Here is a 567,935-nt window from a genome sequence, read left to right on the forward strand (position 1 = left end):
TGCATGTGTGTATGTGTACATGTGTGCATATATGCATGTGCATGTGTGTATGTGTGCGCATGTGTGTGCCCTGTGTGCATGTATATATGTGTGCATGTGTATATGTGTGTATGTGTGCGTGTGTATATGTGTGTGTTCCCTGTGTGCATGTGTATATGTGTGCATGTGTATATGTGTGTATGTGTGTATGTGTACATGTGTGCATATATGTATGTGCGCGTGTGTATGTGTGCGTGTGTGTGCCCTGTGTGCATGTATATATGCATGCCTGGGTGCATGTGTATGTATGATGTGCGTGTGCCCTGTGTGCCACATTCATGCGTGTGCATACATGTGCGTGCCCTGTGTGCTGTGCGCAGGTGTGTGTGTTCACGCGTGTGTTAGATGTGTGTCCTCGGGCTGCTTGCCGTGTCCCCAGCACAGCCAGCTCTGGCACCTTATGGGACAGACGCAGTGAGCAGGGCGAACGCTCCGGCGGGTGCGGGATGCCGTGTGCTGACTCAGGGGGCAGCCGGGCGAGGATGGCTTCCGGCTTGTTGGCGGCCTCCGGTGCGCCCGGGTTGTCCCTCAGTCCCCCAACATGTCTTAGATGCCTTGTGAGGACAGCACGGGGGCCAGCGAGCGACAAGAGGCGTGCTCCCCACGGCAGCCCCAGCCGCCAAGAGGAAGAACAGACGCTGACGTCGCCCTCAGAAGGTGCAACCGGCAAACCCCCCCCCCCCCCGTGTCCGAGCAGGGCTCAAGCTCCCGCACCCCGGAGGCCCCCCGCCTCCTCGGCAGCTTGAACGTGCCAGACCTCGGTGCCTGGCACATCCGACGAAGATCATTGCAGCCTGGAGGGTGGGCCTCCAAATGAGAAGGCGAGAGGAAGGAATGTTCCAGAACAGATGGCAGGAAGCACTGGCTGGAGAGGGGGCTGTGAGCAGCGACAGCTGCCCTCCGTCGTGGAGATGCACGGCCCTCCGCCCCCTTGCTCCTCCCTCCCCGCGAGCGGGCTCCCCCGCTGCCTCCTGACGCCTCGTCTGTCCGCAGGCCAAGGCCGTGCCGGGCACCGTCTGAGCTGCCTGACGTTTGCTTTTCTCATCCTAAGAAGCCGATTGCTGGTTTTCCCTCAGTCCCTCGTGCGTGTGTCTGCGCCGGGATCGTCTCAGTCTTCTGAGTCGGAGGTTAGACCCATTTTGCAGATCAGGAATCAGAAGCTCCGAGAAGGCGAGCGTGCCCCAGGCTCGTTCGTGAAGCCGGAGCTCGGGCCCGGTGGTCAGAGCCGCGTCCCGCTCTGGAGTGCGGTGCGCCAGCTGCCCCGACGGGACGAGGCTGGCGTGTCCGAGCTCGCCTGAGGGGCGAGTACCAGGCTCACCGTGGGGCCCTCTGCTCTCAGGAGCTCAGGGTCCAGCCAAGGATCCGGACACGCGGGCAGGTCGCGACCCAGACCGGGGTCAGAGCACGGCTACGGGTGGCCAAGAGATGGGGGTGACCGTTGTCGTTCCCGGAGGAAGCCCCCGCTGTCGGGAGTTTGCGGGGCGGACAGGTGAGGGGCCTTCCTGGCAGGGAACAGCTGGTACTAAGGCTTGGGCGTGTGATGGTCGCTGCCGGGGGGTGGGGACAGGGCCGTGCAGGATGAGGGGGGAGCGCCGGGGCTGGCCCAGGAGGAGCCTGTGAGCCTTCTGGTGACCATTAAGCAACGGTCGGGGCGGCCACAGGATCTGGTCAGATTCCAGAATGTTCTCCAGCTGCTCCAGACGGGGTTTTGAGGAGAAGGAAAGTTCTTGTCCCAGGCTCGTGCCGTCACACATGGAGAGATGTAGCAAGGGCACAGGACGGAAGGGTCTTCATTTCTTGGGGCGATCAAAGTAAGAAGAGGAGGTGCGGGTGTCCTTCGGGGTGCACTGACTGCAGGCCTTGCGCCGGGCCCTGAGCCTGAGAGCAGAGGCTGCTGGGAAGGCCCTGCCTCCCTCAGGAGCTCTGCGTGGCTTGGGGGTGGGGGTGGGGGACTGCGCAGGTGTGGGGTGTTCAACTGTTCTGGAAGGGGCTCCGTGGCGCTGCCTGATGCTTTCTCATGGCTGTGCTGGGCGGGCCCCAAATACCTGCGTTTCCTCCTTCTTCCTTCCTTTCCTCTGGAGCCTCTGTTCTGGCCCTTCCGGTTCTGTGAGTTCAGGTGATTGAACCGGAAGAGTCTACATTTGACCTTGACATCTTATCCACCTCGAGGTCCCCCCTTCTGGCCAGGATCTGCTCACTCCAGCTCCGTGGGTGGGGGGATGGAAGGAAAGGAAGGAAACACAGGGCAGGGGAGTTTTGCGCCCTTTGTTCCTCCTCCCCAGGTACAGACTTATGTTGCAAATAACACGTGACATCTGCCGCGCGGGGTAGGTGTTAGTGCTCCCTCCATTTTACAGATGAGGAAACTGAGGCAAGGAGGGGCTGAGCAGCCTGTCCTTGTCCGTGGACGCGGGCAGCCACGCTGCAAAGCCGGGCCGTCTGTACCAGAGACACACTCTATCCACGAAGCCGGTGGTTTCAAGCTGGGTCCCCAGCCAGCAGCGTCGGCCGCGCCTGGACACTCGCGAGGAATGCACGTTCTCGGGCCCTGCTCCGACCTGGGTTGAGATGATCCCTCCTGGGGAGTTGGGTGCCGCTCAGGGGTTTCTTCGATTCGTTGCCGCCTTTGCTGATCAATTACTTGCAGCACAAGCCTTGTACGAGATGGTGGAAAAGCCACCTGTGACCGCGATAGAACCCCAAACATCAACTGCCTTCTCAGAGCCTGTGGTGAAGAGCCCTGGCCTTGCAGCCAAAGTGTCTGCAGTCAGGGGCAGCTTCGGATAGCTCTCTGCAAGCCGGAGGAGGGGCAGGGAGCCACCGGTTAAAGGGGAGACGGGCAGGGAGCCACCGGTTAAAGGGGAGACGGGCAGGGAGCCACCGGTTAAAGGTGGCCGCACCCAGGACACAGACATGGGCATTTCAGGTTGGGATGACCTTGCTGGCTGAGCACGCCGGTTAAATATGTATTATCTGGGGACTTGTTTTTAAAATTTAAAGACCATAGGAGATTTGCGATGGCATCTGTGTGGACCTTGTGTCTTTGTTTCAGCATTTGGGCTGCTGGAAGATTTTTTTTTTAACTTTTAAAAAAATTTTTAATGTTTATTTCTGAGAGAGAGAGAGAGAGAGAGAGAGAGCACGAGCAGGGGAGGGGCAGAGAGAGAGGGAGGCACAGAAGCTGAAGCAGGTTCCAGGCTCTGAGCTGTCAGCACAGAGCCCGACGCGGGGCTCGAACCCATGAATCGTGAGATCATGACCTGAGCCGAAGTTGGACGCTTAACCGCCTGAGCCCCCCAGGCACCCCTGGCTACTGGATGATTTTAAGAAGGAAACAACTCTCCCGTGGCCCACAGCCCCGTTGCACAGGTTGTAGGCGGGGTTTGCCTCCAGAGGAGCCTAGAGCCCGTGCTGGTCCTGAGCGTCTGTCCCCTCTAGGCCACCTCCTCCCCCTCCTATACTTAGACCCAGAGGAAAGTGCAGGTCCCCAGCTGCGAGACGGATCATCTTTTGCACAAAGAGCAGGCAGGGATAAGCTGAACACAAACAGGGACACAAGCCTAAAAACACGCCAGCTGTCCTTTGTATAGACGCCGTGGCCCCACCCCCAGGCGCCTTCTCAGACCCCCGCCCCCGTCCACAGGAGGGGAAGGGGGTCCTCAAGTTCTGGCTAGTCTGGCAAATGGGCTGTACCTGGGGACACTACCAATTCCATGTGGTCGGCCAAGGACACCACGGGGCAGGGTGCACCCCGACCCAGGACCCGGTCTCCCACGGGACACTGGCACCGACGCTACCCCTCACGTCTTCCAAGAGCGTGCTTCCCTTCCTCGGTGGGACCAGATGAATGGCCTTTGGCCTTGGAGGGTCCTCTGGGCCGGGCCCTCTGGCCTCTCCCTTCTTAGCGGGGCTGTCCGTGGCCGGTCCCCGGGGCTCTGACCGCACAGCGTCACTTGCTGGCATTCTACTGGCCATTGCGGGTCCCGGGCCCAGCCGGACAGATACGACGGATTCTAGGTGTCAGGAAGACTCCACCCCAGGGCCGGGCAGCTGCAGACTCACCTTGTGGGAGGGTGTGGACTCGAAGCGGTGGGAGTAATTGCAGCTACTTTTGCAAACAATCTACCGCAGGGGGATCGTTGCATTTAATTCTCAAAGCAGCCCCGGGGGTCGGAGGGGGAAACCGAGGCAGGGGAGCTTCCTGGTTCCCGCCAGGAGCTGGCGGAGCTGGGACAGAAACCCCGAGTCTGGGCTCTCATTCCCTGTAGTCTGGGCCTGGGCTGCGTGCTGGGGACCCGAGGCACGTGAACCCGTTCTTGTCCCCAGCCCCCACCTCCCCGGTGCCGCAGTCTCCGTGGGGCGTCCGGGAGATGGTGGGAGGTGGGCGTTGATGTGCTTCTGGCCGCTGGGGCTGCCCCAGAGAAGCGGCCGTACAATCCTTCCTCTCCCCCCGTCGTCCTCTGCAGAGGAGACCCGTGGCCCCCACTCAGGTGTGGGGTTGCAGACAGCCCGTTCCCTTGGCCTCCGCCAGAACCCCATCAGTGTGCACATTAGGCTCATAAATAATTCCGGCTGGCAATTCTCCAGGGAGGAAGCAAACACCCGGCACTTAGAGCCCGGGCAGGCTGTGACAAGAGCCGCGGTGAGTCATGGGTCAGATGGAGAGGCAGGAATTCACGACAATATGCCCGGGCTAAGCCTCGCACTGGGCTCGTCCCCCAGCAGCTGTGGGGCCTGGGCCCCGAGGGTGCCCCCGGGGTGGGACGGCCACCCTAGCCTCGGCCCTGCCGCTCTCCCCCAGCCGCCCCCACCCCAGAGGACGGCAGGCTAACCTCTCTGTTTGGGCCACAGGTAACGTGCTCATCTGCGGCCCCTGCCTGTGACTTGGACAGAGAGCGGGGACCCGGGTCGATGCCGGGAGGTGGGGCTGCGAGGGACCAGCAGGGACACCCGCACTCTTCCTGTGTCGGGGGGAAGGACAGTCCCTGCTGTGGACGGCACTGTTGGTGGCATTTTCTGTCTCTGGTGGCCGGTGCCACCCAGGGATCTGACCCGTCCTTTCCTGCTCCCTCCGACGGAGCCGAGCCTGGTCCCCATCCCCTTCTGCTGCCCGCCTCCCACCTCCAAGGCTTCCTGGTGAGGTCCTCCCTTACGCTACGGGACTTAGTCATCCAGAGAAACTCCCTGCCATTGACCTCCAGCAGCTGTAAGAAAAATGGGAAAAGAGGGGCGCTTGGGGGCTCAATCAGTTGAACGTCCGACTCGATTTCAGCTCAAATTAGGACCTCACGGTTCGCGAGTTCGAGCCCCATGTCAGGGTCTGTGCTGACTCTGGGGAGCCTCCTTGGGTTTCTCTCTCTCTCTCTCTCTCTGCCCGTCCCCTGCTCGTGCTCTCTCTCTCTCTCAAAATAAATAAATAAGCTTTAAAAAAAGGAAAATGGGAAAAGAGAAAGGAAATCAAGTCTGCACAAGAGCCGAGTCTCGGGAGTGGCCCGTGAGAAACAGGCATCGCGTGCCTTTGGTGCTGTGGCTCAGGATGTTTCATACACTTTAATGTCCCTAAGGCTTTGGGTCCGGGTGTGACCTCTGTGAGTCCTTCTCCTCCCCAAGCCCAATTCAAAACCTACTCCTTCCACTGGCCAGGGATGTCTGTGGGGGAGGTGACGGCTTCTCCCACTCAGTGTGTGCCTGTCCACCTGGACAGGTCCCCTCCCCGTCACACAGGAGCTCAGGGTGCAGTGGGGGGGGGCGGGGAGGCAGCCTGGGGGCGGGGGCACTGGGCACCACCAGGCAGAGGCAGGGTGACGCCGGGTGCATCACCTGGCCTCACTCATTCAAGTGAGGGCACCTGGCCCTCATCGTTCAAGCAGGTGCCTACCTGAGGCGGTGTTGGGGGGCGTGTTCATGCGGCCCGGGGTCTGGGCATGCCGACCGCCAGCTGTTACTAAACCCCGAAAGGTTTCCTTTTTAGATGCCGCAGCCCTGTCTCCAACTGCCCCGGGGACAGTCACAACGCTTCGCCTGCATTCGATTGACATGTGCCATTCTGTCTTCTCCTGTGGCGGCAGGTGCTTGCTTGCCAGCGCGGTTCTCGCACCCAGACGGGGCCCAGAAGAGAGGCGCTCGGTCGTCGTCGGCGTGGACTCGAAGGCGGCCTGACTCGCCCTCCGGCCCCTCGCTGCCTCCACCTGCTCGCCCACCTGCTCGCATCTGTGCGCTCGCACGTCTTTTGTCAGACCTTCCCTAGGCCAGGGACTCCACTGCCTTTGATCCAGAACGCCCCCCTCCAGGCTCCTGTCCCCAGTCCGCATGAGGAAGACTAGTTTTCACCTTTGCCAAACTGCTTGAGAATAACAAAGATGGAAACAAAGATGGGCTGGCCTTCTAGCAACCAAAGCGCCCTGCCCATAATCCATCCCCTGGGGATCAAAGGGCCCCCTGGGCCGTGTGTGACCTATCTGTTGCTCCCCACCACCCCCGCCCCCAGCCCTGGGGGTCTCCGGGACTCTGTCCCACATCTTCCTCTGGAAGCCCGGTGAGATCGGGCCCTGCCCTCTGATGACACATGACACGGGAGCTCCTTCTGGAAGACCGTCATCAGACACAGCCAAGTGTCCCTACAGACAAAACCAGAATCACTTTGAACTTGTTGTTTTGAGGCTGGTCCTTTCAAAGGGGCGGCAGGGCCCCCACAGGGGGTGCCCCAAGCAGGTGCCCCGCGCACCGTGACATCCGCCAGCGTGGCTGTGACCCCACAGTCCTCCCTCGGTTGCTGGGATACTCACAGGCTTGGTGACTGGATTCTCCACACAGGGCGGTGCCCCAGAGCTTGCCCCCCAGACGGGGTCTGGCCCTGCTGCCCCGTCTCTGACCCAGGGATCTCCTCGGCCCCCGCCGGGGGGCCGCGCCTCGTTCCCTTTCCAATGACGTTTGCTCCTTGGGGGTCATGGTTAATGCTTGCAGCTGGCACAGTGAGTTAATTACAGCAAATCATAAAATAGCCTTTAAATGGGCTGCCCCCCGGGTAAGCCGGTGGGCCAGGGAATGTGTTCCGCAGCTCACTCGTTGGGGGGTCGGGTGGGGCAGGGGGCAGGGGTGAGTTTCCAAGTCGGATTTAATAAGTGAGTGATTAGTCTTTTTCCCAGAAAGAGGGGCCTTTTCCGTCTGCCTTGACCAGCTACTCAGACCTTGCAGGAAGAATCCTTACCATTCGTGGAGCTATTACTGTGTACTTTGTTTATTTTCTTTAATTCTAATCATTCCATCCTTGAAATCCTTATTTAGGCTGGAGGTGACCTCCACGTCCCAGAAGGCAAAGGGGAGGCTCCCTTCTCCGTCGTCAGAGAGTGAGCATCTTCATTTTCCTCTGCAGAGTGTCCCCTCCCCCCCAACTCTGGGCTCTGGGTGTTGGGAGCTGTCACCTGCACGCCCCCCTCGAGGTGGCCATGTGCCTCCTGGCTGGTGACCCAGAGCCCCGCGTGGGCAGCCAGGAGTCCAGTCTGTCGCCTGGAGTACAGTTGGTTACTCCTAAAATGAAGGACTGGAAATTGTTAATCACCACCGGTCTCTTCCCCATCTGGCTCATGGGGACCAAATGTCTCCTTACTCAGGCCTGCGGGATGTTACACAGTCTGGGTCTGTGTTTCCAGTCGTCTGTCAATCAACCGTGTGCCGAGGCCCTGAAGGAAAGTGGATTTCTCTCCTTTAAGCCTTTGGCCGTCATTATCTCGGGAGCTTTCAACACCCACCTTCGTTCTTATCTCCACCCACCAAAGCACAGCAAACCCAATCTGTAGACCACCTCCTCCAGGAAGCCTTCCAGGAGGCTCGAACCTCAGCACTCAGTTTCCAGGGAGAGACAACTCCCTACGGGGTTCTCGGAGGTCACATCTGTGTGCACACATTCCCCTCCCACCCCCGGCTCCTAGAATGTGGGCCAGGGAGGGGCTGGGACTGTCACTTGTTTATCTTGTCCACTCCCTTAGACATAGATTTGAATAGACAACTTTAAATAGATGCCGGTTGGATGCGTATAACTTTGGCGTCGCAGAGGAGCTGGAAGGATGAGCAATAGAAGACATTCCTCCACTTACGAAGTGGTTGGACCAAGATCCCCAAAGACCTGCACACTCGCCGGATTTATTCAGTGCCAAAAGAGGTGATACGTCAACAGGAAAAACCCAGCCAGCACCAGCTTCATAGGAAAAACTTACCGCTCTCACAAGCAGGAAACATGGTCTTTCACAACCCAGTCTTGCAGGAAGTGGGGCATTTCTGTGGCTCAGCAGCGTCCACAGGACCAGGTTCACCCCGTGTCTGCTCCCCAACCCTGCGGTTGGCTTGTGCTTTACGTCAGGATGCCCCGCCGACGGTCCTGAGACAGCGGCCGCTGTTAGCATCAGATGCAGACCACAATATTCCGAGAGGAGCTCCCCTTCGAGGACAGGTGTTCTCCCCGAAGCCCCCAGTAGGTCTCTGTGTCTCCTTGGCCAGAACGGATCACCTGCCTGTGCCTCTATGTATTCATTTTGTTTCAGTTTCTTAAAACATAGACAAAATTTTCAGGCAGTTCTAGGTTCACAGCAAAATTGAGGGGGAGGTTCGGAGGGCTCCCGTATAACCCCCCCCGGGCCCCCCGCACTGCCTCCCCCTCTGTCAGCCTCCCCACCAGAGAGGTGCACCTGCTATGGTACTTGAGCCCGCACTGACGCGCCCTCGGCACCCAGAGCCCACGGCTGACAGTGGGGCTCGCTCGGTGCTGCTCGTTCTGTGGGTCCGGATGAGGGCGCGACGCTGCACGTCCACCGTCACGGCATCACACAGGGCCGCTTCACCGCCCTGAAGTCCCGTGTTCTTCCCTCCTTTTGTTTTCGTTTTAGAAGAGACTTCGGACCCTTTCGAAAGTGGGCAGACAAGTAAATGCATGGTGAGGATATGGAAAAGAGGGTCTCTTTTGCCCTGCTGGTGGGAATGCAAGCTGGTGCAGCCACTCTGGGAAACAGTATGGAGGTGCCTCTATTTTTAATAGAACTGCCCTACGACCCAGCAATTGCACGACTAGGCATTTATCCAAGCGATACAGGTGTGCTGTTTCGAAGGGACACACGCACCCCCATGTTTATAGCGGCACCATCAACAATAGCCAAAGGATGGAAAGAGCCCAAATGTCCATCGATGGAGGAATGGATAAAGAAGATGTGGTACATATATAAAATGGAGTATTACTCGGCAATCAAAAAGAATGAAATCTTGCCACTGGCGACTACGTGGATGGAACTGGAGGGTATTATGCTAAGTGAAACTAGAGAAAGACAAATATCACATGACTTCACTCATATGAAGAATTTAAGACAAAGAACCGATGAACATAAGGGAAGGGAAGCAAAAATAATATAAAAACAGGGAGGGGGATGGACATAAGAGACTCTTAAACATGGACAACAAACAGAGGGTTCCTGGAGGGGTTGTGGGAGGGGGGATGGGCTAAATGGGGGAAGGTCATCAAGGAATCTACTCCTGAAATCATTGTTTCACTATATGCTAACTGACTTGGGTGTAAATTTCAAAATAAATAAATAATTAAAAAAAAAGTAAAGGACAATAAATGTAATGTGCCCAGGGCCCTGACCTCCAGATTCAGCATTTACGAAGACCCTGTACCTTGGCTTTGGCCATCTTTTTCCTTGGCTTTCTTCTTTGCTGAAGTATTAAAAAAATTTTTTTTTAATGTTCACTTATTTTTGAGAGAGAGAGTGAGAGAGTGTGAGCGGAGGAAGGGCAGAGAGAGAGGGAGACACAGAATCCCAAGCAGGCTCCAGGCTCTGAGCTGACAGCGGTGAGCCCGATGTGGGGCTGGAACCCACAAACGGTGAGACCATGGCCTGAGCCGAAGTTGGACGCTCAGTTGACTGAGCCACCCAAGCTCCCCCACAAGGAAACTTTTTAGAGTGATGGCAACGCTCCGGATCTCAATTGCGGTAAATGTTACGTGACTGTTAACGATCGTCGACTTGAGCAAACTGCACACTTAAAATGGGTGGATTTTATTAGGTATAAATTATCACTTGACAAAACTGGGGGAAAGTGTATTTGCTCTGCCCCAAATCTGAGCTTAGAAAGACAAGAAAAAGACCACAACGATGTTACGCAATCGTCATTTCTAAGAAAGCGAGAACTGCATTTACAGAGAAAGAATTAACTACTTTCTGCCAAATAAAGGTAGCGTTTGTTACGTTAAAGCAAAAAAAGTTTGCACTGAGTATCTGGATATTAAAGAACAACTACCTGCTGAATAATAATTCTCGATAAATGTTCACTTTCTTCAATTAGTTTTTAATTTTATGTGATTTTTTTTGCCATGTTAGTGGCATTTTTCAGAAGGATCTATTATTTTCAGAGTTGCCTCCTGACTTTTAATTTCTCGTAAAATCGCCTGGAATCTTCCTCACAAAGACATATTCGATATGGCTGATATATTCGAATTTGCCGATGAGTTAAATGGAATCTTCTCCGTACACCCCGATGTGGTCAGGTGAGCCAGCGTTAGATGAGTGCCGCTCAAAGAACCCTGTCAGTGCTTTGGTAACGAAGGTGTTCAGCCCAGATATTTTCATAAGCTCTCCGATTTGGCTTCCATCCAGAGAATCTCTCATAAATGCTTTTAGAAGGCAAAATGTGTCCAAGGGTTTTTTGAATGTTTTGTCAGGTGTATATGCTGACAATCATAAGCCTACTCAATTTTATTCCACTGTGATAGTATATATACATATACAGATATACGGGTGTATATATATCTACCGGATTAAAATGACCTCTATCAAAAATTCACCTCATACACGGAGATACTCCAAAGGGCAATTTCGGGATTCCAAACTCATTCTCACTCACCATCAATTTGTTCATTTCCTTTCTTTCTGCCGCAGCAATACATTTTAATAGTCTTTCTGTTTGCATCTTTTTTTTATTTATTATTTTTTTATTTTTTTATTTCTTATTTTTTAATTTTTTTTAACGTTTATTTATTTTTGAGACAGAGAGAGACAGAGCATGAACGGGGGAGGGGCAGAGAGAGAGAGGGAGACACAGAATCGGAAGCAGGTCCAGGCTCTGAGCCATCAGCACAGAGCCCGACGCGGGGCTCGAACTCACGGACTGTGAGATCGTGACCTGAGCTGAAGTCGGACGCTTAACCGACTGAGCCACCCAGGCGCCCCCATCTTTTTCTTTTTTTTAATTGAAACAATTTGTCAAACATTTCAAAAGAAGCAGTTTTTGATCATGTATTTGTTGAACAGTCTGATCAAAGAGTTCCAACTGATTTTGAACAAAATGCAACCAGAGCCTGGAGGACCCAGTTACGCACACCCACAAATCTAGCATCACCGTAAGCCATTTGGCGTGACTCGTGAGCGACTTTCTGAAGGCTCCATGTTTCTAAAACCTGGCCGATGATGGCCCTCTGGGGGGAAGGGGCGTATCGCCGCGAAAAGTAGTTCCCGTCTGTGAACTGTATTAGCTCTGTCACTGAAATTTTACTGTTCAGTTACTCTAACTCTGCATATGTCAAAAGGTTTGTAAGTTTTGAGATCTGCTGGTTTTACTTTTTATTTTATTTTATATATGAAATTTATTGTCAAATTGGTTTCTATACAACACCCAGTGCTCATCCCAACAGGTGCCCTCCTCAATGCCCATCACCCACCCTCTCCTCTCTCCCACCCCCCATCAACCCTCAGTTTGTTCTCAGTTTTTAAGAGTCTCTTATGCTTTGGCTCTCTCCCACTCTAACCTCTTTTTTTTTTTTTTCCTTCCCCTCCCCCATGGGTTTCTGTTAAGTTTCTCAAGATCCACATAAGAGTGAAACCATATGGTATCTGTCTTTCTCTGTATGACTTATTTCACTTAGCACAACACTCTCCAGTTCCATCCACGTTGCTACAAAAGGACAGATTGCATTCTGTCTCATTGCCAAGTAGTATTCCATTGTGTATATAAACCACAATTTCTTTATCCATTCGTCAGTTGATGGACATTTACGCTCTTTCCATCATTTGGCTATTGTTGAGAGTGCTGCTATAAACATTGGGGTACAAGTGCCCCTATGCATCAGCCCTCCTGTATCCCTCGGGTAAATTCCTAGCAGTGCTCTAGCTGGGTCATAGGGTAGATCTATTGTTAATTTTTTGGAGGAACCTCCACACTGTTTTCCAGAGCGGCTGCACCAGTTTGCATTCCCACCAACAGTGCAAGAGGGTTCCCTTTTCTTCACATCCTCGCCAGCATCTATAGTCTCCTGATTTGTTCATTTTGGCCACTCTGACTGGCGTGAGGTGGTATCTGAGTGTGGTTTTGATTTGTATTTCCCTGATGAGGAGCGACGTTGAGCATCTTTTCGTGTGCCTCTTGGCCATCCGGTGTCTTCTTTAGAGAAGTGTCTATTTCAATTGGAGGTGGGTTGCAGCTTGCCAAGGCTCATTTATGAATTACGTGTTCACTACAAAAAATTCCAGCTACACTTCCGGTCCACACTTTCCTAATTTAATAACGGCGCCTGTTTCCATAATGCCGAGTGACATCAACATCTGTCTGGGTGTTAGCACAACACCAACGAATGACCTCATCAATAGCCACGCTTTAACTGAATTTGCATTTACATCTAGCACTTGTAAGAACTTCAGAAGACACGTCCTCAGCAGAATAAATGCTCAGAGCTTTACTTTTATTTAATGTTTTGAATGAAAACGAGGCAATTAACTCAGATTAACTTAATTGGCTTTTCTATTTGTGTTTTTTTTTAATTTTTTTTTTTCAACGTTTATTTATTTTGGGGACAGAGAGAGACAGAGCATGAACGGGGGAGGGGCAGAGAGAGAGGGAGACACAGAATCCGAAACAGGCTCCAGGCTCCGAGCCATCAGCCCAGAGCCTGACGCGGGGCTCGAACTCCCGGACCGCGAGATCGTGACCTGGCTGAAGTCGGACGCTTAACCGACTGCGCCACCCAGGCGCCCCATGGCTCTTCTATTTGAAGCGGCTGATAATGCTTCTCTTAACCTGGCATCGCTTCACTGCGAACTTCTGCTCTTGGCCAACTCCATCCCAGCTTCCACCTTCTGTAAATGCACACGAGAGCGGGAAAACAGATGAAACTCATTGCAATTGTCACTCGCACTCGATACACGCCGTGTCTCGCAGAGGGCGGCCACACCAGCCGCACGCGCCGAGTCTCGGTCTGTCGAGCGAGTTCTAAGAGGGTCTCTAACTTTGAGGTGAGCGCTGGCTGACTCAGCAGAAACGTGTCCTCTGGGCCTCACACGCTCCGTGGTCTCGCGGCGCTCGGAGTGGAGCAGTGTGGACAAACGACTTGTGTCAGTTAGGCATTCGTATCGACCTTCTCGAAAAACGCCAATCCGGTAAGTTAACCTTTTGATTTAACGTGCACCTGAATTTTTTAAAGCTCATCATGGCCCAAAGGGCTTATCACGAGCATAGAGCTGCTTGCCAAACTGTGAAATCAAGGGCGGCAGACTTACGCCATCAAATGCATGGTGAACCCATTGTGGCGGGGGTCTGACCACTCCCTACCGGGACGCGCCAGCGCCGTGCCTCCTTCCCGAACCCCGGTCCCGGCACCCAACCTATCACTTCTGGCAGCTTCCCGCTGGCCTTGCCCCTTGGGGGTCCTGGAGCTCTCTGCGTCCTTCTGTTCCTGCTCAGGCCGCACATCGGGCACGGGAACAGGGACATGGGATGCTTCTCTTACCCACCCACCCCCAAGGCGAGAAGGGGTTACCTGCCCCTAGCCAAGCTGGGCATCAGTGCATTTCCTGTTGTCCCTGAAGACGTTTGAGGACAGAAGGCAGGGAAATGGTTCACGGCGGGTCCTCTTGACTGAACCCTGTGTTAAAGCCAGAGCTCTGCTCACGGCCTACATCTCTCCCCGCCTCTCCCTTGGCGGATGAAGTTCCTTCCTGCGGTCCCTCTGTCCTTGTCCTCCTGACCTGGCCTGACTGCCCCTTTGTTTTATGGCTCCCAAAGATGCCCCAGGTCCGACCGGTACCGTTCTTGCTCCGGCCCTAGAGTTGGCGTCCCTCCAGAGGTTCACAGTAGGGTGTGGAGGGTGACACCCCCCCATCAGGGCATAACCGCCTTGCTCTGATGGCCAGGAGAGGCGACTTCACGTACGTGAGGTCTCACGCCGGCTCACGGCGAGCCTGGTCTCCTGACCCCGTTTATTCAGTGTCCTTTTCCCTCCCCAGGTGGCCCCTGTGGCTTCCACGTGGCCAGCGGTGGCGGCCCCCGGCAGCCCGGCGCCTGTGAGGTGATGTCCGTAGGCTCGTGCTTCGGAGGGGACCAGCCAGGGCCTCGGGGACACACACAGCCCCAGTGGCCACACCCCCTCCTTGAATAGGAAGGGAAACACAGCCAGAAACTGGGATTGTCCGCTTTTGTCCTGTAAGCTTGTGAATGACTGGTGTGTGCACATGTGTGCATGAATGTGTGTGGGCATAGTGCCCGTGTGGGATGGTGTGATGGTGGTACAGTGCGGGTGTCAGGGGAGATGGGCGTCTGGGACCTGCCCCCAGCACCCCCCGTGCCCAGCTGCTCCCATAGGAAAGCTCTGCGGCTGTCACGGCCAGCGGCAAACCCCAAATCCGAGCTCTGTTCTTTGGCTTTTAATCCCTTCCTGCCCTGGGCAAGTCTTTAAACCTGCCCGTGCCTCAGTTTCCTCAGCGCTAAGGGCCAATTAAATCCCTCCCCGCCCCTCTCTGGAACTCTGAAGGATTTGCCACAAGAAGGATGCTCTATAAATCCAAGCTGTCATTACAATAAAACCTTGGCCTCCACAGCGGGGGCCTGATTACAAGCCCATCCGAATGTTGACAACGGGCCTCCGGACTGACAGGAGGCGGTTCTGGGCCTTGGGGAGACTGTCAGCCGCCTCCTGCGGGATCGGCTTCCCTCTTACCTGGGCCGGCTGGCCTGGCGTGCCTTTGAGGCAGGACGCGGAGTCCCTTCTGGTCTTGCTGTTGTCTCACGGGGTGCCCAGGGGTCTCTCTGCTCCCGATTCCAGGCCCGGGTGCCTCACAGACGGGGCCTGCCATCCCGCTGCCTCCCCAGTCTGGGGTGGGGGGTGATAGGATGTCTTCCGACGCCTCGAGAAAAGATGGCCTTGGGGAGGAGGTAGGGAGAATATTCCATCAGCTGCGTGCGGTCAGAGTTCTGCTCTGTGTTGCTGACCAGTGTCCGTGAGACATGAAGTCCAGCTGAGGGTGTCCCCATAGAGGTGGCTCTGCATTTTACAAATACCTTCCAACAGGACTTCTACCTGGGGTAAATGTGGTTCTTCTAAAAAGAAAAAAAGTCTCCAAAGGAACTGGACCTTCTGAGAATGACCGGCTTTCTTTTATTTATTTATTGGTCAAATGTCAGTTTTTAGAAAATATAATTCCAGGGGCGCCTGGGTGGCTCAGTCGGTTAAGCGTCCGACTTCAGCTCAGGTCATGATCTGGCGGTTTGTGAGTTCGAGCCCCGTGTCGGGCTCTGTGCTGACAGCTCGGAGCCTGGAGCCTGCTTCGGATTCTGTGTCTCCTCCCTCTGCTCTTCTCCCACTCACGCTCTGTCTTTCTCTCTCTCTCTCTCTCTCTCTCTCTCTCAAAAATGAATAAATGTTAAAAAAAAAATTAAAAAGGGGCACCTGGGTGGCTCATTTGTTCAAGCAACAGACTCTTGATTTCAGCTCAGGTCATGATCTCACAGTTTGTGAGTTCAAGCCCTACATTGTCAGTGCAGAGCCTGCTTTGGAGTCTCTCTCCCTCCCTCTCTCTGTCCCTCCTCTGCTCGCTTGCTCTCTCTCTCCCAAAATAAATAAATAAACTTAAAGAAAAAATTAAAAAAAAGAAAATACAACTCCAGAGAAAGTAGCAGATACAAGGGAAGTGGGTACAGTACCCAGATCTCTTTAAATCAAGGGCAGAGAGGGTCAGAATAAAATGGGCTATAAGCAAAAGCCAGTAACGCATCTGTGGTCCGTTCATCTGGGGAAGCTGCACCCTCGCTCCCCACCTCCCCCAGCCCCTCCCCACAGTGGCTGAAACGGACACAGAGGCTCTCCCCATGGACTGCAGGCCTGGAAGGCTTCCTGGAGGAAGTGGGGGAAGTCTTCCCTTGAAGGACGTGTCGCGCTGTGCTGGGGGACTGTTATGGGATGAAGGGTGTCCTCCTGCCCCAAATCTCCATCCCTCAGAATGTGACTATATTTGGATGTAAGGTCTTTAAAGGGGTAATTAAGTTAAAATGATGTCACTGGGTTGGCCTTGATCCAATCTGACTGGTGTCCTTATCAAAGAAGGACACAGGCGCGCACAGGGACGACCATGTGAGCGCACGGGAGCAGGGGGCCGGCCGCGAGCCGAGGAGAGGGGCTCGGGAGGAACCAGGCCTTGCCCACCCCTTGATCGCGGGCTTACAGCCTCGAGCACTGGGAGAAAATAAACTTCTGTTGGCACAGTCGCCCAGCCCGTGGTACTTTGTTGAGAGCTGAGCTGCCTTCTGGAGGGGATTTGGGACCCTTGTCGGAAGGACCTGCCTGGGCGTCCCGCAGATGTGGCCGGGGGGCAGGGGAGGGAGAGACGTCCCTCCAGAAACCTGGGAAGGTTCCTCTCATAGAACCTCCACGCCCTTCCATCTGAGTGACAGTGACTGAGGAGTGACAGTGCGGCCCCACAGAGTCTGCAGGGGCCCCGGCACCACTACTCACTCGGCTGCAGGTGGGGGCTGGGGGAGGAGCGTGTGCAGCTCCAAGTCCCGGGTCCCCACACCTTCCTTGTGAGGTAAGTGTTACTGCGCCCGGTTTCCAGGTCCAACAAGACGAGACAGGCTGGAAGGTCTCATAAACCAGACCTGCCTGGGGCAAGCCGGTGGGGGGCGGGCGTGGAGTCTGGGGGACAGCCGGTGGGGTGACAGGAGCTCAGAGCCCCCGCCCCAGCAAGCTTCCCCCTCCCTTCACCCCATGCCCCAAAGACCCCCTGTGTGGCTGGGAGCTGGGGGGCTGTTCTGGGGGCCCGTGGGGTGCCGTAGGCACCCCTGGTCAGGGGCGGTGGGGTTTGAAGACATGTGAAATGGGATAGACTCTGGGGTCTTTGAGGGGGGCCTGAGGGGGGCCCTCAGCCGCCACCAGAGTTTAGGGGACAGATGTAGTCACACCTGCCTGGGGCATTTTCCTTTGAAGAAAAACCTGACATCTTTAAAGACACCTCGGCCTCCCCTGCAGAACATCTTCTGAAGCCAGATGTCGCCGCCCCAAGGTGGAGCCGCTTTGGGGCACCCGGCATCCTGGCCCGAGTGTGGGTCCGCCCCTGCCCTGGCTTTGGGTGACAAGGTCTCTTCCTACCTGGCTGACCCCCTCCTCCCCGTTGTCCTGGACTCCGTCATGCAGGGAGCTAACCCCAGTGGACACCTCTTGGGACAAGAATCGGGCTAGGAGTCAAGGGTTCTGTGTTCGAGTCTAAATCCCGGCGCCAAACCGCCACTTTCCCATTCCGGGCCTTGGGTTCTCTGTGGGGACACGGGGGAGGGTCCTGAAGGGTCTCAGGAGTCCCACTCGCCCTGTCTTCTGCTCAAACAGGGGGATTCCAACCCACTTCTAATTTTCTTAGGGCCCCCTCACCATGCACCCCAACAGCCACGCTTCGGGTGCGGGATAACCTCGGTGTTTCTTACACCCCTGACCTTTGATAAGGCCTATTGACCTCACCTCTCTTCATTTTAGAAAAAAAGTTTTTTTCAGGAGAAAAAAAGTAAATCCTACTTTTGCCTACCTTTAAATGAATTTTTGAACGGTCTCATTTAGAACGCAAACAGTGAGCCTCAGTGGCGTTGGCCGAGCCCTCGGATGTTTTCACATCATGTCACACGTGCCCCTTCCTGCTCGAGACACCGTGGAGGTGCCTCGCCGCGTGGAAACAGCGGTGTCATTGCACCCAGCAGCCTGATCTTACCATCAAAGGTGTCCACAAAGAAGCGGGTGCGATGCTCTCTCACTGGGTTTGTTCATGTTCGCGGACCTGTGCTTTGACCTCGGTGGGTTCCTTGGGAATCCTGTGTGTGTGATCTCAGCACATTAATCTGAGGGACATCCGCGGTGTGAGATGCTCCACTAATACCAACCCCATCTCAGCCCTCTTCTCCCGGAGGTGGCCCTCCCCGCTCCGGGCTGGCCTGTCCCACCGCTGCAGGTGACACGCTCGTGTGCCTGGGCCCAGCTCTGGCCACACAGTTCCACAGAGCACTGCCCTTAACAGAAAACCTGGAAATCCAGGCCCTCAGCGGGCTGCCCCACCCCACCCTCGCCCTCACCCCTGATCTAGCTGGGGACCTGTCCCCAAGCAAAGCATGTTTCATATAGAAGGTGTCCGCTGTGTGCTTAGCGATCAACAGTCAGAGTGAGGGTGGCGGACCAGCTGTGCCTGGGAGGGGCTGGAAGGCGGGGCCTATTCCCTATTCCACAGGGAACCCCTTGGTGCCCTCTTTCCCCTTCTAGAATGGGAGGCCCAGCCCTGTTCTCTTGGCTCATAGGTAGTTGCCGGGGTGAGGTCATCCTTGGAGCTCCCCAAGGAGATGATGGAGAAGGCGCTATTATAACCTTATCAGATCCTCTCTGTTGAGGCGCTGGAGGGAATCCACCAAGCCCCACCCACACTGAAGTCTCACCTCCCAACAGCCTGCGGGGGGGGGGGAGTGGGGTGGGGTGGGGGAGATCAGTGGAGAGGCAGCTAGGAGCATTCGTCCCCCTCTAACTCCCAGAAACAGCCCCAGCAGTGAGGGATGCCCTCTGGGTCCCCTGGGGAGGCGGCTTCCTGTCAAAGGTCTGCCAAGGTCGGGGGTGAGCACAGGTGTCCCCAGCGTTTCCACCTTGGGAGGGGGGAGCGCGGACCACAGGGAGGGAGAGCAGAGCTTTGGGGTGTATAGATCTCCCCCCACCGCTGTGGGGCGGCCGGCTCCTTGGCCTTGCTGGGCTTACCCCGGTTACCGTCCACTGGGGGTACAAATGCAATGAACGTGGGAAACCCCCAGCCCAACGTGTCTGGCCCAGGGTGGCTGTTAGCGTGGAGACAGTTCCCTCCGCCTTAAAGGAAGGGTGGCGAGGACTGGCCAGCCGTCTCAGGCCTCCTGGGCGGGGCTGCCCCGGGGACACACAGGACCCCAGCTCAAGCTGGTGCTTTCATCACTGGCCAGCAGGGTCCACGTAGGCCCCTGGGGCCCCCTGGGACTCAGGACAATCAGTCCTCTGCCCTCTGGGAATGAGCCTGCCTGGAAACTGGTCCCTGAGATCATTAGTGATGTTTGTAAACACAAGACACCTCCTTGCCTTGCGGGGGAGCTGGGGGGGGGGCTACCGTGACTGTCTGAGGGGGCTCCCCTACCCCAGAGGGAGTTTGGTTGGGACCCTACTCGTGGACAAGGGCAGGCTTGCTGCTGGGATGACCTCCCTCTCACGCCAGGTGCCTGCACCCAGATTCCAAACCAGTCCCTTTAATTCCATAACCCGGGGCCGGCCACGCCCATTTTATACATAAAGTTTTATTGGAACGCAGCCACACCCATCCGTTTCTTCATGGTCCGCAACTACTTTCTCACAACAAGCAAAGAAGTTTGGGGTGGCTCCAGTTCCAAGGGTGGGGGGGGAAGCTGGTGGCTAGTTTGGGGGCAGGGGGCCCCTTGACCCGGGTGGATGTAAGCGTTCTGAGCCACATGGAAGGTCGACCTTGAAAATCTCTCGTCTGGGCAATTTATTTTGCAGCCAAACTCACGGGGCCCCGGGGCCTGAACCCAGACCCTTTCCCTTTGATGACGTACGTTCACGTCTGGACTGTTCCGTGGAGGGACCCCAGGACCCCTTCCTGGAGGCGAGTCCGAGCTTCTCACCGCCCCTCTGATGGAACCCTCTGGAAATACCTGTGGGATGAGGATAGGAAAAAGGACTAAATGAAATCATATAGACTCTTACCCACTCAAGACAGTCACTCGGTCATTTTGTTGACATTGAGAGTGTTCCTTCTGTGCTTCTAGATTTTCCTCTTCCTCCTGCTGCGGCTAGTTCCTCCTCTGCGGCCGTGAGCCCCCCTCGAAGGCCGGGCCACTGAACCGAGAGACTGAATTCACAGGCCCCGTGACGGAGCCGACCCAAGCCGACACGGTGGGACCACGGCTCCGTCAGCCTGCAAACAAGGTCAGGGGCAGCGCGGGGCTGAAACTTGCTACAAACACCGGACCCTGGAGGCATCGCGCAGCAGACACGGGCAGCCTCGGGGGACAGGGGCCTTGTGTGGGAGCCCGGGACCCGCGTGTTAGGAGCTCTGGCACCCCCGTTATAGGGCAAAGCATAAGCCCAGGCCGGTGGGTTTCATTTGAGCTGCCACCACCCCCTCCGTGTGGGTTTATGGCTTGGGGCTGATATGCCTGAAGGAGAGGACGGTGCTGAGACACCCCAGCCCACTTCCCCAGGGCACTTTTTAACAACTCTGGTAAAATGTATCTAAATATGGGGGCACTTGGGTGGCTCAGTCGGTTAAGCGTCCGACCTCGGCTCAGGTCGTGATCTCACAGTTCGTGGGTTCGAGCCCCGCACCGGGCTCTGTGCTGACAGCTCAAGCTCGGAGACTGCTTCGGATTCTGTGTCTGTCTCGCTCCCTCTGCTCCTCCCCCGCTCATGCTCTGTCTCTCTCTGTCTCTCAAAAATAAAGTAAACGTTAAAAAAAATTTTTTTTAAATACACTTCAATAAAAGTTTCCATCTGAATGTTTTTGTCCCCTGTAATTCATGGGTGGAAATCCTAACCCCCAATGTGAGGGTGTCAGGACTCGGGGCCTTGGGAGGTGACGGCGTCATGAGGGTGGAACCCCCACGAATGGGGTTGGTGTTCTGAGAGGAGACCCCCTCCCCCCCCAGAGCACCCCCTCTCTTTCCCCTGCACGTGAGGACACAGGGAGCACTGGGCCTTCACCAAACACAGAATTAACCGGAGGTCTTTGCCCTGCCCCAGGGGGCAGTTCAGCAACGCCCAGGGTATTCACATTGTTGTGTGTCCTCCTCCAGAACTTCCTGCAAAACCGAAGCTCTGTGCTCGTTAGACAACGGCTCCCCCCACCCCCCAGGCCCTGGTGTCCGCCCCGGGGAACTCGCACTGACGTCAGTTTTTCTGCAGGATAAAGATGGAGAACTTGGGCTGTATGTCCAATGTCAGGGTCTGCACGGCTGGGCTGCCTCCGGAGACTCCTTTCTGAAGGCCTCCTTGCCTCCTCGGGGTCTGCAGGGCGGAGGCAGAGGACCCGTGGTGGTGGGAATCCCGCTGTGGGACTTTGGGTTTTAAGTCAAAGGGTGGTACAATGATCCCCGTCAGGCCCCTACCCTTCCCTGGGCTACTGCAGCCTGGGGGCCGGCCCCTCCCACTTGCCTAAAGGCCAAGTCCACGTGGCGCCCCCTCCCCTCGCTTCCTGCTCCTCCCCCTCCTCCCCTGCAGAGCCCCTGTGAGGGAGGGGGAGGAAAGTTCACGAACACGGAAAAATCTCTCAAGTCTTGCTTGGAAACCAAGCCACATTTCTTAGGCATCCAGGCCACTCTGGAGAGGTGGGGACACAGGTCAGGGGACAGGCCTGGAGGGCCTTTAGCCGCAGAACGGTCAGGTAACTGCTTCTCCCTCTGACAATCTTGCATCAGATTAGATTCCTTCCTCCCTTCTTCCCTCCCTCCCTTTCTCCCTCCCTTCTTTCCTTCCTTCCCTTTCTGATTTCCTTCCCTCCTTCCTTCCCTCCCTTCCTCCCATTTTGTGGGGGGCTGTACTAACTGCTTTTATGTACATCCCTCTCCCAATTCCGGAAACTGCCTTTTAAAAAGTTCCCATTATGATTCCCCATGACATTGAAGGGGTTTGGGAGAGCTGAAATCCCCGCCTGTGGCCGTGTGTTACCGGTGTTGGTGGATTCGAACCACTGCACTCTACCCCCCCCTCCCCCCCCCCCCCCCCCCCCCCCCCCCCCCCCCCCGCTACCAGCGACCTGGCCGGGGCACCTGCCTGCGCTGGCCCCTGGGAGGTGGAGCTGGCCCAGAGACAGGAGTCCTTGGGGACAGAGCTCCACAAGACGCTGACCCAGCGCGGGGACAGGGTTACCCCCCATGCCACATGCCACGTAATGTTCCTCTTGTTGGATTCCACGGCTCTGGCCACCACTCCAGTCCCTTATCAGGCTTCCGAGAAGGAGATACTTCAGGTCCCTCTTTGTGCTTTGTTTTTCTTTTTGGAAGGAGAGAGAGTCTAAGAGAAGCCCCTTTACCTGCACACTGGGGCTCTGGTGGGGGCCCCAGAGTGCGGGGGGGGGGATTTGTCGGCTCACGTGATTCAGGGAGAGTAGTAGGTTGCCCCCCAATTCCCCCCACGACTCACCAGCGGCAGCTGGGCAAGGTGAGAGCCGGCACATTCTGGTGCATTCTGGCACATTCTGCCCCTGCACACACCCGTGACCCAGCTCCCCGCCCGTGGGCCGGCACTCCTCCTTGTGTTACTCTTCCGAGAACACAGAGCATCCTGCCAAGGGGAATCCCAACCCCGCCGGCTGAGGCCCTGGCTGGTGGCTGAGAGGCGCCAACCTGCCGGAGCGCCCGCTGTGCCTGCCTCTGCCACCGGCTCCTGGCCACGGCTCCCTGGCTCCGGAGCGCGTCCCGTTGTCCGCAGGAAGCTCTGCCGGCCTGTCCACCGGCAAGGGGCAAAATTCCGCGCTGACAGCAGGGAGCCCTATGCAGGGCTCGAACCCACCAACCGTGAGATCATGACCTGAGCCGAAGTCGAACGCTTGCCCGGCCGAGCCGCCCAGGCGCCCTTAACTTTCAGCTTTTTTTTTAAGTTGCAGACCAAACCAAAAAAAGCCACAAGGTCCGAAAAGAGCTTCGGCGGTGACTGCTGATTGATCAGGTTTAGAAGCAACCAACTCATGCCCCTGGGGTCTGGCCATGGTCAAGGGGAGGCCAACAGGCTGTCGGGTAAGAGGACAGGGCGAGCGCTTTCGGCTGAGTTTGCAGACCGGGGTTCCGTGAGGCAGAGCCGCGTGTCCCCCTCCTCCCTGGCAGACGAGATGGGAACTGATGCGTCTTGGGGGGAGGGGGCCCTCCCCCACCCCTTCCCCACAAGTCCTGCTGAGTGGTGACTGCGTTTATATGGCGGCCTGGTCCCTACCGCCTTGCAGAGCTGGTGTGGACCCTGGGACCCCTCCACCCTCCCGGGCACAGGGAAACGCTGAGCTGTCACCAGCGCAGTGTCACCGCAAGCAGGGCACGGTGTGGGCCCCTGCTCCCTGCCCAGGTCCCCACCATACCTTGCTCTCTGGAGTCCCTTCTCCGGAGCTCCCAGAAGTGACCCTCATTCCCAGCCTTGCAGAGCCAGGGGGTTACGGACACTGAGAGCAACCGGCTCACCGCCTCAAGGAGCCACGAGGCTGAGATGTCTGTCTGTTCCCCCTCTCCCCCCTCTGCTCCCTCCATGTCCGCTTCCCGGGGCGCCCTCCCTCCTTAGAGCATGTGCACGGCGACACCTTGGCCGGGGGTCTAGGGGAGGCGTCCGAGGACTGAGACCCTAAAGATGAGAGTTTCCAGAGCAAGGCTCACCCACGGGCTAGCAGGGAGGACCCCGGCACATGCGGGGGGAAGATACGTGGCCCTTGCACGTGAAGGGCCTTTGCCCGGCAAGCCGGGTGGGGTGTGGGGGAGGGGAGGCGGGGACGGTGGGCGGGGAAGTGACCGCAGTAAAGCCCTCAGGTGCGTGACAACAGCTTCCAGGAGGAGAGCTGATGTCTCAGATCTACTCATCGGCCACTAAGAGTGAAACATGGGCGTCGAAGGCCCGCGTGGCGGCATCTATAAAGCGCCTCATGGCCTGTGGCGGGCGGAGCCCGGGGACCAGACCTGGGCCCTGACGGGACAGCACGTTGCTCGGATCCCACGAGCAAGACGGGACTGGTTTTCTGGATGCCTTGGCAAGACACGCGCCTTCCAAGGGGAGGGGCCAAGCCCTAGAAAGATTCCGGAGCCTGTCCCACGGGCGCATCTTGCAGGATGACCTGGGACAGGCTGACATCGTCCTTCTGAAGCAAAGGACCAGTCTTTGCGCCTTGCCCCTCCCGCCACGAAGCCCAAAGCACGCTGTCAGGCAGGGCTCCTCGGCTTTGGGAGACAGGACGTTCTGCGCCTCGGGATAGCTCTGTGGCCCATCTGCCGGGCTGGGAGCTGCCAGTCTGGAGCGAGGCCCAGAGGGAAGGTCGGGCCACAGTGTCAACAGGCCCGCTGCTTGGGTCGCATGACTCGGCAGGGAGGTATCTCAGGGAGAGAGATGTCGGGAGAGCCTCCAGGGAGGCCCAACAGGCGAGACCAGGGCAGACCCCCAGCGTCCCAGAGGGAGGCCGTTCCAGCCGTAGCAGAGGGCCGCCCGTCATTCCAAGGGCATGGGGGGCGGAAAGCGTGGGCATGCCGAGGACCCGGACGTGCCCCGGGGCAGAGCCGTAGGCTGGCATAGCCTCACCCGGGCTGCTGTCCAGCCGCAGGAGGGAATGACGTTCGGAAACCTGCTACCACACGGTCATCCGTGATCCTCGAGGACACGATGCTCAGCCAAAGAAGCCAGATAGAAAAGGCCACGTACTGTGTGTTTCCCTTTGATTTGTTTTAATGTTTATTTATTTTTGAGAGAGAGAGAGGGACAGGGAGACAGCGAATCCGAAGCAGGCTCCAGCCTCCGAGCTGTCAGCACAGAGCTCGACCCGCGAACCGTGAGATCGTGACCTGAGCCGAAGTCGGACGCTGCACCGATTGGGCCACCCAGGCGCCCCTGTGTGTTTCCATTTACGTGGACTGTCCAGAGTGTAGACATCCACGCGGAGAGAAAGTAGCCTGCTGGTTGCCTAGACCCGCGGGGAGGGCAGGGGGGACCCGGAGGGGACAGCAAAGGGTGCACGACTCTTTCTGAGGTGGTGGAAATATTCTCAAATTGCCTGGGTGCACACACCAAGCATACCGAAACTGAATATACTAAAAAAACATAGTACATGGGTCATTTGCCTGGTATGTGAGTTACAGCTCAATAAAACGGTTTTTAAAACACGTGTAAGGAAAATGTGACAACATCAAAGCGTCCACACGAATGTGCTAAGAGTTACTGATGCCTCAGGTCAAATATGGATTGTATTCTGTCCTTGGCCAGCTCCCCTCTTGACTCTGCGCTGTCAGGGGGCCAGGATCCTCACTGACTGCAGCCTGGGCCTGGGAATGACCCTCCAGGGGCTCTGGGGCCGAAGCTGGGTCTCCTGCAACGTCGCGCTCTGACCTTTCTCCAGCCCACTGACTCCTCCGCATCAGCCCCAGAACTAGAAGAACAGGATTGCATCCCTGGTTCTCTGCTGCTGGCTGTGTGATCCTGGCCAGTTATGCTACCTCTCTGGTTTGTCCTCTTTCGTCACCATAAATCACTGGCGGCGTCCCGGGTCTAAGACCATCGGATCCGACCTGAAGGCTTTCTCCATTTATACATTTGTGCTGTGTCTGTGGGTCTGTTGGGAAATAATGAGGGAGTGTTATAAAAATTCCACTGCTCTTTGCGCTTGGAATTTCTGTTTTATAAATTAATAAGACCTTTACCGGTTTTCTCGGTTTCTCAAATTTGAATGCCTGGGAGGGGCTTTCAAGGACCGCACGGAAGAAATGTGCCGTGTTCAAGAGCAGTAGCCATCCGGAGGACATCTTCCCTGAAGCCTTCAAGTCTCCAGAAAAGGGACAGTGCCCGCCTGTGCGGAGAGCCTGCCAGGCTCCAGCCTGAGCCCCGGGGCCGGGGGAGGGGCCTCGAAGATGCAGAGAAGGAAGCTTGACACTGTGGTAAAGCATTTTGAAATCAACCTGGCATGATGACGTTTATCCTTTGTGGGTTTCAGAAATATGGCCCTCCATCGAGGGATGCATCCGAAGACCAGAGAGCAGTTTCGCCCTTTGCTTTTTGCTAAATAGAATCCAACTCCCTGTCCCTTTCTGGAACTTGGAGGGCAGAATGCGGCGATGACGAGGGCCGCCCTCTACACGCCCCAGACCTGTTCCTCTACTTGCTGGATTGTTCCCCTATTACCTCCTTCAGCTACTCTAAGGCTGTTTCCTTATGATACACCTCACCCTTGAAGAGGTTATGACAAAATGAATGCACAGGGAGTCAGGTTGAAGGGGGTGGCAGGCGAGACGGGCTACAGCATTTGCAGAGCCCAGTGCAAAATGAAAACGAGGTGTTCCTTGTTCAAAAAGTATTAAGAACTTCATGAGGTTGATAGAGCTTTAAAACAAGTGTGGGCCCTGGTTTAACCAGAGTTCAAATGGAGCTGGGCCAGGGGCGTGATTAAAAGTCAGTTAGTGAGGGGCGCCTGGGGGGGCTCAGTCAGTTAAGCCTCCGACTTCGGCTCAGGTCATGACCTGCCAGTTCATGAGTTCGAGTCCCGCGTCGGGTTCTGTGCTGACAGCTCAGAACCTGCTTCAGACCCTCTGTCTCCCTTTCTCTGCCCCTCCCTCCCTGGTGCCTGCGTGCTCACTCTTTCTCGCTCTCTCTCACTCAAAAATAAAGAATAAACGCTAATAAAAAAGGCAGTTAGTGAGGCTTATACAGAGTTCTCAGCCTTTCCTGCTTGGCCTCGGTGTGATAGACAGGTTTTAGAAAACAGCAAAAACAGATTGCAGCAAGTATGAGGAGTGGAGACAAAGTGGGTCCAAGATGTTCCACGAACAAATCCATTAAAAAAACGGGCAGAGGACCTGAGTAGACACTTTTCCAAAGAAGACACACAGATGGCCCAGAGATGCATAAAAAGATGCTCGACATCGCTGGTCATCAGGGAAACGCAAGTCAAAACCACACTCAGATACCACCTCGCACCTGTCAGAAGGGCTGCTATTAAAAAGACAAGAACTAACGAGTGTTGGTGAGGATGTGGAGCAAAGGGAGCCCTCGGGCCCTATTGATGGGAACGTAAATTGGTGGAACCACCGTGGAAAACAGTACAGAGGTTCCCCCCAAAATTAATAACGGAAATACAATGGGATCCAGGCATTCTGCTGGGCATTTACCTGAAGGAAACAGAAACACTAATTCAAAAAGAGATTGCAACCCCCCGTTCATTGAAGCGTTACTTACAGTAGCCAAGATACGGAAGCAACCCAAGTGCCCATCCATGGGTGACTGGATAAAGAAGGTGTGAGATATAGATATATATATAATGAAATACTACTCAGCAATGAAAAAGAATGAAATCCTGCATTTGTGACAACATGGATGGACGTCGAAGGTATTATGCTCCGTGAAATACGTCAGAGGAAGACAGACGCCGTATGATGTCATGTCAACGTGGGATCTAAAAATGAAAACACACAAACAAAATAAACCAGAAACAGACTCATAGACGCAGAGAACAAACTGGTGGTTGCAGGGGGGAGGGTGGCGCTGGGGGCATGGGCGAGGCGGGCGAAGGGGGCTAAAAGTACAACCTTCCAGTTATAAAATAAACCAGACACGGGGGTGGAAAGCACAGCACAGGGAATAGAGTCAGTAAGATCGTCACAACGTTGCCCGGTGACAGGTGGTCCCTGGGCTCATTGTGGTGACCGTTTCGTAATGTACAGAACTGTCGAGTCACCACGTGGTGCGCCTGAAACTCGCATAAAATTGTATGTCGACAGTACTTCAACTTAAAAAGCAAACGAACAAACCAAAAGCCCCAAAGGGAAATGTTCCTCGAAGTGCAGCCCCGGTCCCCAACCCCGGGGGGCCGCAAAAGAGAGTCCCCTTCTGGCTCCCTGATGCCTTCTTGCTGCCCTCACTCGCTGCTTATCCTTCCTCCGGGGGACAATACCCAGGTCTCCCGAATCCACTCCAGACGCTTTTTCATCCTGCCAGCGCTGGAGGGTGGAGACCCCACACTTCCAGTAAGTTCTATCATCAGGAGCCTTGAATCGTGCACCCCGCCGGTGGCTGGGACATCTCGTTCTCCAGCCGAACAAAGCTCTCAGGCTCTGCTGGTTTCTAACAGACTCAGGTGAGACCATCTCCAAAGGAAATTAGTGGGTGACCCTCGATTCCAATAGGGTTTTTAAAAATTATAATTTTTTTTTATTTTAGAGAGAGTGCGTGTGAGTGCATGAATGAGGAAGAGACAGAAGGGCAGAGAGACAGAGAGAGAGAGAGAGAGAGAGAGAGAGAGAGAATCCCAAGTAGGCTCCACACTCAGTGTGGCGCCCAATGTGGGGCTCGATTCCACGAGGTCATGATCCTGGGATCGTGACCTGAGCTGAAACCAAGAGTCGGACACTCGACCCACTGAGCCACCCAGGTGCCCCTTAAATGATTTTTTTAAACGATTAATCTTTATTGGTGAACCTTTCTTTTTTTTTTAACTTTTTTTTAACGTTTATTTATTTTTGAGACAGAGAGAGACACAGCCTGAACAGGGGAGGGTCAGAGAGAGAGGGAGACACAGAATCGGAAACAGGCTCCAGGCTCTGAGCGGTCAGCACAGAGCCTGACGCGGGGCTCGAACTCACGGACCGTGAGATCATGACCTGAGCCGAAGTCGGACACTCAACCGACTGAGCCACCCAGGCGCCCCTATTGGTGAACCTTTTTATTGCTGCCTAAAATTTCGGGTTTAAAAATTACAGATAAGTGCTTATACAAAATTTGGATCGTGCCGTATGTATTTTTTCACAGACCATGAAAATTTTCCCATATGAAATATTCTTCCGCATCACTAAAATAACTTTTTTTAACCTTTATTTATTTTTGGGAGACAGAGAAAGACAGAGCACAAGCAGGGAAGGGCCAGAGAGAGGGAGACACAGAATCCGAAGCAGGCTCCAGGCTCTGAGCTGTCAGCACAGAGCCCGATGCAGGGCTTGAACCCACAAACCGCAAGATCATGACCCAAGCCCAAGTTAGATGCTTAAACAACTTGGCCAAAATAAACAGTTTTTAAAAATTTTAAAAAAGAGAATTTGGCACCATATGGTAAGTGTCAGATCAGCCTTGTAATTGGGGTTTAAATTGTGCCATTAAGTAATTGATTTTATTTTATTTTTTTTATTTTTTTATTAAAAAAAAATTTTTTTTTCAACATTTATTTATTTTTGGGACAGAGAGAGACAGAGCATGAACGGGGGAGGGGCAGAGAGAGAGGGAGACACAGAATCGGAAGCAGGCTCCAGGCTCTGAGCCGTCAGCCCAGAGCCCACACGGGGCTCAAACTCACGGACCGCGAGATCGTGACCTGGCTGAAGTCGGACGCTTAACCGACTGCGCCACCCAGGCGCCCCGAGTAATTGATTTTAGACCCATGATTTCATTGGAAAAGCATAAAGGCATTTTGCTAAATCTATACACGACACTGGGACAGTCAAGGACTGATATTTACCCCATTCAAACTCAATCTGTTAGATTTAGTGGAACAATCTTAGTACATGGGGGGTTTTGCTTCTTGGAGCCATTTGAAGTAATGTAAAATATATATATATATATATATATATATATATATATATATATATGTATATATTTACAGTGCAGTTTAAATTGTTTAAGGGAGTCAGATTTATTAAGTTTTAAATACGATCGATTACATTAGGGAGTTTAGTAGTTCAAACTGAGTTGTTCAAATATCAATCAGATCAAGCCCCCCTGAAAGTGATATTAAAATGTCCTGAATTTACAGGAAAATGATTGGATTTGTAGGTTGAACCTCAAAAACCAATGGAAAACTGGATGTTAAAATGTGATACATTTTTAACAATACATGTGATACTAACCTAAAACACAAAAACCACCACTGCTCTTTCTTGCCACATGAGCGCCTCTCGAGGACACTCACCTCCTCCACACTGATGGTTTTTCTCCTCACATGTGCTTTCAGACCTCAGCTCACGGGACGGCTCATACAAGGACGCACCCCAATCATGCCCTTCCCACCGCCTCTCCGCCGGGTCACCTCTCACCCGAGGGAATGCCACGGGCACTGGACAGTCGCCCTGAAGTTTGGGGTGGAAAATATGGCTTCCTGGTTGAATTCCTTTAAGACTGCTCTACGGGCTAATAGACATTTTCCCTTGAACCTGACCGATTCCAGCTCGTCTATCCCCACCTGAACGCCTGGCCACCTGGAGAAGCATTAGTCCCTCTTTTTTGCGCTGCAAACCGCAAAGGAATGGCTTGTTGGAGATCTCTTTCTAGGGGTAAAGATGACCAGGTTATTAAAACTCAGAAAAGTTAGCCGCGAAGTGACTCACTTGGGTGTTTATTTCTGAGCTGTTTCTCTCCCGCTGCGTTCGAGCAGAACTTGAGAACTGTGTCTCTATTTGTAGCGAAAGGAGAGACGGAGACAGACGCAAGGGCTGCCTTGGTTGCGTGTGACTGACACAAATGCCAGGCGGGCTCGCCTCTGATGGAGGAAGCGGGACTACTGTGTTCCCGCTGATCCTGTCTGAGCCTCCTGGCGGTCACGGCAAAAGGTAGGTCAGTGGGGTTATTGTTCGCCTTGGGGTTTCCAGGAAGACTCGGACACGCTCCATCCCCTGCGATTAAGCTGTGATAAGCCCGCGGGACTCTTTGCCTTTGCAATTTCCTCTGGCTCCCCCACACCAAGCCCCCTGGGGATGGCTTCTCTCCTTCTGTATCTTCGCTACCTCTGGTGAAAAGACACATCCAGTGAAAGTCCGTCTTGCTCTGTTCCCCCCAACGTTAGCACCCACCACAGTGAGGGGGCTCCCCCAGAGAAGCAACCCTAAGCCTGGCCTGGCTCCAGCGAGCTGTGGGACCCCGCGTCTTGAGACGTTCTTTGGAAGCAATGAACTTGGTGCGAAGGAAAGTCGATACAAATTGCATTTTCAGGCGGGGCGTTTGCCGTGCCTCCCCCCTCAACCGAGGCACTTCTTGGCCGGATCATTCCTTTTGGGGTCGCCATGCTTTCCCTTTGCAGGCGTCCCGGGAGTGAGTGAGGTCCTCAGCCAGCTGCTTACTAGCCCCAGGACCTGGGAGCCTCCGTATCAGACACCTGCATCTGCGTCTGGCTCGTCCTCTCTGGCCGTGTGACCTCAGTTGAGCTTAGCTTATCCAGCTGGGTTTCTCTTCCGTAACCAAGATCCAGGGACTCATTCTCAGCCACGTGGGGCACGCCGGGCCTCTGTCTTTTGTCTCTCGTGGGGGAGCGTGGTCTCGCCAGCCAGCACGAGGCATGCCCAGCGACGTCCCGGAAACCACGGGGAACCCAAGGGGCCCTGGGCCTTTTCTACTGATGGGGTGACAGTTCTGCCAGGGTTCACGTTAAGCGACAGCGATGTGAGTGACTCCGACGGCAGCACAGCCAGGTTTTGTCCCGCAGAGATGCTGATGGCTTGTCCACCAATACGTTACTTCCCAACGGGGATGGTCTGAGTGCCCTGTAGAGCCCTAGGCCACGTGGCAACGTCCTCCCCACGCCTTCCTCCTACAGGACTGCGGACCGCTCACTGGCTTCCTCACTGTGGGGATCGATAAATAGCTGACAGGGGCTCACTTTCCCCAAGAGTCATGCCTTTGACTTCTAAGCGATCCTCCCCCACTGAGGGTGAAGGTGCCATCGGGTCCCCACGCCTGCCCACTGGCCCTGCCCCCTCCGCCCGGCCCTGCCTCCTTCTCTGGTCTGCACTCCCCGCCCCCCCCACACTGATTCACCCAGCCTCAGACCTGCCGTGTCCGCATGTGACCCCGAGCTTCCTCTCCCTCCGGGGCCGACCTTTCCCCGGAATCCCCAGGTCTCATCCTGCACATCGTCCCATGTCTCACGAGCATCCAGGTGTAACGGGTCTGAACCGAACTCCCGATGACCCACCGCGCCCTGACCTCGCTTCTTGCCGAAGTCCGCACGTGGCAACTTTATCCTCTCTGGTTGTCCGAGCTGAGGGGAAGCAACGGAGAGCAAGGTCCCGAGACGCGCAGCTGGGAGCAGCCCCCGTGTCGCGTGCCCCTGAGTGCTCGTCTCTTCCATGTGGCCCCAGGAGCCACCCCGTCCAGCGCTCAAGCCTGTGCACGGTCCCCTCTTAAATCTGGCCGCCTCGTGGCTCAGTCTGATGGACGCAGTGTGGCAGAAGTGGCATCTGCTGACCTAAGCCTCAAGAAAACCTGGCAGCCTCCACGTTCGCACCTCTGAGTGCCCGGGGCCCCTGCGCACGAAGGCCAGTGGCTCTCCCTGACGGTTGCACACACAGAACTCCGGGAAAGGCCACAGGAGAGAGAGAGAGAGAGAGAGAGAGAGACGCCCTGGGACCGTGAGCAGGGAGATGCCCTGCCATCCGGCTGGCCCACCAGCCTGGGGCAGCCACACTGAGGACCCCTGGAGGACCAGCCCAGGCTGCAGACCCCCCCAGGAAGAAGAGTGGCTGTTGTTTGCAGCTGTGGGGTTTTGGGTGATGTCACCCTCTGCTGCCTGTCGTCTCTTGTCGCTGTTCCCTTCCACCACGTCCTTCCCACAACACTGGCCTTTGCACTGTTTCTTGGACGCTACCAGCACGATCCTTCCTCAGGACCTTTTCACTTGCTGGTTGCCGGCCAGAATTTCTCTTATCTCATCAGCTCTTTGGGGTTCTCCTTCACCTCTTCGGGTCTTTGCTCAAATCTCACCTGAACATCCAATTTAAAAGTGTGGCCCTCCCAAACGGTCCCTCTCCTTCTCCAGTTTCCTCTTTTTCAAGGGACTTACCTCCATCTGACATGTTACAGGTTTACTTCTAGTTTGTGTGTGTCAGTTTCCCCCATGAGAATGTGAGTTCTGCGAAGTACAGCCTTTCTCAGAGCACTATTTCAGCAAGGAAATATTTGGGGGAGGAAGGAAGGAAGGAGGGAGGGAAAGAAGGAAGGAAGAAAGAGAAGAAGGAAGGAAGGAAGGAAGGAAGGAAGGAAGGAAGGAGGGAAGGAAGGAAGAAAGGGAGGAAAGAAGGAAGGAAGGAAGAAAGTACAGCCTTTCTCAGAGCACTATTTCAGCAAGGAAATATTTGGGGGAGGAAGGAAGGAAGGAAGGAGGGAAGGAAGGAAGGAAGAAAGGGAGGAAAGAAGGAAGGAAGGAAGGAAGGAAGGAAGGAAGGAAGGAAGGAAGGAAAGAAGGAAGGAAGGGAGGGAGGGAGGGAGGAAGGAAGGAAGGAAGGGGAGGAAAGAAGGAAGGAAGGAAGGAAGGAAGGGAGGAAGGAAGGAAGGAAAGAAGGAGGGAAGGAGGGAAGGAAGGAAAGAAAGAAGGAAGGAAGGAGGGAAGGAAGGAAGGAAGGAAGGAATGAGGGAAGGAAGGAAGGAAGGAAGGAAGGGAGGAAGGAAGGGAGGAAGGAAAGAAGGAAAGAAGGAGGGAAGGAGGGAAGGAAGGAAAGAAAGAAGGAAGGAAGGAGGGAAGGAAGGAAGGAAGGAAGGAATGAGGGAAGGAAGGAAGGAAGGAAGGAAGGGAGGAAGGAAGGGAGGAAGGAAGGAAGGGGAGGAAAGAAGGAAGAAAGGAAGGAAGGAAGGAAGGAAGGAAGGGAGGAAGGAAGGAAGGAAAGAAAGAAGGAAGGAAGGAGGGAAGGAAGGAAGGAAAGAAAGAAGGAAGGAAGGAGGGAAGGAAGGAAGGAAGGAAGGAATGAGGGAAGGAAGGAAGGAAGGAAGGAAGGAAGGAAGGAAGAAAGGAAGGAAGGAAGGAAGGGGAGGAAAGAAGGAAGGAAGGAAGGAAGGAAGGAAGGAAGGAAAGAAGGAGGGAAGGAAGGAAGGAAAGAAAGAAGGAAGGAAGGAGGGAAGGAAGGAAGGAAAGAAAGAAGGAAGGAAGGAGGGAAGGAAGGAAGGAAAGAAAGAAGGAAGGAAGGAGGGAAGGAAGGAAGGAAGGAAGGAATGAGGGAAGGAAGGAAGGAAGGAAGGAAGGAAGGAAGGAAGGGAGGAAGGAAGGAAGGGGAGGAAAGAAGGAAGGAAGGAAGGAAGGAAGGAAGGAAGGAAGGAAGGGAGGAAGGAAGGAAGGAAAGAAGGAGGGAAGGAAGGAAGGAAAGAAAGAAGGAAGGAGGGAAGGAAGGAAGGAAGGAAGGAAGGAAGGAAGGAAGGAAAGAAGGAAAGAAGGAGGGAAGGAGGGAAGGAAGGAAGACAGGCCTCATAGGTTGTTATATTAAACATCGGGCAGGTTGCCTAGCATATCATAGAGGACCCATAATTTGAAGTCCCCGTTCCACAGAGTCCCTTGTCTAATAAGGGAGGCGAGCAGGAGGGGAGCTGAGACCAGGGAGGCAGATGAAGAGGAGGGAAGGGCAGGAGGAGGGGATAGAGCACTGACAGTAGGCTTAGCCCACTCTGGATTTTACCTGGGGCTGGACAGGCCCCAAACCCTGGTCCTCATCGTGAATGATGGAAGAAGCCATCTTCCTGTCCTTTGCAAACCCAAGGCTTCTCCTCTATCATGCTGGCTTGTGGACCTGGGGTCAGGATTGAGAGCAAGAAGAGGACAGTCCACACCCAGCAGGATCGAGGGTCCCCTGACAGCCCACAGATCTCTGCCATGCAGGCAAGACTCAGCCTCAACAGGTTCAAGGGGTTGGGGACATCCCAGGACAGGGTCAAGTGCACACTCGACTTCTGGAGCTGTAGTTCTCAAACACCATGCACAACGAATCCCTGAGAAGTTGTTCACACACAGATGCCTGGGCTCTCTCAGATCCTAATTCGAAAGGGCTGGGGCCAGGTTTGTGCGAATGCTAAATAAACTCCTGGGGGGTTCTGAAGCTGGTGTTCCTTGGACCACCCTTTGAGCTCCTGGGGAGTCGTTCAGAACCCACAGTGGGCAGCAGGTGAGGAACGAAAGACTTCAGCTCCTCTGCCCACCCTCTGCTGGTTTGACCTCCCTTTGATGAAACTGACCCTAGCTTTGGATTCTTCCTCCAGAGCCCACACATGGCTGCCTGCACCACAGTCTCCCCAGCAGAGAATATCCCCAGATCAGAGGGGTGCAGAGAGGGGCCTTGGGGTCATCCCCTGTGTCCCAACACCCTCACCCCTGCAGAGGAGCAAATGGAGTGTAGATCAGGGCAATGAGAATGAAGAAAAGCCTCTTGGAGGTGTGTAGAGTGGGACAGGGAATGTCCTTTGAGAAGCTGGGTACTGTCTCACATTTATTTTCCCAGGTAAACCCTGTACTCTGCATCTTTGCTGGAAACTGGAGGTAGGTCTGAGTTCATCTGAGTGACTCCAGGGCTTAACATGGGCCTGAAAAAGCCAACATTGGGTGGGGGGTTGGAAGGATAGGTGGGTAGATGAGTGAATGGATGGGTGGATGGATGGATGGATGGATGGATGGACAGATGGATGGACAGATGGACGGATGAATGGATGGACAAATCGGTGGGTGGATGGATGGATGGATGGATGAGTAAATGGATGGATGCATGGTTGGATGGATGCATGGTTGGATGGATGGATAAATGGGTGGGTGCATGGATGGATAGATGGATGGGTGGATGGATGGATGGATAGATGGATGGATGGATGGGTGAGTGAATAGATGGGTGGATGGATAGATGATTGTATGAATGAATAGATGAATGGATGGATGGATGGACAGATAGACAACATTTATCTTTTCTGGCTTGGGGTTTGGATTCAATGCTCCTCAGGGTCCCTGACAGTTCTACTTGCTTGGTTTCCATCGCTTCGGAGGCAGAACACTCATTGTGGGGACTCTTTAGAACATTTTTTTAAATGTTTATTTTTGAGAGAGAGAGAGAGAGACGCACACAGAGTGCAAGTGGGGGAGGGTCAGAGAGAGAGGGAGACACAGAATCTGAAGCAGGCTCCAGGCTCTAAGATGTCAGGACAAAGCCTGACGCAGGGTTCGAACCCAGGAACGGTGAGATCAGACCTGAGCCGAAGTCGGACGCTCAACCGACTGAGCCACCCAGGCTCCCCGACATTGTGGGGACTCAAGCTAGGAAGGAAAGTGGGAGAGTAACTTGCTGGTGACACAAGAAGGACAAAGGGGTGGTAAGGGTGAGGAGGGGAGAAGTAGCCAGGTGGACACAGAGAGATCAAGAGGGGCCAGAAAACCCAGGCGAAGTAAACTGAGTCTGGCAGCTTTGAAGATTTATTCAATTGCAGGCCCAATTACTTCTAATAACACCTTGTGGCTCCTGGCGCCTTTCTCCTGGGAGCTCAAAGACTTTTACTGACACTGTGAAGCCGCACACAAGCCATTGAGGGAGATACTGTTATTATCTTCATCACCGCTTCAGAGGCAGGATGGCGAGACTCAGAGAAGTGGGGCGACTTGCCCAAGGTCATAGGCCGCTCTTACGGGGCAGAGCCAGCACACAGGGCAACATTCCCTCTGTTAGCATCTCCGGCGAGGTGTGTGGTGTGGACTGCCTTCCCCAAGCTCCCAGACAGTGTCCAGCTCTGCATTCGTAAGAAGTAGTGAGTCACCGATTCTCACAACACACTGTGAGGCCACAGCTGCTGCCAGCCTCCTCCTTTCCACCCTCCTGACTGCAGGGTGAGGGAGCAGTGACTTCTCCTAAGTCCTTCCATGAGACAAGGCTGTATTGGGAAGGGGTGAATTTCAGGATGTGGAGACCAAGCTTTAGCCTTGGGCAGAAGAAAACACCAGCTCAGGCAATGCAGAGCCTCGGAAGACCTGTGGGTCGGCTGCCTCATCTTTCTGCCCTCGCTACTTGGGGCTTGAAGCCATCTTGCTCCTCCCCTCGTTGTCCCTCCCTCTGCTGTGGTGGGCTTCCCTCCTCCCAGCCTGCCCTCCCACTCGTAGTAGGCGATCCATCCATCCATTCATCCATCCATGCATCCATCCATCCATCCATTCACCATCCAACCATCCATCCATCCATCCATCCATTTATCCATCCATCCATCCATCCATCCACATACCCATCCATTCACTCATCTATCCATCTATCCTTCCATTCCCTACCCAGTGCTGACTTTTCCAGGCCCGTGTTAAGTCCCCGGGTCACTCAGATGAACTTAGGCCTACCTCCAGTTCCCATCCCTCCCTGTCCCCAGTGCTTAACCGAGCTCCTGGAGTTCCTGGTTCCCACCAGGCAGGGCCAGGGGTCTGCAGGTCAAGAGGTGGGCGGGCCAGCATTCCTCAGGCTTGAGTCAAAGAGGTAAACTGTCAAACCAAGCAGCCCCCTCCCTCAAAAAAACATAATTCCCAGCCAGGCAGCCAAGAATGTACCTGAAAGGGCGTGATTTCTTGGCTTCCTCCCTCCAGAAGTACCCTTTGTACCTTTATTGAAATGAGAAAAATGCAGAGCATTCTTGAGCTGCTGTGGCCTCGGGGGAAGTCTTGTGCAGACTGGCAGGGGTGAGGCTGCTAATCACCTGTGCCTGGGGCAAGGAGTCCTCCTCCGGCTGGTTCCCAGGCTTTGGAGGAGGGAGGGGGCAGCATCAGTGGAGGGGACCGCCCTACTTTGAATGCGAGCTACTAAGAAACCGGACTAAGAGCAAGGGAATGAAGGTGAAGGGGGCAAGGCACCAGCTGCACCCTGCTTGCGACACTGCCTGTGCCTTATGCCTGCAGATGACACCCGTCACACATGTTCTCTCTGCTTTCTCAGTACCAAAGTCTCCATGACAGTAAGACTCTGTTCTTGAAGCCTTTGTAACTCCAAGGGCAAGCACAGCTCCTGGCACATTAGCAGGATCTCAAGACTTTTCTAAGAGACGGATAGATGATGGGTGATGGATAATGGAGGATGGACAGATGGATGATGGAGGAATGTTGAAAAGTGGGTGGATGATGGATAATGGAAAATGAATGATGAATGACAGTGGATGGATGGCTGGATGGATGAATGCATGCTGGGTGGATGGATGGATAGAATTATGGATGGTGGATGGCTGGGTGAATGGATGGGTGGATGGGTAGATGGGTTGATGGATGGGTGGGAGGATGGATGGATGGCTGGCTGGATAGATGCATGCTGGGTGGATGGATGGATGGAATGATGGATGGATGGGTGAATGGATGGGTGGATGGATGGGTGAATGGATGGCTGGCTGGATGGATGAATGCATGCTGGGTGGATGGATGGATGGAATGATGGATGGATGGGTGAATGGATGGGTGGATGGGTAGATGGGTAGATGGGCTGATGGATGGGTGGGAGGATGGCTGGCTGGCTGGCTGGATAGATGCATGCTGGGTGGATGGATGGATGGAATGATGGATGGATGGGTGAATGGATGGGTGGATGGGTAGATGGGTAGATGGGTTGATGGATGGGTGGGAGGATGGATGGATGGGTGAATGGATGGGTGGATGGATGGGTGAATGGATGGCTGGCTGCTGGATGAATGCATGCTGGGTGGATGGATGGATGGAATGATGGATGGATGGGTGAATGGATGGGTGGATGGGTAGATGGGTAGATGGGTTGATGGATGGGTGGGAGGATGGATGGATGGGTGAATGGATGGGTGGATGGATGGGTGAATGGCTGGCTGGCTGGCTGGATGAATGCATGCTGGGTGGATGGATGGATGGAATGATGGATGGATGGGTGAATGGATGGGTGGATGGGTAGATGGGTAGATGGGCTGATGGATGAGTGGGAGGATGGCTGGCTGGCTGGCTGGATAGATGCATGCTGGGTGGATGGATGGATGGAATGATGGATGGATGGGTGAATGGATGGGTGGATGGATGGGTGAATGGATGGATGGCTGGATGGATGAATGCATGCTGGGTGGAGGGATCGGTGGATAGGCGGATGGAAAACTGAACAGAATTCTGGGATATAAGGAACAGATTTGGGATCCTTCCAAAGTCCCCAATGTAGCAGGCGATTCAAAAGCATGCTTAAAAAGGCCAAGCTTAACTGTGTGGGCAGGAGCCACCCTTTGTGCCCTACACAAGCAGTACACCCAGGACTTTTGGGCCAGCCCTGAATCTTCAGGAGTCATAGGGCTTGGGCAGACAGGTGCAGACTGGGGAGACCAATGGCCAGGGGAGAAAGGAGTAGTTCTGCTGCATCCTTCCCCTGAAATCAGGCCAAGTGGCCCCAGCCGGGTTTGCACCCCTGGGGAGATCCTCACCTGGGACCTGCCTCTTCCCTTGTGATGGGGTTTCAGGTGGCCCCATCACACCTGTCCTTATACTGGCATCTTTCTTCTGGCTGAATCATAGCAGAAGGTTGTGATTACATTTTTATCTTACAAGGGACATAAAACCGAGGCATTGAGAACATGCCTTTCAAGCTGTGGCATGATTTACAAGCTGCCAGGGAAGCTCTCGGAGCTGGGGGACGGGGTCACTCATTGCATGTTGCTGCTGGAAGGAGCCCCCTTCCCAGTGGTGGGTTCTCTGTGGGGTGCACGGGGAGCAGAAAGCCGAGAGGTGAAGAAGGAGGACGGTGACCACTGCCCGGCTGGGCCAGGCTCCCAGGCCAGGCCAGCTACAGTCTGAGTCAGGTCAGGGTGCTGCTCCTTCCTTCCTGTTGAGACTCTGATACCCCCACCCTCCCCCAGTCCCCTTTCCTGTCCTGTCTGGCCTAAAAGCATCTTTGTTTAAGCAGAGGGGGCTTTCGCTGGAATCAGATGAACCTGAGCCACAGGGCTCTCCTCTGCACAGCCGAGAGGAGTGCGCAGGGCTTCTGGGAGCCAGAGAGTGTTGTAGACAGGGAGAGAAGGCTGCGAGGTATTCTGTAGAGGCTGTGTTTAGACAACAGGTTTGAGCAATGGGAATTGATCAAGGCAAAAGGGCCTACAGGGACGGCCTGACTGAATACAGACCGGCCCATTTCACAATATCCACAAGTCCTATGGGTTACTTACAACGGGGCACAGTTATCAAAAAAGGGAAGGTTCCAAGACTTCCTCACCTTCCTGCTTTAAAAACAGCCCCACCCACTGCCTCCTTGCGGACAGTTCCTCCTCTGCTGTCCTGCCCGCTGCTCCCCGGCCAAGCGTTCTAGAAACTTCTGCCTCCTTTGTTGTGCCTGGGGCAAATCCTTTCACACACACTCCCCACCCCCCCCCCCGCCTGCCCCCCATGCCACTGGCTCCCACCTGATCGTCACCCCACATTTGGGGGCCCCCACCTGATCCACACTTTCTAGGTGGGCGTTTCTCCAAGTTGCCTGGACAGACTGCAGAGGGGAGGCATCTGAGCGTCCACAGCTCCAGTAACTTCTTGTGATTTGTCTGCATTCTGAATATGCATTCACATTTGCACCTCATTTTTATTTAATCATTTTGTATTCTTTTCCTTAAAGGGCACCTCCAGTTTGTAGCAACTTGAGTCCTACGAAGCCTGGGCGTGGGTGAGGGTGGGCCCTCAGTTCAGCCACCAGTGTCCCTCTAAGAAGAGGGCAACTGGGCGCAGACATGAGGGAGAAGGCCGTGTGAAGGCGGAGGCGGGGACCGGGTGACACATCTCCAAGCCGACGAGGGCCGAGGATTGCCAGCAAATACCAGAAGCTGGGAGAGGCCTGGATTCGCCCTCAGAGCCACCAGAACCAACCCTGCAGGCGGCCGCCTGGATTTCTGGCCTCCGGAACTGAGCGAGCGTACAGTTCTGAGACTTTTAGTCCCCCAGCTTGTGGTGCTAGGCCTTGAACGCCTTTTTAGTGGGGGGGGGGGGGGGAAGGATGGATCTATGGAAATGAAATCAAATCCCAGCTTTTAGGGGAAATGATTTAGACTGCGCAGCTGGCCGCTGGGGTTGATAGTTTTGACTCTCACCCCTCGGTTGTAAACGGCGATCAGCGGGCTTTTTGCTACTGATTACGCAACAGTCCCAGTCGGGAGGAGGGGGAAGGCTAAGATCCTGTCAACGCAGCCTCCAGCCCCTCGCGCTTCGGCTGCTCCAGGAGCCCCGATGATGGAAAACTCTGTTGTTGTTGTTGTTGTTGTTTTCTTTTCAATCACAGTGGCCTGGATTGCTCACCGTCTCTTAGAGGGTGTCTCAAGAGGAGACCAACATGTTGCCTCACAAAGTCCTTAGGAGCCCCGCGCAGAGCCTCGTGAGTCACTCCAGGGTTTTGGGAGGTGAATGGCCGGTGAGCCGGCTTCTCAGGAAGATTAGCCACAAGTCGTGGCTGCGCTTGCCGGGCCGGCCGGTGCAGAACTGACTCACGTGGGCCAGGAAGCAGGCAGAGAGCCTGACAACAGCTCGGAAGGCCCCGGGCCCGCTGTCTTCCCATGTGCGGGGCGGGGGGCGGGGGAGGGGGTGCGTCTCCCCATTTGGTCATTTCTGTTTGTTGTTGAATAGGGTGGACACTATTTCAATGGGGACATTTTATACATAGGTATATATCAGAGCATATGCTCATCTCTCTGTCCCTTTCCCCCTCTCTATATACGTACACACACACACACACACACACACACACACAGAGTATGTAGCTATACGTTGCATGCACTATAGATACAGTATAATGAGTGGGAAGAAACTGATGGTTTTCAGATTTTTAAAGCCGGAGAGACTTCTTTATGGTGAAATCTCGGCATACGTAGAAGAATGTGCAAAGAACCAAAAAAGCAGGGCTCCGTGAAGGATCCCAAAGTCAGGTAAAGCCTCCGTGACCCTCCCACAGCAGCTCCTGCGGGAATCCTTCCCCAGGGCCTTGAGAAAAAGAAACACCTCCTATTGAGGGAGGTGTGCTTAGGTGGTAATTATGACCAGGAAGTCGTTACAGCCACAGATGGGTGGTGGAAAGCAGGAAAGTGGGGGGGGGGGTAACTCAGGGTGGGGGAGGGGCTCAGGCAGCCAGGACCTTGCCGGCCCCCAGAATTGCCCCTGTGTCCCCCGCCCCAGATGTCTCCATGGTGTTCTGGCCAGCAGTGCTGTGTCCCCGTTCATGGCTACAGAGTATTGCACTGTATGAATGCACCACAACGTATCTGTTCCGTGAATGCCCTTCTGGGTTGTTTGAAGTTTGGCTCTGTTACAAATAGATGGCCGTGAACGTCAATGCCTTCTCTCCACCCCAGCGAGGGTGCACTGTCTACCCAATTTCCAGCCCTGCCTACCAGACCTTTTCCTCCCCAGAAGGCATATGCCTGATGCAATTCGTAGGGATCAGCCTATGATCTCAGGGTCCATAAAGGGCCCGGTCTTTGCTTGGGCAGTTTCTTATCTGGATGACCAACCCCAACTTCCCCCCTCTTTTCTCCTCCAGATCTTGTGAATTCTCTTACCCTGCCATAACCCACATCCTCCAGGAAGCCTTCCAGGGTTGCCCCAACCCTGTGCCTCCTCTGTCCTGTGCTCTCAGTGCCCTGAATCCGTATCTTGACTCCCAGTCCCCACTCTGTGTGTGGTAAACAGGTATGTATTCACAGAAATTCACAGAAAGCCTCAAGCTTTCTGGACGGCACTTTGTCCCCTTTCTCTCAAAGGTAAATATGCTCACACTCCCTGGCTGGGCACTCCCGTTCCTGGAAACTGTCCTCCAGAAATGCTACCCAGAGTGCTTCAAGATGAATGGGCCAGAATGTTCGTTCCAGTGCTGAGCGGAAGCACACAGCACTGCAAGTCGTCTAAACGTCTATGGGTAAGAGAACAGTGGCACATGCGTTCGATAGAATATTCCGCAGCCATTACAGATCTGACGAAAAGACGTGCAGGGAATATAGTTAATGGGAAAGCCAGTTGTGGTACATGTTTCATGCCCCACAACTGGGAGGACACATGTTGGCTGTGTTCACTTTGCCTTCAGAAAGTAGGGTTGGCAGGTGGGGGACCTCCCACTGCTTCCTCTATGGGGTCTGTGTTGTTCCAACTGTCTGGTAAGCCTGAAGTTGCTTTTGTAATTAAAAAAATAGTAATAATATATTTAAAAATGTTTTTATTTATTTTTGAGAGAGAGAGAGAGAGACAGCACAATCTTGGGAGGGACAGAGACAGAGGAGGACAGAGGATCTGAAAGGGTCTCTGAGCTGTCAACACAGAGCTCAACACAGGACTTGAACTCACAAACCATGAGATTGGGACCTGAGCCAAAGTCAGAGGCTCAACCGACTGAAGGCAACCAGGTGACCCCCAATAATACATTTTTAAATGAAGACATAAAACTATCAAAACTTGTAGAATGTACACCAAGTGTGAGCCCTAATGTAAACTATGGACCGTAGTTAATAATAACGTATCAAAATTGATTCATCAATTGCAACAAAGAGACCTCACTAATGAAGATGTTAGTAATGGGGGACACTGTGCCCCGGGGTATATAGGAATACTATACATCTATGTGATTTCTCTGTAAACCTAAAACTTCTAAAATATAGTTTCTTGGGGCCCCTGGGTGGCTCAGTCAGCTGAGTGTCCGACTTCAGCTCAGGTCCTGATCTCGCGGTTTGTGGGTTCAAGCCCCGCGTCGGGCTCTGCGCTGACAGCTCAGAGCCTGGAGCCTGCTTTGGATTCTGTGTCCCCCTCTCTCTCCCTGCCTCTCCCCCACTTGTTCTCTGTCTCTCTCTCAAAAGTAAATAAAATGTAAAAAAAATTTTTTTTAATTAAAAAAATAAAATATAGTTTCCTTCAGAAAGAAAGAAATAAGGGAAAGAAGGAAAGGAAGGGAGGGAGGAAAGAAGGAAGGAAAGGAAGAAAGAAAGAAAGAAAGAAAGAAAGAAAGAAAGAAAGAAAGAAAGAAAGAAAAGAAAAGAAAGAAAGGGAGGAAGGGAGGGAAGGAAAGGAAAGAAAGAGAGAAAGAAAGAAAGAAAGAAAGAAAGAAAGAAAGAAAGAAAGAAACCAATTAGTGGATACTTGGAATAGAGCCGGGATTGACCGACAAGCTTTTTTTCTGTTTGGGGCCGGACAGTGAGTAATTCGGGCTTTGGAAGTCACGGCTACTCAGATTTGCTATCGTCCTGCAAAAGCAGCCAGGGGCAATACGTGAGTGAGTGAGCAAGCCAGCCGCTGTGTTCCAATAAAACTTTATTCACAAAAGCGGGCCGTGGGCCGGAGCTGGAGCCTGCGGCCCTCAGCGTGGAAACAGAAAAGGGTCCTCACGGTCGGAGGAGGAGGAGGAGGCTGAGGGGCTGCCCACTCACCCCGGACGGGCGGCAAACCCAGGTTCTTGGCCGTCGCACGCGGCCCTTCCCAGGATCGGAATGGATTCCAAAGACTGATTTCATGTCAGTTCAGTTTCGCGCGGCCTGACCCCGAAGAGCGGAGGGTCACCGGTAGCTGGAGACACGGGGAGAGCTGGGGCTGGCCATCCAGCTGGAGGAGCTTCTCCGACGACGGCCTGCCTGCTTCCTCAGCTCCGGGGCTCCTGCACACGCAGCCCCACGGCCCCCACGCACCCCTGCCTCTGCACCTGCTGTCTTTCTCCGAGAAGCTCGCAAGCGCGGTTGCCAAGGTCAGCTCAGAGATCTAGCGCTCTCACTTCCCAAGAAAGATGACAAAGGGAAATCACGCGATGTTCTTTCGGCAAGTTGTGAGGTTGTGGTGGGCGGAGAGGAGAACGGTGGCCGTGCTCACCCCAAGCCGTGCGGCCCTGCCCCGGAGTGGGACGGCGAATGAACAGACACGGCCACGCAGGGAATTTGTCCCCTCTGGCCGGAAGGGCCCGATGCGCTGGAGGTGCGGCCGCTGACCCTGTGTCGTGCCTTCGGCAGCCCTGTGAGTTAGGATAGGAGTCCCATTTTGCAGATGGAGGCACATGAGGCTCCAAGCAACTTTTCGAGAAACGATACCTTTAAAATGGCCGAAGGCCGAGGGGCGCCTGGGTGGCTCAGTCGGTTAAGCGTCCAACTTGGGCTCCAGTTATGGTCTCACAGTTCGTGAGAGCCTGCGTCGGGCTCTGGGCTGACAGTGGGGAGCTTGCTTGGGATTCTCTCTCTCCCTCTCTCTCCCTCTCTCTCTCTCTCTCTCTGCCCTTCCCCTGCATGCTCTCTCTCCCTAAATAAATAAATAAGCTTTAAAATAAAATACAACAACGGAGTACAATGAAACTGCTGAAGGCTGGAGCTGACCCAATCCACGGCCCCCACGTTTCACCACCTTGAGCCCCAAGCCCTGCGAGACCCTGTCCGGCATCACGTTACGTCAACCTCAGGAAGGTGCTTTTGCGGTTTCGTCAGACTCAGGCAGTGACACTGGTCGATGTTTCCAGGTTATATTCTGGGGCGGGGGCTTTGGCAAAGCTCCCAGGTGACAGGAGCCAAGTCTGCCCGTCCCTGTCGCCTTCTTCTTCCTCTCCTGGTGCCTTTGCCCGCGTCCACGTGCGTGTTACACCAGCCGTGACTTAGGATGTACGTGTGTGGGTCACCACCCCACGGGCGGGCCTGATTCAGGGCCGCCGAGAGACAGCACTGAAGCTGCCCACGCCCGCCGGGCCGTGAGGAAGACCAGAGAGGGCCTCTCCCCGGTCCCAACTCACACCTGACGTGCCGGGAAGGGCCGCTCCGGAGGGGGGCTGATGGTGGAAGGCTCACCGTCACCTGTGCCCACCCAGCCCGCCATTGCTGTCTCTCGAATGGCCACCCTCTGAGAGCACTGGACCCGGTGCCGCAATGCCCGTCCCAGCCAGGCAGCGTGGGCAGCAGCCCCCGACGCGGAGCGATCACCGCACCCATGCTCGGCTCTCGTCCGCTGCGCAGAATGAACATGTCTAGCACCTGCTTCTCTCGTCTCCACTCTGCCACGTGGGCGCTGGGTCGAACAGCATCCTCCCAGAACTCCTGTCCATCCAGAACCCAGGGACGTGTCCTTGATTGGAAAGTAGGGTGCTTGCAGAGGTAAGCAGTTAAATTCACACGAGGTCATAGAGCATCAAGGTCGGCCCTAACTCCAATATGGCTGGTTTCCTTATAAAAAGAGGAGAGAGGGGTGCCTGGGTGGCTCAGTTGGATAAGCGTCCGACTTTGGCTCAGGTCATGATCTCACGGTTCGTGGGTTCGAGCCCCGTGTCGGGCTCGGTGCTGACAGCTCAGAGCCTGGAGCCTGCTTCGGATTCTGTGTCTCCCTCTCCCTCTGCCCCTCCCCCACCCATGCTCTGTCTCTCTCTGTCTCTCAAAAGTAAATAAATGTTAAAAAAAATTTTTTTTAAAAGAGGAGAAGACACACACACACACACACACACACACACACACAGAGAGAGGGAAGCCAGCCTTGTGACAGTGGAGGCATCATTCCAAGGGTGCATATTCAAGCCAAATTTCCCCAAAGGCTGCCAGAGCTTCCAGGAGCTGGGTGTCGCGGGAAGGGTACTCCCGGACCCTCAGAGGGAGCACGGCCTTGCCCACACTTCGATTTCAGAGCTCAAGCCTCTGCACGGTGAGAGAGGAAACTTCTGTGGATCAACCCCCCCCCCCCCCCAGCTAGATAAATGGACAGGGTCTCGGCCATGGTGGGAGCCTTTGCCACCCCTGGGGAAAAAATTCTGCTGACCCAGAAGGCCAGCCGGGTATGTTCAGGAGAAACTCCTTCCCGGCTGCACCGGGGGCCGCAGCTTTCTGTCCCAGCTCCTGTGGCCCCCCCCGCTGTCCTCACAGACTCCCTTGCTTCTTCTCTGTCGCTCTCGGAGCAAGCCCCGCGTGGGGGAGGTCCCGTTGCATTTAGGCATCCCCGTGTCACCAGCCCCTGGAATAACGCCCTGCGTGCACCATTAAAAATAAAAAACAGTTGTGCTTCCTTACCACACGAGGTAGAAAGATCTGGGACGTTTTCCCCGTCTGTGCAAATTAACCTCATTCTTCCAGGTGGCTACGCCCTATCGCATTGTGCAGCTGTGCTGTAATTTATGCAATTCAACCTTTGCTGATAAACTTGCGGGCTGTTTTCAGACTTGGCTCTTACACACGTGTTGCAATAAATATCCAGCGTGCATATTTTCGTGTCCTTGGGTAGGTGGACACACTTCCGGAAGCTGGGTCGACGTGGATGGAAGGCTCACCTGTTGTAGGACTTGGCCCCACTGCTCTCCTGAAGGCTTTGGCTGGCTTACATTTTGTCCACGGGTGTACGAGCGTGTGATTCTGCCCACATACTCACCAGAAATGCTGTCACACTTCCAAATCTTTATTCTTTTTCATATTATCTATTTTTGAGAGAGAGAGAGAGAAGGAGTGAGAAGGGGAGGGGCAGAGAGACAGAGAGAGAGAATCCCAAGCAAGCCCCTCACCGTCAGCACAGAGTCCGATGTGGGCTTGAACTCGGGGATCATGACCCGAGCCGAAATCAAGAGTCGGATGCTTCGCCGATGGAGCCCCGAGACGCCCCCAAATCTTTATCTGCAAGGCTTTCGGCACACGGTCTTAGAACCAGGTTGGCCTTGGGGTGTCGTCTGGATTGTGTGCTTTCTTTCTGATGTTCACGAGTGTACGTGTGTGCCCGTGTGTGTGTCCGTGTGCGTGCACATGCGCTTATATGTTTTCATGTGTCGTGATGCATTCACATGATTGGGTCGTCTGAGCGGCCCCTTTAAATCGTCTGACACCAAGGGGCTCCCGGGGGGCTCAGTTGTCGAAGAGTCCAACTTCAGCTCGTGTTATGTTCTTGGGGTTTGTGGATTCGATTGGAGCCCTGCGTCGGGCTCTGTGCTGACGGCTCAGAGCCTGGAGCCTGCTTCGGGTACTGTGTTTCCCTCTCTCTCTGCTCCTGCCCCCCACCCCCGCCCCAAACTAAATAACATTAAAAAATTTTTTTAAATGCTATGTGAACATTTAAAAAAAATTGCCACCACACGGCCTTGTTACCTACTTACACGGGTTTTATAATCACAATCATGCTGGCATCTGGTCCCAGTGAATGAATGAAGGCTTTCTAGCTTACTATGTAGAACAAGCCCATGTCACCCGTGACGCAGACCCGCAGAGGAGTCTGACGGCCGAGGGCTCGCCCTGGACTGTAGCATCCAAGACGGTCCTCCTTCGGGGGGGCAGGGAGACTGTGGGGGGTCTCTCCTTGTAGAAACTCCAGCAGTCCATCAGCGGTAAGTACAGTAGGGAAAAAAACCCAACAACAACAAAAAAACCCCCACGGTGTAGACTTTCTCATTGCAAGTTAATTTCTCATTGCAAGTTAATTGCATTTTGGGGTACTCTTATGCTTTTAGGATCGTCACAATAGGGGACTGGAAGTTAGGCGGACTTCTTTGTTTAAAAAGAGAAGTAATAGTTTGGGGGCACCTGAGTGGCTCGGTTGGTTACGCTCCTAATGCTTGGTTTCTGCTCAGGTTATGATCTCGCAGTCGGAGATTGGGCCCCACATCGGGCTCTGTGCTGACTGTGCAAAGCCTGCTTGGGGTTCTCTCTCTGCCCCTCCCCTGCTCATGAGTGCATGCTCTCTCTCTCTCTCTCTCTCTCTCTCTCTCTCTCTCTCAAAAATAAATAAACTTTTTAAAATATATTTATTTATTTTTGAGAGAGAGAGAGAGAGAGAGAGCGAGCATGAATGGGGGAGGGGCGGAGACAGAAGGAGACACAGAATCCCAAGCAGGCTCCAGGCTCTGAGCCCGACGCGGGGCTCGAACTCACAAACCGTGAGATCGTGACCTGAACCGAAGTCAGTCGCTTAACTGACTGAGCCACCCAGGGGCCCCATAAATAAATAAACTTACAAAAAAAAAAAAAAGAAGGGAGAGAGAAGTGATGATTTTACCACACAAAACTCAAAAGAGGGATGGGGAGCCCAGGGGCTAACAAGACCCTGCAATTATCCTGCCTGACCACAGAATGACTATAAAGGGAAACTGAGGCACGGCACCAGGGCATACCGTTGGGGTGGGAAGTTACTGTCAGAGGGAGGAGGGCAGTGTCTCGGGGGTCTCTGCCGCGGTGTGCAGGGGCCACGGCAGGCTGTCCCCAAAGGCCGGGAGGCGGGGCCCCGTGGGACAGTCATTGGCCACGCTGCCCTGGGTGGACACGTGGATTGTTTCCCACCCCTCATGACCCTGAATAACACATGAGAATTCCTAGAATTCTCCAGGCCCAGAAAATCCTCTCTCCTCACTGGGGAGCAGACCTCTGGACTCCTAATTCCATGCTCCTCCTAGAACTTAGGCAGATTCAAGTGTATCGAGGGCGTCTCTTGTCCCTTCCCACAGGCCCCTGCCCGCGGCCAGGAGGGGTGGCCGGCCCATGCGTGAGGCACCCCCCGCTCCTCTGTGTCCCCTCTGAAGGCCCACGCCGCCTTCTCTTCCGTCACCTGGGGCGCTGTGTTCTCTGTTCGGTGAGGAGCACGAGACGTGGAGTTGGCATTCTCGGGCTAGACCGACCGATTCTAGTTCCTGGCAGAAGCCCGTGTGCCACGTCCATTACTGGATGGCCCACCATCCGTTTTCACATCCCCTGTTTCATCCCGTGTCCGGGAAGGAATCGTCGGGAAGCAGCACACTTTCTGAGCTTCGCCTGCCCCCTGAGCGAAACACTTCCTGAGTAATAAGTTGAGGCAGTGGCCTTGACTTCTCTCCAGGGCCGGTGTATGACCGGTTCCCCACCTCCCGTCGGACCAGAGGAGACCATGATGAGACTCCTCGCGAAGGCGTGTGTTATGTGTTTTTCCGGGGTTGACAACGGTCCCAAAGCGAGACGTGTGCACCCCGGGGAGGGTGGGGGAGGGGGACACCACCTCTGACGCCGCTGGGGTGGACACAAGTCATAGGGAGGGCTGGCCATTTCCGTCAGAACTACAGATGCCTGTACATCTTTTTTTTTTTTTTAATGTTTATTTATTTTGGGGAGGGAGAGAGACAGAGACAGAGCGGGAGCGGGGGAGAGGCAGAGACAAGAGAGGGGGTCACAGAATCCTAAGCAGGCTCCAGGTTCTGAGCTGTCAGCACAGAGCCCGACGCGGGGCTCGAACCCACAAACTGTGAGATCGTGACCTGAGCTGAGGCCAGATGCTGAACCGACCGAGCCCCCCAGGAGCCCCTCTGTTCGCGCATCTTTGAGCCAATCCTCTGACTGCTGGAATGTACCCCCCCCCCACCTCTGCTTGCCTGTGTGCAAAGTGTTACCATGTACCAGATTATTCGGCGCAGGGTTTTTAATAAGGATGAAAGGTTGGAAAAAAGCCAACTATCTGTTAACGGAAGAGCGAGTAAATGCATTTGCAGAATTTCTCTGCTGTGGACTACGGCTTATCTGTAAAAAAATAAAATAAAATGAAATAAGGAGGGGGTCTCCTGGTATGACAGGCAGAATAATGGTCCCCACTGTCCTCGTCCTGATCCCTGGAAACCGTGTGTTCCTCAGGCAAGGACCTGGGTTCTCCCACAGGCCTTCCAGAAGCAACCGGTCCTGCCAGCATACTGATGTCAGCCCAGTGAACCCCCTGATGGACTTTTGACCTCCCGAACTGTGAAGTAATAACTTTGTGTCGTTTTAAGCCACTAAGCTTGTGGTCATTTGTTACAGCAGCGACAGGCAACAAATATACGCAGGAATGAAACATTGAGACATTGTTCCGGGAAAGGAAGAAAAGAAAGGAGGGAAGAGAGGAGGAGAGAGAGACAGAGGAGGCGGGAGGGGGAGGAAGGGGCAGAGGGAGGGGAGGGAGAGACACAGCAGGTGGAGTTCTGGCGGAGACAGGATGGGAGGCAGGGCGCCCCCAGACCGATTCTGGATCGTTTATTGAATTTCTCCCCTGACCGGAGCTGGTAACTTAACCTCTCTGTGCCTGGGCTCTTCAGTAAAACGGAGTCAATAATTTATTTACCACCTGACTCTGTCGCGCAGGCTAAATTGGTCAGACAACAAAAGTACTTAGAGCCGGGCCTGGCATAGAAAAGCACTCCATAAATGTAGCGGGCACCACAATAGCTCGCTCTCTGCCCTGAGCAAAGACCGGGAGAGGAGCGTCCGTTTTCCGTTTGCTTGCGTTTCCCTAAAGAAACACGTGAAGGGTATCTTGGAAACCCCTCCATGGTTATCTGAGGAAGGAGGGCCGATGGAGGGGAGCCGAAGGGACTTTTCAGTGTGTGTGAAACACGCGGTGAAGATACGCATGTGTATTCTCTAAAATATGGGTGTGTTTGAATATATATTTAAGCCATGTGAATGTGTTACCTCTGCAAACACACACACACACACACACACACACACACACACACACATAAACGTGTGTACCTTTGATGCCTGCTAGAATTTCTCCTGGGGAAGGAGGCCGGCCCCTGGGGGATCTTGCAGGCATTCTGTGGGTGACGAGCCCCTCCTGGCTCCGGTCTGTCCTGCCCTGGGTCCCAGGGGAGTGTGAGCTCAAGGCAGCCGTCGGGTGCAGGAATTAGCTCCCCGCAGACACCAGGAACCTGCCCTCTAAGGGGTTTCTGCTCTCACTTTATAACTGTAGCAGAAGTGTCCTGATTCGTATACTGTGGCCCAAAATCCTTTGAGGCAGATGACAGACCTTCTACTTTAAATAATAAATAAATGTGCCATGGCTAACAACAGCTTTTATTTCTTGAGCTGCTATTAACTGCCGGACGGTGTGAGCCTTTACGCTTACCCTCTGCAGTTGTGTTGACAACCCGGACTTTGAGATTCTTGTGCCCATTTGGCAGAGGGGGAAACTGAGGCCTGGCTAGGCTCAGTCGCGTCCCTGAGCTGCACAGCTAGTTAGCAGAGAGCTGGGATTCGAGGCACGGTCTGGGCCTGGCTGGAGGGGGAGCCTGCCTGGCTGGAGGGGACACCCGCCACCTGGACCCCCGCCGAGGCCCCGCCCTGCCCCTCCCCGCCCCACCCTGCTCTGAGAGAAGGCGCCTGCACTTCTGCACTCTTCCTTCCTCACCCACAGACGGCTGGTCGTGAAGATGGCCAGAATGTCCTTGCTCATAAGCCGCATGTCATTTCCTGGTCCTGAGCTAACACTTAGAGAGAAAGAGCTTTGTCAGGTGTCTCGGCTTCCTCCTGCCTCTGTAACAAAGAACCACACGCTTAGCGGCCTAAGACACACGCATCTCTCATCGCACGCTTCTGGGGGCCGCCCGCACCCCTCGGCTCAGGGCCTCTTTCTCCGCCTTCACCGCCAGCTGTGTCGGGTCAGGTCCTTGCGCTGTGAAGGCCCCTTGTGACTTGGGGCCCCGCTGGGACAAAACAGGATCATCTCCCTGTGTTAGGGTCGGTGGCTTAGCGATCTCACATCTGCCTACAAATTGAACTCTCCTCTGCTGTGTGATGCAGCCTCTTTACAGGTTACGGGGACTGGCGCGTGGGCTCTTTGGGGTCGTTGCTCCCTTGGGGACTGGAAGAAACCCCTCCGGGTCTCTGTTGTCCTCTGCCGGGACGGCTTCTCCGTTCCCTGTGTTCCCTGCCTCGCCCCGTCTCCTCTGCCCGGCAGAGGCTCACACGGGTGCCCTCCCGCCTGCCCGGCCCCGGGCGGCTCCCTGATGCTTATCCTTCACGGCTCCTGCCATAGCCCCTGGTGCTGTTCTCTGCTCGTTGTCCCTCTTGCTGGACCACGTGCTCCAGGGGCGACGGCCACGTCCAGCACAGGCAGTGACCCATCCAGCCCTGAGCAGGGCCCCCTGGTCTGCGAAACCCAGGCCAGACCTCACGTTCACACAGCACATCCGAACTTCCCAAGCGTCACCTACTAGCTTATGTCCAGCCCATCGGGCCGGCTCAGCTACGTCCGACCACAGAGGCCGGGGAACCTTTTCATGACTCCTCCCCCTCCTGCACCTGCTGGCGTGCCTCTGCTTCAACTGGGACTCGGTCTTCCTGGGACCCATCTCATCTCGCGCCTTTTCCCCCCTTACGTTGTTTACTCGTGAGATCAGAGCTAAGAGCGACAAAGTCTTAAACACACTAATACACTTTGTTTCAAACGACAAAGTCTTAAACACACTAATACACTTTGTTTCAAACGAACCGAAGGAATAGTTTTGTTCTAGAGGAACCCATCCCTGTTACTTGTCTCTTTGAGGATCTTATATATAACCCCACACAGTTCAATCATTCCCTTAATTCTTCTTTTCCCCCCACTGCCTCACATTTTCTCACAAGGCAAAATTTATTACTATCATCCTCCCCAAGATAAGTCTGTCTATCCCTCAGGAAGAAAAGGAAATTTAGTAGCCATAGCAAAGGACAAGAGTCCTGCTCCGGCCGGAGCTGTGGAGCCCTCTCCCATGTACGGATGGGTGCCTTGTTCCTTTACCTTTCCCACAGAAACATCTTTCGATTTGTGGGTTTCTTTTTTTTTTTTTTAATTTTTTTTCAACGTTTTTTATTTATTTTTGGGACAGAGAGAGACAGAGCATGAACGGGGGAGGGGCAGAGAGAGAGGGAGACACAGAATCGGAAACAGGCTCCAGGCTCCGAGCCATCAGCCCAGAGCCTGACGCGGGGCTCGAACTCCCGACCGCGAGATCGTGACCTGGCTGAAGTCGGACGCTTAACCGACTGCGCCACCCAGGCGCCCCTCGATTTGTGGGTTTCTATAAACGTTTACTTCTATTTTCAAAATTTTTTTTAACGTTTATTTATTTTTGAGACAGAGAGAGACAGAGCATGAACGGGGGAGGGGCAGAGAGAGAGGGAGGCACAGAATCTGAAGCAGGCTCCAGGCTCTGACCGTCAGCCCAGAGCCCGACGCGGGGCTCGAACTCACGGACCGTGAGATCATGACCTGAGCAGAAGTCGGACGCTTAACCGACTGAGCCACCCAGGCGCCCCCCCTTTTTTTTTTTTAATTTTTTTTTTAACGCTTCTGTTTTCTAGTTTGGCACTATTCAGACTGCAATACAGGCTTTGGAACATTTTCCAGAATGTCCAGGGGTAGTCTTTTCAAAGCACGTTTAAGGAAACGTATAATGCGGGGGCACCTGGGGGGCTCAGTCGGTTGAATGTCTGTTCTTGGTCTCGGCTCAGGTCATGATCTAGCGGTTCGTGGGTTCGAGCCCCGCGTCGGGCTGTGAGCTGACCCTGAGGAGCCTGCTTGGGATTCTCCCTCTCTCTTTCTCTCAAAATAAATAAGCTTAAAAAATAAATAAATAAAATCTTTAAAGCATTCCATTCCCAAGGATGCTGTCTCTCTCTCTCATGTACCAGCCACAGAGCAGGAAAGTATCACCTCTGAGGCTCCGTTTCCCACATGTCTTTGGGGCGAGGCTCAAGTCTTCACCCGGCCAGAGGCTCAGATCGACTCACTGTCCACCCTTGGATGAAGCACGTCGCCCGGGGTGTGGGGACCCGGTGCATTTGGCGGATGGGTGGTTGAATGAGTAACTAGTAGGCACCGGCTGATTTAGGACGGGCGACGGGGGGGCCGGGAGCGGGCGTTCTGTGACCTCGTGGGAAGGCGTGGGTCCTCTCAGGGCATCCAGGCTGGAGGCTGGGACACGGTTTGCACCTGGACATCTGGAGCCTCCCCCATGAGATCCGCATTTCGTCCTGGGTGCCTCTGGCTGTCCTCACGGCCCCTCTACCGAGCCCTGCAGGGGAGGGAGCGAGCTGGGATGCCCGGGCTTGTTCCCAGGCCTGAGCTGCAGCGAGCTTCCCACACTGCGCTCCAGGACCCAGATCAAAGCCCCGGCCAGGCCCTTCGGCTAGAGTTGCTGGAGGCGGGCACACATGCCTGTGAGTCTTGGCAGCGAGGCTCCCTGGCAGAGGGCAGGATAGGAATCTGCGAGGCCCTGCCTTTGTTTGAAGGGCGACGCATTCTGAAACCCAGAAGCACGGGTGCCCTCCTAGAGGCCGAGGGCTGGCCCGGCTGGATGGCCCGGGTGCGGAGGCCACGTCGGGGGCCGTGAAGGGTGCGGAGCCCCTGCTGTCATTTCTGCCCCATGCCCCCAGTCCCCCCTGCCTGTGCCCGGTGTGTGGGGTCCCATCGCTCAGACAGAAAACTTCTGCAGTGACCGGAGGGCTAGGATTCCAGCAACAGAATTCAGGGCGTTCAGTGGGGACTGGTTTTGCTAAAAAATAAAAGAAAACACCTCTTCCTTGCTTGCAGTCCTCAAGATGAGGGCAGGGAACATTCACATCACCTTCCCGGATATGCAAGAATACACAGCAGGTGTTTGCAAAGGGGCAAGAGGTGGGCTTCAGGATTTCTACTGCTTCCCCACCCCCATTTCCCGGGTAGGGGTGCTTCCTTGTGTCCAGCACCCCGCGTTTCTGAGTCTGTGTAAGCAGAGGCGGCCGCGAGGCAGCTGGGTCACCGCCGGCTGAGCCTACGGTCAAGGCAAAGGAGAGAGCTCCCTCGTCTGGAAGTTACAGCTCTGAACCCAAGTTCTGTCTTGCTCAGGTCCAGCCGGGGTCCAGCCAAAAGGAATCACAGACAGACCCGTCCCCTCCTCACCTGAGGCGAGCGGACTTCGGTGCCGAGAATCGACTGGTCTGTGCACGACAGGTGTGATGGAGCTCCAGACGCTGGGCTGCCTCTGTGGTCCCCGGGGGCTGACGATGCCGGTGCGGCACCAGAGGACTGTCTCTCTAGCCTGTGGCCTGCCGTGCCTCCCACCTCCCACCGAGACCCTCGTGCACCAGGCCCGGATGCGCCTCGGCCGGCCGGCAGCCCAGTGCAAGAGTTTGCTGTCTCTGCCTATCCAACCACGGTGCTCGTTCGATGATGCAAGCATTTTACAGCACTCCCCCCTTCTCATAAAAATTAGAGGCAATTGAACAATCAAGGTGATATAAAACACGGTGCAATAAACCACATGTCTTATAGATGTAGCCCACGCGAGGCCAAGTGGAAGGTGTCGGGCAGGAGGGAGCGGATCCCGTACCCTCGAGAGGAGGCTCCCTGGACCCCAGCGGGGGCGGCTCTGAGGGGAGGGAAAGCCCGAATGGGACAAGAGGTGTAGGGCGAGTCAAAATGTGTCCGAGTCGATCGTTCCTAAAGGCGGGTAGGGATTTTATTGCTTTCTTTAACTCTCTGGACCTGGGGTCTGACATTTGCACCTTCGTGCCCAGGGGATACATTCCTCATGGGGGTGGGGGCTACCCGCCCCCCTCCACGCCGTTCCGACCAGCTGAGCCTCGGGGGGTCCCCATAAACCCTGCAGGGAAATGCCAGGAGAGGAAGGCATCTTCCAAAGCCGGCATGTGCAGCACTGACTTGATCAATGCAAAGCACCCAAACAAAATAAAAGTGACAAAAAGTAAGCAGACACCCCCCAGAGACGTTTCCGAGGTGTCCCAGCAGAGGAAAAGGAGCGGTTGGGGTCCTCGGCCTCTCTCCCCGCTGGCCAGCTTCTGGAGACGCGGTGCGACTCTCAGACCTGAGTCCTTGAAGAGTCGCATGCACACAATTTACTAACGTCTGACTTATAATCTATCACACGTGCCTTCATTCTCCCAAACGCATGACCCCGGGCTGGTGGCTTCTCCCTGCTCTTGGCTTCCCTCTCCTTTCAAATCTGCTGGGGTCTTTCCATGACGGCTCCCCAATGTGTTCCTAGTATTTGACCGTGGCTCCATTCATGTCGAAACAGAGAATCAGCCCTTTTTAGAAAATGGGTTTGGAACATCTCAAGCCCCCGAGATCCCTCCAGGCCAGCAACGGTGCCCTCCAAAAAAAAATAAAAGATCATGCGCACAGGTCCGGGGGTGGGGGGGACCGCGCCAACCATTTTTTCTCTGGGAGAGTGGGGGAGCAGGTGCTTGTGCCACGCTGCCCCCTGCTGGCCAGAGAGTGCCAAGTCCCACCCCCCTACTTTTGCCCCGACCCCTCTGCCTCCTACCAGCTCTGCAGCTGCTATAAAGGAAATGTCTTTTGTGGCAGGCAAGGGTGGGACGCAATCACAGGGGGGCTTCGACGCCTCCCCAGGTCTCCGGCCAGCCCATGAGCTTGCACAGGCTGTAAACGGAACCTGTTGGGGCCTCAAAGTCGCCGGGGCCGCCTGCGGCCCGTCAAGGGCTACCTTGTGCTCAGTGCCGGCCGGCCGGGGTCCTAGAAAGCCTGAATCCGGCCAGCCCTCGTCCTTCAAGAACTCGCTCACAGACGACTTTGCAGGCTTCCAGGCACCAAGCGCCCACACAGATCTGCTGCTACCCGTTACAGGAGGCTGGAGGACAGAGGGCCAAACACAGCTTGTTCCCCCCACCCCCAGGTTGTCCACCCAAGGACTGAGTAGACCGTTAATGCCGCCATGAATCAGAGTGAGTGGAAAGGGGTGGGGGAATGGGCATTTCGTTCCTTGGCAGGCGGTGGAGGCTCCCCGTGCCCCCTGTGGGTCATCACAGCCGAAGACAGCGGCCCCAGCCTAGACCTTGCACCCGAAGTGTGAACACCTGGAAACCTCTGGGAACTTACAGTGCAAGTGTCCCCGGCCCAGCAAGCTGACATCGCTTCTCCACAGAAGCCTGGGGGCGGCGGGGGGGGGGGGGGCAAGGTGTGGCCTCCCTTCCTTCCTCAGTCACACACACCAGAAAACCTGAGCCACAGCTCTGTCTGGTGGAAATATGATCCTGGCCACGGACGGGAGCCACAGACATAATGTTAGCCACATTTTTAGAAGTTCGAAGAAACAGGTCAAATTAATTCTCTTCTTTAATATTATCTTTTGTTGGTGTTTATTGACTCACTTTAAGAGAGAAAGAGAGAGTATGTGCTCCTGCACATGTGAGCAGGGGAGGGACAGAGAGACAGAGAGAGACACAGAGAATCCCAAGCGGGCTCCGCGCTGTCAGCACAGAGCCTGATGCAAGACTCGATCATGACCCGAGCCGAAATCAAGAGTCAAGACGCTCGACCGACTGAGCCACCCCAGTGCCCCCAGATGAATTCCAATAGTATAATTTAACCGCCTATGGCCAAAATACTATCATTTCAGCACGTAAAGATACAAAACATTACTAAGGAGACATTTTACATCCTCTGCCTCGCACCGTCTTCGAAGGCCAGTGAGCATTTCACGCACGGTGCGCCCTCTGAGCAGCGGGCCCCTGGGTCTGATGGCACAGCTCTCCCGTCCCGGCCCCGGAGACAGCCCCGCTACAAGGAGGGCCGGGGGTGTGGAAACAGAGCTGTGGACAGAAAAGGCTGCAGACTACACCATCACCCCTCTCCCCCACAAAACAAACCCTACGTCATTGCTTTAAACTCCACTTCGCGCTGAAAAAAAAATAAATAAATAAGCGTGATTTTCCTGTGCCTGCGAATTTAACTCGGATCTTCCAGAAGGTCCGGTGTGCCCTTCCCTTCCCAGGAAGACAACGTGGCAGGGTGCAGACCTGCACTGAGACCCAGGGGCTAGAAGCAACCACGTGACCTCACCGCTGTCCGGTTCGTCTCAGCGTCTAGACAGTGAGCACAGGGGATTCGCCCGGGATTGCCCAGTTGTGTCTGGGTCTCTTCTTCTCCGATATATTAATAAGTGTTGTTTAAAGGAAAGTTTCTACTGACAGAAACTCTGCCCGTTAAAACCTCTGGCCTTAAGTTTTATGTTTCCTCTTGGGCATCTCAGCTCTGATGATGAGCGAATATGAATGTCCCTACAACCAACAGGGGACATTTCATTTTACGATGTGGTTTCCCAGCTTTACTGAGCCTGACACTTCTTGTGCTGACCACCTTTTCCCGTCTTGGGGGCGTTGGGTGGGACACACATGAGGGACGCCGATGGGAATCCCTCAGACAGGCTGTGTTATAATCACAGGACTTTGTGTTTGGGGGGCTGACTCAGGTTCAGAGTCAAAGAGGATGCCCAGACACATCAGGGGCCTGGGACGCTGGAGCAAATGACCACAAACTGTGCTTGAAACAATAGAAATTTATTCTCCTCACCACCCGGGAGGCCAGAATCCTGAAATCAGGGCGTGGGCAGGACTGGATCCTCCTAGAGACCCTGAGGGAGAATGTGATCCTTCTAGAGACCCCGAGGGAGAAGGTGTTCCATGCCTCCCTCAAGGCTTCTGGTGTTCCCGGCAACCGTTGACTTTCCTTGGCCTATAGAGGTGTCACTCAGACCCCTCTGTTTTCACGCACCCCCCAACCCCACCCCGCCATGTCCGTGTGTCCCAAGTGTCTCCTCTCTCTTATAAAGACATGTGAGATTCCTTGGATGGTGAGTGCGTCCCTCCAGCCTCCACCCCTGCCTTCACACGGCTGTCTCTCTGTGTCCTTTCCTCCTCTGATAAGGATGCCAGTCACCAGGGTTAGGGCTCATTCGATAATCTAGGGTGATCTCACCTCCGGATGGCACACGGGCTCTGCCCAGAACACTTTCCTTTCCTATCACCAACTTGTACGGGATGGTGGAGGCAAGCATTGACAAACTGAGTCATGCAGGGCCAGTGTGAACAGAAAGCTTGCTTTTATCAGCTTTTTCCTTTGTGACAGCCGGTGGGCTTTGTGCCTGCTGCAACTGTATGATGCAAGTAATAACTCAACCTGGCTCTGCCCAAGGGGCTTCCCTCATGGTGACAAAAAGGCTGCACCAGTTCCAAGCATCACACCCTCATGCTGTGCGATCCAGAAGAAAAGAAGACTGGCTTCCAGAATGTCTCTCAAAGAGCAAAGAGTTTTGTCCCTCGGGCCTCTGTGAGGGCAGATGTCGCCCACGTCTGTAGAGTAGCAAGCAGGCTGCAGGTTCATTCTGAAGCATCTCTCTGGTCCTGGGAATTCTTTATATTGACAACCTGAGGCCCAGGTCAGGGACTAATCTCTGGGCTCTTAGACGTATCTGGTTGGGCTCAAACAGACAAGGCCATCGTCCTCAAACCTTCGACCATTGTATTACGTAGGGAGAGTTCAGGATGCTGGAAGTGAATCTCTGCAGAAGCCCTGTGGGGTGGTTGCCTCAGACCCAACTTTATTTCTAGGAAATAGACACAGAGGAAGTGATTTATGCATGAGAACGTTCATTTTGGATTTCTTTTTAATTGCAGGCAATTGGAAACAACCAAACTAAAACTGGTTAGCTATGATGGGACATTATAGAACCATTTCAAGGAAGCTTTAACGACGCAGGAACATAGTGACGATATTTTGAAAAGAAAGTGTGCGGTGTAAACCCAGCGTGAAAACCACACACGTGGGGCAAAACCTGGAAGGGCATAGACCAAAAAGGGTGGCGTCTCTGAGAGGTGGGGTTATTTTCTTGTTTGTGATTCTTCTATTTTCCGTATCTAGTCCACAGGTGTGTATTTTGTGCGTGAGCGTGCGTGTGAGTGAGTGTGTGAGTGTGCGTGTGGTAGTGTCCTAAGGTGGCTGTGACAAAGCCCACAGAGTGGCGGGCGGGCGGGGGCGGGGTGGGGCTTGCACAACGGAAATGTCTCGTCTCACAGTTTGGAGGCCAGAAGTTCAAGACTGAGGTGTGGGCCGGGCTGATGGGGCCGTGACGGGGAATCTTCTCCACCCCCTCCCCCGGCTTCTGGGGTTTTGCTGGCGCCTTTGGGGTTCCTTGGCTTCTGGAAGCTTCATTGTCACACGGCCCTTCTCTCTCTCTGTCCCCATTTCCTCTCTTATAAGGACACGGGTCACATTGGATTTAGAGCCACGCTCCTCCAGTATGACCTCATCTTGCTAATTCTTCTGTAATGACTGTTTTTCCCAATAAGGTCACATCTGAGGTCCTGGGGGGGGTTAGGACTTGAACATGAGAATTTAAGGGGACACAATGTCGCCCCTAAGTATCTGCATATATATGTTTACACACACACACATATTTAAAAAATGTTTTTTTTAATGTTTATTTATTTTTGAGAGAGAGAGAGAGAGAGGCAGAGCATGAGCAGGGGAGGGGCAGAGAGAGAGGGAGACACAGAATCCGAAGCAGGCTCCAGGTTCTGAGCTGTTAGCACAGAGCCCGATGCGGGGCTTGAACTCACGAACCGTGAGGACATGACCTGAGCTGAAGTCGGACGCTCAACCGACTGAGCCACCCAGGCGCTGTCCCCTCCCCCGCCACACAGGTTTCTTAAAAAGAAAATAATGCAAAAGAAAAAAGTGCCTTTTCTTGGCCAACATTTCTGCACCCGGGGAGCCGCCCAGTGGCCGCAGGGAGGATGTCGAGGCGAGAGTAGCTGGCGGGTGAGGAGGGCCGCACGGTTCAGGGCCCGAAGCCGGTAGCTACCGTGAGCTTCTGGAAACACAGGCAGCGTTTCCTGTGTCCTCTTGGGGCAGGAAGCGCTTGGACCCCAGCAGGTGCGTGCCGTCCGCACTGGGCCGCCCCTGACTCTGAGCAGCCGCGCGCGGAGGGTGGATTCCTGCCAGCACCTGCAAGCCCTGGGGGGCCGAGCAGTAATTAGGACAGAACTTTCGTCAGATTCTCCCACATAACAAGGCAGGGTGGGAAGCTTGCAGCCGCTGGATGAGTCTTGCGGCCCCGTAGGGTGACAGAGCCCCGGGGAGTCCCCCCCCAGGTGGTGGCACAGTGTGCCAGCGGGGAGGGACGCCCACTGGCCCCCGGGCTCCTGGCCCACCCACCGCCTGGCCTCTTCCTCCTTCCCTGCAGGCCTGAGGGAGCCAGCGAGGCCGGCCCACCCGCCTCCCCAACTTGCTCTTCTGCCCCCGCTCTGGAGGCGGCCCACGGTCCCGAAGATGGGCGTTTAGTGATGATCACCGCGTCCCCATCACTCACGGACGCACAGCAACTCGGGGCCAAGCAGGAGAACCGGCCTGAGCAGGATGGCGGAGGAAACAGGAAGCATATGGACAAGGGAAGAGGATTAGAGAACTAGCCCCTCGCCCGTTGCTGAGCCCTCTGTCTGCTCCCCTGACTTTCACCGGGCCCCCCCCGGAACCAGCTCCGTGCCGAGCAGGGCCCCGCGTGCCCACCCACAGCCCCTGCCTGCAGGGAGGCCGCCGTGGACAGCAGAGGAGACAGGTGCATGGAAGTGATCAAGCCGACCGTGTGGTAAATTCCAGCAGGCGGGCGCCTTCCGCAACATGCGGCTTCCCAGGAGGCTTCCTGGAGGAGGCAACATGCGGCATGCTAAAGGGAGTGGGTGGGCACAGACCGGCAGGCTGGCATCCCCTGGGAGCAGAGCATTCCTTCACCTGACACAGTGGGAGGCTGGAGGTGTGCAGGACAGTGGTGGAAGCAGGTCTTTCCCCGGGAGGCAGGGCGGGGTGGGGCTGAACGGGGAGGTGGGCACCAGCTTGGGGTCACACGAGGAAGGCCTGGCTCGGCCAGGAGGGGCTACGGGGATGAGGGGAGTTCCAGAGACCCCGGGGGAGAAGCCCCTTGCCTTCCAACCTTGGGGATGGCCCAGGCCAGGGGAGAGCGATGATGCTGGCTTGGCAGGGAGAAGGGAGCTTGCTTTTGGGAGCTGTGACTTTGAGGGACTCCTGGAAATACCCAGCAGGTGAGGGATAGAGGACATGGGTCCTGGGCCAGGGTGGAGCCAGGAGAGCCCGGGCCGTTGGGGACACTCAAGCTTAGGGAGCCCCTGGCAGGACAGGCCTGGTGGGGCGGCGAAGAGAGCCCGCGAGTCTCTCCCCGGCCTCCGCTTCCGATCTCAGTCCTCCTGCTTGGACGTCGTGTCCTGGGCCTGTCGGCCTGGTGGGGGGGGGTAGCCTGCCGGACCCACCAGATGATCGGGGGTTGGCTTCTCCGGCCTCCCCCTGCACCCACGGGCTTTTCCCCGGCGTTGTCCCAGGCCCTGCAACTCCGTGTGGCTTTCCTGTCCTGCTTCCGTTCCCAGGGGGCATAATACCACTGTGGCCCGGGAGGGCTCCATCCTGTCACCGGGTCACAGAAATGTAACACGGGGATGGGGGAAAGCATGGCAGACAGCCCGGCAGAGGAGGGGCCTGGCGGGGTAGGGGTCCCTGGGGGCTGCTGCGCCCAAGGACCACACACTGGGCAGCTTGAACCACAGGAAGTTCCTTTCCCAGTCCGGAGGCGGGAAGTCACAGACGGAGGGGTCTGCCGGCCTCTCTCCGAAGGCTGCAGGGGGAGAACGCCCCCCGGCCTCTGTCTTTTTTTTTTTTTTTTTTTTTTTAGGCTTCAGACTTTTAATATTAATTTCTACGAGGTTCATATCTGTTAACAGGTATGACCCAAGAACTCAAGTGTAAGACCTTAACCTTGGGCATATTATAAGAATCAGAGACCCAATACTGGGCAATAAGTGAAATAACTTTTTTTTTGGATAGTATAACAGAATAGTTATTTATTTATGTATTTATTTAATATGAAATTTATTGTCAAATTGGTTTCCATACAACACCCAGTGCTCATCCCAACAGGTGCCCTCCTCGATACCCATCCCCCACCCTCCCCTCCCTCCCGCCCCCCATCAACCCTCAGTTTGTTCTCAGTTTTTAAAATTTTTTTTTCAACGTTTATTTATTTTGGGGACAGAGAGAGACAGAGCATGAACGGGGGAGGGGCAGAGAGAGAGGGAGACACAGAATCGGAAACAGGCTCCAGGCTCCAAGCCATCAGCCCAGAGCCCGATGCGGGGCTCGAACTCATGGACCGCGAGATCGTGACCTGGCTGAAGTCGGACGCTTAACCGACTGCGCCACCCAGGCGCCCCATGTTCTCAGTTTTTAAGAGTCTCTTATGCTTTGGCTCTCTCCCTCTCTAACCTCTTTTTTTTTTGTTTGTTTCTTCCCCTCCCCCATGGACTTCTGTGGATCCTGAGAATCCCGGCCTCTGTCTTGGCTGCTGCCTCGGGATTCTTTGCTTGCAGATGTCTCTCCAGTCTCAGTCTCTGTCTCTGTCTCCTGGTATGCCTCTTTGTGCCTCTTTTCTTCCAGATCACCAGTCCCTGGATTTGGGGCCCAGCCTCGTCCAGACTGGCCTCATCGTACCTCGATTACATCTTCTTATTTCCGAATCGGGGCACATCCACGGGTGCTGGGGGCTAGGACTTGGACATATCTTTTTTTTGGGGGGGGCGGTTACAAGGAACCCACAGTAATGGGAGAAAGCCCACACACAGCCAGGTGAGCTCGGCATCATGCTTTGCGGGAGCTATTTGCAAAAACGAGAAAGGTTCCCCAGGGAACGGCGAGTGGAGCGAACCCAGCCAGCCGCTCTGAGAGCATAGCTGAGAAACCTCAAGAATGTGGAGCCCCAAACTTCCTTAACCTGAGACAGTGGGAGTCCTGGATCAAAGCCTCCTGAGAACAATGCCCCCGGCCAGTGGTGTCTTCTTCCCCCCTCCCCCGCCGGTGTCTCATGTCAGGCTCCAACACGCTTAGGTTCTCAGCACCCGCTTTTAACCCCTGCCAGCACCTCGTAAGCCCAGCCTCCAGCTGCCCCGGGCTCCCCCGAAGTCACCGGGCAGGGGCACCAGCTCTGCGTGTGAGAGCGGCTTGCCCGGCCCCCCGGCCGGCAGGTCTGGCACAGAGCCTTCTCGAACACCCAGGGCCCGCTCCACGAGCCTTTGCCCTCCCGTGCCCCGTGCGCAGCCGGCCTGACCAGCCCGGACAGCGGCTCCGTGCCAGGGACGGGGCTGAGTGGGGGCATCAGGAGCTGGCGGGTTGGAGTCCTGGCCCAGCCCTGGGCTCGTGTGGCGAGCCGGAGGCCACACCACCAGCCTCGGGAGGCGCCTCGTCCCAGGTCGCAGCTCAGCTCTGCCTCTGCGGCCTCGGGGACGTGGTGAAGGTGCTCAGCCCCGTGGTGACTCACTCTCCTCGTCTGTAAAGTGGGCTACTAGGAACGCGGTCCCCAGGGCCGCGTGGGGTTAGCCGGCTCAGTGCCTGTTGCACACTAGCGTGGGGCCTCGGGGTCCCTCCGGGGGACCCTGGTGGCTCTGTCACTCCGAGCCTCCCCGTCTTCATTTGTGTATTGAGACGTGACATCCGGGGTCCCTTCTGGGTCTTCGCTGCCTCCTGTCCCCTTCCAGGGGACCGTGTCGTGCCTGCTCTGACAGACAGGCACAGCTTCCACCTCCTGCCTTAAAAGATAACCCGGGACACGTTAACAACTTTAAGAGCTTCCTTACTTGATCAAGAATCGATCTGTGTGGGGAGTGCTCCCCCGACCCAGGCCAGGGGGAGGACTCCCTAGAGGAAGCGAGGGAGCAGAAAAAGAATTGTTTGATTGGCTGCAGCTTAGAGCCTTAGGTGGTTGCTTGTGATGCTTGTGGTCCTTAGAGCTTCGAGTTGGCGACCTTGAGGCCTCCGTTTGCTTAGGCGGGCCGCCCCAGCGTCGGAGCCCCCTCAGTGCCTTGGCCTCCTTGTTTACTTAATTTACAACCTGCTCAGGGGACACCCCCGGCCCCAAGGGGACCCTGCCCCTTTCTGCCCTGTGAGGACCAAGTGGTTTCTCTAGGGCAAGCCCCTGGCCAGGCTGACCTCACCGGCCGTGACCTGGACAATCTCACAGGATGGAGCTCACTGGGCCCCAAGGTCACAAGACCCCGAGGTCACAGGGTCCCCAGCTCCCGGGGCCCCAAGGTCACAAGTCCCCACGGTCACAGGGCCCTGGGCTCAGAAGGGCCTGCCCCCAGGGGCCCTGTGTCAGGCTCAGTACTGTGCTGCCGCCGTCCGGAAGGTTCTGTTACTACCTGAACAAAGCTCTTGCACGTTCACGTTGCCCCGCCCCCACCCCCACCCCCCAGAGCATGCGGCCATGCTGCCCCCTCTACAAGGTCCTAGAGTGCCCCTCTCTCAGTCTCAGGCTGCGTCAGGGCCGATATGTGGCCTCCACGCCTGCAGGAGGAGAAGGGAGACGTGGAGACCTTGGATGAAAACCCTCACACGACACAGACTCCAGAACCTGGGCTGCTGTTCTGGGTTTACGCGAGGGGGTGGGCAGGAAAGAAGGGGCAGGGACCTCATCTGAAGAGGCCTGGCTGGGGGCGGGGGGGGGTGGGGGGAGCTCCTGGGCACAGGGAGGAGGGTCCCCACTGAAGACAGGAGGACCGAGCACGTGAAGGACCAGCAGGGACCGGAAGGGAGGACACAGGAGAGACTGAGTCCCAGAGCGAGGCCAGGGGAGCAGGGGTGGTGGGGGGCCGGGACAGAGGAGCTCGCCCTCCTCCTCCCTCCTCTCGTAGAGGTGGGGTTGAGCCTGGACAGCAGAAAACTGAGAGGCCTCACCTGCTTGGGCTTCCTGTGCAACGGAGGGAGGTCGCTGCTGTGGTCTGGAAGCGGGCGCAGGCCAGGGACCCAGCGTGGAGACGGCCGTCACCAGGATCAGGGGAAAACACCCGTACATCCCACGGCAGAGGGTGGCGTGGGTCAGCAGGGAGGCCGGTTGAGGCTAGCAAAGCCAGAGGGCGTGGATTTTCCGGGTTTCCTGCCTGTGAGCCTGTGGGTTTCCTGCAGGGGCCGGTTGGGGCTGGATTTTACCAGGTGGGTGGGAAGGAGCCACAGCCACAGTGCAGGGTAGGGTGGGGGGGTGGTGGTGGAGGAAGGGCATCTCTAGGCCCTGCAATGCCATGGCCAATAGCATCTTTGTGGCCTGGGCGCCTCAGGTCACCCTGAAGAGCCTAACAACGTGGCTGGAAAGGTCCCCAGGCCCCTGTTGTGGAGGAGAGAGCACGTGACCTCCAGGAGCTCTCTGGCCGGGACCCATCAGGGGGTGACGTGGTTGGCTGCTGGGGGGGGGCGGAACGTTGTCAGGAGAGTGAGTGTCTCCTGATGTTGCCCCGGGACACAGGACGGCGTGAGGCTTACCTGGGTACAACCAGCGAGCTCACCCAGTGCTGAGCAGGGACACGTTCGCGGCCCAAAGCCGGGGGGACGGATTCTGGCCACCCCCACCCTGTCAGCACGTGCCGAGCACTGCAGACAGCTCTTTGCAAGGGCTCCTTCGCCCACCCTGCCCCCACCTGCCCTGCCCTAGCCTCCTGGTCTTGCTGTGTTCCTAGCCTCTGACAAATGCAGGTCTCAGGGGTGGGCGCACAGGTGCCCCGCGGTGAGGCTTTCCTGAGGGGCTTGGGGGCAGGGGCGGCGGGGATCCTGGCTCATGGCTCATTGTGTGTCCATCAGGGGCCGGGGAAGGAAACCAGGACTGTTTTCCTTCAAATATCCAGCTGCTCCACGCACTCTCCTGAGGGCTCGGTGGGCGTCGGATGGCCCAGCAACCAGACGCCGGGCCCGGGCCTGGACGGCCAGCGCGTGGCCGAGTGGGGCATGAGCACTGGGTCTGGCCCACGTCCCTCTGTCCGCCCCTCGCCAGCTGACCATGTACCACGGAGGGCCGTCTTCCCTAATTTGACAAAAGGGTCATCGGGGCTGTGGGCGGAGCGGGGAGAAAGGTAGTCCGGGCCTTTGCACGGCAGATATTCTCCAACTGGGTACTTCTAACACAGGGGCGACCTCTGCGTGACTCACGTGACCCAGTTGAGGTTCCTAATACCTCACCACTGTGATGGTGGCAGAATATACCTCCCCCAAATGGCCACTTTGGAATAAGGATTATTTTGAGATTCAGGTGCTTGAAAAACAGTGGGTGAAGACAGGCTGTCCAAGTCCCCTTCCTTCCTGAAAGCTGACAGTCCCATGAGAACGGAGCCCTCTCTGTGCCCGGAAGAAGGACGTATTCGCGTCACCAGAGGCGGGAAGTTCTGTACAAACAGCCTTGTTAAAATACCTCCGAGCTCCCTTTCCGTCCCCATACATTGTAGTTACATTCATGTTCGATTCTGTTTAATCGGGTATAAACGCATTTAGGTGCTGCCTTCTCTGGGGGGATCTTCATTTCCTTAGGAAGGCTCCCATGGCCCATGAAACTTGCATTAAACCTGCCTCCTGTTTGTGAATGCGCGGGCCCAGCCGGAGACACTGAGGGGGAAAGTTCGGCCCCCCTACAAGTGCACGGCTCCGGGCACGGATCCAGCAGGTGGATGCTGGCCGTGGTGCAGGAGCAGGGCCCTAGGGACCCCACGAGCCGGGGCTGACCTCTTTAGGGAGGTCCCCACAGGGAGCACTCGGGGTTTCTTGGGGAAGCAGCTATTTAAGGACCGGTCCTGCAGGGCTTCGGGGGCAAGAGACGCAGCCCTGCGGATGTGTCCTGCTGAGCAACCTCTCGACCCTCGGCTCTGTCTGTGAGGGCGTCCAGGGCAGACGCTGTGCCTTGTGGTTCTTTGTGGTTCCCGTCACCCCTTCTGCGGACACCGTGGGGGCTTATCGTTTCCAAAGAGAAGGACAGGCGGTCGTTTTTATCTGTGGATCCTCACATGTGTCTTGTCCGTGGCCAGGCGTGGCTCCCTGTCGCTAGGCTAGCTAGCGCCGAGTAACAAATTAACCCAGAAGGCTCAGAACATTTATTATCCCGCGGTTTCCGCCGGCCAGGAGTCCGGGAACAGCTTGGCTGAATCTTTTTCTCCAGAGCCCCTCCCAAGGTTTCAGCGAGGTCGGCTGGGGCCACGGTCATCCCAAGGTCCAGCCGGGCGTGTCTGCCTTGCTGGTTGCTCACTCGGCAGGTGTGGGCAGGATCTGGCTCCTTGAAGCCGGGCTGTTGGCTGGAGGGCCTCGGCTCCTCGCTGGCCGCGGTTAGAGGCTGCGCTCAGATCCTGCCTGTGGACTCAGGCCTCTGCGACGGCTCCACGGTTCATTGGAGCGTGCAGACGGAGCAGGGGGTTGGGAAAGAGTCCCACCAGCTGCAACTCAGTCCTGGAACCTACTCACAGAAGCGACACCCCATCACTCTTGGATTCTGTCCGTCAGAAGCACGTCACTAGGACCCGCCCCCACCGAAGGGAAAGGGACAGTGCAGGATGTGGGCACCGGAGAGCGGCATCACCGAGGGCCATGGGGATCCTGTCCGCCCGGCACCGGGCGTTGGGGTGGGGCTGAGCGCCAGCAGCAGCAATAAGGGACACTCACCATGTGCTCATTACGCGCCAGCCCCCGCCCAGAGCTTCCCGTGAAATGCCTCTGACGTCAGACACCCACCCCGTCTGCATCCTCAAGTAACGTCTGAGAATGCACAGACTCAGAGACAGTGAGTGGCTTTCCCTTGATGATTAGTAACGAGCCTCAGGCTGACCTGGATCGTCTTGGCTGCAGGGGTTCAATTTTCCTGCATCACCATCTCAGCCGTCCTCAGAGGTGAATGATTCAGTGTAAGCAGGCTTCCTGGAGGCGGCGGCACTGGGCCCGATTGTGAAGGATGAAAGGATTGTAGCTTCATGACTTGGATGAAGGACCTTGTCACGGGGGAGATACCAGGCGCCAGGGTTAGGCTCCCCTGATCCCGGGGGCAGGATTGTGGCACTGGGAGGAGGTAAAAGCTCGTCCTCGGGCTACGGCACATTCTGGAACCTGCTACCGTCGGATGTCTGCTTCTGCCCTGACATTCCTAACAACACCCATTGCCACCAGCCAAGGTGTACTCTTGGCAAAAAGGCCCGCAGCCTGGGTTTACAGGTGACAGGACGGCAGACGGTGACCAGGCTGCTGCGACAACGCTCCGGCGACCCTCTCGCCGTGGGGCCTCCCAGAGCTAACGCTGTGAGGGCCGCGGCCGGCCGGCCTCCTCAGGCATGACGAGCCACAAAGGCAAGACAAATAATTCACGAGGGGGGTGGGGGGTACACAGGCCCGTCCCGCAGGAGGTATGGCCCTCCCCTCGGCCGGAGCCGCCTGTCCCCTAGCCCTTGGATTGTCACTTCCAGGAACGGATTCGGGCCCCGAATCAATGAGTCCTCTTCCCCACTGCTAGGAGCTGAAGGGGCCACACACTGCGGATGAACGAAGATCCCCTTGAAGCCTGTCTCCTCTGTGTGTCTCTTGCTCTGGATCAACAAGCAGGAGTAAAGAGGAAGTGTTTGGGGTCAGAACGCACGAGGTCCACATTGGCAACGGTCACGTCGATCGCCGCACATAATTGCTCCTGGACCCTGTGCCTTGTGGGGCCCCGAGTGTGGAGCTGGGATGGCCTGGCGGGGACCCTGTGGGGCGCGAGAGCGGGAGAGCTTCCGCGGCGGCCGGAGGAAAGCGCTACAGACGGGTGGCTGGAAACCACAGAAATTTACTCTCTCACCGCTCTGCAGACCGCAAGTCCGAGATCGGTGTCCCCAGGCTGCCAAAGGGACCGTCTGTTCCCTGCCTCTTGCAGCTTGGTGGCCGCCAGAAACCCTCGGCTGGTGGTCGCTTCCCTCCGATCTCGGTCCCTGTGGTCGCATGGCCTCCTGATGTCTTGTCTGTATGGGAAGCCTCCCTCTGCCTTTCTTTCAGAAGGACACCGCGGTGGCATTTAGGGCCTGTCTGGATAGTCTAGGGCAACCTCCCCACCTCAAGATCTTTGACTTAATCACACCGGCAGAGTCCTTTTCACCTCACCAGGCCACACTCACTGTTTCCAGAGCCTAGGACATAGGTAGGCTGTTGGGGCACCGTTTGGCCTTCCACAGATGGTGACTGCAGGCTGGTGGGGTGCCCTCGGTTGTGCTGCCGGGCTCGGGGCACCTCTGCCTCCCCGCTCCAGGTGGGCACCTCGGACCCATCAACACCCACAGGGGAGCAGGTGTATACTGGCAGAGGTGAGGACTCGTGCCGGGGATCCACAGATGACCTTGGGACCCCAGAGGGCACCGTCTGCGCCCCTCCTGCTGTCATACTCCGTGGGGGCATCCAAGCATCCCCCACGCCCACCCCCACCCGGAGTGAGCAAACGCAGAGGGAGTCTGGGGCTGCCCTCTCGGGGAGAGAGACAGTGGTATGCCCGGTGTTCGGGCTTGAATCCTATCAGCAGTGTGATTTTAGGGGACTTCGAGTCACGAGCTTGCTCTCCAGGGCTGTGGCTCCTACAGTGGCCCACGGATGCACGCCAGCCAGGGCCCGAGCGGGTGGGGGGGGGCACGAGAGGTCTGCTCTGCCAGGCTCACCATGCCCATCAGGCCGCCGCCCTGCCCTGGCACAGGCCACCCCCTCCCAGGCCAATGCTTGTTCCTTCAGCAAAGCTGCCCCCGTCTGAGGATTGTTCTGCCCCTGTCGACCCCAGGGGACTCTCCCGGGGGCCCCGAGATCCAGCTCCCTGGATGCGGCTTGCTCTATAGCCCACCCTGGAGACTAGAGACAGGACAGCCAAGGCAGATAGGTCACGGGGTGCTGACATAGCTCGTTGCTGCTGATGGGAGGGGCATGTGAGGCTCGGGAACCCCCATGCTGCGGTTTGGGAAGAAGGGTGCTTAAGAGCACTGCCCCCCCCTGCCCAGCTCCCCTCGCCTTAAAGCAGCTGCCCCCTCCCCCCCCATCCCCAGTGGAGCTCCTGGAGACACAGGCCTGCCCAGAAGACAGGAGTCTGTGTTCCCATGACCTAGTTAGGGGCTGTCTCCATCACAGATGCTGCCCCCTCCCCCCAATTCCCTTCCTTACCCTGTGTGTCACCACCCTGGGGCTGCTGTGACAAAACAGCACAAGTCAGGGGGCTTGCAACAACAGACATTTATTGTCTCACAGCTTGGAGGCCAGAAGCCCCGGATCAAGGCGGAGGCAGGACCGTGCTCCCTCAGAAACCCGTAGGGGAGAACCTATTCGTGTCCTTCCGGCTTCTGGTGGCGGCCAGTGGTCCTTAGCGACCGCTGGCTTGTAGCTACGTCACTGCCGTCTCTGCCCCCCTCTTCACGTGGCTTCTCTCTGCGTCTCTATCCAAACTGTTCTCTTCCTATAAGGGCACATCTTATACGCCCGTCCCCACCCAGTGTGACCTCATCCGCAAAGACCCTGTTTCCAAATGAGGTCACATTCACAGGCACCAGGAGCCCAGACCTCAGCGTGTGTATCTTCTTGGTGGGAGGGATACAAGGACAGGCTTGGAACAACAACCCCCCTGGGCGAACCCTGAGACAGAGCCCCAACGGCGCAGCAGGCCCACAGCACGTCGTAAGGGAGCTGACAGTTCACTCCGTCAGTCGGGGACGCAGGCTGATTGTTGTGGCCACAGCGGTCAGTCAGGAGCTCCTTGCCGGCAGCTCCAAGGAAACGGAGGAGGGAAATGCCAGGATTTCACCCGGAGGGGATGTAAGGTCTCCGCGGAGAAAGCAAGGAGGCCACCCGAGCCGCTTCGGGGAGCCCAGTCTGTTCTTGGGGTGTCAGCCATTTGATTGAAAAGGTTAGTAGGTCTGTATCACAAACAAGGCTTCTGAAAACAAAGCAGAAACCCAGCTTATTTTTAAAGTTTATTTGTTTATTTTGAGAGAGAGAGAGAGAGAGAGAGAGAGAGAGAGGTGCACTGGCAGCACAGAGCCCGATGCGGGGCTCGAACCCACGAACCGTGAGAGCATGACCTGAGCAGTTCAACTGATGAGCCCCTGAGGCGCCCCAGCAGGAAACCAATTTAGACCAACAACCTGACCACGACTTTGTAAGAAACACAGACTCCCTTCCGATGCAACACACAGAATACGGAGACAGGATTTTTTTTTTTTGTTTGTTTAATGCACCAAAGTCTGAACAGTGGCTCTCTAGGGAGCGGGCATGTGGGGTGACTTCTTTCCCTTCCCTTTTTATGGGGATTTCAACCTGTGGGGTGGAAGGAATCCCAGCAGCACGGCCTGTAGCACTGAGCAAAGATCGTGCTTGCCCTCTCTGGAGTCTGGGACCCTGAGCTCTGGGAAAGCACCCTGTCTCCTTTGTGTGAACAAGCGGGGTTTTTGTTTGTTTGTTTATTTTTTGTTTTGGGTTTTTTTTTTTTTTTTTTGTGCCAGTTTACCGAGCACCAGGAGAGGAGCCAGATTAACTTTCCCGAGGGCATACCTTGAAGTTTCCAAGATACTTGAGTCTCGGGGTAAGCAAATGCTTCTCTAGGACTGTTTGCCTGGTGATCCAAGTGGCCCTTCGAGAAGTCTTTCCACCGCTGTGCCAACAGTAACTCTTTGTTAAAGTGGAAATTATTAACACATTCTTATAGAAAAAGACGCAGAATGCCCGTTAGTGCTGTAGCCCCATTGCCTGAACCACTGCTATTTTGCAACTGCTTCACACACTTACAAAGCACAGAGGCTACAAATGTCAGGGGAGGCAGGCCAGAAAATACCTCGTTTGCATTGCAGCTTTACAGATTAGAAAGTAAATGGGATGGGTCATATTTCAAAGGGTTTTCTTAACACCTATTGTGGGCTTGCCCAAGGAGTCTTGCAGGTTAAGGAAGAAAGATTCTTTCTGAGAACCGAAAAGTCTGGCACCCGCCAGACCCCTTCCCAAAGCCATGCTAGAAACCCCCTTTCTGCCCCTCGGTGACCTTCTAGAACTCATTTTTCTTTAAGGACGGCTGTCGCCTCCCCGGTCTGGGCGCTAATAATCAACCAGGGTTAAGTGTCACAGGAGTGGAACAGAATAGTCCAAGGACGTCATTGCCCTTCTCCAGTTGCTAGGCAACCCCTCCTTCTCCAGAGATGGACAGAACAGGTTGGGGGAGATACCAGAAAAGAAGGCTGATTCCAGGTCGGCCCCACTGCCCCCTGGAAAGGGACAAGAGAGAGGAGCCTCTCTCGAGGCCACCCACTCAAGAGGCGGTGTTGTCTTCTGTGCTCCAGAGCCCTGCATTCAATGGAATGGCTCTCGAAGGCCCTGGGTGCGGCTGGTGTGTGTTACCAAGTGTGATCCCCGGTGGAGGTACAGGGGTGGGGGGGTCCTCTGCCTGCCGCTGTCTCATCGGCCACCTCACCTTGTTACCGCAGGACTGTCCAAGCGCTGAGCGGGGGGCTCATGGGCTCCGTCTGTTTACTGGATACCGATGTGAGAAACGCTGCTCCACCGTGGGGGGCCTCCTGGTCCCCACGTTCAGTGACTGCAGGTTTCGAATGGTCAAATGTTTGCAGCGGCTGTCAGCTGGTGGATGCTTCGCCAGCCCCTCCAGAGGCTCCTACGGTCGATGCATTCGCGGTCCCCAAGAGCCTCCTGAGCAGGGGGCCACCGATGGCGGTGGGGACCAGCTTTGGGGATCACGCTGCTGGTTGTGGCCACTGCTGTGAGCTGATTGCAGCCTTGGGCAGCCAGCCTTTCAGAGCCCACCGACCCTTCTTTTATAAAGTGGGTATTTCTGGGGCTCTGGGGTGGCTCAGTCGGTTAAGCGTCGCCTGGCTTCGGCTCAGGTCGCGATCTCGCGGTCCGTGAGTTCGAGCCCCGCGTCGGGCTCTGTGCTGACAGCTCGGGGCCTGGAGCCGGCTTCGGAGTCTGTCTCCCCTCTCTTTCTGCTCATGCTCCGTCTCTCTCTGTCTCAAAAATAAAATAAACATTAAAAAAGCTTTTTTAAAAAAGTGGATATTTCTGCCAGGATTCAGTCCCAACAGAAGTGCTTGCACAGAGATACACATAAAAGGTGTTTACGATGACGTCAGTTGTGATAGCAGCAATGACAACAACAAAGGAGACCAGAAGAAAACCGTTAATAGACCAATAATGTTATTTTCACGTATCTGTGTAATGAAATACTTACTATGTGGGCACTAAAGAGAACAAGGTCGATCTATGCGTGTGGGCGAGGAAGAAGCCTTTGATATTTGACTCGGAGAAGCCAACTGATTACGTATAAGCACATTACAAAACTCTGTGTTGAGAGACACATACCTCTGATACTTACGTGATGTATATGCCGTGAGCATTTATATGAGTTTGAAACACCCGACTATAAACAGTGGAAAACTACTGTCTCGTTCAGGGCGATTCCTGTTGTGTCCTGTTGGTAGAAAAGAGTTGTCCTTCGGGAACCGGGACCCCCAAACCTGTAGAGCTCACCGTTGTGGGGTCCGCAAACACACATTCCCCACGTGGGTCACTGGGCGACATGGTGAGTGGGGACCCTCCTGTTTTCCATTCCTTGGTTTCCAGACTCACGTTTTCTACCCATTCTGGACTCGGTGCCGTAAAAAGGCTGACGCGGGAAACAAAGGCAGAAGGAAACACACATAACATGAAATGTCCTTATAACCTGTAGCCCATAGACAAAGACTTGAAGCGGTCAGAGTATATAACATTTGTCCGGGGATTCCCTGCTGTCTTTTACTATTATTATTTTTTTAAGTTTATTTTTGGAGAGAGACAGAGAGCGCAAGCAGGGGAGGGCCCGAGAGACAGGGAGAGAGAGGATCCCAAGCAGGCTTCTCGCTGTCAGCTGTCAGCCCAGAGTCCCCCTCAGCCTTCAATCCCACAAAGCATGAGGTCAGGAGGCCAAGAGTTGGATGTCTCCCTGACTGAGCCACGCAGGTGCCCCAGAATAAAACTCCCTACTGTTTTAACGCTGATGCTTTGCTCCAGGGAAAAAGCAGCCTGAGCTTGACAAGAGCTAGGCCTGGGGAACCTGTGAGTCTTCTTTAGCATGAGAAAATCCTTCTGGGAACTTCCCCTGGCCTTTTCCTGCCCCAGCTCCCGGGTGTGTAACTAGTTTCTCCTTACAATCCCGGGCCAGCTCTTCCTGCCCTCGGGTCCTGTCCCGTGCTTTAACAAAACCACCTTTTTGCACCAAAGACATTCAGGAATTCTTTCTTGGTTGTCGTGGTCGGCTCCAGACCCCCAGCACCACTCCAAAACCGCTTCAAACCCCACCGATGTGGAGTGTCTGACGATGTTCTAGACGGCGGTACGCCCTCCTCGTGAGAGGTCACCTCCAAGCTGGGCAACAGGCCATTTCAAGCTGTATTGGGCTGTACTGAGCATCGGGATGTGATGTGACCGATGGATCCCGTGGCCACGTCCCCGCTCATCCACCTCGTTTGCCCCGCACTGAGCCCCCTGCTCCAACACACTGCAGGTAATGCTGGTGGGTCAGTCTGTGAGCTCGGGGACCGCGGTTCCGGCCGAGGGCCCGCAGGCAGGGATCCCAAGCCCAGGCCCGGAATATGTGTCCAGTTTTGCTAAATGGAGATTGCCCCTCCCCGTGTCTAGTGTAGTCAGCTTGGCCCCTGTGGCTGGCTGGTCCCCTTGAGGAACTGTGCCCTCTCAAGGACTCAGTGCTGGTTTCTGTGGTGGGAAGGCTGAGCCCTGGTTCAGGGCCGGGTCAGTCTCTGGAAGAGGAAGCTCACGCCGTCGGACTCATGCGTAGCCTCGAAGGCCCTTCCTAGACCTGGAAGAGAGGTCAGGTCACAGGGCAGACCGCTGCTCCCAAAGTGCAGATGCCAAGGGCAAATGCAGACAATCACAGCTTGCTGGGGCTGGAACTGCCAGGGGCCAGGGCAGGGAAGGCCAGACAGTAATTCACAGCTCGCGGGAGGTTCCGTGTAGACCAGTCTGTGAAATTAAAAACTTCAGGGGACCTGGTCATGGGGGTTCCCACACTTATGTGAGTTTTGCCGCCGAGAACTCTTGCTGGAGGAAGAAGTTTCCCACCTGCCAACGAGGCTCCCTCAGGAAACACTACTAACCGGAGTTTAACCCACTAGAGAAGGAAAATACCCAACTCAGACCCCCCAGCCATCCTGTCTCACGTAAGACAAACAAATATTGAGGGAATTTTTTGCCAGTAGTGTAATGCCCGAAGTTCCGAAACCTCCCACAAAAGTCCACCAGAGTCGTAAGTCAAAGCCAAGCGGCAAGGGTCGTTTATTGCAGGTTCGAACCTGGTCCTCTGCGCACTCGTCGCCGGTGACGCAAGAGGCCACGATCAGGGTTGGTACAGCGTTTTTATAGACAGAGACAAATAGCACAGGGGAGGTTTCAAATTATGAGGGGCCTGATTAGTTGATTTTAAAGTAAGGACATTTGTTGTTCTCTGATTGGGCGTCCTTTGTCTGTCCTTTGGCGGGAAGGCTTTGTCCGTTACTTGTGGCGGGAGGAAAAAAGGGGGAAGGGGGAAGGGGGTAGGGTAGGTGAGGAATGTGCTAAGCAAGCAGGTTTACAGAAGCGAGAAATGCCGGTTAGTTTATGTACAATCACTCATTCCATTACATATCAGACTACATTTAGGAAGGTTTACAACCCATTCTACTACACAGCGGGTTACATTCAGGAAAGGCCTCACAATGCTCGTAGCAAACAGCAAGCAAAACAGACTTCTCAGCAATTGTATTTCTTATCAAAGATCCATAATAAGCAGAAAAGAGAACCTAGCTTTAAACTAAGGCAGGGCTGTCATTTGGATTGTTCCTTTCAGTAGACCAGCTTTGCAAGACAGTCTTTTTTTATTTTAATTTCTTCTTTTTTTCTAATGTTTGTTTATTTTTGAGAGAGAGAGAGAGAGAGAGAGAGAGGTCAAGCAGGGGAGGGGCAGACAGAGGGAGACACAGAATCCGAAGCAGGCTCCAGGCTCCGAGCTGTCAGCACAGAGCCCAACGCGGGGCTCCAACCCACGGACCGTGAGATCATGACCCGAGCTGAAGCTGGACACTTAACTGACTGAGCCACCCAGGCACCCTTAATTTTCTTATTTTAACTGATTTGGCATATGGTTTGTTCACAATAATAAACCAACAATATATTTGATCATGTATGCTTATGCATATATTACATAAATATACGGAAGCATACATGCTTATATACATATGCAATACATAAACATATATATACGAAATGATTGATTATGTTTTGTATTGAAACTGGGGTTTCTGATGGATTTCAGGCAGTTGGGTCTTGCTTTTTTTGTATCCCATTTGAAGACCTCTGTCTTTTGATTTTGACGTGTGGACGTCTTGCATTCAGTGGAAATTGTCGCCATATTTATTTTTTATTTTAGTTTATTTTTTTTTTAATTTTTTTAACGTTTATTCATTTTTGAGACAGAGAGAGAGACAGACCATGAATGGGGGAAGGTCAGAGAGAGAGGGAGACACAGAATCCGAAACAGGCTCCAGGCTCTGAGCTGTCAGCATAGAGCCCGACGCGGGGCTCGAACTCACGGACCGCAAGATCATGACCTGAGCCGAAGTTGGACGCCCAACCGACTGAGCCACCCAGGCGCCCCATTGTCGCCATATCTAAATGTAAAACGCCATCTTGCTAGTTGTGTTGTATTATGCCATCTGTTCTTTTCTCTCTCTTCTTTTTAGGTTTGGCAATTTCGATTATCCCATTACATCTCTACTTTTGGCCTCATTAGTCACACATCTTTTAGAAGTGGATTGGTCGAGAGTTTACAATTTATACCTTTAACAGAACACAGTCTACCTCCAAATGATATTATGCCGTTCATCTGTAGTGTGGGGACACTAGCAGTGTTTTTCCGCATCATACCGTCTGAGTGAGTGTTGTCTAGTTTACTCCTACACGTCTGAAGAACCCCAGGTGCATTGCCACAGTGTTTGCTCTGGACAGTCAATTATTTGTAAAGTTTTTTATAATTATCTTCTCTCTAGAATCGTTTCTAGACCCATTGTTTCCCTCGTGTACGTCCAGGTTTCTCTCTGTTCTCAGAATCACCGGCTTGAAGAAATTTTCTTAATATTCTTGGCAGTGTGTGTCTGCTGTTAATCTCTCTCAGTTTCTGTTTATCTGAAATAATGTTTCTTTCCCTTTAATTTTTAAAGACGCTTTCTTAAAATTTCATAGAGTTGACAGATTTTTCTTTTAGTGTTTTAAAGATGTCATTCCACTGTCTTTTAAATTGTTATGGAGAGAGAGAGCACAGGCAGGGAGAGGGGCAGAGGGAGGAGAGAGAGAATCTCAAGCAGGCTCGGCCCTCACTGCAGAGCCTGATGTGGGGCTCGGTCGTATGACCCTGGGATCATGACCTGAGCTGAAATCAACAGGTGGATGCTTAACTGACTGGGCCACCTAGGTGCCCCTGAATTGTATAATTTTTCATTGGACTCTGAAGAAATTCTTATCTTTGTTCTGTATGTAGCATGTCTTTTTCATGTGGGTGCCTTGAAGATTTTCTTTTCTCTTTTGGTGTTACAGTCACACTTTTAATGATGAGTCCGGGTCACTATCTTTTGCAGGAGTTGGGGGCTGCTATAGTTATCCTACGTGAAGTGCCCTGAGCCTTTGGGTCTATGATCTTACGTCTTTCATTTTTAGAACGTTCATGATAAATATTAAGAAATTACATATTTCTTCTGCCTTATTCTCTCCTATTTTTCTGGAAAATTAATTACCTGCATCAGTGATGATCTAATACTGTCCTAGCGCTCTTTGATGTTTTGTTTTTGTGTTTTTCCCTTACTGTCTTTCTCTTTGGGTTTTAACATGGCAATATCTATCGGCTTATCTTCAAATTTAATGATTCCACACTTGGCTGTGTCAAGTCTACTGACAAGCCCATTGAAGGAATTCATCTTTGATACTATATTTTGATTTTTACATTATCTGTTTGACTCTTTTGTAGGCGCCCATTTCTCTGATGAAATTCTCCATCTTGTCATATATGTGGTCTGTGTTTTAACCCTGATTATTTAACATATTAATCTTAGTTACTTATTTATTTATTTGAAGCCTTATATGCCCCACACCCTTCAATGCTTTAGTTCATCTCGAATGTAACAATTATTCTAGATTTAATATTTATCATTTATACTTTCATTTATGAATCGACCACACATGTTCACCTTCCTAATCATTTCCCACATCGTGTAACCTCTCTTACATATTTGCTACTTTTTCGACTCTTTTTGTCACGTTATGGATATTTTCCTTGGATCTGCCTTCTGATTTTTCTAATTCTCTCTTTAGCCGTATCTGATATCCTGTTTAAGTCGTTCCACTAAATTTTTAATTTTCATGACTTGATTTTTTATTTGGAGAAGTTTTCTTTGTTTCCCTCAAGTCTGTTTGTTTCTATTTTAATAGACTCTCACTCTGTCCTCATATTTATAGTTCTTTTATTTCTTGAAACATATCAACTTGGGTTTTTTTCTTTTATAGTTACCATGCTGTACATTACAGTCTCTAAAACTTATAAATGGAAGTTTGTAACTTTTGACCCCCTTCACTCATTTACCTGCCCCCCGCCCCTCCCTCTGGAATCCCTTTTCTCCCCCCCACATATACGTGAGATCATATAGTACAGTTGACTCGAAGAACATGGGTTTGATCTGCATGGATTAAAAAAAATACAGTACAATACTGTAAATGTATTTTCTCTTCCTTATAATTTTTAAATAACATTTCCTTTTCTCTATTTTACTTTATCCTATGAATATATAGCATGTAATATGTTAACATGAAACATATATGTTAATAGACTGTGTTATCACTAAAGATTCTGGTCAATACTAAGCTATTAGGAGTTAAGTTTTCAGGGCGTCAAAAGTTATATGTGACTTTTTGACTTGCGAGGGGTCAGTGCCCCAGACCCCCACATTGTTCAAGGGTCAGCTGTATTTACCTTTCTCTGTCTGACTTACTTTGCTCATTGTAGCTATTTTAATGTTCCTGTCTGATGGTTTTAACATCTGAGTAACTCCTGAGTCTAGTTCTATTGACTGCTTCGTCTCTGGACAATGGATTGATCTTTTTTGCTTACTTTTTTCCATGTCTTCAAATGTTTGTTTGAATATCAGATATCCTGTATCAATTGAAAGGGACATACCCAGTGTTTCTTCCTGGAAACTGGTGAGTCTCTTCTGTCAGGTCACCAGGGTGGTGGGGGTAATTTTCGATCAGCCTGCTCAGATGTTGACCTTGGCTTGGGCGTTGCTGTTCTTGCGATGACCTTCAAGGTACCTAAGACTTCGGATTCCTTCGTGCTGGGCTTCCAGTGCTGTGCGCTAGGGCGAGGGCTGGAGGCGCAGAGTTCTTGCTCTGCCCTAAGTTTCCAGCAGCCCCTGTGTGCCCTGCCCACGGAGGGGACCCTCCACATGCCTGCCTCCCCCCAGTGACCATTGCTGCTCCTGCGGCCGTGCCGGCCAGGCCGAGTCAGGGGCAGGAGGGCTCTGTTGTTCTGCCCCGGGTCAGTCCTGAGCAGGCCCGTGGGCCTGGGTCTTGGAGGGCGAGGCTTCCTCACTTCCGGCTGCTCCTCCCCGGGATGGTCAGACTCCCCTTTGTAGTGGGGGTGGGTTTGTGCGAGCTTCCCCGCCCTCCCTGTTGTAGCGATCCTCGAAGGCACCAAGTCAGGCCCGGCGCCCGGCCCGATTCCCGGCCCCTGTTCAGCGAGGCGGGTTACCCCTGCACTTCCCCTTCTGCAGTGTGAGTCTCCGTGGTGGGTGTGTGGATGGCACCGCTCCCCTGCGGCCTCCGAGGAGCCCCCACCTCCAGCTGAGCTGTTGGAAAGGGGGCTCTTTGAGGAGGGGCGGCTGCGCTTATGGTTTGTATATGCCGTCGAGGAAAGAACTTCAAAGTCTGTGAAAATAAGACAGGGGCAAGCTGCCTCAGGAAGGCACGATTTATTGGGCTCACACGGGCTGGGTTCCCTGCCGGAGACAGAGAAGGACCCTGGCAGAGACACGCAGGGTCACAGGGGGATCCGGCTCGTCCTGCTCCGTCCTCGCCCCAGGGTTCAGACGATTCATCGGGAATGTTTGAGCTGCCACGCGCAGAACCGGAGGCCGGGCGAAGACTTGGTCCTCACCGGAGGGGCACGGGTGGGGCCCCCTCTGCCCCCGGAGCAGGTGTTAGGAGACCCCTGGTCAGAAGCAGCACGGGGAGCTACAGCACACGGGTCTGCAGACCAGGGTGGGGCAGGAGGGCCGGCAGGAGGGCACACACTCGGGCTTGCAGCTCACGGGCACGCACACGGTGGGTCTGCAGCTCACGGGCACGCACACGGTGGGTCTGCAGCTCACGGGCACGCATGTGGAGGACTGGCAGGAGGGCACACACTCGGGCTTGCAGCTCACGGGCACGCACACAGAGGACTGGCAAGAGGGCACACATGCGGGCCTGCAGCTCACGGGCACGCACACGGCGAGTCTGCAGCTCACGGGCACGCACACGGGCTTGCAGCTCACGGGCACACAGCAGGACGCCTGGCAGGGGCCGGAGGAGCCGCAGGAAGCCTGGCAGCCCGTGGAGCAGCTGGTGTGGCACATGTTGGCGTGGGGCTCGGCCGGTGTCCGGGAGGGAGGAGGGCGGGGACGTCTGGAGGCTCCTTGCCTGGGCCGCCTTTATACTGGGCCGTGGGCGTCCTAGGCCACCCAGAGGCACAGCTGTGGACTTCCTCATGGCTGTTCCCACCACGTTTCCCCAACACCCTCTTGTCCTGAGACGCCCTCCCCCATGTGACGCTCCGCTGTAAATTAAATTTAGCTTAGAGGCCAGTTTCTTCTTCTGTAAACAGGACGTCCTGGTTCGACTTTACTTGGGGTCCGTGTCACTTCTCCAGGCCGGTACTGTGCCCAGAGCGCCACCGGTTCGACTCAACGCCGAGCCTTTATTCCTTTTTGCCGTCAGTGGAGGCTTTGGGGCAATAATGTGTTTTGAGCTTTTATTTTGCACGGGAAAACATTAAAGTAGGGATCTGCAAACTGGGCAGCAGAGACGTCTGTGGGACAAAGGTGGCCTGCCGCCTGTTTGGCAAATAAAGTTTTATTGGAAACGGCCATGCTCGTTTGCTTACGTGCTGTCTAGGGCTCGCGCTGTAATGTGAAGTGGTTATGAGACAGACCACGTCACTGCAGAGGCTGAAACATTTACTGTCTTCCATTTATAGAAAGGTGACCGACTTCTGCCTTATAGCCATCTATGTAATCATCGATTTGTTCGTGCAACAGACATATACTTTGTGCTGGCTATAGAGATGCCCTAGCCTCATGGGCCTTCCGGGGCCATGGATACATGAGTGCGTACAAATCAACGCCTGAAATAATTACAGAGAGGGCCGAGTCCCAGAAAGGAAAGCAGGCTCAGCAGGTAGAGAGTAATGGGGTGTTGGTGGGTGGTTGGGGGCCTCTGTGTGGAGGCGACGCTGAGCTGGCTCCTGGGAGATGCGGAGGGGTCGGGAGGCGGTGTTCCAAGCAGAGGCAGCCGTGGGAGTGTTAACGACACTGCTGTAGGATGGGCATGCTCCAGGAGCAGTGGGAAGTGTGGACGAGCGCAGCGTGGATGCTCGTCTTTAGGTGTGGGCGGACGGGTTCAGACCGTGCAGCTGGGGGTCCAGGCATGCCAGTCCTGGGCCGACAGAAGAAGAAAGACAATGTCAACTTGAAGACACGTCAGGAGGAATCATCCAGTCTGAAGAAGAGAGAACAGAATTACGAAAAACGAAGAGGGTCCCTGGGACAATATCGGGAAGTCGAACAACAAGCAAGTTCAACACAAGAAGGAGAAGAGAATGATACTGAAGCACAAGAATGTTTTGAATAATGGACAAAATACCCAAATTTGATCTATTAAAAAAAAATTCTACCAAACAGCTCCAAGAATCTCAGAAACCCCCCCAAAGCCCCAGCATAATTTGGCCCATTGGTGAGGACCACGGACTCCAGAGTGAAACCCAGCAGCTTCCAATTCCTGCTGCTTGGTCGCCCCGGTGAGAACGTGCACACAGCACGGAATCCTTCCGAACCTAATTGCACATCCGTGTAAGTGGGGCACACCTACCCCTCGAATGGTGGCAGGGACCGATAACTAATCAGTTATGAGACGATCCACGTGAGATGCTTAGCACAACACCCGGCACAAAGCTGGGACTCCCTCATTGTTATTCTTGCAATAACGTGGCCACGGCTCTCCCCGATGAGGAGCCCAGCAGGCCTTGTAGATCACTGAGTTTCCAAATCAAAACGGGGGGACCGCCCCCACCCCGTCCCCCCACCCCGGGTCTGGTGACTGGGATGGTACTTGTGTGGACAGGGGGCAGGGTGTATAAACTTGGGGAGGACCTTGAGCGTCTTGATGTGGAGTCCCCTGTCCCTGCTGACGGTCCTTGGCCATCCAACCTGGGGTCTGAATCCAGAAATCGCAGGGCCGCTGGGTCACAGGGAGCCTGGGGGCTGAGACCGAGTTTCCTGAACGGAGTCACTTCCCGCAGAACCTCCAGGAAGAGACGCACCCAGGAGGAAGAGGAAGAAAACAAGCAGGCAACCAGGAGGAGGGCACCTGTGTGGCTTGTTGCCGGGACGCCACAGCCTGGGTATAAAAGCCGCCTGGGGAAGGAGGCTCCAGACCAGCCCCGTTTTCCACCCTGACTCCACTCCAGCCCTACATCGCCATGTGCCACACCAGCGGCTCCACTGGCTGCCAGACAGCCTGCTATGTGCCCAGCTCCTGCCAGGCGTCCTGCTATGTGCCCAGCTCCTGCCAGACGTCTTGCCACGTGCCCGTGAGCTGCAAGCCTGTCGTGTACCTGCCTGTGAGCTGCAAGCCCATTGTGTGTGTGACCCCCTCCTGCCAGTCCTCCGGGTGCTGCCGGCCCTCCTGCCCCACCCTGGTCCTCAGGCCTGTTCCCTGTGGCACCCCTAACTGCGGCTAGCCCGTGGCCTCCTAGGACCCCTCCTCCGTGGGGCCAGAAGCAGCTGCTGTCTGAACTCCCGGCAGGCAGACCTCGTCCACCTGAGACCTTCTGGACCTGACTAGACCATCTTACAGCAAAGCCGCCTGATCCCCACTAACCAAGCAGACAGAGTCACCCCCGGCGTCCCCCGACCCCGGCCCGGGTCGTCCACACGGCACCCACCCTGGCTGGTGCAAGCGCCCAGGCTCTGCAGCCGCCAGCACCGAGCTCTAATAAATCCCAGAGCGCATGTGAAGCCCACCCGAGCGTGTGCTGTCTCTCCTTAGTGCTTTCCCCAAACTGCTTCCTCCAGGGCTCGCTCCCAGGCTTCTGGAAAGCTCCTTCTGCAGAGAAGCCACAGGGGACCAGATGGCTGTGCCCGGGGGACTGACCACTCAAAGGCGGCCCCTTGGGCGCGTGGGCACTCCTAGCTCAGCCTGACAGGCCCCCAGGGCTTCCTGTGTCCCTTGAACGTGAGGTCAGTTCTCACTCAGCTCTGGGCGGGACCCAGGGTGACCCTCTGACTTTGTGAGGTTAAAAGTCCCCTGCTCGGCAATTACTATGCGAGCCCACCCCGGTCTAACCATTAAAACTGTCCGCTCCATACAGAGTACAGCTCCTCCTGCAAACGTCCGGGGGCACAGGGCTTTGTGGGTAACTTCCGTGGGCCCCAGAGATGCCCGCGTCCCCATGCCCAGAATCAGCGACTGCAGCCCTACAGGCGAGGCGGCTTCCCAGATGGGTGCACGGAGGGTCTCGCAACGGGAGATGCCCTGGAGTAGCCGGGCGGGCCCGTGTCATCCCAGGGACAGGCGGGAGACGCGCAGAGAGGGCGTGGTGGTCGGCACAAGGAAGCCAAGGCACACTGGGGTGCCGGGGGGAAGCTGTTTGGGAACCAAGAAATAGTGTAAGAGGAACACCATCAAGGGGGGGTCCTTCCTGCAACGGACACATATCTGGAAACTTCCCTTATCGTGAGGTCACGGGATCATAGAGGATGTGAAATTCAGGAGCGGCTCTCAGAGCACCGGCCGTTCGCAGCCCTTCCTCATCCTTGGTCCCGTTCAGACCCCACCGCCAGCCACTGTCTCACCGTCACAGGTGCTCAGTCGTTTCATCAGGCCCTCGTCTTGCACACACCCTCCCTCCAGGACCCCGGGGACACGGGCCCACCCACCAGGCAGCGGGGAGGCCCTCCCAGTGTCCTCAGTGATGCCTCGGAGGGGGCGACCGTCCTAGTCTCGGGCCCGATGGGTGACGGGGTGTCTGGGGTCGGGAGTTGCCCACAGACGGGCTCCCCCGAGATCTGGAGGGTCCCAGAACATGCTGCACCGTGAACGGCGTTCAAGAAGCTTCCAAAGGTAACGACAGCCATCACCTCCGACTCGTTCTCTCCTGGGCAGCGGTCCCCGCTGACGGTGTAGACGCTCTAGCTGGGAGTCGTCCCGCTGACGGTGTAGACGTTCTGTCTGAGAGCTGTCTGGCTGACCGTGTAGATCCCCTGTCTGGGAGCAGTCCGGCTGACCGTGTAGATGCCCCGTCTGGGAGCAGTCTAGTCTGGCCGACTGTGTAGATAACCCGAATGTGAGCAGTCTAGTCTGATTGACCATGTAGATGTCTATCTGGGAGCAGTCTGGCTATGTAGATGCCCCGTCTGGGAGCAGTCTAGTCTGGCCGACCGTGTAGACGCCCTGTCTGGGAGCAGTCCACTGACCATGTAGATGTTCTAGCTGGGACTAGTCCTACTGACTGTGTAGACGCCCCTCTGTGAGCAGTCCAGCTGACCGTGTAGATGCCCCATCTGGGAGCAGTCTAGTCTGATTGACCATGTAGATGTCTATCTGGGAGCAGTCTGGCTATGTAGATGCCCCATCTGGGAGCAGTCTGGCTGATGGTGTAGAGACACCCCATCTGGGAGCAGTCTAGTATGGCTGACCGCATAGATACCCCGAATGTGAGCAGTCTAGTCTGATTGACCATGTAGATGTCTATCTGGGAGCAGTCTGGCTATGTAGATGCCCCATCTGGGAGCAGTCTGGCTGATGGTGTAGAGACACCCCATCTGGGAGCAGTCTAGTATGGCTGACCGTGTAGATACCCCGAATGTGAGCAGTCTAGTCTGATTGACCATGTAGATGTCTATCTGGGAGCAGTCTGGCTATGTAGACACACCGTCTGGGAGCAGTCTAGTCTGGCCGACCGTGTAGACGCCCTGTCTGGGAGCAGTCTGGCTGATGGTGTAGAGACGCCCCGTCTGGGAGCAGTCTGGCTGGCCATATAGATGCCCCATCTGGGAGCAGTCTAGTCCGGCTGACCGTGTAGATACCCTGAATGTGAGCAGTCTAGTCTGATTGACCATGTAGATGTCTATCTGGGAGCAGTCTGGCTATGTAGACGCCCTGTCTGGGAGCAGTCCACTGACCATGTAGATGTTCCAGCTGGGACTAGTCCTACTGACTGTGTAGACGCCCCTCTGTGAGCAGTCTGGCTGACCGTGTAGACGCCCCATCTGGGAGCAGTCGGGCTGACCGTGTAGATGCCCCATCTGTGAGTAATCTGGCTGACCGTGTAGACACCCCATCTGGGAGCAGTCCAGCTGGCCATGTAGACGCCCCAGCCAGGAGCAGCTTGGCCTCAGGGTGGACGGCCACGCCTTCTGCAGCTGTGACCGACTTTCCCGGGGAGCCATCAGAAAGTCCTGGATGTTCTTGTGCCACGGGGCAGGGGTGGGGGCGGGGGCACGTCCTGCAGGGGCCCTGCCCCTCCCTCCCATGCACTATCCTGGCACCGCTGTGGGTTGTGGGTTGCTGGTTTCCACGTGAGTCAACATCCGTGCACTGCACTCTTTTTGGTTCCCGATGAGGCGGAACTTCCTCACGTCTCTCACTCTGTGCTGTGAGGAATCCAATCTGCCCGTCTATCTGTGCAGACGCTGGAATTTTTCTTAAAATTCCAATGGACGAGGTTTTGAATAAATGTGGGGAAACTGAGGGATTTAGGAGTCAAGGCAGGTAACAATCCAGCCCCTTTCTCTTCACAGGCCCCTGGGGATTTTGCTCTGTCTCTGCTTCCCTGGGAGGGGGGTGGGGAGAGCCAGCCTCTGCGAGGAGGTACCCCCCTCTCCCGGCTGCCGGCCTCTGCTGTTCTGCTCCCGAGGGCCTCTTCCGTCTGTCCCTGGCACCAGGGACAAATAGGGAGCCTGACGCTGACCTGGTGGGTCTGGCCGGTGCTCCCTGACCCTCTCTAGTGCTAGTGGTCCACTGAGACTGCAGGCTCGTCCTCTTCCACTGTCCTGAGGATTTGTTCACAAGGCAGCGTTTAGCTCCCTGTCTCCTCAATCAGGCCTTGAAACCTCGAGCAGAATGCGTGATGCCTGAACCGACCCCTGCACCCCTCCTGGGGCCCGCGGGAATCTGCTGGTGCTTCAGAGCGTCAGCCCTCGTGCCCAGACCAGCACGCAGGCGTTCCTGTGTGTGGACGCTTCTCTCCAAGGGCGTCAGCGCGGTGTTACTGGGCCCTCGGGTTCCCACCAGGTAGGGTCCCACCTTTAACCTGCACGGGCGGGGGGCCAGGCGTGGGCAGGGCCCAAGGCCCACTCAGGGCGAGAGGCTTCTGCAGCCGCACTCACATGCCGGGCCCAGCCCGGGGAAGGCCTGGCTCTTCCCCGGGAGGAGGGTGGGGCCGTGGGGTGGGAAGGGAAGTGGAGTATGCGGACGGCGTCCGCGTGCAGATCTCCTCTTTCGGGGGCTTTGAACTTGGACTTGGAGGCTACGTCTTTATCGCTTGCTTCCACCAGGCAGAGCAAACGCTGCCCGCGTTGGCGTGGTCTCTGGGCTCAGAGGAGAGGGAACAACACAGCCATCTCTGTTTCATGATCCAGACATTTTATTGATGATAGCAGTGGCCTTTGTCACCCGGAATGAGAGCAACCAGCCCTGCAGGGGAGGGCTCCAGGGTGCAGCAGCCCCCCCACCCCCCACCCCGTTGAGGGACCTGTCTTTGCAGAAAGGGAAGCCGGGCACGTCCAGATCCCCGGGAGGCAGCAGCTGTGCGTCCACCGAGGGGCAGGGGCATCCTGGCGCCCCCAGAGGGGTTCCGGGGCTCCTGAGAGAGGACGCCTGTGCTCTGGAGCAAAGATAGCAGCTCTAGAGGCAGAAGCTGGAGCCGGTCAGCAGCAGGGCTGGCCCGAGACAGGGCCGCAGCAGGCAGGGCGGGGGCACGCGGGGCGGCAGAGCAGGGACACGCAGGAGGCCGGGCGGCAGCAGGAGGAGGCAGGGGCACAGCAGGCGGGGCGGGGGCACGCGGGGCGGCAGAGCAGGGATACACTGGAGGAGGGTCTGCAGCAGGGGCTGGGCTGGCAGCAGGAGGGGGCTGAGCAGGGGGAGTCCTCGCAGCACACAGGGGTGCAGCACACGGGCTTGCAACAGACAGGGGTGCAGCAGATGGGCTTGCAACAGACAGGGGTGCAGCAGACGGGCTTGCAGCATGCAGGGGTGCAGCAGTCTTCCTGGCAGGGGGAGGAGGTGCAGCAGGACGGCTGGCAGCATGAAGAGGTTGTGCAGGGGGAGTCCTCGCAGCACACAGGGGTGCAGGAGAAGAGCTTGCAGCAGACAGGGGTGCAGCAGACGGGCTTGCACACGGGGCGGCAGAGCAGGGACACGCAGGAGGAGGGTCTACAGCAGGGGCTGGGCTGGCAGCAGGAGGGGGCTGAGCAGGGGGAGTCCTCGCAGCAGACACGGGTGCAGCAGACGGGCTTACAGCACGCAGGGGTGCAGCAGACGGGCTTGCAGCACGCAGGGGTGCAGCAGTCTCCCTGGCAGGGGGAGGAGGGGCCACACAGGAGGGTCAGGCAGGGGGCCGGGGCGCAGCACGGGGGCTCGCAGCAGCTCTCTGGGCAGTCGTCCACCTGCCAGGAGGAGTCGGGGCAGGAGTCCGAGGATCCGGGCAGGCAGACGCGGCTGCCATAGCTCAGGTGGCTGGAGCAGACGGACAGGGTGGACGCGGCCATGGCGGGGGCGGTGGGGCTGGAGGAGGCGGTGTGTGTGTGTGAGTGCGTGTGTGTGTGTGTGTGTGTGCGTGTGTGTGAGGAGCTCTGGCTCTCTGTCGGCTTTTATACCTCCCGGCTGCGTGTTGTCCCAGCCGACGGCTCACACGCCTCCTTCCTTGTTGGTCTGAGAGCTGCTTGCAGGGTAAGCCCTCATTAGCGCTGCTTTATTTTCTACGATTGGATTTTACTCAGTCGTCTTGTGAGTCGGTTGCAGGACGCTGTTTTTCTGTGTCCTTTGGCTCCAGAAATATTCGAGGCAGCTTTTGCTGGGTGACTGTCACGGTTTCTAACGTCACACTCATGCCGCCGCTCAGTGTGCGATCGACGTCCCACCCCCCTCCCCCCCCCACCAGCCGCTCCGAGGGACAGACACGCAGGGCCCTTGCGGGCCAAGCCGTGAAGCGCCTACAAGGAATGTTAAGGGAGTAAGACGTGCACGAGAGAGTCAAACTTGACCACAGAATGCAGGCAATGTACATGCGCCGGGGACCCGAGACAGTCGCGGGTGGGAAATGCAGGGACTTGGCCCCGATCCGCCATCACCGGTGTCATTTCCGCCAAAACCCAAAGGGAATCTTCTCGGCATGCAAACCGAAGATACCCAACTGCCAGAAAATATTGGCGGTGTGCATGATGGATGAAAGATCAATACGGAATTTAAAAGTCCCCACAACCAAGGCAGGAGAAGGTACAAAAGAATCAAATACAACATTCAAAACACTCGAATTTCCAGTAAGTGTATGGAAAGCTATCTGAGCTCATTAATAAAGTTTCTCGAGTTAAAGCATAAATGTCCCACCTGTCAGATCAGCCAAAATATATAGTGTTGATAATCTCCAGTGCTGCTGAGTGTGGGGTCTCACTCCTAGAAATCCCTTAGCAGTTGTGGGGTGTGTGTGTGTGTGTGTGTGTGTGTGCATGTGTGTGTGTGTGTGTGTGTGTGTGTGAAGACATAAAATTTACCATTTAAATATATATATATATATTTTTTTTTTTTTTTAGGGAGAGAGAGCGTGCAGGGAGAGAGAGGGAGAGAGAGAGAGGGAGAGAGAGAGAATCTCAAGATGGAACCACACAGAGTGTGGGGCTTGATCCCACGACGCCAAGATCATGACCTGAGCCGAAACTAAGAGCCAGATGCTCAACCAACTGAGCCACCCAAGCACCCAAGCATTTAACTGTTTTAAAATGTACAAGTCAGTGGCATTTAGCGGAGTCACAATGTTGTGCAACCCCGACCACCCTCTACTTCCAGAACATTCTCATCAATCCGGAAGGAAATCCTGCACTATCTCGGAGCCCCCCTCCCAGCCCCCGTCAGTCACTAATCTGCTCTTGTCTCTATGGGTTTGCCCGTTCCACACATTCCACAAACAAGGAATCCCGCAGCACGTGGCCTCTTGTGTCTGGCTACTTTCACTGAAAATCATGTTCTCCAGGTTCGTCCACGTTGTAGCAGGTGTCCGTGCTCCACTCCTGTTCATGGCTGAGTAATATTCCACCAAACAGGGAGACCACATTGTACTTACCCGTTCGTCAGTAAGTGGACATTTGGTTGTTTCCACCTCTTGGCTGTCGTGAACAGTGATGCTGTGGACATTTTTGTGCAAGTTTTTGTTGGAATAGCTCTTTTCGGTTCTCTTGGGCGTATATACCTAGCAGAGGGATTGCTGGGGCAGATGGTCACTCTGTGTCTACCTTTCGACGAACCGCCAGACACTTTCCACCGCAGCTGCGCCATTTTACATTCCCAGCAGCGAGGTGCGAGGCCCCAGTTCCTCCGTGGGCTCCCCAACACCGGTTCCATTGTGTTCGGCATGAAAAACATTGGAGCCATCCTAGTGGGCGTGAAGTGGCATCTTCTTGTGGTTTGGACGCGCTTTTCCCCGATGACCAATGACACGGGGGCGTCCTTTTGGGTGCTTGTTGGCCACCTGTGTATCTCCTTTGGAGAAATGTCCACCAAAGTGTCCAGCCCATCTTCAATCGGGTTGTACGTCTTTTTGTTGTTGAGCGACAGGAGTTACACATTCTGGACACTAGGCCCTCCTCAGAGTTAGGATTTGCAAATATCTTCCCCGTGCTGTGGATTGTCTTTTCGCTCTCTTGATAGCGTCCTTTGATACATAAATCTTTTTCAATTTTGATGAAGTCCAGGGTGTCCACACATTTTTGTTGTTGTTGCCTGTGCTTTTGGTTTCATGTCGAAGAAACTGTCGCCAAATCTAAGGTCATGCAGATCTGCCCCTGTGTTTTATTTTTAGAATGTTATGATGTTAGCTCTTACATTTAGGCCTTTGATCCACTTTGAGCTGCTTTTTGTATACGGTGTGAGGTAGGGCTCGACTGTTGGTCTCTATCTATCCATCATCCACCCATCTTCATGTAGAACCAAGGGAACACAAGATAATTGAAAAATTCTACAGTTCACCGATGGTTCTGTATTCCCTATTGTAATTCCAATTTCTCTCCCATGCAAGCAAACCCTTTACCCAGTAAGTTGGGTGTAGTGAAAGGGTGAGTGCAAATTAATAAAGACAGACCTCACTAAAATGGAGTGGGGGGCCGGGAGGGGGAGCTCTCAGCCCCACCACTCATCTTCCATTGCGAAGCCAACAGGAAGAGACACGCCCTGCCCTTAGCCACTATGTTACAGGAGGAGGAAGGACGGCTCTCCCTCCCAGGGCAACAGCCCAGCCAATAAGAAGCCACGACACCTCCAGCTCCCGGTTTACACCAATGAGCTTTGTGCTTACAATACCCTCAGCCTCACTTTCATCCACAAAAGAGCCTCCGCTCCTGCATTATCCAGACTTGCCCATGGCTTTGCCCTAGCTAACTTGTCTGAGACTGTAAGTCTCTGCTATTCCCAAGTACACCCGTCTTCTTTTGCTGGTAAAACAACTAGCAGTTTTGTTTTTCAGGTTCACAAGTGAATAATAAGAAGTCATTGTTCATTGAATGGATAAATGCATGAAGTGCTTTAACCGGAGTGAGAGAACGTGTTTCTAGGTCCTCACAACGTCCCCCTAGGGACTGCGATCACTTTTTTGGGTATTTCTGACGCGTCATCTGTACAGGAGGGTAATGATGCCTGCTGTGGCCAATGTCGCTGGTGCTGCTCCCAGATGCCCTCCGACCCCGTCACCCACCACACCTGCGTGCTTCCCCTGGCTTCTGTGAGACAGCTTCTAGCAGCACCACCCCCCATCCCTGTCCTGGCTTTCCTGGGAGCATAGCCGTCACCACACATCTGACTGAGTCCGCAACGCCTGGGGCTTTATGCCCACCCACGCTGCGCCAGCCCCGGGCTGACAGGGACCAGCCCTGCTCCTTCCTATTGGCCTAGTTTACCTTCTTCTGCATCCCCTCTCTGCCTTCCCCCCTCCTGAGTGCACCACTCTGTGCGCGCGTCCTTATCTCAGGCTCGGCTCCCGGGAAGCCTGCTTCTCTCCCGGGGCCGTTACGGGCATGAAATGTGACAGCTCACGGAGAGCTTCATGCCTGCTGGGTGTCCTGTACGGGTGACAGGTGTCCCCACCCTCGCGGCCTGTGCCGCAGTTGTCTGACTGGCCTCCTGAACACCCACTGCCCCTGCTGTGCCCACCCCACGCCCAAGTGCCAAGTCCTGCCCACGACTCGACTTCCTGGACTCCTGTTTCACCCAGAGCTTCCCCTTCGGGGGCTCGAATAACTTCACCTTCTTTCCAAAGCCTCCCGCGTCTCTCAGCACCGGCTGGCACCCCTCCTTTCTGAACCCCGACACCACCTGTCGCCTCTGCCAAACCGTGTAGCTCATGACGGTGGATTGTCTTCGTTTTTTAAAGTTATTTCAGACGTGTGAATCTGGTCTCTCCCACGTGGCGTCACCCATCGAGTCAAGATAACGAACTCTTTCGCTGAGTCAAGGCCACATTCTAAGACTCCTGAAAGGGGGAGATGATCTTTCCGAACATGACATGTCAGCGTGCACCTAGTCGGCCCCTGTTAGTTTTGCTGAGAGGTACATAAAATAACGGGGCGTCTTTACTATGGGTGAGACCTCAGTCTTGATGACCTGTGACCTAGGATGTGTGCGTGTGTGCGTGTGTGTTATTCTCTAGTACTTTCTCCCAAATGGGCCCACGGTGAGCATCAAACGCGCTGTGATGTGAATTACGTGAAATCCTCAAGCTGCACCAAGATGCCCAGATGCCCGGAGCATCACCAGATTTCTGTTTGGGTTTCACGTGCAAATAAGAGTCCTTTCCTTAAGGCAACAGCAGTCCCTTTTTTTCCAAACAGAAAAGGGAGACCGCAGTGAACCAAGCATTGAGCACCGATCGTATACAAACGCCAGGTCTGAAGCCAGCGATACAAATCCCCCGCCTGGCCCCGACTTCCTCAGCGCCAACAGCCTGGTGGGGCTGCCCTGGATGGGGGGAGGGGAATAAGGGGGGGTTCTCTGCTGTTGAGAGCGGAATTAGCTCCAGCCTGTCTCCTCCACCTTCCACCCCCAGACTGTGCTAGGAGCAGTCAAGGTTGTGCACAGGAGTACTGGAAATAAGAATCACTGATGATAAGTAGGGTAGATAAGAACATGCCCCTCCAATGACCACCCTCAGGAGCCCCACGCGTCCCCATCTTGGGGCAGGGCACTTTTTCCCGTATACCTGTTGGCACCTGACTGCATCCAGTAGGCGTGAGAGAAAGACTCAGGTACCTGGAATGTAAATATTTGGGTTCGGGGTGACTGAGTTCATACCAACCCCTGTTATATCTCGTGTGCGTTCTTGTAAAACAGGAAGAAAAACAAAACACTTCGGTAAAAATAGTTCTGTCTTATGTGGAAACACCTCCCCACCACCATCCCCAACAGTACGTGGCCTTGTATCAGAGGCGGAAGAGGGTTTCCAACGAATTCTCTTGCTCCCCCCTCCCCCCCCCCACCCTTGGCCATGTTGCCAAGGGCACTTTTTCCGTGGTAGGCTTTCTGGGCAGGCTTCCCGGGAGCCCCCCCACCCCCGGCCATGTTGCCGCCTCAGCCGGGCGTGGAGACTAGATGAGGAAGAAACCCGAATTTAGAGTCAAGAACAAAGAAACGCAATCCAACAAACAGAAACTGAGGGCCAGAGAAGCAGAGATTTTGTCTCTTTGTCAGGCATCTCGCTGGTGGAGCCCACAGAACCACGGCCATGCCACACATCCGGCCACGTGTGGGGGTCCTGGGAGAGGTGGGACCTCACAGCATTTCAGCCTTCAGTTCTCCTCCAGGGGGCTCCTGTGAGTGTCCTTGCCACGCAACTCCCGTGTCCTCGTCAGCAGCAATACAGGGACGGCCAGCACGTCCCCCCGACTTCAACCCTGGTCTCTTCTGATCACGTTATAAAGCCCCCCATACGAACCCTCGTTCCCCTGCAAATAACACGCACCCTGACTAACCCCGGCCCCGCTTGGGGACAGTGGCCCCACGGTGCCATCAGACCCCCTTGCTCTCCCCATCTCCCTCCTCTATCACCCTTACCGCTGGCTTTCATTCCCCACATCATTGCTTCGTGATTACAAGGTGGCTGCTGTAGCTCCGGGCATTGCTCCCGTGGTTCAAGGAGAAAGAAAGAATGGGAGAAGGGGGATGGTGTCTGTTCCGGGGAAGTAAAGTTTCCCCAGAAGCCATAGCAGGTTTGCCAGAAGGTTCCTACGGCCACCTCTAGCTTCAGAGAGTCTGGAAAGCTGACTCCTTTTACCTGGGCGCCTTATCTGCCCTGTTAGTTAGGACATGGGGGGTTGGATATTGGGCTGGCAGCCAGTGGCGTCCGCCCTGGTGGGTAAGTGAGGAAGCCAGAATCTCTGTCCAGTGCGGGGAGAGGGCATACGCTTTAAAAAGCAGGAAATCCAGGGCGGGCACAGGTCAGCACACGCCATCAGGCCGTGTTTTCTCCATGTCTTACAAAAATAGTCACACGGTCCTCCCGCTAAATTCCCCCCACTCTTCAGGGCATGTTAATAGAATTTTCACCTAAAATAACGGAGGACGTTGGATGCCAGTGCATTTGTTGGAGTGATCTGGAGAATTCCGTGTGCCCGAGAGCTCTCTCTGGACTGTGTGGGAGGGTCCTTGATAGGGCAGAAGGTCTGAGAGCGTCCGTGGCCCCCCACGTGCCCCTCAGCCCGTCCCACCTGCTCTGGCCTGCTTAGCGGGATTTTCAGTTCAGACACTGGCTTTCTTTATTTTTTTTTAAATTTTTTTAATGTTTATTTTTGAGAGAGAGAGAGACAGAGAGGCAGTGCGAGTGGGAGAGGAGCAGAGAGAGAGGGAGACAGAATCCGAAGCAGGCTCCAGGCTCCCAGCTGTCAGCACGGAGCCCGAGGCGGGGCTCGAACTCAGGGACTGTGAGATCGTGACCTGAGCCGAAGTCGGACGCTCCACCGACTGAGCCCCCCAGGTGCCCCTGGATACTGGCTTTCTGACCACAGTCAGGGCGGAAACCCAGTGCCCCTCAGAGCAACATCATTCTGGATCCAAGTTCCCTGACCCATTTTTCCCCCAGAGGTAAATCTAAATCCAGGGGTGTTTACTGTTAGAAAACAAACATGTGAGAAAAAGGTGGCAAATATTGACCCAGCCCTGGCAACGCGCTGGGCACGGCCCCACGGGCTCGCCGTGGCCACGAGGAAGCCGTTACAATCCCCATGCACACAGGCAAAACAAAGTTGTCTCTGATCTCCGGTGGAGACTGGGGTCCTCAGCCTCCCGGGGCCCAGTTCACACCCGTGCACGTTCCCCAGAGTCCCACCCAGGACCGCCGTCACCTGCATCCGCCAGCAGCGTCTCTGGGTCTGAGGTCCCTGGCCCCGTACACCCTGGTGGACCCTCCTGCCAGACGCCCCTGCCAGTGCCTGCGCCTCGGCCCCGAACTCGCAGCTTGCAGACCCCCAGAGAACCGCACGGCATGGTCGCCTCCCCTGGGGCTCCCGCTCCAGTCCCTCCTCGGCCCGTGTCTGGGGAGACGGGTGCTCCCTGGACCCATAAGGAAATCAACAGAGAAGCCAGGGACAACGGGCCTTTCGTCCCAGTGTCATTGATGAGAGGGAGGGAGGCCTCAGATCAGGCCCTGGGGACAGCGGAAGACCCGGGAGGACAGACACGGAGCTCGGGGTGAGTGTGGGGGAGGGCAGGGCGCCGCCAGCAGGCAGGAAGGTCGCCGTTCCCCCATCCAGGCTCAGCTCCTGGTCCCCTGTGGGCTGGGAGGCGTGGACGGCCTGTTGCTGCTCTGCAGAATGTTCCCTGGGGTGGGCCAGGCTCCTTCTATCCAGGGAGTCCCCTCACGGACGCCATCCCCAGCCCTCACCACCCTGCCTCCGGCTCGTGTCCCCCCATCCTCTGTGAGGGTCTGGGCTCGAGACCCCCCCAGATGTGGCCTGCTCCCTGGAGGTCAAGCACACCCAAGATTCAAGGCCCCGGGGAGGGCCGGGCAAACGCTTCTGACGATCAGGCAGTGGGGGCCTTGTGGACAGCCTGCATTCGGCTGAGGACTTGGTTGGCAGGGAGCGGATGCTGGGGCCCAGCCGCAGCCCTGACTCCCTCCCTCCGCGGCTGTCTTCGCCCCCTGGCCTGGGTCCACCTTTTATCTTTGCCCGCCGTGGATGTCTGCCAGCCTGCCAGCCCTCAGAACCAGGTAAACGAGGAATAAACAGAGGCACAGCCCTGTGGCTGGCCCCGGGGAGCCAGGCACATCCCCAGAGTGCCAGGCAGAGCAGGCCACGGGCGGGTGCCACGCAGCCCTCTCCCCTGCCCAGAAAGTGCACACCGGCCGCTGGGCCTCGGGCGACCTGCCCCGGCACCCATCACAGCCTCCGGGACGTGGTTCCTCAGTGATTGCAGACATCACCCCGTGGGGTTCTGCCCGACGTCAGGAATGATGCAGAGCCTTGCCCCTTGCGACTCTGGTTTGGGGACGTATAGGTGCTTTCTGACTCCCGTGATTCCATATTGGTGGCTGTGTCCCCGGGCCACAGGTCGGGGGAGCACCAGCTGACGGTGTGGAGAGAGCTGTCCCATAAGGCCCGGCCGCGTCCCACTTTCCTGGTCCCAGACGACTTTCAGCCAAGCCTGCCCCTGACTCACGTGGGACGCAGAGCACATTTGCACCCACCGGCTCCATGGCTGTGTCCCTCCCGGGTGGACAGTGTGCTCTGTCTGGTGTGCGCCTGGGGGAGTCACTGGGCCGGGGGACTCAGGAAGGTGGGGAACTGGGTCACGTCAGCTCAGCAGGGAGGCAGGGGAAGAGCTGTCAGGAGCCCGAGTCCTCTGTGGCCAAGTGCAGTCTCCCGCTCCAAGGAGAGAGAAACTGAGGCCGGCTCTGGCCACGCCCTCCTCCCCTGCTTTTCCTCCAACCTGTCCGGTGGGCCCCTCTTTCTGCCCCTCCCCAGGCTGCAGACTTCTTGCCAGTCCCCAAAGGGGATGCCCCGGCTCCCCTTCCGCCTCCGCAGTCCGGCCAGGCAGCCCCACCTGGGTCTCCATATCCCCCGTCCAAGGCAGCTGGTCCTCTGGCTTCCTGAAGCCCCAAATACCTCCCGCTCTGCTCTCGGGGAAAGCCAGAGACCCCGAGCACCCATGGGGGCAGACCTGCCGAGGACCTAGGTTGCTGTTGGATGGCTTTCAGGAGCTGGTGGAAACAAGGGCAGTGCCCCTCGGACTTGAGGAAGGGAAGCCTGAAAGCCATTGACTTGGCCCCCAGCCGGATTCACCGTGGCATGTGCTGGGTTGGCTGAGCCCAACCATCTTCATTAGCATATTATCCTAAATCACTTCCTAAGGAAACAGAGCAGCCCAGACCTGGGTCCCTGCAAACCCCAACACCCTAACTGCCCCCATGTCCACTGTGGCTGCCCCTGGAGGAACTTCCTGGAACGGACAGTTGGTAATGTTGGCCTTTGTTCATTGATTCTGCAAATAATGGAAATTATCTTTTGCAGCCCTGACAGAATGACAGTGAATTTCAATGCACAGAGTCCCTGAGGCCGGGGAGCCCCCATTTTAAGGGAGCAGGTGCCCCAGCTGTGGTGTGACAGAGAAGATGTGTCTCAGCATTCTTCTGTTTTGTTTGTTTGTTTTTAAAGAATAAGTAACTGCTGGAGAAGCTTGCTGTGGCCGTGAGATCATCGCTCATGATCAGATACATACATGTCACCACCTTTGGTGAAGGCTAACCGTGCCCCCTCTGTGATCCCACAACAACCCACACCCAACAGAAGAGGTGTAAGCGGGTATGTTTGTGTTACAAACCCTCTCTTAAAACTTTGGGCCACATTTCACTTTAACAGATGCACCTGTTTATTCAGATCCAGTCCATCTTTCTGTGTGTTTTTCTTGTTTGAAATAAATAACCCCACTTCCTGTTGTTTGAAGATGTGAAGGTTATGAAGAATAATCTCGAATGGATCACAAAGAATACAAATGACCCACTGTTGCAGCGTGACTCATAATTAACACTTTGGTCTTTGAGTTTATTAAAATGAATGGCTGTGGATTGTATAAACTGAGATATAAATATTTGAAGTGTGGAGCACTGTATGTCCGAGGCTCAGAGGAATATATAGTAACGAAAAGAGAGCATGTGATAAGCCATGTTTATTCGTCATGGCTTTGAGCGAGATCGACTTCCGGTTATTTCGACTGAAGAGAGAGTTTGGACCAAGAGCCCCAAATGAAAACAATTGGGTAAAATGTCTTTGAACACTCCAGGAACTGGAGCCCTAACAAGGTCATAAAATGGTATGGGTAAAGATCCAGGAGAAGGTGGAAACCCGCAGAGAAATGGTCAGCCTTAGGTGCTGCCTCTGTCCTGGGGGTTTCTGCTGATTCAGGAAGAGGAGGCCAGAATCTGAGAAGCACTTTGTCCACCTTGGGAGGCAGGAGGTCAAGAGTAGGAATCCAGGCCTGCCAAGTTTGGGTCTCCATGACTCCCTGAAGCATTGAGTTGGGAGCCCAATGGGTCACAGCCTAGAGGTCAGAAGAAAGAAAAAGTAACTCAGCCCCCACATGGACCACCACTCAACTTCAAGTTCCCCAAGTGGTCCCAAGTATGTCAACCACTGAAATTGTATTAAGGTGATCCCAGGTTGATGGTACCTCCAGGTACCTGGCTGAAATAAAAGAAAGTCACCTCTGGAGAAAGGTGACATCCTACCATCCCTCAAACTACTTCTAACCAACTCCTGAAACACAATGTTTGGCACCCTATCCGAGATAACCAGAAACATGAGGGGACAACACACCATAAATTAGAATGAGCAAAAACACCAGGCAATCAAAAGAGGCACACAAGGGCTCTAGAGAAAAGAATTTTCAAACACAATCCCTGAAGTAATTATGCTTATGGTGTTCAAGGTTTTAAAAGGCAAGGTTTAAAATTCTTAACAGAAAACTGAAAACTTTAAAAAAGCGAGAACAGTTTGGGACAAAGTAAAAATTCTAGAACTGGAACACATTAGTCACACAATGAGTGTGTTTTGCAGCAGGTTAGACCCAGCTGAAGAGAGAATATATAAACTGGAAGATAAGCCAAAGAAAATATGCAGATGGAAGCAGGCAGAGAAAGATGATGGAAAAGACAAAGGAGGTACAAGACGAGGGGGATACAATGAAAGCACAGCATTTCAGAAGGAAAGGAGAGAACAGACAGAGCAACATTTGAAGAAATAGAGGCTGAGGCGGTAATTTAGTTTTTCTCTTCATTTGATAGGGAACTGAGCTCATAGTTTGTATGAGCTTTCTTATTAGGAAGCTGAAGTGCTCTAAAAAATACTCTATTATCACTCTCAGATAACTAGGGCAAAAAGACTATTTTAAAGTTATGGAAACAGGAACTTAAAGCAGGCCTAGACAAATTTATTTTCAAAGATCACTCTTTAATTTGACTGACGGATGAATAATAAACTTAGGATTATTTTAGCTAACACACTGTTTGTAACTGTTTTGGTGCTTTGGGAATATAGTTGAGCAGCTTTTCAAGTACTTGAAACTAAAAACTAAGAATGCCCTCTGAGAGTAAAATTGAAACAGGGAAAGAGTTCATGAGGGCAAAGATATGCAAAACTTTCTTAATCGTACAGAATAGCTCCCAGAAAGCTTGACTTGACATTGACCTGAATGATGTAATGTCTTAAGTAATCTCTACACCCAACTTGGGGCTTGAACTCACAACCCCTAGATTGAGTCACATGCTCTACCGACTGAGCCTGCCCTGAGTCCCAACAATGACCTGAATGCTGTAATGTCTTAATCTCATTGGGTGTGTGAATGTGGGGCAGGCTTATCAGCTAAAGGAAGCAGAGAAAAAAGATGGCCACAGAGACAGACATTGACTGGGCTCATAAAGCACAGTCCAGGGCAAGGACTGTGACTATTCCCGTAGCCCAGATAAGACTCTTCCGTCAAAACATCCTTTACACCCCATTCATTCAACCAACTCCTTTGTTTGGGGTCCAGATCCACCATTGCAATTTTCTGGTTAGTGTTTAGTTTCCTAGACCGAGTGTCCATGGTGAAAAAATTGTCCCTCAGGCAATTGTATACTTTATTATAAATCGTAAGTTATTGTTCTGGTTTATACAGTGGTGTCTATTAAGTTGATTAATGTGAGTCTACTGCTGCAAAAGCACCCACTCAAAAGCCAGGGGTCTGAATCCATAAGACTGGGGGCCACAATCTCGGCCATTTTATGTTTGCCCAAATATGCCAGACTGTGAGTCCTCTTAGATTTGTCATTCATTGGTTGCAGCTCTGGTGCCATTATTGGCTAACAATGGTCTTATTTTTCCAAATGTATGTATCTTACAAATCAAAGCAATATTATTACACACAAAGTAGGGTCATCATAACACAGCTTTTCCCTCCCTTACCCCTACCCATTCCATTCTCCAAAGCTCACCTCATGTCTTCTGGAATTTTCCATCATAGCTTTTAAATACTGACAATACACTATTTATACTTTTATTGATTTGAGATATGGGGAAGAAAAAACTAGAAATGTGGTGAGCTTCTATTTTCTGAGAGTTTTCCTTGCCTTTATTTACAATCTAATTTTTGAAATTTTATATTGACTATTAGATTGATATTTTACATACATGCTTTCTTTTTCTCTGATAGCTTCTCTTTCAGGTCACGCAGCATTTGCTTTATAATTTTAATCTGGCCAAAGTATGCACTATCATTAAAAAAATGTTTTTTTCTATCCACAGAATAATTTCTGTGTCCTTCACATTTTTCAATTCTGTTTATTTGTTATAGCTCTACTGGTATATTACAGCTTTTCCAGAAAGTCCAGTAAAAGTTGGATCTATATTTGCTTCGGTGGTAGTCAGGCTCTTGAAGTGGCCTCTGTGACCCCCCCCCCCCAGTCCTGGGGCTCACACCCTGTGCGACTCCCTCCCCTTGAGTGTGGGGAGATGTACACCTTGCTTCTAACCAGTGAACACCACCGTGGTGTCTGGGTGTATGTGGTCACGATCGCATAAGGCTTCAGCATCCTTGTTGGACTTCCTCCCTCTCTGTCTTCCCTTCCCCCTTTCTCTCCTTCCTCCCCACCCCCCGCCCCAACCTCACCCTCACTCTCTTGCTGGCTTTGAGGAAACAAGGGATCTTTTTGGGTAGCCCTGGGTGGCAGGAATCTGGGGTGTCTCTAAGGGCTGAAGGTGACCTCTGGCCAAAACTGATGAGAAACTAAGGTCTCAGCCCAATGACTACAAGGAAGTGTGCAGAGTGGGCTTAGAAGACATCCTTCTCCAGTCAAGCCTCGAATGAGAACACAGCCAAGCTGATACCTTGAGTGCAGCCTGCATAAGACTAAACAGAGAATCCAGCTAACCCATGCTTGGACTCTATTTATTACTGAAACATTGACAAGTGTATAGGAAACTGTGTTTCTGAAACTAGAAGACTATAACCATCATGAGTGTTATCAAGTTGTAGCAGCTTTTTGTCTATTCTGGATACAAGTCTTTTGGTAGATGTATGGATTAGGGATATTTTCTCCCGGTCTGCGCGTTGCCTGTTAATTTGCCTCATGATTTTTATTAGAAGGATCCCAAATGAAATCTAATGATCAATTTTGATCTCTCGTGTCCAGTGTTTTCTGTGCTCTGCTTAAAAAATCGTTGCCTGCTCAGAGATAAAGGTTTGCTCTTTTAGTTATTACATTTGAGTCAATAATCCACTGCGAATTAATTTTTGCGTCTGGTGTAAGGGAGGGGCTGAGGCGTGGTTTTTTTATTTTGTTTTGTTTTTTTTTTATATGGATATCCTTTGTTTCAGCTTCCCGGCTGTCCTCTCTCCACTGAAATGCGCTGGCTCCTTTGTCAAAAATCAATCAAGCAGATAAGTGTGGGTCTACCTCTGGATGGTGTTCTATTACGCTGGTCCATTTGTCTATCCCAGGCCAATACCGCTCTGCCTTGGTTATCATAACTTTTTTTTTTAATGTTTATTTTTGAGAGAGAGAGAAAGAGCATGAGCAGGGCAGGGGCAGAGAGAGAGACACACACACAGAATCTGAAGCAGGCTCCAGGCTCCGAGAGGTCAGCACACAGCCCGATGTGGGGCTCGAACCCACGAACTGCGAGATCATGACCTGAGCCGAAGTCGGATGCTCATCCGACTGAACCACCCAGGCGCCCCTGTTCCTTTCCAATTTTAAGTATGATTCTGTGTTCATGATTTTTCTTTTCTGTTGGTGCTCTGTAGTTTTACTATGATGTGTTTAGATATGGATTTCCTTTTTATTTACTTGCTTTGGACTCATTTGGCCCCCCTAGGTCTATGAGTTGATGTCTGTGAACGGTGTGGAAAGCTCCTAGCCATTATCTTGTTGAGTTTTGCAGCTTTCCCACTGTCCCTATTATATCCTTACAGAATTCCGCTTAGATAATCATTAGATCTTCTTACCCCATTTTCTGGGACTCCGTTTCTCCCAAGTGTTTTCCATCTTTGTGTCCTCCTAGTCTTCCAGTCTTAAGCGACCGACTTCGGCTCAGTTCATGATCTCATGGTTCGTGGGTTTCAGCCCCGGGTCGGGCTCGGAGCCTGGAGCCTGCTTTGGATTCTGTGTCTCCCCCTCTCTCTGTCTCTCAGAGATAAATAAACATCAACATTTTTTTTAAAAAAATAAGAAAATAAAATATATCCTTCCTGGGCACCTGGGTGGCTCAGTCGGTCAAGCGTCCGACTTTGGCTCAGGTCGTGATCTCACAGTTCGTGAGTTTGAGCCCCGCGCTGGGTCTGTGCTGACAGCTCAGAGCCCGGAGGCTGCTTTGGATTTTGTGTGTGTCTCTCTCTGCCCCTCTCCTGCTTGTGCATGATCTCTCTCTATCTCAAAAGTAAATAGACATTTTAAAACAAATAAATAAATGTATCCTTCAGCTTGCTTTATTAACTGTTTTCACCGCTTAACTTTTCACTTTGAAATAATTCTAGAGGCCCAAGAATGTTGCAAACAAGGGACACAGAATTCCCGAATACTGTCCACTCAGATTACGCAGATGATGAGGCCATCCACACCACAGTGCATCACCAAACTCCGGGGTGAAATCAGTCTGATGCCACGGTCTCACCTGCATACACAGTCAGACCCCCCGAGTGCACCCTGGATGTCCTTTTTCTGGTCCAGAGTCACAAGCTGTGTGTCACTGTTATGCCTTTTTAATCTCCTTTATTCCGGTTTCTCTTGTCCTTTTTCCTCTTTGCCTTTTGGGATCTTGGCTCTTTCGAGGAGTGCTGGCCAGTTATTTAGCACAATGCCCTTCCATGTGCGTTTTCCAGTGTTTCCTCGCGGTTGAGTTCAGGTGATGCATTTGGGGCAGAAACGTGCACCTCATCAGGAGGCCCTGGTGTCCCTTTGTGCTGTTTCTGGGGATGTTACCTGTGCTACCTCTCCCCTCTCCCACGTAACAGTGAACTTGGGCCCCAGTAGTGACGACTTGTCATACGAGACTTTTCCCCTCCACCCACGGCAAGCTCGCTCCGGGAGCACTTGCCGGCTGGCTCCCTGGGCGCAGTGGGTTTACGTGTCATTCATTTGTCATTTTGTCATTGTAGGAGACACCGGCTGTCTGCGTGGGCCCCCCTCGGGCCCCCCCCGGAGGACCTGATGCTTTACCACCTGCTCTGTGAAGCTCCATCTGTACCAGGGGGCCCTGTCCCCACTCGCAGGACTCACCCAGGCCCCCAGGCCCCTCTGGAGGGGAGACACGCCATCTCCCGCTGGTCTGGATGTCTCCAGGGAGTGTGTCTGCGAGAAGACGGGCTCTAGGATGGGACACCTCCCTTGTCCGGGTGATCGCCAGGCCTGCTTTAGGAGAGGGGATTGGAGGACATCCTGGGGGCTCCGTAAGGAGACGAGTGGGGTGTTAGGGAAGCTCACCCGGGCTCAGGGCTGGCACCTGAGAGCCAGAGGGTCAGGGAGCAGCCCGCAGGTGTCCTGTCTGGGGTCTGGGAACCTCCCGATGCCGCCTGGATGAGGCCGCAAGCCAACATTTTCACCCGCTGCCTCACCACCTCTGCCCGCTCGCCTTTTACCCGGGCTTCCCCACTTCCCTGGGCCTCTGTGCTCATCCTTGATCTCTGGAGGGGGCGCTCTGCACACAGGAAGGGGACGAAACAGGCCCAAAGGCGTCAGCCTGGAGGAACCCATCTTGTGGACTTTGCCAGCACCCTGGGATCCGGCAGTTCCGGAATTCACTCTCTGTGCTTAGTCGTGAGGGACTGTGTGACCAGGGGACGCTTGTGTGTTTGCACAGCGCCTTCCATAAAATGGAAATAGTGGCCCCGTGTACCTTACAGGAGCCATAGGAACCAAGTCTAGTGTTTTACAGCATTGTAAAATCACCGGAAATTCCGAGTCGCGATTCAAATGCTCGCCGCTACGTGCCATAGACTCGCACGAACCACCGTGAAACACCCAGAAAGTGCTAGTGAGGTCACAGAGCCTCCTCCCCGATGGCTCCTGCCCCTCCCTTCCACACAGCGGTGGTCCCCAGGCTGGGGGCTGCTCTGCTCCCCTCCCTGGAGCGCCTGCACTGTGCTCTCTGACCCCTCTCACGGCAGGAGCCCCCCTCCCACCAAGTCTGCCCCCCTCCCCGGGGTCCAAAGGCCCACCTGCCAATCTCTTCCCTCTCGGTTTCCCTTCTGGGCCTGTCCTCCAGGCCTCTCTGGCTCTCATCAGCGTTGGCAGCCGGCTGATGGCCCCAGAGAGGCCACAACCACAGTTTGTATCCCAAACTGGGACCCACTAGCTAACAGAGTGTTTGCTCTGGAAGCTCAGCTCCCGGCAATTTACGGTAAAGTTAGGAAGACGCGGCTGGCGGCAGGGTCTGTGCAAAGCCTCACGGCCCGTCGGGTGACGGCCCGTCGGGTGAGGCAGAGGCTCCAGGGTGCAGAACCTGCAGCGGGGAAGGCAGCAAGGAGGGGAACTCAGTCCTGCAGGGACTAGAGTCACCTGCTGGGGCCACGGAGGGGAGTCCAGACCCCGCGGCCGCCCCACACGGGCGACTGGGGCAGGGCCCCGTAACCCCCGGTGCACGATCCTTGCTCGGCGCTGTGTGGCTTCCAGAGGCACACGCCCCAGGAGTGGGCTCCAGTCCCCAGCAGCAACCCCCCCACCCCGGGGCAGGTCACTGCTGGTTGGTCCACCGCGACATCCTGATCCCAAACGGGACCTGGCACGTAATTGCCGAATGAGACCCCGGCCAGCCCGTCAGGACGAAATGGGACTTGGGGGCAAGGCAGGGGGGCCCGGCGTGGCCTTGGGCAACAGGAGTGCCGGAGGGCTCCAGAGCGGGGCCAGTCTCGGGCATATACGCAGCCGCTTGGGGTCCCGGGGGGCCTGTCACACCCGTGTCATGTTTCCTGGGCTAGGATCACACCTGCTCACCATCGCCTGCCACAGAGGAGGGAGTGGGCAGGAGTGAGCGGATCCTCAAGCCAGACTTGCTCCTTCTGGGGACCCCCTTCTTTACAGCTCTTGGGTACCGGGTCACTCCTGGAGACAGGGCCCATCCAACAAAGACTGTAAATTGGACAAAGACGGTAGTCAGGCCCTTTCATTCCCTCCTAGTGTTTTAGACCCCTAAGCCTGTTATAACCCAGGTGCTTCCCTGCCCTTCTCTTTTCTATACGGCTAGTGTCAGAGGGCAAGTGAATACTAATTCTCACTAAAGTGTAAAAGATCGATAAGGTTTGTGTTAAGTTATACCTCGTGAGAAAATCCCATTTCATATAGAAACCATTCTTTAAAAGTGGCACCCAGACCATTATTGGCAAGGCCGATAGAATTCATTCACTCATTTTATTTCACTGGAGAAGCAGGTGAAAACCCCTCCCACGTGTGGCAGGACAGGCCTACCTCTGTGTGGGATACTGGTTCCCATCACTCCTGTCCTCCACAAGGGTTCCCAGAGGTGGAGGCCTGGGGGCTGTTACCCTAGCCCCTCCCTCCAGAAGAGTCCCACCTAGGAAATGAGAATTCAGCTCCTGGTTTGTCCTTTCCTCCTAAGATTAGCCCAGAAAGACCGCATTACCCCTTTGCCCTTTGGATTACAAACCAGGGTTCAGGGAGCCCCGAGGGAAGTCGACAGTAGCATGCTCATCCGGGTAACTCAGTCAAAGCCAGGTCTGTTTTAAGAAACAGTTGGGGAAACTTTAGCTCAATGGCCTTGGAAAATAGTCTCTTTCATTCACCAGCTGTTGGCCTTTGGGCAACAGACTTACTATCTCTAAGCTTCGACTTCCTCATCCATAAAATGGTGCCACAGATTTATTCATTGGGATAGCCTTGAAAGTGTTTATGTAGGTGAGTCCTTCATTCAGCACACTCGGCCTCTGTATGAACCATGCCTGCTTACGGGACAGCAGCAGGTGTAGACAGAGAACAACACAGACAGACATCATCTAGTCCCACAGGCCAACTGCTAGAGGCATGCGCACCGTCAACGCATACATTCTGGGCATCTGAGCCCATCAAAAGGTCAGGGGGAGCTTCACTGAGGAAGGAAGGCTTTGAGGCCAGAGCTGAGGGTGATTCCGGCAAAAAGGAGTGAAGCGCATCCAGGTAGAAGGAACAACATGTGTGGGGTCCCCGAGGTGGGAGTGAGTGAGCAGTGAGTGTGGCTGGAAGGGAGAGCAAGAGAGAGGGTGTGCTTCACCCTGGAGGGTGGATGAGACCTGGTGTGAGCTTGAGTTAGGGTTTCCATCCTTATTCTAAGCCCTTGACAGGGTTTTACCGAGAAAAGGATATGCTCAAACATCAGGATTCATTCATTTTTCCCCTTCTCACCATTTGTCTCCACGCATCGAAATCTAAACGTCAATCAAAAGCCATATTTTCTCGATTATGGACTTTATCGATTGTGGATTTTCATCGGATTAGGGCGATGACTTCTATTACACTGCCACATCCATAAGTAACATGTTTCCTAAAGATCAAGTACAGCAGGTGGGTCCCAGAACGCACACAATGTAAACGACACCGAATTTTGTGTCACTGGAGGGAGATCCCTGCCAGCCGGTTTGAAACGCGGCCCCTGGGAGGCAGAATTTAAAAAGCGCACTGACGGTTGCTTGAAAAGACTGCAAGAGATCCCACAACATAAAAACCGGTTTGACTCCTTTTTTCAGACGAATCCACTCCATACTTCGAGACGAACATCTGAGTAATACGGGCGCATCTACTCAGAGTTTTGGGGAGAGGAAGGGGTTAAGGAGGAAGTAAGCAGCAGGTGATGATTCTACAGGAGAATCGTGTGTTGATTAGGGGCACCAGGAAATCAGGTCACATGTCTGTGAGCCATTGGGGGTGGTAAATCCTGTAGAAAGAGGAAGATGGGGGGGGGTAGAAAAGAGGGGACTCCCCAAGGAAGTTCCTGCTGTGCTGTGTATCCCTCGGAAACCCTTTGAAGAGAAAGCTCTAAAAACAAAGATCAGATGTAGCAACAAGGAAGCAACCAGGCACTGGAAAAAAGTGCTAGTTCGCAGGAACAGGTGACACGTAAGTCACACCGCTCACCCCTGGAAACGAAGCATTTTGCCGAAAGGCGGAGAAAGGCCGAAGGGCGTCACCGACGGGCCAAGTGTAATGTAGGAATTTCCTGGGTATTTGCAACAATTAGTCTGGTCTCGCTCAGGAAGAAACTGACCTCGGGGAGGTGAGGGTGGCAGGGTCACCTGCTTGGAAAGGCCAGACCCAGAGTCAGGGTCTGGCTGCAACCCCGTGGCCCCTGCGGCCCCGGCCGCGCCCTGACGGCTGACCACATCCCCGCTGGGGTGGTCTGCATGTGAATTCAGAAATGTTCTCCTTGGCGGAAAATCACGATCCCCAGGCTGAAAGTACGTGCCTAAGGGCTAACGTCAAGGAGAACCGTAGTGAGTATCTACATCTTTCTGGAAGTTGCATAAAAATGAAGCCTGGAGGGGTGACGGAGTGCACGTGCTGTGATGCACACGGGGTATCCGCTGTAAGCCCGGGATCCCTATATTGTACACCCGGAATTGTATTACACGGCACGGTAACGGTCCTGGGATTTGAATAGAATAATTGTTTAAAAATGAAGCACGAGGGGCGCCTGGGGGGCTCAGTCGGTTGAGCGACCGACTTCGGCTCAGGTCACGATCTGTGGTTTCTGAGTTCGAGCCCCGTGTCAGGCTCTGGGCTGACAGCTCGGAGCCTGGAGCCTGCTTCCGATTCTGTGTCTCCCTCTCTCTCTGCCCCTCCTCCCACTGGCACTCTGTCTCTGTCTCTTAAAAAATAAAAGGAAACACTAAAAATTTATGAAAAAAATGAAGCATGACAATGACAAGAGAGGGAGGAGTTGCCTGAGTCTTGTAGATACGGCCGTGAGGACACCCCCCGTTCCTCTCCCGTCACCACTGGCCTCTATTACTTATGTCCCCTTCCTCTCCCCTCCGGTTTCTATGGAAGGACGGACGGATAGATGACGGACAGCAGCCCCTTCCTACTTCCTGTCAAACTTCCCGAAAGAGCAGCGTGCCCACACCTTCACACCCCTACCTGCTCTGTCCCGCCAGCCAGTGGCCACCTAGATATACTAAACCTCCATGGAAACTTCTGGAAAGGACACCTTCTTTCCAGACCCACTTCTGCTCCACTAGCCAAAGTCCCCACCCCTTGCCCAGGTCCCTTGAAACCTGGGGCTAAGGATCCACCAGCTGGGGCTCCCGGGTCCCCTGGGCCACAGGCCACCCCCGGTTGGGGGAGTGGAGACACGGAGGCAAAGGCGGGACAGAGACACGAGCACAGAGGCAGGACGGGGCAGGGGCCCGCTCCTCCTGCGTTCCTCGGGGCTGGAGCTGCGCGAGGGGCAAAGAACCATCTTTTCCACCACTGTCCTTGGGGTCTCTGCTCGGCCATGTCATCTCAGAGTTGCAGGTGCACCTGAAGGGCCCCTCCGAGGAGGGGCAGGCCAGCTTCCTGGTCCAAGGCTGCCCGAGAGACAGAGCTGAGGACAGAGAGGTGGAGGGTCGGCTGGCCAGCAGAGGAGGCATGGCCCGAGGGTCAGGGGAAGAAATGGGGGCACAGAGCCAGGGACCCGCAGGTGTATACCTTCGGAGGCGTTGGAGGGGAGCGGGCGAGCATCCCAGTGCGAGAGAGGCCGGCATTCCAAGGAGACACGTGTGCTGGCAAGGTCAGGGTCTGGGGAGGATGAGGACCACACAGCGGCTGGAGGACTGAGATGGGGGGGGTCCCAGGGCCACCTCAGAGCACCCTCCCGAGTTCTAGAGGGAGCCCACACCGCAAGACATCGCAGAGCAGGAGGTGGGAAGAGGCTGCAGGTAGCAGGTGCCGTTCCTCGAGGTCTGACCGGGAAAGGCGGGAAAGGGACAGTGTGAGACAGGGTCGTCTCAGCTCAGGACACCACAGCAGAACACCACACGCTTCTGCACGGCTTCTGCACGGCCGGCGTCTGTCCCTCCCGGTCCTGGAGGCTGCAAGTCCAGGATCAGGGCGCTTGCAGAACTGGGGTCTTTCGAGGTCCGCTTCCTGGCTCACAGACGGCCGTGGCTTCTCGCTGTGGCCTCACGTGGTAGAAGGCGGCAGGGAACTCTCTGGGTCTTTTTTTTTTTTTTTAAGTTTATTTATTTATTTTGAAAGAGACAGAGCGAGCGAGCGGGGGAGGGGCAGAGAGAGAGGGAGAAAATCCCAAGCAGGAGCCACACCATCAGCGCGGAGACTGACATGAGGCTCGAACCCATAAATCGCGAGATCGTGACCTGAGCCGAAACCAAGAGTCAGATGCTTAACCGACCAAGCCACCCAGGTGCCCCTGGGGTCTTATTTTTTTTTTTTTTATAAGGACGCTAACGCCATTCGCAAGGGCTCTACCCTCCTTACCTGAGCACCCCCCAGAGGCCCCACCTCGTACGACCATCACGTTGGGGGTTAGGATTTACTGCACGGATCTGGAAGGGCGCAAACATGCAGACCGCAGCCGTTAGCGTGGACACGGTGGACACAGAAGCCACCTACAGGAGCCACGTCCCACTGCAGGTGACCTGGCAAGGCAGCACGTGTTTGGACAGACAAGCCCAGCCCTTGAGGGGTTTTGAGGGGGTGGAGGGGTGCAGTGAGGGGCAGCTGTTCACAGTTGTGTCGTTCTCCTGAGTGGCTGCTGGTTTGTGGAGGTTTCTTTTCCTCCTTCGAGACAGAGCCCCGACGACATTCCACCTGGGTTAAAATGCAAAACACTGTGAGCCACGTGTCATTGTGGCCAGCGGCTCATGGCACCGGCTCGGACTGTTGGTCCTGCTGGGGGGTTTGCTTGCCCGTGTCCCTCGGCCGTGGGCTCCAGGAACCCAGGGAACAAAGACTCATTCCAGCCACCACGGTGAGGGCCCTCGATCCAAGTCCCCGGTCCTCCCCTGTCTGCACTGTTTGGTGGGCAGCGAGGGTACAGTGGGAAGAGGCTGGTGCTGTCCTGGGTGACACTCCTTCCTTTCCTCCAGAACTGTGATTTTGGCCAGAGTAGACCAAGGGAAGCCCCTGATCTGGAAGGGTGTGTGTGTGTGTGTGTGAGAGAGAGAGAGACAGACAGACAGAGACACAGAGAGAGAGAGAGTGCTGTGAGCCCATTACCCTCCTGAGACATAAGAGATGGCTTTGCAGACCTGCAAATTCCATTCAAGACGATCCCCTGCACAGGGAGGGCCATTCTGCCCCAGGTAGAGCAGCTCTACTAGCAGGGGTGAGGGAAGGGGGCCTTTGGGACCTCTCCCCACCTCGGCAGGGCCGCAGACCTCGGCTCCCGACAAATCGTGTGGGTTTGTTGGCTCAGAGACTCAGCATACCATAGATGCTGTGTGCCGATGGGGAAGGACTCAAAACCGTGAGAAGCCGGCTTTTCCGGTGCACCCACACGGAGGAATCTGGTGAGGCCGGGAGGAGAGGGGGCGGGTCTGGAGGGGGCAGAGGGACCAGAGGAGCCGCCTTTCTCAGCCTCAGTTGCCCCACGTGTAAAATGAGGGAATCAAACCGGTCCAGCGTTCTCTGAGACACACTAAAAGATAACCCAGCTCTCCCAGGGACACGCCGCTCGCGGGGTCCCTGAACGGCGCCCATAGCCCTGGCCCTGGATGGCTGTGCGTGGTGATAGCTGTCACCATGAGAACTGTGTCTGCAACACGCAGCATCGACGCTCGCAAAGTGTCCTGGGAAAGAAACGGTAAACGACAGTTCTGTATTCTCACCGTGCTTCGTCAGCTGAGCGGTGGACTCCGGGGGGTTGCAGAAGTGGCCCCCGCTCCGGGGACGTCAGCGTCCCCCGGGGGACCTCACCTGGGTGTTGCAGCATGGAGCCTGCAGGAAGACAGGCCCAAGCCCGCAGAGAGCGGAGCAGCGTTTCTCCAAGTGTGACCACTGGCTTAAAATGCAGTTTCCTGAGCCCTGTCCCTGGCGCACAGACCCGGGGGCTCTTGTGTTTTGCACCGTGCACGCTCGTGGTTTTCGTGCACAGTAAAGTGGGAAACACTGGCGAGCCAGGCAGCAGAATATGATTTTTTTTAATAATTAAAAAAAAATTTTTAATGTTTATTTATTTTTGAGACAGACAGAGACAGAATGCGAGTGGGTTAGGGGCAGAGAGAGAGGGAGACACAGGATCCAAAGCAGGCTCCAGGCTCCGAGCTGTCAGCACACGGCCCAACGCGGGGCTCGAACTCACAAACCGTGAGATCATGACCTGAGCTGAAGTCGGACGGTCAACCGACTGAGCCACCCAGACGCCCTGCTTTTGTTTTATTTTAATGAAAAGATCTCACCTAAATCAGCCCAGAAACACCCTGGTGTAGACAGCTGCGTTGATGCTCAACTTGAACGCGCACACAGACAACACCCTCTATTAGCTCGCCTTCTGGACCCGCTCAGTACCGTCATCTGGTTCCTTCGGCACTTTCGGTTTGGAACTCCTGTTCCAGGAATGGTTATTCGGGACGGATTTCAAGATTCAGGGCTGGCGGGGGTGGTGTCCTGTCAGGGAAGAGGCTGATGCAGGTGTTCTGTGTAAATGCTTATTGAAACGAAGTAGAAAGAAATATTTGGACAAAGGTCACTAGGCTTGCACAGAAGCCCCAGGTAATCATCTTATCTTCCATCACTGCCCAGGGCCCGCCCGAGAGCACAATAGCAGGTTATTCCATAACCGCACATACACTTGGGATTGGTCAGGCTTCCCCACTTTACCATTAAGGAAGTAAAACCACCAAACAGTGACTTGATTTGTCCAAAGTCCCCCAAGTAAGAACGCAGTTGAGACAAGAGTTTTGAATATGATTTGTCCAAAGTCCCCCAAGAACACAGTTGAGACAAGAATTTTGAATGCATCACTCGACAGCGAGCTGACCGAGGTTCCAGATGTGAAATGCAGAAGTGGGCCCAGGAGTAATGGAGGTCAACAAGCCTAGACATCAGCCGCAGCCCTGGAGATATTTCCCGTGTGCCTAAAAGACATTAATTTGGTTAATGCATGCATTTTTTGTTTAAAATAATTGTGAAGAATGTACCTTACGTACCTTCTAAGGGACTCGGCAATGCATTACTTCTAGTTTCCAGTACAGATCAGCTCCTGAGTCTGCCTGCCTTCTCTGCTGCTTCCCCTACCTGTGGCCCAGGGAATCCCTAACTCAGCGGGTCTCAACCTTGATTGTCCTTGAGGAGATCCGAGAGCCCCTGCCTTTGAGGTCTCCCCCTTATGAGGTCTGAAACATTCCCCAGGTGTTTCCAGTACACAGCAGGTGGGACTGCCTTTGCTGCCTTCTTTCTCGGACTTATGCCACCGAACTGACCTTTCTCCTCCAAACAAATGTAAGTCACCTAACAAGTGAGTGACAACAGCTCATTCGAGATAGCGCGAAGCCAGTGAAATCAGATTGTCCAATAATTACCTCACCCAAACCAATGAAGTTATTATGGAGGATTCTCCGCCCCCCCCAAGCAACAACAATCCATTATATTAACCGCCATCGTTTTCACTGATTTGCGTGCTGTTGGGAATGTCTCCTGGGTTTTTTCTTCTTCCTCCATTTTTTTTAGGTAGCACAGTGATTTCAACCCTGGCTGAATATTGGAACGAGCTAGGGGGACGTGAAAGAGCTGACATTTGACTCTCGGTGTGGCCCGAGCCCTAGAATTTTTAAATTTCCCCCAAGGTGGTTTAACGGGCATCCAAGGTTGAGAGGTTCAGAGTCACTAATTTTGTCATTCCTTCATCAAAAGTCTGTGCTAAATTCTTCTGTCTTTTGAAGTCTGAAGTCTGTCTTGTGCGTTTGGTCTTAATAACAAGAATTAACACAGAATTCTGGGGTGAAAGTCATTTTCCTCTGCCTTTAGAAAGTGTTCACTCACCACCTTCCATCGTTAGTGTGAAATGTCAGCTGATAATCTAACTATTGTTCCTTCGTGTAGGTTGTCTGTCTGGGACCCTTGAGATTGTCGTTCTGTCCCTGATGCATTTTTACTGCAACGTATCTGACTGGGGTTTCTAGTGTATCTCGCTCGCTCCTCCGTGTTATCTTTCTATTTGGAAAATTGCGTCTTTCTTCAATTTTGATAAATTGGCAGCTGTTGGGAGGAAATCACTTGGGGATTTCCTCCACCCTTCCTGTGGTCTCTAATACCAGAACTTGCATTAGATGCGCGTTTCAGTGTCTCCTATTATCCTCCATTTTTTTTCATTTCCTTTCCAATTTTTCCTTTTTTTTTTTTTTTTTTTTGCCTCTCTGTCCCATTAGCATTAATTCCTTGGGGCAATCTTCTATTTCACTAACTTTCTCTTTAACGGTGTCGACTTCAGGGTTAACTGTGTTTCATCACAGTGTTTATCTCAATATTTCCAGTTTTTTGTTTTAATTTCCAGGCTGTCCAATCAGTCATTTTTCTCACCTGCTTCTTGATCCCTAGCTTTGCAATCTGTTTTGCGATCTGTTTTGTGGAGTCCTGTTGTCTGTTTCTACTGTTACCGCTGCCTCTGTGCCTTTGAGGAACGCATCCAGGGAGTTAAATCCCTTTGGTGATTGCTCTTTTCTTCAGATTTCCTCAGAGGCATTCTCTCATTTGTTGTACTTACTGGAAACGCCTCCAAGGCATTTATCTCCCTCCTGTGTTCTGGACGCTCTTTTGCAAGCTCCTATTTCGTCGCTCAGGGCCTCTACTCTCTTCTATTATGGCTGATGGCTTACGGTTAACTCCGCCCGTGTCTCCACCCCGGCCCAATGCCAGGAAAACAGTCTTTATCAAAAGCAATCAGTTTCTTTTTTCACCAGAGGAAAGCCACAGCCCTGTTCTTTGTTTCCTAGTGAGCCCACAGCAAGCTCCTGCCACACACAGGGCCCCGTTGGTGTCCTTTCCCACTTGGAAGTGACATTCCAGCGGTACTGCCTGTGTCTAGGCCTGGACACCAATAGGCAGGTTGATTTTGCCTCTTCCATGAGTTTGTTCACTCAATTTATAGCCAATATGTGTGTGTGGAATAGTTGTGTACATTAAGTATTTTGTGTATGGGGCTCCTGGGTAACTCAGGTGGTTACGCGTCTGACTCTTGATTTCTGCTCAGGTCATGATCTCACCATTTGTAGGATTGAGCCCCAAGTCGGGCTCTGTGCTGACAGCATGGAGCCCACTTGGGATTCTCTCTCTCCCCGTCTGTCTCTGCACCTCCCCTGGGGAGAGGGCAACCAACTTCCCTCGGTGTTTCATCGTCCAGAACCACTCACGTGTCCGTTCCTGAGCCAATTCCTGTCCACTAGAGAAAGGCCATGTGTTGGTTGGCGTAGATGGAATGTTCTGACCCATTGCTATCCAGGAAGCTGCTGTGATTGGCTTAGCTTTTCTAGCTCTGAGATCTGTCCTCCAATCACAGGGCTGTGGTTACATGGTGGGGCAGGGACGGAATGGGCGACAAGGAGACATTCACCATTTCTGCTAAGTTTGGAGAGAACAGAGGATCACCTGGTGAATCTAAGGGTATATTTCCATGACAACTCCCTTTGCTTGGCAGTCTATAGAATTTTGCAGTTCTTCTGAAGATACTTGTTATTTGAAAGTCGTGGCTCGTGGGGCGCCTGGGCAGTTCAGTCAGTTGGGCATCCGACTTCGGCTTAGGTCATGATCTTGGGGTCTTTGGGTTTGAGCCCCACGTTGGGTTCTGTGATGACAGCTCAGAGCCTGAAGCCTGCTTTGGATTCTGTGTCTCCCTCTGTCTCTGCCCCTAACCCACTCGTGCTCTGTCTGTCTCACTCTCTCTCAAAAATAAATAAACATTAAAAAAAATTAAAAAAAGAAAGTAGTGGCTTGTAAAGCCTTCATAAGTCCCCAGATCCAAGACTACTACCAAGATGCAAATGCTCTCAGTTGCCTTACTAGAAAGAGAATGATTATCACAGAGCATTGCTTTGAAGATTGAATGAGATCTTGTGTCCCGTAAGGACAACCATGCCAGGTGGGGAGGCAGCCAGCCAGGTTCAGGTAGAGCTCTGGGACTGGCTCTTACCCTGCCCTGTCCATGATGCAGCCTGACCCAGGCAGCATTCCAGGGGACCACTGTCAAAGGCTTGGGGGGTTGCTCATGATGGTCCGAGGCCAACTGAGTACCAAGTGTCAGAGATCATGCCCTCTCTCCTTTTTTGTGAAACTTGATCTTCAGACAGTTTTTATTTCAAGATCCATCATTTAGGTAATTTTCTTCATAGGAAGAGAATGAGAATTTCCATAAACTACATCTGATCATTACATATAACTATAAAACACGATCATATATGCAATGTCTGAAACTTGTAATGATTCTTCACCCCCTTTCCTTATTCCTTCTTTCCCCTCCCCTGGCAGCAGTAAAATTTAAAGCCAACCCACTCTCTCTGTGTGAATCTTGCCCCAGGGTACAAAATTGTTACAAAGAAAACATAGGATTACAGGACGGTGTGTGAGTGTGTGCCCATGTGTGTTGTCATGTTTGAGCACACACGTGTGCGGCCATGTGCGTGTTTGTGCATGTGTGAGATCATGATGCTGCACATGCATGTATGTGTGAAAGCATAGTGCATGTGTGTGCACACACACAATTGTGCTGTCCACTGTGCATATATCTCCTGGGCTCCTAGAAATAAAAAAAATAAATAAGATGTAAAGACCATCTAACTCACACACTTTTTCGATCTCAATGAACTTAATTTCAGCAAAAGACCCAGAGGTCTGCCAACATCTACCCATTTTCACTCTGTGGCAGAAAAGGACTCAGTCACAACAACAAAGGTGAATGAAGATCGCCTAGAAATGTACATGCCTCATTTAGTTATGTCTCCCTTAGAAAAGAATACCAGCCTGTATATACTATTTGATATTATAAACGACGCTCTATAAAACTTCAAACGATCCAATAATTTTAGTATGCTTTCCTTCAGAGAATTTTGCACGCACTTCAGTCTGTGCGGATTCAGAGGCAGCCCGGTGTCACTGCCTCGGCAAAGCCCCCCAAGCACGAGCCTCCATCCACCCCTGCCTGGGAGGGGTGGTGACACACGTGAACGCCGATGATGCAGGGCTTAGTTGTGAGAGAGTTCCAGAACAAAAACCCTATTAAGTTCCAGACCAAAAACCCTATTAAGTTCCAGACCAAAAACCCTATTAAGGCATTGCTGTACCCAAACAACCTAAAACCAGGTAAGTTAATAATAAAACCAACCTAACCGTAATTGACAAGCAAAAAGCATGTATAGTGACAAAGAAAAGCCACTGATGGTGTCAATGACCTCAAAGTCTTCAGCGATCACAACCGCTGTGTATACCCCTCACTAACGTTGTTTCCCCCCAAAGAAATCCTCCCCCGGAAAAGATTAGGTTTTCTTCTTTGGAAGTTCGTATCGGGTTTCTCATGTTATAAGGCACTCACAATTGCTTTTCAAACAATGTTTGTATCGTGAAGCACAATTTTGCAGAAAGCACACTTCTTTTTTCCCGGCAGCACAAGAGCCTCAAGTGACCTCGGTCCGTGCTCAGTAGGGATGCTTCGAGTGGCCACCTGGTTGAACCACTAACAGAAGATAAAGAAGAAAAGATATTTAATGAGGATCGAATTACTCCAGAAAGTATGACCTCACACTCAGAGGACTAGGGTGTTAAAAAGAAGCCTTTATTTTTTGTTTTATTTATTTTTTTAAGTAAACTTTTTGGTTTTTTTAAAGACTACATTAAAAACAATAGGGTGCCCGTGTTGTGCAAATTCACCCACAGAAGGATTAACACGCAAAGGGGTTATGTAAGTAGCACTCACAGTTTGGGATACAGTCTCTAGGGACGGCACCCTCCTCAGTCACCTGGCTGTTGCTCAAGGGAATTAGACCCAAGTGAAGACGTCTAACGTCCTCTGGCAAGCTGCCCCATGGCACACGCAGCTGTGGGTCCGCAGCACGCACACGCACGAACCATGCTTCAAAGGCAAGTCTTCGTTGAACTGCGTGTGGAAAGTCAGTCCTCGGGTGATTAGGAATTTATTTGTACGACATCTGATCTTTTCGTGCGTGTGATGGGATTAATAAATGCTATACTGTCAGTAGAGGTTTGGCGATCCAATCTGTCAGTAAATCCTTTATGGGTTTTCTCATACGAAAGGGCCTTTGGTGGCCAGTGTCCCCTGTCTTCAGGGACATGAGGCAGCTCCGTGACTGTAAGCGAATTGGGAGGCACTCTGGGCGTCAGCCTGGATACTGCTTTTGCACGTGCAGTAAATGGGCCACAGGCTGCTCGTATCTGGCACCTCCGAAACATGAGCAATCTTTACTAATTTCATAGGACCACCCACCCACCCACTGGGGCAGCCGCCTTCAAATGCTCCCTCGTATAACTTCGCATTTCTGCGAGACCATGAGGCCCTTGCACTTTGGGTGGAATCCAGCCCATCGTGGATATTGACACTTAAAGAACACTTTCATCATCTTTAAAGTGCATCCAGTTGAATCTCCATAACGCAGCAATTTGACATCAGCCACTGGCCATTTATTTTTTTTATTTTTATTTTTAATGGTTATTTATTTTTGAGAGAGACAGAGACAGAATGCGAGTGGGGGAAGGGCAGAGAGAGAGAGACAGAATCGGAAGCAGCTCCAGGCTCTGAACAGAGGTGTGAGCAGGGGAGGGGCAGAGAGAGAGGGAGACACAGAATCCGAAGCAGCTCCAGGCTCCGAGCTGTCAGCCCAGAGCCCAATGCGGGGCTCGAACTCGCAAACCGTGAGATCGTGACCTGAGCCGAAGCCGGACGCTCAGCTGACTGAGCCACCCAGGCGCCCCCAGCCGCTGGCCATTTACAAAGCCAAGAACCAGCTCTTCTCTTGAACAGCCAGGAATTTTATGTGGATTCTTTTCTCCCCGACTTGCATCTCCACCCCCCACCCCTACAGCATCCCCAGAATATAGTCTATTAAATACGGACAGCGTTGAACTTTACCTGAGGGTTATGAAATCCCCTTACCCTTTCGCGTCCGCAGTAAGTGGTTTACTCCAAGGAACGCCCTCCCTCACGGGACTTGGTAGGACTTACAGATGCCACCTGGTTTACCGGTGACACGTCCCGGCATGGACCCCCAAATCTCCGTTCTCTGCCTCGTCAATGATTAGCTCAACTGCTCATCCCCACTGCCCCATTGAAACAAAATGCTGATTAACTAGAGTTCAGGTCCCTTCCGGGCCACCAGACTTTGGCCTGAGCTGGCAGCAACCCCTCCTGACACTGATCAGGCTTCTCAGGCTTCCCGTGTCTCCTCCACGTCACTTCCCCACACCGTTCCCTCGAGCTTTGTCCGCTCCTCTCTAGGAACAAAACCCCCTTTCGCCTGGCTCTTGAGATGCTGCCTGAGCTTCGGAGCGATCTTGCTGTGGCCACGGTCTCCTCCCCTTGCCTGGAGTCCCTTTCCCTCCCGTTCGACTTTGCTCAAAGTGTCTCCTTACAAAGTCCGGGTTGGTTTTTGATTTGGGGGCGAACCTACTTTGTTCTCCAGAAGAAAATGTAGTATCTAAGTGATCTGGAACACAGGGCACGGAGTATGGGAAAGTGGCTCTTGACTTGTCCTTATCGCCTGGCTAAGGCACAGCAGGTGACAGCGATGTGAGGTACAAACTCGGACGCGGTTGTGACTTCTAGCTTCGGTAACTTTATCGGAAATGCATCTGTTAATGAGATGAACTGATTTGAGAGCAGAAACCACACACACACACACGCGCACATGCACACACACCCCCATCTAAGGAAAGGACACCATCTCACGTGTTCACTGGCGTGACTTTTCTACTCTCGGCGTCTGCTCCCAGGCAGATGGCCTGAGCTCTCAGCGTAGGACGTTCCTGAATGATCCATCAAGCTTCCAACGGACAGTATCCACAGACAGCCCAAAGATTCTGTCAATCCCCTCCCTCAAGATCCCCTCCCGGCTCTTTCCTCCAATCCTGTGACCCTAACCAACCCCAGTCAAGCCCCACCCAGCCAGACTTCAAAGTTGCAGTGAATCCCAGCCCTGCCTTCGCTTCAGTGACTGGACTCCCCCGGTGTCTCTGCCCAGCGCCCACCCAGTCCTAGCGCAGCTGGGAGACAGGGACCCGAGAGAGTGACCTCATTCCATCAGGGGCTGCCTTGCTGCTAGGTCCACGGAGACAGTGCCCCCCCCCCCGTTGAAGGCACCCCCAAGTTGTGAGGAAGTCACCCACCTCCCAGGTAAGTCTCTTGAGTGACGTACAGGTGAAGGAAAGGTATTACCCAGGACTGTAAGGCGATGGTTCCCAAACTGGGTGTCAAGGCACCCTGGGGAACCTCAGCAAATTTTCAGGGGGCCCTGTGTCGTATTGAGAGACATCTGTTGGACACCACACAACCTGCTATTACTGAGTTGTGTGGCCCTAATCAATAGGACCCCTCAGTATTTCTTTTGGTCGGGGGTGAAGGAGTTAGAAACAGCACCTCCCCCAAGAAGATGTCACTTTGCCATGCGGAGTATTTTGAGCTGAAGGCAACTGAGACCCTGTGGGCTCAAGAGAAACTTTTGCCCCTCCCTTAACTACATAGACAAGTCTCGGCTGGGGGGGGGGGTCTTTACAAAATAAAGGTTATTAGCAGAGATCAATTTTATCTGTCTAGCAGGGCAAACATCTAATTACCTTTTTAATGTTTATTTCGAGAGACAAAGAAAGAGAGAAAAGAGAGAGAGAGAGAGCAGGGGAGGGGCAGAGAGAGAGGGAGAGAGAGAATCCCAGGCAGGCTCCACGCCCAGTGCAGAGGCAGAGCCCGATTCGGGGCTCAGTCTCACGAACCGTGAGATCATGATCCGAGTTGAAACGAAGAGTCGGACGCTTAACCGACCGAGCTGTGCAGGTGACCCAAACATCTACTCTTTTTGTGGCCCAGGAGGTGCATTGCTTCCCTCTGAGGTCCCAGACCCCTGGCCCTTTCTCCTTAGTTCAGAATCCCACGCATGCCTCCTGTTGCCCGACAGTCTTTGGAATGCCCGTGTCTGTGTGGATTCCCCGCACGTACACGATCACATTTGATTTTCTCTGTTAAGCTGTCTCATGTCAACCTGATTCTGAGGTCGGCTAGAAGGACCTCTTAGGGGACAGGAATTCCAGCTCCCCGGGCACCCTCTGCCTTCATCTCCACCGTGACACCTGCAGCCCACAGCAGTCCCCAGCAAAGGGAAGTCTGCTCCCTCATTTTCTGTTCTACCCCCTGGTCTCTCTGATGTGTTCCCTGACGGTTCCACACCCCCGGAATTTGTATTCTTTTAGGGACCATGTGTCTTTAACACCATACTATATATTTTCTTAAAAATATTATTTATTTTGACAGAGACAGCACGAGCAGGGGAGGGACAGAGAGAGAGGGAGAGAGAGAGAATTCCAAGGAGGCTCCACGCTGTCAGCACAGAGCCCAATGCGGGGCTCGAACCCACGAACTGTGAGATCATGACCTGAAGCAAAACCGAGTCAGACGTTTAACCGACTGAGCCCTCCAGGTGCCCCCATCTGTGGTCTCCATTACCTCTTAAACCACCTGCTGGACACTGGTTTCAGTTTAGTTTTTAAGCTCATATGTTAATATTCTTTGAAAGGGAGATGGTACAAGGAAAGTTCTCTGAATCTTCTCTTGTCTGGCAATACCTTTATTTTCACTCTCGCTCTGGATCTCACTCAGCTGTTGCTGAGAACAAGATGCTGGCATGATGGCCATTGTCGGCCAGCACTGTGAGAATGCTCCCTCCTCTATCGGTGATGAAAGGTCTGTTGTCTGCTAATTTCTGTCCTTTTATCAGTCATCTGTTTGCTCTCTCTGGTGGCCTTGAGGATTTCCCACCACCCCTAACGTCCTGAGGTGTTATCGCAACACCCACCTCAGACCTTGCTGTCAGTCGAGCGCTCGGTGCTTGGTGGCCACTCGGATGTCACAGCCAGAGTGGAAGTCCCCACCAATGGGCTCTGGCCAGTCAGGGACCTCAGTGCCTGATGGATCACCTGAACTTGGCTAGAATATCAAATGTTTTAGTTGGCAGGTGACTGATTTTGTGCAGCAGTTTTATTGACATGTGATTCACATGCCATTGTGTCGCCCATTGTAAAGGTGCCGTTCAGTGGTGCTCCGTGTAGTGACAGACTTGTGCGTCCATCACCACAGTCAATTTTGGAACTTGTCATCGCCCTTTGGCCGTCGAGCCTACACCACTTCTAGGCAACCACGAATGTGCTGGCTGGTGCTGTGATCTGCCTGTTCTGGGCTTTTCCCACTGACAGGATCACACAATACGTGGCTTCTTTCGCTCGGCATCGTGTTGTCGAGGGTCCCCCACGCCATAGGTGTCAACGTTTCATTCCTTTTGGTGGTGGAAGAACAGTCCAGGTAGGTCAATTTGAACCCCTGGGAAGGCTTTGAAGAGAAACCAAGATAAGAGTTGAATTTCCTGTGAAACGAATACGGCTTAATCTGCAAGTCCTTCGAATGCGTGAGCCCCTTCCAAGGCTTTGGAGGTCCTTCCTTAGTCATAAATGTGTCCCCTTTCTCTTTCTCTTTTTTTTTTAAACTTTTTTTTAACGTTTATTTATTTTTGAGACAGAGACAGATCATGAATGGGGGGTCAGAGAGAGAGGAAGACACAGATTCTGAAACAGGCTCCAGGCTCTGAGCCATCAGCACAGAGCCTGACGCAGGGCTTGAACTCACGAACCTCGAGATCATGACCTGAGCCGAAGTCGGACGCTTCACCGACTGAGCCACGCAGGCGCCCCGTGTTCCCTTTTTCTTGAAGAGCCTGCAAATTGAATCAACTAGGCCCGATGGTTGGTTGGTTTGTTCGTTTTGAGAGAGAGAGAGCACTAGCGGGGGAGAGGGGCCGAGGGAGAAGGAGAGAGAGTCCCAAGTGACTCCACACTCATCACAGAACCTGATGTGGGGCTCCAACCCACGACCCTGGAATCGTGACCTGAGCCAAAATCAGGCATTGGACGCTCAACCAGCTGAGCCCCCCAGGCGCCCCTGTAGTGTGTTTTTGACTCATTGATTTGGATCTTTGACATTAACTTGAAAGACAGAATTTTTTTTCTAAAGACTAAGTTTTTAAAACAGTACTAAAACATTTGAGCCAGTTTGCAAGTCGCTGCCTTCGTAAGTTTAAGTCGTTATAGTGGAATAAGTGCCTGAAAAGGTCTTCTTTGTTAGACAACTGAGGCACTTGAAGCAAAAATAAAAATATTTTATTTATGTATTAAAAAAATTTTTTTTTAACGTTTATTTATTTTTGAGACAGAGAGAGACAGAGCATGAGCAGGGGAGGGGCAGAGAGAGAGGGAGACACAGAATCTGAAGCAGGCTCCAGGCTCTGAGCTGTCAGCACAGAGCCTGATGTGGGGCTCGAACCCACGAACCGTGAGATCATGACCTGAGCCGAAGTCGGCCGCTTAACCGACTGAGCCACCCAGGCGCCCCCCAAAAATAAAAATATTTTAAAATAAGAAGTGCAGGGGCGTCTGGGCGGCTCAACTGGTCAAGCGACCAACTTAGGCTCAGGTCACAATCTCACAGTTTGTGAGTTCAAGCCCCGAGTCGGGCTCTGTGCTGACAGCTCAGAGCCTGGAGCCTACTTCTGATTCCCCTCTCTCTGCCCCTCCCCTGCTCACGCTCTGTGTCTCTCTGTCTCTCAATCATAAACAAATGTTTAAAAAAAATTTTTTTAGGGGAGCCTGGGTGGCGCAGTCGGTTGAGCATCCGACTTCGGCCAGGTCATGATCTCGTGGTCCGGGAGTTTGAGCCCCGCGTCAGGCTCTGGGCTGATGGCTCAGAGCCTGGAGCCTGTTTCCGATTCTGTGTCTCCCTCTCTCTCTGCCCCTCCCCCGTTCATGCTCTGTCTCTCTCTGTCCCAAAAATAAATTAACGTTGAAACAAAAAAATTAAAAAAAAAATTTTTTTTAAATACATAAAATAAGAAATGCAATTCGTAACGTTTAAGGACACTTAATTAACAGTTTTGGAAGCCTCCTCTCCTCCCATAAGTGATTATCAAAAGTCTCCAGATTTATATTAAAGTAAGTGACTTGAACATAAAGCCCAAGGGAGAAAAAAAAACAGAGGTTTAAAAACGTACAGCTTTGGGGGTGCCTGCGTGGCTCAGTCGGTGAAGCATTTGACTCTTGACTTTGGCTCAGGTCATGATCTCGAGGTTTGAGATTGAGCCCGCTGTTGGGCTTCGAGCTGAGAGCCGGCTTGGGATTCTCTCTCTCTGCCTCTCTTTCTCTCTTTTACACACACATACTAAATAATTTAAAAAAATAAAATATACAGTTACGGATAAATCAAACAGTAGGTTTTTAAAGGTGGTTGCAAATAGTCTTGTCTGCACACAAAAAATGTCCTCCGGGACACCACAAAATCCAAATGGAAAAATAGAAACTCCTCCTCCAGTGGTGGCTGTGAACAGACTTTCAGACCCATTATGAAGCCTGTGTCAGGCCTTCTGTAAACTGAATTTGCTCAGGGAGAAGTCATACCCTAAAGATCAGTTTTCCTGCGTGCCTCCCAGCATCCGAGTTTATAATGGGGCTTTGGTGTCCAGCCCCTTCTAGGAGAGCTCGTCGACCCCGTGCCGTGGGTCTCTGTGGCTCCCTCCTCCTCTCCCTCTGCTCCCTGTCCGGAGCCAGCTCTCACATCGGCATTCAAGGCTCCTGTCCTGCCCTGGCTGGGGAACCCAGGCCCAGCAGCCGAGTTTCTCCCCTACCTGCTGTGGCTCCCTTGTTCACCCGCCTCCCGGGACCAGGCTTGTAAGAACACCGTGGGAGGGAGGTCTGTACAGATTTGTTCTCGCCTGTGCTTCAAGCCCCAGGGTCTGATTCCAATTCCTCGTGTCTCCAAATGCCCCTGGGTGTCCATGCCCCCCCCCGGGAGCCCACCCCCCAGGCCCCTGCTGGCCTCAGGCCGGGAGCCCATCTCCCTCAGGCTCTGGCTGCCACATGTATCCCCCTCGAAAGGCGCGGTTCAGGTTTTCAGCCCACGTTCTGTGTTCTGTTTACATACTTCATGTCATCGCCAGGTGTTCAAGACGACGAACACTTTTCGCGGTACGAGCCACTGTAGACAACGAACAAGTTTCAGGACGGTTTTATTTTCTTCTTTATGTACATATACATTTTTTCAGCGACAGTTGAACTATTTCAAATATTTATCTGCCCATGTATTATCAGACAAAAATTCAAAACGTGAACTGGGAAGGACGTGGCCAGCCCTCATCTGACTCGACCCCAGCGGCCCCGGACGCAGCGCCCGGGACCGATCACAACGCCCGCGGGGCACATTCGCTCCCGGGTTTCCACGACCCGACCCCGTAGGAGTCTGCTGAGGCTGTGGCCCGGACTCCTGCAACCCCAACCCCGGGCGACTCGAAGAACAGGAATCTCTTCTCTTACAGGCTGGAGGCTGGAGGTCCGAGGTCGAGGCGTGGGCAGGGCTGGTGTCTCCCGGGGCCTCTCTCCGTGGCGTGTAGATGGTCCCCTTCTCCCTGTGCCCTCCCACGGTGGTCCCTCTGTACACGCACCCCCGGGGTCGCTCTGTGTCTGCGTTTCCTCTTTCTCCGACGCCAGTCAGATTGGACTAAGGCCACCCTCATGCCCTCCCTTACACTGATCCCGTCCAGCGGGGTTTACCCGGAGCCCTGGGAGGGTGCTCGTGGGTCACAGCGTTTTGCAAAAAACACTGCAAAAGTAAGACGTTTTCACTGCAGTGCCGAGGACCCCGGCCTCTTTCTGCCCACGTTTTCCTTCATTCCAGTCCTCTTGGTGTGAGGCAGCAGCCTCTCGGGCACATTTGGACGGGTGCTAAGGGGAAGCTGAGCGGGGGGTACGTTTCGGTGGGGATGAGTAATTCTTATGTTGTCTGCTGTCGTCATGTGAAGGTGATGCGTTAACTGTGACGTGTGGGGATGGCCTCCAGCGACGCCCCTGCCACCCACGGTGCTGGTGGGGGTGCTCTTTGGATTACCAGTGTCCTTTGTTTGTGGGCTCCAGATGGACGGACTCAGAAGCCACCATGCTGAGGGGCACAAGAAGCGTTCGTCCGGCCCCTCGATAGGCACGCTGTTTTTAAATCGCGGTCGTAAGAAGTAAGCCAAGTGCATACACCCCAGAAATGCAGTTAAGGTGTTATTATAGAGTTAACGAAACGCTTACGTTGTTTTTCTAGATCTGTGATATTGGGGTACGGTTAGCTTTTTAGCACTTGTGATTTGTTGTGGTTTCTTCTTTCATTTTAAAAAGGTATGTGCTTCTGATCTGCTCTTGTAGTTGTAATTCTTTGCCTTACTTTTTTTTTGTGAAAGAGACAGAGAGAGAGAGAGAGAGAGAGAGAGAGCTCATGCAAGCAGGGGAGGGCCAGAGAGACCGAATCTTAAATCAGTGCAGAGCCCAATGTAGGGCTTGATCCCATGACCCTGGGATCGTGACCTGAGCCAAAACCAGGAGTTGGACGCTCAACCAACAGAGCCACCCGGGTGCCCCTGTATTTTACTTCTTAAAGAGGGTCCTCCCACATCAGATAAGCTTCAGCGTCCACAGACTAGGGACCCAGCCCTAATCGGGCCTCTTGCAAATATGCGTCAGCGGCAGGAGATGCCCAGACCTTTTGCATAAACAGCCTGTTTGTTTCACCATGACTGACGGTGAGCAAAAGCTTGGATGTGCTGATGCCCGAGAAAACCCAGTCCCATCTGCCCCCAGTTACCGGCGCCTGTGGGTCAAGGTTGTGATTTTATGTTTGATTCTGTACATTGCTTTAGCGCTCTCTTCTCTTTTTAACCCCGCTTCGGATCCATCGTGTCCTGGGACGGCTGGGGCAGGGGAGTAGGACCGGCAGGTCACAAGTGCTTGTGTGACGGATGTGGACACCGGCCAAAGTGGTGTCGTTGACATTGAGGGCTCAGCCCTGGGGGCCTGGAACCCAGACCTGGATTCCCTAGAAACTCCAGTCCTTGCCTGAATGCATATGCAGTGAATACGGACATATCCAGCGAGGTCCGTTGCCCGAAATTTCCAGGGACAGGAAATTTGCCAGGATGTGTGCAAGGAAACACCCTCTCCTCCAGGCCCAGAGGAGCCTGCTCACGAGCCCCAGGGGTTAACACACTTCAGCAGACATTTCTGGACCAACTGGAAAAACCGGGCCAGGCCCTGGGTGACCGCAGGCTGCCCAGTGGGAAGAAGAGAAGTGTTTCCCCAAGTGGGCAGGGAGAAAAGGTAAGAAAAGAATCTGAATCACTCAGCAAGTAAACACATACCACCCAGATTCCCGCTGGTGGAACCGGTCCTGGGGGAGGCAGGAGGCTGGGGGGGGGGGGGGGGTTGTCTGGGCCCCTCACCCCAGGCATCCTGGCTGCTCGCCCTGGCCAAGGAAGGGTCAGGACCCATTCAGTCTCTTCTCCCTGAGCCCCATTTCTACCTTCTTCTCTTCATCCCGCGTCCCAGCCGCCGGCCCAGCTCCCGGATAGGACAGGTGATCCTGTGCCCTTTCTAACGACCCGGCCACGTCTCCCCCTGCGGCCCAGAAGTAAACTTAGAAACGTGGAAAACACGACCTCCCACCGTGCGGAGCCACCTGGGAGCAGGGACGGCCTCTAGGGCTCAGGCCTGGGCATGACTCCACTGACACCGACCCTGGGGCAGGGGTGCTGACCCTGCTGGCCCAGCCCGGCGCCCACCTCCCACATCTCACCCAGCTTGATGGTCGTGCCACACGGTGCCCAGCCCGGCGACTCAGCTGGAGGACGTGCAGTGGACACGGGCCCCCCTCCGTCCCCTCTCCTTGTCCCTGGCCCGGCTCCTGACCGCCGTGAAGCTCTGACCTACACACTCAAACTCTGCCTCGAGTGCAAAATGGGCTATGCCCCCGACTCCCAGTATCATGCCCAGAATCTCAGTGGGTCACATTCAGGAAGTGCGGTCGAGGTGCCAGGCACATGGTTAACCCTCTTAAAACTTAAAAAAAAATGAACTGTTGCCTTAGTCCATTCAGGCGGCTACGACACAAATACCATAGACCAAGTGTTGTCAAGCAACAAACACTTCTTGGCTCTGGAGGCCATGAAGACTGAGATCGAGGGGCCTGCAGATCCTATGAGGTCCCTCCCCCCAGTTCATAGCTGGCCGTCTTCTCCCTGTGTCCTTACATGGGGCCCGAGGCCAGGTTGCTTTGCGGGGCCCCTCCCACGAGGGCATTCATCTTTTTCATGAGGTTCCACGCTCGTGACCTACTCACCTCCCAAACAGCCTACCTCCGAATGCCGCCACACTGGGGGTTAGGATCTCAACGTGCCAATTTTTGGTTCGGGGGGTGAGGGAGGGGGGGACACAAATACTTCGTCTATGGCATCTATGTGATTGCATTTCTGTGATAAATAATGACATTTCTTTAAAAAAAATTTTTTTTTCAATGTTTATTTATTTTTGGGACAGAGAGAGACAGAGCATGAACGGGGGAGAGGCAGAGGGAGAGGGAGACACAGAATCGGAAACAGGCTCCAGGCTCTGAGCCATCAGCCCAGAGCCTGATGCGGGGCTTGAACTCCCGACCGCGAGATCGTGACCTGGCTGAAGTCGGACACTTAACCGACTGCGCCACCCAGGTGCCCCAAATAATGACATTTCTAATTTGCATATTTATTATACTTAATCAATATAATTGGCATCACAGATTCTATATTCCAAAAACATTGACCACAAACTCTCCCATCTCAACTATTCCTCCCTATCGCTTTGGGTGCCTTTTGGGTGCTGCTGATGAACAAGAACCAACATGGCACCAGGAAATTCATTTATCCTCCCAAACTCTTCCCTGATAAGATGGCGTCTAGTTGCTATATTAGTCTAGGGTTTGTAACAACAGGAATGTTCTCCTTTAACCACGTCTTCACTAAATCTCGGGGGGGAGGGAAGACATTTCACACCTAGAAGTCAAGCTCTCTTGGGTAAGGCTCAAGCTTCGTGTCTACATCGCCCACACCATGGGGGAAGTATGAGTTTAAGGTGCATAAACAACCAGACCAAAACGCCCAGGTTCTGAGAATTGGGCCACAGTCTCCTTTCTCAAGACCAGGACCTCGGTGTGTTGATTCTTTGGATGCGTCACCGTGCTCACTCCCACCTGTGGCTCTGTGTCAAGCTGTCATCACTATTATTCTGTAAGGATAGAAAGACCCCTTCCCTCTCTATCTTCTCGGTGCTGGGGGCCTGGAGAACACCCGTGAAGGAATTCTGACAGTTCTCAGATGCTGTCCAAGTGTGGTCATCACAGGTTGGGCGTTAGCAGAGTCTGGTAAGCGTGGCTCTCTTGCCTTTCTATACCTCGTGTCCTGTCATCGTCCCGGTAACCCGCGGGGAGGCACGGTGTCCGCGTTAGGAGGCAGCTGAGGCTTGGAGAATTTCAGCCACCTTTCATGATTCCCCTTCATGAATGACGGTGCCAGGGTTTAAAACGTGTTTTTTAACCACCCTGAACTGAACATGCTAATCAACCAGCCCCTCTCTAGGGAGCATCTACGTATCCCAAGGAAGAGTTCACGACTGGGATCAGGAGGTGGCCAAGGGGCCATGGCCTCATGGAGCTTTAGCTCCAGCACAACTGTCTCCCAGGTAAGGAACTGCCTTTTTAGAGACCAGAAATCATCCTGGCTACTCATTTTCCGTTTGCTTCTCATCTTGCCTCCTTTTCTATCTTACCCGGTTCCAGCCAGCCCCACCCCCATCCCCAACTCCACTGGGAGGCACCATGATGGATTCTCTCCCATCCCCCACCCCCAAGCCTCCTCCAAATGTTCTCCTCTGCCCGGCACCCCTGCCCCACCCAGCGGCTCCCTTAAATCTGCCACAGCTCACCCCACATGCCTTCCAGGCGCCTGGCACAGGTGAGCCTTCTCAGATGGGTTTCCCGCTCAGTGCTTCCAAATGCTTGTGTGTCATCTCCAGGAGAGTCTAGGGGCGCCTGGGTGGCTCAGTCGGTTAAGCATCCGACGTTTGGTTTCAGCTCAGGTCATGATCTCACGGTTCGTGAGATCGAGCCCCGCGTTGGGCTTTCGCTGACAGTGCGGATCCTGCTTGGGATTCTCTCTCTCTCAAAATAAATAAATAAGCATAAAAAAAAAAAAAAAAAAAAGGAAAGTCCAGTTGGCTTTCAGTATGACTTGTTAAATGCAAGACTGATTATCAGTTGCAGATGTGGTCCCTTTGGCCACTTACCCATGGGACAGAATCCAAATCCAGTCCTCTTTTTATCTCCATGCTGAGGGTATCTCGGCGACAGCAGGTTGGGGATGAAGTTGGGAGTTTTGTCAAAATAGTGTCAAAATTGGGGCGCCTGGGTGGTGCAGTCGGTTAAGCGTCCGACTTCAGCCAGGTCACGATCTCGCGGTCCGGGAGTTCGAGCCCCGCGTCAGGCTCTGGGCTGATGGCTCGGAGCCTGGAGCCTGTTTCCGATTCTGTGTCTCCCTCTCTTTCTGCCCCTCCCCCGTTCATGCTCTGTCTCTCTCTGTCCCAAAAATAAATAAACGTTGAAAAAAAAATTAAAAAAAATAGTGTCAAAATAGTCCTTCTCAGGGGCAGCCTCCCATCCCCCAAGCCCAGAGACCTTGGAAGGGGGTGTTCAGAGTATGTTCTAGACCACCAGCATCACCCTCCCCCGAAACCACCAAAGAAGGCTCTCGGAGGCAAGGCTCATAAGTTTGTATTTCTTAACCAAGCTTTTTAGGTGACTCTTACATAGGATGGCATGTGAGAATGACTGGGGACGTCACACACTCATATGTACATAGAGGACCTCCCTGATGGCACTTTTCCAATCTTCCACGTCCGCTCAACCCTCTTCCACTGTGTTTGTTTGCTTGTTTTAGCTGTAGTCACGTGTTCAATTGAATGAAGGTAAGGTCTTGCTGGTGTTGGCTTTGCCACCTATGCTCTGATCCATTGTGAATTGATTTGCACCATTTTGCTGTCAGAAAACAACTGCCCCATTATTTTCAAGTTCTTGGGTCACCTCCTTGTTCCTCTATGCTGGAGAAAAAAGTGCTGTTAAAAATCCCGTTGTGTTGGGGCGCCTGGGTGGCTCAGTCACTTAAGCATCTGACATCGGCTGAAGTCATAATCTCATAGTTGGAGCCCTGCGTCGGGCTCTGTGCTGATGGCTCAGAGCCTGGAGACTGTTTCACATTCTGTGTCTCCCTCTCTCTCTGCCCCTCCCCCACTCGCACTCTGTCTCTCTCTCTCAAGAATAAAAAAAGAAGATTCCTGGGTGGCTCAGCCGTTTAAGCGCCTATCTTCAGCCCAAGTCATGATCTCGCGGTCTGTGAGTTCGAGCCCCGTGTTGGGCTCTGTGCTGACAGCTTGGAGCCTGCAGCCTGCTTCGGATTCTGTGTCTCCCTCTCTCTCTGCCCCTCCCCGCTCGTGTTCTGTCTCTCTCTGTCTCTCAAAAAATAAATAAACATGAAAAAAATCTTAAATCCTGTTGTTTTTACTAATCTCACTGTCACAAAGGTGTCCGTGCAGTCACCGCGTCCTGTGCGGTGGTGTTAGGAAGGGTTTCGTGTGTAGCCGGATAGTCTTAGGTATTAATTCATGTTTTCCTTACCTTCCCGCTTTCGCCCGTGGTCCAGACCAGGCCGGCTCTGGACTTGATCTCTCCCAAGCTGGAGGTGGTAGCGTCAGAGAAGTGACCAAAAATGGGTCTTTCTGGTTCTTACAGTCCCAAAGTCTAAACCCTTAGGAGAATGTTTTAGAGAGCACCCTTTTTAAAATTTTATTATTTTTATTATTTTTTATTTTTATTTTTTTTAATGTTGATTTAATTTTAAGACACAGAGAGACAGAGCATGAACGAGGGAGGGTCAGAGAGAGGGAGACACAGAATCCGAAGCGGGCTCCAGGCTCCGAGCTGTCAGCACAGAGCCCGACGAGGGGCTCGAACTCACAGACTGTGAGATCATGACCTGAACAGACATCGGATGCTTAACCGACTGAGCCACTCAGGCGCTCCTGGGGAGCACCCTTTTAAAAAACTATAAAATGAAAGGAGAAAGAGAATTTTTTTGGAGGGAGAGGAAGTTCCCTTCTCGGGGAGAAGAGGCAGGAGGGCTGGGGGTGTACGTGCTTGATATCTAGCCTGTGCCTTTTTTTTTTTGTAAACAATCTTTATGTATTTTTGAGAGAGTGAGAGCAAGCGGAGGAGGGGCGGAGAGAGGGGGCCACAGAGGACTCAGAGCGGGCTCTGTGCTGATAGCAGAGAGCCCCATGCGGGGCTGGAACTCACGAACCGGGAGATCATGACCTCGAACTCATGAACCGGGAGATCATGACCTGAGCAGACGTCGGCTGCTCAGCCAGGAGCTCCTAGGCTGTGCCCTCTTCCAAGCAGAGATGAACTGTTTCCGTTCCCTCTTGTACAGACTGCTGGTCGCCTCCACCCGAGGGGACCCACGTGCACTCAGCAGACGGCCACACAGTGCGGTCTTCCTGAGCAGCGAACGCTGGGGTCCTGCCCTCTGCCAGCGCGGACCCCCCTCCTGGCACTGCAGGGCCCATGGGGCGACGTGGGGGACGGCTTCACAGCTTTCTCAGCAAAACGTTGCGGGCAGACATGCCCCCAAACAGCAGCGAACCCTCACCTCCAGCGACGCTCTGGGTTTGTGCCTTTCTTTCTAGGCAGCTGTGTGGTGTCTGGGTATAAGGTTTTGTATTAAAATGAATAGATGCATTGGGTTTGAAAATTTGAGAATTAAATGTCATCAGTATGATGACTAAACCTACCTCATGAAACAAAAAAAACCCCAGAGTCTGGAATGTTTAGGAGGGTATAGACCGATTCAAACTGACTATGGTGTCCACCCAGAAGAGCCGGAAGGACTGTGCAAGGAATATTTGCTGGGACTGATTCGTTAGCCGCTCATTTTAAAAATAAAACATTTTTAGGGGTCCCTGGGTGGCTCGGTCGGTTAAGCGTCGCCTGACTTCGGCTTGGGTCACGATCTCACTCCTTGTGAGCTCGAGCCCCGCATCGGGCTCTGGGCTGACAGCTGGGAGCCTGGAGCCCACTTCGGATTCTGGGTCTCCCTCTCTCCCTCTCTACCCCTCCCCTGCTCGTGCGCTGTCTTTCTCTGTCTCAAAAATACACGTTAAAAAAACTTTTTTTTTTAAATTTCAAAAACCCACTAAGGTGACTGAAATAAACAAGACAGAAAGCAAAAGGAAGAAGACAGCGTGAGGGCCGTAGAGGTAGACGCAATAAATTTGCCTCGAGTTTCCTGGAAACCAAGGGCGAGGCAGAGGGAGCGCTCTGAGTCACCCAGAGAGGGAAACAGAGCAGCGCGCTGGGGGAGATGATGGTCCTTTCCAGGAGGATCAGATTCCACACCCTGATGCGCCCCGACTCCGCCTGCATAGACAGGGCTGTGTGCTTTCTGGGAAGGCCAGTAGCACTGTCCTTGTCTACGCTGGCTGTCCCTTCTATAAATAACATAGAAGGAAATCCCCTATTCTTGGACTGGCCTTACGATCGTGCCTCAAAAGGACATGAAGCGTCACTTCCTTCTCTCGCTCTCTCCTGACCCCTGACCGGTGTTTGCCACCCACGGTCCCCTAGAATTGCCCTTCTCGTGCTTTCTGGATCCAGTCGGGTGCGGTCTGGTCCTCCCTCACACCACAGCCGACTGCTTCCTTCTCCCTGGACCCTGTCACTCAGCCTCCCACCCCATCACGGGCTACTCCCTCTCATTCTCCTTCCCTGGGTCCCCCTGACCTTCACGCAGGCGCCCCTGGAGCTCTGTCTCGCCCAGCCCCTGGCTTTCAGCAGCATCTCTGTGCTGACCCCCAACTCTGTGTCCAGTCCCTGAACTCCAACAGCATACTGACTGTCCCCACTCAGAGGGCTAAGGGCTGTCCGTGTTCATTTCCCAGGGCTGCCATTGCTGAACACCACAGACCAGGGGGCTGAAACCATTTGCTTTCTCGCACTCTGGAGGCCAAGAGTCCCAGACCAAGGTGTCTGCGAGGTTGATTTCTCCCCGGGCTCTCTGCTTGGCTTTTGGGTGGCTGTCTTCTCGCCATGTCCTCACATGGTCGTCCCTCTGTCCGCGTGTCCGAATTCCTCTTCTTACAAGGCCGCCAGCCAAACAGGATTAGAGCCACCCTGAGGACCTCATTCTCACTGAATCACCCCTTTAAAGGCCCTATCCCCAAATGCAGTCACTCCGGGGCCCCTGGGGTTTGGGGTTTCCCATGAATTTGGGCAGCGGCACAGTTCAGCCCACAGCAGCGTCTCCGACTCAAGATGCCCACGGCCACGTTCTTGGTCTCGTCCCCCAGATCTGCCTTCCCCATCCCAGCCGACAGCACCCCCATTGCTCTGGTTGTTCAGGCCAAAGCCCTGGGGGACCTCTCTGACTTCTCACTTCAAGGTCCGCATCATCTGGCTCCGTCCCCCGTCCCCCGGTGCCAGGACCACAGGATGCACTTTCTCCAAGGACCCTCCTCGCCTGCGTGGCCCCCCAGCAACTCGGTCTCATCACGGCCGAGAGCAAAGTGCTCCTTCCAAACGCAAGCCAGGCCGTGTGACCTCTCGACCGCCACCCACTCCGAACAGAACCCCAAGTTCTTTTTGTTGCTCCGAGGTCTTGTACCATCGGCCCCCCTCCCAGTCTCTTGTCTGTTATGGCCCGTGTCTCTTCGGCTGCTCCTCTGGGCTCCACACCTGCTCCTGCAGGGGCCTCTGCCTGGAAAGTTTTTCCTCTGGCAAGACCGCTGGTTGCCCCTCCTGCCCTACTGGGGGGCCTCCCCTGCCTCTAGCACGAGCGGGACGCCTCTGCTGCCGCCACTCTGGCCCCTTAGCCTGGTTGTTTCCTTTTGAGCCCTCAGCACCCTCTGACTCTACGTATTTATTGTTTATGAGTTTCTGTCTTCAGTTGGATGGGGGCTGCATGAGGACTCACACGGGGCTCCCTCTGCGCCCCCGGTACGGGGCCTGACGCGCTGCAGGTGCCCCGGAAAGGTGTGTGTCTGCCCTGCGGAATAGAGGTGGGCATGGGGGGGTGTGGGGACTCCTCTGCTGTTTCCCTCGTCACCTCTAAGCTAAGGAATTTAAGAGGCCAGGAGAGAGCACGGAGAAGGCGAAGGTGTTTCCTACTTAACGGGAGTTTCTGACCTCAGCCCTCCAGGGACATGGGGACTTTGGGACTAGGCGTCAGGTGTGGACCAGACCCAGAGCCTTCTGGAACAGTCCAGGAGGGTTCCGACCATGTGCCATGCCGGGGCCAGCCACTTGGATGCCATGGCTGCTCCGTATGATCCGTGCGGGCTGTCGGCCAATTCTTCCAAGTTTTGTTTTTTTTTTTTAATTTTTTTTTCAACGTTTTATTTTTTATTTTTGGGACAGAGAGAGATAGAGCATGAACGGGGGAGGGGCAGAGAGAGAGGAAGACACAGAATCGGAGACAGGCTCCAGGCTCCGAGCCATCAGCCCAGAGCCCGACGCGGGGCTCGAACTCACGGACCGCGAGATCGTGACCTGGCTGAAGTCGGACGCTTAACCGACTGCGCCACCCAGGCGCCCCAATTCTTCCAAGTTTTAAAGAGAAGCTCGGAAGGCTGGATTTTATGTGAAGTGTCTCCATTTTAAACTGTTAGTTCAAATGTTTTTTTTTGAATTCTGTGTTTCTAGGAAGACGTGTCACACCTGGTTTGGGCCCACTACAACCAAGTAAGAGCTTTGCTATAAATCAACGTAGAGTGGCTTGGCACATTTAATCACATTAAAGTGATCGATGCCTTTATTTCTGGCCTCTAACCATACATTTAAGTCAAAGAACAATTAAGATACAAACCCATGATTCAGCTTCATAAACCACGTGGAGGAGAGCAGTGCTGTAGGGTTAGTTTATCTTACAAGAAAGCGTAGGGACAGGCTGCCTCATGAGGGGTGCATTCAGCACTTCCATACGAATTGGAACACATCACCTCCACGAGATGTTTTCTGGCATCCCCTGGAAAACTGCCATGTTAAATACACACGTCCCTCGTGACTACAGATGTGGAAGGCACTGCCTGGGTTTGTGCAGTCCACAACCTGCACAATCCCCAGGTATGGATGCCTCTGTCCAACCCACCCTAGACCTAGACTGGTTTGAGAGTTGTCTGAATTCACCCCTCCTTGGAAAAGAGGACAACTTCTTCACAGTGCACAAAGTCTCTCTTCCTTCACCGGCTAATTGAATCTTGCGCAGTCCGGAAATGTGTTATTGTGCCTCTTTTTCGGATAAAGGGATAAATTCCCAGAGGCTTTAAGCAGTTTGCCTGTGAAAGTACTTAGAGGCAGAGAGGAGTACGAACCACTTCTCTGACCTAAGGGGTCCCTGAGGTCTGGGCCGTTCCACCCGGCATGGCCCGGACCGCTTCGTCCTTCTCCTTTTGGCTGGGGGGCACTCCCACTCCCACTGAGCCCTTCCGCCCGCGGAGCCATGATCTCCAGTCCCTCCCAGGCCACCGCCGGCAGGACTGCGAACAGTCCTTTTTACAGTCAGTAAAAGAGGAAGTCGATCTTTTTTCCTTCCTTCTTCATAGCCGCCTAATTTATGGTTTTACAGTCGATGTTTTGTACCCAGGACTCCAAGACTTTTACAACTGGGAACATGACCGCTGGCTTATTTTCTTTATTGCTTTGTTGAGTAATTTGTCACTGTCGGGCTACATAAGATCGTCCATTATTGTGAGGCGCAGGCTCCCCAGATACCTGCCAACACACCCAGACAAAGACCGGCTGCTCGCCCCAAGGTTAGTTTGCGTCTTCAACTAAGAGTGCGGTGGGGGCAGTTTGTCGAACACGTGGGGCCCCCCGGAAGCAACTGGGTCCAGCCGTTTGGATAAATAGGCCACCGGTCGGCGCCAAGGTCCCAGGCGCCCAGTCAGAACTCCCTCGGTTACCCCCCCCCCTTTTTTTGGCTACAAACAAATGGAATGGCTTGGTGGGATCTGGCAAAGCCAAGGCTGGTGGGGTCATGAGAGCATCTCGTAAGGCTTGGAAGGCTTTAGTCTGAGTCTCCCCCCTCGTGAAGGAGTCCGGAGACCCCTTGAGAGTGGCACACAAAGGGACTGCCAGTTCAGCAAAGCCAGGTATCCACAGTCAGCAGTAGCCTGCTGCCCCCAGAAACTCGCGGACTCGTTTGCGAATTCTAGGAATATCGAGTATAGCCCGAATTCTTTGTTCACCGAGATAGCGCTTACCTTTTTTTAAGGTTGTAACCTAAATAGGTCACTGCAGTACGACAGATCTGCGCTTTTCTGGCTGACGCTCGGTACCCCGGTTTTTGCAGAAGACTCAAGAGTCCTTTGGTGGCACTCAGGCATTCTAAATGAGAAGGGGCCGCCAACAAGATCTCATCAACATATTGCAGTAGAGTTACGTGCGGGTTGGAGATGCGAAATGGCTCTAAATCCTGGTGCAGGGCCTCATTAAAAAGAGTAGGAGAATTTTTAAATCTTTGGGGGAGTTGCGTCCAGGTGAGCTGTCCGACTTTTCCCTCTTTGGGATCAGTCCATTCAAAGCTCATCAGTCACAGCTGTAAGGCGGGGCCTGCAGTGTCCCGGAGAGGGGACCCAGGCAGGACCTACTGGGGACTGGAGGTTTAGCTTGGGGCAAGGCTTTCGGGACGTGGTGGGGAGGGTTTGGGTGCAACTGGGTGTGTGGATGCTGTTGCAACACTCGGGACTGGTGGGAACAGCCCGGCGAGGAGTTTGAGGGAAGGATTCAAAGAATCTTAGGGCATCAGTGGTTGATACTTGCCACTGAAGAAGTGTGGGGCGGGCGGGGGGCTCCCAGAGGCTTCAGCGACGAATGGTCAAGCCACTTGCTGGGCCAGAGTCTCCTAGAGTGGTAAAGTCATGCTTCTAGGGGCAGCGGAACAGTTGATCTTGTTAAAGGAGACAGTGAGCTGCTTTAGGTGTGGGCCTGGGTGGTTTCGGTGATCATTCTTTAAAGGACAGACTCACTAAAACAGAGTTTCTAAAAGCCAGCAAGAAAAAGAAGTGTCTATATCTAATATATGTGCGCACACATATGTGTGTATATGCACACACATCCATGTGAGCACATATATGTGTATGCATATTTACAGGCTCTCTCACTGCCTGCCCCCTCTCAAACTAAATAAAGAAACGTGGTTTGTTTGGGTTTTTTTTGAAGAAACAAATTTAATACGAGGCTAAAGAAATAAGAGGGACGGAAACATATTTGGCATGCAAATGATGCTGAATACTATTCCTGGTGTCTAACCACCCTCGCCCCCGCCCCTCAAACACCCCCTCCCTGCGCCGTACCTGGGTGGGTGAAGGGAACGAGGCACAAGCCACAGGTGCAAGTTCATCTCATCTTTCCTCTCAAACCCTCGAGGATGCCCCCGCGGGAGGTCAAACCAAACTCTTTGAACGGGTCTTCGAGCTCTGATCCAACCCACTTCCATCCGTTGTCAAGCGTCAGTATTTGTTCCTCCGGTGACATCCGGTATGCCGTCTGCGAAACGTACCCAAGCAGAGGGCAAAGGAGGGGACTCCGACCTGCCTGTGCCCACCCGCCTTGGTGCCCACCCTGGGGAATCTCCTTCACGCATGTACAGCAGGAGCCCTGCCCCACGTAGCTTGCCCGAGCACATGTAAAGTTGGGGCACAGGTCTCCCTGTCGGGGGAGGGAGGGAAAACCATTCCCACCCTGGAGTTACTCACCGCCTCCCTCTCGCCTCACCTGGAAGAGGCTGCCGGCCTGGCTTTGCACAAGTTTCTGGTGCCAGGAACTGCCAGCCCCTGAAGAGTCCTCACGGACAAGACGGGCAGCAGGTCTGCTGGACCTTGCTCTTCTGAAAAGCAGGACGTGTGCACGGAAAGGCTTCGTGACGGCCACCTTGCCTTGCAAAACAGCCCCGTGTGCCTCGCCAGTCTTGACTAAGATAGCCTTTCGTTCCAAGCCCAGGAAGTGGGCTTGAAATAGAGTTCTAGAGGCTGACCTTTAACGAAGTCCGTTTGACGATAAATCGTTGTCGTTAGAGCTAGTGCAGCACCGGTGGGCATGCCGTAAAGGTCACGGTAGCACCCACAGCCGGCTGGCATCTGCCCTTGCCCAGGAGACCGCAGTCACGCTGCCATTGATGCCCAACATGTTGGCATTCATCAATGCGGCATTAAGTATTAGTCTCGACGTGATGGAAGCAATTTCTTCACTCACAGAGGCAAGCTGAACACAATCCACTGGGCCCCGAGAGAGGGTAGGCGGAGGGCTGTGAGGACAGCCGTCTTGGACGCTCCAAAGCACACGTGTGGTTTGACCCGAGGCAGAGCTCAGCATTCCCGGGCTGAGGTTGGTGATTCATTCCCCACAGAGGTTCGTTCCAGAACGCTTCATTAGAGGTGGATTAATTCACATGTGTGAATTGAGTCCCTTTACTTTATGGTTCCTGGAGCCACGAGTGCCAACTCGAGAGTCTAGAGTATGTCCCCATGGCGACGTGGGTCTGAGTCAGGGTAGGTGTTTTGCTAGGTTTGTTTGAGGAGGATGTGGCATGTCCTGAATACCTTACTAGTTCTCCTACAGTAGTCGTAGTAACTAGGCATTTAGTAGGAGCTGGGTGGTCTTTGAAACCTTTAATACGCCGGAACTCATTTCCACCGAGCTGTGTCTCTACGAGACTTTAGGGGCATCCAGCGGTTAAGTGACTTCTGTCCTGTTCCAGGTTCTCTGGGAGGCAGGAAGTTTCTTGGGGAGTGTTATTGGGTCCATCCTTCTGGGAGTGCAGGTGGCAGAGTCAGGCAGAGGGAAGGACACAGCTCTGGTGCGGTCACTCCCAAGGCCTCCTCCCCCAACCTGGGCGCCTCTGGCTCTCAGGGTGGCCCATCGAGTTGTCCCGAATTAGAGACAGAGGCTCCGGTCAACTGGCCATCAGACGTGGACAGTCTCAGCAGGTGGCTGTGCTCAAGGGCCAGGCGGCTCTCTACAGGGCAGCTGTGGATGTCGTAGGCTGGGGTGGGGCAAGCGGGGGGATTAGGAATGAGGGGAATAGCTTCGGTGCAGGGACGGGGGACACACGTAGCCAGGAGCTGACCGGCGTGTAAGCAAAGAGCCTGCGCTTTTGAAGGCGTAGAGCTGTATCCCTGTTCATCCACCGCCGCGAGAGGGTAGAGAGGGTCGCCTACAAGGAAGCCTGATAGCTTGGGAATTCATAGTCTGCCCAGGAGAGAAAACGTGGGTGAAAAAAAGGTCACAAAGCCATGAGAAAGGCCAGAGTGTGGCCCCCCCCCCCGGCCTGGCTGGGACGCGGGGGAGGGGGGTCTCCCAGGGAGGAGGTGGGACCTCTTCTCAGCTCCTCTGTTCTCTGTGACAGGACATGGGCCATAAAGGCCAGTGGACCAGGCCTGAGTCTAGCTTCGAGGAGCTTGTCTGACCAGGACCCTGGCTGATGGAACCCACATCCTCGGGGAGCCTGGCACGGACCTCAGCCCAGAGGGGCCCTGGGCTAGCCCAGAAAAGCCTGTAATCCCTCTGCCCGGAGGCACAGATGCACCCAGATGCCCGCCCAGGCAACAGGAGTCAAGGAGAGCCCTCCGCTCTGGACCACGGAACCAAGGAAGCCCCCGAGGGCAGAGCTGAGGCCCCTGGGACCTCTCAGGATAGCAGGGCAGGGGCCGTGGTCCTCCCCGCTGGACAGCGTCTGAGGGAAGCCACATGACCACCAAACGCTGCTTCTTCCCTCCCCTTCTCAAGTGGAACTTTCTATCACAATTATCCTGTTTTTCCTCCATCATTATGACTCAGGTGTGTTGGGGACAGTTTACGTCGCAACTTGGCCTCCAGAGCCGGGCCCAGGGGCCCTGCTGATCTCAATGAGTGCACGTCAGCCCAGCCCCCCATTCCTACTTGGTTGCCCAAGACGCACCCGAGGCCAGAGAGCCAGCCCAGGTCTCGGCACACCCGAGGGACCCGGGGAGCCGAGGTGCCCTCCTGGAGACCCCGTGTTCCTCAGCTGTAAAACGGGGAAACCCACGCGCCTGTCTTGCAACCAGGTCACTGGCATGATACGTGCTTGATAAAAGGTCGTTGTCATTTTTACAGGGCCGGGGACCCAGTGCCCACTGAGCCTTGGAGCCACGCCTTGTCACTTGCTTCCACCACGGAAAAGAACGACTATTGAAAACTTCTTCCCTGTCTGAACAACTGGGATGTGGATTTACGTGAGGAACCCGCTGGGAGCACGGTGTCTGCATGAAGGGGCCCAGGAGTGGCGTCTAGGAGAGGCCTCGTCCGTCTCTTCAGGACACCCCGGAGGTCCTGAGCTCACCCAGAGAAGGTTTCAAATGGTTTCCGAAACAAAGCGCTGACGCCCTTCCGACAGCACTCTGCTGGGAATCAATTCTCTGTGTCCCGTCTTCTGCAGGGGGTGTGTTTTCTCCGCCATTCCTTCTGACTATGGGACTCTGAGCTCGTTAACATGACCATCAAAATACAAAACTAGCTTCTCCGTCTTAAATAGCAGGGGGGCCTGAGGTCTTACCAACAGCGGACCACGAACTATTCCCATCAACGGATTTGCTGTCAGGGACACACATTTCAAAACCAGTCAGTTGGACGGTTATTCGTACATCATTTTTATTTTTATTTTTATTTTATTTTATTTTTAAAATTTTTTAACGTTCATTTCCTTTTTTGAGACAGAGAGAGACAGAGCATGAATGGGTAAGGGTCGGAGAGAAGGAGACACAGAATGGGAAACAGGCTCCAGGCTCTGTCTACACAGAGCCCGGACGCAGGTTTTGAACTCACGGACCGCGAGATCATGACCTGAGCCGAAGCCGGACGCTTAACCGACTGAGCCACCCAAGCGCCCCATCGTACATCATTTTTAAACTTAAGAAACATTCCATCCATACAACAGAGTACAGATACTACAAAAAGAAGGTACGAGAGAAAAGGAAGGGGACCCCAATGTTGTCACCGTCCCGGTTAACAGATTGTCACCGACCCCAGCCGGTCAGGCTCTCGTTTTGCACCCTCCGCCGTTCCCACTGGGGGAAACTACAATCCTGCATCTGGGGTTTGCCCGTTTCTTTCTATGTTTCATGGTCTTCGTAGGTAAGTATATACGCATATACCTCGAAACAAGATGTCACTGATGTTGAATGTTTAGATATTTATGTGACTGGAGCCACCTGTATGTGCCCTGCTGCAACTTGCTTTTTTGCTCAACATGTTGTGGGATTTATTCACGATAATGGGTACAGCTGTGATTTGACAGGAGTTTCGTGGCGTCCAGGTTTCTGCAACAGAAATAGTGCTTTTGTGAACACTGCTGTGGGAGTTTCTGGGCACACTGCTAGAGTTTTCTTTAGGGCATACATTTAAGAGTGGAATTTCTATGGGGCGCCTGGGTGGTTAAGTCGGTTAAGCGTCCGACTTCAGCTCAGGTCATGATCTCGCGGTTTGTGGGTTCGAGCCCCACGTCGGGCTCTGTGATGACAGCTCGGAGTCTGGAGTCTACTTTGGATTCTGTGTCTCCCTCTCTCTCTACCCCTCCCCAACTCGAGCTCTCTCTCTCTCTCTCTCTCAAAAAAAAAAAAAATTAAAAAATGTTTTAGAAAAAGAGTGGAATTTCTGGGTGAAAGTTTTATGTGTCTTCAACATTACAGCCTAATACTGAAAAGGTTTTCAAAGTGGTTGTACGAATTTAAACCCTTCCTCCTTTCTCTTCCCCTCCCTGCAGCTGACTTAATTTTGGTCATACACAGTATTGAGTGACTTTAATTTTTGCTAGTCTGGTGTGTGTGTGTGTGTGTGTGTGTGTGTGTGCGCACTACATAAAATTTGCCATTTTAACCATTTTTAGGGGTATAGTTCAGTGGTCTTTAAATGCATTGACTTTGCGGTGTAGACATCACCATCATCCATCTCCAGAACGTTCCATCTTCTCCAGTGGACACAATATCCCGATTAAACAGTAACCCCTCCCCCAACCCCCGGGACTCCCACTCTATTTTCTGCCTCTAGGACTCTGACTACTCTAGGGACCTCATATCAGCGGGATCGTACAATATTTGTGCTTTTGTGTCTGGCTTATTACGCTCCACATAACGTCCTCAAGGCGCCTCCACGTTGGAGCGCTCCGAGTTTTAATTTGTGTTCCACGTCCCATAACGGCGCATGTCTGTGTGTTCTCCAGGGCACTGGGGAGAGGATCTGGGATCATGCAATTGAGGGAGCTGCCAGCGGCCGCTGTGTGCTTCTTGTCTGCACAAGTTATGCTGAAACTTGGAGACCGCAGGGCAGGGAAGGATGCCGTCTTAGCCAGCTTGGGCTGCTACAGCAAAATACCACGGCAGGGTGGCTTAAACACAGTTCTGGAGGCGGGAAGCCCAAGATCAGGGCTCTGGCCTCTTTGGTTCCTGGTGAGGGCTCCCTCCCGGGCTTGCAGGTGGCAGCCTTCCTGCCGTGTCTTCACGTGGCCGTGCGGGCAAGAAGAGAGGAACAAGACAGAGACCGAGGCGCAGACAGACACACACACACAGAGGTCTCTCTTATTATTATTATTAGGGCACCAACCCCATCAATCACCAACCCACCCTGTGACCTCATTTCACCTGAATTATCCAAAACCCCATCTCCACATACGGTCCCGTTGGGGGTTAGGACTTGAACATACGAGTTTGGGGGATCATAATTCAGTCCACAACAGATGTAACAAATGGGACGGCAAAGACAAGCTGGAACCCACGTGCATGGGCTGGAGGCCATGGGGCCAGACGGTTGCCCGTGACCTTGATGCAGGTGTCCTCCGGAAGCTGGGGCAAGGGTTCGTCGACACAGACCTAGACACACACGCCTGGCCCAGGAGTCGGAGAGGCGGGAGGATCCGGGGAAAGGCCTGGCCACTACCTCGTGCAAGGAGGTGCATAGCTGACCAGCAACACGATACGGGAGCAGATCCCCCCAGGACCCCTTATGGCCCGACCCCAACAGGTGCACACAAGACAGGGAGTTCTGGTGACGTCGTGTCATTGCAAAGCCACCTCCTCTCCTAAAAGTGCCAGGACTTTTACGTTCACATATGGTCTGTAATTCACCAGAACCGCCCACACATACGATGCGATACAGGATTCTAACGCCGTCTTTAGCCACGCGATACTCGGTTTGCATTAGACCTCTCCACCGATCTGCATGTCGCCTGTTAACACTTCAAGACCCCGTACACCCGTGGTTCTGTTTCTTGGCTCTCTGGTCTTCCCTATTCACTGTCTTCTTTTCCCCACACCAGCATCGTTGCACACCTTTTTTTTTTTTTTCTTTGTTCTTTTTTTTTTTTTTTTTTAATTTTTTTTTTCAACGTTTATTTATTTTTGGGACAGAGAGAGACAGAGCATGAACGGGGGAGGGGCAGAGAGAGAGGGAGACACAGAATCGGAAACAGGCTCCAGGCTCTGAGCCATCAGCCCAGAGCCTGACGCGGGGCTCGAACTCCCGGACCGCGAGATCGTGACCTGGCTGAAGTCGGACGCTTAACCGACTGTGCCACCCAGGCGCCCCAGCACACCTTTTTATAATGAGGTCATCAGACCCTATCTCCTGCAACTGGTCTTCTTGAGACCGTTTATTTGGAAATAATCCTGTCGTGTCTTTGCTCCCTGTCAGGCGTGTCTTGCCTGTTTTTGGCCCTGTGTTCTTTCACACTCGTGCATATGTAGTTTAGACTACATCAGTGAGCATCACTACACACGTGTCAGAAGTTTGGATGCTGTTGTGCTAAATGTGTGATGTCCATTGGAGGGGACAGTTGACATCCTTATAATATTGAATCTTCTATACGTGAATTGTGTTTCTTTCCATTTATGGGGTTTTTCATATCTTTCAGTAAAGGCTTATAATTTCCTCCATAAGAGTTTTCACATATTTTTGTAAGATTTATTCAAGGCAACTAATTTTTTGTTACCTTTGTTGGGCTTTTTTTTTTTTCAAATTTTATGATGACACAGTTCAAAGATGCAGAAAGTATGGAATATTAGTATAATGAACACATGTACACACTCCTCCTACAGCCAATTAGATGGCTTTTTCTGATGAGCCCTTTGAAATTAAATTGCAGACATCATGACCCTTCATGCCTCAATCCTTCCACGTGCCTCTTCTGAGAATGACATTCTCCCACCAAATCATGCTACCATTGTTACGTAAATGATACGTTTAAAAAGAACATTCTATGGGGACCTGGGTGGCTCAGCCAGTTAAACGTCTGAGTTTAACTCAGGTCATGATCTCATGGTCCGTGAGTTCGAGCCCCACATTGGTCTCTGCTGACAGCTCAGAGTCTGGCACTTGCTTTGGGATTCTATGTCTCCCTTTCTCTCTCTGCTCTTCCCCTGCTCACTCTCTCTCTCTCTCTCTCTCTCTCTCTGAAAAATAAATAAACATTAGAAAAAATAAAAACATAAAAAATAAATAAAAAGAACATTCCAGTGGCTAGTTGGTGACGTAGAAGAAAGCAGACTTTTTTGTGCACTCTCTCTGTATCTACATTGACAGCCAACCTTTCTTAGCAATCCTACTGATTTCCTCTTGAATCTTTGAGGTTTTGTAGGTACACAGTCACATCATCTTCAAATAATGACAGACTAGTTTCTTCCTTGGAAATTCTCATCAGGTTAATTTCTCACCCTGGCCAAAACATTCCGTACAATGCTGACTAGAACTGGTGCTAGCAATAATCCCTTTCATTTCACCACGAAGGGTGATGTTTGTGGAGATTTTTATAGATCTCCTTCATCAGATAAGAAAGCTTCTTTTTATTTCATCTTTGCCAAGGACTTTTATTTTTTATTATGGAGGCATGCTGAATTTTACTGAATGTTCTTTTAAAATCTATTAGGGAAGGTTTGTTATTGTGTTGAACTATACTGATAGCTTTTTTAATGTTAAAGCAATAGTATATTCCCAGGAGAAATCCAGCCTGATCACAATCATTTTTTGTAGAGTGTTGGATTCATTTTGTTAATGTTTGTTTAGAATTTTTACATTTATATTCATGAGTTAAATTGGCTTGTAATTTTCCTTGAACAGTCTTTGCTGGTTTGGACCTTGATAAATAAACAAATTTTTTGTTTGTTTGTTTTTCGATTTCTTGGAAGAATTTTTGAACGACTAGAATAGGAAGTTACTTAACTGTTCCTGTAAAAGATTTTTTAATGTTTATTTATTTTTGAGAGAGAGGGAGAGTGAGTGGGCAAATGGAAGAGGGGCAGAGAGAGAGGGAGACACAGACTCTGAAGCAGGTTCCAGGCTCTGAGCTGTGAGCACAGAGCCCGATGCGGGGCTTAAACTCATGAACTGTGAGATCATGACCTGAGCTGAAGTCGGATGCTCAACCGACTGAGCCACCCAGGTGCCCTCTTAACTGTTTCTAGCAATTAACCTGGAAAATCATCTGGCCAATTACTTGGTGTAAGCATCTACTAATTAATAAAGATTGCTCATTATGTTGTACACAACTTCTATATTTTTACTGATGTTTATTTGCTTGTTTGCTTGATCTTTGATGGCTATGAGAGAAGAAGGCAGTTTTGTAAAGATCTCATAACTGTATAAATGTTCCTTTATACATTTTTTAAAACTCTGTTGTTAGGTATATATAAGTTCACAACTATTATATTGTCCAAGCGATCTGTTTACTTTATCATGATAAGTGACCCTCCCTTATTTCCAATAAAGCCTTTTATTCTCAGATCTATTTTGCCCATTATTAATAAAACCAAACCAGCTTTCTTTTACATATGTCCATTCTACAGATGTTTCATAAACAGCATAGCACATGGCTGTCTTAAAAATTAGATGATCATATAATTTATGTATTAAAAAAAATCCATTCCTATTAACTGGACAGCGTAGAGCATTTACATGTAGTATGACTACTGATGAATTTGCATACACTTCTACATGTATACTTTGCGCTTTCTATCTGTCCTGTTCTTTCTGGGTTCACTTTTCCTCCTTTTCCCTCCCTTATTCTTCTTTGCTTCATTTTGTTTGACTTCATTTAGTTCTTTCCCACTTATTCCCTTTTTTCCTCTTTGCAGTTGGACATATCAACATATACTCTATTTCTTATTCTTTTGTAATTATCCTTTTAACAAGCATATCAGCAATGTCTAATGTTAGTCAGTATATTTGTTCTCCTCCAGAGGAATCCAATCATTCAAATATGTTGATCTTGTTCATTCCACTGGGGATACCACTGTTTTCATGCTATTATTTTCTGATATTTTAGCTCTATTTGTTGTTGTTGCTGTTGTTTCTACTCTACCTTTGCAAATTACACATTATTGGGGGTGCTGCTTTTTGTTTCTTTGGGTTTTTTTTCTTTGAGAGATAAAGAAAGAGCAGGGGAGAGACAGAAGGAGAGAGAGAGAGAGAGAGAGAGAGAGAGAGAATCCCAAGCAGTCTCCATGCTGTTAGTGCAGAACCTCATGCAGGGCTCGATCTCACGAACTGTGAGATCATGACCTGAGCTGAAATCAAAAGCCCCACATGGGGCTCAATCCCATGAAGCACGAGATCATGACCTGAGCGGAAATCAAGAGTCAGACGCTTAATCGCTTAACCATCTGAGCCACCCACGTGCTCCTCATGGGTGCTGTTTTATGCTGTCAATGTTGGTTTAGATTTATCCACATTTTTACCACGTCCTTGGCTCCCTCCTGCCTCTGTGTGTCAGTCTTTCCTTCTGGGATTTTCTTCTTCCTGAACTACATCCTTTTCAAGTTTCCTTCTTGTGGTTAATACTGTCTTGATGTGTCTGGGAATGGCTTTTCCCTCTTCCTTGAAAGAAATTTTTTTACAGGATATAAAATCCTAGGTTGTCAGTCACTTTCTCCAACACTCTGAACATTTGATTCCTTCCTATGCTGCCTGTCCTGGGAGGGGGTGGGGTGGGGAAGTCTTCTGCTCCAGGAGGCTTTTCGGGTCTCCTCTTTATTTTAAGGGTTCTGCATTCTTACTATAGGATGTTTAACTATGGATTCCTCTTTTTCCTGCTTTGGATTTGTTGTGCTTCAATAATCTAAAGATTCATGACTTTCATCAATTTTAGAAAAGTTTTAATCATCACTTTTACTTCATTCTCTCTGTTATCACATTTTGGAGATCTAATCAGACCTATTTATCTTTTTTTTTTTTTTTAAAGTAGGCTCCATATCCAGCAAGGAGCCCAACACGGGGCCTTGAACTCACCACCCTCAGAATGAACACCTGAGCTGAGATGGAGAAAGACGCTTAACCGACTGAGTCACCCAGGAGCCCCCAGACATAGTTTAGATCTTCTTCCTCTGTTCTCCATACCGCCCAGCTTCTTTTTCATATATTTTTAAAAATAACTTAGTCCCTTTGTGTGCGTTTTGGATAAATTCTCCGGTCTGTGTCATGAATTCCCTCTTCAGCTACTGGAATGCTTCTTTTTCTTTGGAAGTTCTTTTTAGTGTTTCCCCCTGCAGGTCTGCTAAGTTATTTTTACAGATCCTTGCTTCTTATTCATTTGTAGAGTCTCTCTCTCTTTTTTTTTTTAACATTTATTTATTTTTGAGACAGAGAGAGAGCATGAACGGGGGAGGGGCAGAGAGAGAGGGAGACACAGAATCGGAAGCAGGCTCCAGGCTCTGAGCCATCAGCCCAGAGCCCGACGCGGGGCCCGAACTTGCGGACCTCGAGATCGTGACCTGAGCTGAAGTCGGACGCTCAACCGACTGAGCCACCCAGGTGCCCCTCTCTTTTTTAAAATATAGCGAACATACTTATTTTCTTATTTGTATCTAATAACTCCAGTAGCTATGGTCTGATTCCATGGCTTGTTGTTCTCGCTGACTTTTTTCCTAACGCCTTCTATTTGTTGTTTTTAACTAAATTAACGCTCTCTTTAATTGTGACTGTATAGGACTTCCCCCCCCCCCCCGCCCCTCCACTGGGCTGAGGGGTGAATAGTCAGGGTCATCCAGAGAAAACAGAACCAACAGGATAGATCCTCCTCTCTCCTCTCTCTTTCTCTCTCTCTCTCCATCAGAATCAGCTTGTGTGATTATGGAGGCCAAGAATCTGCTCCCTGCGTGCTGGAGAACAGAAAAGCCAGCGGCATGATTTAATCTGAGTCAAAGGTCTGAGAATCAAGAGCACCAGTGTTGGAGGGCGGGCATACATGGATGTCCCAGGTCAGGCAGAGAGAGCATACTTCGCCCTTCCTCTGCTTCCACCTGCATTGGTGAGGGCAGTGCTCAGTGTACTAATTCAAATGCCAATCTCTTCCAGAAGCACCCTCACAGCCACATCCAGGAACAACGTTTTACCAGCAAGCTGGACCTCTTTTAGCCCAGTCGAGGTGACACATAAAATCAACCCATACAAGCAGCATTCTACGAGAGAGGATCCAAGTTGGCTCTGGCCGTGTGCTGGGACATCCCCAATCTAGAACCACCTTAGATTAAATTCTTGGCTCGATGTTTTCTGGCCACCAAGGTAGTGAGAATTTAGGCTCAAAACTTAAACTGTCATAGGAGGAACTGTTTGTAGTTACAAATTCTCAGGGGAGTATTATTCCTTCTCTACAGAGAGCCAAGACTAAGATACAGACAAGTTTGTTGGTCATCACCTTCCAGTGGGATGGATAGCAATTTTTTCTTTGCATCCTCTTTCTTTCTGAGAGAGCTTTGTGTGTTTTGACGTGCTGTGGTGGTATCCTACCCAACTTCCCACCTTGCTGAAGCCTTTGACTTTGCCTTTCACCCTCATCCCCTGGGTGTAAAGCTCTTCAGAACTTTTGATGGCTCCACGATGTGTGCCACTGTGGCTCCTTCCTCCCTTCCCCGGATACAGACCCACACTTCACTTTTGTGTCCAAGAAGTTCCCAATTCTTCTTGCAAATTCCGCTGTAATTTTTTAATGTGTACTTATTTTTGAGCGGGGGGAGGGGGGGCAGAGGATCCCAAGACGGCTCTGCACTGACAGCAGTGAGCCCAATGTGGGGCTCAAACCCACAAACCGTGAGGCCATGACCTGAGCCGAAGTTGGATGTTCAACTGAGCCACCCAGGGGCCCCAATGCAGCTGTAATTTTAAAGGACATTAACAGGGGCCCCTGGGTGGCTCAGTTGGTTAAGCGTCCAACTTCGGCTCAGACCATGATCTCCTGGCTCGTGAGTTGGAGCCCCGCGTCAGGCTCCGTGCTGACAGCTCAGAGCCTGGAACCTGCTTCGGATTCTGTGTCTCCCTCTCTCTCCCCGCCTCCCCCACTCATGCTCTCTCTCTCAAAAATGAATAAACGTTTAAAAGTTTTTTAATGAAAAAAGAAATTAAGGTTCTGCTTTCATTGTATCACAGCTACTCCGCTTGGTAAGCCATTCTGATTTGCCGCCTGTATCCATGAAAGAGATGCCAACGTGGGCCTAACTTGGGAGCCGATGTGACGCTGTGGTTCAATGATGCCGTGAAGAGCTGGGTTTCTAGTCTTCTCTATGCTGTCATTTTGGAAGGAGGGACTTTCTCCACTGCACAAGGCAGTAGGTTTCTGGACGTTCCCTGAGAAGAACATCCCCAAGCCCCTCCCCTAAGCCCCTCACCTCAAGGGCCATGAGCCAGTCGTGAGCTCATCCCTGAAGCAGGAATTCTGGTAGGGCACGGGACAGAGCGGCTGAGCCGAGACTGGCCACATGGCCACCTCCAGCGCGGAGGTCAAGTTGGCTCCCAGGCTGATGGTCAACTCCTGGGAGGTGTGTCCACTCCAACAAACATTCCCCGCAGCCGTGCAGAGAAGGAGAAATGGCCGTGACGAGAATAACTAGCAGAAGAGGGATGAACACAGAGACACATGTGCCACCTGGTGTGAAGGTGGACTTGGGGGTTTGGTGGAACACGGGCTCATTTCTGGACAGCCCCGAACACGCCATTCAAAACCGAGATAAGTGAGTGGCCGGGAGGAGACCATCCGACCCGACCCGTCTGTCATTCACAACCCTGCCTGGGCAATGTCCTCTACTGGGGACAACCCGGACACCTGTAAAGTATGAGAGATGGGTGGGTGCTGGGGAATATTCGGGATGGTCCCCTCGGTGGCTGTGAGGGTGGGAGACAAAGGAAAGGTCGGGAAGAGAAGAACTTCCTAGGGAAGCCCAGCTCCCTGCCAAAGAGTCATGTGAGTTGGCCGGAGGTAGGTTTTCTTCCGCTCCCACTTTATCGGAAAGCAATCCATGTTTTGTGTATTGCAAATTTGGAAAGAGATCCTAAGGACAGGGAAGAGCCTGCCTTCTGGAGAAGGTTTATCTCCCCCGCTTCCCCCCCCCCCCCCCGCCCTTGTCCGTGATGGTGGGTAGCCCTTTAACCACTGCTGGGGACAAGGGGAAGGTGGGGGTGACTTGGGATCCGAAGGCAAAAAAAGGCAGGCACAGGAGGGCTGGAGAGGGTCCTCGGCGGTCCTTGCGTGGGGACAGAGGCCACACGCTCTGTCCAGGAGCTCCGGGGTGGGGGGGGGCTCCGGCAGGGACTCAATCACTGCCCCCCCCCCCAGAAGTTCCCTCCTTAACCCAAACTCGAGACCTCGGGGCCCCAAAGCGCTCGCAACGGGGGCGCTCCAGGGGACGAGGGGGGGGAGGCGCGCCTCTCAGAACCCTACGCCGCCCTCGACCCTCCGGGGACCGAGCCGGAGCTCCAAGGGGTCCACCCCGCGGGCGGGGACCAGGAGAGCGCCCCGGGCTTTCCCGGGAAGAAACTCCTCCTCCCGCCGCCCCGCCCAGTCCCCTCCCGGTGCCCGAGGTGCCCCGGGACCGCGTTTAGGGGTGTCGCCCTGGGCGCTCCGACACCGCCTCCCGGGATTAAAGCGGGGACTCCGGACAGAGGAAGACGCGAGTTCCGCAGGAGGCCGAGGAGGCGGAGGAAGAGGAGGAAGGGGAGGACGAGCCAGGGGCGGAGAGCGCCGGGCGGGGAGCCCCGCAGGTGAGCGGCGCGCCGGCCGGGTCTCCCGGCGGAGTCTGGGGCGCGGGTCCCAGGCGCGAAAAGAAGGATCTGGGCGCCAGGGGACAACCCAAGCGTCCCCCTCCCCCCCCCCCCCCCGCGCTGGGTGGCGGCGTCTGGAGGTGAGGCCAGGTGTGAGCAGCGCCAGCGCAGCAGGTGCGTCCTCCCGCCGGCGGGACGCCCCGGGCAGGGCCGGGCAGCGCGCCCTCGGTGGGGGCCGGAGGGGGCCGGCTTCGCGCGGCCGGGAACGTCGCTCCGCGTCCCTGGCTCATTGGTCGGAGCAGAGAGTGCCTCGGGGTCCCTCGGGGTGGGTCCCCTCGGCCAGAGCCGGCTCCAGGACCCCCCGCCTTCTGCGGCCCCGGAGCTGGGGACCAGGGGTGCGCCTTTTCCTTTGGGGGGATGAGGAGGACAGAGCGTTGCCTATCCGTTTCTTTGTTTCGGGGAAATCTCTGCAGCCCCGGAGTGTTACCTGAACTCCTTCTACTTCTTGGTTCTCTCCCGAGGTGGGGAGAAACTGGAAACTCGCTGTAGATTCCGGGAGCGATAGGCCGGCGCGGCGGGGACGGCGGGGACAGGGCCCCCGGGCGAGGCGCGAACGGCTCGGCCGTTCCGGGGAGGGACTGGCCCACAGCCCGGATCAGAGCCGGGCCGCCCGGGCACCGGGGTCCGCAGGAAGCCGCCGGGGAGGAGCGCTCCTGGCCCCGGCCGCGCGCTCCCTGCCGGGGACAAGGACGGGGCCGCCCCGGCGCTCCGGTCCACCGCACGCCGTCAGGCCCGGACCTGGACAGTGGCTGCGGGGCTCAGCGCACCGGCCTGGCCGTGGACAGGCGTCCTGCCCGTGGCCCCACGTGCTCTGCGGAAGAATTGCCTTATGGCCCCAAAGTTCGTGCGTCCACACCCCAGAGGGCATTTGCCAGCCCAGAGCCCTGAGCGGTGTTGAAGCGGTCACCCCCACCCAAGGGCACAGCCGGGTGGCCTGGAATCCCAAAGCCGGAATCCCTTTCCAACGCACAGGGGAGGCGGGGAGCAGTCAAGAGGAATCCTAGTGGCTTATTTGGGAGGGAAATGATAGCTGGGAGGCGCAGGTCCACCCGGTGGGCAGGCATCACCAGGGGCTCGGCCCTGACACCTCGGACCCCTAGATTCCAACTGGCGCAGCAGTTCCGGGGCTAAGATGGGCACACCCAGGGGGGCGCTGGCCTTTGTGCTCCTGGCCTAGCAGCTACAGAGCCTCACCCGGGTCATGGAAACTTACAAAGGCCGCCTGGAGGGAGTTTTAAGGTGTTCAGGAACCCTGAAGTGAGGGTTGTTGACTTAGCCTGGGAGGTGGGGGGAGGTTCTCCCGGAAGCGAGGCCGGTGCCAGCCTCCCCTGAAGGCCGGTAGGGGCTGGGAACGGGGACAAAGATTACCCAGGCCCAGGAACCTGGGGACGCAGGCTCTCAGGCTGCCGCTGCTGGGTGAGGCAAGGGGACCTGGTGGGCCAGGTTGGGTGGGTGGGGGGGAACCCCCAGGAAGTCGCTGGCTTCCTTTTCTCAGCGTTTCCAGAGGTGAGGCCTGCCTGCCTCCCTCCACCACGGCAGCCTTACTGGGGGTTGGGGTTACCAGGAAAGGGCACGGCCAAGCAAGCAAACGCTCAGCCCAAGAGTTGGGGGGTGGGGGGCGTTCCCGCAGTGGAGACCCTCTGCCTGGAGATCGGTCACTCAACTCCTTCCTCTGTTTTTGTTTTTTGTTTTTAAATATCAACCCGGGAGCAGTGTGGCCTTTGTTCTTGGCTTGGATGAGTCAGGCCAAGCCACTTTTCCCTTCAACATTCACAAGGTCAGGCTTCTCCTAACAAGGCTGTGTTGTTGCCAGAGCCCCGGACACGGCTTGGAGCTCGGGCCTCGCACCCGCGGCTGGCTCTGCCCTGGGCTCAGTCCCCGGAATTGCAGGAGGAAACGGGGCCGCACTCGTGTTATAATAATAATGGCAAACCTGGATGAGGCACTCTCTTCCAGCCAGGTGTCATTCCAAACTCTTTGTGGCGTACTTAATTATGGGGAAACTGAGGCAGAGAGGTGAGATACTTGCTCCGGGTCCCGTAACCCCTGGGAAGACCTGGGGAAGAAGCCAGGCTGTCTGGCTCCTTAGGGCTCTGACAGGTAGTGCGACTGCCTTTCCTTCCTCTAGAAGATGGGAGTGTCATAGAAACCGTGTGGACAAGGGCTCAGGGAGCTGAGAGCAGGGCCCAAGGAAACCTCACGCGGAAGGGACTTGCTTGGGGGCCAGGCTCGTTCCCCCTATCCTAATATTGGAGCACCTGCCCACAGCCCCACCTGGACTCGGTGCTGAATCTTCCAGAATAATCCAGGCAGATGTGTGCAGGACTCCTCCGCGGGGAGAGCTGAACTCCCTGGCTATTGGGACGTTGAGGGACAAGACTCAGGCGAACATGTGCAGTAGACAAGGAAGCCCAGATACCTGGGGGCCTACCCGGAATTGCACAGCAGGAGCCCAGGCCAGTGGCTCACTCTTTTCCACCCAAACCTGTGGCAGGGGTCCTGGGAGAGCTTCCTAATGAGATCCAGGTAATTGTCCTGGGTCCAGTCGCTGTATCAGACTGACAGCGGGGCGGAGCTTGGGAATATACTTTCCTAAGCTCTCCAGAAAATCCCAGGGCTTGAGGGCCAGGGGCAGGTCTAAGCCTTGATAATAGGAAAATTGGCAGGGTCGAGTTAGTGGTGACCAGTTTTGGTTACGTACGGCCTCTGATGAGGGCAGTGAAGGGCGTCTGGAGAGGCTCTCGGGGTCTGAGTGCTTTTCCATGTTGGTTTCCTCTGCTGCTCTGGATCTCCCGGGGTCATCCTGCTTCTCACAGCTGCTGGCCTTTGCTCGCCCTCCCCGCCCCACCTTTCCGGGGCACCTGCAGGGACCTGCTGACATTGGGTCCTCCCAGGATGAGTTGGTGGCCTCTGTGGATGGGGTGTGAGGGCATCACATACCTGAGCGCTGAGACCTGAGTTGGGAAAGCACCGTGAGTCCCATCCTGGTTTGGTGCTAGGGACCCGAAAGGCTACCTCGGGGAGCCCGGCTTGTACGTCTCCAGGGGTAGTGGGCCAGGGGTAGAGGGCCTGGGTAGTGGGCCCTCTGTGCTCTGGGCCACCCTGGCCTCAAGCACATGAGGAATCCTGGGGAGTAGCAAAGGGCTTGGCTGGTCATACAGGCAGTTTGAGGGGGACGCCGTAGGGGCAAAGCTGGCCGTCAGGAAGGAGAAGAGCCGGCCAGGGACTCGGTCTGTCCCGGCCACTGCACGGTGGTTGGGAGCAGAGGCACCAGCACGTATGGAAATGTCACGGTCACGGGCAGCCTTAGAGGCATCGGGGGAGAAAGGCAGACGCCGATTTTCCGGTGGGAGTGAGGGCAGTCATGTGGACTGTGAACGGTGTGAACTTTGAAGAGGGAAGGTGGCCCAAAGACATGCTCGTAGAGGCGAGTCCAGGAGGAGGAGGACAGGGCTTGCTGGGTAGAAACTCAGGGCATTTTGTTGGTGTGGACAGAGCTCAGCCGTGGGCGTCCCCACTGTATGAGGGTGCAGGGGTGTGGTAAGGGAGCACAGGACGTTTCGAGGGCACCATGTGCAGTAGCGACATTCTGGAAGCTTGTGCGATGGCGGGAGAGATTGGGGGCTCGGGGGAAACCGGCAGGAGGCCGCGGCGTCCAGCGGACATTCGACAGAGAAATATCGTCAAGCGAGAGCTGAGCTGGAAGGAGACGTGGCCTGGGCCTCATGACCACTTATTGGTGTATGAGGCAGGAGACCCAGCATCGGAGTCCCTCAAGGTCACTGCTCTGCGAGGGGCCGTCCTGGCAGGACCCCACACCTGAGCTCATTTCAACCCTTGATCTGAACTCTGGGGACGTGGGGCCTGTTTTCCAGGGGTGCTGGGTCATTCTTCGGGTGTCTGACCTCAGGCAATAAGACTTCATCGTCCCCGTCCCCCCCCCCCCCCCAGTCAAAGCTCAGCACCGTTCTAGAATACGCTTGGACCAATACGCGTGGAGAGCCCACCTGCCAGTCTCAGATCAAACATGCTTCCGTTTGAGGAACTCTGTTCTCTCCAAGGCAACTAGTTGACTATTTAAACTTCCTCACTGTTGGAAATTTGGTTTCCCGGGATCGGGTTACACCTGCCTTTCTGATACCGCTGACCGCTTTGATCCTGGCTGCGTCCTTTGGATTTACACAGACTAAACTGAATGTCTCTCGCACATGACAGTCCCTTCGCTACAGGCAAACAGATCTTAGCTGCTGTCACGATGTGATTGTTCAGTGCCTAGCGTGTGTTGGCCACGGTGTTGGAAACGGACACACTTGGTCCTCGAAACAACCCTATTACCTTATTATCCCATTCCACAGATAGACTTGGGCAAGGTCTTCAACCCTAGCCGGGGCCTTTGCACGTCTCGGGACTCCTCTCTCCTGCAGGGACCCGGACGCCTCCCCAGCCGGCCTGTCACATTAGGTGTGCACTCAGTCTTGTGCACCTGGGCCCGTGAGGTCATCCACGTCCTCACCTTGGAGGCTGGTTTTGTCTCGTCCAGGTGCAGACTTTGCGGCTTGCTCTGTCCCTCAGATTCCGTCTTACTCCTTTGGCCTCTGGAACTCAAGAAATATCGGAACGCTTTCTTGTATGCTAGTAAGCTAACAAAGCTTAGCTGTAAGAAAAAAGACAGAAAGAAAAAAAGGGACCCGACCCAATTCCTGCCCTAAAAAGTTTGTAATCTCAACCGGGACAATGAGGCATTCATAGAAAAAGAAACTTGGAGGATGCGGGCAGAACCTCTCTTGAGGTGATGACTCTGCCTCTGTGTGCCTGCACTGTTCCTGTGTGAATCACCGCGTAGGCCTTTTGTCCGATTGTCTTATACTCGTTCATGTTGACTTGCTACTTAAACCCACCACTGTCCGATAATTTGCATCTAACAGTGCTTTGGATTTGGGGAGGGGGGGGTTAAACATTTTTTTAAGTTTATTTATTTATTTTGAGAGAGAGAGAGCATGAGCAGAGGAGAGGCAGAGAGAGAGAGAGAGAGAGAGAGAGAGAGAATCCCAAATGGGTTCTGCGCTGTCAGATGCGGGGCTCGAACTCACGAACCGCGCGATCAGGACCTGAGCCGAAACCAAGAGTCGGACGCTTAACCGACTGAGCCACCCAGGCGCCCTATAACGACACTTGTGATTTGACGCAGTGGTTGAGGCATAAAGGGGCTGTCCTTGATCATTTGTTCATTGGATAAGGAGTGTCTGTTGGTGTTGCTCGCTTCGAAGTTTGAAGAAAGGGGTACAGGGGTCAAGGAAGGGGGGCCTCAGAAAGCAAATGCTTTCTGAGATTTCCAAAGAAGAAATTTATCGCTTGGAAACAGCTTCGTCATGTCACGGGGTGCAGGCAGGACTCCACGGCACGGTCCTGCCAAGCAGTGGCCGGGCAGGTGCTCGGGGTGACCCAGCTCTCTGCAAAGAGAGCCCCGAGTGACCGAAACCACCGTGTCGTGTTGTGTGACTCAAGCGGACCTTTCGGTGCCGGCGTGGGGAGCTGGCCGGGGACAAGGAGGGGCTAGGAGCTTGGTCACACATCTGCTCTTTTGTCACTTAAAGAGAAAAGTGCTTCGTTATGGCTGGCTTGCCGGAATCGAGGACAAGCATCTGTGTCCTTTAAATGATAGGAAAGGATGTGTGAGAAACCACGTCTCTCCCCATCTAGGCTGTCTTGCTCGGCTCAAAAACCAGTTGAAGAGATTTGCTTTGCTGTGGAAATGCGTAAGGGTCTGTGTTTGGTTTGGTTTGTTGTGTGTTTTTGTGACACGTAACCTTTTTTCTACACGTGCCGGTTTTGAAGGTGAACCCGCCCCCGTGTGGCCTCCCGGGCGGGGCTTCTTAGAGATCCAGTTCCAGAGTGAGACCCTGCCCCTTCCTTTCTTTTCAGCCAGAGAAAGTTACAGGCAGTGTGACTCCTGTCTTCTGTTCCAAAGTCCGGGGAGGCTGATCTGGGCGCACCGGGTGTTTCTGGTTCTAAGGTTGCGTGGCTCGTGGGATCTCTGGATGAGATAGGATTATCCTGTCATGACTTCTGGGTCCTGTGGCTTTTACTGGATCATTCATGGCTGCGGCCGCCTGGGCTCCTTCCTTCCCTGGCTTCCTCGTCTCTCTCTGTTAGGGATCTCGAATGGACAAGGAGCATGGATTTCGAGCGTTGAGTGATCATTCTTTTCAGAGGGCGCTCAAACTGGGAAAGACACCAGAGGGATCAGATTTTCATTTCCTGAAACTTCACCCAAACCTATAACTGGTGAGACAGCTCAGAGGCGCGGGGAGCCGGAAACCAGAGGGCTGAGAATGTTTGCTTAGGCAGAGTGCTTCGCAAAGTAACCGTGGGGATGTGCTGTGATTTTTTTCCCCCAACTTGGACCAGAGGGGAGCGGGAGACACTGTATGTGTTGGGTCTTAGAGCCCTTGTTCTTCAAGGGGCACACATAGGACAGGTGGATTTTTTTTTTTAAGTTTACTTATTTATTTTGAGAAAGAGCCAGAGAGAGAGAGAGAGAGAGTCCGAGAGAGAGGGAGAGAGAGAATCCCAAGCAGGCTCTGAGCTGACAATACAGAGCCCAACTCGGGGCTCTGACTCATGAGCTGTGAGATCATGACCTGAGCTGAAATCGAAAGTCGGACACTTAACCAACTGAGCCACCCAGGCGCCCTGGACAGGTGTTTTAATGTGTGATTATCACACCATGTAGAGGCTTCCATGGGGACCCTCCCAAGTGCATACTGCTCAGGTTTCTTTCCTCGTATCTAGAACAGCGTTGCCCCTTTTTGATTTTTTAAAGTGAAAAAATCCCACAGCTATCCCTATGGACTCACGCGTGTATTTTGGCTCTACGTGAACAGTAAAGAAATGACGTGGTGCCTGTTTATGGTGACCCGCTCAGGGAGGTTTCCCAAGATTACAAAGCCATCCTCACATTTTCATTTACAGCAAGTTAACGTGTGTTTTGAGTTTGACGAGTCCAGTGATGACCGTGGGCTGGAGTGTCGCATTTCGCTCCCCTGGGGTTTCGGGGTGGGTGGACTTGGCCTTTGGGGAGAAGTACCCAAGGCAAGTGTGCAAATGCCTCCTCTCAGTCCCCAGCCCCCCAGCCCCCCAGCGGCAACATCTGTCAGCTTTATAATCACTTTTATTTAACAGAAATGTCTGCATCTCTGACCTTGCTGCAGACACCGAGGGCTACATCGGTATCCACTGGTTTCACAGCTCATCAACCCGGTAGTGGGGGCTGCTCTGATCTCCTTTTGTGGATGAGGACGCTGGGGCATGGGAACGTTAGCTGACCTGCCCCAGGTCCCAGGTCCCGGAGGGGACGGGCTCACCCACTGCACTGTGCTGCCGGCCGCCGTTTGAGCCCCTGCTGTGTGCCAGGCCCTTTACGGGCCGTGTGAGGGCCAGAACTTTCTCACTGGGAGCACGGTCTCGTGGGTGGAGGGCTGGGAGGGCCATTTCTTGCAGTGTTCTTTGGCCCTTCCGAGACAGCAGGGAGGGGCCCAGGGCAGCCCTTCCTGTGCCCACAAGAGGGAGGGAGTGATGGCCGAATGGGGGCTTTACTATAACGCATCCCGTGTGGATGGTGTTTCTAGAAATTGCTGTCACAACTGTTCACAAACCTCTGCAAACAAAAGCGCCTTCTTTTCATTACCGCCAACCTCAGAAACGATCAAAACGATCAGTTCCGAAGTGGTTTTTTTTCGGATTTGGGGTGGTAGGTGGTGTAATGGGCGCGTGTGGACGTGTTTTATGGAGGGTTTTTTACATATGTTTATTAAGAAGTAGGAGATTCCACATGGCTTATTTGGAAAGTCCGGTGTGACCTCCCTCGGGTACTGTTCTGGACCACGTGCTCTCCAGGGGACACCTACCCCCCCCAACCCCCACCCCGTCCCCGTGGGCACTCAGCAGGAGCGAGGGAGGGAGGCTCTCCTGGCCGGCTGTTGCTTGCTTGGGCCCCCTCATGAAATCTTCACTGGGTGGGGGGGGCCTGGGTGGCTCAGTCCGACTTCCGCTCAGGTCACGATCTCGCGGTTTGTGAGTTCGAGCCCCGCGTCGGGCTCTGTGCTGACCGCTATTCCGGATTCTGTCTCCCTTTCTTTCTGCCCCTCCCCCGCTCACACTCTGCCTCTGTCTCTCTCTCTCAAAAATAAGTAAACGTTAAAAAAAAAAAAAATCCTCACCGGAACGGGACCGTGCCCGACTCCGTACCCATTTCTGTGCCACATTCAGAGAGGTTCAGGCGCTGATGCAGTGATACCTCCAGGAAGGGGTATGGCCACGAGCTGACCCCAGGTCCCTGCCCCCCCGTTAACCTTGCCTGAACTTGAGGGTCTGAGAGGCACCTCGTGCCTGCTTGTATTGCCGGGATCCTCTGTTGCAAGAGGCAGCCTGGGCATGTCTGGCCAGAGCCGTGTTAAGCGTCACTGGCCTTGGACCCTAATGCAGGCAAGCACCAGGCTTCTTCCGCCCGTGCTTGGGGAAGAGGCAGGCGAGGGTGAGGGCCAAGGTGAACCGGTAGAACTGCCGTTTCTTCCGGAGCTAACTCTCACCTAGAAAGCTTTCTGGTTCTTTCCCCACGGGTCTCCTAAAAATTCACCGGTATGGGGGCGCCTGGGTGGCGCAGTCGGTTAAGCGTCCGACTTCAGCTCAGGTCACGATCTCGTGGTCCAGGAGTTCGAGCCCCGCGTCAGGCTCTGGGCTGATGGCTCGGAGCCTGGAGCCTGTTTCCGATTCTGTGTCTCCCTCTCTCTCTGCCCCTTCCCTGTTCATGCTCTGTCTCTCTCTGTCCCCCAAAAAATAAATAAACGTTGAAAAAAAAAGTTTAAAAAAAAAACTCACCGGTATGGAAGTACCACAGTCTTATCATTCTGTCTTCTAGGTCGTCTTGAACGTTCCGGATCTGTACCATTACCTGATGCTGCTGATAAACTCAGGATGGCTTTAAACTCAGTAAGTGGTTAATAATTACCTCCCCAGCCTTTTCTTCGTGCCCTTAATTCCTGCTGTTGTTTTCTGAGGTGTGTGCTGGGCAGCATTTTAAGAGCTGGCCGCAGGGAATGCGTGTGCTCCACGGATGCTGGTCGGGGCCCTCTCTCGGTGAGGCTGGGCGGGAGTGCGGACACAGCAGCTGCACCCCTTGAGAGCTCCCCAGAGCTGTGGGGCGGTTGTGGGGTATGTGCACTACTCACTGGGGCCTCTTCTCTTCCTGCCCTGCAGGGGGGTTTCAGGATAGGATGTGTGGAAGGAAAAGGGGCAGGAGGGTGCCCGGAGGGAGGCAGTCCCAGGGAAGGACAGCAGACCCCTGTGCAGCCGTGTGTCCTGATGAACCGGGGGAGGCTGTGACCGAATGGAGCACTGGGCTGACCATCCCTCTCTCTGGACTCCCCCACCGCCAGCAACTCTGGAGACTAATGCAGTGTCCTTATCCTTGATCCCCATTATGTCTCACTGATTTATCTTTTTTTTTTTTCAATATATGAACTCTATTGTCAAAAAGGTTTCCATACAACACCCAGTGCTCATCCCAACAGGTGCCCTCCTCGATACCCATCACCCACCTTCCCCTCCCTCCCGCCCCCCCATCAACCCTCAGTTTGTTCTCAGTTTTTAAGAGTCTCTTATGCTTTGGGTCTCTCCCTCTCTAACCTCTTTTTTTTTTTTCCTTCCCCTTCCCCATGGGTTTCTGTTAAGTTTCTCAGGATCCACCCAAGTCTCACTGATTCATCTTATACCTGGGAATGCATGCGTTCAGGGCAGCTGTGTGTCATAACAGACATTTCCCGTATCTTCTATCTGGAGAATAGATCTTTACGCTTTTTCCCCTTTAGCCATTGCCGGTAGCTAGTCACTGGATCCATTTAAAACTTCCTATCCGCTGCACAAGACTCTGTGGGGACAGGCCACTGTGCCTGCTACAACCTTCCCTGGGTGGGACAGCATGTTCTTAGATGCTTCCGATAGAGACCAAACACGTGTGCTTTTTTTTTTTTTTTGCCTCTGGTGCCCCATTTAGATTACAGATTACACTGTTTCCCCTTCTGTGCACTGCTCTGGCTCAGAGTTACAGTCTTTGAACTTCTGAAGGAGAGCGTCAGTGAGTTATTAAGCAGAGGTGAACCCTGAGAGCCCGCCTTTGGTGCATTGCTGTATAATCTCGCTTCCCTGGAGGCCCCGCTTAAAATGCTAAGTGTGGTGCCTCCTCTGCTCGGAATACCAGTCCTGTCGGAGACCATGGTCCACAAGAAACGGAAGAAATGAATCAGTGGGAAGAAGGCTGGGGGGCACGCGTGGCCTCCCAGCGTGGCCCAGCCGGTGGGCGATTAAGGAGGACGGAAACAGAGGACACGGTGGGGGTCCAGGCGGGGTCTTGAAGGGGCAGCCGGGAGAAGGCGGCGTTTAGGCAGAGGGAGAAGAGAAGGGCATTCGGAGAAGATGGAGGGAGACGGAAAAAAAGCTCGGGTTGGGGTAGCCCCTTGCACACCCTGTGCGCTGAGACCCAGCGGTTGCTCTCGGGGCGACAGAACCCCTCAGGCTCCCTGCGGACGTGCGTGCCCACAGCCCCCATCCACAAGCTATTTAAATGTCCGTTAGTAAACGGTGACACGTCTCTGTAAGAGAAGAGGAGATAGAAAAAGAACTTTTAGAATAGCATGTCTAATGTGGACCCTTAGGTAAATTTCTCAGCCTCCATCATTCACGTTCGTCTCCGCAAAATGGGCGCGTCCGTCAGTCATCCCTGCACCATCCTCGGGGGGTCTGGTCAGGCTTCCAGGAGGTCGTGCATGCAGGTGCCTGGCTGCCGCTCAGATACAGCCGGTACTGTTCCCCTGAGAATCTCCTTCCCTGGGATTGGGTATTGACCCATTCCCAGACTCCTGCACGTTTTGTCTTTAATTCATATTTTCTTCTTCACTAAATTGCGGTGTTGACCGTTAACTCGCTCTTTACTTCAAAAAGTGACTAGTGAGCAAATACAAAACCGTTGACAACCAGCTGGAAGTTCTGGCTAGTCCTTACTGCAGGTGAGTTCCGTGTTTGGCCCGACAGGAGTCTGCAGCAGCCTTATCAGCACCTCGTCTGAGGACCGCGGGTGGGCGTGTAACCTTTAGGGCAATTGGGGTTTTATGTGATTCATCTTCTTCTTCATTGTCCAGGGGCCCCCGCCAGGTGTCGGACCTTTCTACGAAAACCATGGATACCAGCCTGAAGGCCTGTACCCCCCGCGGCCCGCCGTGGTCCCCGGCGCCTACTCGGTGTATCCGGCTCCCTACTACCCACCCGCAGTGCCCCAGTACGCGCCGAGGGTGCTGACGCACGCTTCCACGCCCAGCAGCCACACGCAGCCCAAGTCCCCGTCGGGGACAGTGTGCACCTCAAGTAGGACCCCTTTGCATTTACTTCCTACAACAATCCAGACGCTGGGGCCTGTCTTCTCCGGTGGCTCTGTCGCTAACCGTCCTCCGTCTGCTTCCTACAACAATCCAGGCGCTGGGGCCTGTCTTTTCCGGTGGCTCTGTCGCTAACCATCCTCTGTCTGCCGGGGCTCCCCTCTCCCTCGCTGTCACTGCCCTTCTGGCCTCAAAGCCCTCTCTTCACTTTCCTTAACCCTCCTGTCGCAGCCTTGTCTGCACGCAGGGCCTCCCTGTCCTGCTCTTGCCTGTCGGGCCCGTCGCTGGGTCGTGTGGAATGAATGGTGAACTAGGCCACGGGAGTCACCACCCACCCTGTCTTTGTGGTGCGGTTCCCTGGAACGGCGAGTCGTGTTTGAGACGCGGGACAAGGCCTTTGTGCTCAGCGAACGAGGTGGCTGGTGTGGTTGCCACACGGACGTATCTCGTGGCTTTAACGATCTCGTGGAGGGGGGGCGGGGGCGGGGGCGGGGTGCTGGGTGGCTCAGTCTGTTAACCGGCCGACTCTGATTTGGGCTCAGGTCCTGATCTCACAGTTTATGGGATCGAACGCGGAGCCTTCTTGGGATTCCCTCTCTCTCTCTCTCTCTCCCTCTTTCTCTGCCCCTCCCCTGCTCACACACACTCTCTGTCTCCAAATAAATAAACACAGGGGCGCCTGGGTGGCTCCGTCGGTTAAGCGTCCGACTTCGACTCAGGTCACGATCTCACGGCTCGTGGGTTCGAGCCCCGCGTCGGGCTCCGTGCTGACAGCTCAGAGCCTGGAGCCCACTTCGGATTGTGTCTCTCTCTCTCTCTGCCCCTCCCCTGCTCGTGCTCTGCCTCTCTCTATACATATATATATATATATATATATATATATAAATCTCAAAAATAAACTAAACCTTAAAAAATGTTTTTAAAGTACACATTTAAAAAAAAATAAAGTAAAATTAAAAAGGATCCACAGCAGAGCAGGTGTAGAGCAGGTAAACAAGTACTGACTGGTATTAGCGACGCAACAATTCGCATTTTTGTCGACGGGGTTTTTGTTTTGCAAGCACGCATGTACACACAGCTTGTCCGGTCAAAGATTAACAATAAAGTGGATTTCCGCCTGCCCCCGCAGCGCATCACAAAGCACAGAAGTGAGTCCTCGTGGCCTGTGCTGCTCGAGGCTCCGTGTGCACGTCTCTGGACCCCTGTAGCCCTCAACCAGCGCCGTCACCCTTAATTCCGCCCCGACGCTTCCGTCTGCTTCCCCCACCCTTCGCAAAGGGTTCTTGTTCCTTCCTCCTCTCGTCAACCTCTACTTTTTTTTTTTTAATGCCAATTGTTGAGAGACAGAGACAGAGTGCGAGCGGGGGAGGGGCAGAGAGAGAGGGAGACACAGAATCGGAAGCTGTCGGCACAGAGCCCGACGCGGGGCTCGAACTCAAGCCATGAGATCGTGACCTGGGCCAAAGTCACACGCTTCACCGGCTGGGCCCCCCGGGCGCCCCAACCTCTACTCCTTTTTATTCCCACATCTCCTACCCTTCAGTCCTCCTCCTCAATTACCCCTTCTCCTTTCCTATACGGTTCCCTCTTTCCCTCCCCTGGTTCCTCTCGGATCAAGGAAATGCCCGCCTCTGCACTGATGTCTTTCTGGTGGTAGTTGGGGAGGTTGAGACCCGTGGTTCTTAATCGGGGCTGATTTTGACCCCCAGGGACACTGGGCAGAGGCTGTGACTGGCAGGTGCCAGGGATGCCGCTGAACCCCTGTGGTGCCCATGACAGCCCCCCGCCACGGAAGACCCCGCCAAGATGTCAGTAGAGCCACGCCCAGAAGCCCCGGTCTTAGTTCACCATGGTGGTTGGAAGGAAGCCAGGGTGTAGACGGCTAGGGAACTCCTGACAGTGGTACCTGCCTCCCAGAAAAAAGGGGGTGGTGATCAGAAACCAAGGGTCCCCTCTTGAGGTCAGCACCTTGAAAGGGCAGGCAGACCAGGGGAGCCCACTCGCCTGACACCCACATTTCCACTGTTCTGGGGGGAAACCTGGTGATGACAGGCAATTGGACAGGAATCTGTACAGTCCTTATCAGTGACTTTATAAGGGAAGAACAGGAGCCTACATGTGTGACTTTGCATTACAAAACTGCCCTTTAAACTCAAAACGAGCTGAGTGAACCTACCTGTCTATGTTTAAGACCTTTTTAATTGACTTCTACAGACGCAACGGACATTTGATAAGTCTAATGTTCGGCCTTGGAAATGTTTTTTTTAATTAGCAGACAGTTTTTGAGAGTAGTTTTTAGGCTTACCCAACAGCAGGGCGCAGTCCCTCTTACCCCTCTTACCCCCAAGTCTGTCCCCTCATCTTGCCGTAGCTAGCGGGCCTCGCTCGTTACAATCGATGAACCAATGTGGATACATTGTCATTAAAGTCCATAGTTTTACATTAGGATCACAGTCTTTCCCTTGTGCGTCCTGTGGGTTTTGACAAACGTAGAGTGGCCTGGCCGTCATCACAGGAGAGAACGGAAGTTTCAGCGCCCTCAAATGGCACAGGTTCAGGAGTGCAAGGGCCACTTGGGGACATAATGCATCTATTTGCCGTAGCAACGGTCCTAAATGTTTCACGCTGCGTCCCAGTGCGTGCACTGCTTAAAGACTGGGTTTTGGAGGAATCGAGGCCAACGGTCAGTGATGCAGATGCTTGGTGCTGGGCTCGCTAGGGCCGAATCAACGGCGGGCCGAATCAACGGCAGACCGAATCGATAACGACAAAGGGGCATGGGCAGTGAGTTGTAATTAAACCCAATAGTAGCACGGTTGCAAACCAGCCCCGAGTCAGGTCTGGACCGAGCAGACGCTGACTGCAGGATGCCTGTCCAGCGAAGGTGGGATGGGGGGTCCCGCTGCGCACCTGCTCCTAGTGAGAGGGGGGCAGGTTGCCCTCTGCCCCTTGAGAGGTTCAGAATACTTAATAGCTTCTAGCTCACCGGGCACGTTATTTTATCCTAGATCAAACAGCATACAGGGAAGCTCCCTGAAGCGAGAAACTGTCCTTGGCTAACGGGTCAAACTGGCCATTTGGAATTTCCCCTGTGAGCGTCCTCTGCCTCTCCGCCCTGCCCAGTTCTGGTAACTTCAGGGCTCTCCTCAGACCAGTAGCCTCCGCCTCCCCTGTGAGCCTGTTAGAATTGCAAATTCATGCCTCCCCGCCCCCAGTGGAATCCGAATTCCTGGTGATCGAGGCCAGGAACGCAGGTTAGCAGGCTCCCTGGTGATTCCTAAGAACTTGATAACAAGATGAGAGGCGTGGCTTTGAGCCCAAACAGATGGGTCCGCCCTAGTCCACCTGACTCCAGAAGTTGAACTCTAGCCCCGGGTGACTTCCAGAAGCACAGCCGTGTACAGGTGGGGTTCCCGGGCCTCCCCCACCCTCCGGGACACCCAGGTGTCCTATAAACAGAGGGGGTCGGAGGGTCTGTTGAATGCCCTCTCCGCCTCCCTGCCCTCAGCCTCTCTCTCTACCCTCTGCTCCCCACCCCCCACCCCGGAGCCACTAATTATTGGGTGTGCCCTGTCTGGCCCTGCCCTCTGAACCTTGGCTTACACTCTGACCAACAAGGGGCCCCTCGTTTTGTTTTGACTAGAGAGCGCTGATGACCCTCTGCAAATGACTTTATTCGTAGCTGAGATGTGAGCTCAGTGCTCCTCCTCCAACCAAAAGGCTGATGTCAGCACGGCCCGATGGAACGTTCCGCAGTGATGGGAATGTTCTACACCCGCCCTTTCTGTACAGCAGCCCCCGGCCCCATGTCTGTTGAGCATTTGAATTTACGGAACTGTTTAATACCCCTAATGATACGTAACTGAAGGGCGAACAGCCACGTGTGGCTGGTGGCTGTCGAACGGGACGCTGTGGGTCTGCGGCATCCATTCGCTAACCTGCCTTGAGTAAGACAATTTATTCTACCTTGAACACCAGCGCCAGGGAGGTGATAGTTTGGGGACATTATTACTGCTATCTTACGCTTGTATTTTTTTTTTTAATTTTTTAAAATATTTATTTTTTGAGAGAGAGAAAGAAAGTGTGCAAGCAGGGGAGGGGCACAGAGAGAGGGAGACAGAGAATCCGAAGCAGACTTCAGGCTCTGAGCTGTCAGCACAGAGCCTGACGCGGGGCTCGAACTCACAAACCGCGAGATCATGACCTGAGTCGAAGTTAGACGCTTAACCGACTCAGCCACCCAGGTGCGCCTATACTTGTAATTACTAAAACAAGGCATTTTCCCTCTTTGGGGCAATTTTTTACATTAATCACTTATGGGACTATTTTAAGATGATACTTTTTTTAAAAAGAGCTTAACATAAGTATATGTTACTTCGTATCATGGCTTCCTGTTTTGCTTTTGTGCCCTAAAACGCATAACATTGAGTGCGCGGAAGAGGTTGAGACCTCCCAGGATGCGTTCTTAAAATTAAAAGCCTCATTTTTGAGTGTATAAAAAGTTATCATGGGGCGCCTGGGCGGCTCAGTCGGTTGGGCATCTGACTGTGGCTCAGGTCACCATCTTCTAGTTTGGGGGTTCGAGTCCCGACTCTGCTGACCGTGTGGAGCCTGCTTGGGACCCTCTCTCTCCCTCTCTCTCCGCCCCTCCCCCACTTGTGGCTTTCTCTCTCCAAATACATAAATAAACTTAAACAAAGTTATTATCTCATGATATGCTGTACTATACAAGCGAGATGTGAGAGTGGTGAGATGTGAGAGTGTGCCTTCTAAGAAATTCTGTAACCACATGGTGTGCCCACCCCCCTTTCCCCAGAGGCGAAGAAAGTGCTGTGTATCACCTTCACCCTGGGGGCCGTCCTGGCGGGAGCCGTGCTGGCCGCCGTCCTGCTCTGGAAGTTCAGTAAGTGCAGGGGGGCATCCTTGTGGGGTGTCCCGCTCTCCAGGGGTGGGGCTCGTTGTTTCTGTTCGGTGACGGGGACGCAGAATCCTCATCCTCCTCCTCCAATCTCACGGTCCCCGTTGTTAGGAGTCACTTTCCCACTTCCTCCTACCCCGTGGGTCGCGGGAATCCCATGCTGTTGGTGGAGTACTGACCACGGTGGGTTTACGCGGTGCTCTGGGGCGCTAGCTGCCGCCCCGGGGCCACCTGTCCCCTGGATCTCTGTGCAGCATCACCTGCTACGCGCTGGGGCGGGTCTTACCTGCAGCAGCTCTTTAACCACAGCCCGGCCTTTCCGTCCGCCCGGGGCAGGGGACTCAGGGCATTTACGGATCCAGAGGTCACCTGAGGAAGGCGGGGGGTGCTGTCCAAGCCCAAGGCTGGGAGCCCCTCCCCGCCCCCCTGGAAGTGATGCACCAGGGCCCCCCCTGCCTCTGACGGCCAGCCCTGTTTCCTTTGGTAGATGATGGGGTCAAGGACGCATCTGCTCCTTATTAAGACAAAGGGGGGACGTGCTCTTCTCTCGTGCCGCTTGGGGCTCCGAGAGTGGACGTTGGCGCTCGCGGTGGGTGCGTGGGGTTTTCCTGGTGTCCCCAGCTGACTGGGTCTCCCTCCCGTCTCTCTGCAAGTGGAGAACAAGTGCTTGGTGTCCGGGATCGAGTGCGGGTCCTCGGGAACCTGCGTCAGCCCCTCTCACTGGTGTGACGGGGTCCTGCACTGCCCCAGCGGGGAGGACGAGAACCGATGCGGTAAGTCGCAGGACTGCGTGCGCCTGGGGACGCGACCGCTCTGCCCGGGGTGCCCCGGCTCCTGGTGTCCACCGCAGAGACCGCGGCCCCATCCTAGGCAAGATGGCCAGGCCTGTGTCCGGCACGGCCACCCGGGAGGTCACTGAACCGCTACCTGGAGGCTGTACCTTTGGTCTGACCGCAGATGAGGACCCAGGCTCAGAGAGGGTGTGCTCCTGGCCCAGCAGCACACAGCGGGGACAGAGGGGGACTGCAGGGCTGGGTCACTGTGACGGGGCGCCCCCAGCTGGCCCGGGGCGTCACCTCGCAGCCACTGCAGGAGCGAAGTATTTAACGTGGAGATGGGGGGGCGCAGTATGTACTTTCAAAGCCGGCTCGCCTTTGGAATCACGTGTGTCTATCATCACAGAGCGGGCACCTGGCTTTGCTTTCGGTATTTTCTGTCGATTGTTGCAAGTGATTTCAAGGGTGGTGGCGTGGCTGTAATCGGAGATGGGGCCTGAGCGGGAGCGGTGCTGCATCCACCGACAGCCACCGGCAGAGTGAGTCTGACCTCAGTCCGGCACCGGCCGAGGGGACAGCACGCAGGCTGGTTGTTTCCCGGCCGTGCCCGTGTGGCCTGGGTGGGCGGAGATGGAGGAACGAAGCATCGTCTAAGGTGCCGGTAACTGAGCTCCACCCCTGGCTGGAGCTGGCTTATTTGTCTTGAAAAGCTTTTACGTTGCGGTCCTCCGGCGGAACATGTTAGGCAGTGTGACCCAGGCACGCGGGGACCACGGCCGTGGCGCTGTGATGCTATGTCCCCGCGCCCTGGGTCCTGCCGCACGCTCTGACACGTTTATATGACAACCACTTGTTTTTAAGCAAACAGAAATTTCGGAATTGTAGCGTCAGGGGCATCGCCAGAAATTTCAGGAGCGGCTTTACTCCTCTCCTGTCCAGTTTCTCCTAACTCCCGAGGGTTTCATTTAAACATGGGGCAGACTAGGGGCGCTTGGGGGCCTCAGTCAGTTGAGCGTCAGGCTTCGGCTCAGGTCATGATCGCACGGTTCATGAGTTCGAGCCCCGCGGCGGGCTCTGTGCTGACAGCTCGGAGCCTGGAGCCCGCTTCGGCTTCTGTGTCTCCCTCTCTCTCTCTCTGCCGCGCGCCCCTGCTTGCGCTCTGTCTCTCCCTCTCTCAAAAAAATAAACATAAAAACATTTAAACACAGGAGCTGAGGATGTGGGTCCCCTTTCTTCTCCTGGGCCTTCCAGGGTGAAGACAGCTTTCCTGCATGTCCTCTGAGCCAGGTCACGGCACCTGTGCAGGACACGCCGCTGGCCCCGGCTGGTGGGACCCCCCAGTGGGGAAGGCTGGGCCCTGGGCGCCGGCTCTGTGTGGCCCTGGGGCAGCCTGTGTCCATGGCCCACACCTCGGTCCGTGAGCCCCCACAGCACAGCCTTGCCGGTATCCCGGAGAGCGTTTGCACTTGGCAGTGACCCCCCCCCCCCCCGCCCCAGCTCGTTAAACTTTCAACACACCGCCTTGCCCGTGTGTTGGTGACATATTTGTCGCCATTTTCCTAAGTAAGGGGCGTTGCGATTCAGAGCGTGGTGAAGAGCATGTGTTGGTGACATATTTGTCGCCATTTTCCTAAGTAAGGGGCGTTGCGATTCAGAGCATGGTGTTTTCATACGCATGGGCGGGCGCACATGGGCAACGCTGAACTCTAGCAAGACGAATTGTTCAAGTTCCTCTTCCTCCCTGTCTTCTTAATGTTTACGTTGTGTCTGTTTCCTACAACACGTTGAGCTAATGTACCCGGGCAGATCAAAATCAGGAAGTACCCAAGGATGCGCGGGGAAAACTCAACCTCCCCTACCCTGCACGCACACGAGCACGCGCGCACGGTCATGTGCCCATCCACCAGCCAATCACGTTTCTCTCTCAAGGGCAGCAGATAGGCATCTCTCCCTTCTCTTCCGGATAGTTTTTAGGTGAAAAAGCAAATACGTGTGTGTATATTTTGTATTGTCCTCACCTCCCAGTGGTCACTGCCTCGCTGACTGCACGGGCCTTGATGACACATCCTGGGACCATTTCTGATTGGGACGTGAGCCCTCGCTTTCCCTCAGCCACACACTCCGTGCTCCTGGGTGTAGACATGCCTTGGGAAGCCTCTTCTGGGGGACCCAACGTGCATGTTCCAGGCACAGGAGAATATTGGTAGGAAATACCTCCAGAAGCAAGATCGCTGGGTCAGATTTTGTAATTGGATAGACCCACCTTAACTTGGGATTATTTAATTTCCACATTGATTATTTATATAAAGCAAAACAGGTGACCGTGACATCGTGCGTGTCTTCTGCGTCGGATCAGAACACACATTTGATGTGCTTGCAGTTTGTCCACCTTGTGGAGCGGACATTATTTTCAACAAAATGCACATCTTCTGACATTAAAGAATATCGCCCGTCCAGTTGAAAACGTTCAAGTGCGCGCAGAGAGCGTTCTTTTTCCGGGGGTGCGTGTATTCTTGAATATATATATCGAACGTATGCGTATTGTTAATGCTAATCCGCTTTCTACATCCGTCGCCCTGGTTTCTGTGGCCATTAAATGTCGCCAGAGAAACTGGAGAACCACTCGAGGTGACCCAGTTACCGTCCTGTTCTGCGCACTTGAGAGCGGCTGAGAGGGGAGACCTTAGGTGTTCTCACCGCAGGAGAAAGGAAAGAAAAGAAAGCTGGATCTGTGCGAGGTGGTGGGTGCGCTTGATTGTGGCAGCCGGTTCCCGGGGTACACACGTCTCAAAACACCAGGTCGTACCCCGTAAGTATGTACAATTGTTATCTGTCCTCTATACCTCAGTAAAACCGAGAAGTTCCTGATACTTAAAAAAAGAAAGAAAAGAACTTGAGCTCGGGACCGTTTCCAGCTCTCTGGGGCGTCAGCTGTCGTGTTCTCCTAGTTAACATTTGTCTAAGTGTTTATTTAAACTTCAGTTAGTTCACATACAGTGTAATATTCGTTTCAGGTATACAGGAGAGTGATTTGATAGTTGCATACATCGCCCCGTGCTCGTCATGACAAGTACCCTCCTTAATCCCCATCACCTGTCCTAGTGAGCATTTGACTGCAGAGACACGAGATGGAAGGAAAAAAAAAAATCCCTAAAATTACCACAAACCAAAAAGGAAACGTCTCCTTCACTGTCTGCTATGCCACAGTGTCAGTTTTATTTTAATTTTGGAATTATTTTTAATTTTGTTTCATGTTTATTTTTGAGAGAGAGAGAGAGCAGGGGAGGGGCAGAGAGAGGGGGAGACACAGAATCCGAAGCAGGCTCTAGGCTCTGAGCTGTCAACACAGAGCTGGACCTGGGGCTCGAACCCACGAGCCGTGAGATCATGACCTGAGCCAAAGTCAGACGCTTAACCGACGGAGCCACCCAGGCGCCCCAGGGCCCCCTGCCCTGCACACAGTGTATGGGACTTTCATTTCAATTGATGAGCCAATTATTAGTATGTCATTATTAACGCAAGTCCTTAGTTCACACTTGGCATTGTGGACAAACGTGTGACGTGTTTGCATTTGGACAGCGGGTTAGAACAAATGTGCAATGACACGTACCCACCGGTACAGTATCATACAGAGTATCCTCACTGCTTTGAAAATCCTCTGTGCTCTGCCCGTTCATCCCTCCCTCCCCCAACCCCTGCAACCACTCCATAGTTGTGCCTTTTCCAGAACGTCCTATGGTCGGAATCATACAGTTTGTAGCCTCTTCAGAACGGCCTCTGTCACCTGGTGATACGCATTTCAGTTTCCTCCCCGGCTTTTCCTGGCTTGATAGCTCGTTTCTTTTTAGCACTGAATGATGTTCCATTGCCTGGATGGACCACGGTTTGTTTAGCCACCTCAGGGAGCTCGTGGCTAGCTCCCACGTGGCGCATGGGGATCACCCATCCAGGAAGCATTAGGAAATTATCAGACCGCGGCTGGTCACGCCACAGGGAATGAGCCAGAACGTCCACTGAGTTGGGGCCACAGAAGTGGGGCAAGAATGAGGTCTGCGATAATCAGGTCTTCATTTTATATGTTAAGTCACATAGATTCCCCCCGGAGCTCAGAGCATGGGCTCACATGCTTTTGTGCATCAGTGAACGTCGTACGTCACACAGCGTTTAGCAGCCTGCCCTCCTTCAAGGCATGCCGTTTTCAAGGTCATTTGTATGAATATGTGACACCAGTTAATCCTCAAGCCATATGGGCGGGACCCGCTCTGTGGCTGTGCCCCTCCTGATCCAGCCGCTCACACATGGAACGTTCTCGGAATTCTGGATTGTGGTTACCCCTAGGGAGGGAGAAGTCACTGGCATAGAGAGAGGTTTAGACGACGTCTAAGGTGTTTCATTTCCTTAAACAGAAGCACTGAGGTCATTTGGGCGAAGTGTGACTGAATTCAGAGGCAGAACCTTGCACCAGGGGGGTGTGGCATGTCTCTGGTGCTCTGCCAGGATCCGGGGTGTTGGGCAAGAATGGTCGATCTGTTGTTCAAAATGATTGTTTAAAGATCATTTCTGGGGGCGCCTGGGGGGCTCAGTCAGTTAAGCGTCCGACTCTTGGTTTCAGCTCAGGTCACGGATCTCACAGTTTGTGAGTTCGCGCCCCGAATCGGGCTCTGCGCTGATGCTCGGAGCCTGCTTGGGATAACCCTCTCTCTGCCCCTCCCCACCCACTCTCTCTGTCTCTGTCTCTCTCTCTCAAAATAAATAAATAAAACTGAAAAAAAAGACCTTTTTGTTTTAAAAAAAAAAACCCTTTATCTTTTTCATTTATTTTTAAATACTCGCTTTATCAAGATATGGCGCACGTACCATAGAATTCATCCCTGAGAACATACAGTTCAGCGGCTTTTCTACGTTCAGCCCCTCCCCCCACCCCAGGGTCCCCCGCAACCACTAATCCACCGAGTGTTGCTCTGGATGCCCCACTCTGGGCCTTTCATACAGCGCATGGGCCTGCGTGGGCCTCCTTTCAGGGCCGATGACACTCCGTGGCGTAGATGGGCCACCTTGTGTCCATTCATCCGTCCACGGTCGCTTACGTTCTCCTGCCTTCCGGCTCTTGTCTGAACACCCGCTGCCAGTGCTTTGGGGGTAAAGAGCACTTTAGAGCCGAGAAGGGGTGCGCGGTCAGTGCCGTGGGGACGGGACCCCTCGTGTCGCCGCCTCTGAGCCTTTGTGTGGGGGCGGGGGGGGGCTCGAGTGGCGTCGGGACGGCCCCCAGAATCTCACGGAGCGTCTCCTTCGCTGCAGTGCGCCTCTACGGACCGAACTTCATCCTCCAGGTGTATTCGTCCCAGAGGAAGTCGTGGCACCCCGTGTGTCAGGATGACTGGAGCGAGGGCTACGGAAGGGCCGCGTGCCAGGACATGGGCTACCGGTGAGTACGGCCCCACCGCAGAAGCGGAGGGAAGATTCTCTCCGCCCTCCCCGGAGGGGCCTCTGGCTCCTTCCCAGAGCTGGTCAGGGAAGCCAGCAGGTGCCCACCGCATCCCCCTGCCCCCGTCCCCTGCACCTGGTGAGCAAGACTCACTACCCCCCAGCCCTGCCGCCTCCTGGACCTCCATCCACTCCCGGTTCCCCGTCCGCTCCCACCCACGGTCAAGGTCACCGAGGTCCAGGATGCCGGCCGGGGACTCCTTTTCTCAAGGAGCTCTTAAGGAGTACTGAGGCCTCACCTCCTCAGGCCTCCCTGGCTGGGGGAGGGGGGGGGCGGGGGGCTGGGGGAGGTCAGAGGGCACAGATGTGCAGACGTCACTGCATACATGCTTGGGGGACGCACTGAGCCTTTGAATGGGGGACAGGTGGCATCAGATTGCCGTGGAAGAGAATTCAGTCCTGCCTGTGGCCACAGGGATGGGGGGAGAGGCAGGAGGGACCCTCCCTGGGGCTCCCAGCCAGGGGCTCCCCAGGGTGTCCCTTGGCGTGCAGGGCAGCCGTCTGGCCACACGGGGAAAGGCTGTGTGATTTTATTGTCACTACGTCTTCCTCGGGGTGTCTCTGTGTGACTTCTGCGCAGCACTGGGGGGTTCTCCGTATGCCAGTAGTCAAGGTTAATCACTGCTTGATAAGAAGCGTGACATCTTTGGGGGTGGGGCAGAGGGGAAATGGGTGATGGGCATTGAGGAGGGCACTTGTCGGGATGAGCGCTGAGTGTCGTATGGAAGCCAATCCGACAATAAATTATGTTTTTTTTTAAAAAAGAAAGAAACTTGGCATCTTAGCCAGCGAAATCTCTCCAAATGCCATCCCCAACGGATGTAGTAATGCCCCCATCGTGTTCAGGACCCGACGGGATTTTATAGCGGGGGAGTGTTTTAACATCCGTAAATTCTCTTAGGTTACATGTACTCACATCCTCTTTGTCCGTATTTCTCTATCCTCGCCCAAACTAGATTAGAAAAGGGCCCACGGAGGGCTTTCACGTGACGCTTCCGGGTTATTGGGTCCAAAGAGGATTATTAGACAGCGTCACTTGATCAGACCTTGTGGTTTTGTTTCCCACATGCTAAGGTGTCCCCCCTTATCCGAACACCGTACGAGAGAAGTATGGCGATACGGCCCAAGGATTTGCCGTCGCTTGTCACGAAGCCATTATTTTAATCAAGGTTTTCCGTCTCCTTTAGGAATAGTTTCTATTCTAGCCACGGAGTAGCGGATGACAGTGGGGCCACCAGCTTTATGAGGGTGAACACAAGTGCTAACCATATGGATCTCTATAAGAAACTGTACCACAGGTATTTGGTGATTTCTTTATTTTTCCTTTAAGAAATTTTGTAACGAGAGCGAGCAAGAGACACCATGGGGAGTCACAGTCCCGAGGTGGCGTTCTCGGACTGCGATTCCAGCATCGCTGAGAGTTTCTCTCTGGGAGGAGATCGGACGCGGAGTGGGGGTGGTTCATTCTCGGGGAGCAGCTGAGGGTTGTTTGCCATGGTCTTCGTGCCCTCTGCCCTCGGCCCTGGTGGCCCTGGAAAACATGGTAACATGAAAGTGGAGAGTCCTCCTGACCGCATTAAAATACTCCCCAGACATTAGAGACGGACGGACTGCGGGTCAGGGTATGTCTCCACGAACCCCCGAGAAAGTCAGCGTCCCAAGGGGGGTGACCAGCCCATCCCGCTTCGCCCGGGATGGTGCCCGTTTCAGCCCAGAAGTCCTGCTTCCCCAGGGGCCCTCTCGGTCCCCAGCAGCAGGGATGGCTGGTCCCCCGGCCCCCAAGCCACCCTGTCAGATGCCACCCGGCCGGGCGTGCGCGGCATCCCGGGGGGCCCGGGAGGGAGCAGCTAGTCCGGGTCAGCCCACGTGTCCTGTAGCTCGAAGCCAACTTGTGGCCTGGGGCGGGTCTCAGTGTGTCCAGTGGGTGGAAGAGAACCCGAACAGCAGATCGCAGGATTGGTGGCCTAGCTGGTTGGGGGGGGGGGCAGGGGGTGCTTGAGCTGCTTGTTTTGTCTCGCGCGTGTTTGAAGTGTTCACCGTCTCCCCAGACCGTCGTTGCTACCTGCCTCCTCTTTCATGTGAAAGTCGCACGGCGTCTTTGTGTGCAAGCCCTGGTCAGCTCCCAGGTCCCTATCGCTCATCCCCAGGTGGCTGGCCAAGCCGTCACCTCCCTGTGGGCCAGGTGCCAGGGGCTGCCCTTGGGGTGGGTGAAGTGACGTGGCACCCCTCCTTTCCTTTGAGCGGGCGGCCGGCGGCGGCTTTGCGTTCCTGGTGGCCGCTGGCCGTGGTGGCTGGGGGGGGTCGATTTCCGCCCAAGCTGCCCAGCCTGGCTGTCCCCAGGAACGTGACAGAGTGAGCCCAGGAGGAGGGCTGTGCTCGCCAGGTGCACATCAAAACGGCGGGGCCGCGGTCTGCCTGCCCAGGAAGCTAAACACAGCTGCCTGGGCTCTTTGTCGATGCTGAGTGTTTCTGTCCTTCCCGGTGACACTCCCATGCGGGATCAGGGCTGCGCGGGGAGGGAGAGCCACCACCTCCGGGACTCACAAGGTGGCTGCCGGGGGTGGGGGGGTGGGGTGCGGAAGGCTCCCTTCTCTTCGCTTTGATCCCCGAGTCGCAGACTCCATGTGACCACACGCTGGTGGCCGGACAGCGGCCCCTCCACATGGAAGAGAGTCAGCCTTGTGACCCTCAGAAAACATTTTCTTTTCATGGGAATGTGTCTTCTCTTGGCGTTGCCATGCCGCACAGCCGAAGACGCCTGGGACACACGGTGTCCGTGGAACCGGGGGGCATCTCGATGTGAGGGTGTCAGAAGCTGACTTTATGTGTGGAACTTGGGCTTGTGTCGAGTCGTTTGGGGGAGGTTCAAGGAAGCAGGGCTCTGCTCTGGATTGGATGCTGTTGGGAAGCGAGGCGATTTTGTGATTGGTATCTTAATGCCTTGTTTCCTTCTAGAAGGGGGCTGGCATGAAGCCAGGCTACACGGGAGATTGGCAAGCAGGTGCCGTCACTCCTGGCAGCCAGCAGAGGGGGCTGTTGGTCACTGTGGTCTGGACTAAGCTTCTGGTCAGGCCCCGGGGTGGACCCCCTGAATGTGGTTACGTTGGGTGCAACCAACCCGCTCTCCTCCACCATCTGTCAGGGGAAGATTCACTCTGAGACGGAATGCGCTGGTTACTTATTTTTCAGATGTAATTTCACTTACCTCCCAAATGAGTGACTTAACTTTTCTTTGGCTCCTGAGCCAACGAGGGGTCGTCTCGTTTTCCTGTGCAATACGTGTAAAGCAGTTACAGGAACCCGGAAGGTTACAGATGACTTCCTTGCAAAATTAGAGGGTGATTTTCAGTTCTGGAAATAAAAATAGTAGCTCATGTTGTTGGGTGCTTACCCTCACAACCAGTCTATGACCAGGTACTGTTATCCCACCCTACAGATGGAGAAACGACGCACAGAGAGGTTAAGTAACGAGCCTGGGGTCACACAGCTGTGACTTGAAACCCGGGCTGGGACTCAGTGCTCGATGCCAGGGTCCCCCACGTGGATGTGCTCTCTTTTTTTGACTCTTCGATCGCGGGCCCTTCTGTGTCTGGGGAGGCAGGGGGGTGCGACCATGGGAAGAAAATGTTTATTTCTAAGTATTTTGAGGGTCAAGCATCTCATGTATTCTAGTGACCAGAACACCCCCTGTTCTTTTGTAGTGATGTCTGTTCGTCAAAAACGGTGGTTTCTTTACGCTGTATAGGTAAGCGATTCCTGGTTTCCACCACCCCCCGCTTTTTCTCCAAAGGGAGCACCCTGTACCTTCAGAAATGCATCCCTTGCATCTGGGGAGGCGGGGTGATGGGGTGGGATGTGTCCGAGCCTTGCGCCTGGTCCGTACCCCAGCTCCACTCAAGGAACACCTTTCTGAAACTGCGGTGTCCTGGAGATGCCTCCGGCCTCAGGGCCAGGGATGCAGCCGTCCTGCGGGGACAGGCAATCTCAGGAAACTGTCGGGGCGCCGGAGGCCGTGGGTCTCCCCGTCTCGTGTTTGGCTTGCTTCTGGCTTCCCAGCCTCTATCCGTGTGGAAGGCACCCTCCCTGTACCCTCCTCTTTGGCCCTGTTTTCGAATGAAACACTGGTCCTGCAGCTCAGCTTTGCAGTGTGAACAGGTCAAACTAGCCGATGCCCCCGGGTGGACCGCGTGACCCGGGATCCTGGCCGTAACTCCCCAGCCAGGTTCAGCTCAGGCTCTTTCAGGCACCAATAGGGTGTGGTGCTCACCCTGGCTCTCCGGACCTTGCTGTCCACTTCGTGGGGCAGGAGACCCACCCCCTCGAGCAAAACCTCCAGGCAGCTCCCATTGGATGGACGCTCGTGGAGCCCCACCTCCTTTGCCCTGGCAGTGACGGGGACAGGGCAGACACTGGAGGGGCTCGGAGATTTACCCAGGGAAGCCCCTGGGACGTTAGCATCCCCCCCAACCTCCCTTTCTCCCCGGGTTCGGGTCCACTGTGAACTTCTGCCTGTGCCTCTGAGGCCCCTGCATCACCCGCCCGCACGACCAGGAGCCTCTGTCCTGTGGCTCCTTCCCCGCCAGCGCTCAGAGTTTCCAGAGAGGAAGCCTCCTCTCCCTTTCTGGCAAAGAACTTGTCACAAGTAGCAGCAGGCCAGGCCAGGCATTGAGGACTCACACTCGCTCTCCGTCCTCCTCCTCCTTCCTCCCTCCTCCCTCTTCTCTTCCCCTCCTCCTGCCTTCTTCCTCCTTCCTCCCTCCTCCTCCTTCATTCTCCCCTCCTCCCTCCTCCTTCTTCCGTCCTTCTTCCCTCCTTCTTCCTCCTCTCTCTTCCCCTCCCTCCTCCTCCCTCCTCTCTGTTCCCTCCTCCTTCTCCCTCTTCTCTCCTCCTTCTCCTTCCTCCCTCCCCCTCCTCCTCCCCTCCTGCCTCTTCCACCCTTTCTCTCCCTCCTCTCTTCCCCTCCTCCTTCCCTCGCCTTCCTCCTCCCCTCCTCCCTCCCTCACCTTCCTCCTCCCTTTCCTTCCTCCTTCTCCCTCCTCCCTCCTCCCTCCTTCTTATCCCTCCTCCTCCCCTCCTCCCTCCCTTGCCTTCCTCCTCCCTTTCCCTCCTCCTTCTCCCTCCTCCCTCCTTCCTATCCCTCCTCCTCCCCTCCTCCCTCCTGCCTCTTCCACCCTCTCTCCCTCCTCCCTTCCCCTCCTCCCTCCCTCACCTTCCTCTTCCCTCTCCCTCCTCCTTCTCCCTCCTCCCTCCTTCCCACCCTCTTTTGCAACGTTCAGGAGTCTTGGGGCCCCTGAGCGTTCAGTCTGTCCACGACTCCAGCAGGCCCCAGGGCCTTTGCTCCCCAGGATGCCCGCCTGGGTGCGCAGGGGACAGCGAGAGGGGGCATCAAGTGGTAGCGGAAGTGCTGCTTCCTGGGAGGGGGGCTGGGGGAGCGTCCCCTCCTCCCCTCAACCGGAAACAGACCAGGACTCATTCTCTGTAGTTCAGACCCCAAACGCGTGGGGTGCTCCCCCAGCCTGGCCGGACTTCGGGTGGAGGGACCGGGCCCACCCTGCGGGGGCGGTGGGGCGGCCCCGCCCGCGCTCACCTGCCCCGCGCTGGTCGCCTTCAGAGTGCGGGGTCACCGCGAAGATGGGCCGCCAGAGCCGCATTGTGGGCGGGAGCAGCGCCGCCCCGGGGGACTGGCCGTGGCAGGCCAGTCTGCACGTCCAGGGCGTCCACGTCTGCGGAGGCTCCATCATCAGCCCCGAGTGGATCGTGACGGCCGCCCACTGTGTGGAGGAGTGAGTCCCCGGGGGCGGGGGGAGGTCGGGGGGGGGGGGGCGAGGGTTTGGAGGTGGCTCTGGGGCAGCGTGACCTGGGGCGGAGTCTCCCATCTCTTCAAGCTCCGGTGTCCTGGCCCGTGCGTGGGGCCCGGCGCCCCCTTCGCGGCGTGACCTGGGGGCCTGGTGGGCTGGAGCGCGGGGAGCGGGACCCCCTCCTGCCGCCGGCTTCGCGGCTCCTGCCTCTCTCGGGAGCCCCGTCCTTCTGGGAGAGCCGGACTCCCTGGAAGCCTGTCCTCACCACCGCAGGCCAGGGGACTTCCCGCTGCCCTGCCCCAAGGCTCCCCGGGACCCACGGTCAAGCATCCCTGGCCACAGCGTGGCCCTCGGGACGGGGCAGCCGTAATTTACAGCCTCCGCTTTTGTGGACGACGCTGCCCCCTCCTTTCTCCTTAAACACAGACTTTTTTGGCCACATGCCTCCTTTGGAGGAAACCCCTGGCAGAGAGGTCTTTCCGACTTAGCGTGACCTCCAGCTGGCTGCGGTCCTGGCCATGCCGTCCTCTGGCTGTGTGGCCCCGGACCGTTCACGCAAGGTGTCTGACCGCAGTGTCCCCTTCGCACACCTGCAGGCCGTTGGGGGGGGGGGGAAGGAGCGACGTTTGTCACCCACTGGTGTTCCCTTCCTGACTTCCTTCCACCGGATTCCGATAGCTCCCGGGATCTGGGGTTCTCCTAAAAGGGAAACACCTAGACGAAGCTAATGCCCTAATGGCTGTGAGGCCTACAATCTAGCCATCCGCATGCACTTATTAAGCACCTGATACGTGAAGGCAAGTAAGACCCAGTCCTGCAAGAAACGAGGTTTGGAACCTCAGGGAGGCAGTCAGACCAAGAAACAGCGTTCTTCGATGTTCTGAGGGTTTGCGGCTGGTACAGAAGTGTGGGGGTGGAGGGGCTGGGTGGCTCAGTTAGTTAAACGACCCCCTCTTGATTTCGGCTCAGGTCACGATCTCACGGTTTGTGAGTTTGAGCCCCCATCGGGCTCTGTGCTGATGCGCAGAGCCTGCTTGGGATTCCCTCTCTCCCTCTCTCCCTGCCCCTCCCCTGCTCTCTCTCTCTCTCTCTCTCTCTCTCCTAAAATAAATAAAAACACTAAAAAAAGAGAGAGGCACAGGAGGAATGGACCTCATTGTCGAGGTGCAGGGGTGGGTGGGGCCACGGCAAGGCGCCAAGGGACAAGAGCCCGAGACCTCCCCGGCCTGGCCGTGTTGCTTCTAGAGGGTCATGGCGCCTCCGGGACGCCTGGCTCCGGCTTGTGACTTTGGAAGTCACCAAAGGAGTGTTTCCCATTTGCGTTTCTGAGGTGCTGAGTGGTCTTCGGCTTTACCTTCCAGACCACTGAACAACCCACGGCACTGGACGGCCTTCGTGGGAATTTTGAAGCAATCTTTCATGTTCTATGGACACGGGTACCGAGTGGGAAAAGTGATCTCCCACCCGAACTATGATTCCAAGACCAAGAACAATGACATCGCTCTTATGAAGTTGCAGACGCCTCTGACTTTTGATGGTATGTGACCGCGTCCGTGGGGCTCGGGGGCGTGTGGACGACTTTGACCGCGTGTCCAGGGAAGATGGAACCAGAGGGAGGGGGGTTGTGCTGCGTGCGGGGGGCGTGCACCTGTGACGGGCTGGGGGAGGGAGTGAGCGGTGCACTTTTCCTCTACCGTCCAGAGTTGTGATTTGATCGACATGCGTCAAAGTCCACACGGGCTTTCCAACCACAGCGCTGCTGGCCTTCGGGGTCGGACGGCGCTTTGGAGCCGTCCTGGCCTGGTCCCCATCCACCAGATGCCACTGGTGCCCTTCAGTTGTGACACGGATGTCTCCAGACGTCGAGAGACCTGCCCTGGGGGTGAAATTGCCTCTAGCTGAGAACCGCTGATCTAAAATTTGTCAGGACTTTTCTTTTTCACATAAATCCTGAAAACAAGAAACTTAACGGTTTACAACAACGAAAAGCAAGCCATGGTTTCCCTTAGCTTGGGCCCCCATTCTAGTCCATCCAAGGGGTCCTCCGGAATGTTCCAGCCCACACGGGCAGAGACAGACCAGGCCTTCATCCGCCACCACCACCACCCCCCCCATCAAGGTGTTTGCATTCAAGTTGGGACACAATGTGGACCCAGAAGAACCGGTCCTTGGGGGCCGTGTCCAGCAAGGCCTCCGAGGTGCAGGCTGGGAGTGCCCGCCAGCTTCTCGAGACACACGTGTGTCCTCTCTGCCCCTCGTCCCCTGCCGACAGTGTCTATTGTCAAATTTTTGTTCCTTGAAGATTTAAGTTTGAAAAAAGCTTCACTACTTGCAGCCTCTTTCTTAGTTCTGTTTCTTGAAGAGTTCAGTGTGAATTTCTAGAAGCAGAGCTAGCAAACAGTTCTGTTTCTAAGCAGCTTAACTTCCAGAGAAGGGAGCACCTCACCTGTGAGAAGGAGGGGCCCGGCAGGGACAGAACGTGGGCGTGCGGGGAGAGGTCGGGGTCTGGGACTCTCCTGGGGTGATGGTGGTGGCACCGGGCCCCGCGGCGTGCAGATGGGGGGGGGGGGTGTCCGGGCTGAAGACGGTCGCTGCACAGCCTTCAGTTAGACCAGACTGGCTCACGCTGTTTTCTCTTCTTGGAACAGACAAAGTGAAGCCGGTGTGCCTGCCCAACCCAGGCTTGATGCTCGAGCCGGAACAGCCGTGTTGGATTTCCGGGTGGGGGGCCACCCACGAGAAAGGTGAGGCTCTTGGCCACGCGGGTCCCACGGAGCCCAGCACCGGGCTTGGAAGTGGGGGGGCCAGGGGGTTGATCCCGGATCCGCTCCCACGCGATTAGATCACTTCGGCCACGTTGCTCAGGCTCCGTGCCTCAGTTTCCCCATCTGCTAAATGGGGAAAAAAAAAAAACCCGTGCCTGCCCTACCTGGCACTGTGTCCTTACTAAGACGGAAGGGAAGCAATGTGTGTGGAAACTGCTTTTCGAAGCGTAGAGGCCGCATCAATGCGAGGGACGTACAGGCTGTGTGATCGCGTCCCCTTGTTGCTAACGGCTTGCCCCGGAAGCCGGCCGTGCCCTCCGGGGGCTCAGGGACAGTGGGCTCGGTGAGGGTGGGCTTTCATGACCCGCGATGGCCAGCCGCAGGCCGCTGGAGCTGCGTCCGTCTGCCCCGATGCCCCGGGGGGGGGGGGGGGAAGCTGCACAGTCGTGGTGCAGACCCGCTCAGCGGGCTTTGCTACGATTGACTTTCCTCTCCGAGAAAACTTCCCAGAGAAGGGGAGCTTAGCGGTTCCACTTTTGCGGAGCGTGAGAAGCGCTTGGTGGTACAAAGAGGCCTCTCACGCACTGTCTACGTCCTTCTGGAAAGTGTTCAAGGCAACACCCAAGAGACCCTTTAGAACAAGGCGGAAAGGACAAGAGCTGGGTGATGTGGGGGCAGATCGGGGCGACGGTGGCCGAGCCGGGCATCCAGGAACCTGGTGTAAAGAAAGTTAGCGCAGCTGAGCCTTACCCTGGGCTCACAGCAGCCCGGATGGGTGGGAAAATCGACACGTGTTTGTGGAGCACCTCCTATGGGCTGGGAGGGCGTCACTGTCACCGTCACCGCACAGCATAAGACAGGAACATCTGCCCTCAGGAATGTCGCATTTCCTCGCGGATGTCTGGGGGGCGGGATGTGGTCAGCCAGCAAACAAAGAGCTGAACTGGGTGCTTTCAAAGGGCAGAAAGTTGTCACGGCGGGGGCCTGGCTGCTCTGAAGGGGTGATCAGGGAAGGCTTCTGGTAAGAGGCGACACTGGAGATCTGAATGATGAGGCTGTTGAAGGAACAGAAAGGTCAGTGTGGCGGGGTGGGGGGGATGGCGAGTCAGGGGTGACGGCGTAGGCTGTGGGGGGGCCTCACAGGCTTTGGGGAGGACCCTGGCTTGTATTCTGCGTGAGCTAGGGAGCCGTCAGGAGTTTTTAAGGAGAATGGCATGAGCCGGTGGGCTTCTGGGGAGTCACAGAAAGGATGCAGGCAGGAGGGGGCTGACCCCAAGTGCAGGGGAATCATGTCTGGGACGCGCTGGCGGCTCAGCTGTGGGAGGTGGGCCTGGAGGCAGGAGACCATGTCTGGGGCAGACCCCCCCACCACCACCTTGCAGGTGGACTGAACATCAGCAGGGGGAGAGGGAGGGATCCAGGGCGGTCAGCTTCTTGCTTGGGGATCTGAGCCCCAGGGTGGGTGTGGTGCCACTTTCTGAGCCAGGGAGGACGGGGTGGTGAGGACTTGGGGTGGAGGGGTGCGGTGAGAGGCTCTGTTTTGTCACGTGAGGCCCGTGGCGCCTGGAAGAACCCCACGCGGAGGGAGCGAGATGGGAGGGAAGGGGTAGACGGACACAAGGGCCCACCCTGCTGTGGAGAGGTTTAGTGGGCAGGGGAGCCGGGAAGCGGGACCGGACCGTCGGTGGAGCCCCGTGGGGCTACGGAAACACAGCCTGGCCCCTGTGGGCCCGGGAGCGGTCTGGCGAGGACGGAGCCCCAGAACCAAGGCGCTGGGCGGAGAGGGAGGAAGATTCTAGAACACAGAGCGTTCCGGAGCTCCAGGGCCAGGAAGGCCTCCCTGATTGGGAAGAGCCGTGCCAAGTCCGAGCCGTCAGCTGTCGGGATGACCCGGCCTCCCTGGAGGAGGAGGAGGAGGAGGAGGAGGAGGAGGGAGGGGCCGTGGCCCGCGGTCTCGGGTGCGCACTGGCGCGTCCCCAGGAGGGAGGCCACTGTTCCACGGGAGCCGCCCGATGCTGTCTTCCGTCTCAGGGAAAACCTCGGACGAGCTGAACGCCGTCATGGTGCCCCTCATCGAGCCCTGGCGTTGCAACAGCAAGTATGTCTACAACAACCTGGTCACGCCGGCCATGATCTGCGCGGGCTACCTGCAGGGGACCATCGACTCCTGCCAGGTGACTGGAGGGTGCCCTCGCAGCCCCCACGGACACGGGGTCCATGTCCCTGGCACGCGGGGGGTCAGCTCCGGGGTGGCCGTGGCCAGCCGCCGTGACACTGATGGTGTAAAAGCACGCGCGTGCCCGGCCGCCGGCCCCGAAGGGTTTTATTTTGTCGGCTTGGGAGCAGAACAGAAGTAAGTTTTGCAACCGTTTTAAAATACGGCCAACAATTTACTTAGTAACTAACTGCTACCTGATACAGGCTAAAGGTCGTCACTGGAAGAGTCTCTTTTGGGGATTATATTACTGTCCCTCTTGGTGGGGGGGGGACACAAAACCCGCACACTGTGTCATAACTGCCACGGGGACCCCCACTCCGACCCCCGCCCTGACCCCATCCCTCCGGGCGTGGCCAGTTGTGTGTGCGGGCTGTGGCTTAAACTTCCGCCCTTGGCTGTGTCCCCCAGGGTGACAGTGGAGGCCCCCTGGTCACTATGAAGAGTCACATCTGGTGGCTGATTGGGGACACGAGCTGGGGATCAGGCTGTGCCAAAGCCAACAGACCAGGCGTGTATGGAAATGTGACCGTATTTACGGACTGGATTTATCGACAAATGAGGGTAAGTTCCTGTCCCCCTCCCCACCTTGCTCTCTACTCTCGTCCCAAAGCCCAGAAGTCCGCGGGGTGTGGTGTGGCTGCTGGGGGCTCAGGCTGGCCAGGGCACGGTGGGACAGGGCCGGGTGGCGGGACAGACGGCAGAGGGAAGCCGGCACTGAGTAAGCACTTGCACCTTCATGGGCTGCGGTCGACTTGCGCCTCCCAGACGAGGCTACACGGGTCACTTCCGCACGTTCTCGCTCCTGCCCCGTCCGGCCCTGTCCGCCTGGAGCCCCTTCCTTCGGCAGCCCGAGTCCTTGACCGTTGCCCTGTAGGAAAAAAACGTCTCTTGGCCCCGCTAAGCTTGCTGCTCCGGTTATAAGTCAGTCTAGGAGACAAAACGAATTTGCTGCCTTTTTGTGTCTTAAGAAAATTAAGCCGTTTCTTTTTTTCTCGTTTCCTTTTTGAACAGGCAAACGGCTAATCCGCGTGGCCTTTGTCCTCGACACCGTTCCACAAGAAGATGAAGGGGCTGAGTTTTAACTCCCCGTGCGTGATGTGCTGTATTTTTAGAAATGATTCGAAGGTCCTTTCGTTGTTATTAAATAGTGTATTTGTCTGTCTTCGGCACTCTCCATAGTTCTGTGCAGGCCACAGGCCCACGCTCCTGGACGCCTGGTCTGCAAGGCGTGACCAGGCCCAGCGGGGTGTGGGCGCCCAGGGCCACCGCAGGGCAGAGGGATAGAGGCCGCCCGGTGGGGTCTTCCTTCTAAGCCCACTCGGGGGGCCGATGCACCTTTTGGATGCGCCTGGGGCTGGTGACTTCTCAGCTGCTGGACGGCTTGAGACAGAAAGGGAAGAAAGCCGGGTGGGACTTTCAGGGTCAGCCTGCTGGGGTCATTGCTAGGGAGGGCCAGTCTTCCCCCACCCCCTCGGGGGTTTTCGCTGATCATTTTTTAGTGCCTTCTTAGCAGCCCTGGATGGTGGCTGAAAATAAAGGGACCAGCCCTTCACGGGTCAAGATGTAAAGGCAGCAAGAACCTTCTCTCCCGCTCAACAGGGTGAGAGTGTAGACAGACCCCTCGGGGCAAGGGAAGTCCTTGCAAACGCAGACGCCACTGTATTTGGGGCTGGGCGCCCCCGGGGAGAGCCAGCCCCACTCCCCCACCCTCTTCCCTTCAGATTGTGGGGTGCGGGGGAGTGGGGTGCTGTGCTGACCCTCTTGGGGCCTGCTGATTACACGGAAATTGAGGTCACCCCCTGGGAGGGGGGGCGGGAATCAGGGATGTGTGATTAAAGATACACTGTTTCCATGTAAAGTTCCTACGTGTTACTACCTCAGTGCTCCGGGAGTCTTGGCTGTGATGTCTCTAAGTAGTTGCTACATTGGCTCTTTGACACTCTTGGCCTTGCCAAGTGGGCCGCGCGCGGGGGACTTGAGGCGCTTTCCAAAGTGTTCTGTGCCGGGGGTGTGGCTTGTGCTGGCCACAGAGAGGAGAACCTGTGGCCCCTTCCAGCCCCTCAGGCTTCCCCGGGAGGGAGGGAAGGGCTGGGGTTGAATTGCCGAGTGTGGAGCCTAATGGCCTCTGCGCTGAGTCCTGCTTTTGGGGGGGGGGGGTGCTGCCTCCTCTCAAGCGCACTGGTTTCCAAGAAGGAAATGAAGGATCCCACCACCTAGGGCTTAGCCCGGAGGGCTAGGGCTTAACCTTGAAGCGGGAGGCGGTGGCGGCCCCACTCCCCGGATGGATGCTTCCGTTCCGCGTGACCCGCCACACCGCGAGGGGCCCGCTCCCCGAGCCGGATCTTAAAATGCATTGTCGTGGCGAGAACGTGTTGCGTCCCTGGCTTCTTTTTATGTGACGCCTGTTTGTCCTCTGTTTTGTACCTTTTTTAAACTGTAAAATTCAATTGTGAAATACTGTACAAATAAATTATACATTTGTTTTCCAAGGATTTATGGAGTCCCTGCAGATGGGGATGGTGAGCAGAGCCAGTCTGCACCTCCTCGGAGGGCGGTGATGCTGGGGGGCGGCTGGGGGGCGGCTGCGGGCGGGGACAGGGGCGAGGGGGGCGGGGCTGAGGACTGAGGTGCGGGGCGGGGTGGGGGGGGTGCTGGTGGATGTGGTCCCGTCGGAGGTGTCCCGTGGTAACTTTTTTTTCCAAGTTTGTTTATTTGAGAGAAAGAATGAACAGCACAGGGGCAGAGAGAGTGAGAGAGAGAATCCCAAGCAGGCTCCGAGCGGTCAGCACAGAGCCCGACGCGGGGCTCGAACCCACCAACCGTGAGATCATGACCTGAGCCGAAGTCGAATGCTTAACCGGCTGAGCCACCCTGGCATCCCCGTCCGTGGTAACTCCCGCGTGGCTGTCACCCATGGCTCCCGCTTCCCCTGACTCAGACCCTGAGACCCCACTGTCTTCCAGATCTCTCTGCCCGGTATCCCACACATCCTCAGCCCCAGCCTGTCCAAACCCGCGCCCAGCATCTTGTACCCTGAAGCTGTCTCCCCAAAGTCCCTGTTATTTCTGGGTGACCGAGCTCTCTTGGGCGCCAGTGCCATGGAGATGGGACTGGGACTGTGGGCAGGAGAGAAACACTGAGTTTTTTTCTCTGCCTGAGACCAGAACTCCATTCGGATCCTTTGCATCCCCCAAATCCTGCACCCGTGACAGGTGATTGTTTTCATTATGTGTTAGAGTTGTGGAAAGACACGTGGGGCGCCTGGGTGGCTCAGTCGGTTAAGCGGCCAACTCTTGATTTCAGTTCGGGTCACGATCTCAAGATTGGCGCGTTCGAGCCCCGGATCGAGCTCTGTGCTGGCAGTGCTGAGCCTGCTTGGGGTTCTCTCTTCTTCTCTCTCCCTGCCCCTCCGCCCCCCACTCGTGCTTTCTCCCTCCCTCAAAATAAGTTTAAAATTTTTATGTTAAGACGTGTTAAAATTATGGGAAAAGTGGTCCTAAAAACAGGGAAAAGCACACATTTTTGCTAGACAATACCCTTAAATACAGGGGATCCTCACTCATGGTAATTATGTTCCATAAACCCATCACGATCGTTGAATTCGTGAATGGGGAATCGTTGCTTCTGGGGGACAGAGACAAGGTCAGGTGTCGACGAGCCTCCGGTCTTTGTCAACCGATGGGTTCCTGACCTTGTTTTGTGGGTGCTTCTGTTCAGAGACGCCTAATTGGATATATAGCTGCTGCACCAACACTGAGCCCGAGCAGATGGCTCCATCCCTCCCGAACTTGCTTATCTGCACGCGTGTTTTCCCCGTGAGGCACTTCACGGAGACCACGCTTCTCCACGACACCTGGGGCCGTGTCGAACCCAGAGATCACCAGCCGAAAGTGCAAAAATGCTGGAAACCTGGCCCCAACCAGATCACAAAAGGACATTTATTGACAGCGAGAGCTGAAACGAGAAGGAGGACTCCGCTGTGTGTCCTCGGCGAGGCACCTCCCCTTTTTTTTGCCGCCCCGCACGCCTGGCCGCCGTAGCGCCGTGAGTGCTGGTTTTGGAATTACGAATAAATGTTAGCAGGTAGGGGGACTCAGAAATAAAGGATCTGCGAAGAGCAGTGAACCGTATACCTAGAAAGTCCACATGGGCCAAGGCAGTTGACAATCTTCAGTTGCATTTTTCACGCTAGAGTCGCCGGGTGAGTGGCCTTTGGATGAGGCTGATTGCACCTCAAAGATCTAGCCAGAACGCTGGAGCTTTGGATTAAAGGCTTTATAAAAGATGTAAGTTAATTTGCTTGATATAAATGAACCCCAAACACTCATCATTAAAGGGAAAACACACGTATTAATAAAAGTGAATCATTTGTGCTGATTTGTGTCTCTCCTTGCCACTGGGTCAGTGGGTGGGTTTCCAGCACTGAAACATGTGCCCTCCAGGGGCGCCTGGGTGGCTCAGTCAGTTAAGCGTCTGACTTCCGCTCAGTTCATGATCTCACAGTTGTGAGTTCCAGCCCCGCGTCGGGCTCTGTGCTGACGGCTCGGAGCCTGGAGCCCGCTTCGGATTCTGTGTCTCCCTCTCTCTCTGCCGCTCCACGACTCGTGCTCTGACTCTCTCTCTCTCTCTCAAAAATAAACAGGCATTAAAATAAATTTTAGAAGCATGCACCCCCCTCAATTTGTGCCTGGCTGTGTTGTCAATGGGGGACAGTCCTGCCTCGAACCCAGGTTCCGGGTCTGCTCCCAGCTCTTCCTCAGTCCCCCTGTGGCTTCCTTGCCCCCACTCCGATTTCAGAGTCTCTTCCCCTTCTGATCGAGGCTCCCCCTTCCCCAGTGTTTTAAGAGAAGTGCTAGAATAAAGTGACATTTAAAGATTCACTGATGTACCAGCTGCCCCATGTTTAACGAACCACCCCCATAAACGGTGTTCGTCAGTCACTGGGACTACAGAGAGGCATCTCATAACCAACCGAGATCCCACAGAACCGCTTGGACCTTTCTTCCCTGGAGAAACAGAACAGGTCTGACGGAAGCTGCGCTGTGTGCCTCATTCCCCGCGACCTGGTGCAACATCCGCCGCCTGGATTCCTTTCCTCTGAAACAAAACCTGACGTTTGGGGGAATTCTCTGGGTGCCTGATTGTTTTGTCTGCCTTTCCTCGAGGACAGTATAACGGCAGATGCTCTGGGGGCGCCCGGGGGGGCTCAGTCGGTTAAGCGTCTGACTCTTGACTTCAGCTCCGGTGGTGACCTTGAGCGGGGAAAGGGTGAACATTAGGCAGGGGGAGGTGAGGGAGAGGCAGTGGGCAGCTGCAGGTGGAAGGCCAGAGCGGCAGCGGGGTTTGAGAGGGACAACAGGAGAAAGGTATTCCAGCCCCGCCTGGAGCCTCACGGACTTCCTGATCAGGTCCCCATAAAAAGTCAGGGACAGAAATGCTCGGCGGCTACCCAGTCGGGACCCCTCTCCCTCTTGAGAGCTTCGTGCTTTCTCTCATTACACTCTGCCACTCTGCTCACTGTCGTCTGCGGGACTCGTGCTTCGACTCCGTGAGACCAGAACAAGCTCACAGTTCGGGAGTTTGGGGCTGCTGTGCTGACAGCGGGCAGCCTGCTTGGGATTCTCTCTCTTCTCCTCTCTCTATGCCTCCCCCGCTTATGAGCCCACTTGTGTGCGCTCGCTCTCTCTCTCTCACTCAAAATAAACTTAAAAAAAACAAAAAACAAAAAACAGGTGCTCTGAAGCATCTTAGAAGATAGTCACGAATCCAGAAAGCCATTTGAACAAATGCCCAGCGTGTCCCGTGCCCCGCTCCCTCTCATAGCATTTATTAAGCACCGACAGCACATCAGACCCTGTGTTCTGGAAAACCCAGGCTTTCTAGGTCAGTCCGCTCTATGTGGCCCGTCTCCTTGCTCTGCTCCGGACTCGGTGCCATCCTGTGGGCTCAGCGGGGCCCCAGATGTACCGAACGTGAAGGGTTCGGGAGTGGGCATCACAGATATTCTAGCACAGTCTTCACAGACGCATGGACCTTCCTACTAGTGCTCTAGGGTGGGCAGCAGAATCTGGAGAGGCACGCAGGCTCTAATCCTGACAGTGTCCCTCATGGGTGGGGCAGGGATGGCGGAGGGGAGATTACGGAGGCACGTGAACCCTTTGTCTGAGGCTGGCTGCCCTCGGAGCAAAGAAGTGACCCAAAGTGGACTCCAGGGCTCTCTCTCCCTGGGTCCTGAACACACGGGAGAAGGGACTGTACACTTCCCCCTTGTTGGTGGCGGCCTCGGACAAGCCTGGGGGAGCCCTAGACACCTGCTCTCTGGGGCCAAAGTGAAAGTGACCGCCAGCACCTCGTGAGTCCGCGGCAGGTGGGCTGCCCGGGGAGGTCCCTGCTCTGCAGCACATAGTCAGCCTTCTTCCCCCACCTCCCTTCAGTCCCCTGCCAAATTGGAACCGCAGCAAAGAAGACCCCTTTGCGACTCCGGCGCCTCTGGCCGTCCCTGGTCCCGGCAGAATCTTCCTGTGGGCGGCGGGAAGTCACCCAGGCCAGGCCTGCGAGGGGGCCGGCTCCAGCCAGGGATTGTTGCGGTGGCTCCCGGCACCCCCGTGAGAAGCCGCCCGCATCCCCTCTGCGCAAGGGGCACACGCCTCGTGCTGGACTCGGAGCGCCCGCACCGCGCGCCGGCCTTCGCTCTTCAAAAGCCTGTGCGTATTGCCGGAGTGTTTCCTTTCGGCCCCAGTGGAACTGCGCCCTGCGAGCCTGAGCGGCTGTGAGCCACCCCTCAGGTGTGGGGCTGACAAGAGGGGTAAGGCGCCGCGCCACAGCGGGTGCTGGGGGGACCCCGCCGAACGCCCTTCATGCTCCCGGCAGCCTCTGTCGTGTACAAATTCCCGGACGGCCCCTGAAAATACGGGGTCGCAGCGGTGTCGCTAGAAACGGGTTTATTCCACATCAGCGAAATGCAGCCTCTAGGCACACGCACACAGCACCCATGCTCCAGAAACATCAGGCGCGTGATAGCAAGTGGCACAAAGCAGGAACTAGGCCTTCTAGGGTGTTCCCCATGCGCTGATCTCCGGCGGGAGAGGGAGAGGGGTCCGGAGGGACAGTCCCGAGGTGGAAACTGGTTTCTCCTAACCAGGGAGGCGGCGGCGTCCACCCAGTCTAGCTCTCGTTCCTCTTAATCCTGACCTAAGTCTTCTCACCAGGTCCCTGCCCTCGAGGGACAAGCACAGACCACAGACGGTGCCAGGAAAGACTGGCTAGTAACTCCTCGCGCCTGTGAAATGGGCCAGCGGGGGGGAGAGGGCGGTGCTGGGGGCGGGACCTCCCTCCCGCCCGCCCCCCGCGTCTGGGGCTGAGGTTGGGTCCCCCCCCCCCAACGCGTTCGGGGCTGGGGGAGGGGCCGAGGGCGGGGCTGGGGGTGGGGCTCTCCCCACGCGTCCAGGGCTGAGGGCGGGGCTGAGAGCGGAGCGGGTCCTCCCACGCGTCCGGGGCTGGGGCGGGGCTGAGGGCGGGGCTCTCCCCAAGCGGCCGGGGCCTGGGGGCGGGGCTGAGGGTGGGGCTGACAGCGGGTCCTCCCACGCGTCAGGGGCTGGGGCGGGGCTCTCCCCAAGCGGCTGGGGGCTGAGGGCGGGGCTGAAGGCGGGGCTGACAGCGGGTCCTCCCACGCGTCCGGGGCTGGGGCGGGGCTGAGGGCGGGCTCTCCCCAAGCGGCCGGGGCCTGGGGGCGGGGCTGAGGGCGGGGCTGACAGCGGGTCCTCCCACGCGTCAGGGGCTGGGGCGGGGCTCTCCCCAAGCGGCCAGGGGCTGAGGGCGGGGCTGACAGCGGGTCCTCCCACGCGTCAGGGGCTGGGGCGGGGCTCTCCCCAAGCGGCTGGGGGCTGAGGGCGGGGCTGAAGGCGGGGCTGACAGCGGGTCCTCCCACGCGTCCGGGGCTGGGGCGGGGCTGAGGGCGGGGCTCTCCCCACGCGTCAGGGGCTGGGGCGGGGCTGAGGGCGGGTTTCCCCCACCCCAACGCGTCCGGGGCTGGGGCGGGGCTGAGGGCGGGGGTCCTCCACGAGTCCGGAGGCTGAGGGCGGGTCCCCCCAGGCTTCTGGGGCTGAGGGCGGGGCTGGGGGCGGTGCTGAGGGCGGGGCTCCCCCACGCGTCCGGGGGCTGGGGGCGGGGCTGGAGGCGGGTCCTAGAGATGCGGACGGGACAGGGAGCTGGACTTAACCGGGGAACTTGGCCAGGCGGCGCCGAGCCTGGGCCAGCCGCGCGAGCCGCTCCTTCAGGAACTTCCTCTTGTCGCTGGTGTCGCTGCGCTCCTTCAGGAGCCAGCTGTAGGTCTCCTTGTCCTGCAGCAGCTGCAGCATATTCTTCTGCAGCCGCTGGCCGTACACTTGCAGGATGAAGTACTGGATGATCAGGGGGATGTGGCTGGAGATCCGGTTGGCGGCCTCCTGGCAGGGAAGAAGAGTTCACGGAGGGTGAGGGGCTGACGTCAGCACGCCGGCGTCAGGAGGGGCCGGGCCTGGCAGGTGCGGGTGCCCGCCTGGGTCTCTGGGTCTGGAGCCCAGCAGCGGCCTCTGGGCCAGAGGGCAGCCTGACCCCGCCTCCCTGCCGGGGCCACTCGGGCACCTTCGGCTCGGCTCGAATGGGCTTAATAAGGGTACGTGGACTGAGTACAAAAACCCCGTTTTCGAATTAGTTAAACTTCGCTGAAAAGATGTTGCAATTTTTTTTTTTTTTAAATCAACGCTAAATATTCAGCAGGAAAGAGGCCGGGCCGCCCAAAGCCACAGGGCGGAGGGAGCCCTCTGCGGTCTCTGCGAGTCCGGAGCTAGTTTCAAGCCCCCCTTCACCCTCCCCACGCCCTGCCTGTTCCTAAAGAGCTCTTTCCTGACATAAGGCTGATCTCTCGGGAAGCCGATTCGTCCGGTGCCTCAGCAATACCACTGCCCATAAAACAGTGATAACATTAGCGCCCGGCCTCGTGAGGCGGCTGAAAAGATTAAACGGACTGAAGGATAAAAAGTTTAAAAAGCTGCGGGGTGTGTTGGGGCACCTGGGTGGCTCAGTCGGTTAAGCATCGACTTCAGCTCAGGTGGTGGTTCGTGAGTTCGAGCCCCGCGTCGGGCTCTGTGCAGACAGCTCGCAACCTGGAGCTGCTTCGGATTCTGTGTCTCCCTCTCTCTCTCTGCCCCTCCCATGCTCTCTCTCTCTCTCTCTCTCTCTCTCTCTCAAAAATGAATAAATGTTAAAGAAAAAAAAAAAGAGGAGTGCCTAGGTGGCTCAGTTGGTTGGGCACCCAGCTCTTGATTTCGGCTCAGGTCACGATCTCAGTTTGTGGGATTGAGCCCCGCATCTGACTCTGCGCTGACAGCACAGAGCTTGCTTGGAATTCTCTCTCTCTCTCTCTCTCTCTGTCTCTTTCAAAATAAATACACAGAAAGAAAAATGTCATGTCATAAAGATGTCAACTCTCCCGGTGCAGACTGATAAATGAATAGGATTGCGACAAGAATGCCCACCGAAACCCACGGAAGAAGAGGCAGGATAATTCTGGCTAAGAAGCAGGGGCACAGACAGACACATGGCCGTGTTCACAGCGGCGTCATCCAGGGTGGCCCAAAGGGTGCCAGCAGCCCAGAGGCACACGGACAGGTGAATGAACACGCACAATGCGGTCTCTCCATACAAAGGAGTATGATGCTACTTTTAAGAGGAAGGGCAGGCTGACGCACGTTACGGCAAAGGTGAACCTTGAGGACCTGACGCTAAGCGAAGTCACCCAGACGCGAAAGGACAGAGAGTGCACGAGTCTACTTAGGCGAGCTCCCGGGAATCAGAAAGTCCACAGGATCAGAAGGTAGAATGGGGGCGCCGGGGCCGGGGGAGGGGCTGGAGAGGTGCGTCTCATGGGGGGCAGGGTCTCAGTTTGGGAAGGTGAAGAATCCCGGAGACGGAGGTGGGGACGGCTGCCCAACAGTGTGGACGGGCTTTGTGCCCCCAAGCTGGGCACTTGAGGATGGTTAAGACGGTACATTTTATGTGATATGTATCTCAACACAATGCGGAAAAGAAAAAGAGGAAGAGAAGTGGGCAGCATTACGGGAGCAGTTCTGGCTGCACCAGACATTTAAACCTTGTATAAAAATCCGCTAATGCAAAACAAGGTATGTGAATGTAATCTTGTTGATGCTGACATATGAAAAGTAAACCAACAGAAAGAGAATCGGGTTTCTACTGGGCCTTGGTTTAAAGGCTTGCCGTTCCAAGAAGGTCTCTGTCCTCGGAGCCCGTTAGAAATGCAAAACCTTGGCCCCACCTCACACCTGCAATCCACATCTAACCTGCAACCAGACCCCAGGAGATCTGTGTGCATGGTCGGGTTCTAGAAACACTGCCTTACGACAGATGCTGGTGAGGACGCGGAGAAAGAGGAACCCTCTTGCACCGCTGGTGGGAATGCAAACTGGTGCAGCCACTCTGGGAAACAGTACGGAGGTGCCTCAAAACACTAAAAATAGATCTACCCTACGACCCAGCAATTGCACGACTAGGCATTTATCCAAGCGATACAGGTGTGCCGTTTCGAAGGGACACATGCACCCCCATGTTTATAGCAGCGCTATCGACAATAGCCAAAGGTTGGAAAGAGCCCAAATGTCCATCGATCGATGGACGAATGGATAAAGAAGATGTGGTATATTTACAGTGGAGTATTACTCGGAGATCAAAAGGAATGAAATCTTGGCATCTGCAACTACGTGGATGGAACTAGAGTGTGTTATGCTAAGCAAAAGAAGTCAGAGGAAAACATCATATGACTTCGCTCGTCTGTGGAACTTAAGATGCAAAACAGATGAACATAAGGGAAGGGAAGCAAAAATAAGATAAAAACAGAGACGGAGACAAACCCTAAGAGGCTACCTAGAGAGAGAGGCTACCTACCCTAAGAGAATAAACAGAAGGTTGCTGGAGGGGCATTGGGTAGGGGGATGGGCTAAATGGGCAAAGGGGCATCAAGGAGGACACTTGTTGGGACGAGCACTGGGTGTTACACGTAAGTGGTGAATCATTACATTCTACTCCTGAGATCATTGTTACACGCTCTGTTAACTAACTTGGATTTAAATCTAAAAAGAGGGGCGCCTGGTGGCGCAGTCGGTTAAGCGTCCGACTTCAGCCAGGTCACGATCTCGTGGTCCGGGAGTTCGAGCCCCGCGTCAGGCTCTGGGCTGATGGCTCGGAGCCTGGAGCCTGTTTCCGATTCTGTGTCTCCCTCTCTCTCTGCCCCTCCCCCGTTCATGCTCTGTCTCTCTCTGTCCCAAAAAATAAATAAACGTTGAAAAAAAAAATTAAAAAAAAAAAAGATAAATCTAAAAAGAAAAAAAAGAAAAAGAAACACTGCCACAAAGCATCCAAACAGTGACCTGGTGGAGATATCTCGTAAGCCAAAAGATGACTATTGGCTTTATCTGTCCAGGTTTTGACCTGTCTCAACGGCTCTAGCACAGCTGTGCGTCCTTCCCCAGCGTGAATTAGACTGCTTTTTCACACGCTTGGAAATGTACAGTAGCCACGAAAGCGTGTGTCTCTGCGAGTGGCTCCTGCCATCACGTCCCAACCCCGAGCCAAGGGCTCCACCCACGCTCAGCTCCCAGAGTATTCACAAGAACCCGGTGAGGAGATACCGCTCTACAGAGAAGAAAGCTGAGGCTCAGAGAGGTCAAGCAACTTGGCCAGGGCCACACAGCCCGTCAAAACCAGACGTGAGTGACTCCGAGCCTTAGCCTCGGCTCCTCCGCCCGAGGCTCGATGCTTCCACGGGGGCTCACGGAGGCCGGGCACACGGGGCTGGCTGACGGTCACCACACAGAGCCCCGGAGACTTAGAGAGAGGCATCCACAAGAAAAGTATAGGGAACGAAAGCCGCCTTTCTGAGGCGCCTGCAGACTTACCTGGCGGTAGGCCAGCAGGTGCTCAAAGATTTCACACAAGGAGACGCTCCCTGAAGAAACTTCTTCAGAGATCGGACTGTTTATTTTTTTATTCCTCTTCTCCTCCTCCGAAACCCTCTCCCTGACCCTCTGCAGCGCCCGCTGGTAGATCTGGTCCTGACAGTAGACAATCTGCTCCATTTGGAAGTGAAGTCGGATCGACTTCTCCGCTTCGTTTTCCAGTTCAAACTTAATGTCTTCGATTTTGGACTAGGGCAAGAGAGAAGCGGAACGAAGTTCGCTCAGAAACAAATCGCCGGGTCGAGGGAGGGGGTCCTCCCTGAAGCCTGCAGCCAACCGGCTCCTACTGGAACGCGCCACAGCCTTGCGCACCCCACGCTGGCTTATCTAGGACGGGGCTCCCTCCCCGGCGGGGTGTGAGGGGGCGGGCAGCGCGCCCAGACCCCGACCCCCCTGCCCCGAGCCTGGGGACCTGCACGGGCTCTGCTTGCGGGCCTCATTTCTCACATTCTTTCTCTTTTGGGGGCTTTCCCGTCTCATCAGCAGTATCTATGCCCATCACAGAGATCACGGGGGTGAAACGGGGGCCAAATTGAAATCCATTCAATTCCGTAGGGTTCATGTTCCTGCAATTTACAGCAACTGGCTTCCAGAAGGTCGGGGAATAGATCTCTCGCACAGAAAGTATCTGCCCTCCCCAGAGCCCACTGGGAGCCACCGACTATGATGCATAAGGCCAGGTGCACCCCAGACATTTTCTTCCGTGTCCGTGACACCTTCCAAACAAGGTATTCTTAGTCGTATTTTGTGGATAAGGAGCCAGAGGCCCGGGCAGCTTAAGTCGCAGGCCCCAAGACCCCAGCCTGCGACAGGCCAAGCCAGTGTTCCCAGCGGTGCTGGGTGCCAGGGACCGAGAGTGTGTGTCTCCCCAAATCCGTTAAGTTGAAAGCTTAAGCCCCAAAGTGATGGCATTGGGGTGGGGGGTTGGGAGATCCAGCCCATGAGAGTGAAGTCCTTACGGATGATGCCAATGTCCTTATAAGAAGGGACACCAGAGTGCTCCCTCCCTCCCTCCCTCCCTCTGGCTCTCTCTCTCCCTGTCTTGGGAGGATACCACGGTCCTGGCAGCCATCACACAAGCCAGGAATTGGGCCCGCGGCAGATGCCAGATACGCCACATTGATCTGGGATTTCGGGTGAGCGGCCCAGCGGTGCTCCGTTACAGCGGCCGAGCTGACCACGCCGGGGGAGCCCCTGCTTCTGAGGGTAGACGCTTCGGGTCTCAGCTGCATGATGTGGGGGGCCTCGCTTCCTCCTGACTCCTCACTCTCGGAAAATGCCAGGTGTATATGTGGCTTCCTCAGTGAGTTGCAGGGTTGGGGCCGTTTCCCTCAGATGAGGCCATTCTCCACGAACTCTGGCTCTCTTTTGTGATTTTAAACATTTATTTCCAGAGTCCGCCTCGCTTACTGCTTCTTCCCCTGGATCACTGGTGATGCCACTAATAAAGTTCGCCACTGAGCCTGATTCTCTGCTTCTCTGCGTACGCAACAAAGTTGGGATGGTCTTCATCTAAGAAATCTGTTTTCTAGCATCAGGCTGACTTTTTTTTTTTTTTTTTTTTTTTTTTTTTGGTTAAATCGCATGTGGTCAGTGTTACCTTGGTTGTTCTGTAGAGGTTGAAAAATTCATCAAAGTTTCCTTTCGAAATATTTGCAAAGGCAAGCTGGACCATATCTGAAGAAAGGAAAACAAGATTCGTTCAAAATCATAGATGGCTGGGGCGCCTGGGTGGCTCCGTCGGTGGAGCGTCCGACTTCGGCTCACGTCATGATCTCGCGGTCCGTGAGTTCGAGCCCCGCGTCGGGCTCTGGGCTGCCGGCTCGGAGCCTGGCGCCTGCTTCGGTTTCTGGGTCTCCCTCTCTCTCCGCCCCTCCCCCGCTCGCACTCTGTCTGTCTCTCCCTCAAAATGAATACACATTAGGGGAAAAAAAAGGATTCAAATAAATAGAGTATTTTGAGACTGTGGAATAACCATCTCAGCCGCAGAGCCGACCAGAGGTGTGGACGATGAGAAAAGTGTATTTTGTGTGTGCTCCTGGTTCCTGACACCCAGCTCCTAAATCCCTTAGAAACTCCCGGGTGACAGGAGCATCTCTTGTTCTAAGAAGGTGACTCCTGGTGGGCCCCAGACTGCTTCAGGGTGAGGGCTGGTCACCAGAAAGATCAGCCTGGATTAGAAGCCTGGAACTTTCAGCCCCACCCCCACCCCCCCACCCCCATCCCACCTCGCTGCCTCTGAGGAGAAGATTGAGTTAATAAGTGATTATGTCTTTGTGATCATTGATTCCACCTTATTAAAATCCCCTAAACAACAGGGATCAGAGAGCTCCCAGGCTGGTGAACACACCCACGTGCCCAGAGGGTGGTGCCCCCCGCCCCCGACTCCACGAGACAGAAGCATGTGCCCCAGGACCCCGCCCCCCAGGCCTCATCCTCTATACTTCCTTTCACGCCCTTTATAATAACCTGGAAAGGGGAAGTACATCCTTTAAAATAAACGAGTAGAGGTAAGTCAAGTGTGTTCCTGAGTTCTGTGAGCTGTTCTGGCAACTTATAGAACCTCGTGAGGAGGGGGCCGTGGGAACCCCCGAGAGCCTGTCCGGCAGGAGCACAGCCTGACTTGGGGGCCGTCCCCTGGGCTGAGCCCTTACACCGTCCGGTCGGCGCTAAAACAGGTAGTGCCGGAACTGACTCCAAATGTCGAACACCCAGCTGGTGCCCCGGAGAATCAGAGAATTGACTGGGTTCTTGGATACTGGAAAACACCCCGGGGAGGAGAGCTCTCATTGGTTTTGATCCAAGCCTTTCCCGGGCCTGGAAACAAAACGCCGAAAAGCCAAATCAAGAACTCACCAGTTACCGTGCGCAGCATGTCGACAGCTGGCTCCTCCAGCTCTCTGATTTGCTGTTTGATAATAATCTCAAACGTCTTGTAATTGACAAATCCCGGCAGCTCTCTGCCCCGATACCGATTTTCAAATTTCTCAATTTCTTTATATATCGCTTTGTACCCTGGAAAAGAACGGTGCTGAATTATTTTACGAAAACAACCCTGTGGGCTTTTCTTTTTCATTTCCTGATTTATTTTGAGATAGAGAAAAAACATGAGTCGGGGGCAGAGAGAATCCCAAGCAGGCTCCGCACTCTCAGCACAGAGCCTGACGCGGGGCTCGAACCCACATACCACGAGATCGCGACCTGAGCCGAAGTCGGACGCTTCACCAACGGAGCCACCCAGGCGCCCCGCTTTCTCTCTCTCAAAAATAAATAAACATTATTTAAAAATTAAAAAAAAAAAAAAAGAACTAACCAGGAATCAGGGTCTAGGTATCCTCTTTTGGTTGGGAGATATTTTCTCGTAGGAATTTTGTACAAACTGAGATAAAATTCACATGCTATAAAATTCACCCTCATGGGGCACCCGGGTGGCTCAGATGGTTGGGCATCCAACTCTTGGTTTAGGCTCAGGTCAGGATCTCACGGTTCATGAGATCGAGTCCCACGTTGGGCTCTGTGCTGACAGCATGGAGACTGCTTAGGATTCTCTCTCTCCCTGTCTCTCTGCCCCTCCCTTGCTCACGCATGCTCTCTCTCTCAAAATAGATATATATACTTAAAAAAAAATTTTTTTTTTAATTCAACCTAGTCAGGGCACCTGGGTGGCTCAGTCGGTTAAGCACCTGACTTCGGCTCAGGTCATGATCTCACGGTTCGTGGGTTCGAGCCCCGCATCGGGCTCTGTAATGACAGCTCAGAGCCTGGAGCCTGCTTCAGACTCTGCCCCTCCCCTGCTCTCTCTCAAAAATAAAACATTAAATTCAACCTAGTCAAGCGTAGAGCTCAGTGATTTGTTAGTACATTAACAAAATTGTGCAACCGTCCCCAGTAGCTTATTCTCAAACACTTCTATCGCCCCAAGGAACCCTGCGCTCTGTCAGGACTCCCTCCCCATTTCCCTCCCCTGCCCAGCCCCCGGAAACCACTCCTCTACTCTCTATTTCTAGGGACACGCCTGTCCCAGACATTTCATATCAATGGAACCAAAACACATGTGGCTTTCTGTGTCTCGCTTCCTTCACTCAGCACAGTGTCTTCAAGGTTCGTCCATGTTGCAGCATGTTTCGTCCTTCATGCTTTTCCATGGCTGAACATTTTCTATCATCTGCTGCCACAGGCTGAATTGTATCTCTCCAAAATTGGTATGTTAAAGTCCTAACCCCTAGCACCTAGGAAACGTGACTGTGTCCGGAGACGGGACCTCTGAAGAGGCGATCGCACTGAAATGAGGTCATTGGGGTGGACTGAACTCCAATCTGACTGGTGTCCTTATAGGAAGAAAGCAGGACACAGAGCCACGCAGGAAAGACCATGGAGGACGCACGGAGAAGGTGATGTCTACGTGCCAAGGAGAGAGGGCTCCAGAGAATCGAAACATGCTGGCACCTTGATCTTGGATTTCCAGCCTCCAGAATTGTAAGAAAGTAGGTTTCTGTCGTTTAAGACACACAGTCTGTTGTGCTCTGTTGGGACGGCCCTAGCAGACCAATACACGGGTACGTTAACATACCAGCCACCCTAGTGCGTGTGAGATGGGGTCTCCCGTGGCTTTGGTTTGCATTTCTCTGACGGCTAATGATGCTGAGTGCCTACTCGTGAGCCCAGAAGCCATTTGTGTGTCTTCTCTTTAGAGAAATGTCTATTCTCATCCTTCGTCCACTTTAACTCGGATTATTTGGCTTTTTGTTGTTGAGCTGTAAGAGTTCTTTGTATATTCTGGGCACTGGACCCTTGTCAGATGTGTGACTTGCAAGTATTTTCTCCGGTTCTGTGCGTGGCGGGTGGCGCCCTTTGACCCACACACGTTGTTTATCCCGATGAAGTCCCCCTTGTCTGTTACTTCTCTTGTCGCCTATGATGTCGTGTCCTATGCAAACACCGCCTCTTCATCCAAAGGCCACGAAGGTTAGAATCCAGGTTTTCTTCTAAGAGTTTTATAGTTTCAGTGCTCACAGGTTGGTTTCTGATCATTTTGAGTTTATGTCTGTACAGGGGGTGAGTTAGGGGTCCAAATGCATTTTCTTGCACGTGGGAACCCAGTGACGTGCAACTGATAACTTGTTGGCAGGAATTTAGCATCTTAAAATGAGAGCTATTTTCTCATGGGCCGCATGCTGTGATAAGCTTGCTTACCTCGAGCCATGCACGAGGGGGGTTGCTGGAAGCGAAGGACTGTTCCCTTCCCGCAGCACGGTCAGCAGCTTGGGAGTGGCGCAGAGATGGCAAGTGGCAAGTGACCGCCCCAGTCTTCCACCAGGGAACACTGTCATTTATCTCGTCCTGCCCTCCATGCCCTCTGCCAACGAACAGACGACTGAAAGGCGTGGCCGTCGAATTATGTCCACAGTGGCACGATGTCTCCTCTCACGTTCATTACTCAAAGCCAAGGACAGCGGCCAGTCGGAACCTCCAGTCAGCTCAAGGTACATTATGGAACCCGCCACCAAGCTGCCCGAGTAGAAGCAAAGTCACTTAAAATTCCCCTCGGCTGCTGCCGCTTTATCACTGGCCAGTATATGATTGACTTCAAGCATCTCGAAATATTAAAAAAATTAACTTCAGGTCACACTCTCTACCTTTTTCGGACTCTTGAGAATTTGGTGGTGTAGCGATGGTGTCCAGGCTATGTTTCGTTTCCCCTGCGTCGCTGCTGCAGCTGCAAAATCCACTGAGATACACACGGGCTTCAAGGCCACGGCCAGCTGACCACGAAGAGCATGAGGCAGTGGTGGGCGCCATGTTGACCCCCTACTGTTGCGGGAGGGCTGATTCCGGTCGAAGCCCTGGCGGACTTGGGCGGATTCCTCTGCGTGTTCTCTCTAGGTGTCCTCCGAAGTCTGCAGCAGGCGCTGGCTGGCCTGAGTTCAGTGACATGGGGCGGAGCAAAGGCGGCCCCCACACACCCCTCCTCTGGCTCTCCTCACCATCCGCACCACCCGCCTTGACCCACCTCGCCAGGCCTAGGGTGGTGCCTGGCACTCACCTTTCTGGAACTTCTTTTCAATCACGGTGCTCCACTTGTGGAATTCATGTCTGATTTTGGTGAACAGCCGACTCTCACCCTCCCCCACAGACTCCTCCCCTTGTATTAAAGAGGTGATGTCATGATTAAACGCATTGATTTTCTGTTAAGAAGGAAAACGTACGTATAAGCAGAGATGTTCCAGATACAAGTGGGGTCGTCTGGAGGCCGTGTGTAGGCTGAGGGTGGGCAAGTGACTCCTCACCACGTGACAGGGGTACCAGACCCTCCCACACCCCCAACCGCCCTCGGGGTCTCGGGTGAGCATGCGTGATAAGCAATCCATACGGCAAATGTGACCATCTGTCACTGCCCATTGTCCCTCTGCCCTGGCCCCTCTTTGGTGTTAAATGGGCACAGTGAGCCTGGGTCGGCTTTCAGGGAGTGAGAGAAAAGTGCATGAGGCACACGATCCCTTTCTGGACAATGATGTGTGAATCTCCGACTCGATGCTACGAGCAATACTCACATCTATCAGAAAAAACATTTTTTCGTGTTCGTCTTCTGGTACATCTGAGCCATACTTTTGTAATTCCTCTGTTATTTTCTCATGATTCTCCTTTATTTGATTCTCTAACAGGGGCAGAGATTTCTGAGGAAAACAGAAAAGAATGCAAAGACATAAATACGGACAGGGAAGAAGCTGGAGCCCCCAGGCCACCTGCACGGTACACCTGACCTCCTGGCTTGCTCTAGAGCGAAGGTGGAGAGGGAGGCACATTAGCGGGCACTGACTCCACCCAGGCCTCCCCACATTCCCACTCCTGGGGGGAGGGGGGACAGTCTCAGGGACACACCAAGGTGGCCACTCTGCACGGTTCCTGCATCCTGTCCAAGCAACGCCAGGAAGAGCCCCTTCTACGATCTGCAGGGACATTAGAAAGGGCCACCTGTCTTGTGGGCTCTGAAAAAGCAGCAGTTGAGACAATTTGAGATTCAACAACTTTTGTGAACAGATTTAAAGTTTTCAGGGACTTCTGTCTCTGACGACACGGTGGACGGCGCATGCTAGCGCCCTCTTCCACCGCAAACATCAAAAAATGCTGGCTGGCACCTCAAAAGCATCCCTTGAAGTGTATCCATGAGCTGGCAGGTACTCAGAGGCACAGACAGGTGACACGGGTGCCCAGGGGCGGACGGGGAGAGCGGGAGTACAGCCAGATTTGGCCTCGCAGGGCATTTGTAGGAAAGAAAAATTGAGGTGACATTTCAGAGCCTCACTTGGTGCTGGGGCAACGAATAAATCCCGGTGGGCTTGCTCGAGGCAGGGACTCTAATGAGCCAACGTCTTCTTACTCTACAAAGCTGGGACCCCAAAGAGTTAGGAATAACCGTGCCCTCTGTCCCCATTCCTGGGGACTGAACTCGGTGCTGAGCGGAAGGACATAAAATCTCTGCCGAAAATCTGTAACCGCAAGCCAGCCCTCAAACAGGTCTGCTGCCCAAATTCATACTCCCTGAGGGGTCCCCCAGGCCTCGAGCTGAGAATCTAAAATGATTCAGGCCGGAGGCTGCACCTCCCTGGAGAAACCGATTCTGAACCGGGGCTTCCATGAATACCCACAGATCAAGTTCCAGAAAGGATAGGCCCAGGGTCGCAACCCTAGCCCAGGTCATTGTGGGTGATGGCTACCAGGACCCAGTGCACCTGACACTGGACTCCTCGAGCGCTGCGTACAACAGAAATATGTGCAAAGGAAACCTTTTTAAGGGACCGCACAGGTGAAAGAGAAAGGGATTCTGTCCAGACAAACTTGAAAAAGAACCACGGAGAGATTTAAAATATGAAATCTATGACCATGACCATCGTCAAGCTATTGCCGTAGTGGCTGGCAACGAGAAAGGAACAGGTTCGTGCAGGGCGCATGAGATTTTAGGCCAAGCGGATGTAGTCTATCGGGTCCCGCCCAACATGTGGTGCCGCAGTCACACACCGTCTGGGAGCTTGCTCGAGGATCCCAAGCTGTGCTCCAGACCCGCCGAACCTGAGCCTGCACCTTAACGAGATCCCCCGGGAGATGTGTGTGCGCGCGGACGGTGAGCGAGCCCGCGCGGGTTAGCTCTGGGTTTGTGGGACTCGAGTCAGAGAACGGACGGCTCTACATGTGCTTACGCAGATGTGCATGATGAGTTCAGTGGTCAGTCTGTCCGCCAGACAGGGCACGGTGGCCCTTCCTTCCTCCAGGAGAACCCTGCGGACGGAGAAGAGAACACGACATGCACAAGCATGCTGGTGTGGCCAGAAAACACAAGCCGGCTTTCTGCTGCAGGGAAAGGCAAGGCTAGTCCAGTTATTCCCAGGCGGATGGAGCGCCCTGCCGCGGATACCCAACAGATGTGCAGAATTGCCCTGCGCGGAACGAAGGCAGGGTCTTCATTATTTCCGACACTTCAAAAATGGCATAGAGTTGGAGAGAATTGTACACCTCAAGCTCATATAACACTGTATGTCAGCTGACCGGGACTAAAATAAAAAGCTTTCTTTAAGAAATGGTATAGAGGGATCCCTTCCAGCTGAGACATTAAATATGGCTCGTGACATTTGGAACGCCTGGGTGGCTCAGCCGGTCAAGCGTCCCACTTCGGCTCAGGTCATGATCTCACGGTTCGTGGGTTCGAGCCCCGCGTCGGGCTCTGTGCTGACAGCTCCTTCGGATTCTGTGTCCCCCTCTCTCTCTGCCCCTCCCCTGCTCACACTGTCTCTCTCTCTCTCTCAAAAATAAATAAACATTTAAAAAACATTTTTTTAAATATGTCTCATGTCATCTGACTACAGAACTGGTCTTTATAAAGATACACTTGGTCACCTATGGATATGTTTTCACAACACACACACCCTTCTTCACGTAGGTAATATGCACATAAGTCTACGTAATGCGTGTCGGCATAGGATTTCACAAAAATACCCCGACACGTACCTACGTAGGTGTATGGATGACATTGAACTATGGGACACACCCTTCCCCAAGACAAGAACCTAAACCATGGGCTGCCTGGAGGAAGGAAGGCCTAGCCTCGCTCTATCCAAATCTGCGTTCGCCGAGTTATTATAGATTCTTTATAGTTTAAAGAACTTTTTAGGATAAAGGGCATGCCTGTTTGTGAAAGTACACTCACAGCTAGGCTCTGGTCTCCACATCTGTCAATTTTTAAAAATTGTGGTAAAAGGTACATAACATAAAATTTACAATTTCCCCCAGTGCCCCTGACTGATAGATAATCAAACTGATGTGGCCCGCGATTGGAAAGGCCACATTTATCATATAGCAAATGCATGTCTCTGGGTCAATTTCTGAGCTTTCTAATTATTTTTCTATTCTGAGGTATTTCTGTTTTCTTCCGGTATTTGTGTTTCTATTTAATTTATTTTCAATTGTCATAGCCAGTTCCCTCCCTATCTGGTCGTGGAGGTCTATTTTCTGCTGTACTTTGTCAGTTCCTCTTTTGTTCTCCCGGGCAAATCCCACGGGCATTGTCAAGGTATAGACACACTCACACACCCACTGCGAACGTCTGCTTTTGGGCGGCAGCCATGTTCCCCAGGAGAGATGGAGGGCCTACGTTTTGGTTTGCCCTTTGCGGAAACATGGCCCCGGGTACCTGAAATGTGGGTGGTCCTCAAAGAAGACTCTCTCTTTCTCCAGAGCCTCGGCCAGGCTCAGCTGGTCCTGGATGTCCTGCTGGCCCCGGCACTTGACGACCATGTAGCCCTTCTTCAGGTGACAGACGAGGTTTTGTGCCACGTCGACCACCTTGTCCTCGGTGCCTCTGTCCACCAGGTCAGGCTTTGTCAAGATGCCTGCAAGCCGGAGACTTTCCATCAGAGAGCGCTCGCAGTTACCTCTCAGCCTTGCTCGTGGGGACACGACGGCACCCCCAACCCCCAAGTCCACGGTTTGAGGTGGAGCCCCTGGCCAGTGACAGAACTACAGCTCAGGCCCCAGGAAGACGGCATGCCCCTCCAGGCAGCTGTGGGGGGCTTGCTTCACCCAGGGCTTGGCCCTCATGCCAGAGAGACAGCAGCATGTGACGGCCATTTAATTTCCCTTCTACCCAGTCCAAGAGTTCATGCTCTATTGCGATGACTCTCCACCTTCCCAGTGAGGCACACTGGGCTGTCAGCCCAGAGCCCGACGCGGGGCTCGAACCCACGGACCGCGAGATCGTGACCTGAGCCGAAGTCGGACGCTCAACCGACTGAGCCGCCCAGGCGCCCCACTAGCATTTCTAAACATTCTTCAGTTACTTCTGGTGCAGATGGGGCTTGGCCCACGCTTGGGGAAACACGGGTCCGGCCGAGACCAGAGGCATCATTTGCTGAGCCCACGGCCAAGTAAAGCCCTCCTATGGTTTCTAGGTTCTTCCCTCTTCTTACCTATGGTCCTGTCTCCATCGGGGTCCACCTCCTGAGCCATGCTCAGTGCCTCTGTGGTGGCGATGTCCACATTGCAAGGGACCACCACCAGGTTGATTGTCTCCTGCTTAACGATGTACTTCCTGATGAGTTGCTTGGTCTGTGAGAAAATGAAGGCGTATGAGGGCGGGGACAGGTCCCGACCTTGCCCTTGCTTTGGGACCTCCAAGTCCCAGGGGTATCTCCCCGAAAGAAACAAGCCTGCAGCATTTCTCAAGCCAGAGTTACAAGAAACCAAGTCTCCCGTGGCAGAAACGGAGCTCTGGGGTCTGGGGAAAACCGCCAGACCTTAGCTCATTAACTATCTCCCAGGATTCCACAGGGGACAACCACAGGGAAAGAGAAGATGCCACAAAGTGCATGACGGTGCCCTAGATCTTAAATCTCTTGGGTAACATTTGCCAACATGAAAATGCCATCATATCTGTTGCTAATGCTTTCTCTCCCCACATAAAACCCCTTCCTGTACACGCCAGCTTCGATATGCCACGAAATGTAACTCTAACCAAAAATGGGTCCCCGTATAAAACCGAAACACTGTAAAATGGATTTCCAGTTCTGTCTCCTTGCCTCGTGCTCCCCAGAACATCTCCATCTGACTTGGTGGAGGCCACGGAGCCCACCCCTTCACACCTCCTGATATCCACCCTCCCAACTCAGCCCGGAACTCGCTGTTGTCCAGGGCACGGCCCCGGTCCCCCCTAGACCGAGGTTGTACCTGGCGTCCGATGTCGGCCGGCTGATTGCCCACTGCCACCCTGGTGATGCCAGGGAGGTCTATCAGGGTCAGATCCGGGACATGAGGGGAGCTGACCTCCAGGTTGATTAGCTCATGACTGATCCCCAGTCCTTCCCCGGCGATGGCATTCTGGGCTAGGGAAGGGGGAAACGAGAAAACCTGAATAGAGCATACAGTACAAGCATCTCCCTATAGCAAATCCTCCGGAAGCACCTTCTACCTGCCGTGCTTGGATAAGGCATATCTGGAGGAGATTCACTTTTCCGGGGCTAAAAGGAAACTCAAAGGACAATTCAGGGTTCTCCCTGCCAGTGGCCAGAACTGTTTGTGGAGAGAGCAAGAGAAACATCTCTAAAGATGCACCTGCACCGGGCCAGAGCGGGGCCGACCTGAGCTCTTCCTGGCATAGCGCCTAAATCCTTCCCCTGACGTCACTAGGAGATTAACAACAAAGCAAAATGAAAGCAAATAAAAACACATGGGCACGCTGGGGCAGGGTTTGGGAAATGATGGAGGGGAACGTGCTAGTTTTGAGCAAAACGAGCCCTGGCATTGACATCCTATCAAGGGACCTCATTTGGCTCCTGCCTCCGTAACGATGACAATTTCAAGATCTAACTTTATCTATCGGTATTCCCTTCCGTCACTGCACGCACGCTCCTCTCCAGGGCGACCTTCTCCCAACCGGAGAGTCTGTCCCTCGACCTCGGGCTTGCCCGTGGCTGACAGGACATCACAGAATGGACTCCAGTAGAGATTGAGACCTTGCGCCTGGGGGATCCTCCTCCCTTCCCGTCCGCCACCACGCAAAAAGCCAAGCCTGGCCTCCTGGAGGAGGATGGCCACCGCATGGGGAGAAGGCCTGGTCTTTCCAGCCCAGGGCCTGGGTATGTGACCGAGGCCATCCTCGACGGTTGGCCCCAGCCAAGCCAGCTGGAGGGAAAGAACTGCCCGGCTGATCACCAAATCGCGAGAAACCAATGCTGCCAAACCACCGGGCTTTGAGATAGCGTTGTTACACAGGAAGGGCGAGGGGTACACACAGCGGTTTTGAGTGTTCTGGCCCTGGAGCCAATCTAAGCCCAACGATCACACAATGACGTTCTGACTGTAAAAGCATCCTTCACCTTTTGTAAAACAGTCTATAAATGCAACTTAGTGCTTCTATCTTTTTTTTTTTTAATACAATTTATGGTCAGATTGGTTTCCATGAAACACCCGGTGCCCATCCCAAGTGGCTGCTACCTTCTTAAGAGCCAAGCTCATTCTTTGCCACTTCTGCCCCCCCAAATGACTGAGACTAGGCTGTGACACACTAGGAAGAAGCGAAGGTCCACGTGGCAGAGATTATCTATCCGCCTTGCTCACTCTCAGCCGCAGCCAACCCTGCCACTACTTGTCCTTATGTCCTCCGCGTGTTATCTCTCCTTTCGGATGCTTCATGGGGACAGGGTGATCTCTGTCTCTGTGGCTGGCATTCACTGAGACGCACCGTAGGTCAACCCGAGCTGGGATTATGCAAACACATGCAGAGGAAAAGGCCTATGAGATGCTTCCAGAGAGGGTTTGGGGATGGTCCCGGATGCCTTTTATGAGGCTAACGGGGAAAGGGGTTCCCTGGCCCCACACCCAATTCTTCTTCCATCAGATCTGTGGAGTGGGGAAGCCCTTGAATAAGGGACAGATACTCTTTGTTTAAATTTTAAAGTCCACATTACTCTCCAATGCTTATTTACATACTAAGCAAGTAATTGCTGAGGTCAGATTCTGTCCAAAGCACTGGTCTTACTGAGGGTAAAAGAAGAGAAAACACAAGGGAGCCGGGGCCTGATGCAGACAAGGGCTGGAGGGAGGCCCCCAGGAGAACAGGACAGGCCCAGAAAGGGAAGAGGGGGACAGTGACAGATGGACCCCTTCCTTCCTCACCCAGGTGGCCAGATGTCCAAACAGGTGATAGCGAACAAATGTGGGGCACTTACCTGTATTGATTGCCTCCTCCACCTCCGAAGGGTCTGAAATCTCCGTCTCAAAGTCCTGGTAGCTGACTTTGCCTCTCCATTCATCCTCATTCATGAGCTTCTTCAGCTTCAGCACCAGAGGACACCTTGTGACAATACCTGGAGGCCACGTCCACATCAGTCCTGCACTCTGCTCTCAAGAGTCCTAGACGGCGGCCTGAGATCAATGCTGCGCAAACTTTTCTATAATCATCTGGGCAGGCTGCTAAAAGCGCCTGGTCCCCTTGTCTGACACTCGGATGCATTAGGTCTGGGGTGGCCTTAGAAATATGCATTTTGAGTATGCATTCCAGGTAATTTTTTGCTCACTAATGCTTGAGAGCCACCACTTTCGGCTTCTCGCTTCATGTTTTGCCATCAGCTCGGGTGGCGCACTCTCGTAGGAAACCCCCAGACTCTGGTAAATGTCCTCCGCTACCCCCCAGGACACACCCATACCATCAGGAACACATACTGCCCTCACCAGGCCCCCTGACCATGTCCCCCTGCCGTAAACTTCCAGACCCCACCCTCTCCTACATCTGACCTGTATTTCAAGGCCCATCTCAGGTCTGCCCTCTCTCCCCTGGAGCCCCACCGATCCCTTGACCTTGGCACTCAAATAGCACCACTAATCAGAGCACCAATCTTTACCTCCCATTTGGAAGGTCACCTCTTGAGAAGGGGCTCAGGAAAGACACCCACATGCACGTGGTTCTGGGCTGGGGGTGCAAGTACATATACTCAGACCTGCCATAATGCACAGGTTATACACAGCCCACACAAAAATGTGCAACAAGAGGGTGCCATGAACTGACTCACGTCCCCTTCCCAATTCATGTGTTAGAGCCTCAGCCCCCAGTGTGACCACTGGGGCCACTCCTTAAAGGGGTAATTAAGGGTACATGAGGTCAGAAGAGTGGGGCCCGAGGTGACTGGCATCCATACAAAAAAGGGAAGAGACGCCAGACGTGTGTGTGCACAGAGAAAAGGCCATCTGAGGACACAAGGAGATGGTCATCTGCACAAGGAGAAAGGCCTCGGGAGAAACCAACCATGCCAACACCTTGGTCTTGGACTTCCAGCCCCCAGAACTGTGAGAAATAAGTCTCTGTTTCAGCCACCCAGTCTGTGGCATTTTGTTATGGCTGCCTGAACTGATTAAAACAGAGAGCAAGTTCTTACCGCTGCCTCTGGGAAGGGCGACCCCTGACAGGGCCTCCAGCACTGAGCTCTTGCCCGAGCTCTGGTCTCCGATGACAGCGATGGCAGGCAGGGCCAGGTCCTGCTCCACGCCCAGGGCACGAAGGGAGTCGATGAGGTCAATGCAGGGGCGCACTTTCTCCTCGTACTGGCTACATAGGTTCTTCTTGAGTCCCTGAAGAAAGCAGAATCAAAGAATTCTGTCATGGCCTGCGGGTCATGTTCCATCAGAGACAGACAACTTCAATCAACCTATCACAATAGGTGAGAAGAGATCCCAAAAGAGAGTGGGAAAGGAACACAAAGAACTATTTAAAGAAATGATAGGTAAAAATTCCCCACACTTGAAAACAATTAACTCAAAGACCCAAGAAGCTCAATGAACCCCAAACATAAGGTACATAAACTACATCAAGGCAGATTATAGTCAAATAGCTCAAAACCCGCGACAGAGAGAAAATGTTTCAAGCAGCCGGAGAACACGTTACACATTGAGGAGCAAAGATGAAATTTATAGCAGATTTCTCATCAGAAACAATACAGATAAGAAGGTAGTGGAATAGCCTTCTTAAAATACTGGAGGGGAAAAAAAATCCATCATCCTAGAATTCTATACCTCGCCAAAATACCTTTTTTTAAAAATGAAGGCAAATGAAGTTTTTTTCAGGCATAAAAAAGTGAATGAATTCATCACCAGCATTGGCACTACAAGGAATGTTAAAGAAGTCCTTCTGCCAGAAGGGAAATGATTCTGAATGAAAATCTGAATCCACACAAAGGAATCTACACCAGAAATGGTAACTACTACATTTTTTAAAAGTAACTTACATATCCTTAAAAGATATATGACTGAACAAAAATAACAATATATTGTGGGGCTTATAAGTCAAATTAAAATTCATGACAGAATCAACATGAATGCTAGGAGGAGACAAATGGAAGCATACATTTGTAAGGTTCTTATTTAAATATTAAGTTATAGGGGCACCTGGGTGGCTCAGTCAGTTAAGCGTCCGACTTTGGCTCAGGTCACGATCTCACAGTCTGTGAGTTCGAGCCCCGCGTTGGGCTCTGTCCTGACAGCTTAGAGCCCAGAGCCTACTTTGGATTCTGTGTCTCCCTCTCTCTCTGCCCCTCCCCTGCTCATGCTCTGTCTCTCTCTGTCTCAAAAATAAATTTAAAAAAATTTAAAAAATTTTAAATATTATTTACTATCACTTCAAGTTAGACTTGACAAGTTAAATATGTAAAATATAAACCCTAAAATAGGCACAGTTAGAAAATCAACAAAGGAAATAAAATAGAATCATCAAAAATGTAGTTGATTAATTCAAAAGAAGGTAGAAAAAGAGGAAAGGGGAAATAAAGGACAGGGAAAATAGAAAATAAATAGCAAAATGATCTTCTCAAACTTCATTAACAACCACAATAAATATAAATGGTCTAAAACATTTTTAGAACAAACTGACTTTGAAAAAGAAGAACAAAGTTGGAGGGCTAACATTACTGATTTCAATATTTATTAAAAAGCTGCAGTAAGCAAAGCAATGTGATACTGGTATAAAATTGAGAAAGAGATCAAAGGAACAGAATATATGTTCCAAAAATAAACTGACATTATGTATGGACAACTGATTTTGACAAAAGTGCAAGGGCAATGCAGTGGAAGGATAAAGCTTTTCAACAAATGGTGCTGGAACAACTGGGCATATATATACCCCCCAAAATAACCTTGTATCTATATTTCACACCACACTAAAAAAGTAACTCACAACAGATCATAGACCTAAATGCAAAACCTAACACTACAGAACTTCTAGAAGAAAACAGGAGAAAAATCTTTCTGGCTGTGAGTTAGGCAATGTTTTCTTAGATATGGCCCCCAAAGCACAGTTCATAAAAGAACCAACTGATAAATTGGACTTCATCAACATTGAAAACATCTGGTCTCTAAAAAAGACTAAGAGAAGGAAAACAAGCCACAGTCTGGGAGAAAATATTCACAAAACATATATTTGACAAAGGATTTGTACCCAGCATACATAAAGAACTGCCAAGAAATTCCTTGACAATAAGAAAACAAACAACCTGATTAAGAAGAGACTATGAGAATATGCTTTATAATATACATAAGTTTTACTAGGTAGTTCCTTTATCTCGTGGTGAGAAGCTATTTATATTTTCTGCCAGGTCAGCTTTTGTTGTTGGGGGCTGTCCTGTGCATTGCAGGAGATTCAGCAGAATCCCTGGCCTCTATTCATTATTCACTCTGAGTTGTGACCATCAAAATGTCTCCAGACATTGCCACATGTTCCAAGGGGCAAAAGTGCCTCTGGTTGAGAACCACTGCCTTACAAAGTACATGAGTACAAGAGTTTGTATACAGGGAATGCTGGCAGATTTCTGCAAGGACCTCCTTGACCAAATGCTAGCGAGCCCTCTTTGACCACCTTGAGCCCTGTTCTCCACTTGGCTTCTCCTGGGCTGCTGAGCCCAGACTTAGCAAAGCATCCTTCTTAGCAAAGAATCCCCTCACCTTTGAAAGCTAATCAAGCTCTTTCTCTCGGTCCCCTTGATGATAACCTGTTCTTAGTCATTCTTTCTCCTCTCCCTCATCCTTCCTGCTGGCTGTAAATCCCCACCTGTCCTCCCGTACCACCTTGACCTCAGTCTCTCTCCCTTGTGGCATTAGGCTGGAATAAAATCCTCTTGGCCATTTTTTTTTAACAAGCATCTGCTGCCAGTTTTTTCTATAACAAACTTCAGAAAGGTGTGGAGCACAGCTCCACAGGGAAAGCCCCATGGTGGTCGTACCAGAAACCTGGCTACACCTTTGTACCCACCAGCCTCCGTCTCAGCCTTCCTCATGGGTTCTTCGTTTTCATTTTTTTAGATCACCTATTCCCAAGAGTTTATAAAACATGAATAATAGTACCAACCACCTGAATTAAGAAAACACATAATCCCAGTCCATAAGACACTCCACGCACCCTTCCCCATCACCTTCCTGCTGTTACCCCTTCTCCCCACCGAGGGTCTCTCCATCCTGAGGCTCATGAGAACCATGTTCTTGTTCTTCTTCGCGGTTTTACCACCTACCCATCTTTCCCTAAGCGATACATTGCTTCTTGTTGCCTGAATTGGAACTTTGTATAAGTGGCGCCATACCATACATTTCTTCTATGGCTCAGTTCTTTGTTTTGCCACTGTTTTTTAGATCTTGATGCTTTGATGCCCACTTCTAAGCAGAATTCTGCTGCATGAGCGTACCGCTATTGACACATTCGTCCACGGCTCACAGGCACTTGTGTTGATTCTGGGTTTTGTTATCATAAACAACGCCATTATGAACATGGCTCTCAGAGGGCACCTGCAAGTTTGCATAGTGGTTTAGCACAAATAGAATCGCCTGGAAGCACTATTCGAACACAGATGTGGGCCCTACCCCTGGAGTTCCTAGTTCATCAGGTCTGGGGGGAGGTGGATGTGTGGGCTAATCATTTACAGGTCAAACTTCCCAGGCCTTGCTGAGGATGCTGGTCTGCGGACCACACGTTGAAAACCAAGGTCTATACCTAGAAATGGAATTTCTGGATTATAAGACAGCACCGTTCAGCATGACTGGAAAAGGCCAAGCTACAGCCAAGCAGGTGGGTGTGACAGTATGAGTTCTTACTGCCCCATACACTGCCGGTTACAGTCAGGCAAGAAACACAGTTATATTGGGGACCTTCTTATTTTTCTGTGTGCTTCAATGTGGCTTTTAGTATTGTTTAATATTGTTTAGCATTTATTATGAAAATGGGGTCAACTTGAAAGAGGCTGATGATCCATGACTTTAAGACACACGACAGCAGTAAAGGGACCTCTCTCTCAACAGTCACAGAAGGCAAATACTGTTATCATTCCCATGTTAGAGATGGAGAACCCAACTTGTACACCAAGGAGGAAGAGCCATCTTAGAAACAAGATCACACAGCTGGAAGTGTTTGCATTGGGATAAAATTCAGATCAGACTGATTTCAGAGGCCAAGTTTGGTTCCCATCAAAAATACGTTCTGGATTCTGGGGAAAAAACGATGCCGCATGGCTTCCCGGTGAGGGGATGGAACCATGTGGTGGGTGTGGGATAGCACGGTGGTCCTTGGGCCCAGAGCAAGGCCAATTCCTACAGGAGGCGGACAACATCCCGCCCGTCTTCCCAGGCTGAAACTGCACCCCAACCAACCAGTGTCAGCTATGGCAAAACATCTACACTACACTTGGTGGCCAGATGGGCCCCAGAGGGACGAGTAGGGGATCACATCAGCAACCGCGGCAGGAGAGATCAAGAAGCAGGCATCCCGGGTCAGGAGCATCGCCGTCTACAAGGACAGCCCTCAAACATGGCTATTTTCAGGCGGCAACTTACCGTTTCCTGATTTTTCTCTGCCTTATCCGCAAGTCCATTTAGTAACAGATGATCGGATACAGGATCTGAGTCAGTGATCTTTCCTTTAGAATTAACCATCTCCGCCCTTGATCAGCTTAAAATCAAGCACATCGGGATTAACACAATTCAGAAGCCAGGTTCATTCAGTCACAGAACCACCACTAGATACACTGGGACACACTGTGGGCTCCTTAACTCTTTAGGGACTGAAACGAAACAAGGAGCCAAATGATGGATGGAGGCAGCTTAGCCGTCTTCAGGAATGGGCTCCCAGACCCCAAAAGAGTCTTTAAAACTAGGTGTTTCCTATTACAATTTTAGGTTCAACGGCAAAAATTTTTTCAACATCAATTGGAACAGTGGCAAAGAACAAAATTTCCGTGAATTTTTAAAATTCACATGTAAAAGGAAACTTATCATAGAACCATTCCCAATGTTGCTGTGGGACTCTCCATATAATGGAACTTTGATACCCAAGCTTATAGTTGAAAAAAAAAATGCCTAAACTTTAAGTTCTTTTACTCTGTTCGTTTTGCTCCTGGCTTCATATTTTTATTCCATTTCCCCCCATACGAGTGTATCTTAATGACCTTCACTTTTTTCTATTTTTTCCAGTTTGGTGGGTTTGATGGATCGACATCCGTCACTGTGTACGTTCGAGGCGTACAGCATGAAGGTCTGAGGTACACATTTTGTGAAATGATCACCACGATGGCTTCGGCTAACATCCACCTTCTCATATGGATATGATATCATTTTATTTTGAAAGAAGCTAATCGTCCACTTCACCATACTTGTCTGTATCCCTCCAGATCCGTACATATATGTCTGAAATTCATTTTTCAGAATTTCTGGGGGCGCCTGGGTGGCTCAGTCGGTTGAGCGTCTGACTTCGGCTCAGGTCATGATCTCGCGGTCTGTGAGTTCGAGCCCCGCGTCGGGCTCTGTGCTGAGAGCTCAGAGCCTGGAGCCTGTTTCGGATTCTGTGTCTCCCTCTCTCTCTGCCCCTCCCCCGCTCATGCTCTCTCTGTCTCTCTGTCTCTCTCTGTTAAAAATAAATAAGCATAAAAACATTTTTTTAATAAAGTAAAATAAAATAAAAAAATTTCTGGGACCCCATGCCTCTAAATAGTAAATTTTACACATCTAATCATCTTGGGTAAAAGTGAGCGGGAATTTTTCTATGACTTGAAACAAATTATGAGAAATGTAAACCGCCTACTTACCTCCAACACACCTTCCTTTTCCCTTGACGATGCAACGTTGCCTAGTTGGATGGAAACACGGAGCTCTTCTCCCACGCCTCCTTGAAATCACACAAAACTTACAAATTAGGCCAAAACCCAGGTGAATGTATGTGACGACTCATCAAGGTAAGGTCCCATTGTTAAGAACGATGCACAGAGGCCTCACGATGAAGCAAGTTCATGGTTCTCAGAACGCTTTTGGTAAATCTTGAGTATTTTAATTCTAAGAGAGACCGATAAGGCACAGAGCCTTACTGTTGATTTACTGCCTGAATCAACGATAGTTTCTGATGTTCTCTGTGCTTCTTTTACAAGACCCTCCCCCAAGAGCTACGCGATCTTCCTTTAATATTGGGGCCGTTGAAAGGGACAGGTTAAAAAAAAAAAAGGGAGACGCGCTTGGGTGGCTCAGTCAGTTAAGTGTCCGACTTTGGCTCAGGTCACGATCTCTCGGTCTGTGGGTTTGAGCCCCATGTCAGGCTCTGTGCTGACAGCTCAGAGCCTGGAGTCTGCTTCACATTCTGTGTCTCCCCTCTCTCTGCCCCCTCCCCCACTTGTGCTCTGTCTCTCTCTGTTTCTTAAAAATAAATAAATGTTAAAAAAAAAACTAAAAAGAAAAAAAGGGGAGAAATGTATTCCTTTTATCGTAAAGTGGGAGAAAGGTGATTTGGAAAGGCAATCAATTAGAAAGAGTATGACAATCTGGAAATGTATTTCCCAACCTCCCCCCGACCAACCATGCCTTTGGAGATGCTTTGTGCACTCAGGGAGTCCCAGACTGGGGCCCCACATTGAAGACCACAGCTGCCTCAGTTGGCCTTAGTGCACCCAGTCAGGTGGCATCATTGGTCCCCAGGGCCTACAGCCCCATGACCACGGGTTCAAATTCTGTCAACACAGGATTGTGTGAATACATTCCCCTCCTCTGTTTGCTTCATATAATGACATTCCTTGGACACAAAATCTTATCTGTGCATCTTAAATGTTTGTACCTTTCATAGATGATCTTTGAAGATCAGTTTGGAGTTCAGGGGCAGGACAATCTCAGGAATTAAAGCCCGTTTCTTACTTATCAGTTACACTCGGCACCCGGCCGTCAAACCGAACTGAATGAAGTCGCCAGTTGTGGCCATGGTGGGGTCACGCTCTCAGCCTGCGTCTGCTCCTAAAACGTCTAACCCACACTGTGTGTTTAAGACAAGACTGTGGGCTGCTCTCTGAGGTAGGCACATCACCCGGAACCCCTCTCCACTTTCATCTTCCTCCCCCCACCCCTGCCAGTGGTCAGGATGGGCTCTTCCCTCACTGCCAAGGTTGGGGCAGGGGATAGAGAAACTGCCCAGGGCGGGTCTGTGGACACTCAGGTCCCCCCCCCGCCCCCTCTCCCCCGTTCTCGGACGAGGCTGTCTGGCTGCCCCTGCACTTTGGATTTCAGAGGGTGGCTTCCAGACCCGGACCCTAGCCACCAGCGGCATCCCTGGAGAGTCTCTGCAGCAGAGGGTGGGGGCCCCATCCAAGGGCAGTCCTGTGGGTCGCTATCCTTGTGGGAAAGCTCCCTCCAGCCCAGACCTCACAGAGGTCTCCCAACCCCTATTAAGAACCACCCACCTGTTGCGTCCTGCTGAACCCCTGATCTAGGAAGTCTGCCACCTGCCCAACACAATTGAGTCCAGTTTTTAGAATAATCCCCGTAGGACTTACACTCACTTTTTCTCTTGGGAGTCTTCCGCCTTGCAAAAACCCACTGACATTTAAATTTTTATGGTGGAAGGGGAGAACATTCTGCTCTTTAGACCTAATGCTCTCTACCAAACCACCCGGAGGGAGCTCAGTACCGGGAGGTGGGGAGAGGGAAGCCAAGAAGGAAATGGAGGGGCAGGGGGCATCCTGTGCACATGACAGGGGTTCCCGGCCAGCAGCTCTGTTCCAAAGTGGAAAAATGACACGGCTAGACATTCTAGGAGCCGTTTGGGACTGACCGCTAGGGGTTAGCATCACTTGATCCTGCTTCCGACAACCACCTGATTTAAATTTGACCAAACGATTCCAAGAGCCCCCACATGCACAGCTCGGGCGGTCACGCGGGGTGGAGTGCAGGTGTCTCCGAGCCTGGCTCCCTCCGTCAGCCCCCAGGACGGTCTTAACTCCCTCAAAACTAGCCTGTCCCCTGCTCAGTCCCACCCCGCTGCGCTAGCAGCGGAGAAGCGGGTCCCTGGGCAGCCCCCGATTCCCTGGGTCGGGGTGGGGGGGGGGGTACGTTGGGCGGGGCACTTCCCCAGATGCCGGGCCCCTCCCTCCTTCCTACCCGGCTGCTCGGCTACTCAGGACGCCCCCTAGCGGGGACCCTCCACCCTAACCTCCCTGAATTCTGCAGGATAGTGCAGACCCCCCTGGTCTGCGCACTCCCACTGTGGACTTGTCTGGTTTTCACTCCCCAGCAATGTGAAAACCAATAAAATTACTAAAGTAGTGGGGAGGCCAGAAGGCGGAGGCTGTACCATTTCTCCTCAATCATAGGAAGAATTGTCAGTAACAGACCCCGACCGGAGACAATCATCAATTATAGCCCCCCCCCCCCCCCAGGGACAGGTGGGTACGTCATCTCCTACGGGAAACCGCCACCCCTGCCACTCAGCCGCCAAGAACCTGCCATCGCCATGACCTCTTGCATTTCTCCGGTGGACTAGGTTCAAAACAACCCTCCCCAAGCCCCTTCCAGAAAGCACCGTCCCTGTCCTTTGTTTGTTGGACTTGCCTATGGTTTTGCCATGGCTTGCGAGTCCCGGATTCCAGATCGCTGCTATTCCTGAAGAAGCCCACGTTTGCTGATCAAAGAACACACGGTTTTATTTTTAAGGTCGATAGCAGGAAATATAAACTGATACAAGCCATGGGGCATCTTCGGGGTGGGCTTGGAGGGCGCCCAGCACTGAACGTGAAACTTTCTCAGTGCACACCCCTGGGAGACCCCCTTGGGAGACTGGCCCCCTGGGAGACCCCCTTGGCCCCCCTCCCCTCCACCGGCCCACCTCCTCAAGCACAAAAGTCCTCGAGGTGCGGGGGGGAGGGGGGGGGCTGTTTCTGATAAGTCATCCAGGAGTCTTAGCAGCCTGTTGGTCAGAAGCAGAATCAAGCGGCCTCTGAGCCCAGCCAGTATTTCCATCATCATCGTCACTGTCACCGTCACCATCACCATCATCACCGTCCTCACTATGACCAGCTTCTGCTCCCCCATGCCTCCAGAGAGCTTGTCTCCGCACCCAGCCCTCCCACCCCAGCCCCCCAGCTTGCAAGAAGGTGCTGCTACCCAGGAACGCGACCCTCACCTGTCCCCGCGCAGCTGCCAGGGCCCCTCGCCGCCGCCGCCGCCGCCGCCGCCGCCGCCGCGGCCGCCGCCGCCCGGCTTTTATGCAGCGCCCGCTCCGCCCCCTCGCCCTCGTCGCCCCCGCCTCCGAGGAGAAACGAAACTCAGGGGATGCGAGGGAGCTAGACCCGCCTGGTGCAGGAAGGAAACCGAACCCATCACCCCCCACCGCCTCTCCCCACGCCCCCCACCGCCGCCCGGTGCCTGTCGGCTGCCGCAACTTTTCCCGGGGCTGCGCGCGCCCAGCCCCATCCCAGGCCCGCGCGCTCGTGTCTCTGCGAGCTGCGAGGAAATGCAGATTCTGGGGCCCAGACCTGCCGACCCAGGAACTCAAGTGCAGGGCCCAGGAAGCCCCCCACCACTCCGAGAGCAGTCTGAGAACCGCTGCCCTACTGGCCTTGAGCCATCCGGAGCAGAATGCAGCCTTGAACCTAGACACGCCCATTCCCTTAAACCTGGTCTTCCTTTCCAACCCTCTGATAATTGGCACGGATAATTGGCCGTCTGAAATTCCTGCTAGCGGTTCACAGGGATCATTCCGGACCCAGCAGGAATTCCCAAGCGCTCTGCCAATGGCCAACTTCCCCTTCCCCATGCAGACAGCTATTAACCTTAAAAATAAAGGTTATTTTACCACCACAAGATGCATTTATTTGGGAACAGTAGAGAATTGCACATTGGGACAAGCAAGCTGCGGCAAAACCACACGCAAGTCATTTTACGGAGAAGTTGGAGGAAGTTGGGACGTTTTGGGTTTTTTTTTTTTAATGTTTATTTCTTTACTTTAAGTTTATTTTGAGACAGAGAGAGGGAGAGAGAGAATCTGAAGCAGACTGCTGCTGTCAGCGCCGAGCCCAACGTGGGGCTTGAATCATGAACCGTGAGATCAGGACCTGAGCTGAGATCGAGTGCTGATGCTCAACCCACTGAGACATCCAGGCGCCCGGGGAGGAGCGGTTTCGAGCGCAAGACTGTTGGAGAAGAGCAGGCATTGGGGTGATGGCAGTTTCTCCTTGGCTGAGCTGCAGGGGCGGGGCTTTCCAGTAGGAGAGGCGGGGCACACGTGTCTCCCCGCTAGGCGCCCTCCCCCAACTGATGGCTCTGTCCTCTGGGGAGTCTTCTGCTGGGTCTGTGATTGATGACTCTTCCTGTCATTGACCCGGAGTGGTGGCCCCCCCTCCTAACCTCCCCAGCCAGCAGCCAAGTCCACTTTCGTGAGTTTCCCTTTATTCATTTTCGCCGGATCCACACCAACTTCCTCCTTGTCCTCCTGGAGCCCTCTCTGGAGTTGGGCTCACCTGATTTCTCCAGGATAGAAATGGGTGGAAAGTGGAGGCTGAGGTCAAGCAGGCTCCAGAGTGGCCCTCTGTAGATGGAGAGTGACATATCCTTTTGGAAGGGGCTGGCCACCTATCTCCATTCTCCTTAGCTCAGCTCAGAGTCCCAGACAACAAGCTCCCCAAAACCGTGATTAGGAAGGGTCGCCCCCACTCCATCCAAAGACCCAGAACCCACCCCGGCTCCAAGTCCTGGGGTCGGGCAAGCCTAGATGGAAACAAATTCAGTGTGGCTCACCCCGAGAAGGGGAGGAGGCCCCACAATACAACTCTCTGGCTGAAGTCCCCTTGTTCTGCAGGGTCCATTGCTGGGTCCCGGCAGCCCCATCCAGGGTGGCCGGCTGGGAGACGCATACTGTCCCCATAATTAGCGAGGAACGTTTGTCCAGCCACTCATCACCTCTGGGCCTCAGTGCCTTTCTCACTAGGAGGAAGAGTGACACCCTTTCCTGATGGGCTGTGAGCAGGATGGAGGAGGGAATGTGCCATCCGTACACGGAAAAGCGAGAGCAGCCAGGCAGAGACACAAGACTTCACTGCGAGGAGGGATGAGACTTTTTCAAACCACAGGAGGCTCTCCCCAGCCCCCCTTGTTGAGGAATAAAATCAGAAAGCGCCATGGGCGAAAGCGAAAACCAAGTGGAACCAGCCAACGCCAGGGCCAGGGCTAGGCGAAGGTGAGTGGCGTGTCTGGTGTGCCAAATTTAAGGAGCCGCTCACGCGCTCGCTCTCAGTGGCGCAAGCGGCTACTTACATTGGCGCCCGGACGCTCCAGGAGCCTCCCTCTCATGACTCCAGTGACTCCTGGTCTGAGATGTTGGTACCTCGCTGTTTCTAATTGGCTCCTTATATGAACTTCCCTGAAGAGCCCAGGGGCTTGTTAGGGGTGAAATTCGGAAATAATAAAATAATAACTCATGTGCACCGTGGAAGTATGTGCTACGTGTCAGCCTGTGAGAATAAGTCACCTTCACAACCATCCTATGAGAGGAGTACGGTTATCACTCCCATATGACACATGAGAAGACAGAGACCAAGGAATTAGGCCACCGTTGGGTCCCCTAACTAGGAAGCAGCCAGGAAGTGGGAGAGCTAAGATCACAGTCTAAGGTTTCACTCCCTGTGCTCTAGAATCTTCCCCCACCATCCTAAAATCAACAAGATCCAGCTCCTGTCCTCCAGAAGCTCACAGCCTTCCCCCTGAATTGCTGACGATTCCTTCTCTACCAAAGAAACACTGATTACATTCTCTGAAGTAAGTGTCAAACCCTGAGCCTTTGAGAATTAGCCTTCAGGATCAGCACCCTACTCAGACATCCCTAAACGCGGCCGGCAATTCTGGTGGCCTGTCCTTCCCCCTAGGCTCCCGGAGACATTCTCCTGCCCTGCCAAGTCCCAACTGTGATGTTCTCTGTCTGTGCAGCTGCCCCTGGGAGCTCCTTTCAAGCCTGGGTCGCCCTCAGCTCCTGGGGCTCCCACCATGGCACAGCTGGCCCTGCCCTCTTACTATTGTCTCCTGTGCCCCAAAATAATCTGGCAAAAAACACAGCATCCACACGGAAGCATAGTAGTAGGCAAACAGTCACACTGACCCCACCCCCTGCTGCCAGCGCAGCCCAGGGTGCCCAGGGAGCTCCAGATCCCTCTGGTCCTTGTCCAGCCCTCTCTCCAGCTGCCAGCCTGGCCCCGGGCCTGCGGAGGAGAGCTGGTGCTCATGGAAAGCCGTGACGGGCAAGCTTCCACGCCATCACCCCCTACCTCCAATCCAGTGCATGTCCTCGACTCCCTGCGGGGAGTGGACAGCACCCTGCTTAAATGCTGCGGGGTCGCCCGCTGCAGGGGTGGGGGTGGGTGGGGTAGTCCCAACTGCTCAGCTTGGTGTGCCAGGCCTGGCCTCACCTGGCTCAGCCCCACCCCCACTGCTTCTTGTAACACCTTGCTCACTACACACAACTCCTGCGGCTCAGGGGTGCTCCTCCTCCTGCCCCTCCCTGCACACTGGGCCGCTTTCCAGGTCACAGCCTCCGGCCATCCTTCCCCAGACCCGGTGGACTTGCTTCCCGGGCGCCCCCCTGTTCCCTCCCACCCGCACCCACCCACCTAGCGTAGTGTCAGCACACTGCCTTGACCTCTGTGAACGCCCATTTCTGCCCCCAGGTTGTCCACGGGGCAGCTCCGGGCCCGAAGCGTTGCTGTTGTCCTTGGGACCTAGCAGAGTTGGTGGCACATAGCATTTCAACGGATGTTTCTAGAATGAACTAATAAACGAATGAATGGTGAGTCTGAGAACCGGCTCCGATCTTGCAGACCCGGTCCTCAGACGACCTCTGGCGAATTACCCTGAGCATCTCCTCCCTGATCTTCCGTTTCCCAGTCAACTCAGGTTCAGTTTCAGTTTCTTTTCTCCTTCTTGGTTCCCAGAAAAGGAAGTGAAGAGGGAGACTCTAAGATTCCAGGAACTAGAAAGGGAGAGACAGAGAGAGAGGCGGGGGTGGGCGGTGCCGGAGGCGGAGGGGCGGTGCCTGGGGGCGGAGCCGGAGTCGCGGAGCCGGAGGCGAAGGGGCGGAGTCTGAGGCGGAGGGGCGGTGCCGGAGGCGGAGGGGCGGTGCCAGGGGAGGAAAGCAGAGACCAGGAGGGAGCGGAAACCTAGGCGGTGAGGGCAGTGAGGGAGGCGGAGGGAACCGAGCCGGAGGCGGGGCGGACGGGCGGACGGGCGGACGGGCGGACGGGGTGGGACAGGTGGAGGCTCTCCGGCTGGGGTGCCTCGGGGTGCCTCTCGAAGGCCCAGCGCAGCCTGGACACGGTTCTGGCGGTGCCGGGGGAGGGAGTTGGGGAGGGGACGGTGACGGAGAGGAGGTTGGGGTTGGGGCGGCGCCCCGAACCGCAGAGGTCGCTGCGCCCACCTCTGACGCCGTCCTTGCCCGGGGGCAGAGCAGTGCGCTCCCGAGCGGCGTCCCGGAGCGCGGAGTCCAGGGTACGTGTCCCTGTCCCCGTTTTTGTTTTCTCCTCCGTAGACCCTTGCCGTGGATCGGTGCTTCTCAAAGGAGGGCCCAGCAACACTGGCTTCACCTGGAAGCTTGTCAGACCTGCAGGGTCGAGGGCCACCTGAAGATCACTGAATCCATCTGAGTTTCAAGAGGGTTCTCCAGATGATTCGTTTGCAGTTAAAGCGTGAGAACCCGGAGCCTGCAGGGTTGCTGTTTATTTGGTCCTTAAGGCCAGGGTCCGATTTTGCCTTCTCCGCGGCCCTCTGCGAGCCAGAGGAGATAGAAACTGAAAAGTCTGGCGAAGCTGACCTGGTTGGTGGCCCTGGGCCCCGGCTTGGTGCCGTGCGGCCCACCCAGCCTGCAGCCACGGGAAGGCTGGTGGCCTAGCCTTTTCCTGGGATACGGCCAGCTGTCTTCTCTGGCATTCGCCTGGTGATCAGCGCTCTGTGAAAGCTTATCTTTCAGATAAAGGAGGAAACAGCGCTGCGGCCTGCCCTCCCAGGACCTTTCCCAGGGAGCTTATGGGAATTGGCACAACCACTGGAGAATTCCCCCTAATTCTCAAATTCCACCCCAGGCCGCCTCCTTCCTCCTCTGCCTGCAACCGGGCTCAGTGTTTCATAGTCTAGAAAGTGGGGTGCTTGCTTCGGCGGCCCGTATATGGTGTAGGAAGTGGAGAGACCCCCAACACAATACCTCTGTTAAAAATGCCACCTTGTGGCTGTGGAGCATTCCCCGGATATTGACCTCCCGCCCCCGTAAGGTAGCCTGCCAATTTCTTTACACACATGGTCTATAGAAAAGAATCAGTCAGCTAGGAAATGGGGGCTCAGAGAGGTGGGCTCTTGGCCCAAATCACACAGCTGGTGAGAAAGGGAAATCCCTTTCCACGCTCTCATGAGCCATCCTGTTCTTCCTGTTGTCACTGCAGTCACCCGCCAGCCATCACTCATTGCCTCGAGACAGCATCCGCCGCGTGCCAGGCGCCCCAGGTGTCATGACGGAAACAGGCGCGTGCGTTGAAGAGTCGTTGCCACACTACCTGTCTTCACACTCACTTGGGCAACCTTAAAAAAAAAAGCCACTCACTTCTATTTACAAAATGCCGTCCTGATCCTGATAATCCTATAGACCTTCCATGTGGGTTGCCCTGTTGTGGTAAAGTCCCAGCAGGCGACGTGGCAAAGAACGGATGTCTTTGGCCAAAGGCCACCCAGCGCCTGAGGCCTGTCCACAGACAGGAGAGTGAGCTTGGAGCCCGTATCAGTTTCCTGCAGCTGCTATAACAAATTGCCACAAACACAGTGCCTTACAACAACAGAAACTCTCTTACAGTTCTGAGGCCACAAGTCCGAGGCCAGTTTCACGGGGCTGAGGTCATGGTGTTGACGGGGTCATGCTCCCTCAAGAGACTCTGGACAGAATCCTTCTGCTCGCCTTGTCCAGCTTCGAGAGCTGCGTTCCTGTTCTCTTTAGCTCGTGGCCCCTTCCTCCACCTCCAGAGCTGGCAGGGTGGTCCCTTCCGATCTGCCCCTTCTTTGCTTTGCCTCCCTCTCTCGAGGACACCTGTGATGGCGTCTGGGGCCCACGGGGACAACCCAGGGTCACCTTCCAGTCTCAGTCTGTAGTGTCCCCAGACCTGCAAAGACCCCTTTCTCCATTTAAATAACCTGACACCAGAGGAAGGAGGGTGACACTAAGAGAAAACAAGAGGCTTATCTGGGGTCTCAGAATGACACCTGCAAGAGCACCGATCCCAGAGTGACCAGAAAAAGTGTCCCGCTTGGGTAGGGAAAGCAAGGGGGGTTTTGTGAGAAAGAAGAAGAATCACCTATTTAGATAAACCAGGGAAGAGAGAAAACCTGTTAATTCCGCGCTAACCAGCTGAGCAGTTTTCAATCGCCGTCTAATCGATTCTTCTCTGCCTGCAACCAGGCTCGGTGTTTCATAGTCTAGAAAGTGGGGTGCTGTCGACACAAACTGTTCCTGGTCTGCATTAGTTAACTCTTTGCTCTTCCTAAAGTTCTATCAGCAGTTTTGGGGTCGAAGGCCAGTCGTTCTACAGGATGTGACAAACGGCTGCTTGTGAAACAATTACAGATGCTGGCCTGGTTTGAGAGCTCATTGGTTAGAAAGTGAAATGGAGCCTCATCATGGAGCCTCTCACGGGCAGAGATTTCGTACGGGTCCACGTCGCTTTCGCCGGCACCAGGGATCAGAGCCTGGCTATTTGGGGGGCCGTTATGCACCCCACCACAGAAGCTGGACCAACTCTGTGAGACCTCCCCCCACCCACACACACGCACACACACACACACGCACAGCCAGAGGCACCTGCCAGGGCCCATGTGAATTCCTGACCCGAAGAAACCGAGAGAGGAAATTTCGGGGGTAAAACTTGGGATAATTTGTTAGGTAACAATAGATAACCCACACACCATGTCACTGAGCATGACCAAAGGGGCATTGGAGGCCCTCCCCCCAACCAGGGGTAGAAACAAGATGGGGGAATCCGGATTTGTTTATCCCACCGGGTTGATACCTTTTCATGAATACCCTTCGGCCTCATCACTGAGGCGCTGATGGAAGGGAACACCACCCCCCTCACTGCCGCCCCTGTGAGGAGCATCAGGGGGGGTGTAAAGACGGGGTTGTGGATCCGTGCACCGTCAGCCCAGACTGGGGTTACAGCACGTGTCACCTGCCGGGGCTGTCCTGCAGCACCAGGGCCAGAGCCAGAGAAGGGAAAAGTCTGAGAGACGGACTATACTCACACGGCGGCCAGACCATCCGTAAAAACAGAGCTCTTGCAACAATCTGTTCTCTGCCATAACCGGCCCCGGGGGCCAGCCTGCTGGAAGTCAAACTTGCGGAAGACAGACTGTTTCCTACCCACGATCTCGAAAGTGAAGCAATAACCTCTACAGCGACTCGCCCCCAGGTGACCAGGGTTTGCTGAATAACTGACAGCTTCTCTCAAATTGTGTCCCTATTTCTGATTTAGGACTCACCAGAGAAAGCCAAATATATACGCCTAACCGGCCACAGGGGACGTCTGCTTCTAGCTCGCTGCCCTCAGCCCCCACCCAGGGCTCACACGGAGCCTTCTCCCTGCCTGTGAGGCTTTGCCCAAACCCCCGAGCGACGGTGGCTGACCTCCTCCTCCTCGTCGTCGTCAGCTCTCGCTAAATACCTTTGCTCCTTCCCCCTTGGGTGGTCTTCCTCTATTTCTGCCCTTGTTAGGAACAAAACGCCAGCCCACAGGCGCATTGCAGGAGAAAATGTACGTGTGTGCATATGTGTGCCTGTGTGTGTGAGTGAGTGAGTGACCCCGGGATAAGAAGGAAGAGCAGAGAACACGCCTGTTCCTTTACTCCCATGTTTTGTGCAATGAAGGTTCCCCACGGATGTAGGGGCGGGTGTGGCAACAGGCAAAGCCGGTCTCCCCTGGCTTCTGTCGGCTCAGCTGGACCACATTTCCCAGCCTGCCTTGCAGTCCGGCGAGGCCCTAGGCCTGCCTCTGGAATGTGGGAGGAAGCGAGGCACACAGCTCCTGAGCCTGGCTCCTGGAAACTTCCAGAAATCCTCTACACTCCCCCGTTCCTCACCTGCTGGTCAGATGCAGAGGGTCTGGTGGAGACTCGAAGGAGCCGGCGATGGTGGGGCCATGACGTAGAAGGATGCCGGTGGCCCAGGGACAGTGTGGCTCAGAACCCTGCCAGTCGGCCTAGGACATCCGTGATGTGAGCAAGGGGCACGGCCGGGTCGTGGTAAGCTGCGGAGGTCTTGAGGTGCTTGTGGTAGCCGTGAGCTTATTCCGATGGGAACGTGGGCCCCGCACTCAGCCCCACGCTCTGACCTGCTGGGAAGCCAGGTGTGGTGGGCCACCTCTTCAGAAGCCACGTTCAAGGGCTAACCCCCAGAGCCTCTACGGACCTAGAGAGTGCAGAAGAGAGGTGTTTGATGAGCGGGAAGAGTCGCTGGATTTGGGGGACAGGTAGCTCATAGAAATGGTTTCACTTAATGTTCCTAAAATCCCCCTGAAATTGACTATTGCTTAGCGTGACGAAGAAAATAAAATTAGCTGTAATCCTCCAATCTAGAGATGACCACTGGTAGGAAGCTCGACATTTTTTTAAAACGTGTATTTTTCTGCACGCCTGGGGGGCTCAGATGGTTGAACATCCGACTTGGGCTCAGGTCACGATCTCGCGGTTCGTGGGTTCGAGCCCCGCATCGGGCTCTGTGCTGACAGCTCAGAGCCTGGAGCCTGCTTCGGAGTCCGTGTCTCCCTCTCTCTCTGCCCCTCCCCTGCTCACCCTCTGTCTCTCTCAAAAATAAGTAAACATGAAAAAAAATATTTTTTTCCTTATAAAACTTCTCTTCAGGGCTTCACATAGCAGCGGGAGCTCATCACAGCCAGAGAAACAGGACAGATGACAATCAGCATCACGCCGGCTCGTTTCTCCTGGGGGTGGTAAACACGACCGTGGTCAACAGTGGGGAGCAGGTGGCACAGCCAGATTCCTCTGAGAGTGACCGGCTCAGGGACACCGTCTCCAACGACCAAAGTCTGGAGCTAAGCCAGAGCAGCCGGTCACCCTCATCATGCATTTGTTCCATAAGATGTCATTCATTAAGCAGCTACTAGGTAACAGGTGCCATGTAAGATCCCGGAAATACCAAAGAAGAATACGATACGGACCTCCCCGCTCTGGGGTCTTATAATCTGATGGTGGGAAGATGAATTAACAAAGAAAGAAAGCAGTATTTGAGAACCCCGTAACTGGGGGGCTGTGGGGCCCAAGGCCCGGAGAGCCATCTCTCCCGGCAGAGGGGACTGCCCCGGGCGTGTGTGCCTGTCAGACCCAAACTCTGGTGCTGCGTGCAATCCAGCGAAGGTGGACACGGAAGGCGACAGAGTGCGGTCCCAGATGCGGAGCCGCTTCGTGGGCCGTCTCACGGTGAATGCACGGCGGGAAACACCCCAAAGCATTGCTGCCCTTTTGTGCATCTGCCCCCTTTAACTGGATGATTTCCAGAGAGCGTGAGCCGGTCAGTTTCCTCCTTAAGGAATCTCCTCTCGGTGGAGGCGTCGCTGGGTTCCTGAAGCAGCCGGGAAGAGTGGTCTGTCTCCTGTAGTATCTGCATCGTGGCTTTCTGTAAGCGAGTGCCCGTTCGCTGCAGCATAAAATATTGAATTGCGAATGGGATCCGCTTGGCCAGACGTTTGCTGGTTTCCTGGAAGAGGGAGGAAGAAGGGTCAGCCGGAGGGGTCTCGGCCTGTGCTTGCAGGGAAGCCTTGGGATTCTCGGATGAGTGGATAGTTGCCTTGAGAGGTCCCGGTGGTCCCGTCCACCCCACTCCAGTGGTCAGCATCCAACCACGGCAAGGCGCTCTCTGTGCTGCCCCGAACTCTAGGATTAGGCATTCTCTCTGGCACTATGAACCCACCCTGTAAGCTGGCAGACCCATAGCACGTTCTGGACATCCCAGCCTTCACAGGAGCTCCTCCCCCTCCTCCACCCCCACGCCTGCTCCACCTCCCAGAGAGACCTCTGGGCCCCTTGATCCCCTGGCCCCTCCTGGGAGCTGATCAGGATGTGCTTCAAGGCTCACCTCGTTCCCTCTCTTCACAGGGATGCCCAGTTTGCCTGGCAGCTGGGCCCCACATCTGGATAACTACTTTCTATTCTGATGAAGAAAAGGCTTCCAGAGTTGGGCTGCTTTGCGGGTTAAAAGCCACCTCCCGTTCTATGCACCCCGCGTGGGCGGAGGGTTGGAAACCTTGGAGGTGACTGGGCTACGGGATCTAGGGAAAGGGTTTTTCCTTCCTGTCTTGTGGACTCGGTGAGTTCGAGGCTGCTCCAGACCTGAGTGCCTTCTGAACCTCAAGGAAAACCAAATTACAACGAGTAAAGTTAGTGCTGGTTGTATTTTGCTGAATTCCAATAATAGTGGCTTGGTAATAGATGCATAGCATGAAATATAAAGAACTCTGCGGTTGGAACTGGTTTTGAGTACATGCTTTGCCGCATCAAAAACCTGATTCCGGGGCACCTGGGGGGGGGGCTCAGTCAGTTAATCTTCAGACTTCAGCTCAGGCCATGATCTCACAGTTCGTGAGTTCAAGCCCCTGTGTGGGGCTCTGTGCTGACCGCTCAGAGCCTGCTTGCGAATCTCTCTCCCTTTCCCTCTCTCTCTGCTCCTCCCCTGCTCTCTCTCATTCTCGCTCTCTCTGTCAAATATAAATAAACTTAAAAAAATTTTAATAAAGAAAATAAAAACCTGATTCCCGAATTAATTAAAAGTCCCTTGACAGGGTTACTGTTAAACTATAACTGAGATAATATGTATTTATCACTGCAGAAGGGATTTAATACACAGTAGCGGCCCCTCCCACCTTCTCTCAGTGACACAACTGTCAATCAGAGTGCCCGGCATCTGCCGGGCAAACACCCGTGGCACTGACCTACACGCTCACCAAGAAATACGCACTCGAGCACAACTCCATCTCAGTGATGGGCGAAGTCAAAGACCGATCATTTGAGAAAGACCGTTTCTACTCACGGTCCCACACGGGATTGCCCACTGGGTTAAAAACCTCTTCCCGGACTCTGTTCAGAACCACGCGGTAAATCTGGTCTTGACAAAGCCAGCTGTTCCATATTCCAAACTGAAGTCGGACCCGATTTTCTGCTGCCTCTGCTTGTTTCGTTTTCATGTGTTCAACTTTGTCCTGGTTGGATAAGAAAAAAAAAACCATGTTCCTTCTTTTCTCGCCCTTGTTTAAACATTGTAGGAGGCACTATTGTGTTGAGATGGAATTAAACACAATTTAAGTCAGAGAAGGCCTGGGATTTTACACGGTGACTTTAAGAAGGCCCTCGGCAGCCCGTGCTGCTGTCCTCATCCGTCCTGTCCTCTGTCCCTTGCAGGTCCTGCCCTCTCCACGGCCGTGGGGCCTCCTCTCCAGCCTGGAGAAATGATGATCCAGGACCAGGCCTGTCCCCCAACCCCTGGTGAGGCACCCGGGGGCTCAGACACAGCCCCTAGGAACGGTGGAGCGGTCATAAGTCAGGTATCATTTTTACCAACTGGCCAAAGAGGTAAAAGACAGTCAGTTGTTGTGGGAAAATGGCAGAAATCCTTTTTCCTGCTCACCTGAGTTGTGGAATGAGATTCAGACCCACCGACCCAGGCCTGGGCAGAAGAGGGTTTTTATCTAGAGCGCAGAAGGAAGCTGGACATCCCTGGCACCCCATTACTGAGAGGGGGATCAGAGTTGTTGAAGGGGGAACCCACACAGCTGTGGCAGTATGTTTAAGTCCAACTTAGAAAGATTTTGGAATAGGACTAGTGGACAATTCTGTCTTTGTAGTAAAGATTCAAAGAACGGGTCAGACAGCAGGCACAGTCATGTATTCAGAGGATCAGCACTAAGCCTACATCATCCTGGGCTGCAGAAGATAATGCAGAAATGACAACTCGGCCGGGTGCTTCCTTCCATCTCTCCCGGGGAGCACGAACTAAGTCCTGAGCAGGTGCAAAACGGCAGATGCTCCTGGAGCGGCCGGCCCAGCAAGCCCACGGCTATAACCTTGGCCTCAACTCAAAAAAAATTGTTTTAATATTTATTTATTTTTGAGAGAGAGAGATACAGAGTGTGAGCAGGTAAGGGGCAGAGAGAGAGACATACACAGCCTCTGAAGCAGGCTCCAGGCCCCGAGCTGTCAGCACAGAGCCTGACGCGGGGCTTGAACTCACGAACCGCGAGATCTGAGCCGAAGTCGGACGCTCAACCGACTGAGCCACCCAGGCGCCCCTGTGGATGATATTTCTAACTGCAATACCAAACAAACCACCGTGGTGAATTCTATAAATTCCCCAGACATTTTAAAGATAGGAACTTTTTGAAATTTAAGTCTGGCTTACCCACTGTACCCTAAGGCAATGTTTCTAAATGGAGATTTTTTTCTTTTCTTTCTTTAAAAAAATTTTTAATGTTTATTTATTTTTGAGAGAGAGAGAGAGAGAGAGCATGAGCAGGGGAGGGACAGAGAGAGAGGGAAACACAGAATCCAAAGCAGGCTCCAGGCTCTGAGCTGTCAACACACGGGGCTCGAACCCACAAACCACGAGATCATGACCTGAGCTGAAGTCGGACACTTAACGGACTGAGCCACCCAGGTGCTCCGAACGGAGGTTTTTTTTCATAATGAGAAAAAATTTATGATCTGATAATGCTAATTTAAAGAAAACTGACTTTTTTTTTTTTAATTTTCAAGTAGATTGCGTGCCCAGCGTGGAGCCCGATGTGGGGCTTGAACTCACGACCCTGAGATCAAGACCTGAGCTGAGATCAAGAGTTGGATGCCCAACTGACTGAGCCACCCAGACGCCCCGAGGAAAACTGACGTTTAGGAAACCAAATTGTTATTCTATGAAAATACATTTCAGTTGAGGGTATTCACCCTGAGAGAGAAGCTGAGTGTTTGTAACTCGTAGAGAGCACTGGATTCGTTCAATGGAAACAGAAACCTATTATTACAGCACTTGCAGATCTCCCGAGAACACATCCAGACACGAAGAGTGCTGGTTTTATTACGTGCTAAAACAAAGATACAATGCACGCATGCGCGCGCACACACACACACACACACACACACACACACACACCCTCCTGGCATCAGGGCTATAGCAGAATGAAAGTTGGAACTTCCCCAGGCAAAGCAAGGACACTCTTAGCAAACCACTGACCCGTGTGCTCGCTTCGGCAGCACACACGAAACCACTGACCTCTTCGGTCGGTCGTGCACTAGGGGTGAAGACAAGAAGGGGAGAGAAGTAAGTCGAACTGTCCAGCCTCAAAACGAAGAAGCCAGAGAAAGTTGGAGGCGGTGGAATTGTCTCCTGGTGCGGGCGGGGCTCCACGTTGGTGGCTGGGAAGCAGTTGGAGGAAAGCCTAAGGGGCCCCGTGGTCTCTTGCGTGGGCATGTTCACCTGTCTGCACGCTTCTTACGTGCCAGAAGTAGCTTCTGGTCTTGGGAAACATGACACCGTGTTTAGGCGGAGCCTCGTCCTAGGACTTGCTGTTTGGGGTACTGGCTGCAAGTGTGAGAACCCAGTTTTTAAACTCCTCCCTGATTTTGTTGTCTAAGCAGGTCTCGTTCTGCCTTATGACTTCTTCTCCTAACTTTCCGAGGTCCTGATTAAACACCTTACTTTTCCGAAAATGAGAGAGAGTCATCGATCTGAGAGTAACCGCATTAAAGAGCTGGGACCTGCCTGGGGCAGCAGCGTGTGGTTTTGGGCTGGGGGCCTCGAGAGGATCCCATCGGCCACCCAACCATCCCATCTCTCAGGCAAGACAAATGGAGGGCAGCTCCTGCGTAACGGGGCGGCCAGCACGCCACAGGCAGGGACGCGAGGAGGGCCATCTCAGGATGTGCTGGGCCACCAGGAAGGATGCGGCCGTCTAAAGGGAGCGGGTGACAGAGAAGCCAGTTTCTGTGCCTGTCACCTGGGGTCCCCGGGAATCCTCATGGATCAGAAAGAACACTTTATCCGCTTCATTGCTGGGGATGCCGCCTCCACACAGGTGTGGCCTCTCTGTCGCCCTCCGGTGGCTCTCCCTTATTTGCTTTTCTAATGACGGGAGCGATTTCTGAACAAAACAATAGCGAACGATGACACTCCGCAGCTTGATGGAACTGGCCGACAGATTTCTTCGATACGTGGGCCGAATCCCCTGTGACAGCATTCGAGGGGGTCCGGAATTTCTACTTTTGTGCGAAGTTCGCTAAGACGGGCCCCTGTTGTGGCGCCTGGGTGGCTCAGCTGGTTAAGTGTCCAATGCTTGACATGGGCTCAGGTTATGATCTCGCGGATTCGTGAGATCGAGCCCCGTGTTGGCCTCTGCACTGACAGTGTGGAGCCTGCTTGGGATTCTCTTTCTCCCTCTCTCTCTCTCTCTCTCTCCCCCTCGTCTCCACCTTCTCTCTCTCTCTGTCTCAAAATAAACAAACATTTGTAAAAAAATGTTTAAGATGGACACCTGTTGAAGAGCCCAAGGATGGCTTTGCATGCAATACAGCTCGAATGACCCGGTGTGCAGTTTTGTTATGTCACTGGAGTGGGGAAGTGCCAAGAAACGGCCGGGCTTGGGTTTGCCTTTGCGCTTTGTATTTAGAGAACAAGTACACTTGAAAATAACGTAAGCTCTCTTTACGAAAATGCTCTGTCGGTGATAATTTGAGTGTTATAAACTGATAAATGGCGCTTTGGTAGGGGACGTGACCTGGATATTGGTGGCAGGCGGGGTACAGTCCTAACCAATCAACGATGGCGATGGTAATGAAGGGGAGGAGAAGGAAGGACACAGAGAGGCACGACAGAGGGTTGTCTTTGGGCCAAGCACCCTCCACACCTCAGTTAAACGCCCCCCCCCCCCCCCCAACTGCAGGACAAAGCACGTGGCTTGGTTGCTTCTCTGTTTTACAAGAGAGGAATCTAAGGCTCAGAGAGGCTAATTGCCAGATACCGCCACGGAGCGAGTCAGTGGTGGAGGGTCCCAGGGCACACCCAGCTCACCGCCTCCGCAGCCCGTGCAGGTGGACACGGACGCCTGAGTGCCCAGCGGGTCCAGCCTCTGCCTCGGCGAATGAGGTCCCCGAGCCAGGCGGGAGGAGTGTGTTGGGGTCTAGAGGCAGTTTGTGGATTACGTACCGAGGCCTCGTAAAATGTGGATGACGTTGGATGACGCCAGGAAGTCAAAAGGTCTCACAGGTGCCTTGGGGGGGGGGGAGGGGCAGTTTGAATCTATAGTTGGAAATGTATGAGATTGTTTCCTGATCCTTCAAATCATCATTATCATAATCGTTATGAATTTTTAAAAACTAACTTAAAATATCACAAACGTAAAATGAAGGTTTGAATGTAGACGATTTAAATATTGAGAAATGTACTATCAAAAACGGCTATCAAAATGCAACGTCTTTTTGCAAAACACCAAGGTTTTTGTCAGTTCGACAAGGTTGTGTCTTTTAGACAGGGATACGTCTTTCGAAGCCCTCTTCTGTGAACTGAGGGGAATCCCACTAGAGTTGGGGCTCCTCAAGGTATGTTCCCTGGATCACCTGGGAAGTTAGAAGGGCAAACTCATTGCCCCCTCATCCCGCCGATTTATTGACCCAGAAACTTGGATTGGGACCCAGGAATCTGAATTTAAATAAACTTTCCAGGTGATTCTTTTTTTTTTTTAATTTTTTCAGTGCTTACTAATTTTTGAGTGACAGAGACAGAGCATGAGCAGGGGAGGAGCAGAGAGAGAGGGAGACACAGAATCCAAAACAGGCTCCAGGCTCCGAGCCGTCAGCACAGAGCCCGACGCGGGGCTCGAACTCAGATCATGATCTGAGCCCAAGCTGGTGCTTAACCGACTGAGCCGCCCAGTCGCCCCCAGGTGATTCTTGTACACATTGCAGTTGGAGGGCCACTGGCTTCTTTCTTCCAACTCAATGTTCTTGGGAGTACATGTTTCCTGGCTCAGAAGAATTCGTTGCTTTTGTCTGACAGGCTGGGAAAATAACTGGCTGTTTCACTGTCAAGGTCGACAAAGTGTGAACCTGTTGCAAAAGGATGCATTTGCTGAGTCAGTGTTCATTCCTTTTGCCCTCCTAAAGGGTTTATAGTTTTCTTCCTTCCCTTCTTGCTTCCCAGATTGATCGGCTCTTCGTTTTGACATTAGGCAGTTGTTACTTCCCAGTTTCGGAAGCTCCCCTGTGAGCCCCTGGCCACGAGCGATTTGGTTTTCAGAACGTGCTTGTTTCTTGGCTTGTGTGGGCAGCTCAGTGGGGTGTCTCAACCACCTCAGGACGGAGTGCCTTGGGTAGGCTGTAACTTTTGTAACTTGCAACTCGACCCGTTGAAACTCAACCCGTTGACTCACACTGACAAGGCAACGTGAGCCCATGGGTAAGTCTTCCTGCCAGACGGGGCACCGTGGCCTTTCCTTCCTCCCAGGAGAGCTCAGAAACAAGGCAGAGCACAAGGGCATTCACGAGGGACCCTGGTGTTAACGCTCAGGGAAACCTTGCTGCAAGGGAGTCGGGAAGCCAGGAGGGGGAGCTCTCCCGCCATACCACTGTCCAAGAAGTGTCCCTTACAGACCCGGCAGAGGACTCAACAGGAATCATCAACTGTAGGCCCCAACAGGAAGAGACGTGCACGGCATCCCCTACAAGCGACCAACCACCCCTGCAGCTCAGCCAGGGAAAAGCCGTCAGCACCCTGAACGCGTGCTTTTCTCCGATGGACTGAGTTCAAAACAACCCAACTTTCCCCTTCTTCTGTATAAAATAAAATTCTTCTCCTTTGTTTGTGGGACTTGCCTATGGTTTTGCCATGGCTTTTTACCCCCCAAATTGCAATTCTCTGTCATTCCCAAATAAATTCATTTTTGCTGGAGAAATAACTATTTCATTTCTAAGGCCAACAACCTATGTGAGTGATCATTTTGCCAATTCTGGGCTTTATAAGGGGGTCGGTAAGCTCACCTCCCCAGGATGACACATGCCTTCAGAAAAGCCAGGTAGTGCATTAGGGCGACAGTTGCTAATTACAGAGTGGGCCCAAACAATGGATCAGAACAGTGAGCCCAGAAATAAACCCACACACATGCAGTTAGCTGGTTTTTGATGGTGGGGCGGGGGCGGGGGCGGGGGGGGGGTCCAAGAATACGCCACGGGGAAAGGATAGTCTCTTCACCAAATGATGATGGAAAACTGGAGATCTACATGCAAAAGAATGCAACTTACACTATACACAAAAGTCAGCTGAAAATTGATCAAAGGCTTGAATGTAAGACCTGAGATGGTAAAACTCCTACAAGAAAACATAGGCTGAAATCTTCACGATATTGGTCTTAGAAATTATTTCACGGATATGATACCAAAAGCACTGGCCACCAAAGCAAAAACAGATAAGCTGGACTACAGCTTAGTGGAAGTGGAAAAGCTTCTCCACAGCACTGGAGACAATGAACAAAGGCAAAAGCAACCTACAGAATGGGAGAAGATATGTGCAAACCATATAACTGATAAGGGGCTAGTTTCCAAAATACTTAAAGAGCTCCCACAATTTAACAACGATGACAACAATAAAATCCCAAAAACCCAATCAAAACTGGGCCCAATACTTGAATAGAGATTTCTTCAAAGAAGACATACAAATGGCCGATGGGTCATGATCTCATGGTTCGTGGGATCGAGCCCTACACTGGGCTCTGTGCTGACGGTGTGGAGCCGGCCTGGGATTCTCTCTCGCGCTCCCTCTGCCCCTGACCCTCTCTCAAAAACAAATAAATATCAACATTTAAAACAAACCACACAAGTGTGAGCAAGGACGTGGGAAAATTAGAGCCCTTGTACACTGTTGGTGGCAATGCAAAATAATGCAGCCACCGTGGAAAGCCATAGAGATGTTCCTCAAAAAATTGAAATATGGAGCTACCATAGGATCCAGCAATCCCACTTCTGGGTATTTATCCAAAGTAGTTTAAATCAGGATCCCAAAGAGATATTAGCACTCCTTTGAGGATGCTGGCCCCATCACAAGATGTGGAAACAACCTAAGTGCCCATAGGTGGATGAATGGATAAAGAAAATACACACAAAGGAATAGGATTTGGCTTTTACAAAGAAGGAGATTCTGCAGCATGTGACAGCATAGATGGACCTTGAGGACGTTGGGCTGAGTGAAATAAACCAGCTACAGAAGGACGAAGACTGGACGATCCCACTTCCGCGAGCCATTTAAACAAGCCAAACTCACCGAACCAGGGGGCAGAATGAGGGTTGCCAGATGTTGGGGGAGGGGAAACAGGCAGTTGCTAATCAACAGGTGTGACATTTCAGTTATGCAAGATGAATAGGTCTAGACGTTGCCATACAACATCGTGCCTGTAGTTAACAAGACTGTATTGCGCACTTAAAAATTTGTTAAGGGGCGCCTGGGTGGCCCAGTCGGTTAAGCGTCTGACTTCAGCCCAGGTCATGATCCCGCGCTTTGTGGGTTCGAGCCCCGCATCGGGCTCTGTGACTGCCTCAGATTCTGTATCTCTGTCTCTCTCTGCCCCTCCCCTGCTTGCACTCTGTCTCCCCAAAATAAATAAATATTAAACAATTTTTGTTAAGAGGGTAGACCCCATGTTAAGTGTTCTTACCCCAATAAAATTAAATTTTAAAAAACGTACATGCTGTTTTCTAAGTGATGGGCACAATTCTAAGGGCTTTACAAATGTGAATGTATTTCATCAGAAAACGATTGATGGTGAAGGCCCAGAGAGGTTACGTGGCTTGCCCAGGGCCACACACCAGGCAGTCTGGCCGCAGAGTATTTGTTATTTACGCGAACTCAGGGAGGACCGCTGGGGCTCATTTTTCCGACACCGCTCTGAATGCTTCTCACGTCAGCAGTGAGTCCCCAGCACCTGGGCCCTCAGGATTTACACCCGGACGCACGATGACCGACCACTTCAATGCATTTGCTCATCCAAGACTTGACTTTCCCAAAGACCTTGAGTGGTGGTTTTCAAAGTGTCATCCCTGCACCAGTAACATTGGCCTCAACTGGGAACTTGATAGAAACATAAATTCTCGGGCCCCACCCCAGACCTGGCGTGACTATAAAACTTGTATAATTTTATCTCTATCACTTGGTAACCTTACCTTGGCCGGTTCCGGAAGGCAGGGCTGGCTCCCATGGAGTTCTGTTCTAGGACCGTCCTGAAGAATGTCACCTGAAATACCGATGTGTCTGGAAGAACATTTCTTCCTTCGTTGCCTCCGCCAACGTCAGCTTGTTCGTGATCTGATCTCCTGCTGGCTCCGCACGTCGCTATCCCGTAACCCTTCTCGAGACGGGACGTGATATTCCGCACCACACTCACGACAAGTTTTTCGGTGCCTTGCCCGCTACATCTGCTTTGGTCGGGATTCCTGTGAGATGGTTAGCGAAAGGCAGTGGAATGTTCCGTTTTCTCCTCAAATATACTTGAAGGCTGCGAGGCTCTGGGATCCTTCTTCGGCCAGGACCAGCGAAGCCTTCTGTTGCGATGGCCCCGCGCCTGACACCCTCTCGGTGCGTTCCATCGCCACCCCTCTTTTTTTTTTTTTTTTTTTAATTTTTTTTTTAACATTTATTTATTTTTGGGACAGAGAGAGACAGAGCATGAACGGGGGAGGGGCAGAGAGAGGGAGACACAGAATCGGAAACAGGCTCCAGGCTCCGAGCCATCAGCCCAGAGCCCGACGCGGGGCTCGAACTCACGGACCACGAGATCGTGACCTGGCTGAAGTCGGACGCTTAACCGACTGCGCCACCCAGGCGCCCCGCCACCCCTCTTATCTGCGTGTTTATTTGTTCTTTCGCTATGCAATTCATTAATTGCCTTGTGGGATTTATCGAACAAACGTTCCCGGGCGCCTGCTGGGTTCCAGACACCAGGCAGCGCGCATCACCATTACTGATCGACGCCCACCGGATTGCCCGCAACGGCTCAGTCCCTGCTGTGCAGAAGGTCGGTGCCCCTCTCAGGTGTCTCCTGTGACAGACTCACGCTGCCCTCCTCCTGTGGGTGCCTCCGTTGACATTGTCCTCCCGGCCTCCCTGTCTCCCCGCTGCCCCCACATACCCTCCCACTTGGGTTGGATCGAAAGCTTTGAATTCTGAGTATTTCTTTCGATTCCTGGGGCATCAAATGGCCACTGCATGTTTCTGTTTGTTTGTTTGTTTATGTTGGGAACCGAACGTCATCATTTTCGTCCTTGTTTCTAATTTGTGGTTAAGTCTGGGCATCTGGCCTATCATTTCCTGAAACCTTCCTGGCCTCTAAGCAGCTGAATGTCTGTCTCTCTGTTTTACCTTCCTATGGGCAGAAGTTGTCCTTCCTGTTACTAACAGAGCCGACACATCTCTGAATGTACGCCCGCACTTCCCAAAGGAGAGGAGAGGACCCTCCAGTGGGAGAGGAGGCAGCAAACCTGGGGAAGCCCCTCCTGGGAGCCAGCAATCTTTCAGGAATGCCTACATCCCTGTCCTTTATCCTGAGAAAAAGTGGGAAGATAATAAAGAGTGAGACTTGCTATCAGAATTCACGCTCGGTTGGATGAGCCACAGACTCCGGATCCCAGCTCAGGTCAGGATCTCACCCTTTGGGAGTTCGAGCCCTGCAGTGGGCTCTAAGCATCATCTAATATCCCAACTATTGCGCCACAGGGAAGGGAACAGTCACCTGTTTTTAGATGCTTTAGGGTTTTTTTTTTCTCTTTTTAAATTAACTCCTTCCTGCATACCTTGCACATTCATATGGAATTGAAAGATGCTTATTAAGCGCGCTACTTTAGTTGAGGAAGCGGCAGTGAACAAGACTGCAGAGTCCCTGTTGTGTGACTACCCCGTCACCTTCCAGCGGGTAAAAGCCAGATACATTAGTCTTGGGATTTGCGAGAAATAAAGAAACATACCTTGATGGTAACGCTATTGAGAAGCGTTATGCAGAGAAGTGACATCCAGTCATGTGCCGGCAAATGAGTGCAGGTGGGGGTGGGTGGTGCGGTGCTGGGCTGAGTGGAGAGAAGGCCTCTGGGAGGGTAGCGTTCGGGCTGAGATCTGCACACCCAGCCCCGTGAGGAAGGAGAAAGAACATCCCAGGCCCTCCGGCTCACAGCTACACTGAAGGGTGGTGGGAAAGGCAGAGTGAAACGGAACCACGAGCACAGAGGCGGATGGAGCCAGGTCACAGGAGGGTTTGTCGTCCAGGAAAGGAGCCTAGGGTTCGTGTACATGGCGTGGACGCATTAGGGTAGAAGCAGAGGAAGGGCGTGCCTTCATTTACCTGTTCAAAGGTCAGTGGAGGGTGTACTTAGGGCAAGGTGAGAGCCAGGAGGCCAGCAGGAGGATGCTTGAGTAGTCCAGGCGAGAGAGGAAGGGGGCCTGGCCTACGTGGTGATAGAGCGTGGTGGACAGATGTGGTTTTGGTTTTGCGGACAGTCATCTGGACTCCAGATGAATTAAAAATGGAAGCAGGGGAAGGAGGAATCAAGTGTGACTCTTAGATTTAGTTCTAGAACTGGGCAGGCAGATGTGGTGCTGGAAATAGGGGGAGAAGCCTTGGGAGGAGGAGGACTGAGGCAGGGTGGGGTATCAGGAGCTATGTTTTGGTCGCGCTAGATTAGAGACCTTTGACAGACATCCAACTGGAAATGTCAAGTCTAGGGAAAGGGAAGGGTCACAAATTTAGATCTGGGAGTTGCCGGCTGATAGACATGAGCTCACCTGATAAGCTTGCCTGAAGAGCACGTGTTGACGGAGGGAGGATCTCAGAGCCAAGTTTTGGCTTTCCGACTTTAGGGATCAGAGAACTGAAGAAGCAACCAGACCAGGAGACTAAGAATGTGACCTCCAGTGGCCAGTGAAGGAGGAGACCGAGGGAGAATGGTGAGCCGGAAACCAGCAGGCTGTGTGTTACAGCAAAGGAAGCAAAGATTTCAGGAAGGAGGGAATACGGTCAGCCATGTTGGCTGAGGTCGAGAAAGATGGGGACAGAGAAGTGACCACATGTTTGTCAGCATGGAGGGCACTGGTGACCCTAAAAAGTGCCATTGCCGTGCCATGGTGGCGACAGGAGTCGAGCTGGAGCTGGCTGTGTAGACAGTGTGCAGTTAGCGATGGACGGGTGGGGAACCAGTCTGGTGGAGAGTTTGCAAATATACTGACTCACAGCTCTTTTTGTAACTTGGCATTATATAAACCACCACTCTATTAGTCACCAAATTTGTTCGTTTTCACCCTTTATCTACTGTATAGATAATCCATTTAGCTTCCTATTAAAAAAATTGTGATAAAATGGGCATCACATACACGTTACCGCCGTAGCCACTTTAAAGTGTACTCTCACTGTTGTGTGACCATCCCACCAGAATTTTTTTCATCTTGCAGACCTAAAACTCTGTACTCGTCCATTAAGTCCCAAGTGCCCCACCCCACCCCGCTTCTACAAAGATTTTGATATCCAGATAGATCTCCCTCCCAGACCGATGATACTACCTACTGTGGCCATCAGTAAAGCACCCTTCACGACTTAGGACTGAGAGGGGAGAAAGAAGGTTGACCTACGATGACTGGTGACCCAAAGCCTGAGTGTTCTCTCTGGCTCAGTGCGTTTGTGATGCTTGGAGAAGTCAACAGCTAACAGGGCACAAGCGTGGTCCAGCGCGTGGTGAAACGTTATACTTGAGGGGTTTGCCCCTACTGTTTATTTCTGTTCTTACTGGAAAACCAGGCACCTATGCGGGAAGAAACGGGAAAGGCGGTTATATGACGCGTGTGCGTTCAGTCAAGGGAAATGACCTGCAAAGTTCCAGGCAGGTCAACTCGACGGGTAGGTGGGATGATTGGTGGAGAAGGGATGTTGAATGGTAATATTGCAAATTAAAAAACATAGCAGCAACCGTTTGTTGAGGAAATACTATGTGCACAGACCTAAGTACCATCGTGTACAGTATTTCTTCATGGAATCCTTCCAACAAGCCAGCACATAGGTACTTACTGGGAGTACCATTTCATGGATGAGGAGACCGAGGCCAGGAGAGGTTCAATATATTACCCAAGGATATGTAGCCAGAAAGTGGTAGAACAAAGCCTCAAACGAGACTGTGTGCTCTTAAACCAAGTTCCCTGTAACGCCTTCCAAGGCAACTATTTTTTTTTTTTTAAGAAATTTAGGAGACCCCCGCTGCCTACGAATTCTGCTTGAATATACATTCTGCAGACCCTCATATTCCAACATCGGCCCAGTAGAATGTTCGCTGAGACCTTATAAAGGTGCCTTTCATGCACCAATGGGTCCCAAGAACTTTACCTGTAGCAAGGCAGATCTGAAGGGCCAGTCACTTTCTCCTTTCCAGACCATTGTGGGATAGCAGATAAGGTAGTTCTCGCCCCCACCTCATCCAGGATGGTTTGTGAATGCAAATGAGGGGCAGAGGAAGAAGGGTGAGGAACCCCCAAATTCTGGCCACGCCTCTAACCCTGTGAGTGGAGATACCCATCCACAGGGTGTGAATGCGTCCTGAGCCCATGGAGCTTCTCCTGGGAAGAGCTCTTGTCTCTAACGGTGCTGCATTAAGGGACCTTCTAAATATATAAGAAGTCTCCCTCCTTCTTTCCCGTCTTCTGGAAGTTAGGTTCTTTCTTCTTACCTCTGGCCCTGTCTCCATCGGGGTCCACCTCCCGAGCCACGCTCACTGCCTCTGTGCTGGCAACGTCCACGTTACCAAGTTGATGGTCTGTTGCCCCTGGATGTATGAGTGCCTTGATCTGATGCCAAAAAAAAAAAAAAAAGAAAAAAAGCACACAAAGGAAGAATACATCTCTGGGCATCCAACAATACGGCCAGACAGGTGTGATGGTGGAAAACCGGTAACTGAGACCATGACTTGGTTTTCACACTCCTGGGCGTTGGCTTGGCCAACGCCTTCCACAGGAAGGCCTGCCCATCTGCCTTTACTATGTTCTCTGTTGATTTCCTATTTTTTTCAAAACCCACCACTGGTGGGGCGCCTGGTGACTCAGTCGGTCAAGCCTCTGACTCTTGATTTCGGCTCAGGTCATGATCTCACGGTTCTTGAGTTTGAGCGTCGGGAAGTCCCTGCACCGAAACTGCTTTGGATTCTCTGTCTCCCTCTTTCTGTCTCTCTCTCTCTCTCTCTCTCTCTCTCTCTCAAAAATAAATAAATGTTAAACTTTTTTTTTTTTTAACCCACCACTGGTATTTCTTCTTTCCCGAGGACTCTGCCTCCTGTAGCCAGACGAGACCTCTTCTTTTCTAAATCTCTCCTGTGATGCTTCTGAGATTATGCCTTCTATGACAGTGTTTGTGTACGTGTTGTATTTGCCCCAAAAGCCCAGGGGTGCCTTTGTGACACGTCACGTGCCATCTGTGTCCCCATGCAGTCCCGCAGAGGTCCCCAAGCCACAGGTGCTCTGTGCCTGCTGTGATAGGATCTGATGTCAATAAATGTCTCTACATGTGCTCATTCTTAATATTAAATACTTTTTCTGGAGTCTGTTCTTGGAAGGGGTTACTCAAATTAGAGAAATCTAATAAAATTTCTTAGAATCTGCAGAGAGAGAGAGAGATGAGCAGATAAGCCTTACACACCAAATTTCAATAATGTTTTTGCCCACAGACAATACAAACAAACAAGGAAAAGCTGACATCTAGGGACATATTTTTAAAAATAGTTTGCTACAGGGGCGCCCGGGGGCGGGGGGGTCTCAGTCAGTGAAGCGTCTGACTTCGGCTCAGGTCATGATCTCACAGCTCATGAGTTCAAGCCCCGCATCGGTCTCTGTGCTGACAGCTCGGAGCCTGGAGCCTGCTTCCGATTCTGTGTCTCCCTCTCTCTCTCTTTCTCAAATAAAAATAAACATTAAAAAATTTTAAAAAATAATGAAATAAAATAGTTGCTCCAATTGACATGTGCTTTAGCTCTCATGATGTCCCATAAAATTATGTTAAGCTGCACACAGAAGATAATACCGCATAGCCACAAGTAGGAAATTCGCATCACATAAGCACAAGCTAGCATCATATAAGCAATTAAGTGCCGGGGTCAGATTAAGACGACAAATATAAACAGGCCAAATTAAGTCCTAACCATGGGAAAACTTCACCGAGGAAAGTTAGAGTCGACTTCGGGAAGTGAGTTTTATTTTTTATTTATTTATTTTTCAACGTTTTTATTTATTTTTGGGACAGAGAGAGACAGAGCATGAACGGGGGAGGGGCAGAGAGAGAGGGAGACGCAGAATCGGAAACAGGCTCCAGGCTCCGAGCCATCAGCCCAGAGCCCGACGCGGGGCTCGAACTCACGGACCGTGAGATCGTGACCTGGCTGAAGTCGGACGCTTAACCGACTGTGCCACCCAGGCGCCCCGGGAAGTGAGTTTTAACGTGAACTGTCCTTCAGTTAAAAGGCATCTTCTCGTTGGTCTTTATTCCCCCTGCTATCCCCATGCGTAGCACGCGGTCTGATGTCTGTGAGTGAACAGACCATCCAGCGTTCTCCACCTCAGCACCATGGACAATTTGGGATGGATGGTTCTTTGTGGCAGGGGCCATCGGGTGCATTATAGAAAATCTAGCTCCATTTCTGGTCTCCACCCACAGGATGCCAGTAGCAAACCTTCTTTCCCAGGTTGTAACGACCATAAATGTCTCAGACGTTGCCATTGCCGACGTCCCTGGGGATGAAGTAGGCTTGGGGTAGAGACCACTGTGTGAAACACATATCTTCCCGTGCATTTTGACAGGGTCTTGGGGAGTGGTAACTGCTCCCCAGAATGTCTGCCGGCAGAGAGAGACCCCATAAAGATCACCTTCTAGTCATGCATCAGTTACGGGTACTCAGGCATTAGGTCCATTCCAGGGTCTGGAGATTCACTATCACGCACACAGGCACTATCCCTCAGGGGTTTGTGCCCCAGGAGGCAATGTAGACAACAGACACAAGGACCAGGTCCAGGGTATCGGGCATCCCGGAGAAGGTGGCATTTGTCAGAACTTCGAGGGAAATAGAGAACGTGCCACGTCAAAGCTGGGCAGGGAGAACGTTTCAGAGAGAGGGAAGAGAAGGTACAAGGACCTTCTGGTAGGTTCCAGGACCACTGAGGATTCAGGTGTGGCTGGAGTGGATGAGGGGTGGGGCACAGTGATGGGTGTGGCCAATGAGTGAGTGGGGCCAGAGCACATCAGACGCTGGATGCTTTTATTTGTAAGTTAATTTCTTTATTTTGAGGGGGTGAGCACAAGTGGGGGATGGGCAGAGAGAAAGAGGGAGAGAGAGAATCTCAAGCAGGCTCTTGCTGTCAGCGCAGAGCCCGACACAGGGCTTGAACTCACCAACTGCAAGATCATGACCTGAGCCAAAATCAAGAGTCAAACGCTTAACTGACTGAGACACCCAGGTGTCCTGGCCATTGGAAGCTTTAATGATGATGGACATGGAACCACACTGGAGAGTGTTGGGGAGTGATAGCTATTAGTGTGCCCTAATAGCTCTGCCCCGTGCCCTGGGCACTGCTACCCCAGTCTCCTCCCCAACCACTCAGTGCAAGGGCAGGGGAGGCACACCAGAAGCCCTGCTGCTGCCCGCAGAGACCTAGAAGTCTCCCGAACTTCAGCTTGACCCATTCTCAAGTTCTAGAAAGACTTGCCTGCAGTCTGATGTCCTGGGGCTGGTTTCCCACGGCCACGCTGGTGATGCTTGGAAGATCAATGAGGGTCAGATCCAGAACCTCAGGGAGGTGATCTCCAGCCTGATGAGCTCATGGCTGATGCTAACTCCAAGGCCAGCTATGGTGTTCTGGGCTGTGGAGGCCCAGAGACGGGAAAGCCAGCCTTCAGATTAATGACCCATCCGAGGAAAAGCAGTGCTAGGAGGCTCCAAATGTCTCTGGTGCTTAGAAAACACTTCACAGAAGCCTGGGGCGTGGTCTCTGAGGCCACTAGTGTGGCCATCAAACACAAACGTAGCATAGACATTCACCTTCCGAAAGCCTGGAGGAAAACATACCGATACATTCATGGTGGGGTTACAGAGGGATTCTGTTCTCTTTCTTTACCCTTCTTGATATTTGCCAGTGACCGTGGCAGTGGCTTAAAATACACCCACAAATTCTTCCACACTCTTCCCTCCGAAAGGTGAAACCTTGAGCGCGAACCGGACATAGGGACTTCTGTCTAAAGATAGATATGGCGGAAGTGACCATGTGGGACTAGCAGTAAATGTGTCGTGACTGCCTCTTGCCTTCTCTTGCATGGCTCGCTCTGGGGGAGGCTGGCAGCCCCGTCCTGAGGACACCAGGGACCGACGGAGAGGTCCACAAAGTAAGGCACTGAGGCCTTCTGCTCATAGCCACGTGAAGAGCGGCTCGCCAGCCACAGTCGAGCCTTCAGCCGATGCAGACCCAGCCGATACCTCAACCACGGCTCCCCAGGGACCCTGAGCCACAGCCCCCCAGCCGAGACCCTGCAGTTGCTGACTCTCACACTGTGGGAGAGAACAAATTCTGTCTTTGAAGTTACCAGGTTCGGGATAATTTGTTACACAGCAAACAGATAACGCACACAGGTATATAGTACTTTTATGAGCAGAAGATAAACACAGACACGCACACGCTAACACATACACAAAAGCATGTACCAACACACACACATAAACGCACACTACGAACACACACAGTCAATTGTGTGTTTAGTACAGCGTGTTTCTGGGCGGCGTAGACACCCCTCTACTTCCCGATACTTAAGGAAAAGCCCATCTGCCTGCTTCCTGTCTGTTGGAAAGGGGGGGGCCGATCGGAAGGCCGGCGGTCAGTCTGGAGCTAAGCAGACCCCTGAGAAGAGGGGACCTCCCAGGGTCAACCGCTGGCCACCCCAGGGTCTGCTGGAGGGACAGCAGAGGAACTCAGGGAGCGGGACCCCTCAGCCGAACAAGATCACGTAAGCAGACACACCATGTCCGTAGTACCCGTGTCCCTGTTTAACACCACCTGCCACTTCTCTTAGGTCCTGGAACGTTTTGCAGGAATCCCCCTGCGCTGTCTCTTGGGGGGTAAGAGGTATGGAAGGAAGAGATGTAGAAAAGAAAGCGGAAGGAAAGCAAGATTATTTCTTCCCTTACGTTCATTTTTGCAAGTAGATTATTTCTGTAGAGTCTTCACTGGGGGTTCAAAGGACGTTTTGAGAACGGTATCTAATTTAGGGGATACCGAATATGTATCCCAGCCTACATGTAAATCATATACAGTGATGGGCATCTGGGAGGCTCACTTGGTTAGGTGGCCCAGTCTTGATTTCAGCTCAGGTCATGATCCCGTGGTTTGTGGGTTCGAGCCCTGCGTCAGGCTCTGTGCTGACGGCCCGAAGCCTGCTCGGGACTCTCTCTCTCCCTCTCCTCAGCTCTCTCTCAAAACAGGCAAATAAACTTAAAAAATACTCAGTGATTCCATCCTGTGTCTCAGATTCCTCCTTACTGTGGAACCGATGGCGACCTTTAACCTGCGTAGGCGGGAAGGTCTACTTGTGTCCGGGTTCTATAAGCCGCCGATCGTCCTAAAAGTTTTAAAAAACAGCTATGTCATAGATATGACAGAAGCAATCTATAATAGTGCTCAAAAAGTGAAAAAAAAATTTATCCTTGAGCTGGACTTGAGCCTTGTCCGTGGGCAGGACAGTTCCTGTTCTAGAGGATGGCCAAAGGACAGGGTCCCTGGGCCACAAGTCCGACGGCGTGCACACTTGGTAACAGAGACCCAAGTGTCGATAAAGATGGCCCCTCAGTGCCATCAGCAGGGACCTCCCGTCACATCTGCAAGCCAAGTCTCGGTGCAGGGGCGAGGACAGGCATGGTAGTGGAGAAGTGACATGCAGATTTGGGCCCCGGGGTTCTCCACGAGAGCTTTGCAAAGCAAATCTCGAGGCCGGAGGGAGGAGATATAGACAGAGCTGAGAAAGTCCCCCCACCCGCCTCACTTCTGTCACCCCCTCCCAGCTGCCCGGCTCTGCACGCACTTGGCTCGGCTGCTACTCACAGTGATGTCCAAGTGGCCTCAGGCCCAAGGGGGCACCAGACATGCCATGACGTGCTCTTGGGAGCAAGCCCCGTAGGTGAGCTGGAAAAAACGGGAGTCTTCCCCCGGGTTGGTTTTCAAAACCAGAAAAGGGACCAACGTGGATATTTTGTGCTCACACACTCAGAACCAGGACTAATCCCACGGAGCCCCGTGTTCGGAAGGGTCCCCTCCCGGTTTGCTGTCTGCTTTCACTATCTTGAGAGTCTAAGTCGTTTCCAACGAGGGGTCTTGCTGTTTTATTTTGCTCTGAGCCCCTAAGTCGTGTAGCTGGCTCTGCTCTGAGCCTGGTTTCTCAAACTCTGAGTGCACACGACCCATTTTGGAGCTCGGTTCAAGTCCAGATTCTGACTCAGCAGGTCTGGGGTGTTTTTTCCCAGCCATTTCTGCAAGTCTCCAGCAGAGGAGGTCACACTGAGGGGCCAGGGGCTAGGGGACACTCTTGAAACGAGATGATGTCCAGGATGGTCTAGGTGAGGGGAGGGCATCGATGGCAGACATCAGATACGTGGGGCACGCGAGCCAAGGACAAGACAAGGACAGAGGTCATTGGTTACCAGCTCAAGCGTGGAGACATAAGGACGATGCTCCCCAGTCACCTCGTCTTGTCCCCGTGGGTGTCCTCAGTCCTCAACACCTCCCGGCGTCCCTCTTCCTTCTCCTCTTGGAATTAGCCGCCGATCCACCCAGGAACAGGAAGTGAGTCCTGGAAAATCTGGCCTGGAAGATCCTTCTCTGCCCAGCAGCCTTGTGGGGTGGTCATCCGTATTTGGGGGTGACCAAAGGACTGGGGGCAGGACTTCTCCATTCTGGAGGGGGTCTCTCTGCTGAGCCATTCGAGGCCTGCAGACACGGATTCTCAGGGAGCTGAGCGTGGGAAGCCACGGAAAGGCCTCGACCCCAGACGCTGTGTTACCGGTCACATGGAGCCCCGCGTCCCACAGGGCCTGCTTTCATCATCTCCAGAGCAGTGGCCCAGGACAGCGGTGACCAGGACAGCTGGGAGTCCTGCGGGGGCCTTTCTCAGAGGAGGACCAGCACATGGAAAAGCCTGGAAGGAAGAGGCAGCGGGCTCCCCGGTGGGGACCGAAACACCTGGTGGGGACCAGGCAGCAGAGGAGGAGCCAGGACAGTGAGGGAGCGGCCATCAGAGCCTCACCTGCAGAAACCCCGTGCCTCCCACCTTCAAGGATCTCCTTCCTACCTGGGAGGGGTCCTGAGGACAGACTGTCCTGAGGACCGGCCTGAGGAAGCCGAGTCTCTCAGCACCAGGTCACAGGTCCTGAGCAGTTTTCCAAACACTTCAAGTTCACAGGTGCCTTGTCCTCTCACCCCCCAAGGGAGCTGCCCCAGTGTCCCCAGAGTCCTGGACTAAAATTTCTGTCCCTGTCCAGGGCTGGGAGGTGATGGGGGCCTCCTGGACTGGGCGGGCACAAAGGAGCACAGGCCCCCGGGACAGAGGCATCGGCAGGGGAGTGTCTCCAGGCCGACCGTGGCCACGTCCCCACGGTGCTGCTCTGTCCGCCACACGAGCCGGAGTCGCAGCTCAGTGTCTGAAGGCCCCCAGGACTCCCGGGCTGGAGTCGGGCCTCGGGCTTCGGCCACAGGACCTGCATTTGTCCAGGTGGCGGCTGAGGAAAGGGGACAGATGGAAATGTGGGGAGCAGGGGGATCCGTGCGTCTCTAAGCCCCCTCACAGTTGCGGACGGTGGGTGCAGGGAGGAGGCAGCAAGAGCCAGGGCAAGAGTCTGGACGTCCGAAGGAGGGGGTTCAAGGGAATTCTCAGTGGGCAGTTTCACAGCCGGAGCTCAGAAAGGCTGGAACCGCCCTGGGCTTCTTGGGGCCGGGCGTTCCTGTCGCCGAGTCCTGAGCACTGACGTATCCTTTGTATTGCTGGCCCTATAGGGGCATTTATCGTCTCCTCCAGCCTGGGGACATGCCCAGGGGTCACATGCCTGCCACCGGCACCCAGACCCTCCACCATGTTGCCCCTCTCCCCAAAATGCCGACCCCGCGGCAGAGCAGAGGGACGACTGCCCCGGATCCTTCCTGTCTGGTGCATCAGGTGTTCCGCCGGGCTGACCGGGATCTCACAGGACCCCCTGGGATCAAGGACTGGGCTGCCAGTGACCTGGAGGGAGCCCAGGCCGGGGCATCTGGCGAGGCAGCTGCTGTTGGGGGCTGTGCAGGATCTGGGCAGCCCACTGGGGTCCCCACACCCTCCTCTGTGCCCAGGGCGGGGGGCGGCCCGAGCAGGACGGCGTCGGTGGTGCCCAAACCCTGGGTTCTGGTTGGGTCTGGCCTCTGACAGCACTGGCAGGAGATGGGACCAAGGGAAGGGACCAGGACGGAGCCTCCCCCAACCCACGAGGAGGCTACTATCTCTTTCCTCCCTTTTTTCCTTTATTTTATTAAATCGTAGGTGTACAAAATCACTTTTTTTTTTTTTTTTTTAAGGAAAACATCGTGTCTTATCACGCTATGACCCTGGCTAATCGCTTTTTCCAAACACTGAGAAAATTCTTCGGAACGACTTCACACGGCACCTGAGACTTACAAGCTCGGTGTCATCAAAGACATGCCTGCCACAGACCACTGGACAAGGTCTGGAGTCAGGGCTGGGCCGTCAGGTTCGGGGCCCTGACGGATACAGGCCCAGCGACGGCTATGGATGCGAAAGGGGGTCAGAGAGCTGGGGGCAGCCCAGGCCATGCCCGTAGACCCAAGCCTCCCGGGGCCAATGTCTGAAACGCCTGGTACCCCCGGGATGCTTTGTGGCCCGCAGGGAGAGCAGAGCCGGCCCAGCTCTGCCTACCACTGCCTCTGGGGAGGGCGACCCCGACAGAGTGTCCAGCAGGAGCTCCTGCCCCAGCTCTGGTCCCCGATGACAGCGATGGTGGCCAGGGCCAGGTCCCGCTCCACACCCAGGGTCCGCAGGGAGCCAATGAGGTCAGTACGGGGGCTCACCTGCTCGTACTGGCTGTACAGGCCGCCAGTACAGACCGGACTTCACGGCCTTGGCCTCTGATCGGAGTCCCATCATCATCCTTGGGAATTTGGGGCAGAATTTGTGCCTCTCCTGATGCTGGGCTGCAGACGGGAGGTGCGTGTGCCTCTGGGAGGTCCCTGTGTTCTTGTCCCGCACAGGCTTTGCTTCTGCTGATGTGGGATGTCTGGCGGGGGGAGGAGGCGTCTCACTGAGCAGGGAGAACGTACCCAGGATGGGAGCTCCTGGCCAGAGGGAGGACAGGAGCCAGGCCCTGGGCTGCTGAGCAGGGGTGGGGTGGGGAGTGGGGTGGGTCAGCAATGGTCACAGTGATAATAGTCGCAGGGAGAGCTCCCAGGAGGGAGACCCCAGCACCTGGAAAAGAAGCCCCCATACTTGCTGCCCCAGAGACCGGGCACCCCTGGTGCATGTCAGAGGTGCCTGGGGGACTGCGGGGCACCAGCCGTACTGTTGGGGTTAGACCACGCTTGCAGGTTTATGGCCGCGGTTGGGGTGCTCGCCTCTGGCCGGCGCCTGGAACGCACTCTTCCTGGGGGTCCCTCTACGTGACTTACCTTTGCCTTCCGTTGGCCCCTGCTTCCTCCTGGCTGCTGAAGGTTCAGTGTCGGCAAATTGAACTTCTTGGTGAGCTAAACTGGGTCCTGCCGTCCCACCTGCCAGTCTGGGGGATACATCATGTGCCCTGCTGCTGTGCCGGATGGCGGTGGCTGTCGCTGGACGAGATTCATTTCTTTTTTTGCACATTGTCAGGGAAAGAAAAAAAAGGAAACAGACTGTGCCTCGGGCACGGCCAAGAACCGTGGGCCTTAGGCATTAGCTGTCATTCAGTCCGAGCTGGGGGGTGGGTTCCCCGCTGCTCAGCACCTCCCGCCTCCTTCACGAGCTCTGCAAAGACACAAGTTGGCAGAGTGGCCCATTGTCCCCAGGTGGTCCCCTCCCAGGCTGGACCTTTGCCAGCCCCCCCTCGCCCGAGCCCACACAACCCACACACAGGGGAGACTGGCAGCCCAGCAAGGCCCCAGTCCGCAGGAGAGGCCGCCGCAGTAAACAGGTGCAGCTCACAGCTGGGGTCTCGGCGGCCCCCGGGGCGTGGGGACAGGGGCAGAGAACTTCCTGTCATGTATTGGTTTATTATGCTTTTAAATCCACCTGTTTACGAGTTATGGGAAGCTATTTAGATCTAAGGGTGCGTTTACTTACATAGAGGAAGCTGTGTTAGGACGTCATCCTTGACATCTGTTGTCACTAAGCAGTCGCTCAGCAGCTGGCGGGCGCCACTGGGGACTTACGGATATAAGAATATATGGACAGGTGTGCAGAACGCAGCGGACATTGAAACTTCAAATGGCGAGAGTTCGTGAGGACCCACTGAGAGTGTTCCGTCTGGGCAAGGCTACCCTTTGCTGAGCTCGAAAGCTCTCTGCAGACCTGGGGGCACTGGCTTCTGGAGCAGCAAGGCCCCTCTTTGCTGGCAGGGGTGAAGGCCGTGCAGTGGCCCCTCCAAGGGGGCCGTCTTGCCCGCCTGCCCCCGCAGCTCTGCTCCCCAGCGCCAGGCTCTGGAATCAGGGGACTTCTGCTCTGTGCCGGTGGCTGGACATCAGCTCCTGGTGGGCTAACTGGATCGACTCTTCCAAGAACCAACTTGTAGAAAGCAACCTCAACTAAATTCGGACTTTGTTTCTGTCCCCTTTGCTTGGACCAGTAGGGTAATCAATCTATCACTGGTTTGGAGTATGTTATTTCTTCATTGGCCTATTAAGAGATACTGTCCTGGGGCTCCTGGGTGGCTCAGTCGGTTAAGCAGCCAGCTTCGGCTCAGGTCATGATCTCATGGTTTGTGGGTTCGAGCCCCGCGTCGGGCTCTGTGCTGACAGCTCGGAGCTTGGAGCCCGCTTCGGATTCTGTGTCTCCCTCTCTTTCTTCCCCTCCCCTGCTCACGCTCTGTTTCTCTCTCTCTCAAAAATAAATAATAAACATTACAAATTTTTTAAAAAGAGAGAGAGATTGTCCTGTATACTGTAGGCTCGTCCCCTGCAAAATATTTCTATAAATTGTAAGTCCTGAGTTACTGGCAAAGACAATGTGAGCCTCTGGGCATAACTCCGCATTTCCACAGAGGGCGTCGAACGTTCCTCTAGAGAGAGGTGGGCTCCGTGTCACTTGTGGCTGAGGACCAGACAGGAGACCATCAGGCAGGAAGAGATGGGAGGTGGTATCTCTCAGGCCCTCTGGAAACTAATCTCTGCCCGGCCCTCACTAGTTCTCGCCCAGACTCGTCTGGGAGAGGTGGGTGTTTGGTCTCTCGCCCTTGAACGTCCATGGCCGATGATCACGTAAAGTCAGCACTGTTAGAAATAGTCTGACTGCCGGCCTCCCCAGTGCTGCTCCCAGGCTTTTGTCTCCCTTGTACAGCAGCCTTGTGTGCTAGGTCCCTCTTGCACCTTCCAGGCCAAGAAATTAAGTGCAGGGGCCCCTGGCTGGCCCAGTCAATAGAGCACTTGACTTTTGATCTTGGGACCGTGAGTTCAAGCCCCACTTTGGGCAGAGAGCTTACTGAAAGAAAAAAAAAGAAGAAAACAGATTGAAGTGGCGGGCGGGGGGGGGGGGGGTCAGCTACTGGTCTAAGTCAGGTCTCAGACCCACCCCGGGCCACTCCCGGTCACAAACCCTTCCCCCGCTATGACCTACACAGCCCATCCTTCCGGGAACAAAGTGGCTGCAGTAGGCTGAATGGTGTCCTTGGAAGAGCGAACGTGACCTTATTTGGAGAAAGAGTATTTGTAAGACCTGGACGTGGGGCCTAAACCCAGCCGCAGGTCAGAGGAGGCAGAGGGAGATTGGAGACACAGATCCGGGGAGAAGGGAGAGACCAGTGTAGACGGAGGTGGGTCTAGACTGATGTGGCCCCAAGCCGAGCATGCCAAGGACCTCAAGGAGCCATCAGGAGCTGGGAGAGGCCTAGGTCCCTCCTCAGAATGTCCAGAGGCACCAGCCCCACTGATGCCTCTATCTGGACCTTCCGGCCTCCAGGCCGTGAGAGGGCACATCTCGGTGGTTTTAAGCTGCTGAATGTGGGTAATTTGTGAAGACAGACTGAGGAAGGTCACCGAGTGGGGACGGCCTGGGGTCTCCAGGCGAACCGGCTGGGCTTTGGGAAGTCCGCTCACATGCCTCGCCCAGCTGGACTCCTTCCGCTCAGCCCAGCCCCTCCGTCCTCGAGACACTGGGCGCAAGTGTGTTTGTTTACCGCACCTGCCTTCTTCCTAAACCCCCGGCCTCGTCCCATCTCTCTGTGGGGTGACCTGATGGATGTTTACACAGGCAGGGAGAGCAGGCGGCGTGGACAAAAGGCAAGGACATGAGGAGGCACGGTCGTCAGCCAAAGCCAGAGTCCCAGGTTCGGGACTGACGGCCACCGGGCCCGGGACCCAGAACCCTCTCACTTCCGGCGTTCCGTCTGCGTGCCCTGCAGGCTAAGGCACGGATTTTCACCGCCACCCTGTGCCTGCGGGGTTCGTGATTCACAGACCAGGATGCAGAACTGCAGGGAAGTGAGGCGCTCACCAGAGGCCACCAGCTGCTAAGTGGTGGGGTTCAAACCCAGGCAAAACCAGGAGTTGGAGGATGGCACCCAGTCCCAGGTAGGAAGACACGGGTGCGAGCGGAAGACACGGGAGCCGCGTCCCACCACCTGCGCTGCCTGGGCTTAGCTCGCCCTCCAGCCACACGAGGGGTCTCTCTGAAGCTGCAGCGGGGCCGCCAGCCTGCACCCGCCTGCACCTGCCCTGCACCCGCCCTGCTCCCAGGGATGCACCCGCCTGCACCTGCCCTGCACCCACCTGCACCCACCCTGCTCCCAGATACGAACCTGCCTGCACCTGCCTGCACCTGCCTGCACCTGCCTGCTCCCAGGTATGCACCCGCTTGCACCCACCCTGCTCCCAGGGGTGCACCTGCCTGCAACTGCCCTGCACCCGCCTGCACCTGCCCTGCTCCCAGGTATGCACCTGCCTGCACCCGCCTGCACCCGCCTGCACCCGCCTGCACCCGCCTGCACCCGCCTGCTCCCAGGTATGGACCTGCCTGCACCCGCCTGCACCTGCCCTGCACCTGCCCTGCTCCCAGGGATGCACCCGCCTGCACCTGCCCTGCACCCGCCTGCACTTGCCCTGCTCCCAGATACAATCTGCCTGCACCCGCCTGCACCTGCCCGCACCCGCCCTGCTCCCAGGTATGGACCTGCCTGCACCCACCTGCACCTGTCCTGCTCCCAAGCATACCCACAACCTGGGGGGGGGGGGAGCACAGAGTTAAGCCCCTTGAGGCAACCTGTGACGCGTGCCGGCTGTGACAACTCTGCTCTTCTCTCACCTCTCCGAGGTGCACGTTCTTGCCCAGCTCCCTAGGGAGCCCAGTGGCCCGCGTGGGGTTGGCTGCACCCACCCAGACCCTACACCTGCTCCCTGGGAACCCCTCTCTGCAAATCTCCGCACAAGGTCCTGTCTTAGGCTCTACTTCTGGGAGGCGGCGACTGCGTCAAAGCAAGGACAATCAGAGAAAAGCAAGCGGCAGCGCTCTCTCTTGAAGATAAACTTCGTGGTCAGATTTCGGGATACATCCTTAGAAACCAGGATTAGTTCTGGTGTCGCTCAGCATGGAGGAGGCGTCCGGCACCGGGACCTGGGGGCCGGACTAGCTGTGTGGGTGAGCTGGCCACATCCCTCGTCGTGACACCCCGTGAGGGTGTTAGAGGGCTGAGGGTTTACGCAAAGGCGCAGCACCGGGCCAGGCGCAACGTGGCTCCAAGAGTGAAAGCCGGTGCCGGCCTTGTCATTCGCTCCTCCTTGCCACCCCCTTCCCGGGCGCCAGACCCCAGGGCGGGAAGGGCTGCTCCGGCCGCGGAGAAGGCCCTGGGCTCAGTGCCGGCAGACAGAGGGTTCTCCCCACACTTCCTTCCCAGCTGCCGGGGACCCCCGGGGAGGAGGCCCCCCCGTTTCTGTCTTGCTTTCTGTTCTTTTTCATTTTTGTTTTAAACTTCAGAGGAGTTCAGAGAAGCAAGGTGTGACGGGAGGCTCGGGGCCAGGCTTTCTCTGTCTCTGAAGCCCCCCCCCCCACCTCTTTCTCACGGAGGGGGTGCTCAGAAAGCCAAGCCTGGGGGCAGCTCCTTTAGGGGGCGAGGGGGGCCTGGCCCCCGGGTGCACCTACTGAACTTGGGCTGGAAAGAGGCAGGGAAGGCGCTCCTATGAGGGGTCGGTCAGTCCCACTGACCTGGAGACCTCACGTGAGGAGGGATCCCCAGGGAGGGGCACCTACAAAGTCGCTCTCTCTCTGTTTACTTGTCACCCGTCACCTCATGACAGCAGGTACTGTGCCTTCTGCACTGCTGAGTCCCCCGCCCCAGGCTGGCACCGGGCACATGGCAGGTGCCCCCTAGACTTTGGCTGCGTGAACGAATGGGCGGGGGGACCGATACTCCCCTGCGGGGGCTGCGAAGGCTGTTGTTCTAGGGGAGGATTTAGGGGTTCCTCATCCCCTCTCAGAAATAAAACTGGTATCACGCTCCTCCCCCACCCCCACCCCCACCCCACCTTCCCATCCCAGTTCAGGCCACTTCCGACCTTCCTACAGCCCTGGCCAAACGCCTCCCCAGCCACTCTGCCCACCAGCCCCGCAGCCCCCTCTCGGCAAACACGTGGACTCTGCCTTCGACACGTCCAGCATCTGACCTCTCACCACCTTGACCCAAGCCACTGTGGATCACATGATCAAGCCATCTCAATCACATGCTGACCTGGCCACCCAGCCTGGTGGCTTTTTCCCAGATACGAACCTGCCTGCACCCCACAATCCCGGAAGGGACCCTGCTCCCGGGGGCCCCCGTGAGTGCAAAGCCCCCACCTCAGCCGTGCTCCCCCACCCCCCGGCCATCCCTCCCCACCAAGCCTACTCGCAGTGTGCTCCTGAGGCCTCACGGACGCCTGCTAACTCACAGAGCCGTGCCCCACCCCCCGGTGGCCCGCTGCCTGTCACAGCCTGTCCCCTGAGCCCCAGCCAAGCCGTGCCCTCCGCTTACAGGCAAAGGCAGAGGCAGCAGAAGTGACGAGAGTCTCCCCACCTGGAGCTCAGTAGCTTCTGTGCACCGTGCGGTCCTGCCAGCCTTGTGTTTCCTGTTTGCTTTGCATCCCACGCGGCTCGCAGCCTGCGCCACCTCCCTTCTCCCCTACAGAGGAAAGGCGACCGTGAGGTTGTTCAGCAGGGACTCAGGTACTCATCACGCCCAGGTCCCTTCCCACAGCCGGTGCGTCCTGGGCTGGAAACCCCTGGCCGTGCACCTGTCAGAGGAGTCGCTGTCATCCCATGTCCATCTGACACCAGCTCCGGGCGGGTTCCCGGACCCAGTCGCAGCATGGGGGTCCCCACACAGGACCAAGCAGTTCTCGGGCACCAGCGGGGGTTCAGCTCTGACACTGGCTGGGAGGAGACAGCAGGGGACCCCCCCGGGCTGTCCTCTGTCCTTGTGACAACCAGGCTGCAGACTGGAGGCTCCAACGGCCTCCTCCTCGGAGGCTTCTACATCACCAGCGCTGCGAAAGGAACTCTGGGAAACCCTCACTGTTTCCGGTTTAGTAAAGGATGTGATAAGGGGCACCTGGGTGGCTCAGTCATTCAGCGTCTGACTCTTGATTTCAGCTCAGGTCGTGATCTCACCACGCTGAGCATGAAGCCTGCTTGAGATTCTCTCTCCCTCTCTCTCCCTCCCCCCTCCCCCCCCCCCACTCTCTCTCTCTCAAAGAAAAAAAAAAGGGATGTGATAAATGATATGAATGAACAGCCAGATGAAAGATGTGAAGGGTGAGGTCCCCGGAGAGGGCCTGGAGCTTCCCCGCCCCCCCAACCCAGACACCACTCACCCGCCCCTCCACCTGTTCACTAGCTCAGATGCTCCCTATTCAGTCCTCTTGGGGGTTTTATGGAGTCTTCATTACTCAGTCATGACTGACTGAGTCCTCGGCTATTGGTTGACCCAACCTCCAGCCCGCCTCCCCTCCCCGGAAGTGGGGGTGGGGTGGGGGCGGGACCAGAAGTGCCAACCCTCTCCTCTCTGGGCCTCCCTACACCAGCACCTGCCCCAGGGTGGGGTCCAGAGGTCACCTCCATCAATAAATAGAAGACACCTTTATCACCCTCAACGCTTAGGAAATTCCAGTGGTTTTTGGAGCCATGAGCCAGGAACTGTGGACAAAGACCAAATATATATGAAAAATACATTCCGGTCATCAGAATGGCCAAATACATGTTTCTTATGAATCATAATATCATACACCTAAAAGATCAAGAGTCAGACACCCAACCGACTGAGCCACCTAGGCACCCCTGCTTTTTTGTTTGTTTAAGTAAAACTCCCATCAAGAACAAATCCATCGACTTATTTAACCTCCTTAAATAAGGAAATCATGTAAGTTATATTAACCTCTATGAGACAAAAATACAGTAAATTACTTTGCAGAGGGCCAGACTGGAGACGTTCTCCCTCCTGGTGAATCGAGTGCCCCCTTACTCCAGAGAGCAGGGCACACCCATCTATGCAGCCTGGCCCTTGACGGCAAGGAGGCTCACATGCAAGTCACCGGCGGTCGTAGGGTCGTGGGCCTTGCCATGCTCCGTGGCTTTGTCCCCAGAGTCTTACCAGGTTTTATTCTTGTTTTATGGTTTTGCGAGCAGAAGGAGTTAGGGGTCCCCAGGAAAAGAAAGATGAGACGTCGCTTTCTTGACATAAGAAAAGTCGTTTTGGGCCCCGGACATCCTGCGATCCTGACGGGTGCTATTTGCCCAAAGCACATTTTTGCAGAGCCTCCTGGGATATGTTGGAACTCCAGAACAGCCCCCAGCAGTTAACCATTTCCAGGGAAGAAAAGAAGGCAAGACCGAGCAGCCACCATCAGGCCAGGAGGTTGCCTTAATGGCATCAGGGACGATCCATCAGCCCCCTCGCTGGTTCCAACCTGCAGACTGGCCCCACACGTTCTTGAGTTATCAGTGCAGGATCTAAACCCCTGTGAGTCTCACTAACACTCCCTGCTTTATGCCTAATCTGTTCCCCACAAAGGCCACTCTTTGCCGGGAAGTCTTGGCATCAGGGTGTAAGTAACACTGTGAAGGCGCCACACCACACTACGTGCCATGATACAGAGTAGCAAATGCTAGAAGGCAGGCGCCCTCTCCTCTCGGGGGGGGGGGGGGGGTCAGTTTCCCAGCACCCCACTCAGGTGGCCCTGCGCCACCAGGGTCACAAGCAAGCAGGCACCTGAAGTCCCAACACCAGGCTTTGGGGCTCGAAGTCTGACACCAATTCCAATACATGAGTTTTTTTTAATGTTTATTTATTTTTGAGAGAGAGAGAGAGAAACAGAGCATGAGTGGAGGAGGTCAGGGGGAGGGACTGGAAGTTCCAACACTAATCACAGGCCAGCCCCACCCTTAGATGCTTTCCAAAGTCACCTTATTAGCATAACAAAAGACCACACTATCTCCTTGTTGGAAATTCCCAGGGTTTTAGGAGCTCTGTGCCAGGAAGGAAGACTAAATTGTGTGTGTGTGTGTGTGTGTGTGTGTGTGTGTATGTTTTCCTGGGGGCATGTGGGTGGCTCAGATGGTTGAGCATCTGAATCTTGATTTCTGCTCAAATTATGATCCAAGGGTAGTTGGATGGATCCCCGTGTCGATCCCCCCCGCCCCCTGCAGTGTGGAGCCTGCTTAAGATTCTCCCTCTGTCCCTCTCCCTGGCTCATGGTTTCTCTCTCTCTCTCTCTCTCTCTCTCTCAAATTAATTATTTTTTTCTGATATTTGTATATATGGCAAAATGATCACTGCAATAAATGTAGTTACATCTGTCTCCATACATAGCTTCGTTTTTCTTACCATGAGGACTTTTAAGATCTACTCCCTAAGCAACTTGCAAAGATGCAATGCAGTGTTATTAGCCACCCTATTACAAACTCTGGGGAGGTAATATATAGCAGCGTGACTAGTGTTAATATACCTTATAATCACAATATCACAGGGGCACAAGCTCCCGCCCCACCTCCAGACGCGGGTCCACCATCGACGCCGAGCAAAGCGTCCCAGAAGCCACCCCTTTGTGGCCACGGGGCTTGTGGTCAGATTCAGGATGGGGGGCTGCCCTGGGCCCCCAGGCCAGCCGCCTCTTCTCTAGAATGCACTCTCTGCGTCAGCGGGCACCAGCACAGGCCTTTCCAAGTCTCACGTGGGGCAGCCTCGGAAACTTGCCTTTTTGTCCCCTGCCTGACAGCACAAGCCACCGTTCCTGGGAAGTCCTTTGAAAAGGCCAATTGCTGCATGAGGATGTCGTGAATTCCTCCCCCCTCCCCACCCCCGTCCCAACCCCACGACCCGGCCCTGCTCTCACCTGTGCACCTTCAGGACCGAGACCCGGTGAGTCACCCGCCCTTCTTCCCTTCGTTCCCACGTGGAGTGTGGACCACTCCTCCTGAGCAGCAGTGAGAGAAATGACCGGACACCAGGCCCCAGAAATGGAACTGTAGAAACAGCACCCTCCCCGGTGGCTCAGGCGGAGGTCCTCAGCCTCCAGCTGCACATCGGGGTCTCCCGCAGGGCTTGGGGACCCAGGGTCTGCTGCCCAGGGGAGTCGGATGCCTGAGGATCTGCATCGCTGATGAGTTCTCAGGGGAGGCTGGTGTAGGGCCACAGTCGGGGACGCAGCGACTTAGAGCAGCTGTGTCCTACGGGACATCCCACGACGGTGGGAACGTTCTGTTCTTTGCTCTCTGATACAGACGGGCGCCACTCCGGCTGCTGAGCCTGAGGACCTGAGCGGCTTACTCTGTTTTCATTCTAATTCACCTAAAGAGCCACTGAGCCTGTGGCTCCCGTCCTGGACCGTGCCCGGCAGGCCTCTGATCTAAAAGTTCTGAGCTGCCCCGTGGCAGCACGCCTGAGCCACCCAGACAGTTGTCACCCTCTCCCCGTGTTAAGGGCTGCAAACCCAAAGAAGGGAAGTCCATAACCCATTCGTGCAACAACCCATCTGCGCAGTGCACACTCTAGAACCCCTGGCGGGTCCCCCGCTTGGAGAGCTCTCCGCGGGGACGGGAAGAGAGCCGGGTCCCGACTAAAGGCGGCTGCCGCCCAGGAGCTCAGCTTTGAGCCGAGCCAGTTGACCTTCTGGTCCTAGGTTGTGTCACCTGCAAAAGTGCAGGCGTGTGCCCCAGCGGTCCTGAAGGCTCCCCGTTCTGTGACGGAGTGGAAGTGAGTGGGGACTTCCCATCCCTAGAGCACGGCTGTCAGGGAACCCCAGGAGCCCTCGGGATGCCGGGGCTGTGCAGGAAGCGGGGTGCAGGCCTCAGTCTCTGATCCTCCCCCCAAAACTAAACATTAGAAACCACGGGGGAAAAAATCCCAAGCACTTCTTGCTTCATTCATTTTACTTACTGCCTCTGTGGGCAAGTTTTCCTTTAAAGAAGGAATTTAAAGGCTTAACAAATGTTTTTAGAACGCTGGCACTGGGAGCCTTCGAGATCTGTATGCTGTAGGCTCCGAGGCTGAGCTAACTCCAGAGCCCCCCGGGGGAGGGGGGGACCGGGCCGCCGATTTGCAGCCGGTGCTTTCCTGTTTCCCCGCTGACGCCTTGTAGACAGCTTAGGGCGCGTCTGCAGCTCCAGGAAAGGTACAATGAAGGCACCGCTCGGAGAAGCTGGACAGAGCGGGTCCAGCTTCTGCAGGGGCAGCGGAGAACCCCCGTCGGCGTCCAAAGAGCACCCCCTCCTGCCGGCTCCTAATCCCAGTGGCCTCTCCAGGAAGATGCAGGAGCGCCTGAGTGTTCAAAGTGCCGGGCGGGGGTCCTTGCAGCCGGTGGATGGGGACGTGCCCAGCTCACGGGGGGTGACAATGGAGCCTCCACCCCAGGGTGGGCGGGCGCGAGGAGTGGAGGGTCCACAAGCAAGCGGGCTGGGCACATGGGACAGCCTGTCGGCCTTCACGCAGGGTGCCGTCCGTGGTGGACTGGCCCGGGCCGCCAGTGGCAATGTGTGGGCCAGATGGGACAAAGGTCCACTAAGGGGCTGGTGCATCCCAGCTGGCGACGCCCTTTTCTCCAGGAAAGGCTTGTTCGGGAGTAAGCTCCCTCTCAGTTTTGTGGTGTTCGGATCAGATGCATCTTTTTAAAAAAAATTTTTTATGTTTACTTTTGAGAGAGAGAGACAGACAGAGAGCACGACTGGGGGAGGGGCAGAGAGAGGGAGACACAGAATCGGAAGCAGGCTCCAGGCTCTGAGGCGTCAGCACAGGGCCCGACGCGGGGCTCGAACTCACGGACCGCAAGATCGTGACCTGAGCGGAAGTCAGATGCCGAACGGACTGAGCACCCAGGCGCCCCAAAGTCCAAGGCATCTTGAAAATGGAGATGCTGAGGTTGGTGGGGGTAGGGGGGCAGAGGCTTGAGGCCCTGGTAGCCTCTCTGGAAGGGGCAGCTGCTTCCAGACTCCCCTGCTGCTGTGCTTGAACCTGCCATAGGGAAGGGCAGGGTCTGCACTCCTCCGGGGAGGGTTCACCCCTGCTCTGCCCCGGAGAGGGGCGCTTCGACCTACCCCGGCATGCCCATCTCTGGCTGGCTGGCACGTTTTTCTTTTCTTTTTTTTTTTTTAAATAGACTATTTTTAAAGCAGTTACAGGCTCAAAGCAAAAGGGACAGGAAGGCGCAGTTTCGCCCACCTCCCGGCGCCCCCACTGTGGACATCCCCACCAGAGTGGGGCCGTGGTCCCGGTGGAGGAACCCGCCCCCACACAGCACCACCCGGAGTCCACGGTTTGCATCAAGCTCACTCTCGGTGGTGGGCGTTCTGTGGCTTTGACGTTGACAGGTCCTCCGAGCCCCGCCCGGCCACCCCACCCCCACCCCGAGGCCTGCCCGCGGCCCCCACTCTGCCACCCCCTCAGTGACCACCTCACTGTCTCCAGCTACCTCTGGTCCAGAGCCCCTGACTCCTCCTGCAGAGGGGGCCAAAGGGGCTTCCGGGAGGTGGCCGGTGAGGACACTGGGCTCTGCGGGGAGGAGGCACTCCCCAGCGCGGGGCAGGGGACACCATCAGCACAGCCGTCCCACGGCTGACACTGTTCCTGGGCCGTGAGCCGCCCCGTGCAGACAGGGAACAGATGGTTTCAGGAAAGTTCCGCGAGACCTGCCGAAAGAAAACCCTGTGGCGGGGCCTAGCCCGCAGCAGTGCCCCAGGCCTAAAGTGTCACACGCGCTAATGTGGAGCCATCGCACCGGCCATGTTATTTAACAGAATACAGTGGAAGCTCAGGTAGAAAACATAAACCTGATGAGGAGGACATTTTCAGGAAGCTTTGTGTTTGGCCGGCAGTCAGCTTGGCCGGCGAGCGTCAGCAGGTGGCACGATGAGAAGGGACATGGGGACCTCCCCAGCGCTGGCACCCGGGGGGGCCATGACCACGTCCACACTCAGTGCCCTTGTAAGCAGGAGACAGGACAGGGACGGTTCAGGGTCCTGTGCCCCTGGTGGGGACGCACCAGTGAAGGCCACCGCAGGTGCCCGAAGAGACCGAGGGGCCCCAGTGCTGTGTCAGGGTGGGGGTGTCACGGGAGCCTCGCATCCCGGGGCAGGACTGTGGGATGTGCTAGGCCAGGAGGCCCCGAGGCCTCATCAAGTTCACGGTGCTATGCAAATGTAGTGATCCCAGTCAGAATAAAATATGCTCCCTCCCCGCCTTTAGTACAGAAAGGTCTATGGGCACGAGAGTTTAGAACCACAAGGCAACTGTATCCGTGTCCCTCGGGCCGCATACAGCCTGGGTGACTTAAACAGCAGACGCTGACTCTCAGTCTGGAGGCCAGAAGTCCCAGGCGTTGCCCTGGCCCCGTGCCCTCCACGGGCTCCCGGGAGTGTCTGCTCCAGGCCTCGCCCCAGGTTTCTAGGGGTTTGCTGGTGTCTTCAGGGTTCCTTGGCTGGTGGAGGCATCACCCAGATCTCTGCGTCCATCCTTACAGGGCACTCTCCCTGTGTGCGCGTCCGTGTCCACATTCCCCCTTTCCACAGGGACACAGTCATGCTAGCTCACGGCCCACCCCACTCCATCTAACCCACTGCATCTGCAGTGACCCGCTTTCCAAAAAGGGTCACGTTCGGAGGCACCAGGGGTTAGGATTTCAACGTATGAATTTTGCGCGTGACTTCCTTACCCCCAAGCCCCATATCTCATGATACGTCCTCCGGTAAGTGGGGGGTATACGGTTGTCCTCCTGACAGCAGACCCTGCTCACCCTGCCCGGGCTCCTCCCTCCCATCCCCACCCCCAGAGAGACACCCCCACGTTCACGGGAGAGACTGGGTCTCCCTCACTTCCATGATGCTGGTGTCAGAAGGCAGGTGCGGCCAAATTGCTGGGGCGAATGAGTAAGTTCACGGACCCCCAGGAAGAGTTTAAGGGCTTAGCTGGAGTGGACCAAGGCAGCTCTGGTAAGCCCTCTGTGCGCAGTCGGCTGGGAGAGCCAGGCCCGAAACGAGGATGTGCCTGGTGCTAACACAATAAAGGTTTTGTCTATGCAGGGCGGTCTACGTGAAGCTCACTTCCCCCAGAAGCTCCTTGCCAGGCCGGACCCTCCCTCCCCTCACAATTCCTACCCATGTCAGCCTTCCTGCTCATTAGTGACCTCACTAGATAAATCCCGGCGTAAAAACACCGTGTGCCAAGGTTGTATCCAGCTAGCAAATATTGCTCAGTTGAAGACAGACTCCAAGTACTCATCAGATATTGACCGTTGGTTAAGATGCTTGGGTCATTCCACACGGTGTTGGTCTATACATAACCTATTTATTAAGGTCGCGCAACGTTAGCTTGTTTTTTTCGGTATGCAGCCTTCTATCTGTACCTCTGCAGGCCAGCCAGAGTATCTGTTCCTTGCACTGTCAGAGTGGTTGATCTGTGTAAAAAAAGAAAAAGAGTTTTCTGTATCCACCAATCTAATTAACAAATATTTAATGTGTCAGCGATGAGCAAAGTCATAAAAACAGAATCACTTCCTAAAATGGGATTCGCTCCAAACTACTCTGGGTACTTGATTTTTTTTTTCTTAACATGTTTCTTAATAATAATGGAGAAAAAACAATAATATTGGAGCCAGGGGGGCGCCTGGGTGACTCAGTTGGTTAAGCGTCCAACTTTGGCTCAGGTCATGATCTCGCGGTCTGTGAGTTTGAGCCTGCTTCGGATTCTGTGTCTCCCTTTCTCTCTGTTCCTCCCCTGCTCGTGCTCCCTGTCTCTCTCAAAAATAAACAGACATTAAAAAAAGTTTGTTTAATAATATTGGAACTAGGTGTTAATGCAGCTCTAGAACTTTCTTCAATGATAATAGATATCTATCCAGGAGTCTATGCTATCCCGTAGAGTCACATTTGGGTTAGTGAGTACTGAAAATGTGGCTACTATGACTAAGGAACTCATTTTTTTTTTACTTTTTCAAAAATGTTTATTTATTTGGGGAGAGAAAGAGAGAGTGCGCACACGTGTGTGCGAGTGGGGGAGGGGCAGAGAGACACAGGGAGAGAGAGAGAGAATCCCAAGCAGGCTCTGGGCCATCAGTGCAGAGCCTGGTGTGGGGCTCGACCTCATGAACCGCGAGAAATCAAGAGTCCAATGCTTAACACACTGAGCCACCCGGGCACCCCTAAATTCTATTTAATTTAAATAAATTTAAATGTAAATGCAAATTTGGCCAGGAGCTGCCTTATTGGACCGCATAGCTCGAACACCTACTTTCCAATTCTCTGGGAGTAGGACTGTATGTTTTTCAGGGAAACTGTACAGTCCCTTGCTCAGCAAATGTGTGCTCATCCTGACTGGGCTTTAGTTTTTCACGTCTTTGATCCTTTCACAGATAACGGAACGCCTTAATCTAAAGCACAGGAGGGATCACACGCATCGTTATGGGACTGTAGTTTCCGTAACTTTCCATGAGTTTCATTCCGGTTTTACATTCCTTTTTTTATAGAACAGATTTACTAAGATAAAATTCACGTTGAAAGTGTAGAATCAGGGGCGGCCGGGTGGCTCCGTCGGTTTAGCGTCCGACTTTGGCTCAGGTCATGATCTCACAGCGTGTGAGTTCGAGCCCCGCGTCGGGCTCTGTGCTGACGGCTTGGAGCCTGGGGCCTGCTTCGGATTCTGTGTCTCCCTCCCTCTCTGCCCCTCCCCTACTCATGCTCTATCTCTCTCTGTCTCTCAAAAATCAATACACATTAAAAAAAAATTTTTAATAAAAAAAATAAAATAAAGTATAGAATCAGGGGTCATTCCTAGCCATTCAGTGGCCCGAGTAGGGGAAGCTGTGGACCAGTCCTCAGCGACAGGCTGACTGCTCAGTCTCCAGTGGTAAAGTGCCAAACAGGCAGAGAGGGCACCTTCCCGCCTCAGGCCAGCGTGACCTCAGGAGCCGGAGCAGCCCGTTCACCCTGAAATTCCTCTTTGGTCACAGCCTCTCCAGCAGCGGCCTGCTCTTCCCTTACAATGTCTTCAGGCCTCCGTAGAAGCGGAAATCAGGCACAAGTTCCCACAGCCACCCACACGCAGAACCTTCCAGGCCGGCGTCCCCCCGAGTGAGCTCCCTTGGCGTGGTGTGGGATGGTGACCGGTCCACACAGCGCAGAGGAGAGTCGGGGCTGCACAGAGCGACGGGAAGCAGGTTAACATGAGATGCCTCCCTGGGAGGCTGGCGGTCAGCCCTGGGGTCCGCAACCGCCACCCGTAACCGCCTGGACCTGCTTCCGGAGGGTTCCAGGAGCGAAGCAGCCAGCTGCAGCCCAGCTCGCTGGCCAGGGATTCCTGGGTGAGAGGGACGCTGACATCAGCCGGGTTTTCAATGGCCACAATGGCACGAGCTGCCGGCAGAAGCTTCTCCCGGTTCTCCTCAGGTTCATGACGTAGACGCCACCACTCCTCCTTCTGGGGAGGTGCTGTTCTACCTGGAAGTCAAGGTTGGTGCCGCCTAGGTGGGTTCCTGCTGCAAGGAATTCAAGGACATCCTCCTCCTCTGCCTGCAGGACGTCAAGGTCGCGGACGCCGCGAGTCTCCCCGTAAGATACCACAGGCATGTGGAACGATGACGGACGGATCCCTCCCTGGGTAGCTCGGGAGAAAGCAAGCGTCTTACGTTTTAAGATTCAGTTTGGTGTGGAGAGGGCTGGTGGAGGCTTCTGAATGCGAGAGTGACCCGCGGGCTGTGTCCTGGAAACAGCAGGGGGCTGGATGCGACAGTGGCTGGGGGCCACCCAGGGCTCCGGAGGCCCATCCCACACAGCCAGACGTCACCCTCGGGGAAGTCCACGCAGCAAGTCCGCATATCCAAATCAGGAAGACGTGTGAATCCCCCGACAGGACCCGACTCGAGCTCTGGGTGAGACGAGGCCCCCAGCTCGGGCCTCACCGGCATCTGAGCAAACCCCCTTGAGTGTCCCCAAGCCGCGGCTCTAACAGCCCTCGAAAGACCCGCTCACGGGTTCAGGTCTCATCCGGATACTCTTGTAGCCACTGCAGCAAAAATCTTCAACCCTCCCATGCAGGGAAGACACGCGTTTTCCCCAAATTCCCTTCGAGCCCCCCCTCCCACCCCCTGCCCCCCCCCGCCCCGTTTCAAAACACATGGGTTCTCTGAACTCAGGACCGCGTTTGGAAACCCGCTCTTCCCTTGATTCCTCCTCTTCCAGAAACTTTTTCTCGCAGAGAAGCCTGGAGAGCAAGGGCCACTGCTACTTTGCAATTCAAATGAGGTTTTATTTTAAGTGTCTTAGCTGAACATTAGTAGGGAACCTGTTTGTTGAGATGTCAACGTTGAGTTAGAAGGGATTCAAGCCTCACGCCTGGCTTTTCTGATACTGAGGACCCACTCAGGCACCAGAGGGCGGGCTGGTAAGGGCAGTGCGCCCCTAGGCGGCCCAGCTTGGGCTCTGGCTGGGGTCCCTGACCTGGGGCAGGTGGCGTGGGGGTGGAGCCAGGCACCCAGAGAGGCTGAGGGAGCTGGTGGAGAAGGGGGGGGGGCAGGTGGGGAGGACACAGGGTAAGAGAGCTGGGGCAAGGGCCTCCAACCCGCCGTGCAAATCAGGGCAACGGGTCCAACCCTTCCTGTGCGTCAGAATCACCAGCCAGCTCCCACCCTGAGACTCCAGTCCGGCTGGCCTGCATTCGGCCTGGGCATCAGTGTTTTACAGAGACTCAGGTTGGGGACGGCAGGTTGGGGGTGGACGCGTGCGACGTGCCGGGGCAGGGGAAGCTCCGGGAAGTTGCTCTCTGCTCATCGTTCCCACTCAATCCCCAGGGACCCTTATGTGGCTGCGCCTGGCCCCTGGCTCAGCTCACCTCGCGGAGCAGAGTGGGTCCAGGCGGCCCTGGCCCAGACAAGCGCTACCACGCGGAGCCCAGGGAACGCCCTTCTCATTAGGACAGGTCGCTGAGGTCCCTGCTGGGCACTGGGTGTCCGGACCCAGCCATTAGTAACAAGAAGTCTACGCTAGGGCGCCGGGTAAACACTCCTAACGTGCTCTGCGAGGCTGGCTTCCTGTCGGTAAAAGAACCTGAGAGTTACAAGGGGAAACGTGCTTTTTTAGAGGCGTGCTAAAATAACCCCGACTGCCCAGCCTCCAGAGTGCTACGGCGGAGGGCATCGGAGAAGCCGAGGGCCTTCCCTTGGGAGCTGGTCGCGAGTTACCTGGTTGTGCGGCCACACTGAAGCCCCACCTCTCCCAGCCCCCGTCTCCAGCCAGGGTGGTCCTGCGAACGAGGAGAGACCCCCCTGCTGTCTGTTTCTGCCTTCCCAGACGCGTCACCACACCAGAGGGCGCCAGGAGGGCACCTGACCTGAAGTCGGAAGCAGCCTCTTACAACGGCCTCCAGACGCCCACTGCCTCCTTGCGAGTCTCCGGCTCCACGAAAGGAGGCGCCTCTCCTGCGCAGGAGCAGCTGGGGCCCTCACTCCGATGCCGCTAACCCCTCCCGTCCAGAAGCTGTCGTGTGTCCCAGCGAGCGGTGACTCTGCAAGGGGCTGTGCGACGGTCCCCAGGGGCGCCCGCTTGTGACCCCCGGGACAGGTGCCGATGCTCCGTTGGAAGTTTCACAGGCGACCGACTTCCTGCGTTAGAAACCTTATTCCCTCGGTCTTTGCTCTCCCTCCACAAAGAGGACACGGTGGGGGGGACTCGATGACGCGTGGACTTCTGGCAACAACACCGAGGAAGGCTGCATTCACCCAGCGCGTGTCTGGCACCCGCTGCTTTAAGCGCATCACGTGCACAGGCTGGGTGGGTCCCCAAACCGGCGCGGCTACGAGCCTCACGGCCGAGGCGAAGGACAGAGAGGCTTGTCCCGGACTGTGGAGTCTCAAGCGTCCTCGGCTTTTAAACAGGCTTGGGCAGTGTGAACTTGAGTCGAGCGCCTTTTCACGGTGTAACGTGAAAAGGGTTACCCACACTGTGCGATGGGCTCTTTCACCCAGAAGGGCATCTCGAACACCTCCCCGTGATTCTTCCCGGACTTGGGAATGCAGAGTCCCAGGCCACGAGCCCACGCGGCCGGCCTGGCGCAGCAATGTCTCGGAGGTAGGCGGCCGTAACCAACCCACAGCCTTTCAAATCACAGAGCGCGCTCTACGGACCGTTTGTGGGAAAGGACCTTTGAAAAACACTTACACTTTCTCTCTGGATTTCTTCGGGAAGTTGAAGGCCTTTGGCTGTGAGAAATACCCAGCTCGACCTAAACTGTATGTTCCTGATGTGCTTACTTCCAAGTCCTTCTATGACCTTCTTGGCATCCTCCTTCAACCTGGGGGGAGAAGGGAGGGTGTGTGAAGGTCACATGTGGAGACACCAGAGGGTCACCCCTCTTTGTCCTGGGAAAGGGGCTTCTAAAGCAATCTACCTCCTCCTGGCGTAAACAGCGGGGGGATATCGGATTTCTAAACACGTGACAACATGAGGGACTCCTTAAGACCAGTGTGGGACACACAGTTTTAACTCTCGATTCTCAAAAGCCCTGTGTCTTGGGGTGTAGTCACGTCCTCGCATCCAGCCAACGTAACCGCTGGGCTCTGCTGTCCCTCCTGTTTCCTGACCACGAAATAAGCAGACAGAAGTTGCCGAAAGATGACAGCAAAGGTCAGAATGGTCCCTTTCATTTTCACAAAGGTCAGTATCAAAAAAAAAGAAAACAAAAAATGGAAAACAAGGCCGACCATCGTAAAAGCGTGCAATGTTGAGTAAGCAGAGGAAGGAAGGCAGCAAGGAAAGGAAAAAAACAAAAACAAAACAATGAGCTCAGAGTTTCCCCGAGGGAGCGAAGTCAGAATTTTTCCAAGTGTGCACCAGATAACTTCAGTCTGGTAAGATCCTCTATTAAAAATAAGGGCTGGGGTCACATAAAGCTGGGAATGCTGGGTTCGGGAACCACCTTGGAAACCCAGCGCACAGAAGCACTTGGAGGTCCTTGGAAGTCTGGCAGCGAAGGTGTGCGCGTTTACCCAGAATTGCGAGAAACGCGGAGCCAGATGGACCTCTCCCTACGGAAAGTACTGTGCGCGTGTGGGCGTGTCTTTTTCATTCTATTGGTGCTCCTACAGAGAATTTTCTCAACTCCCTTTCCTATTTCTGTGAGTCCAGCCCTGGGTTTAAGCTTTTTTGGGCCAAGTGTTAGCCTTCCTGCGCTAGTTGTGGTCAGTGGTGGCTCCGTCTTGCTACCTGGAAAGATTCTTTAGCTTCTAGTACTGACTTACCCCTGGCTACTCATGGGTTTTTTAGGAACACAGGCTGCTTTGTCAGAGGCTCCCATTCTTTCTCCTTAAGAAAGCATCCTGCCCTTTGGATTTGTGTTCTTTCCTACAGGATGGTCTTGAGGGGCCCTGTTGCTGGCCTGGCGCTCTCTGCCAGCTGGCTTCCCCCCTGCTGCTGCGACAAATCTGTACACGCTCACCTGCTGGCGCCATCATCGTGGGTCACCATGAAAAGCAACGACTTTGACGGTGCGCTCTGAATAAAGTTTATCATCTGTCCGGAGTTATCTGTTGGGTCAAGGCAAATCAATCAGTTTTAGGGTCTTCCCGGTCCACTGGCCCCGGACGCTGAGCCTCCTCTGCTCTTAGCTGCTGTGTTTGCTCGGAATCCTCCAGTTTCTGGAGCTCCTCCCACGACCACGTAAATGGTACTCCTGGTCCACGAGTGAGCGGGCCGCTGGGCTCCACGGAGCAACCAGCAGAGGTGAGGGGCACGGGAGGCTCCTTAAGATTCTATGACTCAACCTTGAGACCGCAGCACATGTGGCCCGTTCTCTGCAATGACTAATGAAGCCCTGACCCGAGAGGAACCATCTGACAGCAGAGTGGCCCCAGGACACTCATATGCAGAATGGGGGTGAGAAATCAGATGTGCTGACCAGACCGAGCACGGTAGGTCTTGCGGAAAGAACAGGAAGGGCTAATCTCAAGCCCCCATGGTTTTACCACGGGGGCTTGTCATTTACAGTGACGCTTCCGTTACTTACAGAGTAAAAATGCGTAGTGCCCAACAGGCGCATCCAGCCATCTCTTAATTTCTCTGTTGTCCTCATAAAGACTTGTTTTTAATAAGCCTCGCTGTTCAATAAAAATATAAGGGGCTGCTATATCCTGACTGACCACTGCGGTCAAGTCCAGTGCATCCCAGGGATGCGTGTGCCTAGCCCAGCGGGACATCACGAACAGGATAGGGATAATGATGCTGTTCAGGGATGGAGGCTAATTACATTATTTTACACATATCTGATTTAAAAAAAAATGTTTTCTCTTTCCCATTATCTGATGAAGGAACAGAAGAAAAGATCCAGGACAAGCGTGATCAGAGGAGACATTTTCTAGACAACACCTTCAAACTTCACCACATGAATCCAGTTAGAGACGAGGAGGGCTTGTGTAAGAGTGTTCTAGAATATTCACATGAGCTTCTGGAACGTTTTTAGTAGGCAAAATAAGAATGTTTGACGTTTTTATCTGTGTTTTCTTTTTAATCTTAATGTTTAGAATTCATTTTGATTTTCATAGGAAAAGAGTTTTCTTTCTTACCTCCTTCAAACATATCAAAATACTGTGTTGCCGTCACTTTCCCAGTCATATCTAAAAATAAAAAGAAATAGTTTTTAAAAGAAAGGTCACTGGACCCCGGGATGCATTTGTGGCACCACGGTGCTCAAAACGACACATTCCTCTTTCCAGGAAGCATGGCTGCTGTGGGCAGGTCAGGTCATGGCTGAACAGCTGTTCTAGAACTTTCCTCCTGTCTGCTTTCAGTTAGGTGGACCCTACCCTTTCCTGCCACACCCACCTCTCCCACAGAAACACTGGGGTGCCCACCTCAGCCCTCTCCGCTTCATATTTTAATTTCCCAGCCGGATTCCCAGAGCGGGCACATTTTCTCTGGTTCCCACAGCCCCGCGATCAGGGGACCGCGTGCTCAGCTTGCTGTCAGGCACAGGACACACACAAAACCCATTCCCCGGGGCGCCTGGGTGGCGCAGTCGGTTAAGCATCCGACTTCAGCCAGGTCACGATCTCGCGGTCCGTGAGTTCGAGCCCCGCGTCAGGCTCTGGGCTGATGGCTCGGAGCCTGGAGCCTGTTTCCGATTCTGTGTCTCCCTCTCTCTCTGCCCCTCCCCCGTTCATGCTCTGTCTCTCTCTGTCCCAAAAATAAATAAACGTTGAAAAACCCATTCCCCAAGCCTGCAACAGTTCTCATGGTCATGGGCCCCCAGTGGCAATCGTGACAGGATGTCTTTCCCAGGTCTATGAGGATGCCAAGCTTGGCTTCCCCTGAGGCCCAAGTGGCATTTTCTCACAGAGGTGGGGACTGGCTGCTGGTGCCACCCTCTGCAGGGCTCATAGGAATCCAAGAGCAACGCCAGACCGGTCTGTGCCCCCATAGCATGCTTAGCTGGTTTTAACCCTGCCTTCTGTGGGCCCTTTTTATTTTTTTTTGGTTTTTAAAAGCCTATTTATGGGGCGCCTGGGTGGCTCAGTCGGTTAGGCGGCCGATTTCGGCTCAGGTCATGATCTCGCGATCCGTGAGTTCGAGCCCCGCATCGGGCTCTGTGCTGACAGCTCAGATTCTGTTTCAGATTCTGTGTCTCCCTCTCTCTGACCCTCCCCCGTTCATGCTCTGTCTCTCTCTGCCTCAAAAATAAATAAACATTAAAAAAAATTTTAAAAGCCTATTTATATTTGACTTTTTAAAAAGGTTTATTTATTTTTAGCAAACTCTACACCCCACATGGAGCTCGAACTCACGACCCTGAGGTCAAGAGTTGCACACTCCTCTGACTGACCCAGCTAGGAGCCCCCCACCCCATTTTTTTTTGTAGAAACCACAAACAATCTGGACAGTGAGGCATTATAAAAATAACCCAAAAATTTAAAAACGCATTCAGATATAAGCCTAGACTAGGTCGTGTGCAAAAATCATAAAAAACCCAAGGTATCTTTGAAAACCCAATCATGGGAGCTTTTAGAGAAGTTTGAAAGAAAACATTTAATAACTCACAGTTGACAATGGCAATATTTATTCCTCTTCCAACATTTCCAGTCTTTTCTCCTATAAGCCTGAAATATAAATAAGGGTCAGTCAGAGTCCCTTTCTTATTAAGCAATGAGTAGCCCTCCCCGTTCCATAAAATCTTCTCTCGACAGAGACACTGCCATTGGTGCTTACCATCCCGTCACAGGTCCGCACCGGCCTTGGCCCAGCGCCCTTGAAAGTCACCCCCATACTCGCTCCGCACATACCCACCTCCAAGTTTCCACAGACTCGGTCCCTCAGAAAACCTGGAAACCGTCTTTCATCTTACAATCCAGACAAATGGCCAGGAAGAGGGAAATCAAGTATTTGTGTAGCGCGGGCTCTTGACAAATATTGTTTCACTGAATCCTCGACCATCTCACCACCATTCATTTTTCCACCTTACAGCTATGAAGTCCTAAGAGGTGGGTCAGTTGGAAATAGACCTAACTCAAGGCTGGTACCCACGTATACACCCTCTGTCCTCGTACTGACGGAGGCTTTGCTTGACTCTTGATGATCCTTTTACCCAGCCACAAAGCGGAGCCCAGCTTACCTCCTCAAAGAAATGCCTTATATCACGTCACTTAATTTTCACTTTCAAATTGGAGAATCGGAAATGTCCACTTCAAACGAATTGTGCCCTAAAACCAGTAAGAAGACTGACCTTCCTGGAGATGGTATCTATTACTGAAGATCCTGGAATTGTGTGTGTGCGCGTGTGTGTGTGCACGTACCCTCTGTCAAGTTTTATAATCAGCGATACAGTCACAAAAAGAAGCTGGAAGTTTCCCTCCTTTTCCCATGCTTGGGAGCAGTGAATATGGCACTATAATATGTTGCTCTTGACATGTTTACCAAAACTCTCCTGGGAGCTTTCCAGGCTAAGTCCTTTTTGGAGGCATAGCTTTTTGACAATTTTTGAGAATATTCTATAGTATCTTGAAACAGAAAAAGAAACTTCCATTTGTGATCATGGAAAGTGGGGTCACCTGAACCTAACGTCTTGGAGAGAAAAAATTAAAAACGGGACTTGAAGAGTCTATCTACTTGACTGTACTGGAGACTTAACAAGGAAGTGAAGAGTTCCAAAGCCAGGATGTGGGAGAACACTACGTTTCAAGCAGGTAAGCTCAGCATGTGAATCTACTTTGCCTCAGGAGCATTTGCTAAGTCCAGAAAAAGTGTCAAAAAAGAAGAGTAGCACTTTTGACAACCATGTGAGGCTAGTGGGACAGAAGTTGGAAGCTGGGCCCACCGAACGGAAGGCCACGTCAAATCCTCCAATCTCTTTGGGTTGGGATCAAAAACAGATGAATCTTAAAAACAAGAATGAACCAGAAATAGATCAGAGCTTGAATAGCTGCCTCCAAATTTTAAGTCAACTGGATGACCCCTGCCCCCGCCAAATCTCAGTCCTTAGCATTTATTCAGATCGTTCTATTCTGCTAATGGTTCCAAGTCCTTGGTATAAGCAAACAAAAATCCCCAGAAGAATATATCATCTAATGCCTTAATTAAGAAAAAATCAGCACAACTTCTCAAACGCATGGTCTGTCACACTATCAAATGTCACCTGGCACATAAGGAGAGATGCCAACGTAAACAAGTGTCGATGAGACAGGAGAAAATAAGAGAGAATAGTGACGATGTGTGAGGGTTCCAAATAGATTGCCCAACAGACTTTACGATAAAGAAGATAATAAATGAAACAATACAGATAATACTATAGATAATATAGATATAATATAGATATAGATAATATAATATAGATATAGATATAATATAGACAATAAATGAAAAATTTTGAACTGGAAACTACAAAAACTGACATGAAGATTAGAAGAAGAGTAAAATGAAGCTCTAAAACTAAAATCGCTTAACAATCGGTAGTTAACAGAGGGGTTTAACAGCAGATTAGGCACAGAAGAACCGGTGAACTAAACGACAGTTCAGAGGAAAAGAGCTCTGTCTACAAGGAAAACCAGAGAGATACAAGGATGGAAAATACAAAATAGACTGAAGGCTAGAGAGAATATAATAAATAATAAGATCTGACATATGTTTCGTTAGGAGTCTCATAGGAACAGAAGGTCAATGGAGAAGAAGATGCAACGTCAGAGAATTTGTTAGATGTATGAAAGCCTTCAATTCCCACATATTTAAGAAGCACAACAAGGGGCGCCTGGGTGGCTCAGTCGGTTGAGCGTCCAACTTCGGCTCAGGTCACGATCTCGCGGTCTGTGAGTTCGAGCCCCGCATCAGGCTCTGTACTGATGGCTCAGAGCCTGGCGCCTGTTTCAGATTCTGTGTCTCCCTCTCTCTCTGCCCCTTCCCTGCTCATGCTCTGTCTCTCTCTGTCTCAAAAATAAATAAACGTTAAAAAAATTTTTTTAAAAAAGAAGCACAATGAACACCAAAGAGAATACAGCAATAACAACAGACACAGCAGGGTATAAGTGCTGAAAACCAAAGACAAGGGAAAATCATACAGATAATAGGAGAGGGAAAAGAAGGCTGTTACTTTCACAGGATTAGCAATTCAGTTGTTAGCTGACTCTCATGAGAAACGATGGAAGCCGGAAGACAATGGAATGGTATCCGGATGGGTTGAAACACAACCTGGAACAAACATCTTTCAACAATGAAGATGAAATAAAGATACTTCAACACACACTGAGACAGTTCCCCACCACTAGACAACACAGAAGCTTTTGTTCTGTATCTTTTGTTGTAATAAGCCTTATCTGTAAGTATTAGCTGTTACTGAGTCTTACCAGTCCCCCTAGAATATCACTGAAGTTGAGGGTAGCTGTGCGACCCCCCAAAACAATATCCAACTGAAGTATATGTACATGTGCACAAGGAGATGTGTAATTATATTACACATTTGATGTCCAAGTGGACCTATTTCAGTTTTCAATTCTAGAATTTCTTTTGTTTTTCTTTGGATTGTATTTCATTTTTGAATATGCAATACATTTATGCGGTTCAAAAAATCACCCTTATGTGCACAAAATAAAATTATACCCAAAGAAATCTTCCCTATATCCTCCACTTTGTTCTCCTCATACCATTCTCATTTCCATTAATTTTTCTTAGTTTCTGATTTACTCCTCCAGTGTGTGTTTTTATGTCAAAAATAAGCAAATTGCATGTGTATGATTAATATATGTTTACGCCTGTGTTTTACATATAGGTATATATACACGTATGAGTACACTTATGTGTGAGCGTATCTACGTAGATGTGTGTATTCCTTATCATATTCTTTTATAACCAACTAGTAAATGTGTTGCTCTGAGTTCTGTGAGCCGTTCTAGCAAATAGCGAAACCCAAGGAGGAGGTCATGGGAACTCGGAGTTATAGCCAGTCAGTCAGAAGCATAGGAACAATCTGGGACTTGTGATTGCATCTGAAGTGTGGGGGGAGAGAGTCTTGTGAGACCAAGCCCTTAACCTGTGGAGTCTGAGGCCATCTTCAAGTAGACAGGGTCAGAATCGAGTTGAATTATGGACCACCCAGCCGGTGTGGCAGATAATTGCTTGATGTTGGGAAAAACCTACCACACATCGGGTACGGATGCACTCAGAGTATCGTGTGTAGTGTAAGGAAAACAATGGGGTTTTTCATTTATTTATTTATTTATTTATTTATTTATTTATTTATTTATTTTTTCAACGTTTATTTATTTTTGGGACAGAGAGAGACAGAGCATGAACGGGCGAGGGGCAGAGGGAGAGGGAGACACAGAAACGGAAACAGGCTCCAGGCTCTGAGCCATCAGCCCAGAGCCCGACGCGGGGCTCGAACTCACGGACCGCGAGATCGTGACCTGGCTGAAGTCGGACGCTTAACCGACTGCGCCACCCAGGCGCCCCATGGGGTTTTTCTTTATGCACCCAAAATAATGGGGCTCACTTGAGAAGAAACAGATAACTTGAGTAGCTCTGTATTTATTAAAGAAATTGAAGTGTGCAGTTAGAAATCTTCTCACAAAGAACACTCCAGGCCAGAAGGCTTCACTGGGGAACTGCACCAAATCCTTAAGGAAATAATACCAATTTTGTACAAACTCTCTCAGAATATTGAAAAGGAGAGAATACTCACCAATATACTCCACCCTGATACCAAAACCAGAAAAAAAAATAAGAATAAAACCATAGACCAATATCTCTCATGAATGCACATACAAAAATTTTTAACAGAATTTTAGCCAATTGAACCCAACAGTATAGAAAAAGGATGATGTATCACAAGCAAGTGGGACTTACCTCAGAAATGCAAGGTTGGCTTAATATTCAAAAATGTAATTTGCCATATTAGCAGACTAAAAAAGACAAACTATATAATCACTTCAAGAGATGCAGAAGGGACACTGGCTGGCTCAGTCGGCTGAGCGTCCGACATCGGCTCAGGTTATGGTCTCACAGTCTGTGGGTTCGAGCCCTGCGTCGGGCTCTGTGCTGACAGCTCAGAACCTGGAGCCTGCTTTGGATTCTGTGTCTCCCTCTCCCAGTGCCCCTCCCTTGCTCATGCTCTGTCTCTCTCTGTCTCAGAAATAAACATTAAAAAAATTAAAAAATTAATTAAAATTAATTTAATTAAAAAATTAAACATTAAAAAAATAGAGGTGCCTGGGTGGCTCCGTCGGTTAAGCCTCCAACTTCAGCTCAGGTCATGATCTCGCGGTCTGTGAGTTTGAGCCCCATGTCAGGCTCTGTGCTGACCGCTAGGAGCCTGGAGCCTACTTTGGATTCTGTGTCTCCCTCTCTCTCTGCCCCTCCCCCACTCGTGCTTGGTCTCTCTCTCTCTCTCTCTCTCAAAAATAAACATTAAAAAAAGAGAGATGCAGAAAAAAACATATGACAAAATCTAATATCTATCACTGATTAAAAACTCTCAGAAATCTTGAGGTAGAAGGAATTTCCTCAACTGATAAAGGGTTTCTATGAAAAATCCCTAATTAACATCATATTTAATGATGAACGATGGAATGCGTTTCCTCTATGACAAGGAAAAAGGCAATGATGTCTACTCTAATCATTTCTATCCAGCATTGTAGTGGAGGTTTCATCCAGTGTAATCAGGCAAGAAAAAGAAAGCAAAGGCATGCAGATTAAAAAAGAAATGGTAAGGGTCACCTGGGTGGCTCAGTTGATTTTGGCTCAGGTCACGATCCCAGTGTCGTGGGCTTGAGCACCGTGTTGGGCTTCATGCTGAGCATGGTGCCTGTTTGAGATTCTCCTTCTCTCTCTTTCTGTCTCTCCCTCTGCCCCTCCCCTCCCTAAAAAAATATTCTTTTTTTGTTTTTAATGTTTATCTTTATTTTTGAGACAGACAGAGCATGAGTGGGGGAGGGGCAGAGAGAGAGGGAGACCCAGAATCGGAAGCAGGCTCCAGGCTCTGAGCTGTCAGCACAGAGCCTGATGCGGGGCTGGAACTCATCAACTGCAAGATCATGACCTGAGCTGAAGTCGAACGCTCAACCGACTGAGCCACCCAGGTGCCCCAAAAACTATTCTTAAAAAAAAAGAAAAGAAGTGGTAAAACTCTCTTTTATTGGGGGTGGGTAGATGGCATTATCATCTACATAGACTATCCAATGTAAAAACAAAACTACTAGAATAAGTGAGTTTAGCAAGGTTGTGGGATATAAGCTCATTATCCAAAAATCAATCGTATCTCTATATGCTAGTAACAAACAGCTGGAAATTAAAAAAAATTTTAAATATACTACAGCATCAAAAATGAAATACTTACAGATAAATAGAGTAAAAGAGCTACAAGATGTGTATATTGAATACAGTAAAAACATTACTGAGACAAGTTGAAGAAAACTTTAATAAATGGAGAGCTAACTATGTTTCTTGAGTAAAAGATTCAATATTGCTAAAATGCCAATTCTCCCCAAATTGATCTAGAGACCCAATGCAATCCCAATCAGAAGCCAATAGTTTTGTGTAGCAATGTGTAAGCTGATTCTAAAATTCATATGTATATGGAAAGGATCTAAAATAGTCAAAATAATTTTGAAAAAGAAAAACAGAACTGAAGAAATTATGTTACTGAACTTCAAGAATTACTGTAAAGCTACGTTTATCAGGGCAGTTTATATAATGAAAGACAGACAAGTGGAAGGGAATGGAGAGTCCAGAATTAGATATGGTCCCTTGATTTTGGCCAATGGTACAAATTCAGTAGACAAAGACGGTGTTTTTTGTTTTTGTTTTGTTTTTTTAATTTTTTTTTCAACATTTATTTATTTTTGGGACAGAGAGAGACAGAGCATGAACGGGGGAGGGGCAGAGAGAGAGGGAGACACAGAATCGGAAACAGGCTCCAGGCTCCGAGCCATCAGCCCAGAGCCTGACACGGGGCTCGAACTCATGGACCGCGAGATCGTGACCTGGCTGAAGTCGGATGCTTAACCGACTGCGCCACCCAGGCGCCCCGACAGTGTTTGGAATAAATGTGCTAGAACAATTGGATATCCACATTTAAAAGTGATTTCAATCCAGACTTCACATCATATGCAAAATTAACCCCAAAGGGGTATCTCACAGTATATGTATTGAAAAATCGAAAATTATCAAATTTCTAGAAGAAAAATACAAGAAAATTTCTGTGGCTTTGGGTTGGGCAGACAGGATCTTAGATAGGACACAAAAAATATGATCCTAAAATGAAAAACTGGTAAATTGGACTTCAATAAAATTAAGAATTTCTGCTCTTTGATAAACACAGTTAAGAGAAGAAAAAAGACAAGCCACAAACTGGGAGAAAATATTTGCAAATCATGTACTTGATGAAGGACTTGGATACAGAATATGTAAAGAAATCTGAAAGTCAATAATAAGAAAACAACCCAGGGGCACCTGGGTGGCTCAGTCGGTTAAGCATCCAACTTCAGCTCAGGCTCATGGTTCATGAGTTCAAGCTGCGCATCAGGGTCTCTGCTGCCGGCAGCACAGAGCCCGCTTCAGATCCTCTGCTCCCTTGTCTTTGTGCTCCTCCCCCACGTGTACACGCTCTCACTGTCTCTCTCGAAAATAAACATTAGGGGCGCCTGGGTGGCGCAGTCGGTTAAGCGTCCGACTTCAGCCAGGTCACGATCTCGCAGTCCGTGAGTTCGAGCCCCGCGTCAGGCTCTGGGCTGATGGCTCAGAGCCTGGAGCCTGTTTCCGATTCTGTGTCTCCCTCTCTCTCTGCCCCTCCCCCGTTCATGCTCTGTCTCTCTCTGTCCCAAAAATAAATAAACGTTGAAAAAAAATTAAAAAAAAAAAGAAAATAAACATTAAAAAAAATTTTTTTAATATTATTTTTGAGAGACAGAGGGAGAGAATCAGAGCTTGAGCAGGAGAGAAGCAGAGAGGGAGACACAGAATTGGAAGCAGGCTCCAGGCTCTGAGCTGTCAGCACAGAGCCTGATGCGGGGCTCAAACCCATGAACTGTGAGATCGTGACCCGAGCCGAAGTCAGGAGCTCAACCGACTGAGCCACCCAGGCGCCTCTTAAATAAATATTTCTTTTAAAAAGAAAACAACCCAGTTAAAAAATGGACAACTGACTTAAATAGACACTTCATCAAGTAAGATATACATATAGCAAATACATACACAGAAAGAGGTGCGACATCAGTAGTTATTAGGAAAATGAAGCTTAGAAACTTAGATACCACTGCACACCTGTTAGGATGTCCTAGATTGGAAGGACTGAGCATACGAGTGTTTGTGCAGCATGATGGTGGATCAACTCTCATACACTGATGGGAATGTAACACAGGACAACACACATTGCTTTCAATACTTAAAATGTTTCACCCCATTTTCTTCTTGTTTGCCTGGTTTCTGAAAAAAAGCCCAATATAATTCTTCGCCTTGTTGCTTTATAGGTAAGGTGCTTTTGGGTTTTTTTTACTTTGTTTTATCTGCCTCTGGCTTCTCATACGATTTTTCTCCTTATCTTTGATCCTCTGTAGTTTGACATACTTAGGTGTAGATATTTTAGTATTTATCTTATTTGGTTTCGTTAAGCTCCCTGGATCTGTGGTTTGGGGCCTGTCAATAATTTTGGAAAACTTTCAGCAACACTGCTTCAAATATTTCTGTTCCTTTCTCTTTCCCTTCTTCTGGTACTCCTATTACACATTATACCTTTTTACTTGTCCCACAGTTCTTGGATATTCTGTTGCGTTTTTTCCCTTCCTTCAGTCTTTTTTTCCCTTTTCCTCCTCTTTCAGTTTGGGAATTTCTATTGACATATCCTCCAGCTCCCCAACTTTTCCTTTCTTGTATCTGGTCTACCGATGAACCCATCAAAGGTGTTTCTCATTTCTGTTACGGTAATTAATTTCCTTTGATTCTTTCTTAGGGTTTTCATCTCTCTGCTGACATTGCTCATCTGTACTTGTATTTTGTCCACTTTTTCAATTGGAACCTTGAGCATATTAATCATAGTTGTTTCAAATTCCTGGTCTGCTAATTGCAAAATCTCTGCTATGCTTGAGTCAAGTTCTGATGCTTGCCCCGTCTCTTCAAACTGTGCTGTTTACCTTTAGTGTGCTTGTTACTTGTTTTTGAAAGCTAGGCATAGTATGCCAGTTAAAAGGAACAGAGGTACCCTGATGAACCTGGATGCAAAAGTCCTCAGTAAGATACTAGCCAACCAGAGCCAACAATACATTAAAAGAATTATTCATCATGATCAAGAGGATTTATACCCAGGATGCAGGGCTGGTTCGATATCCACAAAATAATCAATGTACTACATCACATCAATAAAAGAAAGGACAAGAACCAAACAAGTCTCTCAATAGGTGCAGAGAAAGCACTTGACAAAATACAGCATCCTTTCTTGAGAAAAACCCTCAGAAAGTAGGGATAGAAGGATCATACCTCAAGATCTTAAAAGCCATATGTGAAAGACCCACCGCTAATATCATCCTCAATGGGGAAAAACTGAGAGCTCTCCCCCTGAGGTCAGGAGCACAACAGGGCTGTCCGCTCTTGCCACTGTTATTCAACATAGTTTTGAAGTCCTAGCCTCCGCAATCAGACAACACAATGGCATAAAAGGCATCCAAACTGGCAATCAGGAAGTCACTCTTTCACTCTTTACAGATGACATGATAGTCTATATGGAAAACCTAAAAGATTCCACCAAAAAATTGCTAGAACTGATCCATGAATTCAGCAAAGTGGCAGACTATAAAAATCAATGCACAGAAATCGGTTGCATTTCTATACACCAATAATGAAGCAACATAAAGAGAAATCAAGGAATCGATCCCATTTACAATTGCACCAAAAAGCATAAAATACCTAGGAATAAATTGAACCAAAGAGGTGAAAAATCTATACACTGAAAACTATAGAAAGCTCATGAAAGAAATTGAAGAAGACACGTACAAAAAATGGAAAAATATTCCATGCACCTGGATTGGAAGAACAAATATTGTTAAAATGCCAATACTACCCAAAGCAATCTACATGTTCAGTGCAATCCCTATCAAAATAACACCAGCATTCTTCACAGAGCTAGAACAAACAATCCTGAAGTTTGCATGGAATCAGAAAAGACCCCGAATAGCCAAAGCAATCTTGAAAAAGAAAACCAAAGCTGGAGGCATCACAATTCCGGACTTCAAGATGGAGACATCACAATTCCAGACGTCAAGATGGATTACAAAGCTGTAATCAAGGGGCGCCTGGGTGGCGCAGTCGGTTAAGCGTCCAACTTCAGCCAGGTCACGATCTCGCGGTCCGTGAGTTCGAGCCCCGCGTCAGGCTCTGGGCTGACGGCTCAGAGCCTGGAGCCTGTTTCCGATTCTGTGTCTCCCTCTCTCTCTGCCCCTCCCCCGTTCATGCTCTGTCTCTCTCTGTCCCAAAAATAAATAAACATTGAAAAAAAATTTTAAAAAAGCTGTAATCAAGACAGTATGGTACTGGCACAAGAACAGACACTCAGATCAATGGAACTGAATAGAGAACCCAGAAATGGACCCACAAGTGTATGGCCAGCTAATCTTTGACAAAGCAGGAACGAATATCCAGTGAAATAAAGACAGTCTCTTCAGCAAATGGTGCTGGGAAAACTGGACAGCGACATGCAGAACAATGAACCCGGACCACTTTCTTACACCATATACAAAAATAAACTCAAAATGGATGAAAGACCTAAATGTAAGACAGGAAGCCATCAGAATCCTCAAGGAGAAAATAGGCAAAAACCTCTTTGATCTTGGCCACAGCAACTTCTTCCTCAACACATCTCCGGAGGAAAGGGAAACAAAAGCAAAAAATGAACTACCGGGACCTCGTCAAAATAAAAAGCTTCTGTACAGTGAAGGAAACAATCCGCAAAACTAAAAGGCAACCGACAGAATGGGAGAAGATATTTGCAAATGACATATCAGATAAAGGGTTAGTTTCCAAAATGTAAAGAACTTGTCAAACTCAACACCCCAAAACCAAATAATCCAGTGAAGAAATCGGGAAAAGACATGAATACACGCTTCTCCCAAGAAGACATCCGGATGGCCAACTGACACATGAAAAAATGCGCAGTATCACTCATCATCAGGGAAATAGAAATCAAAACCACAATGAGATACCACCTCACACCTGTCAGAGTGGCTAACATGAACAACTCAGGCAACAACAGATGTTGGCGAGGGTGCGGAGAAAGAGGATCTCTTTTGCACTGCTGGTGGGAATGCAAGCTGGTGCAGCCACTCTGGAAAACAGTATGGAGGTTCCTCAAAAAACTAAAAACAGAACTACCCTATGACCCAGCAATTGCACTACTAGGTATTTATCCAAGGGATACAGGTGTGCTGTTTTTTAAATTTTTTTTAATGTTTATTTTTTAGAGAGAGAGAGAGAGAATGCAAGCCATGGAGGGGCAGAGAGAGAGGGAGAAAGAATCTGAAGCAGGCTCCAGGCTCTGAGCTGTCAGCACAGAGCCTGATGCAGGGCTTGAACCCACCAACCGTGACATCATGACCTGAGCCAAAGTCGGACACTCAACTGACTGAGCCACCCAGGTGCCCCCAGGTGAGCTGTTTTGAAGGGACACATGCACCCCCGTGTTTATAGCAGCACTATCGACAATAGCCAAAGTATGGAAAGAGCCCAAATGTCCATCGATGGATGAATGGATAAAGAAGATGTGGTATATAGATACAATGGCGTATTACTCGGCAATCAAAAAGAAGGATATCTTGCCATTTGCAACTACGTGGATGGAACTGGAGGTTATTATGCTAAGTGAAATTGGTCACTCAGAGAAAGACAAAAATCATATGACTTCTCTCATATGTGGAATTTAAGATGCAACACAGATGAACATAAGGGAAGGGAAGGAAAAATAATACGAAAACAAGGAGGGGGACAAAACATAAGAGCCTGTTAAATACAGGGAACAAACTGAGGGCTGCTGGAGGGTTATGGGTGATGGGCATTAACGTAGACACTTGTTGGGATGAGCACTGGGCATATACATAGGGGATGAATCATTGGAATCTACTCCTGAAATCATTATTGCACTATATGCTAACTAACTTGCATGGAAATGAAAAAATAAGTGAATACTTTTTTTTGAAAAAAGGAACAGAGGTAAATAGAACTTTAGCGTGAGTGTTTACGTTCACCTGACTAGGAGTGAGCTGTGTTTGGTATTTGCTGTGGGCTGTAGGTGCCAAAGGCTAAAATTTCTCTCCTATGTCTAGGATATGCCTAGAGACTCTTTTTAAAATTGGGTTTAGCCTTGTGGTTCTTTTACGCTGTAACCCTCTGGTTTTTTTTTTTTTTTGAATGTTTATTTATTCATTTGGAGGGACAGAGAGAGAGAGAACAGGAGGGGGAGAGAGAGTGGGAGAAGAGAGAATTCCAAGCAGGCTCAATGCTAACAGCAGGAGGTCACGGGGCTCAATCCCACGAACCATGAGATCGTGACCTGAGCAAAAATCAAGGGTCAGATGCTCAACCAATTGCAAACCCCTGTTATGTCAAAGGAGCTTCTTTTGTGTGACGTTAAGATGTAGGGGAAGGGGAAATGTTGTGCAGTCCCAAGACTGAGTCTCAATCTTTTGGGGAGCCTGTGCTACTTGGGCGGTGGGCTTCACAAGAGGCCATATTGTTTCTTTGACCCCTTAGGTGAGACAGGAAGGTTAGAGGGGGGCTGGTTTAGAGGGGGCCCCTCTGGTGTTGGGTATTTCCTCCCACAGGTCAGTTAGTATCAGGGAAAACCCACATTGGTTAGACTCTGGCAAAAAGTTTCTCTTGAAGGCAGGCCATCGTGAAGGAGAACAGAGCCCTGGGGGCATATTTCAGACCGGCTGTTTTCCCTTCCCCCTGACAAAAGCAGGAGGGGATTTTTTCTTTGATCTTTACTCTGAGAGCCTGGTGGGGTTCCAGGCAGAAAAACGCAGGAAAGTGTAGGGATTCCTCCAAGGTTTGGCCTGCAGGAGTTTTAATCTCTCAAAATGGTCCAAACCCCCCCCCCCCCCCCCGTCAGCAGCAACTGACCAATTGCCCCTGAAGGATTCCTGCCTGGTGCTGGCTCCAAGCTGACGTGGGATTCTGGGGATCTGCCCGTCTCTCCCGTTTTCAGGCCGGTGGTTTGCCCTGTGACCTCAATTCTCGGGTATGTGTATGCTTTTATGTATAGCATAAAAATTGGAGGTTTATGTGCCGTGATCCAATCTAAGAGTTGTTTTCCCTTAACTGGCAGCTTTCGGACCACCTGCTATTATGTGAGACCTACTAGTTATTCGTCATACCATCACACTTGGGTTGTTTTCTGGTTTTGTTGCTTTTTAAAATTTTAAAATTTTGCTTTCACTATACAGGTTTTTTTCTTTCGTTTTTTTTTTTTAATGTTTATTTATTTTTGAGAGAGAGAGAGAGAGAGACAGAGCACAAGCACGGGTGGGGCAGAGAGAGAGAGGGAGACACAGAATCCGAAGCAGGCTCTAGGGTCTGAGCTATTAACACAGAACCCTATACGGGGTTCAAATCCACGAACCACGAGGTCATGACCTGAGCCGAAGTTGGACGCTCAACCGACTGAGCCACCCAGGCACCCCATACAGTGTTTTTGGCTTTGTTAAAGGTCATATATTTTAAAAATAGCATTTTAATAAGTGAACAGATAAAATACGGAGAAGATTTTTTACAAACACACAAAAGAGACTACTTTAATAGGTAAAGAATCTTGTAAACCAATAAAAGGCCAGTGACAGAGGTGAAAATGGGCAAGAGATATGAACAGACAGTTTACAGAAAATCAACACAAAGGCTCTTAGCTTAAAAGATCCTCAATTCACTCACGGCAAAAGCAATGAAAGTAAAAATCTCATCTGAGACTTCAATTTCTATCTCTCAGAGAGGCAGAGATCAAAGTCTCTGTCAACATGCTGGGCTGACAGACTATGGGGGAATGGTCATTCTCACTGTGCTAATCTGAATCCTCTGAGAAGCAGCTATCCGAACAGGATAAAATGCACAAGAATTTGTATCAGGGGAACTGCCTACAAGAGGAGAGAGGGAAGGGGCTGAGTTAAGGGGGGAGAGCCATCAGACCGCAATACGAGTCTGACCCTAAGCCAAAGACAGGGCGACGGAGCCTTGCAGTCTCTGGAGGGTTCAGCAAGGCCACCGGGGCATCTGGAACCCAAGCCGGCCATCGGCAGAGCCTGACTCTCCCAGGAGTGGGTTTGCCTGGTGCCCCTCTGCTCACACGGATTTTCTCCTTCACCAAACTCTCCCCTGAGCTCCTTTTTTAACTCAGGCCTGACTTCGAACGTTGTGCTCATGTCTGCATTGTCCAATTTTAGAAGAACTCTGCTAAGTCAGTTTATCCGGGTCCCCCTCCCTTTGATAGCTGATCACCCTCCATATCTGGTTAGGTTTGCTATCCACGTGGTGTCTGATCGCCCGGCCCGCCTTCAGCAAAACACAGGAGGGGACCAGGAAAGTGGAAGGCACCATATCTTAGAAAAAGGAGTTAAAACTCCAGAGAGGGAGACAAGGCCGTCCCAGGATGACGGTGGATAGGGGTGCCAGACGGCAGCTGCACGGTGACCCGAGAGCAACCTGGCTGACCCGAGTGGGTCGGAAGGCTCCAGAAGAGGAACTTGGTGGATATCTGATGGGACATTAGATTTGTTTTTTAACTAGAAGAACCTTTTGGGGTTAAACTGATGTAAGTAACAGAAAACCAAGCAAGCTGACAACCAACAAAAAGACAAGGAGACACGATGGTTGTACACGATGTGATTCAGCCATGGAGAACCTTCACTTAGCCGTGTTTAAAAAAAACAAACAGGGAGTCCTGGGTGGCTCAGTCGGTTGAGCATCTGACTTCGGCTCAGGTCATGATCTCACCGTTCGTGAGTTCAAGCCCCACGTCAGGCTCTCTGCCATCAGCACAGAGCCTGCTTCAGATCCTCTGTCTCCCTCTCTCTCTGCCCCTCCTCTACTTATGCTCTCTCTCTCTCAAAAATAAATAAATATTAAAAAAAAAAAAGCAAACAAAACCGGAGGCCACCACTTGAATATATCCCTAGACCAACCATCACAGTCACGTAACCAAAACTTGACACGGAGACACTGCCTCTGACCTTAAAATGTGACCTTTCCCCACATCCGGGTGACTTTTCAGCTGCGAACAAGTAAGGTCATGCCTCCGGAAGGCATGGCCGTCTCCAGTGACAAGTGACCCTGGACCACAATGCACTAACTCACGCCTGCCTCGTAAACGCCGCTGCGACTACTGAGGCCTGGGCTTTCCAACCACGGTCGGTTGGGAGGTCTCCTGTTCTCCAACCGTTTCCCACTCAGTAACACGCTCATATCAAGGAAAAGTCCTTTGGATTTTCTCTTGACGGTCTTACTGATGCAAATGCTGGGGTTTGATCACGCTAAAAGGCGTGGGTCAGGACCACGGTGTGGAGGAAGACAGCAGTGGGCGGTGTGGGGGGACCGCTCACCCACTGAGTGGCCGGCCCACAGATGATGCCTAACCTGGGAAAGCCAACAAGGGCCAGCCCGAGGCTGCCATTAGAGACGGGAAGTAAGGAAAGAGGCTGCTGAGAGATGGAAACTGCTGTCCCTGGGGCCGGCACGGCCGCGGTGCCCAGTAAGGGCTGGTGGCACTAAGGACACGAGCAGCAGAGAACCGCCTTGTCTTTCTACATAAATTGTATTTTTTCTTCATATGATGATCACCACAACCCAGCACTCTTGCTCCGTGAGTCGACTACAAAAAAACCACAACGCTACGCCCGGCAAGTGACGCTCCGTAGGCCTCTGCCTGGGTTTACTCCCCTGTCCCTTTTAACCTGCTTTTATCTGAGTCTGTCCTGCTTTGCACCACGCCGTGTTCTGAAAACCATCTGGAATACTGTTTGAAAGCAGGCGAGCTACATTTGGGTCCCGCCTATTCATATCGTGAGTTGTTCCGTTAGACTACTGGACTCAAGCCAGTCTTCCCAGCACACCCCTGGACTCCAGGGCAGAATCCTGGCTCTGCCACGAGCTCTGAGTGACGAGGGGCAGGCTGCTGAATCTGTGAGTCGGTCCCCTTGACTGTGCCATGGGGATGACAGACGGGACACCTCACAGGAAGTCGCCTGAAGTTAACACATACGTGCATTAGTGTGTCCTAGGTTGGCATGAAGCCGTTGCTTTGGGACCATGGTCAGGGGAAGGCTTCAGGCAGTGTGGACCAGTGGGAACCTGGTGCTCTGGGTCTAATTTGGAACAATTCCCTTCTAGTGATGTGATTCTGGGAAGAGCATCTCCCTCTTCTTCTTTTTTTTTTTTTTTAAGTTTATTCCTTTAGTTTTGAGAGAAAGAGAGTGCAGGGAAGGGGTGGAGAGAGAGGGAGACAGAGAATCCCAAGCAGGCTCCACGCTGTCAGCGCAGAGCCTGACGTGGGGCTCGAACTCACGAGCCGTGAGATCATGACCTGAGCTGAAATCAAGAGCTGGACGCTCAATGGACCGAGCCCCCCAGGTGCCCCTCCCCTCTTCTCTACCACAGGCTCCTGCTCAGTTTTCAAGCCGAATCCCCACCTTGTCTCCTCCATGGACCTCTCTGGCAATCCCATCCAATGGTACATTTGCTTCTGGAATATTCCACAACCACCCACAAAATCACCATATCGCCTTCACCACGGAAGACTGAAAAATCTGTTCTCTCCCAAGTATAACAGTTCTTGGTGGGGAAGGAGGGGCTTGGCCCCCAGGAGACACGCGGCCGTGTATAGAGACACGTATGGCTGTCACAGCTGGACGGGGTAGCCTATGGTATCCAGCAGCTGGACGTCTGGGATGCTACTGAACCCACGCCACAGACAAGGTCATTGGTCCACAGGGTCAGTGGTGTTGAGGTGGAGAACCCTGAACTGTGACATCAGCTCCTTGAGCACAAGAGCCATGTTTACTGTTACTATTCTGCCACCAAGTGCCCCACCCGGGGGGTTTGTGTGAAGGAATGTTTATCGATAAGCCCCCCGGGGCTGAGTAAAGTGGGCCTTGGGTGAGTAAGGGACCCCCAAAGGGCAGTGTGCTTTCCATCCAGTGTCCGTACGGAATGGGGAATGTGCTGAGACCAGGCAAGGGGGGAGGTGCCGAGTCTACGGCTCGTGCCCTGGCGTGCTACGCTCCTTGGGAGGATGAGCTAAGTGCAGAGACGACGAATTAAAACTTGGAGAGAGGGACGTGCATCTCTCGCAATGAACCAGCCAGCAACGAGAAAGGAAGGCGAGCCCAGTTTTGGGAAAAGGGTGGATGATCGGGAAAGACTTCCTCCTCCGTGTTGGGGAAAGCCCACGCTCTCTTTCCTTTGTAGTAACTATTCATGGCCTAAGCATCCTTAAGCTAGGTGTTACGGATTGCACTGTGGCCTCTCAAAATCCACATGCTGATGTCCTAGCTCGCGGAACCCCAGAACGTGACCTTCTTTGGAGGAAGGGCCTTCCAAGAGGTGACTAAGTTAACATGAGGCCATTAGCGTGGTCCTACTTCATATGACTGGTGTCCTTTTTAAAGGGGGGGAATTAGGACACACACACACACACACACACACACACACACACACACACACACAAGACAGCTCTTTGCAAGCCCAGGAGAGAGGTTGGGACAGACTCCCCCTCACAGAGGGAACCAGCCCTGCCCACACCTTGACCTTGGGCAACCAGCCTCCAGGACTGTGAGAGAATGAATAAATGGCTGTTGTTTAAGCATCCGGTCCGCGGTGCTTTGGTAGGGCCACCCGGGCAGAGGCAAACACTAGGCCAGGGCAGTTCTAAGCGCCGAGATTTATTTAAGCTATCGTGGGTCAGGCCGTCAGGAAGGAGGAGGTGTGGGCTGCCAGGAGAAATAACATCTGCTTTAATCCACAAGGGTGAGGACCATAAAAACAAAAGGGAAGCAAGGGGCACCTGGGTGGCCCAGTCGGTTGACTTCAGCTCAGGTCATGGTCTCACAGCCTGTGAGTTCAAGCCCCCCGTCGGGCTCGGTGCTGACAGCTCGGAGCCTGGAGCCTGCTTCGGATTCTGTGTCTCCCTCTCTCTCTGCCCCTTCCCCGCTCACGCTCTGTCTGTCTCTCTCAAAAATAAATAAACAGTAAAAAAATTTTTTTTTAAAGAAGGAAAGCAAGACGGCATCTGCTGAATTCTGACTTTGGAGGGCTGTGCCACGTGTTCGAAGCAGGGCACAACATGGACGCTCGGCGCTGTCCCACCCGCAGGCAAATGAGAGCCCAAGGCGGGGACACCCCCCACCACAGGACACAGCAGCTGTCGCCCGCATTCCCGCTTGGACTCCCAGCCTTTGCCTTTCCCTCCGAGGGCACGCATGCCGCGGGGCTGGCCCCGGGGAAGGGAAGGCATCACGTGGGTGTCCTCATCACGGGTACTCACAGCTCGTCTTCAAAGCAGATTTTGGCATACTTGTCCCTGCCGCCCCCGCTGAGCAAGCGGTAGGCGTAGGTGTCCGAGGGGCACGGGGTCCAGTGGTCACATTTCTGCCTTTTAGGGGCTGGGGCTGCAACAAACAGGAACATAACGGTTAGCATCTTGCAGGTACTTGTCAAATGGACCCACTACTCGACCGTGAGCAGTGGCCCTTCGATCCCAAGACTCCACCCTGGGGTGGGGGAAGGGAGTGGGGAAGGGACTCACCAACTTTGCATTGGCAGCGTCCGAAATCCCCCTAGAGCTATAGCTGGTTTAACCTGCATGTGTCTTTTTTTTAATGTTTATTTCTTTTTGAGAGACAGAGAGACGGAGCACAAGTTGGGGAGGGGCAGAGAGAGAAGGAGACACAGAATCGGAAGCGGGCTCCAGGCTCCGAGCTGTCTGCACAGAGCCCGACGCGGGACTTGAACTCACAAGCCGTGAGATCGTGACCTGAGCCGAAATCGAAGCTTAACCGACTGAGCCACCCAGGCGCCCCTGATCTGTGTTTGTCTTAAAATAACAAATCTGCACAAGGGAGAGGATGCTGGGCGGGCATAACAATTTCAGAAGGTGAGGGAACCCCTGCCCAGGGCCGGTTCCCTCACTGACATTCTTGGCACACAATATGGAAAGAAAGCTCCCTTGGGTCGAAGGGGGCTGGTGAGCAAAGCAACAGCCATCTATGGAGCATCTACCCAGCTTCTGCATTTACACACCCTGACACACACACACACACACACACACACACACACACACACACACACACCCCTGCTCTGGCCACCTGACCCCTTTCCTTCCATATGAGCCTGAGACACTGAGTTTTTCCGCCAGGGGGCGACGAGGTCAGCGTTGGCAGGCCATAGAGATGTCTCCCCAGCACCCCCACCTCACAGGGGCAGCACCTGAGGAGCCCAGCTGGCCTTGGGACAGCCCCGCGCCCCTCCCTCTGCTGGGTGCCATGTGGCCGTCCCTCCCACGTGCCCTTCTCTGTCTGCCGTCGTCCACAGAACCCGCCGTGCTGTGCCCAGTTCAGATTTAAATCCCAAGCCCCCCTCTCGCTTGTCCAGTTTGACCAGAGGTGTGATCCGTGCCTCTCTGACTGAGGACGCACGGCTGTGACAGCCAGGCGGATGGTGAGGCCCTGGGAGGCCCTGCTGGCGGGAATCCGGGTGCAGACACGCACGGGGAAGGTCCGGAGCCGGACGGGCAGAACTTCTCGGGGAGCACAGGGAAGCAGGTGCCCCGGCTGGGGATGGGGGCACACGGAACTCTCCAGGGAGCGCGTGCCCCATCCACATCTTCCCCTCCCTCCTCGCCTGCCCTGCCCCTGAGACCCCCCTGCTGCCCAGCTCTCTGTTCTCTTTTCTTTCCCTTGGCCCTCAGCTTATCCCCCCGGTCCCCTTCCCCCAGGAGACGGGGTCTGTCTCCTCTCCGCCCTGCTCCCAGCCCCCGGGTGGGATGTGGTAAACGCAGCGGCTCTACTCTTAGTCGACCGACTGAGTGGGCACCTGCACCCCCCGGGTGGGGGAGAAGCCTCCTGACTTCAGAGACACCGAACTCTGTCCCCACCCCGCACCCCATGCGAAAGCCGCGAGGGACCGTAAGGCTTTCTGGACACGTGTGGCTGCAGGCCCCGGTCCACCTTCACCAACCTTCCTTCCTATCCAGTCTATCTTTTAACACAAGAAAGGACCGTGGGGTTTTTTACCTTTCCTTGTTTAATTTCTGCCGGAGAAAAATAAAGCGAAAGAAAAGGAAACCCGTCCACATGTTTTCACTCTAAAGAAGCTTGAGACTCTTTTCGGCGTATCTTCCTCCAGACTCTTCTATGCATGCAGAGGGCATCTGCAAAGTTGCTAAACATAGATTGTATATATTCAAGCAGTACGTTACTTCCATAAGTGTTCACATAATGTACTTAATACATTTTTTCCCCATCTCTAAATTTAAAGCGAGGGGTCCAACCATGAATGCGAAAAAGTGCCAAAAATACAGCATCTCCTCTGTGTCTCTGGATTTGGGGCACTACAGTTTTTATTTTAGCTCTTTTTTTTCCTTCCAATTTAATAAGAATACCCATTACTTCAAAGTTAGAGGTAATTTCCCTAAAAACGCACGGGGCATAGTATTTGAAAACGTTAACATACTATTTAAAAGGAGATGTGTCCGGCGGGGGTCTGGGTAGCTCAGTCAGTTAAGCGTCTGACTCTTGGTTTTGGCTCAGGTCACGATCTCACGGTTCGTGGGATCGAGCCCCGCACCAGGCTCTGCACTGATGGTGCAGAGTCTGCTTGGGATTCCTTCTCTCCCTCTCTCTCTGCCCCTCCCATGTGCGCGTGCGCGTCTTCGCACACGCTCTCTCTCTCTCTTTCTCAGAATAAATAAACAAACATTTAAAAAATAAAATAAAAGCAGGTGTGCCCTGTCTCCTGGCGTGCAGACACCCTGTGTATACAGCCCACCCGGAGAGAATATTCTTGAACGGGGATCCACATACATCCTACCGGGTACCTGCCTTGCCTCAACGTTGGTGTCCCTGTCCCCTTAACAAGCACACAGACTCGCTCCCTCGTGCACGGACCCTGCTGTTCCCCACACAACTGGAACGAAAGTCACTGAAGCAGCCCTCTGCTCTCGGAGAAGGACACTGCTTCCAGGTCTTGCCATCACCCCAGGCTGTAGGAGGGCCCTGGCCATGTGGTCCTCTCAACCTAGAGCTGAGAAGGACCTACGTGTGTCCTGAACGCACTGAGCACGCTGACAGGAGTGCCGTGTTGACTGACGGAGGTGGCCAGTGTCCCGTGTGCCCAACGGCCACACTGTGCCCCCTGGGAATGTGGAGACAGAACGACAGCAGATTAGTACAGTGATGGCAAGGGTTAGAGGAAAAGGGATTTTGGATTGTTCTAGAGCCAGGAGCCGGGACTCCACCTGGGAGAGAGACCTGGTGAAGGTCGGGAGGAAACAAAGGGCTGGGTGGGGCAGTGCGGGCTGGGTCCCAACCTGAGCTGTTCCTGTTCTCCTGTTGCTGTCCCCTCTGCCCCGCCTGGCTGGGGCTCGGGGACACGGGGACACGGACAAGGTGACTGGCGCAGCAAGGCAAGCACAGTACAGACTTGACCCGCCCATCCCTCCCGCCCTCTCACCCCAGGCCTAACGCTGGAGTTTCCCAGCCGGGCCGTCCTTGGGAGATGGGGAGGAGGGCTCCCATAAGGATGTTCTCCCGTGGCCTCCTCCTCCCCTGGGGTCAGCAGCATGACCCGACTTGCTGTCTGCACGGCGGCCAGCTCCCCTGGGGGCCGGGTGGGCTAGGAGCAAGGCCCCACGCTTTGCCGGGAGTGCCACGGGGCCGGTCTTCCAAACCTGTGGCCCCGCCACTCACAGGCCCTTGCAAAATGCAGGTGCTGCTCGTGTAGATGTGTGTGGGTGCGTTTTCTAGAAGGGAGGCATTGGTTTTCATAGGATTCTCCAAGGAGAATGTGGCTCTTGTGACCAAAGTGACGTGGAGATGCTGTTTTCTCACAGGGCCTGGGGACGGTTGTGTGGCATTTTAAAAAGGTTTTCTGGGAGCTCCTGGGGGGCTCAGTCAGTTGAACGTCCGACTTCGGCTCAGGTCATGATCTCGCGGTTCATGAGTTCGGGCCCCGCATAGGGCTCTGTGCTGATGGCTCAGAGCCTGGAGCCTGCTTCGGATTCTGTGTGTGTGTTTCTCTCTCTGCCCCTCCCTCGCTCTGTCTCTCTGTCTCCCTCAAAAATAAATAAACACTAAGAAAAAATTTTTTAAGGTTTTCTTAACCTTCTACCCATTCCCTAGAAGCACAAAATACCATTACGTGAACAAAGATCGTATTCGTTATTTGGAGTGGGGGTGTGGAAAGACAGATACATCGTCTCAGAAGACAGAGCTCTGTCCAAACCCTGCCTCTTCCCCACCGTGCTCCCCAACCAGGTTCACTCCTTGACAAATTCACAGAGTCTGACCTCACAGATAGGTATTCAAAAAACACCTGTTAAATACCTGACACTGTGTTACATCTAGGTCCTGGGCACTTTTCCTGAAATTCATTCCCCAAAGACTGAACAGGAAAGCCCTCGTGAGCACCCAGAAGCTGACACCCAGCCACCACAAACAGCCAGGCTGCTGGTCAGTATCCTGCTTATGGGTCTCCCAAAAAACCCGCTTATTGTTCTAAGTAAGACCCGATGTCCTGATGGGCGGTGTGGTTCCCACACAGCTGGCCTCCTGCTGGGAATTTCAGTCCAGAAATCACTCTCTTGCTGAGGGAAGTCTACCTTAGTTCTTATCCGTACACTAACTAAAGCAAATAAAGGTTCTTAGGCTCCACCCTGAACCCAGATTTTTAATTTCCTGGAGCAGGGTCCAGGAACCTGTCTTCCTGAAGTACTTCCTGATTTGGGAACCATGGCTACATTCACCCCTTTAAATGAGGAAGGTGATTCCAGAAATGCGATCCTGCCGTGTGCTCCAGGCAGAGAGGAAGGGTGCTCCCGGGCGTGCGCTGAAGGCATTTCAGCCATGTCAACTCGCCTCATTGTTCTATAGGAGATGAAAGTCCGGTCCACAAAAAGCAAAGCCCAGAAGGCACCCAAAGAGGGCTGGTGTCTCTCATAATCAGTGATAATGATTCCTCAGATGCCCCCAGGGCGGTGACAGGTGCCAGACGCTTGGCACACCCACCGGTTCACCTGGCTCAGTGATGCCAATGCAGAAAGATGCTGAACCCCACGGGGAGACTGTGTGGGCACACCGCCGTGTCACCTCCACCAGCTTCTGTCCCCATGTCCCCCCAAAGGGAGTGGCATTGCACCTTCACTGAGGGGGCATGGGATTAGAAAGCAGGAAACGCAGCTGATCCCGGAGGACACAGCACCCTGGAAGGCAGGGTTGAATTTGGAACTGGAAAGAGCCTCAGACGTAGACCGCATTTACAATGTCCCCTCAGCAACAGAGGAGGGATCTTGAAGACACTGACAACTAGTTAAGAGCAGAATTAGAAGTGGTTTTTCGGGGTACCTGGGTGGCTCAGTCAGTTGAGCGTCTGACTTCGGCTCAGGTCATGATCTCTCAGTTTGTGAGTTCAAGCCCTGCGTCAGGCTCTCTGCTGCCCACACAGAGCCTGCTGCAGATCCTCTGTCCCCCTCTCTCTCTCTGTCGCCCCCTCTCTTCCCCACCCCCACTCATGCTCGCTCTCTCTCTCTCTCTCAAAAATAAATAAAGGTTAAAAAAAAAAGTAGCTTTTTCAGGGGCACCTGGGTGGCTCAGTCAGTTGACTGTCTGGCTCTTGATTTCAGCTCGGGTTATGATCTCACGGTTCATGGGTTCGGGCCCTGCATCGGGCTCTGGGCTGACAGTGTGGAGCCTGCTTGGGATTCTCTCTCTCCCTCTCCCTCTACCCCTCCTCTGCCCCTTCAAAAAAAAATAAATAAATAAACATTTCTTAAAAAGTACTTTTTCGGGGCACCTGGGTGGCTCAGTCGGTTAAGCGTCCGACTTTGGCTCAGGTCATGATCTCATGGTCCATGAGTTCAAGCCCCACGTCAGGCTCTGTGCTCACAGCTCAGAGCCTGGAACCTGCTTCAGATTCTGTGTCTCCCTCTCTCTCTCTGACCCTCCCCTGTTCATGCTCTGTCTCTCTGTCTCAAAAATAAATAAAATTTAAAAAATTAAAAAAAAAGTACTTTTTCTGGCTTTTTTGTGCAACGGTAGCCATTTAGCGGTCATCAGCTCCTCTCACCTCGGCTGAGAATCTGGGAAGGCAGCTCACCACGGCTGATTTGCCTGGCTTGGTCCCCTCTCGCAAGAGTGCCTAAGAAAATGATTCGACGACCTCGTATCTGGAGTATACGAGAGAAAACTCCAAAGGGATCCTCCTTCCACTTGCTCTCTCCTGAAACTGACCTTCGCGGCCTGGGGTTGCAAGCTGTGTGTGGGGCACACGGGGCCTCCCGCCAGATGCACCCCTCGAGTGACGTACAAATTCTTCCACGGACACTTACTAAAATACCTGTTAGACATCAGGTACCAGACCCAACCTGACGGGACCGCAGTCGACGCAGGATTTCATACATGCAAACGCGGGAGACGGAAGGTAAGCTAGGACGGGTCATGGTACATTGTGACATGTGCCGTGGGGTGGGGGAGGGGGGTGATCAGGCATCAGTAGCTTCACACGTACCCAAAACTCCCTGCAAATCAACAAGAAGAAAGAGAACCACCGCAGAGAAACGGGCAAGGCACACACGCGCAGTATATGGAGGAGGGGACGGGGCACAGGGACGAAGGCCTGGCGTTCTCAGTCGCCGCCTGCCACGGAACCACAGGCCCCGGGCCAAGGGGTCAGCACCTTCTGATGCCAAGATACACTCATCGGCAGGACAGGACAGTTCTGTCTGTGATTAGGTATCCAAACAGAGAGATGCTGTCACCAAGAGATGCTGGTTGGGAGAATGGACTGGAGCGGAAAATGGGGCGAAGGGGCAGGAAAAGTCAAACCAGGGCCGCCTTTGCCCAGGTAGGTGATAACCCGGCATGTTAACTCCCTCACCCGGGCAGAGGGTCAAAGACGTGAGGAGGAAGGGCGGTGGGGGGAGACTGAGGCCTGAGGGGAGAGAAGGAGCCAGAAGGCGCTCTGTCCTCCGGGGCGAGCACGGCATCCTTCACAAAGGAGCCAGGCCGACGCAGTCAGTCCTCTCACCAAACATGGGGAACAGGGTGGCACAGGGCAGCCGGAGCACGGATTCCCAACGGCCGGGTCGCGGAAACCACCAGATTCAGGGGTACTTGGGGTGAGCTCAGATTTACCATCTCGTAAAGACGGCGGGGAGGCAACATCCAACGTGGGGACGGTATGAGCCCAGCAGAGCACGGACTCGCGGGGTGAGAATTAACTTCAAAAACCCAAAGCCACCCTCCCCGGGCTGGGCGGCTGTGCCGGGAGGTGGGTCATTTTCAGAGAATAGTTTATGAAGTGGAAAAGCAAACCACGGATTAGGGGGAAAGCCCGAGGTGGAGGGGCGTCAGGGCCAAGTGAGGGGGGCTCAGCCCGCGTGGCCTCGGGCACGGGGGTGAGTGCTCTGTGGGTGCCTCCGGCTCCTGGGCCCCCGTCCGTCCGTGCCCAGCACCGATCTCACAGGCCAACGCGCTCCTTCCTCTGCTTCAGATCTGATCAGACATGGGGGGGTCACTGAGGACATGAGAACAAACACTCCCAGGAGGGTGTTCCCGTCATTCTGAGCCAAGAGTAACAGAGGTCCCTGTGCTGATGGCAGGAGCTGCGCTCACCTTGAACCCTGTCCAAAGCCAAGGATGACTAGGTCCCTGTGTGCTCAACAGGCACGGAGGAGTGCAGGTGTCCAGAGGGACCCAGGGGTTCGCTGAGGGCTGTACAGGCAGTGCTTGGCCAAAGGGTACCTGTGTTTGCACGGAGGCCACTCCCTGGGGGCTTGACAATGGCACGAAATGAGCCCCACAGCAAAGCCCGCAGAGCCCCAAGGACGACGCGGTCCCTGTTAATGTCTTATCCACGCGAGCCCTGAACCACCAATCGATCACTAGGCTCAACCCCCAAACTCTGAGCCCACCGGACGCCCAGGAAGTCATGTGTCCCTCCAAAGTGGGGCCGACTGCCAGCAGGAGCCAGGACGCAGCCCTCACACCAGCCATGGTCACCCGCTCTCCCGCCACCTCTGGGTTTCCAGGAACCAGATAGTGCTTCAGTTGCAGGGGAAGGTGACAGGGCCTCCCCCCGGCCTGCGCTGGGGGAGGGGCGGGGGCTGGGAAACCACACGAAGGAGCCCCACTCAAAAGGGAGACTCAGAGGCAGCTCCCAGAGGCAAGCCCACGTCCAGGACAGACGGCACATTTTGTATAACAATGGGGACGATGAGAAAGCCCTTTGAGGGTGTCTCCCATGTTCTCTATGTGTGTGGGCCCCACCTGGCACTGAGCCTCATCCGCAGTCTGGATGCTGTAGGCATATCCAATCGCATGCACATTCACTATGGAAACTTCATTTAAAATAAAAACAGTCAGGGGTGCCTGGGTGGTTCAGTCGGTTAAGCGTCCAACTTCGGCTCAGGTCATGATCTCACGGTCCGTGAGTTCGAGCCCCGCGTCGGGCTCTGTGCTGACGGCTCAGAGCCTGGAGCCTGCTTCAGATTCTGTGTCTCCCTCTCTCTCTGCCCCTCCCCTGTTCATGCTCTGTCTCTGTCTCAAAAATAAATAAACGTTAAAAAAAAAATTAAAAAAAAATAAATAAATAAAATAAAAACAGTCATAATCACTTCCTAGAAAGTTATGGGTTTTTTAAAATTTTTTTATGGGGGTGGTCATAAAAGGTAATTAATCCAAGGGCGCCTGGGTGGCTCATCGGTTAAGCCTCCGACTCCTGACTTCTGCTCAGGTCCTGATATCGTGGTTTGTGGGATCGAGCCCCACATGGCACTGACATCAAGGAAGCTTCCTGGGATTCTCTCTCCCTCCTTCTATCTCTGCCTCTACTCTGCCCATTCTCCCCCATAGATAGATAGATAGATAAATAAATAAATAAATAAATAAATAAATAAATAAATAAAAAATAAATAAATAGCTTTTCAGAAATGCGATTAATCTGAAAAGGAAGAGATTTACAAGTTTTTTTTTAAAGATTTTATTTGGGGAGGGGGGCCTCCTGGGTGGTTCAGCTAGTTAAGTGTCCGACTTCGGCTCAGGTCATGATCTCACGGTTCGTGGGTTCGAGCCCTGCATCGGGCTCTGTGCTGACAACTCAGAGCCCAGAGCCTGATTTGGATTCTGTGTCCCCCTCTCTCTGCTCCTTCCCCATTCACTCTCTCAAAAATAATAACCATTGGAAAAAAAGATCTCTTTTTAAGTAGGCTCCACACCCAACATGGGGCTCAATCAAACTCATGACCCTGAGATCAAGAGTCACATCCTCTACCGACTGAGCCAGCCAGGCACCCCCCTTGCTTTTGCAACTTCTTAAAAATCATTACCCAGTTCTTTATATTTGCACAAATTAATTTTGTAGGACCCATTTCTGCATTGAAAACGTGCCAGCTTACCTACTTACAATGAGATTTTGAAAAAGGGTACGAATTACTACCTGAGTGCCCCACGCCTTTTCCTATGGAGACTATAACGGAGATTCTGTGGTTTCACTTCATTCCCAGTTTGCGTTGTATTCCAAATGCTTATTTTTATCTGACACCTCCTGGACATGAAGTTTCTTTGTTTTCCTAACATCATAGTTTGTCGTGGGATCTCATATGGGGATGAGCAGGGGTACCCTACCTTAGAAAGGTGTGGGAGCCCAAAGGGCGAGTATTACCCCCCCCCTCCTCCTCCTCCTCCTCCTCATCATCACCATCATCATCATGATCAACTTCATTAACATCAAATGGCCAGCTTGGGCACAGCTGAGGCCAGACGCCCCCTCACCACCACGGCTGGGTTTCAGAACCGTGAGTCGACACATCTCATGGAACTCACCCTTGAGGACGGGCCTCTCACCAATGTTCCGGATGCTATAAGCAGCACTGGACAGGGATACCTCCGGAATGAGCTCTGCGAGCAGGTACCCAGAATACCAGGCGCATATGGACGCGAAGAGGAAGAACACAGCCTTCAGAGTGCCTGGGGACAGACAAGACACAGTGGTGGATGCCCGGGGAACAGGTGCCATCCTAGCCCCCTTCCTGCACCACGTTTGCAGGGCGCTCCGAGGAGAAATTACTCCTGGGTAAGTGGGAGCCGGGTCAGGCCCATGGCTGCCTCGATGAAACCATGATGGCTTCGCAGGTGCTGCTAAGACTAAGCATTTGTCGCCATAGCAGCGAAAGATGCAAACAAGTTAGGGATGTTTTCTACGCCCATTTTTTATATTTGCGGTCGGTCTGGGTCTCAGCTTCCTCAAATGCTAACATCAACGATTCATTAGTGGCCTGCAGACTGAAAATCCCAGAGGGCGGGGACTTTGTTTGGTTTATGCTGAGAACAGCACCGGGAGCCCTGTGAAGATTTACTGAGAACAGCACCTGGAGTCCCTGTAACACTGGGAACAGCCACCAAGCCTGTCATTATTATCACAGACAAGTTGGCGGCGAAACCTAGGTCTGGCAGAAGCAGAAAGTCCCTGGAGGGAGTCTTTCTGGTTGACTGGCTCTGGTACCTTCCTCCCACTTTTTTCTAATGTTTTATTATTTATTCTTGAGAGAGACAGAGTGCGAGCAGGGGCGGGGCAGAGGGAGAGGGAGACACAGGCTCCAGGCTCTGAGCCGTCAGCACAGAGCCTGACACGGGGCTCAAACCCACCAAGGGTGAGATCGTGACTTGAACCGAAGTCAGCCGCTCAACCAACTGAGCCACCCAGGCGCCCCAATTTTTTAAAAAAAAAGGCATCACCCACTCCTAGGTCAGGGGAAGCCTAGGGGGTCAACTCCTCATCCCTTCACAGACAACCTGCCACAATCCTTTCTGATTTCAGCCCCCAAATATCTCAAAGATCAGGACTCAGTTCAGGATCACCCACAGTGCCAAGATGCAGGCCCAGCATACAAAGGCAGCACAAATTTCCGATCAGCATTTAACTATGTGTTAATGGGTCCAGTCCTAAGAATTAAGAAAAAGCAGGACAGGGGGGAGGGAGGAGAGGAGAAAGAAAAGAAGGTGGAAAAAGAAAAGGGGAAGGGAAGGGCCCCCCCCCCCCACCGCTTGGCCCCACCATGTTCTGGCTGCCTCACATCTGCACCCACTCAGGCCGAGCACCTAGAAATAACTGTCCCCTCCCACAGCCTCCAGGCCTCACCTCCCACAGGTGGCTCAGGACGGCTGTGCTGGTCGAGGCCTCTCAAGTCCTCCACGCGGCCAGCGCCCTGTCCCTGGACGGCAGACTCCCCTGTGCATGGCCTCCCCGGACGACCCTCCCGCTCCTGACAGGGCTCCCACTTCGTGGGCACGGCTGGCCTTCTCTGCCGGCTCTCCCTCCCAGGGCGCAGCCCGGGCCTCTCCTCAGGACCCCGGGGCCGGCTCACCCAGACGATCCTCTGAGTTCCTGGCAGGGGCACCCCACCGCGGACCTGCGGTCAGCACCCTGGGACGTCTAGGCTGCACATTTGGCACGTTCCGGAAAACCCTTCCTCCTCCCTGCCCCCCAGGTCTGCTCCTGACCCGCGTGCGGCCCACCCCAGTGCATGGACGGGGTCAGGTGCCAGGCAGCTGGGACCCTTCCTTCGTGGCACGCTTCCCCGCCCAGCCCTGATGGAATCCATCGGTCAGTCTCCATGGGTTTACCTCCACCATAAATCTCACCTCCCCGGACTTCTCTGCCTCTCTCTAGCCTCCCCCTCCCCCGGCCACGACCATCCTCAATCTTCCCTCCCGCTGACAGGGAGAGAAAAGCCCACACCCGCCTGGGCGCCCAGATGACGTGTCCATTTATCACAGGGGGTACGATAAAGATTTGGTCTTTGTCCCTGTCCCTGGCAAGAGATCCTAAAACCCTTGCTATCTCTTGTCTCTTACGAGTGTCTGCGGTGTTCATAAAGGAGCCCCGTTCAACCACACCTGAGCCCGTGCTAAGGAGGTGACAAGGGGGGAGGGGAGGTCCTTAGGTAGCTTTTAGGGAGGGGCTGGCCCAGCATGTCCCCGGAAGAGGAAAGGGAAGGGAGTCCCGCCTGGGTCACATGGTCATGTAACCGAGGCATAATAAGATCCAAGAACTCTGGACTCCCGAACCTTGAAGGTGGGTCCCTTCCTGTAGCAAACATTCGGGTGTGTGAGGACGGTAATGTGCCATCAGCCCACGGGGCAAAGGCCCAGAACTCCGAGGCCGGGGCCCTCCCAGCCTACCCCCCAGGAGCCTCCTCGTTCGGTTGGTCCTCCCGATCCACGGGTTGTCCACTGGGGATGTTAACTCGAGCCGGTGTGTGTTTGTGCGTGGGGCGGCTCCTGAGCGCTGGGGGTCGTGCTGATGGGACAGGATGGGAGGCTTCGGTTTGACCGTGATGAGTTGGTCTTTTTCAAGTGTGACCGTCGACATCAACGCCCTCCTTCCATTCTGCAAACCCCGCGGTCCCGAAGGTTGCTAGAAGGTTCTGCGGGGATGGCTTCTGTTGTGAAGCACCTGGGGCAGTTGTGACCACCGCCATTTGCAGGACTGAAGGGACCCCTCAAAGCTGGAAAAACCAGCCACAGGTGTGGCCGACCCTGTTCCTGCAACTCCTGGGTTTGCTCTGTACCGGGTCACACGATTCACGGGAGCCCAGGCCCTCTCCTGTCTCACACGTCTGTATGAGTTTGTCCCTCTGACTACAGGGTGCTCTCCTCCATGTCGCCCAGCCTTCTCTCTCTCTCCCTTCAAGGCTCCCCCGACCTCAGTGCGGCCTGCCACACACCCTCACACCAGCCCTTCACATGCCCTGCCAGCATTGCACACCAAGGTCCTCCAGGAGAGTGCATGGGCCATGGGCCACGTATGTTCCAGAATATTCCATTGGATGCACACCGAGTGAACAGTGCGGTAGGACTGCTGGAAATATGGAGTCAGCGTTAATGGTGTCAGGTTCAAAGCAACAATAGTCCACTGTGTCGTGTGTGTGTGTGTGTGTGTGTGTGTGTGTGTGTGGGATCACGGCCGGGCTATTTTATCCAAGTGTCACATTTAAAGAAGAAAACTGGCAACGAGAGATTCTTCTCAGGATCTTCCAGGCGCCACGTCCCGTGTGAGATCTCGGAGCGGAGGTGCCGTTTAGCGTGGAGAATTCTGGAACCGGAACATGATGCTACCTTCCAAACGTGGAAAGGACAGCGACAGCGGAGGGAGACGTGATTTCGTCCCCAGCCGAACAAGGACAAATGAATGGAAGTGATGGGGAAGAAAATAAGGAACGAATAAGGAGCCCGTGCATCCTCGTAAGCAAGAGTATAAACCGTGGCCGGCCTGCCTTGCAAGCCAATGAGCTCCCGACCCTGGACATTTTCCAAGGCTCCTCGGAAGGCTATGGAGTGTGTGTGCTTCAGGTGAGGGGCGAGCCAGTGACCTTGCGGCTTTCTGGGGTTGGCTGAGAGAAGCCGAGAGCTGGAGCCAGAACCACCTGACGGCAGGAGGGGAGACCGGGCAGCACAGGCCGGGGCCAGTCCACCGTGAGACCTAGGTGGCAGGTGCCGGGGATGAGCTAGACCATCAGCCCGTGCACAGGCCGGTCACAGTCACAGAAGCATCCCGGCTGGCAGGGGAAAGCAGGCCCGGGAGCCTGGACAATGTCCAGACAAGCTGAGGCACTTGCATCAGGAGCTCAGTCCCTGGGGTGAGTGAAGAGCAGATGGGACACGGGGCAGTTTGTGGCGATAGCCTCAGACCCTGGGCAGCAGAGAAGAATCCAGAGCCCCAGCAGGGCACAGGTGAGGACTCATCTTGGGAAAGGTGGGAGCCAGACCTCAGCTAAGACGGCTCCCTGGACCTGCGTGGGAGGGGGTCCAGCAGCTTCCGAGGAGGTGGGGGGGACGGGGAGGAAGTATGCAGAGTTCAGGAACCTTCTGTGACCCTGTAACCAGGATCCGGCCTCTTCTTGTGACGTAATGAAGTCCTCGGTGGCTGACAGATACGTATCCTATGTGTTTCCGTGTGGCAGGCATCACATGTGAGGGCTAGAGTGAAGGTCAGTTCTAAGCACAGATAGGGAGTCAGTGAAACTCCTCTCCAGACACTCTCGATCACTGTGTACTCCTGCCTCTGTGTGTGTGTCCTGCCCTCATCGGCGCCCACAGATTCTCGGGGTCTCAGGCCGGCCCCGGCCCCTTCACTTACGCTGCAGAAGACCGCAGTCCCAGAGTTCACGCTAAGCCAGGCTGGAGGCAGGTGGCTCTCAGGGCTCCCCCTACCCCTCCAACCCGGGGGGGCCCTGAGGAAGGCAATTCTGAGCCCGTAAGAACACACCTTCTTTGGTGGGACTTCTTCAACGTGAAGTAGGACGAGGAAGCTGTCTCGCCGACACGAACCCAAACCCCCGTCACCCTGCAGGCGGCCACACCTGCCCCTCTTGTCCCCGGTGGGGGCCAAGCAGGCTGGCGTGGCTGAGCCCTATTCATCCTACTCGAGACTTGGCTGCTGTGTGGCTCCAGGCTCAGCCGGCCTCGGCGTCCACAGTTGTCACTGTCCTGTTGACTGGGGCTTGGGGGCAGAGAGACTGGCAGGTATGACACCCGAACACCACAGTAGGTTTGGAAGGTAACCTGCCTTGTAAGGTTCGCACACCAACGCCCTACTTCTGCGGAGTTAGGACAACCACCACCCAGCAGCTGCCCCACGGGCGAAGGGCGGTGCTGGCTTAACTCACTTCACCCATTCGATCTGAAAATGTCCTTCCTGTGAACTTTCTGCCTGGGACAGACCCAGGGCTGGACTGAAGTAGCCAGGAAAATGTCACTTCCAAGAACGTTGCCAAATCCTTAGCTCACAAAGTCCAGAGCAACACGGTTCTGAGTTACCGCAGGTGACCTTCTCTCATAACCACACACATCCATATAAATACAAATCTGGTGCCGTGTCAGAGCCTTGTGTGAAAGGACCACATGATTCGTGCAATGACTCATAGGGCCATGTGTGAAAAAGGTGTAGGGAGGGGAAAGCAATCTGAGAGTATTCAGCATTTTCCATCAAGTAGCCGGCAAAATATCGTAAGAATACAATACAGAAATAATGGGGGAAAAAAATCTTCCCAAATAGCTATCATGAAAGCCAGTGTCCTGGGGGAGATGTTTTCTCCTCCCACAAAAAGAGACATGTATTTCCACCCATGTATCCTACCATCCACACGAGTCACCAAAAGCCATGTTGTTCACAAACAACCAGTTTTGTACAGAACATGACTATTCCACACAGTAAAGAAAAATCTTCAAATCCGTCTTTCCAAGCTTCGGGTCCGGAGCTGTGAAGGTGGCCTTTAGAACTCTCTGGAGTTGTGACCACACAGCTGGAAAGCTAGTGTCAGAAGGAAAGAGGGTCCTTGACCCCCTCCCGGCAGACAAGCTGTCCCCCAGGGAGGGGAGGGGGCTGCTAAAGAGGCCAAGAGATCTTTCCACTTCTGAACTTCCCCTTTTTGGGCAAGGTCTGCGGACCGGCTCCAGGAGGAATCCGGATCCCTCAGATTATAGGAAGGAAGCAGCAAAACCAATCAGAAAGGAGGCAGGTGGGGCAGGTTAACGCAGGAACCCAGGGCGCCCTGTAAAGCCAGGCAGCCAGGCAAGTGACTGTGGACAGAGGCCACGGTCAGGAAGGCCGGCTTTGGGAGACCAAATGACTGGTGGGATGACCGTTTTGTTTTTCTTTCCCTTTTCCTATTTCTCCCAGGCTTTCTGCGGTCTCAAGTATTTTGGTATTTGGAGAAAATAACAAGGGCCTTATGGAGAGATGCTACCAGAACTGTTACAGTCAGTGACACGGGTCACTCCCTGTTAGTCCCTCCCCATGTCCCGCCCACCCACATCCCCCAGGGACTTAAAAAGGCTGCCTCCCGGTGGCGCCTAGGTGGCTCAGTCCATTAAGCATCTGGCTTCAGCTCACGTCATGATCTTGCGGTTTGGGAGTGAGTTCGAGCCCTGCGTCAGGCTCTGTGCTGACAGCCCAGAGCCTTCAGCCTGCTTTGGATTCTAGTCTCTCTCTCTCTCTCTCTCTCTCTTTCTCTCTCTGCCCCTCCCCTGGAACCTGCTTCAGACTCAGTGTCTGCCCCTCCCCTGCTCTCCCTCTGTCTTTGCCTCTCAAAAATAAATATTAATTTTTTTTTTTTTTTTTTTTTTTTTTTTTTTTACGGCTGCCTCACTGTCCTCTCCACTTTCCATAATTTGCTGGGCTGGTCAGTTTGACCTGTGGCTAATGACCCCTGATTCCAGCCAGAGGACCACCAGGTGGAGCCCACAAGTGCCTCTAGCCGGCAACTGCCCGCCCCCCTTGCTGGCGCCTGAGGTCCTGGACATCCCGGCCGGCACACGCCCTTCCCGGGGACCGAGCCCCGTCCTCCTGGAGCTCGTTGGGTCGGGCTGTGCCTGCGCTCACCTGAGACCTACTTTCCAGGCAAAGCGTCAGACTCCGGAGCCGGGAAACGGTGTAGGTCTTACCTGCGCCGGGAACCCCGGCCAACTGGCCCCTGTTGGATTCGCTTTCCGCATTTCAGATCCCGGAGCTACGAGGAGTCCCGGCCCCAGGGCCGGCCCCGCCCTCGGGCTCCGCCGTGGCAGGCACCGGGAGGGGTCCCGGGTAGGGGAGGGGGCGGGTCTCCCCGGCCAAGGTCCCCTCTTCCTCCTGCGGTGGACGCAGCACTCACCGGTCGTCCCTGGGCGCATCTTCCAGGTGCGGCTCCCTGGGGACCCGAGGGACCTCGCTGGGACCGTGTGGCGAGGAAGGCACCGAGACGCGCCCTCGAAGCGCACAGCGGCGGCGGGGAAGGAGAGCAAAGGGCGGGCGGAGGGGCCGAGACGGAAGTGCGGGCCGGGTGCGGGCCGGGCGGGTGCTGGCCCGGCAGGTGCCTGCAGATCCGGCAGGTGCGGGCCGGCAGGTGCGCGGGGCGGCGCCCGCGAGCTCCGGGCCGGCAGCCCAGGCGGGATGCTCCCTCCGCCCCGCCGACAGGGGGCCGGGAGTAACGAGCAGGGTTTGTTCCTGAGGCAGGACACTGGGTCCCGGAACGGTTCGCGGCCTCAGCCCCCAGTATAATGTCTCACAGGAGGAAACAGCTACAAAGACAAGCATGTCCTGAGCCTTTGAATCGTCAAAGCCGAGTGCTAGCAGGGTCCAGGCTAGCGGTCAACAGCCCCTGGGCCAAAGTCATGAGGCTCCTTGCTTCATCCAGAACGTTCCCGCCGCCCACCACAGTCGTCCACCTCGTGTCCTTTTTTAACCTCAGGGCCTGATTTGGGGAAATGTGGCAGGGACAGTGCCCCGGGCGCCATCGGTCAGGGTCACGGGTTTGCAAGCCCTTTTGTTCACATGGAGGCCCGGGGCTGCCAGGGCCGCAGTCCGGCAGGTGTTCGAAGAAAGCTTCCCAGAAGACGCCCCAGCTCCTAATAGGAAGAGTCTCTCTCTGTGTAGACTCACATTCCAGACACCCATCAGGTTTTTACAGCTCTTTGGAACACACCGTAGTCATCGTGGCCTCAGACTGCCAAGGGCAAGTTAAGGCTCCGAGGGCAGTTGGTCACCTTCGCAGAGCAAGAGTGTTCCAGGTGGACAGGTCTTTGCAAAAAAACCCACGCCCACCCCCCGAGTCCGTGGCCCCCACAGTTCTGCTGGTCCCTGTTTCTCTTCTCCGGAAAAGCCCAGAGGCCTCAGCGGTGCAACACAAAGTCCCCTCACCTAGTCCCAGGATACGCATCAACCTGTGGGCTGTCAAAAGGGACTTGACCGTGACCCTTCTCCATCGTGGTCTTGGCCTCCTGAGGAGCTGCTGCGTGGCCCCATCCAGGGAGCCTGGGGACACATGTCCTGTGGACAGTTTGGCTGGAGTCCTCCGGGTCACCCCCTCCCCCAATGGTTCCCCCCATCAGGGCGATCCGAAGACGGGGTCTCCCAGCTCCAGGGCTTGAGAACTGGACCATAGCTTCAGCATGGCACATTTCCCTTGGGACGCCGCTTCGGGGCTGCGCTCCACCTGCTCCTAAGTTACACTGAGCAAGCGCATCGGTTCACTAAAGCGGATGTTGGGGGGCGCCGGGACGGCTCAGCCAGTTGAGCATCTGACTCCTGATATCGGCTCAGGTCGTGATCTCACGGTCATGCTGCCAAGCCCCCCGTCCGGCTCCACGCCGAGCATGGAGACCGCTTGAGATTCTCTCTGCTCCTCCTGGCCTGTTCATGCGTGCACACACACACGCTCTCTCTCTCTCTAAATAAAAAAATAAAAATAAAATAAAAATAAAATATAAAAATAAAAATAAATAAAAGTAAATAAAAATAAAATAGGGGCACCTGGGTGGCGCAGTCGGTTAAGCGTCCGACTTCAGCCAGGTCACGATCTCGCGGCCCGTGAGTTCGAGCCCTGCGTCGGGCTCTGGGCTGATGGCTCAGAGCCTGGAGCCTGTTTCCGATTCTGTCTCCCTCTCTCTCTGCCTCTCCCCCGTTCATGCTCTGTCTCTCTCTGTCCCAAAAATAAATAAAAAAAAATAATAAAATAAAATAAAATAATAAAAAAAATTTTTTTTAATAAAGTGGATATTGGTTTCATTGACCAAGAGTCTCAGCTTTTTGCCTTTGGCTCACCTGATTTCGGAGATTGAGCGTTTATGTCCTGCTGTTTTCTTTTTTTTTTTTTTTTAATGTGGTAAAAAAAAATACATAATATAAAACCTACTATCTTTTGCCACATTTAAAATTTTACATTTTAAGCGTACAGCTCAGTAGTGTTCAGTATATTCACATTGTCGTGCAACAGATCTCAGGACATTTTTGTCTTGCGAAACTGAGACTCTGTCTCCGTTAATATCAGCTCCCCTCCTCCCACCCCCCGATCTTGGCAACCGCCATTCTACTCTTTTTCTATGAAGTCATCTCCTTTAGATACTTCACAGAAGTGGAGCCTCCACCATTTGTCTTTTTATGACTAGCTTATTTCACTTAGTATGACGTCCTCAAGGGGCATCCGTTGGCTGCCTCAAGGGGCACGTGACAAGATTTCATGCTTTCTTAAGGCTGAATAATACTCCGTCGTGCATACGTTCCACATTTTGTTCATCCATTTATTTGTTGATGAACACTTGGGTTATGTCCGCCTCGTGACTACTGTGAGTAATGCTGCTATGAACATAGCAGATGGATGCACATCTCTTCGAGACCCTGCTTTCAATTATTTTTGGGTACACACCCTGAAATGAGATTGCTGGATCATATGGCAATTGTATTTATAAGTTTTTAAGGAACCACCGTGCAGTTCCCCTCAGTGGCTGCACCATTTTATATTCCTAATATAAAGTATTGGTGTGCACGTATTCCAATTTGTCCACATCCTCACCAACACATGTTTTGTTTGGCTTTTAAATTTTTTAAATAGTAGCCATCCTCAGGGCTATGGGCTGGTATCTCACTGTGGTTTGATTTGCATGAGTCTCTAATGATGAGTGATACGGAGCATCTTTTCGTATGCTTTTTGGTCATCAGCATATCATCCTTGGAGAAATGTCTGTTCAAGTTCTTCGCACATTTTGTAGTCTGATTTTGTTGTTGCTGCTGCTGACCTGTAGGGGTTCTTGAAATATCCTGGATATTAATTCCTTATCCGATGTATTGTTTGCAAATATATTCCCTGATTCGGCAGGTTGCTTTTCCACTGTGTTGATTGTGTCCTACGATGCACAGTTGATAAGTTTGATACAGTCTCCTCTATTTTTGTTGTTCTTGCCTGTGCTTTCGGTGTCACGTCCGAGAAATCATTACCAAAGCCAGTGTTGTGAAGTTTTTCTCCTGTGTTTCCTTCTAGGGGTTTTACAGTTTTAGGACCTACATTAAGGTCCTTGATCCATTTTGAGTTAGTTTTCGTATGTGGTGTTAGGGAAGGGCCTCACGACATTCTTTTGATGTGGATGTCCACTTTTCCCAATACCATTTGTTGAAGAGACTGTCCTTTCTCTATTGAATGGTCTTGGCATCCTTCTCCAAGATCATTTGACCATATACGCAAGGGTCTCTTTTTGGGCTCTCTGGTACATTCCATTGATGTATACAGAATCTTTCTTTATGCCAGTACCACGTTTTTGATTACTGTAGCTTTATAATAAGTTTTGAAATCAGAAAGTGTGAGCCTTCCAACTTTTTCTTTTTCAAGATTGTTTTGGATATTCAGAGCCCTCTCGGATTCCACTGGAATTTTTGGTTGGATTTTTCTATTTCCATAAAAAAACATCATTGCGATTTTGATAGGGCTTTCATTGAATCTGTAGACTGTTTTGGGTGGTATTGATAGCTTAATGATAATAAACCTTCCAATCTGTGGACACCAGGTGTCTTTTCATTTTTGGGTGACTTCCTTCCTTTCTTTCAGCTACGTTTTCTAGTTTTCAGTGTATAAGCTTTTCTGCTTCCTTGGTTAAGTTAGGGTTTGTTTTCATTTTGCTCTAATCACCTGCATCAGACCCTGTTCCCCATTCTCAGCCGGTCTGTAACAAACATGTCTAATCAATTCTCCCTAGCAGCTCCCATTGTTTGAGAAAAAAGAAAATGATATAATTTCCATTTCTGCTGATCTATACTAAGGAATTTTTTTTCTTTTATAAAAAGTAAACGCTATGTATACGAACAGTGAAAAATGTAAAAAAAAATTCTATGAGGCTAATAAAAGGCGGGATGACTATTTAAATAAATTACTATTACCCACTTGGAACTCAACTCAGGAACTTAAAATGATTGGTATCAAGATTATATATTACTTGTAATATACATGGGAAATATACATGAAATTTACTTTAAGTGAAAAAGCAGGAACAAAAGCAGACATTTATGCCTATATGAAGACTAGACGGAAACACATAAAAGCAAAAACCTGTGGTATTTGCCTGTGCGTACTATAAAGCCACATTACCTAAAACAAATTTAAATAAATAAGCACTACAAGATATGGAAGCAACCTAAGCGTCCATCGATAGAGAGATGGGTAAAGAAGATCTGCTGTAGATATATAATGGGATATTACTCAGCTACAAAAAAGAATGAAACCTTGCCATTTGTGACAACTTGGATAGACTTGGAGAGTATAACGCTAAGTGAAGCAAGTCAGACAGAGAAAGACAAATACGACATAATCTCACTTCTATGTGGAATCGAAAAAACCTACCAACCAACCAACCAACCAACCAACCAAAACCAGAAACAGACTCATGAATACAGAGAACTGGTGGGTGCCAGAGGAGAGGGGGCTGGGGGGGATGGGTGAAACAGGTGACGGGGACGAAGAGGCACAAACTTCTGCTTGTAAAATAAATAAGTCCCAGGGCTGAAAGGTACAGTATAACATTGGAATGCCTTTGTATGGGGACAGACGGTAACTAGCTGGCAGTGAGCGCTGTGTAGCAGTAAGGCACAGAATGCTGACTCATTGTGTTATACACCTGAAATGAACACAGCACACAGTTTCCCCTCAATTCCTCGTGTGTCTGTGGGCCACCTGGGCCACAGGCTCATCTGCACAGACCTTCCCCCTCAACAGGCCCCTTCCCTCCGCTAGGTCCAGGGTTCCCTCCCCAGAGTCCCCAGAGACAGCTACTGTCCCTAGCATTCCCCGTGGTCCTCAGAGCCTGTCTCCACATACGCAAGCCTGCGTATATCTCCCTCAGTCTTTTTACACAATAGATATATTGTACGTGGTGTTTCACAACTTACCTTTTTATGTTAGAATATCTTAGAAAGCTTTGTACATAAACACACCCGGGCTTTGCTCATTCTTCCTGAGTGCTGTGTTCGATTCCATGGTTGGGTGAAGCACGTCTCTGTCACTTTTTTTTTTCCAAAACTTTATTTAAATTCTAGTTAGTTAACATGTAGTGTATTTTGGTTCCAGGAGTAGAATTCAGTGATTCATCACTTACACACAACACCCAGGGCGCATCACAACCAGTACGCCCATCACCCATTTAGCCTATCCCCCCCCACCACCACCTCCCCTCCATGAACACTCAGTTTGTTAAGAGTCTCTTGTGGTTTGTTTATCTCTCTCTTCTTCCCCCCACGCCCCCCACCATGGTAAATCATATCTTTAAGCCACACCCTTTATTTTGGGATGAACATATTCTTTAAATAGGTGTAGAAGGGCAGTTTTGGTTATTCTTAGTCTTTTGCACTATTAACAATGCTGCAATGAATAACCATCATGTATCCACGTTGGCATAAATATTGAGAAACGTGAAAAACAGATTTTCTAAAAAGTGACTGCTCGGACTTCAAGCTATACTACAAAGCTGTAACCATCAAGACAGTGTGGTAGTGGCACAAAAAAAGACACTCAGATCAATGGAAGAGAATAGGGAACCCAGAAATGGACCCACAGACGTGTGGCCAACTCATCTTTGACAAAACGGGAAAGAATATCCAATGGAATAAAGACAGTCTCTTCAGCAAGTGGTGCTGGGAAAACTGGACAGCGACATGCAGAACAATGAACCTGGACCACTTTCTTACACCAGACACAAAAACTAACTCAAAATGGATCTAAGACCTAAACGTAAGACAGGAAGCCATCAAAATCCTCAAGGAGAAAGCAGGCAAAACCTTTTTGATCTTGGCCGCAGCAACTTCTTACTTGACATGTTTCTGGAGGCAAGGGAAGCAAAAGCAAAAATGAACTATTGGGACCTCAACAAAATAAAAAGCTTCTGCACAGCGAAGGAAACAATCAGCAAAACTAAAAGGCAACCACCAGAATGGGAGAAGATATGTGCAAATGACATATCAGATAAAGGGTTAGTATCCAAAATCTATAAAGAACTTATCAAACTCAACACCCAAAAACCAAATAATCCAGTGAAGCAATCGGGAAAGGACATGAATATACGCTTCTCCAACGAAGACATCCAGATGGCCAACCGACACATGAATAAGTGCTCAATATCACTCATCATCAGGGAAATAGAAATCAAAACCACACTGAGATACCACCTCACACTGTCAGAATAGCTAACATGAACAACTCAGGCAACAACAGATGTTGGTTGGCGAGGATGTGGAGAAAGAGGATCTCTTGCACTGCTGGTGGGAATGCAAGCTGGTGCAGCCACTCTGGGAAACAGTACTGAGGTTCCTCAAAACATTAAAAGTAGAACTACCCTACGACCCAGCAATTGCACTACTAGGTATTTATCCAAGGGATACAGGTGTGCTGCTTCAAAGGGATACATGTGCCCCCATGTTTATAGCAGCACGATTGACAATAGCCAAAGTATGGAAAGAGCCCAAATGTCCATCGATGGATGAATGGATAAAGATGTGGTGTATCTATCTATCTATAGATAGATATATGTATCTATATATGTATCTATATATGTATCTATATATCTATATATCTATATATGTATCTATAGATATACACACACGCACACACAATGGAGTATTACTCGGCAATCAAAAAGAATGAAATCTTGCCATTTGCAACTACGTGGATGGAACTGGAGGGTATTAGGCTAAGTGAAATTACTCACTCAGGGAAAGACAAATGTCATATGACTTCACTCATATGAGGACTTTAAGACACAGAACAGATGAACACAAGGGAGGGAAAGCAAAAATAATCTAAAAACAGGGAGGGGGACCAAACAGAAGAGACTCTTATTAAATATGGAGAAAAAACAGAGTGTTGCTAGAGGGATTGTGGAAGGGGGGATGGGCTAAATGGTAAGGGGCATTAAGGAATCTACTGAAATCATTGATGCACTATATGCTAACTAACTTGGATGTAAATTTTAAAAAAAAAGTGATTGCTCTGATATACTTTCGTAGGTTTAAAAGCCATTTGTGATTTGTATTTCTTTTTCAGGAACCATCTAGTCATATCAATTGCCCAGTCTTCTATGAAGCTGTTAGCCTTTTTCTTTTTGAGTTGTGGTAGCTGTGAGAAATACTTTGTTGACTAGATAATACATTTATATAGTCCAATTTTTTTAAGTGTCTTAAAAGATATATGGTGATAAATCACCTCCCTACTCACGTGTCCTCTTTACCTAGTAGAAACCTGGAGTTATTAATTTCTTGGATGTCCTTCCAGCATTTCTTTTGACATACCCAACCAAACCCCACCGCACACACACACACACACACACACACACACACACGTGAACAAACTGTCACATACTCTGCTCCTGCCCTCACCTCTTGCTTGTCAAGATATCTTGGAAAGTTTTCACTTGTGTCTACAGAACTCTCCCTCGTTCTTTCAACAGCTACAAAGCATCTGACAGCGGGGCTGGACCATAATTTATCTAGCAAGCTCCTCACTAGAGACATTCTTTTCCACTTCTCATTAGGACTAACACTGTAACAAGAATCTTGCACGTAGAACGTTTCACTTACGTGAAATGAATAAAACAACAATAACAAAACTATCTTTGATGTTGGGGCGCCCGGCTGGCTCAGTTGGTAGAGAAGGGCAGTCTTGGTCTGGGGGTCACGAGTTGGAGCCCCATGCTGGGCATAGAACCTACTTTAAAAAAAAATCCTAGAAGCGGAACTGCCGAGCTTCTGCTATTTGTAATTTTGATAAAAGTTTGCCAAAACCGACCTGGATGGCTGTTGCACTCATTGACAATCATGCTGATGCACGTTTGTTTCGTCATAAAGTCTTCTCCAGGATAATTTTTCCTACTCTTGATTTTCACTTTACTTGCTTACTTGGGAAAGCACTGCCATTTAAAATGGGTCTCCCCTTATTAAAATTTTTAAAAAAGGGGGGGCGGGTGCCTGGGTGGCTCAGTTGGTTGAGCGTCTGACTCTTGGTTTCGGCTCAGGTCATGATCTCATGGTTCCGTGGGTTCAAGCCCCGCGTCGGGCTCCGTGCTGGCATCACGGAGCCTGCTTAAGTTTCTCTCCCTCTTCCTCTCTCTTCCCTTCCGCTACTCATGCTGTCTCTTTCTCTCTCAAAATAAATAAGTAAACATTTTAAAAAATTAAAAAAATAAAACAATTATCTGATTTTTTGTTTTTACAGCTTTGGAGTTTTGCCTTACTTAGAAAGGCCTTTCTCCCCTTCCCCCCAGTTTCTTATTTTTTGATTAAAATATTTGATCCCTCCATATTAACTCTGATGGAGATTTTATTTTCTTCCCCTCTGGCTGGCCGGTTGCTTGCTATTTGTTGAATGATCATTTCCTAATATTGACTGCATTGCCCCGTCACCATATTAAGGCTCAAGTGTACTTGTTTTGATGTCTGGACTTTATATTCTGTTTTCTCCGCCTCGTCTCCTTCTGCTCAGGTATTAGTGATCCTTGCGTGTTCACTTTACCCATGAATTTTGGATTCAGCTGTCACTGCTCACGTTGGCTGTCCCACTCCAGCCACAGAGCCCCCAGCATGGGCCACACTCTGATCTGGAGGCTGGACCGAGAGATCTTTTTCAAGCCCTCACAACAGCCTAAAGGGAAGTTATCTTAACCCCTTTACAAGTGGTAAAGTGAGAGGCGCCTGGGTGGCTCAGTCAGTGAAGCGTCCGATTTCGGCTCAGGTCATGATCTCGTGGTTTGTGAGTTCAAGCCCCACATCAGACTCTGTGCTGATGGCTTGGAGCCTGGAGCCTGCTTCGGATTCTGTGTCTCCCTCTCTCTCTACCCCTCCCCTACTCGCACTCTGTATGTGTCTCTTTCAAAAATAAGGACTTAAAAAAATTTTTTTAATGGTAAAATGAAGCATCAATTGTCACAAAAGCCATCAGTTAGGGAGTGAGGATTCCAAAGGATTCTAAGTGAGTCCGAATGTACGAAGTTCTCCTTGAGTGTATTTGCTTGCTGAAGTCACAGCACAGGACAGGCCAGGGCCTCCTAATGGCAGTACTCTATAGTCACGGCCCCTAAGTTCTGTCTCCTTGGATCCTCAGAATGACCTGGCTTCCAAATTCTCCATCTCAAAAATCCATAGCACATAAAATGCTAAGGCCTTTTAACTTTTCTTTCAAAGAATTAGATTTAGCCTCTTAACAACTAAACCAGTTGTTTTTCTTACTGATCCCATAGCTGGAGACTCCACATGTTGAAATGCCTGGAAATTTCTGGAAACGAACTTCCCTTCTTCTCCTGGGGCAGGTGTCAGACGTCATCACTGTGTCTCCACATCACTCACCCTTTATTCTGCACCCTTTTGTTTCTCTACGCTGCACTATGTTTATTTAGCTGTTTGCGACTTTCCGGTCACTAATTACATAGCTCTATCTAATCTGCTGTTAAACGTGGTCGTTTGAGTTTGTTGCTATTGTACAGACTTTTATTTCTAGGAATTCGATTTGGTTCTTTTTCAAAGCTACTTATAATAGAACTTTATATTATATAATTTTCTGTTTCCTGAAGGTATCTTAAGGCCTGATTTGACTTTAATCATAATGAGTGTAGTCAGTTAACAGTCTAGAGCTATAACCTAGAGATTATTACCGTCTATAATCTGATTATAATTTGTTTGAAATCTTTGCAAGCTGTTTTCCTGGTTTGTAGCTCATGGAGATTTTTGCCTGACTGGCTGTGCACTGGGCATTGTATTTGAAAAAAAAAAAGTGTGAGAAAACGTCTTCGGGCCAGTGAAAGTAATTTGCTCCTGAAAATATTTGTGTTTGTTTTTGCTGGGATCTGAGTCATGACCACTCTGGGACCATCTATAAAAATATACATATAGGGGTACCTGCATGTCTCAGTTGGTTAAGCATCCGACTTTGGCTCAGGTCATGATCTCAAGGTTCACGAATCTGAGCCCTGCCTTGGGCTCTCTGCTGTTAACACAGAATCTGCTTCAGATCCTCTCTCTCTGCCCCTCTCCCTCTGGCCCATGCGCTCTCTCACTCAAAAATGAATAAACATTAATATATATATATATATATATACATATAGTCAAGGCTTGAAAACTCATGAATGACCTAGTTGATTCAAAACTGGCTATAATTCAACATAAGCTGTTCATTTGAGGTTAGTGTCTACCCTGATGGAGCTGGGCTCCCCGCCCCCCCCCCCCGTTTTTTTTTTTTTACATGGAAGGTCTGCTCTCATACTCCTTCGTGCTAATTTGGGGGATTAACAGTGCCCTTGGATAGAATGCGGCTTCCTGGCATGCCGCCCCCAGAGGTGGGGATGCATCTTTGGGGAGCATAGGGAGGTGGTGAGCTCAGTCTGGAGTAGGGGGCACAAGGTGACTGGGATGCTAGAGAAACATCACGGTAAACAAGGAGGAACGCATTGTCAACAGGGATGCCGTCAACTGTAAGGGACGACGAGCAGGAGACAGAAGAGATAAGGGCAAGATCAGTCTACCCCCGTGACTGGTGGCCGAGGATAATGAGGACTCCTACATGACATTGACACATGCCCACAAAGGGGTCTCTGCAGAGAAGCCTTCCCTGGGCACCCAAAAGCATAAGCCCAGAGCCCCACTCCTCTCGCCCTATCACTCTTCTTCAGTGCACTTAGCACCAGCCAAGTTCTTTGCCTTGTTTGGGGAGCCGCTCAATGTCTGCCTCCTTCATCAGCACACAGGCTCCACCAAGGCGGGGCCACATCCCGCGCACTGCCGGCCCCCGGGTGCCCAGCACAGAGCCTGGCACAGAAGCGTTTCTCAACAGATCTCTGGTGAACACGCGAGTACGTGAACTAATGAGTGAACCAAGGATTCCACTGAATGAGACACAGGTCAGGAGGGCGGCAGACCGAAAGGGGAAAGGAGGACTCTGATTTAGGTACTGAGCGAGCAGATCAAAGGCTGCCCAAAGGCAGAGTCCATAAACAGGAGGATTTACAGGAATCTGGAAAGAAGGAAGGTCACAAACAGGAAAGGAGTCATCCAACTAAAGGTAATAAAGCCCCACCTGAGTTTTCTTCCGACCCCGCGAGGGGCCACAAATGGAGGACACGGACACAGACCATGACTGTGGCCACACCGCACTGTCTTAGAGGCAAAATATATACCAGGTGTCTTTTTTTTTTTTAACAATGTTTTTTAGAGCAGTTTTAGGTTAATAGCAAAATTGAACGGAAAATAGAGGTTTCCCATAGTCTCCCCTCCCCCACCCCGTCAACATTCCCCACGGGAGGGTACATTTATTACAAACTGATCAATCTACACAGACATGTCATAATCACTCAGAGTCCACCGTCTACACTAGGATTTGCTCATGGTGTTGTAAATTCTGTAGGTGTGGACAAATGTATAGCGACAGGTTTCCAGCGTCATAGTATCACGCGGAGTAGCTTCATTGCCCTAAAGATCCTCTGTGCTCTGCCTGTCATCTCTCCCTGCCCCCCAGCCCCTGGCAACCACTCATCGTTTTACTGTCTCCACAGTTTATCGAGAATGTCCTACAGTTGTAATCATACAGTACGTAGCCTCTTCCGACAGGCTCTTCTCAGCGATCTGTGTTTAACTTTCCTCCCCATGTCTTTTTACGACCTGACAGATCATTTCTTTTAGCACTGATTAACCCATGGTTGTTTTGGATGCACCCGCTGATCTCTTCACCGACTGAAGGACATCCTGGTTCCTTCCAAGCTTTGACAATTATCAGTAAAGTCCCGAAAAACAGCGGTGTGTGGGTTTTGGCGTGCACGTAAGCTTTCAAGTCCTTGGGGTAAAGATCAAGGAGTATGACTGCTGGGTCATTCGGGAAGAATACGTTTAGTTTTGTAAGAAACCCCCCAAATCGTCCAAAGTGGCTCTACCGTTTTGCATTCCTGATCCATATCCTCACCAGCATTTGGCGTTGTCAGTGCTCTGGGTTTCGCGTATTTTAAACAGGTGCTTGGCGGTGTCTGTGTCTTAATTTGCACTTCCCTCAGGACATATGATGTGGATTATCTTTCCATTCACTTATCTGACATTTGTATATCTTTGGTGAGGTGTCTGTTAAATCCTTTGGTCCATTTTAAATTTAGTTGTTGGTTTTCTTATGGTTGAGATTTTAGAGCTCTTTGTATATTTTGGGTGACAGTTCCTTGTCAGATGTGTCCTTTGCAAATATTTTCTCCTGGACTGTGGCTTGTCTTTTCATTCTCTTGACACTATCTTTTGGAGAGCAGACATGCTGAACTTCAATGAAGTCCAGCTTATCAATGATTTCTTTCAGGATCGCGCCTTTTGTGTTGTATCTAAAAGGTCATCACCATACCCAAGGTCATGTAGGTGTTCTCCTAGTTTATCTTCTGGGAATTTTATAGTTTTGCATTTCACAGTTGTGTCTGGGATCAGTTTTTCTTTTTTTAATGTTTATTTATTATTTATTTTGAGAGGGAATGAGATTGCGTGAGTGGGGGAGGGGCAGAGAGAGAGGGAGAGAGAGAGAATCCCAGTCAGGCTCCGAGCTGTCAGTGCAGAGCCCGATGCAGTGCTCAATCCCACAAACTGTGAGATCATGACCTGAGCCAAAATCAAGAGTTGCAATCTTGACTGAGCCACCCACGAGCCCCCGGGATCAATTTTGAGTTAATTTTTGTAAAAGGTGTAAGGTCTATTTCTAGATTCGTTTGGGGGGGGGGTTGGGTCTTTTTTTTTTTTTTTTTTTTTTTTTTGCATGTGGATGTTCCATTGTTCCAAGATCATTTGTTGAAAAGACTATCTTTGCTCCCTTGTCTTCGCTTCTTTGTCAAAGATCAGCTAACTATATGTGGGTCTATTACTAAGCTCTCTAGTCTGTTCCATTGATCTACTTGTCTATTCTGTCACCAACACCACAGTGTCTTAATCGCTGTAGCTTTATAGTAAGTCTTGAAGTTGGGTAATGTCAGTCCTGAGACTTTGTTTTTCTCCTTCAATACTGTGTTGGCTATTCTGAGTGGTTTCCTTCTCCATATAAACTTTAGAATCAACTTGTCAATATCCACAAAATAACTCTCTGGGATTTTGATTGGGATTGCAGTGAATCTACAGATCAAGTTGGAAAGAACTGACATCTTCCAAGTATTGAGTCTTCCTATCCATGAACATGGAATATCTCTCCCATTTACCTTTTCTTTGATTTTGTTCATTAGTGTTTTGTAGTTTTCCTCATATAGATCTTGTACGTATTTTTTTTAGATTTATACCTAAGTATTTCATTTTGGGGGGTGATAATTAAATGGCATTATAGCATTTTTAGAACTGCTGAGATTAAATGAACTGATATATGGAATGTGCTGGCACAGACAGCCCGAAGCTAGCAGGCACTGAGACATGTTATTGTTTATGCACACTGCACTTCGTCCTATAAGGCACTGAGGGTTGCCAGAGAGTCTGCTGAGTTGGGAGTGAGACTGTTCAGAGTCCAGGCCAGCTGACCAACCACAAGGAAAGTAAAGGCTCTCCATGTCCTGGGAGGTCTCCTAGGAAAGCCATAGGACAATGGAAGAGCCGACCCTTCCAAGTTCTTCCAACCTTGGAAGAGGAAATGTTCATCTTTTTTTTTTTTTTTAACATTTATTTATTATTGAGAGACAGAGAGAGAGACAGAGCATGAGCAGGGAGAGGGGCAGAGAGAGAGGGAGACACAGAATTCGAAGCAGGCTCCAGGGTCTGAGCTGTCAGCACAGAGCCCGACGCGGGGCTCGAACCCACACACCGCGAGATGCGAAGTGCCCGTGATCTGTTTCCTCACACCTCCCCGGGGAGTGGGAGGTTTGTGAGAAACAAAACCAAAAAAACAAACACCCAAACTCATTTCCTTTGCTGCCGGTTTTCACTTTTTATGAAACAGTTTTTGCTGGCTACAGTGACTGAAATTTGGAGGATGAAGAGCATAGAAATCGGATCAGACTGACCCTGATCTCCTAGCTCCATCTCTCAGCAGCTGGGTGGTCTGGGGTGGGAGCTACTTTGGAGGTGGGGAGCGAGGTCCACAACACCCACCCCAGAGGTGAGAGAACACAGAGAAGGTACCAGAACAATGCTGGATGTAAGAAGGGAACCCATAAATGGTCACTATTATTATTTTTAAGAGATTTTAGGAGTTATTTTTTTTTTCTCATCGTCACAAGCAATCAAGAGGAAAAATTAGCTGAATTTCAGCTTTGATCTAGAAAAAAGTTGGGGCGCCTGGGTGGCTCAGTCACTTAAGCATCTGACTCTTGGTTTCGGCTCAGGTCGTGATCTCATGCTTCCTGACACGGAGGCCCCCATCAGGCTCTGCTCTGACAGTGCAGGGCCTGCTGGGGATTCTCTCTCCGGCTCTCTCTCAAAATAAATTTTAAAAATAAATAAATAAATAAATAAATAAATAAACAAACAGAAAAAGTTAAGTAAGAGACTACCACAAACACACTGTGGGACACCTGTTCTAGAATATTCCGACGAGAAAAGATGTTTCCTAAAGGTAAGTCCTTTGGCAAAGAACACAAACCATGTCAACAGCGCGCGTAACGGTCCCAAAATGCTAAAAGGAGGAAAACACAGGATTTCTGAAACTCGGTGACTGGGAAGCGGGACCAGCTGCCATACGTTGGGAACCTGGGGAGGACTGCCCTCGTCCTCCACCGCACCCCCAAACCGTCACCCATCACTGCCGGGCCCCCACGCGGAACCCGCAGCCCCACTTTCTCTTCCACCCTCCTGTGAGGCACCCGAGAGAGGGCGGCCCCCTTCCCAGCCCCGCAGACAGCTGCCCCCCCCCCCACCTGGGGCGGGATCGGAGCCTGTCTCGGGATGAGTGATGCCTCACTTGGGACACCACGTCCTTTCGGGAGGGAGGATCCTCGGAGATCTGAAAGCATCAGCAGCGAAGGGAAGGACAAAGCGTCGCACAACTCACCGCAGTCCCGCACCAACACGGGGGTCCCCCGTGGCCCCACTGCCCCGCCCGTCCCGCGCCACGCGGTTCTGGTGACGTCACCCGACCGCCCCCCCCCGACCGCCCCCCCCCCCCGCACCCCAGCCCCGCTGGATGACCCGGATGGCACCCGACAGGGGCCCCCCTCCGCCGCCTCCCCTCCTTTCCGGATGCCCCCCCACGTGTCTCGTCCGCCCCGCTTTCAAGCAGAAGCACGGGTCTCGGGCCCCAACCCCACGCGCGACCCCGGCCGCCCACGTGGGGTCAAGCCCGGAAGCCCTGGGTCGGGGCCGGGTGTCCCGGGCGGCCGAGAAGAAGGGGCCTGAGTCCTCCGACGTGAAGGGCGGCTCCCTTCCAACCCCGGGGTCCCGCCCCTGCCCCGCCTCGCCTCGCCCCGCCTCACCCCGCCTCGCCCGCGCGCTCTCACCTTGCCGCCGCCCTTCTCCGCGGGCCGGAGCCGGTGTGCGCCGCCTCGCCATCCCCGCCGCTGGGGGCGCCTCTCCCGACCTCCCTCCTCCCCCCTCCCCCTCCCCCTCCCCCTCCCCGCCGCCTCCCCACCACGCAGGCCCCGCGGCGCCAAAAGGGGGCCCCACCGCCTCTCCTGCGCCCCCCCGTGTCCCGTGGGCGCCACCCCCGCCTCTCCTGCTGGGCGGGCCCCGGGGAGCCACAGGCGGACCACCGAGGCCTTCCCTCGGCCGCCCTGCCGTAGGACCCCCTCAAACTGCCTTGGGCTTTTCTGCCGTTGGGGTCGCTGAAACTGCTCAGCCAAAGGTCCCTGCAGGAGGGTCCCACAGCCAGAAGAGTGTGCCCCACAGCGGCGGGGCCTGCGAAGGGCCCCCCTGCGGGGTAGTGTGAGAGCTCCCGGCCTGGAAGCCCCGTCATTGCTCCTGCTACCCGTAGGCACGCACCGGCCCGGGCTGCTCCAAGCCGGTCGTGGCTTCCTCCCTGCCCTTTATAATCACCACTCATTGTTGGAAGGTAAGAGGAGACTCCCTGGAAGGACTTTAGAATTAAAGTGCTTCTGGGAAAATGCTCCATTAGCCGTCTCAATCCTGCCCGCGCAGTACTTCCGCGTATAAAGTGGGATCAGGGACTTCTTTGGTAGACACCCCCGCAGGCCCGTGGAAGGCAGGGCCTGTGTTTTCTCTGGGTCCTTCTCTGGGTCCCCCGTCCACCGCCCTGGGTGGGGCACTCGGGGAGCGCTGGGCCACCACACGTGTGCTGAATGAATGCCTCTTGGAATGCAAAGCTGGCCCAAAGTCCAGGCTTCACCTAACCCCACTCCTTCTGAGCAGCTGTACCAGTCAGCTCGGGCTAGAACAGAACCCCTCATACTGCGCAGCGAAAACAGTACAGGTTCATTTGCTTCCAGTTCTGGAGGCTTCAAAGGGCAGGACCATGGTGCCTGAACATTAGGTTCTTGGGGAAGTCTCTCTTCCAGGGTCACGGATAGCTGCTGCTCTGCTGTGTGCTCATGTGATAGAGAGAGAGGGAGAGAGAGCGCGCACTCTGGTGTCTCTTCCTCTTCTTAGAAGGGCAGTAATCCTATCAAGACCCTCATGACGTCATCTAGGCCTGATTATCTACCATTGCACGGGGCACTTTAACATACGCATTTTGAGGGGACACAAGCCTCCGGTCCGTAACAGCGTGATATCCAAACCCAGCGCCCCGCAGCCTTCCAGGAGGAAGTTATGGAGAGTTCCCCCCCCCCCCCCCCCCCGACTCCTGACCCTCAATGCTTTCTGTTGCAGATGAGGACATTGGGAACCCAGTTAAGTGACTTGACTGTGGGGTATGCTGTGACTCCTGTGCTATGTATAAATCCTGTCCGTTTGAAGTCCGGATCTTCAAGAGCCCCATGTTGGATTCAACTGGGAGAAATAACAAGGTAGTATTTGGGGCACCACACTTGTGGCAGAAAACAATGCTTTGCACGCCTACCAACCAGTAAACTGTAATTTGAGTTCAGGCCACAGGGATCAGGAAGGTGATGTTACACCTTCAATTCTTCCTGTCATCAGTGTTGACAGGTAAGGTGTGTTTGATCAAGGATTTGGCTGGAGGAAAGCTGTTTTCTCAGAGAAACAAAACCAGTAAGTTCTTTCTCACAGTTTGCTCTTGATCTTAGTGAACGAAACAAGTCAGAAGGCCTGGTTAAGAATGCAGAGCAGGGGCGCCTGGGTGGCTCCGTCGGTTAAGCATCCGACTTCGGCTCAGGTCGTGATCTCACGGTTCGTGGGTTCGAGCCCTGCGTCGGGCCCTGTGCTGACGGCTCGGAGCCTGGAGCCTGTTTCGGAGTCTGTGTCTCCCTCTCTCTCTGCCCCTCCCCCACTCATGATCTGTCTCTCTGTCTCAAAAATAAAAAAAAAACATTAAAAAAGGTTAAAAAAAAAAAAGAGTGCAAAGCAAAAAGTCCTCGGTCACATTGCCTTAGAGCAGCCGTGCCAAGCAGCCTGGCTCACTTTGTCCCGATAATGGCAAACCTCCTTTGAGATGCGAGCAAAAAAGCTGCTGTTCCTTTCTAGAGTGAAACAGTGATCGGCAGTGGTTAAATTAAATACACATGCACGCGTCTTGCTTAGAGGTGACGAGAATTTTCAAAACCTGGTTTTTAAATATTTTTTTATGTTTATTTATTTTTGAGAGAGAAAGAGAGAGACTGAGAGCGAGGGGGGGAGGGGAAGAGAGAGGGGGGAGACACAGAATCCGAAGCAGGCTCCAGGCTCCGAGCTGACAGCACAGAGCCCGAGGCGGGGCTCGAACTCGCAAACCAAGAGATCGTGACCTGAGCTGAAGTCAGATGCTTAACGGACTGAGCCACTCAGGCACCCCACAACCTGTTTAATAAGAACGCCTGCTTTCCTTCTAAAGGGAAAAACAAACGAAGTTATCGCTCTTTCTTTGATTCAACTTCTTCCCATCACCGTGCACCTTCTCTTCCGCCCAGTGTGGTAGAGAGGCCGAGAGTGGATGAATCGACATTTCCTGCAGAGCTGTCGCTTCGATGATTTCAACTTACAACCACAACAGTGCAGGAGAGCGAAGTTGCTGTACCCATTTCACAGATGAGGCCGCTGAGGATCAGAGAGGTGCGGTGAGTTGCTCAGTGTCCCACAGCTGGCAGGATGCGGGCTGAGGGTAGCGTGACGGTCCGCTCCTTTGTGGTCCGTCAGGGGCATCCGTCACCCTGCATCGTAAGGATCGGGTCCCCTCATCTGCGTGGGCACGAGCTCTCCAAGCCTTGTTTGTCCGGCCACTGGAAGGATCCTTGGCACACACTGCAGAGTTTTCATGCGTCTGAATGAGCAAATGAATGAACGAATGAATGACCGCGTGAATGAGCGAACAAATCAATTCTGTGGAAAGTGGAGTAACGGTGGAGATTTCATGTGATTCGACCGTATAAGTTCCAGGAGGGGGCAGCAGGGGACCCGTCAGTCAGCTCTCCCCGGGGTGGAGGCTGAGGCCCCCCCCAGGCGCACAGAGTGGCCCTCGGGGTTTTCCCAGGTCCTGACGGAGCAGAGCACAAAACTCGGTTTGTGTTCGGGCTGCTCCACACCCTGGCAGCTGATGTTAGTAAGAACGTGTGCTGTGCAGCCAAGCAGAGGGCGTGTGAAAAGTCCCAAACACCAGCCCTCGCCCCCAGCCCACGGCTTCCATCGCAGCGGTCAGTGCTGGTGGAGGCCTGCTTCTCAGCCGGGGTTGCACAGCAGACCCGCGAGTGCATCTGACAAGTACAGAACCAAGGTCTCACCCCCGAGATTGTGATGTCATGGTCTCGGAGAGACCCCGGGAACCGACATTCTTCGAAGAACCCGAGGTAACTCTCACGTGTCCACGAAATTAGGTCCTACAGAGTTGGGATGTAGGGTTTTTCAACCGGGACACTATTGATGTTTGGGGCCCGATAATTATCTGCCGCGGGGCTGTCCTGGACAGAGCGGGAGACTCAGCAGCACCCCTGATCTCTGTCTGCTGGTCGGCCGGCGGCAACACCACCCGTCGTGACCCCCAACAATGTCTCCCCGGTAGGCCTAAGGGCCCCCAGTTGAGAGCCACTGGATTTGAGGATGAGGAGGGGTCAGGCACCCGGGTGGCTCAGTCGGTAAGCGTCCCACTTCGGCTCAGGTCATGATCTCCCGGTTCGTGAGTTCGAGCCCGCATCGGGCTCTGTGCTGACAGCTCAGAGCCTGGAGCCAGCTTCAGATTCTGTGTCCCCCTCTCTCTCAGCCCCTCTCCTGTTCGTACTCTCTCTCTCAAGGATAAACACTAAAAATAGAATGAAGGATGGGAGGAGAGAGACTACTGTGGTATTTGATTCTCAGTGGGCCACCCCAGGTCCTGTATCACCTGGGAGCTTGTTAGAACTGCAGATCCCACCCCCACTCCACCTGAAGGGGGATCCTCACATTCTCAAGATCCCTGGTGACTCACGTGCCCGTGAGTGTCTGAGAACGCGGCCAGGGCTCCAATGTTGCGATCGCTGGGAAGCAGCTGGTTTATTGCAATAGTAATTCACCGTCAGCATCCAGAGAGTAGGACATCAGAGCCTTGGAAGGTCAGCGTGCAAGGGGCGGGGAGCCACCGGAACCTCCCAGACGAGGACCCCGTGGTGGTTTGCTTCCCTGCATCAGAGCTCCGCTGGGCGAGTGGCAGGGAGGCAGGGGAGAGGTTGTCCCTGGGGTGTACCTAAGATGAGCTTTGCTTGATGGCGCTTGATGGGAGGGCCGTGGGTGGGGACAGCCCAATGAGAGGAACCCTGATGACCGTCATCACCAGGGAACTGGGTGAGCAAGTCTGCCGTTGTCACAGGCAACCCGAGCCTCCTAGGTCTCCCTCCTCGACACCACGCAAATGACAGTCATGTGAGGCCGGTGCTTCCTGCCGAGGGAAGGGGCCTGGCCCCTGGTGCGGTGAGGGTGAGGGAAGCGTGGGAGGGACTGAGCTGGCCTGGCCAGGGCCGTCAGGGCACAGCGTGGCGGGCACAGCCAGGGCCACAGCCGCCGGGGAGCAGAGGGCAGGCCTGCCAGCTGGCTTTGCACTCCGTCCCCTGACAACCAGGCCTGGGTTGCCCTCCGGCCTCCCCCAGACACCTGTGTGGGCGAGAGCTGGGCGGGACACGGGTGTCAAGGGCAGCTTGGAAGGGCAGGGGAGCCACACAAGGGCAGCCTTGGGGATTTATGGAAATGGGATGGTGGCCCCACGATAATTATCCTGACTTCTCCTCTCCCCTCCCCCACCCCCCAGCACTGAGCACTGACGGCAATTATCTCAGGCATTTCACTGTGAACTTGCTTGTTACCTAACCCTTCTGCCCTGGGCTGCGAGCTCCATGAGGAGAGGGTCTTTGACTCACTCAGAGCTGCCTCACCAGGGCCTTGGGTGGGACCTGGGCCACGGTCCCCACTCCCTAAATGTTTGTCCAGTGGCTGGAGACAGGAATGGCAAATAAGGTAGACGGGCATCATGTTGATTTTCATAACCGCGGAGGCCGCCTCTTCCTCCTTCCTCTTCCTCCGATGACTTGCTTTTCTTTATATTTCCCTGCTTTTGTGAAGTTAGTTTTAAGTGTTTATTTATTTATTTTGAGGGGGAGAGAGAGAGAGAAAGAGAGCAAGAAGGGAGGAGGGGGAGAGGGAGACACAGAATGGGAAGCAGGCTCCAGGCTCTGAGCTGTCGGCACAGAACCCGACGCGGGGCTTGAATTCATGAACCGTGAGACCATGACCTGAGCCGAAATCAAGAGTCTGATGCTTACCTGACTGAGCGAGCCAGGCACCCCATTTACCTGCTTTTTTAAAAAATTTTTTTTTTCAACATTTATTTTTTTGGGAGAGAGAGAGACAGAGCATGAACGGGGGAGGGGCAGAGAGAGAGGGAGACACAGAATGGGAAACAAGCTCCAGGCTCCGAGCCATCAGCCCAGGGCCTGACGCGGGGCTCGAACTCACGGACCGCCAGATCGTGACCTGGCTGAAGTCGGACGCTTAACCGACTACGCCACCCAGGCGCCCCTACCTGCTTTTTAAAAAGTTACTTGAGGGGCGCCTGGGTGGCTCAGTCGGTTGAGCGTCTGACTTCAGCTCAGCTCAGGATCTCCCAGCTCGTGAGTTCGAGCCCTGCGTCGGGCTCTGTGCTGACAGCTCGGAGCCTGCTTCCGATTCTGTGTCTCCCTCACTCTCTGCCCCCCCCCGCACTCATGCTCTGTCTCTATCTCAAAACTAAATAAACATTTAAAAAAAAATTAAAAAAAAAAAGTTACTTGGGAGGAGGCACCTGGGTGGCTCAGTAGGTTAAGCATCTGACTTTGGCTCAGGCCATGATCTCACAGTTTGTGGGTTTGAGCCCCAGGGTGGGCTCCCACAGAACCCACTAGGATCTTCGGTCCCGTTCTCTCCTCTGCCCCTCTCCACCCTTTCTCAAAAATAAACAACTACAAATTTTTTTTTAATAAAATAAAAATTTTTTAATAAATAAAATTAATTTTTTAAATAAATTAAATTTTTTTTAATAAAATAAAAGGTTACTTGGGGCTTCCCTAGCAAAGGACCCAGAGGGGTGTCTCCATCTTTCTGTTGCCAGGGGCCAGGGGCCGGGGGCCAGGGGTTTGCTTGCATTCATTCTCTTCTCTTTCAGAGACGTTAAAAACTGCTTGTAGGTGTGCCTGGGTGGGCTCAGTCAGTTGAGTCCGACTCCTAATCTCAGCTAGTTCATGATCTCATGGTTCAGGGGTTCGAGCCCCGAGTCAGGCTCTGTGCTGACGTGTGGAACCTGCGTGGGATTCTGTCTCTCCCTCTCTCTGCCCCTCCTCTGCTCTCTTTCTCTCTCTCGTGCTCAAAATAAATAGCTAAAAAAAAAACCTGCTTGTATTGGGGCGCCTGGGTGGCTCAGTCACTTAGGCATCCGACTCTTGATTGCAGCTCAGGTCATGGTCTCATGGTTGGTGGGATCCAACCCTACATCAGGCTCTGCCCTGACAGCTCAGAGCCTGCTTGGTAATCTCTCTCTCTCTCTCTCTCTGCCCCACCCCTGCTCACGTGCAAGCACACAGTCTCTTTCTCCCTCTCTCAAAATAAACAAATCCTCTTAAAAAAATAAGAACTCCTTATGTCAACACTTCCTATTTCTTCTAAGAGTTCAGCTTAGCAAATGCTTCCATCCATCCATCCGTATATTCAGTGACAGAATAGGGACAAAGGTGAGGAAAAGCATGCCCCGGGTCACCTACGCCTGAGCCGCCACGGGGAGGCGGGTGTTGTATCCCCATCCTTCAGGGAGGGGTTATCAGACGGCCCCGTCCCCCTTCCACTCACACAGCTGCTCCTCGGGAGCCTGGGAGGCCCAGGCCTGAGGCTTGGAATGGGGGCCAGTTTTAAAGGATGAGGGAAAGAAAGGCCTTATTGACAGCCGAGGCAGGGATCACGACACAGGCCACCGGGGCCATGACAGGCATAGACCCGGGCTCACGGCCTCCTTCCTTCCGGAGGGTTACGTTCAAAGCGCCGATCCCTGCTAGATAGCGGCTGGGTGCGTGGGTGGGCGTGGGGAAGGGGCTGGGGGGTAAGCGGATTCGTGGGGAGGGCCACAGCGCTTTCTTTTTTCTTTTTTTTTTTTTAATTTTTTTTTTTTACGTTTATTTATTTTGGGGACAGAGAGAGAGCATGAACGGGGGAGGGGCAGAGAGACAGGGAGACACAGAATCCGAAGCAGGCTCCAGGCTCTGAGCCATCAGCTCAGAGCCCGATGCGGGGCTCGAACTCAACGGACCGCGAGATCGTGACCTGAGCCAAAGTCGGACGCTCAACCGACTGAGCCACCCAGGCGCCCCCACAGCGCTTTCAAGAGTGGAACCGACAAGTTTTTGCCCAAGTGCGTGGCACAGAAATGGATCTCAATACACGCCCCTAGTCCACTGAGGGTTTTTACCGTCTGGAGACTCAAAACGTTTTAATGAGGTTATAAAAAGCATAGAGAAACCCAGATAAGCTACCATGCACTCACTGATCTAGAAAAGAGGCATCATCTGCCCCCAGCCAGGCATGGCGCCCGATGCCGCAGCCTGCTTCCCACCAGGCTGGACACAGGCCCAGCTAATCAACATCCTCGGGGGGGGGGGGGGGGGGGGAGGGCTTGGTTTCTGTTCCATCTCAGGTCCTGCTGAGACAGCCTTCCTTCCAGCGGGAGGTGAGACCTGGCCGGGGTCTGAGAATGAGGGGCGGCAGCGTGTTTCCTGAAGGCAGGGTTGGGGGTGAGGGTGTAACCTAGGCCTTGTTACTTAAGGGGGACCCTATCAAGGGAGCTTGTCACAAAGGCCCCGCCCCTCCTGGGTGGCTCAGTTGGGTAAGTGGCTGACTTCAGCTCAGGTCGTGATCTCACGGTCCGTGGGTTGGAGCCCTGCATCCAGCTCTGCACTGACAGCTCGGAGCCTGGAGCCTGCTTCGGATCCCGTGTCTCCCTCTCTCTCTGTCCCTCAAAAAATGAATGAAAATGTCAAAAAACATTAAAAGAAAAAAAAAAAAAGGCCCCACCCCAGACACAGAATCCAAAGGCGAATTTTAACAAGATCCTGCCACGATTCGCGTCATGTTAAACCCCGAGAAGCTCTGACCCAGAGAATTCTTTGCAAAGAGTATCTGCGGTCTTGGGGGTGAGAGAGAGAGTCTGGGGCCATTATGGGAACGGGCACTCCTGGTGAATGGCAGCCAGGAGAGGTTTGAAAACCACTGTTTCCTCCATCTGTCCTCCTGAGGGGCCAGCAAGCCGGGGACTGGAGCGTCCCTGCTCTCAGCCAGCTCCCAGATCCTTCTCCTCCTTGGCACGGGTGCTTGTTCCCAGTGCATGGAGTGCAGTCAATAAACAAGATGTGACTTAGCGACCCTGAGCAGAGAGATCTGCCCCTTCCCCGGCCTGCTGGGCTGGGACGTGCACTTCTCCTTGAACGTTCCTTCCTCACACGTGCAGGGCTCAGCCTTCGTGCTCATCCAGCAGAGCGAACCTGAGACCCCGAGTAGAAAATGGACCAAGAAGGGGCGCCTGGGGGGCTCAGTCACTTGAGCATCTGACTTTGGCTCAGGTCAGGATCTCATCGTTCGTGCGTTCGAGCCCCGTGCTTCTGATCCTGTCCCTGCCCCCCTCTGCCCCTCCCTGGCTTGTGCACTCTCTCGGTCTCAAAAAAAGTTAGAAAAAAAGAAATACTAGTTTTAAAAAATGGACCAATGAAATGAAGCAACCGTTTGCAAAATACGTGATACACAGAACAAAAAAATGTAATGTTGCAAACAAGCAGATGCCTCTAAAACTAGGCGGGGCTTGACAGATAATATTAATATACGTCAGGCGACCAGTCTCATCCCACTGCTGAGAGGAGTATGAATTTGGGTATCTTCCCGGAAAAGTATCCAAATACCGACAGAGCGGACAGACCCTCTGTTTCCCAGGACCCAGGGCTGCTGTCTGCACTAACTATCTTACGGCACTGCGAGAGGGATCCAAGGAGAATGTGGGGTCCAGAGAAAACAAGCCCAGAGACGACCGAACACGAGCGTTTCCCGCTAACACGTTCAAACGATCAAAACACGAATTGGGTGCTATAATGGTTGCCATGCAGGAACCTGGCGTTCCTATTCTCCCATGCTTCTAAGTTAGGACAAGTTACCATTTTTTTCCTTTTTTTTTTTTAATGTTTATTTATTGGGGGGGGGGTGCAGAGAGAGAGGGAGACACAGAATCCGAATCCAAAGCAGGCTCCAGGCTCCGAGCTGTCAGCACAGACCCTGACGCGGGGCTCAGACCCACGGACTGTGAGGTCACGACCTGAGCCGAAGTCGGACGCTTAACCGACTGAGCCACCCAGGCGCCCCACGACAAATGACCATTTTCTAGCATGGCTTAGAACTGGTTCTGTCTGGACCCGGGTGCTCCGTGCTTCCTGCACTGCCACGACCTCGGTAACAGGTCCTTCCACTGAGCACCTGTTAACGTTCTCGGCGGGGCAGAGTCAGCCAGCATTGGTTCTGGTTGCTGGGACGGTCACGTGGACCCAGGAGGGTGCCACAGGGCAGGGTATACCGAGATGGGAGTGCAGCAGGTGTGTCATGGGATAGACTCGGGTCAGGCTGAGGCTGGCCTTGAGTGCTTGAATTTGCCTTTTCTTCTTCCTGCTGCTGCAGTAAGCCAGGGGTGGTGTTTAGGCTGGAGGTGATTCAACCCAGAGAGAAGGCGGTGTCAAGGTGGGACAGGCAGACGGCCAGGGTACAAACAAGGAGACCAACTCAAAAGCCCAGTAGACAGGGGCGCCTGGGTGGCTCGGTCGGTTAGGCATCTGACTTTGGCTGAGATCATGAGCTCGGGGTTTGTGAATTCGAGCCCCTCGTTCGACTCTCTGCGGTCAGCCCAGAGCCCCCTTCGGATCCTCTGTCCCCACCCCCCTCTGCTCCTCCCACACTTGCATTCGCTCTCTCTGTCTCAAACAAACATTGAAAAAAGAAAACCCTAGAAGACAGATCACTGGAGCACCTGAGTGAGAGGGGGGATCGATATGAGGCCTCTAGAAGGTAGAACCAAGTGACTAATGACCCACCCAGGGTGGGGAATGAAGGACCAAGAGGACAGGAGAATGACTCAGGTTTCCTGCCCAGGCTGTGGTGGGGCTGCCATTGACCAAGACAGAAGGAAGGATCGAGGGAGAAGGACTCGAAGGAAGGATCGAGGGAGAGGGACAGCAAGAAATCAATGGGCAAGATTTTCAAATGTATTTTTTCATGGTACTTGCTGATTATAAATATATATTTAGGAAGTACACAACTTGTAAAAGAATGGTTTAAATCACCTGTAATTCCTTCGTCAACATTTTGGTGTTTTTCTCTCCAGTATTTGGTCTGTCTCTGTCTGTACGTGTGTGTGTGTGTGTGTGTGTGTGTGTGTGTATACATTTAAGACGGTGATCTCACTGCATAGACAGTTTATATCATTTTTCTCTTAGTATAATCATTTCCTGACCTTAAAATTATTAAAATAGATTTTTAAAAGTTGCCTTGCATTGTACCCTATGGGTGTATAACAATTACTCTATTCTGTTAGTGCTGGACACTTGGATCACTGCCATTTTTTTCCACCTTGAAAAACACAACTGGGGGCGCCTGGAGGCTCAGTCAGTTAAGGGTCCAACTCTTGGTTTCGGCTCAGGTCATGATCCCCGGGTCGTGAGATCGAGCCCCGCGTCAGGCTCTGCACTGGTGTGGAGCCTGCTCTAAATTCTCTCTCTCTCTCTCTCTCTCTCTCTCTCTCTCTCTCTCTCTCTCTCTCCCCCAAAAGAAAAAGAAAAAGAAAAACCCAACAATATGTTTGTAATAAAATCTTTATTCACGTTTCAATAAAAAGGTTTAAAAATATTTAAATAACCAAACGAAAACGTTCCAGTAGTAAAAAACAAAAACAAAAACAACGCCTCCCCCCCCCCGCCAAAAAAAAACCCCATTGAAATGATATAAAAATATATACAATAAATGGCAAAGGCCAGACTCCCCGGCACGTAAGTCAGCAACTTGTCCTTCTTGTCCTGGGAATCACAGAAGCAACATGAGAAGCACGAAAGAATGGGAGCCACAGAGCTCTGAACTCTCTATTTCTCCGGAAACCAGGAGCGGAGATAAGCCCAAGGAGAGATAAGCTGCCAAGGTTAGAGCCAGGAAACCCAGGAGGCTGTGTGAACTCACATGCTCTGTCCCAGCGGGACCTCCTGTGGACAGCTGGTCCCCTGCTCCCCCGTGAGGGAGTGGTTTGAAAAGGAAATCCAGGGGCGCCTGGGTGGCTCAGCCGGTTGAGCGTCCGACTTCTGCTCAGGTCGTGATCTCTCGGTTCCTGAGTTCGAGCCCCACGTCGGGCTCCCTGCTGTCAGCACAGAGCCTGCTTCAGATCCTCTGTGCGCCCTTCCCCCACTCATACTCTTTCTCTCTCTCTCAAAAAGTAAATTAAAATATAAAAAAAAAAGAGAAAAAAGAAATAGAGCAGAACCGATGAGCCGATGTTACGAGAAATAACATGTGGAAAAGCTTCCCATCTAACAAAGAACACTTTCCAGAAAAGGGTCTTCAGAGAGCGGACGACAAATGCGAGCGTGCCTTTCATCACCAATTAAAACAAACAAAAACAAAAACACCTCACGGAAGCAATTCCTTCAGTGAAGGAGACCCGTAATGAAGGAAAGCAAAGCAAACGTTTGAGGAGAGCAAAATAATAGGAAGAGATGAAATCCAAGCTGACCAAACTCAAGAAAGACGCAGAAGAAAAAGACAAAGTCATCAGAAGACACACACGTGGGGGAAACAATGCTTAGGAAAACAGGTGCTTAGGAAAACAGAGTAGGCAACATGGTTGGAGAGAAATGAGGCCGGTAAAAAAAATTAGGGGAATAAAGCAGTATTTTTCAAGTATTATAAAATGATGGTTATCAAAGACAAGCAAGACAGAGATCCCATATGTATAACTGAAGTTCACATACAAGTGGGGAGGGGCCAAAGCATCGGATCGGAAGAAACATTTAACTTTCCTGGACCCCAAATGGTCAGCATGAGACAGGTCGTTATATACACATTAGAGAGCTTTTGAGTCAAGAGTCTTTAGGGTAGCTAGGGAAAAAAAAATGTCAAGTCATATAAAATAGGAGGGATAAAAAGCTGGTATCAGTTTCCCCCAAAGCCATGTTCAAAGCCAGAAGGCAGCAATGCTGTGCCGTAAGGTGCTCAAAAAAGAAAGAGGGGCGCCTGGGTGGTTCCGTCAGTTAAGTGTTAGGACTCTTTTTCCCCGCCCCCAACATTTATTTTTGAGAGAGAGAGAGAGAGAGAGAGAGGCGGAGGGACAGAGAGAGGGAGACACAGAATCTGAAGCAGCTCCAGGCTCCGAGCTTGCAGCACAGAGCCCGACTCAGAACCTCAAGATCACGACCAGAGTCGAAGTCGGTCACTCAACCCACTGAGCCACCCAGACACCCTGGTGTCAGGCCTCTTGCTTCCGCCTCAGGTCATGGTCTCCCAGTGGGAGGTCAGGCGTGCACTGGGCATGAAGCCTGGTTAAGATACGATTCCACCCGCACTCAGAGGAAAACGTATTGCCACAAAGCTTCTATCAAGGAAACAGAATGAAAATAAATGCATTAATCATCAATCAAGAAGATATGTAAGCAAAACAAAGAGAAAAGAGATTCATAAAACAGAAATGAACAAGGACAGTAAACAGTCGAATTAATCGGTAAAACCTTTAGAACAATAAACCCTTCAAAAAATAAAATGGGTAAGTCATGAGCTAACCTGACATAATAAAAAAAAAGAGCACAGGGAGGGGTGCCTGGGTGGCTCAGTGGGTTAAGCATCCCACTTTGGCTCAGGTCATGATCTCACGGTCTGTGGGTGCGAGCCCCGCGTCGGGCTCTGTGCTGACCGCTCGGAGCCTGGAGCCTGCTTCGGATTCTGTGTCTCCCTCTCTCTCTGCCCCTCTCCCATTTGTTCTCTCTTTCTCTCTCAAAAATAAAGAAACAAAAGTAATTTTAAAAAAAGAGCACAGGGGCACCTGGGTGGTGCAGTCGGTTAAGCGTCCGACTTCAGCCAGGTCACGATCTCGCGGTCCGTGAGTTCGAGCCCCGTGTCAGGCTCTGGGCTGATGGCTCGGAGCCTGGAGCCTGTTTCCGATTCTGTGTCTCCCTCTCTCTCTGCCCCTCCCCCGTTCATGCTCTGTCTCTCTCTGTCCCAAAAATAAATAAACGTTGAAAAAAGAAAACAAAACAAACAAACAAAAAAAGAGCACAGATACACAAAACGAAGAATAAAGGAAAAACAAGTTACAAAAACAGGCAAAATGCAGAAAGGAACCATAAGACTGTTATGCTTAACTTGTAAGGATAATTTGGCACCCTGAATTAAAATGCATAATTTTATAAGAAGATATAATTTATCAAAACCGATTTTAAGTCAAGAGAGAAAAAATCTAAACAGACTGTTTCTGCGGAAGACACAGAGAAAGGAGTCAAGGTGCTAGTTGGCAAAACATCAGACACAGAGAATTCTAAGGAAAATCTACCAAACGTTTCAAGAACCAGTAATCCCATTACCACACATCAGCTCTCCCAGAGCGCAGGAAAAGGGTAAACATCCAAATTATCTTTATGAAGTGAGCGCAGCATTGATAACACCTGGCAGGCTGCAGAAAAAGTAAACGATAGACAAAACACAGTTGTGAATATGGTTCAGAAGGTGTTAAGCAAAACACGAGCAAACAGAGTCAAAAGAATCAAAAAGAAAAACATGTCACAACCAAATACAGGTTATTCCAGAAGGGCAAATGGTTCACTATCAGGAAATCCGGAAATATAACTCACAATATTATTAAATCTAAGGAGATAAATCACGGCGTCCTCCATAGATGATAAAAAAAAAAGTACCTAACATAATTGTAAAATTTATGATAAACTTCTCAATAAGATAGAAACAGATGGGGGCACCGTGGGTGGCTCAGTCAGTTTAGCATCCAACTCTTGATTTTGGCTCGGGTCATGATCCCAGGGCCATAGGATCGAGCCCCGTGTCGGCTCTGCGCTGAACGCGGAGACTGATTGAGATTCTCTCTACCTCTGCCCCTCCCCAACTTGTGCACACATGCGTACGTCCTCTCTCTCTCTCAAAAAAAAAAAAAAAATAGGTGGTATACCAGTTGGGGTTCTCCAGAAAAACAGAACCAAGAGGATGGATAGATCCATAGATTTATTTTAAGGAATTGGCTCACATAACCGTGGAGCTTGGCCAAGTCCAAAATCTGGAGGACGACCAGGCAGCCTGAAGACCCAGGAAAGGGTCCATTGGCAGTTTGAGGCTGAAAGCTGTCTGGAGGCAGAATTCCATCTTTTTTCTCTTAAGACCTTCAACTGAGTGGGCGAGGCCCACCCGCAGTATAGAGGGTAATGTGCTTTACTCAACGTCCACTCATCTAAACGTTAATCTCATCTAAAAAAAATACCTCCATAGCCACACTGACACAAAGTTAACTATGAGAAATGGATACTTCCTCAACATAACAAATCATCTCTTTCTCAAGTAGTATCAGGTTTAAAGTCATGAAAGAGGGGTGCCTGGGTGGCTCAGTGGGTTAGGTGTCTGACCTCGGCCCAGGCCATGATCTCACAGCTCCTGAGTTCGAACCCCACATCAGGCTTTCTGCTGTCAGGGTGGAGCCCGCGTTGACCAAACTAAGGAATTCACTACGAAAGCATGATACAAAATCGGTATATAGAAGCGAGCAGATTTGGGGGCACCTGGTGGCTCAGTCGGTTGGGCGTCCGACTTTGGCTCAGGTCACGATCTCACGGTTTGTGGGTTCAAGCCCCACGTCGGGCTCTGTGCTGACAGCCCGGAGCCTGGAGCCTGCTTCGGACTCCGTGTCTCCCTCTCTCTCTACCCCTCCCTCTCACTCACGGTCTGTCTCTTTGGCTCTCTCAAAAATAAATAAACATTAAAAAAACTTTTTTTTAAAAAGAAGGGCAGTATGAACACAGTAGCCATGACGATGAAAACTTGTGTAAAATTATAATACAGAAGCGGCGCCTGGGTGGCTCAGTCAGTTAAGCATCCAACTCTTGGTTTTGGCTCAGGTCGTGATCTCACAGTTCGTGAGGCTGAGCTCCGCACTGGGCTCTGCATTGTCAGAGGTTGGGATCCTCCCTCCCTCTCTCTCTCTCTTTCTCTCAAAATATATAAACTTTTTTTTTTTTAATTCTAAGACTGAAAAAGAAATTGTAACACTGAAACAACCAGGTGCTCACGGCAAGTCACAGAACAGACCGATGGAAAAGAAACACAGGGGAGAGAAAGAGAACGCACAGCACAGGGAACAGAGAGTCCGGAAGGAGGCACAACCCCACGCGTCATTGGAGGCACAACCACACACAATGATGCGTGCGATAAAAAGGCATCGTAAGTCATCGGAAAGGGTGAGCTATTGAATAGAGTGAGAACTGGGTGCACCTTCCAATGGAAACGCCACACCTCACACCTTGCATGAGCTTCTTCCAAATGGATTGAAGGTGAAATGTTTACCAAAAAAGCAATCCACAAATATAATCAGAAGAAAACATGTGTACAAGGCTCTTTATAAACATCCAGGTGGGAAGTCTTTTCTAACAGACTTAAATCCAGAAGGCTTATCAGAAAACATTGTGTAAAGTTGAGTACGTGTGAGTGTGCACACCTTTCTCAAAGGCAAAAACAAAACAAAACACAACAACCCAAACCCGTGATATTCAGTCAAAAGACGCGACGAACTGGAAAACAAAATTGTGACTGATGAGAACCCCCTCCCGCCAACCTGTCTACTTTATGATTTTATCTTATTTTATTTTCTTTATTTATTTAAAAAAAAAAATTTTTTTTCAACGTTTATTTATTTTTGGGACAGAGAGAGACAGAGCATGAACGGGGGAGGGGCAGACAGAGAGGGAGACACAGAATCGGAAACAGGCTCCAGGCTCTGAGCCATCAGCCCAGAGCCTGACGTGGGGCTCGAACTCCCGGACCGCGAGATCGTGACCTGGCTGAAGTCGGACGCTTAACCGACTGCGCCACCCAGGCGCCCCTATTTTCTTTATTTTTAAGTAGGCTTAACACCCAGCACAGAGCCCAATGTGGGGCTTGAACTCACGAGGCTGAGACCTGAGCTGAGATCAAGAGTCGGATGCTTAACCAACTGAGCCACCAGGTGCACACCACCAGCCCCTCCCCTAACATCTTAAAAATGTTAAAAGCCATCATTTTAAAAAACCATCATCCCGGGGGAGGCGGGACTTCTTATGCTACCAAGATTAGCTCAGTTACTTTGTATACCAACCCTGGGAGGGAGCGTTAGTATTAACACCATTTCACAGCTGGGAAATTCAAGCAGGAAGGGTTAGTTTGCCAAAATCACACAGCATGAAGTTAACATGTAAGGAGACTTCGGTATGTAAATCCTGTAATATGCACACCGATATACACGTGATGGTTCCCCAGAAATGGACCAACAAAGAGTTCTATGGAAAAATGGCCAAAAGATGTGAACAGCTCATAGGAAAAGAACTCAGCTGGCTTAACAAAAAATTTTTTAATGTTTATTTTAGAGAGACAGAGCACGAGCGGAGGAGGGACAGAAAGAGAGGGAGACACAGAATCCGAAGCAGCCACCAGGCTCTGAGCCATCAGCACAGAGCCCGATGCAGGGCTCAAACCCATGAACCAGGAGATCATGACCTGAGCCGAAGTCGGCCCTCAACCGACTGAGCCACCCAGGCGCCCCAAAAGAACTCAGTTGGCTTTTAAATGCATAAAAAGATATCCAAAGTTGCTCATAATAAAAGACATGCAAATGAGAACTACACTGAAATGTCACCCTCCACCCATCAGCTTGGCAAACATTCTGCAAGTTAAGCTACCAGCTTCCTGATGAGAGAATAGGCACACTCATGCACTACTTGTGGGAGCGTAATCTGGAATAACCCTTAAAAAGGGCAATTCGACAGCGCTTGTGAGGGTTACACATGTAGCTGTCTTCTGACCCAGCAACTTCCCCTCCTGGAAACTCACCGTACACGTGGACCTGCCCACATAACGATGTTTGTACAAGGTTATTCATTGCAGCCACGTTTGTAGAAGCCAAAGAGAGCAAACAACCCAGATGATGTCACCGAGGGACCAGTTGCATCAAGAATGTACATGCATACTGCAGACGTGGAGCATCTGGGAAATACACGGGAAGCAATCTCCCAAGGTGAGCTATGTGGGGGGCAAAAAAAAAGAGAAGCAGAATGGTGTATATACTTACCTTTTTCTATCAAAAGGAGAGAGAAAATAAGAGCGTGTGCTGATCAATGCCTAAAGAGAAACTGGAAGGCTACATGGCAAACTCCTCTAACAGGTTACCTTGGGAGAGGTGGAGAGCAATACGGAAGAGAAAAACCAGGCGGATGAGGAGTCGGGAGTGGGAAGGAGACTTCTCATCACGCCGTGTTTTGGTTTTTGAACTCTGCGAACATACAACCTATGCAAAAAGTAGGGAAAACGACACCCAAACATTGTATTTTATGCCATAACACACACACACAAAAGAACACAGAAGGCACAGATCTCAGAAAGGAGATAAGATTACCATCCTTTGCAGATGACCTCATCGTCTTCCTGGAAACCCCCCCAGACAAGTCAAAGCCGAACAAAAACGTGTCAGAAACAATAAGTTTACTGATGTGGTCAATTACAGGACGAACATAGAAAAATCCCATTCGTAATGATGACAGAAAATTCAAAACCCTGGGGAATTAAGTTATCAAGAAATAGGTGTGGATCTACATGAAATAAAGTCTGCTCGGGACCGGACAGAGGACAAGTCGAGACAAAACGACCCGCTCCATTGGGTTCAAAGTCTTCATTTTGTAACGATGTAAATTCTCCCCAAATTTATCTATACGTTTAGCACGGTTCCAAAACAAATCTCAACAGCATAGTTTTAGAAACATGACCCAATATTTCTAAAAGATATCTAGGAGAATCAGTATACAACGTTGAGCAGGATGACTAAGGGGGGGGGGATATTATATATTAATTCTATATTAATTCCATTAACCATCCTATATGTTAAAACTGTATTAGTAAGTGTAGGGGTGAGTTGGGGACCACTGCTTTTTGTGAAAAGCCTCCTGAGATTATTTGAATTTTTAATAATGATGCCAATGTAGGACTTGAATAAAAACTAATTAAAAATCCCTAAACTACTCCTTTCACCCAGGATTCCCAATTTTTGAGGTAACAGGTTCGGGTGAATGTCATATACTCACTAGATTCTTACATTTTACACACTCGCGTTCCTATTCGTTTATTTCTCTTGAAAAATGGATGCGATACTGGCATATCATTCAGCAAACCGCCTCTCTCTCTGCATCATTTCCTGGTTTGTCCACATTGCTATTTCTTGAGGATAGATTCCAGAAGTATCCATTCAGAGGGGACGTGGGTATTCTTCAGGCTCACTGGAACGCCTGCCCCAGCTTACACGCTGCCCCAGCACCGTAGATGGCTCACCTCGTAGGCAGCGACTGGTCACTAAAACCTGGGTTCACTAGGGGCGCCCCAGTGGCTCAGTTGGTTGAGGTTGAACGTCCAACTTCAGCTCAGGTCATGGTCTTGCGGTCTGTGGGTCCAAGGCCCGCGTCGGGCTCTACACTGACAGCTCAGAGCCTGAAGCCTGCTTTGGATTGTGTCTCCCTCTCTGTGCCCCTTCCCCACTCATGTTCGGTCTCTCTCTGTCTCTCAAAAATAAATAAATGGTTAAAATTTTTTTTTAAAAACTGGGTTCACTTGATTCCTAAGTATGTAAACTTCTGCACACGTTGTAAGATCGATCAAGCAATTTCACGTTTCATGACCATTCCCCCCCCCCCCCCACCACCATTTGCCAGCTTTTGTGTGTTTTTCTTCTCGGCTCTCATGTTCTTCTTTGGTGTTTAACGGGTAGCTGAGCTTTGTTTTAATGAGGTATGGTGAGACAGCAGAAACAGAAGGGGCTGTCAGGAAGGAAGATCCCTGGAGACAGGAGGCGTGGCATGCCATACAGGGCCACAGGGGGAGGCAGAGGGAGGAGGAGGGGGAAACAAGAGCCTTCACTCTGGTTTCCAGAGGAAGGAATGGGCAAGGCAGGGTTAAAAGGGGCTGTCTGGCCAGACTGAATGATCTCAGCAGGCTCTGGGGCACAGAGGTTGTCCTTAATTGTCTGGTACCTGACCCTGGGGTGCTCCGGGCGGCAGGGGGGGGGGTGGGGAGAGAGTGGCCCAGAGTGTGGGAACCAGATAAAGGAGACCATTGCGGGGTATGGGCTCTGGCTTGCTTGGGTCACATTTGGAGCCAGTGTCGTTTACTCTGGAGTGAGCTGCTTGCCCTCTCTAGGAACTGGCGAACTCCGGGAGCCCAGTCTCTCCACCGCCAGTAAGGTACCACATGTACGAGCGTCAGAACACAGAAAATAAAGACATGGTTAGTACCTTTGGCTTACTGGTATGAAATTTTGTATGCGAAGGGCAGTAGGTCTTTTGCTGTTATTACTATTTTTTTTTCTTACCATGATGACACACTTAAGACCTTGGCCTATGGGCAGCTCTTTCTGCCCACGGGTCCTGTCCCCGTGCTTTAATAAAATCACCCCTTTGCACCCCCCCCCCAAAAAAGACCTTGGCCTACGGACTCTTCTCCTGTGGGTGAGAGCTTCCTTTCCCCAGACCTCTCAATTTCTGTCATCTGTCTTCTCCGTACCCTTGCCTTCCACGCACAGTTCACAAGATATTTTTAGTAACGATGTGTACCTGCTAGGGCCTGATCTGAGGAAGGAAATGTCATCTCTCTGATCAGCCAGGCCAGAATTCATCGTCCAACAAATGTTTGCTTCATCCTTCTATTTATAAATACATACATATATGCCAATGTGTAAATACACAAATATTTCTCCCAATATCTACCCAGGTAGCGTTTTTATTTTAGCATACATCAGTTCCCATTTTTAAAAATAGTTTTCTTTTTGATTCTCCATGTTTAACCTCATGAAAACAGTAGCAGAATATGGTTGTGATCACAGGTCTGGTCATCAGACAAGGTGGTTTTTCAACTCTGGACGCTGCCACTGACAGCGAGAACCCGGAGAGCTTACGGCACCTGTGACTCAGTTTCCTTCCCTGTGCGGCAGCCAAATAGCTAGGAGGTGAAAATGCACATGTGGGGATCACCCCCCAAGATGTACTGCATTTTCTAGCATCTTTCGAAGATTCTACTTCAGAGTAGAAAGGAAGAGTAAACATCCTTGGATAGTTGTGGGGTATAGTTTCATTTCATGCGCACACTTGATGAAATTTGCCAACAAAGGTACACAGAATGAAAAATAAATAACTAAAAGCAGAAATGTTATTTCACAAAGTTTTGCAACAGCACCACCTAGTGATGAGCACACAAAACCACATCTTCAACACCACCCATTGCTTAAGGAAGGGCAAAATATGATAAACCAGCATAGCAAAAAAAACCACACTGAAATCAAATGATCTCTTTCATTATAAGGAAGCAAACGTCCTGTTCTCTTTCTCCAGTGACTATTGCTTCACTTACTAATGGCTTGAAATTCCCTTTTTTTCCCCCCCCTCTTGCCTAGGTATCACCAAACGCGTCTATCTAATCATTGAAAGGGGGTCTTTCAAGGTTTGGCGTAGCGGCTAGATCACAGCTCGCGGGTGACGTCTGTCTTCGTTCATTACTTCTGCTTCCCCCAAGTTGGCAACATCCCTGTCTGGAAGCTGAACCCACTCGGCTGGCCCCCGATGCTTCTGGAAGCTATGGCTCGGCACCGCACCTGGTGAGACACTGTGGTGCAGATTTGCTCAGCAGGTGGACAGACCAGGGTCCCTTCCCAGGCGAATACTTTTCTGGCTGTGTGTTCCTGAGCGTGTGACCTGGGGCTGGTTGGTCTGTCGGATTCGGACACCATCTCCTTGCAGGGTGAACAGGGCAGGGCGGCCCGGGGATCCTGTCCGGTCCTTGTGACCCCTTAAACGTGCTGATCTATACATGGTTTAGATGGTTAGACGTGGCCTCACGTCCCGAAGTACTCTATTGTCCGCCAGGTACATCATCCCCCTACCCTCAATTTTATCTTTCACGCTTCCCAGGAACCCATCTGGCAGCAGTGGAGGCGAGCGGAACATGACACGCGCCACGGCCAGCCACGTCGGAAGTGTGACTCGAACAAAAGGATGAAAACGACTCCAAGCCCAGTTAAGTCGAAAGCGGCGTTTATTCAAACAAACCAAGCTCCTCTGTTTCCTTCCCAACGGGATACGTCTTCAAGTGGGGGAGCCCACAAGTGTAAAAAGACAAGGGCTTTAGAAAACCCGACTGTGAGGTGCCCAACCACGTGGACCGTGGCCGTGGCTGCGAAGCCACTTCCGAGGCGGGGCGCGTACCTCCTCCCGCCAACTGCTGGCCTAGCGCGCCCTCAGGTTCAATCACCGTGGCACGCCCCCAACGGAGGGACATCCCAAGAGGGACACAATAAACAATCTTCAGCCTTGTCAGAAATGCAAGTTGCACGGAGCCGGGCACGGAAGATATTCATCTGAGACACGCACACCAATTCGGTCTGCGAAGTGCTACGGTCGGCACCACTTGAGAATCCGAGGTTTGCAGCTTCCCGGCCCGAGCAGGCACACCCCAAGGCGGCAGCAAAGTCACCCTTCTTACGGAAAAAAAAAAAAAAAAAAGAGTCACCGCCTCCAGGGACCGGACGTGGAGATTTTAAGCCTGAAGTCTCCCTGACTGTGCAAATGAACAGGAGCAGTAGGAAATACCTCATCGCGGATGGCAAAAATTCACCTTTCATTCGCGCGTAGCAGATCCCAGCCATCGCTCCGGGGTTGAGACATGCTTATTACCGAAGTACAGCTGACCTACGGGCACTCGCTCAGGCCGCCTCCTCCCGGGTTCCAGGTACCTCCCGGGCTAAATAGGGTTGCCAAGCTCACGGATACAAGAATGTTACACGTGACACATTAGATGGCGCATGGCCTCCAACTAGGAAAGTGAAAAAACGATCCCGATTGTAACTCCCAGCCACAAAGCACACACGGTTATTTAGGAAGGCGGATGGACCCTCCCGGCCCAGCCTTTGGCTACAGGCAGATCTTCAAGAGAAAAACGTGTGGCCACATCACCCAGCACGATGTAGTTTAGAAACGCCAGACACGTGTACGTAACACTGACGCTAAGAAACCCAGAGAAGGCTCAGGACTAGGGAGAAACGCTGTACTGATTGGCTGAAGTCACGTGTCTTTATGACACTCGAAATTCACCCCGGGAACTCACGAGACTAGAGGTTCCGCAGACAGGCTGGCGTCACTACAATCCGGCCGACCCGCCCCCAGGATGACATTCTCCCCGAGGCAGGGCGTGGGCTCAAGCGGCGGCTGGAGTTCACTGGACACGTGGGGAGCCTACGGAACTGCGCTGATTCTGAACAGAACCAGGGTGAGCTGCGAGATGTATGGCCTGTGAGATGCCACAAGGCCACGCTTGTGCACAGGGGCACAGGGGCTGACGCTTCTTTCTGCAAGTGTCTCTGACAGCAGGCGTCCCTAGAGGAGGAGTGCGGTCAGGGACCTGTCGGATTCTTCCTGAGTCAGGGGGCTGCCCGGCAGGGTTGGGCGGACGTGACCGAGTCTGAGTCGCTCTGGCTTCCAAGGCAACTGTCTGATGCCCACACCCCTAAGGTAACTGCCGACCACCCGCTCTGGCTGCGGCCCCTCGACCCTGCCCTAGGAACATCCCAGTGTACAACCTTGAGTCTACAGCCTAAGGACTAGGTCTTGCTTGGGAGTTCATGTGTCTCTAGTTGCGTTAGAATACTAACGCAACTAATATGGCTGTAAAGCAAGTTTCCCTTTAGAGGTTCCTTTGGAAAATTCTTGGAAAGTATGGGTGCAAAAAAAATCATTTCCAGGGGGTGGAAATGAGTTGCCTATGACATCCTGGGACGTCCTCAGTTTGCCCAGCAGATCCTTCAGAGCCATCTGCCGACAAAGGATCCGGCTTCCTACCCCACCTCCCTTCTCAGATTCTAGAACCTTCGAAGTCCCAATCACCCCCTTCCCTGGTCCTCGAATGAACCAATCTTCACCTGGCTTGGGCAATGCGAAGTGTCAGGGGCCGCGTTATCACGCTGCCCATGCTGACACCTGACCCGTGACTCCGGCTTGAATGTTCTTGAAGTTTCGGGCTTGCTGCTGTAGAGAGTAAATCCCACCTGCCACTGATTCAGCAACTCTAAGGGTAAGAAACGTGAGGATTCCCGGAATTAATTCGAGCAGCTTTCCCAAACTGCGAATTCCGCTTATGTAGTCGCCATACTTTGGATTACGTGTTTATTTCCCTTCCCCACTCGCAAAATGTATTTTTCCAGCTTTGCCACGTAATTGGTCAACCGACAGAAGTTCTGATCGGAAATTCTTAAAACCCACTACAAATGTATGCGAGAGCTTCTGCTGTATGGAGTCTTCTTGGCGCTAAAAACCTCGTCCCTCTCTTGGCAAAACCCAAATTCTACATTTTATGATGTTTAGTTGTTTTTCCTAAAACAGAAAAAAAAAAAAACCCTCTTGGTGGCAAAGTATTGCCTCTGAACAGTTGTGATATCAATTCTAATGAGTCTGTTCAAGACAAGAACATCTGGGGAGTCCACCCAAGTATCTGGTTTCCACTAAGAAGAATAAGTTGGGGAAACTCTATTATTGATGCTTATGGAACAGGTTTTTGGGCAGGGGGAGGGCAGGGATTTATCTCCCGTGTCATCACGAGGCCCTGGGCCAGAACTCAGAACTGAACTGTGACGGTAACCCACCACACGGGGGACCTGGAGAGAAGAACGTGACAAATTTTCATTTCCACGGGGACCTATTAAATGATCAAACAGTCCTTCCTCACTTCTTAAATAAGACAACGCTAAGTCAGAACCGTTTGCAAGATCTATCACCCACGGCTCTGCGGAGATGTCAGCGGTGGGGGCACTGCTGGGGATTACTTTCGTGATTCTGAGCCGTAACTGACCCCACCTTGATCTCCAACCACAACACTCTGCATTTCACAGGGAGTCTGGTTCCAAGTTTTCAGGAGTGGGCTGCATTCACGAAGGACAGCATTCCCAGAAGTCTCATGCGAGGAACCCGTTTCTTTAATGCCAGATACTGGTTTTTGGTTTAGAAAAAATACAGAATAGTGTGGTACCAATCACTGTGGCGCTTTTTAAAACTCCTGGGGGTGGGGGGCGCCTGGGTGGCGCAGTCGGTTAAGCGTCCGACTTCAGCCAGGTCACGATTTCGTGGTCCGTGAGTTCGAGCCCCACGTCAGGCTCGGGGCTGATGGCTCAGAGCCTGGAGCCTGTTTCCGATTCTGTGTCTCCCTCTCTCTCTGCCCCTCCCCCGTTCATGCTGTCTCTCTCTGTCCCCCCCCCCAAAAAAAACAAAAAACTCCCGGGGGTGGGCGGGGGGAGGACTCAGTCCTCATCTTGTTTCTTGCTAGTTTTCAAAGAGGTCTAGAGACTGAAGACAGGACTGCATTTGGGGCTTCCAAATAACTTACCAAGAATATAAAATATCACCCTAGTAAAAAAAAAAAAAAAAACACAACAAACCTATGGTTCACGGAGAAGCATCCCACTCCTCATGGGAGGGTTGCCAAGGTTTGACAAAAGCATAATGCTAAGTTGCAGCTTTCAAGAAAGGACTGTCTTGGGGCGCCTGGGTGGCGCAGTCGGTTAAGCGTCCGACTTCAGCCAGGTCACGATCTCGCGGTCCGTGAGTTTGAGCCCCGCGTCGGGCTCTGGGCTGATGGCTCGGAGCCTGGAGCCTGTTTCCGATTCTGTGTCTCCCTCTCTCTCTGCCCCTCCCCCGTTCATGCTCTGTCTCTCTCTGTCCGAAAAATAAATAAACGTTGAAAAAAAATTAAAAAAAAAAAAAAAAAAAAAAAAAAAGAAAGGACTGTCTTCCAGCATTTTCCATAGCGTGGTATAAGGTAAAAATGACACGGTCAGACAATTGCTACTTCCCTTCCTGTTCAAAGCAGGCCTGCTAGAAGGTTTCCCAAGCTCCGTATCAATTTACATAACTCGAGGAGGTGGGTGTCACGAACCAGGGTTTTGACTCAATGTCCAATTTTCGACAGCAAAGCATGCTAGAAAAATGTCCCACATTCCACCGTCTATTTCATTCTGGTTGCTAACTTACACTTTTGTAATCTAAGCATTTCCATTAAAATGTCACATCCCATGACATCTGGGATGAAAAGGTGGCGAAATCTGATAGGAAACCCACAGCATTACAGCAAGCTTCATCAGCTACCCTAGAGCTTGAAACTGACTTGCTGTCATCATGCATTCTGGGGACAGTGCCTGCTGGTCTAACACGAGCCCAGAAACCCAACACGAGAGACTGGAACAGAAGACATCCGTGGGAAGGACGAGGCGGCAAAACCGCCCGGGTCACCTCTGCAGTTCCCTCGTTTTAGTGCCCGAGCTTGGATTTTCACCGCCAAGGGAAGACCCGGTCTGGGAGGACCGCCATCACTTCCGTGCGAAGTGGACCACAAAGCGGGAACCCATGAAAAAGCCAACAGGACAAGAGAGTTAGGCTTCCAGAGATTTCGAACTCTGAAACGTGCTCTGCAATTACTACGTGCCACCTAGCCGAGACCGGACCTGATAATGAGTATCCAATAAGGGAAACCCCCTCCTGCCATCCCATCTCTAGAGGGCCTCGTAACCCGCCGTGTTCCAGCTGTTTCCTGAACAGAGCACAGAAGATTCACGCTCTAAGATCAACTCAAACCTTCTGTTGCTGTAGTGTCCACAAGGACACCACGACACGTATAAGTGGCCCCACATCTCTGTGGTTGTCTCTTCCTCAGGACGGATGTGCCCTGGTCCAGTGGGCAGAGCAGATGGCTGACCCCCCCTCCCCCACCGTGATGTAGCCTATTCTGAATACACGTGACGGTCCAGCCAGAGCAGAAACTCCAGTTAGCCTTCCCAGTAGGATTCCTGCATCCACCCAACTCACCCCAATAGCAATGCAAAGTGAACATGGACTTGGGCGCCCAAACAAGAGAGGGGATATTGGCTTTGAACTGTGAACGCTTCTAATTACATCTGATCACAGAAGGCTGACTACAGAGCACGAAGGATTTTTTTTTTTTTTTTTTTTGCGAAGAAATTAGTTTATCGAATAAATGATAGCAAGAGGGAGGTTCCCCAAATAAAGATCGCACTGCACACCCACCTCGTCGCCGGAGACCGAACACGCCAAAGGAGAGCAGCGCGCAGGTCACGGATTTGTTCTCGCGGGTTCAGATGGCTACACTGGAGTCTAGGGGTTCTGCAGACGCGGACACATGGTCTGGAAGCAGGGGAAAAGCCGAAGTTCCTTCAAGTCCTCCGCACATCTTGTGTCTTCCTTCCCCCTGAGTGTTGGTCACAAGGACGGGCATTCGGCCGTTTCCCTACCTTCCTAAAAGGTAATAACCCAACCTACCTTCAGAGATCTGGAAAAAACAAACAACCAAGCTGGCGAAATAGGATCTGTTTTTCTCACCCAAACCCCACTTGTTAATTTTAAGTACGAGTACGCCTGTGGGATGATGGCCAGCTGGGTGACAGAACAGCACCTGTCACTCTCACCCAGCGGAATGATGATTCTTCCAGCCGAGGGCAACAAGGGCAGCAAGCAAGCTGCCTGCGGCCCCCACCCGGGCGCGGGGCCCCGGGCAAAGTCTCAGCAGAGGTAGCTTCTTATTTTCAGACCCACGGTACTACACAAGCACGAGCACAAAAGAGGAGGCTTCCCTTGCACTCTACCATGATGGACAATAGGCTTCCCGTCTTCAGAAGAGGCTGGTGAAGACCGTGGAGGGATGTTCTTCTCCCGGAGGATTCGAGCTCCCATTCAGACCACAGAGAGACCCAGAAAAGGGTTCTGTTTCCAACTCCGAAGCGGGCAGGATGGTCATATCATCAGGCCCCAGGTTGCTCCTCCTGCCGCCATATTGCAAGGCTCCCGTACACTCTGATCCAGGTTGAGGCCTGGTGCCAAATACCCTTCCATGCAATTAATATGAAAAGCTTCCCATTAGCTAGGAGGAGTTACGAACCATACGTACTCCCTTCTCCAGAGACGGGAGGAAGGGGAGAATGAGCCAAAGCTGGTCTTGGCCGCACACTTAGCCAGTCTGGCATAACCAGTCACATAAAGCCTGAAGCCCAATTCACTCTGTTTTCGTTTAGAATGAGGTGTTTTTTATTATAATTTTTCTCGGAGGTGAGGGAGAAGAAGGAAGCTTTAAAATCAAGAATCAAAATACAGTGAATCTGGAAGGCATCTGGGAGCAGAACAGATTTAAGACTAGTGGTTACAGGAAGGAACCCTGCCTTAGGACCCCGGCTGCTGCACCTGAAACGGAATTCTCCCAACAGAGAGTTCAAGGTCGCGCACGAGCTCGGACCCTGCTCTTCATTTCCAGCGATGCCGGACGAGTGAGGACTCATCATTGACAACCTCGGGGTCCGGGGGCAGGCGCCGACACCGGAAAGGAAGCAGCAGCAGGACGATCAGGGTCAGAAGGATGATTCCACACACGCTCATGAGAGCGTAGGAGACAATCCACAAAATGGGCTCATTCAAAGGCAGGGCGGGGACGCAGTTGCTGGCTATGTCGTCTGTTGAGAAAGGCCCAGAAATTTCAGACACTGGAGCACCGGCAATTTCTGGGGAGACAGAAAGGGGGAAAATCCACAGCTGTGAGGGGCGCAGCCCATCTCCGCCGTGTAACGAGAGAGAGACAACGCCTGCTCTGTGAGACCACGGCCTCACGGGTCAGGAGCCAGTGGCTCAGGCAGGGGACCTCTGCGTCAGCACGTTGTCACGGCGTTCAGTGCCCGCACCCGAGCACGGGACGTCCCGCGGTCTGCAGGTGCTGCAGCCACGTGGGGGAGAGCGACGTGCAGACGGGCACATCCAGAAGCCTCGGGGGCCCCGGCGAGGCCTGGCAGGGCCGCGGGGCCCGGCGGGCGAGGGTGCATCGCCCAGCGCCTGGGGAGGACGACCGAGACGGGGCGGCTCAGAGGGAAGGAGGGGAAGGAAGTAGGGAGGACAGTGGTATCTACGGCGAGGAGCTCGACAGAGCCTGCCCGAAGCTCGGGGATGGCCCGGTGCCGTCCACCTGACTTCATGCCGCCTTCACGTCAGCCTGCCCCACACTCCCTCCGGGCTCCAAGACCAGCCGGCCAGACCGGCCTGCCCAAGAGAGTCTTCCCTGCCCCGCGTCCCCCCTGCAGTGTATGAAGGGCCCAGAATCAGGAACGGTATGTGAGTGCAACACTGAATTCGCAGGAAATACGACTTGCAGACACCGGGCTAGAGCTCTTACCACGGACGAGGTCAGGAGGGTTCCTCCCTTCCTTCCTTCCTTCGTTCCTTCCTTCCTCACTCCCTCCCTCCCTCCCTCCTTCCCTCCCTCCCTTCCTTTCTTTTTCTTTTCTATTTTTTTTTTTTTAAGTAGGCTCCATGCCCAGGGAGCCCACCCAGGTGGGCTCAGTCAGTTAAGCGACCAACTTCGGCTCGGGTCATGATCTCATGGCTCATGAGTTCGAGCCCCGCGTCGGACCCTGTGCTGACAGCTCAGAGCCTGGAGCCTGCTTCGGATTCTGTGTCTCCCTCTCTCTCTCTGCCCCTCCCCTATTCATGCTCTGTCTCTGTCTCAAGAATAAACATTAAAAAAAAAATTTTTTTTTAATGAAAAAAATTGTAGGCTCCATGCCCAGAGTAGAGCCCAACATGGGGCTTAAACCCATGACCCTGAGATCAAGACCTGAGCTGAGATCAAGAGTCGGATGCTTAAGGGACCTAGCCACTCGGGCACCCCGGAGAGTATTTCTCAAAGCAAGTCTGGGGGTTATCAGTACTGCATTTCTCTACCATCAGATTTATCTGCCCCTTTCAGAAGCACAGAATTTATGTGGCATTTTACGTTTTACTTGGAAAAAGAAGACGGTCTTGCCACCCACTTCACCCATGTTTAATCGCAGAAATGAATATTGAGTCCCCCAAAAAACATTGTCACTAAGCATTTGATTTTTCTGTAACTGGAAGCCTCAAGACCCTAAGGTCTGCCACATAACATCTTTTTTTGGTGAGGAAAGAAAAAGTCAAACAAACAATGGAACGATGGCCTTAGAAGAAGGGTTTAAAATGGGGGAAGAAACAGACGTGATTGGAACATTTTCCTGCTCATGGGGATTGTGTGTGTGTGTGTGTGTGTGTGTGTGGACTCACGGCGTCCTCTGAGTCAGCTGGAAGAGCGCAGCAAGGGACCAGAGCCTGTGTGTACCCAGGAACACAGGGGCGGTGGCCTCCTGTCCGTCCAGACGGCAGGTGCCGCGGCTGTGGTCACCATTTAAACAACAAACTCTTGGGCCATTTATATTTCTATTATAATTTCTGCCTTTTTCTCCTGAGCTGTAAGAATCCTTCACGTAGTAGAAACAAGTGGCAAGTGCCTTTCCAGAGCAGGTCCTCTGTCTTTTAAAAAGCGTGTTTACTTTATAAATTGGGAAGCATGCTTAGTGCAGGTACCAAAACCAGGACCAGTGCGGAACGTGAGGCGATGAAAGTCACCTAAAACCACTTTTGCTTCAAGACGGAGTAAGAGGGGCCACATTTACCCCCCCCCCACACACACCTGAAACAACTAAAATACTGGACAAAATATATGATGAAACAAAGATTCTGAAGATATTGCAAACCGCGCAAGGAGCCTAAATCCCGAGGGATAGAGGAAAGTGGCCTTGAGAACGTTTCTGGGTTGTGGTGCAGGGAGGGGGACACGGGCAGAGGTGGGCAGCCTTCTGGGCAGGGGCGGGGCAGGGCTGGGAGGTCCAGGCAGGACTGAGAGGAGGGGCAGGGCAGAGGGGCAGGGCTGGGGGCGGGACAGAGCAGGGCTGGGGGTGGGGGGCAAGGCAGGGCTGGGGACTGCTGGGGTTCACAAGGGCAGTGAAGGGCCGGAGGCAGCTGTAGGCAGAAATTCCACACACCTCCAGAGGGCCTCCCGCTGAGCCTTCAGCCGAGAGCTGACAAAATTGAGCGGAGGGCCCAAGATCCACTTGAAAGGCCTAGAAGGAACAGGGCTTGGAGCTCCCGCGCAGAGCTGACAACTCTATCTACCGCCAACCGCTTTCTGTCTACGCCGTGTCCCAGTGGAAAAAAACCCAAACCCAACTCGCAGGGCATGAATCAGAGTACTAAGGGTCTCTCCTCCATCACTGGGAAAGGAACCATAGACCGCACAGCGCTCTGGTCTGATCTTAGAGGCTTCAAAGCAACACGGGCCACGGGCACCTGGGTGGCTCAGTGGGTTGAGCGTCCCACTCTTGGTTTCAGCCCAGGTCCTGATCTTGTAACCGCTTTTCTAGAACGCGGGGATCGCGTTCTGGCGGATGGAACCCACGATCAAGGCTGACAGCAGTCCCGGCACCCGGTTGATGAGGTCGAGAATGAAACCAAAGGAGTCTGGCTACCCGGGAGGGGCTCCTCCGCAGGAGGCCCGTTTAGACAAACATCCAATATATCTGGAGGCAGTTTATCAGCCTGATTAGTAGCCAAACACATTCCACAAGAGGCCCTGAGATTGGGAGCCTGCTTTAGGGCCATTCACAGCTGGATGCAGGGTACCTCAGTCTACCTGTTCTGTTGCCTGCAGAAGACAGGACTTCAGTAGTCAGTAGGGGACTCTGATGAAAAATAGTAAAGGCAGAATTCCATCATGGTCCAAGCCACATTCCGACGCATATATAGTCCTTACAGACCACTTCCTAGGAAACAGTCCTTGGCTGGGTTTTAAATCGGTCGGGTCCTAGTTTCGGCCGGCTCCCAGTGGAGGTCCCAGGGCCAGAAGCAACCAGACCAGGGACGTGGAGGGGATCACATCAGACCAATGAGGAGGAAATCTCAGACGGCAGCCGTGAAGGTTGGCAGCCGTCCTGGTGACTTAGGTGGCTGTCCCGTGCCCAAGACAGACAACGTCGTACAAGGACAGGGATAAAGAGAGGGCATCCAGCTCCTGGGTCTTACTACCAAATCGGCCGGGGTCCTAACTTCCAGCCAAAGGGCGGGCTTTGTCCTCCCTGTGGAGCAGCCCTGGACTAGAGGATTGCAGCCCGAGCGATTGACATCAAAGTGTTCCATTAGGACCAAACTTCTCGAAAAGCCCCTGAAATGAGAGTAAAGGAAGAGAGAGGACTCACCTAGTTCGCACCGAGGCGCAGAGCCCAGAGGATGGAAAGGCTCACAGCCCCACGTAAGGGCGCCGAAACAATGAAATTACGGAGTGGGGTTCGTGAGCCAACGGCTAAGAAAGAATTCTTGCGACGTCTGGTGCAAAAGGTGATTGTCCTCCAGCTCGGGGACAGGACCCAGGGGCGGAAAGAGCTGCACCGGGCTTGTGAGGAGTGACCGGCGATCTACTTCTAAGTTAGTGGGGGTGAGGGGCGGCGTAAGTCTCTAAGGAACTTGGAAGCTAGGCTTTCAGGACCTTGAGGGGCTCGCTGCTGCCAAGATGAGGTTACCTTCGGTCTTTGATAAAACAAAACCACCAAGGCAGTAAGGCAGCCAGGAGGTCCCTGAGCAAGGTCACACTCGGCACGTGTCAGTGTCAGTGGGCTGCGAGCTGTAAGGAGATTTAAATTTAACTTCAGCTACATTTCTCTTGCCTTTGTTTCCCTCATCAATCTCGGGGTTCCCGGGATCAAGCCCCACGCTATCAACACAGAGCCTGCTTGGGATTCTCTCTCCCTCTCTCTCTGCCCCTCCCCTGCTCCCGCTCTATCTTCTAAAATAAAAAAAATAAGCATTAAGGAAAAAAAAAAAAAAAAAAGCAAGACAAGGCAGGACTCTAACTTAAATGTGGCCCAGGAACACATCTCAAGCATATTTGCAGGAATACAGGAGTATTCAGCACTGTTTTGGATACCTGGACCCAATTTTAACAAGCTGGGGCTTAAGTCACCAACAGACAATTCTCACACCCCAGCTGGGTGTCCACGAATTCAACTCAATTCTGACACTGTCTACCCGGAAGCAGCATCAGATCCCACGGGTGAAGGGCTCAAGTCCTACAAAGCTGTCCCCCAACCCCCGACCTTCAGACATCAGTTAAAAGCCCAGGTTGTTACCTATGCTTCTGACTGATGAACTACAGACTGGAGGTACCAACCACCCCCACCTTGAGCTTCACTCACTTGCTAGAGAGGCTCACGGAACTCAGAGAGACTGGGTACTTACTGAATTACTGGTTTACTATAAAAGGACAAAACTCAGGGGCAGCCAGATGGAAGAGGTGGCCAGGGCGAGGTCTGGGGGGAGGGGGAGGAGCCTCCGTGCCTGCAGGTGACGCTCGCACCATATTTCCACACATCTACCTGCCCCGAACCCTCTCCTTTTGGATTTTCTTTTTTTTTTTTTAATTTTTTAAAAATTTTTTTTTCAACGTTTATTTATTTTGGGGACAGAGAGAGACAGAGCATGAATGGCGGGGGAGGGGCAGAGAGAGAGGGAGACACAGAATCGGAAACAGGCTCCAGGCTCTGAGCCATCAGCCCAGAGCCTGACTCGGGGCTCGAACTCACAGACCGCGAGATCGTGACCTGGCTGAAGTCGGACGCTTAACCGACTGCGCCACCCAGGCGCCCCGTCCTTTTGGATTTTCATAGTGGGTTCGCTGCACAGACCTGATGGATGAAGTCACTGGCCAGTGGAGATGGCTTCAGTGACCAGCCCCTCCCTCCCTGGAGGCCAGGGGGAGGCACCGGAAGTTCCAACACTAATCACAGGCCAGCCCCACCCTTAGATGCTTTCCAAAGTCACCTCACTAACGTAACAAAAGACAACACTCCTTGTTGGAAATTCCCAGGGTTCTAAGGAGCTCTGTGCCAGAAATGGAGGCAAATACCAAACACATATTTCTTGTAAACTGTAACATCACAAGCATCCAACAAGGTGAAATTCCCAATGTCTGGCCTCCAATCAAAAAAAAAAAAAAAAGAAAAAATCACCAAGTGTGCAACGGAGCAGGAAAACACAATTCATAATTCACACAGAAGTAGAAAAACACAGTTCATAACAAGGGGGGAAAGAATCAATCCTATGAAACTTGGCAAGGAATGACACCCATGGTGGAATTCGTAGACAGGATATTAAAACAGCAACCATAAATGCATTCCACTCAGGACGCTGGAGGGAATATCGGGCGTGAATAGAGACACCATAGCTATAATCACGTCAGACGTGCTAAACAGACAGACAGAAGCTATAAGACCGAAGTCAAATTTCTAGAGATGAAAACTGCACTGTGCAAGAGGGGAAATGCACTGCATGATATTAATAGAATATGTATCCGCAGGAGAAAAAGACCAGTCAACTTGGCAACTTGAAACTAACCATGAAACACAGAGAGGGCAAAATCCTGAAAACATAAACAGAGAACGTCGGTAAACTGTAGGGCCACACTCAGAGGACCCAGATGAGGGGAGGGATGGGAAGCAGAAAACATATCTGAAACGATGATACCCCAAACCTTTCCAAACTTCAAGGAACCAGCAAGGTCACAGATCCAAGAGGCTCAGAGATCCCCAAGCATAAGAAGCACGAAGCAGATTACACCAGTGAACTGCTGAAAACCGGTGACAAAGGGAAAACCTTAAAAGCATAGAGAGCAAAACGAAACATTCTGTACAAAGGAACAAACAGAATTAGAGCGACTTTCATGTCAGGAGTAACACAAGCGACAAGACTGTGCGGTGACAGCATTCAAGTGCCGGAAGGGAAAACCTTGTCAATCTAGAACTCCGTACCAAGCAACAGGGTCTTTCAAAGTGAAGATAAAGATGTTTTCCGACATACACCAGCTGCAAGAATTTATCACAAGAAGAGACACGCACAGCCTTAAGAAAGAAGGAAATTCTGGGACACCTGGGTGGCTCAGGCAGTTAAGCATCCTAACTCTTGATTTCAGCTCAGGTCATGATCTCAGGGTCATGAGAACTGAGCCCCCACATCAGGCTCTGCACTAGCAGCAAGGAGCCTGCTTGGGATTCTCTCTCTTCCTCTCCCTCTCTCTCTGCCTGTCCCTGGCTCTCTCTCTCAAAATAAACTTCACACACACACACACACACACACACACACACACACACACACACACACGGATAAACCTGGAGGACATTATGTTAAGTGACATAAGCCAGACAGAGAATCTGGCTGGATCTCACCTACACGTGGAATCTAAAATAGTTCAACTCAGCAGCAGAGAGTAGAATTGTGGGGGTAGATCTTAAGTGAAGGAAGGAAGGGAAGAAAGAAGAAAGGAAGAAAAGAGAAAAGAGAAGAAAAGAAGGAAGGAGGGAGGAAGAGAAGGAAAGGGAAGGGAAGGGAAGGGAAGGGAAGGGAAGGGAAGGGAAGGGAAGGGAAGGGAAGGGAAGGGAAGGGAAGGGAAGGGAAGGGAAGGGAAGGGAAGGGAAGGGAAGGGAAGGAAGAAGGAGGGAGGGAGGAAAAAGGAAAGGGAAGGGAAGGGAAGAAAAGGAAGGAGACAGTACCTTTGTGAGGTAGGTGATGGATATGTTAGCTTCCAGGGATCATTCCACAACATACACATCTATCAAAGCATCAAGTTGTATACCTTAAATGCATATAGCTTTCATCTGTCAATTATATCTCAATAAAGCTGACCAAAAAAGGAGAAAACCATCACAGCCAACTGCACCAAAACCACGGCAAAGCCAGCCCTTCGAGCAGAAATCGGTGATGTCGGATGGAAACTGGGATCCACACAAAGGGAAGACGGGCCCAGACTCGGTGACCACACGGGCAATTATAACGTCTCTCCTTTTCATTTTAAACACTGAAGATAACTGGCTGAAAGCAAAAATAACACCAGTGTAGGGGGCGGTTTCTAACACATGCCTAAGTAAAACGTGTGACAGCAACATCGGGGGACAGGATGGTGAGGCACCATGCAAGAACACTGTAGGTCCCTTTCCTACCCGAAGCGGTCCCCTGTGTCAATCAAAGCCACAGGCTACGAACCCTGTACCACCACCACCACACAATAGCCACAGCTCATAAACTCGCCGAGATCAAGAGAAACAAAAATATTCAATCCAAAGGCAGCAGAAAAAGGCGGGGAAGGGAGAGAAGAGGTCAACAGAAAACAGGTAGCAACGCGGGAACAGCATTCATTCCCACATGAATCATCACATTAAATATAATCTAAGCCGGGGGTCGGCAAACATTTCTGGGAAGGATCGGATAGCAAATGTGTTAGGGATTTTGGGGCCGCCTAGGATTCCTGTCCCCTTCTGTCCTGATTATTTTCACACCCCTTTAAAAATGCAAAACCGGGGCGCCTGGGCGGCTCAGTCGGTTAAGCGTCCGACTTCGGCTCAGGTCACGATCTCACGGTCCGTGGGTTCAAGCCCCGCGTCGGGCTCTGTGCTGACAGCTCGGAGCCTGGAGCCTGCTTCGGATTCTGTGTCTCCCTGTCTCTCTCTCTCTGACCCTCCCCCGTTCATGCTCTGTCTCTCTCGGTCTCAAAAATAAATAAAACATTAAAAAAATAAAAAAGAGAATAAAAAAAAAGTAAAACCATCTTCAGAGGTCGTAGAAAAAAACCTCCACCCGCCAGATCCGGCCTGCAGGCTGCCATCTGCCAACCTCGGGTCTCAACGCCCCAGCGACAACGCAGACACCGTGGAATTAGATAGGAAGCAAGACCCGACTACTTGCGACCCGTAAGAAGCCCACTTTAAATACAAATACTCAAATACGTTGCAAGTCACCGGGTGGAAAAAGATGGGTCAGGCTAACGGTAATCAAGAGAAATGCAGTGGCCGTGTCAGTCATCAGACGCCGCAGACTCAGAGCAAAGAGGACTGCCAGGGAGGAAGGCACTCATTTCCGAAGGGTTCAGGTTCAACGCACGAACAGGGCACAGCCATACTAAGGGTTTACGCGCCTCCTAAGAATTTTGAAATGTAGCAAACAAGAATAAGGAACCTGCAGAAGTTTAGGGAGACCTGCCCTTATCATTCTCAGCAAGAGCGCACGCGGGCAGGAAGTGAGTGCGGGTAGAGGCCACCCCAGCAGCACGACCCGCCAGCTTGACGTCACTGGCAATTACTCCGCCCACGCGGCGAATATTTTTTTAAATTTTTTTTTAACGTCTATTTTTGAGAGAGAGACAGAGAGCGAGCAGGGGAAGGACAGAGAGAGAGAGAGGGAGACACAGAATCTGAAGCAGGCTCCAGGTTCTGAGCCATCAGCACAGAGCCCGATGCGGGGCCCGAACCCACGAACCGCGAGATCATGACCCGAGCTGAGGTCGGACGCTCAACCGACGGAGCCACCCAGGCGCCCCGAAAATACCTTGCTTTCAAGAGCACATTTAACCAACACAGGCTACATTCTGGGCCAGAAACAAGTTTCAAGACATTGAAAAGAATTCAGTTCAGGGGGGCTTGGGTGGCTCAGTGGGTTAAGCGTCTGACTTCAGCTCAGGTCATGACCTCACGGTTGGTGAGTTCGAGCCCCGCGTCTGGAGCCTGCTTCCGATTCTGTGTCTCCCTCTCTCTCTGCCCCTCCCCCACTCATGCTCTGTCTCAAAAATAAATAAAAACACTTAAAGTTTTTTTAATAAAAAAAAAAAAAGAAAAGAATTCAGTTCATACTGTGTTCTCTGACCACAGTGGAATTAAGAAGTCAGAAACAGAGGGGCGCCTGGGTGGCTCCGGCAGTTAAGTGTCCAACTCCTGACTTTGGCTCACTCAAGTCACGATCTCACAGTTCGTGAGTTCAAGCCCCACACGGGGCTCTGCTTGGGATTCTGTCTCTCTCTCTGCCCCTGCCCCGCTTGCGCACGCGCGGTCTCTCTCTCTCTCTCTCTCTCTGAAAATAAGCCTAAAAAATTAAAGAAAGAAAAATCAAAAGAACGGGGCAGTCAAAAAAGTATGTCAACGAACAGCACACATGATATGATTTCACTTAGGTTAAAAGAGAAAAACCAAACGACAACAAAACCAAAACCAAGCCCAGATCTCCAAGGTAAGGGGGGGGGGGGGGGGGGGGGTGATTAATTGATTCTAGCATTTGCTCTTTGCTCTTCAAGATCATATACATTTTTCATATATACACAGATACAATAAAAATACATAAAAACCCTCAACCAACTCATATTTTCTTCCATGTACACGTATTCCTTTTTTTAATCAAAAAACATTTTTTTAAGTTTTTGAAAAAACAGCACCAATTTAAGGCGGCCGGTCAAAATGTATCATCTGGAAACAGATGCATCCTCACGTATTCCAAGCAGCTGCTTCACGTTAAAAGTCGGGCGCCCCTCTGGCTCAGCCTGGCTCAGCTGGAAGAGAGGGCAACTCTTGATCTCGAGGTTGTGAGTTGGAGCCCCACGCTAGGTATGGAGATTACTTAAGTAAATCAATTTTTTTTTTTTTTTTAAATGAAGGGACGGGGCACCTGGGTGACGCGGTCGGTTAAGGGTCTGATTCTGGATTTCCGCTCAGGTCACGATCCCATGATTCATGAGTTCAAGGCACACATCAGGCTCCGTGCTGACAGGTCGGAACCTGCTTGGGACTCACTCTCTCCCTCCCTCTCTCTCTCTCTTTCTCCCCCCCACTCTCTGTTCCTCCCCCACTGTGCTCTCTCACTCAAAATAAATAAATAAACTTTAAAGTAGTTTACAAAAATTAAGGGAAAGTTGATTTAAAATTACTTCTGGAGGGTATTTTCCATTCACTGGATGATCTGCACATTTCTTATATATACTAATTATTCTATGACCATGGAATAGATTTTAATTTTTTGTACTGAAATTATGAGGCCATCCTACATACTGGTTAAGAGCATGGACCCTGGGGTCAGACTTCTGGGGTTCAAATCCTACTTCCCACGTATGAGCTGTGTCACCTTAGCCAACTTCCTCAACTTCTTCGCCCCTCAGTTTCCTTATCTGTAAAATGGGAGATGGCAATGGTACCCACAAATCAGTCTTCATGAATGGGGACCAAGCTAATAGAAGGCACTTAGTACAGTGCCTGGGGTAAGGGCAGTGCTTCCTAAGCATCACTTGTTAATATCTTGTTATTTTAAATCTTTCATCAATGTCTTGGGTTAAAATTGTAACTGTGTTTTCTCGGTTCTATCTTCCAGAAGACCCAGTTGATAATGAGCACCCGCGGAAGATCCATCAACTTACCAACTATAAAAATTATCATGGTTGGGGTCTTTTCTGCCATGGCATATAAAATAAAGTGATGGGACCGAGATGCCTTTCGAGCAGCCGTGGTTCACTTGGAAGAACATTCTGGAGCTCCAGGACAGGCATTCTAGACCCAGGGCCATTTTGTGCTGCAACTACACGAAAACCTCTTACTAACTACCCCAGGCCTCCGTGTTCTTTTTTATAAAACAAGGAACGGAGACTGCATGATTCATGTCTTTGGGGCCCCTTGGCTTTGCAATCCTTTGATTATATTCTAAGTAGATGGCAGGGGCCTCGCTCTGAAACTCTGTTCTTAACAGCTAACTTTCCTATTTTTAAACATGAATATGTACCAGATGATCCACTTTCAACCTGCACAAGGAAATTCACAGCGAAAGGACTGCCACAATCCATGGTACGTCTCAAGTTGTAAAAGCTCAACTCTATACAGCTCTTGGGTGTTAAATGTCTCAATCTATAAAAAGACATGAGTGGTATTTCAGAAGCTTTGGATACATTAAGAGAGATCTGTCAATCTTAACGCTCTGTTATCCTTCTAGCTCTAGGACACTTGGCCCAGCCAACACAGAGGCATCTGAAAGTGCACCGGCCTTGAACGTCTGTCTGTCTGCTGCTGACTCGTGAGACTATCTGTACGCCGAAGCCCCAGGCCGGCCAGCACTATGACCCGCGGTGACCACCGCCGTATTTATCCGGCTCTGATCTGAGACCAGAATAGTGATTCTTTGTAGGGGTTGGGGGGGGGGGGGGTGAGGCGAGGAGAGGCAGGGCAGCACAAGAGAAGCATCTGTGGATCTTTTTCCAAAATAACCATCACCCTCCCACCCACCACCATTCTGATACACCCTGGCTGAAAAAGGAGGGGAGGGTGTGGGCCATCATGTATTTTAAAAAGCTCCCCGGCAAAGTCCTCAAAGAGCTCCCACTCGCTGCTCTGCTTCCCACCCTTAGAGACAAGCCGAATCCCATAGCGGAGTGTGGTGTGACAAACACCAATTATTACGGAAACCCAATAAAAGACATCAAGAGAAAAGGGAGGCTCCCAAAGGTTTGGGCTCCACCAAGTGCTAGCTGGCACCGAGAGAGAACGTCCTCCTCCTCCCACACATAGAAAAGACGATAAACTCATATTTTTAAATATGTAGATGAGCCCGGAAATAGGTGCTAGAACTGGGGATCCAAAGCCCAGGGACAGGGGTGCGGAGGGGGATGGGCAAAGACTTGACCCCGGCACCACGGAGATGGCTGGTAGAGGCTGGCTCGCTGGGGGAGGGAGCCGGGAAATTTCTGCCAACCAGGAAGCCAGACTCACTCTGCCCGAGGTCTGGGGGCCGGAAGGGCAAGGAAGAACCTCCGGTGAGAAGCAGAGCTTCCCTGCCACCGCCTGGAGCAGGGCTGGCATCGACATTTACACAGCTTGGTGTAGAAATCCTGAAGTGCTCATCGCCTCACACTCAGCAGAAACAAATGCAAAATTGGTTTATGGCAACATTTTTACAACCCAAGGTGCACTGAACTCTCTCCAAAGGGAAAAAAAAAAAAAAGGCTTTCCCACTAAAGATAAGCTCACAACAAGTAGCTGCAAACCAAGTAAGAAAATCTGCCACGAGAGAACAGCAGACACAAAACCAAAGAGATCAGCTCTCCGTAAACGATAGGAAAACAGAATATGCCGGAGATTACACGATAGCGGTGTTTAAAAACTCACTAAAATACTACCAAGGCTTTTTAATCAGGCTGATTGAAAAGTTCATAAAGGAAAATAAAATTGAGAAAGAACAGCGGGGGGGGGGGGGGCGCCTGGGTGGCTCAGTCGGTTAAGCGTCTGATGCTTGATTTCGATTCAGGTCATGATCTCGCCGTTCATGAGATCAAGCCCCTCATCCAGCTATCGGCGTGGAACTTGTTTGGGATTCTCGGTCGCCCTCTCTGCCCCTTCCCCACTCATGCATGTGTGAGCACATGCGCACACAACTCTCTCCTGCTCTCTCAAGAGCAATAAATTAAAAAAAAAATACTGTAAGATATATCGATTGAACAGAATAGAAAATCCAGACATACAGACCTATCTCCCCAAATACTTACTGGAATTTGGTATGTGATAATATTCAAATCAGTGAAGAAAATGTGGATTATTTGGAAAAATGTTATAGGAACATGGGATAATCATATGGGGGGGAGGTTTAATCCATACAAACTATGTCAAGGTAAATCAAACATAGAAGTACTTGTACAAATCACGAAATAATTTCAATAAACAAGGTCATTTAAAATGTGGCTTTAAACCTAAGGGCCTTAAAGGAAAAGACTGACATATTTAAATACATGAAAGCATTTCTTCAATAAAATCCATTATCAGGGGCGCCTGGGTGGCTCAGTCGGTTAAGCGGCCAACTTCGGCTCAGGTCATGATCTCGCGGTCCGTGAGTTCGAGCCCCGTGTCGGGCTCTGTGCTGACAGCTCAGAGCCTGGAGCCTGCTTCAGATTCTGTGTCTCCCTCTCTCTCTGCCCCTCCCCTGTTCATGCTCTGTCTCTCTGTGTCTCAAAGATCAGTAAACGTTAAAAAAAAAATTGAACAAAATCTATTATCAGCAAAGTTGCTAAATAATGTAGAATTGAAATACGGATTATAGCTTTTTTCCCTCCAAATAGCTAATTATTCCATTACACCACAGAGATTCTACAAATCAATAGAAAACAAGTAAAACCCGACAGGAAAAAAAAAATGGGGAAAGGATATGAGTGCCTAGTTCACAGAAAATGAGAAACAAATGCCCTAGACATTTACTTATAAAAATAAACTCCACCTCACGCATACAAAGTAATACAAATTAAAAACTACACTGAGATAACCTTCATCCATCAGGTTGGCAAAATTCCCAAAGGGGTGACAACACCTTGTTGGTGACGCCGACTGGAGACTCAGGCCACGGTATACATTGCTAGACAAATGGTACAGCCAACGCAGAAAAGAGCACAACCTCCTTAGAAGGCGATGTGACGACACCCATCAAGATGACAAAATATTAGGGCACCTGGGGGGCTCAGTTGGCTGAGCGACTGACTTCGGCTCAGGTCACGATCTCACAGTTCGTGAGCTCGAGCCCTACCTGTATCGGGTTTGCTGCTGACAGGGCAAAGGCTGCTTCAGATCCTCTGTCCCCCCGCCCTCTCTCCCCTCCCCTGCCTGCACACTCTCTCAAAAATCAATAAACATTAAAAAAAAAAAAGATTCTTATATGTTTATACCCTTTAACCCCCAGCAATTCTATTCTACTTTCGTATGTGAGAATAAACACAGACAAATGGGATCCACTGCAACACTGTCTATAACAACAGGAGACTGGAAACAACTTCAATGTATCCATAAGGAATTGTTAAATGAATTAGAGAAGCGCAACAGAAGATTACGAGGCTCAGAAAATAATGGGGAGAGGGGGCGCCTGGACGGCCCACTCGGTTAAGTGTCCGACTTCGGCTCAGGTCATGATCTCGCGGTTCAAGAGTTCGAGCCCTGCATTGAGCTCTCTGCTGTCAGTGCAAAACCCACTTTGGATCCCCTGTCCCCCTCTCTCACTGCCCCTCCCCTGCTGGTTCTCTCTCTCTCAAAATAAATAAACTTAAGAAAATAATGAGGGAACACTTGAAGTATTTATAATTGCCTCTAACAGCGCGGGGCACTATATAATGCATTGTAATTTGAACATGATCTGGCCGTTTTCAAAAATTAGATAAAATAATGGAGATAAAGGGAATACAAGTCACAACAATATTTACAGAACAAAACTTACAGAAAAGCACACTTGTCTCTTTGAAAAAGTACACAGTGGAATTGCCAGAAATGAAAAATACAGTCGATGTAATTAAAAGCTCACTGAATAGTTTAAGTGGTCGACTGAACACAGTTGAAGAGAGAACCAGGGCACTACGGGATGTATCTGCGGAAAACTACACAGAATACAGCAAAGATAAAGAGAAGAAAATATGAGTGAAAGGTCAGGGGACATGGAAGAAATAAGGAGACATCTCGAAATTTATCTCAGGGGATCCAAAAGAAGTAAAAATGGCTGTGAGGTAATAGTGAAGGAGAAACCAGCTGAGAATTCTCTAGGATTGATGATAAAAAACACGAATCCTTAGATTCAGAGAGCACAATGAGTCTTGAGCAAGATGAAAAACAATCTATATCTACATACACCATGGTGAAACTCCAGAAGGCTAAAAATTTAAGCTAAGTCTGAACAGCAAGCAGAGGAAACAGAGGACCCTTTTTGGTACAACTGAAAGTGACTTTTCATCAGCAGTAATGTTGGCCAGAAGACGTTGAAACATCATCTTCAAAACACTAAGGGAAAAACGGTCACCCTAGAATTCCACACATAGTTAAATTATGATTCAAGAATTGGGGAAAAATGAGGGGCACCTGAGTGGCTCAATTGGTTGAGCATCCAACATCGGCTCAGGTCGTGATCTCACAGTTTTTGAGTTTGAGCCCCGCATAGGGCTCTGTGCTGACAGCTCAGAGCCTGGAGCCTGCTTCGGGTTCTGTGTCTCCCTCTCTCTCTCTGCACCTGCCCTGCTCATGTTCTCTGTGTGTCTCTCTCTCAAAAGTAAATATTAAAAAAATTTTTTTAATTTTTGAATTTTTATTTATTTTTGGATGAGAGAGAGAAACAGAGCATGAGCGGGGGAGGAGCAGAGAGAGAGGGAGACACAGAATCAGAAGCAGATTCCAGGCTCTGAGCTGTCAGCACAGAGCCCGACATGGGGCTCAAACCCACAAACTGTGAGATCATGACCTGAGCCAAAGTCGGACGCTCAACCGACTGAACCACCCAGGCGCCCCCTAGAAATTTTTTTTAACTTGGGGGAAAAATGAAACTTAAAAGAAATCCTAAATTACATTCTTCAGCATAAGGAAAACTGCTGTGTCATAATGTTTATCCATTTTCCTTTGTCGGGCTTTGAACAGTTTTTAGTTTGATGAAAATGGCGGTTTTATGTAATAATGTAATTACTGAATGATGTGCTTTAGTTTGTTTTATGAATAAAGCTGCTTCTGGTCAGGTCTTTGGGTGGAAACACACATTCATTTCCTCACTGCATCTACCTAAGAGTGCCGTTGCTGAGTCATAGAGTAGGAATATGTTTAACATTAGCAGAAAATGTCAAACCGTTTTTCCATTCATACTAAACAATTTCAGCAAAGTGAGAATCCCTTAACGGAGGATTAGAAGGGAACTCCAAGAGCCTACTCCATGCACCAGACTATAGGACTGCTCTCACAAAAAATCCAAGTGCCTCTAACAACTATTTTAAAAGGAGAATTTAGCAACGTGACTGGATAGAAGATTAATATACAAACAAACCCTATGTTGCCTGTACACCAATCAAAATAGGTATCTGAGCAAGAGGTATATGCATAAGAACTTCTTGAAGAAAACTGCAAAAACTCTGTAGGATATAATAGAAGACCTAAACAAGTAAGACTTAACACATTCAGGAGGAGAAGACTTGTATAATAAAGATTTGATTTGGGGGCGCCTGGGTGGCTCAGTTCGAGACCCGCGTCGAGGCTCACAGCTCAGAGCCTGGAGCCTGCTTCAGATTCTGCCCCTCCCCTGCTCGCACTCTTGTCTCTCTCTCTCTCTCTCTCTCTCTCTCTCTCTCTCTCTCTCTCAAAAATAAATACACATTAAAAAGTAAATAAATAGAGATTTGATTTCTTCTCAAGTTAATCTGTACATCCAGTGCACTTGCAATCAAAATCCCAATAAGGTTCTTCAGAGATCTTGACAAGCTGAACAAAAGGACAAAAGTAGCCAGGACCATCTAAAGAAGAATAAGGAGAAGAGGTGAGCCCCTGCTGGATATTAGGTCTTGTTATAACTACAGATATTAAACTATATGTTATACCACAGGGGCAGGCAGCTACACCAGTGGGATAAAAGAGAATGTTCAGAAATAAGAGATCCAGGGGCACCTGGGGAGCTCAGTTGGTGGAGCGTAAGACTCTTGGTTTTGGCTCAGGTCATGATCTCACAGTTCGTGGGTTCGAGCCCTGAGTTCAGCTCCACACTGACAGCACAGAGCCTGCACAGAATCATTCTCTCTCTCTGCCCCTCTCCCACTTGCGCTCTCTCTCAAAATAAATAAATAAACTTAAAATTAAAAAAAAAAATAATAGATCCAGATTTATACTGGGTCTTGGTATACAACAAAGATGTTATTAAAATTATTTAATTATTTAACTTGAATCTAAACCAAACCAAGTTTATAGAAATGTGAGGTTAAATGAACATGTTAAATGATACCATTAGGAAAAATCCAGACAAATCTAAATATATCCTACAAAACAACGGGCTTTTGGGAAAAAAAAAGAACAGCTAAGAATACCATTTGGGGGGTAACTGAGGAAATCTGAATATGGCCTAGATACTACACAATATTACAATGTAAATATTGTTGGTTTTTTAGGAGTCATAATGGTATTATGGTTATATACGAGCCTGTCCTTAATTTTAAGAGGTATTTGTGGATGAGGTATTATGGAGTAAAATATTTAGGAGTAAAATGTCATGATATCTGCAACCTATTTGCAAATGGTTCCAACAAAAACTACATACACACATACTAATATGCATCAAAATATAAAATTATTAAATCTGGATAATGTGTATTTAGAATGTCATTATTTTTAGTCTTTTCTGTATATTAAAATTTTTTATAATAAAATATTGAAAATATCCGAGGAGAAAATATATTCCATAAATGGTACTGAGAAAATTGAATGCCCTTATAAAAATTAGATTCCCACTTCACATTATGAGAAAATGGGGGGGGGGGGGGAGGAGAAGTATATAGTATCTCTAGAAAAAAAAATCTCTATTTTCTTAGATTAAAGAAAAATTTCTTAAATAAGGTACAGAGTAAAAGCTGTGAAGAAGAGATTGGTACATTTTATTTCCCTAAATGTCAATAAATGTAAGTGAAAGCTAATAAAAACAAGTAAGAGAAATCCAGAGATTAGCAGATATTTACCACACATTAGCCCCCCAGAATTAACAGATCAAATATTAAGACTGTGTAGCCATCAATAAAAAATATGGTAGAAAAGTGTCCATAAGCTATTAGTAGAAAAATTCACCATAAGAGAGAAAGCTCAGACACCCCGAAAACATCCAAAGTTGCATCATCTCAGAAGTAATCAAACTGTGACACTATTTCACACATATAGATTGGCAAAAAGCAAAAACAAAAACAAAACGAATAGAATAGAATAGTTTGAGGAAATGAAAACTCTTGTAGAATCCTGATGGTCCAGCTACCTTGAGGACAAATCCAACAGCAGCCAGGAATTCCAAAGACTGGCATACCAAACCATCTAGAAATTCCATTTTCAGAAGATCTCATTCACAGGCAGAAAGATGTTCGCTGCAGTAGTGTTTATAACTGCAAATATTAGAAATGATCCAGATGTTAATCAAGGCAGGACTGGGTAAATAATCTGGGTATATTCATCCAAGAGGATACTATACAGCAGTCAAAATCGGTGATCTCCCATCAACACGGAAAATCCAGTAAATGTAATGCTGATCGATAAAGCAGGTGGACAAAGGATATATATTATTATCTATAGTACTGTGTAGCATTCACATACATTTCATTTTATTATTTTTCAATAATTGTTTCCTTAAATTTTTTTAATGTTTATTTTTGAGTGAGAGAGAGAGAGAGAGAGAGAGAGAGAAAGAGTGTGAGTAGGAGGGGGGCAGATTGAGAGGGAGACACAGAATCCGAAGCAGGCTCCAGGCTCTGAGCTGTCAGCGCAGAGCCCCACGTGGGGCTTGAACCCACAGACCGCGAGATCATGACCTGAGCCGAAGTCTGACGCTTAACCGACTGAGCCACCCAGGCGCCCCCGTATACATTTTAAAACACCAAAACCCCACAACCAACCAACCTATGTTGGTTGTTATATGGTACTTATTTACAGGTATATGGGAGACAGCTTCTAAGGTGACGCCGACGATCCCTGCTCCCCGGTGTTTACGCTTGTGTAATCCCCCTCCCACAGTGCACCAGGGTGGTTCTGTGCGACCAACAGAAGAGGGCGGAAGCGACAGTATGCCCTTTCAAAATTGGTTGGAAAAAAGACTGTGGCTTCTGTCTTGGTTGCTCTATTGCCCTTCTACTCCCTGCAATCGCTTGCTCCCGGGTGACCAGACAACTGTCCTAAGTGTGCTCGGGGAAGCCTGGTGTGAGGTCCAAACGGCAAGTAAGGTCCGGTTGGCAAGGTCCAACCACAGGAGTGAGCTTCCAAGAGTCCCCTCCAGCCTCACGAGAGACCCTAGACCACGAGAGACCCTAGACCAGAACCACCAGCTAAGCCACTCCTCGGCTGCTGACCTTCAGCACCTGCACAAGGTCAAGTACCGCTAAACTGGGGGCTAAGTTGTTACCAAGCAAGAGATGATGAATGCAAGGTACTCATACCTGTGTAGTGAAATGTTACATGCGTAGTAATTATAAGAACGTACACGGGTTTCAAGCTAAAGGGTAATTCTGGGGAAGGCAGTGGGGTGGGGTCTCTAACTCCATTTACTTTGTTTCTATGACACATTTTTGAAGAAAATATGACAAAAACGTTAGCATTTGTTAAATCTGGGTGTTCCAAAAGTGTGTACAAAGCACATGATTTCCTGTGACTTAAATCATTTTCTTTGTTATTTAAAGCAGGTTATGAATTAAAAATAAACACTTCTAGAAAGAGAAAAAAAAAAAGCGGTGTCTCTCTTCCATTTATTACAGCCCCATAGACCACTGTCTGGCTCCTAATTGCAGCTTGGAGGGAAGGAATTACTTTAATGGCTAAACGGTTTGCACGGGAGAGGAGACATATCTGCATGTATTCCCATGGCTGGTGAAATCAAATGTTTAAGTACCAAAACCCTAAATATATATTTTTTAAATAGTAACAGAAAAACTTCTATAAGCGCACCTACCAAAGGATTCATGCTGAAATGCAGGAACGAATGTTGCTTTGCCTGGAGACGCTTCATACTAAACTATTTCCAACAGCAATTCACTTAGGAGACACGGTGATTCCGCTCCCTGCGGAATTAAGTGGACGATATACGGCTGTTGCCATAGCAGCCTCTACTTTAATGATATTTAACAAGAGAACAGAAATTGTGAGGAAAATTGCCTTCGTTCTTAGTTCTCTGGGTTATAAGAAGTAAAACATTCAGGGGTGCCTGGGTGGCTCCGTCAGTTAAGCGTCCGACTTCGGCTCAGGTCACCATCTCGCGGTTCGTGAGTTCGAGCCCCACGTCGGGCTCTGTGCTGATGGCTCAGAGCCTGGAGCCTGCTTCGGACTCTGTGTCTCTTTCTGTCTCGGCCCCTCCCCCACTTGTGCTCTATCTGTCTCTCAAAAATAAATAAATGTAAAAAAAAAAAAGTAAAACATTCACATCCAGGAGACAGAGTAGCATCTCAGATTATACACTCCCAGGTAGTGCCCAGAGAAAGGTCTCCCCCAGGGATACCTCACAGGCTAAAAACAGGTAATGCGCTCTCAAAGATAAACATTATCTCAAGGACTCTGAGCCCGCTCACCAATAAAGTCAGAGAAATCTGCGTTAACGTTTAAGAAGGTATTTGCAACAAATATGAACGTGGTGTTGGGTATTTTCTTTTTTTTTTTCTTATGTTTTATTTTTGAGAGAGAGAGAGAGAGAGCAAGTGGGGAAGAGAGACGAGGGCGGGGGGGGGGGGGGCAGACAGAAAATCCAAAGCAGGCTCCATGCTGAGAGAAGAGAGCCCACTGCGGGGCCCAAACTCACAAAGCATGAGATCATGACCCGAGTCGAGGTCGGACGCTTAACCGACTGAGCCACCCAGGTGCCCCAGGGTGGTTTTTTTTAGACAGCACATGAGTAGGGCCAATATTCCGGATGTAAGTTCTCCTTTCACTATTTCTCTTCACCCACTCTCCAAATTGTTATGTTACCCTTCAAGAACGCCAATGTGTCCAAACGAGGCTGTGAGGCACCATGACACATCACTGACCTGCTTTCTTAACCAGGATCCCAATGTTACGACCACGATTTGGGTAGCAAATAATAACTGAAACCTCCCTCTCCGGAATAAATCAGCGGAGATCGTTTGACACTCTCCCCCAAATTCTCCCGTTGGTTTTAGATCCCAGGGAAGGTCTGGTCAGGGTCGAAGCGACCAGCACAGTCAGCCTTCCTGCCCTTCCTGTCGCTACGTCTAGTGCCTAAGGATGCTTTCATCTAACCCACACACCTCCACCCCTGCACTGCATGGTGGTCTTGTATTTCACCCCAGCCTCTAATTTTCTTCGGTTCCACCTCCCTGTTGCCCACTCTTTGGCTGCCTCACGTCTGCTTAGTTTTTTTCCTCTCCCTTGGCATGTTACCCACCAACTCTGAATCCAAAGTGCCAGGATTTGTGAGTTCCCTGGAATCCTACCCAGAAGCACCGTGGCACCCGGCCACTGCCTGCTCACGCGCTCTCCACGCGTCCGGGCGATTCCATCCCATGCCACGTCCAGCCCTGGCCTTTTCCACACCAGCTTGGGCTACTGCTAGACGTACTCGACCCCCCGCCCCCACCCCGCTAAACCATGCGCTGTGCGGACACCCCATTCTAGCAAGTTGTTCATCTACAGACATTCTCGAGTTTGGGGGGATTACCCGCCCATCATCTTCCCTGTCCTCTCCTGGTTTCTCTGAACACCTGCCCCACTCTCTCAAGCTCAGCTCTGCAGAGCCACGCTGCTGACTCACCCTCAAACCAGCTCTCCAAAAGAATTCTAGGAGAAAAACACGCTCCTTGATCTCATTATTTTAGGATTTCAAGAAATAGCAATGATAGGCACGGACTTATTTCACAACGAAGATTTCTTGGAGGGAAAGAAAAACACACAGCTTACCCATGAATCTGCTTTATTTATTTTGATCTCACTGTCAAAAACCCCGTAATTCATCCCCAAGTCCACGTATGTTTATTCTATGGTGTGAGATACCCTTTTTTTTAATGTTTATTTATTTTTGAGAGAGAAAGACAGAGCGAGAGTGGGGGTGGGGCAGAGAGCGGGGGAGACACAGAATGTGAAACAGGCTCCAGGCTCCGAGCTGTCAGCACAGGGCCCGACGCGGGGCTCGAACCCACGAACTGTGAGATCATGACCGGAGCCGAAGTTGGAATCTCAACTGACTGAGCCAGCCAGGCGCCCCTTTGAGATACCATTTTAAATTTAACCCGAGAGACAACTATCACGATCACGCTGACATTTACAAGCACTTCCCATGTGTCAAGCACAGGACTAAACGTCTTACGTGGATTGTCTCGCTTACTCCTCTCCACAATCCTACGGTACGTCTTACTGGTAAGACCGATCAGTGACGACAGGCCCGCACCGAACAATTCAGTAGCAACTGACACGCTACCAAGAATCGCTTCCAATAAAGCGCTCCGGTTAGGGTCCTCTGTCCAACGCACGCGTCGCTTACCTGCACAGGGGCTTGCCGCAAAGCCCACCCTCTTCCGAGCTCTGTCAAAGACCACGTAGAAGCCCTCCATCACGGTAGCACCGATCACCAGCGCGTTGGTGGAAGGTGAGATGCCGAATCGGTAACATTCGTAGTTCAGGCCAGCCCCCATCATGGGCTGGATGTAAAGCTACATAAGAGGACAGAGCAAACAGACAAGGAGGGGCATGAATCGGGCAGCGTCGCGGAGCTGTCGAGGTCACGCCGCGTTCGGAACGCCCGCCCCCGCCTCCCAGGTGCTGTGGGGCGATACACGGTGGGGTGGAGTGGGGAGGGGTGCGGGGGACATCACCCTGCCATCCAGAAGCTGAGAGCACAAGCGTGGTGATAAGCATCGTTGAAAGTGACGAAGGCTGAAAGTGACGAAGGCACGTGCTCCACCTGAAACTCCACGGGGGCGCCACAGTGATGTCCGGCCGGCCGGCCGGCCAACCAGCCAGCTGTTATTGACAGAGCACTTGGCATGGCTTAGATACTGCCTCAGGGCCAGCACCACAGGGCTGAAGGACACCCCGTGCCTGCCCCCTTGAAGCTCCCCATCTACGGAGGAGGCAGGAGGTAAATGCGGAGTCGGGGGGAACCGCTCCGACAGGCCCCTCCACGGCAATGTCGCCCAGCGAAGTCTCCCCCTCAGACCTCTTCCTTCGCTTGGCTTCTGAGAAAGGGTTCTCTCCTCTTCCTCCCAACTCACCGGCCGCTAATTTCTTCACTGCAAGCATCGGAGAACTCCAGGGCTCTGGGCTCTCCTTCTGGCTGTCCCCCTGGGTGACCCATGTGGCCCCGTGACCCTAAGCACACCCCTGGGCTCTATGCTGACCCCCGAATCTTGACCTCCAGGCAGATCTCTGCTGCCATAGCCACACTCTTACGTCTTCCTGCCCATTCGCCACTCAACCGGCATCTCAAGTCGAATATTAAAAAAACTGAACTGGGAACATTTCCCCCAAATGTGCCTTTTGTTTGAGGTCTTCTGTCTCAGTAAATCCGTGATTCACCCAGTTACTCAGGCCCTGCAACACCGGGCCAGGATCTCTTTCCCTACACAGCAGGCCTTCCGCTGAAATGGAATCCGAATGCAATCATCACTCCCATCCCCATGGCTACCGCCCAGTCTGGACCATCGGCATCATCTTCTCTCCCGAGCAACAGCAAAGGCTCCTCACTGGCCTAGGACACTGTCCTTGTCATCCTCTGCCAAAGGGAGCTTCCAAGGAGGCAGCAAGGCAGAAGCAGGAGGATCTATTCCCTCAAAGAGAGAGAAGCCGTCAGAGTCAGAGAGAAGATCTAGCACACCTCGTGGAAGAAGGGTCTGTCCTGGCTGAGGGCCATTTCTTGCAGGGGCTGTGAAGTTCAATAAACACAAACATGGCCCTTGAGGTCCTTGGGGGGAGGGGGAGCAGGGCACGGAGGGGTGGGGCACGAGTTCCAGAGGAAATGAGTCAAAACTTAAAACAATCAGAGAGCAAATCATCCTTGCATCAGTAAGAAGGCTGCCTTTGTTCTTTTAACAGCAAAGTATTCAAATGCAGGCAACCGAGAGAATACAGTGGCTTAGTAACACAAAATACCAAACATTTGGAAAATAAAGCGTGAGATTACAACAGGAGTAGGAAGAAGGACCTTCTTGTGAGTACTGAGCGGCCCTAAAGGGCAAAAGCACGAGGGAAGATTTGGAGGGAAAGGTCTCGAGCCCTGGGCTTTGTTGCCAGAAGGAGTGTGTGTGTGTGTGTGGGGGGGGGGTATTTTCAGAGGGTGCAGCAGGGAGGGGCTGTCCCAAGGAAGGAATGGTTTGCCTCCCGGCTGCACCCCGACAGCAGGAGGCAGGACAGAGCACCAGCCACAAGGGGCGACGACACGAGAGTAGGAAAGGAAACCAGAGAGTCTCTGATCCAACGGACCCCTGAGGAAGAGGAACATCACTGCCCCGGTCAGTGCAGAGAAGGCGAGAGGGAGGGCGGCTGCAAGGCAGGGAGGCGAGCAAGGACATCGCCTGCAGCGGCTGCTGCGTCCAGGGAACAGCCTTGCCCTTAGAACCCTGCCCGACTGGTCTGTCCGTCTCCAAGCCCTCCTTCAAGACAAGGACACATTCATTCTGTTCCTCACTGTATCCTGGTGCCTAGGCTTCTAGGGTACGACAGGCACACAGGAGGACCTCAGGAGGTGTGCGCTACGTTGAGTGAGAGGGGCTAAGCCTCATCGGCACCAAATGAAAAGCACGACTTCCCCGGATCAACTTAAATTAGGCAAAGGCAGGGGACAGATACACTTACCTGCCGTCAAAGCACCTTCACCTAAGGTTCTGTAAGCAAGCCCTAGGAAAGTACACGAACACGTGCACACACACTCCCCCAACTGATTCTATAATAAAACCCAATCAATCATCACGCTGTCCTGTAACAGACGCTACCGATACAAAAACACGCAGACTGAATCTGGGATCTTTTACTCTTCCTGCGTGTCTCCCGGACGACTTCCAGTAAAGGTTCCAGACTGTAGATGCTGGAACATGCTAGGAGAGCTGCAGTATTGCTAGATCTCAGAATAAACTGTCTGCCTCACGCGAAAATAGCACCCATAGACCGATCAGGGGTAGACTGGCATTATTTACATTTTTAGGGTTCTGGGGAAAAGAAATCCAGAATTCGCCTGTGGGCTGGGGTTGGGGGCCGCTTTTGAAAACTGGCCAAAACAGATTCAGCCCATGTGCTTTTGGAAAAGAGCGCCGGAGACGGACAAAATTTCAGAGATGCCTCTGACACAACGCTTTCCTGCACTAGCCAGCATATGCCCCTCCAGTACTGCTGTTACCGGAGGTCCTAGGCAGGGGCCCCCCCATTCTAAAACTTTGGGGACAAGGAGCCCTGATGGCTGCCCTAAATGTTAGGAAGTGGGGCGCAGGAGTATTAGGAGATGCTGCCCCCCCCACCCCCAGCGCTGACCCTGAGGGGTGTGTCAGTGGCACCCGGAGCTTGTGAGATTCTCAGCAGGCGACAGTTCACAACTGCCCATCCAACCGCCTGCTGTGGACATAACAGATTTTCCGCCGAATGCCTGTTTTCTTTGTTTCTTAGGAGTCCCTGATGCTGGCAGCCAAACCCATGCCATTAATTTACCATTACGTGCTCACCTTTGTCCTGAAGCTAGGATTCAACTTTAGTTACGAACCACGCTGATGAAATGATGCCTACCTCTCGAGGTGTGCCCAAAATGCAATCACGGCGCGCAATTATTTTAAAGACACAGAAAACACAGCACCGTATGCAGCGAGAATGTCTCTGGCAAGTATCGTGAATCTTCTTTTATAGTTAAAGGGACAGACGGAGAAAGGGCGAGGCGATCTGCTCAAAGTTACAGTGTGAGTCAGGGGCAGAGCTGAGAACGTAACCGAAGCCTCGGGCTCCGGCTGCGTGCATCCTCTGTGAAGTCTTCTCCCGAGGCTTCTGGGCCCTTCCCCTGTAACCCTCCATTCCTGGAAGGCACGTCCCCCCTCCCCCCATATACAGTCGAGAAGGAAAAAGGCAATATTATCACTTCCTTCTTTCCTCTGAAATGACTCCTCCTGCCTTACCCCCCCCCCATCCCATCCTTTATCCCCAATTCACCAAGTCACAACAAAGGCACACTCATCCGGTCTGTTCAAAAAACAGTTACTACCCACTAGCCTCCCCGGCCCAGTCATTCCTGGGAAGGAACAAGGTCTTCAGTCTCCTGGTTCTTATCTTCGAGGAATTAATATAGCTGAGGGAGAACTGTAAGGGTGCGTGCGTGTGCTTTTAAAGAAAACAGAAGTCGAATGAAAAAGGCGGCAGCATAAAACACACCCTACAGACACGACTGCATGCCTGATGAGACGACTAAACAACATGCATTATGAGTCTGAAGGGCAGCCTCACAACGGGTTATTCTGCTCAGCGGAGGGTCAACAAAAGAGGGTTTGTCTGAGTTGGATCTTGAAGGATGGGAAGAATCTGGATATGCAGAGGGAGTGGGGAGGAGAGGGCATTTCAGGCAGGGGCAAAGGTTAAGCGATCGGAGTGAGCACAGAGCCCTAGAGGACGGTGACCGGTGAGTGGTGGGTCAAGGGCGTATCAGGGCGCAGGCTGGAGGGCGAGGAAGGGTCCAGCGAGGCCCAGAAAGCCACCGGGAATGAGGACGTCAGTACGCACGGAGCGGGGACCCACTGATGGCTCACGGCAGGCAGAGCAGGCTCAGAGCAGCCACATAGAAGATTAGGTGGCAACGTTTTTAGGAGAGAAAGAAGGGGGCTGGGGTACATGGAGGGCACTTGGGAGGTTCCCGAAGGGGGACCAGAGCGAGAGCCAGAGCGAGATGGAGTGGGGTACAAAATGCTGTTCGATTAGAAGCTTAGGAAGAGGAGGTGGCGCCTGGGGGGCTCAGTCGGTTGAGCGTCCGACTTCGGCTCCGGTCATGATCTCACGGTTCGTGAGTTTGAGCCCCACGACGGGCTCTGTGCTGACAGCTCGGAGCCCGGAGCCTGCTTCGGATTCTGTGTCTCCCTCTCTCTCTGCCCCTCCCAAGCTCATGCTCGGTCTCTCTCGGTCTCTCAATAATAAACATTACAAAAATTAAAAATAAAGTAAAAAAAAAAAAAAAACCACCAAAAACCAAAACACGTACTGGTGCTTTGGTGGATACTGCAAAAATGTCCTCAATTCCCGACCTTCTCTTGTTGCCAGGCCCTTGCGATGGCACTGCGCAGCCCCTCCCGTTGGGAGGTGGGCACACTTCCCCCGCCCGGGCCCCCAGGGGCAGCAGTGCCGGGGAGGTGATGGCCAGCTGTGCGCCTGCTCCGGGGGCTCCTGCGCGTCTCCCCTCTCTCTCTGAGCCCCGCCACCCCCGTGCGTCAGCCACTGGACGGTGGGAGCCACTAGACTCGTGAGCGAGGCCACCCCAGACCACCCAAGCGAGGCCCGGCCAAGCACGCCAGCGAGCCTGCGGAGACCAGGCAACCCGCCCAGACTCACGCTCGCGGACGGGGCTGCTGGCTTTTGCGGTCACCTGTCACACGGCATCACCGTGGCGATCGACACCCCACACAGACGTGCTATCTGTACCGGCACGTCCCGCACCAAGTGCCTGACTTCCGCACGGGACGCACCCGGAGAGAAAAGCACACGGGCCGGTTCGTACCTGAGGCAGGATGGTTAGGCGGAACGATCGGCTGGAGTTCTCGTCTCTCAGGTAGATGGAGATTTTAGGGAAGTAAGACCAAGGCGTCTCAGAATTCGTCCAGCAAGCCAGCTGGGACCCAGTCCAGAAACCATCAGAGAATTCTGGAATCTGGACAGAAAGAGAGCACGTGAGAAACCGTGACTCGTCTGGCGCGTCAAGAGGAAACCGCTCCCAGCTCTCCTCATCCCCTCGCCAGATGCCCGTGGCGGTAAACAACGTTTCCTCGGGACGGCCTGGCCGAGACAGCAGTCTTCTGGAAGGCGAGCGGTGATGACGAATCCCCAGCTATTAAGATCCCCCAGGCACACGGAGTCCTTACTGGTATCAGGCGCTGTTCCGAGCCCCCTGCAGCAGTAATTCCTTGAATTCTCAAAAAACCCCACCAGCACAGTATCACCCCACCCCACCCCCCAGCACTTTATGGGCGGGGAAACCGGAGCACAGGTGAAGGAACGCCAACGACCCTTTAGGAGAGAGAACCTTCCGAGCCTTTCGGGCATCGCCTCTCCTTTGAACTCCAAGCGCGGAACTCATCCCGGTGCGCAGCCCTGTGGGGGGCTCTCTGCTCTCCGGCGATATCGTTCTGCTCCTCCAGACATCAGCTCAGACGCCCTCCTGTCCAGGAAACCCTCCCCACCGTGCTGCTACCCCGTCATGCAGCTCTCCCCCTCGCTCTCTCTTCCTGCGGTGGTTAGAATTTGACATTTGTTGGTGGAACTGCCGAATTTCTGTTTCCTGCACCACAGTCTGAGTCCTTCAAGGACAGAGGCCTGCTGTCTGTCCCACCTGGCAGTTCTAACCCCGGGCCCCCAGGAGAGACTCAGGAAGCATCTGCGGGAAAAGCGAACAGCCAAGGCCACACAGCGTCCACCTGGGCCTCCCGCCCTGGGTCTGGATGGACAACGCCACCGGCACATGCCCACCAGTTGCCGAGTCCACAAGTCCAACGCAACTAACTCCCATCAGCTCACCAGGGCGAGCGTAGGTTCCGGAGGGCATCTTCCCGCACCTGCCGGCTCGAAGAGGGAAGAACCGTGCCGGGTGTGCCTCTTCGAAAACGGCCGGCAGAGCGAGGGCCCAGCTCAGGTCAGAACGAGAGAAGTGTGCGGCAGGAAGAGCTCTAGGAGTGTATGTGACAGGAACAGATCTAGGAGAGCCTGGGACAGGGGCACAGCTGGGACTGAGTGTGATGGAGCAAAGGCAGGAGGGCATGGGAGGGGGCGAAGCCAGGAGGGCAAGGGAGGGGGCGGGGCCAGGAGGGCAAGGGAGGGGGCGGGGCCAGGAGGGCAAGGGAGGGGGCGGGGCCAGGAGGGCATGGGAGGGGGCGGGGCCACGAGGGCATGGGAGGGGGCTCAGCTAGGAGAGCACCCACTTGGAGTAACAGGTGACTGTCACTGGGGAGACAGTGGAGAGAGAGCATCTCCAAGAAGCTGAGCTGAGCTAAGGGCGGGGGTGGGGGGCCAGCACGAGATGTGTCTGAGGGAGGACGGGAGATGCGTCTGAGGGAGGACGGACGGGCAGAGAAACTGCCTCAATGGGTAAAACCGAGGTCAGCAGTGGAGGCTGGTGGGGCGGATCGGAAGGAACAGAGGGGAGACACAGGAAATGATAGCGCCCTGGCATCTTCACCAGAGACCATTAAGAGAGATCTGAGCTGTGTGGCAAGCCAGTAAGGTGTCCAAGTGGGATGTGCACAGGCCACTGGTTCTTGCGTCTCAACTCCAGGGGGCGGGCCTGGCTAGAGTCACCGATGGGTGGTGATGTGGCGTCGATGGAATCCCTCCGAGAGAACACAGGGAGAAGGGAAGGGCCTAGGACCCACCCTGGATCAGGCTGGCAAAGGAGACCCCATGAAGAGGGTGCAGGGACCACAAGTCCAGGAGGAGGGTGTTATGGAAGCAGAGAGGAGGTAAGACAGGTAAGCAGGGATGGTGTGCAGGCCAATCGGGGCAAGAACTGAGAAAACTGGGTGTTGCTGCACAAACCCTGAGTGCCGTGTACTACAGGACCACACCCGGCAGGTGCAAGCCCCCCTCCACCCCGTCCTGGGCCACACAGTGGGGAGAAAATGCCCCAAAGTTTTTCGTCCTCCCACGGAACATCCATCATGAAACTTAGTGACTGATCTGTAAAATTTCTAATGTTGGCGTTAATATATTTTCACCTTTTATAAAAGTTAAGTCGAGTTGAACTGTGTATCAGAGGGCAGAATCCCCTGCTAGAGGAGCTGAGAAGGGTGGGGCTGTCATCTGCTGGACCCAGGGATGAGCTAAGACAAGGGCGGCCGGGCCTGCACCCGGGGAAGGGGGCCCCACATCAGTGCTGGGAGCGACACCGATGTGCAGACGGAGGGATCAGGCCCAGGGGGGTGCCCAGTAACTCACCGAAGGGGTATAGCTCTGAATCGGATGGGGGACCATCTACCTCCAAAGAGGTGTCTGTGAGTCCAAGGGCCTCCCGGAAGGCTAAGCTACGTGTCCTCGGGGGACAGTTTTGACCCTCAGATCACAGAGTTTGGGGTCAGAAGTCATCCAAAAGCAGGTGTCGTCCCGCTTCTGGATTTTACAGATGGGGAAGCGCTGGGCAGAACACAAGGGCACTTCACCTAGGGGGACGGGGAGCCCCGGTCTCTGCCATACACAGAACTCCCCATGAGGCTCCTCTCAAATTACAGACCTATAAACCACGCATTCCTAAAATCCCAGCTGAACAATCCAGGCCACGAGCCCGACATCTGCACTGCGTCTAACTCCCCAAAGCCGGCCATTTCCCGGGGCGCTTGGGTGGCTCAGTCGGGTAAGCGTCCGACTTCAGCTGAGGTCATGATCTCGCGGTTCGTGGGTTTGAGCCCCACGTCGGGCTCTGCGCCGATGGCGTGGAGCCTGCTTGGGCTTCTCTCTCTCTGCCCACTTGTTGCGCACGCTCTCTGTCTCAAAAATAAATAAACTTAAAAAAAAAAAAAGAAGTCAGCCATCCCCTTAACTGGAAAGAAACCCTACGCCACGACAAGCGAGAACACTGGCCATCGGTGGTCCACGTGCGCTGACCCAGGGACCCCGTCTGCCCTCCCTGGACTTTCTCGGCCCAAGACAGAGAGCCTGCCCGGGTCCTCCCCTCCCTGACACAGGCTCTGAGGTCACAGGGTAATTTCAGACAAGGCAAACACGTTCTGTAATCTCATTCCTTCTACCTCCTGATTTTCTCACAAAGTCCGTCGCCGCCGAACGGGGGCTGTGACGCCGTCTGGGGTCCCCGCGCCTGGCAGGCGTGGCCCGCTCTCTCCCCGCGGGGCTCACACAGGGGCTGGGGTCGTGGGCCCCGCACAGGCCGGGGCTGGCCACAGGCTGGCTGGGGTCACACGTACCCACGCGTCGAGCATTTCTGCAGGATAAGCCCGAACACATTTACGGCCCAGAATACTCCGTCTGAAGAGGCTCATGTCAGGTCTGCTGAGGACATTTTCACTACTGAAGAAAATCAGCATATGGCTCCTTATTTTAAGCATGGTCTGATTTGCAGCCAGCGTTCTGAATTTAGGGCACTAAAAACTTTACTTGCCACTTTTTTCTGATTCAGCAGATACGAGACAAGAGAGGAGGCTTTACTCTGGCTTTTGACCGCTGCTGCCTGGAAATCCTCTCAAGCTCAAAAAGGGCCTCGGCCCTGCGTCTGTTTCACGGCCCCTCTTCGTCCTCTCGGATCACCTGCCGCTCTTCCCATGACGGTCTCGGACTCTTGAAGTCTGGTTCAGGACAACCAAGAGCCCCGTGCTCCTCCCCATGCTTCTGCGAGAAGCCGTCACAAAGCAGCTGCTACGCATGTTCCGGTCGGGCCGGCATTCGTTCAGGAGAAAGACTCTGGGTGGGAGACGCGCGCTTTTGGTGACCTTGCAAGCGTGGCCCCGTGCAGACAGAGGCTTATGAAAACCCCCAAGAAGCTGAGGGAAACGTCTGGCACGCGTCTGAACAAGGAGCAGCAGCGGCACCGTGGTTTGAACATGAAACAGAGGCTTCCTCTCCCCGGGCATCACCGTGTGGGGGCTTTCTACCTCGGCCCTCACGACAGCCCGGCGACGAGGGCATGGAGACTCCGAGGGCTCGAATCCCACCCCGGGCACCTAGCTACGTTCAAGCGCGTCAGACCCCTGAAGCTGTGCTCTTCCCCGGTCAATGCCTTTGGTCCATCCCGTTGCCCCGAACCAACTGGAAAGTTGGAGCCATACTGGAACACCCGTCAGCCAGTTCTCCAAAATGCATGCCGCCCTTGGCCGTGGTTTTAATCATGATTACGTGGGCCTGATTTTGATTGACCTTCGTCTTCTGTGAATCACATTCTTTTATAGAAGTAAGGAATTAAAATTCCAGCACAGCTTGGATGAAGGCCAAAAAAAAAAAAAAAAAAAGAGTACAATTTTTGGTTTATTTGTTTTGTTTTACAGGCTGCAAATATATCCTTGGTCTACAATGTACTTTAATATAGAGTATTACCAAGTGGATTTTTTTTTCTTAGATTAAAAAAAAAAGTCCTACGCCCACTACACTATTGTTTGAAACACTAAACAGCATTGCACCTTCAAATCCAAGTCCTCTGAGGTTAAAGTGAAGAAATTCTTTGCTGGTTAAGAGTAAGACTGTGAATTTAATAAGTCATAGTTTAAAAAAAAAAAAACCCAACCCCTCAAAATCCTCGGATGACGACTATTGGAGTACAAAGCAGTACCCCTCAGCACGTGGTCATGACCTGGCGGTCCCCGAGATTTATCAGCGCCCCGAGGACTCACCAGAGACGTGCGGGCCACGGCTTCAACAACCGCATCAAACACCTTCTGGGGCAGGCGCAGAAGTGTGGTGCCGCTATCCACGATGGCTTTGTCTGCATTGTACTAGAACAGAGGAGAGTTGGCGGGGAAAAGGCACAGACATGAAACTCCATAATCGATGCGTGGCTGCAGCCTGCTATTGCTGTCATTGCTACATACGCATTCAGGCAGCCGTGGTCCCTCACTGGTGGCTAAATTCCTTTCCTATTCTTGGAACTTGGACACTAGCCCAAATGCTCACTTCCCAGATAAGGAAACTGAGGCCAGGAAAAGGAAGTGCCGTGACCGCCGTCCACAGCTCTCTCCATGCAGAAATTCCTCCATTTGGGGGCGCTCAAATGTCCTTGGAGGAGCCCCCGAGGGCAAAGACCCACTTGTCTTTCCAGACGGGCGCGACACGTTAATTACCACGTATACAAATCATACAAAGTCAAGTGTTAGCCCACAAATGGAGAAAGAGAAGGACAGAGAGTCTTTCTTTAACAGACACCCGCTACCTGCATTTGATGGAAGCACAGCCACGTTCAGGAAAAGGATCTCACACCCACACGTGGAATTTGTATTTTATTGTAGGCCCTCCCATTTGGCAGATAAGGGTCTCTGACGACAAACCCGGCTTTGGGGCCTATCGCAGTGCAAGGGAGCACCGCTTTATCGAGCTCTGACGGGTGTGCGTTTGGGAACTGGTGGCAGAAGGCACGGACCGTAAGGAAGCGATGGCAGGTGGGGATTTAATGAAATGCTGTGGTTTTTATAAACCATCCTGAAAGCTCGTTTGGGTTTGTATTTTTCATCCTGAACATTCTACAAACCAGGCCGACCTCGTCACGTTGTCCTCCTCATAATGCCATCGTGGCCACAAAGGAGCCAAACGCAGACAGGGCGTGAATACGGCTCACACGTGGCTTGGTGCCCCAGCTCTACACGTGTGCCTCCCGCGAGGACAGGCGAGGTGCGCCCCCTCGAGTGACAGCTGAGTGATGGGGAGGGCGCGGGGGGGGGGGGGCGAATGGAGGATTAAGCTGATGATCTGAGTTTCATTTTGCTTATTTCTAGCCCCCCCCCCGCCCCCCCCGCCGCCTTTCCCGGTCGCACTGACGAAACCTGTTCATTCCATTCTCTTCAACACAGTCCAGTCACCATCAGGCCCAGACGAACAGTGAAAGACGTGGCCCTTGGGACAGTCCTCCGCACACACCATTTTATGCTAATTTTCCCCTGCGAAGCCAAGTGACTGGAAGGAAACAAATTTTCTGGAAGGAGGAGTTCATTATCATACAAAAAAGGCCCTGTAACTTTTAATGTAATGAATCTATGATTTATCTTGTAACGTAACGGACCTTCTATTTTTCTATTCGGGTCCCAGCGGTAGTATTTAAGCGACCCAGCCACACAAGGGCAGACACAAAGAGATCGCGGTGCAAATACCTCTCTGCAGTCCAGATTAAGGCTCTGGCCTCCAATTTCCAATTTCAGAATTTCTATCTGGTAATACCACTCCTCCTTAATAGGGGTATACCAGATGTCTCCTTTGTACAAACTTGGTTCAATTCCACCCAGGACCTGAGAAGAAAAATATTTACGGGGGTAAGAAAAAATACGTAGGCATAGCAACACGTTACACAGAGAAAGCATGCGATCAGAAGGTGAATCCTCACTGGGATCAGTACCTTCACGTTATTGTGATGTTACAAAACAGATAGATATGCTTGAAAATTAAACAGGGAACGTTTGGGGGCCATGTATCCAAAGGTCCAACAATATCATACCCTAGTCTAATCGAGATGCTCTGGGGGTTTCCATTATGTAAAGGAAGTACATACAATTTAGCCTTACGGTCTCGAGACTTCGCTTCCTCCAAACACATGAAGCGAAATAGTTAACTGCGTTGATTGACGAGAATTTAGTTCCTCAGAGGACTTAGACTTACTGTCTTGCAATTGTGCGTGGAAAGCAGAACAAAAGAGCTTCCCTACCCAAAACTGCATGCTGTCAAACTATAAAACATCGCCCCATGAATCCTAGGCTGCCCTCTGTCCAGAAAAGGGGGTACATAAGGTATTAAGATCGTGTGTACTCGGGGCGCCTGGCTGACTCAGTCGGTTGAGCGCCCGACTTCAGCTCAGGTCATGATCTCACTGTTCGTGAGTTCGAACCCCGCGTCGGGCTCTGTGCTGACAGCTCGGAGCCTGGAGCCTGCTTCGGATTCTGTGTCTCCCTCTCTCTCTGCCCTTCCCCCACTCGCGCTCTGTCTCTATCAAAAAATGAATAAACGTTAAAAAAAAAAAAAGACTGTGTGTACTGTTAGCACACGAAAGCAACTGGGCTTGCTTCGATTAGAGGGGTTGTGGGCACGTGCCCAGAGGTGCCCTTCTTGTACATCGTCCCTGTCACCTCCTGCTTTAGACATCGGGGTGCAGGGCTCACTGAGGGGACGCCCAGGCCACAGCATATCCACAGCGCTGATGGCTTTGATCTGTCTGTGTAACAGAAAGCTTTCTGCTGTGTGCGCACGCATGCGCACAGAGACACAAAGGATATACAGGTGTGCCTGTCTCCCCACCGCACTGATGACATCACCAGCATTTCCCTCTGCTTCCCCAAGGCAGAGAAAAGCCCGCTCACCGCAACCCCTACGGTTCCTCACCTGCCGCTCCCCAACCCGCCAAAAACTGTTACCCTTCAAAGAAAAAAAATTTTTTAAGAAGCTTTAATGGATTTGGGGGAAGCAATGACAATCATCAGCTTTTGGATGGCAAGGTAATTAGGAAAGATAAAAATAATTCCCAATTGGATCCATTTTCTAAAGGTTCGAGAACAAAGGTTATCAAAATTCCACAGGGCTTCTGCATGCGCCCACGTCTACTATTCCTATCAGGGTGTCAATGAAACAGAAAAAACTGCCCGATTGATTTGTGATTTTGTCCCCCCCTTTAAGACTAAAAGATACCCACAAGACTACCTCCGTTGGTACCGGATCCAGCGACGGGCAGGCCCGCCCCACACATCTGCATGGAGAAGACGTTGGGGATTCTCGCTTGTGCCACCAGAGAATCAAAGAATGTCTCCAGGGAACTTGACGGCTGTAGGAGGGAAAACGGCGACGGCACAGATGAGTGACCCAAAGCAGACACCACGCGTGACGTACCAACTGTTTTCCTAATTTGTCTCACGGCTAAACAACAAACAAGCTGCAGTAATTCAGAAAAACCTACAACAGACTTCCCAGCAGGCGGCATTTTCCCCGCTGCAGCGGCTCTGGTGTAAAAATAAGACAGTATTTCTAAAACTGGAGCGATACGGTAGATGAGCGAGGCCCCTGCGCGGGGACGGCACGCAAAAAGAAGAGGGTGTTTGTAGAGCCACCACGACGCCGTCTCACTTGTCACCAGGACTCTCCGGGAGGCAGGGGTGAGACGTGGAAGTAGGTCGCCGATATGGGTGGTGAACTCTAATCGTGGCCATCTCAGAGTAACAAGAGAGCCGTCTCCAGGTGCGGCCTTTGTGGCTTCAGAAAACGTCACTCACTCCTTTCAGCCACGGTCGCCTGGCGCGCCGCGAGACACCTCTGATCACAGCACCCACTGAACGCCGGGGAGCAGGAAAGTAGCAGGGAAGGGACAGCCCTGGGATCCTCAGGTTGAAAAGCCCCTATTCGGGGCGCCTGGGTGGCGCAGTCGGTTAAGCGTCCGACTTCAGCCAGGTCACGATCTCGCGGTCCGTGAGTTTGAGCCCCGTGTCAGGCTCTGGGCTGACGGCTCGGAGCCTGGAGCCTGCTTCCGATTCTGTGTCTCCCTCTCTCTCTGCCCCTCCCCCGTTCATGCTCTGTCTCTCTCTGTCCCCCCCAAAAATAAATAAACGTTGAAAAAAAAAAAAAAAGAAAAGCCGCTATTCCCCGCGGGGCCCGAGCGGCCCGTGCCTCCCTTCCCGTGGCACTGGCAGTCACTTGGGCACCCCCAAGTCTCCAGGACTCGGAGGAAGAGGCACGGCGTGCGAGCAGCTCTGAGCTGGGGGTGGGCCTCCCCCTGGTGGTCTCAGGGCAGGTCAGGGACCTCCGGGCAGATTTTTGACAACTGGGCGATACCAATCACTTGGAGTTGTTAGTTTCTTATTTCATTTGAGAGAGAGAGAGAGAGAGAGAGAGAGAGAGAGAGAGAGAGAGAGAAAGCTGGGGAAGGGCAGAGAGAGAGGGAGAATCTCAAGCAGGCTCCGTGGGGGTCAGCACAGAGCCCGACGCGGGGCTCGAACCCACAAACCGTGAGATCATGACCTGAGCCGAAACCAAGAGGCAGGCGCTCAACCGGCCGAGTCACCCAGGCGCCCCTCGGAGCTGTTGGTTCTTGACGGAAACTCGCCGGTGGTGGCACAGGTGCCATTGGCACATTCTGACCCCCGACGGTCACCGGCAGAACTATTTGCTGCCTGTAAGAATTAAAACTGAAATTCTGGAGGGAGTAGGAGAAGAGCCCGCTGGCAAAGAGAAATCTTCCCACGGATTTAACTCTGTTGTCTCTGGCCTCCTAGTCCTGCTTCCACGACTCTCTGCCAGGAGTCGGCATGATCTCTGTACGCGAGGTGGGCAGAGGACTTGGCATCTGGGTCGATGACGGAGAGACAAAGTCCCCTCCCGCAGGAGGCCGGGTGTGGTGCTGACCCAGGCCGCCGTGCCTCCGGTCACCCGCACGGGAGGCAGCGAAGTAAATAAACGCTGCCTGGAACTAAATTCTGGCTCCATCCCTTGCCAGCCGTGTGACTTGTTCCTTTGTTTCTTTATCTGGAAAATGGGGAAATAATAGCCTCCTGGAGCTGTCGTGGGACTCAAATGGGTCCATACGCACAAAGGGCTTGGAATAGTGCCTGGTGCCCGGCAAGGGATCCATTGTTACTCTGTCGAGTCACTTTTCAGGAGGACGGCGCCTCAGGATCCCTCTTGAGGTTTAAAAACATGCAGGTGCCAGGATCAACCAAGAGAACTGGGTCCAGGAGGCGCGTAGGGGGACCGAGACACCACACGCCGTGGTGGCCGCTGAGTGGCTCGGCCAGTCTCTTCCAGACCCCGATCCAGACTGCGCCGCCTGGCACGGGTCTCCCGCCACGCGCCTCGCCCCACCCATCCCGCGACTGTCTCCCCCAGGCTGGGACGGGACCCCATCGCTGGCAATCTCGGAATTTCACGCACAAAAAGGTCACGTGGGGAGTCCGGACACCCAAAGGGACCCCGGAGTCATTACTTCCCGGGAAGTTTATTATCAACATTATCAATTCCGGGAAATTCAGCTTCATTCTATCACCCTCCAAATGATCCGCCATGACACCAACCGGGCACACACCTTTCGCGGTCAATGTCAGGTAAACAGGGAATGGTTTGTCCCTGGTCACGCTGTCAGGGAAATCGTATTTAGGAAGGCAGGTGATTGGGGCGCCTGGGTGGCTCAGTCGGTTGTGTGTAGGACTCTTGATCTCGTTGTGGTTCATAGGATCGGGCCCCGCGTGGGGCTGTGTGCTGACAGCTGGGAGCCTGCTTGGGATCCTCTCTCTCTCTCTGCTCCTCCCCCTCCTCTCTACCTCCCAAAATAAATAAAAATAAACTTAACAAAAAGGAATGTAGGTCAAGAGCCTGCAGATTTCCCATTAAGTTCACCACACAGTACTGAGAGAAAAAGGGGGCTCCAGAACCCCCCAGGGTCTGCAGACTGGCTCTGGGCAAGGAAGGTAAGCTTCTCTGACCCTCAGTCTGCACAGCCACAAAATGGGAGAACACGGCCTTCCAAAGTTGGCCTCATGGGGAGGTCTCGAGATTCAAGGGAACCAACATCCTGTGATGTGCCTCACGGGCTGTCTCTCCTTGAGAAGCCACAGGGTTGGGAACCTCCCCCGACTCCTCCCTGCTGCCCCCTCCCCGCCTGGCCCCCCCTGCACCGTTTACTAGTGGGCTTGGGCTGGAATAAACATCCTTGCAGGGAGAGCAAACAGGCCTCCCCTCCTGGGCCCTCACGGACCACGGGGGGCTCTGCCGTTACTGGGTGGGTAGGTCCCACATGCGTGCGCCTTGTGGTTTCACACTCCGCTCTGGCTCCAAGCCTGGCACGGAACAACGAGAAGGGCAAGGTGTGGTGCCCACCGCAGACTAGGTGGGGTGACCTCCCGCTTTGCTCAGGTGTGCACAGCCCGAGCCCGGGGCACACCCTGGGTCCTAATCTGCTGGCCTCTGGCTCCCTTCCTGGTGGAAATCCCCGGGCCTGTGAGCAAGCCCGCCCCCCCACACTCCTGCACACCAACCTCCCTTCCTTTGGGCCGGCCTGAGTCCAAATGTTTGGAGAACATTCAATTCTGTCTTTCCCATTTTGTGCAGGTTCTGATGCTGAAGAGAGCGAGGGTTCCACACTTTCCCCGCGCGCCTCCTGGGCCACTGGCTGGCGGTCCCTAGGACGTGCGTTCAGGCCCCATTCGGGCTCCGGGGTGGGGGGTGTCTGCAGGGGTGTCTGCAGCCACAGCAAGAAAGCACGAAGCTCTCCTCCGTGGTGGGGAGCCTCCCGGCTGAGGTTCAGGACCTCCTACAGGCTCCGTGTCTCCACGCGAAGGTGGGAGTTTAATAAATGTCTTTTCGGGGCGCCGGGGTGGCTCAGTCGGTTGGGCATGCGACTTCGGCTCAGGTCATGATCTCGCAGTCCGTTGAGTTCAGGCCCCGCATTGGGCTCTGGGCTGATGGCTCAGAGCCTGGAGCCTGTTTCAGATTCTGTGTCTCCCTCTCTCTCTGACCCTCCCCCGTTCATGCTCTGTCTCTCTCTGTCTCAAAAGTAAATAAACGTTAAAAAAAAAAAAGTGTGTTTTCTTTTGAACCTACCCGAAGAAAAACCCCTCACCACCATAATTCAAGTGATTCAGGTTCTGTTAACATTTTTACACGGCAGAAGTAAAACAGGCAGAACTAAGACAAATGAGGGAAAGTAACGCTTTGGGTGCATCTTGGCAGGAAAGTTCGAAGGACTGCACCGTTTACCTTAAGCTTCAGACGCCCAGAAACACGATGCGCTCTGTGACCACGGTCTGCTTCCACCATGGGAGTCTCACGGACCGCCTGTGCCCCGCGGCCCGGACCCACCCGCCGCCCGTCCGAGCACTGGCCCCAGACGCGTCCCCCCTCTGACTCACTCAGGTCCACGCCGGCCTTACCTTGGCCAGGGCAGCATACGCGAGTCCCAGAATCCCGTTCCATTTGACGCCGGGCAGAAAGAAGTTCTCGGATTCGAAGATGGTGGCAATGTTGACAAGAAATGAGCCATTGAAGCCTTTCGGGATGGTGACCACGTCCTCCCCCACGAAGCCCGTCCAGCTCCCTTGCGTGTACTTCACAGTGACGTCAAAGCCCTTGGAGTGGTACGTGCTGGACCTGGCGGAACACGAGGGAAGGCATCGTATTCGTCTGTGAACCCGCGTGCTGACACGGCGGCCGGTCCCCGTGGCGGAGACCGCTGTGCTAAGCGCCGGGGGGGGCTCTGACGGTCAACTCTTCAGGACTAACAGTGGCCCTGCTGACGAAGTGGCATTTCCCACAAGACACGATCGCTAACGTCTGGGTGGCAGTGGTTCCGTGCCACGTGTGAGGGAGGTACCGGGGTCGACATCTGCCCCTGTGAAGCCAGTAAGTCAGGGGCTTTACTTAACTGGATGAGCCTTTGAAGGCAGAAATCAAACCTGGGCACCTGCCTGGCCCTCTGGCTTCACAGGGGCCCTGCAGTGGCTTCCCTTTGACACAGGGAGGGGCCGCGGGCAGTGGCCCGGGGTTCAGATTCACATGTACGATCAGTGTGAAAATACCAAGTGATCCCCTCCACCTCCACGGCCTTCCTCCTGATGTCACAGGCTCCTTCTCCAGGTTGTCCCCAAGGCTCCAAAGCTCATTATACTCACACCAAAATATGGGGGATACCAAAACAGGAAGGGATTCAGACGATGGTCAGGGCAGAGGAGAATCCTGCCCTTGGGGAGACCGACAGTAAACAAACGAATACACAAAATTCCAAGTGGTGATAAAGAGTGTTAAGGACTCTCCAGAGAATAAATCGGTGGGGGGAGGGGGGGGGTTGGCAGTGACGTGGAGGTGACCCAGGCGTCTGCAAAGCAACCACATGTGTGTGAGACATGCACAAAGACAATGAGCCACATAGGAAGGACATTCGGGAGGGAGGACGGCAGGTGTCAAGGCCCTGTGGTGTCCCAACCTGTAAGGTAATTCTCTTACCCAGCTGAGTTTAAAAACTCTGCTGATTTACAGCAAAGGACCCAAAGAATGTCTCCAGGCAAATATCTGAGCATTCACACCACACTCACCCTAGGAAAACTGTCCACTTCCTCAGAGAAGTGTCAAATCACCAAACAGATCAGTGGAAAGTGCCCCCATTTGCCTGTGGTTTTTATTTCGCTGATTTATCACTGAACACTCAGTCCTTGTTGTAGGATTACATGGACTAACGCAGTCTTGCCTGAGGTCAGGAAGGAAGTTAAATCGGAGATGATATGACCTCTTTTGGGTGGGGGTGGGGTGGGGGGGGCGCGCACATCTCTTAAGCTTTAAATATATTTGACAGTTTTTAATTCGGTAATCGCGCTTCTGAGAATTTGATCCTAAGGAAACGCCCATGATGCAGGTGGAGATTCAGGTACAAAGACAGCCATTATGTTTTATCTGTAATAGCAAATGGTTGGAAACAACCTAAGCGCCCAGTAGAAAGGACACAGTTTAGCAAACCATACTATATCTCTATGACGGAATATTACATAAAACCGAAACAGACTAAGTCATTTTCAACGACACAGGAATACGGTACAAGAAAAATGTCGGTGGCTCCCTTGGGTGGTGGGGTTTGTAGGGGAGACTCCCCTTGTTTTTTAGGCCCATCTACAATTTCTGCATACTTAACTTCCACAATCAGAAAAAAAAAGAGTTATTTTTAAAATGTCTGGCAGACACGGGGCACCTGGGTGGCTCAGTCAGTTAAGCATCTGACTCTGGATTTCTGCTCAGGTCACAATCTCGCACTTCGCGGGTCGGGCTCCGTGCTGACAGGGTGGAGCCTGCTTGGGATTCCCTCTCCCTCTCTCTCTGCCCCTCCCCTGCTGGCATGCGTGGGAGTGCCCTCTCTCTCTCAAATAATAAATTTTACAAACTGGCAGAAGATTTTTGGAGAAATTTGATCTCCGTTAACTTCGTAATGGGATACAAACTGTACAGAATGGCTGCTTTTGATATTTGCCCTCTTGGATCGCTCTGCCATGATCTCTAAGGGGCGGCAGCATTAAGTGACCACCTCGTGTGCACCTGTCTCCTGACAAGGGAGAACACAGAAGAGTGAGGGTGGAGGGGTCCACGCACACGGAGAACTAGGGGACCCATCAGAAGTCGCACGTGTAAGGCAGTCAAGGTCACTGAGACGCGGGCACCCAAGGGTTGCTGTAACACCCAGTTTACCGCCAGCACTAATTCAGGTGTGCCTGATGTGTGGCAGGGGCTGCACGCAGCGACGGTGACCCGCAATGAAACCACTGAATTATTCGGGCCCTGCTGACAATCTCGGGTCATTCCTCGAGTCCGCAAATCCACCACTGCTAACGAGAGCGGCTACCTAGGATCCAGTCCAGGGTCAGCACACTGTTTCTGGAAAGGGCTAGAAAGCAAGTGCTTTACCTTTGGTGGGTCATGTGATCTGTTCCAACTCCCCAGCTATGCAAATCTAATGAGGACGGAGGCCACAGACGGTACATAAACAAGGCGCTGTTGTATTCTAGTAACGTTTTATGAACAGAAACACACAGCAGGTTGGGTTGTAGCCTGCGGGTCCTGGTTTGCCAACTTCCGATCTAAAAGATTAATTATCTCGGGCGCCTGGGTGGCTCAGTGAAGCGTCTGACTTCGGCTCAGGTCAAGATCTCGCGGGTTCATGAGATCGAGCCCCGAGCCGGGCTCTCCGCACTGTCAGGGCAGAACCTGCTTGGGATTCTCTTCTTCCCTCTCTTCTCTTCTGCTGCTCACGCTCTCTCTCTCTCAAAATAAATAAACAAATAAAAATTTAGAAATAAAATAAAAAGGCTGCCTTAATAAATGTTAAATGATCAGTTATCTCCCCAAAACCACCTGAAGTACCACAACCGTCTTTTGAGAAGTTGTTTTATTTCTACTGTGCCCAGAGTATAGAACACTCATTAGAATTTGCTAATATCGTCGGAGTCTGAGCCAGCCTCTTACATGTATTTGGCGTGTTTTCTCCACTATCCTGACCAGCTTGCTACTCCCCTCATGGGGGAGGCATTCTGGATATTTCAGTGCCACCCGCAGAGCTGAGAGGCAGGTGATGTCACGCTGACTGCATTCAACCGCTTACTAGCTGTGTGATAAGGGCCAGGTTGCTTAACCTCTCTGTGCCTCTGGCTGAAAGGCGACAACACAGCACCACACCTCGTGCGGTGGTTTAAGTTTGAGGAACAAGAGTTAATACTGGAAAGCGTTTAGAACAAAGTCCCCGGGACACAGCAGGTACGCAACGAAAATAGCTGCCATTATTGTAATTATCTAATCACTTGCTATCTTTATTCAATCTAGGAACTACTATTAGAAGAGGTAAGAATTTTTGTTCCCTGAAAACGCTCCTACAGAGTTACTCTTACTGAATTCCCAAAACGGTCTCATTTGGAAGTCCAGCCATCCCTCGGAAAGGGGGTTAGTCTGTCGAACGGCTTGGTTAAGGTGGTCAGGAGCGGCGGAGGGGGCTTGGTGTCTAAAGGCAGCGTTCTCCTGCGTCCTAGAGAGGTGCGGTCCAACAGAACTGGCCGCAGTGACGGAAATAATACAAATCGGTGCTGTCCAACATGGTAGCCGTAGGGGCCACTGAGCGGTAAAATACGATTGCAGGGTGACTGAAGAGGTAAACTGATTTCACCTAACGTTACGTATTTTCAACAGCCACATGCGGCTAGCAGTCACCCCTGTAGAAAGCACAGCTGTGGACAACGCGAGAAAAAAGTAAATGCATGCTGTCTGAGCTCCCCGAAACGAACCTCAAAGGGCGAACACCTCAGGGATGAATGGTAAGCAGCTCTGAGGGTTATGGACACATAGTTTCCGGGACTGAATTAAAAAAGAAAAGTCTTGGGGTGCCTGGGTGGCTCAGTTGGTTGAGCGTCCGACTTCAGCTCAGGTCACGATCTCATGGTCCGTGAGCTCGAGCCCCGCGTCGGGCTCTGTGCTGACTGCCCGGAGCCTGGAGCCTGTTTCCGATTCTGTGTCTCCCTCTCTCTCTGCCCCTCCCCCATTCATGCTCTGTCTCTCTCTGTCTCAAAAATAAATAAAAATGTTAAAAAAAAATTAAAAAAAAAATAAATAAATAAAAAAGAAAAGTCTTCCTCTGCCTTCACGCTCTAACATCCTACTCATTGGCACTAAAATGCTGTGGCTCTCAAGGGCTCCGCTCACTAATTAGCGACACTGAGAGAGAACCCCACATTGGCTCCTCCCATGGCGTCCGTTCTGGGCGCTCAGAAACCCCAATCGATCAAGGATGCAGGCAGCCAGGAAAAAGTCTGCTCACGGCAATAAAACCCACTTGGAACCAGGGGCGCCTGGGTGGCTCAGCTGGTTGGGCGACCGACTTCAGCTCAGGTCGTGATCTCACAACTCGTGAGTTCGAGCCCCGCATCAGGCTCTGCGCTGACAGCTCAGAGCCGCCCGGAGCCTGCTTCGGGTTCTGGGTCTCCCTCTCTCTCTGCTCCTCCCCCACTCACGCTCTGCCCCCCTCTCTCTGTCAAAAATAAACAAACATTAAAAAAAAAAACCCACTTGGAACCCAGTTCAGGAGTCATTCTGCCTCTGAGTGTTGCCCGGAACACAGGAGTGGAAAGTGAAATCAACAAGCAGAGGAGAAAAGAGCCACAGAACATTGTAGTGTTTTGAAAGAAACCCTCTGTTGCTTTCAGAGGACATAAAAAGAGAAGGTGTAAGGGCAGAAGTGAAGAGTGGGGTCCTGAGGTCTGATCTGGTTCTCTTAAACCACCGCACCCCGGGAACGTGGAACCTCCGGAAGAATGCAGCCAGGGGCTCTTCTGCCTGTTTGGGGGTTTGGAACCTACCTTTGGGGTTGCTGGGCTGGCCCAAGTGACCAGATACTCCCTCCCCTTCTCTGCTCGCTCTGGGAGTGACCGGACCAGAGTGGGTGGGGCCACTGATGGCCCTTGGGGCTGCTCAGCTAGCCTGTCTATCCTGGAGACTCGTCAACACCCTCAACAGTGGCCAAAGCTCATGGGCTCCAACAGTCCCGTCTGGGACAGGCAAACCATGGGTGGGCTTGAGAAATGATCTAAATCATCAAATGTCCGCATCGTCGCACACGGAGACAGGAGGCATTTCTTGGGGGCATCAGGGGTCCAGCTCAGCCTCCTTCAGTTGGTCACCGGTAGTCCCCTAACATCCTAATTCTACCGACAGGCATCGACTGCTCCTTTGCCACGACTACCCTGGGGGTTTCACCCCGCATGGAGTATGGGAGGAGGAGACATTTTAATGGAAAGATGTTTAATTTCCCGAAGAGATTAGTAGAAGGTCAGGGGAATGAGTATGTCGGCTCTTTAATCAAGCCAATTGGCCAGAGGCTATTTTATTGGCTAAAAAAGAAGTACATCTAAAGAAATACACAATCTTCTTTTTGCCATGTAGAAATTCATCGGAACGTCTGCCACCATGAAAGGAGGGCTTCTGATGGGAAAAAGCTACACAAATGATTAATGGTAGTCTGACGGCTCATTCCATAAATCAAAGAACTCTTGTCAAAGAACCCCAAGCCAAAGCTCCAATTACTGGGAAATGTTTCAGGAAGCATTAAACCTGAATATCCAAAGACTGGGGGACTTGAATCAGAGGCTGACAAACCCAACCAGGAACCTTATTATAACTGAGGGAGATCAGAGGGACAGGCAAACACAGAAACATCATAGAGCGGGCAGCTACATCTCAGAAAAGAACCCTTTGTCAGAAACTAAGAAGGGAAGGGAGAACGTTCTCTTGGCATCCATCAAATACAATGGGGGAAAGCATACCGTAGGCCAACTGTAAAGTCAGCTCAAAGCAACAGGCAAATTAGTAATACATAATTTACACAGAAAATGCTCCTATCTTTCCAATATTAAATCTGCGTCAAATAGAAGCCTGGGAGAAACATGGCGGGGCGGGGGGTGGGGGGCACAGAGGAAGGGAGAGAAAAGAACGTTGGCGTAAATCTGAGCGAGTGCTTAACCTGCAGACGCCCGCTGTTAGTAGGGACACCACTGACTGAGCAGAACCGGCCCCAAACTCAGAAATGTGATGCTTCACGGAACAGTCCTCTTAAAAGGCCGGCCAGAGGCCCAAAATGTGGGTGATGTCTTCTGGGTACTGAGAACTTTTCAGCATCACCTGTGAACCAAGAAGGTGGGCTCAGGTCTGGGCGACAGAGCCAGGGGCGTCCCCCGCCCGCTGGTAGGTTCTGTTATCTCTGCTCGTCCACGTGTGGACAGCCCAGGAGACCCTTGAGGGCCCCAAAAGCTGGTAGGGAGCCCTCAGCCCTCCTGTGCCAGTTAGCGGGAGGGAAGGCTTAGCCATCGGGAGAGCTACAGACGTTCTCACGAGTTTCACCTTAAACGAGGCTCAACACCTAAATATGAGAAACAGAAACATCTGCCGCCTGACCACAAACCCGGCCGCAAGGTTAGCGGCGAGGTTAGAAAGACGTGTCCTCCCGAAGCCTGAGACGGGACCACTGTCCGACCAAACCGTGAACAAAGCAAAAGGTAAACGAGAAAAGACCCCCGCAGGCTACGCTCGGGTAAATACCGTACACGGTATTTGTAACGTTGCCTGCAACCTACCGCGGTTTCAATAACCGCATCTGCGTGGCAGAAGGGACTGGCTTGCAAAGTGCTCTTTTGGCCTTTATTGATCCCTGGCTGTGGGCGCTTGCCCAAGCCCTACTGTCTACCCACCGGGAAGGGAACACTCATCCACAGGGTTAAATCTGCACACTTGAGGGGCGCGTGGGTGGCTCAGTGGGTTGAGCGTCCGACTCTTGATCTCAGCTCAGGTCATGATCTCACGGTTCGTGGGTTCGAGCCCCGCGTCGGGCTCTGTGCTGACAGCTCGGAGCCTGGAGCCTGCTTCGGATTCTGTGTCTCCCTCTCTGCCCCTCCCCTGCTCGTGCTCTCTCTCTCTCTCTTTCAAAAATAAACATTAAAAAAAACTTTTTTTAAAAAATTGCATCCTGGAATCTAATGTGAGTACACACATCTCTCAAATGTTGGCTTCACTCTACTGAACTTTCTCCTACTGTCTCTCGTGTCTGCAGATCCGTGATGAAAACCAGAGCTACCCCAGGGGAGGAAAGCCACTAAAGACACAGCTGAGCCTCGAGTACGAGGTTCAGAGCATAGGGAGTGTGCTGCACATGCGTGTTCTGAGCACAGGGCAGGTGTGGGGACACCAGGTACGTGTCGCGACTACAGCCTGCAGTGTGAAGAAGACGGAGGGCTAAGGTTGCTATGCCACCCAGATACATTTTTTTACGTATTTTTAATACGCATTTGCACTTTCCAGAGATGCGAGCCAACCCGGGGAAGGTGACACTTTTGGGGGAGGGACAACTTTACCAAGATTCTTCGCCTGTTTGTTAAATCATGTCACCAACCCAAGCCGCTCTGGGGGTCTGAGTCCACTTCAACCCTCCTTCTCCCCCTCTGCACTGGCTGCTGCAAGGCCCCCGGGGATGCTCACAGCCTCATGTGCCCCCACCTCCCAGCCCTCCCACTGCAGCCGACCCAGAGTGTGCACAGACCAAGGTACCGACCACCTCTGTCCACATGACCGCTTTCCATCCTCCCCGTACGGTCCCGGGGCGTCTAGACTTAACACATGCAGGTAAGCGATACTGCCTTTCCAATTTATTCAGGGCATTCCGAAATACTTGCTAGAAAAAGGGAGTGTGCCAGGGCCGAAGGTTCAGGAACTGTTGACCTAGGAGCTTGATCTTGGACAAGTCTCTTGGCCTCCTGGGCCTCCTGTGCTACGTGAATAAAATCAAGGTCTGGACCAAGTCCAAGTCCTGCTCTAGGACGAAACAGTCCAGACTGAGCAGTTGGGGGCAGAGGATGTGGATGGACGGCCCATCAGAAGGGGAAAGGGCAGAGGGTAGCCCCCAGCCTCGTGCACACGCGCGTGTGCACACACATACGCCCCCCTGCTGCACGTCTGTGGCTACAGCAAAAGCTCTGGGGCACCCACAAGTCTTCTTCTGTCATAAACAGTCACTGGCTGGGAAGTTCGCCCCGGAATTTCAGTAACGACAGGTTCTCGGTGCACGGGGTCGTACACTAAGCCACAGGCTCTTCGAAGGACGGGCCCACGGGGTATCTGGTGGCCCCACGAGGCCTGCCTAGCACCTGCCACCACTGCTCTCCAGCTGTGCCTACAGAGGACCACATCTGTTGTGCCACCAAAATGGAGACCGAGTTGTGGCATCGGGAGAAGACAGGCGGGCACTTCTCCCACACGGGGCGACGTCTCCTGCCTTACTATCGACGCCCACAGTTTTCTGAAGCTTCCCAATTGTTATTTTCCCTCAACCAAAGCTGGGGAACAGAGACTGCGGACGAGGAAAGTGAGCAGGGAGGCATGTAGAGGACGGGCAGCAGGACACTGAATGTGGAAGCTCAGGGTCAGGCAACGGCTCACCAGCCTGAAGAGCCAACCGCATTCCCCTTATTTGTTTTCTCTGTTTAAGGTTAAACTTTAGGGTCACAAAAAGAGACGTGAAATCGAAATGTGCATGGCATTTGGGCAGCAACGGCACCCAGAAGACGGCGACTCTGACCCCGTGGGCTCCTCTGGGGCCCAACGCTGCCACGAGGCCCTGGGGGCCGTCCCGGGAGCCCAGCGGGGGCTGCCCGATGCCATCCAGGCTCCACACTGTTCTCAGGTGCCTGCCCCGCAATGGCAGGCTGGGAGCCCTGTCCTCAGACTGAATGTTCTGTGCTCCTTTCTAAGCGAGTCACAGAAGTGGTCCCAGTGAACCACACCTTGACCACCATTGAACTTCGGGACAGCAAAGGTGGCCCTCCGAGCAAGCCCAGGCCGCGGCCCGGAACAGCCTCACGCTGACGCCTGACGCTCCCCTCCCGGCTCGAGCCCCCCCCACATCAGGACTAGAGGGGCTCGAGGACCGTCAGAGGACGGTGTGCTGTCTGCAAACCGGGTGTGACTACAAAAAGGCCAGCTGACTCAGATTTTTATCAAGTCAATGCCAGGAGAAGGCACCACAGCTGATAGGAGAATCCTCCTATGGATTCCCCTGGAAGGAGTTCATACCTGTGTGTACACGCATACCCAGACAAGTACACGACTCACAGGAAAACACACAACCATATACTCACAGCGAGATCAACACATACACAACCGTATACACATATGCAAATATCTACATACACACAGATGTCTACACATGCACACAAAGGACCCACAACCATATGCACGTATGCAAGTATCTACATACACAGATGTCTACACATGCACACAAAGGACCCACAACCATATGCACGTATGCAAATATCTACATACACACAGATGTCTACAAACACACACACAACCATATACACAAATACATACACAACCATACAAACGTATGCAGGTATCTACACATAACACAAAAACATATGCATACACATAAATATACAATAATCATAGACACATACAAATATGTACATATACACAAATGTCTACATATACACAATGATACACAGTCATATAGACACATAAACATACACACAACCATATACACATATGCACAGATATCTATACATATACAAATATATACATATACTTACAACCATACACACATATGAATATACACACAACTATTTACACATCTACACAGATATCTGCACATATACACAAAGACAATCATATACACATACACAGATATCTACACATCTACATACCCACAGATATATACACAACCATATACACATATACACGAATATACAATCATATGCACAACTATACACACGTATGTAGCTATCTACATTACAAATAAATATTTACATACACATAAATATACACACACACACAGATATCTATACATATACACAAATATATACATACACAGATATACACACACCATATGCTCAAATATACACACAACCGTATACACATATGCACAGATATCTACACACATACAACCATATACACATACACAGATATCTGTGCATCTATATACACACAACCACATACACATACCCACAGATATATACACAACTATATACACATATACATATATATAGAACCATACACACATACGCAGATATCTACACACACAAATATTTAGATACATACAAATATACACACAATCATACACACACAATATCTACATATACACACATGTCTACACATACACACAACCATATATGCATACACAGATATCTACTAATACACACACAAATGGACATGCAACCATATACGTATACACACAAATAGATACACAACCATACACACGTATGCAATATCTACACATACACACAAATACGCACACAATTATATACAAATATCTACATATACAGATGTCTACAAATACAAATACACACAACCACACACACAGACGAGTACATACAGAACCATATACCGATATCTACACCTACACAAATATATACACACAAATACAACCATATACACATACATACAAATATACACACCCATCTACACATACACAGATATCTACACATATACATACACATAGATATATATACAACCATATACATATATACACAAATACACACAATCATACAAATGTCTATACATACACAGAAATATGTACACACACACACAAATACACACACAGCCATATACACAAATGTCTACACAAATAGACGCATGCACACAGGTCTACATACACACAGATATCTAGGCATACAAATATACACGCAGATGTCTACACAGACACACGAATACATACATACACAGATCCCCCTTTAAACAACACAGCCTTTCGGCTTCTCTTATGCCAGTGTCTGCTCAGTATTCACGCGGTGCCCCGAAACCCTGCCGCGCCCAGCCACGCGCCCGTCACTCACCTCTCCGTGTCAAAGTACGAGTCTATGTAAGAATGCGGGGCACCTGCCACGGCGAAGTTGCTGCTGCCAGTGTCCACGAGAATCTGCAGCTTTTATTTTGAAGGGAAAAAACAGAAACTATCAGGTTACTGGAAGAAGGCAACGCTCTCGAAGAATTCTTTCTAAAACTAAGCACCAAGAACAAGGTATTGCTTGGAAAAAAACTTGTATCAATGAGAAATTTGTGTTAAAAGTCGCTATGAAATTGAAATCTGAACAGCCCATTAAGAAGCTAACAGCAGGGAGGGGCACCTGGGGGGGCTCAGTCGGTTAAGCGTCCGACTTCGGCTCAGGTCATGATCTCACAGTTTGCGGGTTCAAGCCCCGTGTCGGGCTCTGTGCTGACGTCTCAGAGCCCGGAGCCTGCTTTGGATTCTGTCTCCCTCTCTTTCTGACCCTCCCCCACTCACACTCTGTGTGTGTGTCTCTCTCTCTCTCTCTCTCGAAAATAAACATTAAAAAATATTCTTTTAATACACAAACCTTAAAAAACAACTGCTAAAAAAAACATAAGCTATTGATGAGATAACCCAGGTGGGTAAGTATTTACCTAGAATTCTCTCAACACTTACACAGCTGCTCTGGAAAAAACCCTCAGTTTTGCCAAATCCAGTGTTTTCCACGCTTCTCTCACTTGACCCCCTCCCTCAGCAGAATCTTGCCCAGTCAGCCACCCTGTCCTGGAAATGCGGTCTTCGTTCTGGATTCCGGGACTCTACGCTCCCAGTTTTCCTCCGACTTCCTGCCTGCCCACTTCAGTCTCACTGCCGGGTGCCCCTCCTCTGCCCCGTGTGCAGGAGTCCCCCACAGGTTGGCCCTGCAACCGCCAGGCACCAGCCACACTCGCCCCGTGGCAACGACCTCATCAGTCTCACGGCTTTGCCCTCCACACGCCCGTGACTCCCCTACATCTCCCACGCGGGCACCCCCAGGCCTTCCCCGCTCAACACCTCCACTTGGATGCCCAACAGCCATCTGTTAGGGGTCGAAATGTGTCCCCCAGAAAGTCACACCGTGGTCCTAACCCCCCAGAACCTGTGACTGTGACCTGACTTGGAAATAGGGTCTTTGCGGATGCCATTAAGATGAGGTCATTAGGGTGGCCGTCATCCGACAGGACTGCGGTCCTTACAAGAGGAAAACACCATGTGAAGATACAGACACACAGGAAGAAGGCCAGGGGACAGGGGCAGAGACTGGACAGAGGCAGGTGCAGCCAAGGGGCACCAGAGACTAACGGCCACCACCGGCAGCCAGCAGACGCAAGGAAGGACTCGACCCAGAGTCCCAGAGGGAGGGCAGGCCGGCCGCCACCCTGACCTCAGACTTCTGGCCTCCAGACTGTGAGAGGAGGCATTTCTGTTTCGGACCACCCGGTCTGTGCTTCACGATGGCTGCCCCAGGAAACATACACACTGTCTCAAGTCTGACGTGTCCAGAAGCGAGCCCCCGGCACCCCCAGGCCTGCCGCGTCCATAGACTTTGTTTCCATTTTGTTAACGGTGGCTCCGTCGCGTCAGCTCAGGCCAGACAGCGTGGCGACACCTTCACCGCTTCTCTCCCCCATGCCCCACATCCACACCCCCTCCTCCGGGCTGTATTCCGTGCCTGCCCGTCTCTCATCACCTCTGCTGGGACCAATGTGGCCAGTGGCATGACCGTCTCCCGCCTTTCCCAACCAGCGTCCCCGTTTCCTGCCTTGGTCCGCTCCACCCAGTGGCCACCGTGAAGCTACAAAAGTGTAAGTCAGAGTGCACCACCCCCTGCCCTCCCTCGGCTCGAAAACCTCAGTCCTCGCACCGGCTGCCAAGTCCCCGGCGCCCCGACTTCACTCCACCCCCACCATGCTGTTCCGTGGACATTCCAGACTGGGGCCGTCCCTGCCCCCCGACCTGCTGCCTGTGCCGAAGTGGACTGCCCTCCCGGGCGGACCCGGAACGCGGCGTGCCCTCCTGGGGTGGGGGGGAACCGGGACACAGAGTGCCCTCCCGGGGGGACCCGGGACACAGCATGCCCTCCCGGGGGGACCCGGGACACAGAGTGCCCTCCCAGGGAACCCGCAGTGCACATCCCCCCATGTCCTCCAAGGCTTTACTCAACGGGCACCTCTCAATGTACCCTTCTGAATGGCACCTCCCTGCCTCTGCTGGGCACCCCCTTCCCTTCCTCCCTCTGCTCCCATGACGCTCATGCCCTCCTGCGGTAACAACAGCAATGGCAGGCAGCTAGCAGCACCTACTATGTGCCAAGGACTCAGCACCTACTATGTGCCAGGGACTCCTTACAGTGCTGCACAGACACTAACGTGCTGAACCCTCACAAGGGCCTTCTGAGGGCAGCGTCAACACCCTTATTCACAGATAGGGCAAGCAGGTGCAGAGGGGCTGACCAACCTGGCCACGCACGGGTGTGTGCGTGGCAGGGCCGGGTCTGAACCCACGCCGTCTTACTCCAAACACATTATTTTAACCCACCTACCCACTTCCTGGCTCTAGGAGCTACCCATTTCCCCTTCACCCCATTAGCGTGTGAGCTCTCAGGCAGGGTTATGTGCTATTTTGTTCGCTGCTCTGTCCCCGTGCCCGGAACGGGGCCAGGCACAGAGGAGACGCTCAAGTATGTGTTGAGTGAACAGCTAAAGGATTCTCAAAGGTTAAAAAAAATCAAAGACACCAACTTTTCCTTTGAAAGACAATACAGATTCGGGAAAAAATAAACAAGGTACAGTTGGGGCGCCTGAACGTGCTGTGGGCAGGCTCCGCGGAGGCCCCTGTTTTAGGCTGCCAGGCAGACAGCAATTCTGGCTCCCGCTTCCCGGATCGAAGTGCCCTGGCCTTCCCCTGCAGGAGGCTGTGGAAATGGCCGGGAGTAACGACCCGTCCTGGGAGCACCTGCCCTGGAGCTGTGGGCACAGCGAATGCACTGCCCACGTTTTCCCAAACAAGAGCCAATTCTGTGACCTCAGAGGGTGCCCTTCCCAGCACTGAAGATCCCATCCATGACACTTGGCGGAATGGCGGACAGATCTGGGGCCTGAGGCCTGACGTGACTCTAAAACGTACTGAGTAAAGAGATGATAAAAATCACTCGATACGCCTTAACTTTAGGAAGCGAATTCTGCCCTTCGTCTGCATCTACTAACACGGAGTCACTGGAAAAGGTGCAAAATCTCACTCCCCTACAGAGAGGAGATGTCAGACAGCCTGCAGTTTGAATAAAAATCATCTGGTTCCCCGTTCAAGCATGTGATGCCCAACAGCCCTGCGGCTGTCGCCAAGTCTGCGTGTACTTGGGCTGGACCGGAAAGGAGCCGCAAAGACCTCGCGTGCCTCCAGCAGTCAGGGCAGGTGCGCCCGGGGGAGGAGTTCGTGCGCAGGTCAGCCGGGAGGGCCGGATATTCCTACAGGGCAGAGCTCTCCGCTCCCACTCTCAGTGTCAGTGACTCAACACAACATGATCCTCAAAGCAGGCTTATCAGAATCTCTGTGCAGGTTTTTAAAAAGTCCCTTCACATTGGGGCACCTGGGTGGCTCAGTCAGTTAAGCGTCCGACTCCGGCTCAGGTCACGATCTCCAGGCTCATGTGCTGACAGCTCGGAGCCTGGAGCCTGCTTCCGATTCTGTCTCCCTCTCTCTCTGCCCCTCCCCCACTCGTGCTCGTGCTCTCGCTCTCTCTCTCTCAAAAATAAACGTAAAAAAAATTTAAAAAATAAAATAATAATAAATAAATAAACGTAAAAGCAATCCCCTCAAAATCAGTTCTTTTAAGACAGGAGCCCATCCCACATACGTCCGACTCAATACATTTTTCCTAATCCTATGGCTTCCCATGTCCCATTTCCATTTTGATCCTGTAGTTCACGTTTTCATGGAGGCCTCACACTCAGGATGGCTGATGAAATCGTCGGCCGCTGGTGACTGGGTCAACCTCCAGCCCGTCTGCCCTCCCGAGGCGAGCCTGAACTCCCAACTCTCCTCCCAGGTTGGTTCCCCATCCCGAGAGCAAGCTCATTAACGTCACTCAGGTGCGGGCGGACGGGGGCTCGCTCTGAATAGCAGTCCTATCCCTGGGGGAGCTCCTCGGGTTTCAGGAGCTCTGCCAGGAACTGGACCAAGATCAAACACAGATTTCTTCTAGTAAGTCGCAGTATCACATATGGCCAATGTGACAACAGCAAGGATGGCACCTTTACCCATCCTGGGAACGAACTGCCAAAATGCAACCTGTCAAGCACCAAGGCTTTTGTCCCAGCAGCAGACACTGGGTCCAAGCTGACACACGCTCAGCCGTGCAACACACGGGATCCCGCTTCCAGATTTAAATGGTTCCTAAGGACAAGAAGAGCTTCTCAAGTTGCTTGGAGGAAAGCAGCAGAGAAACAAAGGAGAAGGGTAAAACCCCAGGACTCCTTCATGAGGCCAATCGGGGAATTCGACACCTTTAAAATCAGGGAGTGAGGGGCGCCTGGGTGGCTCGGTCAGTGAAGCATCCGACTCTTGATTTCAGCTCAGATCATGATCTCGTGGTTCACGGGTTCGAGCCCCACGTCAGGCTGTGCGCTGAAAGCGTGGACCCTGCTTGGATTCTCTCTCGGCCTCTCTCTCTGCCCCTCCCGTGCTCCTGCTCTCACGCCCTCTCAAATAAATAAAAGAAGAAAGTGTGACAAGACATATCGATCACCCGAAAAATAAAACAAAACAACAAAAAACAATTTCACAACAGTGAGGAATACTTCATCTGTCATTAAATCACAGACGAGAAAACTCTAGAATCCTGAACATGAGCATCCTTCCTGCCCACACTCATGGTCGGTCAGGAAAAGCGTGCCATCTTTACGAGCGCTTCTGGGTCTCCAAGCACCCAGCCACCCAGCAGGAAAGGCCGGCTGCCTGGGGGCATCCCACCTCCACACCGAGTGCTTTTTCACAACAAGCGTGGTCAGAGGCACAATCGCCTAGGAGAATTTCTGGGTAGACATCCACCCCCCAACAGCCTCCGCATCTTACCAGAACTTTCACACACCCCTGCGCTTACGTCTACCGCAACAAACAAAGCCCCACTTTGCAAAGGCAGGGGGACACGAAAGCAGAGAAAGCTGCACCAGAATACAGACTCCGTTCTTTTCCACAGCCGACTCCTAACCGTCCAGGCATCTGGTACGACCCCCTCTTTCCCAGCGAGTTCAGCAGGGCTCAGCTTGCAAGAAAATTCAATTCGAGTCATGGCTCGGCAAAGCCGGCCACCTCAGTTGTTCCTGGAGCAAAGGATCGGAGGAGAGAAATCACCCCAATAAATGAGGCAGTCCAAAGTCAGGCAAGGGACGGATGTCCAGGGAAACCACCGTGGGTTTGTGTTTCAAGTAACGTCTCTGCACAGCAACAAGCTGACACTTTTTTCTGTGCGACGATGCTGGAGACAGACGTCGTGTGTGCTGACGTCCCGCCATAGCTCCCCTTTCGGGAGGAATCCAAGCCACAAAACAGATTTTCCTGTCTCCTTTTGTCATTCCCCACAATGACCACCTCAGGCATCCGCTAATCAGCTGACCTGTAGGGGTAAGAGCACACCTGGGAGAAGGAGCACCTGCCAAGAAGCTGCAGGGAGATCGAGATCAAACTCCTGATATGTGTGTGCAAAGTATTTAGGTTTTCTAGAAATGGCTGGGGGGGGGGGGGCTCACTTCATGTCCCAGGTGCTCTACAAAATAACCACATGTTTACCTCTTAAATATCCAAGGGTAACCAATGTTAGAACAAGATGATGGGGGCCCCTGGGTGGCTCAGTCGGTTAAGCATCTGACTTCGGCTCAGGTCATAGATATCACGGTTCATGGGTTCGAGCCGCGCGACGGGCTCTGGGCTGACAGCTCGGAGCCTGGAGCCTGCTTCGGATTCTGTGTCTCCCTCTCTCTCTGCCCCTCCCCTGCTCGCACTCTGTCTCTCTCAAAAATAAATAAACATTAAAACATTTTTAAAGGAATTAAGACAAAAGCAGAGGTTTTGGTGCCCACCCATGTGCCCTGGTATTTACTGCAGCTTCCGGTACATTCTCTAAATGCAGCAGCAAAGACCCTTCAAGCATCCAGGGTGGCATGAAGTGCCAGGAAGTGAACACAGCATCGGACGGCCTGAGACCTCCACCTGCCGGCTCCTCACCTGGACAGCTGGACAGCGCGCTCTGCCGCCTCCCAGAAGTCCGGGCAGCCCCAGACCCAGCTGTTCCCTGCAGTCACGGGCTCCTCCCTGCCTCACAGCCTTGCCCCCACCAGTGTCTCAGGGCAGGGAGACACGCGAGAAGGGTGACTCTGGCAAACCTTGCCTTATGTGCCCCAGAGACCAAATATGCTTAAACTCAGAGACCCTGAACGGAACGAAAGCCAAGTGTGGTCAGGAAAGCGAAGAGCCCTCCAAGATGACGACCCACGGGACCGTTCTACCACCAGCCGAAACCTACATCCAGCCTGTGCGTGTCTCCCACTGTCTGTCCCTCCTTAATCTTCTGCTGATGCATGGGGCAATCACCCTGCAGAAAGTCATTTGCTCGTCGCTGCAGGAGGGCAAAACATCGCGTTAAAGGAAAGAACTGGGTGACGCGTCCAGTTAGCGGTTAGCAGCTGGAGATCTCTCAGATATCACTGTCTCTTTTTCAGCAGGTTAATAGATAGGAAAATGAGCAGATCGTTTAAATAATGGCTCATTGAACACAACGATTCCTAATTACATTAGCCGCCCATCTGCTGAAGTCGGCCGGCAAGCAGAACCCGCAAGCAGCGGCATTTTCCGGCCCAGCTACGCGGGCTGTTTGCCCACAGTTATTACGCGTGATGATAGGCGCTGATCTTGTTAACCAGGTTCTTTCTCTGCTTCGGTTCTGGAGATGAATCTCATTTACTTAAACACATCTTGTTGCAGAAAGCAAAAATAATTGCCACGCACCATTTCTCCACAATCTAAAATTAAGGTTGTTTTATAAAGAACGGGGTGGGGGGGGGGAATCACTTTCACGGGGCCCCACTTAACACAAACAGATGTTACCGAACTCAGCTAAGAGGAGCTTGATTATACGATTTATTCAGGCTCTGCGCTCACGCACGCTTGGGCTTTCACTACTGCAACGAGGCTCCTACTAGAAAAACACACGTCAAGGGCCACATGGATTCCTCAGCTCCTTTTGGAGGAAAAAAACAAAACAAAACCAGCAGTGAAGGTTTTCCACAGGGTGCTCAGGGCTTGGCAGGTTAATTCTGGCCGTACAGGTGGAGGTTAGGAGCGCGGGATCTGGGGTGCGGGAGGGTTGATGCGGGGGTCCCTGTTTCCCTGTTTTAAGAACCGAAGTCAACCCAGATCAGACACGGCTGATCTCCTTCCGGACACAGGAGTTACGGCTCCCTCTGCAGTGAAAACCCATCCCCGGGGTGGTTTTACCGCAGGGAGGGAGTGGTCCCTGAGTTTTGAAACTTTCCAGACACAACCCCCCCCCCCATAGCAAGACTGGAGAGGCGAAGGGTGGGGGAGATTTCATCACACATCCAGAGCCCGGGCCCTTAATGGTGTCCATTCATAGGCTGCTGGCTTCAGGTTCATTTTCTGCCAACGGTCCCAGGATTTGCTCTGCACTTACTCTAAAGCAGAGCAGCATGACAATATAGTGGCTTCAGGGTCTGTGACGCCTGGATTTGGGCGCCGGCTTAGCCTCCTACTGGCTGGCTGTGGGGGCTCAGGTAAATGACACACCTTCTCCGGGCGTTGGCGTCCTCATCCACCCGTGAAGCGGAAGGCTAAAGGCTGCTGTTCTGAGGGGCACCTGAGATCGTTCATGTGTGATGCGCCCAGAATTGTGCCCTGCTCACCGGGATGTTTTAACTTCTCAAAGGGGTTGGAGCGACTCTGTCCGCCCTCGTCTGCGGGCTGACTTGCATCGCGGTGTATCAGCGCCGGAACTGGTACGGGGTCCCCAGCAGCCCTCCCCGGGGAGGGCACTGCGGCCACTCTCCTGCAGCAGGCGGTGCCCACATGAACGCGGCCATGTGCCAAAACACCGGGGTGGTGGCCCGGGCGCCAGGAGCACCCACACTCGGCTCAGACTCTAAACCCCAGGGCCAGCGAGGCCGCTTCACTCCACCAGTCCTTCTTCCACACTCGGTCCCCTGGGGGACTGGGACCCTCCACCTCCTTTCCTCTTCCCTCTGCCTCCATTTTCACAAGTCTCTGTGTCCCGTATGTTCCACACGCTGGACCTTTCCTCAAGCTGTTCTGCTTCCTCTGCCTCCTTGGGTCACCCCAGCGGCTTCGATGCACTAGCCCTGAGCACAGAGCTCAATAAAGGTTTGCTGAGTCAATGAATGAGTGGTGCCGTCTGTACTCAGAGCTGGAGCCAGTTAATTTCCGCCCTCCGGATGGGTTTTCCTAGGGTCTGATGCCCTCGGGGCTTCGGGGGTTCCACTGGGCTCCCGGTTTCTCTCCCACAGCGCCTCTAGTGGCCGTTCTTACCCTCTGGGGCCACCGCGGAGTGGAACTCACACTTGGGTGATGGGTGACGGGGGAGGGGGGCTGTGGCAGGACCCGCGGGGCCCGCGCCCCACCCTCAGCAGCCTGAACTGCCCTTCGCACCTCAACGCTAACCAGCAAAGGTGACGTTAGTGAACAAGATCCTGGTGAACAGCCTGCACAACTCTGAAGCTCCGAGTTCTTGCACACGCTTCTCCCAGCCAGCCCCCGGGAGCACAGGAGGGCAGGAGAGAGATGGGCTTTCCCGCTGATGGGAAGTCCACGTGCCCTGGCCCTGCCCCCACAAGGCAAAAGAACCGTCTAAGCACCTAGGGTCTCAAATACCCTTTTGTCCCCCCGTGGAAGACGCAATGGCGGTAGAGCGTGCGGGCGCTGCCCGGATTCCCCACTGCCCGGCTGCGAGAGGTCACCTGGCCTCTTCCCCCAAGACCACGCCCTTCCTGGGGACAGCCACAGATAATGACGAGTGACACTGGATAACAAAGGCCTGGCCATGTCCGCCCAACTCGGGAGGGCTCTGCAGGGCCCTCCTAGCACCCGAGCGTCCCGGGGGGGGACAGTCGAGGCCACCTTTGGGCTTCATCGGCCCCCTCTGCCCACTCCTGCTTCCTCGGCCCCTCGTGGACCCTAAGAGCACTACCATGAACACCCGGCAGCTACACTCTGCTCAGAGCCTGCTCCCCAGAGCCCAGCCCACACCGGCCCTCTCGGCTGGACACGTGCTCCAGGAGCACTTCTCCAAGGGCTTCCCTCTGAACAGAACCTCAGTAGGTGCCTAAGCCTGGTTCGTAAGTGGGGAGTCTCCAAAGCAGAGGCCTGGGCCTGTCTCCCAAAGCAGAGAGAGCCAGATGCCTCCCCAAGCGTCAAAGGCCAGGGACTGAGGCCCCCCCCCAGTGAAGCGGTGAGATCTGGTCTCCACTTGGCCACTAGCGGGCTGCACAGTCACTTTTAAGTTCTGTGTAGTTAAGTAATCTCTACACCCGACGTGGGGCTCCAATTCACGAGCCTGAGATCAAGAGTCGGAAGCAATTCTAGCTGAACCAGCCGGGCGCCCCGGGAACAGTCCTCTTTGGCCCGGAGTTTGCTCATCTTTAAAACAGGAGGGAATAGTTTCAGCCTTCGAAATCCGCGCACCTAAGTCTAGCTGTTGCCCACAGAATTCAGACAAGGAAGGACATTTGCAGCCTGGGTCTCCCCCAGTGTGCCGGGGCACCCCACAAGGCTGGGCTTCCTCCGGGCAGAGTTGGCCTAAGGCTCAGCCCCCAGCAGCCCGGAAAGGGCATCAGCGTCCCGGGTCCAAGGACAGTTTTCATTGTGAGTAGCAACGGCCTCAGAGCACACATGGAAAGAGGCAACAGAACCCTCTAAACCCACCTCCAAGCCCTGAGGAAGCTGTGTCTGTGGGTTTCCGGCTCTTGCTCTCAACCTCACCTATGAACGTGGTGTTCTAGGCCTCCGCCTGTGCTTCAGGCTGCAGACACTCGACACAACATCCCCACGCCAAGCCCTGGGAGTGGTCAGGCACGCAGGGCTGCCCTGTCCGGTGACCAGCAGGGCCAGGGCCAGGATCAGGAGCCCATGTGTCACTGGGCTCACCGTAGCCGGTGTCACGCCCGAAGAAGGGTGGGCTGTTGGCTACATCTTCAGGAATCAAAACAGTCCGGGGGTCTGGTTCTCTGCCCCTTGGACACAGAAGTCAAGCACAGACTCCTGGGGTCACTGCCATAAGCAGCCTCACATCGACCAAGCTTCTGGAAGAAAGTTGGAAGCCACAACGCTCGCTTGTTTGCAAAGGGATATTCCGTGACAGGTGGCCTGGATGATTCCATTTGCTTGCCCGGCCCCTCCCTCTGTGTAGGTAAACTGGGGAGGGGGCTGGGGAGGTGGAGGCCTCTCTTCTATGGAGATGTCACAGCCCTGGACACCTCCCAGGCTGGAGTCTCCCTTGGCCTCTGGGCTTATGTAAGCTACCTGTTGTCAGGATGCAATTACACTGACAGAGGAAGGCAGATATTTAAGCAGTCATGTGTCAGAGTTACAAGGCTAGACCTCGTTTACTGAGGCCAATGATAATAATGATTCTCTTTGCCATGGAGATGAAAATTCACGCTAAATGGTGCTTTTTAAATTTTTTTTTTCAACGTTTTTTATTTATTTTTGGGACAGAGAGAGACAGAGCATGAATGGGGGAGGGGCAGAGAGAGAGGGAGACACAGAATCGGAAACAGGCTCCAGGCTCCGAGCCATCAGCCCAGAGCCTGACGCGGGGCTCGAACTCACGGACCACGAGATCGTGACCTGGCTGAAGTCGGACGCTTAACCGACTGCGCCACCCAGGCGCCCCTAAATGGTGCTTTTTAAAGAAAGCACTATTAAAAAGTTCAAAAGCAGTGGCTGGCTCAGTGACTTTGGCTCAGGTTATGACCTCACGGTTCGTGGGTTCAAGCCGCGCATCAGGCTCCGTACTGACAGCTCAGAGCTGGAGCCTGCTTCAGATTCTGTGTCTCCCTCTCTCTCTGCTCCCTTCCCCACTCACTCTCTATCTGTCTCTCTCAAAAATACACATTAAAAAAAATTTTTTTTAAAGAAAATCATTAAACAAAATAAAATAAATAAAAAGCTCAGAAGCAGGTATGTCCCATATTCGGGTGACTGTGGAGGGAGGGAAACTTTTATTTCCAGAAGGCAAGGTAGCCTCTTCCTTCCCAAAGAGACAACTAACCGCTCAGTCCCCAAAATCCATTATAGGTTTCCAGGGATCTTAGGAGACATTGTTTTAGCTTAAAATCAGCCCTTTCTGCACATTTTCCGAAGGAGTTTAAGCAGACTCTCATCAAAGGTATGACGTCTTAACTCTCAAGATATTTCCGGAGTTTCACTAAATGCTCCCTTGTGCTCAAGAGTTGGTAACCGCAATTGAAAAGCCATTTCAGATCTAAACTTTCCGAAAAGAGACACGGGATTAACTTCGCCCAGGTTCCCACGTCCAAGTACTGCCAGTTTTTAGTCAACGTTAGGAAGAAAGACAAAGCGTTTACACTTTTACTGCAGCAACGGGCAAGACCGTCAAGTTACTGTTATTATAAAACGGCTGCTTTTGGCCATTATTCTAGACAGCAAGAGTCATGTTCTTAATCGCGGTGAAATACACATAACGTTTGCCACCTTAACCGTACTGGAGTCTGCAGGTCAGCGCTGTTAAGTCCATTCACACTGTTGTAACAGCCGCCCCCCGCCATCCACCTCCAGAACTTACTCATCTTCCCCAAATTGAAACTCTGTTGACTGGAAACACTAACGCCTCATTCCCTCCTCCAGCCCCCACCACCCTACCTCCGACGCTGGGACTCTGACCCTCTAGTGGGATCCCACAGTTTTTCTCTGTGTCTGTCAGATTTCGCTCAGCATCATGTCCCCAAGGTTCATCCACATTGTAACCGGTGTCAGAATGTCCAGAATGTCCTTCCTTTTTAGGGCCGAATAATAATCCACCGTATGGATATGTCACATTGTGGTTATCACTCGTCTGCCAACAGACACCCACACTGCTTGCACCTGTTGGCTATGGCGACTAAGGCTGCTGAGAACACGGGTGTGCAAATATCTCTTCGAAATTCTGTTTCAAGTCTTTGGGGAAGATTATTTTTTCCGATAAATATTTAGTGAGCAGCTACCATGTGCCCAAAGAAGATTGGGTGTGCATTCCAGATTTCACCACCTAACGTTGAGACAACAAACAAAACAAAACAACAACAACAACAACAAAAACCAAACAGCTTTCTCTGGACGCCTGGGTGGCTCAGTTGGTTAAGCATCCGACTTCAGCTCAGGTTATGTCCTCGCGGTTCATGAGTCTGAGCCCCGCCTCAGGCTCTGTGCTGACAGCTCGGAGCCTGGAGCATGCTTCTGATTCTGTGTCTCCCTCTCTCTCTCTGCCCCTCCCCCACTCACACTCTGTCTCCCTCACCCTCAAAAATAAATAAACATAAAAAAATTGTCTTTTAAAAACAGCTTTCTCGGGGCGCCTGGGTGGCGCAGTCGGTTAAGCGTCCGACTTCAGCCAGGTCACGATCTCGCGGTCCGTGAGTTCGAGCCCCGCGTCGGGCTCTGGGCTGATGGCTCAGAGCCTGGAGCCTGTTTCCGATTCTGTGTCTCCCTCTCTCTCTGACCCTCCCCCATTCATGCTCTGTCTCTCTCTGTCCCAAAAATAAATAAATGTTGAAAAAAAAAATTAAAAAAAAAAAAACAGCTTTCTCTTTTATGATGGCCTTCAGTCTCTGCTGAATCAACTGTAGGACGGGAAATGAATGAAGCACACACAATCAGAGATTAATGACTTGAGGTTTATCCACTGAATTAAAAGTTTAATGTCTAAGTCCTTTCCCTGCTACACAGGGAAAGAAAAATAACTTAAGAAAAATAACTTCAGAAAAATAACTCCCTCTGTTTTATGATGCTGTTTGTCAAAGGTACTGTAGTCAATGTTAAGTGTGTGAAACACAAAAGAATGAGACTAGGGACGTGAAATGCCCACTACACAACCTGTTACTGTACTGTAAATAAACAGTGCTGAACTCGAGTTAAAACTCACCGGCCATGGGAATGCAAGCTGGTGCAGCCACTCTGGGAAACAGTACGGAGGTTCCTCACAAAACTAAAAATAGAACTACCCTACGACCCAGCAATTGCACTACTAGGCATTTATCCACGGGATGCAGGTGTGCTGTTTCGAAGGGACACATGCACCCCAATGTTTATGTGTTTATAGCAGCAGTATCAACAATAGCCAAAGTCTGGAAAGAGCCCAAATGTCCATCGATGGGTGAATGGATAAAGAAGATGTGGTGTGTGTGTGTGTGTGTGTGTATATGTGTATATATATATATATATACACATATGTATATGCATATGTATATGCATATGTATATATACACACACATACACAATGGAGTATTACTCAGCAATCAAAAAGAATGAAATCTTGCCATTTGCAACTACATGGATGGAACTGGAGGGTATTATGCTAAGAGAAATTAGTCAGAGAAAGACAAAAATCATATGACTTCACTCATATAGGACTTTAAGAGACAAAACAGATGAACATAAGGGAAGGGAAACAAAAACAATATGAAAACAGGGAGGGGGACAAAACAGAAGAGACTCCTAAATATGGAGAACAAAGGGAGGGTTACTGGAGGGGTTGTGGGAGGGGGGATAAGCTAAATGGGGGAGGGGCACTAAGGAATCTCCTCCTGAAATCATTGTTGCACTAGATGCTAACTTGGATGTAAATTTTTAAAAAATAAAAAAAAAACAAAATTGAAACTAAAAGCAATAAATATAAAGATCCAAAAAAACAAAAAAACAAAAAACCAAAAACAAAAAACCCTCACCGGCCAAACGGACTTGCCAGGTTAGCCTCACACGGTTTTATGAAAATACACGTTCAATACGATCATGGAAGTGCTTTGGAAGCAGACAGTGTGACTTAAACCCTAAGCGTCGCAAAGGCACGAAAGCCATCTAGTAACACTGATGCTTCTACGTGATGAGGGGCAGGGTACTCAGGTACTCAGGTACTCAGCCTACCGTGGAACGGGACCGAGCCTTTGCAACGACACCTTCTCAAAACCGAAAGCGTTAAGTCCGTTTTGCATCGTGTCTTTGCACTGCTGTCTGATGGGCCCAAACCGGGAAGGTGTCACCCAGAAAGGCCATTGTTTTGGGTTTGCTGGCCTTTGCTAATTTCAGGCCAGCCATTTAAGAAACAGGCTACTTCTGTGTGATTTGTAAAAGGCTTTGATGGTCTTTTCTTGTGAAACCCACGAGGGGAAAAAAGTGTTTTAATAGGCATATGGCGATCAAAGAGATCATTCTCCGCTAAAAAGATTTTTTAAAGCCCTTCCAAGTAAATTCCTCTCAGGAAAGACATTAAATCTCCATTGATCTCCACATTTTTACGGTGTCCAGATATTTTGAAAGAATGCTAACCCAAAAGAGAAGTGACAGATGCCTCCCTCTTTTGTCTCCACGCCAGCAAAATACAGATATTTCCCTAATTAGGGTACAGAACAGCCGCACACAAATCTTCCAGAACATTCTAGAGGCAGGAAAAACTAAGACTTGGCTAAAAAAGAATGCAACATACTAACCTTGGCAAGATCTCCGACATACGTGTGAGAGAACCCTTCTGCAGGACATCTAAATGCCCTTGATGCAGCAAAGGTAGAGACAGATCCCACCCACCCCTCCCAACTCCCACCACCACCCACTCAGGATGGCACACCACCGATGCCCCCGACTCTCTTCCGCATCGTCAGCACATCCCCCCAGGATCGCTCCCACCTGCTTACAAACAGGCTGTTCCATTTCCCATCTGGACAAACACAACAACCCACAACTGTCTTCACCTGAGAGCTTCCTACAACCGCGGCCCCTGCGCACCTGTAGGGAAACCCCTTGCAAGAGGTGACTGTGCTTGGGGCGCCTGGGGGGCTCAGTGGGGTAAGCGTAGGACTCTTGGTTTTGGCTCAGGTCACGATCTCAGGGTTCGTGGGTTCAAGCCCCATGTGGGGCTCTGTGCTGACGGCACGGAGCCTGCAGGGGATTCTCTCTCTCTGCCCCTCCCCTCCTGTCTCTCTCAAAAATAAATAAATAAACTTAAAACATTTCAAAGAATGAGGTGACTGTACTTATTCACGGCTTCAAAGCCCTCTGCTTCCTTCTCTCTTGAACCGCTGGGGACAGCTCTTACCCACATCACATGCCAAGACCAACCGCTAGACCTCCCGCCCCTTGGCCATCAGGGCATTTGGACCTTTCCTGAGTCCCCACCTTCCCCCCCACGTGCATATTCAGCTGCCCCTGAAGGGATCTCAATTTAGCATTTCCAAGACTAATCTCCTAATTTTACCTTCCTGACCACGTAGCTGCCAGCCACCTTTCCTCTTACTGACACACCGGCGTGCTCCACATGGGGCCTCCTGGGGGCACCTCCAACACGCAAGCACACATCCTCCTCAGGGCCTTTGCCCTGGCTGTTCCCTCCGCCTGGAACACCCTTCCCCACATACCTCACTCCCTCTGTCTTCAGGCCTCTGCTCCAGGGCTGCCTCATTGAAGACCCCTCCCCTGACCACCCCGCAGCACCCAAGAACACCCCCCCACGCCCAGCATGCCTTTGTCTGCGTTTCAATCCACCTTCCAAGTAGCAGTGTATTTACTGGATCGGTCTCTTCTCCCTAAATGTAACACCAGATGTGCTGTGGCTGTGGCTCACTGCTGTACCCTCCGTGCCTGGGGGGGGGGGGGGTGTCACATGACCACTGACATGTGTCAATGCACATCAAATATCTGCTGAGTGTGTTTTGTCACAAGTGAGTTAGAGTAACTGCCTTACCAGTTAACCAGACTCGGACACCAGGCTGCATTTTATTGAGTAACATAAAAACAGAAGAACTAAATCTAAGGGGTCATTGTTTTGTCCACTGGAATCACCCCAGGAACCACTAGATATAATCTCCAGCCCAGAGAACAGAACCTGGAATCCATACCATTCTTTGAATGTTTATTTATTTTTAGGAGACAGCGCATGAGTGGAGGGGGGGGGGGCAGAGAGAGAGGGAGACACAGGATCCGAAACGGGCTCCGGGCTCCGAGCCATCAGCCCAGAGCCTGACGCGGGGCTCAAACTCATGGACCGTGAGATCACGACCTGAGCCGAAGTCGGACGCTTAACCAACTGGGCCCCCCCCCCCAGGTGCCCCTAAAGTGTTCCTTCTCTTTAATACAGGAAGGATGCAGAGGACACTCATCATCACGGGCCCTGAGTGACGTACCGAATGGCTGCATCACTCTACGGCACACCGGAACCTAATGTAACACTGTGTTAACTATACTTCAGTATAGAGCGCCTGACTCTCGACTACGATACACGTCCACCGCACATCCGTGCCACGATACACACAACACTGGATGACAGTCCCCTGCCCACTTACCACAAACGCCTGTGCAAACAATTCACAGTCAAAGCCGTCTTACGTGATTTCACTATTCCTTACGATATTAAAAACTGCATGAAAGCCAACATCAGCCCAAGACCGGATTTGTGCCTGAACCCTAACCCAAGCATGCTGTCCTGTCCGGAGCGTGGAACTGTTAGCATCCACCGCAACTTTTAAAACAATCACCTTTTAGGGGCGCCTGGGTGGCTCAGCCGGTTAAGTGTCGGACTCTTGGTTTCAGCTCAGGGCGTGAGGTCACTGTTTCGTGGGTTCGAGTCCCGCGTCGGGCTCCGGGCTGACAGTGTGGGGCCTGCTTGGGACTCTCTCCCTCTCTCTCTGCCCTTTTTCCCTGCTCATGCTCTCTCTCTCAAAAATGAAGAAATAAACTTAAAAAAAAGAAAAACGATCAACTTTTGGTGTTAGTCACTAACAACAGGCCTAAAGGATCCTGCGAGAATATGGATTACTGCTTGCGATTGCACAAACTGACACGCTTTTTCTCCTCCGCTGTCAGAAGAGCTAGGCCTCAGAGAGGAGTGTGAACACACACTTGGGAAAAGCACTCCACCTCCCGATCTCCTGCTCTGACTTGCACGAGAGCCCGCGGCCGTGGCCCACAGCTCCCACCCGGCGCCCAGGCACACCTCGCAGCTCCCGCACAAAGCGGACGTTCGCATCGGCCCTTCTGTCTTAAATCTCCTCTCCCCGGAGGCTGCCGCTGCCAGGTTTGAGATCAATGAACTGCGAGACAGGCGAGACGGTTAAGAGTCCAAGCTGAAAGCCTCATACGCTTAAGTGCCAGGCCTCGTACAAAACATTCCAGTCCTGGTTTCGACTGCTCAGAAAGGCAGGTGGCTGGCTGGCCCCGGCCCCCCGATCGCTGGCCATAAAAGAAGCCGTAATTTTCTGATGCACCTGAATGTCACAATTTCTCCCAAGTGGATGTGTCTTGATTTGCGAAAAATAAATAAGCTTAACTCTATTAAATGTGCTTCTCCTGGGCGCCAGGGGCGGCTCACTCACTAGCATCTGACTTTGGCTCGGGTCGTAATCTCACAGTTTGTGAGTTCGAGCCCGCATGGGTGAGCCCTTGCCCCACGAGCAGTGAGCTCGTGCCCTGGGTGAGACCAAATCTCTCCTTCCCTCTCTCTCTGCCCATCGGGGGATTCTTCCTCTCTCTCTCTCTCTCTCTCTCTCTCTCTCTCTCTCTCTCTGACCCTCGCTCACCTGCACCCTCTCTCTCAAAAAATATGTTTCTCTTGAATCTGCCATTAGTGCGGTAAGAACAGTCGTTTGACCTGCAGCGTGCTCTCTTAGCATTCGCTGATTGAAGAATAAAAGACTTAATAGGAGCTGGGGTTTTTTATTTGTTATTTTGAGGGAGAAAGAGAGAACACCAGCAGGGGAGGAGCAGAGAAAAGGAGAGGAAGAATCCCAAGCTGGCTCCACACCATCAGCACAGAGCCCCACGCGGGGCTCGAACTCTCGAACCACAAGCTCATGACCTGAGCCAAGAATGAGAGTCGATGTTTAACCGATGGAGCCACCCAGGTGCCCCAGACCTGTTTTTTATGGTCCAGAAAATAAAGCCTGATGGGATATCACAGCAAAAGAACATTTCTATCAGGGAAGGCCCGCCCCCCGTCCTCCTTCCTTGCCCGGTGACCAAGGGCAGTGTGGGAAAAGTGGGGAGACCTCCGGACGGCCACGTGCGCTAGGACCCCATCGTGCACTGGGACCCCATCCTGCGCTGGAACGGAGGCAGGGTGTGTCAGTTGGCTCAGACTAGTGTCTTAACAGAAATTCATCTCCTCATAGCTCTGGAGGCTGGAAGTCCAAGGTCAAGGAGTCAGCGGGGCCGGTTTCCTCTGCGGCCTCTCTCCTGGGTGCGTGGGTGGCCATCCTCCTGCTGCCTCTCCAGGTGGCTGGTCCTCTGTGCCCGTGCACCCTGCCATCGGCGCCCTCACCTCTCAGAAGGTCACGGGGCAAAGAGAACTAGGGCCTGACAGCCTCTTGTACGCAGGCACCTTTCAAAGGCCCTACCTCCAAATACAGTCACGTTCGGAGGTACTGGGTTTAGGGGGGGCACGCAGGGGAGACACACAATGCAGCCCTAACAGAGGCCGGGCCCGCACAGCGCTGGGACACGGCCCGAAGATCACACGGTGTCAGTCCAAGTCCCCATGCGCAAGCATGCACAGACATCCAAACCCAGAGTAAGACAGGAAGGACAGATGGGATGACCCTTGTCTTCTCCGCTTCCCGGAGCTTCTGCAGCTCAGGACACTTGCCAGAGACCAACTGAGGCACGCGGTGCCTGAATTTAAAGTTCCAAAGATTTGCTTTTTGTTTTTCCTTTTTTTTTTTTTTTTTAAGTAGGCTCCACGACCAAAGTGGGGTTTGAACTCACAACCCTGAGATCGAGGGTTGCACACTCTACCGACTGAGCCAGCCAGGCGCCCCTCGAGTTCCAAAGATTTGGACAGACTCATGCAGTAAGCAAAGTGCTTCACGTGTCCCCCTCACCAGCTGCAGGAAGCTGAGCACACATAACAGGAGAGGGGATTCTACTCAGGGTTCACAAGAGGAGGCTGTCTGCAGGGGTGTGGGGGTAGGGAGAGACTGTCCACAGGGGTGTGGAGGGGGGAGGGGCCGTCCACAGGGTATGGAGATGGGAGGGGCTGTCTGCAGGGATGTGGGGGGTTGTCCACAGGGGGAGGGGAGGCTGTCAGCAGAGGTGACGGGGGAGGGCTATCTGCTGGGGTGTAGGGGGTAGGGAGGGGCTGTCCACAGGAGTGGGGAGGTGGGAGGGGCTGTCTGCAGGGGTATGGAGTGGGGAGGGGCTGTCCACAGGGGTGTGGAGGTGGGAAGGGCTGTCTGCAGGGATGTGGGGGGGTGTTCGCAGGGGGAGGGGGGCTGTCTGCAGGGGTGGTGGGGAGAGGCTGTCTGCTGGGGTGTGGACGGGGAGGAGGGGCTGTCGGCAGGGGTGTGGGAAGGGGTAGGATCACAGAGCCAGGTGTCCAGCGGCCTGCGGCCCAGGGAGGAGGGGCAGGGTGGGCCGGGTCCTGGAAGAGGTCAGGGCTCGGCAGCTGCCGTGCTGGAGGGAAGTCCAGCCACCCTGAACCCGGAGGGGAGAGGGGGTGGGATTTCCGCACCAGCTTCTCTCACCCCTCATCCCAAGCCAAGGGAAAAGGGAGACTGAGCAGTGCAGTTCATAGAAGCTGGCCCCCAGACCGCGTCCCAGAAAACCAGCTCCTCCTTGGGGCCCCCCGGGTGGTGCCATGTGCACTCGGTCACCCAGATCAGATGCCACCCGCACAGGCGTCCCTAGCACCTTGCTCCTAGCCGGCCTCCTCCCCCCCTCCTCCCCTTTCCAGCAGCATCCACCAGAAGGAGGCAGGGAGGCGGGCAGAAGCGAGAACCAGAGGGAGGACGGAGGGGAGCCAGCAGGCTGGGAAGGGAGGCCCACACGCCTCCCCACCTACGCAGGTGGGAAAAGTCAAGCAAATCCAAGCCGCACCCTGACTTCTGCGGTCGCCCGTAAAAAAGCGGACAGCGCCACAACTCAGGCGGGCGTAAGTGACACCCGCCGATGGGGAAGGGGAGACACCACACGCAGGCTCTGCCAGGCCATCGCTGCTGGGAGGTGATATTTATGGTTTAGATAAAGCTTCCGACCGCCCGGTGCTATCCTGGGGCTGCTCCGGGAGAGGCGCTTATTAAACAAGGCAGCCCGCACATCTTCCAGAAGGCCAGGCGTCCAAACAGACTGGCGGATGAACCAATGAATGTCTCTTTCCTAGGCGTCTGTCTATGCTATTCCAAGACACCCACGAACTCAGCTCATCGATGAGCAGTTTCTCTTGAATCGAACCAGCCCCATCCCCCCTTACAGGGCACCCGAATTCTCACGGACTAGTGACTCTGAAAATTGGTGGAGAAACTAGTCCGTCAAGGAAAACATTCTTGGGGCGCCTGGGTGGCTCAGTCGGTTAAGCGTCCGACTTCAGCTCAGCTCATGATCTCACAGCTCGTGAGTTCGAGCCCTGCGTCAGGCCCTGTGCTGACAGCTTGGAGCCCGGCGCCTGCTTCAGATTCTGTGTCTCCCTCTCTCTCTGCACACCCCCCCCCCGCCCCCGCTTGCACTCGGTCCCTCTCTGTCTCTCTCAAAAATAAACATTAAAAACAGTTTTTTAAAAAAGAAAAAGTTTTGAGTACTCAGCCCCATGCATGTATATATCTAGGACTTACATGCTAAGAGCGAGTTTAGAGGTGGTTCAGGGCACAAGATAGGGGCCCAGACCAGCTGTTTTCAGATCCTGGCTCTGCTCGCCCACCAGCTATGCCTCAGGTTCCTCATCTGTGAAATGGGGATGATGAATCTTAAACTTTCACCTTCCCTAATGTCAATCAGTAGTTCTAGCAAACTAACCAGAAGGTGCTACTTTTCTCTAGGTGGTTGGGTTTTTTTTTTTTTTTTCTTAAGTAATTAAAATTCTTTGGAAGATTGGTCTCCAAGGGTTCAAAAGTGTTTATGTACATAGCAAACATACCTTTCTGGTGGCAGAAGTTAAATAATGATGGAAACATTTAAAGATATCATCTTTGGGGGTGTGCCTGAGTGGCTCAGTCAGTTAAGCGTCTGACTCTTGATTGTGGCTCAGGTCATGATCCCAGGGTCTTGATCCCAGCGGGCTCCACACACAGCACGGAGTCTGCTTGGGTTTCTCTCTTTCTCTCCCCTTCTCCCCCGTTCATGTTCCCACTCTCTCTAAACAATTAAATTCAATCTCTCCTTAGGAGTTTCTTATGAAAAAGCCGTTTCTAATGCGGTGTGAAAATACCACCTTAAAGGGACCTGTTTTAATTGCTTATTATTTTTTTTCAGTATCTGCTAAGTAGCAAACCACTGCCAGTCACCCTGTAATCACAATAAAAGCCAGCCAGTCTGCAACGGTGGCTTTCTGGGAAGTGAAAGCATGTAACTTATCTTTAGAGGTCTTGATCTTTCCAACATACCAGACGGATAATGTGCTGGAGCCTGGAGAATGTTCTGCGGGCTGTCAGCAGAGAACAGGTGACGGAACAAAGGCAGCGCTCACGGAGCCCCACAGTCACCCAGCTCTGGGGGCCTCTGTCCCGCACCATCGAGGGGGGTGGGGGGAGGGGAGACAGGCGCCTACACACGCCTACCTGCTTTCCTAGATGCATGCTACCCTCCATCTGGCTTTCCTGACTTGAAGGTGTTTTGTTGTCATTGTTGTTTTTTAGCTTATTTATTTATGTTGAGAGAGAGAGAGAGTGAGCACAAGCAGGGGAGAGGCAGAGACAGAGGGAGAGGGAGAATCCCAAGCAGCCTTGCACTGCCAGCACGGAGCCTGATGTGGGGCTCGAACTCCCGAACCGGGGAGATCACGACCTGGGCCGAAATCAAGGGTCTTAACGGACTGAGCCACCCAGGAGCCCCTCCTCACTTGAAGTTTTGAACGACAGTCCTCACTCACAGCTGCATCGCGTCCCACAGTGTAGACCAACACTTCCCTCTGGGAGTCGCCTTTCCACAAACATCCAGGTTGTCTCCAATGGTTTGCGGCTGCAGGTGACATCACCATAGCCTTGGGGGATGCTTTTCATGCCCTCCCCCCATAACCTGTGTAAACCCGCGGAAGCAAATTTGTGAGTCAAAGGGCAAATGCGTACATAATTCTGAGACATTTCCCAACCCCCCTCCAGAGCCTTTGTATGATGGCGTCATATTTTGGTAGAACGTTGTAGTCACACGACTGCCTTCAAACAAGCTCTGAAACTTGTTCTTCCCCATCCTTGAATGAAGTCTTGGGCAAAGGCTGCATTCTTCCAAAAGCTTTGTGGGAATTCATTCATTTTCGGGCATGATCGGCCGAGCCCTGTCTAAGGACAAAACTCAAGCTCGTCCAGTATGGTAGACCCGCCTTAGGCTCAGAAATCCACCCTGGGGAAGGGGAGGCATGACTGGATGTACTTGTTTCCCCACCTGGTTCACAATAATGCCTGTGATTTCCCCAGGACTAGAGCCAAAGGAAAGGGGGGTTGAGGGAAGAACGTGTTCATCTGACTTCACGACTGGTAGGTACATCCTGGAGGTGGCCGATGTCTACACCTTCAACTCTCATCCTGCGGGGTATTCAGTGGGATCCTCAGAGAGCCAGGAGCTCCCCCGCCCCCACGCCCACACAGAGAGCTCCCACCTGCCGGTGTGAGCAAAACCACCGCCAGCCAGCTGGCCACCTAGGCCCCCTCATCTCAACTCTGCCACTGTAGAGTGAGACCACTTACAACACATAATCCACAATCCATATGGCTGCATTCCAATAAAACTTTACAGAAACAGGTGGATTTGGCCCATGGGCCTTAGTCTGCTCGCCCTCTCACTCCTCCTGGTGGTCCTAAGCATCTTGCCAATAACAGCAATAAAGACATTAAGGAGAAGACTTTTTTAGACTTGTCCTCCTCTTCTCGGGAGAGGTTAAGAGGAATGACAAATTGCATTAAGTAACTTTTTCATTTTTATCTTAGAGAGCATACAAGCAAGCGAGAGGGGCAGAGGGAGGGAGGGAGGGAGGGAGGGAGGGAGGGAGGGAGAGAGAATATCTTAAGCAGGCTCCATGCTTGGCGTGGAGCCCAAAGCACGGCTTGATCCCACAACCCTGGGATCATGACCTGAGCTGAAATCAAGAGTCGGGACACAACCCGCTGAGCCACCCAGGGGCCTGTCAAGTATTTTTTTTTTTAATTAGTAAGCTATTTTTTTCCCAAAAACCTCTGATGGCACATCACTTGGAACATTTTTGGCTGCAAGTAAAGACTAGATTTCAAGCGGCTCCAACAAGTGGGGATTATTCTCCACGTCCAGAAGTGTCTAGAGAGAATTGGTATTAGATCAACACCTCACAGAAAACCAGCGTCAAATCTCTGCTGCTCCCCCCAAACCTGTCTCTCAAGGTCAGACGCTGGCTACCTGTTGACAGGCTTTCACCTTCATCAATGGCAGGAAGGAGCAGGAATTATAATCCCAGCCACATCCATTGTTCTAATCAGGAGAAGCTTCCCAGAAACCCTCCAGGAGACCCCAATTTACGTCCCACTGTCCACCGCTATGGGCTGAGTCACACAGGCCACCGCAGGCCAGAGAGGAGAGGATTGGGAAGGTGTTCTGATCTGACCACCCAAGTGAAAGTATCGCTCACTGGTCAGGTAACAGGGTCACTGTCACCGCCATGTTTCAAAACTTAGGCACGCATGTAAATGACAAAAACTCACTCTATACGCGGTCCACACACACAGCCTTCCTTCTGGTCTTTTAATGCTTCCCTTTAATTGATTTACTTTTTAAATTTTTTTTTTAATCTTTATTTATTTTTGAGAGAGAGAGAAACAGAGTGTGAGCAGGGGAGGGGCAGAGAGAGACAGGGAGACACAGAATCCGAAGCAGGCTCCAGGCCCTGAGCTGTCGGCACAGAGCCTGACACGGGGCTCAAACCCACGAACCAGGAGATCATGACCTGAGCCCGATTCGGACGCTCAACCGACTGAGCCCCCCAGGCGCCCCTACATGATTTACTTTTTTAAAGTCGGCTCCACGCCCAGCGTGGGGCTTGAACTCCCAACCCTGAGACCGTGAGTCACATGCTCTACCGACTGAGCCAGGCGCTCCTAACACTTGCCTTTTAAATATGAACAGTCAGCCACTCATCCCCGGACATCTGAGGAAAGAAAGTCTGTGGCCTGTGACACAGACCAGACCAGGCCCCTAAGGGCAGGCAGGATTCAGGGGCAGCAGAGAAAAGGCAGGAAGCTGGAAGAAAATTCAAAAAAAAAAAAAAAAAAATCGCAAGTAATTTCCTCAGAGAAATAGCAGATATGCAGTTTTGGAGCAAGAATAAAGTACAAGCAGGAAATGGAACATTCAGAGGAACAAGAAAGCGCTCTCGAAAGTGAAAGTGAAGGTGGCAGCCGTGCATCTGCCATAGAAGCAAAGACCAAGGGATGGGGACAGGAGACGGAACCAGAAGTTCAACATCTGGGTAACTCTTTTTGGTCCCCCAAAAAAGAGAGCGGACGTTTTACTAGAAAATCCCTCAGAACTGCACATCCTGAGCTTCTAGACCGAAAAGACCACGTGCCCAACATTAAAGAACCAACCAACCAACAAAAACAGCCATTCGAAGGCACACGGCCATGAAATTTCAGACCACCAGACCGCAGAACGCCACTTTCCCGGTATCTCCCTTAGCTCACTATCTCACACATGGTTCGCTTACAACGAATCAGAGACCAGAATGCCTGGGGGGGGCTCAGTCGGTTGAGGGTCCAACTTCGGCTCAGGTCATGATCTCACGGTTCGTGGGTTCGAGCTCCGCGTCGGGCTCTGTGCTGACAGCTCAGAGCTTGGAGCCCTGCCTCCGAGTCTGTGTCTCCCTCTCTCTCTGCCCCTCCCCTGCTCGTGCTCTGTCCCTCTCTCTCTCTCTGTCAAAAATAAACAAACATTCAAAGAAAGAAAAACAAAGAATCACAAACCACAGCTGCAACAGCGTCCGTGTGGAAGGCAAGGTGACACTGCACGTTGCGGAGAGATGCTGTCTGTCCGGCTGGAGGGGCCAGAACTGCTGGGTCTGTATTCACTTCTGGGGTGGGGGGGGCAGGGGGGACCTGAGGTGGGGCCGGCCCCCAAGCAGCCACAGGAAATGTGTGCCGCTGACTGGGAGCCCCACGCACGGCACTGGCAGAGCCGGGGTGGAGCGTGAGGCTGAGATTTGAGGCTGGGCAGGCCCCTGCCTCCCTGGAGGCCTGAACACGAACACTAGGATGTTTCACTTGTCCGGCCAGCGGCATGGCTCACAAACCCAGGACAGCGAGGCTGGTGTTCACAGAGACTGGGATGAACAGGTCCCCTAGTGAGTGAGCCAGCAGGCACCAGCTCAGAGGTGGAGGGGAAGGTGGGGATGGTCTCGGCCCTCTATAAAGAGCCCAGCAGGAGGCCTGCAACCCCACCCACCCAAGGACCACCAGTCTCTCCCATCTGGGTGGGGCAGATGGGGTCACAGAAACTACCAGGTCCCGTGCAGGGGTAAGGAGCCAAAACGCACATGTCTACAGACTTTAGGGCGACAGAACATATCTTAGGTATTTCTGAAATGAGCGTACATTCGAGGACTGGTGTCAGACAGGGTGCCTGGGTGGCTCAGTGGAGCCCGACTCTTGATTTCAGCTCGGGTCATGAGCTCACAGTTTGTGGGTTCGAGCCCCGTGTCGGGCTCTGCACTGGCAGCGCGGAGGCTGCTTGGGATTCCCTCTCTGCCCCTCCCCTGCTTGCCCGCCTCCCCCACCCCTCAAAATAAATAAATAAACTTTAAAAAAAAAAGGAGAAAAGAATTGGTGGTGGGGCACCTGGGTGGGTGGCTCAGTTGGTTAAGAGTCTGACTTCAGCTCAGGTCATGATCTCACCGTTCATGAGTTCAAGCCCCGCGTCAGGCCCTGTACTGAAAAGCTCAGAGCCTGGAGCCTGCTTTGGAATCTGTGTCTCCCTCTCTCTCTGCCCCTTCTCTGCTCGAGCTCTGTCTCTTTCAAAAATGAATAAACGTTAAAAAAAATTTTTAATTGGTGTTATATACACTATAAGCGCACAGCTGGATGATAAATCCTTAGGCTTCCGTAAGCTTGTGGATTTCACGAGAGTGTCAGGGTGTCTGGGACCTGACCCTGTCCTGTACCCCTTGCTTCACTGCCTTCAGACATCGCAAGGCACCTGGCACGCAAAAGTGTTGGAAGTCTCGGGTTCAGAGCACTCGACCTTCAAAGGAGGTTTTGTGGTTGTTTTTAACCTCAAAACATCATCTCCCTTTGCCCTCCCCCCCCACCCCCCCACCAAGCATTCTCCCTTGCTCAGTGCCCACACATCACATCCTCCTCTTCTGGAAAAAAGTTCAAAGTACGCGTCTCAATGAGAAGCACACTCTGGACTGACTCACAGAGGCTTCCGTGAGTTAGATTCTAGAGCGCTTTAGGAAGTTAGGATTTTAAAGCAGCATTTCCAAACTGCTTTGTGAAAGGCCGAAATGATGCCCTCAAGTACATTCAGTGACGGAACGTATTCCTTCTTTCCTTGCCCAGATATTGGCCTAACCGGTGCCAGCCACAGCTCCAGCGGGAGGGCTGCAGCGGCCGCAGCAAACCCCGTGCTGAGCCAACCGTTCCGTGTATCTGACCCTCAAAGCCCCAAGTGCGCGGCCCCTGTGACCGCCTGGTGGCCTGCTCTAACCAGCTGTAGGACCACAAATGCCAAAGGTTAGCCATTAGTTCGCCCACTCTGGAGCAGCCTCGGGCACACACCTGCAGGAGCAGGGGTGGGGGGAGGGGGAGCCCAGCGTCCTTGCCCTTCACCTGGGACCCCTAGTCCGTTGGGCATCCTCTCAGAGACCCTCAGGGGGCTCGTGTACCGCTGCCCACACCTGCAACCTCTCCCCGCACGCTTCCCTTCCCTTCTCCCCTCCCCCACCCTCTACACACGAATCCCGGGATCACCTGCCAAATACAGCACCCATCCACACGCTTAGCGCTCCTTCTGTCCCTGGGGAACCTGACTGAAGGCACCGTTAGACAAGCATCGGTCGTCTGGCGTCCCACCTCCCTTGGGCACACTGAGCGTCATTTTCCTTTCTTTTCATTTTGTTTCTAAGTTTTATTTATTTATTTTGAGGGAGAGCATACAAGCAGGGGAGGGGCAGAGGGAGAGAGAGAGAGGGAGGGGGGGGGGATCCCAAGCAGACTCCGTGCTGTCAGCGCAGAGCCGGACGCGGGGCTCCCCGCGAACCGTGAGATCATGACCTGCGCTGAAATCAAGAGTCGAACGCGTAACTGACCAAGCCACCGAGGCGCCCCCGTAATTTTCTTTTTTAATTCAGAAATTCCTGGCTAACCATGGTTAGCTCGCCCCACCCACTCTTCACTCCCTACGCGCACACACACGCACACGCACACACACACACACACACTGCCTCTCTAAGGACTCTGTTCTAATAAAATCTAACCCCAAAGCGCAATTTTAAAATAGAGGAAAGACGGGGGTGCCTGGGTGGCTCAGTCGATTAAGTGCCGGACTTCGGCTCAGGTCACGATCTCACAGTTCGTGGGTTCGAGCCCCGCGTCAGGCTCTGACAGCTCGGAGCCTGGAGTCTGCTTCGGATTCTGTGTCTCCCTCTCTCTCTGCCCCACCCCCACTCATGCCCTGTCGGTCTCTCTCTCAAAAATAAACATTAAAAAAATTAAAAAAAGAAAATAGAGGAAAGATGAGCTACTCCCAAGGCCGATGCATCCGTCGGCAGCACCCAGGGCCCACGTGCATTCGCGGTGAGGGACCCTGTCCAGTGCACAGCCCTTGTCTTCGCCTGCCTGGCCTCACCTGGTTCCCTCCACGTCTTCCCACGCTGCTGGCCGCAGCCAAACTGCACTCCCCCCCCCCCGCCCCGCCCGAAGAACAGGGCCTGGCACACAGTAGTCACTCAATAAACGTGCCCAAGGAGGAGACCCGCAGTGCTGGAACAAGACAGGGCTTTGAAGATCAGGGGAGGTCCACGGGCGTCACGAGCAGCCACTGCTGGCTCGTGCCCACGGCAGATGCCTCTCGTGGGCATTCTCCCCTCACTGCTCCCAGGCCGGCGCGGGTGACAGGCCAAGTTACCAGGATTTCTCACCCTTGGCATCGGTGACAGTTCAGACCAGACCATCATCTGCCATGGGGAGGCGTCCCGTGCCTTCCTTGCAGGATGTTCAACAGCGTCCCTGGCTTCCACCGGATGCCAGTGGCACCACCCAAGTTGTAACAACCAAAAAACATCGCAAGACAGTGCCCAATGTCCCCGAGAAGGCACAACATCCTGGGAGAGAAAACCTCTGGGTTAGACCTATTTGCTGCAGGGTGTAAAAGCTCTCTTCCCACCCCCGCTGGAGAGGGGCTGGGAAGCACAGAAACCAGCACCACCATATTCCCTTTTCACTTTAGCAAAAATAACCACCGTCCCACTAAAGGGAGGGACAGCAAAACAAAATCAGTGGCTGGAACCATTTCTAATTTCTGACTTGCCCCGCGTCTTACAGAGCAAGCTTTCTAGAACACGTGTATCAGTGAGAAGTCTGGCCTCCCCAGACTGCCCGATCCACAAGCCCAACAGTTAGGGCTGATGGGCAACGAGGTAGCCACAGGATGGGAGAGGAAGCCTTGAAACAGACATCAGCCCAACCAGGAAACCGGATGTCTGCTGCACCCAGGAACTGAAAAAGGAGCGCTTGTGTTTACACACTTTTTAATTTCCATTTTGTTTTTCTACTAACCCATTTTTATCGCTTTACAAATTATTGCCCCGTGACAGACTGAAAAGTTAAAAAGGACACCGTCAGCACACGTGCCGTGAGAGCACGGTCCCTGGAGAAAACGTTCTCCTCGTTTCCAACCTGCCAAACACAAAGAAGCTTCTGGAAGGCAGTCTGCTTGAGGTTGCTGAACCCGCAGAGGAGACACTGACCAAATAACATTTAGGAAGATGAGAAAAGCTACTCGTGCCAGGTTCCACGCAGCCAACCACCACACAGAGGAGAATCTGGCCTCTGTCCTGCTCGCAAACAGCGTCCCCGGGCTGGGGCCGAGTGCCTGCTTAAGGGGGACCAGGGGACCAGGGCAAAATGCAGAGGACTCACCCAGTACACGGGGGCTGGGTCCTGGGAAACTACTTCGACCCAGCCCTACCAGGCACTCTTAGTCCCTCCCGGCCAGCTGTGAGCTGTGACCTGTGACCCATGCCCTCCCCTCCCTCCAGGGTGCGGAGCCAGATTCTGCATTTTAACAGATGCCCGGGTGACTGCACACAGCTGACTATTAGAGCTTTCACGAGCGCTCAGAACTAAAACAGATTGTAAACGCTGCGTGTTAGAGCCTCTGAAAGGGATCTCACGTCACCGGGTAGAATTTACAGATGAAGAAACTGAGGCTCTCAGAGGTTCTCCCACACCAGCACTTGGCAAGCAGCACCTCTACGGTCAGCACCCAAACACCTGCTTCCCAAATGACTGCACAGCTCTGCCGGCTCCCCAGGGGCCTGTCTGGCTGGAAAAAGCTTATGGTTTCCGGGCGCGGCCTGATGTCGCGGAAAGGGCTCTGGACGCCCACGGAGGCTTCTGGAATCCACACCTACCTTCCCCGAGGAGCTTGTCTTCTCACCAGGGTCCTGGCTGTCCTAACCTCTCTGCTCCCGGGAAAACTTTTTGATTCGGTACCTTCCCCCGTTTTCCTCCACGGCACCACTTTCTGAGGGCCTGGCTTGTGGGCTTTTTGTTTGTTTCTGGGGTGGGTTGCAGGGCTGGCAAACTGAAGCAGTCCCCCCACATACCGCCAATAAGGCCACTTATTCAGTGCGCCTGCGCTTTGGAGGCGCTCCTGGCACTGGGGAGCGCGAGCCTGGCCTTAGCGAGGCCAGGTATAAATCGTGGTGCCGGAAGGAGAGAAGTTCCCACCGCCCTTTACGGCTCCCTGGAATGATGAAGCTGGCCCAGGGCAGCACTGCTTTACTCTTCAGACAGTGCTCTCTATCTTCCTAAAACGGCAGTGCTGAGATTGTGTATTATCAGGTACAGGTATATGACGTGTCATATAATAAAGATCCCAAAACGTCCAACCTGTGACCGGTGCTGGCTGGTGTGCACGAACTCATAAACAAACCTCCTAGTTGAGTGTCTTGAATGCGGTTACACCAGCAAGCCAGGAGCATTTTGTCCTCTTTGGGGATCCCAGGGGTGAAAAAAGCTACCGAATAGCAATGGGCAAATAAATAAATAAATAAATAATCAAATCTTCCGTTTGGGCCAGAAGAGGACAAAGGGCCCCCAAGGGGTGGCCAATCCAGCCACGCATCACACACCAGTTCTCCACGGCTCAGGAAAGGAGCTCAGAATACGGGCACACACCCTTACACTCTACCCGCAAATACGCACACACGACGTCACAGAAGCTAAGCGGGGCCATCCACCTGCCTCACAGCCATTCTGCTTCCAGGTAGTATCCACGGTCACTAGCATCTGATTGATGAGCCCCGCTGTCAACATCGAACCCAGGCTGGGCAGGCAGAACAGAGTGAGCGGAGGAATCCACAGCATATGGCAATGCAGCGAAGTGTGAGTAGAGGCCTCACTGCTGGTCATACAAGGAGGCTCTTGGGTTGGAGACAGAAGTGCCCATCGTTGTGAGAAGGGAGAGGATTCACTGTTAGAAATACCAAGGGACACCTGGGTGGCTCAGTCGGTTAAGCATCTTCTGACTCTTGATTTCTGCTCGGGTCATGATCTCACAGTTTGTGAGTTGAAGCCCCGCATTGGGTTCAGCACTGACAGTGTAGAACCTGCTTGGGATTCTCTCTCTCTCTCTCTCTGCCCCTTGCCCAGTCTCTCTCTTATCTCTCTCTCTAAATAAATAAACTTAAAAAAATTTTTTAAAGAAATACCAAATAAATGCCGTGCTGTCTAGTTAAATAGTAGGTTTATAACCTATGGGAAATATGTACACCCCCCCCCCCACAATGGAGTCCCAAACCCTTAGACATTTCACTTCCTGGTTCTTCTTCCCTTCTCTGTCTCACGGGCTTATTTTCAGGGGCTTTGCAATGAGCATGCACCAAAGAACAAAGGGAGGAGGGACTGAAAGTCTCTGTGTCACCTCAGGGAATGTACGTTTGTTCCAACCAGACCACTTTTGGCTTTCGGTGGGCATAGGCGACTTCCCGGTAAGGCTGTAACCCCCGTAGTGCTCAGCCAATGAAGAACCAGGGGAGGGACTTGCACGCGAGGAGATAAATTGTCTGCTGTAACTGCCCTGAGTGTGCCTGTCCGTCAGACACCTGCTCTTGCAAGAATGTTGATTAAAGCCTCGCTTCACTGTGCTCGAGTCTCCGCATCCCTCCTTTGACTGGGTCGGTGGGCTTATTTCTAACATCATCGCAATGGAAGCACCAGCTACTCCTGCTGCACTCTGCCTGGGGCTGGGGCAAAAGTCAGCGCCCACCAACCCCCACCCTCAGCCTAGGTGGACCCCGACACCCGGGCCAAAGGCTTGACCTGCTCATACCGTGTCTGTGATATAAAATAAACCCAAGAGCTGCCAGGCGCCACAGGGAAGGGAAAAAGCCACCGCCTTGAAACTCCTGTCCTCGGGTTCAACACAGCATGGACTACCACCGTGGAGAAATCACTCATCTCGCGAGCTAACCTTAAACCTCCCCTTTTCAAGTTTTAGTTAGGAGACGCCAGCAATCATTCCAGGAGGAAGCAGGAAGCCCAAAGGAGGTTAAGCCCACCTATCTGCAACAAAGGAAGTCAGAAGTTGAGACGGGGCTAGATATGACAGGTAGGAGTACTACAAGTGAAAGGTGTGTATTCTGTATCAAATATGTTCAATAAAGACGGGTGACAGATGCCTTATAGTCTTTAAAACATGAAATACAAGCTTTCAAGCCTTTTACATCTTTGTTGTTCCCAACATGAGTATTTCTTAGTCATAGGTATTTAAAATACCAGTGATCCGAGCTTACACAAATGGACTTTGGTCAAGTTAGGCAATGATTCTGGCAACTCGAGAATTTGTGCAACGTGACAAGAAACGTTTAAAAAATATGTTGAGTCCTGGGGCACCTGGGTGGCTCAGTCAGTTGGGCCTCAGGCTTCGGCTCAGGTCAGGATCTCACGGTTCCAGAGTTCGAGCCCCTCATCGGGCTCTGTGTTGGCAGCTCGGAGCCTGGAGCCTGCTTCGGATTCTGTGTCTCCCTCTCTCTCTGCCCCTGCCCCGCTTACACTCTGTCTCTCTCTCAAAAATAAATGAACACTGAAAAATAAATAAATACATAAAAAAAAATTATTGGCAACTGAAACACGGGATAGAATGAAAGAAAATACACAGAATGACAAACTCAGAATGAACTTCTGGATTAAAACTCGTGTCCCACTGGGGCGCCTGGGTGGCTCAGTCGGTTTCCCCCACAAACATTACGTAGAAATCCTAACCCCTGGCGCCTGTCTTTACAGATGTGAAGACACTAAGAGGAGGTCAGACCGGATCAGGGTGAACCCTAATGCAATGACTGGTGTCATTCTAAGAAGCAGCAAATTTGGACACAGAGACATACACGGCGGGGGATTTCCTGTGAAGACAGAGGCAGAGGCTGGCTTATGGGGGAGGCAGGAGAGGGAACGGGGTCCTGGCGACAACTTGATTCCGGATGGCCGCCCTCCAGAGCAGTGAGCGAATGTATTTCTGCTGTTTAAAGTCACCTAGTCTGCAGCCATTTGTCACAGCAGCTGCAGAAAACTAAGAACTCAAAAGATCGCCAACCGATAAGAGCAGGGCAGCACAGGGCGGCCGATCGCCTGTCCTCGGTCACGAGTGTGTGATGCCACAGCATCCTGGAGGCTCCCCGCAAAACCCAGGTCATCCACGGGTAAATTAAAATGGGTATTTTTTTGAAAGTCCAGATGCAAAAGAGGGGTAGTGGCCCGGGGAGCTGGGCAGACCCCACAGATCGATACCCCAGCTGGGCCTCTCACCAGTGGGACCACGGACAGATTGCTGGGCCTCTCGGGATCTCGCTCTCTCCATCTGAAAACTACTAAGTCAAGTCACTTACCCGCCCTTCGCAGGGCTGTTTGCAGGATTAGAGGAGGTGACCTGTGCAAAATGCTTAGCGTGGGGCCCAACATCCAGTGAGCCTGAAATAAAGGTTAGCTATTAATATTAACGGTTGCTAGCGACTTCTCAGACGGTCCCTCTAAGGTGCTTTGCGCAGATGTCTCGGCCTGGCCTTCCCATCTTCCGCAGGAGGACTTGGATCTTAATTCTTTCTCTAGAGCTCAGGAGCTGGCACCTTCCACTCACAGAAGCTGGTGGGAACCTAGCCTTGACTTTCTTGTTCTTTTAACCCCAGACACGTCACTGTCCGTAATATTTACCATCTCACTGTGTTCCGGCAAATGTATTCTCGGGGGACGCCGGGGCGGCTCAGTGGGTTAAGCGTCCGACTCTTCATTTCGGCTCAGGTCATGATCTCCCGGTTTGTGGGTTTGAGCCCCACGTCAGGCTCTACGCTGAGAGCTCAGAGCCTGAGCTCAGAGCCTGCTTGGATTTCTGTCTCTCTCTCTCTTTGCCCTATTCTCTGCACGCACGAACACATGCTCTCTCTCTCTCTGTCTCTCTAAAAAATAAACATTAAAAAAAACAACAACACTTATTCTCGGTGCCCATCCCTTTTTCCAGGCCTTGCCTGCAGTGAGGCTTAATGTAATTCAGGGACACTGGATTGCTTGTTCTAAAAAAGACAAACTCCTAAATTGCATATCCTTGGCACATATTTTCAATCCAAAGTCTTCCAAACAATTGTGTACTAAGAAGTGATAAGCCAACATGCCGTGATTAAAATGGGAGTCCCCAAAATAATTTTGTAGCTCTTTACATTCGAATGGTTAAGTATGAAGATCGTATTTCTGTCTGTTTCATCCCTATTGGTGGAGAGAGGACAGAACAATCCTTCAACAGAAACCCCGGAGGCCTTTTGAGGCCATTACCAGGTACAGAGCTGCAGACCCCCTAGCATTTCCAGTGGGTTTATCGTGTCAGCATGGAAGCCTTTTTTTGGTTTGTTTAAATAATGGAAATTGCTATAATTATCATCATTTTAGCACGCCATTATTATTATTAATACGACCAAACCGTATGGTTCAAGCAGAGGCGGGTTCTCCACTGTTCGAACGAGGTCACATGATGGTATCCAACACCTGGCCCGCATCCCCATGCCCACGTGGTCCTGCTCTCCCACGGGCTTCGGGGCAGATGCCCGTGACGTCTTGAAGAGTATCAGGCAGAACGACAGACCCCCCCCAGTTCTTGATTAAGGCATGCGGGGACCGAGCACGTGTGCGCGTGTCCAACAGCTGGCTCTCCCTTGGGAGAGCAGGGACCTGCGTGGCTCTGGTTCCTGTTGACCTGTGGCTCTCCCCCAGGCACACCTGGGTCCAACTCTTCATCATGTCGCCCTGAAGGAAGGGAAAGGACGAAGGGGCCGCGGGGGTTGGAGTCTCTCTTTGGTCACGTTATTAAGTCCCTGACACCTTGGGGTTTAAGGTCCAGGGAGCTCTGGCTGGACAGGGAGGGTACTTGGAGGCCAAATTTTTCTTTTTAAAGGGAAACGGAGGGGTGCCTGGGTGCCTCTGTCTGTTGAGCGTCTGGCTCTTGCTTTTTCGGCTCAGGTCAGGATCTCACGGTTTGTGAGTTTGAGACCCGAGTTGGGCTCTGTGCTGTCAGCCCAGATTCTCTCTCTCTCTCTCTCCCTCCCTCTTTGCCCCTCCCCTGCTCTCTCTCAAAAATAAACAAACTTTAAAAATAAAATAAAATAAAATAAAATAAACAAACTTGAAAAAGGGAAAAGTAAAATAAAGGAGGCGGAAAGGAAAGGGAGCAGGTAGGCAGGGGCCCAGTGGTCCGGAACTCGGCTTCTGGACTCCAGCCACCTGGGCCCGATTTCTGGCTCTCTTTCTTGTCCCGTCCCCTGGGCCAGCCATTCAACCTCCTCAGGTTTGTTGTCCCATCCCCTAAGTGGGTATCAGAACTGGGAGGTGGTTGTGAGAACCCCCAAGGAGAGCACCCGTGAGACACGCAGCAGGCTGCTTGCCTCGAGGGGAGCCCTCTGAACGATCTGCGACTGTTACTTCTCCAAAAATTCTTGGTTATTTAATGCTTGAATTTACAATTTCATTTTTCTCTCCACCTAAGCAAGTTTTATTTTAGGCTTAGGAGAATCAGCAGAGAATAAATGCATAACTCTTGGCCATTAATAGAGCAGGGAACCTCACTCCAAGTTCAGAAGTCACCCCAGGGCCTGCTGCAAACACCCTGCTGGTGGCCAGAGACATTTCGGGAGGGGACAGGGAAGAAATGAATTCCAGTGCACTTGTCACTAACTCCTATAGTAGGCATTTGGAAAGATCGTACACACGGATGTTGCTATAAAACAGCTTATTACTAAATCAGGCCAAGAAGGAGGAACAGAATATTTCATTCCCCGTCAAATGTAAAAATTAAATCTGGATTGTTAAAAACAGCCTTCCCTGGAAACATGCTAATCTTTAACTGAGACATAACCTTGAATGAACTACTCCCTTGGCCAAGGTAAGGATACAAACACGAGGCATTCAATACATTCCTGTTATTTAAACTTCATCATTTTAAAGTAAAGGTCACCGGGGCGCCTGGCTGGCTCAGCCTGTAGAGCATGCGACTCTTGATCTCGGGGTCGTGAGTGCAAGGCTCACGTTGGACCCAGAGCTTACTTTAAAAAAAATAATAAAATAAAGGAAAGGTCACTGCATTAATTAATAAAGAAAAGCTATCATTTATGAAAGTTTTTGTTGTGAGAGCCCCAGAGAAAGCTTTTTTTTTTTTTTTTTAAGCTTTTCTTGAGACTTTTTTTTTTTCCCCCATCCCCCTTCTCTCCGGCCGGAGGCAGACTTCAAACCCCCTTTTATCACAGCACCCAAACGGCCCTCATCTTTACTTCAGTACAAAGAATTCCTTTCCACTCAAGAAATTAACAGGAGCTCTGGCCCTCAAGGCACACATTCCCAAGAGGAGAGTCATTTCCGGTCCCAAAACATCATCCTTAGGCCACAAAAGAGGTGGATCGTCAATATCTTGTGAAATCTTGGGAAGGCAGAAAAGTACAAAGTTCCCACTACCAGCTGGAGTATTCACGTGGTGGCTTTGACCAGCACCAGCCTCCGCGGTCAAGTTAAGCTTCCTCAGCTGACTCCTTCCCCCTCCTCCCTCCCCACCATCCACCCCGGGAGCCACCACTTAGATGAAAGGCAAAAAGCAGGGTCAAAGTTTTGAGCTGAACACATGTCTGAAGGGTTTTGTTTTTTTTGTTTTTTTTTTAAACTAATTAAGCAAGTATAGAAGTTATTCTGCAGAGTTTCTTTTTTTAAAAGAATTAGCATGGCGCATCTTTCCTCTTCAGAAAAGTCTTGAATAATTTAATTAGAATTACACCCAAGTCATGAGTATGTTCTATTTATGGGGGAATCAGAGCTGAATTAAAACCCAAATGACAACGTTAAAAATAAAAATAAAGTATCTTGAGACCGTACTCGATTGATAAGAAAAACCTGACTTCACATCACACTTGGATTAGGTAATGTGTTAGGAGGAGGAGCGCCAACTCGACTCCTGAAATTTTCCCATTCTTTAGATTACCGAGCCTGGGGCCACTGGGTTCTCGTTACAAAAAAAAAGAAAAAAAAAAAGTGCTAATAAATGAAAATCAGATTAGGAGAAAAAGAATGCCGCTTGGTTTTATTTTTATTTTGTCCTCGGGAGGCCACTCGGTCCCCGGCAGCCTGGCTCGGCCCCTGTTTGCTCCGCAGGCGCCCGACTGCGTTTTCATACATTCGGCAGCCACGTGTGCGGACGCCGGGCTCGGTGCAGAGAGGCTGGGCGGCCGGACCGGCGAGAGCACGCCGACGAGCCAACTCCGGGAGAGGGACGCGGCCACGCGGCCCCCTCCGCCGGGCGCACGCACACATCCTTCTCCCCGGGCGCTGCGCCGCCGGGGCCGGCCACGGGCTCCCGGGGCCATGAGACAGCATGGGGGTGGGGGGATCGTGGGGAGCAGAAGAGGAACCCGAAGTGAGCCCCTTGGCGGCCTCGGCATCGCGCCCGAGGCCCACGGCGCCGGCTCCCCGCTCGCCAGGAGGGCTGCCCCTTAGAGGCGCTCGCCGCCCGGCGGCTCGGAGCGGAGGACGCACAAGTTCTGAAACACTCGCGCACGCCCTCGGCAGCGCCCCGGGGCAGGACGCCCGGCCGCCCCGCGTCCCCAGGGCGCGCGCCCCGCTCCCGGCCCGGCGGGGGCCCCTAGGCGTCCCGCCCCGCCCCCCAGCTCTGCCCTGCCGGCGTGTGGTCGGGGGCGACGCTAAACCGCGCGCGGGCACCGCCGGGCGCCCCCCGCCCCACCCCCCACGGGCCCCCCCCCCCGGGAAACCCGCGGCTGCAGCCTGGGGGACCGCAGGGGCGGTGGGGAGCGGGCGAGCGCCCACCAACCTACCTTCTGCGGGGGGGTCCCGATCAGCATCTCCAGGTAGTAGCCGCGGCCGGAGTCCCCCTGCAGGTTGTCCACCATGGCCAAGAAGTTGGCCGCGCCGCCGGCGGGCTCCAGGGCGAGCGCCAGGCCGTCGGCTCGGGGCGCGGCGCGGGGCGCGGCGGGGGTCCCGGGCCCGGGGGTGGGCGCGGCCACGCGGAGGGGCAGCGTGAGGGGTGCGGGGGCCGGCGCCGGGGCTGCGCGCAGGAGCCAGTGGGCCAGCAGCGGCAGCAGCAGCGCCCGGGCCTGCGCGCCCATGCCCGCGGCGGGGCCCGGGGGGCGCGCGCGGCCCGGCCCGTCCCGTCCGGCGGTGGCGGCGGCGGCGGCGGCTCGGAGGTTCGGCGCGGGGCTGCGGGCAGGGCCGGGCGCGCACGGGGCGGGCGGGCGGCGGCGGCGGCGGCGGCTGGGAGGAGCACCGCGGGAGGAGGACTGCAGGAGCGGGAGGAGGCGCCGGAGCCGGAGCCGCCCCAGCCCGCGCCGCCAACTTGAGCAAGTTGGTCGCCGCTGCCCCCTCTGGCGGGCGGCGGCTGCCCCGCAGGGGCCGGGCCCCTCCCCCGCGGCCAAGGTCACGGCGGAGCGCGGGGTCCGCGGGAGCGCCCCGGGCGCGCCCCGCCCGCCCTCGCTCGTCTCGGGCCGCGCCTCTTCCCCGGGAAACTCGAGTCCCGAATTTCCTCGGAACGCGCCCCGCTGCTACGGCCAACGGATGTGACGAGGCTCATCTGATACCAGGGGGAAAGTTTCGGGAACCCTTAAAGGGGCAGCAAGGGCCTGAACTGGCCCGGGGACCCCGCGCGCGAGGGGGCCCCGCAGGGGCGGGGGGGTGAGTGGAGGGTCAGAGAGGAGAGTGGGGAATCGTCAAAGAGCCGCGAGCGTCACCAGGAGTCAGAGCCTCCCCTCGCCAAGTTCCTCCCCGCCGCACTTCAGCCCGGCGGAGTCTGGCTGCCTCTCTGGGCATTTTCCGTGCGCTGAACACCCACCCCCCTCCCCACCCCCATGCCTGCTCACTCCCGCTTCCTTGTCCCCACTTCGGCCCCCCGGCAGATTTGGAAGAAATCTGAGTGGAGGCGGGGGTGGGGGAGGCAGGGAGGACGCGAGAGCTTTGGAGACTTCTCCCTAGAAATCTTGGGGGTGGAGGGGATGGGGCTTGGATGCCTCTGCTGGCTGCCCGAGCCTCGGCTCCCCCTGGCGCCCACCGTCACCGCCCGGGAGGTGGTGTCCGCTTCTGGCTTTGAGCTTGGGCTTCTCCGCCCCACGCTTGTCCGTAATGCAGATGGGAAGCTGGCGGGAGCTGCTCCCTCACCTCCCCCAGGACTCCCTCAGTCCACCAAGCGAGTTGCAGTCACGATGCAAAAATCAGGGCCGCCGAGGCTGCACGTTGCCTTTCAACCCTCCGCTTCCCCCTCCGCCAGCTCCCGGCGGATTATCTAATTAATACTTGTTTAGCCGCAGACACCAAGACCAAAGAAGGGGCTCAGCAGTGCCAGCAACGAGGGCTATTTTATTTTAGGTACTAAACGCGGGGGGGGGGAACAGTTACACAAACTAAGGTCCATTGATTTCCACTGAAACAAGGACCAGGCGAATCTTTTCTACCTCCTCCAGCTGAAATATGCTGGCTGTTTTAAAAAACAAACAAGCCCGTCTTCAAACAGTGGGAAGGTTGGAGCAAAGCTTCGCTCCTCGCTGTAATTTCCAGCTACTTCTATCCGAGACTTGATTTTTATTCCTGTCTTCTCGATTTTAGAATCAGGTCTCGCTCTGCAAGAGACCCATATGTCAGAGATCTTCGGTTGTGCGTATAAAAATCGCATTTTCCCCAGACTGTATCCCAACTTTAACAAATCCCCAGCCTCAAAAAAGAAAGGCCTAGTAGGGCCTGTGATATAACCTAAATTGATATCCCCATAAATCTGCATAGTAATTCCAGAGCTATTATATTCATATATTCACATTTCGAATTCAAGGTTGTAGACGAAGTATAATTTTTAAAGAATGATTATTTATACTCCTTGGTGTCCAGTCTTGAGGGGGTCCAAAAAGAAGTGCAGACAGTTGTCGGAAGAACACAACCTTGGGGAAAAAAAAAAAAAAAAAGCACATGCAATTTATTAAGGACGTTGGCATAGGGGCTACCTGACTGGAAGTTCAACATCAGAGACATTTGCTCTCATTATTAAAAACCACCAGGGAAAATTTTGAAAATCAAGTCTAATTAAGGTGTGTCCTTTGTGGGACTCCGGCCCCCGCCTAGTGTGAGCATTCATGAGCTTTTCACTTTGAAAACGCCAGTTTAAGTTTACGGGAAACAGACGCATTAAGATCTGGTCACAGGGGACCTCATGTAGTTTTCATGGACACTGGAGCTGTCTTCTCAGAAACTAATAGGGCTGAAGTGACGGCATCTGATGACTGTCCCCATGGCCGTCTCTGTTACGAATGGTCTTGCAGTTCTTGACCCGACCCCTACCTACTCCCAACGAGGGTGCAGCCTGGGTCTGGGAAACAATAGTTTTACCTCCCAGGTTTCTCCCTGGAACCTTATGTGGCAGGCCTGTCATTCCGGAGCTAATTAGGGGTTCTTTATACACTCCCCGAAGCCCTTCTCTAAGAAAGAAGCTGTGTCCCAAAGCATTGGTGAGCGGCAGGGAGAAGGTGGACCCCTCACACCCCCTGTAGCACCCCAGCATTCCCCAGGAATCTCTGTAAGAGCCACCATTTCAGCCACACTTTCTGGGTCCACATGGGGAAACCGAGGCCTACGAGTGAGACCGGCTCACCCCGCCTTGCAAAGAGCAAACGTCCTCACCCAGAAATGCCTGGCCCAGCTGAGGGTGAGAAAGGGTCTTGCCCTCCTGCCCAAGGAGCCAACCAAGGATTCCTTCCAGGAATACGTGTTGCTTGGTCACGAAGATTGTCACCGATGTGTTTGTTGACGTTCATTGGTTCTCAGCACTAACTCTGAGCTCCTACACCAACAATTCTCACACCTTTGGGTCTGAGGACCCTCTTACTCCCTTAAAAACTAAGGACCCTAGGGGCGCCTGGCTGGCTCAGTCAGTGGAGCATACGACTCTTGACCTCGGGGTTGTGAGTTCGAGCCCCACACTGGGTGTAGAGATTTCTTAAAAATAAAATCTTTTAAGATTTTCTTTTTATTTTTTAAGTAATCTCTGGACCATCTCGAGTTGTGGGGCTCGAACTCACAACCCGGAGATCAGGAGTGGCATGCTCCCCGGCCTGAGCCAGGCAGGCGCCCCAGGAACTTTTGTTTATGTAGATCATACCTATCAATAGTTACCAAATTAGGAATTAAAACAATTGTTAACAATATGTAATAATGCACTTAAAAAATAATGTAACAAACCCATTATACAACAACATAAAATAACATTTTAATTTCTTTTAATATTTATTTATTTTTGAGAGAGAGACAGACAGAGAGACAGTGTGAGCAGGGGAGGGGCAGAGAGAGAGGGAGACACAAAATCCGAAACAGGCTCCAGGCTCCAAGCTGTCAGCACAGAGCCCCACGCGGGGCTCAAACCCACAGAACGTGAGATCATGACCTGAGTTGACGTCGGACGCTTAGCAGACGGAGCCACCCAAGGTGCCCCCATCAAATACCATTTTAACGAAAACTAACTTTTTCAAAACGTGAGAAGAATGATTATTTTGCATTTTTGCAAGTCTCTTTATCTGGCTTAACGGGAGGCAGCTGGATTCTCATATACCCTTCTGCATTCCGTCCATTCGGAAACCTCTGGAAAATTCCACCCAGCCCGCAGAACCGAAGGAAAGTGAGAAAGACAAGTAACACTTTACTGTCATCATGAAAATAGCGTTGAGCTAAAGGGCCCTCTGAAAGGGTCAGACCATACTCGGAGAATCAAAGGGCCCTTTCCTGTGTCTCTCCCAGGGCCTCCCAGACAGAGCAAGACGCCAACCCCCTACAGCCCAGGGGAATCTTATCAGCTCATCTCTTTAGTATCCTGTGGTTTCCTTTTCTGTCTGCCTCATGGTTCCTTCTCAGAAACTTACAAACATGCAGACAGCCCCCACTTCCCTTTTGGTAAAACCCATCTTGACCCCACTTGTGAAGGCTGCTGGCTTATCTCCCTCCCCGTGCAGTGCAGCCACCCTTCTGGAAGGTGCTGTGTGCCTCCTTATCTCTGCTTCTACCTCCTTGCACTCCTCACCCTAACAGAGCTTCACTCCTGGATGGACGGGCTTGTAGACAGGTCTCCAGCTTTATTCCTACCCAGCCCCCGGGCGGCCCCGAGCACTGGTTCCTGCGCACCAAGCCTGGCTGCTCCGTGAGGCACCTGCGGGATCCCACCCGGCAGTTGGTTTGGGGCCGGCCTCTGGAACGGCTGGTTTTAAAAGCTCCCCAGGCGAACCAGGAAATAGAGCATGGGAGAAAGGGAATAAGGTGTCCGACTGAAGAGCTCTGGAGACTTGTGGTCCTGAATTGATTTGGAAATTCCAGTAGGTACTCCTGAGGTCGTTCTTACTTAAAAAAGTAAATAAATAAACCTTGGGGCGCCTGGGTGGCTCAGTGATTAAGCATCTGACTTCTGCTCAGGTCACGATCTCATGGTTTGTGAATTCGAGCCCTGCATCCGCCTCTGTGCTGACCGTGTGGAGCCTGCTTGGGACTCTCTCTCTGTCTCTCTCTCTCTCTCTCTCTCTCTGCCCCTCCCTTGCTCACACTTTCTCTCTCTCTCAAAATAAATAGATAAAACTTTAAAAAAAAGAAGAAGCCTTGCTGTGTCTACTGGAAACACCTACATACGATGAACATCTGTAGTGCCTACATTAGGGCTTCTAAATATCACATCCCCCACCCCCTCCCCGTAAAGCAAACGGTGGCTCCCCAGAGAAGGCTGATCCCAGGTCTGGGGACGAAACTGAGCATTGTGACCCTGGAGCGTCTTGTCTTACCAGGAAGCAAGGATGTAACCAAAGGCTCTGGAGGCTCTGTCCAGAGCTAAGGCAGAGCCTGGACGATTCAAACAGCATTCGAAGTGGTAACTGCAATGGCTCAAAACACTTCAATTATCTTGAAACCTATTCGATCATAATGTTCTTTGAAAAAGTACATTGATTCTTTTGGAAGCATGCTAAGGAGCCCAATGTGTTATTTTCAAAAACTGGCAGAGAGGGGCTCCTGGGTGGCTCAGTCGGTTGAGCATCCAACTCTTTCATTTTTGGGGGGGGGGATTTTTTTTAAGTTTATTTATTTATTTTGAGAGAGAAAGCACAACAGGGGAAGGGAGAGAGAGAGAGAGAGAGAGAGAGAGATAATCCCAAGGAGGCTATGCGCTGTCCACGCAGAGCCTGATGCAGGGCTCAAACCCAGGGACCACAAGATCATGACCTGAGCCGAAGCCGAGAGTTGGACTCTTAACTGACTGAGCCACCCAGGCACCCTGCATCTGACTCTTGATTTCGGCTCAGGTCATGACCTCAGGGTTCATGGGACCAAGCCCTGGGTCGGGCTCTGTGCTGACAGCATGGAGCCTGCTTGGGATTCTTTCTCTCCCTCTCTCTCTGCCTCTCTCTCAATCTCTCTCCTCTCTCTCTCAAAAAATAAATAAACTTAAAAAAAAAACTGGCAGAGAAGGGAGAAGAATCATGCATCTATTGTCTTGACTTTCCTGTACAAACTACACCTCAGTATAACCAAATAATTGGTGAGGGGAAACTTCTCTTCATAGAAGGTTTGCAGCTGATACACGAAGAAGAAAGATGATGGGCTTGGAACACTGTCACTGAGCAGCCCTTAAGGGGTTAATGGATCTGGGCACTGAGCATCCCTGGCTGAGAACTTCACAAAGCAGAGGGACCACCCAGCATTCCGTGCTTCCTCGTGGAAGTCCACAATGCTACCAGTGAAATGTTCTCGCCGGAAAATCGAACCCGAATCTGATTAAGCCTCTTCGTCGCGGGTTGGCACATGACATCCGGGGGACCAATTCAGCCCTGCTGCCTGTTTTTGTGAATAAAACTTTATTGAAACGTAGCCGTGTCTGTCTGTTTCAGCAGTTGCTACAGAGACCATGTGGCTTCGAAGGCTAACATGTTTACCGTCTAACCCTTTGCAGAAAGTTTGCCAAGTCTTGTTATAGATCAAAAGAGTCCCAAGACCCTTATCAGTCATTTGCAGCACAGGGATCTTCTTTGGCTCATGACTAAACAAAAAGGAAAAGTTACCTGTAAGGCAATTAGAGAAATTTGAACACTGGTTGGATGATGTTATGGAACTATTATTGATATTTTTAGAGTATTTTAGAGTAATGTTTTTAGAGTAATGGCATTGAGAGTGTGTGTGTGTGTGTGTGTGTTTAAGAGATATTATTTAGATCAGACATGCTGCAATATTTATGAATGAAACGAGATTTATTTCAAAATAGTATCGGTTGGTAGAAAACATGCCAGTCCTCTCGGTGAAATATATACTCCTAATAATAACTGTTAGCAGGCACCATGATCATTCTCATTTTACAAATGAGATACTGAGGCAGAGCTGATATGTTTTTTTGTGTGGGTTTTTTTCTTTTTTTTCTTTTCTTTTTTTTTTTTTTTTGAGAGATCATGCGAGCAGGGGAGAGGGGCAGAGGGAGAGAGAGAATCTAAAGCAGGCTCCGGGCCCAGCGCAGAGCCCAACACGGGGCTCCCACCCACGCCCCTGGGATCGTGACCTGAGCCGAAATCAAGAGTCAGCAGCTCAACCAACTGAGCCTCCCAGGCGCCCCCAGAGTTGATATTTGACTGCTGAGTGGTGAAAGTGGGATTCAGATTCTGGAGACCTCACAGCCTGTGCTCCTTGTCATGTGACCTTTCTGAGAGACCACAGGATGGTCTAGCTGGAGAGGACCCCAGGACACTGGCCCGGGGAGCGTACAGAAGGTGAGGAGGGCCGGGTGATCCTGCAGACGGCATCCCCGTGGCTCGTTTAACAGACATGCTGAGCCGTCCTTTGTGCCACTGACCGCATCAGAGCTGGAGCCACCTGGGACAAATAGCCCCTTCCATCAGAGATGACAGGTTAGCAAGGTCACACCACAAATACATTTTCTTTTTGGAAACACGACTCCAGCTCAGGTGGAGGAGAGATGGGTGGTGGTGAGCCCAGAGACAGAGGGACCGATTAGGAGGCTGCTGCAAGAATCCGTGAGGAGGGGACAAGGGGCACAGAGAGGGAGCAGTTAGCATTTAGCGTGGAGAGGGTAGGACTCACCAGCGCTGTCCAGACAGGTGCACAGCGGCTCCTTCCGTGTGCTCAGTGCCCACTCACTGCTGCTAAGTTTTTGCAGCGATGTGACTCTTGCACAGTGAGAAGCAGGCAGGGCAGATGTCCCCGTTTCGGAGGGACAGCGAAGGACAGCGGCGCTGAGGTCCCACCGCGTCCTGGGCGCTGACTGCGTCCTCTGTCGCTCCGGGGCAGGCGTCCTGTGCCCGTGCTGCAGTGGGGGGCGCTGAGGATCTGCCTTAGATCCCAGCAGACAGCGATGAGCTGGATCTGAAGCCTTCACCGGCCACCGAAGCCTGGGTTCTTCTACCTGGACGAGGTTCCCTTCTCAAAGGGACGAATCAGGCACATTTTAGCACAGGAGGAAATAAGACTCACGTCAGGCTTCCCTTTAAATACCAACTATCCTGGGGCGCCTGGGTGGCTCGGTCGGTCAAGTGTCTGACTCTTGGTTTCAGCTCAGGTGATGATCTCACGGTTCGTGAGTTCGAGCCCTGCGTCGGGCTCTGTGCTGACAGCGTGGAGCCTGCTTGGGATTCTCTGTCTCTCTCTGGTCTCTCTCTCTCTCTGCCCCTCCCCTGCTCAAGCTCTTTCTCTCTCTCTCCCAAAATAAGTGAATGAACATTTAAAAATTTAAAGGAAGGAATAACTCACCAGTCTATTTCACCTATATTTTATGTTCACACAGGAATGGCCAAGTAGGACTATAAACCGCTTTCGAAGATACAAAACAAAACCCCTAAGTGATAAGAAAGCCTCATGTCGTGGGGTAATGGTAACATATCTTTCTCTTTGTGGTTCACGAAATGATGGTTCTTTCTGCTCAGGTGTGTATTTGACCATCGTGAGAGTCAACGGCACAGAACAACCTACGTGGGCGTACTCGCTGGGTAAGAATCAGTCAACGTTTACCTTCCCTGAACATGTCTTGGATGTTAAGACTTGCCCCTGGGTTGTGTGTTTCTGGGATCTGGGGGGTGCCTACCCGAGCTGTCAGCCTTCCTCAGCTCCAGGGCTTGGTCAGAATGGCCTCGTTCCCTCCCTGTAACCACACAGCTCCATCCTTCCCATTGTTCTGGGAACCGCTTCCAGTCCTCATTCTGGAGACTGGGGTTTGGTTGGGATCCCACAGGTGATGCTGGGTGGGGGGACAGTGGGGGGGGGAGCGGGAATCCTCTTTGCCAGAGTTAGCACCCTTCCGGAGTTCACAGCTCTCCTGCGTACTTGGAACTTTACATCATCACGATTCATTGATATTAACACCAAGGCAGGCGGAGTCCCCGAGTGGCGGAATCAGAAGCGGGTGGGTGCCACAGACGACTCGTTCGGCTGCAAGCACGTCTTCTTTACTGTGTCGTATTTGTTTTGGTCAGCTTCTGAAAGCCTCTTTGCGTCCCTTTCCCGGTGAAAGTCTGGGGGAAGACAAATTCGAGCATCTGTTTGGACAGGGGCCATTTGGAGAACGGGACTGTCCTCTGTGTGGATTTATGAGTTTGCCGGAGCACAGAATAGGAGTGCAGAAGGGAGGCAGTGAAGGAGACAAACAAGGAAGAAGGTGCGGAGAAGAGGCAGGTGAGTCTCTTCACCCCTCCCCCCCCCCCCCCCCCCCCCCCCCGCTCCCAGCGTCAGTCAGATCTGGGTCATCTCCGCTGGAAGGAGAAGTAACGTGGCCTGGAAACCACCCCCTCAAGGTCGGGGTACAGAAGCCCATCCCCAACCAACAAGCTCAGGGTATGACGGCCCACGATGGGTGGTCCGGGCAGGGTCGGAGGAGAAGGCAGGTGGTCCCCTAGACCACAAAGAGGCAGGGCCCTCCCTGTACCTAAAGTAGCCACGCCTAACATCTGACCTGCTTGCCCCTGTGGGCTGCCTGCTGGGGGATGGGGGTACAACTCCTGGTCTGGCAGGTCCCTTAGTGAACAGCCAGGACCCAGAGGGGAGAGGACAGGGCTGCGGGTCACGTGGGGATCCCATAACAAAAAGGAGGGGGAGGGAGGCTGGGGCAGCCCCGAAAGGCCCAAGCTTGTCTGGCCCCCACCAAGAGCTTCTCTGGTGTTTCCCTGTGACCTCTTAGAGACAGGCCTGGAGTCCCATCAGCAGAGGGAGGCTGGAAGGGTGGGTGGGCAGATCTGGAGCAGCTATGGGAGCACTCATTAGAAACATCAGAAATCCCATCGGAGTGCTGCGCACAGGGTGGCCGGCAGCCTTTGCCTGCAGAGTCAAGGGCTCAGGACCACCCGCTGGGCTCAAAATGGCAGCCGCTCTTAGCCCTTGCCCACCTGTCTCCATGCTGTCTCTGCACCATTTCCAAGGAGAAGCATGTCAGCTCACCCCACCCCCAGGTTCATTCTCCGCCCTCCCCTGGAGCCCCCCACTGGTTACAGAGAGAGTCCAGGCTGGCCCCCCAGTTGCATCCGTCTTAGCGTTTGCTTATGTGCGCAGACAATGAGAAGGTCCCAGACTCACGAGGAGAGTCTGGCTGAAAGAGGGCCATCGAGCCAATACTTCCTGAGCTAATTTTGAGCTAACATTGTTTCCCCCTCAGGGAAGTCTCAGAACCTATTACATGAAGAAAAGAAGAGATTTTAGTGTGTTTATTATTTTTTTGTTATTTTTTAAAAATTTCTTTTAATGTTTATTTTTGAGAGCCAGAGCATGAGCAGGGGAGGGACAGAGAGGGAGGGAGACACAGAATGTGAAGCAGGCTCGAGGCTCTGAGCCGTCAGCCCAGAGCCCGACGCGGGGCACGAACTCAAGAACTGCGAGATCGTGACCCGAGCCGAAGTCGGACGCTCAACCGACTGAGCCACCCAGGCGCCCCGAGATTTTACCGTTTTGAAAAGAATGAGCACTTGGAGCTCCAAGAAGAGTTTTCGGAGAAAGAGGCATAATGTTTGAGAAGAAATGACAAGCTGAGCAGGGACAGCAGCAGGCAGAAAGGAGAGAGCTGAAGCCCGCTGTGCTAGATCAGCCGGTCAACATAACTCTCGTAACTTGGGGGATTGTTACAACCCCAGAGCCAAAGGGCCGGGGAGGGAGAGCCACGAAAGGCAGTATTTACGACCGAGGGAAACCCACCAGATCTTGTCTTTGACTTTGCAGAAGTCCAGGGAGAAGGAAGCTGGCGGAGGTGAAGAGACCTACGAGAGGTCCTTGAGCTGGAGACGTCAGACCACAAGGGTTCACCAACGTCCGGGTGGGGTGATTTCAAAGGGCACTTGGGAATTCCAAAGATACACAGGAAATTGTTTGCACTGTGTGCCCCACGGCAGGGGCTCCTCTGTCGAATACTGAGTGGCGGGAGACAGGCGCAGAACGCACCCAAGGTAAAAAGAGATCGGTCCCAGATTCTGTCCTTCCCGCGGGAGGGAGGGGAGGACGGCACGGGGTGCGGGGAGGGGAGGTGTACAAGCGAGAGTGACCTAGGGTAGCGTTGAGCTTGCGGTTGAATCTGGACAGCTGTGGATAATATGATCAGAAGACGTGAGTCGTGTGACAGTTGAGAAAGAATTCTTGAAACAAGAGGCTGGTGGAGAACCAAACTGCTGGAAGTTTCACCTAGCCCTCCTAATTGGGCGGGACGGGGCTGGAAAATGGGGGAAGGAGGAGGAAGAGGCCTAAGTCTGGCCTGGGTGGGGCGGGGCCGGATGGGGCTGGTGGCAGGGAGGGTGGGGAAGGTTATCTGAAGAGGGAGGGACACCACCCTGGTCACACTGGGGCTGAATTCTGAATCTGTTTTGCCTCCTGACGCGGCCTTCCCCGTCTGTGAGGGGGGAGATAAAGCCTATTTCGTTGGACACTGGGAAATTAAGACACAACACATGTCAACCATCTCACACAGGGCTGGCACATTTTAAGCACTTTAGCTGTTATTTTATTTTGTTGATTTAAAAAAATTTTTTAACGTTTTTTTTTTTTCATTTTAGAGAGACAGAGTGTGAGCAGAGGAGGGGCAGAGAGAGAGAGAGGGAGACACAGAATCCGAAGCAGGCTCCAGGCTCTGAGCCATCAGCACAGAGCCCGACGCAGGGCTCAAACTCACAAGCAGTGAGATCACGACCTGAGCCGAAGTCACACGCGTACCCAACTGAGCCACCCAAGCGCCCCGTTACAGTTATTGTTATTGATGGTGATAGGGAAACATAGGTCAAACCATATTTAAAAAAATTTTTTTTAATTTAAAAACCTAGGATTTCAGTGATGTCATTATGAAAAATTACCAGAAACTTGGGGAACCCGCTGGCTCAGTCGGTAGAGCATACAACTCTTGGCCTCGGGGTCATGAGTTCAGGCCCCATGTTGGGCATACAGCTTACTTTAAAAAAAAAAAAAAAGTTACCAGAAACTCTTTCAATGTACCCTTCTGGGCGTGAGCGGGCCTGGTCCTGTGGAAGGAGCCACCTTCCGGAAGCCCTGGGAGAAGAGGGTGGAGTTGGAGCCTGGCTGACCAGGGCTGGGTTGGGTCAGTTATGGTGGGTGGGGTTCGTTTGCTGTTTTTCTGGAAGGTTGGGGCTCTTTCCCCTCAGGTGGGTGGGGGCCGAGTCCAGAGCCAACAAGAAAGTCACAGGAAAGTTATGCTTCCTGCAAAGAGCAGGATGGAGGCCTGTTTACACAGCAGGATGGCAAGGATTCGTTTTTAAACCATAGTCACAGGATTTGAATGACAAGCCAACGGGGTACACGGCTGCTCCCTTCAGCCATCCAATCTCCAGCAAAGGCCCACCCATATTCTTGCCTGATGCGGAGAAAGGGGCCAGAGTGGCCGCTCCCAGAGACCCGGGCACCTGGGGCTCTCACCTGGACATCCCTCCCTTGGGTCACTTGGGACAGTGGGGGTTTGGTTCCAGCAGGCAGACCTGCTGCCTGCCATTAGGACTGGACTTTGGGACTTTGGGGCTTCCTGGGGGTTTGGGGGACGAGCCCTCTGGGAGAAGTTTATCTTCTTAAAAAAAAATGTTTACCTTCTTGGGACTCGAGTTTAAAGGTGGCCAATCTCCATTATTTGTCAGCGGCCATAAGCCAGGCTCTTACACGCTTTGTGTCATCTACTCCCTAAGCAGCTGTGGGCAGTGAGCATCAGCACCCCCAGTTTACAAGCACCCCCAGGCCACTGAGACTCGGAGAACAAGGAGCTTGCCCCATACTAAGTGAAGGGGTTGCTGCACCCCAGTCCTGGATCCTGCAGGAACTTCAGAAAGAATTTGACGGCTTTTCCTTCATCAATATTTTTAGAGCATGTCCACGTAAGTGAAGTTTTTCTCTGGTTTTGAAAGAAAATCCTCTAATGCATCTGTACTTGACAAGGGCAGGGAACAGTAGCGTTCCAGTCACGAAATGGAAACAATCTTGCCCTACTGGTTCTGGAAGGCTGGAGGCTGGCTGCTTTCTATTTCCGAATGTCGCCATTGGGTGGTGAACTCGCCTTTCCGGCAAGTGACGGCTGCAATGTTTTTATTTTTCCAGCTCTTGGTGATAACCTTGGGCCGGGGCATTTTGTACTTGAAGGTGGAGGCTAAATAACTAAGTTCCTATCCTTGAGGACCTGTTGTCACCACATGGGACATTGAGCCTGATGGAGTCCCTTGATGGAAACCACGTGTGGACCCTGGGGACGGGCTTGCACAACCCAGGGAAGGACAGTCAAGGTTATGAAAATCATTTTTGGCTCGGCGCCCCAGAATGGAGTCTGGGGGCTCCCGCCTGACCTGAGCCCTCGGTAGCATTTGATCCAGGGCTGACCATCCCGCCTCCGGTCTCTTTTCTCCGGACTGTCTTCCACCCCTGCCCCGGTTTCCCTCTGTCCTCGGGCCTCAAGCCCAGGAGATGCCGGCTCCAAGTGGTACTTGGTCCGCCCTGTGGGGCTCTCCCAGAACCTTGAAGAAGGTGGCCTTGAAGTATCCCATCAGTGAGCAGGAGTCACCAGCTCAGCCCAGCCGTCTCTGCCTCAGCTCCCAACACGGAGACCCTGCGGCCTCTGCCCCCAATGGGACACCTCCAATTCAACATGGCGGTCACAATGGGGACTTCTTCCGCTCCCTCTGGACCTGCCCCTGTGAAGACCCCCACACGTCACCCCCTCACTTCCCACAGGCCCTGCTCAGAGGGTGCCTGTCTCTGTTTCCAGTCCCAGCCGGCCAGCCCCCTCCCCACCCTGCCCAGGGGCCCCCAGACCCTGAGGCTCCCCTGCCATTTTGTGTTGCAACCTCCCTTCCCAACTTCCTCAATTTACCCCCTCCCTCCCTCTCCCTACTCCCCCTACTTCCTCCTCCCCACCCCTGCCCCTCACCCCTCTCCCTTCCTACTTACTCTCCCCCTCCCTCCCCCTTCCTTTACTTCCTCTAACCCTTTCCCTCCCTCCTCACTCTCCCCTACCCCCTCCTATTATCCCCTGTCCCTCCCTCCTTTCCTTCCCTCTTCCTTTCCCTCCACAGCGCTTACACTTTATAATAAACCATACAGACGAGTCCCTCATTCTCTTTGCAATCCACCGTCCCCTGTCTCTCTCTGGGGCACACCTCCCTCCCGCAGCACATAAGGTCCACGTGGGCCACAGTCTTTGCCTGTTCTGTGTACGACGCATCCCAAAGGCCCAGGACAGAGGTTGGCACGCTGAGCTGCTCAGCGCATATTTATTGAACTAGTGAAGGAAGGAAGGAATTACAGGGGCCCCCAGATCCCCCCAGGTCTTCTCCTGCTTCCTGGAGTCCCAGCATATCCTGTTCCCCGGGTGGTCCTTAGAAGTCCTCTTGGCCTCTGTGGGCTGTGCTGGGTGCACCACCCACTGCTCTCGGGAGTGGGAGGCCGCATCCCTCCTGGTGGGGTGCGAGGTCCTCTACTCTAGAACGCGGCAGAACCTTGGGCCCAGCACCTGTGGTTGGAACCTGTTCTTCATCTTCTGGAAGGAGAACAAAAGAAAAGACTATCAAGGAAAGGCTAGAAGCAGAAGCTGAGGACAGCGGGGCCTTGCTCCTTCCTTCCTGCAGATGTTAACAAGAGTATCCTGGTAAATAAAACTTTTATTAAACATAACGTCTTGGAGGGGGTGGGGAGGGCACCTGGGGGGCTCTGCCGGTTGAGCGTCAGACTCTTGATTTGGGCTGGGGTCATGATCCCAGGGTCACGGGATTGAGTCCCGCCCGAGTGGGGCTCCACACTGAGCGTGGACCAGGCTTGAAATTCTCTCTCTCTCCCTCTGACCCTCTCCCTCACTTGTACTCTCTTGTGCTCTCTCTCTCTCTCTCAAAATAAATAAGTAACTAACGCCAGAGGAGTTTAAGTGATTTGCTTTAAAAAATTTTTTTTTCAACGTTTATTTATTTTTTGGGACAGAGAGAGACAGAGCATGAACAGGGGAGGGGCAGAGAGAGAGGGAGACACAGAATCGGAAACAGGCTCCAGGCTCCGAGCCGTCAGCCCAGAGTGATGCGGGGCTCGAACTTACGGACCTCGAGATCGTGACCTGGCTGAAGTCGGACGCTTAACCGACTGCGCCACCCAGGCGCCCCAGTGATTTGCTTTTAAATATTTCTTTATTTGCTTATTTTAAATGTTTATTTGAGAGAGAGTGGGCGATAGTGGGAGTGGGAGAGGGGCAGAGAGAGGAGGAGAGAGAGAATCCCAAGCAGGCTCCACACTGTCAGCACGGAGCCAGACTCAAGGCTCAAACCCACAAACCGTGAGATCCTGACTTGAGCCGGAATCAAGAATTGGACACTTAGCCAACTGAGCCACCCAGGCGCCCTTAAGTGATTTTCAGGTGAGTGGGCGTGGAAAGTTAATTTTTGGTGGAAGAGTGATACAATCTCTCACCACTTTCTCACTAAATATTAAGGGTATTCTGTAGTTCCTCTCTTACACGTTCCTACAAATGCGATTGATTCACAGGTTCTGTATGGGAAACACTTTCCCTTTTTTTTTAAATGTGTCCTTATTTTGAGAGAGAGAGAGGTAGGCCAACAGGGGAGGGGCAGAGATAGAGGGGGACAGAGGATCCCAAGCAGGCTCCAGGCTGTCAGCACAGAGCCCGATGGGGGGCTCGAACTCACAAACCGTGAGATCATGACCTGAACCAAAGTCATATATTTAACTGACCAAGCCACCCAGGTGGCCCAGGAAACACTTTTCTAAGTCATGGTTCTTTTAAGTCTATTTATTTCTTACTCTGACGATTTCTCATAGGATATACGTTTGTCTTATACACTTTAAGTATACTTTATATACTTTAAAATATCTTTTAAAAAGTCCTTGGGACGCCTGGGTGGCTCAGTTGGTTGAGCGTCCGACATCAGCTCAGATCATGATTTCGAGGTCCGTGGGTTCGAGCCCCGCGTCGGGCTCTGTGCTGACGGCTCGGAGCCTGGATCCTGCTTCCGATGCTGTGTCTCCCTCTCTCTCTGCCCCTCCCCTGCTCTCACTCTCTCTCTCTTGCTCTCAAAAATAAACATTAAAAAAATAAAATAAAAAGTCCTTATGTTCTTTTGGAATTAAGATACGCAAGCTCTGTGAGTTTCTGGTCATGGAACCTCCGGGTACAAGGTTTTTGACTGTACCTGCCGCGGGAGAGAACACAGGAAGATGCTACGTGTACCCAGAGTGCCGTGTGCCTGGAAATCCTGCCGGGAAGGAAGCAGAAGGGGAAAACAGAGACGCACTACGTTGCATATGGGCCCGTTCCCAGTCTGTTTATCTGTCCCGTACGTGGCCCAGCTGTCTTCTTCCCTTTTCACTCCTTGGCACGTTCTGAGGCTCGAGCGGGTATCTTCTATCAACCAGACCAACCGGCCCTACGTGCAGACATCTGAAGTAAATCCGAGAACCCGTGCGACGGAGGCGGGCTTGGGAGGCTGGCCAGCGTTTACTGGGGGGCCTCACCTTTACCGCGTCATTTACAAACCATCGACCCGGTGTCCCAGAAGAGGAAATTATGGGGCAGAGGGGTTAAGTCGGTAACCCCTGGGGAGGCACCTGGTGCGGGGTGATCTCGTGCCGAGAGCCTTTTGCACAATGTAACATCCTACACCCATTTAAGGAAGGCACCGGAGCTCCGGTATCTGTGCGTCTGTAGAGGAGAGGAAGAATAAATTACTCCAATGCCCGAATAAAATATTCTACTGCATGAGTATTCTACGATATCTAAAAAACAATATTGCGAGGCATGGTGAACAGTATCGTTAAGGGCTTTGCTAGCTCTTACCCTGTAAGAGGAGCTGCCTATGTGTCCCCAGTCACAAGAGGCCCAAGGTCCCCGCACCATCGCCTTACAGGCGAGGAGACCCCGTGCTGGGCCCCGGTCCCCTCTGCAGAGGTATCCTTGGCTCCTGCCGGCCAGGACTGCCCCCGACTACATCTCCCAGAGAGCAGCGCCAGCCCGGCTCGCTCTCTCCCCTCCTGAGAAGCACGGCCGAGTCCTGACGTTACCCGAAGCTGGGTTCGCCTCCTCAAGCCAGAAGGCACAACAACCAAGCCCAAGAATAGGACAAGGAAGGCCGTTCTTGGAACAAGCGAAGGAGAACACGGGGGAACTGTCCCAGAGCAGCGTCTCCTCAAACGACAAACGGGGGCACGTGCTCAACCAAGGATGATGCATGTGCAGGAAGGGGCTTGCGCCATAGGGCGTGCAGCCGGGAATTGGGGCAAAGGCCATCGTAAGGTGACAGAGTCCAGGTCCTCATGATGGAAGCCCCGGGCTGGCCAGGGTTTGGGGCCATCAGCCCACTGGCTCCCGCTGGTCTGGGATCTGAGCGCTCGAGGGGGGTTAGATCCTGCACTGGTAACTCAAGAACGTGTGGGGCCAGTCTGCACGTTGGAACCAGCGCGGGGGCTGATGGATCGTCCCTGATGCCATTAAGGCAACCTCCTGGCCTGATGGTGGCTGCTCGGTCTTGCCTTCTTTTCTTCCCTGGAAATGGTTAACTGCTGGGGGCTGTTCTGGAGTTCCAACATATCCCAGGAGGCTCTGCAAAAATGTGCTTTGGGCAAATAGCGCCCGTCAGGCATGTGGTGTGTGTCTCCATGGACGGGGGTCCCCAGATGTGGGGTGACAGTCGGGTGGAAGCCGGTTTGCCCAGGGGGTCGTAGGTTCACCTGAGGTAGAACCAAGGAGACAGAAGTTTACTGAACACACCACAAGGGATTGGGGGGCAGGACAGCAGAGGAGGGACCGCAAGGGATTGGGGGGCAGGACAGCAGAGGAGGGACCACAGGGGATTGGGGGGCAGGACAGCAGAGGAGGGACCGCAAGGGATTGGGGGGCAGGACAGCAGAGGAGGGACCGCAGGGGATTGGGGGGCAGGACAGCAGAGGAGGGATGGCAGGAGATTGGGCAGGACAGCAGAGGAGGGACCACAGGGGATTGGGGGGCAGGACAGCAGAGGAGGGACGGCAGGGGATTGGGGGGCAGGACAGCAGAGGAGGGACCATATTTAAAGGGGGAAGATGAGGAACTTTGGGGCCAAGAGGGATCTTCCCTTCTTGACAACTATGCCTGGGTGTAAGTAGCCCATCGGTCAGGTAGGGCTTATGGATATTTTGGGGTTGGTGGCCCGATGGGCCCGGTTGTTTTAGCCGGGTGTTCGCCGTGGCCATTCGCCGTGGCCCTCTCCAGATTCCGGCGCTCAAGCCTGTCGCCTAAAGGTGGCCTCTCCCAGGGATAGACCGCACGGTGGCCGCAGCCTAAAATAACTGTTCTTACGTCTCGTCTTTCTCTTTCTGCTCAACACCAATGCCCTCGGGAAGGCTTCTCAACCCCCCAGTCCACAGCAACCTCTGCCCTCCTTCGTCACATACACACCACACACACACACACACACCCGACACAGGAGCAGACGATCTGCTGAGTGATTGTAAGCCATGGGCCCCTTGACCCTGACTCTCAATGGGCTCTGATGGGGCAGATGCTTCTCGATCGCAGAAAAGCAAGTCTCCCAAAAGCAGGACCAGCAGAGGCGCGTTGGTCTGACTCTCTCTGGACGGGTCACGGTCTGGAACTCTCAGGGGACACCGCAGGGACACGGTGGTGTCCTCCCCGACAAGCTGCACCCTTTGCCCCGCAGTGGAAGGGCTCAGCCGCCCCCCTGCCGTCCACTGCTGCCCCCAGGCCCACCTTCCACATGCCCCCAGCTCACCATCAGCAGGCCTGGCGCTGAGCTCACCGGAAATGCTGCATTTGAGGAAACCTTAGTGTTCGTGAGCTCAAGACGCATCTACCCAGGGCAGGACCCCGCGTCGTCTGCAAGTGCTGCTGCCCCTTTCCGATCTCTTAATGGGCAGGCTTGGCGGGGCCAGGTCTCCGGTACTTTCTCTCCTGCGGGTCTGCTCGCCTGGAGGGGCCAGCCGGGCATTGTCTGCCCTCCGCCTTCGGAACTGCAGAAACAGCACAAATGAGCTGCAATGACACGAGGGCCCATTCCCGGAAATCGCGTTAGTGGTGGCTGTTCCCTTTCTCCAGGGGTCCTTCCTGGGGCCGCCAGGGTGCTTATGCATGAGGCTCCCCCTTTTTTCTAAATTTTTAAAAATGTGTTTTATTTGAGAGAGAGAGAGAGAGAGAGAGACAGAGCAAGCAGGGGAGAGGCAGAGAGAGAGGGAGACACAGAATCAGAGGCAGGTTCCTGGCTCTGAGCTGTCAGCACAGAGCCCGACACGGGACCCGAACCCACAAGCAGCGAGATCATGACTCATGACCTGAGCCGAAATCAGACACCCAACCGACTGAACCCCTAGGTGCCCCCACTGCAGCATCGTTTTATTTTTATTTTTTAACGTTTATTTAGAGACAGAGCATGAACGGGGGAGGGAGAGAGAGAGGGAGACACAGAATCCGAAACAGGCTCCAGGCTCTGACCCGTCAGCACAGAGCCCGACGCGGGGCTCGAACTCACGGACCGTGACATCGTGACCTGAGCCGAAGTCGGACGCCCAACTGACTGAGCCCCCCAGGCGCCCCACATGAGGTTCCTTTTTAAAATATGGATGTGGCTATCAGATCGGTTTGAGTAAGTTCAGTCCCCAACTGGTTTTTCCTCCCCCGAGGTAAACTTCTTCTTCCAGATAAAATATATTTATCTTCCAGATAAAAAATACATTTAAAAAAAAAAAAAAAAGGAGGCGTGCACTGGTCTGTGTCTGTGTGCGTCTCTTTCAGAAGGGTCGATGAATCCTTCTTTGTTCGTGGCTACAAGCCTGGGCGTTTTTGTCCCCCGGGGCTGTGTCCATGTGAAGCCCTGTACCAGGTAATGAAAGGATTTTTCTAATGTTTCCGGGCTTTGTTTTCAAGGAACAACAGAGAGGGGGTATTTCTAGGCAAGTGAGTAAGTTCCCAGAAGCAAGTGGCCAAGGACCTTGAATCCTGGAGAGCAGGGCTGAGTTGGAGAAACCGGGTTCCACATTTCCTAGGAAGCTGCTTCTTTTCTTTCGTCCCCAAAGAGTGACCTCCCGCCCTCGTCACTAGCAGGCGTCCACGGGGTCGTTCTCCACCCTGAGCGGCTGGAGGCCAGAGGAGCCAAACTTGGAGACCCCCCCCCTTTGGATGGAGTCTGGTGGCCCTGGACAGCCTGGGGTGCAATTTCTCTGGGAAAGGGGGCACTTGGGCCATGGCAGTGCACGCCCCACCCCTCAGGGGGGTCTCATTGGCTTTAAAGCCTGGCTCTGAGCCATATGGAAATACCAGCTTATCATGCTAATTGGGTTAATGATCCATCGGCCTTTTGGGGCGGGATTTGACCTCCCCGCTGTGCGCTGACGTCCCCCCAGGGGACCCCCAGCAGCCCATCCTGCCTCCACCCCCAGGAATGTGTCCAAAAGTCATTAGCTCCCGGGGGACTGTCATCTGGCCCTGCAACCCTCTCAGGTGTCACCTGCTTCATTATTCCCTCCTGGCAGGTGTTCCAGGATGCAAAGGTGACACCATAATTGCATTCATCTAGCGGAGTGGGATCCGTGAAAACAATAGCGAGGGGTGACAAGGTTTGGCAGTTGCTGGCTCACAGATCAGGGCAGAAGGTAGGCAAATAGCTACTCCTAGGACTTTGAGCCTAAAGGTGTGACAGGTGTTCACTGAGGTAGGACAGGTGTCTTCGAACTTGTCCTGCTTCCAGACCTTCGCCGAGCCAGGGGCTCTGGATACTCCTGTCCTCTGTCCAGGGAAGTCCCCAGCTCAGGGACGTCCGGGGGTCCAGTCTTTGGAGGATAATGGTATCCATCAGGGCCCAGGGGACTCTGCTGTGTCCCCTGTGTGCTCGTCCACCCCTCTCCTGGTTATTACCCCGTCCCCATCCCATCTCCCCGTAGCCTCTAGTGGCATTCCTGACCTCACCTGGCGGCTCCTGGACGCCACGGTGGCCTCCCCCTGGGCTCCACCCCTGAGGACAGACCTGACTGGTCTTCAGAGGTCACAGAAGGTTCCAGCCCCATGGCATTCTTTGTCACAAGAACCACGTAGAAATAGGTAGACTCTGGATAGTGTCTATAGACACATTTATGAGCGTTTATTTAATAAACACTTTGCTTTTCTCAGACATCCCGTATTTGAAAAAAGATGTGTGGTTGCCATTGATCGATAGACGAGAAGCTCTCTCTGGGGGGTTGGGCAATCATCCACATGACATCTTCGCGGTCACAAAACCTGGCACTAGACGGTGGCTTTAGTTACACCCATCCCTCCGATTCTCCCTTTACCTCAGGGCGAGAAAAAGAGACCCTGCATGCTTACAGCGCTTTAGATTAAACAACATCAAAAAAGAGCCCATATTCAATTCACAATAATTGGATTGTCTTCACAAGCTTGGGAGGGAAGGAGAACAAAAATGATCATCTCTGGTTTCCGCACTGGGCAAACGGAGTCTTACGTAAGCCTATGCGATCCGTTTGGACTCACAAATAACTAGTAGATGGCACAGCTAGAATTTGATTGTAGATTTTCTGGCTCTTTCTACCAAAGACCCAATCTCTGGTCTCAAATCACAGATTCCGGATGTAGTTATGTGCCCTACACCCCCGCCCCCCCGCCCCCCCCCCCCGCCCCCCGGTGTGTTAAAAAACAAAATTCAACTAAGTACATTTGAAGAGCTAATTGGCTTTATTAAGCGATTCGAGAATTCGGCAGGAATTAGTTACAAAATGGAAGGGTTTTCTGGGGGGGGGGGGGTGGAAGTTATTAGCAAAAGAAAAGAAAGGATCGTTCCCGGCAAGGTCACTAGCCTCGGCGGGAAGGGGCCCGGGGTCTTAGCTCCCTTTGGGTGGGAGGGATGGAGAGGACCTAGGAGACCGGTTACCTCAGCGATGGGGACTGAAAATTCCTGACCGGCTGGTTAAGACTACGCTTCTGGAAGGGGCCGGAAGTGCAGTTAGGTTAGGTATGAAGCCTTGGTTTGGTGGCTTGGCCCAAGTGCCCCCGTTTTCGGCCTGTGGTTGTCTTTCTAACACACGGAAGCCAATTCGCTGATACACACACAGCCTCGGGTGGCCCCAGTCTCCCGGGCGTGGCCCCCGAGGACGGAGCTGTGACCCCAAAGGTGGCAGAGTGTGGCCTGGCTGGACTCATCTTTAGGAGCTGGAAATGGAGCCTTTCTGGATCATCTTTATGGAGAACAAATGAGAACAGCTGTGTAATTGGGGGATTTAAGGAAATCCTGGTCCCAGATTTTCCCTACCGGAGGCACGGAGGTGGGGGCAGGGTCGTGTCAGCAGCATGACGAGCCTCGTACCGGACAGTGACCAGGGGTCCACGCTGAGTGCCACGGTCCTGTATGCCGGGAGCTCCTGGAGGAGGGATGGGGTGCCCGCCCTGTGCTCAGCAGTCACGGGGCGCCAGGGACCCCAGGAGCCCATGTGGGCTCCCGGAGAGACGGCAGGGTTCGCGCAGGAAGGAACGCAAGCGAGGAGCAGGGCTGCTGGACCAGAGACACCCCAGGGACCAGGAAGGAGGGGAGAAGGAGGGACAGTCAGGACGGGGCTTTAGCAAGAGCCTTGGCGGAGGACCGGCTGGTGGCCAAGGGTTAGCCTGTGGACCATCAGTCCCAGCTGAGTGAGGAGGCCTGTTTTGTCCCCAGGGCCGCCGATCACACTCTGAGATAGTAAGAAAATGCCAGAAAAACCGGTTTTGTGACTGGATGTGCTACTTTCTTCTCGTTGCACTTTTTCAACTGAGTTCTGAATGCTTTGCTGCGGGAAACATCTGTCACCTCGGCTCCCGGCACAAAGCCGCAGGCCCTCTGCGTCCCCATGGTCATGGTCCCAGTCGTTCCAAACTGGATATGCTGGGATTTCTTTTAACTCAGCCTTCCTCTCTTGTTTCCTTTTCTTTCTTTTCTTTCTTTCTTTCTTTCTCTTTCTTTCTTTCTTTCTTTCTCTCTTTCTTTCCTTTTTTCTCTTTCTTTTTCTCTTCCTTCCTTTGCTTTTTTCTTCTTTCTTTCTTTCTTTCTTTCTTTCTTTCTTTCTGTCTTTGCTTTTTTCTTTCTTCCTTTGCTTTTTTCTTTCTCTTTTTCTTTCTTTGCTTCTTTCTTTCTTTCTTTGTTTCTTTCAAGTTTTATTTGTTTAAATTATCTCTGCATCCAACGTGGGGCTCCAAGATCAAGAGTCACGTGTTTTTCCAATGAGCAGGCCAGGCACCCCTCCAGTTTCCTTTTCCATGAGACAACCCCACAGTCGCGTTTGTAAGGGGAGAATTCACTTCCCTTCATCACGATTCCCCACATGCATTTGCTTCCTGCTCTTGACTCTTTGGCCTTGAGTAGTGACACTGGCTTTGGGAGGCTCCTCTGACTTGCTGCGTCCCTTTCTCTAAGGGTGTGGAGGCGAGAATGTGCTTGGCACCGGGTTATAAATGGCTGTTTGGGGTCTAGGAAGGGCGCGGACTTGGAAGGCGACCACGACTTAGGTCATCCTGGTGCCAGCCTCTCTGGGCCTCGGTTTCTTCCTCTGTGAATTGGGACAATCGTACCCCCTTCATGGGACAGGCAGACGCGGTGTGCCGTCCCATAAAAGCTGGCACACGGGGCCTGGCACGCGGGGGCTCCTCCAATGTGCCCTTGCTTCCCTGGCCCTCTTCCTACCACGTTAGCCCCGGGACTAAGGGCGCCGGGAAAGCTCACAATTTATTCTGTGAATCATTTACAAAATTGTCCGTAAGAACACGCCTGAAATCAGGACGCAGGTCTGCTCCGTGAGGCTTGTGTGCAGAAAGAAAAACTCAGAAAACCTTCCCTTGTAGACGAAAAGCCCAGGTGCCTCAGAGGCTGCGGTTGTGGGCATGGTTAAAGGCGAGGAGAAAAGTCTGGAGGTTTGCTTACACATCTGATTGGATTCTTCTCCCAAGTGCCAGGCTGTCAGCGCGGGGAGGCCGCTGGGGCTTCGGGTCCCGGCCCCCGGGGGAATCGGCCCCGTTGGGCGAGGTTTTTCCACCACCTACTGGCCGCTGCCTGTTTCTGCTGACCCCGGGCACGCGGGGCCCTCTGTTCTGGTGAAGTCAGGTTCACCAGATGATGGCGCGGCGTGACTCCCAGTTTTGTGACTTCACAACAATTTCAGGACACACGGTGGGCTCCCCGGGTCCCCGGGCAGTCAACGAACACCCGAGCGTTGCTAACTCACACAGCCAGGACCTTCCGGCCGCCCATGTGCTTGTACGGCCTGCCAGACTGTGCTATGTATTCTAACGTTTTCTGCTTTTGTTTTTTAATCTGTTTTAGAGAGAGAGAGTGTGCGGGTGAGGGGCAAAGAGAGAGGGAGACGTAGGCCCCAAAGCGGGCTCTGCGCTGACGGCAGAGAACCCGACGTGGGGCTCGAACTCACGAACCGTGAGATCATGACCTGAGCCGAAGCCGGACGCTCAACCCCTGAGCCACCCGGACGCCCCGACACTGTGCTATTCATGGAAGCCACTGCTCACACAGAAGGTGTGCGATTTGGGGCCTGCGTGGCAAAAGCTAGGCAAAGCCCTTGAGCTGAGTACCAGGGAGGTCACCAGACTCCCTTACTCAGGGGCCGGGAGGCAAGGTCTGTGGTGGGGCTGCCCCCGGGGTGGGGGGTGCCGCTGCCTGCTGGAATCTGCAGCGGGAGTTGGGGGCGGAGGCCTGGGGGGGGGAAGGCTGCCCCGGGATGAGCGGGGAGGGGGGACCCCCACCCCCGGAGGAGCCCAGCGAGGCCTCCGTGCTCCAGAGGCTGGTGACATCCGCCACAGATGCTTCAAGGGGAGAAGCCTGACCGACAAACGAAGTCCTCCAGGGGCCCCTGGGCCCGTGGAGGTTTACGTGGCTCTGGGCGGGAGGCCCGGGTTATTCGACAGCGGGACGCCTCAGGCAGCCCAGTTAAGGGGCCCCCGAGACTGCCGGCAAAGCCCCAGAAGCTGGGGGAGAGCTGGAGTAGATGCTTCCTCCCTGCCCTCAGAGGGACCCAGCCCTGCTGACCCCTTGAGCTCAGACTTCTGGCCTCCTGAACTGAGAGACTGTAAATTTCTGTCGTTTTAAGCCGCTCGACTCGCAGTTGGCTTTATTAAGGCAGCCCCAGGACCTTTGTACAAGAATCCTGCCTGGGGGTCAGTTCTGGGCCATCTTCTCCAACCCAGGGACAGGCACTACCACTGTCTTGGGGCTGGGGCACCCTGGCCTTGTCTCGTGTGCGACACGGTCCTGCCCCTTTGACCAACTGACCCCAGCATCAGGGTGGGGCAGGGGCTCCTGAGCTGTGGGGACAGAAAAGACCCCCAGCCCCCATATGGCAGAGGCTGGAGGCCGGGGGTGGCTTCTGGTCCTGAAACTTCCAGCTCAGCCAGGAAAATCCCTCCTGCTGCTGGCTTCTGAGTCAGATGTCCGGAAGGAAACGTTCCGTGGGGAAAAGTTGCGCGCGGTCGATTCAAGCCGTTCCTCTCTTCCCAGGGGCTGCGACTTGCCCTGGGCACCCTGCCACCTTCGTCCTCCCCCCAGGGCTGTCTCTGTCCTGTCCCATGGCCGTTGGTTCCCGCAGAGATGTGCTCCAGTGGCCAGAGCTGGTACCGGCCAGCCCCTCGCCCTGGCAGGCAGGAGTCCATTCTTACGTGCAAGATTTGGAACTCTCGTTCTCGCCCCTTTCCTCCCTTTCTGCCTAGGACGCGTCTGTCCTACTTGTTCCTCTCCTCTTTTCTCCAAATGAAGACCGTTTTCCCTGGCTTGCTTTTCCATATCAAGCTCCAAGTGGTTTTAAGGTCACAGTGCTCTGGGCCAGATAGCTAGCTATGTGGGAAACCGATAGGTCTTTATGACCAAATAAATGCGGAAATTATCCGCAAAGCAAACGTTAATGGTGACCAACAGCAGTGAAACCAAGGACATTGGAAACTGTGGCTTCCTGAGGGTTCCTACAGGATCTCTTGCCAAACTTTAGAATCTCAAGTACACGTGAGTAACCCTCCCCCCTCCCAAACATGCAGAGCCTTCCCCCCTCCCCCCAGCCTTGTCTGTCAAATGGTCCTCTGAAGGAAGCAAGCACAAAAGCTCTGTCGTAGATTTTCTAGAATGACGAGTGTGGTCACTCTACGCATGACACAGGGGCCCCGGGGTGCATGTGTGGTGGTCGAAAGTGGTCAGAAAAATCTCCTTCTGGGAGCCCTGCCCCTCAGCATGAAGGACAAATGGCCCCCAATGATGCAGATGCTTCTGGAGACTATCTTTTCACTCCCTCGCTATGGCAGAGGGGCGATCAGACCAACGCCTTGACCACTGTAGGCTCTGGAGGGATGAGATCAGGCTGGTCCAGCTCAAGGTTGAAAGCGCTCCAGTGTTGGTGGAATCAAGCAGATGGAGCAGAGCAGAGGCCTTGGTAGGAAGCCCGGCTCTGCGTGGGGTCTCAGGCAAGCTCCTGAACTCGAGCCTCAGTGTCCTCATCTGTAAAATGGGTGTAATAATAATATCAACCTCACCGTTTGTACAGCGGCAATTAGAACAGGCTGTCTGTAAGTCCTAAACACAAACGCCTGTGGGGTGAACATACAAAGCAAGCGGCTGGCTCTGGGTGGAAGGGGGCAGAGGGCCGGCTGCCTGGGGCCACTGGGCGACAGGATAGGCGCTTGGGGAGAGGCGCCCGCAAGGGAACGCCGGACGAACTTTCCCCGCCTCACAGTCTTTCTCTCCTATCCTGCTTCTCCCGATCAGAATGAGAATGAGAGACTCACACCGCAGATCCCTTTTCCTGCCAAAACGCCTCTTCTAGGCAGCGAGCAAGAAAGTCGTTTGAGCGAATCAAGCCAAAAGCCCATTTGGCAAGAATGCTGTTTTGGAAAATGATCAGCCGCGTGGGTTGGGATGAGGTTTTCTGTGCCTTTTCCATTATTTCTTCAGCTTCACGTAACCCCGACTGAGCAGTGTTCCGCTGAGTGAAGCCCGGCCGGGCAGCAGACGGACAGAGATTTTGCCCAAACGGCGCTGAGCCAATTTCAAAATACACAGAGAGGAAAAAAAAAAAAAACAAAAAACCCCACCACCCCTTGTTTCACCTTTTCAGTGTTGAGAGGTATCACAAGCACGCACAATTTTAAACTTCCCAATGAGATGTTGGGAGTGGTAACGCAGAAATGGGAAGGAATTGGTATTTACTGACGAGTTTCTCGCCCCAAAGCCCAAACCCTTCCTGTACTTTTCACTGCCCAGAATTCAAGAAGTGGGCGGGTGGGTTTTTGCTGAAGAGTGTGTGTGTGTGTGTGTGTGTGTGTGTGTGTGTGTGCATGTGGGAGACATATTATGCAGGGATGTTCAAAATGACGGCAGGGAGCACCCGTTTGGATTAATTCTGTGAGAGTAAACAGGCACTGTCAGGGTTTTTCGTCAGCTCAGTTCTTGGCCCGTCTGGGTCAGCCACCCAGTGATTGACTGATGGACCCATTCCAGTACTTACTGAGTGCCCACAGTAGCCAGACAGGAGTTGAGGCCCTGGGAATCCAGCAATAAACAAAGCAGGAGAAAAGCGTGGCTGTGTAGACCCGGCCTTCTTGGGCAGGGGTGGGGAGCGGTGGCCAGGAGATATCCTATCGAAAGCAGCCATAAACACGGGCCACAACCCGTGGCAGGGGGCCAGGGACCTGTTTGGGACTCTCCTCGTGGTGTTTCCAACTTCCTCGCTGTGTCTGTCTCTGGCTCCCCGTGCGGATGACCCCCCCCCCCCGCCTGCCGCCCCCCACCGCCTTCTTCTGGGACTTAGATGCAGCTGGGTTCAAAGTGGGGCTGTGCCACTAACCAGTGGTGGCGCTGGGCCAGTTCAGTCCCCTGTCTGAGACTCAGTTTCCACATACGTAAGAGGGAGGCGACGCCTTTGCATAGAGACGGCTTGAGAATAGAGACCGAATGCCCAGATGGGGGCTGGGGCACGGTTAATGGCCAGGAAGTGCCCGTTGGGCTTGTGATTGATTCTCCCTGGCGTTGTAGACCTGAGGAGCTCCGAGGGCGGGCTCCGGCTCCTGGGGGCTGCGAGACCCTCCCTCTCCAGGATGCCTGGCAAGGTCCTGGGTGCACGGGATCTATCATTTGCCTGGAACCCAGAAACAGAGGGATGGAACTGCGGCCACTGTCCGCCCTCGGGGGAGGGTGGCGACAGGGCAGTGAGGGGCTGCGCCCAGATCCCACAGCTGAAGGGGCTGCCCACCCCTTCTCTCTGGCCGGGAGAGGTCAGGGCGAGGAGCAAGGAACGTCCAGAGCTCTCTCAGCCATCTAGATGGTGGACACCCTTCTTTTCTTGGACACGACATCTGTGCCCGGTGTCTGTGTCCACTTATCCCGGGGGTCTCCATGGTCCCGCTGCCCCTACCGCACTGGGGAGGGCCAAGCCCTCCCGAGCGGCCAGAGGCACCGAGGTCCACCTCCTCCGACCAGGGCAGAGCCAGTGCGCGAAGGGGAACCGGCCTGCACCTGCCAGTGCTCGGGCTCGGTGCGGGGCCGGCCTCCGCGGGGCCTGCCGGGGATGTTACACAGGTGGGAGGGCCGGCCCGCCTTCCCGGATTGATTGTTTACGGGGACACCACGGGCTGACCCGGGCTGGGTACCGCCTTCTCGCCGCTTCTCTCCTGAAAAGGGTCCGGGAGCACCCTTTGGGTTGCTCCCCAGCTCAGGGGACCGGCGAGTCGGGCCATAGCCACTTGCAGACCGCCGTTCAGCTGCCTAGTATGGGGAGAAGCCATTGACCCCCACCCGCACCTCCAACAGCAGAGGTCCCGGCCTGCCACCGGGAGCCCCAAATTCCCGTGACCGGAAGGGTCTGTGCCAAGGGGAATCAGACAGAGCTGGCAGCCAGGGGAACAGAGCTGCTCAGCAGACTGGAGTCTTCCCGGGGCGGGGAGGACGCTCCTGCGGGCACGCTCCTTGGCCCAGATGTCCTCACACAGCCCGGCTCGGTCCCCGCCTCTGTCGCCTGTGTCCCTGACTCCATCACCCGTGTCCGTGTCTCCGTCCCTTCCATCCCTGCCCCCGTCACCTCTGTCCCCACTTCCATGACCTCCGTCCTGGACTCTGTCCCCCACGTCCCCGCCTTCATCACCTCTTGCCTGCAGGCGGTACTCCCCGTGAGCCAGTAGGCTCACGGGCAGCGTGTGGGGCGTTGCCACTTGCCAGGTATGAAGGTGGAGACGAGGTGACGGGCCCAGTGTGGCCTGAACACGGTGTTCTGTGCCATCAGCTCGGAGGCAGGAGGTAGGGCTCCGTCACCAGCAGCCGACGCTGCACGCAGATGCCCAACGCAGCCCGGCTGCCCTTAAAGGGTGGCGGGCGCTCCGGGTGACTGGGGAGGTCCATGCACAGGCGGGCCTGGGAGATGGGCAGCGCGGGCCATCGCCTTACAGACCTCCGGGCTGAGAGAGGGTTTCTGCTGATAGTCTCCCGAGTTTCCACAAGGCACCATCCCCGGTCCTGAGTTAGAGCCCCTACGTGGTGGTCCTCACTTTTGAATGTACTTAAGGATCCACCAGGGTGACCGCAGGGGATCAGATGCCCAGCCCTGATCGCAGGGAGCCCGATTCTGAGCTCCAGCTTCTGGAACCCAGGGTTCCGCGCCTGGACCCCCGCCTCACGGGACTCTGCTACAGGTGGTTCAGGAGCACCTTCCAGAAGTTCTCCCAGCCCACTCTCTGAGAGGGATTATTGGGGCAATGGCCGGAGAGGGACACACACACAGCCGAAACGTCAATGACTAAGGCAGGTGATGGCCGGCTTGTTTTCTGCGGCGTGCCACATTGAGAGTATTTTCTTTAAGGTGATGAATATGGATAAAAAAAATCATAAACCCTGTGCCCCCTTCTCCCACCCTTCGTACGTCCCCTGCTGAACACCAAAGAGCTGAGGCTCTGAAGATGATTTGTGAGAATAAGGTAAATAGGTAAGTTTGTGGGAGGTTCCCATCCGTCTATTTCTTCCACTGTGGCTGCTCCCAGGACAGTGCTCAATGACCAGCGTCGGTCCGGCCAGTTGCAAGTAGCAGCATTCAATTGGAGACATAGCTGCCGGAGAGATTGGTACGTATCTTGATCAAAGCCTTAAAAACGGGGGGTGTCTGGGAGGCTCAGTCGGCTAAGCGTCTGACTTCGGCTCAGGTCATGATCTCACGGTTCATGGGTTCGAGCCCCATCTCGGGATCTATGCTGACAGCTCAGAGCCTGGAGCCTGCTTCTGATTCTGTGTCTGTCTCTCTCTCTCTGCCCCTCCCCTGCTCATGTTCTCTCTCTCTCTCTCTCTCTCTCTCCCTCTCTCTCTCTCAAAAATAAACATTTAAAAAATAAAAAATAAATAAAAAACAGGAAATCTTCTGGGTCTAAGGGGAAGAGTTTTCAGACTTGCCACCGAAAATCACATCCATCAAAGGAAAAATTGTTAGAGGTGCCCAGTTGGCTCAGTCAATTAAGCATCCGACTTCGGCTGAGGTCATGATCTCGCGGTTCGTGGGTTCGAGCCCCGCATCAGGCTCTGTGCTGATGGCTCAGAGCCTGGAGCCTGCTTTGGGTTCTGTCTCTCTCTCTCTCTCTCTCTCTCTCTCTGCCCCTCCCCCTGCTCATGCTCTTTCTCAAAAATAAATAAACATTAAAAACATTTAAGAAGAAGCCTTAAAAATGGAATAAAAACTGAGTTCAGCATACTCAGGGAAAACAACGCCGCGTCTTTCTTCATTTTGAGGAGCTGTTACCACCCACGACCTCGCAGTGGCCGCCAGACGTCAGTATAATGTAGGTGTCGCAGCTGCCTCTGGGCGGTGGGAACTGCTTCAGGAAAACCTGCCCTCAGACGTCGAAGGCCCTGAGAATAAAGGACTGGCCTAGATCTGCAAAATCATGGCAAAATCTGATATTCCTGCCTTCGCCGTAGCGTGAGCAAGTGTTTGGGGGGAAATTGCTGCCTATTTTAAAGAAAACGCAAGAGCTATTCAAAGGACTGAAGAAAATAGAAAGCAACAATTTACCTATATCGACCTCATTTGAAGGTCTTAACATAAATATACGGTTAAGAAAAGGCAAAGGAATCTGACATATGATATTCCAGAACCTTCTAGAAATAGGTCTGTGGCTATAAATGGTGTCCGTAGCATATTGTTGATATTTTTACAAAATAGGTTAAATTAACATGTAAAATGTAATCCTTTAGAAAATGCACGTTCTCTACATTTTAGTTAAAAAAAATAATATTTTCTTTTGTACAAAAATGAAGTTGGTAAAGAAAAGACTGTGCGGCTTCTCTCACACAAAGTTACACACAGGGAAACCTTTTTAAACTTTGTGTGGTGACAGGAGTTTCAGGCTGTCCTTCTGTCTTGGTGACCATCTCTCTCTGCGGCCAGAACGGGGGTAGACCAGGTGGCCCGTTTATAGCCGGTCTCATATTTCTTGACCTTAGATTTTTCTAGCCCAGCACAAAAGGAACACATACTTGAGAAAGGTTAGCTGAGTAAGATCTAATCACGCCCCAGAGGAACTTACACCCAGCGGGGAATACGTCACTCACACAAATAATCCCGAGAAATATGGTTAATGTTCCTTTGCCTGCGATGCTCTGCTCCCTCCTCCTTCTTACCTGAATGACCTAGGCTTATGCACTAACATCTCCAGGAAGCCTTCCTGGGCTCCTTATGTCGCCTAAAGGCAGCATTCACTCTTGCACCTGCTTCTCTGTCCCAGGGCCTTTGCACAGCCAGAGCACAGGGCTATCTGAATGTGCCGGGTATAGGCGTGTGCGGAGCGGCCCCTCGTCAGTGGTGGATGGGAGATGGTGATAAATACCCAGCTCCTAACTCCTTGGCAGGACACCCTGGGGGCACGTACCACACAGTCCCCCAGACACCCCTGGTGGGAAGGAGCTGGATGTTCACCGTGGCAACCAAGCACCATGCAAGGGCTCCTTTCCTTCTCTATCTTGTGTCTCTGTCCCCCCCACCAGGGCTTCGTGGGACCACCTCCCAACTAAACGGTTAGATCAAATTCTTGTCTCGAGGTTTGCCTCTGGAGGAATCAAGCCTACAACAGGGAACGTCCCTGTCCTAGCACATACAGACCGCATTAGATATACCTGTTTTCTGCTGTGGGTCTCTCCCCACCCCAGGCTATGAGCTCTAAGAGAACGATGGTCTCTGGAATGTAACAGTCTCCCAATAATTTTTTATTGACCCCTTGAGTCTCTCCAGAACTCAATTATTGGCTTGAAAGAAGGGGAGCTTGGGATGCCTGGGTGACTCAGTCGGTTAAGTGTCCGACTTCGGTTCAGGTCATGATCTCACGGTTCGTGGGTTCGAGCCCCGCATTGGGCTCTGTGCTGATGGCTCAGAGCCTGGAGCTGCTTCGGATTCTGTGTCTCCCTCTCTCTCTGCCCCTCCTCTCATGCTCTGGCTCTGTCTCTGTCTCTCTCTCGAAAATAAATAAATGTTAAAAAAAGTCATTTTTAAGAAATAACTTAAAAGAAGGGGAGCTAGCGTGTCGCAGACATTTCTTTGCCTACTAATTGGAGGATAGTTTTGCTCAAAAGCTACTCCTGAGCAGAAGAGGCCAACAGATTTGTTTCAATCTGTGACCGATGAGAACTGTTTTCTTTTTTTTTAATGTTTATTTATTTATTTTATATTAAATATGATTTATTGTCAAATTGGTTTCCATACAGCACCCAGTGCTCATTCCAACAAGTGCCCTCTTCAGTGCCTATCACCCACTTTCCCCAAAGTTTATTTGTTTTTGAAAGAGAGAGAGAGAGAGAGCACACAAGCAGGGGAGGGGCGGGGCTGGGGGGGCACAGAATCTGGAGCAGGTTCCAGGCTCTGAGCTGTCAGCACAGGGCCCCATGCAGAGCTTGAACCCACGAACCACAAGATCATGACCGGAGCCAAAGTCAGACGCTCAACCGACAGCCACTCAGGCGCCCCGTTTTCTTTTTTTCTTGGTCCATCCCATCCCAAATCCTCTCTTCTGGGTTTGGGCACTGACACCCCCCACAAAAAAACACACCTGCCTGGGATGCCCCCTCCCCTACTCCTCCCTTCCCTGCCCTTGACTCCTACTCATCCTTCCCGACCAGAGTGCCACTTTCTCTGAGAAGCTCTCTCTGATGCACAGGTAGATGTTTCTCTACAGTTTCCGCACACGCTGGCTGTGTCTGATGCACAGCACGAACGACAGCACCCTAGCTCTGCGAGGAGAGCCCCGTGACCTAATGGCTAAGAGTGTGGGCCTCGACCCTGGAGCCAGACTGCCTAGGTCCTAATCTCAGCTCCTTCACCCACCGGCTGCAAGACTCGGGCAGGCTACCGAACCTCCCCAGGCCACAGTTTCTTTCTTTAGGATTGAAGACAATAATAGTACCCACCCACAGAGCAGTCGTGGGCTGTCGCGGGGATGAAATCAAAGTCACGGTGCACGTGAAACACAGGGGTGCGGAACCTAGCACATGAGGCCCTCGATATGCACCTGCTAGGACGTCACTGCTTCATAATGTGAGGATTTTTGTCAGTTTCCCCATCTAGCTGAAAACTGGGGATTCTGGGGGGACAGGAAAGAGGGTAGAGGCAAGAGACCGAGCTCCATGAAGGAAAGACATGTTGACCGAAAAGTTAAATGAAAGTGGGTGAACTTTTGTAACACACACACACACACACACACACACACACACTTAGTACACACTTAAATTACGCACATTTTTTCCTTTTATTTTTAAGTAAACTCTTCTCCCAACGTGGGGCTCGAACTCACGACCCCGAGATCAAGAGAAGCTCACTCCACCCATAGAGCCAGCCAGGCGCCCTCAAAATGTGCACAGTTTTTTCGCATGAATGCTTCCGCCCACATTCTTGGGCCCTTTGCACATGCTGTTCCTTCCGCGTGGAGCTGTCCCCAGGCGGTCTCCCCCGTTCCTGTCACCCGTCCCGGCTTAGTTCTCCTTCAAGACTTGGCTTGCGCACCTTCTCTGAAAATGCTCTGTTAATACACAGGTCTGCAGCAGCCAGCCCACCTCAGGCGGCCTTCTCCCGCGGTGAGGGGGCTCTGTTTCCGACCTTGACCTTGACGCCTCATGTTAACCGCCAGCTTCCTGTCTCCTTGGGGGTAATTCCTCCTGCACCGTAGCGGCTGGCATTTACTCCATAGGTTTGACTTCTTCAAAAGTTACAAACCCCACAGTTAGAACTGTTGCTTTCCACAGCTATTTAAAAAAAAAGAGAGAAGAAAATATTTAATACCTACCTCATTTTTTAAAGTGTTTATTTAGGGGCGCCTGGGTGGCGCAGTCGGTTAAGCGTCCGACTTCAGCCAGGTCACGATCTCGCGGTCCGTGAGTTCGAGCCCCGCGTCAGGCTCTGGGCTGATGGCTCAGAGCCTGGAGCCTGTTTCCCGTTCTGTGTCTCCCTCTCTCTCTGCCCCTCCCCCGTTCATGCTCTGTCTCTCTCTGTCCCCCCCAAAAAAATAAATAAATAAACGTTGAAAAAAAAATAAAGTGTTTATTTAAAAATTGTTAAGTTTATTTATTTATTTTGAGAGAGAGAGAGAGAGAGAGAGAGAGAGAGAGAGAGAGAGAGAGGGAGAGAGAGAATCTCAAGCAGGCTCGGTACCATCAGCACAGAGCCCGACCCCAGGTTCTAATTCACAAACTGTGAGATCATGACCTGAGCCAAAATCAAGCGTTGGACGTTTAACCGACTGAGTCTCCCAGGGGCACCAACCCACCCTCATTTTTGACTCACTTTTCCTCTTCTGGAATTCTGTATTTCCTCCAAGCACATCTATTTCCACCTGGTACCATTTCATTCTCTGACAAACTTCTGTGATATTTCTAGTTGTACAGGTGTGCTGGTGACAAACTCTCTCAGCTTTTGTTTGCCTGAACAGGCTCTTATTTCATTTTTCTTAATGGTTTATTTTCTCTGGATATGAAATCCTAGGTTGATGGATTCTTTTCCTGGTTTTTTTTTTTTAATGTTGTTGTTCCATTAACATATGGCCTCCTTTTTTTGTGATGAGAAAGAGAGACTGTTCATATATCTTATCATTGCTTTCCCTTATGTGATGGATCTTTTTTTTTCTGGCTGCTTTTATTTATTATTATTATTTTTTGAAGTTTGTTTATTTATTTTGAGAGAGAGAGAGAGAGAGTGCATAAGCAGGGGAGGGGCAGAGAGAGAGGGAGAAAGAATCCCAAGCAGGCTCCATGCTGTCAGTGCAGAGCCTGATGTAGGGGTTTCATCCCAGGAACCCTGAGGTCATAACTTGAGTCAAAATCAAGAGTCAGATGTTCGGGGCGCCTGGGTGGCTCAGTCAGTTAAGCGTCCGACTTCAGCTCAGGTCACGATCTCGAGGTCCATGAGTTTGAGCCCCGCATCGGGCTCTGGGCTGACGGCTCAGAGCCTGGAGCCTGCTTCCGATTCTGTGTCTCCCTCTCTCTCTGCCCCTCCCCCATTCATGCTCTGTCTTTCTCTGTCTCAAAAAGAAATAAAATGTTAAAAAAAATTTTTTTTTTAAAGTCAGATGTTCAACCTACTGAGTCACCCAGGTACCCCTCTCTGGCTGCTTTTAAGATGATCTATTTATCACTGGTTGTCAGCAATCTGGTATCATGTGCCTTTGGGGTGAATGTTTGTGTTTATTCTCTCTGAAGGTTTGTGGGTTTCTGTTTTCATCAAATCTGGAAATAGTTTGGCCATTATTTCTTTCCTTTTTTTTCTTATTGAAATCTAATTAATGTACAGAGCTACATTACTTTCATGGGTACAATATGATTCAGCAATTCTATACAGTACTCGGTGCTCATCACGATAACTATACTCTTAATTTCTTTTATTTATTTTACCCCCACACCTCCCCGCTGGTAACCTCCAGCTTCTTCTCTGTAGTTAAGAGTGTGGACTTTTTTTTTTTTTTTTTTTTGCTTTTTTGTAAGATTTTATTTTTAAGGAATCTCTACACCCAACGTGGGGCTTGAACTCACAACCTCTAGTTTAAGAGTCACATGGTCCACCAACTGAGCCAACCAGGCGCCCCTAAGAGTCTGTTTTTTGGTTTGTCTCTTCGCTTGTTTGCTTCATAAATTCCACATATCAGCAAAAACATGTGATATTTCTCTTTCTCTGACTTATTTCCCTTAGCGCAATACCTTCTAGGTCCATTTCCACTGGAAATGGCAAGATCTCACTCTTTTTTATGGCTGAGCATTTGCCCATTATTTCTTCAAAAAATTTTTATGCTCTAATATCTCTTCTCTCTTCTTCAGAGACTCCAATTATTTGTGTATTAGATCACTTTAGGGCACGGAGGCCCTCTTCAGTTTCCTTCGGCCAGACCCAGCCAATGAGTATTTTATTTTACACACTGTATTTTTCTGTTCTAAAATTTCCACTGTGTTCTTTTTTAAAACAGTTTCCTCTTGTTTATTGAGATGCCTCATATGTTCATCATTATGCTCATGTTTTTGCTTTAAGTCTGTGACCATAATGACAACAGTGGTTTTATTTTTTATTGATTTAAACATTTTTTTAAGTTTATTTATTTTTGAGAGAGAAGCAGAGAGATTGGGGGGGGGGGGCAGAGAGAGAGAGACAGAGAGTCCCAAGCAGGTTTCACACTGTCAGCATAGAGTCTGACACGGGGCTCGAACTCACCAACCATGAGATCATGACCTGAGTCGAGATCAAAAGCCGGACGTTTAACCGACCGAGCCACCCAGGTGTTCCTGATCTTAGATTTCTGACTCCTGGGACTGTAGGAATAAATTTGTGTTGTTTTGAACCATAAAGTTGTGGTCCTTTGTTACAGCAACAATAGGAAACTAACTTAGCACCTTATAAATATGCGTTGGACGGACTTAAGTGGAAAAAGTCCTGAGGAAATTGAGGTCGTATGACACGAACGCGTTGGTGATAACTGGCTAACAATCCACTGTGGTTTGCAATTAAATTTTTTTTTTGTAAATGTTCATTCAGCTTTTGAGAGAGACAGAGTGTGAGTGAGGGAGGGGCAGAGAGAGAGGGAGACACAGGATCGAGCAGGCTCTGGGCTCTGAACTGTCAGCACAGAGTCCAGCTCAGGTGTCGAACCCATGAAATGTGTGATCATGACCTGAGCTGAAGGTGGCCGCTCAACCGACTGAGCCACCCAGGGGCCCCTGCAATTTTTGACAAGTTGGATCTGGAACAAAGAGCTGAGAGGAGGCAGGAAAGGGTCCCGAATGTCAATGTTAATGGGGCAACAGGGTCTGGGAGGAGCTGTCATTCCCCTGACAGCAGCGTAAGGGAGGGGAACCCCAGTTCCATGGGGCCAGAATGTCAGCGACCTTTAAGGCAAAAATCCTGGACCGATCGACTACGTTAGTGGGGATGGAAACTTTTTCAGATACGTTATACTTCATAGACAAATTTCGGGGATTTGAATAGGCTCACACTGAGGTGGGAGTCAAACCCCGACCCGTCTGACCCCAAAGCTCAGCGCCTGAACCACCTTGCAATTTCAACCTCACAGGAGCATCGTGGGGCCTCTGCTCCCTGATTGGCTGCTGGATGAATGGGACAGGCAAGTCCTTCCACTCATCCCAGAGTCCCTACTCCCGAGCAATAAACCGTTTGCCTATTTAACTTCTCAATTTCCCCTTCTCGGAAATAAACCCCAGCCCTGTTAGTATAAAAAGAGTGATTTTATTCACACCCTGGAGCCTCTGCCCTGTCCAAAATTTCTCTTTGGGCATCCACTCCTCTGCTCCTCTGCAAGGAGCTAACACACTCAACCCGGCAAGGGAATCAAAGAAAAGAGGCCTTCGTGCCCTCCCCAGGCTCACATCTCTCTGCCAAGAGTAGCTGGTGGTTTGCTGCCGAAAGCCTGGCCCCACACAACTCCCGGAGGAGGTGTGTCCCTTTGTGCGAGGTGTCCCTCTGCCCTGTGGTCTGTGGGTGGTGTGGGCTTCTTTGCCTGTAACTGGCAGCTGCCCGTTTACATGTCAGTCCCTGAGCCACAGATTCATCCTGGTCCACAATTACTCGATTCCCCAGCCTCAGTGTGATTATAAATAGCTCTGTCTGTCCCAGGACGAGTAATTCAAGACTCACGCTCTGGTCGCCGTTTGATTGTAATTACATAACCCTGTCTGTATGCACTGCATGAGTTAAAAAAAAAATTGTTTTAACCTTTTTATTCATTTTTGAGAGACGGAGAGAGACAGAGTGTGAGCGGGGGAGGGGCAGAGAGAGAGGGAGACACAGACTCCGAAGCGGGCTCCAGGCTCCGAGCCGTCAGCGCAGAGCGCGAGGCGGGGCTCGAACTCACGACCTGTGAGATCACGACCTGAGCCGAAGTCGGACGCTCAACTGACTGAGCCCCCCAGGCATCCCAATGCACCGCATGAGTCTGAAAGGAAACTGATAGATATTAGCTTCTGACACTCAAGATTGGGACCTTGGCTAAGGCGACTGTTTCTTCTCATCCCCAAGAAACTGATACCAGGCCGGATGTTCAGCAATTATGGAACGTTGTCCATAGGATTCAAACCGCCGCTTGGAAGCTAGAAAACACCTCTCAGGATATTGGAAGTCGATCTTTTCTGATGCAACTGAAACCATGAGAGGGAGAGAAAGGACTGGGGAATATTTCCCGTCAGGCCACACAGAAAAAATTAGTGCTGGGTGTGGCTTGCTGTGCTGACGCGGCCCTAACTTTAGAAAGCTCGTCATGTGCTTCGTCTGCGGACGGTAATTTTAATACTCCTATGTGCTTGACTTGTACATGTTTCACTGAAGATTTTATTAAGGGCATCTTATGGGGACACATATTAATTACGGTCCCCTCCAGCAACAGGTGCTGTGAGGTCCTAGGGCCTATTTCTGACTCAAGGGCAAAGCCAACAGCCCGATCTCTCAGATGCTCATCTTTGCTTGATGTATGCTAATTTCTCGTCAGCATTTGAAATCGATTCCTTGCGTTGATTTGGTATTAAATATCGGGCACCCTCCGAAGGGCGGGGAAACGAACGAGAAACAGCTTATTCGAACACCTGATGGACTCATTCCCGACAGGAATGTAAACACACGTGGTCTTTAAAAGACGTAATTTCGAAATTTGAAAAAGGCAAGGCACTTGCCTCAGATGGATGACTCAAATGTGGTTTTTTCCTTATCCGTGTGGACAGCTCCGTCCACACGCTCTTGGAGGGTGCGTCTCACGGCGGGTCTTCGACCACCCCGTCCGGCGTGAACTCCCGGGGGGGGGGGAGAGTTGCTCCTGGTGCTCTAGTTCATTCATTCGGTAAATAGTAAGCCTACTGTGCGCCAACCTGTGTTCTAGATAGCTCCCGACCACGTGGAGCTCACATTCTACCTGTTCTGTTTTTATAAGAGCGAAGAGATGTCCTGCACTACTTGGTCAAGGCCAGACCGCTTCCCGCCACACGGTCTCTGGGTTGTGGTCAAGCACGCGTCATCCCTGTCACCGCCGTCTTGAACCACGGGCATTTGTTGCACGCCGGCCCACGCACATAGGGTTGGGTCGATCACAGCCATCACCGCGTGCGTGGTAACTGTGCACACGCGTTTGACAGCCCCTTCTCTCTCTGTGTTCTTTATTTGTTAATGTGTTCATTTCTCTCCTGTCTTCACCCCCCATCTCCATTTGCCCCCTCTCCATAGTCCATCGTATTCAACTGATGTGCTTAACGGGAGTATTTAATTGAGGGTGATCTTTTAAAAAGATGGACTCTTGTCTTATGGGCACACGTTTTGATTTTCCCAAAATGATGAAGAATGCGGCCTCTTGAGCCCCACGGCTTACATTCAAACCCAAGCTCTGCCATGTACCATCTGTTGACCTGGATCTAGTTACACGACCTCTCTGGGCCTCTGTTTCATCGTCTATAAAATGGAGATGATAATGGTAACCCGCATCCCTGGATCGCTGGGATGGTTAAAGTAGTTAATACAAGTAAGGTCCTAGAGGGGAATCCGGTAGGAAGTCCCCTCCCCAATGCCCCCGAAGGGGTAGCTACGGTCATGACTAGTCTGTCTTTAAAGACAGGCTGATTGGGGCACCCGGATGGCTCAGTCAGTTGGGTGTCCGACCCTTGATTTCGGCTCAGGTCGTGATCCCAGGGTCGTGGGCTGGAGCCCCCCTCGAGGCGCGGAGCTGGACGTAGGGCCTGCTTAAGACCGTCTCTCTCTCCCTCCTCCCCCAAATAAAAAAATTAATAAAGACGGGCCGATGTTTGTATTCCCCACCAAATGCTGGAGAGAGACAAGGATTATTTTAGTTGATTGACCCTTGTTAATCAGGCCATTCGTTGTCTGTCACCAGCTGACCTGTGGCCCAGTGTGGGGCCAGTCGCTCTGCCCTGAGGCCAAATGCGTGCCCCCTCTGGGCAGAGAACAACTTAACATTCCCTGAGCAGAGCTTTGGGGCAGGACCTTTGTGGTTAGAAATCTGAGTCCAGTGAAGCGACAGAAGTCACCTGGGGCAAAACAGGACACATTTAATAGAAAGGACACCGGCCCTGTGATAAGAGAGTAAGTCTGAGTCACCAGGAAACACCACGGAAGGGCAGACTCAGGAGTTGGGATCTGGCAGGAGAAGGGGCAGTTCGGCCACCGGGCAGCAGGAAGGTGGCCGGCCTGGCCAGGCCAGAGCCGCCCGGAGCTGCTGGGCGAGCCGTAGGTCTCCCCCAGGGGCACCAGTCCCGGGGTGTGTCGGACGTCCCCACACCGCCCAGACCGCTTGGAGGCTGGAAGCAGCGGGAAGCCTCTTCCTTCTCCGTGGCCCTCCAGCTCCCTCTACTGAGAACACTTAACACAGCGCTGCCTTTAAGGAGCCGCTTGAAGCCCTCCGGCCAACGGTCCCAGAACTTAATACACAGGAGAGGGAGTTCGTCTCTGAGGGGCAAGGCATTGGCGCCGGTAGCCAAGCCCACGCCACGCTCCGCAGAAAACGCTGTCGGGCTGAGATGTGGGGCATCCACCCATCTGCAGCGGCACTTGACCCTTCTGGAAAATTGCTAGACTGTGTCCAATGTTTTTTGAGTGTTGGCACCCTTCTGGTGCTGAGGGGGCCAGCGGTAGAGATGGGCAAGAGGCTTGTGCTCACGGGCAGCACATTCTAGAAGGAAGGAGATAAACTAATATACAAGAAGATATTGGGTAAGGGTCAGTGCCGCGTGGAGTACAACGGGTTGGTGGGCGGTTAAGGAAGTACTTTCTGAGGGGTGAGCTTGAACTTGAGGTGTAAATGTCAGGAAGGGACTGGGGGGGTGGGGGGTGGAAGGGGTGAGTGGGGGGAGGTGTGGAGGAAAGGCATCCCAGGGCAGGAGATCAGCCGGAAATACTAAAATGCATCCCAGAATCACAAATATCCATAAGGAACCAGCCCTTCCCGTTTTGTAGATAAGAAAATTATAGGGGCACCTGGGTGGCTCGGTCGGTTAAGTGTCCGACTTTGGCTCAGGTCATGATCTCACGGTTCGTGGGTTCGAGCCCTGCATCGGGCTCTGTGCTGACAGCTCGGAGCCTGGAGCCTGCTTCGGATTCTGTGTCTCCCCCTCTTTCTCTGCCCCTCCCCTGCTGCTAGTGCTCTCTCTCAAAAACAAAACAAAAATTAAAAAAAAAAAAGAAAACTATATGTGTGAGTTGATAACTGAATATATCACTTTACATTTATTTATGTTTTATTTTGATGTAGGTTAAAACTTACATCAAACCCTGGTGCCATGTTGCTGTATTTCCTTGGAGACTCTTAGATTTTCCGGGGGCGGGGAAATTTATTTGTGGCTCAGTTGCTGGCTCTTTCCACATGAGGGTATGGGTAAGAAGTGAGGAAGGGCTTAGAGGATGTGCCCCTGCCCCACCCCTGGCTTCTCAGAGACAGGCAGTACCCTCTGCCTTCTTTCTCTGGCCTTCCTGGGAGAACCTGTGTTGGAGGAAACCTGTGTTCTTGGGCTGCGTTGCCACAGGTCTCCATTAAGTACATTTCTCCTAAGAAGAGCGCCAGGGTGAAAAACTCTCCCTCACCCTCCCTTCCGTCTCCGCCATCCGCTCTCTTGTGTAATCCATCACCACTTCTCAGACACCGTCGCAGACAGCACTGGGGCTGATGCGCTCTCTGTGCCGCCATTGAGATGACCAGATACTTTAATGTGTTACTTAGTCCCAGGCGTATCAGGGACAGAAAGAGAACTTTCTCCAGCGATGCCTTTCGCATCAGCTGCAGACGGAGGGAGGAGACAATTGTGGACCCGGGTAGGGGGTTTTTCCCTTGCATGTGTGCTCAAGCCTGGTCCCAAATAAAGGAACGAGGCTGCTTTTGTGTCTTGCACGTGCGTGTGTGATCCAACGATCTCATTTTATTTTCTGTTCCCGCTGGGCTTACTTGCTGATGCAACAAATAAACAGCAGCCGAGGAACGGATAAGTGAAATGCGGTGTGTACCTACAGCGGGGTATTTTCAGCCTTAAAAGAGAGGGAAATGGTGCCACCTGCCACCATGTGAATGAACCTTGAAGCCATTGCACAGAGCGAATCGGCCAGCCGCGAAAGACGAAGGCTGTGTGACTCCACCTGGATGAGGTCTCTGGTGATAGACCCCTAGAGACAGAGAGTGCTGGGGGCTGGGGGATGAGGGGCTGGGAATTAGGGTTTCGGGGGACAGAGCTTCAGTTTGGGGAAGAGGGAAAAGTTCTGGACGCGGACGGTGGTGACGGACAGTTCACCACAGTGTGAATTACTTAAGGCTACCGGTAAATTTTATGTTATGCATATTTGATCACAGAATAAAGCGGGAAGGACACGTGTCCTGAGGCTGCAGGGCTCTGCTGGTTTCAGTGGGAAGAAGAGGGCAAGAATAGCATGTATGTATTCCCAACAGCCGGCGGGGACAACCTGGGGCTCTCTGGGGCAGCTGGTCGTCCGCGGAGGAAGCACCGTTCCTCCCCCGTCCGCTTGGCCAGCGTTATTTTTGCAAACAGCTTCCCTCACATCCTAATGCCCTCCGAGCACCTCTTCTGCTGGGAAGAGGGGTGGCCTTCAATCCCAGCCCGGATTCTGGCGGAGCGGGGAAGCCGGATCCTTGGCGGGGAGAGCCTTGCCTCCTGGATGGTTACTGTCGTTGAGGAAGGCGAGCCCCACCCCGACGAGCAGAGCACGCGGGGGCACTGCCTTCGTTACTCGCGCTTCCGGAGAACGTTTTGCAAACGTAAGTGGCGGTTTTTGACAGATTGTACCTCTTATCGAATGCGTCTCGGGGCTGTGATTTGGCCGAGTCCCCAGAATGTTACAATATGCCTTCCCCCCAGCAGACTTTTCCTGGGCTTCTGCCACTTCCCAGAACGGGTATAACGAGATGACTATTCCCTATAATGACATCCCGCTCCGAAGGAAGGAACGCACGCCTTCCAATTAGCGAGCCACAGATGGGTGGCCAAATCTTGAGTGTCTGAGCGACTGAAACCATTCCAAAGATCAGGTTTCACCAGGCCACGGATTACCTTTCCCTCTGATACCGGTAGATTATTTCATATTTGTTCCGTGGAGACGTACAGAAGGAGGAAAAATAGCTAGGATTTGGAATCCTGGCACCTCTGGAGAAAGACACGGCCCCAAGTCGCAAGGCTTTGATGCTGGAACATTGCTGTGGCACCCGAAGGAGCGCAGCGAACCTAAAACGCGTCAGTGCCTCCGGTCGCACAGCATCCCCAGCGCCAGTGTGGACGTGCCGTAGAAAATCAGGTGCACAGCCGGTGCGTTTCATTGGTTCCAGCTCGGTCCGGTTAGAGAGCGTCGGTTCGCGCTATAAACGAACAGCTGGGTTACTGTCGTTTGCAGGGCGTGGGTCGCACGCTTTCTTCTGACCTGTTCTTTATTTTTAAGAAGGTTTACAGAACAAACCCCCCCCAAAAGCATTGCTCACCCTTCCGATGCGGCGCAACCTGTTGGGCTTGGAGTCAGCCCTTGGATTTGGATGTCCCCTGCCGAAGAGGCCGCGTCAGAACCCGCCTGCATCACCCCTCTCGTTGGCGGGGTGTTGGCACATGGCTCTAGGCTCTGGGACAGCGTTTTCGGAGGGTCTAGCGGGGGGCAGGTCCTGAGCTAGGATTTGTTCCTTGCAGCGGAGTCGTGCTTCCCCCCCCCCCCCCCCCTAGCAGGGCGGCTCAGGATGCGATTTGTTCTCCCAAGCTTGCGTCCTGAATCTGGTGAGAGCAGCCGGATACGCTCATACATTTATTTCTTGCTTCCCCCAGTCAGAGGGCGATGCGCTGTGTGCAGCCGACCCCTGACTGATCCAATATCGTGGCCGCGCGCACGTGATCGGGAAACATTAAAAGACCCGTTGGAAAAACGCACACCCAATTCACAACGGTGCTTGCTTCTGGGGAGGGAGAAGAATGGAGTCAGGGTTGGTAAGAAGCAGACTTCAGTTCCATTTGGCTCTTTTGTTCTTCTTACTAAACATCAAAGCAAATATGAGGGGCGCCTGGGCGGCTCAGTTAAGCGTCTGACTTCAGCTCAGGTCATGATCTCGCAGTTCGTGAGTTTGGTGAGGTCGAGCCCCGCGTCGGGCTCTGTGCTGACAGCTCAGAGCCTGCAGCCCGCTTCGGATTCTATGTCTCCTTCTCTCTCTGTGCCCCTCCCATGCTCGTGCTCTGTCTCTCTCTTTCTCTCTCAAAAATAAATAAACATTAAAAAAAATTACAAAAACTTAAAACAAATATGATAAATATTATTTAAATCTTGGCAAGAGACTATGGAAGAATTTGTTATATAGTTTTTACTGTAAATTTAAAAATATCCATGGAACCACAACACAAAAAACTCAACAACACCCTGGAACAAGAGAGGCACAAAACATCGTTGGTGGCTGTGGGTGGTGATGGGTGGTGATGGGAGGGGAGGCAATAGTGAACAGGTATCAGCGCATGCCTTGTGCAGCCTACCACGCGTGCGCCCTAGATGTGCAGTGCGAAACCTGCACAACTGCATTTGGCAGCTCTGGGTTACCCAGCTGGCTACAGGAAAGGATCCTTGTGCACAGGTTGTGGGAGATAACGTTGAAACGTCAGACCGCCATTGGGCTGTGGAGCTGTGAATACGTCAAGATGCTGGAGATTTTCTAGGGGAGGGAATGACTCCATCTAAAAAGTGGATGTTTGGAGAATGAGTCAGCATCTGCCCACCGGACAATCGTGGGCAGGGAATAGGAGCTGGGACACCAGTTAGATGTCGCGTTGACTGGTGGCGGGGCCTGGAGAGCCACATTACCCCAGTTAGGAATCAGAGGCTCAGGTTTGAGTGTCGGTGATCGTCAAACCAGAAAGCGTGTCCCCGGCCAGTGGCCCCTGTCCCGCTCTCTCTCTGAGAGACCCACACTCACAGACCTGGTAGCCGCTTCTGGAACAGCACACAGCCAGTGAATGTCTGCTCTGAGCCTTGCACGTCAGGCTCTTTCCTAAATGCTAGTTCCTCTGCCGTGTCTCAGACAAGGCCCGACACAAAGCTTTTGTTCCAAAGGCTCCTTCTTTTTAAGTTTATTTATCTATTTTGAGAGAGAGAGAGAATGCATGAGCACGAGAGAGGGACAGAAGGAGAGGGAAGAGAGAGAGAGAATCCCAAGCAGGCTCCGTGATATCAGTGCAGAGCCCGACGTAGGGCTCGATCCCACAAACCGCGAGATCACGCCCTGAGCCCAAATCAAGAGTCGGACGCTCAACCTCCCGAGCTCCCTGGGCGCCCTCCGGAGGCTCCTCCCACTGACTCACATCTCAGCTCCGAAGGCACGAACCCCCCCGGGCAGCGAGGAGCGAGGTTGGTGGGATGGTGCTTTCCCATTTCACTGGTGAGGAGACTGAATCCAGAAGGACAACGGCTCCGGCCAGGACTCACGGTGAAGCAGCAACGAAACCGGCACCGAAGTGTGAGATTGCTGTCCCCGGCGGTGACTTAGAAGTCACGTGATGTCACTAACTCCCGGGATTGCCCGAGCCCCAGAGGCCGCGACGGAGGCAGGGCGCGGATTCCCCCCTCCGGCCACCCGCAGGAACCAACACCTTGCCCTTGGACGTGTGTCCTCCAGAGCTGTGACGGAGCAACGTCCGGTGCCTTCAGCCCCCGGATGGTGGAAACTCTTTGGTGGCAGCCGTGGGAAGCTGACCCGAGTGAGACGCGAGTCTCGTGTGATTTTATGATAAAGCCAAAGTCCTCCGAGACAACGTGGGCTGTGGTGCTTGCGTGGACGGCTGAGAGTAACTTTCATTCTCCGGCCGTGGAGATTCCTCCGTGGAAATGTGGAAGCCCTTCCCGATCCCATCTGGTGCCCTCGGCGGAGGAGATTCAGAAGGCTTCTGGGAGTCCACTGCCCTGGGAGTCCACTGCTCTGGACTCTTGCGGGTCGCCGTCGGTGCCCTCCTCCCTCACCGACCTGTCCGTCCGGCCCTCGGGATCCGGTCCGCGTTCACTCCGTGTACCCGTTACTCCGCGTCCGCTCTCCCTCTGCCAGGAGCCGTGCCCCTCTCGGCCCTGCCGGGACCTGCTTCTGGCCGAGGCCAAGTGTCCCACAAGTGTCTCCCTGACCACAGGGCAGGGGAGTGGGCCATACGGTCCATGCCGGTCCCAGCTGCAGGCGCCGGCGCTGAGGGTGCGGGCCTCCCCGGATGGCCGTCCTTCGTCGCTTCTCCAGCCGTCCCCTGCCCTCCTCCCACTCTGACTCCTGCCGTCCTCACTCACGCCCCGGCTTCCTACCCTCCCCCCTTGGTGGTCTCCCTCTCACCCCACACCAGCCTTCCTTCTCAGAGGTTGTCATCCCAGAACCCTCCCCTGTTCTTCACAGCCAAACTTGGGGAAAAGTCACCCACGCCCATGGTTTCCATCCCTCCCCACCCTGGGCCGTCCCCAGCCCTCTGTCACCGGGCATCCGCCCTGTAGCGGCTGCGAACTCTGGTGAATCCGGGCCTGTCCTTGTCTCAGCTCCCTGCCCTGCAGCCTGGGCCGCTGTGGACCTCACTCTCCTCCGAAGATGCTCATCCCAGGTCTCTGACGCTTCACGCATGCTGGGTTCTGTCTCCCTCTCCCCCGCTGCCCTTCCACGTGCTTGTGACTTCATCCTCCTGCCTGGGATGTTGAGGCCGGTCCAAGGACCTCTGTGCCACTCGCACAAACTCCCGAACCACCTGTCGTGTCTATAACATAACAACCCATCCTGATAACACCCCAAACGGCATCAACGTCTCAGACCTCTCCTGAGCTCCTGCCCCGGTGAGCCACCTTCACCCACGGGGCAACCCCACGTGGTTGCTCCTCAGTTTCTCCGACTCAAACGTGTTCCAAGTGAAAATGGACTCTGTTATCTAAAGCTATCTTACCTTCCAGAATTTCTGTCTCTGGGAATACAGTAACATCCTGTATCAAGTTGCCCAAGCCAGAAGCCTGGGTGTTTTCCTTGACTGTTCTCTCTCTCCCTCACCTCCCACATCCAATCCTTCACCTCATATTGTTTCTAGAAGAATCTCTAGAAGCATCCAGTTCTCTTCATGTCCTTAGCAACTACCCTCTTCTGCCATCTTGGATCTGGATGATGCGACGGCTCCTCACTGTGCTTCCAGACGTGAGCCTCCCCAATGCACTCCAAACTGCATCCAGAATGATCTATCAATAATGCACATATGACCATGTCTCAGTTTGCTTAAACCCTTCACAGGCTCCCCATGTACTCGTTCATGCCGTAGGGTGCCTTCCTCTCCAATGCCCCCTCTTGGGTCTAGAACCCTGAGCCCTCTCATGGCGTACTGCTCACGGTACCCGGACATGGTAGCCATTCGTGTTCTCTTCCTCTCCTTGTCTCTCTAACTGCTAAGCTAAGTCCTTAGTTTCCCCCCTGCTGGGCAATCTGGCTCTCCCTCTGCCTCCATTCCTTGTTGACCAAGCCAACTCTTGTCATCCACCCATCCGGACTGACTTCACCCTCTCTCTGGAATGATTCCCAATTCCTCAGGTGACACGATCCCACCTAGCTCGTTGTAACCCTTGCGTGTACTTTATGATGCCTCCTCACCTGTTGTGCTCCCCTCCAATCTGTACGTGCTAATCTGCACCCCTGCTTTGTCCACTGTTCTGTCCTTGGTGATCAGTATGTCACTGGTGTTTAGTGAGTATCTGTTCAATGGATGAATAAGTGTAAGTTGAATGGGTTAGATACTGTGTGGAGCTCACATCTAGCTCATCCCAAGACAGCGAGAGGGGCACCTGGGTGGCGCAGTCGGTTAAGCGTCCGACTTCAGCCAGGTCACGATCTCGCGGTCCGTGAGTTCGAGCCCCGCGTCGGGCTCTGGGCTGATGGCTCAGAGCCTGGAGCCTGTTTCCAATTCTGTGTCTCCCTCTCGCTCTGCCCCTCCCCCGTTCATGCTCTGTCTCTCTCTGTCCCCAAAATAAATAAACGTTGAAAAAAAAAAAAAACCAAGACAGATAGATAGACCATTTTGGATTCGTCGTCGTATAAGTGGGATCATGTAATATTTGTCCTTCTGTGTCTGGCTTATTTTGCTCACCATAAACAGCCTCCAGGCTCACCCATTTTGTCACAGACGGCAGGATTTATTTCCTTCTTTCTTAAAGCTGAAAGTCGAGGGGGAGGTTACAGGGTCTGGGGAGCCAGGGTCTGTTTAGTTACAGGTACAAAGTTTTAGTTCTACAAGTCTACAACACATCCATTCTGCAGCATAGTGCCTGCAGTGAGTGTTTTCGTACCTCGTACTACAGTATACAAATTTGGTAAGGGGGCAGGTCTTAGGTTAAGTGTTCTTACACGCAAAAAGGAAGAGGGCAGGAGGAAACTTTTGGAAGCGATGCATAGGTTCATGGCATCAATTATGGTGACGGGTTTGTGGGTATATGCGAATCTCCAAACATTAAGGTGTGTAACAAATACATACAGGCATTTGTAAGTCGGTCATAACTCAATCAAGGGGTTTTAAGAAATAAAAACCCAGATGGATGGTGTCGTTACTGAGTGATGATGCTGAGCCTGCACCCACAGAGGTCAGTGCACCCGCGCGACAGCACTCAGCGGGCACGTGAAGGTCGCGTCAGGACTCTGCCCGGGGGCCGCCGTTCCAGGGTCAGGGTGAGCGCCTGCAGTGGTTCAGTCGCCTGAAGAAACGGTTCAAGTCATAGCTGGATGCGGTTTCCCGTCCCTCCTGGGAAACGTCACCTTGCGTCACCTCAGTGCACGTGCCAGCCATCGGCACAGGCTTGGGGCCCTGCAGCATGAGTGCTGGGAAGGCGCTGGGTCATCAGAGAAGACATGGTCATGGCCCCAGGGAAGGGCTGGCCTTGTCACCTTCAGATGGTGCTGTGGCCCGCGGGAGCTACTCAGGATCACTTTTAGGGAATTTAAGGACACGGGTAAGCGTTTTTAGGTCATTGTTTAACAGTGCCCCACCTTGCTGTTTGGTTCTCTGATCTTAGACGGATTTCTTACATTGTGTCATGCTCAGTTTCCTCATCTCTCAGGTGGGACAATTTTTATTCATCTCAGAATGAGATGAATTTTTATTCATCGTTCATCATTCATTCATTTTATTCATCATTCATTCAGAATTTTTATTCATCTAGACATCTGTGTAGAGTACAGGGCATGGAAGGACACATCGTGCCCCATGCTGACTTGTGTTGGGTGCTTAGTTCTCTCCTAGGAACTGCAGACCAGCTCAGCATTGGGGATGGAGTCCACATTGGGTACATGGAATCCCAGGCGGTACCTAGGACCGGTACTTGATTGTGTGGGGCACTGGGCCACACGCCTCTTTGATATGCAGGGTATCTTAGCTTGTGGTTAGGGTAACGAAAGGAAGCGTGAGACGGGATGAAGCCCAGCTTGTACCCAGGCTGTTGAGTGAATTGGCCGTAAGCAGATTTTCCCACGAGTAAGGAGGCAGGTTGCAGACCCCGGAATCAGGCGGCGGAGGCTTGGAGTCCCTCGGCCCCTTCCCACTGTGGCCAAGCAGTGGGGAGCGGCTTCTTTATCTGCAAACTGGGAAGGTAATAATTTTGACCCCATGGGGTAGCTGTGAGGCTTAATGAACTCATATACGTAGGGCTCTTGGAGCACCGACTGGCTGAGGATTAGCACATGGCGGATGCTCGCTATCATCATCCTCCACCTCAGCATCATCAGGGTCATCTCCATCCTCGCCATCACCACGATGGCCTTCTTCATCATTACTGTCATCATCATCATCACCACCGTCAGCAGCGAAAGAGCGAGAAAATCCAGCTTCGACGCGACTGTTATTTTCGTACAACGACAGAACCGTCTACGTTGTGACTCTTTCCTCGGGAGTCAAAGTGAGGCTCATAAATCACGGCAGAGCAGAGCGACTGTTTAAAGGTCTCTGCGATCAGTCGCAAGAGATAAGTACCGACTGAAATGTTGAGTGGGAGGAGGCACCACGCCCGCAAGTCCAGCGGTAAAAGAGCAGGAGACACGTAGGCACATCTTGTCCACGAAACCCAAGCGTCAGGATGTGGAGTTGTGGCCTCTGTTGCATTTGGGAACACTCGGCTCTCGTAACTCTGGGAAAGCAACGCTATACCCTGGAAGAAGCAGACACGCTTTTGAATACAGGTGTTCACCTGGGTGCTGAAATTCTACGTTCCTGTAGTTGTTTTTCTTTTTCTTTTTTTTTCTTTTTTCTTTTTTCTTTTATTTTTTTTTTCAACGTTTATTTTTGGGACAGAGAGAGACAGAGCATGAATGGGGGAGGGGCAGAGAGAGAGAGAGACACAGAATGGGAAATAGGCTCCAGGCTCTGAGCCATCAGCACAGAGCCCGACGCGGGGCTCGAACCCACGCACCGCGAGACCGTGACCTGAGCCGAAGTCGGACGCTCAAGCGACTGAGCCACCCAGGCGCCCCCGGTGGTTGTTTTTCCTACTCAAAGTGGTAGTTGTTTTATGCACATAAATGGGGCATCGTGTTTTCTTGCGGCCAAAGTATGTTGCAAAAAATTTGCCTTGGAGGTAGGTCATTACGTGAAAGCCACCCATTTGTATCAGAGCTTTAGAGACAGCTTCTCCCCATTCCCCCACGTCTTTGCTTTTATTTTCCTTCATTCCTTTACTCTGACGGAACAAAAAATTAATTACTTTTTAAGTTAGATACATAACAAAAATATAGATACATAAATTCAATACATGACTGTTCTAACAAACCCAAACAGTTGTTCTAATGAATTCAAACTAATTTACATTTGGGGCGCCTGGGTGGCTCAGTTGGTTGAGCGTCCAACGTCAGCTCAGGTCATGATCTCGAGGTCCATGAGTTCGAGCCCCGCATCGGGCTCTGGGTTGATGGCTCAGAGCCTGGAGACTGTTTCGGATTCTGTGTCTCCCTCTTTCTATGACCATCCCCAGTTCATGCTCTGTCTCTCTCTGTCTCAAAAGTAAATAAACGTTAAGAAAAAAAAAACAAACAACTAATTCACATTTAAGTAAAATGTGAGTTTTCCACCACATCCTAAACCACTTCCATTTAGTCTCTGATTTCTCGGCTCCCTCATGGGCCTTCGTTCCCCACGGCCATGACACTTTTACACCTCCCTCTCTCTCTCCCCCACTCGTCCTCCTCCTCACCACTTACCTACGTACTCACTCATCCGTCGTGACAATTTTCGTTCATCGATAAGATATTGTAATCTTCCAACATGACCGCATGCACATCATTTTGAAAACAATTGTATTTCTGTTCCTGGTACAAACGTAGATTATTCCCATCGTCAGTACTCGTATCCACTGCCTCAATCAAAGCTGCCACGAGTGACCTTTGCACCTTATCTGGGCTCCCCTGGGCCGCTACTTCCTTAGGATACAAACGGCGTTGCTCCGGCAGAATGTGTACGTGTTTAAAATTTTGGAACTGACGCATTTTGTCCCCTCTATAACGTTCGCATCTGTTTATACTTTCACGAGTAATACGCGAGAAAGATAATTTCCTTAGAGCGTCGCAAACAGCAGTGTTTTCAATCTTTAAATTTTATGTCAATCTCATGGGCAAAAAAAAAAATTCATCTCAGGATTGCTTTCATCACGCGTCGGTTTGCTTTTTGGCAAAAAGGCTGTGATGTGCAAACCTTCTTTTTTTTTTCCAGCCCGCCATTTGTCGCCTCGGTTAAGTCAGAAGTCTGTATCTCCGAGTCTATCCCTGCAGGACACCGGGTAGAATTCACCAAAGGAGTTTACATGGGATGTGGGAGAAGAAGGGCAGCCCAGTCTTGCTCTCTTTAGGGGCTGTTTCTGTAGACAAGAGGCGCACAGAAGCGGTCATGGTTGCAGGCCCCAAGCGCTCTTTGCCCTCCTCTGCTCCTGGTTCGGATCGTCCCCACCGACTGGGGGACGGCACAGCCTGGCACGAGCCGCCCTTCCCAGCCCGACTGGGGAGCTGGACATGCTCAGAGTGGCTGGTGGCTGACACCTCTACTCCTCCAGCTTCTCCCGGACCACGCCGTCTGCGTCCCACTGCAAACCCTCGACCCCCAAACGCACATGGGTGACTCGCCTGCCGTGCCTGCACTGTCCTTTTCACTTTGGTCATGGGTCCTTTGCCGGGCAGGATTTTGCCTTTTTATTTCATTTATTTATTGATTTTGGGGGGTTTTGCCTTTTTAAATACTCAGCATTGTCACTCTCCTTTAGGACTTCTGGCTTGTGCCCGGCTGCCAAAGATCCCCTACGCTCTAAGTCTGTAGAAAAAAAAAAGTACTGGGGCGCCTGAGTGGCGCAGTCGGTTAAGCGTCCGACTTCAGCCAGGTCGTGATCTCGCGGTCTGTGAGTTCGAGCCCCGCGTCAGGCTCTGGGCTGATGGCTCAGAGCCTGGAGCCTGTTTCCGATTCTGTGTCTCCCTCTCTCTCTGCCCCTCCCCCGTTCATGCTCTGTCTCTCTCTGTCCCAAAAATAAATAAACGTTGAAAAAAAAATTAAAAAAAAAAGTACTTTCATATTTCTTCCAGTGCATTCGTGATTCGTGAAAATACGTAGCTCTTCGGTCCATGTACAGCATCCGCCTATGAGATGAGGTAGAGATTTAATTCATTTTACCTACATGCTTAGCCAATTAGTCCCACATTGAGCGCATCATCCGTTCTTTGCCACGTAACCGATGTGAGTTGCAAACCTCAATTCAAAGCCCTGCTTTGTCGCTTACCATGTGACCCTCAAATCTCCCTGCCTCTGCCTGCCGTGACTTTCTCCTTCGTAGGTTGGGGGCTGTTCCCGGACTTAGCTCGTAGGATAGCGGGGCTGTTCTGAACGGGCTCATTCATAGAAAGTGCCACGAGTAGACGCCAGCTTCTCACTGAAGGACAACTCTTCTTAGTTCTGTGGTCACGAAGTCTTCCCGTTGAGGAATATACATCTCACTAATTGTTCCCAACTTCCTTTATGCCCCTCAGGAGAGATTTGTAGTTTCTTCCTATGTCTTGTGTACTGTCGTTCAGTTTATTCTCGGGTGTTTTTATTCGTTTGGTTGCTGTTGTGTGTTCATTTTGTCACATCTTGCACTCAGTGATTCATTGTATAGATATTATTATTTTTATTTTAATGCTTATTTATTTTTTTAAAAACTTTTTTTAATTTTTTATTTATTTTTTGAGACAGAGAGAGACAGAGCATGAATGGGGGAGGGCCAGAGAGAGAGGGAGACACAGAATCCGAAGCAGGCTCCAGAGTCTGAGCTGTCAGCACAGAGCCCCACGCGGGGCTCGAACTCACGGACCGTGAGATCATGACCTGAACAGAAGTTGGACGTTCAACCGACTGAGCCACCCAGGCGCCCCAATGCTTATTAATTTTGAGAGACAGAGAGAGAGCACACGTGTGCATGTGCAAATAAGTGGGGGAGGGGCAGAGAGAGAAAGGGACAGAGGATCCAAAGCAGCGCCCGAGCTGACCTCAGTGGGCCCGATGCGGAACTCTACCCCATGAGCCGCGAGACCATGACCTGAGCCGAAGTCGGACACTCAACTGACGGAGCCACCCAGGTGCCCCTAGTTATACTTATATGTTTTAAAAACTTATTTATGGGGCGCCTGGGTGGCTCCGTCGGTTAAGCAGCCGACTTCGGCTCAGGTCATGATCTCGCGGTCTGTGAGTTTGAGCCCCGCGTCGGGCTCTGTGCTGAGAGCTCAGAGCCTGGAGCCTGCTTCCGATTCTGTGTCTCCCTCTCTCTCTGCCCCTCCTCAGTTCATGCTCGTCTCTCCCTGTCTCAAAAATAAACGTTATGAAAATATTTGAAAAAAACAAAAAAAATCCCCCAAAACTTATTTATTGTTTAATTTACATCCAAGTTAGTTAGTAAGTGGTGCAACAATGATTTCAGGAGTAGATTCCTTAGTGTCCCTTACCCCTTTGGCCCATCCCCCCTCCCACAACCCCTCCAGCAACCCTCTGTTTGTTCTCCATATTTAAGAGTGTCTTATGTTTTGTCCCCCTCCTTGTTTTTATATCATTTTTGCTTCCCTTCCCTTATGTTCATCTGTTTTGTCTCTTAAAGTCCTCATATGAATGAAGTCACATGAAGTTCTCTGACTAATTTCACTTAGCATAACACCCTCTAGTTGCATCTACGTAGTTGCAAATGGCAAGATTTCATTCTTTTTGATTGCCGAGTAATACTCCATTGTATCTCTATACCACCTCTTCTTTATCCACTCATCCGTCGATGGACACCTGGGCTCTTTCCATAGTTTGGCTATTGTCAATAGCACTGCTATAAACATGGGGGTGCCTGTGCCCCTTCGAAACAGCACACCTGTATCCCTTGGATAAATGCCTAGTAGTGCAATTGCTGGGTGGTAGGGTAGCTCTATTTTTAACTTTTTGAGGAACCTCCATACTGTTTTCCAGGGTGGCTGCACTAGTTTGCATTCCCAGATATACTTATTTTTGTATATTTACTTGGGATCCTGCCCCCTTACTGAACCTTGCTATTGGTTCCTCTTAGTTTTAAAACTGACTTATTTAGATTTCCTAGGTAGATATTATATGGAAACAACTATCCTTTCTTTTACTTTATATTTATGTGTTTTCTTCTCTACTCCCACCCTTTCTTATGGCATTGATTAAGACCTCCAGGCCACAGCAGAAAAATTTCTGCAGCCCTAGAAATGTTCTCTAGCTGATGCAGTTTTTGAATAATGGTGGGGGTCCAGAGTTGATGGCGAAGAAAGAATTTTTGAAGACGTCTTTGGTGCAAAAGGTGAATTTATTAAAGCTCAGGGACAGGACTCGTGGGCAGAAAGAGCTGCAAAGTGAGGAATGACTGGTGATATGCTATGGAGTTGGGGGCGGGGTGGGAGGTACTGGTAAGGGGAAGTGTCCAAAAGGACCTTTATATGCTAAAGAGGGCTCGTCAGATACTGGAGGCCTAGCTATTGTGGAGCTAAAGTTATTTTTCCCTCTTGGAAAGCATTAACATTAAGACAGCGGGCAGTTCCTGGAGAAATGTAATACTCCCTTTGCCTCCAATATTTGTCAGTGGGCTTCAGGTTCTAAAGAAACTTAATTTTATTTACATTTCCTTCTTGCCTTTGTTCCCCACTTCACTATGGAGGGGAGGGTGATGTTAGGGCTCCAGGAAATGGAGTCGGTAGGTTTCTGGAGACGGACTTTTTTTTTTCCTTGTAAACTGATGGAGACTGTGATCTCTATCAGTGACCATTAATTTTTCCCTTTCCTTTGTTCTTGGGCAGCTGGGAGTGCCTGAGGAATGTCACACACATGTCCCAGGGGGGAGGGGAGGGTGAGGGGGTGGGGGGGTGAGAGGGGTGGGAGGGTGGGGGGTGGTGTCAGCCTGCCTTTTCCTCATCATAGCTACACTGTTTGATAAGTAAGTCGTCAGCCACCTGTCTCCTGAGCACTTGCCACGCGATGGCTGCTACTGGTGAAGCGGGTTTTTTAATTTTATATTTAATTTTAAATAATTAAAGTTAACATTTATGTAGCCGACTCTCCCTCCTCGTGGCCCCCCCACGCCCGCCCCGTGTGTTTCCATACCGCGAAGGTGGCATAAACTTGGGTCCCACAGCTATATGAAGCCCAAGCATGAGTTATTACGTGTCACGGGATTCACCCAGGGTGCCGGTCTGGTGTCCCCTTCCTTGCTCCTCAGGAGAAGTGGCCAGAGCGTTTCGAGTCCCATTTTCCCAAGCAGGGTGCCTCCTGAGGGCTCCAGCCTTGTGGAGGGATCTCAGTTTTTGCCCTGCACCCCACAAGGTCATCGGGCCACCTCCCTGGGCCTCTGTTGCATTCAGCCCTCAGGCTCCAGTCTCAGGGCTGATACCTGGGTCCTTTGGGCCAGGCTAGGGTCACCTCACGCTTAGTACTCTGGCTTACAATGTCCCCCTCGTTTGATGGTTTCTCCTTCTTTATTTTGAGATTGCTGTGCATCTCAAACAAACAAAAAACCCCACCCAATTTATATATATTTATAACATTTTTTGACAGGAAGTAGGATTTATTGGTGGGCATGAACGGGGAGGGCCAGCGTCCAGGTTCCCATGAGGGCAGACCCCACCATTTGTCCAAGCACCCACAATTAGGGAGGTATTTGACCCCACAGCCATTGGAGATGAGCCACTCTTCAGCCCCCATGTCTTCGAATTCATCCTCATTGGACTTGGTAAAGCCCCACTTCTTGGAAATGTGGATCTTCTGGTGGCCAGGGAACTTGAACTCGGCCCTGCGTAGGGCTTCACTCACATGCTCCTCGTTCTGCAGCTTGGTATGGTGGACGTGATGACTTGGTCAAGGTGGACCCGCCCACTGTGCCCTGGGGCTTTCTAACGGCACCCCGCATGCCTGTCTGGAACCTAGATGGGAGATAGCATGAGGCCAAACCTCGGTGTCCACCGGAAAGGGCTGTCTCCAAGGTCCCTGAGGGCCACCCAGACAGTCAACAGGCTGCATACACTACCGAGGAGGCTGCTGTTCCCAACCACTGCACACCCGGCTTTTGGATACTTTCAGTCCAGCATTTCTCTGGGTTTTTGTACAGGGTGCGGGCGACGATACCACAGTCATCCATCCTGCCAGAGACTGTGCCTCCTTTATCATCCGGAATGTTATGTGTGTAAATCAGACTTGCCAGAGTCTATTTGGCTGGTCTTTGCTGGGAATTACCTCTTGATTTTATTTATTAACCTGCTAACTTTGGGGGGGGCGGGCTTCTATTTATTTTTTTCCTCTTATCTTCATTAATCCTTTCCTTTAGGCTTCCTAACGTTTGGTTGTTTTGACTTCTTGTGTTAAATGCTTAGCTCATTTATTTTTAATCTCTATTGTTTTCCAATGAAGCCGTAATTGTTCCCTGAATTACTAATTTGTGGTATCCTATAGGTGTTCATAGCTGGCGTTGGCATGACAATGTCTCCTTTAATGCAGGAGCTCTTTAGCAAACTGCCTTTAAGATTTCCAATGACTAGACTTTGGGGGGGGGTATTAATTTAGAATATTGTGACATTGAGATCAGAAATCCTGCTCAAGTAAGATTTCTGCTACTTGGAAAACCGTGAGCTTTCCTTTGTGGACAGCTTTTTTTTTTTTTTTTTTTTTTTGACAGGAGGGAAAAGGATGGGGAATGAAGGAAGGGTGAACTTGCAAAAGGAAGGAGGAGCAGGAGATCTGGGGGAGACGAGTATATCTAAGCTTCCCCTCGTGTTGGGATTTGGCGGGTGTGGAGACAGAGAACATCCGCAGGGAGATTTATCCCACAGGCTCAGACGTCACGGTCACTGTGGAAGTCAGGGAGAGCCACGGGCTCAGCTCTTTCTTCTCCTTCCCTTCCTTTTAAACTGTCCGCCCATCTCAGCGGTCCTGGTGCCGGATGCTGTAGGAGGGCACAGACTGCAGCCTTGGTCGTGGGGGTGGCACCTGCTTTTCTTCCGCAGGGGGCACTGAGGATAGGCCACTCTTCCCCCTGTGTTCCCTGCCTTGTTAGAGCCGGAAGGCTAAAGGGGAGAACTAAACATGTATTTAACACACACACATGTTCCAGGCACCGTGTGCTGGACGGGAAGGACACCTCTGTCAGCTGCCGTGTGCCACAGCTGTAGTACCGTGGCGAGCGATCGTCTTCTTCAGGACTACAGGGCTCTGCGGTGCTGAGAAAGGCAAGGACAAGTCAAGCACGGACTGACAGAAGCGGCATGGCATGGTCGGACCAGCCCGGGCCCACGTACCTGTCCACTGTGCACCTGCCGTGGGAGCGGCTGAGGGTCCTGAGCCTGGGTTTTCCCACCTGGAAGGATCTGCACATCATGGGGTCATTGCGAGGAGTCCTTGGCCTGAAGCAGGAGCGTGGTTTGCACCCTGCTCAGGACTCAGCACGTGACTGACACGCATGCGTCTTCCTCGACCTCCCCGCAGCGCTGAGCACTTCTGACAGCCGCATCCCCGGGAAGGTCTCCTGCATCCAGGATTCCGCTTTCCTACCCTCTCCTGCCCCTGCGGCTCTCTCTCCTGCGTCCTTCCCTGGCCCCGCTGGCTCTCCCGTCCTCTAAAGGCAGCCTCTATGGAAGCTCAGCCCGGGTCCCCCTCCTTTCCCTTGCCAGGGTCTCCCGTCCGCTCTTTGAACCTGCACTTGCCATTGGAGGACTCTCAATGGGTGTCCGTGCTTCTGACTTTCCCCCAGATCCTGCGCCTCATTTCCACTTTCCTGCCTGGTACCTCCATTCCTGCAGCCTGAGACCGAGCTGCCCCGTGCTTTCCCGGCCTGGAAACCCCGGAGTCAGACACAGTTAACTTCTCCCTGTTCACATTTTCCACGTTCCGGCGGCTGTCGCATCCCGTCAAGCCTGATTCTGCGGCCTCTCACGTCAGCTGTGGCATCTGGCCTCTGGTTTCTGCTCCCATTCCCATCCTTGTATCTCAGACCCTCATTACCCCGCACGTGGACTTGGGCAGCCGCCTGCTCGTGGGGCCCCGTTTCTTCCTCTCCCGCACCCTGCACCCCTGCTCACACGAATCTTCATGAAGTACGGCTCTGGTTAGATCTGCGCCCTGCTCAGGTATCTGTAGTGGGTTTTCTTGGCCGACTGGACGTGGCCTTCCATTCGGGTCTTCGGGATTGGAAGCCATCGTTGAGTTCCTCCATTACTTTCTCCCCGGGTCTGTGGTCCGGCTAGACAGGCTCCTCCCTGTTCCCCCGCACACTCCTCAAGGTCTCCCCCTCTGTGTCATTGTTCATCACGAGTGTCCTTCCTTCACTCCGCACTTTCCAGATTCTCTTCCCTCCTCCTGAGAATCTGTCTCCAGGTACCCCACGCAGTGACAGCTCCCTCGCCGGGGCCCTGCCCCGAACTCCATCTCGCACACTTCTCAGAAAACATCAGGCTGTAGGGCACCGTCAGTGCCCTGGGAAGTCAGCCGTATTCAAGTGTGTAACCCACCTTTGTCCCCGTCGGGCTGTGGGAACTTGAAGTCGCTTTCCTTCACCAGATCTATATATTCACTCCCAACAGGGTGTTATTTCACAGTGCCGTGCAGAGGAGTAAATAAGATAACATCTAAGACACGGGGCACCCAGAGCATCAGTTTCTTTCCCTTAGGGAATCTCTTATTTTGTGCCTGATATCATCATTCAGAGACATCTGGGCCTTCTCTAACTGGACTATGTATGCAAATAGCTTAGCCCAAAGCCTGCCATATGCTCCACAAGTTGTTCTGGTGTGGATCTTGTTACCTGTGAAGGTTGTGCTTTATTTCCTGGGGATAAATAAGAGAGAGATTAGAGCTTACTTGGCAAATGTAAAACTTTGGTAATGGTTATGAATCTATCAGTGTTTTCAAAGTTGAGTATTAGTTTTTGACTTGCTAATGTTAACTCTGCTGAATCCCTTGCAATTTATTTTCCTTTAAAATCTTTGGGGTTGATGGGGCGCCTGGGTGGCTCAGTCGGTTCAGCATCCGACTTCTGCTCAGGTCATGATCTCACTGCTTGTGGGTTCGAGCCCCGCATCGGGCTCTGTGCTGACAGCTCGGAGCCTGGAGCCTGCTTCAGATTCTGTGTCTCCCCCTCTTTCTGCCCCTCCGCCACTCGCACTGTCTCTCTCTCTCTCTCTCTCTCTCTCAAAAATAAATAAATGCTAAAAAAATTTTTTTAAATAAAAAAAAAATCCTGGATTACTGAAGTGGGCCCAATGTAATCACAAGAATATTTAAAACCGGAAGAGGGAGTTGGAGTTGGAGTCGGAGATGTGGTAACGATTTTCAAGACCAGAGTCATGTGCTCACTGTCTTTGAAGGTGAAGGAACCGGGTCACGAACCAAGCAATGTCGAGTTCCTCTACAAGCTGGAAGAGACAACAAAGGAGATTCTTCCTCAGAGCTTCCAGAAGGAATTCAGGTCTGCAGACACCTTGATTTTAGTTCAGTGGACCCATTTTGGACTTCTGGCCTCCAGAACTGTAAACTAAATACTTGTGTCGTTTTAAGTCCCTCCATTTGAATTAATGGGTTAAAGCACTGATAGGAAACCCATACATTTAGTAAACTAAATACTTGTGTCGTTTTAAGTCCCTCCATTTGAATTAATGGGTTAAAGCACTGATAGGAAACCCATACAGACTTGTATTATTATTAGTATTTTTTTAGAACTGTAAATGGCTTTGGAATGGGCAGTGGGCAGAGGCTTGAAGAATTTGGGGGAGTATTACACACTGTTTAAATAGAAATATGGATGTTTAAGAGTGCCAGTGAGGGCCCACAAGGGGGGTGAGACACGTGGGACAGAAGAAATGTAAATTGCCACGAACAGACTGTTGTTAGAAATATGGATGCTAGAGATGTTACCCGCGAGGACTCACGAAGAAAAGAGGAGCCCGTTGCTGGAAGCTGGATGGGAGGAGAACCTGGCCGCATAGTAGCAGAAAGCTTGGTAGAGTCGTGCCCCACAGTTGGGTGAGAAGCAGAACTTGTATAGAATGGGGCGCCCAGGTGGTTCGGTTGGTTAAGCGTCTGATTCTTGATTTCGGCTCAGGTCATGATCTCACGGTTTCACGAGTTTGAGTCCCGCGTCCCTCTCTCTCTGCCCCTTCCCTGTCCCCCCCCACCTCTCTCTCTCTCTCTCAAACAAATAAATAAACATTAAAAAAAAAAAGAACTTGTAAAGAACGAACTTGCAGATTGAGCTGAGGAGATCGACAAGCAAGGTGTTGAAGGTGCAGCCTGACTTCTTCCTGTCGCGTATCGCAAAATTCAAGACGAACGACACAACCTGAGAGAAGAAATGTTTAAAAAGGAACCAGGCCTCAGTGGTTTTGAAGATTCTCATCCCACCCACGATGCAAAAGATGCTAAGCGTAAGAGATTTACTGTCAGGAAAACAAGCTCTTGAGAAAATGCTGAGCGCATGGCTGCACAATCTTTTCCTAATGTCTTCAAAAATAAAAAAAATCCGAGTTCTCAGTCGTATGAATGTTTCTGGAAGAGATTAAGAGTGTGACTCGTAGACTCTTTAGGTAAACCAGAGGACGTCTAGAAGGCTTCGGAGTATTGCCTCCCAGCCATCTCAATAGACGCGGAAACTGGAGGTGGGATTATTCAGGAAAGATCCGTGGATGAGCCTTTTGTTTAATGGGATAAATCCCCATCATATAAATGGGAGACCCACGTAGTTCTTGAGAACTTTATAGGAGTAAAAACCCGGCCAGTTTGGACTAAAAAGGAGAGACAGTCTGAAAGTAGAGGTCGCTGGTTCTGCAAAAGCCTAAGAGAGCCTGCTAAGACTACTCATGCTACTTTTCATGAAAAAGGAAGGATGTCTCAGTGGGTGGACTCACGAAGGCTTAAGGCTTTGTACACGATGGGACTTGACTGAGTGGATTGCAAAGCTGACTGGGACCCGTGACGGTTTCTGTTCTCTCCATTTCCTCCCCTTTGAACTGAATGTCTATGGCTGCTCTCCTCGCTTGTCCCATTGTTGTCTATGGGAGATAGATATCTACCTAAGATAACTTGTTTTCTAGTTTCATAGATCTACAGATAGAGGGGCATTCTTCCCCAGGATGAATTGCACCTGGAGCATCACCCCTACTGGACTTAGATGATGAAATTTGGGACTTTCCATCCGACAAGAGTTAGATGAGGTTTTAGACTTGGAGCTGATTCTGTAATGGGTTGAGACTTATAGGGGCATGGGGATGGGGAGAATGTACTTTTCACTGTTATGTACAAACAGGCCAGGCTGTGATAGGACAGGCAAGGTAAAAAACTCAGCTGTGTGGTGCAGGATTGTGGAGCATGGCAGATGCCAGGTGAAAGACTCCAGATTTCATTCCGTGTAAAGCGAGAAGTCTCCGTAGCGTGCAATGATACAAATGAATGGGATATAGCCAAGCCAGTGGAGTTTTGGAGTAAACAACCCTCTGTATCCAGCTTTCAGTTTCAACCTCAGGAAGCAACAATCATTCAAAAGGAAGTGGCTGGAGTGTTATCTCAAGCTCCTGGAATATTTGACTTCTCTAGGCTTTCCCTCTGTCTAGAATAGATGCTCTGGTCAAAGAACTGAAGGCCTCCCAGAATATAAGCAAGAATGCTTTAATCATGGCTTTCGAGAAAGGAAGATAGTGTGATTTTGATAATGATTATTTCTGTTAATTTATATCCAAGGTAGCATATAGTGCAACAATGATTTCAGGAGTAGCTTCCTTAATGCCCCTTCCCCATTTACCCCACTCCCCCTCCCACAACCCTTCCAGTAACCCTCTGTTTGTTCTCCATATCTAAGAGTTTCTTATGTTTTGTCCCCTTCCCTGTTTTGATATTATTTTTGTATCCCTTCCCTTATGTTCATCTGTTTTGTATCTTAAAGTCAGTCCTCATATGAGTGAAGTCATAGGATACTTGTCGTTCTCTGACTAATTTCTCTTAGCCTAATACCCTCTAGTTCCATCCACGTAGTCTCAAACGGCAAGATTTCCTTCTTTTTGATTACCGAGTAATACTCCATTGTATCTATATACCACATCTTCTTTATCCATTCATCCATCGATGGACATTTGGGCTCTTTCCATACTTTGGCTATTGTTGATTGTGCTGCTATAAACATTGGGTTGATAATTTTTTTTGAATTTTTTTTAAGGTTTATTTATTTTTGAGACAGAGAGAGACAGAGCATGAACAGGGGAGGGACAGAGAGAGAGGGAGACACAGAATTTGAAACAGACTCCAGGCTCTGAGCTGTCAGCACAGAGCCCGACGCGGGGCTCGAACTTATGGACCGCGAGATCATGACCTGAGCCGAAGTCGGACACTTAACCAACTGAGCCACCCAGGCGCCCCGATAATGACTATTAAGTGAGGGTCTGGAAGGCAGGGAAGTGGGCTGAGGGCTTCAGGTCCCTCAAACAAACACTCCCGTGTTTGGCACCGAGAGCCACCTTGCCACCTTGCCAGTGTTCCATCTCTGTGTGATGCTGTATTCTGCACACTTCCCTGTCATGCCCTTCTTGGTCTCAGACCTGTTGATTCCCAGGACTGTAATCAAACGTATGCCTACTTCCAACTCCTGTATTGATCAGATGAATCGAAACAGGTGTCCCCCACCATGTCCTCACTCTGTCCCCCAGACTATATTGTCTCCTCCCATCCTTATAGTTTCTCCAGCTCCGGTCCCGGAATAAACACATACGACCTGCTGAACCTCCATCTGGAGACTAGCAGATGCCATTTAAATGCCAAACTGCACACGTCACCTTCCCCTGAAACCCACTCTCACCTTTGCCCCCTGATTCCTCCTAAGTGATTTCTCCATCCACAGGAACTTCCACGTTAGAAGCCTGAGTGTTCTCTTAATCTCCTTTTCTCTTTTATGCAGTTTGTTCACTCAGTCCCAGGTACTGCTAATTCTGCTTCTTAAATCTCTCTCGCTCCTCCTTCCTCATCGTCACTGCCTTTGTTCTCATCTTCGTCGTGTCTGGGCACCTACCTGCTCAGAGAGCATCCGTCACTGGATCTCCCCAACAATCCCCATCCTCTTTCTGCTCATCCCTGCCCACTGCTGTTCTTGGTTCCAGTGGGCAGCCCATCGTCCGACTCTGGCCAATTGGATGCTACGGTGGCGGGAGCGTGCTCCGGATACTTTCCACATTTGAAAAGCATCATTTTGTTGAATGGCGGGGCTTGTAAGACACAGGTCCAGGGATGGGCAGCTGTTCTTCCAGCCCCTGCAGAAATGGGAGTGGAGGGGACCATCAAGTGGCCAGAGATGGCACACACAGAGAGAAACCAAGGCCAGAGGGCGCAGAGAGGGTGCGGGGCACCACGTCCTCAGTGTTGGTGTCTTGGCTCTTTCCATGCTCTTCCTTTGTGTGTCAGCCGGTGTAGCAAGAGTCCTGCAAGAGTTTCTTCCATGCTTCTGTCGAAGTATTAATTTGCTGTCCTTCTCCATTTCTTTATGTTTTTTTTTTGTTTTTTGTTTTTGTTTCTGTTTTTGTTTATATTTGAGACAGAGAGAGACAGAGAGACAGAGAACGAATAGGGGAGGGGCAGAGAGACAGAGACAGAATCTGAAGGAGGCTCCAGGCTCTGAGCTGTCAGCACAGAGCCCGACGAGGGACTGGAACTCACGAACTGTGAGATTATGACCTGAGCCGAGGTCCGATGCTCAACCGACTGAGCCACCTGGGCGCCCCTGTCTCTCCATTTCTTGACAGCTCCTTCATTTCCCCTTACTAGTAGAGAAGGTTCCAGCTCGTCAGCACAGCCAAGGTCCTTTTTATATGACCTCGGGCTTCCTCTTTACCCTGCTGTTCTTCCACGTCGCCCACTTTTTACATCTGAGGGAGAAAAGCAAGCAGGTTATGGTTTTCTGAACCTGTGTCATCCCCCATCTGAGCTGTCTCCCTGCTTGAGGGGCCCCTTCCTGAAGCCTACCCCCCACCTCTGCCTGGGGAGCTCCGGGCTCTCTCTTCTGCTGGGAAATAGTTCTCTGTTCAAATCCGGGCTTCCTTTGACCAGCCACCCCCTCCCAGTCCCTCAGATCAAATTACTTCTTCTCTGTGAGGTGCATTTCCTTCTTTTACTGGACGGCTCACTTTGTAAATTAACTTATTGGCTTAGCTGCCTGGTTCCCTGCCGGGAATGTAAAGGGAGCTCCTTGAAGCAGGGGCTGTGCTAGAACACAAGGCTTGGCACATGGTGGGCGGTCAACAAACAATTACTCACTTGAGGATTTAAGTGAAAAAGATGGTAACAAAACGGCTTTGGAGTGGTTCCTGTGAACTCATGTTGACTCCAGGGGATCGAGGCTCTTTCCTAAGTTCTCTGAAAGCCAGTGTGACTGTCCTCCCATAACTGGCATGGCAATCGGAGCTAACTGCACTGGTCCGTAGCTTCCATTGGCCATGGTCGGTCTCCTGACATCATGGGACTCACTGGGATCACTTAAGCAGCCCCTGGTCTTTATGGGCTGAATTGTGTCCCCCAAATTCATATGTTGGAGTCCTGACTCCCAGCACCTCAGAATGTGACTGTATTTGGAGATGAGGTCTTTAGAGAGGTAAAAGGGGTCAGTAGGGTGGCCCTACCCCAATGTGACGGGTGTCCTTATAAGAAGAGGAGTTCGGCACACAGACACGCACAGAGAGACGACCCGGTAAGGACACAGGGAGAGGATGGTGTCTCCACACCTAGGAGAGAGGTGTCAGGAGGAACAAGTCCTGCCCACACCCTGACCTTGGACGTCCAGCCTCCCGACTGTAAGAGAACGATGTCTGTCGGTTCAGCTCCCGGGTCTGTGGTACTTGTTACGGACACCGAAGCTGACTGATACAGATGCTCTGTGACTTCACCCCAATTTCAGGATCCCTGGTGGACACTCAATCAGCTTGGCGAGGTGGCCCATTTCAGGAGTTCAAATTCTCTTACTGAACCCTAACCTACTCTGGGCTTTCTCTCCCTGGGCATGTTTATTCGCCATTTCGCTTTGGCCACAGCCACAACCAACTTTAGTGGGTTCCTCTCGTGTACAGTTTCGGCCAAAGCACATGATCTCATGAAATCCTCCCCACAAATTCTACAGCATGGATTCCATTATCGCCCCGAGCATAGAGATGAGAAAACGGCTTGCCTTAGGTCAGAGAAAGTAGCAGAATCGAGCTCCAAACCAGGTGTGTCCACTTGTGTCCTTATCCGTTGCAAATATGGATTCTCCTTGGAGCTCAACCCAGCAGGAAAGCTGGTATTGATTAATTGTATTTTTTGCTCTGTCATCTTACCCATGCAGCACACATCTGTTCCCTCTGCTCCCCGTACATTCAGTGCGTGCTCTCTATATGTCAGCACCAGCCTATCCTTCCTGGATTTTCTTCTTGACCTCCACGGCCCTATGAAAACCAATCGGAGTTTTCACAAATGCTCACACTGCGCTTTTGTCCTTGGGACATCAGTTTTGCCTCGACGTGTCACAGTTTGGGAACGTTCCTGGAGTACTGGTCTGGTTTGGGATGTCCCCTTCATCTTTCAGATGCGGTTTTTACAGTCTGTTTATCTGAGAAGCTGTCGGACAGTAGTCTCTTTTCTTCCAGCGTCTCCAGTGGCAGGTGCATGCACATCTTCTCCGTGAGTTTTCGCGGCACCTCTGCTGTTCCATTCTCTTGTGACCTCACTGATGACTCTGTGTCTCTCCTGTGTCCAGGAAGAAATTGCCAAGGCCTAATGTGTCTGTCTGTCCGATGGCCGTGACACCTTCCCTTATTCTGGCTCTGGAAAACTCTTGCCAGGATGATTCACAATTTCTTCTGTAACAATTGCTTTCCCTCTCAGTGTGGCCTCTTCAGTTGAACCACACTCAAGTTTGACGCACTGCTCCAGGACCCTTGCGTGTGCCATTTTCTCTGCTTAGAATGCCTTTGCCTCCTCTCTCTTACCTCATTTCCTGAGAACAGTCTTCCCAAACACCCTCAGACTATGGGTTCCCCACATGTCATAAGTTCAATTATGTCCCCCTCAGAGGTCATATATTGAAGTTGTCACCCTCTACCTCAGTAGGTGCCATTATTTAGAAAGAGGGTCATTGAATTAGTTAAGATGAACTCATGTTGGTGTAGGAGGAGTCCTTACTCCACCAATAAGACTGGGATCTTTGGGGCACCTGGGTAGGTCAGTTAATTGAGCGTCCAACTTCAGCTCAGCTCATGATCTCCCAGTTCGTGAGGTCGAGCCTCAGTCAGCCTTGCTGCTGTCAGCACAGAGCCCGCTTGGGATCCTCTGTCCCTCTCTCTCTCTCTGCCCTCCCCCTGCATAACCTCTGTCTCTCAAAAATAAATAAACATTAAAAAAAGAACCTCACAGACTACTGTGAGAGTTTTTTTTTTAAAAGACCAGGATCCTTATAGAAAGGGGACGTGTGGACACAGACGCACACATAGGAGAGACTGCCACATGAAATGCAGGCAGAAATTGGGGTGATGATTCTATAAGCCAGGGGACACCAAAGATGCCAGAAAATACCAGAAGCTGGACAAGAGCATGGAGCAGATTCTCCCTCACAGCCTCGGTAGGAGCCAGCCCTGCCCACACATTGACTTCCAGCATCCAGAGCGGAGAGACAGTTTGCTGTATGGTTACAGAACCCCGGGGAAGTGATACACCGTTTATAGGTCTCTCTGTCAAACTACTCTTCTCCTGCTTGAGTGTGACCATGATTAGAAGCATTTATTCAACCTCTGTGCTTCCCATTAGATTCTAACCACCATAAAGGCAAGGATGAAATCTGTATGCCACCAAGTATTCATAGAATCCAGCACGAGGCAGAGTGTCTGCTCAGTATTGTCCATTAATGTGAAGGAAGTAAAGAAAGGAAAATAAATGGGAGTAAAGTCTTGAAAAAATATTTACTAGTTCAGTTTTTTTTCTCTAAATTATAAGAAACGCTATCATATTTGAACTGAACGCATTCCATTCAGTCCAGCTCAGAGGTCTGCAGTGTTCCACAGGAGCAGAGTTTGAGAACCACTACTCCAAAAAAGCTGTATTGTTTACTTTTCCCCCAACCCCTTCATTTTCATGATTCTATCCACACTGTTTCTTCTGCCAAGAGTTTTCATGATTCCTGTTTTCCCTACCAAATTCTACCCATCTTTCAGGATTCCACCCAAATGCTCCCTTTCGCCTCCATGATGTCTTCCTTGATGCTCCATTTGAGGGTCTGATATATCTTACCTCTAATGCACCTGAGCTATGTGGCACAGCACCATTAAAAGCAGAACCTGGGAAACACAGCCCTCCTCTGTGTTTAGAAGGAGAGAGACACAGCTTTGCTGAATAGTTTAGCCAGCCATTGTCCTGGTTGTTTCCAGATGATTCTGGCATGCCTTCATGGTAGGGTTTCTCCTCACAATTGAGAATCACTGCCCCAAACTGGATGTCCTCTCTCCCTTCTTCAATTCCCAGATAAAGTTTTTTCAGCCATTGTGTTCTAAAAATTGTTACTTTCAACCTTCAACTAAAGGTGTTTATGTCCATGACATGAGTCTACTATTTGAGAACAACGGGGCAAATGTGAATGCTCTTCCTACAGGTTCTCTCAACATGGTAACCTTCTTGTCTGCAGCCAGGGGCGTGTGTGTCCACACCTCACATTTACTCACTTAGCCACAAAATATTTCAGATGTGTCTTCATGATCTGACCCAAAGCATATACCCAAACCCTACCTTTTTTAGTGAGCTGGGACTGAATACGATTCCAGGAGACTGATGGATATGAAGGATGATGGGGTCAAACAGAGGGAGTTGGTACCCTGGCCACGTTAGCTGTTGACAGGGAAGCATCTACAGGGAGGGTGGGGTGCCTCTGCTCCCTCTGCACCCTCTCCTTTATGTTTATGCCCTTCTGTACCTCTTAGTTTGCTTTTTTAAACAAGTATTCCTAAGTCCAGTAATACACTATTCCATTTTATTTCATCGAAGTTACTCTCTGCCCAGATTGTCACATTTATAATTACAGCATGCACAAGGAGAGAAAGAGAGGATGTGTGTACACGGGGGGAGAAAGAGAACTTTACAAATTGTGTTGCAAGTCTCTGCTGGCCAGGGTGCTTCCATTATCAGCTAACTTTTGATTGATGTGTCACTGAAGTCACCTAGACTGATCATACACAGAGGATTTCAGTAACTATGTATTCATTAGCCCCACCAAGAAGCCTGGTTTGATAGCCAAAAGCTACGTCGATGCTTCTGGAAAAATATTTTATTTAAAAAATCCTTTCTTCTGGGAAAACAAGAGAGAGATGCCCTATAACCCCATTTCTACTTATTTCCTAAAAAGTATCATCTTTTATGTTGACCTTTGAATGACAGATTTGGCTCCATGTTTTCTGCTCTTAGGGAGTCTACGAATCTGCGAATTAGTGCGTTTTTTCTATACCTGCAGACCTGTTAGGACCAGTAGTGTGATCATATCACCATGTGATCTGGAGGTTGGTTAGACTTGGTGACTGTGTGCGATATTCATTGTGTGACGTAGATGATCTATTACACATCACATTTACTGGATCCATATATAGAGTGCTAATGCATTCCTGATGATTTTTAAGTAGCATTTGAAGACACTTACTATAAAAAACAGTGGTCTTGTATAAAAGAGTGAGACCTAATCTTATAAAATGAGGTGGGTTTGCAGCAATGGGGTAGTAGCCATAATGAGTACTTGAAGCAGCACTGTTTTCTCTTGGCCGTGTCGCGCCCTGATAAGGATCCCCCTCTTCTCTTGCAGCGGGCCAGGCTTGGTCCATGGCCCCAGTTTCTACTCTCAAGGTTGGCAAGACTGTGGAATTTGATGCTGGCGGTGCTCCCAGCCCTGTGGGGAGGGGCTGGCTTGCATCCCTGAGCCAGATCCCCTTCCAGCTCATATCACAGTGGTTCTCAAGTGTCCCCTCCTTCTGTGCCAGAAGCAACCCAGCTCCTCAGCTCCTCGGCAGAAAGACATGGAGAGACAGTGGGGAGTTGCAATGGCCCCGTGCATTCCTGGGTAAAAACAAAACAAGGCTGGTTTCTGCCCTCACCCGGTTTGCAGCAGCAAAGCCAGACACAAAGGGGCTTTCCTTGTCTTTGGTTTTCTGGCTTCAGATAGGCCCACATGTCAATTATCACCCGTACATTTACCTGGCTGGTTTTCAAAGAGTGGGAAGATCAGAGTTTATGATTGTTCCAGAGAGCTTATGCTGGACGTATGTTCCATATCTGCAGCGAAGTGTTGGCTGGTTGATAGCACCCACTGGCTCTGATCATAAGGGACTCAGCATCCCAAAGAAGTAAAAATAAGGAGTGACTGGTCTAGCTGGTGACAAGAGAATCACTACATGAAAAGGCATACACGTGAGGTTTTGTTTTTTGGGGTTTTTTTGGTCATACTGAACATCTGGAAGTTATATGTGAAAGCAAAAACAATTGAACATCAACAGAAGAAGAGAAACACGCCCATCAGGCACTCTTGATCAATTCAAAGAGAAGTTTCAGCACCTTTCCATATCACACAAGGTGTCTGGAAGTGGGCATGTCCACAGATGCTACACGTGGGTCCCCAGAGAGTCACGCACGGTCCTCATCTGTTCCAGGGGGGCCAGTGGAAGGGCTCTGAAGCTGGGTTCCAGTTGCAGAGCTGGGTGCAGGAGCCTCCCTCAGGAGGGCTGAGATTGGCAGCAGAGGCCACAGCCCAGGTGATGAGTAGGAGCGCCTATGAAACCAGACTTCTCTCTGAAATTCCCAGGGGCTCACCGGCAACTCATGGAGGCCCTGGCTAAGTCCAACTGGTGGCTCCCAAGGAAAGTGGGGCCATGCTCTGAGCTCCAGCCTTCTTGGTCTGCCTGCACCCTCATTTCTGCCTGCTTCCCACAGATTGTACTGGCTGTCTCCTAGGAACACCTTTCCTACCTTGGACATTTGATCAGATCTAGAATTCAGCTGACATAGATGTTGTGGGAGAGACTAGCAAGGCCAGCAATACGCCTTAGCCGACCCATCTCAGGGATCTGCCAGCTCCGGAAGGTGTCTTTCTTGGTCACCCGTGCCCTTCCCACCAGCCTCATGTGAGCTGGGCCACCCTCATATGGGCCCCCAGGGCACCCTGTGCTTTCTCCATTGCGGCTCTTCTCAAGCCCTCTGCTGCTTGAGTGTCTATACCCCAGGACGGAGGCTTTGTAGGCACTTCTCCAGCAGAGCTCTGCATGTTGGTGGAAGCTGGAGGGTGGGGTGCAGCCTCCAGCAGGGTACGTTCTGGCACGTGCATACATATTATGTGACATCTTGACTTCCGCAATATGGAGGATCTTTCTCTCTCCCATGCCTGAGAAGCAGCATTCATTATGTTTTCTTATCTGTTTGTCCTGACATTGGGGTGTAGAAGTGGACAAAGGACAGGGGATCTCACAGAAAGTTGTTTTGGAGTGGCCTCCACTGTGCCCATTCAAGGAAAGAAGTTCCGTAGAGAGAGGTTGTCAGAACTCAACACAGACCTGCAGATAGAAAAACATGGTGTAGGGGCGCCTGGGTGGCTCAGTCGGTTAGGTGTCTGACTTTGGCTCAGGTCTGATCTCACCATTTGTGAGTTCGAGCCCCATGTCGGGCTCTGTGCTGCCAGCTCAGAGCCTGGAGCCTGTTTCAGATTCTGTGTCTCCCTCTCTCTCTGACCCTCCCCCATTCATACTCTGCCTCTCTCTCTCTCTCTCTCTCTCAAAAATAAATAAACTTAAAAAAAAAAAAGGAAAGAAAAACATGGTGTAGACACACAGCTGGGGTTACTTGTGATGAGTCATGTCGTGGAAATGACTCCCACGGAAAAGAACAGGAAGATTTCTAATCATAGGAGAAAACTGTGCCCAAAGCATTAAGGAACCGTCAGGCCAGAGATGACGGTGCTGTTCTTCTGGTAAAAGAGAATATACAACTCTGCTTCTCAGGGACTCAGCTTTACTCATCTTTGGATTTGGGGGTAATTCAAGGGTCTTTCTTCCCTTGGTTGGAAGCACCCAAGTGGACTGCTTGAATTCTGTTATTCTTGTTAGAATTTTTACCTTCTTTCCTGGGAGCAGTGGGGACTCATAGCTTACTGGGTTGGGGCACTGGACTGGCATTTGAAACAAGAGTTGGATTTCCTATGTGATGCTGCAGATGTGCAGAGCTGGGTGAGGTGGGCAGAGAGGTGGGAGTTCAGTGAGGAGGCTAAATCCAACCATGTGTGTGATTAATGTCTGTCCAGCATTCCTGCTTTGAGAGAAACATGCTCCCTTATTTCTTTTTTAATTTTTTAAAAATGTTTTTATTTTTGAAGGGGAGAGAGAGAGAGAGAGACAGAGCATGAGCGGGGGAGGGGCAGAGAGAGAGGGAGACACAGAATCCAAAGCAGGCTCCAAGCTCTGGGCTGTCAGCACAGAGCCCGATGTGGGGCTCGAACCCACGAACTGCGAGACCATGACCTGAGCTGAAGTCGGACGCCCAACCGACTGAGCCACCCAGGTGCCCCTGAAACATGCTCCCTTATGATTAATTGAATTATTGTATCATATTACAGGTACCTGCTGGGCTGTTAGGCAGGGTGGCCACATTGACCAAGCAGAGTGGGTCGCCCACTGCCATTTCCTGGATGCATGGATTATCGCAAGGGGGTGAGCTCTTCACTGAGCCTGATGCAATTAGAGTCCTGGTAATTTTCTAGACCAAAGGTAGAGGGCAGACTAAGGTTGAATAGCTTTCTCTTCCTTTTGGTTCATGGACTAGAAGAATGTTGTTTTGGGATTGTGGCAACAACTCTCTGCCATAGGGAGAGAGATTGCAGACGGAGCCCAGGGGAGACCAACAGATATAGAAAACCAGCGCAAGGATGGAGCATTCTGGCAGTACTGAGCCCTGAGTCTAGCTCCCAGGTATACAAACTGAATAACAAGACTCTCTCCCTTACTCTTCACTTCTCAAAGGTACCCGCATTAGTCAGGATTCTCCAGAGAACTAGAACCAATAGGATTATAAAAAAAAAATCAATTAATTATTTGAATTGGCTCACATGATTATAGAGACTGAAAGGTCCCGAGATCTGCAGGTGGTAAGCTATGACCCGGGAGGGCCATGGTGTGGTTCCAGTCCAAAAGCAGGAAGGCTGGGGACCCAGGAAGAGCCAGTGTTTTAGTCTGAGACTGAAGTCAGGAAAAACCCCGATGTCCCAGCTCTAAGGTAGTCCAACAGAAGTAGTACCTTCTTTCTCAGCCTCTCCTTCGATTTAGGCCGTCAGCTGACTGGACGAGGCCCATGCACACTGGGGAGGGCTCTTGGCTCTACTCAGTCCACCAAGTGAAATGCAAGTCTCATCCAGAAACACCCTCCTGCACCCAGAATAGTGTCTGAGGAAATATCTAGGTACCCCGTGGTCCAGTCAAGTTGACCCATAAGATTAATCATCAAAAGTCCACCCCATGTGAACTTAAAAAAAGTTTATTTATTTATTTTGAGAGACATAGACTGAGGGGGAGAGAGAGAGAGAGAGAGAGAGAGAGAGAGAGAGAGAGAGAGTCATGAGTTGGGGAGGGGCTGAGACAGAGAGGGAGACACAGAATCCGAAGCAGGCTCCAGGCTCTGAGCCGTCAGCACCGAGCCTGACACAGGGCTCAGTCCCATGAACCATGAGATCACGACCTGAGCCAAAATCAAGAGTTGGATGCTTTGCCATTTGAGCCACCCAGGTGCTGGAGATGCTGCATTTAATGTTGCAGCTTACGGAGTTACAATGGACGTTGCCATTCAAACTGAACAGTTTCTTTGGTTGGTTGGCTGAAACCTGGACCAAACAGGGGCTCACAGTGAGCAAGTCAGAAATGCTTGACCTACCTTGGTTTGATGTAGAGGAAGGGATCTAAAGGCTTAGGGAGATTGGAATGTTGGGGGTGGATTTGTCACTTAAGACCTACCCACCCACCCTGGGGGACACACTTTTTGTCACAACTGTGAGAAGTAAATTCATGAAGGGGGCCAAGCAACCTTGAAGATCTCTGTGATTTCTCTTCTGTGCAGCCCAGACCTCACAGTGAGAATCGCAGTCACAGGACTGGGGAACCTAAATGCAGTGGGAGTAACTGGGTCCCAGAGTGGCAGGGGCCAAGAGGTGGCTCTCGGCTGCCAAAGGCAAGGTGGGCGTAGACCATGGAGGACAGCAGGGTTAACGTAGCAATCAGAATAGTTTCGCTCTCACGGGCCTGTGCCATTGATCATGGGGCTTTCAAAACTGAAATACAAAACCTACTCAATCTTACTTAATCTACATTAGCAGAAAAGTTCTAGGTTAAGTGAAGAAAAGCCTAACTTGAATCATAAAACGAGAGACAGCCCCTCAATCAGTTCCCAAACTTAAGCAATTGGTAGATCTGAAAATGCATATCATTCATCTTTCTTCTCGTCTTCCCCTAAGAGATCTATAGCCATTAACCTTGGTAACTGTGCATCAGTGAAGAGGGAATAATCAGATACTTCAGGGACTACTGGACACCAGCTCTGAACTGACACTGATTCCAGGAGACCCAAAACGTCACTGTGGTCCACTAGAGTAGGGGCTCGTGGAGGTCAGGCCATCAGTGGAGTTTCAGCATGGATTCATCTCACAGTGGGTTCAGTGGGTCCCTGAACACATCCTGTGTTGTTGTTGTTTTCCTTCCAGTTCTGGAATGCATAATTGGAACAGATATGTTCAGCAGCTGGCGGGATCCCCACATTGGCTCCCTGACCTGGGGAGGAAGGGAGGTTAGTGCAAACACTAAGGACATGGAGTATACAGGGGTGATGATTCCCATGACATCCCCATTCAGCTGGCCTATGTGGTCCGTGCAGAAGACAGGTAGGTCCTGGAAATGGCAGTGGACCATAAACGCAACCAGGTGGAGACTCCAATTGCAGCTGCTGTACCAGACGTGGTGTCATTGCATGACAAATGAACACATCCCCTGGTATTGGGTATACGGCTTTGATATGGAAGATGCTTTTTCTTCATACCTATTGAGAAGACCCACCAGAAACTAATGAGGCCAGCAATACACCTTCGCTGATCCATTTCAGGGGTCTATCAGCTCTCCAGCACTATGCCAAGATTTAGTTCTTTTTTTTTTTAACTTGTTTTATTTTTGTTTTTTTAAATTTACATCCAAATTAGTTAGCATATAGTGCAACAATGATTTCAGGAGTAGATCCTTAGTGCCCCTTCCCCATTTAGCCCATCCCCCCCTCTCACCACCCCTCCAGTAACCCTCAGTTTGTTCTCCATGTTTAGGAGTCTCTTCTGTTTTGTCCCCCTCCCTGTTTTTATATTATTTTTGTTTCCCTTGCCTTATGTTCATCTGTTTTGTCTCTTAAAGTCCTCATGAGCGAAGTCATATGATTTTTGTCTTTCTCTGACTAATTTCTCTTAGCATAATACCCTCCAGTTCCATCCATGTAGTTGCAAATGGCAAGATTTCCTTCTTTTTGATTGCCAAGTAATACTCCATTGTATATATAAACCACATCTTCTTTATCCATTCATCCATTGATGGACATTTGGGCTCTTTCCATCCTTTGGCTATTGTCAATAGTGCTGCTATAAACATGGGGGTGCATGTGTCCCTTCAAAACAGCACACCTGTATCCCGTGGATAAATGCCTAGTAGTGCGATTGCTGGGTCGTAGGGTAGTTCTATTTTTAGTTTTTTGAGGAATATCCATACTGTTTTCCAGAGTGGCTGCACCAGCTTGCATTCCCACCAGCAGTGCAAAAGAGATCCTCTTTCTCCGCATCCTTGCCAGCATCTGTTGTTGCCTGAGTTGTTAATGTTAGCCATTCTGACAGGTGTAAGGTGGTATCTCACTGTGGTTTTGATTTGTATTTCCCTGATGATGAGTGATGTTGAGCATTTTTTCATGTATCGGTTGGCCATCTGGATGTCTTCTTTGGAGAAGTGTCTATTCATGTCTTTTGCCCATTTCTTCACTGGATTACTTGTTTTTTGGGTGTTGAGTTTGATATGTTTTTTATAGATTTTGGATACTAACCCTTTATCTGATATGTCATTTGCAAATATCTTCTCCCATTCTGTCGGTTGCCTTTTAGTTTTGCTGATTATTTCCTTCACTGTGCAGAAGTTTTTATCTTGATGAGGTCCCAATAGTTCATTTTTGCTTTTGTCTCCCTTGCCTCTGGAGACGTGTTGAGTAAGAAGTTGCTGCGGCCAAGATCAAAGAGGTTTTTGCCTGCTTCCTCCTCGAGGATTTTGATGGCTTCCTGTCTTACATTGAGGTCTTTCATCCATTTTGAGTTTATTTTTGTGTCTGGTGTAAGAAAGTGGTCCAGGTTCATTCTTCTGCGTGTCGCTGTCCAGTTTTCCCAGCACCACTTGCTGAAGAGACTGTCTTTATTCCATTGGATATTATTTTCCTGCTTTGTCAAAGATTAGTTGGCCATACGCTTGTAGGTCCATTTCTGGGTTCTCTATTCAGTTCCATTGATCTGAGTGTCTGTTCTTGTGCCAGTACCATACTATCTTGATGATTACAGCTTTGTAGTATAGCTTGAAGTCTGGGATTGTGATGCCTGATGCTTTGGTTTTCTTTTTCAAGATCGCTTTTATGGTTCTGTGAAGAATGCTGGTGTTAATTTGATAGGGATTGCATTGAATATATAGATTGTTTTGGGTAGTATTGACATTTTAACAATGTTTGTCCTTCCTATCCAGGAGCATGGAATATTTTTCCATTTTTTGTGTGTGTCTTCTTCAATTTCTTTCATAAGCTTTCTATAGTTTTCAGTGTATAGATTTTTCACTTCTTTGGTTCAATTTATTCCTAGGTATTTTATGTTTTTTTGTGCAACTGTGAATGGGATTGATTCCTTGATTTCTTTTTCTGTCACTTCATTGTGGGTGTACAGGAATGCAACCGATTTCTGTGCATTGATTTTATATTCTGCAACTTTGCTGAATTCGTGAAACAATTCTAGAAGTTTTTTGGTGGAAGCTTGGGTTTCCCATATAGAGTATCATGTCATCTGCAAATTTGCTCTCCTCCGGGCTGATTTGGATGCCTTTTATTTCTTTGTGTTGTCTGATTGCAGAGTCTAAGACTTCCAATACTATGTTGAATAACAGTGGTGAGAGTGGACATCCCTGTCTTGTTCCTGACCTTAGGGGGAAAGCTGTCAGTTTTTCCCCATTGAGGATGATATTTGTGTTGGGTAGTTCATATATGGCTTTTATGGTCTCGAGGTATGCTCCTTCTATCCCTACTTTCTTGAGGGTTTTTATCAAGAAAGGATGCTGTATTTTGTCAAATGCTTTCTGTGCATCTATTGAGAGGATCATATGGTTCTCATCCTTTCTTTTATTGATGTGATGAATCACGTTAATTGTTTTGCAGATATTGAACCAGCCCTGCATCCCAGGTATAAATTCCACTTGGTCGTGGTGAATAATTTTTTTAATGCACATTGGATCCGGTTGGCTAATAACTGGTTGAGGATTTTTGCATCCATGTTCATCAGGGAAATTGGTCTATAGTTCTCCTTTTTAGTGGAGTCTATGTCTGGTTTTGGAATCAAGGTAATGCTGGCTTCATAGAAAGAGTTTGGATGTTTTCCTTCCATTTCTATTTTTTGGAACAGCTTCAAGCGAATAGGTGTGACCTCTTCCTTAAATGTTTGGTAGAATTTCCCTGGAAAGCCATCTGGCCCTGGACTCCTGGTTTTTGGCAGATTTTTGATTACTAATTTGATCTCCTTATTGGTTATGGGTCTGCTCAAATTATCTATTTCTTCCTGTTTCAGTTTTGGTAGTGTATATATTTCTAGGAATTTATACATTTCTTCCAGATTGCCCATTTTATTGGCATATAATTGCTCATAATATTCTTCTTATTATTGTTTTTATTTCTGCTGTGTTGGTTGTGATCTCTCCTCTTTCATTCTTGATTTTATTTATTTGGGTCTTTTCCTTTTTCTTTTTGGTCAAACTGGCTAGTGGTTTATCAATTTTGTTAATTCTTTCAGAGAACCAGCTTCTGGTTTCATTAATCTGTTCTACTGCTTTTTTGGTTTCGATAGCATTAATTTCTGCTCTAATCTTTATTATTTCCTGTTTTCTACTGGTTTTGGATTTTATTTGCTCTTCTTTTTCCAGCTCCTTAAGGCATAAGGTTAGGTTGTGTATCTGGGATCTTTTTTCCTTCTTTAGGAAGGCCTGGATTGCTATATACTTTCCTCTTATGACTGCCTTTGCTGCATCCCAGAGGTTTTGCGTTGTAGTGTTATCATTTTCATTGACTTCCATGTACTTTTTAATTTCCTCTTTAACTGCTTGGTTAGCCCATTCATTCTTTAGTAGGATGTTTTTCAGTCTCCAACTATTTGTTACTTTTCCAAATTTTTTTCTTGTGGTTGATTTCAAGTTTCATAGCGTTGTGGTCTGAAAATATGCATGGTATGATCTCGATCTTTTTGTACTTACTTAGGGCTGATTTGTATCCCAGTATATGGTCTATTCTGGAGAATGTTCCATGTGCACTGGAGAAGAATGTATACTCTGCTGCTTTAGGATGAAATGTTCTGAATATATCTGTTAAATCCATCTGGCCCAGTGTGTCCTTCAAAGCCATTGCTTCCTTGTTGATTTTTTGATGAGATGATCTGTCCATTGTTGTGAGTGAGGTGTTGAAGTCTCCTACTATGATGGTATTACTATCGATGAGTTTCTTTATGTTTGTGATGAATTGACTTATATATTTGGGTGCTGTCACATTTGGCGCATAAATGTTTACAATTGTTAGGTCTTCTTGGTGGACAGACCGCTTGATTATGATATAATGCCCTTCTGCATTTCTTGATACAGTCTTTATTGTATTTTATTTTAGTTATTTTATTTTTTTTAAGGTTTATTTATTTTTGAGACAGGGAGAGACAGAGCATGAACGGGGGAGGGTCAGAGAGAGAGGGAGACACAGAATCTGAAACAGACTACAGGCTCTGAGCTGTCAGCACAGAGCCTGACGCGGGGCTCGAACTCATGGAACGCGAGATCGTGACCTGAGCTAAAGTCGGACGCTCAACCGACTGAGCCACCCAGGTGCCCCTGCAGTCTTTATTTTAAAGTCTAGATTGTCTGCTATAAGTATGGCTACTCCAGCTTTCTTTTGTTGACCATTAGCATGATAGATGGTTCTCCATCCCCTTACTTTCAATCTGAAGGTGTCTTTAGGTCTACACTGGGTCTCTTGTAAACAGCATATGGATGGATCTTGTTTTCTTATCCATGCTGTTACCCTGTGTCTTTTGATTGGAGCATTGAGTCTATTGATGGTTAGAGTGAGTACTGAAAGATATGAATTTATTGCCATCATGATGTTTGTACAGTTGGACTTTCTGGTGGTGTTCTCTGGTTCTTTCTAATCTTTGTTGCTTTTGGTATTTATTTATTTCTATATATGTATATATACATACATACACATAGATATTTTTTCATCTTTTCTCCCCTCAGAGAGTCCCCCTTAAAATTTCTTGCAGGGCTGGTTTAGTGGTCACAAACTCTTTTAATTTTTGTTTGTCTGGGAAACATTTCATCGCTCCTTTATTTTGAATGACAGCCTTGCTGGATAAAGAATTCTTGGCTGCATATTTTTCTGATTCAGCACACTGAATATATCCCACCACTCCTTTCTGGCCTGCCACGTTTCTGTGGGTAGGTCTGCTGCAAACCTGATCTGTCTTCCCTTGTAGGTTAGGGACTTCTCTTCCCTTGCTGCTTTCATGATTCTCTCCTTGCCTGAGTATTTTGTGAATTTGACTCTGATATACCTTGTTGATGGTCGGTTTTTGTTGAATCTAATGGGGGTCCTCTGTGCTTCCTGGATTTTGATGTCTGTGTCTTTCCACAGGTTAGGAAAGTTTCCTGCTATGATTTGCTCACATAACCCTTCTACTCCTATTTCTCTCTCTTCCTCTTCTGGGGCCCCTATGATTCTGATGTTGTTCTTTTTTAACAAGTCACTGATTTCTGTAATTCTTAAATCGTGCTCTTTTGTCTTAATCTCCCTCTTTTTTTCTACTTCGTTATTCTCTATAAGTTTGTCCTCTGTATCGCTGATTCTCTGTTCTGCCTTGTCCATCCTTCCTGCTGCTGCATTCATCCGTGATTGCAGCTCAGTTACAACATTTTTTATTTCATTTTGGCTATTTTTTTACTTCTTTTATCTCCACAGAAAGGGATTCTAATGTATTTTCGACTGCAGCTAGTATTCTTATTGTCGTGATTCTAAATTCTGCTTCAGACATCTTGCTTGTATCTGTGTTGGTTAAATCGCTGGCTGTCGTTTCTTTGTGCTCTTTCTTTTGCGGTGAATTCCTTCATTTTGTCATTTTGAAGGGAGAAAAGGAATCAATGAGGTGGAAAAATTAAAATAAAAGTTAAAATTAAAAAATTAAATACACACACACACAAAATCTAATAAATGATGCTAGATTCTAGGTGTGTTTTGGTGTGGGTGTTGAAAGTGGGTTGACAGATGAGAGGAAAAAAGAGGGGGAAGGAAATCATTTGAGAATTTGAAATAATGAATACACAGAAGTAGACTAAAATGAGATGATAGGGGTAAAATAGAATTTGAAAAAATATGCGCAAAGTAAAGAATACAGTAGAAAAAAATAAAGAAAAATATTTTTAATAAGTTAAAAATAAATACGAAGTTTTGCGTTTTTTGTATTTAAGAAAAAAGAAAAGAAATAAAAAAGAGAAAAAAGATAAAGAAAATAAAAAAAGAAAAAAGAAATAGTTTGAAAATTTGAAAAAGTGAATACACTGTAGTAGACTAAAATAAAATGATGGAAGTAAGATAGAATTTGAAAAAATTTACATAAAAGCAAAAAACATCGTAATAAAAATTAAATTAAAATATTTAAAAAAGAAATTTAAAGTAAAAATGAAGTTTTTTCTCTTTCTGCATTCAAGAAAAAAGAAAGAAATGAAAAAGAAAAAAGAAAAAGAAAGAAAAGAAAAGGAAATTGTTTGAAAATTTCAAAAGGTGAGTACAGTGAAGTAGACTAAAATAAAATGATGGAAGTAAAGTAGAATTTGAAAAAATTTACTCAAAAGTAAAAAAATATAGTAATAAAAATTAAATAAAGATATTTTTAATAAAATGAAAATAAAAATGAATTTTTTCCTCTTTCTGTATTCAGGAAAAAGAAAAGAATTGTAAAAGAGAAAAAGGAAAAAGGGGGGGGAAAGAAAGAAAATTGAATAGATGAACCTGCTAACAGATTGAAGTAGGACTGAAATTGCTTCGTTTTCCCCTAGAGGTCAGTCCATGTATCTCTTTATAGCCCATAAACTAAGTAGGCGGTGGGACTTGTGTTCTTGAAGAGGGAGGTTGGCCCAGTTGGGCGGGGCTCCGTGCAACAGCTCCGCTCGCCACTAGATGGCGCTGCTCAGCTCACTGGGGTGGAGTGTTGCGGGGCTGGTAGGTGCGTATGCGCCTGCGCGGCTGTGGTAAAAATGGCGCCAGCCAGCTACCCGGTCTGTTCTCCCCATCAGCAATCGCGCCCCCGTCCTCTGGCTTCAGCTCTCGTCCACTCCCCGCTTTTCCACTCTCCGTGACCAGGCCCCAGGCAGTACCTCTCTCCCGGGTTTTGTCCCAGATGCGGCTGTTTTCCCCGGCCCCTTACTTCCAAAGGACCCTGGCTTTGACCCGCTCCGCCCGTCTGCGGGAGGGTCTCACGGAGCCATGGCCGAGCGAGCCACGGCCGAATGTCGGCTGCAGCCAGGAACGCCCGCTGGACCCTGCTGTTGCCGGTGCGGCGAGACTGCGGCCAGGTGCCCGCCCGTCCCAGAAAACGTTCGCGAGACAGTGTAGCAGCAGCATTTGAGGGATTGTGGAAAATCACAACATGCGTCTGGTACCAGGCTTCACCCTTAACAACCTTGTTCGGGCACCAGCGAATGTGGCCGCCTTCCGGGGTCTGCTGGGACCAGGTGGCTTCAACGGTCTCCACCAAATGTCCTTCCAGCAGTGGAACTGCTTTTCCCCGTGTGGCCCGAGAACCTCCCGGACTCCACTCTGCTCCTGAGGATTCGCCCTTCCCACCAGAGCACCGCCAGGTAGGGCGCTGCGGGGTTGCAGCCTTTGCACTCCCCTTGTTTACAGTCTTAATTGGAATTTAAACCTTCTCCTTTCTCCTTTCTCCCTTTTTAGTTTAGTCCCCGCGGCCGTTTCCAATTTTCCACTTTCTCTCCAGCTGCTTTTGCGGAGGGGTGCTTTTCCCGTATTCTCCCCCCTCCCCAGCCTCCGTCCTCTCTCCGCTCACAAAAGCACCTCCCTTCCTGGGCCTTCTCGCTCCCCAAGGTCACCTCTCCGCGCCGCGTACCTGCTGAATTCTGTGGTTCAGTTTGTGCAGATTGTTGTGTGAATCCTCCAATCAGTTTTCTAGGTGTGTAGGATGGTTTAGTGTTGGTCTGGCTGTATTTCATGGACGCGAGACACACAAAAAACTTTCATGCTGTTGTCAAGATTTAGTTCTTGAGGGTTTCGGCACCTTCCCTTCCACAAGGTATCACATTGGTCTATTTCATTGATGACGTCGCGTTGAGTGGATCTAGTGAGCAAAAAGGAGCGTCTACTCTAGACTTATTGGTAGACATCTGTGTGTTTGAGGGCGGGAAATAAACCTGATACAAATTCATGGACCCTGTACCTCAGTAAAATTTCTAGGGGCCCCGGGGGGTAGGGCATGCCAGGATATTCCTTCTGGGTGAAGTATACCTTGTTGCATCTGGCCTCTCTTACAACCAAAAAAGAGGCACAATTCCTAGGGGGCCTCTTTGGATTCTGGAGGCAACATTATTCCTCGTTTGGGGGCGCTACTCTGGCCCATTTGCCAAGTGCCCCGAAGTGCTGCTGGTTTTGAGTGGGGTCCAGAACAAGAGAACGTTCTGCAACAGGTCCAGGCTGCTGTGCAGGCAGCTTCCGCCACTTGGACCCTGTGATCCAGCAAATGAAGTGTTGCTTGAATTGTCAATGGCAGGTCGAGATGCTGTTTGTAGACTTTGTCAGGCCCCTGTGTGTGACACAGTGCAGAATCTTAGGATTTTGGAGCAAAGTCCTGCCATCCCCTATGAATAACTACTCTCCCTTTGAGAAACGCTCCTGGCCTGCTGCCAGGCCTTAGTGGAGACTGAATGGTTAATGGTGGGCCAGCAGGTTACCATGCAACATGACCACCACCCCCGCCAAGTCATAGAGCTGGGGCAAACACAGCACTCCATCAGCAAATGAAAGTGGTGTATGGGTGCGTCGGGCCAGGCAGGCCCTGAAGAGCACGGTAAGCTACGTGAAGAAGTGGCCGAAGTGGTCCAAGTGTCCGTGGTCCCCAACCCTACTACACTGCTTTCTCTCTCCCAGTCCTCATTTATGGCCTTGTGGGGAGTTTTCTGCAATTAGTTGACAGAGGAAGAGAAAACTTGGGCCTGGTTGTCAGATTGTTCTGCACAAAATGCAGGCACCATCTGAAGGTGGAAAGCTCCAGCCCTATAGCCCCTCTGTGGGATATCCCTGCAGGATAGTGATGAAGAGAAATCCTCCCAATGGGCAGAGCTTAGAGCAATCTATTGGCTCGTTCACTTGGCTTGGAAGAAGGAATATACTTATTCACTGGCTGTGGCCAATGGTTTGGCTGGGTGGTCAGGGACTTGGAAGGAATACGATTGGAAAATTGGTGACAAGGAAATTTGGGGAAGCGATGTCTGGATAGACCTCCCTGGATGGGCAAAAACTGTGAGAATATTAGTGTCCCATGTGAATGATTACAAAATGGTGAGCTCCGCAGAAGAGGATGTTAATGATCAAGTGGATAGGATGACCCATTTGGTGACTACCAGTCAGCCTCATTCGCCATGCACCCCACTCTCATCCCGTGGCTCTTGGACAAAGTAACTGTACTACTCAGCTCAGGCCATCACAACAAAATACCATAGACTGGGTAATTTAAACAACAAAAATCCATTTTCTAGCAATTCTGCACCTGAGAAGTCCAAATTCAAGGTGTTGACTGGTTTCATTTCCTCATGAGAGATCTCCTCCTGGCTTGCAGGTGACTGTCTTCCTACTGTGTCCTCACATGGCTGAGAGAGGAAGCACTTTGGGGTTTCTTCCTCTTCGTGTAAGGGCACCAGCCCTACCAGATGATGGCACCACCACTATGATCTCATTTAACCTTTATCACTTCTTGACAGGCCCTTTCTCCAAATACAGTCACGTTGGGGGTTAGGGCTTCAATATATGAATTTGTTGGGGGGGGAGACACAATTCAGTTCATAGCATTCCACTTCTGATCCCCCAAATTCATGTCTTTCTCATATGCAGAACACATTCATCCCTTCCAACGGCCCCCAAAAGTCTCAATTTATGGCATCATCAGCTCAAAAGTCCAGAGTCTCACCTAAACATCATCTAAGTCAGACACAGGTGAGACTAAGGCACAAATCGCCGTGATACAAATTCTCCTTTGGCTGTGACACCAGGCGAGTGACGTGTCTCCAAAATACCGCGGGGCCACCATTGCCCTTTTATTGCAAACTTTTCATCTCTTCTTGCCTATTTATTCTTCCGGATGAACTTGAGACATTGTCAAGTTAAAAAAATATTTTTAGCATTTTAATTGACACTGCATCAAATTTACAGATTAATTTAGTGAGACTGACATCTTTTTAGCATTCAATCATTTTATCTGAAGTATGTTTTTTTTTTCAAGTCCCTGAAATAATTTTTATGATCTTTTGAATACAAAATTTTTCATGTTGGTTCAGCATGTTACTTATAATGTTTATGTCTAGGTGTGTCATCTTTTTAGGTGACAGTTATAAATAGAACTTTTCTTCTTTTGATACTTGCTAGTAATATATAGACTACATGTACAGGAAAGCTATTAATTTTGCATGTCAACTTTGTGGACTTTTATCAACTTCTCTTTAATACTTTTATTTTTCTTTAGTTTATTCTTTTGTTTTTTTTCTAGATGCAAAATAAAATTCAACAGTAATCGTAATTATGCCTCCTCACTTGCCATATTGATCTTTTTATTTCTTGCATTGATCAATATTCCTAGGTCAAAACTAAATAATAGTGGTTATTTTGGGAATCGCTGTCACATCCCTATTTTTTTAAGCTTATTTATTTATTTTGAGAGAGACAGAGACAACCCAAGTTGGGGAGGGGCAGAGAGAGAGGGAGACAGAGAATCCCAAGCAGGATCCACACCATCAGCATGGAGCCTGAAGCGGGGCTTGAACTCACGAAACCATGAGATCATGACCTGAGCTGAAACCAAGAGTTGGACACTTAACTGACTGAGGAGCCACCTAGGTGCCCCTACCACATCCCTAACTTTAAAGGGAGTACTTCCAATGGTTCCCCAGATTAAAAAAATCCATATATATACATATGTCCATATATATATATATATATATATATATATATAATTGTAAAATATCATAACACAAAATTGGCATCTTAACCATTTTTAAGCGTACACTTCAGTGGCTTTAAGTATATTAACACTGTTGTGCAACCTTCGCCACCATCCGACTCCAGGGCCCTTCATCCTTCGAAACTGAAACTCCGTCCCCTTTCAATACTAACTGCCCCTTCTCGCCTTCCCCAGCAACTGGAAACTACCGTTGTGGTTTCTGCTTCCATGAATTTGACTATGCTAGATTCCTCGTGTAAGTGGAATCATACAGTATTTGTCTTTTTGTGAATGGCTTTATCTACTTAGCATAATGTCTTCAAAATTAGTCCATGTCGTAGCATCTGTCAGAATTCCCCTCCTTTTTAAGACTGAATAATATTCCACTGTATGGAGTCTATCACCTTTTATTTATCCATTCCTCCTCAATGGATGCTTGCCTTTAGCTGCCGTGAATAATGCTGCTATGAACGTGAGGGTACAAAGGTTCCCGGGCCTTTTAATTTGAGATATATGTGATCGGGGAGAGGAACCAGGGCTGTGTGGACTTGAATTGAGACTTGGTGGGTGTGGATCAGATTCAGGGGCCGTTTTACAAATTGGAGATTGTTGTGGCACCTGAGGTTGGAGCTTAAGTGGGGTCCTGCCCTTATAGTGGAAGCTAGGGGGAGGTTGTGGGTTAAAAGCACGTAGATAAGTTAAAACTAGGACATGATGGATAGGAGGCAAGGATGGTCCTCTCTGAAGTCCAGGAGGATTGGGAGTATTAACAAAGCCGATTAGGTAACATGTGGAGACATCAACCCCAGGCAAGACCCAAACCACTACTTCTCCCCCGAATTGTATACATTGTCTCTGTGGCAGGAACAAAACCCTGAATAGCCAATGTAGGCACTGAAATTAGGATCAGGTAATTATTATTTTAAAACTAAGAATGATAACAGCTACCGATTATTGAACTCTTACTGTATAGCAGGAAGTGTTTTACAATGCTTACCCGTTTAGTAATCCAAGAAGTTCCTGCACAGAGAAGAAAGTTAAGTAACTAGGTTATGGTAATGAGCTGACAAGTGGTAGTCAGATTCAAGTCCAGTTCTTTGACTTCTGAGCTGGGCTCATTTTTTTTTTTTTTTTTTTGAGAGAGGGAGAGAGAGGGAGAGAGAGAATCCCAAGAAGGCTCCGCACTGATGGTGGACACGGGGCTTGAACCAACGAACCGTAAGATCATTACCTGAGCCAAAACCAAGAGTCAGATGCTTAACTGACTAGCCACCAAGGTGCCCCTGAGCTGGGCCCATTCATAACCAATGGGCTATCCCGCAGACGTAAGTTGAGTCAACTGGGGTCATTCAGATTGGAAATCAAGAGCCATGATGCTTTTTTTTAAAGTAACATTAAATTATATCATTGGTTCTTAAGCCTGGCCATACTTTAGGATCACATGGGTACTTATCAAAATTCCACAGGCCAGGGTGGTACCCTCAAATAATTTCAAGACTTATGATTTTGTAGCTTGTTCTAATAGGTATACAGGAAATATTTTTAATAACACATTGTCAGTAAAAGACAGGCTCTAGCCTCACATTGACAGGTGTCATTGTTTTATGCCAGGTCCCTGGTACTCTAGAAGGAAACATGAGAAGAGCCTGTGTCAGGAGGAGGCAATGTTGAGGATCTAGGCTGTATCTACTGGAAAGACCATTTGGTTAATAGAATTCCACACCAAATTAATCAGAATTAGACCTTCGACTATATAGATATAACTTCAAGCAGATTCATGATTCCATGAAGCTTTGAGATCAAGAGGAACACAGAGAGATCTAACTCCGTTAATCACTCTTGGTTTTGAGGAGATATCTCCTCTCCTCACAATCTAGAATCAGTCATCTCTTGGACACAGTCATGAACATCAATGAAGCACAAGTAAGAAAGTCTCTTTTTATTGTCTGTTTCTTATACTATTCTTCTCTTTAAAGGAAAGAGAGAAGAAATTTGGCTTTGTTTTTTTACCTCAATGGAAGAAATGACTTATTCATTGGACCATGAAGGGAAAAATAACCCATGAGAGAAAGATTTTGTCCCCCAAGATGATGGACAGAGTGGACATCCTCTGAGCTCAAAAGAGCAGTGAGAGTTTTGTTGGGTAGGTTCTAGCAGGTGCCTTTACTAGAACTTAATTTGTGCTCAGCAGCCTAGATGTTGGGGTCCTCTGCTGGGAAGAAAATGGTTAATGTTTCGGTTTACCTCTATTCCCCCACTCTTTGTGAAAATGCTTCCATCTTGTTTAATTTAAATGCAGCTCTGCCCTTCCAGTCAGAGCATTCATTCCCTAAGATAGTGGCCAAGTGGGTAATTCCCGGTTTAGGCCTTGAACATCTGGTGGCCTTTGAATCTGATGGCATGTAATTACAGCAGGGGCAGCCGGACAGCTGGGGATTAAAGGGATGTTGTTTAATCTTCCACCATATGCTCCCATTTAACCCCACCTCCCTCTCCTCTGGACCCGGGTGCGCGGGAAGAATCTCATGGCTGCCCCTGAAGTCTGCCCCTTGGAGTTTACAGTTTAAAGACGGACCATCTCTGGCCTTCGAGCACTCAAGTGGTTCTGATTTCACTATCCCTTGTATTTCCATGCCCCAGTCATAAGTTTGTTAATCTAATCAGTATGATCGCGACCCAGAAAGCAAAAAGTCTTACAATTTATTGCCTCCCTGGGAAAAAGTACCTGTGCTTTATTACAGCAACTGCTACCTCATATGCAGCCGCACCTTGTTCACATCCTTTGTACGTCTTCATGGACACTGAGTGGGTGGATGGGTGCTAGGAGTTTTTCAGAGCTAGACATGAGTCCTATGTTTCTGGGCTGAGGATGTTGGAGCTACCTGATTGGAGATGTGACGTTTCTCCCAGGATGAAAGCCAGGGGGCGGACCCAAGCCTTCAGGCCCAAGACGCACTGTTAGGTGTCCAGACTTCATAAGAACCTCCGCGTCGTCTTCGTGTAGCTGTTCTTGGCACATGGTGGAGTGTGGGAACGGTGGCTGTTATAGGTGCGAGGGAGCATGAGAGGGCTGAAGGGCGAACAGTTGCTTCGGGAAATAAAGGTAGCTACAGAATGTCAGTCAGCAAAGTCGAGACTCACACCCACGTCTTTGGACGCTTTCCCGTTCCACCACATGTCCTTGGTGTTGGGTGGTCTGGTAACCAAAAGCTCGACACGTTGTTCCTCAAGTAATAAAGATTAATGATAATTCTTGTTTTCCACTTACATTCTTGGGCTTTATACAGAACAAAGTGCTGGGAAAATTGAGTAATAAGAGTCCACAAAGCCATCAAGAAAACCAGACCATCGCTTGGTTCTTGGCCTTCCTGAGCTCACGGTGTGAGCAGTGGAGACACGAGCCAGGGCACTTGGTGTCACGGGATGAGCAGGAGTCCCCAGAGCTCTCCAGAACCCCGTCTCCGAGCTTGTCCTGCAGTCTCTTGCCCTACAGGCTCTCTATTCTAGACTGTCAGACTCTGCCTACTGCTACCAAAAATGGTCCCACCTGTGCCCTTGGAAACTTCCATTCTGATTCCGGTGGGCTGCACAGTGGTCCCTCACGATTTCCACCTCCTAATTTCTGGAGACTGTGACTGTTACCTTAGATGGCAGATTTTGCATATGTGATTTAATAAAGGATTTTGAGGTTGCCCTGGACTACTTGGGTGGGCCTTCAGGGCAATAACAAGTGTCCTTGTAAGAAAGAGGCAGAGGGGTATTTGACACAGAAGGAAGAGGAAAGGCCCATGCGACCACAGAGGCAGAAATAAGAGTGATGTGGCCATCAGCCAAGGAATGCTCGTGGCCACCAGAAGCTGGAAGAGGCAAGAAATAGATTCTACTCTAGATATTCCAGAGGACGTGCAGCCCTAGCCACACCCTGGTTTCAGCCCAGTGGTGTCGAGTCCAGACTTCTGGCCTCTAGAACTGTGAGAAAATAGGGGCACCTGGGTGGCTAAGTTGGTTAAGTGTCCAGCTTCAGCTCAGGTCATGATCTCATGGTTCCTGAGTTCCAGCCCCGCATCAGACTCTGTGCTGACCACTCAGAGTCTTGGAGCCTGTTTTGGATTCTGTGTCTCCCTCTCTCTCTTCCCCTCCCCCATTCATGCTTGCTCTCACTCTCTCTCTCTCCTCTCTCTCTCTCTCTCTCTCTCTCTCTCTCTCTCTCTCTCTCAAAAATAAACATTAAAAAAATAAAGAGAAATAGAACTGTGAGAAAATAAATTTCTGCTGTTTAAAGCCACCAAGGTTTTAGTAATTTGTTACAACAGCCACAGAAAACGAATACTCCAATAGGAGGTTAAGGGACTCAGGCAGTATTTTTTTTTTTTTATATCACATATTTGGCCATTTCGTTTTTCTATAAAACATAAATTGAGAGTCTACCATATACAGAGGATGGGCTAGATGCCAGGAGGTGGCAAGGCATAAAAATGACATAAAACAAATAATGTATTGAATCATATTAAATTGCTAATATTTGACCATTTTAACCTACAAAGTGGTACTTTTGTGAGGCTCAGTGTTATACTTCCTCAGTGAGCTTGTTTGATAAATTATATTTTTTTAAAAATGGCTACAAAAAATCTCTTATTCTGTATGCTTTTCTTTTTAAATTTTTTATATTATTTTTTACACAGAGAGAGAGAGAGAGAGCACGAGTTAGGGAGAGGGGCAGAGGGAGAGAGAGAGAATCTAAAGCAGGGTCCACACTCATCATGGAGCCCAATATGAGGCTTGAGCCCACAATTCTGGGATCATGACCTGAGCGGAAATCAAGAGTTGGACACTCAACCAGCTGAGCCACCCAGGTGCCCCTGTAGGCTCTCCTTTAATGTGCCTTTGACACTCTTCTTATCAAGAGTTGGAGGGTCTGTATATTCTCCCTTGAATGTAGGTATTTGTGTGACAATGCAGAATGACACCACATGCCTTTTAAACATTTTTTGAAGTTTATTTATTTATTTTGAGAGAGAAAGCATGTGAGCAAGCAGGGGAGGGCCAGAGAGCGAGAGAGAGCGAGAGAGAGAGAATCCCAAGCAGGCTCTATGCTGTCAGCACAGAGCCTGATGTGGGGCTCGAACCCATGAACCATGAGATCATGCCTTGAGCTGAGATCAAGAAGCAGACGCTTAACCGACGGAGCCACCCAGGCACCCACACTGCGTGCCTTTTAAAACTAAGTTGTCAGAGGCAATGAAGCTGCCACCTCGTTCTCTTAGACATTTACTTTGTAGACCTGAGCCAACAGATACGAGGTCTGAGGCTGCCATGCTATGGGGAAGCCCAAGCCCAATGGAGAAGCCATATGTAGGTATTCTGGTCAACACCTCCTAGGTGACAGTGAACATCAACCCACAGAAACATGAATGAAGATGCCTCAGAAGAATCCAGCCACCAGATATTGAATCACACCTGATCATCCAGATGCCCAGATGAGACATTCTGTAGCATAGACCTTCTACCCATGCTCTATCCCTTACTACTTCCTGACCCAAGAATGTGTGAGCATAATAAAATGATTTCTTTAAGCTGCAGAGTATGGGCATAATTTGTTACACAGCAACATGTAATCAAACAGCTTTTTTTTTTTTTCATCTGAAAAAAGGAAGCATGTCTACATCGCTCTTTTATGTTGAATATGGTTCCGTATACTGCTATGGAACAATGACTCACACCATAGTGGTTCTCCTTTCTTTGGCATCAAAGATCTGATGATCTAAGGAATGAAACAGATGTCACAAATGAGAGGCAGTAGTAAGTAATGAGAAGTCTAAGCATCTGTAACAAAGAATTCCCCCAATACAGTGGCTTAAAAAGGATAGAAGTTGACTTCTCTCTGATGTAACGGTGTAAGACAGAGAGTAGCTTTTCTCTACATGATCTTTTATGGAAGGGAGAAGTTTCTTTCATCTTTGTGTCCCACCATTCCCAAGGACCTTGTGCTCATCTGCAAGCTGATGATGTTGCAGCTCAAGGAGAGAGAGAGAGAGAGAGAGAGAGAGAGAGAGAGAGAGAGAGAGAGAAAGGGGGTAGCCGATTCCTTTAAACTAAATGATGCAAAAACCACATATTAGTTCTGCACATGGATGCCCATAGCCACACCTAGCTGCAAAGGAAATTAGGCATGCATAGCTTTTCAGGTTGGCCTCCATTGCTCCCTGTCACTCTACTTCTATGGACAAAAGGAGAGAATGAATTTCGGCGGGCAAGATGCAATTTTGTACACAGAAAAAAATGCCAAAGGTCTATAATTAAAGTGAAAAGCACTGTAAGAGGACAGGAATTGTCACTAGTTTGGGCTTGAAATTTCGGGTTAGGCTTTCTTTTATTATTATTAGTTTTAAATGTCTATTTGTTTTTGAGAGAGAGAAAGAGAAAGAGAGAGAGAGAGAGAGAGAGAGAGAGAGAGAGAGAGAGAGAGACTGAGAATCCCAAGCAGGCTCTGTAGCTGTCAGTGCAGAGCCCGATGTGGGCCTCAAACCCATGAACTGTGAGATCATGACCTCAGCCGAAGTCGGATGCTCAACCGACTGAGCCACCCAGGCGCCCACATCATAGTGGTTTTTAAGCAACCGACCCATCACCAAAAGGCTGACCCTCCCTGGTTCGTGATCCTTTGAGGCTCAGCTCATTTGATGTTGCCCTCAAAATGATCCCCAAGAGGCAAAGGTGCTATTGTCATGTAGCCCTTCTGAGGTCCTCAAGTGCTGAAGAATTACAGTGCCACAGTGACTCACCAGCTCTGATGTCTTCCCCAATTTCAGAATCTGACTTTAGACCTTCATCATTCTTTCCAGAGAAGCCACCTATGGTGCCAAAAGAGAAAGCCACAGTCAGAATGGGGGAACAAATAAATATATGATCATTACCTACGGGACTTGCATACTAGTAAACAAGGGAAAGAAAACTCCTGGAGCTACACAGCGTAGGAGAGAAGTTTTCGTACAGAATACAGCTCCCAAAGAGGATTTGGTAGTTGATCAACATTTCAAGATGCATGCACAATAACAGGAAGATCAATTAGTTGCTTTAGGGGGAGTAAAGGAGTCTCTCTCTAGGGAGACACGTGCATGTTGGTGGAAGTTTGGATGCGCGCCTCAGGTTGGAAATGGAGCCTCCAGTTCCTGGACTCCCCTGTAGTCTAGGATTGAGGGGAGGGGGCAGAGTTGCTGTGCCTTAGGAGGCAGGTGGAGGTGCCGGCTGGGACTGGGCACTGGTTGGCTGTGGGAATGACGGGAAAGGGGACCCTTGGTTGGTGAGATGAGAAGGAGAAAGGTATGGATTGTCGAAGAGTGCCCCGTAGGCTTGTAACATAAAAGTTTTCCCAGCCCGTCTTGCGATGGAAATTCCACATTGCCCTTTAAAGTTCAAGGGAGGCTCCTTTATTTGTGGGCATTTGAAGAGGAGGGGTGGGATTAATAGCACCGCTCCCAAGGCTCAACCTGCGATTACTCTCAAGTATTAAGAAGTAGTCCCGGGGCGCCTGGGTGGCGCAGTCGGTTAAGCGTCCGACTTCAGCCAGGTCACGATCTCGCGGTCCGTGAGTTCGAGCCCCGTGTCGGGCTCTGGGCTGATGGCTCAGAGCCTGGAGCCTGTTTCCAATTCTGTGTCTCCCTCTCGCTCTGCCCCTCCCCCGTTCATGCTCTGTCTCTCTCTGTCCCCAAAATAAATAAATGTTGAAAAAAATAAAAAATTTAAGAAGTAGTCCCATGGTCACTTCTCAGTGCTTTTCATTTTGGAAATGAACGCCTGTTCTGTTAAGGGAAACATGTTTTTGGCACGAAAAAGTAAATTTCAAGGATCTTCTGCTTCTGATGTTTCTTTGGGAATTCTCCTTCTCTGGAGAGAGTGAGAGGAATTATGGAGGAAGCCTGGTTTACGACTGCTTCTGTGTCAGGTTCAGACTCTGAGGCGTGGGCTCCGTCTGTCCCCGAGGACGTCTGGTGTGCTGGCATGTTGCTGTGGAGCGGAGAAAGGAACATTTCTAAGTTGCTTCCTAAGAACTGAACCACCATTATTCCCGTTTTGCCTCAATTTCGTCACTGCTAAATCTGAATCTCGTGATTTCAAACCTACCTGCTACCAGGTAAACAGACATGACTTTGTCATTTATTTTCAACAGAGAGGGGGAATGTGGGCTTGATAGAATACTATTCTATTCTGGATAAGCAAATTATTGTTAAATAACTCACGGGGCGCCTGGGTGGTGCAGTCGGTTAAGCGTCCGACTTCAGCCAGGTCACGATCTCGCGGCCCGTGAGTTCGAGCCCCGCGTCAGGCTCTGGGCTGATGGCTCGGAGCCTGGAGCCTGTTTCCGATTCTGTGTCTCCCTCTCTCTCTGCCCCTCCTCCATTCATGCTCTGTCTCTCTCTGTCCCAAAAATAAATAAATGTTGAAAAAAAAATTAAAAAAAAAAAATAAATAAATAAAACAAATAACTCCCACATCCCAGTGACTTAACACCTATGAATCTGATGGGGTCCCATGGCTTTCCTGGGTGGCTTTCCTCCAAAGGCTAATTAAAGAATACAGGTTTCTACCATCCGGTGGCTCATCACATTTGATGTTATGGCTGGGAGAGATGGAGTGTGGACGATTATAGGGGATGCTCCAGGGGCCGGGTGGAAATGGCATTGCACCTTCATTAACTGACCAGAGCCTGATTAACTGGTCAGAGTCAGATGGTCCCAACCAAACAGCGAAGCAGGTTGGAAAATGGAGACTTCCATGTGCCCGGGAAGGCAGACGGAGATTTGGTGTGTAGTTAGCTATTTCTGACATTCATAATCCAGGAAGCTTTTGTGTCATTGGTGATTATCAGTCCCGTGTGTAATTCCCACAGGGTAGCACGCGCGTTGTTCTGTTCCTCTAAGGCAGAGTTGGGGCCACGATACAGAAGATCGTGGCACGCTCTCGTTGCTGTGTGGGGGGCCCCTCTGTATTTACCTCCTCCCTCCTTATCCCAGCTCCCCTTCTCTCTCTCTCTCTGATAACTGTGCAATCTAATGTGTCTACTGTGTTCTTGGATTCTCATGTATTCTGTAGAACAAGCAGTGTGGGATGGGGGTTCCCATCCCCCCACATCTTTTCCAATTCTTGGCATCTGTATTCGATGTATGTTTGTACTGTGGTCTCGCATTGCAGTTGTGCTATTTTGGTCGCTAGTGATTTTGATACCCGTTTTTGTATATTCATCGATAATTGCTCTATAATTGCTTATTCATTTTTTTCAATAGTGTTTCACTTTCCTATAGGGTTTTTTTTAATTGATTTATAAGAGCCCTTATGTATTCTAGACATGGATGCATTATTGATTTTTGATGTAACAAGCGTCTCCTCTTAGCTTGTCTTCTGCCTGGGAACTTTGTGGTGTTCATCCCTAAACAAGAAGCTTTATGGTGCGTCTGGATGGCTCAGTCCATTAAGCGTTCAGCTCTTGATTTTAGCCCAGGCCATGATCTCACAGTCTGTGGGTTTGAGCCCTGCATCAGGCTCTGGACTGATAGTGTGGAGCCTGCTTAGGATTCTCTTTCTTCCTCTCTCTTTGCTCTTCCCCTCTCCATCTCTCAAAATAAATAAATAAATACAAACTAAAAAAAAAAAAAGAAGCTTTAATTTTGATGTTGTCAGTTTGATCCATTAACACATTATCTCATGGTTTATTCTTTTTTGGTTCCTGTCTAAAAAGTCTTGTGCTGGGGCGCCTGGGTGGCTCAGTTGGTTAAGCGTTCGACTTCGGCTTAGGTCATGATCTCCAGGTCCGTGAGTTCGAGCCCCGTGTCGGGCTCTGTGCTGACAGCTCAGAGCCTGGAGCCTGTTTCAGATTCTGTGTCTCCCTCTCTCTCTGACCCTCCCCCATTCATGCTCTGTCTCTCTCTGTCTCAAAAATAAATAAACATTAAAAATAATAATAATAAAATAAAAAGTGCTAATTTTGAGGCATGAAGATATATTCTTGCATTTTTGCAATTATCTTTAACTTTTAGGGTTTTAAACTGTCTGGAGGTGACATCTTTATATGGGATCATCTAGGAATACAGCTTTATTTTCTTCAGTTCCTTGCAGGTTACCTGCTAAAGAATTCCTTCTCCCCCCATTGCTTTGTGCTGGTGCCTTTATTGTACATAAAGCTGGTGTGGGACTGTCTCTGAGCTCCTTCGGGTGTCCCGTTGGCCTATTTGTCCAAATCTGTGCCAGAACCATCTTACTTTCATTACACTGTTTTTCTCAAGTCAAGTCTGTCCTGATCCTTACTTGTTCTCCATTTTCAAGAAGCATTTTACCAATTCATGGAATCTTTATGCCTTTGTATAAATGTTAGAGTTCTTGTATTGAAATCATAAAAAAAAAAATCCAGCTGGAATGCTAATGAGGACTGCACTGAATGTACGTATTAATTTAGGAATAATTGGTGTAGCTACTATATCGAATTGGTTAATTGCTATATTTACTGTATTTGGTAAACCGCACTGTGCTAATTTATACCAGGAACGTGGCATTGCATGTATTCAGATGATTAAATTGAAAAATTTTCATAAAGGTGTCAAGCTAACTTTTTAAAGCATGGGTACAACTTTAACAGAACTTAATTGGGGACGCATCCGTGTGAGGAACTCTTGTCCCATTCCATCACAAATGTCTGTAGAAGTGCGTCCCTCCCAGCTAGAGTTGACATGCCTCACTTCATCCTCCCTCTTAGAGGGAGCTCTTCAGAAAATTTAAAAGCGCCAATCAATTCAAATACACGAACTGCACCCTGGGGATAAGATTTAAGACACGAACTCTGCCCGAGTAGAAAAAATTCAGTATGTTTGCCGCCCAACAAGGCTTCGACAGCATTAACGCTCCAGGGAGCTCGGAAACCTTTATTTTCCTTATCGGAGTAACGTGCGCTAAGAAACGCGAAAGCTGTAATGAGTGCTCTTTTGGAGAAAGACCCGGGACTCTTCAGGCTTCTCCAGCAGCGTAATTTGGCAACAGAGAAAGGAGAACGTCCACCATGGGTGGGTCCAGGGCCCAGCCGCGGGTGGTGTGAGGCCAGTGCAGGTCTTGTCTTGAAGGCCTGTGTTTAGTGAGAAAAACTTTAATGAAAATTTGGATCCTTCTCCAAAATGCGTTGATTACAACTTTTTTCTAGGCACAACACAGTCTGAAGTCAAACGGAGTCTGGAAGTTTGGGCCACACTTAACCTGTGTCTTTGGGCTTTGGGTACTTCCAATCCCGCTGTCCAGGGGCCCAATGTGAAGGGAACGGTGCTATATATACATATATATATATATATATTTTTTTTTAATTTGATAAAATTTTAATGCATTCCTTGTACATATAAGCCAACTTCAACAATTATCAACCAATGCCAGTGTGTTTTGTATCTAACTTTAGTGACTCTCTCCTCTCCCAGATTAAAAAAAAAATCCCAGGTATTTGATCATTTTGTAAATAAATATTCCAGTGTGTATATTCAAAATAGACGGATTCCTTTTGATATAATCATAATACTATAATGTATAGTATATACATATATATACACATATATATAGTATAATATACATATCATATACATATATACAGTATAATCGTATAATCACACTATCTAAAATGCATGATCCTTCCAAAATATTTTCAAATATCCAATCAGTATTCCTTTGTTTTATCATACATTTGTTTTATAGTTTCCTTGAATCAATATCTAAGTGTTCCCTTTATTTCCTAGAAGTTGTCAGTTAGACTCACAGGTTCAGATGAAACAAATTTGGGTTTGATTTTTTTTTTAAGAAGACGTAAGTAGTGTACATTTGCATCGATACATACACTTAAGTCATCTCTCTGTGATGTTAATAGTAGCTGAGGACCATTGCCAAATCATTATTCATTTGAAATGGTGATTTTCATCATCCTTTTTTCATTTAATTGCCACACTGCTTTTAAAAGTTTGTTTTTGAGAGAGAGAGTATGAGCAGAAGAGGGGCAGAGAGAGAGGGAGAGAGAGAATCCCAAGCAGGCACAGAGCCTGTCAGCACAGAGGCTTGACATGGGGCCAGAACTCAGGAACGGTGAGATTGCAACCTGAGCCGAAATCAGGAGTCAGACGCTTAACCGACTGAGCCACCCAGGCGCCCCACCCCACTACTTTTAAAGAGACTAATTTCTGTTCATCAACTATTTAGTTACTCTGGGATAGAGTTTATTTTTATTTATTTATTTTTGCGGGGGCAGAGGTTTTTATCTATTTATTTATTTTAAAAATTTTATTTAAATTCAAGTTAGTTAACATAGAGTGTAATAACAGTTTCAGGAGTAGAATTCGGTGATTCATCACTTACACATAACACCCAGGGCTCATCCCAACAAGTGCCCTCCTTAATAGCCATCACCCATTTAGCCCATCCCCCAACCTAATTTTTTTTTTTTTATTATAATGTGCTAAGGGGTTGTCATTGGCTGGAGTGTGTCCCCCCCAAATTCATATTTGAAGCTCTGATCCCTGGTACCTCAGAACGTGACTGTATTTGGAGCTAAGACCTTTAAGGATCGGTTAAAATGAGGTCATTAAAATGGACCCTAATCCTACCTGACTGGGTCCTTATGAGAGGAGAAGGACACAGAAGCACACAGGATGACCAGGTGAGGACACAGGGGAAGGATGGCTTCTACATGCCCAGGAGAGAGGCCTCAGGAGGAACCAGCCCTGCCCACGCCTTGACCTTGGACGTCCAACCTCCAGCACTGTGAAGAAACAAATCCCCTGTGTAAGCCCCAGTCCGTGGTATTTGCTACAACTGCCCAGGCCACCTGAGCATCCGTATCAGGATAGGGGGCAGAATTGCAGGAATATGGGTTAGTTTAGTTTTTCTTCTGTTTTTTAAAAGTTTTATTTATTTATTTATTTAGAGAGAGTGCATGTGAGAACGGGGAGGGGCAGAGAGAGAGATAGAGAATCCCAAGCAGGCTCTGCACTGAGCCCAACGCGGGGCTCAATCCCACAAACTGTGAGATCGTGACCTGAGCCAAAATCAGGAGTCGGATGCTTAACCAACTGAGCCACCCGGGTGCCCCGGGGTTGATTTCGATTTTTTAGAGCTATGCGTGCAACCTGGTGGCTCTCTATCCTGGTTTGGTCCTTCTGCAAACTACGGGGCTGTGGGTATCAACGAAGACAGCACAGAGATTAGCAAGGGCTGGAGGAAGGAAGAGGGGCCCAGCAGGATTAGCGGATGGTACCGGGTACTTGATAACAGGGAGCCAGGAACTCGACCTAGAGGAGAAGTGGTGACTTTCTAGAGGAATCCGAGGAAAGATAGTGCACTGCTTCCACCATGACCGTAATTGGAGGATTAGCATAGTAAAAGGAGTAGGGTCAAGGGTTGTTCAGGTGGCGCCAGGGCCTGGGTGGTGGAAAGGGCTTGGGAGGGGGCAGCACAGCTCCCAGGGAAGGGGGCTGGGGCACAACACAGCTCAGGCCTTAGATGAAATCCGATCTGGGAGCCGCTGGCGATCCACGGGTAACAGCTCGGAGAAGGTCAGTAAAAAATGGATTTCCCGGCCTGAAGAAAACATGGACCAGGGAAGAGGCCGGGTGCGGGCTGCCGGGAGCCTGCCCGGCACGGGGCCTGGGGTCTGGGGACAGGAGAGCCAAGCTGCTCACAGCCCGGGAACGCACGCAAGCCAAGCGGGACATTTGCTCGCCTGCTTGTGCTTGTTCAACAGCCTTTGGGAGGGCTTCCTCCTGACTCAGGCTCCGGCTAAGGTGCCAGAGGGACATGGACCATGGTCCAGTCACATCAGCTACTGAGCTGGGACGTCTTCACTTTCCTGGACACGGAGCCGCTCTGGGTGCCCGCGGTGGGGCCTGGCCTCCGGGCGCGGAAGCACCATCTGCTTCCGGAAGGAGAAGCAGGAGGTCCCAGGAGGAGGTCACGCAAGGAGGGACTTAGCAGCAGTTTGTGGGGTGATTTGCAGGGGGGACCGGCGACCCGAAGGAGCTGTCCCAGGGCGGCCCCATGCCTGGATGTGCGGAATCTGTCCACAGCGAGACAGGAGGCTGTCAGTGACATTACAAAACCCCAAGCTGCAAGATTTGAAAACAAACAATTATTTTAGCAGAAAATGAGAGATCAGCTTCAAGTTTTCTTGTTAAGGGCTTGTTTCTAAACAGCTGAATAATTACTGTCGTCTATTTAAGATTTCCAGATGGTTTCTAAAATTTCCTGCTTTCTTCAAAATTTCTCAGTCTTTTTACACTTGTCTCAAAGATTGCTATAACATTTCTAATTGGATGACTGCATTTACAACAAACATTTCTGGAAGGCCCACTCTGCCTAACGCTGCTGAGTGAGACGCATAATATTCCAGGGCTATTTTAAGAAGAGACGGTGCCTGTATGATTTGGTGTTCTTAGGAAGTCTTTTTTTTTTCCATTATGGTCACTGTTAAATCAATATTGACAAATCAAATGCTGATTTGATAAATTATCTAATTCTGGACAAAAGAGAACATTTCATACGTTTTCCGTAAAACTGATATTTTAAGTTGACTTTAAAACACAGTTTAGTAACAACTTGTGCTTTCTTTTTTAAAAATTTTTTAAATGTTTATTTGTTTTTGAGAGAGAGAGAGAGAGAGAGAGAGAGCGAGCACGAGCAGGGGAGAGGCAGAGAGAGAGGGAGACACAGAATCCGAAGCAGGTTCTAGGCTCTGAGCTGTCAGCACAGAGCCCAATGTGAGACTCGTGCCCACAGACCATTAGATCATGACCTGAGCCAAAGTCAGACGCTTAACTGACTGAGCCACCCAGGTGCCCCTAACTTGTGTTTTCTGATTCTATATAAGTAGGCTGGATTTTTCTATTCTTTTGCAGAAAAAGTCAGTCTTTTTGAGGATCCTCAAGTTTCTGATTTTTCATTAGGAAAATTAAGCAAATCTATCTCAAGTTCTTGGAGTGGTCACCCCAGTCCTGACACTGTTATAAATATTTGTCATTGGGGCTCCTGGGTAGCTCCATTAGCTAAGCATCCAACTCTTGATTTTGGCTCAGGTCACGATCTCATGGTTCATGGGTTCCAGCCCCGTGTCGGACTCTGTGCTGATAGTGTGGAGCCTGCTTGGGATTCTCTCTTTCCCCCTCTCTCTCTCTCCCTCTCTTTCTCTCCTTCTCTCAAGATAAATAAATGAAAAAAAAGTTGTCATTGACATTGTGTTTCAGGGCCACTGAGGCACAGAAGGGCTCCAGGGCTGTAGCCCCAACCCACCTTCTCAGCCTTCCTCACCCTGTTTGTACATCTTTCCTGAGGGTCCTGAGTATGTTTTTCTCCCTTTGTGTACACATTGCATTTTTTTTTTTTTTGAGAGTGAGAGCGAGAGAGAGTGCATATGAGCCAGGGGCAGAGAGAGAGAGAGAGAGAGAGAGAGAGGGAGAAAAGCGGGGCTCACCCAAAGTGGGACTCAAACTCAAGAACTGTGAGATCATAACCCGAGCCAAAGTCAGACGCTTAACAACTGAGCCACCCAGGCACCCCCCTCATTTCATTTTTAATTTTCTTTTGAGTGACTGTATTTCTATTTTGAATTATAAATATGTTCCTCTACAGATATGTTCCCATTCCTCTTGATAAATTATAATGTTTGAATAAAATATAATGCTTGATAAGTTATAATATTCCTCTTGATAAATTATAATATAATATAATATAATATAATATAATATAATATAATATAATATGGCTGTTAAAGATAGATAGACAGGTGGATAGACGAACAGGGGTACAAATATAGGAGAAGATACAGAAGTAGGCATAACTCCAGGAACAGGTACAGATATTCCTTATTCAGTAGAGTGTGTGCCCCGTGAGGACAGGCGCTTTTGTCCGCTGTGATCGCGGCAGCATTCCCAGCATCTAGAACACACCTGTCTGGGTTAAACGCCCACCTGTGCGTCCACGGCACACCTGGAGCGCTCCCTGGCGTGGCGTGCACTCACAGGGGGATGCAATCGCCTGTTCGCCGTCCTCCTCCCTGTGCTGCATCCCGTGCTTCTGAGGGCAGGCCTGTGCGTCATTTATTGTCGTGTCTCCGGCTCTTTCAATACGTGATCGGCAATTACAAACACACGAGACATAGATGTATATGGCGCGTCCCCAGGAACTGAAAGTTGTATGAAAAGGAGGATCGGACGAAAATGTCACGGCTCAGTCACTCATTCCTTTGTGTCTTTACACAGATGTCACTTTAGAAGTGAGGTCTCCCTGGGCGTGCTGCTCTGTGAGTAAATCCAGTATGCTCCCCCACCCAGCACTCCATTTTCCCCTTTATTTCCCCCCAAAATACTTATGACCGCACCATGTGCTTACAACTTTCTTGCTGTCTCCGTGAGGTCGGGGACTTTGTCTTCTCTCCTTGCACAGAGAGCAGGTGCTCAAAGTGTTTGTTGCAGAAATGGAAGGCTGAAGTATGTTATCAAAATATATCTGAAGAATCATTAAAAACTTTTCATGACTTTTTACTTTTTATTTTTTTTTAAATATGAAATTTATGATCAAATTGGTTTCCATACAACACCCAGTGCTCATCCCAACAGGTGCCCTCCTCAGTACCCATCCCCCACCCACCTCTCCCTCCCACCCCCCATCAACCCTCAGTTTGTTCTCAGTTTTTAAGAGTCTCTTATGCTTTGGCTCTCTCCCTCTCTAACCTCTTTTTTTTTCCCTTCCCCTCCCCCATGGGTTTCTGTTAAGTTTCTCAGGATCCACATAAGAGTGAAAACATATGGTATCTGTCTTTCTCTGTATGACTTGATTTTTTAAACTGTTTATTTATTCTTGGGGGGTGGGTGGAGCGGAAGAGAGAGAGAGAGACAGGATGCCAGGCAGGCTCAACGCTGACAGCAGAAAGCCCAATGCGGGGCTCAAACTCATGAACCGTGAGATCATGACCTGAACCAAAGTCAGACGCTTAAAGTGTCTGAGCCACCCAGGTGCCCCAAAACTTTTTATGATTTCTAAAATAAACATTTTAAAAAATATAAATAAGGGGCACCTGGGTGGCTCAGTCGGTTAAGCGTCCGACTTTGGCATAGGTCATGATCTTGCAGTCCCTGAGTTCAAGCCCTGCATCGGGCTCTGTGCGACAGCTCAGAGCCTGGAGCCTGCTTTGGATTCTGTGTCTCCCCCTCTCTCTGCGCCTCCCCCACTCACGCTCTTTCTCTCTCTCTCTCAAAAATAAACATTAAAAATTAAAAAATAAATTATATATATTTACAAAGATATATTAAATACTATAAAAATAAATTTATGTATAAAATACATAAAATACATTTTAAAAACTTGAAAAATGAAAGTGTAATGATAGCTTTACATCGATGCTATATATGTACCTCTCCACAGGGAGCAGTTAGCTGGTGAAATTCCATATGCTCTGTGAGGGTCGCTGGAGGGGGCCTTCCTGTTACCTGGATGGGGCAGCTGACACTGGGCACCCCCACCCCCAGGACAGTCTGGAACAAGGGCTGACAGGAGGTGGGTCACCATGGCAGCTCTTTCTTTCCCAGGACCGATTGGCAATAATAGTTCCAGCAGCCTCGAACAGGTGGCAGAGTGGGTGCCTGGGCTTGGCGCATCCTCAGTAGATGTTTCGCGAAGGAGAGAATATTGATAAGAATAGTTCTCCAATGCTCTCCAGAAACATAAGCTTCGTAAATTAAATCTGAGGCTTATTTATGTTATGTAAGTTCTTCTAAATTAAATGCAGAAACATGATTGCGAAAGTGAACTTGGCGAAGGGTCTGCGGCCTGCGGGAGGGGACGCGCGAGGTGGGGCAGCCCGCACGTGCGCGAGGTGGCGTCTGCGGCAGGAATTAGGGCGGGGCAGGTCTGCCGGCGTCCACACGTGGGAACCTGGGGACGTCCTCCGTCTCCACAGGCACTAGAAATCCAGTTTCCGGGCAGCCCATTCGCGGGTGAGCCTGGAGCACAGGGCACTTTCTGAATGGGTGCTTGGCGCTGACGTTCCGCATGACCCACAGCTTCTGCTCAACACGTGTCTTCAGCCTAATTTTTATGGCGGGCAGGCTGTGCCGTTAGCAGACAACAAATACGAATTTCCGTGGAAGATGGGAATTTACCAGGATGTTGCCAGATTTCTCACGATCCCCTGTATTCCGGATTAAAAAAAAAAAAAGACACCTCTTAAAAAAATAAATGATACCGTATTTGGGCTACATGCCATATTTAGAGTTTAAAACAAGGGACTGCAGTGAAAAAATAAACTGAGAGATGGTTTGGTGATTTATTTTCTTTGATATGTGATAACAGCTAAAAACCCCAATGGCTTGCTCACCGCATGCACATTCACACACACAGGCGCGCACACACGCACAGGCGCACACACACATGCAAATGTGCACACACAGGTGCACACACATCCCTACACATGCTCACGCATGCAATGCCCTTTCCACACTCTGAGACCACCCTCCCTGCTGAATCCGTCACCCAGAGGCACACCTTCTGCTTACACAGCGCCAAGCACGGGCTCCTGGCCTGGACCTCACCTTGAGGTGAGGTGAGGTGAGGTGTGCGAACACAGCAGCCTGGCTGACCGCGGAGCGTGGGCTTCTGGGAGGAGAAGCAGGCCTCTCTCCCTGTTATCTGGTCCCTTTTGCGCTTTCCTGTCTCTTCACTCTCCTTCTGTCCTTCCCACCACTGCCCCTCCCTTCCTCTCCTCTCCCCTCCCCTCCCCTCCCCTCCCCTCCCCTCCCCTCCCCTCCTCTCCTCTAGCTCCCTGTCCCTCCAGACAGATGGAAGGAGAGGCTGGTCTTTTCTCTGGATATACCCCAGACCCATTTTTTTTTTTCTGTTTGGGCTTGGCCTCCTGGTTTGAAATGTTCATGGAGGAAACTTCTCAAGGGGACTCTCCGGGTGGGGTCACCTGTGCCTTCGGTGGCTTCTTTCTCTCCCTGTTCACAGCACCTTGGCCCTTTCTCCAAATCTCCCTTCCACCCTGAGAACTGTGAAGATAATGGGGTTGGGTATGGAGGGTTCCTCAAAGGCCTTTACAGCTTCATTCTTGGGGATGCCAGGAGTCTCTCTTATACTCTGGAGGGGGGTGAAGGGGCAGACTGAGGAGGGGAGGGGACCATGACCACCCATGTCTGCCCCAACCCCTCTGAGGCCTGGCCTCCTTTCCTCTGCCTCATCTCCTCCCCAGCCGGGGACCTGGGTGACAGCTGTGACCCCCGTGTGGTGAGTGCATGACCTGGCTGACAGAGCCATAGGAATGTTCCAGTAGATCAGGGCTGCACTAGACTTGGAGGCTCTTAATGTGCTTTTCATTTCACTTGTTCTCACTGGTGCCATTTTCCCTTTGTGTCTGTCACCTTTTTATTGTGATGAAATACACATAACATGAAATGTACCATTTTAACCATTTTCAAATGTACAGTTCAGTGGCCCAGAGTACGTTTAGGTTGTGCAACCATCACACTATGCTGTGAGTGTCATTTTCCACATATGTGCCCCAAGACATTGTTTCCTGCTCTCTGTCGGTCATCGGGAATAGCTCTGGGCAGTGATGGGTGTGCAGACTAAACCAGAGGCTTAACTGGATGGCTTTGTGGGAAACGCACAACTTCAGCCAGCTTCTCTGTGGCTGGCTCCACCGGGTCACTTACCCCTCAGGGCCAGCAGAGGGGGCCAGTGGGCCAAGCCTCGCGGAACCGGTTTCCCTGCACATCCCCGCACTGAACTCGAGGAGGAAGACCGCCCGGCAGGTGCCTGAAGCAAGCCAGCATTTACCCAGCAGAAGCACCACACTATATAAGGAACACTGAGCCAAGCAATGTTTTAGTTGTTCAAAGTTAACTTTTTCTGCCAATTTCACTGGTGAGGGAAATCAGCAAGGAGGAACAATTTCTCCCCTTTCTTCCGGGGGAGGGGGTGGACATCTTTCTTTGATTCCAGGCCTTTCTGCCCCCGGGGAGGGGGGCGGGCAGTTAGCAGCATTCCTCGGTATTTTAAACTGGATGGACAGCCCTTGGGTGTCTCGTGGGGTCCAAGTCAGGGAGAAAGACCCAGGCTGTGTTGCCAACCTGGGCGTGAAATTTAATGTGGGTTAGAGAAAAATGAAGAAATGGAGTGGACGTCTCTTGTATCTGGAATGGTGTGGAGCACGCCTAGGAATGCTGGGGGCTGCCAGGGCTAAATGTCTCTCCATGGAACCCGCAGCCACTCACTACGTTACTTAGAGAAGACAAAGAAATCGGGACTCCCAGCGTCTTCCTTCCCAGAGTGAACTCAGCTGTGAATAACGGAAGGCCAGTCATCTGCACGGAGGGTCTATATGGGCCAGCCACGTTCCACCGTCCACAGGCAGCTAGAACGTTTTTAGCAAATCACCCAAGGTATGTGGAAGAATTCTTTAGAAAATAGAACCCTGGCAATTATAGCCACAGATAGATACAGATAGATGGGTGTTCTCAACAAAGGAAGTTAAAAAGACAGCTCAATTATTTTCAAGCCTGATCACCTAGAATTAGTTGAGAAGAAAACTCAACACAAAGCTACAAAAAATCCAAGCATCCCCCCTCCCCAAAGCCATAATCCTTAATAAACCTTTACTAGAAAAAACTTGTTATCTTACAGATGAAGCAGTGCTTTTTCTCCTGGACCATTCTCTACTCCTTTTCTGTGGACACTTTCAGGGTTAAAGGCAACAAAACAAAACAAAACAAAACAGAAAGCAGCAAGCCTGAAAAACCTACGATGAGCTGCTTTTTATCATCCTGTTTTGAATTGCACTTTATTTTCCAGACCATCTTGTTTTGATATTGGCAAATATTCACGGAACTTTGGAATTCTCTTCCTTTCTCGTCCCTCCCTGGAAAATGAAGTTCTCTCTGCAAATTATTGCCTTATGTCTGACCGTCTTGGGTCCGTGTAATGGGGTTGCTAACATTTCTCTGACCTCCTAGTGGAATAATTAGGTGCTCTGGTTACCAAGCAACAGAAAGTCGGATGACCCAGGAGCAGAGAGTCCTGGGAAGACTCAGAGATGGAGTCTGTTTCTGGAAGAGCGTCCACCAGACGTGGGGGTGGCGATCTTCCTACCACGGTGGCTGACGCTCTCAGGTGGCCAGCTGGCCTCCGCTGTCCCCAGGCATGGGGCCGACAGGACGCCAGCCTGCCCATCACGGGTCCCTGAGCTCATGCTCGTCACACAGCAGCCTCTGTGCAGAGTTCAGGGAAACCTTTTGCATTTTTGTCTTTTGATTTACTTATTTTATGATGATAAATGCACATACATATACCATGAGGTCTGCCCTCTGAACAAACATTTGGGTGTCAGGTGCGGGATCGTTCCTGGAAGGACAGTGTCGTGCGGCACATCTCTGGAACGTTTTCTTGCACGACTGAAACTGCTCGTTCAGCAGCGGTTCCTCATTGCCCCTCCCCCAGCTCCTGGCGACCACCGTCTACCCTCTGCTTCTATGAGTTTGACCACCTCGGGTAGCATGCACAGGGGCAACCACGCTCTATTTGTCCTTCTGCGACCGGCTTATTTCACTCAGCATCAGGGCTGCTCAGGGAGCTCGGTCCCGGGAGGGACTGTTCATCGAGACCCACCCCATGCGCTGACAAGTGGCGGTGGTATTTCTGATGGACGGGTTTTGTGATTCAGACCACAAAACCCCGAAGACGAAAACCGCAGCACCAGGAGATGTTGTCCTGCAAACCCAATAGCTCCTTCATGTGGCGTCAGGAGCAGACCAGCGCTGAAAAGAGCATCGTGCCAAGTCACATACACGGAGTACACAGGTCTGCAAGTGTACGTGCGCTTAGGAAGGAAACTCCCAGCCTGTAAAGCTGTGTCCCCAATATCAGGTGTGACTATGCCTGGTGTCGAGATTATAGGATTCTGAGTAACTCTTAATCATGTTTAAACCTTTATTTTTTTTGTAAATGTTTATTTATTTTGAGAGAGAGAGAGAGAGCGTGCGCGCGACAAAGGGGGAGGGGCAGAGAGAGAGGGAGAGAGAATCCCAAACAGGCTCCGTGCTGTCAGCACAGACCCTGACTCAAGGCTTGGTCTCAAGACCATGAGATCATGACCTGAGCTGAAACCAAGAGTCGGATGCTTAACCGCCTGAGCCACCCAGGTGCCCCTAGTTTATACTTTTCTATATATTTCAAGCGTTCTATAATTGATATTACTTTTATATTAGCACACGTAGACAAGCAAGCATGTGGATAATAAGTGTGCATCCATGGGCATTATGTTGTATGTGTGTATAATGCCCAGTGGTTTGCTGTTGAAAGGGTGATTCTCTTTGTAAAAATGAGTTATTACCACATAAATCTACTTATTCGAGGGAAGACATAAAAAGATCTCTTGAGCAGCGACGTGAATTGCCTAGAAAACAGAGGGGGGATTATCCACAGGACTCAGACTCAGAAGACAGGAGACCCTGTGGTTCTCTGCCTGTGCATTTCAGCCACCTTCTTGAGACAGACTCTCTGGTCTTAATTCGTATACCTGAGAGCCAAGGTCCACTGAGTACTCACCACGTTCCAGGCCTGCTAACCGGTTTTCCTGTTAATCCCGTACCAAGCCTGAGAAGGAGGCTCCACGATCATCCCCATGTTGCAGACGGGAAAACAGAAGCACAGAGTGATCAGGTGATCTGGCCAAGATGCCCGGCGGGGAGCGGAGTCCAGGAAGCGGCCTTCGGAACCCACGCCTCCACCACGGTGCTGTGCTGCCCCTTCCAGATGGGGGTGACGGACGATAGGATGACCTAGGGGATGTGTGGGGCTTACAGAGTCAATGGCACTGGAGACGCCCTTGGGAACTAAATGGCATTTCAGGATGAGTTATTTACGATTCATCTAAAATTTTGATTCTTGCAGTACAGTCCCTGTACGTGGGGCTTTCTAGGCCTGGGATGGGAAGCTGCCTTCTTGTGGGATCTGCTTGGCAGGATTCTGCTTGGACACAGTCACTAGCTGTCCAGGTGTCTTTCAACTGTGGCTGCCTGCTGTTCCGGCGTCCATCTGGCCTCGGTGGGCGTGAGTGACCGGGGCCTTCCCAAAGGCCAAGGGGCTCAGCCCTGGCAAAGGCGGGGGTGCTTCTGGGAAGGACTCCAAGGTGATTTCCCAGGTGGCAGAGCCTCGATGCTGTGTTCACGCTAAGGTTTAGCACATACGTCTCCGGAGTAGGTGATGTGTTGACTGACTTACGTCCATATTCAAGAGCATGATGTCTCAGTTGGCTTGGGTTGTTCTAACAAAAGACCATAAACCGGTTAGCCTGTAAACAACACAAATTTATCTCACAGTTCTGGGATCTTGGTGGGGGCCTCCTCCTGGTTTACAGATGGCCAGCTTCCTCCTGTGTCTTCACATGGCAGAAGGGGAGTGGCCAGCTCTCTGGCCTCTTCTGACACGGGCATGCTTGTCATTCGTGAGAACTCCACCCTCCTGGCCCCGTTACCTCCCAGAGGCCCGCCTGCGAATACCCTTACATCGGAATTCGGGTTCAACAAATGAGTGTGGGGGGAAACACAAGATTCAGTCCATAGCAGTGGCGGCTATGAAAAATTTCCCTGACGGTAGGTTTGAAGAAGCTTCCTATTAATAATTTTAATTAGCAACCACTCTAGAACAGGAATAGGGAAGTCAAGCTCGTTTTTGTCTGTCGTAGACACGGAACCATCTGTCCCTCTAAAAATACAGGTTCTTCAAAGATTCCGGCTCAGTCGACTTCAGACACGTCCCTCGCATTTGAAACAGCCGTGTGATCTCAATCCCAATCAAGCCCTAAGCCACGTGGTCACGCAGTTTTGAGAGAGGCCCCTGGAATCCTGAGTTCTAGTTACTGCTGGTCACGGCGTGGCTCTCAATGATCCCAACTCGAAAATGTTTCTTAGTTTTAAATCAAACTAATCCTAACACCTCTGTTGTCTTTTGATCATCGTGTGTTAAAAAAAGCCAAACACTTTGTAGCTGTTTTTCCTTTTACAGATCATGCCAAGTCTTTTTGGCCAAAGGAGACAACATTCTGGGGTGCTCCGTGGTCCGTCTCTGCTGGGAACTGAGCTCTCATTTACTCAGTTGACAAACATTGATTGAAATGCAAAGGGGGGCAGAAGATACTTCTCTGCCCTGGAGAATCTCACAACCCAGTGGAGACACCCACAGCCTTGGAACAATTACTGTGGGTGCACACGTGTGTGTGTGTGTGTGTGTGTGTGTGTGTGTGTGTGTGTGTGTGTGTGTGGCTAAGAGGCAGCTCGGGTCAGGGTTTAACAGAATCAGTTTTGGGCTAAATGCATTTTGCCATGCTTTTGGGGCTGGCCTGGCTGAGCCAGAGCTGAGTGCAAACAAGGTCTGAATTACGTGCAGCTAGAAACTTCCCTCCCCTTCATCTGGCTTTGTCCTCATCCAGCCCTGTTTCTTGCTCTTGTGGCCATCATCTGGCCTGGCATCCCCTTAGCAGAACAATGTCCATGAAATTAAATTCACAAAGGCCTTGGCGGCTAATTCGGAACCCAGCCCTGACATAGTCCCTGCCTGGGGCTGCCACTCACTGGTGGCCCTGGTGATGGGGACAGGGCAGGCGGCCAGCAGCCATCTGTAGACCCTCATGTGAACCCTGTGTGGCTGGGGCGGCGGGGGGGGAGGGTGGCAGGAGGCTAGGTGATGTGCAGGGAAACTGAGCGTCCTTGGAAAGCCTCAGTCTCCTTCTGGAACCCTAATTCCCTAGTCTTCAGTAGGGAAGTCCTGAGAGACGCTTTTCATCAAGTCAGGCCCAGGGGTTAGTAAGTTGCTTCAAGGCACACAGTGCTCGGAACCCAGGACCCCAGGAGCTATTTCCATGATCTTCTCACTCCACCAAGTTACTCAGGCCCTGACAGTCCCCACCACCCATATACTGTCCCTGCTGCCTTTTTCCAGCTGAATAATTCGGGCTGTGCAAAACAGAGGTACGAAAGGTGATTGTTTCGAGCCTTTTAGGGAACGGGGCTACAGAAGGGACCTTTCAATCCCCAAGAAAATTGCTTGTTCTCTGCAAAATGCATTGCACCATTCACTTCTCCGCGTAGCCATTTCTATTCTGACACAGCCTCCTTTCAGATTCGACATACCGTATGTACGTGTGAGCCAACGACCAAAATCTCCTTTCTAAAATTGAAACTCTTAATATGTTTCTTTGAAGATCGTCACCTCTTTTGGGCAGGAAATTACTGTCAACCTTCTTGCTGCCTGACAAGTAGTTAACTGAGCATTTTCTCCCATTTTTTTTTTTTTTGAAAGGAAATATTATGCCAGGGACCATTTCTAGAAATACGTCTACATTTAAAAATCATTATCTTCAAAAATTGGCATCAGAAGTCACTGACGGTGCTGTATTCACGTCAAGTAGCTGAAGTACAGGTTAAACATCTTTTCATTGTATGTGAACTTGGTAACTCTTGGTCTATTTTAGAACGCTTTAGTTCAGTGTAATTACTACGGCTTCTAAAGGCGTTTCTGTGTAATTAGCACGCAGTTTATTTCGTGGTAACTATGCAATTAACTTGTCCCTCTTCTCTAAATGGAAAATACTATAATTCTGATAAGAATGGTTTGGATGCTCATTTTCTCAACCGTACTTTAAAAATATCTGTATTTTTAAGTGCTTTCTTCATAATGTCCCTTCCCCTCCTTCAAATAACCTATCTGGTTTAATTAATTATTTTTTTCTTTTTTAGACCAAAAAAAAAAAAAATAACAAGGTAAGATTGCCAAAATTTTGTGAGGCAGCCCTGAATTTTCAAGAAATCTTTTGAGACGTTAAAAAAAAAAAAATAGCCAGAGTGAAATTATCCATACGAAGGAATGCCGAGTCGGGGTCTTTGATGAGTCTGTTGAGGTGTGATGGAAATCGGGTCGTGAGCCCGAAGAAAACGGCTACGTTGGTCTCTGCTTCTCATTAGCTTTGGGAGGAAATTGGCTGCATTTTGGGCCCTTTTGTATTTTCTGCTGTGAAGGTGAGGGTGGCGTTTGGAGAGTGCCCTAGGGGACGTTCACTCTTCTCGTCTAAGGCACAAGTGGGAGGGATGGGCCAGGGCACCGATATGAAGCTTTGCAAAGTAAAACTAACCCCAGTGCTAATTACAACCTAGAGGAAGATGGGAAACACCAGCCCACAGAGTTTTTCAAAAGTCACTGTGCTCGTTCCTGTCTGTATGACCAGCTTGGATGGCATTTGCATGGCTTGTGGAGGCCGCTGATAAATTCATCTCCAAAAGCAAATCCTTTTACCTGTCACAGCATGGGCCCCAGGGCCAGCCATGGGCATAATTCGTATTCCCCTAATCTAATAAATCCATCTGTCCATCCAGCTATCCAGACATGCAGTAGAGAAGGACTGCCTAGGTGCTGGGGGTAAAGGGGACGTGTCTCTGCCCTTGAGGACTGCACACCCTTTTCGGGAAGCAGTGGGGCAACAACGATTAGAATAAGACAAGAGAGCACCGTGATGGCAAAAGCAGATGTTTTATAACATGCTTGGCCATTCTGCAGATGTTCTACGAACGTGCTAAGTACCTTCTACGTGACCTTCAGTCATGGAGCTGTAACAAAGAATGAGCCTCATAAGATCCCGGTCCTAATGGTGGTTCCATTGTAGTAGGAAGACAGAAAATAAGCAGGTCAACCCGTAAAGATGGCACCAATTGCCGGCAGTGCCGTGTTCTGCAAGGGAGCGGGGGAAGCGATGGAGAAAAGAAGGTTGTGCTGGGCGCGGTGGTCATGGGAAGGTTTCTCTAAGAAAGTGACATTTGAGCAGAGACATGAAGTCAAAGCACGAACCTCGTGGAGGCCTGAAGGAGCCAGTCTCCGAGGTGGGATCCGAAAGTGTCAAAGCACAGGAGTGGGGAGGCCGGAGAGGGATGAGCCAGGACGCATGCCACTGGAAATGAGGCCAGAGAGACGCTGAGTGTCAGCACTGCAGGGAGCTGGAGCTTTTATTTGTTGTGTTGTTTCTTTGTTTTTGCGTGGGATAGGGAGTCGTGAGAAGATTTTGTGCAATGGTCAGGCAGGATCTGATTTTTTTTTTCTAAAGCAAAGTTCCACTCTTTGGCTCCCATGTTAAAACCAGACCAAAGGGGGATGAAGTAAGGACAGCAGGGCCAGTCTGTAGAGCATTCTGTGGGAAGGATGATGGCAGCTTAGGCTGGAGTGTGCGTAGAGGGGCTGTACAAAGTACAGAGAGGCTCCTGGATGTGTTTTGAATATACACTCATTGCTGAGTTGGGTGGAAGGGGGCAGAGAATGAAGCAGGCAAAGATGGCAGCTGGGATTTGGGCTTGAGCCACCGGAAGAATGGATTTGCTGAAGTCGGGATGGCTTTGGGTGTGGCAACATTGGAGCTGATGAACCAGGGTTCATTCCCGGGCATGCTGTGTTTGTCATGTCTGGTTGACATCCAGGGGGAGACATTGAATAGGCATCTGGACACACGAGTCTGGAGTTGGGAGGGAATATGAGCCAGGAATATAAATCAGGGAATTATCAGCTTGCAAGGGGTGTTCAGAGCAGCAAGACTGGATAAGCTCAGCAAGAGAGTAGGTGTAGGAAGACAAGGGGTGAGGGTTGAACCTGGAGCCCGCAATGTTGACACACTGGCAAGAGGAGGAAGAGCACGTACCAGCAAATGAGGCTGAGGAGAGGCTGGCAGGGGGGTGGGAAGGAAACTAGCAGGGCTTGACGTCAAGGGAGGCAAGGGAAGGAAATATTCAAAAGGAAAGGGATGATCACCTATGTCCAACACACTGGGAGGTCAAGGAGGATGAGTGAACCACCCACTAGGCTTGGGAAGATGGAGGTCACTGTCATTCCAGTTGACAACGGGGATCCAGGGACACATTTGGGAACAAAAACCTAAGTAGAGTAGGTACAAGGAATGGGAGGCTGGGTGGTGGAGATAGCCAGCACCCACCCCCTTGGGGGGAAGTTTGCCGTGAAGAAGGGGAGAGATGGAGGTGGTGGATGGAGGTGAGCATGGGGCCAAGGGAAATCTTTTAACAGGGAGGGTATTACAACACATCTGTGGGTTAAGGAAGTTGTTCCACGGAGAAGGAAGGACTTGACAATGTGCTAGTGAGGAGCAAGCTCAGAAGGAAAAATGAGTCCCAGAGGAGCTGTGAACAGAAACGGGTCTCAGGGCAGGGGAGGCAGAGTATGTGGGTACAGAGGCATAGAGGGGGCTCGGGCTGGAGAAGAGAACAGAAGCAAGCTCAGCAAGGCAGGTGACCCGAGACCCACTCAGCCAGAGCCACAGAGGAAGGTGGCAACTGAGCCATCCTGCAAGCCACCTCTCTGGGCTCCAGGCTTGTTCCTCCTCTTTCAAGTGTACTCTACCACCATGGTCGGCAGCCTCGACCTCCTCCTTCTCCAGGCCAGTAGGATGTGCAGTCAGCCTCCACTTCCAAGTGCCTCGTACTCCTGTCTTTGATAGACAATTTTCATTCTAGACCTGCCCTTGTCTTGTGTGTGTCTGGTAGGCAGATCGATGGCCTCTCCAAAATGTCTGTGTCCTAATCCCCAAAGCCTGTGATTGTTAATTTAAGTGACAAAAGGCACTTGGCAGATGCGATTAAGGATTTTGAGATGGAGAGAGTACCCTGGATTGTCCGGGTGGGCAGACACAGGTTCTTTTTAGGAGCTAAGCAGGAGGGTCAGAGTCAGAAAAGAAGACTTGACAGCTGAAACAGAGATTGGAGTCAGAGGACGGGGCTGCACACCGAGGAATGTGGGCCAATTCTAGAAACTCGGACAAGACAAGGGAATGAATTCTCCTCTGGAGAGTCCAGAAGGAACACAGCCCTGCAGAAACCTCGATTTTAGTCTCGTAAGACTCATTTCAGACTTCTGACCTCTAGAACAGACAGACAATTAATTTGTGTTGTTTTAAAAGCTACGAGGTCTACGGTCATTTGTCACAGCAGCAACAGGAAACTAGTACGTATTTTATGAGAATTTACGAGGTCTGAGATCCGGGCTTTCAGAGCCCTGTTCCCACACATGTGGTGTACTAACCTTTGTGAAGACATTTAGGGGGCTCCTCTTTGGGAGATGAGGACAGGCTGGTGAGAGAGCAGTGGTGAGGAAACAGCTTCCGGCATCCATCATATCAGAGGCCAGTCAGGCTAGAGGCACAGCTACGCTGGCCCCAACCGTGACCTCCGCTTTGACAATGCTCATGGTAAAGGGAGGCATTTCAGTAGCATGGTGGCCAGGAAAACGGGGAACGGTCGCAGCTCTGCACTCTGCCCTGTGCCCCAGAGACCAAAGCTCTGACCCCATCTTTTAGCCCCTTTCACAAACAGAAGGTCTATGGGGGCCTGCGGGGCTGAGTCAGGCTTCCGGGTGACAGAAGAAAGTCCCTCCATTCCATCTCATTGGGGATTTACAACATTTTCCTCTTTGTAAAGCTGGGACTTCTCCAAGGTAATCCCAAGAAGGCTGCCATTGGGTGGCTGTAGGTCACCCCTGCTGTTCTTAAACTATTTTAAGCTGTTAGTTGCCATCCTTCCCTAATGTTTTCGTTACTAAGATTAATGTGCAGATTTTCTTCACGTGCACCCTTGGATGATTTTGTCTTGGGTGGAATTTCAGAAAGCAGAGATTCACACGTATTGTGATCATCAAAGGGGGCATGAACTATCTGGCCGTGGAGCCACTGCGGTTTCCCGTAGTTCTCCAGGAATGGGTGTCTTCATTCTTCCTCTGAACTTTCTACTTCCAGTGCTACTACGGAAGGTTAGAAACAGGAAGACAATAGCATTCCGCGTTCTCTCCCTCACAAGTTGGACAGGAAGCTATGGTCCTAGGGTAAATCCTAGAACTAAAATATTGTCCTATCATAGCTCTGCAGTCAGAAGCCCAGCCAGTCACGAGACCTTGCTAAATCTTATGAAATGAGATACATTTGCGATCTGGATTACAACTCTGGAGTGCTCCGAACGAGTCCATAAATTTAAACAAATGGCGTGCGTGTCATATGAGAGAACCTGAAGATGCTCCTGGGTAACTTACAGGTCAGGTGTGTGGAGACAAAGGAAGAGGAAAGGACACTGGTCAGCTAAATCCATATCCTTTGCTTTGGTGCGCTGCGACTGGGGAAGGGGTCAGAGACACAAGGTTCAAGTCATTAAGGATGAGGCGTTTCAGAATTGAAGACTCCTCTGTCTATGAGCACAGGATCTCCAGGAGAAGGACACGACTGTTGTGGGAAGCCCCCACTGGTGGGAGACAGGATGGGCTACCCTAGGCCTGTCGACAGGGGATAGAGGTAGCCTCTGCCCAGAACAACATATTTTCCAGTGCATCAGCTCTTTGGGCACCCCTTTCAGTGAAGGTGTTTTTTTTTTTTTAATGTTTATTTATTTGAGAGAGAGACAGAGACAGAGACAGAGCACGTGCGGAGGAGGGGCAGAGAGAGAGGGAGACACAGAATCCGAAGCAGGCTTCAGGCTCTGAGCTGTCAACATAGAGCCCTATGCGGGGCTCGAACTCACAAACCGTGAGATCATGACCTGAGCTGAAGTTGGACGCTTAACTCACTGAGCCACCCAGGCGCCCCCAGTGAAGGCTTTTTTTGTTTTGCACACCCTCCACTCCCACCCCCAGGGGAGAAACTGAGGTTCTGGATTTCCGTGGTACCACTCTCACACTTTCCTGGTTCTGTTATTTGAATGTCACTGTCCTCATTAAAAGACAGGCTTCGTAAGAGCTGGGTCACAGTGTTACTTATCCCACATCCCCAGTGTGCCACCCGATGTCTGGCTCATTGTTGACTCTCGGTAAATATTGTTTGCATGAAGCAGGGGGATCCTCTAAGTCAGGGGTTGCATCCTATGGGCCTTGGATCAAATCGGGCCTCTAGCCCGATTTTGTAAATAAAGTTTTGTTGGAACACAATTGTACATTTTGTCTATGGAGCCCTACAAAGGCAGAGTTGAGTAGGTGCTACTCTACCACCCACGATGCCTGAAATATTTGCTCTCTGGCCCTTTACATGAGTTGTTTGCTCCGGGACAAGTGCACCTTCCCTTGGAGGTTCTATCTTAAGGCAATTTCCAATGTTATACTGAGAACCTTTTGGAACTTTCCTAATTTATCCCTCAAACGAATCAGAGACCGCCTAAGCCCAATACATTCAGGGTTGAGAATGAACACAAACCCTTCCCTTTATTCGGGGATGGACTGTCCTTAGGATCTGAAGGATTTCCTGCCCCCCCCCCCCCCCCACCTCCCCAGTGTTTTGGAAGGGCTCAGCAAGGCTAGTCTCATACAGAAAATACTGAAAGCAGCTTTCTGACCTTAAATTATTTCCTCATTCACTTGAGCCCACCACCTAAAACTTCTTCAAGCACCCCTGTGAGAATTGAGGATATTATTGCTTTGTGTTTCAGTTTTCAGCCAAAGTGCTTTCCTTTTCACTCTGGTCTGAGGCCAGTGACGGGGGTGAAAAAGATGCTCCGACAGGTGTATGTGTGGTCCCGGTGGTGGGTGGAGGGGAGGAAGACAAAGAGGCCGCAGTGTTCCTTCGAGCCGGGACCTCTGGAGGGAGAAAGGCCTGAGTGGTCCCTTGGAGCTGGGACTTGGAGCGAGGTGAGCACGGCAGGTGCTGGGGGCCTGGAGAGGTAGGAGGAGGCATGTGGAGGGGGACCATGGAGACGGGGTGGGGGGTGTCCCAAGACACATCTCTCCACCTCCCATGTGTGTCCTTTGTCAGTGGCTGTGAAAAGGGCCTTCCTACCAGCTGGGCAAAATGCATTTAATCCAGTGGCTCCCAATGGGGGTGGGCGATTTTGCACATTTGGCAACATCTGGAAACGTTCTGGTTGTCAAAACGATGGGTGGCTGGGTGCTGTTGTCATCTATGAGCAGAAACCAGGGACGCCGTTAAGCATTCCACAGTGCACAGGAAGTCCCTCCCCACCGTCCCTCCCCCCACACATACACAGCAAAAATTCTCCTGGCTCCGTATGTCGGTGGTGCTGAGGTTGAGAACCCCGATCAAATCCTTGGCGAGCTCGCGCACTTCCTCTGACGTGATGAAAGACACTTGGAGCGGGGTTGTGCGTGGAAAGGTACCTGCTTGGCTGGGGCCTAGTGAAATCTTTTGCCTAGAAGATTGCAAAGTAATTAGGTGGGGCATCTACATTCTGTTTTGGGAGAATAGGAAGAATTATCTTGTCATCACAGGGCAATTATCCTGTGAATATTTTGGCTTTGCTGTGTAATTGCACATTATGCTTTGCTGTGTAATTGCAATTAACATGTAAGTGATCTAGCGATTCTGGTAGTGTGTCGCCCCCTCCTCTGGAAAATACATGACGAATGCCATGGTGACAGCCACACATGGGTGACATATGTCTAAAGAAGGGGTGGCGTAGGAATCAGGCACGTTGCTGCCTTCTTACCCAGCCCCCAGCACTCATACGGCCATGTTTTCAGATGAATTTTGGGTAAGAATGTACAGCAGGCGCTTGAAAAGCAGTGGCAAATTATCCATATCGACAGCGGTTATGTGATTTTTCTGTCTCTGAGAAACACGTTCAGGTTCAACACTTTGCTCGTTTGTTTGTTGCAAGGCCAGCACATTCTTGAGGAAAAAAAATATTTTTTTTAGTGTTTATTTATTTTTGAGAGACAGACAGAGGGTGAGCGGGGAGGGGCAGAAAGAGAGGGAGACGCAGACCCCGAAGCAGGTTCCAGGCTCTGAGCCGTCAGCACAGAGCCTGACTGGGGAGGGTTGGGGCTCGAACTCAGCAACCGTGAGATCATGACCTGAGCCGAAGTCAGATGCTTAACTGACTGAGCCACCCAGGTGCCCTGAAAGGCCAGCATATTCTTGATAGCAAGGAATATTTTATCTCTCGTAACAACAGAATAGAATTTCTCTTCCCATATCTATAAAGGTTCTTTTGTAGATTAACGACACCCACACCCCCCACCCCATGTAGATCTCGTTTGTCCAATAGAATTCTTGGCTGTACATTATTCTCTAATGCTTAGCTTTGATGTACTTCCCATCATAGTGTGCATTTGAGTATCTACCAAAATAACCTTTACTCAGAGTTTTCAATTCTTTTCTTTAATGAGTAGGTTTTCTGAAAGTGTTTTATTTTGAGCTGGATTTCTTGTCTCCTCTATGCTCATTTCTAGCAGCAAAATAGGGAAGTTATAGAGTGTGTTTGGGTGTTGAGTGGCACTTTGGCCAGACTCTGGCTTGCTGCTCAGTCTGAGTAGGGTTTCCCGGCTTGGTGTGTGTGCCCAGCTCCTGGTGCACAGCTGCCCGGCATCACGGAGGAGGCCCTGGCTTATGCCAAACCTGTTCTCTCCTCTCGCACGGAGCTGAGAGTCAGGCTGGTGGGGCCATCCTGGCCCCGCTGCTCACCCTTCTGGATCTAGAAACTGAGTTTCATTAGAGTCTTTGGCGAGCCTCAGGCCCTTGGAAAAACCTTCCTCACATGTGCTAACCCGCACAGGGTGGATGTGTAAACCCTCGGGTCAAGATGCTGATTTCAATGATTCCAACACTTCAGCTCTTCCAAGGAGACAGAATTGGTTATGGTCCCCTGTCCCACTGTCTGGATACCCTAACCAGGACTCCCTAACTACCCCCCACCCCCTTCGCTTTTTTTTTTTGCCAAGGACAGCAGTGTCTTTTAGTCATCTGGGCTCACTTTGGTTGGTTTCTGATGCCAGGAGTCTCTTTCTCCCGTATACACTCAGCCACCCAACTGTGTGATGTGCTCGCTGCTCCTTCCTGGTGTCCCCGCATCTCTGCGTTTCCTCTCAGCCACCACAGCCTCATCACCCGGGTCAGGCCGGGGCTTCTGCGGTAAACGTGTGTTCGGGCCAGCACATCCCGGACTAGCAGCCGGTTCATCTTCTACGGCCCAGACGCACAAATCAGGAAACACGAGGGAAAGCATCATTGCGCAGGAGGATTCTTCATTTACAAAAGGGATAGTCATTATTTATTTTACTACCATTGTCATTTTACATGTTAAGTTTACAAAAAATCAGAGCAGAGCTATGGCCACAGACGAGCTACGCAGACTTTGTTATCACCGCTATTTTTGTACTTGACCATTTTTTTCCGAAACATTCGGAAAGTGCATTAGCTCCCCTGGTACATTTAAAGCATAATTTGACTTCCCAAGAATTAACTTGCACACAATTTTTAGAAGTGTCCACAACATACCTACCATGATTGCACAAAGTGGGAAGTGGGCGTCGTGTGCGAGCCCGAAAATGTGGCCTTTTACGGTCAAGCACAGGACTGCACATGAGGCTTCACTCTGAATCCAAACCCCTTCCCTAGATCCGTTCACTAGCTCCGGATGCCCATCAGGCTTCCCGTACCCTGTCTAATTAGGCTCCAATCCTGCAATATCCCTTCTGTACAATCATTTCATAATGGTTGCATCGAAGCTGCTAGTTTAATAATCTAGATAATAACACACTTTGTGCAGAATCATTGATAATAGCTGTGCATTTATAATCCATGCTGTGAATGCTTTCGTCTTTTGAAACACGATAGCATATTTCTCATACCAATTTTGAATCCCCACATGATCTTATTTTCTTCTCTACTACTGATTTTGTCCTGCTACTGTTGCTGTTGTCATCTGTCCCGGCGCTGCCGGTGACACCCCCCCCCCGCCCCCCCCCGCCCCAGTCTCTCACCAGCTCGCTTTGCCTTCATCTTTTCCAATGTCACGGACGCTCATTCCCCGGTTCAGCACTCGCTGCATTTGGGAAACACTCCAATGCCTCCGGTTTTATCTTGCACATTCTAATTCTTGGAATCGAAAAATTCACAGCCCACTTTCTGCTTATTAGTGCGCTCAAATTTTTTTGTTTTTGTTTTTGTTTTGTTTTTTTGTTTTTTGTTTTGTTTTAATAGGATGCCTTGTGCTCTCCCTTGAAAGGGGAGGTGTCATACCTGCTGACGGGGAGGGCGCCCAGGTCATCCTGCTGACCTGGGCTGAGTAGCCGCATTCGGCTTTTTCCTGGCTCCATCCAGGAGAGTGATGATGAGCATGGCTGGCTGGCTGGCCCTTGGGTGGTGGGGGGGACGGCTGACATTTGTCCCCTGTGCACTGGCTGATCTCATCAGTCACACCTTGAATCATTTATTTAAAAAAATTGTAATTGTGGTTACTATTTTGTTCTACTCAGAGCTGGTATAAAATGATTACAAAGATAACATTTTGTTGTCTTGGAGGAAAAAAAAAAAGCACGGCAGCTTGGATCAGGCTGCTGTGAGCCGATAATAGGTAAAAAAAGAAAAAAAAATCTGGGTGTAGCTAACCATTCTTTGTGAAGCTAATTAGCCACTAATCGGAAAGCCAAGAACCCACATAAGAGTTGGCTAGCAGCTGGTTTGCAAATACATTGAAAAAGGAGTGTCCGTCCCCAGGAGCTAAATGGATTTGCTTCATACAAACCAGGGAAGGAGACTGGATTCCTCCCCCCGCGAGGTTAGGCAGGTGCAGCACAGGACACGCAAAGGACATCCCATGTCCTGCCTTCCCCTCAACCCATGTCCACTTTGGTTAAATGTCATTGCACATAGTTATGTGTTATTGTTATTGGAAGTTGTGAAATTTTGATGGAAATAAATAATTAAAACCAAGTCAAAGTTATAAATAAAATCCTGTGTTGTGCCTTAAAACATGAATTCAGAATCAGCACCCCTGTATTCTTTGGATAAATTCTCAGTAGTGCTATTCCTGGGTCATAGGGTAGATCTATTTTTAATTTTTTGAGGAACCTCCACACTGTTTTCCAGAGAGGCTGTACCAGTGTGCATTTCCACCAACAGTCAAGAGACTCTTTTTTTTTTTTTTTAATTTTTTTTTCAACGTTTATTTATTTTTGGGACAGAGAGAGACAGAGCATGAACGGGGGAGGGGCAGAGAGAGAGGGAGACACAGAATCGGAAACAGGCTCCAGGCTCTGAGCCATCAGCCCAGAGCCCGACGCGGGGCTCGAACTCACGGACCGCGAGATCGTGACCTGGTTGAAGTCGGACGCTTAACCGACTGCGCCACCCAGGCACCCCTCAAGAGACTCTTAAATACAGAGAACAAACTGAGGGTTGATGGGGTGGGGGAGACAGGAAAATGGGTGATGGGCATTGAGGAGGGCGCTTGTTGGGATGAGCACTGGGTGTTGTATGTAAGCGATGAACCATGGGAATCTACCCCCAAAACCAAGAGCACACTTTATACACTGTATGTTAGCCAATTTGACAATAATTCATATTAAAAAAAACAAACAAACATGAACTCAGAGCATTTACCATTGCCATTGGGTCTGGAGGGACAGTGAAGAGAATGGAAATTGAAACATTTGCTTTACAAATGTTTATTTTTTTTATCACAATGGAAATACATGGCCATTGCAGAATATTCGAAAGAGTACAGAGCCACCAAAAACCCACCACCTTAGAACAACCTCTGTTGACATTTTGTACATTTCCTTCTAACAGTTTTTTACAGGCTTTTTCCTTTATTTTTATTTTTTTATTTTCCTTTTTAACTTTTTTAACGTTTATTTATTTTTGAGAGAGAGCGTGAAATGGGGAGGGGCAGAGAGAGAGGGAGACACAGAATCTGAGCTGTCAGCACAGAGCCTGATGTGGGGCTTGAACCCACAAACCATGAGATCATGATCTGAGCCGAAGTCAAATACTTAACTGACTGAGCCACCCAGGTGCCCCAGGCTTTTTCCTTTTTTTTTTTTTTTTTTTTTTTTTTTTTAGCAAAGTTGAAAAAAAATGTAGGTATTACTCCTCACAAGTGAAAATGGTTGGCAGAAACCAACCATTCACATACAGATGAATGGAAATTCTGATATTGTGTTCAGCAAGCATCATTACAGATACAGGTTTAGGGAGGCCTGGCTGCCCGTGAGTTGGAGTGCGGAATCTTGTGTTTGTAGTTGATTGCTGGATATGGGGAAATATTGCCAGCAGAATCTTAACATTAATTGAAGAAAGTACAGTGTCCAGCTCAAGGGAGATCATCTAGGGCGTTTTTGATCGTATACTACTGTTTGGAAATAACTTTGAGCGTGTGCTTTAATACACATATATTTATGTGTATATTTATTTATTAATTATACACATGCAACTCCAGTAATATATCTTACCTTTATGCATGATCATCTTTACCCATTACACACACATATATGCACACATACACAATCTAATTACATGCATGTAACTCTAGTAATATGGTATATGTTAGTATTATAATATAGCAATGTATTAATGTTTATTAACATATAATAATATATGTTTATGTTGGAAATCAGACATCTAAAATAGTGTGGTCTGCTCTGGGCATCCCAGTACGTAACTCTCACTGGAGACCATTACCTGGGACAGCGGGGGTCTGCTTAGCAGCTCTGTCAGAGACTTGAGACCACGGGTCACCGAAAAGCCCTGTGTTCTGGTACCAAGGAACGTGTTGGTTTCGTCCCTCTCTGTGCCTTTTTATCTCTTCTGTCACCATTCCATGTGTGTGCCATGTGAAATTTACATTGTATCCAGGCATTGCCAGAACAGGAGGAGGGGACCTGGTTAATCATTCTTGATATTAAAAAGACCAACTGCAAACACTACATAGGTGTAAAGGTGGCCCCAGTTAGCCAATCATTCATGTTAGAACTCCAATCATGTCCCATCCCCCTGATCAAGACACTTATTTCAAAAAAATCACATTCTCGGAGCGCCTGGGTGGCTCAGTTGGTTAAGTGTCTGACTCTTGATTTCGGCTCAGGTCATAATCTCATGGTTCAGGAGCTCGAGCCCTGTGATTTTGGTTCAGGTCATGATCTCATCATGGTTCATGAGCTCGAGCCCCGCGTTGGGCTCTGCGTTGACAGTATGGAGCCTGCTTGGGATTCCCTCTCTCTCCCTCTCTCTCTTTCATTCTCTGCTCTTCCCCTGTTCGTGCTCTCTCTCTCTCTTTCTCTATCTCTCAAAATAAATAAACTTAAAGAAATCACATTCTCATTTCTGGCAATATGAGGCATAATAAGGATAGGGGAATTGATATGAAAGACCTTTCATATTCTTAAAAAATTTTTTTTCGTAACGTTTATTTATTATTGAGAGACAGAGAGAGACAAAGCATGAGCATGCGAGGGGCAGAAAGAGGAGACACAGAATCCGAAGCAGGCTCCAGGCTCTGAGCTGTCAGCACAGAGCCCGAAGTGGGGCTCGAACCCACAAACTGCAAGATCATGACCTGAGCCAAAGTTGGACACTCAACCGACTGAGCCACCGAGGCGCCCCAAGACCTTTGATATTCTTAAAAGATATGTCTTGAGATCTGAATACATACTCCAGTTCTCAGATGCAATGACAACACTTAGTTTTGCCCATGGAAAAGCATATGGCGGGCTTGCCAGAGACCAAACCCTGCTGAATTGTCACCTCACTCCTCAGTATGTGCTCTGTCCATACCCTGAGAAAGAACGATGGCTCTCCAAGGCTACCTTTCTTCCTCTTCAGTTCGATCACCAGTACTCGCCAGTGGCTGGCCTTTGTGGTCATTTATTCCTCTAGGAAGAGGAAGGGTTCAATCAATTCATAAGAGCTACTGGCTGTGACAGGAAGCAGAGAACCACCTGGGTTTTTGCAAATGGGGATGCTGGGTGGTCAGCAGGCTCCTTCCCCAGCCAAATGATTTGCTCCAACATGCCAGCTTCCTAACTGGCATCCAAACATGGGCCTTAGCAAAGTCACAGATTATCATCTGTCATGGACACTGGAGATCAGAAAGAACAGTGAGCTCCAGTTTTGAATGTTGAAGGACAAGTGTGATGCCTGCTGTTTCTCCTTGGTTACTGAGGCATCCTGGGAATGTCCTCAGCCTTCTTGAGAAGTAGTCATATGGTAGAAGAGGCTTAGGGTCTCTTAAAAATGATCTTATTAGCCATCTCGTTTGGCAGAAAAGGAATTCTGGGCTGGAGGCTGTCATAGTGAATTGGTAAAATAACCCTAACCTCCATTCCCTCACCTGTACAGGGGTGTGGTGGGGAGGGGGTTAGAGGTAATGTGCACATGCCCAGAATTAATAAGACAGTCTATGGAAACAATCCTTCCTAAACTGGGATTAAAATCCAGAATTCCTAAGTCATGATCTTGGTATTTCTTCCAAGCCACAGCTATGGCCATCTGGCCAAAGCTTGACCCATGGCCATTGAAATGCTGTCTACAACTCTTAATGATACAGGGGCACAATCTTTCTAAAAAAAAATCATTATTTTGGGGCACCTGGGTGGCTCAGTCGGTTAAACACCAGACTTTGGCTCAGGTCACGACCTCACGGTCTGTGGGTTCGTGCCCCATGTCGGGCTCTGTGCTAACAGCTAGAGCCTGGAGCCTGCTTCAGATTCTGTGTCTCCCTCTCTCTCTCTCTGCCTCTCCCCTGCTCACACACACTCTCTCTCTCTCAAAAATAAATAAACATTAAAAAAATCTTTTAAAAATCACAATTTTTCCATGTCATTTGTCTGCATGGTCATTTGTGACAACCCTATATTCAAAGGGAATAATGTCACGGATGAGTTATGTTAAGTCAGTACAAAATTTCCTTTCAGTAAGATATGAATGAAAATCTCTCTGTAATAAACAAAAAGTATTGTGTATAATTTCCCACTGGTCTTTTTTGTTAATTGGGCTCTTACTGTTGAAGCCTTTAATGTAGAGAATAAATGAATAACCGGCTTTTATGCACAGACTCCTTTCATTATGTACAAGGGCTCAAAATTTAAAGTGAACTATTTTTAGATGTTACATTATGATATAAAAGATTGTTTATTGCTGGTAATGCAGGAAGCAAATTGCATTTCAGCTTCTGCCTGGGTTTTCCGTGGTGGGATTTGCGTGAGCCTCCATTCTTGCTGATTCATTCGTTATGTCCCCAAATGACTTGAGTAAAATCTTATCGTTTTTCACGTGGAATGTGGTTCTCGAACATTTTCTGGTACAATTCAAGTTCGGATTCTGCTTTGGCCATTCCAGATGGCGATTCTTAGATGAACCAAATTAAAATTTTCTTCTGGGAACCCTGTTGGGGTAAAAACACAGGAAGTGGGATATCATGTAAAGCGGGGGGTGGGGGCGACAAATCCTCATGATGGTGTTTGCCCCAGACACTGGTTCTCTGTACCTTCTCTCCTCCTCCTCCTCCAAAACCCTTCTTTCTCTGCAGTGTTCCTTCTCTCCTTCTCCTCCTCCTGACTCATGTTCCAAAATTACAACTCTCTTTTAATGTGACAAAATGTCACGGAATCTCACTGATGGCTCCTTATATCTAATGTGGTAGAAACAGGAAGAACACGCAGCAAATAACAGTGCACTCAACAACCTCTTACAATTAACTTTATTTAATTCATCACAATGGTTTCTTTCTTTTTAAATGTTTATTTAATTTTTGTGCACGCGTGAGAGAGACCGAATGTGAGCAGGGGAGGGGCAGAGAGACAGAGGGAGACACAGAATCCGAAGCAGGCTCCAGGCTCCCAGCTGTCAGCACAGAGCCCAATGCGGGGCTTGAACTCATGAACCGAGAGATCATGACCTGAGCCGAAGTGGGACACTCAACCAACTGAGCCACCCAGGAGCCCCCACAATAGTTTCTATATCCTTTCTTATTGTTATTTTTATTTAAGTTTTATTTATTTATTTTGAGAGACAGGAAGGCGGGGGGGATCCCAAGCAGGATCCACACTGTCAGTGCAGAATCCAATGCAGGGGCTCGGAATTCACTAACCATGAGATCAGGACCTGAGCCGAAATCGAGTCGGATGCTTAACCGGACTGAGCCACCCAGGCCCCGCTCTGTGTACATTTTATTTTATTTTAATTTTATTTTATTATTTCATTTTATTTGTGTGTGAGAGAGAGGACACGAGTGAGGGGCAGAGAGAGAGAGAGAGAGAGAGAGAGAAGTGGGGCTCGTGCTCACCCCATGTGGGGCTTGAACTCATGAACCGTGAGATCATGACCTGAGCCAAAGTCGGA

At 51.9% G+C, this 567,935-nt stretch overlaps 8 protein-coding genes, 7 long non-coding RNA genes and 1 pseudogene across 29 annotated transcripts; 7 read left to right on the forward strand and 9 right to left on the reverse strand.

Annotated features, from left to right (window-relative positions):
- Positions 1–19,814: 19,814 nt before the first annotated feature.
- LOC109491672 lies at positions 19,815–22,480 on the reverse strand. The gene is made up of 3 exons (XR_002745543.2): positions 22,208–22,480; positions 21,229–21,346; positions 19,815–19,995 (listed from the first exon to the last, which is right to left on the reverse strand). It is a non-coding gene; the product is annotated as an uncharacterized LOC109491672 (long non-coding RNA).
- Positions 22,481–40,389: 17,909 nt separating this feature from the next.
- On the forward strand, positions 40,390–44,913 carry LOC109503294. Of its 2 annotated transcripts, XR_002162189.3 has the most exons (5): positions 40,390–40,638; positions 41,002–41,094; positions 41,538–41,641; positions 42,253–42,627; positions 43,891–44,913. It is a non-coding gene; the product is annotated as an uncharacterized LOC109503294 (long non-coding RNA). The 2 variants fall into 2 exon arrangements; XR_006584769.1 differs by having other exon boundaries at positions 41,002–41,641.
- A 36,139-nt stretch (positions 44,914–81,052) lies between these two features.
- Positions 81,053–81,785, reverse strand: LOC105260893 (keratin-associated protein 12-1-like). Its single transcript, XM_011285802.4, has one exon. The coding sequence runs from the start codon at positions 81,710–81,712 to the stop codon at positions 81,311–81,313; it is 402 nt and encodes a 133-aa protein (XP_011284104.2). The 5' UTR covers positions 81,713–81,785; the 3' UTR covers positions 81,053–81,310.
- A 2,032-nt stretch (positions 81,786–83,817) lies between these two features.
- On the forward strand, positions 83,818–84,375 carry LOC111562335 (keratin-associated protein 12-1-like). The gene has a single exon (XM_023260843.2). It carries the CDS (start codon positions 83,833–83,835, stop codon positions 84,091–84,093), a length of 261 nt encoding a protein of 86 aa, XP_023116611.2. The 5' UTR covers positions 83,818–83,832; the 3' UTR covers positions 84,094–84,375.
- Positions 84,376–87,977: 3,602 nt separating this feature from the next.
- Positions 87,978–89,194, reverse strand: LOC109491674 (keratin-associated protein 10-7-like). Its single transcript, XM_019811142.3, has one exon. The coding sequence runs from the start codon at positions 89,120–89,122 to the stop codon at positions 88,283–88,285; it is 840 nt and encodes a 279-aa protein (XP_019666701.3). The 5' UTR covers positions 89,123–89,194; the 3' UTR covers positions 87,978–88,282.
- A 62,871-nt stretch (positions 89,195–152,065) lies between these two features.
- TMPRSS2 (transmembrane serine protease 2) lies at positions 152,066–188,161 on the forward strand. Of its 3 annotated transcripts, none has more exons than XM_023238709.2 (14): positions 152,066–152,224; positions 161,202–161,272; positions 163,477–163,699; positions 168,527–168,613; positions 169,282–169,401; positions 174,703–174,829; positions 176,076–176,186; positions 178,590–178,633; positions 180,500–180,671; positions 182,048–182,223; positions 183,335–183,430; positions 185,483–185,625; positions 186,078–186,230; positions 186,681–188,161. In XM_023238709.2, exons 2-14 carry the CDS (start codon positions 161,258–161,260, stop codon positions 186,690–186,692), a joined length of 1,479 nt encoding a protein of 492 aa, XP_023094477.2. In that variant the 5' UTR covers positions 152,066–152,224; positions 161,202–161,257; the 3' UTR covers positions 186,693–188,161. The 3 variants fall into 3 exon arrangements, with proteins under 3 accessions (XP_023094477.2, XP_023094478.2, XP_023094479.2); XM_023238710.2 differs by lacking the exon at positions 152,066–152,224 and adding an exon at positions 152,334–152,398; XM_023238711.2 differs by lacking the exon at positions 152,066–152,224 and adding an exon at positions 152,558–153,700.
- On the reverse strand, positions 176,195–185,475 carry LOC111556342. Of its 2 annotated transcripts, XR_006584770.1 has the most exons (5): positions 185,080–185,475; positions 184,202–184,506; positions 178,693–178,854; positions 178,094–178,239; positions 176,195–176,419 (listed from the first exon to the last, which is right to left on the reverse strand). It is a non-coding gene; the product is annotated as an uncharacterized LOC111556342 (long non-coding RNA). The 2 variants fall into 2 exon arrangements; XR_002735770.2 differs by lacking the exon at positions 178,693–178,854 and having other exon boundaries at positions 185,080–185,467.
- Positions 188,162–192,593: 4,432 nt separating the features above from the next.
- On the reverse strand, positions 192,594–229,569 carry MX1 (MX dynamin like GTPase 1). Of its 3 annotated transcripts, none has more exons than XM_045036588.1 (15): positions 229,088–229,569; positions 217,771–217,850; positions 216,524–216,638; positions 212,095–212,287; positions 210,892–211,029; positions 208,892–209,046; positions 208,135–208,273; positions 207,360–207,558; positions 205,873–205,951; positions 204,229–204,351; positions 203,721–203,862; positions 200,534–200,692; positions 199,278–199,354; positions 197,618–197,866; positions 192,594–194,113 (listed from the first exon to the last, which is right to left on the reverse strand). In XM_045036588.1, exons 3-15 carry the CDS (start codon positions 216,620–216,622, stop codon positions 193,883–193,885), a joined length of 1,983 nt encoding a protein of 660 aa, XP_044892523.1. In that variant the 5' UTR covers positions 216,623–216,638; positions 217,771–217,850; positions 229,088–229,569; the 3' UTR covers positions 192,594–193,882. The 3 variants fall into 3 exon arrangements, with proteins under 3 accessions (XP_044892523.1, XP_023094481.1, XP_023094482.1); XM_023238713.2 differs by lacking the exon at positions 229,088–229,569 and adding an exon at positions 221,118–221,198; XM_023238714.2 differs by lacking the exon at positions 229,088–229,569 and adding an exon at positions 221,118–221,136 and having other exon boundaries at positions 217,771–217,847.
- LOC109491635 lies at positions 223,111–233,563 on the forward strand. The gene is made up of 5 exons (XM_045036450.1): positions 223,111–223,169; positions 224,165–224,223; positions 225,156–225,466; positions 226,411–226,489; positions 232,418–233,563. The coding sequence occupies exons 1-5, from the start codon at positions 223,111–223,113 to the stop codon at positions 232,645–232,647; spliced, it is 738 nt and encodes a 245-aa protein (XP_044892385.1). The 3' UTR covers positions 232,648–233,563.
- A 13,858-nt stretch (positions 233,564–247,421) lies between these two features.
- LOC109503297 lies at positions 247,422–259,937 on the reverse strand. 3 transcript variants are annotated; one of them, XR_006584772.1, is made up of 6 exons: positions 259,518–259,937; positions 259,301–259,405; positions 254,386–255,738; positions 253,740–253,915; positions 250,140–253,351; positions 247,422–249,660 (listed from the first exon to the last, which is right to left on the reverse strand). It is a non-coding gene; the product is annotated as an uncharacterized LOC109503297 (long non-coding RNA). The 3 variants fall into 3 exon arrangements; XR_006584771.1 differs by having other exon boundaries at positions 247,422–248,103; positions 249,379–253,351; XR_002162192.2 differs by having other exon boundaries at positions 247,422–253,351; positions 259,518–259,931.
- Positions 259,938–267,035: 7,098 nt separating this feature from the next.
- Positions 267,036–325,752, reverse strand: FAM3B (FAM3 metabolism regulating signaling molecule B). 4 transcript variants are annotated; one of them, XM_045036589.1, is made up of 8 exons: positions 325,665–325,752; positions 303,288–303,431; positions 293,738–293,861; positions 275,788–275,846; positions 274,317–274,367; positions 273,194–273,281; positions 271,918–272,050; positions 267,036–267,164 (listed from the first exon to the last, which is right to left on the reverse strand). In XM_045036589.1, the coding sequence occupies exons 1-8, from the start codon at positions 325,714–325,716 to the stop codon at positions 267,075–267,077; spliced, it is 741 nt and encodes a 246-aa protein (XP_044892524.1). In that variant the 5' UTR covers positions 325,717–325,752; the 3' UTR covers positions 267,036–267,074. The 4 variants fall into 4 exon arrangements, with proteins under 4 accessions (XP_044892524.1, XP_023094483.1, XP_044892525.1 ...); XM_023238715.2 differs by lacking the exon at positions 325,665–325,752 and adding an exon at positions 310,115–310,475; XM_045036590.1 differs by lacking the exons at positions 303,288–303,431; positions 325,665–325,752 and adding an exon at positions 310,115–310,346.
- An 85-nt stretch (positions 325,753–325,837) lies between these two features.
- LOC123379854 lies at positions 325,838–328,376 on the forward strand. The gene is made up of 3 exons (XR_006584774.1): positions 325,838–326,215; positions 326,992–327,128; positions 328,188–328,376. It is a non-coding gene; the product is annotated as an uncharacterized LOC123379854 (long non-coding RNA).
- Positions 328,377–328,514: 138 nt separating this feature from the next.
- On the reverse strand, positions 328,515–441,945 carry BACE2 (beta-secretase 2). Of its 4 annotated transcripts, none has more exons than XM_045036592.1 (9): positions 441,601–441,943; positions 403,891–403,979; positions 392,929–393,145; positions 388,710–388,838; positions 387,184–387,318; positions 385,717–385,818; positions 380,895–381,044; positions 375,705–375,873; positions 328,515–328,537 (listed from the first exon to the last, which is right to left on the reverse strand). In XM_045036592.1, the coding sequence occupies exons 1-9, from the start codon at positions 441,889–441,891 to the stop codon at positions 328,530–328,532; spliced, it is 1,290 nt and encodes a 429-aa protein (XP_044892527.1). In that variant the 5' UTR covers positions 441,892–441,943; the 3' UTR covers positions 328,515–328,529. The 4 variants fall into 4 exon arrangements, with proteins under 4 accessions (XP_044892527.1, XP_023094484.2, XP_044892528.1 ...); XM_023238716.2 differs by lacking the exon at positions 328,515–328,537 and adding an exon at positions 353,094–353,584 and having other exon boundaries at positions 441,601–441,938; XM_045036593.1 differs by lacking the exons at positions 328,515–328,537; positions 441,601–441,943 and adding exons at positions 353,094–353,584; positions 434,494–434,523.
- LOC123379853 lies at positions 346,303–349,455 on the forward strand. The gene is made up of 2 exons (XR_006584773.1): positions 346,303–346,636; positions 346,950–349,455. It is a non-coding gene; the product is annotated as an uncharacterized LOC123379853 (long non-coding RNA).
- A 7,575-nt stretch (positions 441,946–449,520) lies between the features above and the next one.
- On the forward strand, positions 449,521–452,256 carry LOC109491675. The gene is made up of 3 exons (XR_002145145.3): positions 449,521–449,775; positions 450,259–450,457; positions 451,988–452,256. It is a non-coding gene; the product is annotated as an uncharacterized LOC109491675 (long non-coding RNA).
- Positions 452,257–498,202: 45,946 nt separating this feature from the next.
- LOC111556443 lies at positions 498,203–498,347 on the reverse strand (annotated as a pseudogene).
- Positions 498,348–567,935: the final 69,588 nt, after the last annotated feature.

The sequence above is a fragment of the Felis catus genome, chromosome C2 (genome assembly GCF_018350175.1).
Source record: "Felis catus isolate Fca126 chromosome C2, F.catus_Fca126_mat1.0, whole genome shotgun sequence".
NCBI classification, from domain to species: Eukaryota; Metazoa; Chordata; class Mammalia; order Carnivora; family Felidae; genus Felis; species Felis catus.

Coding starts and splice junctions, on each gene's coding strand:
- LOC105260893 (XM_011285802.4), bottom strand. CDS start 81,712: ATGTGCCACACCAGCTGCTCCACGGGCTGCCAGGCTTCCTGCGGCTCC.
- LOC111562335 (XM_023260843.2), top strand. CDS start 83,833: ATGTGCCACACCAGCGGCTCCACTGGCTGCCAGACAGCCTGCTATGTG.
- LOC109491674 (XM_019811142.3), bottom strand. CDS start 89,122: ATGGCCGCGTCCACCCTGTCCGTCTGCTCCAGCCACCTGAGCTATGGC.
- TMPRSS2 (XM_023238709.2), top strand. Junction 176,187..178,589: donor TATAAGAAACTGTACCACAG/GTATTTGGTGAT, acceptor GTTCTTTTGTAG/TGATGTCTGTTCGTCAAAAA. Junction 182,224..183,334: donor GACGCCTCTGACTTTTGATG/GTATGTGACCGC, acceptor TTCTTGGAACAG/ACAAAGTGAAGCCGGTGTGC.
- MX1 (XM_045036588.1), bottom strand. CDS start 216,622: ATGGTTAATTCTAAAGGAAAGATCACTGACTCAGATCCTGTATCCGAT. Junction 199,355..200,533: donor CATGCTGCGCACGGTAACTG/GTGAGTTCTTGA, acceptor TCCTTTCTTCAG/ATATGGTCCAGCTTGCCTTT. Junction 197,867..199,277: donor ACCTCTACAGAACAACCAAG/GTAACACTGACC, acceptor CTCTTGCCCTAG/TCCAAAATCGAAGACATTAA.
- LOC109491635 (XM_045036450.1), top strand. CDS start 223,111: ATGGGCGAAAGCGAAAACCAAGTGGAACCAGCCAACGCCAGGGCCAGG. Junction 224,224..225,155: donor CTCATGGAAAGCCGTGACGG/GCAAGCTTCCAC, acceptor CGGTGAGGGCAG/TGAGGGAGGCGGAGGGAACC. Junction 225,467..226,410: donor CCCGGAGCGCGGAGTCCAGG/GTACGTGTCCCT, acceptor TTGTCACTGCAG/TCACCCGCCAGCCATCACTC.
- FAM3B (XM_045036589.1), bottom strand. CDS start 325,716: ATGGCGAGGCGGCGCACACCGGCTCCGGCCCGCGGAGAAGGGCGGCGG. Junction 275,847..293,737: donor ATCTGCTTTGAAGACGAGCT/GTGAGTACCCGT, acceptor TTTATATTTCAG/GCTTATAGGAGAAAAGACTG. Junction 267,165..271,917: donor AAGAAATCCAGAGAGAAAGT/GTAAGTGTTTTT, acceptor TTTTTTACACAG/ATCAACCACTCTGACAGTGC.
- BACE2 (XM_023238716.2), bottom strand. CDS start 441,891: ATGGGCGCGCAGGCCCGGGCGCTGCTGCTGCCGCTGCTGGCCCACTGG. Junction 385,819..387,183: donor TTAATCTGGACTGCAGAGAG/GTATTTGCACCG, acceptor CCTCTGTTCTAG/TACAATGCAGACAAAGCCAT. Junction 353,585..375,704: donor TGCGGCAAGCCCCTGTGCAG/GTAAGCGACGCG, acceptor CTGTCTCCCCAG/AAATTGCCGGTGCTCCAGTG.